Source organism: Erinaceus europaeus, chromosome 1 (assembly GCF_950295315.1).
Source record: "Erinaceus europaeus chromosome 1, mEriEur2.1, whole genome shotgun sequence".
Classification (NCBI taxonomy): domain Eukaryota; kingdom Metazoa; phylum Chordata; class Mammalia; order Eulipotyphla; family Erinaceidae; genus Erinaceus; species Erinaceus europaeus.
In genome coordinates, this window is record NC_080162.1 from 25,288,481 (window position 1) to 25,865,196 (window position 576,716).

General features: G+C 48.6%; 1 protein-coding gene, 2 long non-coding RNA genes and 1 pseudogene across 11 annotated transcripts; 2 read left to right on the plus strand and 2 right to left on the minus strand.

Annotated features, from left to right (window-relative positions):
- Positions 1-31,131: 31,131 nt before the first annotated feature.
- On the minus strand, positions 31,132-278,137 carry ZMIZ1 (zinc finger MIZ-type containing 1). Of its 7 annotated transcripts, none has more exons than XM_060205317.1 (25): positions 277,989-278,137; positions 229,111-229,241; positions 209,441-209,533; positions 190,367-190,443; positions 150,627-150,735; positions 142,891-143,004; positions 133,587-133,692; positions 67,570-67,714; positions 55,879-55,993; positions 54,879-55,096; positions 53,780-53,978; positions 52,591-52,863; positions 49,609-49,791; positions 48,625-48,702; positions 47,823-47,997; positions 47,275-47,416; positions 45,432-45,642; positions 44,179-44,284; positions 42,950-43,110; positions 41,668-41,735; positions 41,286-41,354; positions 40,804-41,048; positions 39,362-39,528; positions 36,286-36,546; positions 31,132-34,923 (listed from the first exon to the last, which is right to left on the minus strand). In XM_060205317.1, the coding sequence occupies exons 5-25, from the start codon at positions 150,684-150,686 to the stop codon at positions 34,816-34,818; spliced, it is 3,204 nt and encodes a 1,067-aa protein (XP_060061300.1). In that variant the 5' UTR covers positions 150,687-150,735; positions 190,367-190,443; positions 209,441-209,533; positions 229,111-229,241; positions 277,989-278,137; the 3' UTR covers positions 31,132-34,815. The 7 variants fall into 7 exon arrangements, with proteins under 7 accessions (XP_060061300.1, XP_060061161.1, XP_060061235.1 ...); XM_060205178.1 differs by having other exon boundaries at positions 52,591-52,881; XM_060205252.1 differs by lacking the exon at positions 209,441-209,533 and having other exon boundaries at positions 52,591-52,881.
- A 290-nt stretch (positions 278,138-278,427) lies between these two features.
- LOC132542744 (uncharacterized) lies at positions 278,428-292,731 on the plus strand. 2 transcript variants are annotated; one of them, XR_009553730.1, is made up of 2 exons: positions 278,428-278,835; positions 279,790-292,731. It is a non-coding gene; the product is annotated as an uncharacterized LOC132542744 (long non-coding RNA). The 2 variants fall into 2 exon arrangements; XR_009553722.1 differs by having other exon boundaries at positions 278,657-279,035.
- Positions 292,732-441,131: 148,400 nt separating this feature from the next.
- On the plus strand, positions 441,132-448,174 carry LOC132542762 (uncharacterized). Of its 2 annotated transcripts, none has more exons than XR_009553743.1 (4): positions 441,132-441,549; positions 442,447-442,672; positions 446,886-446,976; positions 448,020-448,174. It is a non-coding gene; the product is annotated as an uncharacterized LOC132542762 (long non-coding RNA). The 2 variants fall into 2 exon arrangements; XR_009553753.1 differs by having other exon boundaries at positions 446,886-446,962; positions 448,024-448,174.
- A 33,373-nt stretch (positions 448,175-481,547) lies between these two features.
- LOC103128557 (NADH dehydrogenase [ubiquinone] flavoprotein 2, mitochondrial-like) lies at positions 481,548-561,358 on the minus strand (annotated as a pseudogene).
- Between the last annotated feature and the right edge of the window lie 15,358 nt (positions 561,359-576,716).

Below are 576,716 nucleotides of genomic sequence, written 5' to 3' on the forward strand. Positions count from 1 at the left end.
TGCTGGGACAGCCCCCTCCTTCCTCAAGGCCACATGGAAATCCAGGCCCTTTATACATCCTTTTGTTGCTGTGAAACCCAGGGCTTCTGTCCTCTACACATCCAGCACATCCTGCATGGCAGCAACAGACTCCTTCCATGCTGGTGACCACATGGCACATTAGCCCAGAGTGGAAGCTCCCGGCAGTCACAATGACCAATTTTGCGCACAAGTCTGGGATTCTACAGTTCTCCCTTGGTGAGCCCTGCAGTATCAGCCAGATGGGGTGGGGCTGGGGTGATCCTGAAGGCTTTCTTATGCCTGTGTCTTGTTCCTAGGCTAAAGAACTCAGCCAGACAGGCCTGGAGCTTCAGAGGCTCTGTGGTCATTTCTTATTTTCTTCTTCTTTTTAATGTTCTATTTTTTTTATTAGTGACTTAATATTGATTTATAAGATTTTAAGGGGTATAGTGTAATAAGGGTATAATTTCACACAGTTCCCACCACCAGAGTTCTGTATGTCATTCTCTCCACTGGAAACTTTCCTATTCTTTATCCTTCTGGAAGTATGAACCAAAATTCTTTCTGGAGTGCAGAAAGTGGGAGTTCTGGATTCTGTAATTGCTTCTTCATTGGACATGGGCATTGGCAGGTTGATCTATACCCCCCAGCCTGTTTTCATCTTTCCTAGGGGGGTAGGGCACTGGAAAAGTGAGGTCCAGGGACACATTGGTGAGGTCGTCTGCCCAGGGAAGTCAGAATAGAATCATAGTAGCACCTGGAACTTGGTGGCTGAAGCTGTAGTGCTTCTGCGGATGTCTTAGCTGTAGTTGGTGACGTTTGTTAAAATCAATAGTTGTAGATATTTGTTGTTTTTGGGGAGAGTCCAGACTGTCCACCCTTACTACATGGCTATGCCTCCTGGCTATATTTTACTTTCTTCTTTTAAAAGAAATATTTATTTATTTATTTATTTTCCCTTTTGTTGCCCTTGTTGTTTTATTGTTGTAGATACTGATGTCGTCATTGTTGGATAGGACAGAGAGAAATGGAGAGAGGAGAGGAAAACAGAGAGGGAGAGAGAAAGGTACACACCTGCAGACCTCTTTCACCGCTTGTGAAGCACTTCCCCTGCAGGTGGGGAGCCAGGGGCTTGAACCGGGATCCTTACGCCGGTCCTTGCGCTTGGTGCCATGTGCGCTTAACCAATTGTGCTACCACCCGACCCCCCCCTTTTACTTTCTTTTTTTGTAAATATTTATTTATTATTTATTCCCTGTTGTTGCCCTTGTTTTATTGTTGTCATTGTTGTTGGATAGGACAGAGAGAAATGGAGAGAGGAGGGGAAGACAGAGAGGGGGAGAGAAAGATAGACACCTGCAGACCTGCTTCACTGCCTGCGAAGCGAATCCCCTGCAGGTGGGGAGCCGGGGGGCTTGAACCGGGACCCTTACGCTGGTCCTTGTCCTTTGTACCACGTGCGTTTAACCTGCTGCTACTGCCCGGCTCCCATACTTTCTTATTTAAAGAAAAGTTATTTGGGCAGCCTCAGAGGTTGTGCAGTGGGTGGGGCACTGGATTTCTGAGCATGAGGCTCAGAGTTTGATTCCGGTATTGCCTGTGTCAGACTGATGTTCTGGTTCCCTCTCTCTCTCTCTCTCATGTTGATAAATTAATAAATATATTTTAATGAGAAAGATACTTTAGGAAGACATAAAAAATATATAGAGGGGAGCAAAATAGCTTACCTAGATAGTGCACCAGATGTGCTGTGCATACAACTCATGTTTGAGCTCAGGCCTCACTGACTTTGGTGAAGTGATTTATCTCTCTCTCTTTCTCTGCCTCTCTCTTCCTCCCTCTCCCTTTCTTTCTTCTTAAAAATTTCAGTCTAGAGCAGTAAGATCCTGGTAAGAACAAAAAAAAAAATCATCTTATTTATGTTGAGAGATGAGAGAGAGAAAGAAATCGCTTCAGCATTTTCAGTATATGTGGTTGAATCTGGGGCCACAGGCAGGCAAGTCCTGCACTCTACCCATTTAGCTATCTTTCTGGCTTCAACATCTCTTAATTTCATCTATCTGTCTGTCTGTCTGTTTCTGTCTGTTTGTCTGTCTATCTATCTATCTGTCTACTTCCAGGGTTATTGTTGGGGCTTGGTGCCTGCCTCCCAACAGCTATTTTTCCCCTTTATTTCTATTTTTTATTTAATAGGACAGGAATAAATTAAGGAGAAAGGGAGAGATAGAAAGATAGATAGATAAATAGACACCTGAAGATCTGCTTCACCGCTAGTGAAGCATCCCTGCTGCAGGTGGGGAGTGGGGGCTTGAACATGGATCCCTGTGCAGGTCTTTGAGTGTAGTACTATGTGTGCTTAACCCAGTGTTAAAAAAGCAGATAAAATGATCTAGTCCAGTGCCGGTCCCTGTTCAGGTGCCATTTGCCAGGCTAGCTTCGCGGGCGGGAGACAGACGACCAGGGACTCATGGCTGAGCTGAGAATGCAGTTCAATCTTTATTGACGAGCGGGGACACAGTTCAACAATCTAATCTCTTCTAATCTCTCTTCATTAGAAAGCCCTGTCTTTTATGTCTCCTGAGGCGGAAGTGTCAGGAAGAGGAAGTACATAGGATAGAGGGTGGGGAGAAGGAAAATAGTGTGTGAACCAGTGGGGATTAAACTAATGAATATAATAATTATGTAAATAGACTACAATGTCAAGCAATGCAACAGACAGGGTCTTAGAAGCAGAATTTAGAAGCATAGCAATTATTGGAAATCCTTTCTAGTATGATTTTAAGGTTGTTTAAACAGTTTAAACTCAATAAAAGAACCGTGGTTAGGAGCCTCAGGCATGAGAATCATTAACATAACCATTGTGCTATCTACCCCACCCATACTTTTCGGGGTCTCTCTCTGGCGGGGTGATCTCCAGGGGAAAGGTAACGGACTGGTTCTTTCTCGCTCACGACAGGGGTGACATGAAGTAAAAGACACCAGGGGACTTTTAGCATGCCTAGAATCCATAGAGTCGTAGAATCCGTTTATTAGCAAAGTGGACATGAGTTAAATAGAAAAACAAACGAAGGGAATATTACTGAAATATGTCAGAAATTACAGGTTTCTTAATGGTTGGCATGCCCCTAAGGTAGGGGGCTGGTATGATAGGAATTAATGAGATACAAGACAGTTATTCTCCATGACACAAGCAACTTAATTATCCAAATGTATCTGAGAGAAGCATAGGGGTTAAACCCCTAGGGTGAAACAGAGAGAAAATGGATATCAAAGAGCCATATAGTTAGGAATTTCTCTTGTCTGGGGTCTGGGGTGTGTGATAAAGTGTGTGATAAGGTGTGTTCTTCTGTGATCAGAAGATGACTTTGAATAAGTGAATCTGCAGCCATGTGGCCTGCAGTTAATGGAGGGAAGTACTGGGGTTCCTGTGGGCCTGAGAGTCAAGAAGGAAAGAACCAAGTCTGAGTTTCCCCCCTTATGCTCACCTCAGTTGAGAGAGACTTACCAAGAGGTTATCTTCTCAGACCTCCATCCAAGGATGGGGGTGGTTCTCCCTAAGCTCTATCGGGCTTACACATGGTCCCAACACATACTCATACAGTTTTCAGGATTAAACGTTTCCAAGACAAAAAAAAAATCAAAAGAGAAAAAGAAAACAATTTTTTGATTTTTTCTGTATGTCTCTAGAAATCATGGCTGCATCCAACATTTTTTCATTTTTTAAGTCAATTAAATTTCAGAATACTCACAGCAAAATGGGTCATACAAAAATTCAGTCATTAAAATCACTTTCTTACGAAACGCAACTGAAAGCAGACAGCAAACTTAAGATTTTCAGAGAGAACAAGGAGGGAATGGAGAGAAAAGCGGTAGGCAGTTTTTGCTTCTATTAACCTTGAACCAGATTATCCAGATCTCACCATGTAGCATCATGAGTCCCCAGAGGGTGTCCTAGTCCAAAAAGCTCCTCGAAATTCCATTTAAGGTGCTTCTGACGGTTCCTGCTAGATTGCTGCAGGCACCCATTTTTAAAATGTCTTCCCATGGAAGAAAGAATTGAATCAAGAGGGTTGAACTAACCACGTGTCTCCATTCTTGGGGACTGCCAGGGTACTGGAAAATGCTCTTCAAGTTAGAGTAGTCCTTCTCTGCAGAAAACATGGGAGAGGAAGTCCAGAAAGTCCCAGGGGAAATCTCTTCGCATCAACCAAGCTCTATGATCACAGTCATAACGAACCGAAGTTCCCGGTCAGGCAACCAAAGTGTGGCCCAGAGCAAAATGTTCCAGAGACAGAGAAACTGTCTCATGAAGGAAGAGTAGAGGCTTTGGGAAACCTCTTCATAAGTAGAAAGGCAGCCCATGATGGATGGGTAGCCAAGCGGCTTTACTTATCTGGTCTTCTTAGGTCTGCTGCTTGTATGTGGAGCCGAGGTTCATGCCCCACGTTGGTATGCCATATGCCGATCCCTGTTCAGGCGCCATATGCCGGGCTGGGCTAGCTTCACAGTCGGTAGAGAGGCGACCAGGGACTCATGGCTGAGCTGGGAGGCAGTATCTCATTTATTAATCAGATACATCGCCTTTTATGCATCTCTTTACCGGAAGTGTCAAGGGAAAGGAAATGACTAGGAGAGGGGGTGGAGAAAAAAAAAAGAGCTCAAACAGAACATAGAAAGCTTCCATCTAACCAGTGGGGATTAAGCCAATAACCTGCAGGCAGGGCGGGACCCAGGTAAAACAGTGATTATGTAAATAGCCCACATTGTAAGTAATACAAGCGAACCTAATGTGATGATCAAAACAGAAGGTCTTATAAGCAGAATTTAGAAGCATACCAACAGTCCAGGATTTATTACAATAACTGGCTTCCTACTCACTCTGGGAATAAAAACATGGTTTTACTTTTATATTCTTCCAAGTACTTAAAGGAGAAATAAAAGTATTCGGCACATTCTCTTCCAGAATTCCGAAGAGAAAAATTTGACTAATCTACTTACAAATTTATGTTAACAGTAAAAATAGGTACCAATATGGTACAATTTTTCTCCTACAGGTGATTTCTCTCTTACCACCTGACCACTTGACTCCAACATCTCTTAATTTCTGTGTTGTCCTGCCAGGTGATCATTCTTCATAACTTCAGATTGTTGAATATCATACTGAGGGTACCACAGACCTATCAAGAAATATCTAGTTTCTCCATCTTACATAAACTTGACCTTTTTTTCTGACAGTGATTTTGATGTGACTTAATGTTTAAGAGGGCCCTCCCATGTCCTTCCCAGGAAAAGAAAGAAAGAAAGAGAGAAAGAAAGAAAGAAAGAAAGGGAGGAAGGAAGGAAGAAAGAAAGGAGGAAAGAAAGAAGGCATGGTTTGGTTTCACCCTGGAGTTGTACCTTGCAGATTCCTGCTATTATAAGCCCCTCAAGCACCACTAAACACTCTTCTTTTGAGCTCTATGTGGGTTCAGGCAGAGGGTGGTTCATTTGTGACCTCTGTTTGATCTGTCAGATGATGACCTTTAACAGGACATGGGAGCCGGACAGGATAAAAACCAGATCTCAGGGGCTGGGGAGATAGCATAAGACTTTGAGACTTTACCTGACACTTTGAGGCCCCAGGTTCAATTCCCACCACCACTATAAGCCAGAGTGGAGCAGTGCTCTGGTCTCTCTATCCCTATCTATCTATCTATCTATCTATCTATCTATCTATCTATCTATCTATCTGTCATCTGTCTATCTACTCTATTTCATAAATAAATATAGGGAGTTGGGTGGTGGTGAACCCAGTTGATCACACATGTTATATAATATAATGCACAAGTACTGGAGTTCAAGTCCTTGGTCCCCACCTGCAGAGAGAAAGCTTCACTGAGAAGTGAAGAAGTGCTCCAGATCTCTCTGTCTTTCTCCCTCCCTATCTTCCCCTTCACTCTTGATTTTTCTTTGTCTCTATCCAATGAATAAATAAACTTAAATTTAATAGATAATAAAGTAATAATAAAAAGATATAACTCACTTATTCTCTGCTGTTGGTTCCTGCCCCCAAACCGATCTAGAGTGGTGCTCCTGTCTGCTGAAGTTTATTTTCCATTTTTCTCTCCTAGCTTCTCAGTTTACCCACATCCTATGAACAAATGACAGTTTTTTCTTTTAGCACATTGATCAGAGTTTGTTTTCCCCTTGCTCTACGACTCTCTCTCTCTCTCTTCCCCCGCTCCGTCTCGCTCCATTTCCCCCTTTCTCTCTTCTTTCTCTCCTTCCTCTCTGCTACTCTTTGCATGGCAGCCTCAAGGTCCCCTACTGCTGGCCTCCTCCATGTGTTCTAAAACATAACCGCCAGCTAATTCCAAGCTCACATCCTCACAGCTTCCTGGCCAAACAAGGATCTCTCCACCTGTGCCCTAGAACAGGGAATTCTGGGAGTGGAATCTGCTTGATTTCTGGGACATCCCCCAACCTGTCACTAGCCTGGAAAGCATTGTAGAACAGGAGTGTCAACTCTCATGAAACCATGGAACAGATACCAGCTCTAGTTATTCTGTCATTTCTTCCCTCTATTTAGACCTTTTTGGTAATATGTGCACTTAACTAGGTGTGCCAACACCTGGCCCCTATTCATACCTTTCTGCAATATGATACTGGAGCTCTCCTTAAGAAGTGGAGTCTGTATCCTTATGCCTTGAATCTGAACTGGCCCAGTGACTTGTTTTGGTAAGTGGAATGAGTTAGTGCTCTGTGTCTGAGACTTAAGATGCCTTGTGAACTTCCTCTTTATCTCACAGAACTGGTCCAGGCTAGCCTGAAGAGCTTGGTGAGCAATGAGACTTATTGGGTTTTCAGAAAAGCCACGGCATATTTTTCTATGTTTTTTTTCAAATTTTTCTTTCTTTTTTAAAGTATATATATGATTTAAAAAAACTTTTTATTATCTTTATTTATTGGATAGAGACATCCAGAAATCAAGAGGGGTGGAGGTGATAGAGAAGGAGAGAGACAGAGAGACACCTGCAGCCTTGCTTCAGCACTCACAAAGCTTTCCCCCTGCAAGCGGGGACTGGGGGCTCAAACCCAGGTCCTTGCACATTTTAATACATGCACTCAACCAAGTGCGCCACCACCTGGCCCCTTTTTTATGTTTTTTTTTTTTTTAAGAAAGGATTAACAAAACCATAGGGTAGGAGGGGTACAACTCCACACAATTCCCACCGCCCAATCTCCATATCCCACCCCCTCCCCAGTAGCTTTCCCATTCTCTATCCCTCTGGGAGCATGGACCCAGGGTCATTGTGGGTTGCAGAAGGTAGAAGGTCTGGCTTCTGTAACTGCTTCCCCGCTGAACATGGGCGTTGACTGGTCGGTCCATACTCCCAGTCTGCCTCTCTCTTTCCCTAGTAGGGTGGGGCTCTGGGGAAGCTGAGCTCCAGGACACATTGGTGGGGTCTTCAGTCCAGGGAAGTCTGGCCGGCATCCTGATGACACCTGGAACCTGGTGACTGAAAAGAGTTAAAATACAAAGCCAAACAAATTGTTGAGCAATCATGGACCCAAAGCTTGCAAAAGTGGAGAGGAAGTGTTAGGGAGGTACTCACTGAAAACTCTAGTGTACTTCTGCTTTCTTACTTTGGTGCCATACTCCAAACTCAGTCAATTTCTGCTTTGCGTTTCTACTTCTTTTTTTTTTTTTTTACATGCATAACATTCCCCAGATTCCCATTTAACAATACAACCCCCACTATTTCATTCATCATTTTTCATGGACCTGTATTCTCCCCACCCACCCACCCACCCCAGAGTCTTTTACTTTGGTGTAATACTCCAATTCCATTTCAGGTTCGACTTGTGTTTTCTTTTCTAATCTTGTTTTTCAACTTCGGCCTGAGAGTGAGATCATCCCGTATTCATCCTTCCATTTCTGACTTATTTCAGTCAACATGATTTTTTCAAGGTCCATCCAAGATCGGCTGAAAACGGTGAAGTCACCATTTTTTACAGCTAAGTAGTATTCCATTGTGTATATAGACCACAACTTGCTCAGCCACTCATCTGTTGTTGGACACCTGGGTTGCTTCCAGGTTTTGGCTATTACAAATTGTGCTGCCAAGAACATATGTGTACACAGATCTTTTTGGATGGATGTGTTGGGTTCCTTAGGATATATCCCCAGGAGGGGAATTGCAGGGTCATAGGGTAGGTCCATTTCTAGCCTTCTGAGAGTTCTCCAGACTGTTCTCCACAGAGGTTGGACCAATTTACATTCCCACCAGCAGTGCAGGAGGGTTCCTTTGACCCCACACCCTCTCCAGCATTTGCTGCTGTTACCTTTTCTGATGTATGACATTCTCACAGGAGTGAAGTGATATCTCATTGTTGTCTTGATTTGCATTTCTCTGACAATCAGAGACTTGGAGCATTTTTTCATGTGTTTCTCGGCCTTTTGGATCTCTTCTGTGGTGAATATTCTGTCCAAGTCCTCCCCCCATTTTTGGATGGGGTTATTTGTTGTCTTGTTGTTGAGTCTGGCAAGCTCTTTATATATGTTGGTTATTAAACTCTTGTCTGATGTATGGCATGTAAAGATCTTCTCCCATTCTGTGAGGGGTCTCTTGATTTGGGTAGTGGTTTCTTTTGCTGTGAAGAAGCTTTTTAATTTGATGTAGTCCCATAGGTTTATACTTGCCTTAGTCTTCCTTGTAATTGGATTCGTTTCATTGAAAATGTCTTTAAAATTTATGCGGAAAAAAGTTCTGCCAATATTTTCCTCTAAGTATCTGATAGTTTCTGGTCTAACATCCAAGTCCTTGATCCACTTGGAATTTACTTTTGTATTTGGTGAAATACAGTGATTCAGTTTCATTCTTCTGCATGTTTCAACCCATTGTTTCCAACACCATTTGTTGAAGAGACTCTGCTTCCCCCATATAATAGTCTGGGCCCCTTTGTCAAAGATTAGGTGTCCATACGTGTGGGGCCTCATTTCTGGGCTCTCAATTCTATTCCACTGGTCAGTGTGTCTATTCATGTTCCAGTACCAAGCAGTTTTGATGACAATGGCCCTATAATACAGTTTGAGATCTGGCAGTGTGATGCCTCCGGTTCTGTTCTTTTTTCTCAAGATTGTTTTGGCAATTCTAGGCCTTTTCTGGTTCCAGATAAACATTTGTAGCATTTTTTCTATTCTCCTAAAAAATGTGCTTGGGATCTTGATGGGGATAGCATTAAATTTGTAGATGGCTCTGGGTAATATATTCATTTTGATGATGTTAATTCTTCCAACCCATGAACATGGAATATCTTTCCACTTCTTTGTGTCTTTTTCAATGTCCTTGAGTAGTGACTCATAATTTTCAGTATACAAGTCTTTCACTTCTTTGGTTAGGTTTATTCCTAGATATTTTATTGTTTTTGTTGCTACAGAAAAAGGAACTGATTTCTGGATTTCAATTTCTTCTAACTTAGTGTTTGCATAGAGGAATGCCACTGACTTTTGAATGTTAATTTTATAGCCTGACACATTACTGTATTGCCTGATGATTTCCAAAAGCTTCTTGCTGGATTCCTTAGGTTTTTCCATGTATACTATCATGTCATCTGCAAATAAGGAGAGTTTGACTTCTTCTCTTCCAATCTGTATGCCTTTAATTCCTTGCTCCTGCCTGATTGCTATGGCAAGAACTTCCAACACTATGTTGAATAGTAATGGTGATAGTGGGCAGCCCTGTCTAGTACCTGATCTGAGAGGAAATGCTTCCAGTTTTTCACCATTGAGTATGATGTTGGCTGTAGGTTTGCTATATATAGACTCCACTATCTTCAGGAATTTTCCATCTATTCCTATTTTTTGTAGTGTTTTGATCATAAAGGGATGTTGTATTTTGTCAAAGGCTTTCTCTGCATCTATTGATATGACCATGTGGTTTTTGGTCTTGCTTTTGTTGATGTGGTGGATCACATTGATTGATTTACGTATATTAAACCAACCTTGCATGCCTGGGATAAACCCCACTTGGTCATGATGAACAATTTTTTTGATATATTGCTGTATCCGGTTGGCTAGAATTTTGTTCAATATTTTCGCATCTATGTTCATCAGAGATATTGGTCTGTAGTTTTCTTTTTTGGTTGTGTCCCTGTCTGCTTTTGGTATCAGGGTGATGTTGGCTTCATAGAAGCTGGCAGGGAGTATTCCAGTGTCTTCAATCTTCTGGAAGACTTTTAAAAGTAGAGGTATTAGTTCTTCTTTGAAAGTTCTGTAGAATTCATTTGTAAAACCATCTGGTCCAGGACTTTTATTTTTGGGAAAATTTTTGATAACTGTTTCAATTTCATTAGCTGTGATGGGCCTGTTCATGTTATCCACTTCCTCTTTACTTAGTTTTGGAAGTTGGTAGGTATCTAGGAAATCATTCATTTCTTCCAGGTTCTCTAGCTTGGTGGCATATAGTTGTTCATAGAAGCCTTGCATGATATGTTGAATTTCTGCAGTGTCTGTTGTGATTTCTCCTCTTTCATTTACTATCCTATTTATTTGGGTCTTCTCCCTTTTTTGTTTTGTGAGTCTGGCTAAAGGTTTGTCGATTTTGTTTACTCTTTCGAAGAACCAACATTTACTTTCATTGATCTTTTGTATGGTTTTCCTATTCTCAATGTTATTTATTTCTGCCCTAACTTTAGTAATTTCTGTCCTTCTGGTTGCTTTAGGATTCCTTTGTTGTTCTTCTTCTAGGTCTTTAAGATGTGCAATCAGGCTGTTTATTTGTGCCTTTTCTTGTTTCCTAATGTGTGCTTGTATAACTATGAACTTCCCTCTTAGGACTGCTTTAGCTGTGTCCCAAATATTTTGATAGCTTGTGTCTTCATTTTCATTGAACTCTCGAAACATTTTGATTTCTTCCTTGATTTCCTCTTTGACCCAGAAGTTGTTAAGAAGTGTACTGTTGAGCTTCCACATTTTGGCACTGTTACTAATCTTTTGTTGATTGTTAAATGTTAGTTTAATTCCACTGTGGTCTGAGAAGATGCTTGGGATGATTTCAGTGCTCTTGAATAGGCTGATGCTGTCTTTGTGGCCTAACGTATGGTCTATCCTTGAGAATGATCCATGTGGATTTGAGTAAAATGTGTATTCCAGTTTCTTGGGATGAATGACTCTGAAAATGTCCAATAGTTCTAGTTTATCTATCTCTTCATTTAGCTCCCTTATGTCTTTACTGATTTTCTGTCTGGATGATCTGTCAAGTTGAGATAGTGGGGTGTTGAAGTCCCCTACTATGATTGTGTTACTGTTAATATATTGTTGTAGCTCTTTCAGTAGAAGTTTGATGTATTTAGATGGCTTCTCATTGGGTGCATAGATATTAATAATTGTTAAGTCCTCTTGATTGACTGATCCTCTGAGCATTAAGTAGTGTCCATTCCTATCTTTTTTAATCTTATCTATTTTAAAGTCTATCATGTCAGATATGAGAATAGCTGTTCCTGCCCTTTTTTTTGGGCCATTGGCTTGAATGATAGTTTTCCATCCTTTCACTTTAAGTCTGTGTTTGTCTTGTTGCGTTAGGTGAGTTTCCTCTAGACAACATATTGCTGGGCTGTGTTTTCTGATCCATCTTCCTACTCTGTGTCTTTTAATAGGTGAATTCAGGCCATTGACATTTATTGATATCAAAGATTGAAGATATTTTAACGCCATTCTTGTAGAGTTTTAGAGTGTTTTGATATATGTCCTATTTGTGGTGGTCTGGTTGTTTATAGGAGACCTTTCAGAACTTCTTTCAGGGCAGGCTTGGTGATGGTTGCTTCCTTCAACTGTTGCTTGTCTGAGAAGGTTTTGATGCTTCCATCTAGTCTGAATGACAATCTAGCAGGATATAGTATTCTTGGCTGAAAACCTTTCTCATTGAGCACTCGATAGATGTCTTGCCATTCTCTTCTGGCCTGTAGTGTTTGTATGGAGAAGTCTGCTGCTAATCTTATGGGTTTTCCTTTGTAGGTAACTCTTTGTTTTTCTCTTGCAGCCTTGAGGATCCTTTCTTTATCCTTATTCCTTTCCAATCTAAGTATGACATGTCTTGGTGTCTTTAGGTCTGGGTTAATTCTGTTTGGGACCCTCTGGGCTTCTTGAATCTTTATGTCTTTGGTGTTGTCTAGACTAGAGAAATTTTCAGCTATTATGGCCTGGAGAACGCTTTCTTCCTCCCCTTCTCTTTCTTCCTCTGGTAAGCCAATAATGTGTATATTGTTTCTTTTAAAGTCATCCCATAGGACTCTGTTGTTGTTTTCAGCGTCTCTTAATCTCTTTTTGAGATCTCTTACTTCTTTTTTAGTTGTCTCTAATTCATCCTCAATCTTGCTAATTCTGTCTTCAGCCTCATTGATTCTATTCTCTCTGCCCTCTACTGCTTTCTGGAGTTCATCTATTTTGTTGCCCTGCTCTGATACTGTTTTAGCTTGTTCAGCTAGTTGCCTTCTTAGCTCAGTGATTTCAGTTTTCAGCTCTCTAATAACCATGAGATAATTAGAATTTTCTTCCATATTGTTGTTCCTGCATTTCTGATTACAATTTTTTCAAATTCTTTACTCACTCCTGTTATTATTTCCTTGGCTAATGTTTGGATGTTGAACTCGTTGTTTTGTGCTTCACCCTCTGGAGGACTTTTAGCTGGACTCTTGTCCTGGTTTGAGTCTCCAATATTTTTTCTTGTTGTTTTAACCATTTTATATAAGTTAACAGTTTTTTCAATCCCTGAGTTGGAGTTCAGTGGTGTAAAAGCCTTTTTTTTTTCCCCTGTAGGCTATGAGAGCCTGAGGGCTTTTAAACTATCAATAGGCTTCTTAGCTTAATCACTGACTCCTGACCAAGAGATAAAGCAGGGTGTGGCAGAGATAATCCAGTGGTTATGCAAAGAGACTTTCACAGCCCCTCAGCTATGCCACCGAGGTATAGGTCTTCTCCTGAGTTTCCCGGTTAGATCTCTGTACCCTGGTGTCCCTCCCTGTTGCTGCTCCAGATTCTGAGGGTAGTAGCAATGGAGACTCAGAGTTGCACTTGGTGAGTCTCTGGGGAGTCCTTTCCTCCCTTCAGCTGTCCCCTTGTTGGTGGAGCAGACTGGAGGTGGTGTCTCCACTGACAAACTGTTGAACTGTTAGCAGTCACTTAATCTCTCCTTAGGCCCCTCTCTCCTCTCTGTCACCAGCCACGCGTGTTTGTACTCACGGGTGATTTACTGGGTTTCTGTGGTCATTCTAGTCCTGTCTTGTTTCGGTCCGGGTGGTCTCCTCTGGTATTCCTAGTTGATCCGGGAGAGGAGAGAGAGCTTTTTTATGTTTTTTATTGCAAAAAAATGCATCATGATTTTTCTGATAATTCAAGACATGGCCCAGTTCCTCCGTCATCCCAGTTAACTGCAAGCAACTACCAGATACATGAGTAAGGCCACCATAAACCAACCTATGCACTGACTACATTCAATCCATGGACAAAAATAAATCACAGTTTTAAGTTATTAATAACAAGGAGATGTTTGTTGTACAGCAAAAGTTAACTGATAAGTGGGCTCAGTAGCCATCAAAGCCAGGAGAACTGATCCAACCTTCTATTCCAGACCACAGTGACTGTCCAGAGAGTGGGGAGAGAACCCAGCTAGACCAGTCAATCCTTTCCAGGAGTTTCTATTTCCCTGATGTAGTTAGACTACCTTGACCTAGATCTTTGTCTTCTCTTTGAACCTGTTTGCTCCTGCCTTTACAGTTAGGAATATAGCCATGCACCTGAGCTCCAGTTAACAGATGTGGACCTGGGTCACAAACTCACTCCCCATGGGGCACTTTGGTCTTTTCCCATCTTCCCTCTGAATATAGAGAACCCCAGGACCTACAGGAGAGCAGAGCCTCGAGACTGAGGACTTGAGCTTGTGAATAGCCACACAGATGGTGCCAACCGAGGATGTCTGCATTGATTTGTGACAAGAGCACAGTATTAAGCTCTATGATAGTTCAGTGTTCCCATTGTTATGACAGCATAGCTCAGTCCTGGCATCAGGAAGCAGCAGAAAGAGGAGCAAAAGGTTGTACTGTGCCCAGAAGAAGGGAAGAATGCAGGGAAGGTAAGAACAGTGAAAGTCCACTGCAGGAGGGTCAGGTTACAAAAACAACCCAAAGAGAGTCTGAAGCTGCCAGGGTTAGGCCTGCAGATCTATGTTACCTCACCAGCAGGGCTCAGACTGGAGCAATCTCAGTGGTTCAGAGAGATGACACTGGCTCTGCAGAGTGAGAGAGGGAGAGGTCCTAGTGGTGGGACCTCAGAGTCCCTCAAGCCCTTTGAAGCAGGGACTTTATCTTTGTTTGACTTGTCCTCCCACTGTAACATGCATCTTTCTAGTTAAAAGTTAGACAGCTCCTTTTGGTCTAGTGACAGAGGTCAGAAGACTTGACTTTTGGTATCAGAAGACTCATACAAAGGAACTAGGGATTCAGTCTGGAGGTGGGGGTGGGGAAATTCCCAGGCAAAGATAACAGAGGGCCTCTAGGAGTGGGAAGAGTTCAGACAGGAGGTTGTGTTTCCAGCACACAGGTGCCACCCTGCAGTCTGTGTGCCTCCAGTCAGGTTCTTGAGTGAGGAATGTAATATGACTGGTCACTGGCCAGTGGATTCTTTGAGGTAGTATCAATCTTGGCTCCCAGGCTGGAGCCGGGGAGGGCTTAGCCCTGAGAGTCAAACAAGATGGCCCATTTTTCACAGGCAGATAGCAGTGTCTAGAGATTGAGGGTGCAAATGGGCAGACATGCCCAGAAGTCTGGAGTGGAATTCTAGGACCAGGATGGGCAGCTATTAGCAGAGATGAGGCAGTGAGAAAGAGGCTCCTTGGTGAGGGTGGCAAGAGAGAGAAGAGTTAGAACAAGAATAGTGTTGGGAGTTTCAGCCTAGAGGGGACCTCTGTAGGTTTTCAACCAGGGTGGGGCTCTGTCTAGCTGCTTTGAGGTACAGAACAGGCAGGTTAAGCTTTGCTCTCTGGAGTCCCACAGGCCTGAGCTTGCATCTCAGTCCTGCCAGTTAACCTGGTATGTGACTCTGGGTCAGATATCAGGAAGTGGGGAACACTGAGCCAGATAAAACCCACATCTGGACTTTATTTGGGCCACATGGCATCTGTGCACAATTCATTTTGCTTATTAACAATATTTTTAAAATATGCTATCTGGGCCAGTGAAATAAGCCTGAATAGTGAACTTCTTTGCCCATGTACATGGCCCAGATTAAAGCCCAGCCCCCATTGCACTGAAGGAAGCTTTGGTGCAATGGTATCTATCTATCTGTCTGCCTAGCTATCTATCTATCATCTGCCTATCAGCTATCTGAAAAAGTTGGCCTGGAGCAGTGAAAGCTCAGGGATGAAAATAAACAGGCAGACAAAGCAACTCCAGGTCCTTTGAGATTTTTTTTTTTTTTTTTTAACCAGAGCACTGATCAGCTCTGGTTTAGGGTGGTGCAGGGGATTCGAAGCCTCAGGCATGACAGTCTGTTTGCATAACCAATATGCTATCTAAATCTTATAGCACTTGATCAACATCCCCACCTAGTAGTGAACACTCAGAAGTTGATGCTTTCTCATTGTCTACAAGCACTATCCTTATGCTTAGTACTATGTGCGCTTAACTAGGTGCATCACTGCCCCCCGCCCCGGCTGCCCCCCCACCAATTCTTCATTCTTTTTAAAATCTGTATTTTTCCCAGTCCTGGAACCTCTGAGACTTTGCTTGTATTTCTTCATGCTTCTCTGTTTCATCCCCTACCCTGTGATATTGCCTCTGCTAACCTCAACTAAATTAATGCAACCAGGGCCACCATACCATGTTTCACTTCAGACTATATCCAGAGATTCCAAGCCTGAGACGTCAACCCTCTAACTCCAATAATCTGCCACCAAGTTGCAGACTCTATCATGACACCATCCTGACTTTACTGAGCAGACGACTTCACCAATGTGTCCCGGAACCTCACCTGCCCAGAGTCCTATCCTATTAGAGAAAGATGGATATAGGCTGGTGGTATAGATTGACCTGCTAACATCCATGTTTAGTGCAGAAGCAATTATAGAAGCCAGACCTCCCACCTCCTGCGTCCCATAAAGAACTGTAGTCCTTCATCCCAGAGGGATAAGAATAGGGTAGCTTCCACTGGAGGGATAGGACACAGAAATATGGTGGTGGGAACTGTATGGAATTGTACCCCTGCTTTTCTTAATATTTACTTATTCCCTTTTGTTGCCCTTGTTGTTTAACTGTTGTAGTTATTATTGTTGTTATTGATGTCGTCGTTGTTGGATAGGACAGAGAGAAATGGAGAGAGGAGGGCAAGACAGAGAAGGGGAGAGAAAGACAGACACCTGAAGACCTGTTTCACCACTTGTGAAGCGACTCCCCTGCAGGTGGGAAGCCGGGGGCTCAAACCCAGATCCTTGAGCCGGTCCTTGCGCTTTGTGCCACCTGTGTTTAACCCGCTGCGCTCCGCCCGACTCCCATACCCCTGTTATTTTACAATCTTGTTACTCGTTATTATATCACTAGTAAGAATTTTTTTTAAAAAGAATGAAGGTAGGGAGTCGGGCGGTAGTGCAGTGGGTTAAGCGCATGTGGCACAAAGCACAAGGACCGGCTTAAGGATCCCGGTTCGAGCCCCCGGCTCCCTACCTGCAGGGGAGTCGCTTCACTCACCCTCTCTCTCTCTCTTTCTCTCTCTCTCTCCCCTCCCCCTCCTTCCTTCCCTCTCTGCTGCACATTGGTAGCAAATCGTGGCTCCATTGTCCATCAGATTCTGAGCAACCTGACACTGTATATACTTTTCCCATTCAGTAGAGTGTGCACGGGACAGTCATTCCATCGTTATAAAGCTGGACCTGTGTTACTTGGCTTTGCTCTATTGTAGACTTATGTAAATGTTCTCAGTGCATCCAAGGTAGGCGAGGTTCAGCTATGGCATTTGGAAGTCTAGGTGGATTAACAGCATCTCTGACTTATGATATTTTCCTCTTATAGCAGGTCTATTGGTGCATAACTCCACTACAAGTAGAGGGAGCCTTGTGTGAGTCACTGCCATGGGATGTCTCCAATAGGCTACAACTTCCTAGATGAGGCAGCTTTTAGTGCCCCAGGGTCATATCTAGAGAAAGCTGCGTTATGAGTTGTTAAAAACTGGAGGTCTCAGCAGCTACTTGAGCTGGGTCTAAGCAGTGGCGTGTACAGACCCAGCAGGGGAGGCAGGGGCAGATATTCCCCAGATGCCAGTGCCCCTGCATCCCCCCTACAGTGTCTTCTGCATCCACCTCGTGTTCTGCTTGGATTCACTAGTCCACTAATACATCTATATTGAATGGACGTCAACAGAACCTGAAGGAAACATCCCCATTCTCACAGCATATCATGTCCAAGCTGGTCCCGCATCTGGATCTTGGGAGGTTTTATTCTATCATTTTTTAGATCCACAGCCTCTGAGATATATGATACATTCCAGAACCACTGGGATCTATAATCACATGCCCACTGGAACATTGCCATTTCTGTTGGATTTCTTGGTCTGCAGTGAAACTTTATGACAGCCCATGTCTGTGAGTCAGACACCCCATGAGCCTTTATTTATTTTTTAAAATTTCTTTATTAGGGGATTAATGTTTTACATTCAACAGTAAATACAGTAGTTTCCACATGCATAAAATTTCTCAGTTTTCCATATAACAATACAACCCCCACTAAAGTCCTCTGTCATCGTTTTTGGACCTATATTCTACTCCCCACCTGCCCCAGAGTCCTTTACTTTGGTGCAATACGCCAACTACAGGTTGCAATACGCCAACTACAGGTTCTACTTGTGTTTTCTCTTCTGATCTTGTTTTTCAACTTCTGCCTGAGAGTGAGATCATCCCATATTTATCCTTCTGTTTCTGACTTATTTCACTTAACATGAATTTTTCAAGGTCCATCCCAGATCGGCTGAAAACGGTAAAGTCACCGTTTTTAATAGCTGAGTAGTATTCCATTGTGTAGATATACTACAACTTGCTCAGCCACTCATCTGTTATTGGACACCTGGGTTACTTCCAGGTTTTGGCTATTATAAATTGTGTTGCTAAGAACATATGTGTACACAGATCTTTTTGGATGGGTGTGTTGGGTTGCTTAGGATCTAACCCCAGGAAAGGAATTGCAGGATCATAGGGTAGGTCCATTTCTAGCCTTCTGAGAGTTCTCCAGACTGTTCTCCACAGAGGTTGGACCAATTGACATTCCCACCAGCAGTGCAGGAGGGTTCCTTTGACCCCACAACCTCTCCAGCATTTGCTGCTGTTGCCTTTTCTGATGTATGACATTCTTACAGGAGTGAAGTGGTATCTCACTGTTGTCTTTATTTGCATTTTTCTGACAATCAGAGACTTGGAGCATTTTTTCATGTGTTTCTCAACCTTTTGGATCTCTTCTGTGGTGAATAATCTGTCCACGTCCTCTTCCCATTTTTGGATGGGGTTACTTGTTGTTGAGTTTGGCACGCTCTTGATATATTTTGGCTATTAGCCTCTTGTCTGATGTATGAACTGTAAAGATCTTCTCTCATTCTGTGAGGGTTCTCTTGGTTTGGGTAGTGGTTTCTTTAGCTGTGCAGAAGCATTTTAATTTGATGTTATCACATAGGTTTATGCTTGCCTTAGTCTTCTTTGTAATTTGATTCGTTTTGTTTCATTGAAGATGTCTTTAAAATTTATGCGGAAAAGAGTTCTGCCAATACTTTCCTCTAAGTATCTGATAGTTTCTGGTCTAACATCCAAATCCTTGATCCACTTGGAATTTACTTTTGTATTTGGTGAAATATAGTGGTTCAGTTTCATTCTTCTGCATGTTTCAACCCATTGTTTCCAACACCATTTGTTGAAGAGACTCTGCTTTACCAATTTAATAGTCTGGACACCTTTGTCAAACGTTAGATGTCCATAGGTATGGGGGCTCACTTCTGGGCTCTCAGTGGTATTCCACTGGTCAGTGTGTCTATTCATGTTCCAGTACCAAGCAGTTTTGATGACAATGGTCCTATAATACAATTTGGGATCTGGGTGTGTGATGCCTCCAGTTCTGTTCTTTCTTCTCAAGATTGTTTTGGCAATTCTAGGTCTTTTCTGGTTCCAGATAAACATTTGTAGCATTTTTTCTATTCTCCTAAAAATGTGCTTGGGATCTTGATGGAAATAGCATTAAATATGTAGATGGCTCTGGGTAGTATGTTCATTTTGATGACGTTAATTCTTCCAAGCCATGAACATGGAATATCTTTCCACTTCTTTGTGTCTTTTTCATTTTCCTTGAGTAATGACTCATAATTTTCAGTATACAAATCTTTCACTTCTTTGGTTAGGTTTATTCCTAGACATTTTAGTGTTTTTGTTGCTATAGTAAAAGGAATTGATTTCTGAATTTCAATTTCTTCTTAGTGTTTGCATAGAGGAATGCCACTGACTTTTGAATGCTAATTTTGTAGCCTGACAGCTTACTGTATTGCCTCATGATTTCCAAAAGCTTCTTGCTAGATTCCTTAGGTTTTTCTATGTATACTATCATGTCATCTGCAAATAGGGAGAGTTTGACTTCTTCTCTTCCAGTCTGTATGCCTTTAATTCCTTGCTCCTGCCTGATTGCTATGACAAGAACTTCCAACACTATGTTGAATAATAATGGTGATAGCGGGCAGCCCTGTCTAGTACCTGATCTGAGGGGAAATGCTTCCAGTTTTTCACCATTGAGTATGATGTTGGCTGTAGGTTTGCTATATATTGACTCCCCTATCTTCAGGAATTTCCCATCTACTCCCATTTTTTGTAGTGTTTTGATGATAAAGAGATGTTGTATTTTGTGAAAGGCTTTCTCTGCCTCTATTGATATGACCCTGTGGTTTTTGGTCTTGCTTTTATTGATGTGGTGGATCATGTTGATTGATTTATATATATTAAATCCGCCTTGCATCCCTGAGATAAATCCCACTTGGTCAACCAAAGTTTGTGCCTGTCACTCTAGATGTCCCAGACTCAATCGCCAGCACTATCTTATGCCAGAGCTGAACAGGGCTTTGCTCACTCACTCACTCTCTCTCACTCCCTCTTTTATAATAAACACATATTTTAAAAATTAATAAAAAGAAGTGCGCAGCCATTTACCTCTGGGAGGCATTCATGTGCCTCATTTCTTCTTTTTTAAGTTAATTTTTTTCTTTACTTATTGGATAGAGAGCCTGAAATGAGAGGAGGGGAGGGGGAGACAGAGAGGGAGAAAGACAGGGGACTGGCAAGTTGCATACCAGGTTCAATGCACAGAGTACAAAGCACAAGGACCTGCTCAAGGATCCCTGTTCAAGCCCCTGGCTCTCCACCTGTGGGGGGGAGGCGTTGCTTTACAAGCAGTGAAGCAGGTCTGCAGGTGTCTTTCTCTCCCTCTCTCTATTTCTCCCTCCCCTCTCAATTTTCTCTGTCCTATCCTATAAAAAAAAATTGAAAAAATGACCTCCAGGAGCAGTGGATTTATAGTGCAGGCACCGAGCCCTAAAAATAACCCCGAAGGCAATAAATTACATATATATTTAAGGAGACTGTCCTGGAGCCCCTATTGTGTGATCATTAGCTGGGGGCATGGGTTGAGGATGGAATATGACACCCACTGGCCAAGGCATCCTGCCTCTTTTGCAGGGGGTCTTCTGAGGTGTTTGTTATCTCACTTTATGTCTTTTTGCCTCCAAGATTTTATATATATATATATAATATATATATATTATATATAATATATAATATATATATATATATATATTATATATATATGGAGAGAGAGAGAGAGAGAGAGACTTGCAGCCCTGCTCCACCCTTTGTGAAGCTTTCCCTCTGCAGGCAGAGGTCAGAGGCTGAACTCTGGTCCTTGTACATTGCAACGTGTACACAACCTAGTGTGCTACCACTTGGCCTCATATGTGTCTCTTTTCTAGTCTTTACTATCCCTGATAGTCTGATTTTGCTCTTTCCTGACCTCTGAACAACTATCCAGACAATTTGCCACTGCCGGTAAGTACCCTTCTCCTCCCTCCATGTGAGGTAGATGACTTGGTGTCCTGTCCAAGCCTCTGCCTATTGGAAGGCTTAATAAAGTTCCTCCAGCCCTCTGACAGGGGGGCATAGGGTTCATGCATTTGTATCTTTCACTCACATACCAAGTCGCTTGTTTTGATACTCAAAGTCCAGAAGTGATCTTTCTCTGGCAGCTCATTATAATAAGCTTTCCACGCAGTTGGGACAGAAACCTCCCAAGAGAGAGCCATTGATGTGACTGTCCCCAGCTCTAGTCTTGGGCTCTCACTCCTTCATTAAGGAGCCTGGTTTTGGTACTGGAGGCCGCTCTCAGCCCTTTCTGCAGGCGTGCCCCTCCCACCATGAAGTCCTCACCTGCTCTTCCTGCCTTGCCCTCCAGCTGCAGAGGATAAGTGTGCTTTAATGCTTCCTGTAAAGAAGTTTCCATGGAGGGACTGGACAGTGGCAGACCTGGTTAAGCACACATATTACCAAGCACAAGGACTGAGGTTCAAGCCCCTACTCCCCACCTGCAGGGCAGGGGATGCTTCACAAGTGATGAAGCAGTGCTGCAGGTATCTATCTTTTTTTCTTTGTATCTCTCTTCTCAATTTCTCTGTCCTGTCAAATAAACAAAGGAAAAAAAACATGGAAAAAGTGGCCACCAGGAGCAATGGATTCGTAGTGCTGGCACCAAGCCCCAGCGATAATCCTGGTGGCAATTAAAAATATATAAAGAAATTTTAAAAAAGAAGTTTGCTTTGATGCTCAGACTTCTTTTGTTTATTAATGAAAGAGAGATACAGAGAAAGAACTAGAGAAAGACCAGAGCACTACTCAGCTCTGGCTTAAGGTACTGGGAATTGAACCTGGGACCTCAGAGCCTCAAGTGTGAAAGTCTTTTGTGTAACCATGATGCTGTCCCCCAGCCCCAAGCTTGTTTTTTAAAATTTTTTAAGTATTTACTTACTCCCTTTTGTTGCCCTTGTTGTTTTATTGTTGTCGTTGTTATTGGATAAGACAGAGAGAAATGTAGAGAGGAGGGGAAGACAGAGAGAGGGAAAGGAAGATAGACACCTGGAGATCTGCTTCACCGCCTATGAAGTGATTCCCCTGCAGGTGGGCAGCCAGGGGCTCGAACCTTATGCTGGTCCTTGCACTTTGCACCATGTGCACTTACCCCGCTGTGCTACAGCCCAACTCCCCAAGCTTGTTTTTTTTAAAAAATATTTATTTATTTATTCCTTTTTGTTGCCCTGTTTGTTTTATTGTTGTTGTCGTTGTTGGATAGGACAGAGAGAAATGGAGAGAGGAGGGGGAAGACAGAGAGTGGTAGAGAAAGACAGACACTTGCAGACCTGCTTCACTGCTTGTGAAGCAACTCCCCTGCAGGTGGGGAGCCGGGGCTCGAACTGGGATCCTTACTTCAGTCCTTGCGCTTTGTGCTACCTGCACTTAACCCTCTGCACTACTGCCTGGACTCCCCCAAGCTTGGTTTTTAAATGACTGATGTAAGAGATCATAGACAGTCATTTCCTTTCTTCAATGAATCTGTGACACTCAGCCAATTAGCATTCAATTCCATAGTCTTAATAGTTATTCTATCCTCCTATTTCTCAAGAGCCAGAGACATTACATCTGCTGCCACAGATCTCCTGTTCTCCTTGCAGGTAGAAATTATAGGAATATGAGTTTATCCCCACCCTTGCCTATGGACTTGGACAGGATCTCATCTCCATCTGCAGTGGTCTGTTTCTAGCATCCTGTTCCCAGATGTTCACTTATTCCCCATAATTTTGGTTCTGCTGGCCTCTGGAAGCGGAGCCCAAGACTTCTCTGATTTATTGAGGGAACACCTTCAGGAGAAACCTATCAGGGAGGCAGAGGGAGAAAGGGCACAGAGTTGAGCAGGCATGTGGCTTCTTTAGTCTCACCGCACAACTTTCAGCAGACACACAAATTTGATGAGAGTTTCATGACCTTACCCCTACTAGTAGGCTCTTGATGGTTTTTCCTTTATTTCCATCTAGTTCATGACAAAGTGTGGTCACAGCCCACCAAGCTGTTTTACTGAACAATCCACAGGGTAGCCTCTGGTATACTAGCTATGCTGCTGCCAAAAGACTGTCTTTTTAAAAAATTTTTATTTATAAAAAGGAAACACTGACAAAAACCATAGGATAAGAGGGGTACAACTCCACACTATTCCCACCACCAGAACTCCGTATATCCCATCCTCTCCCCCCCCTGATAGCCTTCCTATTCTTTATCCTTCTGGGAGTATGGACCCAGGGTCATTACGGGGTACAGAAGGTGGAAAGTGTGGCTTCTGTAATTGCTTCCCTGCTGAAGATGGGCGTTGGCAGGTCTATCTATACTCCCAGCCTGTCTCTTTCCCTAGAGGGGCAGGGTTCTGGGGAAGTGGGGCTCCAGGACACATTGGTGGGGTCGTCTGCCCAGGGAAGTCTGGTTGGCATCATGGTAGCATCTAGAACCTGGTGGCTATAAAAAGAGTTAACATATAGAGCCAAAAAAATTGTTGACTAATCATGAACCTAAAGGCTGGAAAAGTTCATATAAAGAGTTGGGAGTTCTCCATTTTATAGATAGTAATTTTATTTTAGTTATATTACAAAGAGCCCATGACTATACTAGTTTTTTGTTTTGTTTTTTTCCTGAGCCTGACATCTGATATGCAGGTGGATCTAAGTTATTGTCTGGGGAGATGATGTCATGGCTGCAAAAAGGACCAGAAAGCTGGATCATGGAAAAGAGTAGCTCCCAAATATAGGAAAGGTGTATAAGTATTGTTGACTAAAACTCCATCGATTTGATGTGATCTGGGGCCCATATTCAATTTAGGAGCCTATGTGACCTCTGCATCCCTATAGATCTGAGCTCACATTCTATGGTCATGAGTAGGATGGAACATTCTCTACCGTTGTTGATCTACGTCGAGGGCAAGGTCCTATGGGGGCCCACAAAGGGGTCTATTGTTCGTGATAGAGATGACCAGTAACAATAGAGAGAAGGATCTGTTGGAGATCTAGGCCCGTCATGTCTGTTTGGGAATCTCAGGACTCAACTAGGACCCCTGCCCCTCTACCCTTGACTATGAGTTTCCTGATAGGTGTGTGTGTGTGTGTGTGTGTGTGTATGTACTTCCCAGGCAAGGTTCTTTCTGTCTATTAAAGATAGTTTTATGATGAAGGAACGTGTGAGCTACTGGTAGCCGGCACCCCTAGCTTACAGGAGAGGTTCTGGAGAACATGAGAGAAGGGGCTGCCAGACTCAGAGGCTGGCAGTAACTTGTGAGCATTAAATCTTGGGGAGAAGACTGTGAGAAGGAGCAGAGAGATGGGGAAGGATGACAAATATTGGATATATGGCCTGTTAGGGGCAATAGCTGGCGTAGGGAGAGAGGGAGGGAAGGAGAGAAGGAAGGTCACTGTAAGGGGCTGGAAGTCTCTCCCAGAAGAGTCCCTGAAGGAGTTGAGGAGGGACTGGTCCTGGTATGGAAAGGACACCACATTCTCTGGGCGGAAGGAGATAAGGTTAGGGGAAGATGGAAGTGCGTTTGCAGGGTGTGAGGGGGTGGGGCTGAGGGCATAGAGATAGATTAGGTAGTGGGCCTTGCTGAGCAGGACGGTGGAGAAAAGGAGGGAGATGTGTGTACATGATCAGTTGCCCCTGCTCTGAGTCTCAGCAAAGGCCCCAGTAAAATGGCTTTCTCCAGGGCCTTAGGTGGAGGGACAGCCATCGGATTCAAGGTGGACTCAAGGAGTAGGTTGGGAAGAGCAGAAAACCAGTATGATGCTTGGACTGGAGGGTGTGATGTGTAGATCAGGTGTGGGGAAGGAAGGGGTGGGGGGCCAAGGCGGGCTATGAATGCTAAGCTCTATGCTGTCCTGAGCCAGGCCTTGTGCTGGGCTTTCCCCATGGACCTTTCTCATTCCAGGGACTGATCTCATCCTAGGTGTGCAGAGGGGGTTGGTGAAGTGGGTTTCTTTGCAGCCTCGGGAATGAGCCACAGGTTTACATTCTGTCACCTGGATTACTGGCTCCAGGTTCTCAACTAGCACGCTGAGAAAGTTCACTCTTGGTCAGACAGTTAGGGGCCCTGCATGCTCTCTCTCCCCTCCCCAAACCCCACTCACTTCCTGCGTCAAGGCAGTGGCTGTCAGCCCTTTCTGTTTTTAACCACAACCCACAAGTGAGAATTAATTTTATATCATGATTCAGCACACACACACAACTTTGAAGAGTTTGATATAATTCTTACCCCTACTCATAGTCTCTTGATGTTTTATGCTTTATTCCCATCTAGTTCATGACAAAGTGTGATCACAGCCCACCAAGCTGTTTTACTGGAGAAGTTGCCTGAAGGCATCAGGTTGCTTGGGGGGCCCTGAATGAAACTCTCAGAGGGCTGTTCCCCGGCTGAGGGGATAGAAGGCAGTGGCATTCTATCCTCGATTTCACTATGATCAACTAATGCATCTACTATGAAAAAGCTTTCTACCACTTACACTAGCCCTATGCATATGATATTCATCATTACCCATTACACTAGCAAGCTTTCCCCCTCAATAAAGAAATATGTCTGATAAAAGAATTACTTTGACAGAGTAAATAATAGAGGTTCAAACCCTCTTATTTCTAGGATAATAGGAATCGAACCTACTCATAAGAATCCAAATTTCTCCGTGCTACCTAATTTCACTATATCCTAGTAAGGTCAGCTAATTAAGCTGTCGGGCCCATACCCCGAATATATTGGTTAATATCCTTCCCGTACTAGAAATGAATCCTATCTTAGCCCTATCCATTTACTTTATACTGACAATAGGGTACAATCATAGTATTAGCCAGTTCGCATTGACTACTGATCTGAGTGGGGTTTGAAATAAACTTAATAGCAATAATCCCCATTATAACCCATAAACAAAATTCCCGATCTACAGAATCCACAATTAAATATTTCTTCATTCAAACAACAGCTTCAATTATCCTAATAATATCAATCTCAATTAATCTAATATTAACAGGACAATGAACCATAATGCACATTAATAATATCTTATCTTCCATTATTACAATTTCAATAATGAAACTTGGAGCTGCTCCTTTCCACATATGACTTCCCGAAGTAGCTCAAGGACTACCTTTAAATCCTAGTATAATTCTTCTTACCTGACAAAAAATTGCCCCACTATCGATTCTATATTCATTATATCCTTCACTAAATTCTAATATTATATTCATCTCAGCTCTCTTATCCATTATATTAGGAGGATGAGGAGGTCTAAATCAAACTCAACTACGAAAAAGTTGCTCACATAGGATGAATAATAGCAATTTTATGCTATAATCCAAACATGATAATTCTCAATCTCTTTGTTTATATAATTATAACCACCACATTATTTATAATTTTTTATTTATAATTTTTAAACATAATTCCTCTACTAATATTACAAGTCTATCACTTATTTGCAACAAATCACCTATCATAGCTTCATTAGTAAGTACTTCATTATTAAGGCCTAGCAGTAGCCAGGATTTATCTTTTCTCCCTCCCTTTCTTTCTTTCTTTCTTTCTTTCTTTCTTTCTTTCTTTCTTTTTCTTTTCTTTTCCTTTCTTTCTTTTTCTTTTCTTTTCCTTTCTTTTTCTTTTCTTTTCCTTTCTTTCTTTCTTTCTTTCTTTCTTTCTTTCTTTCTTTCTTTCTTTCTTTCTTTCTTTCTCTTTTTTTTACCTCCGGGGTTCTCACTGGGTCTTGGTGCCTGTGCTATGAATCCACTGCTCTTGGTGACATTCTTTTTGTTGTTGTTGTTGTTGAATAGGGCAGAGGGAAATTGAGAGAGGAGGGGGAGACAGAGAGGGACAGAAGGATAGACATACCTGCAGACCTGCTTTACCACTTGTGAAATGACATGACACCCCCCCCCCCCCGCAGGTGGGGAACCCGGGACTTGAACCAGGATCTTTGTGTGGGTCTTTGCACTTTGCCCTATGTGCGCTTAATCCACAGTGTGCTACTGCCTGGCCTGGCCCCCTTTTTCTTTTCTCTTTGACACCAGGGTTGTTGCTGGTGCTTGGTACCTGCACAGCTCCACTGCTCTCAATGGCAATTTTTCACTTTTTAATTATTAAAAAAAATTTATGATAAGGGCACACCAGGCAGTGGCACACCTGGTAAAGCACACACTTTACCACATGCAAGGATCCGGGTTCAAGCCTCCAGCCCCCACCTTCCTCTCAATTTCTTTCTCTACCAAATAAATAAACACACACACACACACACACACACACACACACACACACACACACACGTTTTTTGTCTCCAGGGTTATTTCTGGGGCTCCATGCCTGCACTGTGAATCCACTGCTCCTGGAAGCCATTTTTCCCATTTGTTGCCCTTGTTGTGGTTATTGTTGTTATAGCTATTGTTGGACAGGACAGAGAAAGAAATTGAGAGAGGGGAAGACAGAGAGGAAGGAAAGATAGACACCTGCAGACCTGCTTCACCACTTGTGAAGCAACTCCCCTGCAGGTGGGGAGCCGGGGGCTTGAACTGGGATCCCTATGCCAGTCCTTGTGCTTTGCACCATGCGCACTTAACCCACTGCGCTACCGCCTAGACACCCCCCCACACATATTTTTAAATCTTTATTTATTTGTTGGATAGTGACAGTCAGAAACTGAGAGGGAAGGGGGTGATAGGGAGAGAGACAGAGAGACACCTGCAGCACTGCTTCACCACTTGTGAAGCTTTCCCCCTGCAGGTGGGGACTGGGGTCTCAAACCTGAGTTCTTGTGCACTGTAACATGTGCACTCAACCAGGTGCGCCACCACCTGGCCCTACACACATATATTTTAAAACAAACAAAAATCCTTTAAAAAATTCTGAGAGGGAAATGGGGAGAAACTTGCAGCACGGCTCCACCATTGATGAAGCTTCTGCCCTGTAGGTGGGGACCAAGTGTTAGAACCTTCGTCCTTGTACATGAGTCATATGTGCGCTCTCTAGGGTACGCCTCCACAGAGCTCCCCAGTTCTATTTTTAATGTTAATTTTCCTCTTTCTCTCACAGTCCCTTTCCCACCTTGGAAAAACTCAAGAGCAGGGTACTTCAGGCAACCCATTCTGCACAGGCAAGTTTCATTGCTGATCCAGTCCCACACCCCCCATCATGGCTCAGTCCTGTACACACACAAGCACACACACACACACACACACACACACACACACACACACACACACACCACTTATAGTCCACTCCAAACACTCTAGATACACTCCAGGGGTTATATTTTGGGTGTGCTGATGCTTCCACTTTCTTCTTTGGATTTGCCTTCACCCAGTTCCTGGAGTAGGGGTAGGGACAGGTCAAGGTAGCCATGTTTGTTTTCTCCCTACTAAAGTGGAGAATGGGCAGTGACTGGCAGCTGGGCTGTGAGACTCAGATCCACTTCCCTAAACTTCAACAGGAGACACAGGAAGTATAAGCCATCTATGCTGGGTGCTGAGGTTGTAAGGACCTTTAGAACTGTGGCCTGGGTAGGGGCTATTGTAACATTGTCGTGTCAGCTAGTCATGGAGAAGAGAAACTCAAGAGGGGAGGGGGAAAGAAAAGACAGCCAACGGGGAGACAGAGTAGCTAAGGCAACACTACAGGTTCTGTGAAGCCTGACTGAGCTTCTAGTTCTTCATTCCTTTGGACAGCATTCTCTGGGGCTGAACAGGAATGGGTCCTAACTGTTTAAATTCAGGAAATCCACAAGAATTTCACTATCACAGAAGGAAAAAAAAGACACCAGGGACATAGTATCAGAGATTGAGTCACATCCCTAGCACCCTGCACGCGGCTTGGTCCTGAACAATCTCTACCAACCTGCTTGTCCCACCACCAGGAGGCTGAGGTGCTGGGCCCTAACACTCTTGCCTGGCTCCAGGGCCTCTTCTTCCTCCTCCTCCTCCTCCTCCTCCTCCTCCTCCTCCTCCTCCTCCTCTTCTTCTTCTTCTTCTTCTTCTTCTTCTTCTTCTTCTTCTCTCCTCCTCCTCCTCCTCCCCCTCCCCCCTCCCACTCCTCCTTCATTTATTTATTTAAGAAAGGAGACATTAACAAAATCATAGGATGGGGGGTACAACTCCACACAATTCCCACCACCCAATCTCCATATCCCATCCCCTCCCCAATAGCTTTCCCATTCTCTATCCCTCTGGGAGCATGGACCCAGGGTCATTGTGGGTTGCAGAAGGTAGAAGGTCTGGCTTCTGTAATTGCTTCCCCGCTGAACATGGGCATTGACTGGTCGGTCCATACTCCCAGTCTGCCTCTCTCTCTCCCTAGTAGGGTGTGTCTCTGGGGAAGCAGAGCTCCAGGACGCATTGGTGGGGTCTTCAGTCCAGGGAAGCCTGGTCGGCATCCTGATGGCATCTGGAACCTGGGGGCAGAGTGATGAAGTTGAAGGGTTGTCATTCTACACCTGAAGTCTCTGGACACAGTCTGAAGTGAAGCATGCTGGGGTGGCACTTGTTGCGTTGATTAGGTTGCAGTCAGTGGATGCAATATTATTTGATAAGAATTGGGAGAGGCAGGAGTCGGGCTGTAGCGCAGCGGGTTAAGCGCAGGTGGCGCAAAGCACAAGGACCGGCATAAGGATCCCGGTTCAAACCCCGGCTCCCCACCTGCAGGGGAGTCGCTTCACAGGTGGTGAAGCAGGTCTGCAGGTGTCTATCTTTCTCTCCTCTCTGTCTACCCCTCCTCTCTCCATTTCTCTCTGTCCTATCCAACAACGACAACAACAATAATAGCTACAACAATAAAACAACAAGGGCAACAAAAGGGAATAAATAAAATAAATATTTAAAAAAAAAATTGGGAGAAGCATACGGGAAAGTGGGCCCTACCCTAGAGTCCCAGGATTGGGGGAAGTTTACGCTCTACAGTGGAAATGTAAGGTTTCTGCTGTCTTAGGGTTCAAGAAGACGATGGATAATTATTCTTATCATCACATTATTTGGTAATTGGGTTAACTTTGAAAAGTCCCTTTGTTAGACATACAATTTTCCCCCCTCATATTAGTGATTTATATGACTACAATTTAATAGTTGTGTACATAAACACCATTCCCACCACCAAAAGATTGTGTCCCATCCCACCGACCCCCACCCACCCCCCCCCCGGCCCAGGAAGCTACATGTCCACCCTCCCCCTCACCACAGGGTTTTTACTTTGGTGCCCTATTTTCAATTTAGTCAGATCCTGCTTTTAGTTTCCCTTTCTGATCTTCTTTCTCAACTTCTGATGAGTGGGATCATCCCATACTCATCTTTATCTTTCTGACTTAGCTCACTTAACATAATTCCTTCTAGCTCTGTCCAAGATGGGTGAGAGAAGTTGAGTTCATTGTTCTTAGTAGTTGCATAGTATTCCATTGTGTATGTATACCACAGCTTTCTCAGCCACTCATCTGTTGTTGGGCACCTGGATTGCTTCCAGGTTTTAGCTATTATGAGTTGTGCTGCTATGACCATAGGAGTACACACATCTTTTTGGTTGGGTGTTATAGAGTCTTTGGGGTAGATCCCCAGGAGAGGAATTACTGGGTCATATGGAAGGTCCATGTCTAACCTTGTGAGAGTTCTCCAGACAGCTCTCCACAGAGGCTGGACCAATTTACATTCCCACCAGCAGTGCGGGAGGGGTCTGACTCAACACCCAAACCACACGCTGGCTTGGTAGCTGTATTTTTTTTTATTTCCTTCCTTCCTTCCTTCCTTTTTTTTTTTTTTTTTTTTCTTCAGGGTGATCAGGAAGGGGTGCTAGTTTTTAAAAGAGCAAAAACACCCATCCCACTCCTTAGCACTCACAAAGTAGAGTACTTCGCCAAACCTTCATTTTTGTCCATTTATTTAGAAAAAAATTAACATGGGCAAATGAGATACCTCAGTGTTACAACAGAGTATAGAAATGTCTAGCAATAGTCAAATAATTTGATCTTTAAATACAAAATAACCACATGAACACCTAATATACAGGTTTCATCTGAATACATATTTATTAGATAAATATTAGAGGTTGTCACATCATCTAACTACATACAGCTTTGCAAGACTAGAAATCACAATTAGTTTTCTGACCAGTTGAAAGTATGAAATGATTGCATTGTACACAGATGTACAGAGACAATGACGGTTTCTGTGGGCGTTACTTCAGGCTGCACTGTGAGCATGTCGATGTGTGTACATGTGAATCACCTGCGATCATGATATCAAAAAATTATACAAAGTATGAATTTGGTTACAATTTTCTTCTGAAATCCCCGTTTCTTCTCATTATTTCCATAGCACCCTAAAAATACACAGGTGGCAGGACTAGGACACTGAAGCTAAATAGTACATGTAGGTAAAATAAAAACAAAAACAAACAAACAAACAAAAATAAAAACAGAACCAAAAATTCCTTTCCACACAGGGTCAGGGTATATTACATGAGTGAGACACATGTGGAGAGAGACCTCACGAACGCTAGCAAACAGGATCTAGTTTTTCCACATTAAGATGGAGTTCCAAGCCTTTTTTTTTTTTTGTTTTGATTTGTAAAATAAAAACAATACACATTCCAAAGGAAATGAATGCATCTGTTAACATGTCTCTATTTCTCATTTACATATGTACACACACGTCCCTCGAGTCACGGCTGCTGACATCGGCCTATCTGGATGGGTCAGGCTGAGGGAGCAGACATGGAGCTCTCTGGGATGGGGGTGGGGTGGGGGTGGGTGGAGGACTTCCATTCGGGAGAAAGTATTAGACGTTTCTTTAAAAATAAAATGGCTACAGGGAACATGATACATGGGTAAAGCTTCAAACCAAGAAGACAGGGTGGTTGCCTGGATGTGGCCTTCCCTCTGGCGCCCTGTCCATCATGTGGAGTGATGGCAGAAACATGCCTATGGCCTGGGCGAATGCTTCTCATGGAGGAGTGGCTTGCAGAGGCCTTGTCTTATTTTATTTATTTTTGCTGAGGTGACTTATGGCTCCAAGTAGTTGTCTGAAAGGATCAGGGAAGCATGTCCCTGAAGTTCAGAACCACCCCTGCTCAGGGAGGTTGTCTTCACCTGAATCTGGCATTAGTTGGGGCTCACTCCAGCCCTGGCTGACGCTATGCCTTCCTCATCCCTTGTCCTGGCTCCAGAATCCCTCTGGAAAAAGTACATCCCCAGAGCATGGGCTTCAGGCACCATGGTTCAGGAAAGCTCTTAGTTGAACTTGCTGGTGGAGGTTCGCTTAAGAAGGGGGTGGGGGTAGGGGTGGTCCCAGGAAAGTTGCTTCAGGTATTGAGCCCACAGTGCCCCCCAGAGAGGGTGAAGGGAGGTGCCTGGAGCCCGGGCTGTGGGGAGCAGGTCACCCTCTACACTAGAAAGCTGTGGAGAAGTTGGTGAGCAGAACAGGGACACCAATAAGAACTAAGATGGACCCCAGGCTTTTCTGGGCAAAAGAAGCAAGGTGGAAAGCAGGAAAGGGGGGGGACTTCTAAGGAAGGCATCTGTAAGTCTGTCTGGGGTGGAACATTCCCAGATGGTCCAACACAGTGTAGCTAGCCACTTCCGGGGGCCAGTGGCCACTGGGTGAGGATGCTCCCTGGGGCCATCTCCTCCCTACAGGCCCACTGGGGATGGCTGGCTCTAAATGGTGGGTGGCCCACTCTGCCAACTCAGTCACTCGTGCTTTTTGTCCCTTCATCTGTACAAGTATCTCTGGTGGCTTTTTTGTTGTTTTCTTTTTTTTTTTTTCTTTTCTTCTTTTTTTTTTTTTTTTTTTTTGAAAAAAGGACTCGGTCTTTGTCATTGAGTCAAGGTATTTTAAAAACACCCGCAAAGGCTATTACCAGGTCGTGAAAATGTTGAATATTATATCAAAGACAATACTAAAATATTCACAAAGATATTTACAAAAGCAATTCCTAAAACAATTTGCATACTGAATACCACGTCATTTGAAAAAATCTTGACAAGGGGACAAAGAAAAAGAAAGAGAGAGAGAGAGAGAGAGAGAGAGCAATGTCAGCTTTCCTACGAAAAGCCTGGTCCAGAGGCTGGATGTCCACAGCTGAAGCCACTGTTTGCAGCAAATGCGGAGGAGTACTGGGGTGGGGGAGAGGGAGCACTGGCCAGAGGGAGCAAGAAAACGCGAGAGAGAGATGGAGGAGAAAACAGAGACTGAGGACACAGATAGTGAACAGGGGAGCCTAGAGAGGATTCCAGGCAGCAGTTGGGAAGGATGCAATGGATTTACAGATGTGACCCAAGTGACCTGGTGGCCCAGTAGCATCACAGGCCGAGTGGTTTAAGGGCGAACAGATAAGCCTGAAACTGATGCACAAGCTATCCGGGAGACGCCAAAGAGCAGGAAGGCAGAGGGCGTGGAGGAGTGCAGGGAGAATGAATGGGAGGCCGCTTCTGCTGGAGTGAGCACGAGTGTGGGGTGAGCTTTTAAGGGCAGGACTCAGAGGAAAGCAAAGGCTAGCAGCCAAGTGTGGCATCTAAGACAGCCACAGAGCCACCTCCGGATGCTGGCGGGTCCATCCCTGCACATGTGGTGACCAGCTGGGCTGGAGCCAAGGGCAGCCTGGAGTGTGGGGACAAATGGACAGAGAAGCTGGACAGAGTGTCTGAGGCTAAGCTCATGCCTCCCTGGCCCTTCCACCATCCCAGCTGGCCGTCTGAGGACAGAGGGAATTTAGCAACCCACATAAGAGTCTGGGCGAGGTGGGTGGGGAACGGGAGAAGAAAACAGAACACGCGGAGAGAAATGGTCTGCTTGCTGTCCGAGTTCAACATTCCCTTTTCCTCTGGATGACTTGGTAGCCTTTATGTTGTTTATGTTGTTTAAAAACAAGGAGTAGCTTGGAGCAAAGTTACAAGTTCCTACTGAACTCTGGCAGACGGCGTCCTCCCGACCTCCCTGCTGAGGGCACAGGAACATATGCTGGGCACTTTCCATCTGCCCCCCCTCCCCCAAGGCCAAACCCTGGCCAGAGTCCAAAGGTCGTCTGCTGTGCCGTCCTGGCTCTGAGGAGACCCCAACCCGTTCCCACCAGTCCTCAAGCAGGAACGGCATGCCCTCTCTCACTGCCCTTGTCCCTTTTCTTCTGCCTTCTGAGACAAGAGTGCTTGCAGGGTTATCTTGCCTTGGCCCCTGAGAGAGCTCGCTTTCCCAGAGGTTGTGCTTTTCTGTGGTGGGTGGTGGGGATGGAAATTGGGCTGTTCTCAGTGCCACCAACCATCACTGCTCCTTCAAGGCTCAGGGCCCACTGGGGCTTTCTCTTGAGGGCTACAGTCACTTGAAGAAGGCTCTGGGCCAGGAAGTGGGGTCACAGTCTAGAAAGTGGAAGAACCTGGGGGCAGTGGAGGGTGGTGTGGCGTCAGCACACGGAGGGACCGGAAAGCCATCATTGGTGTGCACCTCTCAGTGGCGGTGGACACCCAAGGTGGCGATGACGGTGTCTTGGGGCTTGCTCTGGGTGCGGGCGGGCGGGCTCTGGACCCACACGGCCTTCACAGTGCGCCCTCCCGCCCCTCCGCTCCGGGAAGGCAGCAGCCGCAGGGTATATCTCTGCAGGCCTGGCTCCCAGAGGGAAAGTGTGGGGGGCTGTCGGAAGGGGAGGGAGGCAGCGTGGGCAGGGGTGCCCCCTCGCACCTGGAGGGGGCAGGTTTCAGTTGTTTTCAAAGAGAGACAGGAGGTCATCGTTACTATTGCTCGGCAGGTCAGGGGGATCCAGGTAGGAGAGGAGCTCATCAGGATTCGTGAGTTCTGGAAGGAGCTAGAAAAGAAGGACAAAATCCTGGATGAGGGGTGGGCTGAGGGACCAGGCACCCAGTGAATGCAGGGTCCCCCCAAGCTGGCCTGTCTGTCCTTCACCTGCCTCCCACATCCAAACACGGGAACTGAAAGTGCTGGGCTGGCCCCCACCATGCCATCTCAAGCCCGGGAAAGCTCTCAGCCCAGCAGCTGGGGAGGCCCCTATTGAGGTCTACGAGGCCTCCTCATGATCTGTGCTCCTCTGGTGAGCTCAGATCCTAGCGTGAGGTACTCCAGATCACATGTGTCTCCCAGCAGAAACCACAGGGCTTTTGCTGGGTGGTCCCTGCAGCTCTCACTTCTGTAGAACTCTCACCACTAAGGACGGCAAGCCTGCGGCTAGCAGCACGTTTTCCCCATGGCTCTCTGGGTGGAGGGGGTACTGACACTAGCCTCTTCTTTGAGGTGCTTGACATCTCTGTCACATGGAGATGTCCTGGGAACCTAAAACCATCCCACTGGTCTCATGTCAAGAGGAGAATCCCTTAAGCTACATGGCTAAGTCAACCTTGGCCCCCCACAAAGACTGATGCTGCTGGAGCTGAGGGTGACAGCAGGTTGGGACAGTGACGGGCAGGAGTGGCAGAGGAGAGGGAGGGCAGGCCTCCTCTCCAGGAACCTAGAGCCTAGGGGAATGTGACAGGAGGGACATGTCCACCCCAGCCAGCCCCTAGTCCCCACCATTCAGAGTACTCCCGTCCCCTCCAGGTCATTCAAGGTGTCAAAGGGTGTAGACTCCTGAATCTCAGCTGCCCACTTCTGCCTCAGTCACCTCCCTGACCTGGGGGCTGATCCTGTCCCCCTAGGGTGGGCTGTCAGAGTGAGTGATGGAGCAAGCAGAAGCAGCTGGGCATGGACGACACATGGACAAGAAACTGGAGACAGACAAGACACCAGCGAGAGAGACAGAGGGACCCTATCACTTTGTCCCTTCCCCGCCTCGGGTCAGAGTGTGGCAGACATAGAGATGGTAAACTCGATGTGGAGGGAGAGGGTAGGGGTGGGAAGGCAGGGGCTTCCTGTGCTGCTTACAGAATCCCTTTGCCCAGATGGTGGGTGGGATGGGGGCAGGACTGTGCTAAAGGACAGGGGTCAAGGGAACCAGAGGGCAGGGGGCTTGGACCCATGGTGAGGCTGCCCCTTTGTGGGGCTTCCTGGTTTTGAAGTCAGGCTGGGCCCATCCCATGCCCACCCAAGTCCTTATAGCTGTGCCTCCTCCACCCCAGGCCTTGAGCCCTCAACACCCACCCCTGTTCTTTGGGCAGGTCCTGGAGCCAGGCCTAGCCCCAGCCCCAGGCCAAGGCAAGTGGTGACCCCAACTTACATCCAGCGAAGGCTCCGGCATGTCGGACGCTCCCTGCGCTCCGGCCTGACCCTCTAAGGCTGAGGAGGGGTTAAAGGTCAGGTCGCTGTGAGGATGGTTGCTGGGAGCGGCCTGTGGTGGTTGCCGGGGAGGCTGGGAAGGAGGAGGAGGAGGAGCCCCACTGTGATGTAATGGAGGCCCTGACTGGCTGCTGGGGTGTGGGACGTGCAAGCCTTGTTGTATGGAGGGGTGGGGCTGGTCAGAACTGCCAGCGTGGGGCATCTGTGGAGGAGGAGAGAGCAGGAGAGAAGAAAGGTGAGGTGACAAGGCACAGCGACGGGATGCCTGAAGAAATGAAAACCAAACAAAACCAAGAAAATAACAAAACCCCCAAAACGAAGCTGCCCGGGTCACAAAGTTGCATGTTCGTTGGTTTTCACAGAGAAACAAAAGTCCTCTCCTAAAATGGCCAGTCAGGAAGGCTGTGGAGAGGGCAGTGGGAGAGGGGCCTCTGAGGCCCATGGGGGCTGGCAGGGAGCCAGAACAAGGGGCTCCAGACATGCAGGTCCCTGGAGCTCCTCTGCCTCTCCAGCCTGGACACCACCACCACGATGAATGACAGTGAGGGTGGGATGGAGAAGCAAAATGGGCATGTTTCCAAGAATGGGGGGGGGGCTTCTGGTAGTGTGGTACAGGCTCCCCAGGGCTGGGGCAGCAAGAGAGCAGACATGGACAGACAGCGTGGGGAAGGCGTGCAGCTCAGGGTCCTTGCCATCCCCCCAACACACACAAAGTGGGTCCTGGGCATGAGGGAGGGGTAACACTGGAAACACACAGGTCCCTTCTGGGGACTTTGTGTAAGTCCTTCCTGTTGCCAGGGGAAGGAGGACTTGAACTCCCGTCAACAAATGGGGCAGGAGATTCCTAGCGCTGCTGGACCCTCCCTCCTGGACACCCATTAGGCAACTCAGCTACAGGCAATGCCCACAGGGCATGTGGTGTGTGGGGGGGGTGGCTGTGCCTTGCTGAGGTTGGGCAGCTAGAGGAGCCATGCCCTGCCGTGTGTGCATGAACTCAAACACTGGGCTAAGAGTGGGCTGGGGGCCTATGCTGGATGACCACACAACCACAGGGCTGGGGATGGAGCACCAAGGGTGGGTACGATCTCCTGACAGTCTATCTGCTGCCCTCAAGCAGTCTTTCCTTCAGAACTTCAGAACGTGAAAGTCTGGGTCAAAGTTTTCACTGGCCCCAGCCCAGTTGAGCTCACTGCATTACCAAGCCACTCCCTGGAAGCTGGCTGCCTCAGCTTCCAGCCTACATGGTGACACTGTCTTCCTGGGTTTGGAAAACAGCCATGCCACTCCTGAACTTCTCCAGACCCCAATTCTTCCTGCTTCTGAAAACTGCTCCCCAGGTGGCCCCAGAATGTACCCCCCCCAGCAATAAGATGTTCGCATGGTGGTGGGGTTGGTGATGCTGGGGACATGATGCACATGAGGTAAGAAGGACCCCAAGGAGTTGGAGGAATAGCTCTGGTCAGGACAGTATGAGGCTGGCTTTTCTCTCACCCACACCTGTGGATGCCACAGTGCCAGTGGGGTGGTGGGGGTGTGCAGGAAACACCTCCCTGGAGTTGCCCAGCCCAGTACAGACAGTCCCTGGATCTGTAGACATCTTGCTTGAATGTCAAGGGCCTAGAGAGCATAGATGCTCTGAAACCTGTGGATCCACCCAGCATGGGAGAACCCTTGGGTGAATGGGTGCTGGTCAGAGCCCTCTGCCAGTCTCCACGCATGTGGGAATCCTTAACTCTCCAGGCTGCCCTGTGTAGCTATTAGGGAGCTCATCTGACACTGCACCACCCATCTTGCATAGCTGGACTTCTGGGTCCTGTGAGCCCAGAGACAAGAGACCAGTGCACATCTGGACAGCATCCTGGGGACTGTGACCAACCCAGGGATCTATGTCATTTTTGCCAAGAGCCCAGGCACCAGGACTGGGAAGGCAGGAGAAAGTCTTATTGGACACAAAGGCGTATGGTGTTACTTTCTAGTGCTGAGAACTAAAAGCAGTTACTTTCAAGTTGGCATTCTGGGGTTAGTACAGCCCAGTGCTAGGTGTCCCTCATCTAGAATTCTCTGGTCAGGAGCTTTGGCCCATGAGAGAGTCCCTGAGTCCACCTGGAACATACTACAGTCAGCATCACACGCAGGGTGGAAGGACTCAAAGCAGTGTCTTCCTGTGTACACTCTCCAGCCTTATGACTGGTTAAGAGCCTTGAGCCCTCCCTCCACCTGGTCTGATCCAGGGCATGCTCCCACTCTTCCTCAAGGGAAAAGACCAGGGACAGACAGACAAAAAGAATGACTGAGGCCTCAATACTTCAACCTTCTGGCCTGCTTTTCCCCAAAACTGCTCTTCCTCCATGTAAGCACAGGGCTTTGTGCTCCATTAGTGTCTTGTTCACACTTGGTACAAGGCCCAGCCCAGAGCACAGGCTCAGGAAACAGCAACTAAATAGAGCCGACTATTCAAAGCTCACGAGTAAGAACCTGGGAGGTGGTCCGGTCCCCTTACTGGTCTGCTGGGGTCACAGGTTGGGGATGCTACTGAATGACACAGGACACCTTACTGAGAAAGGGGGTATAGCACTCATACATGTCAAACAGGATGAGAATACTCTCAGGCTAGGCTTTCTAGTCTTCTCACCTTTCTTTCTGTAGAAAGTAGTGATATTATGAGTCAGTCTCCTGAGAACCAAGAGTCGGGCAGAAATCTAGATAGGTGAGCTAAGGTAAATCAGTGTGATAAGAATGTGGGTGTGTGTGGGGGGGGGGCACACGTGAGGGTGTGTGTGTTGGAAGAACTGAAGCTTTCTCCATTTCCTCAGACTCTCACCCAAGGACACTGACAGCTCATGACAGACCTCGGTTAGCCCTTTCTTCCCTTCTGAGACCACGACTCCCCAACCCCAAACTCTCCTCTGCTTTGGAGAAAAGTAGGCAAAACAACAAAGAGGATAGGATGGGGGACCCCTTCACCCCTGTCAGCCTCACAGAAGCCGAGGGATTGGGGATGAGGAAAAGGTACTCACAGCTTCCTGCATGGGGTGACTGAGGGGTTTCTCCAGGGCAGCCATGTTGTTGGGCATGTCTGGGGGATGGGAAAGCTGTGGGGGGCCATGCATGAAGTCATTCATGGATGTCCCACCGGGGTTTCCGTGGGGGAAGTCAAAGTTGCCATGGCCCTGGTAGTTGTTGCCTGGGGAGGGAAGACGAGAGCACAGGGGAGTCACTCAAAGGCTTGGAGTTGGCTCCTGCAGCCTTAGACCATGTAACCTTAGTCCATGTAACCTATGTACCCCAGCCCTCCTGCCACGGAGAGGGACTGGGCTACACCCCTGTGGACAGGGAGGACAGGGAGTGGGGTCCACATCTGAGTTTCACAGGCTCTGCTGAGCTGGACCTCTAGGCCTGTCCCCCCATATCCTTCTCACTGGAAGACCCCGCCCAGAGAGAGAGAAAGCTGTGCTAGACTCAAGGCGATACCATTATAAGTCAGTTGTCGGGAGTCAGGATGTACCGCCGCAAGTAGCACAAAGCTCAAGGACCGGCGGAAGGATCCCGGTTCGAGCCCTAGCTCCCCACCTGCAGGGGAGTCACTTCACAGTCGGTGAAACAGGACTGCAGGTGTCTCTCTTTCTCTCTCCCTCTCTGTCTTCCCCCTCCTCGCTCCATTTCTCTCTGTCCTATCCAACAACGATGACAACAACAACAATTACAACAACAAGGGCAACAAAAGGGAATAAATAAAATAAATATTAAAAAAAAAAAAAAAAAGAAGTCAGTTGTCCTGAGGTCAGGCTCAGCCTGCTGGAGAGGCAGGGCCCTCAGCACACTGTGGGACTTTTGCTAGGGAGGTTAGCTTTTCTGAACCTCTAACCCTCCAGGAGCCCTGGCCTGAAGACAGGATCCTACAGAGGTGCCCCTGTCTTTTTAGGGGGTGTGTTCCTTGTAGGCAGTGTGGCTCCTGAAGCCTGATCTCTGCAGCAGAGAATAAGAGGGTGGTGGTGGTGACCTTGGTGGCCAAAGGCTGGGACTCCCTGGACTGGCCCTGGGGAGAAATAGGGGTGCAGGGAGACATGACACTGTGTTCTACTATGGGCTCTACTGAATAGTGGGCTGGAGAGGAGGCGGGAGGTGTGTCCCCAACAAAGCTGACCCCTGCCTGGAGCCAAGGAGCTTCCAGAGGCTCCAGAGAGCAGGATGGAGAGGTATAAGCTGACTCCCTGGGCAAAGCCTCACAGCTTCCTTACTGGGTGCCAGCCTAAGAGGTGGGTGCAGTCCCAAGGTGAACGAAATGGGGAGGGTGGCATTGCATGGATGCCCTGGGACGTGTGTGTGTGTGTGTGCGTGTGTGCATGTGTGTGTGCATGTGTGCACACATGTCACCTCCTACTTCTTTTACCATGCTTTTTGTGTACCTGAAACCCCCTCTGCTGGGAACCTCCCCCCCCATCCAGGCCCCCTCACTCACCCTGGCTACTGTAGTCATTGGAGTTGGTGCCCCCTGGGGGAGGTGGGAGTGGGTAGGGGGATGGGCCAGGGCCCAGGGCTGCAATCATCTCCATGACGTTGGGCATGATCATCTGGCTGGGGCTCATGGTCTTGAACCGCTTGGAGGGGATGCCGTCCGGGTCATCCTTAATGTGTAGATCTGACTTGATGGGCACGGGCCGCCAGCTGCACGTGGGGTCGATGGTGACCTCTTCAAATTCGGAGCTGTGGGGGAAGATGAAAGGGAACTGAGCTGAGGTGCTGAGGTACTGGGCTGTGCACCTAAGCCTCCAGCCCAGGCAGGCACTAAGGGGGTATGGACAACACCCCCAGGTGTAGAAGTCACAGAGGTGAGAGAGGCAGGTGTGTGGTCTGCCAGTCTCAGGGAGGCCCCCAGTGGTCACCTCATCTAGTCCAGACCAGCACCCCCATGCCCCAGCCCACTGTAGGGTGCTCACTTACTGTTGGATGGCATTCAGAATGCCCCACATGTACTGATCCACCTCCAGGCCCTCAAGCAGAGCAGTTTTACTGGAAAAGAAGAGAAGAGGGCTTGACCTTTATTCCTGGACCCGTATGTGTATTGGGGGGGGGGAGTGTCAGCGTATGGCCACCCTCTTTCCTGTCATGCCAGCTGGATCCTGCCCCTGCCACTGGCCACTCACTTCAAGGCACTCACTGTGGCGGCTGAATCAGGGGTGACAGTGCACAGCACCCAATGGTTAGCTGCACCTGGCTTTCAGACCAGTGCAAGTGGCAGGACCCCAAAGAGCAGGGTGAGAGGGAGCCCCTCCTGTCAGGGCAGCTAGGTGAGGAAGCTCCCACTGGGGTGGGCACCACTTACTTGCACACAGGACACCGCCAGGTCCCTCTCTCGCAATTCAATTGTAGGTATGACTCCAGGTCAAAGCACTGTAGAGGTTGGAAGACAGACAGGTGAGACCAAAGGCTTTTGGAAATGACCAGATGCAACTACCGCTACCTCTGAGACCTTTATGGTGTCCGTCTGGTGCCAGTGCCACCTCTTTGCTGCTCCCAGTGAGAACCATGCTGGGTTTCTGTTTGCCTCTGGCCAGTCAGTCCTCCTCAGAACAACCTTACTCCCTGGGCGATGACGACCTCCAAGAAGAGTTCCCGGTTCCCCCACTGCTGCTGCCCCCGTCCTGCCTGCTCTGTGCCAGCCCCTCCCCGTCAGCATAGTCCAGGCATGGAGCACACATCCCCTCTAGCTCATTCACACATCAGCCCAACAAGACACTGGCACATCCATTCTCCCAGAGGAAGCGGGAGGGAGGGGTGCTCCTGCACCACCATGAAACCTTAGGGAGCAGCTTGGTGGAGTGGGGCTGAGGGCCCCCTGGCCTGGTCCTGTGGCCTCTTCTTCCTCCTGGACAGCCCTGCACCTTCACCCCCAGCTGCTGAGGTACAAGCTCGCAGGGGATGACTTCTCGCACTGCTCTCCCACTATGCCTTACTGAGAAGCACCACCCTGTGACTCTCGCTCACGCCGGGCTGCCCACATCATAGGATGCTCTGCTACTCAGACTCTTACTCTGGGGCCAGGCGGTGGTGCACCTGGTTGAGTGCACACATTACAGTGAACAAGAACCCGGGTTCAAGCCCCTGGACCCCACCTGCAGGGGGAAGCTTCACAAGTGGTGAAGTAGGGCTGCAGGTGTCTCTCTGTCTCTTCCTCTCTCCCTCTCTCTCTCCTCCAACCCTCTCAATTTCTCTGTCTCTATCTAATAATAAGTAAATAAATACAAATATTAAAAAAGACTTTAACTCCACAGTCACATCTTGGGTACCTGGGCAATGGCCCTGCTCGTAGACCCTGGTCTCCAGCAGGCACCTAATACCTGCTAGAGGAAGGACTGTCCCAATCCACCCAACCATTCATAGCCTGCGAATTCAGCCCTGAGCATGCTGGGAAGATAAGCCCTGAACCAATGGTGGCTGGTGCAGTAAGTGAAGTCAACTGCTGGTGCCCACTATGTCCTTGAGGGGGATCAGATATGGGCTGTGCTGCTCCCTTCTCTGTCCCAGCAGACGGCAGGGGGCTGGCCACACACACACACACACACACATACACACACACCGAGTTTTATCTGCCAGGCTCTACTCACCTGAACATGTTTGCAGTCATGGCCTCGGGCAGGCAGCTGGATGCGCCGGAATGTGATGGGGCATTTCAGAGACACCTTGATGGCTGTCTGCTCCACACCGTCCTCCCCATTGAGGGTCGTGTTGCCTGATGAGGCAGCCACACTGCTAAAATTCCGCTTGACTGTGGAGCAGAGGACATGGAAGGGTTTAGTAAGGTCGAGAGGAACTGAGTGCTTGCTCTACTCCCTTGTGAGGCCAGACCCCACTTCTCCTTCCCCAAAAGTCACTGCAGTGCACCCCAGCCTGGGCACAGTGGGGCTCGATGGCCTGGCCACCTCACACTCTGGAATGGCAGCTCATATGTGTGTGTGTGTGTGTGTCTGTGTGTGTGTGTACACATGACCCTGGAGGTGGCTGTGTCACTTTCCCCTTCCAAACAACAGCTAGGGAGGCAGGTTTTCTACAAAGCTTACAGAGTCTGGCACTTGGCTGACTTCCTGTGTCAGTGGAAGTCCCCCACCCCCACACCCCCATCCCCCACCCCCCACAGCTCTTCGCACAACCACCTGGCAGGCTTCAAGGGCTCAGGAGATAATCCAGAGAAGCACAATCTAGGGGGTCAGTAGGGTGCAACTCTCTGCGTGGTGCACACCCCCCCCCGGAACCCCCAGTTGGATGTCTTCTCTAAAGGTGTGAGTCCTGAGTCAAATCCTTCTTTTTAGAATTTAGGACTAAAATGGAGCAAGGAGTCCAGAATCTACCCCCATGCTTCTCTTCTCTAGTTCCTTCCATTCCTGTGATCAGTTCCTTTAGGAAGCTCAACTGGTATGTCTACACAAAAGCACTACATAGATATATGGCGAGAGAGAGAGAGAGAGAGAGAGAGAGAGAGGGAATATGAAAGTGACCACAGCACCAAAGCTCCCTTCAGTGCTGTGGGGGCCAGGCTTGAAACTTGGCCAGGCACGCGGCAAAGCAGCACACTATCCAAGTGAGCCATCTCCCCAGCCGTACATTATTTTGTCAGAATCTGCTTCATGTCTGTGCTGCGTGCCCATTCTCTTATGCCAGGCGGGTCAGAATCCCCGCGCCCCCCAAGGAGCTTGTGTGAGAAGTGAGGGCTGGAGCCAAGGAACACGTGGAGACCTCAGAAGTTGTGCAGGTAGCCAAAGGGCACCAGATGGGCGGCGAGTGCTCCCCAACCTCAGCACTGGTGGGACTGGCACTGGTCCTATGTCCCCTCACTCACTTTTCGTGATACAGTGCTCGGCGGGCAGGAGGCGCTTCTTGAGGAGGCCTTGCAGCACGGAGCGCACGGACGGCCGGTGGACCAGCTGCAGCACAAAGAGGTGGGACTGCCGGCAAAGAGAAGATGCTTGGTGCTTGTCCCCTGGGGCCCACCAGCCTGTCCTGCCTGTGGGCTCTGTAGGCCTAGGCTGCCCTGAAAGGGCCTCCTGTCCAGAGTGACACCACTCTACCACAGCCCTTGAGGCCCAAGATGTCCTGGGCCCGTGAGAGGACCACTTGGCTCCAGGCCTCCAGGACTGACTTTGATACTGAAACACCCCCCGGATGAGGATACGGGGTCTCAGGACTAGAGCAGGCCTTGTGCCTAGCCTCTCTTACTGCTCATCATGCAAACTCTGCCATTCTTCTCCAGGAGGCTTTCTTAGGACTTACGCTCCAAAAAGACCCCAGAGACTCCTCACTCTAACAGCACCCCCAGTTCTGCAACACCTATCTCTAGGTGATTTTGGTGCCCGTATGTCCATCAGGACAGGACCAGAGCTTCACTCCCTCCCATGTTCCTTAGTGAGGCCAGCTGAGGGGAGCAGGTAATCCTCTTCCATGAACAGCCCTAAGTGAGCCCTTTGAGATGTCCTGATCTCTGGGGGACTGATGGGTGGCTCAGACAGGATAAGCCCTAGGTCTCAGGGGCATGGATACAGACAGACAGACAGACACACACACACACACACACACACACACACACACACACACAGACAGACACACAGACAGACACACACACAGACAGACACACACACAGACAGACACACACACACACACACACACACACACACACACACACACACACACCATTCTAAGGTAGAAGGGAGAGAATTAACAATGGACTTGGCAGATCAGCATCTGGGCTGGCAAAGGTGTTCAGAACGTCTTGCAAAAGAGGCAATAACTGTCTTGCTTTGGGGAGACACACAGGTCTTTACCAGCTTCTACCAGCAGGCACCCAGGGGAGCTGGAGGTGTCCGTGGGCATGTGTGTACAGACAAGGCAGCAGCTGCAGCACCAGAGAGGAAAGGGCCAGGCTGAAGGTCAGAGCAAGGACATTTTGGAGGCACGCTGGGGTCTGAACTATATTCTACAGACTTGGGGGAAAGCCTGTGAATTTCTGGAGGGGGTGTTCCTGAAGGTTCACTTCCGGGGCCATGGGGGGCCCAAAGACTCAGCTCAGCTTTTTCCCCACCCCACTGGCACACTCACACAGCAGCAGGCCGTGACGGTGATCTGGATGGTGTTGCGGCCCGGCTGGCACACGTGTTTGAGGTGCAGGGGCTTGTGGGAGGTCTTGTTGTCGCCGCGCTCGATTGTAAGGGGTGTGGCGTTGACGCTGACCTGCACCGAGGCTGGCCAGTTGGTGTTCATCTGCCGGTCCTCGTGGTGGTAGCACTTGAACTGCAGCTCCAGGTCAGACCTGAGGACAGGGAGGTTTAGGCTGGCTCTGTGAAGGGGCTTCCACAGTGCCAGTCATGCCTCTCACTCACCACAGACCCCTTAGGTCCCTGTCCTGGGCCACAATGGTTCCCCCAGCATCCCGAAATACTCCCCTCTCACTCTGGGACTCCTCCCCCCACCCTCATTCTAGTCAAACACACCCCTAGAGCCCAACTGCCTCCATATCACTCTACCCTGTTCAACCAGCCATATCCCATGGCTGAGCTGTGATCTCCCCATCCCTCTGTCCTCCAGGGACAGAGACAGAGGCATGAAAAAAGACAGGTACTAATGTGACAAGCTGGGAGGCTGGCTATGCCCATTCCCAGGTTGGGGCTGCTTCTGGTTCAGTTTTGCCGGCACTGACCCTGCATGGACCCCAACGGCCTAGTACTGAAAGGTCTGTGTCTACTTGCAAACAAAGTACGGCCAGGCAGCGGGGCCACCGAGGGCCTCCCGAGTGAGGGCACTCACAGAGCAGGGAGGGGGAGCAGGGGTCTCTGCACCTCCCTGCCTAAGTGTCTGAACTTCTGTGCTCTCAAGCCCATCACAGCTGTCTCAGGTCTCTGGTATGGTGGAGACAGGGGATAGGATGTGTGTGCATGTGTGCAGTTCAGATCCCCCTCGTGCCCCTGTGGGCACCTGAGGGGCTCTAGTCACAGACACAGCAAAGACAGTGCAAGTCCTGCCAGAGGGAGAAAGACGGAGGGTGGGGATTCCAGGGCTTCTGCCACCTATGAACACTGCCCCTCACTGGCTGTGAGCACTCTCCCAAGAGAATTCATTCCTCTGGCTTCAGTTTCCTCACTTTAATCTTTTTATTTTTTAATTTTATTTACTTATTACTTGATAGAAACTGAGAGGGGAGGGGAAGATAGAGAGGGAAAGAGACAGACAACTGAAGCTTTACTTCACCACTTGTGAAGCCTTCCTCCTACAGGTGGGGACCAGGGGCTTGAACCCTGGTCCTTGTGCATTGTAATGTGTGGGCTTAACCAGATGCACCACTGCTTGGTCCTGCTTCAGCTTCCTTACTGCCCACTCACAAAATGAAAGGAAGTCAGGTGCAGAAGGTGGGGCAGGCTGGGCAGAGTCTGGCAGGGGGTAACTGGCCCCTACACAGACACAGACACACACAGACACACACACACACACACACACACAGACACACACACACACACACACCCAGCACAGCTCAGTATTTGGGCAGCTCCACCTGGTGGCCAGCTTGCAAGCTCTGCAGGAATTGTCTGCAGGGTCTGATAGGCCCTGGTCCTCTGGCTCTGGGCAGAAGCCATGCTCCCTGCTGCCAACTCAGGTTCTACTGGAAAACCTTCCTTATCACCCTTTTGATCTGAACTAGCCTTTCTCTAGCTGTGACTCAGGACCCTTGCTTAGGATTGGGGGGAGGATGACAGCTGCTCCCTGTCTGTGACCGTTGAACTGAGGCACCCTCTCTCTCGTGTGCCTGCGGGTTCCCATACCAGTCCCCAGGCTTTGCAGAGAGCAGGGCCCAGCCAGTGGTGCTGAGCAGGCCAAGGTGGTAGGCAGACACCTCTCTGGAACTGGGCCTGGCCCAGGGATGTCTCCCCCATCCCGCCCTAGCACTCACCTCCACATCAGAGTCTGATGGACTGTGGGCCGCAGGTGAAAGACGTGGTTGCTGACGGCCAGGTTGTGCTCCAGGCGGAAGGGCTCCAGCACCACACCATCCCGCACGGGAAAGGTGAGCCGCAGCTCGTCATTGTGGTTGGCTGGGTGGGGAGAGGGGTGGGATGAGTCCGCCTCCGGACATTCACTCTGGGCACAGGCGTGTATAGGCAAGTGCACACCGGGGGTCTGCTGCTCTTTCTGGTCCACCAGATGACACCCCAACAGCCCCCATGCCCCACTCAGCCCCCTGCTCTCCCACCTGCTCCCTGCTCTAGAAACCCCAGTGCCTCCTCCCAGTACTCTTTCACAAACAGGAACTACCTGGCACTCCAGCCTCACGTTGGGGTGCACTGGGCCCCCAGGAGCCCCAGCCCATATCTTATACCCAGGCAGACCTTCCTCACTCTCAAGCCCCCCAGCCTTTCCACATGTCCAGCCCTCATGGGCAGTCAGACTTCCCGGCCCCATAGCTGGCCAGACAGAGGGATGAGGAGGGGGGGTACTTACCTGGGGGTGGCGGCAGAGCGCTCATATTTGGCTTGATGTCAGGTGGAAAAGGGGGCTTAACATCTTGGCTGGGGGAGAGGTATGGGGGAATGCTGCTCCCGGGAGTCATGGGGGGCGTGGGGTTCCCTGGAACAGGTGAGTGGGGGTAATTTGCCACAGGAACCGGCCTGGGAGGCTGGAGGGGTAAGAGAAAGCACATTTGGGTTATGAGGTCATCAGGACAGGGAAGGCCCATGACTGTGGATGTGTACCCTGCCCACCCCAGGGTCTAGGGCTAAGAACTTACTCTCTACTGGGAGAAGACTCCCCCACCCCCACCCCAGAGGTGTCACTGCAGTTCCCCATCTTTCACTTGAGTCACAGCACCACTGAGCTCCTCCAGCATCAGTCAGGACCACCCATTCACTTGACAAATGGGAACACACACTCAGGGTGATGGGGGCCATGTCTAAAATAACCCTGGGAAGAGAGGAGAGGGCAGCCAGGAGCAAGCCCAAGCCTCTTGCTGCCCACATCCTAATTCCACCACACTCCACCCTGAACCCGTACTACCAGAAAGCCCAGACAGAACTGGAGTCCCTTTCCCTTCCTCTCTTAGTCCTTCTGCTTTGCTTTCTTCTGGGACTAGCCAGGTCTGTAATTGCCCCTGGTCTGCCCACCCAGAGCAGTGGGTTCTCTATTCGAGCTCCTTTCCTCTGGGCCCCACTGACATTCACAGGAGTTGGAGCAGGAACAGGGAGAGCCCTGAGATACAAAGAAACACACGTGTGCTGTAATCCCCAGGATGGAAATGGGAACACACCCTGTTGACATTCCCTTGGCTGTAGTTGCTGTAGCTGCTTCCGGAGAAGGTGTTGTTTTGTCCATTAAACTGCTCTGGCTGTTAAAACAAGGGAAATGTCGTCATGGTGGAAGTCTGCTGCCCCCTCCCTGCCCCATCGAAATCGCTGCCAGGAGGACAGGGGCCAATGAAGAGGGTGGAGTGGGAGAGAGCAGTTCACCTCCTAGGGACATTATTTTGCCTCTCTCTGCCCAAAGCTATTCATTTAGCAAAGGCATCTTACAAAAATAGCAACACCTAGTGAGCTGAAGTTGCAGCAAAGCATAGTAAACCCACGAGGCAGGTGGTCATGTAAGCTGGCATGATTCCTTGGCAAATAAATGTACAATATTTCCAGAGTCCTCTGCACTCCTGAGCATGTGCTTTTGCAAAGAAGAAGGGGAGAGGTTGTGTGCCTGAAGACAGCTGTCATTGTGTTATTTCCAAAGTAAAAGAAAGAAAGAAAGAAATCAGAAGTGACTCAGAAGTCCAACAGAAAGGGAAGCAGAAAGATAAAATCCAGTGTGATTATCTTAGAGAAATGGCAGGCAGCCACGGAAAGTGGAAACCACAGGGGCGCCGTCACAGTGAGGAGCTTGCTTAGGAGTTTGTGTCAAGAGACAGCTCTGGGATCACAGTGCGAGAAACAACATCTGTATAGAGCATGCCCGGGTCCACATGTGGGGGAGGGGGGCAGTTTAGATGCTGCTGTATCAGGTGGGTGTTTTTCCTTCTGAAACTGTGTTTCCTTTCTTTCACCTGCACCATAAATGAAAGAAAGAAAACTGATGTCTGAGGCCCATGAAAACAGGAAGTAAGACAAGCCAGTCTGATGTTCTGGTTGCCAAGTGCATAGCTTTAAGCATACAAAGAGACCCTCAGAAGTCCTCTGCTGTTCTCTGGGGACTTCAAGGAACACATGGGGCCAAGATGACACAGGTAGAAGCGGGGATGTGAGGGACTCACCTTATAATACTGCCCCATGTTGACCGTGGGGGGTGGGTACTGCCCGGTACTCGGCTGGCTGGGCATCCTCTGCCCGGGGTAGTTGGGAGAGGTGAGTGGCCTTGGTGGGTTAGGGGTGGGGTACTGGCCTGGCTGGGTGGGGAATTGACTGTTTGGTCCATATTGCTGGTTTCCATAGTTGGGCTGTGGAGGCAAAGGCAAGAGAGGAGAGAGGCCGTCAGCATCACAGAGCCAAAATGCCCATCAGAATGATAGAACTGTCCTGCTCTTTTCCCCACTGCCTCTCACCCAGGAAACACTCTCTCACCCCAGGAAGGAGAGGCTGGACCATAGTGTCGGGAAGGCCCCTTCTTGCTCCGACATAAAGCATGTGTCTAGCTTGTAGGCTACATCCTCAAAAAACAGTCTTTCCCAATGCTCCACGCTCCATGTCTCTCTCGGTGCTCAGTAAGTGACAGGGGATGCAGACAACAGGGTGCACCACCGGAAGTGCTGCCTTCCGTGACCCCTCCTGAGGCGGAATTGGGGACACAGTCCCTGCATGTCTCTCTGCATCCTTGAAGAGGCTGGAAGAGCCAGGCCAGCACCAGGGGAGAGAGGAGAGGAGTTGGCTCAGAGAGGCGCGAACACACACCACTCACTCCTGCTTCCGCCTAGAAGATGAGGTGACCCTCAGGGCCACCTACTGCCCAGATACCCTAAGCCTTTATGTCCAGGGGGTGAGGGGGTGGAGGAGTCAGTAGTTTCTTTCCTGTTGAAACTCCTAGTGTAGTAAACATCTTTCTTTCCATTTTTATGAGACAGGACAGACAGAAATTTGAGAGGGGAGAGGGAGAGAGGAAGAGAGACACCTGCAAACCTGCTCCACCAATCGTGAAGCTGCAGGCAGGGAGTGGGGACTCAAACCTGGGTCCTCGCACATGGTAATAATATGTGCACTTAACTGGGTGCCCCTGGCCCCAGTAAGCATCTTTCTTAATAAGCATCTCCAGGCTCAGAGGTGTAGGAGACAGCTGTGTCCAATGTCTGACAATGGACAGGCTCTTTTTACCTCTTTGTTTTAAATTTTATTTTCCCTTTTGTTGCCCTTGTTTTTTATTGTGGTTGTAGTTATTGATGTCGTCGTTGTTGGATAGGACAGAGAGAAATGGAGAGAGGAGGAGAAGACAGAGACGGGGAGAAAAAGATAGATACCTGCAGACCTGCCTCACCACCTGTGAAACGACTCCCCTGCAGGTGGGGAGCCAGGGGCTCGAACCTGAACAGGCCCTTAATAAACATTTGTTTGACAAAAGAGCTCTGGACCTGCAGGTGGGAAAGGATGGAGAAATCTGTGTCTGCCCTGAAGAGTGGTGTCTACTCCTGCTGCTGTCACACAGGCTGCTCTGTGTGACAGGGAGACTCTCACTGCATCACTGGTGTGGTGGAGGTGGAGGTGGAGGTGCGTGAGAGGGGGTCCTGTGCCAGACAGGTGACCTGACTCCAGCCCCGGCCCCACGGCTAAGGTCAGGCCAGGCAGTGTCACAGCCCAGACCATGTTGCTGGGTCACATGAGCATTCTGTAAAAGGGATGACTGAGTACAGAGAATGGAGCACCTTCAGGGTTGGCTGGAGCCAGGGAGCAAGCAGTACAGTGGGCAGGTGCAGGACTGATGCCAAGCAAACGAAACTCTGCTGCCTCTCCCATAAGCTCCTCCTGGGGGTTCGAGAAGCTCTGCAGCTGTACCCCTAGCCCAGTCAGGGAGGCCAGGAGTCTGAGCAGAGAAAGGGCTGAAGGCCCAGGACCTAGATGGAGAGCATGCAAGTGTGGGCCAGCAGTTCCAAATCCTTTCAGCATGGCCAGTGCCTCGGGGATAGTGTGCATGTCTGGTCCTAGCCAGGGGAAGGCTCACGACTTGACCGTGGCTCCTGGGCAGTTCCCCCATCATATCTGAGCCAGGGAGGGGCTCATAGACTATCAAGAGTCTTTGGGCTGAAGGTTGGAGACAGACATGGGAGAAGCTGAACCAAGCACAGGGTCCAAGTGGAGTGCTCAGGGGCATAGCTCCGGAAGGGGCTCTGTGCAGATGAGACCAAGGCAGGCTTCCTGAAGGCCGTGCACTGGCCAGCGGTCTGGGTCCCTGTGCATTCTGCGGTGGACTGCACCCTTACCCAGACAGGCACTTACTCGCCAAGACATTTCCCAGGTGCTTATGGAAGGCCCTTCCAGGAAGGCCTCCTCCTCCTCTGACCTCAGACATCCAGCCCTTCCTGCGCATCATTTACTGGAGAGTTTCCCTTTAAACCTTAGCTTTCCTTCTAACTGTCTGTTACCGGAGGGCAGGGGGTGTGGGTTTTACTTCCCTAAATCTTCACCAATGCCCAGGCTAATCTGGCAGAGCAGCCCAACAAGCAGTGTTGCTCTCGACACAGCAGCTGGCTGTTGAGGTGGCTGAGCCCTAGGAGACTCACTGTCTACCAGCTAGTCACTTCTCCCACATGCAGAGCCAAGATGTTTACAGGGCTGTGTCTCCTTTCTCTCTCTCAGAGGGGTAGGAAGAAGCCTCCAGTCGCCGGGAGGAATGTGAACTCAAGGTTTAGTTCTTATCTGGAGTCACTCAGTTCCTGTTGGAGCCAAGGACTGTCCCATCTGGCTCAAGGTCTGCAGGTCCCCTCCCTCCCCCACCCCACTGAATGAAAGCCCCCTCATTCAGGCCTCTCCAGCAGAGCAGACCAGGGAGGACCTGGGTTGCACCTTCAGTCTCATTTACAAATGAGAAAGTGGAGACTCTTGGTGGTGCCCATGACTTGCCCCAAGTCTTCTGTCCACCCAGGAACTAGCAGGGCTGATCTCAAGCCAGGAGCATGTGACTCTGAAGGCTCTCCCTCCGTGTCCAACTTTTCTGAAAGTGACCCTGTGCCTTTTCCACAATGCAGCACAATCCCTGTAGCTTTGAGCCCCAGGTTCAGCCCACCTCCCATGGGGCCCATGGTCATACTCACCTCTCCCGGGTATGGCCTCTTTAGGCTCTGAATGGGGAGGGACTGGGGCCGGGGGCCTGGGTAGGTCTGCTGGGGCATCCGCTGCCCATGTGTGCCAAAGGGGCTGATGCCAGGCGGCCGGGGCTGGTTCATGCCCATGGGTGGGCCGCTCATCCCAGAGGGTGTCATGCCAGCCGCCATGCTTGCAGGGTTCATGCTGCCCCCCATGGAGGCAGGGCCCCGCGGCCCGGGCTGGTTCATGAATTGGCTGTTATACGGCTGGGTGGGACCCATCTGGAAAGAGGAACAGACCTTCAACAGGAGAAGAAAAAAAAAAAAAGAATAAAATGCCACATGCATTGAAAGTGCGGGGACGGAAGGGTGAAGGGACGGGTTGTGTGTGAAGGGTGCATTTTCCCCAATACAGCTTCCGGTCCCAAGGGACCACGGCCATCTTGGCCCGTTGCTGCCCTCTGCAGGTCACACAGGAAAGATGCAGGGAGGGGGCGGTGTTAGGGGTGGGTGGGGTCACTCCAATGCACAGGCAGCATTTCCAGGAAGGCAGGCAGAGAACCAGGAAGAGGGAGAGGGGTAGGAGAGGCATGAGAGGAGGGAGGCTGGAGGCAGGAGGCAGGACCCTGTCTGAAAACCCGCCAGTGGCCTGGGTCCTGGCCAGTGAAGGCATGTCCTCTACCCACAAAGCTTGATGGGGTAGGCGCCAGCTCCCACCACTGCTCTGCCCACCTGTCCTCATCCTGCAGCCCATCCGCCCCTTCCACACCTGTCCTGAATTGCTATGGGAACAGCCCTCACCCCTACCCATCCTACTTAGGTCAGGGGAACAGTGCTGGGTACCGGGCAGGACCCACAGACAGGCTGGACAGGGAAACTACTGGCCCTCATAAGCCACCTGGAGGGCAGGCTGGTGACAAGGCTAATTTTAGATATTGAGTCCACCTCTTCAGTGAACAGCAGCAGGGAACCTTTCTCCAAATGCAAACACACACAAGCCACCAACTCATGCTGAACAAACACCAGCCCTCCCAAGCCCACCACACCCAATCAGGCTGCCACAAGCGTATCCCACACACGCCCTTACTGGCAGTGCCAGCTAGCTCCCTCCCAGCACACAAGCCCCCGCAAGCACCAACACCCTAATTCTCTGATCCTCCATGGCTGCCTGTCTGGCCAGACTAGTGGGGGCTCTTACCGGTCCATACTGGTTTATATCCTTATTCTGTGTCTCCTGCAAGGCGGCCACAGTGGCTGTGGCCGTGGCCGTGGCCGTGGCTGCTGCTGCTGCCACTGCAGCTGCTGCAGCGGCAGCAGCCGGCTGAGTGAAGTCAGCAGGCGGCCTGGTGTGCGGAGGGATACCCATGCCTGCGGGGGCATTAGGACCCCCAGGGTAACTGTGAGGGAGAGAATGGAAGCATTAGCTACTGCCTAGGCCCAAAGATAAACCCATCACGGGTTCCTGGGCTGGAAGGGAGAGGACACGGCTGTACCAGGCACTCCTGCCCCCAGTTGGCAGATGGGGAAGTGCCTAGATTCAAAGCCCCAAAAGGATCTGGCTCTCCTGGGGGTTGGCAGCCATTTGCTACCAAGTTGCTGGGTTCCTGGAGTCCTGGCTAGGTCCTCACAGGTGTGAGACTAAAAAGCCCTCCGTCACCTGATAGCTGGGGAGGGGTGAGGCTTAGGAGCAACACCTGGACAGTGCATGACAACAGAGGAGGACGGGGCAACTATGCCACACCACGCAGCCCTAAAGTGGTTTCCCAGGATTCCCTGCACATTCCTTCCTTCCCCTGGGATAGAGGAACTCAGAGTCTGCCTTCACACCCTGCAGGTCCCTTCCAGACCTGATCCAGTTCTCTCCAAGTCTTGCAATTTAACAAAGATGAGAGGCAGAGAAGGGTCATTCTGAGGAATTACAGCATAGTCCTGAGGCCCGGGAGGTGAAAGTATTGAACTCTTAAGCAACAGGTCCCAAGTTCAATCCCTGGCAGCGCATGTAGCAGAGAGATGTCTAAGTCTCTTTCTCTCTCCTATCCCTCTCATTAATTAATAAATAAAATCTTTAAAAGAAAATGAGAACATAGTCTTTTATGCCCGTGGGGTTGCTGTCCAGCCCGGCACCTTCCAGCAGCCACTGAGGTCTGGTCTGGTCCACCACGGGGGGGGGGGGGGGGGGGGGAGGCGGCTGATCCAACAGGCAGCTCCAACCCATGCTTTTGAAAGGGGGTCTAAACTGCATGTGGGGGGGGATGGAGAAGGGGGATGGGGCCGCCGTATGGGTTGGCTCTGCTCACCTGGCCCCAAAGCCCCCGCTGCCGGGATAGTTAGGCCGGCCGTACATGCTCTGCTGGATGTAGGACTGAGCAGGGCCAGCCTTGGCAGAGAACTGCTGCTGCTGCCCAGCAAACTGTGGGGAGTTGAGGCCGGGGTTACTGGTGGTCATGCCCGACGCCATGGGGTTGCCGCCTGGATTCATGGGGTTGTTAGCATTGGCCATAGGGTTCCCGAGGACCTGTGAGGACAAAGAGGGGTTGTCAGCCAAGCCAGTAACCCAGGTAGCATGGAGGGGGGTGGGAAGGAAAGTGGAGGTGAGAGGGCTGGAAGAAAGAGTGAGACAGAAAGGAGACAGAGGAAAGGGGGCATGGATTGCTGCGGAGTGTACAAATCACTATCAGAGAGATGTAGCCTGGAATTGAGCAGTGGAAGGAATGAGAATCCTGAGAGACCGAGCTGCTCTGACAGTGCCTCCCGGGGTGGGGTGGGGGGGCTGCACCTGGGGCAGGTGGAGAAAGCACCGGGCATCCTGACTGCTCTGGAGGGCTGTGGGATCCTGGCTGAGCCACTCCCAGTGGCCTGAGACCACAGATAGTCCAGTGGTTGTTTCCAGGGTGGTCACCTGCCCTGAGCCTTCTGGGGGCCACAGCAGATGAGAAATGAAGGGATGGAAGACAGAGGAAGTCATGAATGTGAGAGGCAGGTGACTGGTGGGTAAACATAAGGGGTTTTGACAAGCTTTTCTGAAACCTAGTCCAGGACATCTAGAGTCAAAGGGCCCAGACACTGGAGCAGAAGGTTTTCCTGTTCATCAAAGGAAACACAAGCTGGAGAAGAACTCCTGGCTTCCTGTCATATGGAGGTCATGCTCCCTGAAGGCCCTAGCATGGGGGACAGCACACACCTAAGGCAGGTGTGTTCCCATTCTGGGCAGAGCTGAGACAGCAGGAAGGACTGGTGTTGGCACAGTGACCAAAAGGTTTGGGAAGGGATGTGGTTGGGGACAGGTCAGTCTCTTACCTGGCTCTGGGACGTGTTGGTCACTCCCCAAACTGTGGTGACCACGGACAGGGAGCCGGGAGGCTGGTTGGTGTTCTGCTGCCAAGGGACAGAGTCGTAGGGGAAGGACCCATCACTGCAGAGGAAGACAGAGGGGAGAGAGGGGGACAGACCCTCAGGGACTGGCAGACATAACTACAGGTGGCAGTGACCCCCAACCAGGCTCTCCAGCCTTCAGCCGGCCAAGCCCAGGGGCCTCTCTTAGCAGTCAGGTTAAGGGTACCCCAGGCCAAATACAGTATCCAACCTGAAAGGGCTGTGAGGCATGTGGCAACAGACAGTGACCCTCTCCCCCATCACTGGGGAGCTGACCCCTGTATCCATCTCCCCACAGACCAGCTATACAGAGGAAGGGATGGCAGACTCCATCTGAATCTCTCCTTTAACCACACTCAAGCTGCCATCACCTCTCCCATGCCAGCTTCCCCTAGGAGCTTCCTGGTCCCTTTCCAGAAAAGACCTGCCAGATCTGTGTCTCCACTCTGCCCCCTTTCTCCCCACCCAGTCCAGCTGACTGGCCTTTTTTCAAAAAAAATTATTTTCCCTTTTGTTGTCCTTGGTTTTTTGTTGTTGTAGTAGTTATTGATGTTGTTATTGATGTCATTGTTGTTGGACAGGACAGAGAGAAATGGAGAAAGGAGGGAAAGGGGGGGGAGAAAGATAGACACCTGCAGACCTGCTTCACCGCCTGTGAAGTGACTTGCCTGTAGGTGGGGAGCCGGGGGCTCGAACCGGGATCCTCATGCCGGTTCTTGCGCTTTGTGCCACGTGCGCTTAACCCGCTGCGCTACCGCCCGCCCCGCCCCCCACCTCCATTGGCCTTTTAGTAGGTGCTCACCCTTCTATTCTGATCTGGACCTGTGGTGCTTCCTCTCTGACTCCGTCCCAATTGCTCCTGCACAAGTCACTGAGCTAGTCGCCTTCAAATGCCTAAGACACCGCCAAAGGCCATCCATGGCTCCCAGTGTTGACAAGGCTAAGTCCAAATGCACACACAGGAATGATTTACCTGTTGGCTAACCCCACCATACCCCACTTGCCCCCATTGGCCGCCATGTCTCCCCACAACGCCCTGACTGCTCTGCTTCTCCCCAGTGTCCTCACTGGACCCAGCAGGCCCCACCTGGAGATATCCCAAAGAACCCACAAACATAAAAAAAAAGAGGACTTGACCTCAGGCCCAGCACCCACCCTGCACACAATTAGGGTTCTATTACAGCTTCCTGTTATTCACAGTGCAGGTGGAGTACAGGTCCAGTACACCCCAGGGAGGGCAGAGACCAGCAGGCTCACAGCATGAAGAAGACTTTGGGGAGCTGGGTTCCCTCACTCTGCTACAGCCAGCCCCATATACATCGACTTCCCAGCACCTCTGACAGAGGTCCCCAACGTGAGTTCAGGCAGAGTAGAAGGCAGAGCCCCTACAGCGTTGGTACCACCTCTGCCCACAGCGTCCCCACAGGTGAGGCCTGCAAGGCAGCACTGCTGGGTACTGGGGAGGAGGGAGGCGTTCTGCCTGGACACTCTGCTTGGTCAGCCCCTGGCTTCTTTCCTGCCTTTGCTCAGGGGTCTCGGAGGGGCCTGTCCCAACCTGTGGGGGGTGGGGGAGGGGCATGCTACTGCTACTTTCCCTTTTCCAAGTGTCCTGGCTTTGGTTGGTTCCCTGTGTACAAGTCCTAAACCCACCTCTCCCTGGCTAAAGGTGTGGAGTCTGTCTGTATCCAGTCTCCTTGTCTGTAAAACGGGCATAAGATGGGCATCCCTGGCTCTACGCTCAGTGTTTCCAGAGTGCAGATCGTGAAACATGAGCTGGCCATGACACTGAACCCACATGGGGTGAGGAGAAGGGGTGAGGAATTCAGACAGTTACATGGTAAAGTGGGAGCGCATAACAGGATGAATGCCACTCCTTGAACTTGACTTTGCAGACAAGAATACATCCACTGTGGGTCTCAGTCAAGTGAGTGAATCACACAAGCCTCGGGAGCCCGCCTAACGTGGCTCAGGAGACTGCACACAAGGTTTTCTTAGCTGGAGAGTGAAACTTGAGCATTACTCATAGTTTTGGGTGTAGAACAGCAGGCCCACATGGGGGGGTGGTGGAGAGGAGCGGTGCTCAAGAAGCCCGGCTCTACTGTGTGTCCACCTGCTCCTCCCTGCAGGCCAGGCAGGTCCTGGGTCAGCAGAAGCAGTGAGGCCCAGGAACACTGGCCAGAGCTGGCAGATGGCTCACACTCTGCATCCCCCAGGAACCCAGCACACATGGGCAGGGTAGAGGAGCAGAGGGGAGGAAAGTGGAGTCTGCTCCTTGGCATACCTGGGCTGCGAGAACCTCAGAGTCCCCAAGAGAGTCACTGGGGGCCCCGGGCTGGCAGGTCAGTTAGCAGAGGAGCCCTCCCCCTTCAGGGGGGTCTTGTCCTGGGTGTAGCTGGGCTAGACCCAGGAGGACCCCCTGCATTTTTTTTTATTTCTTTATTGGGGAGTTAATGTTTACGTCCGATAGTGAATACAATAGTTTGTACATGCATAACATTTCCCAGTTTTCCATATAACAATACAACCCCCACTAGGCTCGACCCCCTGCAATTTAATGAAGCAAAAGTCAGGCCCGAGTCTGCCTTCTCTCCCCAAAGCTTCTGTCCTGCAGGCTCTGGGCAACTTTCCAGGCTGCCCTACAATTCTGGCTGAGGCGAATGAATGGTCTTTTAGAACATGTCTGGCAGCCTCAGGAAGCCAAGGTCCCCTGGGAGCCTCCAGTGGCCTGCAGGGCCCCTCTTCAGGCGGGGAGGTTCCAGCTCAGTGGGAGAGGGCACAGGTCCATGACAAACTTCTTAGTACCAGAGCTCTGAGTGACTCTGTGGGTGGGCCTTGCTGGTGGAAACCGGCTCTTTCCTGTTTCATCCCTGCACCCCAAATTCAGTGAGGAGCAGACTCAGCTGATGTTCTCAAACAGGGCATCTCACTTCCGGTTAAAATGAAGGCTTGCCCCAGACACACCTACTATGTGTGCACATGTGTGCGTGTGTGGGAACATGCATGTACACATGCACAGGGAGCTCAAGGCGGTGTGGCTGTGCATGCTCTGGGGCTAGGCAGACACACAGCATGGAGGGGAGGTCTGGAGGCTGGCTTGCCCCCACTCACAGAAGTGGCAGCTGCACCGACAAGGCTGTGACTCATGTCCTGGGGAGACGGCTTCTGCTGTCACAGTGAAGGCTTCCACCCCCACAGGCCCTCAGTGGCAGTCAGCCTGGCAGACGCCTCTGCCTAGACTCAGACAATGACATGGAAGGTGGAGGGGGCCCCCCAATGTCTTTGGCCCCACCGGGGTGGGAGGGGGTCTGGGAGAAGGCCTCATTGATGGTGAGAGATCTTGTGAGAGTCCCTTCCTCCTCTGGCAAATACCAGATAACCAGCAGGTGTGCTCAGCTCCTGCCAGAGGTCCCTGGCATTATGTGCTGCCCACTGGAAATCCTTTTCCTCCTCTTGTCCACACCTGGATGAAGTCCAAAGGGAACCCACATCCCTGGATCAACAGGTCACACTCTCAGTAGCCCTGCCTGCTTCTGGGCAGACCCGGGTTAACCTAGCACGGCCCGATCTCATGCCACAGTGCTGTCTAGCCACACCTGCCCTGTGGACCCTGCTGTACCTACAGAGGCTGGAGCCTGAGGGGTTTGCAGAAGCTGCTCCCCCACCTCTGCACCTCTTCACACACTGGGAGGCTCTGCACCCACTGAGGCGAGCATGCGACTCAGCAGCACTCGACTCCTCCAAAGGCTGCCTCCTCCAGGAAGCATTTGCCGTATCCAGCCGAGGCCCCACTCACTCCTCACATTCCTGGGTCTGAGTCTGAGCAAGAGTCCTCCAGTCTTTTTCCTTCTGCCCCAGGAACCCTGAGATTCTCCAAGGATGGCAGGATATCTTCACTCATCCCCAGGGCCCAGAAAACCAGGGGGAAACATTACCCTCAGAGGCTGCCTAAGAATGAATTACTGTGTCCACTCAGAAACCTGACTGCTGCCCAGCCGCCGTGAGTGCCTGGAGGGTGGCAGCACCCAGGAAGTGAAAGGTCTAGCCTGCCAGGGAAGGTGCAAGCAGAAGCTATTCAGCCTCAGTTTCTTCATCTGCAAAATGGGACGGTTACAGCCCTTTTCTCAGAAGTGACAAATCAGTCAGCTGACCATATGTTGGACAACTGGACCCCTCAGATCGCTGGCTGCTCTGACTATTGTTGCTTTGGTTTACTGGGTGGTCTGTTAATACCAGGTACTGTGGGAAGTGACTTTCACCAAGGGCTCATTCAAATATTTAATGTAATGTATTTATTTTGGATAGAGACGGGAATTGAGTGGGAAGGGGAGATAAGAGTGAGAAAAAGAGACATCTATCAGCACTGCTTCACTATTCATGTAGTTTCCTCCCTGCAGAGGCTTAAACGGGGGCTTGAACTGGGGTCCTTGTGCATTGTAACATAAGCACTCTACTAGATGTGCTACTGCCTGGCCCCATCAAGGGCTCGTTTCATCTCTGTAAGTGAGATCATCAGAACCACCTCTGAGGAGCTGGGGCTCACAGAGGTCCCAGAATTTGTCAAGAACAAGGCTGCCAGTGGGCCAGAGCTTTGCAGGAGGATTAGGGTCTAGTGAGGGGGCATCCCCTCCATAAAGATGATGGCAATAAAGGAGCGGTCTGGGAGCTCAGAGGAATTCCTCTGAGAATAAGTGTAGCACGCTTAAGAACGCAGGACACATGTGACTGAGGTGCCAGGCTGAGCTCCAGCACTGCCTTCTGCTACAGTGGAGCAGTGCTCTAGTCATCCTCTTGCAACACACACACACACACACACACACACACACACACACACACACACACACACACACACACTTGAAAATGAAAACCTGGGTCTCTGAGGGAGAGTGTCTTTGGGAAGCTACCCAGAATGGACTGAGGAGATATGAACTTTGTCCTCAAAAATCTGTCTACAGAGAGAAACCAAATGGTGTCTCCAGATGAGACACTTTATATAAGTTCTCATTAAAGTCAGATAAAACAAAAAACAACGGGAGTCGGGCTGTAGTGCAGCGGGTTAAGCGCAGGCAGCGCAAAGCACAAGGACCGGCATAAGGATCCCGGTTCGAACCCCGGCTCCCCACCTGCAGGGGCGTCGCTTCACAAGCGGTGAAGCAGGTCTGCAGGTGTCTATCTTTCTCTCCTCCTCTCTGTCTTCCCCTCCTCTCTCCACTTCTCTCTGTCCTATCCAACAACAACAATAACAACTATAACAATAAAAAAACAACAAGGGCAACAAAAGGAAATAAATAAATAAAATAAATATTTTTTTAAAAAAACAAAAACCAACAAAACAAAATAAAAATAAAAACAAAAACCTTTGGGATCGGGCAGTAGCGCAGTGGGTTAAGCATACATGGCACAAAGCGCAAGAACTGGCATAGGGATCCCGGTTCGAGCCCTCGGCTCCCCACCTGTGTAGAGCCACCACCTTTGTGTGGGGGGTCACTTCATAGGTGGTGAAGCAGGTCTGCAGGTGTCTATCTTTCTTTCCCCCTCTGTCTTCCTCTCCTCTCTCAATTTCTCTCTGTCCTGTCCAACAACAACATCAATGGCTACAACAACAATAACGATAACAATGAGTGCAACAAAATGGGGGAAATGGCCTCCAGGAGCACTGGATTCGTAGTGCCAACACTGAGCCCCAGCAATAACCCTGGAGGCAAAATAAAAAACAAAAACAAACAAACAAAAGCTCTGAATTACACATTTTCCCCCTCAACCCTAGAATTAAGAAACAATATTAAGTGTCTGAGGAGGTGGTCTAGTTGCTAACGCTTTGGACTCTCAGGCAAGAGGTTCTGAGTTCAGTTTCTAGCATCATGTGTCAGAGTGATGGATGCTCTGCTTCTCTCCCACTCCTCCTCCCAATGCTGAAAGACATGACATCACCAGAAGACAAGCCACTGATTCTCATCTGGCCTGATGACAGTGGCCAAGATCTGGGGACTTGAAATAACTGTGACTGAGGAGCATGACAGAAGGAGGCCTTGCAGGTAAGTGACTCAAGTATCTGAATTCTTTGGGGTCAAACTTTGGATCTGCACTGACAATCTTATGGCCTGGGACACGTTACCTAGGTGAGTCGCAACGTTCTCCGAGGATGAAATGAAAGACCACAGGTAAAGTTTAGCACAACACCTGGGAGGGTTCCTGCTTTTCTCTCCATTTATGCAACCCGGCAGCAGAGTACATGCGTGTACCTATTTGCTGATACAGTGACAGTGCTTATAATTTTTGCAGATCTGTTACCAATGAGAGAAGGTGTCATTATCATTCCTGTTTGCTGAACATATTTTCCAAGCCTGACGCTGTCCTCAGAGTTCCCTTTCTAGCTAGTGAACAATGACCTATACAAAACACAACACAACACACAAAAAAACCCCTTTATATTTATTTATTTTTGTGAGAAAGAAAGAGGAAGAGGACAGAGATCAGAGCATCAGTCTGTCATATGGGGGGCGGGGATCAAACCCAAGCTTCTATCCCTTCTATCTGCTGAGCTCTTTTTCCCAGGCTGCTGAAAGCCCAACCTGGATATTCCCTTTCGTAATTCTCCTAAGTAGAAGCAAGGACAGTTCCCTCTGTTCCCTCTGCACTTCGCTCATGTCTTTCATTAAGAACTCGTCACACCACAGTTCTAGTAGCTGGCTGACATGTCTGCCGTGAGTCAGGGCCAGGCAGGGCAGTGATGGCTCCTGGTCCTTGCATACCTCCTGTGGCAATGTCTACACAGACATTCATATGTGGAAGAGGAGGGAAGCTGAGTTATTTCTTCCCTTGCATTTCTAAAAGCCACTTTATTTTAGGAGAAAAAACAAATTCCTATTAAGGGTATTGTCAGACCCTAATTAATTTCCCTGATCGGGGCTATGTTGGTCCTGTCTCTGTGCAAGACTATAGTGTTACCACTAATGAAACACCAGCCAGTGAGGCACTGAGGCTCCCACCCTCTTTAATTCAGGGTAACCATTAACACTCTCCATCATCACAATTGCTGGGGTCTGCTTCCTTGTCTCCCTGTGGTGGAGCTCAGAGAGGAGCTTGTGCAGCTAACTGCATATCAGAGGGTAGAACGTTTTTCCCCCCCTAATAGAAAGAAGGAAAGGAAACGATGCTTGCCATCTTGGCAATCTGGAACTGATGGGGTAGAATTTATGTGTCTCTCCATCCCCCTTCCATAGCTTTTAAAATTTTTTCCCGGGGACTATAAGCAGAATCTACTGCAAACCAAGCTCGGGGAACAGCTATGCAAGAAATGAGCTGAAAAAGAGAGAGAGAAGGTGGTGTGTGTGAGGCAGCCAAGGCAAGACGAGGTGGTTGTAACGATTCACACCGCCTTTGCTGGCTGAGCACAACTGAGCACATCAGGACCTGCGGACACGAGGCTGAGATTCAGGGAGAGCACTGACTAGTCCATGGGGCTCCCTGCATGCCAGGTCTGGGGAGAAGTGTGCTGCAGACTTCACTCCACTGTTACCCTACTCCTACAGATGAAAGGGTTGAGGCCCAGATAGACTGTGGCACTGCCCACAGTTACCCTGCTAGAAGATGGCAGAGTTGAATTCAAGGCCTGGCAGACTGACCCCATGACCTATGCCCCAACCTGCTAGGCTGATGAGTCCTAGAGCCTGGCCCAAGATGCGAGGAGAGAGCCAAGGGTCCTATCCAGGACCCCAGGGAGCAGCAGGGTCCTTTCCGGGAACCTGTCCACTGAAGAGCACATCTATTACCTAAGAGAGGAAGGGGACACCACTCCATCCTGGAGTGTCCCTCAGCTCCAGGAGGCTTTCTATTGTAATCAAATCAGGAGGGCAAGCAAGATTTATTAGGCTTGTAATTACCTTTGCAGCGCTGATTTGCATACAAACAATGTGCTGATCACACACAGCTCTTTGTTTTAAACACTCACTACAAATCTGGGTGAGGAAGGCAGAAATCTGTGTTGGCATCAGGGGTGGGCCACTGCTAGGCATGTGAAGGGCTTGTCTGGTCCTGAGACCAGACGTACCCGAGACCCCTTCCTGCACCAGGCTGACCTATCCCAGTTCCCTGTGCCCGTAGTGCTAAAGTGGAGAGGAGGGCTCCTGCTCCAGCTCCCAGCCAGGGAGTGAGACCAAAGAGTGACCAGCACACAGGAAAGCTCTACCCATGGGGGTCCCCAAGGGTCCTCCACTGCCACCCACAGCATGGGGCTCTGGGAGGGTGACCTTTGAGGCTGCATTCAATGTGTTTGGTGCTAGCTAATGTCCTGTGACTCCAGGGGTCACAGGCCTCCTGGTTTGGAGGCATGGGCTCTGGCTTGTGGTGCCAACCTCCTTGGCCTGTAATGGATGTGACCTTGACCACTGAGCTTGTCCCTGGAGTCTTCAGATATGCTCCCTTAGGTCTCCAAATAGCCAGACACTGCAGAACACCAAACAGTGAGCAACCCAGGTCCCCAAACCCACCCCTGGCCCCATGCCTCAAGGAAAAGGTCTACCTAACAGTTGCCGAGAATGATGATCACAGCACTTTCCTACTGATGATAATCAAGGACTTTCTTGTTTGGGAAATTATGCTCAAGCCATAAAAGGTGATGGGCCCTGGACACCAGGGTGATGTTTCCCTGGACACCAGGGGTCTCTCCCACGGAGAAATTCACAAAATCTCAAGTAGAGACCAGTCAGCCTCACCAGCATGTGCCTGGGTCCGGAAGGGATGTGGGTTGTACTCAACTGCTGACACTTCCTTTTGGTCTCAACTGTCCTCACAGAATGGGAAACAGAGCAGGGAGTGACAAGAATAGGGCACACATGGGAGTCGGGCGGAAGCGCAGCGGGTTAAGTGCACGTGGCGCGAAGCTCAAGGACCGGTATAAGGATCCCAGTTCGAGCCCCTGGCTTCCCACCTGCAGGGGAGACACTTCACAGATGGTGAAGCAGGTCTACAGGTGTCTTATCTTTCTCTCCCCCTCTGTCTTCCCCTCCTCTCTCCATTTCTGTCTGTCTTATCCAACAACAGCAACAACAACAATAGTAATAATAACCACAATAATGATGGAACAACAAGGGCAACAAAAGGGGAAAAAATGGTCTCCAGGAGCAGTGGGTTTGTGGTGCAGGCACCAAGCCCCGACAATAACCCTGGGGGCAAAAGAAAAAAGAATAGGGTACACAACTGGGCACTACCCTACTGATCTTGAGTGGTCAGCGGCAGGATGCTGGTGGGGGGTGGGGGGATGTGTGGCCCAGTGCCCTGCTGTGTACCTTACCAGCTGTGTGTGCTGGAGCAAGTCACTCTTCCCCTTGCTGGGCCCACTTTCCCTTTAAGTTCTGCCATTCAGGGAGAGAGGTATCATCCACAATGCCCACCATCTCCCTGTGCTCTGAGGCTGTAGGCTGTGAGGCCCACTGGGGAATCCATCAAAGCTTAGCATGCATCCAGGGCACACAGCCCTCCCTACTACGGGGCCACCTGCTTTGCATTCTGTCATTCCATGGGAGCTAGAGCAGTGGCCGTGGCAGAGTGGTGGGGCATGGCCACTGGCCACTGGTTCTTCAGCCCATAGCACTTCTGAGTAAGCCACTCTGAACTCATAAAAAGCATTTGCCCAGTTCCCACGTTCTTCATGGTTGCACTAGCTGAGCAGCCTCCCAAAGGGCCGCCTAGCCCATCTTCCTCCTCCTGAAGCCTGAGATGAAGCGTACCCGTTACCTAAACCTAGTCAGTCCTTGAACTGCCAGCTCTTCTCCAACTAGTGAGCCTGAGCTCCTCCTGGAGCACAGACACCCTTCATCTGTTCTACCTCAGGACAGGGTATTCTCACACCTTTAGCCCAGCAAGCACCTGGCCAAGGGCCGGCCGGGTCTGTGTCACTTGGGGGTCAGTGATCCCAGCCAAGCAGCTCTGAGATAGTGGGAGCTGTTGACCCTCAGTAATGGACTGACTGAAATGACTTGCAGGAGGGGAGGTCAGGAGGCTAGGAGATGGGCTGGTGGGGAGGGCTGTCTCTGATGGGATGGAGAGCTAATAGGCTTAGATGCGGTGGGGCAAACGCAAAGGTGGAGCTTCCACAGCGTTTACCCTCAGCCTGTGCTCAGCAGCTCAGAGCCAAGAGCAAGGGGTGGATGGCAGTTGGAGGCTGGTCTTGTTTCTCTAGAGCTGAGGTTCCTAACCACAGGTGACAGCCCCACTTCCCAAAATATGTGAGAGTGTCACAGCAATGCCAGCAGGGACACTAGAAAAACCAGGGGGGCAGGGGCCAGGATATTAAGTGCCCTGAAGCTGAGAGGCTGCTTTACCAGGGTACAGTACTAGATGACAGGAGCTCTGGGGCCATTTCTGGCCCCTAAGGCCGGAAGTTTAATTCCATATATGCAGTGTGGCCAAGGGGCCCGGGAGATAGCTCGGTGAAAGGGCACAGGATGGGCACACCTGAGAATCCAGCTTTGATCCCTGGCACCACATATGGCAGAGCTGAGCGGTGCTCTGACCAGTGCTCTGATCTCTCATTTATAAAGTGTGGCTCACCCCTGTCTTTCTGGCAGCGTCCTGATGGCGAGGCTCAGGCCTCTGCTGTACATTCTAGGCTGCAGGCCCCTTGGTCAGGCTGCATAGTGAAAGCTAATCTCTGAGCACAGGTATCCCTCCTGAACATGAGCAGGGTCCTCCACATAGGGCTCTGCTGTTCCAGGGTCAGCCTGCAGAGCCTAGAGAGGGCCTTCGGAGCCAGGTGGTGGCACTCTCAGTTAAGCACATGTTACAATGCACGAGGGCCCAGGTTCGAGCTCTTGGAGCTTGGGGCCCACCTGCAGGGGGAAAGCTTTGCAAGTGGTGAACCAGTGCTGCAAGTGTCTCTCCCTCTTTCTCTTTTTAATTTGCTAATTAAAAAAATATATCTTTATTTATTTATTGGATAGAGGCAGCCAGAAATCGAGAGAGAAAGGGGAGATAGAGTGGAAGAGAGACAGAGAGACACCTGCTTCATCACTTGCAAAGCTCTCCCCCTGCAGGTGGGGACCGGGGTTTGAAGCCGGGCCCTCGTGTATTGTAACATGTGTGCTCAATCAGGTGTATCACTGCCTGATCCCCTCTCTCCCTCTCACCTCTCAATTTCTGGCTATCTCTATCCAACAAATAAAGATAATACAAGGGTGGGGTGACATATTCCCAGCTTCGTCAGAGCCCTGTGACAAGACTGACGGGGGAAAGTCACACCATGACCATGTGCTCAGAGCCATGGTTCCCTGTGCTTGTGTCCCCCAGAAAGCCCTGACCCTGAACCAGCTCTGCTCCCGCTGGGTGGGACACTAGCCCTGTGACCTTCCGGAGCTGCTTTTGGTCTGGCTTCTCTGGATTTGCTTAAGACCTTGCTCAGGAAACAGGGTAGGTCGGACCTTCTACCAGAAATCTGAAAACCTAGGGAGAGTTCTCAAGACAGAGCAGCCACACTAGCTAAACCCAGAGCTTCCAACCTGCTTTGCTGGAGGGAAGGAGGATTCAAATACGTGTAACGTAAGGAAGCATCGCAGCCCTGGTTCTTCCAACGGGGGACGTCTCTGTGGAGATATGGGGACTCCAGGGGACCTGCCCTCTCACCTGTGTGACAGAGTGGGTTTCATGGAGCTCATGGAGTTGAGGGGGGGCTGCATGGGGAGTTTCCCAGGGGGGTCGCTCTGGCGGCTCTTCTGATGTCGGAGCAGCAGCAGGCGGCCAAGTTCCTCACACCAGGAGGACAGCAGGGCTGCAAGAAAGGACAGGATGGTCAGTGGGCACCTCAGCCACCTCGTCCAGCCATGCCTGCCCCCACCCACCTCACCCTCCCAGACTGGAGACAGCAGCACTGGCTTTGCTATAACGCCGGATAGTCACCGTGCCTGAGTGAGTCCTCAGTGTTCTCAACTGTAGAGTGGGACTGCTGGCCAGGGAGCCAGGGGATGGGGCATGCAGGAGCGGCCACTCTCAGAGTGGAGGCTTTGTGGAGTGCTGGCCAAAGGCAGCAGAGGAGAGTGGAGAAGCAGAAGAGGAGTGAGGGCCAGACACACGGCTAGCACTGCTGACCATTCCAGCATTCTCCACGAAGCCCACCCCCAGCCTTTGTACACTCAGTTAAACCCTTCTCTCCACAGATGAGGCCCTGAACTGCAGTGTTTAACCAAAACCCAAAACCTCCCCGGAGTCCTGATCCCAAGAACAGTCTCCAGGGTACACCTGAAATGCCTCCCCCAGAGTACTCAGCTGAGCATGGGCACACGCCCTGGACTGGCCCTGCACTGCTGGGCACAAATGCCCAGGAGGGCAAAGGCCAGCCCAAGGGGGAGAGCTGGCAGGGAGCAGGCACTGGGCTTGAGTCACTGGGGACGACTCCCACAGTTCGGCTGAGTGAGGCTTGAAAGCCTAGAGCAAAGGGGCTGGGACTGAGTGGCTCCTTCCCTGTCCCCATGTGGTCATTAGGGTCCAAAAAACGCACCCTCAAGGTCAGCATGCCCAGCCAGTCCTTCTAAAGTGCCAGGTTTGAGGGGTGGTGGCGGTTGGCATCGAAAGTCAGGAAGCCTGGTTGCCACCACCTTGCTGGGGGACCTGGGGGACCCTCTGGAGCACCCTGACTCACCCTGGGAGTTGCTTGTAGAGACAATAATGCTTGTAGAGATAATAATGACTCTCGCAGCCCCTTTGCCCCCCGCCCCGATCCTGCCATGAGTGCTGCAGTGGAACTGGTCTGAGAGGTGCGGAACAGATCCTGCCAGGGACCAGGACTCTCCAGTCTGGACTCTGTAGCCATTCAGATGGACAACCCACCTCTGCATTCTCCCTCACGGCTGTCCACCAGCCAGGATACCAGCTATTGCCACCATTGTATAGATGGGTAAACTGAGGCAGGAGGAGGGAAGTCACTAGCTCTATTAACCATAATAGAGACAGAGATGGTGTCCCTGAACCAAGCCCTGGGGGTGGAGCTCAGATAAGACCAAGAAGAAGGAGGAGGTTGAATCTCTCCCAAGGCAGAATCAGAGCGGCCACAGTGCCCAGCCCTTCAATTCACGGGGGGCTCTTAAGCCTCATCTGCCCATCACACCCTTCACTGTCTTTAGCTGGCCTAGAGGACGACCAGAAGCACAATGCCTAGGAGTGGCTGGGCCGGGCTGCTGCAACCTGACCAGATGCTGAATTGGGGTCCCCTGCCAGCCAGAGATTGAGGTAACAGGACCAGGAGCTCCTTGGGCATCTCTAGGCATTTCTAGGCCACAATTTAAAGAAGCTCTAACAGGAGTGGGGAGTGAGTGGACCTGGCCTGTGAGGACACAGCGACTCTTTTCTGCCCCTCACCGTGTGGCCGGGAGCAAAGAGGCAGCTTTCAGGACCAGCAGAACTTTGTCCATTGCTTCTGCTGCAGACTGGCTGCCAGAGGGTGCCCACATTCCTGGCATCCTGCTGGGGACTAACAAGCAAGAAGAGGGCTGTGGCTCTTGCAGGAATGGGTGGTAAGGGGTCCCATTGCAGTGGCAATGATGCCTAACCAAGGAATCAAGTGAAATCAGTCTCTTCCCCTCTCAACAGGGCCCCTGTTTCTCCCTCTGGGCGGTGGCAACTGTCCTAAAGATGTGCCCCTCCCCACCCCGTGGGGCTCACCGTGCCACTGCTTGCCAAGGCAGGAGGGCACTCAAGAGAAGCCCCCAGACACTGGCTAAGTGGGCACTCAGCACACATCTCCTGCAGCTGGAGGGGGAAGCAGCCGATTCAGAGGCTCAAACAAACCGAAATGAATTTCCAGATTGCTCCATTCTTCTCCCAGGCCCCTAGTTACAGCTTCTTGTGGTGGGGGCACTGGGCATCAGGAAACTCATCTGCATGCCAAGCACGAGGCTTGCTGGATCACGGTGAAGGAGGGACTGCTCGGCTGCCAGCACAAAGGACGGCTACAGATGGTGCTGCCCACTGCCTGCCCTGCCTGCAGCCCCACCCCCCTCCTCTCAGGGGCCAGCCACACTGTAAGGGAGGGGACCACGGGGGCATTCAGAGCTCCCCTTCAGTGTCCCCTCCCCCATGCCCCTGTCAAGGACAGCCCTGCCTTCCTTCCCACTGTGGGTGGAGCGGTTTTCTGTGAGGGGAAAAAAAGGAGGCTGGTGGCTGAGGAGGCTCCAGGGTGCTGTGAGCAGCTGTGATGTATCAGGCAGTCACGACACAACGCAGATGCCGGGACAGCCATGCTCCTGCCACTGACAGGGAAGGAAGCCCCCCCCCCCCGCCACACACCAGCTCAAGTGGCTGGCGCACACAAAAGCCAGGCTGGCAGGCACGTGGCAGGAGGGGGCACGTCACACAGACACGATGTGTGCGCTCATCACAGCACACACAGGCACACACGGCACAGACGTGGGGGAGAGACAGCGTAGAACCCTGCAGCCCAAGAGAGGCCCTGGGGGCCTGAGGTGGGGGTGGGGGTGGGGAGCCACACAGGGACAGACTGAATGACAGCTCAGCTGGCAAGACTCAGGGTGTACGTGAGCGCTCGCCAGCTCTGATGAGGTGAGGATGGAAAGGGACCTCTGTGCTCTGGACTTGAGGGGGTGGTGGGTGTGGGTGGGAAGGACTTCGGGTACAGAGAGACAGGTGGGGAGGGACGGGAAGGCTGGATGTGGTGTTCAATGGGAGGGTTTGGGGAAGAGACAGCAGCCCACTTGGAGGCTGGGGACAGGGACAGGCTGGCAAAGCCCCCTCCTGCTACCTGGGTCAGCCAGCTCAGGCAGCCCCCCAACACTGTCACTGGCCTGCAGTCTCACCCATCAGTGGTTACAGGGCAGGCCTCAAAGGTCTCCCTGTTGCCCAGAGGTCCACAATGTTCAGATTAGAAGAGTAGCTATGATTCATGTCCCTTTCCCCCTTTACAAAGCCCAGCTTGCTCAGCCCTGTGACAACCAGAGTGTGTAATGGCTGGGCCTCCTGCCCAGCTATAGGGAGCACTCCTACAATTGCCCCCCACCTCCCAATGCCCAGAACAGCTGTGTGCAAACACTAGTCACGTTGTGGTGAGATGTCACCAAGCCTGCCTGAGAGGGGCATGGAGAAGGACTTCGCTCCACCATGTATCCCTTTTAAACATACACAGGGAGGGCCTTCTGCTGGTCAGGAGCTGGGAAGCAGGGGGTAGGGGCTTGTAGGGCTGGTCACAAGAGACCAGCTAGGACCTCCTCTTGCTCCTGGTGGCAGGACCCCTGAGACACCCAGTGCCCCCTCTGCAGGGCTCCAGCTTTCTGTAGGGGAGGAATAGGGTGCACACAGCTGCAAACACTTCTCTTTAGTGCTATACCTGAGTGTGGTCCCTGAGCAGCACTCAAAGGACCCCCTCACCTGAAGCAGGGTCTGCAAGAAGCAGGTGCTAAACTGAAGAGGGGCACACCTGGGCATCTGGGCTTTCAAGGAGCCTAAGCTGTCACCTCATCAAAGAGGTGTGCAGAGAAAGGTGGGGGAGGGTGGCTTCCTGCCAAGTGATCTTAGGATACCCACAGGTGAGCAGAGGCACCACAGGTGACCACAAGCACCAACTCTGAGCCTCAGTCCAGATTTCCAAGCTTCTCAGCAGGAAACACACAAGAATGCAGAGCCTGACATGCCTTAAGATGAGCTCACACAGTGGCTCTGCTCCCAAGACCTCCTATCCCTCGCCAGGCTTCCCCCACTTTCAGCTAGTCTCACTGCATGTACCCAAGATCTTTGGCATCCTCTACCCTATACTCACTTAGCAAAAAGCTGTCCAGTACCTGCTGTGTTTGAGTTCCTGTGGTGAAGGGGACTGGGTCAGCACCCTAACTGAAACCCTTCACAGCTCCCACTAGACAAGTCCAAGTTACCCAGAACAACAATAAAAAGACTGGGAGAGGGTGAGGGAGACAGCACAGTGGCTATGCAAAGAGATTCTCATACCTGAGGTTCCAAGGTCTCAGGTTCAACACCCCCACACCACCACAAGCCAGAGTTGAGCAGTGCTCTGATAAAATAAAAAATTAAAATTACAAAAAAAAAAAAAAGACTGGGAGGATCAACGAGGCAGCTCAGCTAGGTGAGGCAGCTGCTCTGTCGTGTACACGAGCCATGTCTGGACCTGGTCCCCACCAAAGTGGAGGAAGCTTTGATGTGGTTGGACCTGTACCTCTCTCCCTCTGTCTCTCTGTCTGTCGCTCTATTGCTATCTGCAAAAAAAAAAAAAAGTCAGTTCATAGTGGGTGACGTCCTGGCAATGACAAAGAAAAAAAAGAGAGAAGGACTAGGAGGCAACTTAGCCCTCACCCTCTCCTAAACTTAGGAGGCAACCTACTGTCACTTGCGGGTCACAAAAAAGGACACTGATAGCTCGGGTTCCTTCTACCCCTTAAGAGTATGTGACCTTCAGTACTCAGCACAAGCTCTCCGGGTCTCAGTTTCTTTATCTGTCAAATGGGCCTATATGAAAGCTCACTTCTTCTCAGTCTGTGCTGTTTGCATGAGACAGAGACACCTGCAAGGTGCTTAGAACAACCTGGCACACAGTGAGCATGAAGGCCCCAAGAGCAGGTGGATACTGCCTAAGCTCAGTTCAGCGCAGGCAGTGCAGCAGCTGGTGAGTGGGAGAAAACCTTTTCAGCCCCTCCTGAAAGTGTTCAGGTAGCCCCCAGGGACTAATGCTCACACCAACTCAGGAGAGTAGGGGGGGCAGGTGGGGACAGGCAGGAGGCTGGGGAGCAGGGGGGGCTCAGCACTAGCCTTGAGCCACACCCTGCCATTCTCTAGCTCTGAGCTTTCCCCATCTGCAGAAATGGGTCGGCAGGAAGTGTCCACTCGGAGGAGAAGAGACAAGCTATGAATGAGTGGGGATCAACTGCTGGGGTATCCCAAAGCCAGAGATGGGGGGTGGGGGAACACCACAGCAGTTCCCAAAGACAAGCCGATCACATAACCCCGCCACTCCACCAGGGAGCTCCAGGACACCCCAACTCCGGAACCAACCCGCAGGACTCCAGCCCAGCTCAGTCTCCATCACCAGTGTGGCACCTTGAGCACATGACTTCAACTTCTCGTGCCTCGGTTTCCCCAGCTCTCAAATGGGGTGGTGGTAACTGCACTCCCCATCTCAGAGGGAGAGGGGATTCCAGCCTGGAAGGAAACAGGACGGGCTGGCTTCTCGTGCTCTCACTACCTGTCCTTGTCTCTGCATGGGTCCCAGCAGGTCACCGGGGACACCAGGCTTGCTCTCTGAAACTGACAATGACTTGAGCAGCTAAAATACTTGCTGAAAGCATGTGTCTCACAGTGGAGGTCATGTCATGGCATGACTAGGGGGTTGTTCTTCCTTCTAAGTGGTATACTAAACAGTGGTGTGTGTGTGTGTGTGTGTGTGTGTGTGTGTGAGAGAGAGAGAGAGAGAGAGAGAGAGAGAGATTTTCTATCAAAAGGACCCAGATGATGTGTAGAGGGGCCCTAACGTCAAAGATGCTCTGGCTACGGTGTGCACTGCTCTTGAAAAGAAATGAAAACCAATACTGGGTCTGAGAACCAGGTCTGAGCCTAGTGTGGAGGGAGCTCAGGTTCCTGATCTCTGCTCCCTAAACTCTTGCTGGTGGCTGCCCCACTGCTGGCCCTCACCAGCATGCTCTGGGGTCTAGAGAAAGGAAGCCAGATGTAAGAGTGGAGCAGCAGATCCAGAGGAGAGTCTTGGGTGGTGTCTTAGAGGTGCCTGCCCAGGAGAAGCTGACCAAATGGACATGGTGCTGGGGAAGAGGTGCGAGGCAGATGTTGCACACCTGGTCTGAGAGTCTCCTGTGTGTGTGTGTGTGGGGGGGGTGCATCCTGTACCCTGGCAGTGTAACCTTTGTAAACAATGAGTCCTGTGAGGAGCAGCTGCAGGGAGACAAGAGGCTGGGGTCTGGGAACCAGAACATCTGAAAGGCGGGGTACTTTCCGATACTCCCAAAAAAGACTGGATTCAAGCAGGAAACTAGAGGCAGCCGTGGTGGCCATGGGAGGACTGGCTCTGGCTTTCTACAGAGGCAAGTGGGGGAGGTCCAGACTGAATGCTCTCTCCAAGTAAGGTCCGGGAACCAGGAAGGGCTGGGAGCAGGGTGCGGGTGGGTGGGGAGGAGGGCACAAACACCTGAGGTAAGGACCAAGCAGCAGAACCGTGCTGCAGCCTGGAGAAGAGACACAAAGCGAAACAAAGGCGCATTTAAGTATCAAAGAGCATCTCAGCGGCTAAAGGGCTGCTGGAGAACAGAACAACTCGTGTGTGTGTGTGTGTGTGTGTGTCTGTGTGTGTGAGAAAGAGAGAGGGGAAGGTGGGAGGAGGAAGAGAGGGAGAAGAGATGGAGGGAAGGAGGGAGAGAGGAAGGGAGGGGAGTTTCTGAGACCCAGGGATGGGGCAGGATCAAGGGCCCAGGAGGGCTGCCAGGCAGAGGCCTCTCAAACCAAGCACTGGGGAGCAGACTGGCAGAATGAAGCAGAAAGAACCCTGGTAGAAAAGATGGACTGGCACATTTTCTGATGATCCTATACCATCTGCCTAACAAAATCCATACAAGACCCTCTGCACAGGGGGGAGTCTGGACATGGGCAATTAGAGACCCTGCCTGGTGAGTCGAAGCAGGGAAACCAGGCCATCACCGCCCCAGTCCCCTGACACGTCAGAGTCCCTCTTCCAAGATCCATACGAATCCCCAGCATACCTCAAGTCACCCCAGGAAGATCCCCTCCACCCACGCCCACCTGTCCCGCCCTACCCACTGGCCAGCACGGTATGATTATCTTTGCAGTCTGTCCCCCTAGCTTCTCTCCTGTTTTGATCACCTTCCACAGCCTTTTCCAATCTCCCCTGAATTATGACAAGTGTGCCCCACCATTTATCTCTGTCTCCAAACCCACCTCCCGACAAGTTGCCCTGCAAGGCCGTCAGAGGAATTTTCCCACAAATGTATTCTGGTCACCTCACTCCAGTCTGTGTCCCCAGAGGCTGCACAGAGCCAGGCAGACAGCAGATACTAAGTGGCAGCAGAAATGAGGGAGAAAGTCCCGCTACCCAGGGGAAAGGTGTGGGGGTGGGGAGCTCTACAATGAGGGCTTGAATTGCCAAGGGCCTGGATGGAATTTGAGCGGCTCACTTCTGCAAACTCCGGCACAGCGTTCAGCCCATAGGTGGAGGGCAGGAGAGGTGGACAGACATGAGGCATGCTGCGCCAACCCCCCCCACCCCAAGAGCTGACCCTAGGGGTGAGATCTATCACCTTCTGCCCCATAGCTCTGTAGCCCGCCGGCAGCCTCAGCCCTGCATGAAATCAATCCTATCATGGATGTGTCCAGAGATCTCTGCTGTCACTGCATAGAATCTACAACTGTCAGGCAACACCTTTATGAACAAGCACAGACACAGGTGTCTCAACAGACATGGGGAATGAAAGGTAACTGCGCCGTTGGTGTGAATCACTTTGGAGGCCGGCTGGGGTCCCAGCTTCTCTCTGCTCCTGTGTTACCAGTGCTTCATGTTAGTATGGCCCACGGAGGGTGGGCAAGGGCTGCCTGGCATCCAGAGCTCCCCCCTTCCTCCTCCTCCCCAGTCATTTGACCTCTTTCATCTTCTAAACATGGGGTCCTAGATCACTGTTCAGGGGAGCAGGAGACTCCTTCCTACACCTGGGTTCCAGACTCCAGACTTATGCAGAAAAAGGAGCTGAGAGGGCACAGAAGAGGAAGGAGGGAGGGAAGGAAAGAGGGAGCGGGGAAGTCTTGGGTTGGAAGTGACACAGGCCTTGGCAGTCTGTCTCATCTGAGAAGTGGAGTACTGCTAAGGGGAGCCTGTGTTTCCAGGTCTGGTAGGAGGTGTCCTGAGGTGAAGGGAGCTTTAAACCACCAGGGGTGGCAGAGAGGGTGTCTTTGCCAGGGAGATTCAAACAGAAAGTCAGAAGTTGCAAAATGTTGCCTGCCAACCTCCAGGAGAGCACAAACTCTGCAGCTGGGCTGCCTGGGGTTGAGCTCCCAATCCTGCTATGGTTTTCCTTTTTGTAAAAGAGAGAGAACAGGGAGTCGGGTGGTAGCGCAGCAGGTTAAGCACACATGGCGCAAAGCCCAAGGACTGATGCAAGGATCTTGGTTCGAGCCCCTGCCTCCCCACCTGCAGGAGAATCACTTCACAAGCGGTGAAGCAGGTCTGCAGGTGTCTATCTTTCTTCCCCCCTGTCTTTCCCTCCTCTCTCCATTTCTCTCTGTCCTATCCAATAACAATGACATCAACCATAACAACAATAACTACAACAATAAAACAACAAGGGCAACAAACGGGAATAAATAAATAAATAAATAAATAAAGAGAGAGAGATAGAGAGAACAGACAATCATCAGGTTCCAAGATGCCATGAAGACTAGAGAAACTGAACACACATCCTCAGAATACCAGTTCCAAGCAGCACACAGGAAGGACTTTGTGAGGATGAACCGCACTTTCTGAGTTTATGTCCCCTTAGGATGAAGAGACTTCTTAGCTCCCATCTATGTGCTACCATTCAAAGAAATTTTTATTTCTTTTTCAAGAAGACACCAAAATGCCTACATGACTCAATAGCCCTGCACCATCTCCCTCGCACAGGTACTCTACAGTGGTGTCCCTGATGCGCAGTTGTGCCGGCCCCCCAATATCTCCCCTGCTAGACACTCTGCATCAGGGGGGTCCCAGATGACCACAGCGTGCACATGACCACAGAGTTGGGGGCCAAGGGCAGCAACCTGGACTCTTCAGGCCAGAAGCTGTGGTTGCTCAGTCACAGGTGTTGGCTCTACAGGGCTGCAGAGTCAGCGGGACAACCAGAGACTGAGTCTGGAAGATGGGGTGACCACTATGATGGCCCTGACCCCTCCGCCCCCCCCCCCCACACACACACACAATGCTGCAATGGGTGAGGAGAGAGCTAGGGCCCATTTACTTTTTTTTTTTTTTAAAACCACAGCACAGCTCAGCTCTGGCTTATGACAGTACTGGGGATGGAACCTGGGACCTTGAAGTCTCAGGAATGAAAGTCCACTGCACAACCATGATGCTATCACTGCAGCCAAGACTCTTTTACCTTCCCCAGCTGCCTCAAATTCCCCAGTGGCCAAGAATAAGGTTGTCCATGAAAATGCACAAAGCAGAAGTTAAGGCTTAAGAAAGGATGATTTAACTGCAATCAGACCATGGGACACCGGCTCCTCTGCCCACCTCCTCCCACTTCTGCAATTCAGTGCCATCCCAGCTCTGAGACCCTGGTCCACTAACTTCCTGTGTAACTGCAGGCAACTTCCTCCTCTCTCTGAGCCTTGTGTACAAAGGGGTGGGGGAGGCCTCTGGACTCCCTGTTCCTGCGAATCAGCCCTAGTTTCACAGTGGGGTCAGTTCTGCTCTCAGGGCTGAGGCAAGACTCCATCCCTTCCTAATCCTGCAGGTACTGCGAGCTGGGGCATCTGTTCTCATCTGATCTGCCCACCCCACCCCACCCCACCCCACCCCCACTCCAGCACAGGCTATAGATAGAAGGCTTCCCAGAACCCATCCTGTCTGGGAACTCTATTACTGAGGTTCTCAGCCCAGAGGAGGGGAAGGGATTGTTGAGGTCCCTCAGCTGGGGTGTGCAGCACCCAGGGCGTGGGTGGGGGCTTGCAGCCTCAGCTGCTTGGACTTCCCCTTGATGACAGGAAACGGCACTTCTAGGGGCTGGTATAGGTTGGACTTCGGTAGTCCCATGTGCTGACCCCCGAAACAAGAGTTTTTTCTTGGGGCCTTCCCCTTGCAAGCCATTCCTGCACTCCTAGCAGCAACACACGGCCTGGCCTGGATACCAGGCGCCTCTGACTGTATTCCATCCCCATGTTCTCCCATCACTGGGGTGAAGAGGCAAACAGAGGAGTCACCAGCCACAGCCCGTTCCCCCAGGCCACATGCTGGCTCACTCACTTTGCCCCTGAGAGTAGGGAAACCCAAAAGGTTGGTGCATGACCCACAGTATGGGTAGTCTGCTCCACCAGCCCCACCCGCTTTCCCATGCTAGGGGAGCTATGCTGGCCCTGCACCCCCCCTCCCCACCCCCCCCAGGACACTCCTAGGATGCCCCCACCCCCCTTGGTTGCTGGCTGGCAGGAGTTAGGAGTCTCACCTGGGAACTGAACTCTGGGGGACCTGTGAGCCAGCAGAGCTGGTGCCTAAACCGGTTTGGTGTTCTCTCATCCCTCACCCTGTGGAGGCTGAGCCTGCGGGCAGGACGCCGGGACCCAGGAGCAGCTGCCAGATGGGTTGAGCCTGTCCTTGGGCTTTAAAGGAAAAACCCAGCTCATCTCACAGGGCCATCGGGGCCTTTCTGGACAACTCAGGGGCTCAAGTGAAGAAAGACATCCCCCCAAACTAGCTTGAGCTCAAGCTCCTCTTTCATCGAAGGGAGAAAGCCTCTTTCTTCCTGGGGGTGCCTCTGGGTCCTGCCAGCCCACAGGATGGGCCAGGGCAGTGGGCAAAGGCCAAAGTGTTGCTGTAGGCTGGAGCCAACTGGCAGGAGTTCCCCCTCCCCATCATAGCCCTGTCCTAAAGTGGAGCGGTGGGTCTTAGGGAACTAGTCTGTGCCTCAGCAGGACTGGGATCTAGACACACTCAGCTGAAAATGACACAGCAAGTGCTGTATGTGTGTATGTGGCACACCCCATCCTGTATATCTGCTCCCATAATCTGGGTTCTGACAGGACAGAGGACAGATTCCTTTAACTACCTAAGGACTGACCAGAATATCCATGGGGGGGGGGGGGGGGTTTGCCTGAGAACCAAGAGTCATTGGCCTGTGTTGCTCCAGGGCAATGCCTGAGATGTGAGGGTGCCAGCGCTATTCTCACCAGCCATGCTGGCAGGCACTGGAATGACACTCCCAGTACCCTTAAGTCCTCCAGTTTCTGCAAGCCCAGGAGTCCAGGAACCACAGAGCCCATGCGAGACCTCACTCCAGCAGGATCTCCAGGAGAACCTGCTTTCTATTCTACACGCACAGCTTCTCCTGGTGGCTAAACACCACTGCCCGTGGCTCGCTTTCAGAGAGCCAGAGGGGTAAGGAAGGGTTATGAGAATCAATTTCTTCCCTGGGTAATTTACTTTCCTGAGGCTTCCCAGCTGGGTACTTACAGTTTAGCTGTGTTTCTCCACTCCCAGCTTGGGGGGGGGGGGTGAGAGAGAGAGAGAGAGAGAGAGAGAGAGAGAGAAAGAAAGAGAAAGAATGCAGAGTGACGTGGACTTATTCCCAGGCCAACCAGACCCCCAGGTCTAAAGACCAGGGCTTAGTCATCTGCCAGTCTGAGTGCTGAGAGGCATTGCTGTGCACTCCTCAATTTCCTTTGTCCCCCCACAGCAAAACCCAGGCCCTTGGTTCTGGCCTTGTTAGCTAAGAGCAAGTGACAAAGCCCAGGAGCCCAGGAGCCCAAGAGCAGTCTCCTCAGGTGGCAGTTTCCTTCCTCCCAGACTGGGCTTAGGAAACCAGGGCAGACAGCTGAGGTCCTTGTCCTCAGAGGTACTGATTCCAGAGAACCTGTCTCTATAAAGGGACACCTGGATAGCTTCCTGGTCCTGGAGAATGGCTGAGTGTGCGTGCGCGTGCGCGTGCGCGTGCGCATGCGCGTGTGTGTTTGTACACTGTGGTAGGCAAGAGGAGGGCAGGCAACTCTCTGGCAGGTGATCCACACTCTGAACTACTGTGAGCTGGGGTTCCTGTCACTTGCTGCTCTTTAAGAAAGAGCACATTCAGGAAAAACCTGCTCTCCTGCCTCCAGTCATTTGGAGCTCCCAGGGCTTGGTGACCTGGTTAAGCCCTTTGAGTCCTGGTTCCTGGTGCAAGAAACAGATGACCCCCACCCGCACTGTACACTCATGAGAGCGAAGCCTGAACTGTGTCAAGATCTGGCCACAGGCAGATATGATACCTCAGGGGCAAACAACCTGGCCCCACACACAGCACTTAGGGCAGGTTCAAAAGCTCCTTTCTGACCCCACATCGTGGGAAATGACAACTTTCTAGTAGGTTCTCCTTCTAAAACTGAACTGTGTGTACAGGTGTCTCTCTCATTTATTCACTGAGCAGGAGTAGCAGCCACCTGTGCGCCTCTCTTTGTCCTGGCTTCCTAAGGGGTTGCTTCACTCTTCTGAGAAGTAACATAGGGAGACCCAGAAACCACCTGTGTCCGCTGTTACGACCTCTGCTGGTTCCCCCTGAGGGCTGGCAAGGATGCCCCAATTCCTTCTTGCAGGGGATGACCCGGCTATGAGAAATAGGAGACAGGCTTCCCTCAGTCCCACTGGGGTTCTCCTCAACAGTAGGGAGCATTTCAGAGACTGTGTCATTCTTGTAGCCCATCATCTATTTGTTTTAGTTCTGTACTGGTAGACACCATTCGAAGAAAACCTGACAGAGGGACTGAATTTATAGAACCCTCGGGGGAGGGGGGGGACACACAGGAAACGAGAGAGTATTTTTCTCTTGGCAGAAGCTCCTTTATGTGACGAAATGATTCTGTGGGGTTTCTTTAAATATCTAGCTGCCTTGTTGCAATGAAAATAAGGATCATTTATAAGAATTCCATTTACATCTAATGCTTCCTGGCTGTACCTGCTATTCTGAGTGTGACACACCTGGGTGGTGTCAGGGTGAATCTGTGTCCCGGATGGTACTGCGTGACTGTGTCCTGGATGGTGAGTTCCCAAAGCACAGCTGAACCACTGGGGATTCCAGGCTAGGGCTCCTCAATCTTTCCTCAATCTTGCATTTTCATCAGAATCGTCTGGAAAGCTTGTGAAAATATGGAGGGCTAGGACCTCAGTCCCAGCGGGGTTTCTGAATCAGTGGTTTGGGGTGGAGCCTAAGAAGTAGCCTCTCTAACCAGGTTTCAAGTGATAAGCCGCTGCTTTAGGGACCCCACTACTCCAGACAGAGGGGGACGTGCTCAGTTGCTGTATGAACGGAATGGAAGGGAAACATCATTTCCTCTCTCCTGGCTCAGAATGCACACAAGCCCTCAGGCCAAGACAACTGCGGGCTCGGCAGATGTTCCCTGACTTTCCTGCTCTTTGTGTCCAAGGCCCTCAAGGTTTTACCCTGGACATGTCTTGCTGTCTGTCCTTGGCACAGGAGAAAGAACAGTAGGTGAGGGGTTAGGAATGGTTGAGCTGGGTTTTAGCTACCAGCAATGAACTGTGTAGTCTGCCACATCTTCACAAACCTAACCACTGAGACGCCAGAGTGGCACTGTCAGGGTGGCAAAGGGAGAACTCACTCAGCTTAGGCTGCACTGCTCTGAGCACTGCCCATGCATCGTCTCATATAAGCCGACCAGGTGATCCCTACCACTTGCTTGAGTGTGAGCTGTGCCTGTCTTAGAACCTGCCTTATAGAGTGACCGTGAGGACTGAAAGAGGTCCAGCAGGACTCTCAGAAAAGGCCACCAGGAAGTTGCAGCTTCAGTTGGGTGGGGTACAGAGCAGCCCAAACCATCTGGAGGGAGTTCAAGCCCAGCTCCCTCCCTCCCTCCTGGTTTCTCTTCCAAAGTAGCTGGGGGAGGGAACAGTCATTGGTTTAGGCCTCTGCAGTGTTTAATCACCAAGCTGCTCTCTCTCTCTCTCTCTGTCTCTCTCTCTCTCTGTCTCTCTCTCTCTCTCTTCCCCTCTCTCTTCTTTGCTTCTCTCTCTCTCCCTCCTCCCCATTCTCCCTTCAGTGCTGGCTCTCTCTTTGCAGGCAACAACTCTTTGCCTTCTGCCTCTTGTGGAGGCCATGAAAAAGCCACACAGCACTTGGAGAAGGAAAACAGGGGTAGAGACGGTGCTGGAGCCAGCCTGGTGACCAGTTGGCCCCAGGCAAGCAGGAACCGGCTGTGCAAGTGGGACCATGAGGGGCTCACATGCCTGACTGCCCACCAAGACCACAGGGCCTTGTGTGGCTGTCAGCCCAGGGGTCTAGAACAAGTCCAAGCATCTCAGAGCAGATAGAGTGTGGGCCTTCCTGGGCTTTCCAGCCCTTGAAGAATCTGGAGACAGGAACATATGATCTACCTCAACCCTCATGGAGAGCTAAAGCCTGTGACATGTACCCTCAGGAAGGTCACCCACAGGCCAGGCAGACAACACTTTCCTGGCAATCTGGTCAGGTCTGACTGGCTCCTCACATTTTATAGGCAGAATCTGGTGCTCAGAGAGGTTAAGGAAGCTGACAGGAGAACACTCAGCAGACTGGGATCTGTTAATTTTTAAATAAAACTGCTTCTTATTTACAAAATTAGCACACAAATCCATTCTCCTTAGAAAGTGTGTGCTTCAGACAACAAAGGAAGAACGGGATTAGTCCCACATTTGCTGGTCTCCAAACCCACAGTTGTCTCATTCTGTCTCCAAGATCTCCTTGCTCTTTCATTTTAACCTTCTTAAATACCCAGTGTCATTCTGAAGAAGCGAGATATATGCACATGTTGCTAAAAAGATAGAAGGAGGGTCAGCAAGATGGCGCAGCTAGAAAGGTGCTTGCTTTGTCGTGTGTACAGCCCAGGCCTGGGGCCTGGTCCTGCCACTCTGGGACCACAGCTTAGGAACTGTGGCATCTTTCCCTGTCTCCCTTTGTCTCTCTTTTCCTATCTGAAAATGTCAGCCTGGACTGGTGAAGCCCCAGCATAAGAACAAAAATACGAAAATAAATAAAAATCTCAAAGTAGGAAAAAATATATAAAAAGACTATACTGGAAAACTATCTCCCCACCCCATCCTTGCTGCCCAGCTCCTCTCACCAAGGGATTTGGGTGAGTGGCTTGCTTCTTGCTCGCAGAGGCAGCACTCTGTCAGTTAGATTCATTGCAGCCTCTGTGACATCTGCCTGGAAGCTTCTTGCCCTAGTTTGGCATGGTTCACCCCTCACCATTTGTTCTTACTCCTGATTAGGTGAGGGCTTCCTTGCCCCTTTCCAGTTTGAAGACCGCCCCATACTCTCACCACCGTGCTCTCTAAACCCCTCCCTGCTGAGCCAGTCTCTGCTGCACCTACTATCTTCTGCTGCTTATCTTGTTTATTACAGAGGCTCCACTCTGGGATTGGGGCAAAAACAAACAAACAAACAAACAAACAAACAACCCAGGAGTTTCCACGTGCTGCCTTCACCACTGCAGCCTCAGAAGTGGGGCAGCGCTCAGCCCATGGGCAGTCTGCAACAGGGCTGGAGGCTTTGGGCACGGCTCACCTGGGCAGACCCGGTGTCAGCGGGTGGCATGATATACATGCTGTTTGCAACCTCCTTTCAAATACATGTTACTGTTCAGATGGTCACTCCTGGAGGACAGGACTATGCTGTTTCTCTGACCTCTACCAACAATCCAGTTGGGTCTAAGACAGATAGATATATCTGTCTAAGACAGATAGATATACTCAGACTGAGAAGACCAGGAATTTGACCCCTACCTCACACCACAGACCAACAGAGAGAGAAAAAAAAAAAGAGTGAAATGATACAACATCTAGACAACATGACAGAGAGAGACTTATTTCCTTGACCTTGGGATTGGAAAAGATCCTCAAAGAGGGACAGAGTCAGCACCAACCATAGGGAAAGTTGATAAAATTGAACACTGAAGCGAAGAACTTTAAAAAACTTGTGGCATATCCAAATGCCCATTAAGTGAAAAGCCTAGTGAGGGGTAGGGTAGGGCAGGCCATGAGACATATGCCACAGAATACACAGTGAGGCCCAAGTTCAAGGGTTCTGAATAGTCCCAAGGCTATTGGCAGTGACTCAGGAAGACTTCTGGGTTGAGGTGGGTGAAGCTGAGGGGGGAGGTGACTCCATCCTCCTGGAAACCCAGAGACTTAGACAGACAGAAGAGCCCCCGGAAGCCCCCTCCCTTCCTTGCCGCATGCAGAGATAAACTAAACAAGGAAAAACACATTAGAAAGTCCTGGAGCCTGGCAGGGCCTTGGGAAGTTTGGCTTAGCAGGGCAGCAGCATTTAGCATAGCTCACACCATCCATCACTGGGCCCAGTCATTTAGATACTGGGCATTTGATTAGACTAATATGGGTGGCTGGGGCGAGGCATGGCTGGGTGCTTCCTATCCTCACCTACAAATTAGACCGTCACACACAATCCGATTACCTTGACTGCCACATTTATCTCGGCAGAGGGGCCATCCATCACTCCTCAGCAGCTGGTTTTTACACCTCCTGCTTCAGGATGGGAGTCAGTGGACCCCAAGTTCCCATCTGCAGTGTTCACTCAGATACTCACACCAGTGGGCATCCACTCAGCGCACAGTCCTTGCTCTTGAGGAGCCCCGAGGGGATGAGGGGCAGACAAGGTATCTGAGCAGTCAGTGCACGGAGGTCTGCATTCCCTCTTCCTCCAGCAGGGACATGTCACTCATGTAGCCCTCAACTCCACATCGGAAAAATGGGGTGGCAGCACAGCACCATCCTTGCAATGGTGGAAACACCCTACACTGCTTTGATCAAGGCAGGAGCTGTGGGTCCACTGAGTGTGTGTGACTAAGGACTCCTGCACGGAGTTGTAAGCTTAACTTGACTCTATTAGACTTAAGAGTAAGTTGCCACATGGGGTGCAACAGCAGGTGAAGAGTCTCGACTGGAAGCATGAGGTCTCGTGTTCGACCACATTATGAGTCAGAGTGATGTACGTGCATTCTGGTAAATCAGTCAACCAATCAATCAGTCAATCAATCCATCAACCAGTCAATCATTTTTGTGGGAGACAGCATAATGGTTTTACAAAATACTTTCATGCCTGAGGCTCTGAGGTCCCAGGTTCAATCTCCAGCCCCACTATGCTGGTCCTTGCGCTTTGCGCCACCTGCACTTCTTCTTCTTCTTCTAGCATTTGCCCTTCTTCCGTAGCCAGTCAACAGCGTCTGCTTGTTGCTGGCTTTGAAAGTGACTGGGATCCATGTGGATTCAGTCGGCTAGGAAGGATCGTCAGTTTCCCCAATGAATGGGTACTCACGGGATGCACCACAAGAAGGTCGATCCAACCCACTGCGATACAGCCCAACTCCCTCCAGCCCCACTATGAACCAGAGCTGAGGAGTGCTCTAGTTAAAAGTAAAATAAATAAATAAAAATCTTCCCTTCTTCCTTTTTTAAAAAGTTGCTTTGTGAGACTCAGGTAGTGGTGCTGGGCACCACTGACAATGATGACCGCCTTTGCGGGGTTGTTGTATGTGGAAGGTAAAAGGAGACAGGCCAATCAGTCCACTGCAAAGTTTTGCACAAGACAAATAATGCCCAAGGGCTGCACCCCCTCCTCAAGGAGAGGCTAGAGTTGGAGGCCAAAGATAAGAGCAACTATTATCTGAAGACCCTGAACTGATTACAAGGTCACTCTTGGCATCTACAGTCCACTGGAATGAACAGGTTGCGTAAAAAATAATAGTGATAATAATAATAATACAAAGCTCAAAGTCTAAAGTAGCACAGACCATAAAGTGGCAGAGGGAGGATGTGAACCCTACCTTCCCACTGGACTACCTGAAGATGCAGAAAACAGGCAGGTGTGCTGCGACCACCTCAGCCTGGACTCCACCTGGGCCAGCTCAGCTGCCTCTCAGCACCAGTGTCATGGAGGAAGCCAGACACACAGTCACTCCAGAACCACGCTAGAGCCAGACCCTGTGGTGCTGGCCCCAGCACCCCAGATTAAGGCCCAGCCAGCTCAAAGGTGTCCCCCACACCCCCAGTGCAAGACAGAGCTGGGAAAGCTGGCACAACTTCTAAATACTAACCACAGAGGCTTATGCAGAGTAACCAGGACAGTCAGAGAGGGCACCTCAGTGACACCAGGACCAGCAAGAGAGTTCAGGGACACCAGGCTTCTTCCTGCTTCCTAGGATGCCAGTTGGCACAGCCTGAAAGCCTGGCACACGTGGGTTCGAACCAGCTTTGCCGCCAGGAACTTGAGGGCTCTGGTTAGCCGAGTCCCTTCAGTGAGGGCCCACTGGGGCCTTACCTGGCTGCAGGAGGAGTGCAAGGTGCCACTGAAAATGCCAAGAGAATGAGGGTCCTGCAAACACTCCTTGATGGCACCTGCTCAGATGACTGGTACTGTCCATCCTAACAGAACAGGACCCAGACTGCCAGTCTGAGCCGTGTGGGTCAAGGGAGATAGAATCTGGAAGGAGCCTGAAGACGCTACTCCTTGGCTGGGTGACCTGCCACAGACTTCAGCACTCCCCGAGGATCTCCTCTCCTTATCAAAAACAAAACTAAAACGAGACGTGCAGATCTTCTCGTGAGGATCACACGGAACAGACGAACGTGACTCAAGAATCATCCTACAGAAGCTGGATGAGGGTAGGCCCAGGCATGCAGAGGCACTCCTTGGGGGCCTGTCTGGACACTGCTGCACTAGCGGCTATTGGCCTGGACAGCTGGGGAGGCTGCAGGGGGCAGAGTCCAGCTTCAGGAGGAAGCAAGCTGCTGGGGGGGGGGGAGTAATAGGGGTGGGGGCTGCAGGAGCTTCCTGGCAGAACAGCCCCAGCCAGCAGAGGAAGAGCCAGCTAAGAAAGTCCAGGTGACACAAAAGAGTCAGAGAAGTGATGGAAGTGGAAGGGGGGCTCCAGGGGAGTTGAGAAGGCCTCTCCAGAACCCCCACACTCATCAGTCACCCCTCTCGGCTGTCCTCATCTATGGTATGCGTAGTCATTCACACATCAGTATAAATGAGTTCAAGACAAACTGCTAAGATGGGCATGGAGCAGCGACTGAAGGAGAAAGAATGGGCTGAGGGACGGTGGTAGGCAGAGCTCCTAGCCAACCACCTCCTCCCCCTGAAAAGTTAGGTAAGGGACCCCAAGAGCCCAGGGATGGGGACCCTCTGCTGCTACAGCCACCAGCTTGCTCCCTACCCCTCCTCAAAATGCCAAAATGCCAACACTCTTTTGTTGCCACTTAAACCAATTTGGGGGTAATTCTGCAGGCAATTGTCTTCCGATTTACAATGCGGCACAGTGATTGCATCGAGGCTGATGGTTCAGGCTGTAATTGTATGGTAATCACTTCTGTTTATGATCGATGCGGAAATCACTATTGTTTTCCAGCAGGCTTGTTAAATCAAAAAAAAAATGCAGGGGTGGAGAGGGAGGGTTTATTTCTGTGAGTGGGAGCCCTGGGAAAATGAAATTAAGCAGAGCAACCCAACATGCCGGGGGAGGCAAAGGCCCCTTTATCAGCTCAGAATTGAGAGACAAGAGACGTGCAGGGACACAGAGATGACAACAGAGACATGGCAGGTGCAGGAGGAGACACAGATGGGGAAGGGACAGAGATGGTCAGACACAGAGATATAAGAGATGATCAGAGAGAGCCCACTGCTTATCCACACCGAAGCATCAGGACAGAGAGGGTGGGGGAATGGTTCATACCCACACCTTAGCAGCCCTGCTTTTAGCTACTCCTAGAGAGGAGGGTGCCAGACCACAGGCTGGGCACTCCCTGCCCTTCACAGTCAAAGCTTCCTACGTGGGCCATCTGGGATGAGCCTGCCTTGTCCTCATCCTTGCTGAGGGTCACCCACCTGCCGCCTGCAAACAGGGTAACAGATGGCATCTGGGGGCTCCCATGGCAGGAGCAGGGCAGTGCTGTGAGCTGAGCTGCTGCCGTGGGGAGTGAGGGGAGCTGCCCACCTGGCGGGCGGGAAACCTGAACCTCCCAGAGGCTGCAAGGAACAGGCCTGGACTAGGTGAGTGACACCGCCTCCCAGGGCAGCCCGGGCACCCGGTGGCACCTCAGGATTGAGCCAGCCCAGCATGGAGGCCGAAAGCCCACAGGGAGTAGGCAGGCAACAGCTGTCGTGTGCAGCTCAGACAAGCCTCTGGGTTGTAGGCCGAACCTGGCCATAGGTATACGCTTACAATGCCTCTCTCCTCCCAGCCTGGGCACAGGGGAGCACTTGGCAACACACTCACAGTCACAGCTATGGGGAAAAGAAAATGAGGTCTGTGGTTTCCAAAGCGAACATGCTAGATGGCTCTCATCTCCTGTCTGAGGCCCTCAACCTGTCTAAACCACTCTCCATAGTCACGACTCTGCCATCTCTCCAGGGAGCCTCTCCCCACCCAACTGGGCCCTCCCCTGCTGGACTCATATTCTAGAATGTCACACTGACCGTGATGCAGGACTGGTGGCCCACACATCTGGCTCAGTGAGACCTGGGCAGGAGTCCAGTGACTTGCAACTTGCTTGATTTTCTTGAACCCAATGGAGCTGGGAAGCCCTGCCCTGTTGAATGAGCTGATCCTTCAGCGGTGAGAGCAGGGGTGGCACTCAGCACCCTTCCCTGTGGGTGCGAAGGTCACCCCCTACTTAAGGAAGTGACTTCTCTCTTACCCAGAAAGTGCTGACTCTGCTATATCAACTGGCACATGGAACTCAAAGGCACCCCAGGCCCTGGGGTGCCAGGCAGTCAGGTGGACCCTTCCCTCTCTGAACTGGGGGGAGGACCTTGGTTGTCTGCAGGCCTTGGCTGGGCTTGCCCTGGCTTGGTCCTCTGGCAGGCCACCCCCCACCCTTAGTTGTCTGGGCCCCAAACCAGGCCACTCAGACTGCCTAATTAGGGGCTCAGCAGGGCATGCCAGGCAGCCACTGGAAAACCTTAGAAGTGGAACAATCACTCCTAATTGGACTTTCAGGATTCAGCTTCAGAAAACAGAATGCTTCTCCCTCCAGGGCCTTTGTTTCTGAAGTAGAGACAAAAAGTGATAGCTGGTCAACATTAAAAGCAAAGCTGGCTAAAGTGAGAATTGAAGCTATGGTTGTCTAAGTGCGGGTGTGTATGTGTACACACACATACATGCGTGCCAAGTGCATATGTTTGTGTGCAAGGATGGGCAGGCCAGTGCCGCCTCACAGGGCATGCTCGAAACTGCGCAGCTGGGGACCCATACATCTTCTGGCTCAGGGGTGTGGTGGGCTCATCAGGCACTATTGGGGACATGGAAACTTACTTGTACCCTGGAAGTGGGAGGCCAGAGTCTGAGCTTCTACTCCACCTTGACCCTGACCCCTCCCCACATAGCTAAGTCCCTTGTCTGCTCACCATGGGTAGTGATGGACAGCCCCCCCCCCCACCTTCGCTCTGCACAGGGTGGGGAGAAGGCGCCACATGGACAGAAATACCTTTCTGAACTCTGAAGAGCTCTAGAAAACAGGAACATTTTCACTCCTTGTTCAAACTTACAGCCTCAGGGAGCGAGAGATGCCTCCTGTACCTTCGGCGCTGAAGGCAAGGCCACCTGGCCAGGGTGTTCCTCCTCCCAATACTTCCAGAAGAGAAGAGAGAGAAGGACAGGAGAACGCTGAGGACAAGCTGGGCTGGACAAGAAGACCCTTCTCTGAAGGTCTGAGGAACCCACAGCTATCTTTCCAAGGAGGGGTCAAGAGCCTGTGCAGCGCCCCCAGAGGGCAGCTCTAGCACACCATCCTGGGTCCTCCACTTAGTTCCCCAGAGGGGTGCAAATGCCCATGGCCCTCCAGGGGAGGGCATGGGGGAAATCCCCAGAAAGTCCTGGCTGGAGGGCATGCCCCCCCCCCCTTAGGCCAAGTAGCTCCACTGTAGTTTGAGTGGGCTAATGCCTGCTCTGGGCAAGTTGAGGACTCCATGTTGCCACCACTGCCCCCCACCCCCCACCCTGGGTCTGACAGCCACAGATGTGACGCATTTCATGAGAGATCTCCTTTCTGCATAGGGATTTCACAGCTCCTAACAGCCCTCTTCATGTGGGAGCTCTTCTCACTTCTGAATTCAGAGCTGAATATCATTGGGGAGACCCGAAACGAATCAAGACATCACACACACAAACATGCCATACAGTTCCCATGATGCAGATAGATACCCCCTGTCAAAGCCCCACAAGCCCAGGGGAACATGCCGTATACACTCATCCAGCTTCTAACATGTCCACTGGGATGTGTAGTGGCATGGATATGCAGGATGCAAAATAACTACTTCTACTCTCCAGAACAACCCTCCCGTAAAACAAGCTCGTGCCCACTTCCCTCCTAGGCATACGTGCCCGCCTCTGGCACACCTAGCTCTGAGATCTGCACTGGGGACTCTGAGGGCAGGCATCTTCTCTTGGTTTACATACCTGATGAGGCCCTGCCACCCCCGCCCCAGCCAGCTCTTCAATCTGTCCACTCACTCATTCAAAAACATACTGGCAGTTCAAGAAGTGGTACAGTGGATGAAGAAATGGAGTCTCAAGCAGAGGTCCTGAGTTGAATCCCTAGCACCCCATGTGCCCGAGTGATGCTCTAGTTCTCTCACCTCTTAAAAGATTTAAACACACTCACACTTCTGCACGTTTTGCCCATCTGGATGCAAAACACACAAATTTGAATAAGCCACAGTTACGGTCATGAAGAAGTAATGATATTCGCATACATAGGGAGGGCTGAACAGTACACCTGGACAGGCTCACAGGCTCACACACAGGCACACAAGTGTGGAGGGAAGTGTGGAGGGGGCACACGTGCCTGGCAGCTCCAGTTGCCATAGGATAGAGCACTCCCATTTTACAGGAAAGGCAACTCAGGAGGCAGAGGTAACCTCCAGGGCTTCGTGAGTGCCAGCAAGGTGGCAGGTAACAGATGCTTAAGGTCAGAGAGGCTGCCAGGGAGGCCAGGCTGCATCAGGGTCCCACAGGGCACAATGGAGAGCAGCCTGGGATCCTGGAAGGGAGGAGGCCACTAGGAAGCCACAGCCCGCAGGGCAGCTGCCCTCTATCCCCCTCCATGTGCACAGAGGCTGCAAGGTGAGGACAGAGCTCTTGTTCGCCACCACGCTGAGCTCTATAGGCAGTGGCCTCTGATGGGACACGGTTTAAGTCCAGGCAGAGCTGGCGTAGGCTGTGGGGGCCTGGCTCACCAGGTGCGCTCCCTTTACCCCACAAGAGCACTCAACAGGCTGGTCCACTGCTGGCTGAAGCCTGCGGGCAGGGGGCTCCACAAGGAAGGAGTCATCTCTGTTTTTAAGGGTTAAAGTGGTCTGAACAGGAGGAATGAGAGCCTCTGTTCACAGAGGGAAGGAACGCTTGGCCTTTGTCCCTTTTCCTGTCCGGATGCTGACCTCTGGAGCCCTGAGGCCACCAGAGACCCAGGGGCTGAGGCTGACCAGGGTACAGGCAGAGGGGAGGGAGCATTCTCTGCTTAGTGCACGCGCGCAGGCGCGCGCACGCGCGCGCGCACACACACACACACACACACACACACACACACACACACACGACCTGTCTGTCTGGCCTCCAGGGCTTCCCAGGTGCTCCCCAAGTCCGCCCCACCCCACTGACAAGCATACTGCAGCCAGTGTCATGGTGAGAGGCCAACAGGAGAGAAGCAAGGGAAGCCCTGGGGTGCCTGGAGTTTCCAGGCTCCTGCTGGGCCGGTACTGAAGCAGAGGCACCCCTCCCCCATAGTACAGAGGTAAGTCTGGGCTGCGGTGAGAAGGATGCTGCAAGTCCACAAACGCTAGGGGCCCCACCGCAGAGCAGCCTGGACAGTCAATGTTTACTGAGGCAAGCAGGTCCCAGCAGGTCCTAGCAGGAATGTGCTCTGTAATCCTTCCACAGCTGCTAAGGCAGGCCACTTTTTCCCATTTTACAGAGGAGGAAACTGAGGCCCGGAGAGGGTTAAGGGTTCTGGTGTGAGGAGAGGACAGATGACTGGGGTGGGAGGGTGGTCCTTCAAGAGTCAAAGCAGGGAGCCAGAGAGAGTCATATTAGCTACTTGAGGAAAGTGGCCTCCCCGCACCCAAAGAATGCCTTGCCCTTGCCCCCTCCACCTCTCCTCACAAAGATAGGTCCTTGGGAAACCCCTTGGACAGTTTCAGCCTGTTCCCAGGGGCTACTGACTCCTCACTTCCCAAGGCTACTTCTAGGAGTCCACTCAGCACCCAGGCTCCTGGGACCCCCCACCTCCCCCATGAACTAGAAGTCTTTCCCCTAAGAGACTTTCCTGAATGCTGGACAGCTGGAAGTCAGGTCTGGAGCCTCCTGCCTCACCCCCAATATTTATCTGAGTCACTGGCACGCCAAGAGTCACTTCAATGTGGCATGGCTCATGGAACCTGTCTAGAAAACGCTATCCACACAGTCTGAGGGCCCCCAGAACCCACAAAAATCTCCATGGACCTCAGGGGTGGAAGACTGGTGCAAATGGGTGCTGTGAAGGCACCTTCTCCAGGAGGAAAAGGACAGTGGGTGTCGGGCGGGGATGGCCCTGCAGCTTCTCACTAGGACAGAAATAGCAGCAGGCTCACTGCATCCCCTCCCCCTGACATGCCAGTCATAGAGGTCAAGGTCACACAACAGAGAGAGGGACAGGTCCCTGATCCACCCTGCAGGTCTCCATTCATCACCCAGAGCTGAGGAGCAGCTTAGAGACAAGGAAACTGAGGCCTAAGGTGGAGCTGAACAAGAACAAAACCAGTCTCTCTTCTTTTTTTGCCTCCAAGGTTATATCACTGGGGCTCAGTGCCAGCAATACGAATCCACTACTCCTGGCAGCCATTTTCCCCCATTTTATTGGATGGATAGGACAGAGAGAAATGGAGAGAAGAGGGAGAGAGAGAGAGGGAGAGAGAAAGATAAGACACCTGCAGACCTGCTTCACCACTTGTGAAGCTTTTCCCCTCCAATTAGGGAGCAGGGGCTTGAACCCAGATCCTCATGCAGGTCCTTGTGCTTAGTACTATACGCACTTGACTGGATGCTCCACCACCCGGCCCCCAAAGCTAGTCTTTCAAATTTGAAAGAAACCAAACACCCAAATGATTTGGGAGCTGAAACCAGGCTGCCAGGGAATTCCACCGACCCGATCATAATGAGAACTGCCGTTTATTGAGCAATGATTATGCGACAGACACGGAGCTCTGTGCTTGCTGGCAGCCCAATCTCATCTACCACCCCCCACCCCACCCCCACCACAGTGACCCTGCCAGGCCGGTCTACTTATTGATTAGGAAACAGAGGCTTCGAGGAGTTAAGTGACTTACTCAAAGTCACCCAGTACACGACAGATGTGGGTTTCATAATTACTTCCTGACACTGTCTTGGGAAGGACACCGGGTGGCCCCATTTTAAGAGCCCTGAGGGGGTGGTGGTGGTAGGGTGCTACACAGAAGTGGGCCAGTGCTTCACAGAAAAGACAGGGTGCAGTGCATGTGTATAGGGGGAGGGGTGGTGGCCGTAGGGAGGAGATAGAGGCGGATGGGGGAACAGCCACTGGAGCTGCCAGGAGGGAGGTGGGCAGAGTCCTCTGGCTCCAAGGTCCCAGGACCCCGCCACCCTGTTTGGACCACTGTGACAGAGCTCTCTGGACAGAACTACTCCTTGTCCAGCATGGTAGTTACCAGCCCTAAGAGGTGTTACTGAAAACTTGAAATGTGGCTGGGGTGACTGAGGAACTGAAAATTTAACTTCACTTTTTCCTAACATAAATAGTCACGTGTGTGGCCACTTTGTTTAACGGCGCAGTAAACATGGTGCTTGGTGTTACAGGTGGGGATGAACAGCAGGCCCAGGGCTCCTCCTGTTACATACTGGGAGCCAGCAGCAGGTCAAGAACTTGTGTGTCAGGAGTTGGGCTGTAGCGCAGCAGGTTAAGTGCAGGTGACACAAAGCGTAAGGACCGGAAGAAGGATCCCGGTTCGAGCCCCCAGCTCCCCACCTGTAGGGGAGTTACTTCACAGGTGGTGAAGCAGGTCTGCAGGTGTCTGTCTTTCTCTCCCCGCTCTGTCTTCCCCTTCTCTCTCCATTTCTCTCTGTCCTATCTAACAACGACGACAACAATAATAACTATAACGATAATAAAAAACAACAAGGGTTGGGAGTCAGGCTGTAGCACAGCGGGTTAAGCACAGGTGGCGCAAAGTGCAAGGATTGGCCTAAGGATCCCAGTTCGAGCCCCCAGCTCCCCACCTGCAGGGGAGTCGCTTCACAAGTGGTGAAGCAGGTCTGCAGGTGTCTGTCTTTCTCGCCCCCTCTCTGTCTTCCCCTCCTCTCTCCATTTCTCTCGGTCCTAGCCAACAATGACGACATCAATAACAACAACAATAATAAAAAAAAAACAAGGGCAACAAAAGGGAATAAATATTAAAAAAAAAAACACAAGGGCAACAAAAGGGAAAATAAATAAATAAATAAATATTTAAAAAAAAGAACTTGTGTGTCTTTGACTTCTTGGGTGACCACTTTTGCTGAGACACAAGTCCTGGGCTCGTCAGTTAATGACAACTAGGGAGCATTTAGCACTGTTGCCAGTCATGAACGCCCAATTCACAATGGGCTGCCATCTGTGTGGGCAAGTGGCCACATGAAACAGACTGATGTAGGTGACGGGTCCCGGATGTATGAGAGTGAAAGACCTGTCAGGAGAAAGTCCTGAATCTGTGTGTATGCTAGGGACTGGGGGGCCATGAATAGTCCTGGGCAGTGACTTTGGAGTGGGGTCTGGAAGTAGCCAGATGGAGAGGAGAGAGAAGGGCTCCTTGCACTTCCTCTCCCCCTCCCACAGAAACGTGGTCCCCATTTCCCACAGTCCCCCTTTCCTAAGCACAGGTGCTGCATCACCCCATTAAATCTCTGATCCTGCCAACCAGCTTACATTACACTTGGGAGAAGGAGAGGGCACTTACAAATCTCCAGCCTCCTCAGCCTGATGGAAGGCTACCCTGAGAGGCTGCCAGGCTAAACCCCACGTGCCCAGAGGCTGTTCTCTGTCACCTGTTCCCTCTAGCTACCTCCACCACCTCCCCCCTCCACCGACATATACACATACACCATGACTTCAAACCTCCTTGGGGGAAGTGAGGGGGGAGCTGGGGACAGACTTTTTTCCCTAGGAAAAAGCAGAGGGTGCTGTGGGAAGGTCTGGACCAGCTCCACCAAGTTCCCGGAGCTCCTCTGAAGGAAGAGCTAGCTGTCCTGGCCCCCCACCTCGGCCCCTAAAACAGGCAACCGCAAAACAGGAACCTTGCAACAAGATGAGGCTTTCCATTGCGTCAGCAGAGGCTGGGACATTCCCGCAGCAAGGCTCTGCTCCCCCACTTCTCTGCATGGATCCTTGCCTGCCACCCAGCAGCAGCCAGTTCCTGGAAGCCCTCTGGAATCCCACTCCAAGGTCTGCAGGGGGCTCCCTAGAGACACTCTCTGCTCCCCACTGAGGTTTCAGCAGCAGCACCACTGCTCCTTCTCCTAAAGTGCCACACCTTTCTGGCTTGTCTGGCTGTTGGGGTTCATCTAGTCTTGCCATCTGACATCCATTCTCCTCCCCTCTCACTCAAGACCCAAGGCACACCCATTTCCAAAATCCAGATCCAAGGCTGGCAAAAACAGCTCACGTGGATAGTGTACCGCTTTGCCAAGTGCATGACCCAGGTTCAAGCCCAGCCCCCACCACACTGAAGGAAGTTTCTGTGCTGTGCTGTGTTATCTTTCAATGACTCGGACTCTTATCCTCTCTGTCTCTATCAAACAAACAAAGTCAAGATCCATCTGGAAGAGTTTCAGGCTACTCTAGCCTCCAAGCCACCAAGCCACCAACCCCCTCCTTCCTTCTACAACATTCAGAGCATGGAACATAAGCCTCTCTGTTCTTCCGCATCTCCTTGCTCTGCTGCACCTTAATCTCTCCCACAGCAACTTCAGACTGGTGGTAGGACCACAAGGAAGAGTCAAGCCTCTTCCACTAACCTCCCCCAACACCGCCCCACGACTTCTAGCACAAGATTAGTAACTGAACTCCTGGAGAGTAGTCTATCTTTTAAAGATGAGACACAGAGCCATGCTCTTAGTACAGAGATGAGAAGAGAGGGCCCCCAGAGGGGAAGTGACTTGTCAAAGGTCATACACTAATTTGGTATCAGAACATAGATATCATCACTGAGGGCTAGGCCCTGGGAGCCATGTTTCCATAAACAGCAGCGGAATCATCTGGGGAGATTTACCAAACTGCAGCTAAATCACAGAGGCAGGGGACTACTGTGTGACTGACTGATTGGAAAGCTGGGCCTTAGGGACTGTGGGTGTCCTGGGTAAAGCTACCGTCCCTGCTTCACCAGCCAGGTTCCCAGCAATCTCTAGCACCCTCCGCTAGGCTACTCCTAAGGCTTGGCCCCACGCCACAGGTAGGTGAGGGCAGGAGAACCCTAAGAAGTGCAGGGGCACAGGGGATGCCCCTGGGCCAGTTCCAGGCAGGAGCTAGAGTCTTGGTGGGATTGTTGAGAGGGAGGGAGGATGGGAGGGGAGGGCCCACTTTCAGGTCTATTGGGAGCCAGGTGGTAGTCTAGCCTGAATGTTCCAGAGTCACTGCCTGGCTCTGTCAGGCAGTTTTGAAGGACATAGAGCCCTTAAGACTTTGGCAACAAGTCTTCTGGGGGCCTCTCCAGGTGGTCCACAATGTATCCAAGGTAAGGTACAGTAAGCAGAGGCCCTGAACACCAGCTCTGCCTCCATCAAGAGTACTGACAATCTGGAAGTGTTGCCTGGGGCCCTCTCATTCCTTCAGCTCATCAAACTGGATCTTGAAAATCCTCTTTCAGGGGTGCTGGGATCCCTGGCAGGGAGATACCCCTTTTCCAAGCATCTCTTCTTGGTCAGTTCAGAGTCACAGGGAACTAGAGGCTGTGGTAAGGCCAGAAGGAGGTGGCAATTTCAAATCCCAAGGCTAAGGTCAGAGACAGTGACCTCAGCCCAGAGTGGAGCAGAAAACTCAACACAGGCTACAGTGAAATCTGTAAATCTCAAAAAAAAAGAAAAGAAAAAGAAAAAAGAAAAAAAAAAAGAAAGAAAAAAGAAAAGAAAAGAAAGAAAGAAATCTGTAAATCTCAAGTCCAAAATGGCAGGAGGGAACTTATAGTTCCCTAACCGGCCACTGCTATGTGACCTTGGGGCAGGAAGTCCCTTGGTCTGTCCAGGGTCATGGGTTAAATGTCCTGTCCTGCTTGTTGTGAGTGGCCTGGGAGCTCCTGGAGAAGCCTGGAGTGCTTGGAAGGCAGGGGCCTTGTTTTTCTCTGAGCAGGCTCTCTCCTGAGGCTGTAGCTTCTCTGCCAGGCCCTGGGAGACTTCCCTCTCACAGCTGAGGCTTCTAGAGAGGCAAGGACAATCCTGGCATGTATAAGGGTGCCAAGAAGGGCAGCAGGCTCTGTCAGGGTGGAAGCAAAGGGTCCTTAATGCTAGCCAGAACCCCTAAATTCTTCCCTCCCATGGGCTGGGGGCTGCACAGCTCTCTGGGGGTGGTGCTAACGAACCTGGCCACAAGCCCACCAACAGGGTCCTTCCCTGTAGAGACGTGCCAGCCTCGCATTGGGGACCAGAGGCGCATCGATCAAGGTAAACACTTCCCTTGCCCAGAGTGCCTCTCCCTTTCCTTCCAGCACAGAACTCTCTGTTCCTGGGAACCCGAGGCTGAGCTGGCTCTCCCGCCCGATCGATGCATGACTTCACCAAGGCTGACGCCTACTGGGCACCTGAGGCTGCTCGTGGGGCTGCTGCCCACCCCCTGCCTCCTGGCTGACCTCAGCTGGGGTGGCAACCTGGGGTTCACACCACCCCACGCTGGGTGATCTCAGGAAAAATAACCTCAACTTTCCCCCTTGCTAGCTGGTGGACCTGACTTGGCTATACCCCATTTTGCTGCATGGCTGTCAGGAAATAGAGCATTAAGAAAGCAGAAGGCCCTTCTGTGGCATGGACCCGTCCCTCTCTGTCACACCTGTGGGCTCTGAATCATTGTTTGCACGTCACTTTTGTCCTAAGTCCATCCTTCTAGGTCAGCATAATCCAGTGGAGATGTCCCCTAAATTAAGCACCCAATCTGTTAGCCACGAGCCACGTGTGGCCGGTGAGTGCCTGATGCAAATGAGAAACTGAACTTTTACTTTTCATTTCTTTAAACAGTCACAGTGGCTAGTGGCTACCAGACTGAATGGTACAGTACTAGCCCCAAACTTGGTGAGACTCCAGAAAAAGCCACAGGGAAACTCCCAGATAAGACTGGATTGAAAAATCTGGGAGCACCTCTCTCAGTCTGACTGACACCAAGCTAAAAGCTCATCTCAGACTTTCCAGGGGCTTGCCCCGGCCTGGCTGCTTAATGCTCACATCAGCACCAACTTCAGTTCAAAGCCCTCTCTCAATACTTCCATCATCTCTCCATCCCACCTGGGAGAGCAACACCCAGCCAGCTGTCTGCTCGTGCAGTGACTCAGTAGCCACTGGGCATCTATCTGCCACCTGCCAGGCTCTATGACTGGCACTGGGGTCAACAGTGATGAGTCTTGCCTTCCAAGAGCTCACAGTCAAAGAAATGGACTGGCTTCCCTATCCCCTACTATGTGGTCTCTCCATACATTTGCTTTGCCATCTGAAACTGGGGATTTGAGTCCCTACACACATAGGCTGCGGTGTAAAACAAGGAGTAAGAGAGGCAAGAAAGGGCTCTGGTAGATGGGCGGGCTGTGTAGGGGAGCAGAGACTACATTATAAAGCAAGTCTCAAACTCTGCAGACTGCTGCTTCCTGTAAAGACCTAGATTCTCACCAAAGCATCACTGGTTGGTGGTTTCTCACTAAGGAAGTTCAGGGTAAAAATAGCTCAGGAGGGGACTTAAATCTATTGGGGGGGGGGTTAGTCACTGCTTAGCTAATAAACAAAAGGGGGAACAACCTTATTGACAGCCACGTGAACCCCAAGACTCATCACCCCCACCTACCCACCCATCCACCCACCAGAGGACAGGCCCTCTTGCTGTGGAAAGGAAGGGCAATGAGCAGCATGTCCACCCACCACCTGAGGTCACCCTGATCTGAGTGTAGCACTACCATGCCCACTCCACCTCTCTCCAGCTGGATTTCTGGCCTAAGCTGAGGCCCACTCTCAAGGAAGGGTCATTAATAAACTCTCTGGCACCAACTCCTTGCCAGCTGCATCACAAAACCTTCCCTCTAACAAGCAGCCACCAGCCACGTCTAGTGCCCATCTGGCAATCCTGATGGTCAAGGAGAGGGGACCTGCACTCCGCCCTCCCCTGACAATGACAATCTCTCAGGTTCATCTGAGAAGGGGCCACCTCCCACTGCTGAGGCAAAGGGACCAGAGGGTTAGGTCAGGGAGAATCACAGCCCTGCTTTCTCCTAGTCTCTCTCAAGCTGGCTTCCAGCTGGATCCAGGGACTGGGACCTCTCCACTGCACTAGATACCAAGATTTGCAAGCTCCTAACAGCAGAATCACATGCCAGCAACCACCAAAGCCAGCCCTCAGCCCAGGGCCACTCTCTGAGAAAACCTCTCTCCAAGGTCTTAAGCAAGATCTTCAACGTCTGGTGTCAGGCACCCCAGAGGCCCCTTCCTGCCATCTAGTGCAAACCCTTGTCTCTCCTCCCCCTGCAGCCAGCTTCCCAACAAACACTTGTCAGAAGTCTGTTCTGCACCCACCACCACCTCTCCAAAGGGCTCCATGCTGCAGTGGTGGGATCGCCAGCACCCGTGGTGTGGGTCTCTAGGTCCCTTCAGCGTTGGGGCTGCATTCTGACAAAGGAGCAGCTTGAAGTTAAGGACCCGCGGCCGCTGCCTCCGCGTAAAAGGCTTCCTGGTTGATTCTTATTTTTGCAATAGGAGCCGACTGAGCCTTGTAAAAATGTCTGCTGGAGAGCCACCACTTCACCTTGGGGGAGGGAATTGAGGGGGTGCAGCCCGGTTCCAGCCCCCAGGAGAGAGAAGAACGGGTGCCCTCGGTGGGCGCACAAAACGGGCCAGGCGCACGCCGGTGCCACTCTCGCGGCCAAGCCTGGGGCTGACACCATGCAGCACACGGCGCTACCCACAATGCACCGGCCTCCTCTGTCACACACAGGCACGCACACTCACCCCGCGCCCCGAGCCGCCCGGGCCCGGCCCGCGGGCGCCCCGCAGGCGACCCCACCACCCCACACTCACCTACAAGTTGCACGGGCCGCGGTCCCGCCCTGGCGCCCGCGGGGGGCTGGGGCCCGGCCGGGGGCGGCCGCGGAGAGCTCCTCCGGGCAAGGTTCAGCCAGCGCGGAACAAAGGCTGAGCGCAGGCAGCGGGCGCCGCCTGCATCCCCGCTCCGCGCCCCGGAGGCGGCGGCGGTGGCGGCGGCGCGGGGGCCCCGGCAGCTCCGGTGCCCGCTCGCTCCGCGCTGCCCGCTCCGAGGGCGCCCGGGCTCCCGCGCTCCCGCTCGCTGCTGCCCGCCACCGCCGCCGCCGTCCGGCTACCGCACCGCACACATCAATTATTCATCGCCCGTCTCCAGCTTCCCGGGCGAAGCCAATCACAGGCGGAGGCTCCGCTAATGGGGCCGCGGCCGCCGGAGAGGCAGCCAGCCGCGCGCCCGGGCGCAAGCGACAGTCCTCCGGGGACCGGGCTGGGCCGGGGGCGCGCGGGGGCGGGGGCGCCCGGGGCGCGCCGGCCAAACTTCCCACGGCCCGCGCCCTCCGCCTCTGCCTCCGCCGCGCGCCCGCACCCAGCCGGCCGGCGTGACCACCCACCCTGCGTGCGACCGCGTGGGGCTGGGGGCTCCGGGGAGGCCGGGCGCGCCGCGGCGGGGGGAGGGGAGGGAGAAGGAGGAGCGCGGGAGGAGGATGAAAGGCGGCGAGCAGACCTGCCTCGGCGTCTCCCGGGAGCCCCGGCTCGCGCGCGCCCTCCCTTCCCCTCCCCTCCCCGCCCGCCTTGTCCCCGCTCCTCGCCCCCACCCCCGCGCCCGAGCCCGAGCCCGAGCCCCCCGCCCGGACTCACTCGCGCGCGCAGACCGACGGCCCAGCCACTTTGCTGCGAGGGAGAGCGAGCGAGTGTGAATCGGAGGCAGCTCACATTTCAAACTTGCACGCAGGGGTGGTGCTGGTGCACGCCGCCGCCGAGCGAACGCACGACCCGACCAGCCGCGCTCCAGCCTCCGGGCGGGGGCGGTGACCAGGCCCCCTCCCTTCCCCCGCCTCGGCGATTAATTGGAAGCAACACTTGTGCGAGTGGGTCTCCCAGAGCGCTGTCGCCCGAGGGGGCCGCCGGGAAGGCGCTGGCGGTGGCTGACTTCGGGTGTCCCCCCCCCACCCCGCCCCCCTCCAGCCAGCGAATCCTCCCCAGTGTTCATGCTAATGAGGGTCCCCGGGTGGGGTGGGGGCGGAGAAGGGAACCGGCCTGGAGGCGCGGGCTCTGCGGAGGGGCGGGGGTGCAGCGAGAGGGCGGGGCAGGACTGGGGCATCCGGATGATTGCTACCTCGGTTAAAGGATTTTCGGAACTGACTAGGAGCGGGGACACGGCCTGGCATCTTCCCTGGCACGGGGAATTGGGGGTGGGGGGAAGCTTTGCCACCTTTGGGATTCCCCCAGGGCTGAGGTGAGCGGGGTGAGCGGGCGCACGTACGCTTCAGCACCCCGACTTCGGGGAGTTCCTGTGCCCGGGAGCCAGCGGCTGTAGGGAAGCCGGGGGCGGCTGCTGAGCGCGGCCCCGCCCCGCCCCGGCCGCCACTGCCTTCCTGACACCGCATCCTGTGGTGGCCGCGGCCTCTTCCTTCCAGCCTGGCTGCCTCTGGAAGTGAAGCTGAGCTTTACTCTGCCTACCGTTCCGCAGAACTGATACTCCTGGATGGCCACTCGCTGCCCTACACGCTGGTCTGCCTCGCTCCCCCAGTCCCTGAGCCTTGCCTACCCCTTCACCCTCTGGAAAGAAACATTATATAGTCCCCCCTCCCATACACACACCCGCCCATCTGCCCCAGCGATCTTTCTGAATGGTGACCTAACTACCCCAAACAATTAGGAAGCTAAGTGGGGCCCTATCGTTCACCGAAAGGAAGGTTGTAGCCAGGACTGCTAAGAATCTCCCTTAAAGGTCTGTCTTAAGGACCTGCCCCCAAGAGAATTTTCCCTATAGCTGTCCATAGAGCTTGAGACTCTTAGATCAGCCCCATGGGGCTGCCATGCTCTGTTCTCTACACCGTCAGGGGCCACTAGTCTCCCACTTGCTTCTACAGATTTCACTCCCAGATCACTCCCTTCTCCCCCCTCTTCAATCTGAGCCTCTCTTCTGGATGGCCCCTAAACCTTCCTGTCTATCTTCCTGCCTGCCCTGGAAGTGGCTGAGACAAATCACTTATCTAGAAATTAATGCCCTTGCTCCTTGTTTGACATAAATCGTTAGCAGCTCTAATCCCACCCACTGCCACTTGAAATATCACTTTCAGGGATGGCATTTGGAAATGCAGTTGTCATGGGCTTTCCCTCCGAGGAGCTGGGTAAATGGATTAATTCATACTTCATAACTTGCTGCCTTTTGGACAAGAACTAGCTTCCTGCAAGAGAGATTAATTGGCAACCCCTTCCTGCAGGACCAACCTGAGAGCTGCGAGAGGAAGAAGGACTTGTCTGCTTTGCACAGATTTCAGCCTCTGCTCAGTTTCATCTCCTCTAAGGTGCTTCCCTGGTCGGGGGGTTATGGTGGCTTCTTTGGGAGACCGTCATCCATTCACTGAGATATTCATTGGTGCCCTCCCCTCTCAAGCAGCCCTTGAGCTGGGAACCTCTCAAGGTTGATCTTTGGGTTCCCAGCCTGAGTCCTCTCAAGCTGGGAACCCAAAGATCACAGTCCTATAACTAAGGGGAGACTCCCATCATTCCCCCATTGGTTGGCCCAGCCACCACTGTAGATCCCTAGACAAAGTCCAGTGCCGCCAGCTGGTAACACCCAACACCAAACCCACCTTTCAGAGGAAAACAGTGAGGTGGGTGCCCTAAAAACCCGGTTTTAGGGCTCAAATTTTAGAAAATATTTTGATTTATTTATTATTGGATAGAAATAGAGAAATTGAGAGGGGAGGGGTGATAGAGAAGGAGAAAGGCAGAGAGACAACTGCAGCCCTGCTTCACCACTCATGAAGCTTTCCCCCTGCAGATGGGGACCAGGGGCTTGAACCTGGGTCCTTGTGCACTTTCATGTGAGCATTTAACCAGGTACACCACCACCTGCCCCCTCAAATTTTGATTATATAGAATTCAAACAGACAAGACCTCAAGTGACCAGAACACCCCCCTCCTGGAGACTACTCTCCCATTTCTGTGCAAAGACCATACGAAGGGTTGGGGAGACAGCATAATGATTATGCAAAAGACCCTTGTGCTTGAGGCTCTGAGGTCCCACGTTCAGTCCCCAGTACCACCAAGAGCAAGAGCTGAACAATGCTCTGGTAAAACTACCACCACCACCAACAACAACAACAAACACAACAGAACATTATGAGTGTGATCTTTAGTGCCTTCTGAGCCACCAAAGACTCAAATGGTGAGCACTCCCAGGAACTGAGTTCAGAAAAACTGTTTCTATAGGTGAGTCAGAATGGGCACTGGAACTGAGCAGAGGTTTTACACCAGAGGGTTACAGACCTAGAAGCACAGCCAGTTAACTGCTATGACGCCCCCTCCCCCATCTCTCAGATCCCCCAGGAATTCTTCCAAGTGTGTGTGTGTGGGGGGGCAGAGCATTAATATGTTTATTTAAGCTTCTCAGGTCCAAACACAGTTGCTTCTTACTCTTTTCTTTTTTTCTTTCTAACTTTCCCCCAGGTAAACGAAAAGAAAAGGCAACAAACACTTTTCACTGGCAGATTTCTATAATTAGGAAAACAAATTGTTTTCAAGCATGCATTCAGCAGGCAGCACCGAAGGCCTCCTGGCCAAAGCCAGGGTTTTCACATGCTAATTTACAGGCTGGCCAGGCTCCATTCAAGCCCCATACTGGCCCACTAGGTTAGCAAACTCTTATTAATACTACACTACACACCCCAAGTCTACAGAAATACAGAAATGACAACCTCTAGCTTCAGAAAGACACCCCCCCCACACACACACACACACATACACTCCACATTCCAACTCCACTTCTCCAACTTCCAAAGCTCTGCTCAAAAGCCTGGGGCCCAAAGTGGCCGCTCCACCCCCTCGGGCGCCTGCCTTGATAAGGATCTACAGGAAAAGGGCTGTAGACAAAGGAGCTCTCCACCTCTGCTGGCTGTCACTCTGCGAGTGACCTCGGGGGAGGGGGCACAGCCCGGGGGAATAACTTGGGAGGCAAAAAGAAAGGAAGGAAAAAAGAAAGAAAGAAAAAGAAGATAGCACCCCGGCGCCGGGGCTCCTTGATGAATGCCCACCAGCACAAGGAAAGGCTTCTGCAGGGATCAATAGCGGGGGTGGCTTTTCTTGCGGGTGTTTGAACTCCTCCTGCCCGTGGGCCTGGCGGGGAGGAGCCGCCAATAAATCACAGCGCTGCGGCAGGGAAAGCGGTGGCGGCTGGCTCTGGAGGGTGAGGGAAGGAGGCTTCGCTCAGCTCGTTCAGGAGCCTGCCATGCGGAACCCACTCTTGCAGGACGGATGAAGTTGCTGGGGGAGGGGATGGATGCTGAGGAGCCTGGGGCACTAGCGGCCTCCTCCAGGTATTCCCCAGCTCACCCACAGAGAAGCCAGCTTCCAGGGTCCCAGCCCAGCCCTCATCAGTACAGAGAAGAAAAAAAAAAAAAACAATGCCACAGGGTGGGTTGAAGATGGCTCTGACCCTGGACCATCCAGTTTAGGGCTGGGCTCTCCTCCCCCTAGACTTGGTGGGGAAGGGAGGGAGCATATAAGAGTCAGATTATAGTGGAAAAGAGGCTAGATAATGAATCCAAGAGGTGCCTCTTCTTGGGTTCTGAGCTGCAGAGCTGGGTTTGCTGATGCTGCTGGTTTGCTCAAGGATCCCAGTGACTGAAGTCTGTTACCCAGAGGCACCCTGAGGTGGGTGTCCCTATGAGTGTGACTGGCCTGAACTCGGGCACTGGGTCATCCATCTTCACACAACCACGCTGAATTTTTTCATTCTTTGTGTGAGAGCGGATGCAGGGCCCCAGAGAGTACTCAGCCAAAGAAGGCATGCATACTGGAGGTGTCTGGCCAAGGAGCCGCTGTCCCACTGCCAGCTTGGCCATGCTTGGAAGATTCAAGCAGCTGCACTGGCCCTGGATCCACCTGAGGACTCTGCATGCAAAGACCTTCTTCCCAAGCCTCCTGCCCACCTTGCAGAGGTCAAGGCACAAATCCCCATGCCTCTCATTAAGGCTGCTCCTCCGCATTCTTCCCGTCCTCCTATGCCCAGGTCACCTTTCTCAAGTCTACACATACCCTCTTGAGAAGGCACGGGGAGGTACAGCTTCCACTGTGGATAGGTGTACCTGCCAGAATCTTTCCCATTCACTGGGGACTTCTGCAGGAGGCCACATTCCCATGTGACATATGGCCAGGAGCCCCAAACTGGATCCAGGCCTCTCCTCTATAACAATGCACATGCACAGTGACAGAGTGCTTCTGGCTGCCAGGCAAGCAGACATCAACAAACCACACTCATCTGACAGCCTCTCAAAAAGGGTGCCATTATTACCCACCCCACCCCCACTCACCCCCCAGAGGATAGAACTGAGACACTGGGAGGTTTAGACAACTTGTTGAGATTACTATTATTATTATTTATTGCCTCCAGGGTTATCACTGGGGCTCGGTGCCTGTGCTACAAATCCACTGCTCCTGGAGGCTATTTTTCCCTTTTGTTGCCCTTGTTGTTTATCGTTTTTTTTTGTTATTATTATCGTCATTGCTGTCATTGTTGTTGGATAGGACAGAGAGAAATCCAGAGAGGAGGGAAAGACAGAGAGGGGGAGAGAAAGAGAGACACCTGCAGACCTACTTCACTGCCTGTGAAGCAACTTCCCTGCAGGTGGGGAGCTGGGGGCTCAAACTGGGATCCTTAGGCCAATCCTTGCACTTTGCGCCATGTGTGTTTAACCCATTGTGCTACTGCCTGACACCCTACTATTATTATTGATGACACACAGACACACGCGCACGCACGCCAAAACCATAGCACCAATATTCCCTTTAATGTAGTGGTGGCCAGGCTTGAAACACATGGATAACTAAGCAGCACACTATCCAAGTAAGCTATTTCGCCAGCCCTTGCTAAGGAGCTTAGACCTCTCTGTAGTCTAGAGTCTCCACTGGCATCATCATACTATATAGCTCCTATGGTGGGACTGTAGGTGGCCATAAGGTCACTCAGAGAATCAGGATCATGACTCCTGTTTTATACTCTTCTGAGCATTACATATGGTGAAGCGGCTTCTTTCTCTGTGTGTTTTCTACATGCAGCATTTATGTGATTATAAGCAGCCACTTGACATTCTGTTCTGGCCAGGGCAACACACCTGAGAGGACTCGGGGGACAGAGTCATGAATGAAATCTCCTTGGCTTCTCCTGCTGTCCTTGTACTCCATCCCCATCCTGGGTGGATCCCTCAGAAAGGCCCTCATCCCGGGACTCAGGCTGCATTCCCAGAAATCTTCATTTGGCTCCTGCCCAAATCTTAGACTCATTTCATTAAGAGAACAAAACTAACCACTGCCCCACACAACCACTCAGCACCTCCAAGAAATCCTAGAATCATGAGGTTGTGGGGATCCTGAAGAAAGATTCCTAGAGAGAGAGTGTGGGGAAGCCAGGTGGTGGTGTACCCAGTTAAGCACACATCGTATTATGCCTGAGGACCTGGGTTTGAGCCCCTGCTCCCCACCTGCAGGGGGGATGCTTCACAAGTGGTGAAGCAGGTCTACAGGCGTCTTGCTTTCTCTCTCCCCCCTCCCTCTCAATTTCTGCCCTATGAAATAAAAAAAATGGGGCTGGGCAGTAGCACTCCTGATATAGCACACATGTTATAGGCTCAAGGTGAGTTCCAGGTGAGTTCAAGCCCCCACCCCCTCTCCCCCCACCTGCAGAGGGGACATTTCATAAATGGTGAAGCAGGTCTTCAGGTCTCTGTCTCTTTTGATCTCCCCTTCCCTCTCAATTTCTCTGTGTCTCTACCAAATAAAATGAGAGAGAGAGAGAGAGAGAGAGAGAGAGGGAAAAGAGGAAACCAAGAACTGACCACAGAATGGGCATTCTGGCCACCTCTGGCTTTAAGAACTGCCTGTTCCGTGGCTGGCAAGGAGGCTGCAGCCCAGGCTGCCTGTCCTTGCCACAGGGACACTCAGCCACCAGGCTATCTGTGGGCAGAGAGGCTGGTGGGCAGGAGCCAGGTTTAACCAGAAAGAACAGAATAGGTCATATGACCCTACTATGAGCAACTATGAAAGGAGCAGACCTGGCTCGAGGTGGAGACTGAGGCTCAGGAAATAAACACTGACCAGCTAGTGACCCTAACAAGCCACTTAAGTTTTCCAGGCCTCCTCCTCCTCCTCCTTTGTAAAATGGGTGTGAGGCCCTTAACACCTGGGGAGGAGCATAGGAGATAATACTGACACTTCTCAAGAGGCTGAGGTGCTATGGGTTTCGGTGTTTATCTGTATTTTGCCCTCAAGAGATGTGGAGTCCTAACCTAATCTAGTAGCTGTAGATGTGATCTCATTTGGAAACAGGCCTTTGCAGATGATCAGGTTGAGATGAGGTCACTGGGGTGGGTGCGGTTGTAGGTGACTAGTGTCCTTATAAAAAGAATACACAGGGACCTAGAGGCAGACACAGACAAATAACAAGGGACATCCTGTATGGAGAGTAGAGTTATGCAAGCACAAGCAAGGGAATTAACTACTAAAAGCTAGAACAAAAGCTGAGAACAGTTCCTTCCCCCTAGCACCCTCAGAGAGGACAGGGACCTGTAGATGCTTTGATCTTGTAGCTCTGGCTTCCACAACTGTCAGGTAGTCAGTGTCTATTGCTGAGGTATCCCGGTCTGTGGCACTTCACTAAGGGCACTGCTAGCAAACAGATATCCATGGTGACACTGCTGAAATCCAAGCCATGGCAGGTTACTCCCCTGATAAAATCCCTTCCCCCAGAGACTTCAGCTCAGGATGAAAACACAGGTCCTTACTCTAATCCACAAGACCCCACATAACACAGCCCCTGATACCTCTCTGACCTCACTCCCTGTTGGTATTCTTCGTGAAGGATGCAGAGAGTCCCAGCAGCGGCAGGAGAGGGAGAATGATGGGGGAAGCACATGGTGTGGTGATTTGCCTGTTCGTGAATAAAGATTAAACTGCAGCCCAGCCGTGTGTCCCTGAGTCTGTCTCTGTCTACCACCATGACGCTAGCCCGGCCAGCTGGAGCCCCCGAAACATTAACAACTCCCTCTTGTCTCTCTCAGTCTACTTGACTCCAGCCTTGCTGTCCAGCTGGCAATACTGTCCCAGACACAGTCTTCTGGCTCCTCTTCTAACAGGTAGCCAAAGTTCTCAGATGACAGCTTCTCAGGGCAGCCCCTCCTGTCACTTCCTAAGACTCACCGGGCTTAGCTTTCTCCTCTACACTTACGATTCCTGTGTTTCAATTATTTCTCCTGCTTAGTGCTGTCTCTCTTTTCCAGAAGGCATAGCCCATGCCAACAGCAACTTCTCTTGTTCTGTATGTTATACTGATGGGACTTAAAACCTGCTAGGCAGCAGCCTGGGAAGTGGCACAGTGGTAGAGCTCTGGACTTAAAAAAAAAAAAAAAAAGGCCTGTGGTCCTGAGTTTGATACCTGAATTAGCAAAATGCCAGAGTAGTGCTCCGACCTCTTTGTTTTATGAAATAAATACTAGAAATATTAAAACACACATACACACACACACACACACACACACACACACACACACACACACACACACTTGTGCCAGGCAGATGAATGCTATTTGTTATACTTGAACAGAACAGGGAACAACTGCTTGGTGTGTAAAGTAATGAACAGTAGGGACTCTGTGCCTTGCCTCCCCTACCCGCCTGCCCAGTGACTAGGTCCCCAGTCTGCTGTCTGGAAGAACATGCTTAGGGGCTGTTTCTCAGTGGCGGCAGCCTGTTCAGACAGGAAGCTCAGGCTCACTAACAAAGGGGCTGCTAGCCGCAGGAGGAGATGGGGAACTCGCCACCCTGGCCTCTAATGAATCTCTTCCCATTGATTTCTGGAGTCGCCTTTGAAGGCAGGGGATGGCCAAGGCAGCTCGAATGTCTGTGTCTCAGCAATCCTGGGATTTTATTGCTGCTCCCAGAACACGGCTCTGACAGGGGGCTTCCGGACAGGCCCCAGGTTGGACTGACGTAAGCTCCCTGCAGTTGCAGTTAGAGAGGCAATTTCTGGGGCTGGGGAGATAGCATAATAGTTATGCAAAAAGACTCTCATGCCTGAAGCTCCACAGCCCCTGGTTCAACTCCCAGCACCACCGTAAGCCAGAGCTGAGCAGTACTCTGGTTTCTTTCTCTTTCTCATTAAATAAATAAAGTAAAATTTAACAGCAACAAAAAATATTTAAATAAAAAGATTCAGGTGTCCATCTGAAAAAGATGTTTCAACAACAACAATAATAAATACAACAATAAAACAACAAGGGCAACAAAAGGGAAAAAATAAATAAAATAAATATAAAAAATTTTAAAAAAAGAAAGAAAAAAAAAGAGAGGCAATTTCCCTTCTTCCTGCTGGAGCTGTCCATCTGTCTATCTCTCTGTCTGCCTGGCTGACTGACTGTGGAGCACACCTCTCTGTCTGGGCTCGGGCAGCCAAATTTCCCTCCTGATGCTCACAGACAAAGGCTCATGCAGACACCAAGGGGGCGGCATTCACTTTGCAAAGGAAGAAATGAGGTTCACAGAGAAGATATAAAGATATACTCTGGTCCAAGGTGGTATGTGTCTGTGTGTCTGTCTATGTGTGTGTATGGACAATCAGGGTTGAATGCTGGCTGTCCCAGAGCAACCACCTGACCACTGTGTACTCCCAGTCTTGTGCAGCCTGTTACATCCAGTCCTTTCCTCTATAGATTCTCTACTTGCCTACCTGGGATCATCAACTCAATTAGCATTAAAGAAGCCCTTGCCTCACTTTTCCAGTGGCGAAACAGAGTCTGGGGGGGGGGGCAGTCACACAGATTAGAGGAAAAGTCAAGACGGGACCCCAAGATGCCTGGCATGCCCCAGAGCTGCATGTCACCCCTGACAGTGCCGTGTTCCTGCCAACTGCTGGGTCAAAGGCATGCTCTCCAAACTGTTAAGTGCTAGACAGATCTAAGGGCTCACTACTTCTAAAGGGCTCTTATTCATCCATTACCTTTTTCTCTCAGCACAGTGTGAGATTTGGAGAGTGAGCCAGTGTGATTCAAATGGGGGGTGGGGTGGGGCTCTACTCTGCTCTTGTCCTTATCACTGGAAGGTTCAGGGCTAGACCCTGGTTGGTTGGTTTGTATGTTCTGAGCTCCATTCCTCACCCATGCTGGGAGTCACAACAGAAAGAGTGGTATGGATATAAGATTTGGGATGGATCACAGAAATGAAGAACATCTCACAGGGTTGCCCAGGAGAGGTGCGTAGCAGGAGAGGTGCGTAGTGAGCACCTGGCACTGGGGGTATGCAAGCTGAGAATGAGTTGCCGAGGAGCTCACACAGTGGTGGGTGGATGGATTCTGAGACTCTTTCTCCTGTGGAATGTTCCGATAGGTAAGAAGAGAGGAGGAGTGATTAAAAAGCATGCCCAAGCCCCTCAGTGGGTTCTGCACAGCACTGCAGCAGTTTTATGAACTGTTCAAGCCCACTGAATTTCCCCAGATTCAATGCTTCATCATCAGATGGTTGCCCTCCTTCCTCTGCTGACATTATCCTGGGAGAGGACCTTCCACTGGGTGCCTGTTCCCTTCCTGCCCTTTGCTCCCAGACCACAGGAGCTCAGGGGATCCAGTGGCTGCCTTCACTCCCCAGTGTGGCCCCAGGTGTCCTCAACCCCTGGGGGCTTTGGACATGAGCAGGCAAGCCACAGAGGAATGTTTGGGGAAAATTCAAAGTGGCCGCCAGGGCAGGGCAAGGAGTGGGAGGCCTAATGTTGAAATCAGGGTCCACAGAGTTGAGCTTGGCAGGTGGGAACAGCACACTCCTTTGTCCAGAGGCAAGTCCCCAACTGAGATACCCACTATCCTGGAGGAAGATGTGGAGGGAGTGAAGTCACTGCATTCGCCATAGCAGGCCGCTGTCCTCTGCTGGACCAGGCCTCCCCACTCAGTGAGGTCATTTGGTACAGATGCTAGGCCTCTCTTCATCACTGGGGCACCGGTCTCCCCAACTCTGGCTGGGAAGGCCCTGTGAAGAAGTGTGACAGTGGCCCTGGAGGTGGTGCAGTGGAATAAGCATTGGACTCATAAGCCTGAGGTCCTGAGTTCAGTCCCTGGTATTGTATATGCCAGAGTGATGTTCTGGCTCTCCCTCTCTCTTTCATTAATATATATATGTATGTATATAGTAACTGCTGAGCTGAATCACTCCCCATTTCCTATAACATTAGACGAGATGCCTATAATATAGAGTCCTGCTAAGACAAAGAAGTCTGCTTCAATGTAACAGGCCAGCAGTCCCATTCTGTGCACATGTTTGCAGCCTGTCTGCAAGAACAGCATGTTTTCACAGACTATGAGCTCCAGGAGGGCAGGGATTTTGTCTGTTTTGGCCACCGCCAGATTCCTGGAGAAGCACATAGTGGGTGCTCAACAAATGTTTGTTGAATAATGGTTACTTATCAACCTAAGTGGGGTTCCAGCTATACTTTACTTCCTTTCTACTTTTCCTTAGTTGTTCTACAAGGATGATGCTTGATTTCTGAGATTGTGTGCTGCAGGGCAGACATGTCCCCCAGCAAACCTCTCATTTTAGGGCAGGGGAAATGGCACCGTGAAAGCATTCTAGACTTGTATTGCTTGAGGCCATAGAAGTCCCAGGTTCAAATTGTGTGGAGTTGTACCCTTCCTATCCTATGGTTTTGTTCATGTATCCTTTCTTAAATAAAAAAATAAATAAATAAAAAAAGAAGTCCCAGGTTCAGTCCCTAGCACCACCAGAACTGAGTAGTGCTCAGCTCTCTCATGGAAATTAATAAATGATTATTTCAAAGAAAAGAAAGTCAGTTTAAAATTAAAAGTTATATCTTCTTATATTCTCCTGAAAGATTTTATGCATTGTCTTCAGAACCAATAACTAGAGAGTTAGCTATAAGACAGTCCCACACCACCAGTGGAGCTTCTGTGGCCTAGAGAAGGGTGATGGGCACATTCAAGAGTCACTGTCCACCCCTATGCCTCTACGTGACCCCATCCTGACTCTCAAAAACTGCCTCCAAACTGCTTCACCTGCCTCAGGCCTCTAGCTTGCAGAAAGGCCAATCTGACCATGTCATTCCATTGTTTAAAACCTTCTGGATGGGGGTAGATAGAATAATAGTTATGCAAAGAGACTCTTATGCCCGAGGCTCTGAAGTCCCCAGGTTCAGTCCCTTACAGCACTGTAAGCCAGTGCTGGTTAGTGCTCTGGTAAAAAAAAAAAAAAAAAAAAAAAAAAAAACCCTTCCATGATTCCCCAAGATTATCAGGATAACATTCAAGTTCAAGCTCTTTAGATTGGTATTTTTGAGGCCCAGGAAACCTCATGTATCAAGACCTGTATTGGTCCTGTCTGGATGTTTCTAGATATTTATAAACACTGGCCTGCCCAACTTTATAGGAGTTGTGCTTTCCTCCCAAGCCCACATGCCAATCAAAGTGGTCAGCAGTGGCTGGGTACCAACATACAGCTGGAGGAGAAATTGGCACAGGTCCAAGGAGAGTAGGGAAGTTGAGTCCCACTCTCCCCCATTCTGGAGCCTTTTTAAAGGCGAGAGAAAAGGCACGGCAAGCCAAGGGGCAGCAGCCTGGTTTCAGGCTTTCAAGCACAGTGAGCCCTCAACCTTGAGGATGCTATTATTTTCAGCTAAATAACACTGACTCAGTTTCTCCAGCTGGGGTGCAGACAGACTTCTGGTTTCCAGTTGGAACTGTGCCAGCACTCTGGATGGTCCCCCTCAGCAAGGGGAGCTCACAGTCCCCTCGGGTCCCAGACAGACCTGGGAGTGTAGTGTGTAATTGAATTTGGCCTAATTACCTAATTGAGCTGAAGAACAACTAGTACTGACAAAGGCTTGGGGTGTTGGGGTGGTTGGAGGCCGGCAGCTGAGAGGAAGCCTCTAGATTTTCTGGGTGTTCAGAGAACCAGTGCTAGGCACTGGCATCTTCATACCCCTTAACTACTTGGTGGATGAAGCCATGGGAGGCAGGTGGCACTGTTCCCATTCTACAGGAAAAGACACTGAGACTCAAAGAGAAGCATCCAACAGTCTGAAAATGTAAAGAGAAGATTTGAACCCATATCCCTTCTATGCTAGGGCCTTAGCATATGCTGTTCCCTCTGCCTGTTATGCCTTTCCCTGCCCTCTCTGGGCATTTCTTCAAGAACAACTTTCCTAATCATCGAGGTTCATTCTCTCTGTTGCCATCCTTTGTAGAACCTAGCACAATAATTTTATCACTGTTGGAGGGTACTTATTTTATCTCCACCATCCAGTGTTTGCTCCTGGAGGACAAGTAGCACAGTCCTCTCCCTCAGCTCACACTGTGTCCAGACACCCAGCACAGTACCTGGGACACTGTGGCATCCATGAAATGGTGGCTAAACAAATGATCAAATAATCTATATAATCTGTTTCTTTTCCCAACAATCTGTTCGTTTCCTGCCATCACTGGTCCAGGTGGTGGGTGAGGGTGGGGCCTCATCTACAAGGAAGGTCGCATTTGAGTTTGTGTCTGGTCTTCACTCCAAAGGAGCTGGAATGATGTTGCAGAGCAGACACACTGACTTCCGGGCTGGAGGGACAGGAGGATAATAACATCTCGAGGCACTCAGGGCTTCAGTGATAAGATCTTACCTTGAGGAAGTGAAGGGATGAGACCAAGGGTCATCCAGCTTGCAAACAGAGTAGAATCAGACCCAGGCCTGACTGAGTGTGAGAACTGACCCTGATTCTACTTGTCCTATGTCCTCAAATGACGGGGCAGTGTGTGGAGTGTTGAGTCTCAAATAAGAGGTCTTGAGTTTGAGTCTCAGCATCACATGTGTTAGAGTGTCATGTATACATAACAGAGCTGATGAACAAGGCTGACTTACAGAGGGACAGGCACTTTGATGCAAGGAAAATAACTTAAATGGTCAAAGCAGGAGAGTGGCTCTTGCCCTACCCTTCCTACAAAAGGGAACTGCCCCTTGGGCTATTTCATAAGGCAGCCCAGGATCTAGGCTTGCCAAGTCTCCCTCCTCCTTCTGGAGAATGGTCGGGCCTGGTACATATGACATTCTGGAGCAGGACTGCCTGGGTCTAATTTAACCCTGCCACTGTGTGGCCTTGAGCAGGTAATGAACCTTGATGAGGCTCAGTTTCTTCTCAATTGTTTTTGTGATGATAAAAAGAGATAATGCACATGCTGCATTTTGTCCAGCACCTGGAACATCGGAAGGGCTTATGAAACATTCACACCAGGGAGTCGGGCGGTAGTGCAGTGGGTTAAGTGCATGTGGCACAAAGTGCAAGGACCAGCAGAAGGATCCTGGCTCAAGCCCCCAGCTCTCCACCTTTGGAGGAGCTGCTTCACAAGGTGAAGCAGGTTTGCAGGTGTCTTTCTCTCCCCCTCTTTGTCTTACTCTCCTCTCTCCATTTCTCTCTGTCCTATCCAACAACGACAACATCAGTAATAACTACTACAATAAAACAACAAGGGCGACAAAAGGAACAAATAAATAAATAATTTAAAAAAAAAAAAAAAAAAACATTCACACCTTAACTTATTCTTTTTTTAAAAGGTTTTTTCCTTAAGATTTTTATTTATTTATTAATGAGAAAGATAGGAGGAGAGAGAAAGAACCAGACATCACTCTGGCACATGTGCTGCCAGGGATCAAACTCGGGACCTCGTGCTTGAGAGTCCAAAGCTTTTTCACTGCGCCACCTTCCAGGCCACACCTTAACTGATTCTTATTAGTAGCATAGAGGTGGTATGAGAAGCAATAGGATAGTGGGAGTAATAACAACAGCAATATTAGCAGCTGTCACAAGGATACCATCATCGTAGTAATAATGGGAAAAGGATTAGTGCTAAGTATTGTATCATACCATCCTCACTTCTAGTATAAGGAGGGGTGCCAGGAAGACTGTTCCCTCTGTCTGTGCCTACTTGCTCAGATAAAAAAAAAGGGGGTGGGGGTACATAGCATAATGGTTATGCAAAGAGACTCAAGCCCGAGGCATTGAAGTCCCAGGTTCAATCTCCCCCACACCATCATAAGCCAGGCTGATCAGTGCTCTGGTTTAAAAAAAAGGGGGGAGGCTGAGAGGGCCAGAAGATAAGCTCACTGGCTAAGATACATGTCTTTTTTTTTAAGTTTTTGGTTTTTTTTTTTTAGGTTTTTTAAAAAATTATTTATTCCCTTTTGTTGCGTTTGTTTTATTGTTGTTGTTATTGATGTCATTGTTGTTGGATAGGACAGAGAGAAATGGAGAGAGGAGGGAAGACAGGAGGGGGGAGAGAAAGACAGACACCTGCAGACTTGCTTCACCGCTTGTAAATCGACTCCCCTGCAGTTGGGGAGCCAGGGGCTCGAACTTCAATCCTTATGCCGGTCCTTGTGCTTTGCACCACATACGCTTAACCTGCTGCGCTACCGCCTGACTCCCAGATACATGTCTTGTTATGCATTCAATCTGGGTTCAAACTTTGACACCATATGGTAGTGTCACCGCACGTGTGTGTGTGTGTGTGTGTGTGTGTGTGTGTGTGTGTGTGTGAGAGAGAGAGAGAGAGAGAGAGAGAGAGAGATTGATCCAGTGTCTTCCCCTCCTTCCCTCTCTTTAATAAAAAGAATGAAATATTTGGCATAGGAATAAAACCGTGCATGTGCCAGGCCCCAGAACCACAAAAAGAGGAGTAGGGTGGGGAAGTTGAGCCACTCCATTCTGACATTCAATATACAAGCCAGGGAGTGATGACAGCAATGCAGACAATACTGCTACAGACACTTATGATTCCTGTTTCCTACCTAGCACCTAGCTGGGAAGGAGTAGAGACTGGCTACCTGTTTTGCCTCACCTCCTGGGATGTGGTAAATAGATGCCCAATTTTCACTACAAGCATGGTACCATATCTCCCACATTATCTATCCCCTCTAATCCTCAACTTCAGCAGCACTGGGAGGGAGACTGGGAGGGAGGCTGAGCCACAGATGAGGCTCAGATAGGTTATGTCAGTTACCTAAGGTCACACAGCTCCAAGCAAGGGAGCAGGGTACCAGCCCAGGGCGGCCTTGCCTGGCAGCTGTACATGTGTATGACTTCTAGACCTCAAAGGATCCATTCTTCCTTCACCAACATTCAGCCACTCCTAACATTCTCCCTTAAGGATATGTATGGAAGCTCCATGCACTTTACAGATGGACCCACCCTACTCCATTATGCACAGGTCCACTGGTTCCCACTAGGTCCTTGCTGAGTGCCTCCAGTGGCCACCAAGAGCCAGCCCTCATTACAGCTGGTAAGGCAGCTATATTAAAAACCTCGGGAAAATTCTCACAGAAGTGGGCACTCCAGCAGTTCTAGGCTGCATGGCCTTGGGTGGTCCCCTGTACAGTGACTGTCCTTTGGGGGGTGGATGCTGGGCTCTCAGATTCCCCAGATCCACTTACTTCATTACCTCACACCTCCATGCCACCTCTTTGCCTCACCTGCTGGTCTTGTGAACGAGGAAGTGTGGTACATAGCTGAGACAGCTGTTTTGAACCAGAAGGGGCTGGGGCTTAATCCAGTGTCTAGCCTTGACTGGGACAGAGTAAACAGGTTTCAACAGCAGGCCTCTCTGTAGCCTGCTCTCTCTCTCTCTCTCTCTCTCTCTCTAACTCCTTTTTATTTATTTATTATTAGATAGAGACAGAAAGAAATTGAGAAGAAAGGGTGGTATGAAGAAGGAAACAGAGAGAGACACATGCAGCCTGCTTCACCAGTTTGAAGCTTTCCTTCTGCAGGTGGGGACCAGGGGCCCGAACCTGGGTCCTTGCACATTGTAACATGTACCTCAACCAGGTGCACTTCTGTCCTTTACCTTTGAAAAGCAGGACCTGTCTCTCTTCTTGCTTATCTTCTAGAGTTCTCTCTCCCTTTGGGATGCAGGGAGAGAAGCCAGACATCCAGGCCTGTCCCCAGGGGTGGGCATGCCAGCCCCTCCCTGGAGACTAGGAGGAACCAGCCACCCACAGCAGCTCTCTGCCAAGCAAAGGGACCACCACTGCACCCCCATCCCTGCAGCTTCCCCAAGGAGCTGTTGGCATACAGATTTCCTACCTCTGCTTTTGAAATTTATTATTATTACTATTATTTTATTTTTATTTTTAAACCAGAGCACTGCTCAGCTGTAATTGTGGAGCCTCAGGCATGAGTCTCCTTGCATAGCCACTATGCCATCTCCCCCTGTGCCTGGGGAGGATGAGCTTCCATTTTTCTCTCCAAGGCCCTTTTGCACAGATGCTGGACACACACACACACACACACACACACACACACACACACACACACACACACACACATACATATACACACACACGCCGCCTTCACTTCCTGGCCTCCTGGCAGATGCCTAATTGAGAGGAAGTGATTCTCAACATCTGGGACACACATCTGAAAGTGGGCTCTGGACCACACAGAGCCTGGAGGGAACGGGGGACATGCAATTATGTCACTTCCGGTCCAGCCTGCTCAAGAACGGGTAGTTAGAGCTAAGCAACAGCAGGTGTTTCTGGGGTGCAGCTCAGCGGTGGACCCAGGAGGGGAGGCTCAGCTGGGGACTTTGAGGCTGGGGCCTCCTGGCAAGAGGTTGCTGGTAAGTCCCAGCACAGCCTGTGGGGCCAGCCTGGAGCTGAGGTCCTAGGGGGAAGGGAGACAAAGAACATAAAGGAGAGGGAGAGAGAAGAGCGGGATGAGCGGAGTGGGGGAGTCAGAAGGACTGTGAGGCATGGGGTGTTTTTGCTCAGCCTGGAGAGAGGCCTCTCCAACTTCCAGGCGGTGGGAACTACCAGGCTGGCCATCAGGAGAGAAGCAATCCCTTGCCTTATCCCAGGGTGCACTGAACATGGCCCAGTCACTCCCCAGCTGACTTTTCTAAGCCTCAGTTTCTTTGCCTGGAAAAGGGGAACACAGCAAGAGTCAAGGTGACCACCCTTAGAGAGTGATGGCTGAGCATAGCCTGTCCCCAAACCTTGTCTGACTCCCTACTAGCAATGGTTGACCCAACAGGGCTTCACACCTCCCCCCACCCCTACCCCATGTATACCCAGTCCTGAGGCTCTGTTGACGTGATCTAGTTTCTAAGCTTGTCTGATCTTTGAGGTCTCCTAGGATTACGAGGTGCCTATGTACATCTATCTGTACATATGTTCCACAAAAGGGTGCAAACAGTTTATCTTTTGCACTAAGTTTCTGCTGTCATAATTAGGTGCCAGGTTGAATCTTTCTCCCCTCCCCACTCCAAGTAAATCCTATTTCCTGCCAGAAACAATAGTGGTTCTTTATCCCAAACAGGTGAGACTGGGTCCTTTGGAATTCCCTGCAGGAGTCTAGCCCCAGGCAGCATTTCCCACCAGGCCAGCCTCAACAAGCCAGGAAATGTTCCTAGGAATAGAACGAAGCATCAGGCATTACCTCTGCAAGGAAAGTCGTTGGCCAGGGTTTCCAGGCTCTGGGGTCTTTTTTTTTTTCTGGGTCCCAGAAGGGCTTGGGCCACCAGCCTGGCCACCGCCCTGTCCCCAGAGAGGGGAATTGCCACCTTGCAGAGCTTCCATTGCAAAACACAAACACCTGGTTGCCTGGGCAGCACCTTGCCAGGGTGATCCACACAGTCCCTGGAGAGACAGCTGGGTTGCCACGGAAACGTGGCTGCTGCTGCTCTAGCCAGGAGACCCGAATCCTAGATCCTCCATCAGACCCCAAGCTTAGAGAGGTGATCTGCATCAGGTCACAGGGCAAGCAGGCTGTGGGGTCTGCACTGCAGAGCAGAACTTAACAATCAAAACAGTGGTGCATGGAGACCTTCTGACATGCCATGCTTTGTACCCATCCTTTCATGAAAGGCTGGGAGACTGTGACTAGGGGGGAGGAGGGACACATGGCATGGGAGTGACTGAGCTAAGATTTATGGCAGGCTACTCCTGGAGCTTGAGCTCCGGCTCCTGTCCCTATGCTGCTCCAACCCTGGGTCTAGATCTTGGCAGATCCTGCAAGGCCTGAGACCAGCCCCACTGCACAGCTCCATGGGCCGTGGAGAGCACAGAGATGAACAGGTCTGTGAACTGTTTCCAGTACTTGGTGCCTCCATAGGCCTTGTTGACCTGGGCAGCTTATGAGGGGGTGAGGTGGCCAGAGCCTTCTTCCCTGCTCCTGCTTGCCCAATGGCTGTGTGCGAGACTGGTAGTGAGCCTCATGGCAAGGAGCAAGCAGTCAAAGCTAGGGCAAGCCCTGGTCCATATGGTCCTCCCTTATCCTCTTGCTTCTTTCCTTCTCTACAGCCTCACTAGTCAACTGTGCATCACAAGGAGCTGTCTACCTATTCATCCCTTGCCTGACTACAAAGGATCTGAGTTACCTTGGCAAGTGAATAAACCTCCTCAGGCATCAGTCTATAACATGGGTTGATCACATGGGGAGGCTCACTGTCCACCACTGTGGACATTATTTTCTTTCTTGAAAGTCATTTGGGAAGGGTCTCTGGAAGGTGTTGTATGCTTTACATTGGGTTGTTCTAGCTCTCCCCCTGCCAAGAAAATTGGTTCAGTCCTGCTAGTTTTCTCGGGCCGCTTGTCCCTGCCCCCAAGGAACCCCGCCAGAGTTCCAGAGTTGCAGAGTTCGAGAGTTCTTGGCACCACCATGTGAGAAAGAGGCAGGAGAGTTTTGTTTGGTGATTAGTTTATCTTAGTTTATAAATCGTTGTTCCTGAATAAAGAAATACAGCTTCCCAGCCCAGCCGTATATCTCTGGTCGTCTCTGTTACCCACCCGTGAAGCTAGCCCGGCCAGGTGAAGCTCCGAATTTTAACAACAGGAAGGCTTAATTTAACGAGACAGAAACCCTCAAACTAGCTCAACCCAAAGCACAGATTATATGCTATTGGCTCTGCCAGGCCTCCTTGTGCTAGCTCTCTGCTCACTTCTGCAGATTCCTGCTCTGCTCTGGCCTCCCCAGCTTTCCCCAGGCCCGGCCTCCTCTTGGAGGGGAGATGTGCTCTTAATCTCATATGAAACTGCTGCCTTGGTGCAAGCTGTGGGCCTCTGGAAGGGGCATTCCTCCTCAAGCTGGTAGGACCCCTTCATCTCCTGCCCTCTCGGTGACGGGCTAGGTCGGCATTCTCTACTCTATCTCACATTCTCCAGGGTCTAAACCACCACACAGGGTCAGGCAGTGTTTGTGCTACTTCCAGGTATGAGGATGGTCCTAAGAGAGCCTCAGTGACAGCATGTAGAGATACATATTGCCAGCACACATACCACATCTTGCATCCACCAGGCCCCCACTCTCAGTACTAAGCATAGGCTAAGTCACATCGTGCCTATGATGTGGACATTCTTATCAAATAAGGTCACTCTGGCACAGAGCAGTTGAATGACTTTTCCAAGGTCACATGGCTGACAGGCTGCTCCAGACTTCATGTTTTTAAAAATATTTTATTTATTTATTTTCCCTTTTGTTGCCCTTGGTTTTTTATTGTTGTAGTTTTTAAAAAATATTTATTTAATTTATTTATTCCCTCTTGTTGCCCTTGTTTAAATGTTGTAGTTATTATTGTTGTCATTGTTGTTGTTGGATAGGACAGAGAGAAATGGAGAGAGGAAGGGAAGACGGAGAGGGGGAGAGAAAGACAAACACCTGCAGACCTGCTTCACCGCCTGTGAAGTGACTCCCCTGCAGGTGGGGAGCCGGGGGCTCGAACCGGGATCCTTAACACCAGTCCTTGTGCTTTGCGCCGCCTGCACTTAACCCGCTGAGCTACAGCCCGACTCCCTATTGTAGTTATTATTATTGTTGTTATTGATGTTGTCATTGTTAGATAGGACAAAGAGAAATGGAGAGAGGAGGAGAAGACAGAGAGGGAGAGAGAAAGATAGACACCTGCAGACCTGCTTCACTGCCTGTGAAGCAACTCCCCTGCAGGTGGGGAGCCGGGAGCTCGAACTGGGATCCTTATGTCGGTCCTTGCACTTTGTGCCCACGTGCGCTTAACCTGCTGCATACCACCCGACTGCCCAGACTTCACGTTTTAAGTGACTATTCTTCTCTGTGAAGTAACTGAATGGTTTCTAGGAAAAAAAAAAAACTGAAGTAGGCGCCAACTAGTAAATTTTGCTACTAACAGCTGACTCGGGGTGAGGGCTTACTCTGTGTCAGGCTCTCTGCTATTCTGCAGTCACAGGCCCATGCGTGTTGAGTGAGTTCAGAGATGGAGGATGCTGTTTAACCTACCAGCAAGAATAAATTGTCAAATACTTCAACCTCCACCTGCAGTCAATTCAAGTGACCCCAACACAGTTTCAGATCATTAACATGTCTTTCCCAGGACTTCATTTCCACCTGTTGATAGACAGTAGAGGGCAACTTACAGCTTCAGGGTTAGAAATTCTTGCTGGATTCACAATTATGACTTTCATTTTCCTTTATTGGTTTCTTTTTTCTTAGATCTTTTATATTTATTTATTCATTTATTTTCGGATAGTGACAGAAAGTGAGAGGGAAAGGGGGAGAGACAGACAGACAGACAGAAAAAGAGAGACACACAGACAACTGCAGCACTGCTTCACTGCTTCTGCAGTGGATCTTTATTTATTTTTTAATTTAAAAGTTTGTTTTTCTTTTTTCTTATCAGTGTATTGCTCAGTTCTGGTTTATGGAGATGCAGAGTATTTGAATTTGGGACTATAGAGACTCAAGCAGGAAAATCTTTTGCATAACCATTATGCTATCACTCTTCCTCAGTCTTCTTAAGCCTGGCTTCTTCATCTGTAAGATGGAGTAGGCATGGGTCATTGTGAGTTATGTGACTTCATGGACACTGTACAGAGGCTAGGGCAGGGAAGATACTGATCCAGTGTTTATCATCATCATGATGGAAAGAAATTATGAATTAGATTTCTTCCTAATTTAGATCCCCTGCCCCGTCCTGCCCTGGTCCTGTAAATCTAAATGGGTAAGACTAACAATACCTGCACCATTGTTAATTCCTGCCTGCCAATCTAACCTAGAAGGTATTTACAAGGCTGTGACTTGCAACGCTCCCTAAAAAAGAAGTCCCATAACCTACGCACCCACTTTCTGCCAAGTCCCTGCTCCATTTCACTCTCACACCCTCGAATCCCCTGAAATCCCTCCTCTGGGGGTGAGAGAGCTAAGCTCATCTTAAAACCAAAGCTCTGGCTTCCTTAATCCTCTTACTTGGCACTTTTCCTCTGCAGAATTAATTGCTGCCGACGGCTTTATTAATGTCTCAGGCAGCCAGGGCATCCTCCAGGCATATTGGGGCAGGAGGTGGAGGGTAGCTGCGTATTGTTTGGGCAGGACCTCTGTCCCGGGGGCTGCCCCAGGACTGGGCAACTCTTCAGCTGTGAGGTGACAACCTTGCTGTCTATCTGGAGATCTCCTGGTGGCCCTGCATCTGCTGAGAGGCTGTGCCAGCTCCAGGGGGGTGGGTGAGGTGGGAAGGGGCTCCAGAGAAGCAGGCCAGGCCTAACCAGAGCTCAGGTCCCACTTCTGTCCTAGTTAAGGTCATCTAGTCACCTTTCAGAATTTCAGTCCCCTCTCACAAAATGGGGAGGTTGCCACCTTGGTGACCTAGCAGGCTGGGCCAGGAAGGCCATGGAAAGGGTTGTCATTTCTTACTCACAGAATGGAAACATGCACTCATTTCTTCTTAAAAAAAGATCTATTTATAGGGAGTCAGGTGGTAGTGCAGTGGGTTAAGCACACGCAGCGCGAAACACAAGGACCGGCATAAGGATCCCGGTTTGAGCCCCCAGCTCCCCACCTGCAGGGGAGTCGCTTCACAGGAGGTGAAGCAGGTCTGCAGGTGTCTATCTTTCTCTCCCCCTCACTATCTTCCCCTCCTCTCTCCATTTCTCTCTGTCCTATCCAACAACGATGACATCAATATCAACAACAATAATAACTACAACAATAAAACAAGGGCAACAAAAGGGAATAAATATTAAAAATGATTAAAAATTTCTTTAAAAAAGATTTATTTATTTGTTAACATGAGAGAAAGAAGAAGGAGGGAGAGCAAAGTAGAGCATGACTTGGGCACATGCAATGACAGGGATTGAACCTGGGACCTCATGACTCCAGGTCCAATACCTCCCAGGCTGCCATGCTTTGACTTGCAACCTCCAGAGCAGAGATTGAATGTACTGCGCTGACAGGCATTCACAGCCCTGCTGCTGAGTACAGAGTCAGCTTGACGCAAGATGCAATCATCCCTTGTCCTTAAAAGTCCTGCTTCATCTTTTTTAAGAGGCACACTCACACCCACGACCTCATCATTCTTCCCGCAGTCATGAAGGTAGAGAAATGGCCTAGATGCCCTAGACTGTGGAAAAAGCTAATGTGGTGAAGCATGGCCTGACCAGGGCAGGTGGAGGTAGATGGGGGCATCCAGGCCCCAGTGGCCTCTGTCAAGACCCTCCCCCGCTTTTTTTTTTTTTTACTAGAACCATCTCACATATGTATTAGGGATGTGGCTCAGTGAGCAAACCGCTGCTGTGTCAGCTCTCTTCCTGTGTTTAAGATGCTGCTCTTCTTAGAGAGTCTTAGTTTCCTAAATACTCACTCCCCTCCCCCCCCCTTTATCTTGAGCACCATTTAGCTCTGGCTTACGGTGGTGCCAGTAGTTAAACCTGGGATCTCCAAGCCTCAGATATGAAAGTCTTTTGTATAACCATTATGCTATCTCCCTGGCCCTAGCTCTCTTTTTAGTTGGCAAAGCTGGTCTAGCTCCTAGCTGGGGAGGAGGCACCTGAAGCTATGTCCAGATAAGGGCATTGTTTCTATTATCTTTTTTTTTTTTTCCAACATCTATTCATGAGAGAGAGAGAAAGAGAGAGAGAGATTCATATGAGACAGGCAGAGAGAGAGAGAGGGAGAGAGAGAGAGAGAGAGAGAGAGAGAGAATCCAGAATAGCAGTATGTTTATATGCAGCATTGAGGATCAAACCAAAAAGTTCAGGCATGAACTTTTTCATGCAAGCCTTGTGCTCTACCAGTTGAGCTATTTCCCCAGCCTCCATCTTCTTTATTTTGACAATTTCTAAATGTGACAAGGGAGAACTGGTCTGCCAGTTAGGAGAGTGCTAGAAGATTTAAATTGTTCCCCTTTCACATTTCCACCTTGAAGTCAAAATAAGTAATCATAGGAAGAATTCCTTCATCGTGAGAGCGGGACTAGAAAATGGCAGCAGTGTGGAGTTGAGGGTGGGATGAAACAGGATGGACTTGACTGTGTAACTGTGAAAAACGGGATCTCCTCACATACCCACACAGGGGGACTCTGTGGGTCATCTCTGCTAAGGTGAGTGCTGGAGATCCCCACCCCCACCCCATCAGGTGTGCCAGGGGCTAGAGAAATACCACCCCAGCTGCAGTGCCTGTGGAGCTGAGAGGGGGGCAGGTGCTCATAGCAGGTAATGGTCTCCAACCCTCTTGCCTTCCTCCCCTGTCTCATGGCCCTGCCCCAGCTTGGGATGGTGAGGGTCCGGATCAGGGAAGCAGTCTCCTCTAGAGTGATTTTTTTGTTTTTAAAGAATTTATTTATTCAGGAGAAAGACAGGAGAGAGAAAGAACCAGACATCACTCTGGTACATGTGCTACTGGGGATTGAACTCAGGACCTCATGCTTGAGAATCCAATGCTTTATCCACTGCACCACCTCCCAGACCACTCTTCTTGAGTGAGTAACCTCACTGCCAGCTAGAGTGCTGGCCCCAGCTCCTGCATGGCTCCCCAAGAGTCGATACCCTCATCCTCTTGTGCCCTCTCATTCTGGACCGATCTGGAAAGCAGATATCTCCCCAGCTGGGCCCCAGCAGCCATGTCCTTGTACACCCTGGTTCTGTGGGGGAGCCAGCGATGAGCTAATCCTACAGGAAAAGTAGCCTCCCCAACGAGCAGAGGCCTGCCTCCCTGCTCTGGGAACCAGAGAGGTCTGCACCCAGGAACCGGTGAGCCAGCCTGGAGACAAGGGAGCTCTCATCTCACCACACCCTTGTCAGCCCTAGCCCAGCTCAAAAAGAACCCACAAAACTTGTAACTGCTTCGGCTTAAGAAACAGGATTCATGGCCTGGGAGATGGTAGAGTGAATAAAGACTGGACTTTCAGATGTGAAGTCCCTGGTTTGATCCTTAGCGTTGCATGTACCAGAGCGGTGTTTCAGTTTGCTCTCTTATCAATCAATCAATCAATCAGTCAACAACTAAATTTTGGAGGAGGAGGAAAAAAGGAAGGAAGGAAGGAAGGAAGAAGGAGGGGGGGCCGGGTGGTAATGCATCTGGTTAAGTGCATATATTACAATGCAAAAGGACCCAGGTCTGAGTTCCTCTTCCCCATCTGCAGTGGAATCCTTGCCTTTATTAAGTAAAGATAATAAAAAATTAAAAATAAAGGAAGGGAATCTTGCAACCCCAGAGGTGGTTTAGTGGCTACAGCTTTCAACTTAAAGGCATTAAGTCCCAGGTTTGAGTCCCCATGGCCTGTGTTAGAGTCATACTTCAATTATCTCTCTGATAATTTGCTATACTCTTTCTGGTTTCTGTTGCTTTTTCCAAAAAGTAGGTATAGCTTACTTCTGTAGCTGGCTGAGGTTACACTGAACAGACACTGCTTTGCTAATTTTTAAAAAACAATTAAAGCATTTCCACAGAGCCATCACCCTGGGGGGACCTTGTGTGCAGTGGGTGTGGAGCAGCCATAGAAAGACTCAGTTCCTTTTTCTAGAGTCTTGGGGACTTCTCCAGATCTGCCTTCTCCCATTCTTCCTCCCCTTCCCCACTGTTCACTTGGGACACCCCAGGGATCTTCACAATCCCTCCCCCATCCCTAGCCTGGGAACACTGTGTCTACAAGCCCTCTGTCATGTGGGCAACTCCTCACTGTCTTTTTTCAAGAGTGGAGTGAGGTCACCGGATCCTCAGCCTGCCAGCAGGGAGCTGGGGGAGGGGTGGGGTGGGGACTCTGGGGTCATCAGCCTAGGATGATCTCCCCTACTTGTTCATTCAGGGTCACCCAGAATGGGGACAGCTACCTGGGATGCAAGTCCTGCTCCCAACCCTGGAAGCCTTTTTCCTACCAGAGCCTCAGTTTTCTTCTCTATAAAGTGGGTTTGCTACTAAGAACCTCTCCTGCGGCAGAGAAAGGGAGGCGAGCACGTGAACAGGTCTTGTGCAGAAGGCAGGGCTGACTGTGAGCCCTTCCCACGGGGCATGGTGAGGAAATCCAGAGCCCTTTCCCAAGTAAGACCTGACCTAGAGTGTGGAGGCTGCTGAGCCACAGGAAGGAAGCCAAGTCCCTCCCCCACACTCCAGCTCTGCTGAGCTCGGATGTGGGGTGGGGGCTGGTGGCCAGAAGGAAGTCTGCCCTTGGCCTTGACAAGGCGCCCAGCTTTTCAAGGGCGAGGGCCTGGCTGTCCGCTGTCTCCGGGGGAGCCAGCCAGCGTTAACAAATCCCCTGCAATTTGCACCCTCCGATCCCGCCTGCTTGCCGGGCGGCCTCGAGTAGTTTTTCACGCAGAGCTGCGCACAGCTTTGTCTTAGAGAGACAGCTCTGGCAGGGTGTCCCTGAATGAGGCCATTTGTCCTCCTCAGTGACAGTGACAGGAAGGTGGCTGTGTGCTCAGGGATGGGCAGAGGCGGGGGTGGGGGGGTGGGGGACTGTTGAGGGAGGCCAAGCTGGAGATATGAAGGTGGAGATCATAGTCAGGGAGGCATCTAAGAGAGACCAGTAATGCCCCCACCATCATAAGGATTCTGAGAATGTCTTTTTAGTCAGGTAGGAGCAAAAAGATGATTTCCAAAGACAGAGGGAAATGGTTTAGGCCTCACCTTCTCCTACTTAAAAAGTCCTAGGTAGAAGTAGCGGGAGTGACCCAGCTGGCCTTGTATGCTCATGTCTCTTCCCAACCTCTGACAAGGTGGGAGACCTGTCTGGGGGTCATGGAGTAGGGGATGTGTCTGCCTCATAGTTTTGGAGATACCATACAAGTTATTGCAGAAGCTTCTTGGAATTGAGGGTTCCAATGAAGGGTCCAGATTCTCCCGAGTCCCTTCTGCAAGGGCCACAGAACACAGACCGGGAGGGGTAATGCAGGGGCCCCAACATATTCTTGACTTGCTGGGGACCCAGGGAATATCACCCCCCCACCCCCCGTGCTCTGCTATTGGCTCTGGGTCTGTCAGCACTTCAGTGGAACCTGACCAAGCAGATGCTTGTGGCACACAAGACTAGTGATTTACTCCTGGTCTCAGGAATCAGGCTGCCATGTTGGATGTGGGAGTAAATTCAGGACAGAGATCACAGACATGTGCACCCACCCATAAGCACCTGACAGTGGCTTCCAACTATGGGCATGGGACACAGACAGGAGCTGGGGGTAAGAAGATGAGCACGGCACCCACTCAAGGAGGTGGTCTCCACCTAGTCAGTCATGGGTTGTGAGGCCAAAGTTCCCATTTAAAGGGAACCAGGCATTTGATGTGACAATACAGCCTCTCAAAGAGCAAATGTTGCATGGTCCGTGAGGTGCCGCAGTGGATAAAACATTGGACTCTCGAGCATGAGGTCCTGAGTTCAGTCCCTGGCAGCACATGTACCAGAGTGATGTCTGGCTTGCTCTCTCCTCCTATCTTTCTCATGAATAAACAAATAAAATTTAAAAAAAAGAGCAAATGTTGCCAATGAATACGTGGAGATGACTCAACTCCTAGTGCATAGGACTTGTATGCCTGAGGTTCCTGGTTCAAGCCGTGGCACTGCATGTACAGCAGTGATGCTCTGGCTTGTCTCTGCTTCTCAAGTGAAAGCTTTGTCTCTCCTATGTAATAACACAACACATCTTAAAAAGTTGGCGGGAGTCCGGGTGGTAGCGCAGCGGGTTAAGCGCAGGTGGCGCAAATCACAAGGACCGGCATAAGGATCGCAGTTCGAGCCCCCAGCTCCCCACCTGCAGGAGAGTTGCTTCACAAGCGGTGTCTGTCTTTCTCTCCCCCTCTCTGTCTTCCCCTCCTCTCTCCATTTCTCTCTGTCCTACCCAACAACGACGACATCGATAACAACAACATTAATAACTACAACAATATAACAACAAAGGCAACAAAGGAGAATAAATAAATATTAAAAATAAATAAATAAATAATAAAAACATTAAAAAAAGTTGTTGGCAAATAGCACATGCTTTTAAAGCCACCAAACAGTCAGATTTCAAAAAAATCTCTGAGCCACATCTAACCGGAAGGTGGATAAATGACAGGTAGCCTCCACTTGTCCCTGAGGTTGGTTGGTGGTTTCAGGGGCTGTCTCTTTCAGCCCTAACCTCTCTACTGAGTTTTCTGGTTCATTCTCTAAGTGCCAGCTGGCTGCCTGCCCCAGGATGCCCTCAGGATCTCAAGTGCATCCCACACTGGCTGTTCTCTCCACATTCTCCACTCTAGGAACGGCACCGCTCACCTCCCAGAACAAGAGACTGCAGCCATCACCGACCCTTCTGGTAGGCAGGACAGGGCATAAGGACCAGGACCAAGTGCCCCAGCTTCTCATCAAGCTCTGCCTGGCATCACTGTGACATAGGCTGCACCATCCCCCTTCTCTATACCCAGGCTCACCTTCCCTTGTATTCTGATTTCTTTTAACACAAACAGCTATTCTGCTTATGGGGGTCAGTTGAGGGGACATAGGGCCTTCAAGCAAGGACAGTAGCTAATGCTTCCAGAGGGCTCCTGGGGAGCTCGGACATGGCCACTGCCTGACGCCTGGCGCCCACGTAGCCAGCAAGCATGGGCCCGCCTGGTGCCTGGGAGGCTGACATTTCAGTGCTGTCGGCCAAGTTGCTGAAGGCTGGCACACAGTGCTGGTGGGGGCAGGGTGGGTATGCTGTGGTCTGGGGGGGGTGCTGGAGGAAGGCACAGGCAGGTGACCTTCTGCACCGAGGTCACCAGGAGGGAGCACAGACTCCAAGGACCTTCCAGTGAGGAGGCTCCTGGCATGGGCCTGAGAGCTCCTGCTCCTGTGTTTGAGCACACAGGCTAAAGGCTGCACCAGAACAAAGAGCTGGGGGCTGGGTATCAGAGGGGCCCACGTGGAGACGCCTGACTTGGCAGTTTGCTGCAGTGTCTGCTCTGCACTCACGCTCCATCTCTGTCTCTGCCTCCCTCTCCCTCTCTCTTGAAAACACACACACACACACACACACACACACACACACACACACACACACACACACACACACACACACACGCACGCTGTGTGTGCAGATGCTACACAGCACTGCCCTCAGGCCTGAGCTCCTGCTCCAGAGCCCACAATGCTAGTTTGCACAGCACAGCTCCCGCCATCTCTCCTGACAAAGCACCGCTCCTCGCTGCATGATCTCATCCCACTGGCCCTCAGTTGGCCCCAGCTTGGCCTCCTGACAAGAGAGACAGACAAGCAGCAGGAGCAGGAGAAGGGGCGGGAGAGACACGGGCACACACGGCGCACATACACACACACACACACACACACAGAGCACAAGCTGTGCGCCTACAACCCACCCCACACACATACACACTTGCACAGAGGCATGCAAACAACTCCCTGACACACACATGTCTACAGCACACAGACACACAGGAACATATATACAGCTCACACACAGACAAGCTTATGCTCTACACAGGCACATGCAGACATGCATACAAGTCTCCAACACATATATGTAGACACAAAAGGAATATGCATACCAGTCCCCCACATAGATACACAAAGGCATGCTCAGCACGCACAAACACACACACACACACACACACACACACACACACACACACACACACACACACACACACACACACGGAGAAAACCTGAGAAGCAGCAGGGAAGTGAAGGACAGACAGAAACAGACAGACATACATCAGAGACCCTCAGAGAGAGGGGAGGGGACAGGATAAGACTGGGAAGGAAACAAGTGCAGTCAGTCAGACAGTGGGAGCTCAGACAGAGTGAAAGGCGGGTGGGGGGGGGAAGAATTGCACAGGCTGGCTGCAGGGGTGCTGAGGACAAAGACTGTTCGAGAGCTGCAAGGCTCGGCTGGGAGCGGCCTGGGTGAGCGAGGCGTGCCGCTGGGGCTCTCCTCACACCCTCAGAGGAGGGCTGCAGTGGGTCAGACACTCTCAGAGCCTCTAAGAGAGAGACAGTAGGAAACAGCCTTGCAGGGGTAGAGAGGGCCCAGAGGTGAGGAGTCAGGTGGGGGACTTAGGCAGACAGAAGCAGAGGAGGGAGGCCGGGGAGTAATATTTCCTGGGCACCCACCGTGTGTCTGGCACTGCTGGACCCTTTCTGTCTATGGTTAGGGAAGTTCAGTTGGGCCCAGCAGGCAGTCTGTGAGTGGTGTGCACTCTCTCTTTACTGATGAGGCCCCATCTCCAGGAGGGGGGCAAGATGGCTAAGATAGGGGTCAGTGCTTGAGTATCTCAGGAACTTGGAATCACTGTGCTGTTCCCTGTGGCCTCCTCCCTCATGCCCAGCCTTCCTTCTCATACTCTTCATTCTGCCAATGGAACAAGAAACCATTCCTGCCCCCTCCACCCAGCCTTCTTTGCAAACTGATGGATGGACCATGCAAGGCCAAGGCTGGGGTCCTGACAGCGTGGGCATGGTCCAGAAAGGTGTCAATCACGGCTGTCATTGCTGATGAGGCTCTGACTCCAAAAATGGAAATGAATTCATGTGACTGCTAAGACATAGGCCTTGCCAGACCTCAGTTTTCACAGTGAGAGAAGGGGCACAAGGATCTGGAGCATGTCCTGTCACTCGGCAGACAGAGTTTTGTGAAGAGCTGTGCACAGCTGCAGGTGCAGGTGGGGGACAGAGCAAAGTCGCATTTCAGGGATGGTGAAAACAGTCAGAGGCAAGGTTGTGACTGAGAAACTAGAACTGAGTGAAGTGCTCTCCTAGATGAGTCAGCTGTGAGGGAGGAGCAGACCCTAAGTCAGAAGGTTGTGAGTTCAAGTCCCTGCAGTCAGGAGGTCATGAGTTCAAGTCCCAGCCCCATTACTTCTGAGCTATGTGACCTCAGGCAAGTCACAGGATTTCTCTAAATTTCAAATTCTTTACCCATAAATGTAGATATTAGCCTGTGTCTCAGCCATAGCAGAAAAACAGGTGAGGGCACTCTGCTTAGGTAAAGGGGCACCAGAGGCCCCCAGGGAGGGGTTGAGCAGGGACAGGAGCCTCTCCTTCCACACTGGGTGTCCCTGGGATAGCCCTCTTCATGTGTTTGCCTCCTTCCCCTCTGTCAGGGTTCTCTGTCTCAGTTTTTGCTTCTTCTATACCCTCTTGAATGAATTCACACCTTTCTCTACTCTGTTTGAGAGGAAGTGGGACCTTCCCTGCATCCATGCTGGGCCCCTGTGCAGTCTATTCTGCCTTTGTAGCTGGAGATATCTTTGCAGAATGAGAATTTAGTTATGTTCTTCTTTATTACTCTTAGTACAAAGACCACAGCCTTCCTGATGGCTTCTGTGTATCTAGCTGCTGCTAACTGTTCCCTTTGGGCTCATTTAATTCTGCCAAAAAACAAAACAAAACAAACAAAAAACTACATTTCCTTCTACCCCAGGACCTTTGTATAAGCTCTTCCTTTTTTTCTTCATCAGCTCAACTCTTACTCAAACTTCACATCTTCAGGAAGCTTTCCCCCACCCCTGGGTAGGTTCATGGCATCTTTCCTAATAATTCCATCACTGTGCTTATCACAACTTGAGTTCTCCCTCTCCCTCCTGCACCCCCCCTCACACATCCACACACACACACACCTACCTACCTTTGATTATTTGATAGATAATTGTTTATAAATGAGCAATTAGGAAACATTAGCTTATATCATCTGTTTTTATCATGTTTTATTGGGACTAGCTATGCTCACAGTTGATTTCCTAGAGTCTGCTAGACCTAAAGTCATCACTAGTTGGCCCTTTAAAGACAAAGTTGCTGGCTCTGCTCTACCTATGGAGAAGTGGGTCTGTTCCACTGTTCATAGCAGCTCAGCCCTGGCCAGGGGCCTACACAGAGGAAGCCTTCAATGGAGACATGGACCGACGTTCCTTGATAAGTAGCAATTTTCACCTTGTCAAAACTGTATTGACTTAACTTATTATTATTTAAACTGTGGATTCTATCAGGACTAGATGTCACTTACGTGATTCCAAGATCATCTGTACTACAATAGTGATCTCCACAGGCAAGCTGGCATGTCAAGCAGCCATTAGCTAATGAGACCTTTGCACACCTTTGACAAGTGACCCAAGCTCGCTCTGTGTGCCCAGAATGTAAATCCACATGTGCTCCCTGCCACAGGCCTGCATTCCAGATGCCGGGGGCTGAGTGGATTTATGAACACATATCAAGAGATGTCATTAAGACTGTTTTTGTACACACTCCAAAGAACTGATCGACGGATTCTGAGAAAGCGTCTGCTTTATTGTTACACAGAGAAAATGACTGATCCCCCCTTTTTATTGTATCTTCCTGACTCCATAAAGAATGTTAACAATGATATAGATGCTGTACAGATTTCTAAAAACTTCTGATGACTCTTGCAAGTTGAATCTGCCTCCCGAGGGGGTCAGAGGCCCAGAGACAAGGTGCTCTGGAAGGGACAGGGCTGTGGTGTCTTAGGTCTGTTGGGTTAAAGCTTCCACTAGAGTCCCCTCTTCCCAAGCAAGGCTAGGAGGATGGTGGCAAAAGTGAAGTTGCACCTTTACATGTTTAAAGCCTTTACAAAGTGCTGCCTGACCCTTCTGTGACTCCCACTCAGCATGGGGTCAGTAGGTCCTGTTTGCTGACAGAGTGCCACAGAGAATCCCACCAGAGCAGGCTTTTCCGACCTCAAGTGTGCTGATTCTTTTTTTTTTTTTTTTTTTTTATCTTAATGTGTGTTTTAACTTAAGTGGACACAGTGGAGTGTCTGGGTTGGGAATACTGACCCTGGAGTCTGGAGCAGGCTGAAGTCCCAGCTCAGCCATTTCCCAGCCGAGTGACCTAAGGAAATCTCTCCTATTCTCTATCTGCTTCCTCTACACTGGGGATGCCATGGTGCCTGAGGGGCCACTGTACTGAAGACATCAAGCGACATGCAGTGTCTGTTGTTGGGGTGTGCCTGTGGCCCCTCTTTGGTGGCTGGCCAGGATGGCCCTGAGCTGTTTCCATAGAAAAGGACATAGGGGTAAGCTCTGGAGCCTGGCTGGGTGACGGTTCCCTGGCTCCCTGGAAGCCTACTCCCACCTGGACTGGCTGAGGCCTCCCTCTCCAATGGGGCAGTGGTTAGCCTTCCTTAGAGTCGGAGTCCCCTCCTCCCTACCGCCCACAGGCACCCCAAGACGTCCCGTCGCCCCAGAGGGCACCTACCAGCAGACTTTGGAGTGAACTTGTCTCGGTTGGCGGCACACACAGCTAGCAGTCTGTAGCCGAGGTCCAGGTCGAACCCTTGCTGAGCTGCTACCCGACTGACCACCTGCCAGGGAAAGGGGGAAAGAGCAGGGTGAGTGACACTGGTGCCAGCTTTTGAGCCCTCAGTGGGAGTGCCTGCATAACAGGTGAGGCCAAGGCAGGTCTCTGAGATTTGGGGGCTTCCATTCAAACTGCCCCTCCTTTAGTCATTCAACAAACACTAATAAGAACCCAGGGTCCCAGTCCTTGCCCTCAGGGATTTCTGATCTTGTGGTGGACCAGACCTCTAAGCCCAGGCGCTCTCCCTTTCTTTTTTTCTTTCTTTCTTTCTTTTTTATTTTCTTTTTTTTTTTTATGTTGTAGTGGCAGGGCCTCACATATATGTGATTTTACCACTCCCAGGTAGACAGTTTAATTTTTTCCCCCACTTTCAGCTAGAGAAACCTGGAGGTCACAGCAACCAGACTGCTGTGATACTCTGACGTGGTGCCAGGGCTGGACTCAGGTAAAGCTCAAACACTGACTTTACGACTGAGCTCTAGACTGAACACTAGAGATTTGCCTGGGGGTGCTCCTTGTGCACCTCAGAAGTAGAGGCTGAGAGCAGGGAGTGGGAGACTGTGAGTCCCTGGGGCAGAGAGAGCTGGGGTGCTCCTGGGGCTCCACTAATGGCTATGTAGGCTCTCATCCATCTGGCTTCCCTCCTCCGTTCCCAGGTGTCCCACCACTACCAGAGCTGCGCCCGCCTGCCCGCCTGCCTTCCTCATTAGCGGTGGTAAAATTAGGTTTCCTTATTAAGAAGGAAGGACCTTGGAAAATGGAATCGTTGCGGGAAGCAGCTGGGGCAGCCATGGCTGACTGGGAAAGGAACGCTCCCGAGTGGGGTGGGTGTGCTCTTTCGAGAAAGGGTCGTCCAGCAATAGGTCCTTGGGGACCATCTGCTCCAGAGGTGCTTGGAGGTCTTCCTAGGGCCTCGGGCTGCCATGGGCTGTAGTTGTGGAATAGGTTGTCGCACCCCCCCACCCCACCAGCTGTTTTAGATGTAGGGGTTTCTTACTGCAGCTCCAGGACAAAAATGGGTGGGGATATCAGTAATCCAGTCTAACCCCTCACTTAAAAAATAGATACTTGATGCCCAGAGAGAGAGAGAGCATTCTGGTGACATAGGGAGGCCCCACATCTCCCCAGGACCACCAGGTAACCCAGGAGTGAAATCCTGCCCCATGTCACTCTGGGAACTCCCTGTGCAGGGAGGAAGGTTAGAATGGGAGTTTTGTCAGGTTAGAACATTTGCTCAGTCTCTCTGCTGCAAACAGAGCTTCCTATTCCCCCTAGGCTGCATTCCCGTGGCTCCAATTGTCCTCTGGACTACCCTTCTTCAGGAATCCCCTCGTCTCCATACAAGCTCTATTCTGGAATCTCTGAGTCACCCAAGGGTGGGAGCTCTCTCTCTCTCCCCCCAAACAGATGAACTCAGGCCTCTAAGAGTCTGTATGGGTTGTTAAAAAGGTCCACGAAGGATGACAGAGGACCTAGTGGGGGTTGTATTGTTTTTTTAAAAAATTTTTTTTTTAAATATTTATTTTATTTATTTATTTCCTTTTGTTGCCCTGGGTTGTATTGTTATATGGAAAACTGATAAATGTTATGCATGCACAAACTGTTGTATTTACTGTCAAGTGTAAAACATTAATTCTCCAACAAAGAAATTAAAATAAAAATAAATAAATAAATAAACTTTATTTCTTCAAGTACAAAAAAAGTATTTCAAGTGACTTTGGGAGAACTACTGCAGTTTTCAATGGAGGGAGTGGGGACACAGAACTCTGGTGGTAGGAACGGTGTGGCACTGTACCCCTGTCAATTCATAGTTTTGAAAATCAATACTCCATCACTAATAAAAATGCAAAAAATATAGATCATGTCTACAGACAGATGCCTTATAGAGCAAGGAAAAGGACTGGGGAACAGAAAGGCTGTTTCAGCTCAGCATTGATTCCTATGTCCTCCTCCTTCAGTAGAAGAGCCCCGGAGTGATGTGAAGAAGTCACAGGCTTGTTGCACATGTTGATGCAGCAAATAGTGGGGGTGAGAAGGGAAGCTAGCTCCCAGGCAAGGGGAATAGGTTTTCTGCTTTGTAAGTAGAGAAGTAAGTACCACATCCCCCCAGTAGCTCCAGGGGGTGGTATCTGTTTTATAGACGAGGGCTCAGCAAGGATGATGAGTAAAAGCTCAAGTCCAAAGCTGGTTAGTGAAAAAGCCAAGAGGCTGTTCCAGGTAATCAGGCTGCAAAGCCTGGGTTCCTTTTCCATCCCACAAAGGGTTAAAGTGTTGACTCCCAACCCCCACAGAGAAGCCTCAGGCCCTGGGTGAGGGCAGAGAGGCAAAGGTCCCTAGGTTTGGCTAATACTGGCTAATCCTGTTGCTCTGGTTTGAAAAATAAATCTAGTTCAATTGAGCAAGAGAGCCCTGGTGCTGGAACTTGGGCTGTCCTGCAGAACAGGGAGTGTCTGCTTGTCGTGAGTCCCTTGAGTCCCAGAGTTCACAAGGGCTACCGGCTCCAACAACCTTTCACTGACAAGGAAGCTGAAGCCCAGAGAGGGCTGGATTCTGCTGAAGGTAACACAGCACAGTGCATGGCAGAGAAGGCTAAGGTGAACCATGAGTCCTTGGAGGGCTTGCTGTGGAACTGGGCCATTTTAAAATTTATTTATTTATTTCTTTTACCAGAGCACTGCTCAGCTCTGATGTATGTCAGTGCCAGGGGTTTTACCTGGACCCTCTGTTACTTCAGACATGGAGGTCTTCTGTGTAACCGCTACACTACCCCTTCCCCCACTCTCATGCTTTAGTGCACTGTCGGCTTTCTCCACCCCAGTCGGCAGACCCCCAGGAAAGCTCTGAGAGGTGGGGTTTGACGTTCAATGGTGGGCTCGGCTGAGAAGCCTGCTGTGTTGGGGAGAGGCCTGCTCCCACCTACCCAGTGGCTAAGGCACCCTTGGCAGATGGCCTCATGTGGCTGGAAGACACATCCTACACAAAGGCTTGTGGTCTGCAGTGGAGGCCCTGCTGCCCTCTGCTGCCCTCTGCTGGCTTCCTGGACCTAGTTCCCTCAGCCCAGTTCACAGTGGGTTCTAAAGCTCTCTGGAGGAGCCTGGCTGAGATCTTAAATCTGGGTCCCCAGGGGGACATACATGCTAGAGGGTCCTGTGTCTCATGGCACAGAGAGGGAAACTTAAGTCCAGAGATAAGAGAGAGGGACTTGTCTGTGGTCCGTCACGTGGCTGGTTATGTCAGTTCCACAAAGAAAGTGAGTGTTCTGCCTTGAAAAGCCATGAAGACATGGTTGGGAAGTGGCTCAACCAGAAGAGCATGGGACTTTCATGCCTGGGGTTCATGATTGGATCCCTAGCACTACATGTGGTGGAGGGGCTTGTCTCTCCTCCTGCCTCATGTAAATCTCTCTTTCTTTCTCTCTCTCTCTCTCTCTCCATAATCTATATCTATCTATCTAGCTAATCTATCTATCATCTATCTATATCGCCTCCAGTGTTATCACTGGGGTTTGGTGCCTGCACTATGAATCCACTGCTCCTGGAGGGCATTTTCTCCATTTTGTTGCCCTTATTGTTGTTTTTGTTGTTGGATAGGACGGAGAGAAATCGAGAGAGGCGGGGGAGAAGACAGAGAGGGGGAGAGAAAGACAGACACCTGAAGACCTGCTTCCCCGCTTGTGAAGCGACTCCCCTGCAGGTGGGGAGCCAGGGACTTGAACTGGGATCCTTAAGTAGGTCCTTGCACTTTGCTCCACATGCACTCAACACACGGTGCTACCGCCTGGCCCCCTATTTATTTATTTAATTTTTTTAAATATTTATTTATTTATTCCCTTTTGTTGCCCTTTTTTATTGTTGTAGTTATTATTGATGTCGTTGTTGGATAGGACAGAGAGAAATGGAGACAGGAGGGGAAGACAGAGAGGGGGAGAGAAAGACAGACACCTGCAGACCTGCTTCACTGCCTGTGAAGTGACTCCCCTGCAGGTGGGGATCTGGGGGGCTTGAACCGGGATCCTTACACCAGTCCTTGAGCTTTGCGCCACCTGTGCTTGACCTGCTGCGCTACCGCCCGACTCCTTATTTATTTATTTATTTTTAAAAGTCACAGAGATACCAGAGAATTGGGAGCCTACTCCCAGTAGGCTGTACCCAACAGTCCGGACCTGAGGCATCCCCTGCTTATCCACTACTGTGCTCTCCCAGGTGAGTTACTTAACCTTGCTGTGCTTCAGATTCCTCTCTGTAAAAGTGCCTTGTTCTCAGACCCTCTCAAAGCCCCCACCCCAAGGCCAGAATGGTTATTTTCCACTTTTTAAACAGGTATCTTTTAAAAAAAAATTATTTATTTATTTATTTATTGGTTAGAGACTACCAGAAATTGAGAGGGAAGGGGGAGTGATAGGGAGAGAGACAGAGAGAAACACCTACAGTCCTGCTTCACCACTTGCAAAGCTTTCCCCCTGCAGGTGAGGACTGGGGGCTTGAACCCAGGTCTTTGCTCATTGTAACATGTACACCCAACCAGGTGTGCCCCCAGCTGGTCCCCATTTCCCATTTTGCATCATATCCAACCCAGGGTACCTCTGCTACTCTTTGGAGTCAGGCATGGGAGTGGGTTCTTCTATATTTACTTTTTAATTTAATTTAATTTATTTTATTTTATTTCCATCAGGGTTATTGCTGGGGTTCAATGCCTGCATGAAGAATCCACTGCTCCTGGTGGATCTCTCTCTCTCTCTCTTTCTCTCTCTCTCTCTCTCTCTTTCTTGATAGAGACAGAAACTGAGAGGGAAGGGGAAGAAAGAGAGGGAAAGAGAGAGAGAGAGATCTACTTACAGCACTGCTCCAACACTTGTAAATTCCCCCCTGCAGGTGGGGATAAAGGGTCTGAACTCAAGTCCTTGGTCATGGTAACGTGTGTGCTCTACTAGGTGCACCTCTGCCTGCCTGCCCCTTTTATTTATTTTTTTAGATTTAGCTTTATTATTTTTTCATACGAGAGAGAGAGTGTGTGTGTCACCTGAGCGAGAGAGCAGCTAGAGCACGGCCTTGGTGCACACGGTGTCACTGATTAAACTAGGAGCTCGCTAAGTACCAGTCCCCAGGTGAGCTCTTGCCCTGGCTCTAAGAGTGGGTTCTAGTTCTGCCACCTGTTTCATCTCACCCAAGTGATTTTATCTCTCTGGGTCTCAGTGTCCTCGTCTGTGAAATGGGTACACAATGCCCTTTCTACACTGAGGACACTCAGGACCAGGCATCAGCGAAATGAATGCTGGGTGTGAGCACTCACCCCTGGTTTCAGCAGAGGGTACTTTGAGGTTGCAGGCAAGTCCTCCCTACAGAGATGGGGAGGATGGGGAGGGTGCGGTTGACTGCCTTCTGGTGGGCTCTTCCACCTCCTCTCCTACCCTGTGCCTTCAGGGCCATGATGACCTGCGTGTGCAGCTTCTGCCCATAGCAGATCAAGCTTGTTCTAGCTCAGGGGAGGGAGAAGGAGCACATCCAGAAAGGCCTGGTTTTGAGAAAGGCAGCTCAGCCCTGCCGTGAAGCAGAGTCTGGGGAGTGAGTCCCCAGCAAGGCCAGGGTTGCCTGGTCCTGCAGAGAAAGTCCTGTTCCGGGATGGATGTCAGACCCCACACTGCTACATCCTGGGGTCAGAAGGTATGAACAGGGTGGGAGGCGCTGCCACGGTCCCAGTGGGCCTGGGGAGGCAGAGTGTCCCCTTGAGAAGTTGTCCCTGAGCTACTTAGAAGTTGGGATAGCAAAACCATGTCCGTTTGCCTGAGGTTAAGTGGCTTTTAGTTTTTTTTCTTTTCTTTCTTGTATTTATTTATTATTGGATAGAGACAGTGAAATTGAGAAGGGAGAGGGGAATAGAGAGAGAGAGAGACAGAGAGACACCTGCAGCCCTGCTTCACCTGCAGGTCAGAACCAGGGGTTTGAACAGTGTAACACACTGTAACGTGTGTGCGTAACCAGGTGCACCACTGCCTGGCCCTGGTAGTTTAGTTTCTATCCTCCAAGCAAGTGAGATCTAAAGGAGTTTGCTCCCCGACCCACAAGGGACTGTGACAACCTGTGTGCACATGTTGTGTGTGTGTGTGTGTGTGTGTGTGTGTGTGTGTGCACATGTGTGGGGTCAGGTTTCTGCAGCTGTGGCTGCTGGGCCCCTTTCTAGGTTAGCAGTGGGGTGTGGGCAGAATCCAGCCATTCAACCAAGCATATGCTGTATCTGGGGTACTGAGATTCAGGAGAGGTGACCTTCGTTCAGTGTCCCCAGCCTGGGAAACTATCCAGTCAGAGCCCACAGGGTCCTCCCAGAACTTCATTATAGTCTCCCCATCTACCCCAACATCCTTCCTTCCAAGGATGAGCCCCCATCCTCACATAGTTCATGTCTCCTGGTTCATTTGCATAATACCCATCAAGGGCTCCCCACTGCTCTTCAAATACTCAGATTCTACTTGCCTAGACTGCAGGTCATGTGTGGACTGGTTTCTGCTTGTTTCTCCAACCTTACCCTCTACTGCCCTCCCTACTGTGTGTTCTGGCCTTCTGAATTTTCCTGCTTACTTGGACAAACCCAGCCGCAGGGCCTTTGCACTTACAGCTCCCACTGCTTGCACCACCCTTCCCTCTCATCCTTTTGGGTCTGTCTCCTTCTGTCTTGTACATCCCAGCCAGAAGGTACCTTTGAGGAGATTTCTTTCTCTCTCTCCCTTTCTTTCTTCCTTCCTTCCTTCCTTCCTTCCTTCCTTCCTTCCTTTCAATATTTTATTTGTTCATGTATTGGATAGAGACAGAAATTGAGAGGGACTGGGAAGAATGTGAGGAAGAGAAACAGAGAGACACCTGCAGCACTATTTCACCACTGTGAAGCTTTCCCCCTGCAAGTGGGGACCAGGGGCTTGAACCTTGGTCCTTGAGCATTGTAACATGTGTGCTCAACCAGGTGCACCACCACTTGGCCCCTCGAGGAGATTTCTGACCACTGGCTCACTCCTTACAGGGGTCTGTTCTTCTTCACTCCTTTGTGTACTTTGTGGCTCTCTCTTCCCTTGGTAGGGGAGGCCCACTGTGTCAATTGTATTTCCTGTGGTGTAGAACCGGGGCCACAGCAGGGACCTTCAGACCTGGCTAGTGAATGGCTGAATGATAGAACTGGGTCTGGTCATCTCAGCCCCACCTGCCTGTCCAGCCTGGCCAGTGCCACTGTGTGACTCAGCCTCAAGCTCCCTCACCCCAGGGCAGGTGCTGGGGGGTCATGGTGGCATGTTCTGCTCTGTGTGTGGTCCCCAACCCCCTTCACTATGGCTGCTGGTGGCTGGGTGGGAGTGAGGAGGCTGAAAACATCTGCTCCTGCCCATGGGGCTTAGCCTGGACCAGAATCCCACAAAGAGGATTAGGGGAGCTGGAGGAGGGAAGGGGCCCAAGGATGAGGAGGCAGCCACCTGATTTGGCCTGATGACCCCGCAGGAGCCAGATGGTGTTGGCTTCTGACAAAGGGAGGGGTCTTAGGAGGGTGTGGACCACATCCCCGCCTGGCTTCCCTGATGGCCAAGAGCAGCTCCTCTAGAGGCCAGTCAGCCTCAGCCCGGAGTCCAGGCGCATGCTCAGCTGGCTGGTGACCTGGGGAAGAAGTGTTGAGCCCCAGTCTCCTCTCTTGGGTGAGGAAGATGGCAGGCCCAGTTTTGTGGGGTGAGCATGAGGACTCACTTGGGGAGACTTCTGCAAGGGGTCACGTTCAGTGTCCGGCACGAGGAGGTGCCTCCCAATGGTGACCAGCATTCTAGTCACAATTCCTCTGGCTCCTGACCAGTCCTGCTGGGCTTTTGCATCCCTCCTGGCGGGACGTTTCGAGGAAACTTGATGCCCTTGGACTTAACTCACTGTTTTCTCTTGGCCAGGCTTCCAATCCAGCCACATCTCCCTAAATTTTAGGGCAGTCCTATTCCCCACCAATCCACTTCCTCATATCCCTCCAAAGACTTGGGGGTCCTCTGAGAAGTGGCCTCCCTGGCCACCAAGCACCCTCACACTCACATGTTGACCTCCTGTGAGCTTCATCCCCATGGTGGTGAGCCCACAAGCTCCTGAGCTGGGAGATCATGTGACAAACCTTGACGACACTGCCTCTGCCAATCTCATACCCTTACCACAGAGTTGATTGGGATTCTCTGAATTTTTAAAAAAAATCTTTATTTGTGGAACAGAGACAGCCAGAAATCAAGAGAGGAGGGGGAGAGATAGGGAGGGAGAGAGAGAGAGAGAGAGAGAGAGAGAGACCAGCAGCACTGTTTCACTACTTGCAAAGCTTTCCCCCTGTAGGTGGGTACCGAGGGCTCTAACCCAGGTCCTTTTGCATGGTAACATGTGCGCTCAATCAGGTGTGCCACCACCCGGCCCCTGGGTTCTCTGAATTCTACTGTACACCTGGGCCTTTGCACATGCTTTTCCAGGTGTCTGGGAGGCTCTTGCTCTCCTCAGCTACTTGACAGACTCTAGCAGATGTATAAATGATCCCCACCCCCAGCTTTCTGTGACCTGTTCCCTCCGCCCTCACTCCCACCTCAGGTAGCTAATGCTTCCTTTCTTGGTGCTGTCTCCACTTCCTACGCTGCTTTCTTGGCCATTGCTTCTCATCTGTCTTCTCCACTACAGAGGGAACCAGGCTTGGCAAACATTTATTCATCGTTTGGTTCCCTGGGACTTAGCAGAGGGGTTCGTACATGATAAATGAAGGCTCAGTCAAGGCTTATTTGGATAGATGGATGTAACAGGACCTCAATAAATGCTTTTGTGAATGGACAGAGGGATGGATGTCTATCAGAAGAGCTCAAGAGATGCTTGCTCAATGACTAGATAAAGGATGGCCGAAATCCATTTGAAAATCTCTCTGCTTTGCTTACACTAGAGAATTTGCAGCCCCTGCCCCATTAGATCTGGAGCCTGCTTCTCTCTCATCAAGTATGTAGGGAAATCTACATAATCCACGGGGTGCGTGTCTTCCCCCAGGTGCCCTGAAGGCGCATGCATGTAGGGGGCTTGAACACAAGGACCATCTCTTCTGCACTGGTGTCTTTCTGTCTCTCATCTCCTGGGCCTCCCAGACACCTGCAAAAGCATGCTGGTCCTCCAGCGGCCCCCCTACCCAGGGTACTGGCATAGGCGGGGGTGGGGTGGGGTGGGGAATGCAGGCTCACCGTCAAACAGCCCATCAGGCTCTGCTCAAAAGGCCTCTGGAAGGCTCGAGGGTCTCCACACCAGTCCAGCAGCTCTGTGGCGGCATTGTGGAAGTTGGCGGGGTTCTGTAAGTGCTGTGGGAACAGGAACAGAGACAGCATGAGGCTCCAGGAGTAACACCAGTAAGAGGAAGGTGAGGGGGCCGGGGGACGGGGAAGAGCCCAGGTGGGAAGGGCAGACCACAGCCAAGGAGCTTGCTCCACTCCTTCTCCTCCACCCTCCCTGGTCCCTGGCAGGATGGGGAGGAGCAACCGCACTGCAAAGTTAGACAAACCAAGGTCTGGACACAGGCAATGACAGCAGAAAGTAAAGGATGTTGTGGGTGCTGGCAGTGCGGGGAAGTGAGCCCTGCCGGACTCTGGTATCGGGCTCGAGGGTATGGTATCTTGGGGGATGCTCTACCTAATCCAGCAAAATCCTGCCTCGGAGATCAATGTTTAAACATAATTATTTGGGGCCGGGTGGTGTTGCATCTGGTTTAGCACACGTGTTACAATGCACAAGGACCCAGGTTCAAGTCCCTGGTCCTCACCTACGGGGGAGATGCTTCTTGAGCAGTGAAGCAAGGCTGCAGATGTCTCTCTCTCTTTTTTTCCCTCTCTATCTCCCCCTTCCCTCTGGGTTACTCTCTGTATCTATCCAATGAATAAATAAAATATAAATAAAGAAATAGAAACATTTACTTTATTTTTTAAAAAATAATTTTATTTGGGGGCTGGGCAGTAGTGCAGTGGGTTAAGCACACATGGCACAAAACACAAGGATCAGCGTAAGGATCTCGGTTCGAGCCCCTGGTTCCCCACCTGCAGGGGGGGGGTGTCACTTCACAGGTGGTGAAGCAGGCCTGCAGGTGTCTATCTTTCTCTCCCCTTCTCTGTCTTCCCCTCCTCTCTCCATTTCTCTCTGTTCTATCCCACAACAACAGCTATAACAATAACAACCACAACACTGGCAACAAACTGGGAAAAATGACCTTCATTGCTGGGCAACAAAATGGGAAAAATAGCCTCTAGGAGCAGTGGATTTGTAGTGCTGGAACCGAGCCCCAGTGATAACCCTGGATGCAAAAAACCAATTTTACTTGTTTGCTATTGGGTAGAGACAGAGAGAAATTGAGAGGGAAGGGGAAGATATAGAGGGAGAAAGACAGAGAGATACCTGCAGCCCTGCTTCACCACTCATGAATTCTCCCTCTGCAGGTGGGGACCAGGGGCTTGAACCAGGGTCCTTACACACTGTAATGTGTATGCTTAACCAGGTGTGCCACCACTTGGCCCCCATTTATTTTTTAATGAAAGAGAACTAGAGCATCATTCTGGCACATGTGATGCTGGGGAATGAACCTCGGGCCTCATGCTTGTAAGCCCAGGGCTTTAATCTACTGTGCTACCTCCGGGATATAGTGACCAATTCTTGGTGTGTCTCCTCCACTGCTCTGGCCGCAGAGCAAGTGCTGCCATTGCCAAAACAGAGTGTGGGCTGGAGATAGAGCAGAGAGCAGAAGCTTCCAGGGCAGAACCTTCGGGGAAGGCGACAGAAGTGCATGAGCCCAGGTCAGTACCACGTCATGGCTTGCTGCAGTCAGCTTTTTGACTTTATCGGGTCTGGCCTGGCTCTTCTCAGGGGCTGCTGGTATTGCTGGGCAGGGCACTGACCCAAGCTTAGTAAGCGGGCCCTGGTCAACAGAAACTGGATTCTGGTGCCAAGGCCTCCTGATTCTGTTCTAGGCCCAGGCCACAGGGCTCACATAGTGGGTGTGGGTGGCTTCCACTTCCCCCAGGTCTCCCAGGTCATGCAGAGTCAGGCACTGAGTCTTGGGGATGAAGGACTGCCCAGGGTCACAGCGGTTAGGGGCAGCACAAGGATCCCAGCACTGAGTGTGATCACGTGGGTCAGAGTATAAGTAGTTTACAGAGGGGATGATGGGACCCGGAACCTTCTGAAATGGCCGGAAGCCACAGGGAGCAGTAGCTCTCCTGGCAGATCTGCTCAACCTCAACCTGCAGTGTGAATAAGCTGCTAGCTCCCAGACTCAGGAGAGTGGGGTGTGTCATGCAAGGCCCAGTGAGGCAAGGGCCTTGGGGTCCCACACTGCCAGCATATCCTATTAGCGGCCTATGTGAGGCTGTCCCCTCAACTCTCCTGTAAAACGGGCATGGCTGCTTACCTGGCAGTGGCAGTGTGTGTGTTCATTCGGCTTAGCGTTTCATGACCTAGCATTTCATTACACTGTGGTTCTAAGATCTAAAAATGGATAGAAGAGCAGCCCAGGAGGTAGCGCAGAGGACAGAGCATTGGATTCTCAAACAAGATGCCTTGAGCTCAATCCCTGGCATTGCATGTGCCAGAGATGTCCCCTTTTTCTCATAAAAAAGTATTAAAATGAAACAGATGAGAACATCCTCCCTCTGTGGGGGACAAAGAGGGAGATGATGGAAAAGAAGAGGGCAAGAATGTGGTCATTCCGGCCTCTGTCGCCAGCCCTGGTGAGGATCACACTAGTGCCCCCAAGTGTGTGAGTCTGTGGGGTGCTCCCACTGGAGCTCCCTGCTGCCAGCAGCTCTCAGCCCTGACTCAGCTCTTTCTGCAGAAGCAGAGAGCTCCTTGCACTTGATCTGTGGAAGGCAGGAGTAGTTCCATGGAGAGAGGGCAGTGGCATGCCTCTCCTCCTGTGCCCCCTCTCTCTCTACATCGTGCTCCCTCAGAGGCCACCGGTGACATCTGGGCTCCATGTGGAGAGCCGTGCAAATCAGCTAATTCCTTGCCCGGCAGCCTCCCTCTGCTAACTGAGTTATTCCGTTTATTTACATGATGTCACACCCAATTAGTAGGGTCACAGCCACCACATGCTGCTCTCAGAGCTGCCCTCCTACAGTACCTCCACTCCTGTACCAGATATCTGGACTTTGGGCTTGTCTGGGGGTCCAGTTCTGTGTCAGGGACTGCTTTCCGGCCTTCCCCCTCTTGCCACTCAATGGCCCTCCTCTGGATGGTGCCTCCGTGGGCTCTGAAGGGCTATTTGTGGGTACGCCAAGTTGGTATAAAGGACGTCAGACAGCCCACTCTCAGACTGTCTCCCACCAGCTCTGTGACCTTGATCAAGTTGTCTCTTCTTGGTCCTCTTGCTGGTTTTGACCAGGAGGTGGCCAGGGTGCACAGAGCCTGCGTGACGGAGTAAAATGCACTGAACACACCTGGACAAGCCCATCTCAGCTACTGAGCCCCGCAGCCCTGGTAAGTTCCAGAGCTTCTGGCTTCTCAGCTATGAAATAGGACACTGACAGTAGCAGGGCCACTGCTGCAAAGCGGAGAAACAAGACGCCTAACACTCCAGTACAGAGAAAGTGCCGGGTAAAGACTGTCTGCCAGGACCTCTGTCCAGCTCCTGTCTGTGCTATGAACACCTGGAGGGCAGAAACAACTCCCTTTCCACCCTGCAGCCCAAGAATGAAGAAAGACACTGGTGAGCTGTTCACTGTCCTTTGATGATGTGGGCATGGGGACACAGACTGAACCGTAGGCAGAGAGAGGGCAGTGGCATGCCTCTCCTCCTGTGCCCCCTCTCTACATCGTGTTCCCTCAGAGGCCACCGGTGACATCTGGGCTCCATGTCACAACCCTGGCTGTGGCCTTACTAGATCCTAGTGCAAGAACACCTGCCCAGCTGCACAACTCCTCAGAAGGTCTGTACTATACCCATGGGCCACTGAGGGTGACTGAGCAGGAGGGTGGGGGCACCAGAGATTGGCTGCCCAGATAAGTGATGACTATCTATTATCAGTCCATCTATGAGTCCAGCGACCCATTCATCCTTTCATCTGTCCATCCATCAACTCAGAAAATGATCCAATTCATTCATCCATCTGTCTACTCACTCAAAAATGAATCTATCTATCCATCCATCCACCTACTCACTCACCCAGCCTCCAATTTCCTTTTTAAAAAATATATTTTACTTATTCTATATTAATGAAATATACAGAGAGAAAGACCAGAGCGCTGCCCAGCTCTGGGTTATGGTGGTTAAACCTGAGACCTTAGAGCCTCAGGTATGACACTCTTTTATAAAACCATTATATTGTCTCCCCAGCTCAAAAGTGCTACAGTTCTTCTTCTTCTTCTTTTTTTAAAATATTTGATTTATTGGATAGAGACAGAGAGGAATTGAGAGGGATGGGGACGATAGCAATGAAGAGAGACAGAAAGACACCTGCAGCACTGCTTCTCCACTTGTGAAGTTTTTCCCCCGTAGGTGGGGACTTGGGGCTTGAACCTTGGTTCTTGTGTATTGTAACAAGTGGGTTTAGGTGCACCACCACCTGTTCTCCACCCCCTAATCCTCCAATTTTCCACTCACTCGTTCATCCAATCACTATTTTATTTAGCACTCACCCTTGCAGAGTACTGCTGAGCTCTGGTTTATGGTGGTGTCTGGGGATTGAAATTGAGACCTTTGGTGCCCCAGGCATGGAAATTATTTTGCACAAACATTATGTTATCTCCTCCACCCTCTACCTACCTATCTTCATCCATCCATGTGGAATTTATGTAGCCATCCATCCATTCATTCATTCATTCACTCATTTACTGACTCACTCTTTTGTCTTTCATTCAGATGCAGTCACACATCTACCACCTAACTATCATCCCTAAGTGCACCCATTCATATGTTTATTCACTTCGTCTATCAATTCTCCCAACATACAGGCCCTGCACAGGATGCCAGACCCTGCTGACTACATGTGAGGAATGCACTCATTCTCTGCCCCCAGGGAATCTGCTCTGGTGGGAGAACTGCCTTGTACTCCACAGGGACACACAGCGATAAAGAGCAGAACGAGTGAGTGAGTAGCTGAGAGTCCAGGAAGCGGTGGGGCTCAGGGATGGTGGGTGCAGAGGCTCAGAAGGGCAACTTGGGGTTTAGTGAGGTGGTTGGCCAGGAATTAGCACATGGAGCCCAGCTGTGTGTGTGACCTCTTAGTACCATGAAGCTGAGAAGGGGAGAGGGCAACTGGGCAGAGTTCTGGAGGGGGGATGGGCAGCAGGGTGCTGGGGTGGGGTGGAGGGAAGGGCAGCAATGGCTAGAACTGGGATGGCTGGCAGAGCAAAGGCTGTGCCCAGAGAGGTGAGACAGGGCTGAGAGTCCAAGCCTGTGAGGCCTTGATGGGAGCCACAGCCCCAGCAGGCAGAAGCAGGCACAGCCAACACATCCGTCATCTCCAGAGCATGCAGACCTGCTTGCCTTTCTCTTCTGATTAGGGCCGAGGATGTCTGAGAATCAACAGTCCTCAGCCAGTCACAGCCGCCCTCTGGGGCGGTGTGGAGCAGACAGACGTCAGTGTTGAGCTGAGTCTGACTGGGGGTGTGGGAGGAGGGGTGTAAAGGATGCAAGCAGCTCCGGATGGCCTGGAGAGCATCTGGACAGGCCCCACACACTCACAAATGAACGGGTCTCTGTCTAGCCTCCATGTACATCTCTCCGTGCGTCTGTGTGCATGCATGCATGCCTGACCCTCCAGCTGCTCCTGCACTCACTGAACAGTCACAATAATACCCACTCCACAGGTAAACTGAGGGCAAGCACAACACTTCCAAGGCCAGTGGTGGGACAGGAACTCAGATTCATTAACAGGGAAATCTGAGTTCTATGTCCTGCAATACGGGCTGTTCCTTGGGGGACCTCGGGCTGGACTGGAGCCCTGGAAGCCCGAGGGTTTTGCTGATGTAAGGAGAAAAGTCAAGTTGTGAGCAGGTTCCAGGGGTTGTTGCTATGTCCCTGCCTGGTGTGACTGGACTGTGTGTGTGAGGGGGGCTGGGCAGCTGATTGCTCCTGGGTGGGAGAATCTGGGTCAAAGGCAGAGCTGGGAGAAAGCCCTGCAGAGTCCTGAGGAGGAGGACAAGGAGGGGTGGGGTGGGGAGAAAGAGGAGGAGGAGAGAAGGGGCAAGGAGGAGGGAGTGTATGTATCATTGGCTTCTATTCTGTAACCTCAAGCAAAGACATAATTGGCGTTCAGGAGAGCTGCTCAGGCTGAGTTCAATCTGTAACAAGTCTTCAATTTCCTCTCCTCAGGCCCCTCACTGGCTCCCGAGATTGCTCTGCTTGATGCTAATGAGAGGACACACAGCCCTTATTCCTGTGGACTAGCTCAAGCCCCTCTGGCCCCTGCACTGGGGAAGGGCAGGCTGGGTGAGGTGGGGCTGTGTGCCCTGCCCCATCCATTGGAGGCTATGGCCTGCACTGTTCATCTGAGCTTCCTGCTTGGCCCACCAGGAGTCTTGCCCAGCATGTGCCTGCCTGTTATCAAGACACCATGGACTCCCTACCCCTCCTGAGCTGATCACCCAGCACGCTTAATCATAGTGTCCTCATAGCATTCTATGAAGGAGGCTGCATTTGGCACTGGGTACTCCCGAGATGGCACTGTGCGTACATAGAGAAGTGAGGATGCAGGCTCAGGCCTACCTGAAGCCTGACTGTGTGGCCTCTTTGCAACAATGGTTCATACAGGCTCAACTCATCTCCTTTAAGGTGGGGTCACTGAAGTAGGCCCCCTGTGAAGGGTCCCCTCATTTGATCCATTCTGACAAGGTGCTGGAAGGTGACTCTCTCTGGAGGTGGATGTGAGCATCAGCAGGAGGGAAATTTGCCACACTTAGGGATGAAGTGCATTCAGTACATTATTTAGTTAGTTAGCTAGTTAGTTAGTTAGTTAGTTATAGCCTCCAAATCTATCGCTGGGGCTTGGTGCCTGCACTATGAATCCACTGCTCATGGAAATCATCTATTTCCCCCCCCATTGTTGTTGTTGTTGGATAGGACACAGAGAAATTGGGAGAGAAGGGGAAGACAGAGGGGGGAGAGAAAGAAGGACACCTGCAGACCTGCTTCACTGCTTGTGAAGTGACTCCCCTGCAGGTGGGGAGCTGGGGGCTCAAACTGGGATCCTTACGTCAGTCCTTGTGCTTCGTACTATGTGCGCTTAACCAGGTGTGCTACTGCCCAACCCCCTATTTATTTATTTTGTTTAAATGTATTTAGGACTGGGGGAACAGTATAATGATTATGCAAAGGCCCTTCATACTGGAGGTTCTAAGGTCCTACATTCAATCCCCAGCACCACCATAAGTCAGAGCTGAGCTGTGCTCTGATGTCTGTCTTTCTCATTAAAATAAAAGAACAACAAAAAGATATGTTTACTTTTATAAGAGGAAAAGAGAGAATCAGAAAGGCAGACCAGAACACTGCTTAGCTCATGATGGTGCCAGGGATTGAGCCTGTGACTTCTGGGGCTCAGGCATGCAAGTCCTGCTTTCTGATGCTGAGTGTCTCCACAGCCATTCTTTTCCATTTATTTACAGAGACAGTCACAGGGAAGTTTAGGTGGTTGTGGGAGAGCGTACAGTGGTGGGCACTTCACTGCAACTTCACAAAAGCCCAGAGCATGCAGCAGAGCCCAGAGAAGGCACAGCACTGGCCCAGTGACACATACCCAGGAAAGGAGGCCCAGGGGCAGGGAAGCGCCAGTATTTGATGCTGGGGCTAGGCTGGTCCAGGACAGCTCCATTCTTGAGAGGTGGGAGATCAGGGAGCCCCACCCAGGGCTCTGCTTGTGCTCACTCCATGGATGTATGTCCCCTACCTCACCCTTGTGAACAGCTGGGCAGGACAGGGAAAGTGAGGGCAGGTACAACCCACCTGCTTGATGCACTGCAGTCGGTCATTGGTCTGTTGGATGTGCCTGTCCATAGAATTCATTCTGGCCGTTGAGCTGGGTTCTACCCGAGAGCCATGAACGTTGTCCAGTCTGTGAAGAGAGGAAACAGGGTGTTATGGGCATGGCACCAGGCCTGGCAGGCATACAGACACCTTTGGCCCTAGTGGCTACCAGAAGGTTGTGGCGGGGGTGGGGTGGGGTGTCCTTGGCAAGCCCTGCCCATGCTCAGGCCTAGGGGAGCCCCATCTGGGCTAGGAGGTGGTTTCTGGATGCTTTCTGCAAATAACTCATGTAAGCTCTGTTCAGGCAAGTCCAGCACAGGACTCAGGGCTGCATGTGTGGGTGCGAATACTCCCACACACAGGTACACATGCACGTGTTAGGTGGCATGGGGAGGGCAACCCCACCCTCTGGTGTTGGTCAGGGCTTAGGTGTTTGGGAGTGTATTTGAGGGTGTGTGTGTGTGTGTGTGTGTGTGTGTGTGTGTGTGTGTGTGTGTGTGTGTGTATGGGAGGATCTTTCCACTGGATGGCCACTCAATGTCCATCAGGAGTAAATGCAACAAACCTTGAATGGGTGCCATGTGCCCTTCTCATATCCCCTGTACATTAGAGTTTTTCACAGTTCACATCTTTTTTCCCCCCCCTCTGAGCTTGGGCCTTATGCAAGTATGATATCACTGCTCAGGGCTATTTTTTCCCTCGTCTTTGCTTCATTAGAGAGAGAGACAGAGAGAGGGAGAGGTACCTCAGCATTAGAGCTTCCTCTAGTGCCATAGCACTGCCCTGTGATGCTGGTGCTCAAACCTGGGCTGTGCTCATGGCATGGCACATGCCCTACCTGGTGAGCTATCTCTCCAACCCTCAGACTTTAGAAAGTACTCACAACTCCGTTTCTCCCTTCAACTTTCTTAGAAAGGAGGGCAGGGCAGGATGCCATGTGTACAAACTAGGTTCGAATCTGGATCCCACTGTACTGAAGGAAGTTTTTGGTGCTGTGGTCTCTCTCTGCCTCTCTATCTCTATCTAAAAAAATGCACCAAAGCAAAGGACTCTGGGGAAGGAGGAACAGGGATGGGATGAAGGGGTATGAGGGTCCTGGTGTCTGATAGGTGAGGGCAACCCAGGTTGGGGGAGAGAGTGTCTTGAAGACATACAGCTGTCTATCATGGGGAAATGAGAGGGTGTACCTATGTGCCAACACCTGTACTGTATACCATCGTCCCTCCCCCATCCGATAGTGGATCTAGATAAGCAATATGAAGCTCAGAGAGAAGGAGGCAGTGACCTAGGGTGGCCCAGGGAGGCTGGGTCAGAAGCCACCCCAGGAAGCTGTGCTCCTGACAGCCAGCCTGTGGCCCCGTGGTCAGGGTACCTGGCTGTCCTGGTCACCAGGATCACCCTTTCTGAATGGGGCTGGGGCTCAGGAACCTTTGCACGAGTAAGACTTCCTTCCCATTCATGTGAGTGGTGAAACAAAGTGGAGAAGGCTCCCTAGTTTGAGAAAGCCCTCAGAAACCTCGGGCTTGTCCAAGGACATCATGAGGGCAGAAGACAGAGAGACAGAGGGAGCTGGACGAGCATTCACTTATAGTCCACCAACTGCTCAGGGACCCAGGACTGTGGACCCAAGCAAAAGCCTTGCCACTGTAAGTTGTGGTATATATACACAATGGAATACTACTCAGCTACTAAAAATGGTGATTCCAGGCAGGGGTAAATAGCATAATGGTTATGCAAAGAGACTCTCATGCCTGAGGCCCCCAAATCCCAGGTTCAATCCCATAAACCAGAGCTGAGCAGTGCTCTGGTTAAAAAAAAAAAAAAGGTGATTTCACCTTCTTCATCCCATCTTGGATGGAACTTGAAGAAATCATGTGAAGTGAGATAAGTCAGAAACAGAAGGATGAATATGGGATGATCTCACTCACAGACAGAATTTGAAAAACAAGAACAGAAGGGAAAACACTAAGCAGAACTTGGATTGGAGTTGGTGTATTGCACCAAAGTAAAAGACTCTGGGGTGGGAGGAAGGGTTCAGGTCCTAGAGCATGATGGCAGAGGAGGACCTAGTGGGGGTTGTATTGTTATGTGGAAGTCTGGGAAATGTTATGCATGTACAAACGATTGCATTTTACTTTCAACTATAAACCATTAGTACCCCAATAAAACATAATAATAATAATAATAATAATAATAATAATAAAGCCTCTCCACTGACAGCTGGGAGTGTCTTCCCCCAACTTGGAGTTGGGGGACATCGTAGGCTGTAGACAGGCAGATCAGACACAGGGAGCTGAACAGACACTGGTGGCCTCTGGTTTTTCGTGCTATCCTGTGACAGTGCCCTCTGGAGCCCAACCTCTGCCCTTCCCCAGGTCATGTCACCAAAGGCCCCATTAACCTGCTGTTTTCTTAACGCCACATTCTCTGTCCTACTCCTTATGCCCATGTCTTAAGAAGGAAATTGTCTCCACTCTACACAGGAAGAAACCAACATCTCGACATCTGCTGAAGTCCTATAGCTGGCAGAAGCTAGGACTGTCTGTTGCCATTCCTGGCTCCCCACTTGCCCCCAGTGAGAGCACCCTTATTGAGGGGACCCAGAACAGCCCAGCCCTATTCCTCTTCCAAGGGATTCTTTACTGCACAGCTTCTTTCAAGTCCTTCTCTTTGCTCCCTTTGTGCCTGAAAAGGCAATTTATCTCTGTGGTTCAAAAATCATCCTCTCACAGAATATTTAGTAAAATGCTAGCCTTGTCCCAGCCCTCAGGCTCCTTTCCTGGGAGAACAAATGTTACCAGTCTCCTTGAAGGATATGACTTTATTTTTTAAAAGTTATTTATTTATTTAAAAAATCTTTTATTATTTTGAGAGAGAGAGAGGCACCAGAACACTGCTCAGCTCTGGCTTATGGTGGTGCTAGAGACTGAAGCTGGGACTTCAGAACCTCAGGCATGGAAAGCCTTTTGCAGAACCATTATGCTATCTACTCAGCCCAATTTATTTATTAAAGAGAAAGTAAGAGAAGAGAAAGAGAAGGATGATGATGATGATGATGATGATGATGAGGAGGAGGAGGAGGAGGAGGAGGAGGAAGCAAGAAGCAAGAAGGTACACTCTCCCTGCCAACCTGTTGCTAGGGGAAAAAAAAGATAGCTTTGAGATATACTACATAGACCTTGCTTTTTCCCCTTCTCAATAATATGTCAAAGCTTACTCCATATCAAGACAGAAAGAGTGCTTTCATGTTTTAATGACTGTACAGCACTGCAAGGCACAGAGGAATCATTTTCCCAGCTAACATCTGATTGTCTCCCCCTGCCAGGCACTGTTCTATGGTGCGAGGCTCCAGACAAGGTGCTTCTGCTTAGGGGGTTCACACTCCACCCAGGCCAAGTGATGAAGCCTCAAGTTCTCACTAGACTTTATTACTGGAAACAGTGCTGCAGGCATCACCTTTCACGCCGGCTGCATCATAGACGTGTGAATTAATCTAGGGAGTGTGTTCTTGGAAGTGGAGGTGCCAGGTCATTTGTACTTCTGCGAAATGCCTTCTGGTCTACTTTACCTTGGAGGTTTCCAGCAAAAGAGACGAAGGGCAATGTCCCACATTTAGTCCACCTCCACGCATTCACCAGACCTCCATTCTCCCCACCGGCCATACATTTTATCTATCTGGACCCACCAACTTCCCTTCTCATGATGATGATGATGATGATTATTATTATTACTATTATTTTAATTGCCACCAGAGTTCTTGCTGAGAGTGTCAGCACTACGAATCCACCACTCCCAGTGGCCATTTTTTCCTTTTCTTTTTTAATTCTAATTTTTATTAGCCAGGACAGAGAGAAATTGAGAGAAGACTGGGAGATAGAGAGAGGATGAGAAAGACTGACACCTGCAGACCTGCTTCACCACTTGTGAAGCTTCACCATTCGACCCCCTGCAGGTGGAGAGTAGGGACCCAGATTCAGGTCCTTGTGCTTGATATTATGTGCACTTAACTGGGTGTTTTACCATGGGCCCCTCCCATTATTTATGCATCTAAGTGGCTGTGCATACACCAATCATCTCAAGTCCATGTTTATATCCAATTCAGCTAGCAAATACCTTTCAGTATCTATACTGCCCTGGGGTCTCATGTGAGCTCTATGGGGCATGCAGAGAGGAAAATGAAATCGTTTTCTAGTGGTCAAGAGCTCTGGGTCCAAGCCCCTATCATCATTCCAGGCGGCCTGTTACATGTCTATTTCTTGAGGGGCTGAACCGAGGTCCTAGAGCACTGTGACATGCATGCCCTACTGGGTGTGCCACCACCGGGTTTCTCTTTCCTTCTTTCATCCTCTTCTTCTCTCTTGAGTTTTATTTATTTATTTTTTTATTGTTGTTATTGATGTCATTGTTGTTGGATAGGACAGAGAGAAATGGAGAGAGGAAGGGAAGACAGAGAGGGGGAGAGAAAGATAGACACCTGCAGACCTGCTTCACTGCCTGTGAAGCGACTCCCCCACAGGTGGGGAGCCGGTGGCTTGAACCAGGATCCTTAAGCCGGTCCTTGCACTTTGCACCATGTGCACTTATCCCGCTGCATTAACGCCTGACTCCCTCTTGGGTTTTTAAATATATATATATATATAATTTGTTTTGATGAGATAGATACAGAGAAGTAGATACACATAGAGCATTGCTCAGTTCTGGCTTATGGTGGTGCAGGGAATTGCACCTGGGACTTTGGAGAATCTCAGGCTTTCATGAAAATCTTTTTGTATCACCATCATGCTATCCCTGCTGACCTGTTCTGAGTGTGTGCAGAGAGCTTCAGCCGGTGTTAACAGGACACAGTGACTAGGGGATGAAGGGGACAATATTCTGCCACTTCCTGCTGTATACACATGGCCAGGGACACCACGGTGGGGGAAGGTCTGCAAGGGGAACATGCCAGAGTCACCCTGCTTCTAAGATCCAGACTCCATCTCAGCCAAGGGGACTTTGGTGGCTGGGAAGGCCCAGCTCTCACCCTGAGCATGGGCGAAAGAAAGCTGGTTGCTAGGGTCCCAATTAAAAAGTGTGACTTCTATGGCCATCCAGGGCAAGGATGTCAAGGCAAAGGGACCTGCTAAATCAAGGCCTGGGCCAGTTCAGGAGAAGCCTGACAGGAAGTACAAAGAACCTCTAGGCCTATAAGGGCTTCAGTCTCCTGCTCCCCTTTGGTTGTCTCAGCCAACCAGGACAAAGGGCCTACCATGTGTCCACATGTCCAGCAGGGGGCACTGTTGATGAGTCCAAGAACCCAAGAGCCAGAAACTTGCACTGTGGAAGTTTGGGGTATCTCCGTATCTCGGTATCTCTCTCCCTCTCTAAAATATTTATTTATGAGAGAAGAGAGAATCAGAGGATCACTCTGGAATATATTATTCCAGGCATTGAACAGGGCCCAAACTCAGGACATTTGTGTTTGCCAGTCCAGTCCTCTAGTCCCTTTTCAGTCAGGCCACTTGGGTGTTTTCCTTCAGCACAGTGAACACCTGAGAACTCCCAACCAAAAACTTCTCTAAGCAGGTCTCCCCATTCCTCACTCAGGATGGTGAGGAAGGAAGATGAGGTGGTCTTGAGTGGGCCTAAATAGGAACTTTTCCCTGATAGGCATGGCATCTGCCACATCAGAGATCCAGTAGGCCTTGGCACATGCTTGTTGAGTGGCTAACAGATCATTTCTGGAGCCTAGGGGGTGCTCAACTACTCAGGGAAGTTACAAGTTAACACCAGGACCCCTGACCCAGCTAGCAGCCATCTTGGGGCTCTTGGGAGCAGGGGGTACTTGGGACACAACTCTTGTTTTAGGAAAAGGAGGAGACAGAATTGTCTCCGTGTTGGCTTCTAGGCAGTCCTATTTGGAGGCCAGTAGCTGGTTTCAAAGATTCTCAGTCTCACCGATCAAAGGAATTTTGAGGTCCTCTGCCACCCTAACAACTCAGCTGCTTTTATGGTGGGAGGGGCATGGGATGAAGCAAATAGTTTGATGAAGGCTCCACAACACACCAGGGCCTGAGTCCTAGGCGGCTATTTTCCAAGGCCAGGTGGGTGACCAGCACACAGGACATCACAGATTGCAGGGACAACCTACTGTCACACGCACCTCAGTCTGTTAAGGAACAAAAGGCCAGACACTCACAGCTGAGGTGGTATTTTGAAATTCACCAGGATGAATTGGAACTTTGGATTATTAAGATCAGGCACAGGGTGGTGGATGCACCCCATGGAAGTAGGTCCAGGGCCTCGATGGCTTAGAACTCTGGGCATGGAGGAGGAGTAGTCTCCAGTCTTCCATTTGTCCCACACTTGCTACGTGCAGGCCCCAGGCAGGACCCGTGCACCAAGGCTAAGTTACTGAACCCTAAGAGGCACACCAAGGCATTTTGCCCTGGCTCATATAGCCAGGAAGATGCTGGGCTGAGTCTCAAACCTCTGCTTTTCTAACCCGAACATATTGTTCTTTTTATTCCTCTGAGAATAAGTCAGAGTCTCCTGAAAGTCATCACCCAAAGTTGTGACTTGGGCCCAAAGTGATGACCCTCTGGTTCTGTGTATCTTATTCAATCCCATAGGCTTACCTGTAAGGCCAACCGGGCCTCACTGGGCGACCCAAGCAGGAAGGGAAGTGGGAACACTCGTCAGCCAGCAGAGGTCACCCTCCGCCGCAGGAGTTGCCTTGCCTGACTGCTGCCTCCCTCTTCAAAACCTGCTCTCCTTTGAGACTTTACAAGATCCTACAAATCTTCTGTAGCTCTGCAGCGCCAGTCACCACCACCACCACCACCACCACCACCACCACCACCACCACCACCACCACCACCACCACTGGTGCTCCCTCCCAGCTGGAGGGACTGGGCAGCCTAGTCCACATGGCTGCCTTGGAAGTGGTCAAGTCCCCACCACTCTGGCCCCTGGTCCTCCCACCTGGTCTGGGCACCCAAAGCCTGAAGGAGATGCACAGTTGGTTAGCTTGGGGGCAGGGAGAGACTGGGGACTGAAGGGACAGTCCTCCGCCATGCTCCTGCTGTGTGCATGGGACAAGAAGCTTGGTTTCTTTAGCTCTCGGGTTCCCTATCTGTACAAGGCAGGTTAGCAGGTCTTTGGTAGCCTTCCAGTCTCCCACACTTGTGTCAGCTGGCTGGATAGTGCCATGCTGGCTGTGTGGCTTGGCTGGAAGTTTGCAAAACCTGTCACAAGGCCATAGGTCCAGCAGACTCTGGGGGAGCGGCAATCTGAGACACCAACACCTTCTCTTTCTCAGATCTATGCTTTCCCTCGGGTCTTAATCTCTGGCTGGCTGGGCTGAGTATGTGCAAGTTTCCTGATGACAACCTCTGGACTGGCCAAACTTCCATTTGACACTTCTCAGCACCTGGCATGGTGGGCACTGCCCTGTGGCATGGTCTAGTGCACAAGATGCCCCCAAGGCAAGCTGGCTGCTGGCTGTCTTACACACGGGGCTGCTCAGAGAGGCAATATGAGAGGTGCCTGGGCACACTTGCTTCTGTGGCCTCCGGCGGCAAGGTAGAGGCAGGGGCACATGGGAGGGGGAGAACTGGAACCTACTGGCTGTTCTAAAGTGGGGACATGTCTCCTGGTCTGAAATGCCAGGGTCAGCACATCACCTAGAACAGGCTCCTCTTGGGTCTCTTGGGATATGAGGCTTGGGATGCTCTGAATTGCTCCACAGAAATGAGGCACCTGGAGCTCACCTGGGGGGCCAGGCTGGCAGCAGCTGCACTAAGACCACTGCACTCCACTTTTCAATTTCCAGCCCATCCAGGCTAGTGTAGTCGGCCCCCTGTGCGTGCATGTAGCTGAGGAGGCATCTGCTATGTGAGCCCATACTTCTGTGTATTTGTATGCACCCCCTCCCTTTGCACGCTCAAGAGGAGGTGCGTGCACACTCTCGAGTGCTGGCACAGATGCACGGGAGAACACACATCTCATGACAGCTTGCACAGGCAAGTGGCAGAGTCCCCAGGGGAGTTGTGTGAGCAGTGGTGTGCAGAAATGATTCAATCACCATGCACATCTGCAGCTCAGGTCCCTAAGGGGAAGTGGCGCTGGAGGCAGGGGTGGGGGGGTGGGGGGCAGTACCTACAGCCTGCAGAGAACAGGCTGCATTCTGAGACCTTGCCAGGGCCACAGAATTGGGACCTACTTATTTTTCAGTCTTGAAGGAGTGTCTGGAGGACTCACCCTGGCCAGTCCCTTTACCAGCTCTGCTGTGGCCCTGGTGACCTGCCAGCCCTGCCTGTACCATCAGTCCTGGTCCTCCTCTGCCTGACCCCTACCTCCCACCACTCCAGCTGTATCTGGTGTCCCCCTGCCCTGTGGGGCTAGTTCCTGAGGCTGTGCTTCTGACTGTCCCTTGGCCTTGAATGCCTGGTCCCCTCTCATCCATCATCTGGTTCAATTGTCACCCTCTTTGCTGGTTTCCCCAACAAAGCTGCTTGCACCTACTTCTATGCCCCCAGTGTCTCTGTCTTCTGTTTCTACCTCAGAGTCCACCTCCCCATCAACTGGAATGTCTCCCAGTGACAAATCCCCAGTGCCCACCCCAGGGTCTGGGAGATGGTCAGTGTTCAGCAGTGCTCCCCAGAGGGTAGTCATGATCGGGTGTCCACCTGACAGAAGCTGCAACCCCAACCTTAATCAGAGAATCTCAGGCCTCTGGGGAAGGGGGAAGCCCATGACACATTCCAGGGGTTCCAAAAAGTGACATATGTACCAGGGGAGTAAGTACGACTTCATGTGGTTCACAGTCAAACAGTCCACATTTTCACTGTGAAGAATTTGGACTACAACAAATTACTCCTGGTACGGTTCACTCTGTAAAGTGAAGTCGAATCAGAGAACAATAGGAGACTTTAGTGGATCAAGAAAACTTTTTAAGCCCAGCCTAATTGGGGTGAGGGTGACTTAGACAGAAGCACTGACGTAATCAGGTGAACTTCTGATCTCAAAGGTGAAGCAGCAGAAGCTCAGAGAGGTACAGCGACGGCCTCTGATCATGCTCCCAGCTCTCAGTAGCTTGCCGCCAACCTGCTGCCTGGAGGCAGAGGACGAGAATGCTGGTGAAGTGAAGACAGTGGAGGGAGAAGGAGAGTGATTTTGCCCCCAACTCCAGGGATGTCAGGGAGGAAGGGAGGGCAGAGGGAGGGACCAGGCAGCCTTAGGCAGCTGCCCAGGGCCAGCTGCTTCCCATTCTCCATCAGTCGAGCAGCTGGAGCAGGCCCAGGTGGGCTAGAGGCCCTGCACTGGGCGAGTCCCTGGGCAGGGGGTGGTCCCTGAGTGTCACCCCTTCCCATGCTTCTTGGCTTTGAGGTCAGGGGAGGCCACTTTATCTCTCTGAGCCTTTGTCTTTATCTGTCCAATGGGAAGACACATTCTCTCCCTGCCCCTTGGAGGAGCTGAGTAAGTGAAGTCACTTGGGGAACAGTCTTCTGAAGAGGGAAAGTGTGATTTGGACAACAGCTCTCCCAGTCTAGTTCCATCCTCCTCAGGTCAGAGAATGGTCCTGCCAAGACACGCCCTAGCTGCACCATTCTCCCTGGCTCCTGAGTTCAGGTTCAGCACTCTAGGCTTCTGGAAGGGTGGATCCACTTCTCTTCTTGTCCCCAACCTCCCAGCACCCACTCTCACATATAAGCAGTAGTTTATGGGATAATGTAAAGTAAGCTTGGTGCTTCTGTGTGGATAATTCCTTAGGGTTGTTCCTGCACAATCTTGGCCCTACAACCTGTCTGGGACACAAAAGTTTAGGACTTACTTGGGAAAACACATGTTGGTGTTGAAGATGCCAGCCGGCTGTCCGGCCCAGCATTGGGCTGGTCATCCACACTTTGGGTGTGCCTCGGGGCTATGACATCTTAGCCGGCCAGGCCGTGCCTCTGGAACCAAATCCTCCTGCTACTAACCTCTTGCCCCACTCCCAAATCCCTGACCTCACAGTGAACTTCTGGCAGCTTCCCTCCCAAACGGCTAAGGAGGGCCAGTCTCAGCCATGGCACCAAGGCTTTGACCCTGCTTCTGGATTCTTCAGAGTGGAGAGAGAAACTAAATAACTATTGAACTTATATGTGTCAGACACTAGTTCCTCCAATTTTATCAGGCCACTGAAATCTCAAAATTCTACAGCGGAGTTCCAATTATTATTACAGTGTAACACAAAGAGACAGAGGCACTGTGAGGGTCAATGGTGTGCTCAAAGTTACAGTACAGAGACAAACAGTGCCAAGACTTCAACCTATTGTGATAGCAAAGGCCATGATGTTTTCTGTGCTGTGCTCTCCACAGGAGTGTGGCAGCCTTCCTCAGTGAGATATCCTTTCCAGTCCCCCCCTGCCCTGCACTTGAGGAAGGTGACTCACTGCTGAGGATGGTACGAGTCAGGGAGTCACAGTTATGGCTGATGCTCTCTGGTGCTGGGCCCAGACAGACCTTCCCTAGGACAGCAGTGCTCATGCTGTGGTCCGGACCTGGCTTTGTCTCAAGGCTCTTGCCTGCAATTACACAGCCTCACACACCATGCGGTCAGGGAGAGTGGGGGTTGAAACAGTTACTCTTTGGCACCTGGAGGACATAGAGAGACATGAGGCTGGAGACAGAATCAGGGCACCCTGACCACCAGCTGGCGTCCTCTAGAAAGCTGTATATTTTCTGCACTTTTTTTTTTCAATAGAGACAAAGAAGGCAGAGAGGCAGAGGAAAAAAGAATGCAAAAGCCCACTGCACCAAAGCTTTCTTTAACACAGTGGGCACCGGGCTCAAACCTGGGTTAGGCATGTGGTAAAGCAGTATACTGTTCAAATGAGCTATTTTGCGTAGTTTCTTAACTCTGAGCATAGAGACAAATACTTTTTATTTCCCCTACCAGGTTTATTTCTGGGGCTCAGTGTCTGCACGACTCCACTGTTCCTGGTGACCACTTTATTTATTTTTTAATTTTATCTTTATAGAGGATATATAGAGACAGACAGATAGAAGGTATGAAGCTTCCACCCTGCAGGTGTGAACCAAGGTCCTCACATATGGTAAAGTATGCAGTCTACATACTCAAAGAGGTGCATTCTACTTAACCTGGATCCTCATGGTCCCACATCCATGCACCGGGCATGCTGCAAGGGCTCTGGCTAGAGGCAGGGTCAACAGCATGCCCAGAATGCCACCCCTATTCCTGCACTCATGGTAGATATGGCTTGTCAGTCACGGTTCCCTTCCCACTGAGTCCAGACATACCCCCTCCAGCCAATCCCCTATGTACCCTTCTTTAGCCCACCACTTTTTTTTTGCCTCCAGGATTCTTGCTGGGGTTCAGTGTCTGCACCATGAATCCACAGCTCCTGGAGGCCATCCCCCTCCCTTTTGTTGCCCTTGTTGTAGCCTTGTTGTGGTTATTATTGTTGTTGTTGATATTGTTCGTTGTTGGATAGGACAGAGAGAAATGGAGAGAGGAGGGGAAGACAGAGAGGGGGGAGAGAAAGACATCTATAGACCTGCCTCACTGCCTGTGAAGCGACTTCCCCTGCAGGTGGGGAGCTGGAGCTTGAACCGGGATCCTTATGCCAGTCCTTGCGCTTTGCACCACGTGCACTTAACCCGCCATGCTACTGCCTGACCCCCAGCCCACCACTTTTAACTGGCACCCACATGGGACACAAACACTACGGGCAGCCCCATGTTTAAAAAGGAAAGGGCCCCGAAGTCCAGAGAGGGAGAACTCAGCCTGAGGCCATCCGGTTGTCTCGCCATGCACAGAGATGGGATATGTGTGACCCATCTGCTGACCTGTGCTCTTTCCACGACGCCACTAGTATGAGCCGAGCTCGCTCCTCCTGAGCTGGGAGCCCATGTGAGGATGACGCAGGGATGCCCACAAGTTCATGGACTCTCACATCACAGCCTCACACAAGTTTGCAGACAAGCATCACCCCAGTTTGCAGATGAGTAAGTTGAGGCTCAGAGATTTCTGAGCCCTTTTTGCTGATTTCTACACAGTTTCACAGCAAATCATGTTGGTTCAGGGCAGTAGGTCTTTGTCCTGGGCCTGTGCTTTTGTTTGGACTGTGTGTAATTTTTCCTTTATGGGTTGCTATGGGCTATCAACTATGGTACACACACACACACACACACACACACACACACGAAACAAGTATCAGAAAGCAGACATTTATTTGAGCTAAAGGTGGTTGGCAATTTTTTTAAAGTTGTTTTCTTTTTAAAAAATACTTATTTATTCCCTTTTGCCTTTGTTGTTTTATTGTTGTAGTTATTATTGTTGTCATCGATACTAGATAGGACAGAGAGAAATGGAGAGAGGAGGGGAAGACAGAGGGGGAGAGAAGGACAGACACCTGTAGATCTGCTTCACCACTTGTGAAGTAACTTCCCTGTAGGTGGGAAGCTGGGGGCTCGAACCAGGATCCTTACACTGGTCCTTGCGCTTTGCGCCACCTGTGCTTAACCCACGGCACTACCACCCGACTCCCAGTTGTTTTCTTTTTTATTCATTTACTTATTAGATAGAGACAGAGAGAAGCTGAGAAGAGAGGGAAAGGGACAGAGACACCTGAAGCCCCGCCTCACCGTTTGTGAAGCTTTCCCCCCTGCAGGTGGGGACCAGGGTCTTGAACCTGAGTTCTGTGCACTTAACCAGGTGTGCCACCACCTGGCTCCATAAAAAAATAAAGTTGTTTTCATGGTTTGAATCTGGAAGGATTCCAGGGCTCTGCTCAGGTCTATCCTAACAATTATTTGCAAATGAGGAAACTGACATATGTTGGGGGTGAGTGTGGTACAGGGTGCAGATGGCTGTTTCTGGGTCACAAGTGTGGCCATGGTTCATACCCCAGCCTTAGGTCAACTGCCCCATTCCTTCCCCCAATCCAGGGCCTGTCTAGGTGACAGGCTGGCAGCCTTAGGCTGCTCAGACAGGGGGGCCTGGCCTCAGCTCAAGATAGGAATAGGGCTCCCCACCCAGGAACAAGTATGGCCCCCACCCCACCTGAAGACTGGCTTCCTCAGTGTCTGCTGAGAGATAAACCTCACATGAGGTACTCCAAAGCCATATGCTGACCTAAGGCTCTAAGTGTACACGGCACTCTAAACGTTTACGAAACACTATAGTTTATAAGGCGTTAGTGTTCAAACCCCCTCTCACCTTGTAGAACCTCATCTCTCAGGGCAGCACAGCTGATGGCTAAAGACACCAGGTTTCCTGAGGTTCAAATCCTGGTTAGCTTCTCTGTCCTGGGCTTACGTAGTAACACCCTCTGTGGGCCCCAGGCTCCTGTCTATAAAACGGAAGCGATTGTTGTCTGTATTCACTCCAGAGGCCACTCTGGTCCTGAACTGAGCTAGTGACAAGGAAGCACTGAGCACAGCCCAGTGGGGGGGAGGGGGGCGGTGGGGGGGGCCCAGGTGGGCCTTATCATATTCATCACAGCAGGAGGAAGCTGAGCCTGGGAGCTGGTGCTCACTGGGGTGGCCTGGTGGTTAAACGACACTACTCTGCATGTTAAAGATCTTTAGCCTTTTATAAGAACTTATTTTTGAATTCTTTTTTTTAACTTTGCAACACTTTAAGCAGAAGTGTAAGGCCATACTCTGGATGGAGGAATGGGGGGGGGGTGCAGTGTGTTGCCTGCTTTGCTTGCCTTTGTGTAGACGGCTCTGGGGTCCTCCCCAGTCCCAGGACTCTCCACTCTGGGAGCTCAATCTGGGGCCTCAGAGGGCATGTGTGTGCCTGAGGCAGGGGTCTAGTGCCTATGGGCCAAAATGCCAGGTTGGTTAGCTGGAGGGACTTGTCCTGTGTAGCAAAAGTCAAACGAGGAAAGCTCTAGAAAGGAGAGTGGGAGCTCAGGAATTAGGAGTTGAGCGCTGCCACTCCAACACAGGTGATGCTGCTGAGGAACTCCTGCCCATCGGGCCACGGGGAGGGGGGAGAGGTGGCTGGAACACCACCCCCCCCAGCTGTCCTTCCTCTCAAACAGCGATGCCTGGACAAGGGACTCCATGGTCATCACAGTTTGGGGGAAAGCTGTACATTTTAATGATTTATTTTAATAATGAGAAAGAAAGGAGGAGAAAGAGAGAGTCAGAACATCATTCTGGCTATAAATAACTTTTCTTATTTTTTTCTTTTTGGTTGTCACCACTCTGGGCTAACTTTTGTTTTTTTATGGGTTGATATATATATATATATATATATATATATATATATATATATATATATATATTCTTCTCTCTTTTCAAGTTCATGTATTTTAATTTTCTATATTCCACATTTGAGTGAAATCATCCCATAGTTGTCCTTCACTTCCTTGCTTACTTCACTAAGCATGATCACTGCCAGTTCCATTCATTTTGTCCCAAAGGACACAAAATAGTCTTTTTAAACTAGTGAGTAGTACTCCATTAAGTATATGTTCTAGGCTGATTTTTTTTTTCCAGGTAAAGACAAATGCATATGGAGAGAGAGAGAGAGATAGAGAGAGAGAGAGAGAGAGAGAGAGAGAGGTTGACTGAGGCGACCACACCAAAGCTCCCCCCCGTGCTCAGATCATGTGGTGTACAGAGGCTCAAACCAGGACCATGCACATGGCAAAGCAGGTGCCCTCCTGGTAAGAAAGCTGCATGTTCCATGCTCCTCTGGAAACCAGGATATTCCCCAAATCAGCTGGATCCCTACACATACTTTTTTCAGTGGATACATTTTCAAATTCCACATTACCCCCTACGCCCCCCATGATGGCTCTGAGAAGTTCTGACCTGGGGGCCAGCCACTGGTGTCTGTGGGAAGAGAAGACACAGGGTGCCTTCGCCCCCATCCTGGCTTGGGGTCCTGGATGCTGAGCTCAGTATCAGAGCCAGCTTCCTGAAGCCACCATGTCCCTCACTCTATCAGCTAAGAGCCTCCCTAAAGGGGCCCCACCCCCAGCCTGGCTTAGGTCAGAGAGCTAACATCTGCTTCCTGAGGGTCAAAGGCTAAAGTAGAAAGGTCACATGAGCTGCTGGATGTGGAGACTAGGCTAGCTGGGGAGACAGACCTTCTCCCACCTCTCAGAAATCTGAATCTCAAAGATTCCCCCTTCACCTCCCACAGACAAAGGTGGCCAGGACAGTGATCCTCTCCCTAAGGCCATGGGGAAGGTGACCCTCTTGCAGCCACTAGGACTCAGGCTGTCATTATGAGCAACGAGAACACGGTGTCATTCGCTAGGAATCTCCTGCGGTAGGCACTCTGTTGATGTGAATTATATTTAGGCAGAGGGGCCTGGACCTTCTACTGATGGGGCAATGAAAACTGGAGGTGACAGAGAAACTCTCCCCCCCCAAATTGGGTCGTAGAACCAGATGTGGCAGACATCACAGTCTAGCACCTGCCCCTCCATACCTTTCTGGGGCTGGAGGGCACCTCCAGTTTTGTCGTTTGCTGGGTGCCCCTCCATGCAGCTCTGCACTGCCTGGGCCCAGTCCACAGCTAACCACAGGGCCATGAGGCAGTGAGCACACAGCTGGCCACTCTGTTCCTGAAGGATGGGGCTGGCTAGGATGTCACACACTTCTCCCTGTACCACCCCCACCCCAGACCTCTGAGGGTGGCAGAGGGCACTCAGCATGGCACTCTGCACTGACCTCTTCAAATCCAGTCAGCTCCTGCAATCTTCACAGCCACCCAGCTAAGTGAACAGAGCTCCTCAGGCTTTACAGATGAAGCAACTGAGGCCCGGAGAGGCTATATAATGTGTCTAAGGTTACACAGCAGGCTAGTGGAGTTGCTGGGATCAGAACCTGAGCCTGTCACACTTCGATGGACCTGCCTAGTTGGCCTGACAAGGGGCTAAGCCAGTGTGTGGAGATGGGGCTCCTGCCAGGCCCAGCCCCTGTGTCATTGGGGGCACTCAGCCTCTTAAATGTTTGGCCTTGGAGAACTAGTGACTGGATGAGGTGATTCCCAAGGCATCCTCTAGTCTGGTTATCTGGTTGGAGGCTGAGCGAAGAAAGGATCAAACAAACAAGCAACAAACAACCAGTAAGCTGTTATCCTTGACTTCCAGAGGCCTGAAATCTAGGTGAAGGCACACAGGGCCCATCACAAGGGCTAGATTATGAAGAAGGCTCAGGGACTTAGGCTCCCAGTAGGGGCAGTGTGGTGGGGCAGAGGGCCCAGCATGGGGGGTGGGCTGAGAAGGGGCAGGGACAGCCTGTCTGCTTTTGCAAATCAAACTATATTTTGATTGTGCCCTTTTGACCAGGTCTGGCCAGTCTGCATGGCAGGTGGCATTAAGATCATTCTTAAGGGAGAAGGTACTGAAATGAAATAGGGCGCACACAATTCATCTGCTTTTTAATTAACTCGCCCTGCTGCCTTAAGTGATTCCCTGCTTACGCTCATTCTTTTGAAAATTCCAAAGTGCTATTTCTGACCTGTGATTTACTATTGCCGTACGTCTCTATAAGCAGTGTTTTAGCTTAAGTGGCAGTTGCATATTAATTACAAAGTTAATTATGTGCTGTGTAATCATGCTGTAATTCATTAGTTTACTCTACACTCTGAGAGCCTCATGCTAATAGCAAGATCTGACAGAGGGTTTCAGAAATCACCACGAAAGATCCACTGAAAATCCAAAGCAGGACTGACACAGGCTTGAGATCCCAGACACTTCCCAAAGACCCACATGCCCCCCCAAGGCTGTTTGCCGGGCAAAGCCAGCATCCAGCACACAGCAGCCAGGCCCTGTCAAGCGGCACATAGTGGGAACATGCACTGCCGGCAAAGCCTCCTCCACTTCGGGCGGCGGGAAGCCCAGCTGGCTCTTGTTTTCCCCCCACGGAAGTGCAGGGACAGAAACCAAATTTGTTTAAAATTATTTACGGAACAGAGAGTCACTTCTAGGTGAAAAACTAACTGCTCAGATCACTAAAACAAAGGGGCCCTGGGAACGCTGGGGCAGGGCGGGGTAGGAGGGCAGGCTGGGAGGGGCCTCAAGAGGAGCAGGTCTCAGGCACTGGGGGTGAAGGGGGGCATGTCTGGGACTTGGACCACTCTCTCTTTGCATCCTTTATGTCCTTTCTCTTTTCTGCTGTATCCAAAGTACCTGGGGATCTGCAAGTGGATGCTGTTACAATTCTCCCTCCTTTCTGTTTTTTCCCTTTTAATTCCTAACAAAATGATCCATGGTGGTTATTGGGGGCCTGGCTAGGCATCCTTATCCTATGTCTTAAAAAGAAAATATTTTAGGTGATCCAGGAGGTGAAGCAGTGAATAAAGCACTGGACTCTCAAACATGAGGTCCCAGGTTCAATCCCCAGCAACACATATACTAGAGTGGTGCCTGGTTCTTTCTCTCTCTATTTTTATCTTTCTCATTAATAAGTAAATATACAAACAAAAAATTTTTTTAAGAAAAATGTTTTAGTTATTAAGAGAGAGGGAGAGGGCTGGGGAGACAGCATAAGAATTATAATGCAAGAAGACTTTCATGCCTGAGGCTCTGAGGTCCAGATTCAATCCCCAGTACCACCTTAAGCCAGAGCTGAACAGTGCTCTGGAAGAGAGAGAGAGAGAGAGAGAGAGAGAGAGAGAGAGGGAGAGAGGGAGAGGGAGAGAGGGAGAGAGGAAGAAGGAGAGGGAGAGGGAGAGAGAGAGAATCTAAGTATCATTCTGGCATATGCAGGACGAGGGGTTGGAACTGAGGACCACATGCTTCCAAGTTTCTTGCTCTGCCACTGCGCCATATCCTGGGTGCCTGGCTCTACTCCCTGTGACAGTAGGGCTGCGAGCAGCAGGAATTCAAGTCACACTGTAATGCCTACAACCCCACTGAGGTCAGGACCCTCTTCTGCAAAACAGGTGAAAGCTCTCTGCTTTGTACAGGGGTCAGGTGATGACTGGCGAGGATACTCCAGCCCCTGCCCCACTTTGATGCTCAGGGCATTTGTCCTGGAACCAGGCACAGAGTTGTCAGCCATGGGAGAATCACCCATGATACCTTCAATGGCATTTAAAAGTCAACATGAGTAAAGGCAGACCTGCTGTAACCCCCATGCCACCACCATCCCAGTTCTTTCTGCCAATCTGAAGATCAAGTTTCACGCCCTTGTTGCATGAGGGGACACAAAGGCTGTGACCCTCCTGGGGCATAGAGATCTGGTAGCTGAGACCCTCTGTTTTCCAAATATAAACCTGCTTGCTTTATTTTTTGCTGACAGCTGAATGGAAAAAAAAAAAGATGTGTAAGTCCTTCCCCTCCTGGCTCCAGTCAACAAGAGGAGAGAAGGATTTGGAGCCCCAGCTGGCATGGGAGGAAGATAAATAAGAAAAAACAAAACATGTCCTTGTGCTACAGAGGAATGTTTAAAAAAGAGGTGAGACACACAAGGTCAGGGGCAGATTTCATTTTCTGTAATTTCAGCAGGCTCAGGGAGGAGGCATGATGCTGCCGACTCGACAGTTTCGAGGGGAATCAGTTTTGGAGGGAACTCATTTGGGGTGGGGGAAGAGGAGGGGGGCACGTCTTAACAGCCAAGGCTGTGTGGTTTCCTTTCCAGGGAACACATTGGTTTCCCCGGCAACAGAAAAGTCCAGCCTCCAAAGTTCTGCCGGGAGACTGAGGCTTGGCCTGGGATGCTCCCAACAATTACGCACGGCTGAGGCCTCCCTTCCCATCCAGGTCAGGGAGCTGGGTGGGAGAGGTGCGAAAATGTGGGCTCTGCAGAAATGTGGGCAGCAGTTCCTGTCATTCCCCCACCCCCAACCCTACTCTCCCTGCTCTCCTGCAAGCAGCTACTCATCCCCAGATCACTGCTTTCCTGGGCTTCATGGCTGAGCAGGTAAAAATGCCAGAAGCAGCCTGGAAACTAGCCTGTGTTTGATAGCACTGAGGACCCCGAGGGAACAGTGAAGGCCAAGGGGTGGGTGGCTGATCTGATGGCCCAGCAAGGCCAGGCTTCATGACCAGCTTGTTTCAGGGTAGCTGGCATGAAGTGGTGTGTGTGTGTGTGTGTGTGTGTGTGTGTGTGTGTCGGGGGGTTGTTGAATCATGAGAGAAAGTATGTATCTGTATTCCTGGAGTCCTCTCCCTCCAAGCGTACTGGCTCAAGTGGCTCCAGGGGACATCTATGAATATTAGAGCCTAAAGAGTAATATTTTTACATCAGGCCTGAGCTGATGCCATCAGGTGTGCATTGGGGAGGTAGAAGGGAGGGAGAGGAGAGGAGGAGGCAGGGGTGGTGCTAAGTACTCCACACACAGCATCTCCTTTAGTTCACTTATAGCTGTCTGGTGGAGCAGGCACAGTTATCTCTCCCTGGAAGGAACCGAGAGGGAGCCCTGCCTAGCACTCCAAATGGGTGTAGTCCCTACACCCCACCTCAAGGCTGAAGTAGCTATAGCCCAAGCTGTAATTTCCTGAGGGCCCAATGTAGTAGCCTTTACAAGAGTCATCTCCTTCTGGCCTAGAACAGCCCTGTGAAGTCAGTAGTAACCATCTATCTTATAGATGAAGGGCCAGGGGGGCAGTAGCATGTCCAAATTCACAGGGAGCAAGAGGCAGAGGAGGCACACAAGTCCTTCCTCTAGTGCCAAGTCCAGGCTTCTGTTCATGGACAACAGTCACCATGACAACAACCAAAGCTTCCGGAGGTCTTGCTACGTGCCCATGGTGCTTTAAACTTATGGGGACACCAAAGCACAGAGCTCTGTAAGCAACATGATTAAGGTCACACAGATAGTAAGGGACAGAGTTTGAACCTCACTAGGCAGACACCCAAGCTCACACCCTCACTCCATGCCATGCACTATTTTTCCACTCACTGGGACATCCTGCCTCCCAGACTGGAGCTCTTGATTCCAGAAGGTTCTGGGATGCCATAAAGCCAAGCAACAGTTTCCCCCTATGCTAGAACACATGCTGGGAGAGGGGAGAACTGCAGAGCCCTTTCTCCTGCCCTTAGGGAAAATGGAGCAGGATGTGGACTGTATTTCTATGTGGGTGTTTCAATATCTCTCTCTCTCTCTCTCCCCCTCTCCCTCCCCTCCCCCTCTCTTTCTGCCTCAGGAACATGCTAGACCCAGGGTGTATGCGCAGCTGATTTACAAGCCTCAGAGAACAGGGAATTACAAATATTACCACAAATCTTCCCTCCCAAGTACATGTGACAGCCTGATATGCTCTGAATTCCCAGAAGAGGCAGGCCTCCACCTACCCTCAGGTCCCTCCTTCCCCCTCCTCCTGCAATGGTTTTGGGGACCAAGACCCCCAGGGTCCCTCTACTGGTGAGTAGTCAGATTTAGCGGCTTGCGTTTTGCTCATCAGAAATGGTGTCGTTAGACCTGTTTGTGGGGAGGCTGTGGGAAGTACCTATGAGCCACAGCTCACCCAGCCATGTGGTGCGACCCCCGGGGGTCGCACCACATGGCTGCCTGACACGCTGCTCAGGTGGTGGGGGGCAGCATCCACTAGCCAGCCCCTACAGAATGTGAGAGCAACCACCCAACATCTTTTGAACAAGTGCCTTGCACTTCATACTATACTTTAATTTATTTACATATTTTTAAATTTATTTTTGAAATAATGTATAATACTTTAAAAATTATTTTTATTTTAAAATACTTTATTTATTTTGAATAGAAACAGAAACTGAGAGGGGAGGGGGAGACAGACAACACATGCAACACTTCTTTACTGCTCGTGAAGCTTCCCTCCACAGGGGAGAATTGGAGGTTTGAACCCTCCTAGCCCTCGCACACTGTAATGTGTTCACCAGGTGCACCACCATCTAGGCCCTATAATTAGGTAATCACTTATTATTTCTAATGAGACACACACATAAACACACAGAGTCCAGAGTACTGCTCAGTTATGGCTTTGGGTTGTGCAGGGGATGGAGCCTGGGACATCAGAGCCTCGGGCATTAAAGTCTTATACGTAATCATTACTTTGTCTTCTCAATCCAACACATAATATTTAAAAAAAATCACTTATATTTTTATGAGAGAGAGAGAGAGAGACAGAGGCAGAGGCAGAGACTTACAAGAGAGCACTGCTCAACTCTGCCATATGGTGGTGCCAGTGATTGAACACGGGACCTCTGGGCCGCTGGCATGCAAGTTGGGTGTGCTGCCACTGTGCAGTCTTCCCACTCCTCCTTATTTATTACTACTCAAATCAGATGAGAGAATGAGAGAGAAGTCAGCACCACTCTGCTACATACCATTGCCAGGGCTCCAACTAGAGGTAAAAGGCATGCAAGTCGTGTGCTGCACCAGCTGTGCTGTTTCTCCAGCTGCTGTGCTGAGTGTTCTAGGTTTCTCATCCAATCATGCCATCACCCTCAGAGGCAAGGTCCAGTGACTTGGCCCCAGATGCAGCCACGGGCAGCCTGCTTCCAGCTCTGTGCTGGCAAGCACTCTATGGTGTTCTCTCAAATCTTAGGGCCCCTCCAATCCTTAAACCCCATGAGGGGTCTCTCAGGCCTATATCTAGCATATGAATTCTCCTCCATTCTTCTGAGGATGGTAATGGGGGGGTGACTTTGAGGCTGATTGGGGCTTTGAGGCTGATTGCTTAAGCTCAAACCAATTTCTGATTATGAACTTGAAGAGGTTTCTGGCTTTTGCATGCTCAGAAGCAATGCTGTCACAGTCCTAGTTGGGGGAGGGAGGGTCATAGTAGCAGCCCTGAGATGGGGGGATGGGGACACTCTGATGGCAGAGCAGAAAAGGGATCTACGTCTTTCCCCCAAACCCTGCAGAACTCTCCACCTTGGTATTTTCTGTCTGGACAACTAGTTAGTTGAACTTGCCAGAAGGATGATTGAGGGGATGGATTTAAATGAACAGGAGAAAGCTCCCGACCCCCTTCCCCGGCCAAGACAAGTGCAGACACATTCAGACACACATACACAGAGAGAGAGAGAGAGAGAGAGAGAGAGAGAGAGAGAGAGAGAGAGAAATGCATGCCTATGTACAAAGCACACACATGCATATACAGTGCCAGGGTGACACTAGGTTACAGAAGTCCCCACCCCATGCAGACAGTCACCCTTGCAGTGAGGTGTCTTCTGGGCCTGGCACTATGGTGAAAACCCTGGCTCCTCCCCCTCCAGCTCAGACTCCCTCAGCCTCAAACCTATAATCTTGGCCAGGAAAATGACAGCCTTGCTCAGCAGCTGCCCTCAGTTGGGCTGGGTGGGGAGCCAGGCGGTGGCCACAGTGGTGACTAGGAGGCGGGTCCAGGGCACACAGCCACAGAGTCAGGGAAGGTCAACGGCAGGGGACAGATGCCATTGGAGTTGTGGACTTGGAGCGGTTGGGTGAAGAATGGGAGGGAAGAGCAGGCAGGAGCAGGCATAGGCTGGACTGGGGCGGACCCTTCTAGGGACAAGCCCCAGAGAGGGCAGCAAAGACTTGTGACTGTAGGAGCAGAAACACAGGGAGGGAACTCTGACCTGAGTCTATTGCGAGGGAGACTCATGTCCCCAAGTGCTGCCCCATGACAGGGGCTTTAGGCAGCTGCAGCCACAGTGATTGCTGACTTCCATCCTGGATTCCCTGGGGGGGCCTGGGCATCTGTATTTCCCAAACAGCCCCTGGGATCTGGCTGTAGATGGCTGCTGGGAACCCCCACTCCCTTCAGCACCCACTCCATCCTGCAGCAGGGCACGGCCATGCCTGACCACATCTGCCCACCTCTTGCTCTCTACAGAAACATGTGACCTGATTTTGACTGGGGTTGCAAGACTGTCCGCACCTAGTAAGGTCAGACAGCAAGACTGGGAGCTACCCCCCAAGCACTGCCCCAGGGAGGGCCCCTTTCATTAAGAATGCTCTCTTCCTGTCTTCAAACCCTCTCCACCAGGGAACCTGCCACCAGCCCCAGAGTCACCATGCTTTTGGTCCAGGGTCACGGGGACCCTCAGCTGTCTCAGCCTCCTGGGAAAGGAACATCTTGCCCCAGGCTGTGCTGCCCTGAATATTGGTGGCCTCGGGCAAGTCACATGTCCCACCTCCACACACCCCCCCCCCATCTCTCTGGGTTTCCTCATCTAAAGCAGGAAGTGGGAGGCTGGACTTGATAATATGTGGGCAGTGGGGGAGGACGGGCAGGGTGCGCAGGGAGGCCTGGACAGAAACTGGGCTGAAGGAGCTGCTGGAATCAAGCCCAGGTGCACTGGACCAGAGGCTGGGGCTGCTGAGACTGGAGCTAGGGTCAGGGTCAAGGCTAAAATTGAAGTCAACACTGGATTCTTCTAACCAGTCCTATAGGAAAGAGAAGCTCCTGGGGGTGCTGGAGACCCTGAGCAGGGGTCCTTGGTAGCTGTCTCGATGTCTCTGGGTCACACCCAGGACTGACTGGCTGGGGCTATGGGCTCTGAGGGAGGCAGCCGTGTTAGCAAGTGGTCAATTGAGAGAGTCAGCTTAGAGGGGCAGAGAGGCACAGCCAGCTTTCCCTGGACCATCCTGAGTGCCCAGAGAGTATGGGAGTGCAAATTCTGGTGCCCTGAGGTACTGCCCTATCTCTGCCACCAGAGAGGCTGGCAGAGTTCCAGGCCCACTGCCCCATACCTGGCCCCCACTGCTCCACATCCTCATCAGGATGGTGTGAAATGCAGTACGGGTCCCCTGTGCCTTTGGCACCCTCCAGGAATGGGGCAGGTGGACAGGTGGACAGATGTGGGGGGAAGTTAGCCAGTGGAGAATGCAGCCTCACCTGCTTCTCTGTTCAAGGATGATGCACTGAAGCTAGGGGTCCAGCATGAGGGTGGGCGGCAGGGATGGTGATGGCTCTGCAGCCTGCCCACCAGGTGCGCCTGTTCACCTGCTGCCTGGTCCCCACTAGCCACGGCCTCCTCAGCCCCTTCCCTGCCCCCTCGTGGGCTTGAGATGGCTGTCGTCATGGCAACCCTGCTCATTCAGCCTGGGATAATGAAGCCAATGTGTTTTTCATTTCCATGAGCCGGAGTGCATGAACAGAGGGGGGAGGGGGCTCCTCCTTCCCAGGTCCCTCCTCTGGGGGAGAAGAGGGCTGGCTAGTGGGGGTGGGTGTAGGGGCTGTTCCAGGGAAGTGGTGTGAACCAGAGCCACCAAGTTCTCCATTCACTACAGTAGCCATGCGGCTGGACAGAATGGTAGGCCTCCCGCCAACACCTGCCCAAAAGCAATGGCCTGGGGCCAGGAAGGCAGGGCTCTGCCTCTCTCTGTGCAGTCCTGTGCTAGTGACTTCACCTCTTTGGTCTCACTTGAGTAGAAACCAAGCTCACCAAGCACTTAATAGGTTTCTTCTGAGTGTCTGGCTCTCTGAATGTGCCAGGAGATGTAGAGAGGACAGACTCTGAGGTCCTGCTTCCAGGCACCTGCAGGGTAGCAGGAATTTGCCCCAGGAAATGAAGCCAGAAACTCTCACCTGTTGCTGCCTGCCTTTAAACTACTGTTGGTGACCTTGTAGGAAGTTACGTACATGTGTGTGCCTGGCACACACAGTAGGTGCTTTGTAAGGGAGGGCAAGCCAGTGGAATGGTAGCTGCCAGCAGCTGGTCTCATTGGTAACATAGACCCAGAGGAGCAGGGCCTTCTGGGAAATCCACAGTTGCTACCATCACACCCCCTCCTAAGTCCCTCTCCAAGGGCAGGAAGCCAAAAGCACTCATGCACAAAACCCTGGCCTGTCTCCCCACCCCCCTTCCGCCCCCCATAATTCAATCACCTTGGAGGCCAGTGGTCCTTTCTCCTGACTGGGCTGACAGATTAGAGGGGGAGGGAGGGGACTGATGCAGGGGCTGGGGGAGGCCAGGGAAGCCAGCATGGAAAAATCAGTTCAGGGCTTGAAAAAATGAAGAAATAAACCTGCCAGGAGGGAGACAGCTTCAAGCTATCCTCCATAAAGCTGTCTCAGGGCCACCAAGCATGCTGGCTGGGAAGAGGCAGTGCAGAGAACTTCTCCCAGGACCCTCCTCCTTCCCTTCCCCATGCTCCCAGCCCCCACCTGGAAAGGGGCTGAAGAAAGAGACTAAGACAGGGACAGGAGTGTGAGAGGCCTAGTTGCAGGGGGGTGCAGGGCTGGGAGCTGGGCTTCTCAGTGAGTGACCCAATAACACCTGCACATAGTAGGCACTCATGTCTGTTGATGCCCTGCTGACTGAAGGTGTGGCTGTGTCTGCAGGCAGCCAGACCCAGACAGGACCCAGGATCCTACCCTCCAGAGTGGGAGGCAGGCCAGATAGGCCCAAGGTCAAAGGCAAGTCACGGTTTTGATCAGGTGCATCTATCTCTCTCTTGTTCCCTTTCCATCTCCCTCTTTTCCTCAATCCCTTTCAAATATTTTATTTACTTATTGGATAGAGACAGAGAGATATTGAGAGGGGAAGGGGAGATAGATAGATAGAGAGAGACAGAGAGACACCCACAGTCCTGCTTCACTGCTCATGAAGTTTCCCTCCTGCAGGTGGGGACCAGGGACTTGAACCTGGGTCCATGAACATTGTAACACTTGCACTCTACTGCCCAGTGTATCACTGTACAGCTCCTGATGCCCCCCTCTTTCTCTTTGTTGCTAGAACTTCACTGTGGGCCAACTTTTTTAGATAGATAGATAGACAGACAGACAGACAGAGCCACAGCACCAAAACAGACAGATGCCACAGCCCCAAAGCTTTCTCGAGTGTTGTAGTAACCCCATGTAGTATAAAGGGGACTCCAATAAGGGTTGTGGGCATGACAAAGCTGGTGCCCTCCCAGGTGAGCTATTTCTCTGGCCCCAGTCAGGCCACTGTCTCCATGGGTGGGGCCTCTCCCCACTGTGTCCCTGATACCTGATAGTGCCAAATCATAGGCAGCCCAGGCCAGGGGCCAAACAGATATGGCTGTGGGTGTGGGGGAGGGAATGCCACAGCTCTGGTGTTGTAGGTCATCCAGCATCGGGGTTTTTAGGAATAGCAAATAGCCCTGAGACCTTTTCATCACATATATCCAAAGAGAAAGAAAGAAGATCACTAAGTGACCTGAAAGAAAGACACCTGAACATTGACTGGGATGAACTCTAGGTGAGAGGATCATGGGAAGCTTCTATTGTCCTCTGTCAACTTTGTATGTGTGTGTGTGTGTGTGTGTGTGACTTTCAGTGTGGTCAACAAGCAAGCACATATTCCTTTCACAGGTGGAAAAGCCATCATCAGAGTACAGAATAAATACATCATCATCCCAGCTGGCATTCCCTGCTTCCCCCTAGAGGGCAAAGTCAAAGCCCCTTCTGCCAGGCTGAGCAGCAGCTTTGTGAAGTATCTTCCTCCAGGGCCAGTGTGGAGATGAGATACCTCCACTCTCCTGTGTGACTTTGGCTGCACCTCCAACCTCTCTGTGTACTGTTTCCTGCTGAGGACCAGTGGGTCTAATTAGAAGGGCACTGCCTGGGGCCCAGGGCGCAGCTGAGGTTCCTCAGCAGACCAGGCAGGCTGGTGTTGGGTGGAGGAGCTGGGCCCCGGGAGTGCCAGGAGGTGTGGGGCCAGCATTCGTCCCCTGTTTACAGTGGAAACACAGACTTGAAAAGGTTTCACTTTTCCACTGTTTTTGTGGCGGTGCTTTGGGGAGCAGGGCTTCCTGAAAGGGAGGCCAGCTTTCCAAGGCCACACTGAGTCCAGCCCTGCACTGGTCTCTGACAGGAAACATCATGTTTTCAATTTATGCGTCCCTGCCAGGCCCAGCCAGCAGGCCTGAGCGCCACCAGCAGGAATGAGTCCAGGCCTCAGTGCAGCTGGGAAGCCATGGCAGACAAGGTGGGGCTCCAAGACTCCGTGGTGGGAGCCCTGATCCTGGTCTTGGGCACTTGGCCCCCTTTCTATCATTCTATCTGTAGCTAAAGCAACCTGTGGGTCTACTGCAAAGACTCCTGTCCCTGTTTTCCCATATCAGTGTGTCCTACCTACTCCCCTTTTGGACCAAAGGGGAAACTGAAGCCCAAAGAGAGATTTCCAAAGCCATCAGGTCATCGCAGAAGAAAGAATGACCTCGCCTCAGGTTGGGCGGCTTCCTGGTGAGGTGCTTTAACAAAGGGGGACTGTCCTTCCTGTGATGGGATGACAGCTGAGCTCAGCTGCTCCCCTCTCAGGGTCAGCCATCATGTTCCCACTAAAGCCAAAGGACAAGCCAAACTAACAAGCTCTCCTCTTATAGATGAGGAAACTGATGTCCACAGAAGTTAAGCCACCTCTGCAGAGTGTTGGAGTTGAGAGTCCAGGACTGCATAGCAATCTATCTTTCTTGCTTCCCCCATGCTGCTCTGGGCTCTGACTATTGACATCTGAAGCTGTTCTTGCCCAGGTGGGCTGAACATCCTGATACCATGCAGATCCTGTTCAGCCCCTCTATCTCCAGCGGCTTCTGGGAAGTTCTGAGGAGACTATGAACAATGCCTGCAGTGGATGGGCTATGCCCTAATACAGGGGACCTCAGGGCTGGGCGGGGGCCAGGTCAGACTGGCTTCACGACTTACACTATTTATTCCCTGACTACAATGTCAGTTCCCTGAAGATGGGGCCTGGTCCTTTGCTCAGTGAAGTGTCTCACATACTCAGCAGTGTGCTGGTTCATTCATAGTTGGTGTTAAATAAACACCCAGTGAAAAAGTAAGGGGTGGAGAGTGGGTTTGCAGAGGCCTGAGGTTTTTTTTTTTTTTTTTTTTTTCCATCAACCACAAATTTATGATATTTCCAGAGGAAAATGAGCTATACCCCTGTATTGGAGACCCCTGGGGACCCCCATCCCTTGGCTCTTTGCGCTTCCAGCCTGGCCCCATCCGCATGGCCCCTCCCTGTGCCCCGTTTCTCACTTTCTGGGACTCAGAGAGCTCCAGCACTAGACAAAGGGCACATTTTCAGGGATCATAATCCCCTGCTTGTTTTTTTCCCCCACAAACTGTCCCCTCCCTGCTTCTCCCCAGCCAGGGCATTCCTGTTTCAGAGTAGGGTGGCCAGGCTTGCTGGCTCTCGGGAGCCCTGAGAGCTGTAGACACGGACACAGGGCCTTCTCAGCACAGAGGACGCTGGGCTGCCAAGGAGGTGGGCACTCTGCTCCAGCTCCAGCTCCAGGCTGCCCTCATGCTGGATGGCCTATGGAGAGCCACGTTGGCCCTTAGTAGTGAAGGGAGAAAATCCCCATCCCCATGGGGGTAGAGAGCACGTGTGTGTGGGTGCACATGCACTTGGGGGGGGGGTGGAAAATGGGGAACACACATACACACACAAGCATCTAAATATAGCCAGAAAGGCAAACTGAGAGATTAAGGGGCAAGAGGAGCAAGACCCAGTAAGAAAGAGGCACAGTTAGACAGGCCATAAGAGACAAAGCAGCACTGACATGGACTCAGAAAACCGTCCAGAGACAGAAGACATCTGCGGTGAAAGCACCCTCCAGAGTTGTGCAGCACTGTCGCTTCCAGCTGAATGTGCACAAGTGAGAGAGCTCAGACAGATGGACCAGGTGCATGAAGGAGACTCAGAGTGAAAGGAGGAGTATGAATGGTCATGACACACAGAGAAGGAGGCAGGGCGGCAGGCAGAGGTAGTCACCGAAAAGCCGAAGAGGGTGGTAGGAGGGACAGACAGAAGACTATAAATACAGGAGTTCTGAGTGGACTTTGGGGCAGGACTTACTGCCGCCAGCTGTCTCCTCTGTCTGCATGCTGGGAGGCAGTGTCTAGGAGTTAGCAGAGGGGCTGCTGAGCATGGCCCTTCAAGTTGTAGTAAGGTGCCCCAGTGAAGCACACTAGCCCTTGTCCCTCCCAGTAGCCTCCCTTCCCCTCCAGTTCATACTTGGGGAACAGACCAAGGGAACAAGGTCAGAAAGAGACACAGGTATGGGGCTGAGTGGAGGCGTATTCAGTTAAGTGCACATAGTAGAAGTGCAAGGACCACACAAGGATCTGAGTTTGAGTCCCTGACTCCCCACCTGCAGGGGGGAAGCTTTATGAGTGGTGAAGCAGGTCTGCAGGCATCACTCTGTTGCTCTCCCTCTCTGTCTCCTCCTCCTCTCTCAATTTCTGTCCTACCACCCCCCCCCACCCCAGAGTCCACCAGGAATGGATCTGTAGTGCTGGCACTGAGTCCCATCAATGGCCCTGGAAGCAAAAAAGAAAAAAAAAGAGCTTAAGGTGTAGACCCCTCAGACAGGACAGGATTACACAGAAGCTGCTGGATCGTTGCTTCTTGTATATTTTTTCCCAACCCACTCCCATTTCTGAATAAACTCTTCCAACCCCTGTGTCCAGTGGGCTTGGAGTTTAAAGTTTGACATGCAGGATGGCTCCGCTGTGGCAACCCGAGACAGAAACACCCCTGCCGTGCCAGTATCCAAGGGCATGGAGTTACTCCAGGGCCATGCTCAGTCTATGCGCTGGATTCCAGTGAAAGCTTGGTGAGAAGTGGCACCAACCATACTTCCACAGATGGAAGCTGTCACCGGCTCCTCACTGGCCAGTAGACAGAGGTGCCAGCCATCCACTTCTGGGCCTCATCACTGGTCATTCCTCTCACCAGGCTGAGGATTGCTCAGGGCCTTTGTCTTGCCTCATGCTGTTATGGCCACACTATCTTTCCTTTCCTTCCCTGCCTCAGAAGGTGGGAACTGAGCCCACCCTGACATGGGCAGACCATGTGCTGTACTGGTCAGCTGGCACTGGGAACATTCCCACTATATACTGGCCCCTCCCAGTTCCCACAAGGAGATCCGAACACAGAATGCATCTGCTAGAGATGCACAGACACACTCTCCAGGGAGCCTCCTCTGCTCTTCCTGACTGGCAGGAGCTCTCTTCCATGGTTACTCTGCTTTCAGTTTGGTAGATAGCTGGATGGGGCCAAATTCAAATTCAAATTCCACCTTCTAGCAGCTATGTGATCCCAGGCATGCTACTTAACTTCTCTGTTACAGTTTACTTATTTACAAAACAAACTCTATGAAGAATAGACAAGTGTTGGGGGAGACAGCACAATAATTACGCAAAAAGTATTTCATGCCTAAGGTCCCAGGTTCAATCCCCAGCACCAACATCTCTTCTGGGTGAGAGTGAGGGAGAGGGAGAGGGAGAGGGGGAGGGGGAGGGGGAGGGAGAGAGGGAGGGAGAGAGACAAAGAGAGAGAGAGAGAAAGAGGGAGAGAGAGAGAAGAAAAAAATAGATGGTGCATATAAAATATAAGGGTGTGAGTCTAAACACAGCTTTAATTCTGCCTACACACACAGGCATTAACACACATACCTGCGTGTACACATACACACACACACACACAGACACACACGCCTTTACGAGAGTGAGTAACAGCAAGGACTAGGTTCATTAGATGACTAGAAGTATTCTTCAAATCCTTTCTATTTCCCCTGGGTGGCTTTCCCCCAACCCTAAGGCAGCATTAGTTTGTTCTCAGGGCCTGAGGGGCATACTGGGAGTGGGATACAAAGGGTGCCTGGGAGCCCACTGCAACTTTCCTGTACTCCTAGCTTCTCCTAAGCTTCTGTCCCACTCAGAAACTCCCCAGCAGCATCCTCTATGCCCAGATGGAGTAGCCTAGCCCAGGGAAGACTGTGTAGGCTTCACACCTCCGGTCAGCTCAATCTCAGAGGCAGCAGATTTGGAAAAAAAGATGAAGCACCTTAATCCCTGTTGCGTCTCGCATATGACTCACTCTGCCCTCCCCCGACTGGCCTCACAGTCATTGCCATTGAGGCACCTAAATGATCGAGCTGCCTGCCTGGCATCTGAGGCTGGCAAGGAATTTACTTCTCTCACAAAAGGCCAATTCAGAGGCAGAGCCCCACTCTCCAACCACCAGGCGCCCAGCTTCCAGCAGAGCTGGGTAGGCACCAGAAGGACTGGTGTGAAGATCGATAATGAAAGACGTCAAACAGGTTTTCAAAAACCTGGTGTCCTCCTTCTTTGTGTCAAAAAGGATGGTATGGGGTGAGTGATGGGGGGCTGGAGTCCCTTGTGCTGGCAGTGAGAGAGCTGAGCCCTGGGGGACAGGTGGGGACATGGGCTTCTGTCTTGACCAAGGCTGTTGCTTTCTCTCCACCCTCCAGGCCCTCTGAGATCCTTTGAGAATTGCTCTACTGCCACCAGTCTCCTCCTTCAGGAAGCCTTCCATAACCCCCACCCCTAAGAACTCCTTTTCCTTGAACTCAACCTTCCCTGACTCCTGAGCACTGGTTATCTCTCTTCTTGCATATAAGTCTTGATCCAGATTATGTCACTCTCTCTCTATCTCTCTCTCTTTAATAATTTAAAGTCATACACTGGATAGAGACAGAAATCAAGAGTGAAGGAGAGAGAGAGAGAGAGAGAGAGAGAAGAAGAAGAAGAAGAAGAAGAAGGAAGAAGAAGGAGGAGGAGGAAGAGGAGGAAAAGGAAGAGGAGGAAGAGGAGAGGGAGGGAGGGAGAGACAGAGACCTGCAGCACTGCTTCATCGATTACGAAGCCTTCCCCCCTGCTGGTGAGGACCGGGTACTTGAACCTGGGCCCTTGCACACTGTAACATGGACATTCAATGGGGTGCACTACCTCCTGGTCCCCATTCTGAGGGACACGATAGAGTCTTTAGCTCCCTAAAAGCTGAGTAGACACACAAAAATAGGAGGTGCTTACTGAATCCTGAGGTCTTCCTGACTGCAGACAAAAAGTGTGGGGAGGAGGAACTGGCTTGAGCAAAGGCCTAGTAGTGAGTTCTATACTTGGTGTGTGAACAGTGTGAATGGAGGACCCACCCAGCTGGTTTCTGACCCAGGTAGGGGTGGGGTGAGGGAGGGGAACAGAATCACCCACCCAAGGCCGGCTGTGCCAGCATTCAGAGCAGCCCTGGTCCCTGGCCTGAATGACAGTATAGCCCAGACATGGAGACTCAGGCCCTGGAGGTGAATAATTCCTCCTCTGTCACCTGCAAGGGGGCAGCTGCTTCAAAAGAGGTCTCATTAGGACAGAGCCGGCTTTTTCACCTCTGCTTATTAACTCCCCTGAGCATCAGTGAGTGGAAAAGAGGAGGGAGCCAAGGAGTGAGAATCTTTTCATTTCTAGAGCACAGTACCCTCTGCACGGATATTCCTGGAATGCTTCCATGGGGGCCACCCTGGCTGGGGCAGGAAGACCCAGGAGCTGAGTGAGGATGGCTGGTTTCCACTGACACTGTGGGCCAAAGGCTGGCTCAGTGTTCAGAAGCAGAGGGTCCTGTCCTGACTTTCCAGGGGCTGCAGAGGCTGGTGGAGGATTCAGGCCAGGCAGATGAACTGATCTCAGAGGGGTGGTAGTTGCGATGACATGGCACAGAGACTAGAGTGCAGGCTCTGAAGCCTGGGTCCTGTCTGCTCTCCTGGTAAGGCATAGTTCTCCTAGGCCTTAGTTTCTCTCCCTTTCCCTCTCCCTCTCCCTCTCCCTCTCCCTCTCCCTCTCCCTCTCCCTCTCCCTCTCCCTCTCCCTCTCCCTCTCCCTCTCCCTCTCCCTCTCCCACTCCCTGTCTCTCTCTCAGTTTAATTTATTTATTCATTAGAAAGATGGGAGGGAGTCGGGCAGTAGTGCATCAGGTTAAGCGCAGGTGGCGCAAAGCGCAAAGACCGCAAAAGGTTCCTGGTTCGAGCCCCTGGCTCCCTACCTTCAGAGGACTCGCTTCACAGGCAGTGAAGCAGATCTGCTGGTGTCTATCTTTCTCTCCCCCTCTCTGTCTTCCCTTCCTCTCTCCATTTCTCTCTGTCCTATTTCCAACAACGACGACATCAGTAACAACAATAATAACTACAACAATCAAACAAGGGCAACAAAAGGGAATACATAAATAAATATTAAAAAAAAAAGAAAGGAAGATAGGGGGAGAGAAAGAATCAGATATCACTCTTGTACATGTGCTGCCGGGGATTGAACCCAGGACCTCAAGCTTGAGAGTTCAGTGCTTTTATCCACTGCATCATCTCCCAGATCACCTTAGTTTCTCTCTTTTTTTTTTTTATTTAAACACCTGCAGCACTGCTTCACCACTTGTGAAGCTTCACCTTGGATATTGGGACAGGGGGCTTGAACAGGGGCCCTCATGTATGGTAATATCCATACTCTATCTGGAGAGCCACCACGCAGCTTGGCCTTAGTTTCTCCATCTGTTTCATGGAGGGGCTCCACAGGACCGTCCTCCTGTTCTCACACTCCAGGCTCTCATGTATGTTAGCTATTAAAGGTCCCTCAGAGGAGTAAGACGCCCCATTCCATCCTGCCCCCTTTCACTGGCTGTATACTAATTGTGCAGCTCAGCTGCAGACTAGCTCTAAGATCTGAGGGGACTGAGCATTGAACTGAGGGCCCCTGGAAGGCCCAGAGCACTCGCCAGTCAATGGCACGTAGTGTCCAGGGAACAGATTTTCTGCCCCTGGGAATCTGGGACTCACAGGCACTGCTGAGCTGAATGCTCAGCAGCCAGAGGGAAAGGGAGCAGGGCTGGCACAGGAAGACCAACTAAGGGGACTCAAGGGGGTGCCCTTAGGACTACATTAGGGTTTTCTGAAGGACAAGCCCTGGACAGATCATCCAAACTCCTGAGCAAACAGCCACAGAGGTTTTGTTCAAATCCATCCATTAAGGCTGTCCCCTGTCCAGGGCTCTGACTCTAGGTCAGCTCTGCTTTGCTAGATCCATCTGTCCCAAACAAGCCCTGTCAGGTATCCCATGAGGTGCTGGTTAATGACTCAGGACCCTGGGTGTAGCAGCAAAAGGGGCCTGAGAATATGCATTTAAACAAGTGCCCCAGGGGCCTGGTGGTGATGCACAGTAGTAGCAAGGACAAGGACCCATGCAAGGATATGGGTTTGAGCCCCTGGCTCCCTACCTGCAGGAGAGATGTTTCAAAAGTGGTGAAGCAGGTCTGCAGGTGTCTTTCTTTCTCTCTCCCTCTTTATCTCCCCTCCCCCTCTCAATTTCTCTCTGTCCTATCCAGTAAAATGGAAGGAAAAAAAAGGCTGACAGGAGCAGTAGATTCGTAGCGCCAGCACCGAATCCCAGTGATAAACTCTGGAGGCAATAATAATAATAATAATAAATAGGCACATGCCCCAGGTGGCCTGAGTATGCTGGCACTCCAGGAAGTATAATGTATGCATTTTAAAGCATCTTTCTGAAAGTGTCCACTCAAAAGCTCCAGAGAGGGTCCAGGAGGCTGTAACTCTGGGAAGGGAGGTGTCTGGGTCCCAGAGCTCAGAGTCATCAACCTCAGCTTCTTCAGTGCAGACAGGGGTGAAGGGGTTCCTTGAAGGCCTGAGTCTGAAGTCAACAGAGAAGACTGGCACTGGGTAGACACCTGCCACCACCCCACTTTGCAGATGTGGAACCAGGGAGTTAGAGAAGAAGCTACTTGTCCATAACATAGCTGATAGGTAACAGAGCCTTGAACTGAACCCAGAATCATCTGTTCCTAAAACTCAAGCTTTAACGGCATCCTTTGCCACACTGTTATTTACACGTGTGAACTCATACATTGGGAGCTGTCCTGCAGTAGCTAGAGGAGCCCTTGGAAGGTATGAGGTGACCCTCATCAGCCTTCCTGGAACTGTGAGTAGGGGACAGGCTAGTGATGCTGAAGGAAGCAAGACGTTCTCCGTGCTTCCTCCACAGAGAAAACCGTTGCAGATTATCTATAGGTTCTAGTTCACCTGAGTCCTAGATCTGTGCTCAGTGCCAGCTGCCTTGGAGCTGCAGGACAGAGGTCTGTGGGTCTGTGGGGGAGCCTTAGCTGAGAAGATGCTCACTGTGTGTGTGTGTGTGTGTGTGTGTGTGTGTGTGTGTGTGTGTGTGTGTGTGTGTGTGTGTGTTGGGGGGGGGGTGGTACAGAGATGGTGAGGATATGAGGACTGTTTCCCCAGGCAGCCAGCAACAGGACAGAGTGGGGAGTCAGTGTGGGCAGGGCTGAGAGCTAACCAGTAGCCACCTAGTGAGGACAGTCACACACTGAGTGTCTCACTGACAGAACTGAGACACCTTGACAAGTAGACCAGATGCCCAGGGAGCTGGGGTAAATTACTCACAACCTATGCACAGCCTCAGAATCCTCCTTAGCACAGTCCTGCCGGCGAGCTACTGACCAGTGTGGATAAAATCTCACTGCCACCCTCTGTGAAGCCTATGGCACACAGACCCGATGACCTCCTGTGGTCGTTTGGCACTGGACTGATTCAGAGCCTGCCCTGAACCTTTGCAGGGCTTCTGGTTTAGGGACTGTAAAAACAGCAGGCAGCTGGCATGGGGGAGCAGACAGGGAATGGCCATAGGTCCATGCCTGGGACTTAAGGAACTAGAGGCATCTCACTGAACTGGGAAAGGGAAGACGGGTTTCCAGCTTAGTACACTCAAGCTCAGCACCTCCTCTGAGGAGGGAAAGGGGGGGCTCTTCCTGAGACAGCAGCCCCAGTCCTGCCTGTGGCGGGGGGGGGGGGGAGGGGGGCATGCTGGGAGCGAGGATAGCCCAGCCCAATCCTCCTAGGACTCTCCGACACACCACTGGAACAGAGGCAGGCAAGAGTCAGACCATCAGCAAAGAAGGCAGCCAAGTGCAGCTGTGGGGGCTCTGAGTAACCAAGGGGAAAATCGCTCTACAGGCTGGAGGGCTCCATAGGGTCTACTCTAAGTTCTGGGGAGACAGAGTTCCCTTCTCCCCTCTTGCTCCTGGAGCCCACCCTACCCAAGAAGCCTCTCCCTATAGGAAGTTTCCGGACTAGACATACTCTTTGGATGCCTCTATAATTCAGACTGCATCCTGGGAAAAGTGGAAGGAGGTGGGGGGTAGGGGTGCCTTCCTTCCCTGGAGTAGGAACAGGCATGCTAACTCCCTGAACCCCACGCTTTAGGCTGGAGGGGGGCGTGCATGAGACCTAGGGTTATGGAAGCCATCAAGGTTTCAAGGAGGTTCCAGAAGGTTCAAACCTTATGACAACAAGTATGGGGTGAGGGCTTTTGAGGCAGAAGTGAGTTCAGGAGTCAATGTGTGACACTGCAGGCTCAAGATGACGTGTGGGGGGACCGGGAAAAGGGGCTGCAGCCTCGGCATGGCAGGAGGCTAGCATGTGCTATGGCTGTGAACGAAGCTGGGTGGTGGCTTCAAATGCCAGGTGGAGCTGGCTGGGTGCACAACAGGCCCTTCCAGGAAGAATGGCTGACCAGGGAACTGAAGGCACTCTCCTGGTCCGCTGGATCAGGGCATCCAGGTTAGTGGGGTAGGGCACTGGCCACTGATAGCCCAGCGACCTTCCAGACCTGCTGCTCTCTGGGAGCCCACCCTGTGGCAGCTCCTTCTCTCCACGGGAGAGAACAATTTCTTCATTTATGAGCACACACCCACTCCTGCCAGGCAGTCAGCTCCTGGACACCTAGTTTCTAATTATAGCAGGAATGTCATTAGTGCCCAAAGGAAGATGTCAGGCTTCCAAACACCCCAGTTAGTGGACACTGGCCTCCTCTTGCCCACCCTCTGTCCCCACCCCTCTTCATGCCAGCCTATGGCTGGGATGGAGCAGGGCAGCCCATGGGCAAACCTCTGAGCCAGGAGACTGGCTTCCATCCTGAGTCCTCGGTTTGGCTGGTCTGTGGGTATCTGCCCTCCACCCTTGGCCACACACAGTGTGTGGCCTCCAAGTGACTGGGAGTGTGGGGTACTGCCTTGAACACCTCAAAAGAACAGGGCAAGAGGGAGCTGTGTGTTGGCCAGAGCTAGATAAACAAGTCAAAGGGGGTGGCAGGTTGGAAGCCTGGGAGGTCTCAGTTCTGGCGGTGACGAGGGCGATGACACAGAGCAGATGTACTGCCGGGATGCCAGCTGAGGAGGGGCTCTCAGAAAGGAGGCAGAGGTGAGGTCTGGGGCTCACAGAGAGTCTAGAAGGCTTTTGGGGTGGGGGTGGCAGGGCTTGTGCATGGCCAGGCAGGATGAGAGGATAGAGCTGAGAAGGAGTTAGACAAGGCTGCCAGGCTTGAGGAGAGAGCAGAACAGGATAGGAGAAGCATTTATCCAGAGACCAGAGAGAAAGGCTATCATGTGGAGGGGTGTCTATCTGGAGAGCCTCACACTCTCCAGCAATGCTTAGTTGCCCCAGTATGTTGTCTGAGTGTCCTGTGCAGTCTAACCTCTTTATTTATAAACTACTCTTTATTTTTCTCCCTACTTAAGAAGCAGGTGGGAGGACGACAGTGTTGCTCAGCCATCTTAGCATCAGCCATGCTGGGAACTGAACATGAGGCCTGCACTCAGTAGTAGTCTCCTCAGCTGCTAGAAGGTACCTTTAAAGAAAATCTCCAGAAAGTTTAGAGTACTGGAAAGGTAAGCTCTGTCAGCCAGATCTGCCGGGCAGGACTGTCCTTTCATTATTAGTTTGGAAAGTGACAGCTAGTGTTTCACCCTGGCTGTCCACTCTCAACCAGACAAAACTGAAGAGACCATCTCTTCTGGCTGGTGACCCTCCATGACCAACATCCACTAACCAGGACGCAAGAGAGTCACTCACTCACTCACTCACTCACTCACTCACTCACTCACTCACTCAAACACTCACAAGTCATTCAGGTAACTACCATATGTCAGGTACTAGGGTGTGTGAATGAACTAGGACAACCATTTAATATTATTTCCTAGCCTGACACTTGTCCCTTACCCATTTTATAGGCAGCAAAGCTGAATCTAGGGAGAGGCAGTGACTCGAGCAAAGTCACACAGGGTGCTGGTGGCTGAGGACATATGTGACACAAGCTGTCCCAGGCACTGGCAACCTGCCAGCCCTGGGAAGCAGTGAGGCTGTCCATCTGTCTGCCACCCCAACCCCCCCAGCTGTTTCTGGGACACTAAGGGATTGATTACCACCCTCACCTCGGAGTGATTTCCTTTGCTTTGCTTTCTTCCTTTTTTTTTTTTTTTTTCCCCTCCACCAAGGCTCTCTGTTCTTGCTGTTTTTTTTTTTTTCCCCTCAAAGAATAAACTCCAAACCGCTCCTATGATTAATTACCAGCTGCCTAATGCTCTGCCACTGGCAATTTCTGGAAAGGGAATGAATTACCTTGAAAAACATCCGAAAAGAGAACCCACCGTGAAGGAGAATTTCAAAGGTTACCTCACAATTAACAGTGGGCTCCTTTAGCTTTATCGATTTGCCGGCAGGGCCTCTGGGGAGGGGCAGGCCGCCAGTTTGGGGGTCCACCTTCTGGCAGCCGAGGGCAGTCAGGGTGGGTGGGAGGGCTGGGTCTGGGCTATAAGCAGAAAGGGGGGCAGCTCTATTAGCACCTGCTTCAAGCCCACCCCATGCCACCACTGCCTGTGTACTGCCTAATTCCCAGGGCCTTTGGTTCAAATCCCCATTCCACCACTTAGAGCTCTGTGGGTTTCCTAACCACTTTCAGCCTCTGGAGAAGGAAGCATTAAATCCATGTCCTTGTGGGATTCTGTGGAGAGAAATATGTGTTTAAGGAGCATCGTGCCTTCTACAACACAGACGCTCTCTGCTCTCTAGGCGGCAGCATGTAAGATGATTCCAGTCTTCTGAGACGCCCCATGACAGCGCCCCTCTGCAATCCTGGAGTATTTCTCTGAGTTTTCAGACAGGAACACTGACCCTCACAGAAGCGAGAGGGCCAGCCCAAGGTCACGAGGCTGATAGCAGGAAGCCAGGATTTCCTGCTACAGGAAGGAAATGCGGCCCGCTCCCTGGTTCCTGAGTCCAGCTGAAGTGTGGAGGATTCCCAGGGCTCACAGGGCCCTGCTGGGCCCTGAGAAGGCATGGTAGGCAATAGGGAAACCCCACCCCACATAGCAAAGACTCTGACTCTCCCCCTGGGCCCTAGAGCCTTGGGATAAAGAGCCCAGGGCTTTTTTATTTGTTTTGTGACAGCATCTGGTCTCTGGGTTGGAAGCTGCAGGGTAAAGAGGAGTCACCCAGGTTACCCTCTGGCATGAGGCCATATATGGCCAGTCCTGAAAGATTTCCCTGTGAAGAGACTGGTATCGAATCCAAGGCCAGGCCTCAGGCTCCATGGGTTCCAGCGCTTTCAGGAACTCCCAGAGGGGTCCGAGTCCCTTGAGGCTGATGACTATTCTGTATCTATGTCACATTCTTGGCATCTCAGAGGGTTGGGGGAAGGGACTGCGACACATTGAGGGAGGAAGCCTCCTGGAAGAAAACACTGACATATCCCCAGAGTTTCTTGTGTGCCAGGTGTGCCACATACCTGTGGGGGGAGGTGTTTTAATACCATACTGACTTTATAGACGGGGGAACAGAGGCACACACTCAGGATAGGTCAATGCCAGAGCCAGGATGTGAATGGGTCTGGCTACTGGGATACTCATAAGACCCACATCCTATGGGGCTCAGAGTGGTATGAATTGGGCTATGTGGCAAGGCTGGGGGCCCCAAATGCAGCACCATCCCAGAGTATACCACTCTACTCTAGAGAAAGGCCAGTGCTATGAGATGGCTTGGGATGGGGTCCAGGCAACACTTTTTGGTGGGTGTCCAGATCTTGGCAGGCACAGCTGCTATGTTCACTTCACCCAAAAGGCGTGAGGCCCCAGTCAGAAGAGCCAGAAGAGAAGTGTAGCTAGTGTCAGGACCTACTCCTGCCACAACCACCCAAGTCCAGCTGCCCGTCCCCCCGCCACCACCCACATCCCTAGCCCGGCTGCACACCTACCTCAGTGACCCACGAACCACCAGCGTTTCCCGTGCTGGTCAGCAGCTCCTGGCCCTCCGGCTCACTCCAGCTCCATCCTGCTGAAACAAGAAGGCGGTCAGCACATCCACCTGTAGCAGGGGTCCCAGGACCAGCCCTGCCGCCCTGACCCACCAGCCCACAGACAAATGGGGGCCCTGAAGGACTGGGAGAGAAAGGGGCAATATGACGATGGGGTGCCCAGACGCAAACACCCCATGTTTGCAGGCTGTGGCTGACCTGAACATAAAACAGCTCCTGATCTGTAAGAGTTTCATTTTTCTCTCCTGTCAGTCTCTCTTCTCTCTCTCTCTTTCTCTCTCTCCCTCTCCCTCTCCCTCTCTCCCCTGGGGTTACTAGGAGGACCTAAGACACAGAGGGGCTGACACTGGGTGCAAAGTTATCCAAGAAATGCTTTCATGAGCACCCAGCTTGCGGGGTGCAGGGACTCAGCTAATGATAGCTAATGACACTCACATGATACATACTAAGGAGTCATGACGTCCAGGGATTGCTCAGAGTAGATTCAAAGTCTGGGGAAGGGAAGGGGAAGGATGAGCCAGAGATAGACAGGCCAAGATGCATGAAACAGCATTCCAGACAACAGATATATGAAGATTCCAAGTTGGGGGATAAGGCCTGGCTCAGGGGAGGCCTTGTGAGTGGGAAGGTGGTAGGTCCAATGGAGGGTGGGGAGTCTCGGGCTTGAACTAGGTGGCTCCCAAGTACATCAGCTGCAGCCTAAGGGACCCTGTAGACACTGACACTGGGCTCTACAGAGTGCTGGCTCCTCAGGCCATGACCCCAGAGCCAGCCCATTCTACCACTCCCGCACCCCAGGCATGGGAGAGAGAGATCTCCATACCCTCGCCCACCCTTTCAGTCTGACAGCCTGCATACATTGCTTGCCACAGAAATACACACAACCCCCATGTTCATGGATGTTTCCATTTCACAGAGAGTGAAACTCAGGCTGGGAGAGAGGAGTACCTGATCCCCAGCCAGGTTCCCTCAGCACGGCAAGTGAGTGGCCTGGCAGAACCAGACTCAGTCCTCTCCTTTCTCGCCACCCACAACTCAGCCTCTCCCAAAGACAAGCTGGCTCTCAGACCCACTGACAAAGAGAAAATAATTGTTTTGGCAGCTGAGACAGAAGGCAGAACTGGAAAGTCCACACTCATTCAGTGAGCATCAGGGAATGGCGCCTGCCCAGCCTGCCTGTCTCTCAGGGGTGCCCCGGCTCATGAGCACCCCTGAGACCTAGTTCTTTGATGTTCAACCTGGTGCAAAAAGTCAAGCTGATCAGAGAGGGGAAGACACTTTGCCAAGATCACACAGTAATAAGTGTATGTGTTTGTGTGTGTGTGTGTGTGGGGGGCGCATCAGACTATGGACTGGGAAAGAGGATTAATGTGGTGAGGGAAAAACTGCCCTGTCTCCTTTGCATAGATTCTACTACTTCCTGAAGATGCACAGAGAAGAAGCTGATGGATATGAATGGAGCCAGGGTGTGAGTAGTCTCTCCCACCCTCATATTCTGTTCTCTCCAGGGCCATTGTCAGGCAGCCCACTCCCTGGCCAGCTGGGTGGCTCTGGGCACCAAGGAGCTCCTGCCACTAATCTCACTCTGGGTGCCTGGATGCACAGACAGGCCTGGAGGTTGAGGTCATCTAGGAAGCAGGGGTCCGTGCGAGGCTGTGAATATACCAGGAGTGGTGCCCTCAGCTGAGGCTGGCAGCCTTGAGGGTCTGGCCCCTAGTGAACTAGGCAGAGAAAGGAGACATGGAATAGCTGTCACTGTGGCTGATTCCTTTCTCCCTCCCTGCTAATTATGGTAGAAACAAAGGGGGGGGGGCGGGAGAGAGAGAGAGAGAGAGAACACAGCACCCACGATTCCTTCAGTGCTGTGAGAGCCAAGATCCAACATGGATAGAACATGATCCAAGTGAGCTATTTCGCTGGCCCTCCCAGCTTGATCCTGAGCAACATGGACCCACTACAAAGATGTTTTGCTTCGGCATCCAGCGCAGGTGTACCAGAGACATGGGGCTGAGGCAGGTGATAGGAAGACCCAGCGTCCCTATAGAAGGGGTATCCCACTATTCAGAGAGTTCTTGTGGGCACCCTCAGCTAAGAATTCTCACTTGGGAACAGTATGGGGGAGTAACGGGGTGATGAGAAGTGAGGCCTGACTCCACAGGGCAGCTTTTGATCTGGAAAAGTCTAGAATGATGCTGAATGATGCTCTTGCTCTTACTGTCTAGAGCACCAAGGGCAGGGCACTCAGGACAGGGCACTCCCAGGGAAGACAAGGCTCCCCAAGGTGCTGCAGAGAATGGCAAATCTGTGTCTGGGGCATGGCATAGGTCTCGGGGTTGGAAAGGGGACTCTCCTAGACACACCTTCCTTCCTGTCGCTTCCTTGCCCGGGGATCCCAGTGAGGATCTGGGTGTGGACATGGGTAGAGGCACCTGGCCAAACTGCTGGGTGTGGGGACAGGCTTGGTGAGGTGGGGTGAACCTGAGGCTGGTCCAGATTCCTGAGAGACAGAGGTTTCTACACCCTAGGTGTGAGGTAGGTGGCGTAACTTGAGGCTCTGTGACCAAGGCTGCTAATCTGTTCTTGTGACATTAGATGAGGATGGGGAGGCCACACTTGGGGTTGGGGGTCTGGGCAAAACTGGTTTGAACCTGCATTGTCCTTTACTACTGGGGGACCCTGAGCAAGTTATTCAGTCTCCTCTCTAGATGGGAACCAACTCCCTCTTCAAGGGGAGGCTCCATGCACCCCAGCACTGGCCTACTCCCATGGAGGAGGGGTTGGGATAGTGTGATCTATAGGAAGGAGTGCTAAGCTAGTGACCCACCCCTCCAAGCCAAGGTTCAGGGCTCCTGCTACTTGTCAATCACACAGAACCCCTGGTGCCCTGGTGGCTGTGAGGCCTTACTGAGATGCGGCGGTGCAGATACAGGAGAGGCGGAGGAGGAAGGTCAGTGGATGATGGCGACTTATGTTCAGGGCAGGTGTAATTGCTCAAGGTCCTAAGTGACCAAGTGGGGGTAGAACTGCAGGCATGGAGATGCCCACCCACATGGTCCAGCCTGCTGTTCCACTGCCTAGATGGACCTGAAACTAGTCCCACCTCCCTGACTCTGGGTGTCAAAGCAATTGCCCTGACCCCCATTTTACAAACCAGCCAAAGAGTTGTTGGTCCTGCAGGCTAGGGGCTGGGGATCCCATCTCTGGCCCTGCACCCGGGGTTGGGAGGCACGGCTCCCTAGCTTTCAAGGGTGACGCGGGGTCCCCCTCCTCAGAGACCCACCCAGGGAAGCAATATCCCCTGACTTGACCCCCATCCTCCCCTGGCGGCCAGGACAGGCTCCAGGAGCAAGGCAAATATTTACCCCTGTGGTTATCCAAACCAGGCTGGCGCCCCGCCTCCTGCATTCCTGGAATACATGTTTCCTGACCTCACTGAGCTGGGCCTGGGAGGGGTGGGAGGCAGGGACCTAGACACTGGGGAAGAGCCAGACAGGGTCCTGGCCTGCATGGGAGCTAAGGTTCCCTGGGCAGGAGAGAAAAGGGAGGCTCCTAATGGTACTGCCAGCCCTTGCCTACCAAAGGAGGTTCCGGACAGAGACAGTGGGGCAGTGGCCACAAGAGCTCCCCACAGGCTAGTGGGGGATCAGCTCGATGGGTGTGGGGTGTGGGGCAGGGAGAAGAGCAGTGCCACCTCTGATCTTGCAGCTCAGGGCTCACCTGCCCAGCTACACACACACACACACACACACACACACACTCTCTCTCTCTCTCTCTCTCTCTCTCTCTCTCTCTCTCTCTGTCTCAGACCCACTGTGCTCACTGTAAAAGGGCATATTCCTTCCCCTGCCTGCCACTGCTATTTTGTAGTCCCAGCCACTATCAACGATGCCCCATCCTCATTCTCTCTCCCTCCCTCCAGGGTTACTGTTGGGGCTTGGTGCCTGTACCACAGATCCACTGACCCTGGAGGACATTTTTTCCTATTTTGTTGCCCTTTGTTGTTTTATCGTTGTGGTTATTATTATTGTTGTTATTGATGTCGTTGTTGTTGGACAGGACAGAGAGAAATCGAGGGAGGTTGGGAAGACAGAGATGGGGGAGAGGAAGATAGACACCTGCAGACCTGCTTCACCGCTTGTGAAGTGACTCCCCTGCAGGTGGGGAGCCGGGGGCTCGAACCGGGATTCTTATGCTGGTGCTTGCACTTAACCAGCTGCGCTACCGCCTGACCCCCCCCTTTTGATTTTAATTTTATTAGTGATTTAATATTGATTTATAAACATTACAAGATAACAGGGGTACAACTTTGTACCATTCCCACCACAAGAGTTCTGTATCCCCAATCCCTCCATTGTAAGCTATAGCAGTTCTCCTAAGGTTGCAGACATGGGTTAACTATTATTTCTACAACTATTTGTCTATATTTGTATGTATTTGCCCATATTTTTCCCATGGTCCCATCTTCTCTTCCTTTCCAAGTCACACATACACCTATTACTTCATCCACATGTCCGTCATATTTCCCTCTTCTCTCTCTGGTTTCTGATGGAGTTGAAGTTTAGGGCCCTCTGGTCATCTTCTCCCGATCATTTCTCTCCTAGTGGGAATATGGATCATAGTTCTTTATGGGGTGCAGAAGGTAAGATTTCTGGCTTCTGTAATTACTTCTCTGCTGGACATGGGCGTTGGCAGGTCCATCCATACCCCCAGCCTGTTTTTGTCTTTCCCTAGTGGGGTATGGCTCTGGGGAAGTAGAGGAGGTTGACTGATGTCCCCTATTCTCAACAGTCCTGTGACCCGAAGATCAGGTCCACTCTACAGATAAGAAAACTGCCCAGCAGAGAGCACAGATGCCCAGCAGAAAGCAGTAGAATGTGCTCATGCGTGCAGAGCTCTGTCCACCCTTCAGTGCCCAGAGGACTGACCTCCGCCTCTGTGCTACTTCCCTGATAGTCCCAAATAGTCATCTTTCCTTTATCCTGGACAGCTGGACCTTCTGACAGTTTCTTTCTCTCTCCTTGCACATGTAAACTTGATGCCTAGTTTTATGCTCAAGACTTTAGGTCTGTGTCACACTGGGGTCAGGCCCAGCAGAAAGCAGTGCAGGGGCTTGGTGGTCCAGATTGCTCACAGGGAAAGGCTGAAACCCTGAGCCTTTTCACCAAAGAACAATAGCTACCGTTGGCTTCAGAAACAAGTAAGAAAGCCGACCCAATAGTCCGGCTGGTTGGGACTCGGAGGTCTCCCAAGCAGGGCTGCCCCTGAATCATAAAGTACTCTTGGTTCAACAATGCTGTCTGTCTTCACTACTGCTGAGAACATTTTGAACAATTCTGAGAGCCTGCCCACACCCAGACCAAGGGAAGCCCGGTGCATCTGCAGCCCAGTCCTGCAGCGCCTTTCTGGGTACCCCTCGGCCTTAGTTTGCCCTATTCTCAGTGAATAGAGTTATGTCCACACTGGACTTACACACAGTCAGCAGGGGCTGGCATTGTCACTGGCTGAGCTTTGCTGCCAAGTGGAAACTTGAGGTCTTGTCTAGAGTGAAGGCACTAAAATCCTTATCACAGAGATGGAGACAGATTGAGGACACTGGAGAGATGAGCCCTGACTTCAGACTCCTTCAGGCACTAACTAAGCAGCAGGCCCAGGGGGATCTGTTTCCCAGAAGTGGACTTCACAAGAGTGGGGTGGGGAGGTAGTTCCCTGGAGAGAGGTCCCCAGCCCTTCACAGAATGGCCTGAGGTGTTGAGCACCCTTGGGGCAGGGGCAGGGGTGGAGGCTTTGCTTTCCACCAAGGGCCATTTGGATATTTATAACATAATTTGTCGCTTATACAAAATCCTTAACTTAAAAATTAGCCCTTTGGGAGTCGGGCAATAGCGCAGTGGGTTAAGTGCAGGTGGCTCAAAGCGCAAGGACCAGTGTAAGGATCCCGGTTTGAGCCCCTGGCTCCCCACCTGCCGGGGTGTCGCTTCACAGATTTACTGAATTTTGAGTCCTGCCTGCTGCTGCCTTGGCAGAACCAGACCAAACGATTTCATGGGCCGTACATGGCCCACGGGCCAGATATTTCCCATCCCTGCCATAGGGGCATGTTTTATCCCTTCCACATGGCAGCCTTGGCAGGCCTCAGCAGGTGGGCATAGTCTTGCACTTACCATGAGCATGCCGTCAGCTAGCACTGGCCAAACTAGGGTTCCTGGGACCCACCTGGTAATTTGCTGCTCCTGCCATCACATCAGGAGGCAGGTAGACAGATCTAGAGGCTGGAGGGCATGGCCCTCCCCAATGGCACAAACTGCCCAGGACCAACTGCTCCTTGTTCACCCCTTTCTGGGGCCAGAAGCCAGGCTCCTGGCAGCCACACTTCCCAAACAGGCATCCCTGGGATTCTGGCCACACATGGGCCAGGCCAGTCTGAAGCAATGGCCAAGGCCCAGATTTACAAATGGGGGACAAAGACCAGCACTGTTTCTGCTAGAAGGGGGTGGTGGGGCTGAACGTAGCACTAACGTCACCCAGTACTGGATGGAATCCTGCTTCTACTGCTCATAAGCCATGTGACTTAGTTCAAGTCCCCATCTCGTCCAGTTAACCCAAAGGTGACGTCAGGGAGGCTGGGAGACACAGCTGGGGTGAGCACAGGCCTAGCCCCTGACTCTTGGAGAGCCCGTAGGAGCACCAGTCTTCTATCCCCAAGGGAGGCTCAGAGGTAGTCTACAGGGAGGCTGTAAGGATAACCCAAGAACGGAGTTCCCATAATGCCCTTGATGCTCCACTGGCACAGCCTCCCAGAGAAGCTGGGCTTGCCCCATGGACCTCAGTAGCCTGCCTTTACCATTTATCTTCCCTGACCAGGGGAAGTGCTACCCTTTGCACTGCCCATTTCTTTACTTCTACGGTGGAAGGATTGATGTCTGCCTGATGTGTGCTCTGTGAATAAGTCAGCAGTAATGGGTTGGGTGGGGGGCCAGATGGGGAGAAAAGCACAGCAGGTGACCATAACACAGTCTGTGTCCTGTCCTGTCCTGTCCTGTCCACATAGGGCCTTCTTGTACACAGACAATGAGCATAAGTCAAGCCCACATAGTACCACCAGGATTTAATGTAGTGGAGTGCTATTCCCCTTTCCCAGATGAAAAAACGGAGGCTTAGAGGTGTGATGTCACTTGCCCACAGGGTTAGGAAGCATCAGAGCTGGGTTCTGTGCAGGTCCACAGTGCACCCTGGGGACCCTGGGGAGGGCAGAGGTCAAGGTCAGTCAAACCTGGGCTCCCTGCAGGCTGCAGGCCCTGCCTCAAAGCCTGACTCACCTGCCACAGCTGGCTACATCTCCTACTTACAGGCCAACTCAAGCTATACTCTTCAAGAGGGGAAAGTGACCCAGAGAGGGCAGGGACCAGACTGTGGCCACTCTGAATGTGTGGGAGCCTGATACTAGGAGTCTAGATTCCCCTAACTGCTCCACTGTGGGCTGTTGGGAACAGCCCACTGTCACCCAGCAGGGCAGCCCCTGGAGTGCAAGGGTAGGAGACCAGGCAGACAGGCTCAGGGAAGCCAGAGCAACCTGAAGCCAGATGACATAGGGCCCAGCAATTCCTGACTCACAGCCACCCATACAGTGACTCCACCCCCCCACCCCGTGCCAATGGCCAATGAATGACCAATGACCAATGACCCCACCCTGGCTTACACTCCCCAGCCCACTGCAGCCTCTGGAGTCCCTTCCCATGTAGGAGCAGAAAGCCACAGAGGGAGGGAGGAACAGTGGGCTCCATCCAAAGTTGGGAGGGAAGCCCAGACAGCTCCAAGCAGGGAGGGACTCTGGGACACGCAGAGGCCTTAGTGCTGACCCCTGACCCTTCCCTGAGGTGTACCCCACACTCCCGCCCATGCCAGTCAGTACCCCATGGACCCAGTCTGTAGGAGGAAGACTAAGGCGGGCAGAGCACAACTGGCACTGATATCCACTGGGTCAACCTCTTTAGCTTAGGCCTCCAGACCTGGATGAGCATTCCATGTTTTCCAGCTCCCCATCCCAAATGCATTACTCCTCTGTTCTAGAGCCTTCAAGGGCTCCCAGTGCCTATGAGGTTCAGTTCCAACTCTTCATCCTCTCCCTCACGATCCCTCATTGACAATGACCTGAACCTTCCCTTGAACATGTCTGCCTCCCCGCATCACTGAACCCTGTCTGCACTGGTTCTGCTGCCAGGAATGCCCCTGGTCCCTGTGGTATGTTTGACTCCATGACATAGAGTCACTTTCCCCTACTGAAGAGTACAAGGGGAGGGGGAAGTTAACACCAAGGGGTACCTGGGGTCAGAAACTTTGTTCCCAGACTCTCAGGTACTTCTCTGAGGACACTGGCTCTGAAAGGTCCATCTGAAAAAATGCAGATACCCAGGCTCAGAGGAGTGCTGGGGGCTGGGCTGTCATAGCCATGGGAAGGGAGTGTGGACCCGCACGAGGTGGTGGTCTCAAATCTGTAAGTCATCCAATGCCATTGAAACTTGGTTCTGCCTCCTGCCTGGGGAGAAGGGAAAGAGCTGAGTCCCCCAGATGTAACACCCTGCTGATGCTGAGCTGGGCTTGGTCTGGGGCTGCTGGCTTGGAAAGGTGGGTCATGGATCCAAGCAGTGTGCAGCCTGGTGGCTGAGAACAAAGACCAGGTTCAAAGTCCAGCTCAGCCACCTTGGCCAGTCTAGTAACCGCTCTGTGCCCCAGTTTCCTTCTCCAGAAACGAAGACAAGAGGCATCGTTGCTACCATTGTGAGGGTGAACTTCCATAGGTAATTAGAGTGGCAACTTCAGAGAGCTATGGAAGCGTCTGCAGCTGTTAGGGTCTTCACCCTGCTCCTTCCTTTGCACCTTTGGTTCAACACCACAACTGGAGGAAAACCAAAGATTGTAGAGCACCTGCAGGAGGGAGGAGAGGGGAGAGCCTGTCCCTGGGCCCTGCCCCCTTCCTGGCTTCTGGACCATAGGCCAGCTCACCTGGCCCACCTGCCTGAGAGAACATAGAGACGCCAGCGTTCTCCAGTCTCCAGCTCCTTCCCACCGTCAGAGATGACCAGCTTCATCGCCATGGTGCCAGAGATGGGGTCATGGTGTCCCCCATGGTGTCACAGTGTCTTTCACCCACGTCCCTCCTAGCTCAGGCGCTGTCGTAGACAAAGCACCTCAGTTGGGGTAGAGAAGATGCCTGGGATACACGGACGCACAGCCGGCTTTACAAGGTAGGATCCATCCTCCCACCAAGCCCGCTACTCCATGGGCTGCTCATTGGGCAGAGGTTCCTCCTCTCTCCTTTCCCTTTAGGGACAAGGCCCAGCATGGCTGAATGACTCGTCCAAGTGCAGCGGCACACTGGTGGGGGCTATCAGGCCCAACGGTCCGGGGCTGTCAGGCCTTGCCCCACTCTGAGGCTTCTCCTCTCCCACCAGGTCCCAGAGGTGACTGACGTCTGGGAGGGGGTTAGTCATCAGCACGAATGGAGCAAGCACTGGGCATGGGCTCATGCTTCTACCAAAGTGTGACCTGGTGGGAGGTCAGAACAGGTCTGAAGTGGGCGGCCCAGAAGCCTGAGGCCCGGCTTCCTTTCTTAAGAGGGCATGGTTCCTGGCAGCAGCTCTCACGGGAAATCATACAAGCACCACCCTAGGGAAACATGGGGAGGGACAAAGGGGGTGCCTGGGCAGGGCTTCCTGTTGGGTGGGTGGTGGTCACTCTCTGAGGCCTAGTGACCTGTGTGGCTGTGGCCCTGGGGCCAAGCCAGGGCTGGGTTTTACCACATCTCTGGCTTGGTCACTCTATGTCCCATCCTCCAGTCCCACCCTGACTTCCTGTCCCATTGACTCCACCCAGCTGGGGGTGGGGTAGCGGTGGGGTTGGTCTCTGGGGGCCTCTTCAGAAGGGCCACAGTTTTCTGGGGCAGGAGTAGACAAGCTGCCTGGGCCTGCTCAGTGGTGTTTGACCCCTGACCACCAGGACCCCAATTCTTTGTTTTCCAGCAAGAGGCCTTGAGAAAGGTATTGCTGGCTTTTCTTTCTAGGGCTTTATGCCTTTAGACACAGCTGAGCTTGGGGGTCAGGTGGCCATTATCCCCCACTCTGGGCAGAGAGGCAGTGTCCCCTCCAAGGGGCCATGCTGAAGTGGGTAGGGATGAGGTGAAGCTGTAGGGATGGTGTTCAGGTCCCCAAAGGCTGGATCAGAAATATGGGCAGAGATGAGGAGCAGCTCCCAGAAGATGTGGTCTCCTCAGCCTGGTGGTGGCCTGACATCAAAACCAAGGGACAGTACCCAGAGCAAGATGCCACCCCCAATATACCCCCCTAGCTTTACATGCCTGGATCCTTGAAGTGCCAAGAGTCAGGATGGGCTGGGAGCTAGTCTGGGGGCCTATGGAGCTGAGGGCACCCACATGATGCCAATCCATGCTCTGGGCTGCAGGAGCTGGGGACTTTCCTGTCCATGGGTGAGAACTGGGGAGAGGGGGATAGAGGGGAAGAAGTGGGTGGCCTAGCCTAGAGACAGCAAGAAGTTGAGCAGGCCATTCGCTAGCACCTTCCCTGCTCATGGCCTCACAGGGCACTGATTGTGGGAGGTCATTCTGAGTCTCTCTCTCAAAGTTACTTGGGAAATAGATTAAAACAACAACCACAACAACAACAACAACAAAAAAGCCAGGTCAGAGAGCAGAGGTCTCTTGCATGGGCTGTGGGGCATGAGGGACAAAAGTCTCTGGTATCTCACTGCTGGGGAGGCATGTATGGAAGAGGTTTGAACCTGACTGGAGCCCACATGCCAGAGCTCCATCTAGGGACAAAGCAGAGCTGGGCTGGGCCAGGGTCTCCTTGCACTGCTGGCTGCTCAAAGACATGGTGGCTATCAGGCCACTCTGTCGTGTCCTCTAGGTCTCCGAGAGCTGGTCAGGGGCTGACTTTAGCTGTAGCCCAACTTCAGGACACAGGACTTGTCTGAGCTTGATACTCCCCCTGGAGGGAGTTAGGCTGGGAGGGGCAATCAGGAAGCCTGAGGCAGCAGAGTAGAAGACAATAGCTAGGCAGAAGTCACAACTAAATGCTCACAGTCAACAGGAAGAGCTGGAAAGATGGCCTACTGCCTGTGGGGGCATACAAGCCCAAGTCAAGGACAGATAGGCCCAGGCTGCAGTATTCTGGGCTCTTGCTTGGCTTTACTATGCTCCTGTCCAGAATCTCTACTCTGCGTGGGGTCAAAGGATGGCTGTGGGACCAGTGCAGCCAGTGGTCACCCCGCTTGCCTCCCTTCCTGGGCAGTCTCCCAGCTGTAAGCCTTTCAGCTTTCAGCTCATAGGTACCTCTGCACCAGAGCAGGTCTGGCATGGTTCAGGGTTGCTCTCACTCCTCAGTGGGACAGCCTATAAGGGGAAGGGAACTCCAGCCACCCAGGCAGCTCTAATCTCCACCCCAGCCAGCCCTCTCCTGGGCCTCAGCTTTGCTTGGATCCTCAGTCACCCCAAGATATTGCTTAATGCTGTTTGACATTGAGCATCTCCAGGACTAGGGATGTGTCTTCCCCTGAGCAGGTCTGACATAGGCAGACTTGGCTACCCAGAGCTGTTTGTCAAAGGAAGAAAAGAGGAAGAGGGAATGGAGCAGAGACAGGACCCCCAAGGCCTGCCTCCAGGCTTCAGGGGATGGAGCTATGGCCAAGACACATGCACTTCACAGCCCAGGTCAACCTGAAAGAAGGCCAGGGATACTGAGAGAAGTGGGGTTCCCCTGAGTCATTTCCCCTGGGGGTCTACTGTCCTGGTGGGCTAGAAGAAGGCCCACCAGAAAGCAGGGCTTAGGCTTCTGTGTTCTGCCCACCTCTCTGGAGGATGGAGACTCTCACCCAACCACCCATTCCAAGAGGGTCTCAGTGACATGGCTCCACTTCTCTGCTGGTGTCTGCCCAGTGCTGGGTTTCCTTCCTCCTGGAACAACAGTGTGTGTGGGGGTGGGAGGTGGGAGGTGGGGGGGGTCTGCTTCATGACAAGAACAAGTGCTTTTTTTTTTTTTTTTGCCTCCAGGGTTATTGCTGGGGCTCGGTGCCTGCACTAAGAATCCACTGCTCCTGGAGGCCATTTTTTTCCCATTTTGTTGCCCTTGTTGTTGTTACTGTTATTGTTGCCAATGAAGTTGTTGTTGGATAGAACAGAGAGAAATGGAGAGAGGAGGGGAAGACAGAGAGGGGGAGAGAAAGATAAACACCTGCAGACCTGCTTCACCACTTGTGAGGCGACCCCCACTGCAGGTGGGGAGCCAGGGGCTCGAACTGGAATCCTTACGCCTGTCTTTGCACTTTACACCACGAGCGCTTAACCTGCTGCACTACCCCTCAACCCCCGAACAAGTGCTTTTGCAAGGAGAGGTGATCCTGCCTCAGTGGTAGAAGGAAAACATGCTAAAGGTGTGAGAGTTCTACAAAGTTCCGGGAGATCTGTGTTCTGATATCCCCACTGCCTCAGGCCCTGATGGATGCAGATGAGAAGTTGGCCCTGGTCTGAGGGGCCAGGACTTTGTAGTGTGCTCCAGGGGACATGGCAGACAGGCGACATCCACACAGACTCCTCTGTTTGAGGTGTTGCCTCTGGGGACCCCTCCTGGACAGAGACTACCCATTATCCTTACTTTGTTGGCGCTAAGTCTGATTATTTTCCTTGACAGATGGAGGTCAGCAAGTCCAGGGGGGGAAGGGGGGCTAGAAGAAAGACCATTCCCCAGGCCAGTGGCCCAAGAACTCTGGGACCCTATTTAGTGTGTTGGCTTCTGTTTCTCGTGATTCTTATGTCTGTGTGGCCCCTGCCCCTGGCTCCCTGGCTCAGGCTCCTGGCTGCAGCCAGCCTAAACGGCTTACTTAGACAAACAGGGAAGGTGCCCACGTGACTGGCTAAGGTTTCCTGGATCAGAGACACATACATACACACACGGCCACTGGCTGCAGGTCAGGTGGTCATGTGGCTGGCAGGGCAGGGCCTGCTCAGGTTTCCGTGTCTCTGAAGGACAAGTGACAGGGCCTGCCTTTTTTCACCCAGAAGAATGCCTTCTCTAAACACTTGTTCTGTGCTTCCTGGACGCACCAGGGACAGGCTAGATGGGAAGCAGCCGCTGTGTGTGTGTGTGTGTGTGTGTGTGTGTGTATAGGGGGGAACAGGGGAGTGGAAGAGGGAGGGGCACCCCCAGCCAGCCTGGCCTCTACTGGGTGTTTTCCTTCCGCCCTTCCCACCCAAAGGGCAGGTGTCTGCTGGGTAACTGTGGCGACCCAGTGCCCTCCACCTACTCCCTCTCTGGGTAGGAGACTCCCACAGCCTAGCCTAGTTTGGATGCTTGAATGCAGGGTGGGTGGGGAGCTCCATGGGTGCCAGCGACAACCTGGTCACACAGTTTTGTACCTGGGGCAGTGGTTTTGCACTGGACTCCATAATCTGATCCCAACTGTCAAGGGGATGAACAAAGGTAGCAGAAAGAGGTGTCCAGCTCCCCTTGGCCCGAGAAACATCTTGGGGATGTCATTTGGTTGTGGTCCAGGGGTCAGAGTGCTGAGAGCTCTCCCAGCTTTGAGGAGGCCTGTGCCTCAGATATTCCACCAGGATAGCAGCCCCGAGACCACCCTGCTAAGAGAGGAGAACACATCTCTTGACTGACAGGACTGAGATTCCCCATCCTGATGGGGTCTGTCTCTGCCTCTCAGGGTCCCAGCAGCACAGAAATCAACTGCAAGGGCATCTTAGAGAGGCCACAGGGAGACAGGAGTGTGGCCAAGAGTTAGCAAATAATAGTCAGCTCTACCCAGCTCCCCTGCTAAGTCCTTCACATGTACTGTGCCACTGGATCCTCAAGGCCCCCTTAGGGAGAGGGAACATGCGGGAGCGGGAGCTGAAGTTCACACTGCCGATAAGGCTGGAGGTCAGGGTTCAAATCCAGAGTGTTTGTGTTCTCAGCAGGTGCCTTGCCAGACCAGGGTCTGGGACTCCAGTTCTTTCTGACAAAGATTCTCTAGAATGATTCTGATACCAGGCTCTGGATCCCCCAGGAGTGCATGGCAGCCAACCCACCTCTCATCTTCTGTCTCTTAGGGGTGCTAAGGAAGCAGCCTGCGCACAGCTTCTGTGAATGTCTCCCCGGTGAAGGTGTATGTGGGGGGTGGACACAGACTTGGGGAAAGGGAAATTCTGGGGACACAAATAAGAGAGGTCAAAAGAATCAGGGAGAGGGCAGGAGAAATAGAAGAGGCAAGTAGAGGGTAGGAGAAACAGAAGGGCAGATGCAGAGGAGGAGCAAGAAAGAGAGTGATGGAGAGATAGTAAGAGCAGGAAGATGGGAGAGGAGAGAAGGGAGATGGAGGAGGGTAGGCAGGGATCCATGGTGGGAGGTAGAAAGGAATAAGAAAGCAAGAGGCAAAAGAAAGACAGAAAGGCAAACGGGGGTCACAGAGGGAAAGCACACCCGCCCACCGAACATTAAATACCTAACAGGAGATGACAAATCAAATGGGAATTACTGCGGTAAAAACATAATTAGAAACTTGATTGAAGTTAAACAGAATTTACATAACACTGCAAATTAACTTTACGCAGAAACTATTCACTGGGAAGGCAATGAAAAGGCATTTCATTAGTAATCTATATTTAAACAATAGGCACAATGGAGCCTTCTGATGAGGAACTCAGAGCCTTCAGCCAGAATGATTGCCAGAGGCTGACACAGGACAGAAGACAGTGGGTGCTCCAAGGGGAAGTGAGCAGAGTCTGGGGTGGGATCCCTGTGCTGCCCATGGGGCCCGGGGGTGTGTGTGGGGGGTAAGGTCGACACTCGTGGGCCAGATGTGACTCTGGACTAGTTTCTGCCCTTGGCATGCTGTGTGGCCTGGAGCCAGTGTCTTTCCTCCTCTGGACTTCTGTTTCCTCACCTGCAAAATGAGGAAGCTGGAGAGGTGGGGTATATGAACGCACCTGCAAGCCTGGCTATTCAAGGAGATTTTGGGGCAATGGGAGAGGGCCTTGGCAGTGTGGTCTGGGATTTAGTGTGACTTGTGTGCAGAGTGCCACTCTGTCACCTTCCAGCTGGGCCTGAATGCAGGCTGCTCTGCAGCCCTGGTCTACCCATCTGTTCAATGGAGATAAGCCCACTGACATCCCATGTCAATGGCAGTGAAAGGATTCAAGAAGCCATGGGATGGGGATAGCTTAGGAAAAAGTAAGTCTAAAGGCACAGGATTACTTGTCCCGTCTGCCTGGTACACTAACTAGATTACCCACAACCTCCTGCCACTGGCCTGTCACAAAGCCACACACCAGAGCATCTTCACCCTACCTGGTCCTGATGCAGTGGGAAGGATATATCCACAGGAATGGAGTGGAGGGAGCCACCAATTCCCTGCCTAGTACCATTGTTTTCTCAGCATGGAAAAGCCTTCTGGGCCTTCACCCCAACCCACCCACAGCAGGCTGTCTGTGTGTGCTTGGGTAGATGGGCTAGACTGGCCCCTTGGGTCCACTCTCCCTCATTTTCACCCCCCATTACCCATCCCTCCCCACACCCCTACCCACCCTCAGGTCATGCTCACGGGCAGCGACTCTCCTCTGCAGCCTTTCCTGACTGAGTCATGGCCATTCTCCCCACAGAGCACTGAGTGAGCCCCACAGATACACAAGGATAGGCACTCATCCCCCCGCCCCCAGCACAGCGATGTGCACACACACCAAGGGGGGATGTGCTCTAGTGGCACATACACTCAGGCTGGTGGATAGCCCATCAGGTAGGGTGCCTTTACTGATGTGCATGACACCCAGGTTTGAGCCCTGGCATCATGAAGGAGGTACTATGGCTATGGTACTGTAGTATCTTTCTCTCGCTCTGTCTCTTGCCCTGAATGAAAACGTGGTCTTGAGTGGTGACATCTGCATGCAAAAGGCCCTGATGCTAGCAAAAAAAAAAATTAGATAGCATGAAGGATCTAGGTAGTACTTATGGATTCAATAGGAAGCCGCTGGGTCACTACTGTCTTCAGCCTGTGCTTTCAGAAACATGCTCAGGCAAGGAGGAGATTTCTTGGACCAAGAGACTAAGAGGAGAAGGTGGAGGTCAAGGGAGGTAGGCAAAGGTTCTCAAATGAAAGAGCCAGAGTACAGACATCAGGGCAAGAAGCCTAGATGTGACCAGAGAGAGCTGGCCAGAGGGGTGGGGAGGGCCCCCTGCATGGGTACACCTACAGCCTGGCCAGGCATCCCACATAGCCTTCATCCCTACCTGGCCCTTGGCCCTGTGTAGCCAGGTAGGAGGGCAACGCTACCGCCATTGCCTACTCCATCCCATTTACTGCCTCTGCTCCATCTTCCCTCTTTCAAGGCCTGGATGGCCTAAGATTCAGACTCAGGCTTCTGACAACTCTATGCCTTGATAGAGGGTGAGAGGCAGAGAGATAGAAAGGGAGAGAAAGAGACAGACAGATGGAAGGAGAAATAGTTGCAGCATTGCTCCACTACTTGTGAAATTCCATCCTACAAGTGGGAACCAGGGACTGGAACCTGGGTCTGTGTGACCTACTGGGTGTGCCACCACCTGACCCAATTTATCCTCTGTCAAAGAACACTAGATACCATCATGTAGACTCTATCCTTTTTTAAAATGTAACATCACCTGGCATATTGCATGTTTACATTGTAACTTATCAGAGTAAGGTATCATGAGGACAGAGGAATCTATATATCTTATTCCCTGTTTGTGTCCCCAAAAAACAAGTGATTCCTGGCACGAAGACTTGCTCAATACATATTTAGGGGACCAATCAATGAACAAGGCTGCTTCCTCTGGGAAACCTTCTCTGATTACCTGAAGAACCAGCATATAGCCCTTCCCACCTCACAGGGGCAGAGACAGGATGCAGCCTTGAGCATCAAACTTCAGGGCTTGGTTCTGTGTCCTCCTCCATCACAGACTGCCTTCTCAGAGCAGGGAGGGCTTTCTACCATCATCAGAACCCCGTCCTCACTGCAGGCCTGGCCTGGGGGAAGAGTCAATGAATGCTCAAGGTACAATGATGGTGGGTCCACTTACTGTCAGGGAAACTCACATTAAAGCCATAACGAGATTCCAACTCACACCTATGAGAATGGAAATAAATGGGATATGACTTGGTCACTAAGAAAGATGCCATTATGCCATTTAGCACAAAGTGGATGGAACTGGAGGTGATCGTATGAAGTTAAATAAGAGGTCTGAAACTAACTATACTCCTAGTACCTCATGGTATTGCAAGTAAAGACATGAAAGACCACTAACCTCTGGATGGCTTCACTCATCTGTGGACTATGGGTAACTAAGACAAATGAACTAGAAAAAACAGTGACAAAACTGAGTCTTAGACTCTGTGAAAACTCTGGTGGTTATCAGAGGGAGGAGCATGGGGTTGAGGGGTGGGGGTAGGCTTGGGAAGAGGTAAAGGGCTGAATTTCGTGTTACTGCACAGAAACCTTGGTGGTAAAACACATATATATGGAACTATGCTGCCAATATCTCATAGTGTTGTAAAGCAATGTTAAATCAATTTAAGAGTATTATCAAAAAGTTTTTAAAAAAATGGACAAGAGGGGCCAGGTGGTGACACACTTGGTTAAGCGCTTGCATTACAGTGCACAAGGACCCAGGTTCAAGCCTCTAGTCTCCACCTGCAGGGGGAAAGCTTCAGGAGTGGTGAAGCAGTGCTGCAGGAGTCTCTCTGTCTCTCTCCCCTATCTCCCCTTCTCTCAATTTCTCTTTGTCACTGTCCAATAAATCAATAATAAATAAATAAAAATATTTAAAAAAATGGACAAGTAGGGAGTCGGGTGGTAGCGCAGCGGGTTAAGCGCACGTGGCGCAAAGCGCAAGGACCGACATAAGGATCCCAGTTCGAGCCCCTGGCTCCCCATCTGCAAGGGAGTCACTTCACAGGCGGTGAAGCAGGTCTGCAGGTGTCTTATCTTTCTCTCCCCGTCTCTGTCTTCCCCTCCTCTTTCCATTTCTCTCTGTCCTATCCAACAATGACAACATCAATAATAACTACAACAATAAAAAACAAGGGCAACAAAAGGGAATAAATAAACAAATTTAAATAAATAAATAAATAAAGTCTAAAAAGTGGACAAGTGAATTGAAAGGTAATTGGATAGGAAGACAGACAAATGGATAAACGCAAAGAAAGTTAGACAGGATGACAGTAAAGTTCAAGGATGGACAAATAGATGCTGAGTAGAAGCTCGAATGGACAGGTTCTATCAAAGGCCTAATCTAGACTGGTGGCTGCCTGGGCTCAACAACAGAACTTCTCTGGGGAAGATGAGTCAGACCCAAGCCGAACAATGTAAGTACAGAAGTGCTATGCAAAGAGGCTAAAGTCAGGCTGCTTGGGTGCAGCCAAAGCTTGCTGTGCGACTCCCAGGAGGCCCACTAACTCCCTTACACTTTGGCCTTGTGGTCTGAAGATGCAGATAGTAATTCTCACCCAGAGCTGCCAGGGACAATCGCTTTGGAATTGCAAACACTGCCACGAAGAGGAGCACAGCTATATCTTCAGTGAGACATGTCTCCGACCAGGTCCACCCGAGAAAACTTCCTCTTTCCAAGACTCACGTGGCCCCACCGATCTTGTTGCCTTCACAGAACACCCACAAGGGCGGGACTCCTGCTTCTGCTTCCAGAGTTCACACTGAACTATCTAGGTTATGACGGCTCAGCTCCAAATAACAACCCAGAATGATTCAAAGAACCTTGCAGAACTGGAGTAAATCTCTAAAACTTGGAGAGATGGGTAAGCCAGAGCCCAGAAGCACTGCATGCTGAGCACCAGCACACATAGGCATTCATAGAGGACTGGCACCCTTGGGTTTGGCATTGCCCATCCCCGGTCCATCCCCACCCTGCTGCCTAACCTCACCCCTGGCCAGATTCCAAGTGGAGGTGGTAATGTAGCCCAGATTTCAGGGCACCCGGGGTCTGGCATTACCTTTCTGGGTATGGCAGGTAAGTGACAGATGGCTCTTCTCCTCACACCCTTCGCAGCATTTGGTCTGATGCAATGGGCTTCTTCCTCCTCACACTGCGTACACAGGGAGAGAGGAGATGTGTGAGCAGCCAGAGGCCCAGACAGCGGAGAGCTCCCTCCCACCTCTGTCCCCCGCTGCTGCTAATCTTGGTGGCCTCTTGGGCCACTTGAGTACGCCCCGGGATGCCTGATTTATCAGGGCCGGCTGTCTCCTCCACCCTGCAGTGTTCCAACAAGCAAGCCAACTCCTCCAAAAGGGATTACAAAAACAAAAACAAAACCAAAAACAAACAAAAAAATCATATGTGTGTGTATGTGTGTATGTTCTGTTTCTCCTGGGGGTGGGAGTATTTTCTGTCATCTTTTTCCAAGCGAGGACAGCAGAGGGCCACGGCCTCCCTGTGCGACCCCCAGGCAGAGTGGCGGGGAGAAGCCATCAGGGTATTTTTAGATGGCCTCCATGCCCCAGCTGTGTCTCGCTCTCTGTGTCATGCCTGGCTGTGGGGGAATTATCTCATGTGGTCTCCAGCCCTCAGCCACTGCCAGAGTCACTCTCTGGACCCTGTTTGGATTCTTGTCTCATTAGGATCCACTCACTAGATCTTGGACCAACACACAGAGCTAGGGAAGAGTGTTCTGGGGGAAGCAAGCCTGTGCCTTGCCTGTGCTCTCCTGACAGGGACCCTGAGGGTTTGTGTGGAGCTCACAGAGATCCAAGAGCAGAATTGAAAGCTGAGAGTGGCTCTAGAGATCACTGACTTTCCCAGGTTTCAGGCTCGTCCCTTCATGATCCCTAGTCCTAACTAACTGCACGAGGACTTCACTCATACATACATACATACATGCATACATACTTTTGTATTATCTTCAGCCAGAAATTGAGAAGGGAGGGGTGACAGAGAGGGAGAAAGACAGAGAGACACCTGCAGGACAGCTTCATCACTCGCAAAGCTTTCTCCCTACAAGTGGGGACCAGGGGCTCAAATCTGGGTCCTTACACATTGTAACATGTGTGCTCAACCAGGTGAGCCACCACCCAGCCCCTGACTTCACTCATATTTACTTTAGTTCACTACTTTACCTTTGTGAATATGGCTTTGCCCAACATGACCATAGCCATAAAATAATTGACTCACTATACCCATTATTAACTTCCAGTATACCTCAATAAAAGGATAGCTGAAGAGACACAAAATGTGGGTTCTTTTTGGCACTGATTTTTAGAATCTTGTCATGGAAGGCCAGCATTACAGTGGGACAAGTTCTGGAAAATTCACTATTTTTTGTTTGTTTTGCCACCAATGTTACTACTGGGGCTTTGTGCCTGCACATTGACTCAACTGTTCCTGGCTGCCATTTTCCTGCCATTTTTCTCTTTGACAGAGGGTGAGAGACAGAGAAGGGAAGATACCTGCCACACTGCTCCAGGCCTCATGAAGCTTCCCTGCTACAGATAGGGACCAAGGCCTTAAACCCAGCTCTTATACATGGTGACATGCATGGACCACCAGCTAGCTCCTTTACTGTTGTTTATTAACCCTCTGCTTGTATAGAAAGAGAGAGTCATGGGGAAGGGAAGTTAGCTGACAGAGCCCAAGAATCTGCCAGCAAATATGACCCAGGGAGATAAGAGCTCGAAGTCATAGAGTGCTGGAAATTGACTCTGATGACTGTCATTTCTTTTCCACAATGGGCAAGACTCTTCCTGTCTCCAAATATGACCTCTGCAGTGAGAATCTGGGTGGATGGACACTCAGTTCTGTGAGGTATTTGTCTCAGGAGAGGATGTCCCAGTGGAGGGTAAAGAGGTGGAAAGAGACTCTACAGAGGTGCAGAAGCTAAAGTAGAGTCCTCTCCTTTCCAACAGGTTTCCCCAGGCTAGAGTTGTTCAGCAGGGGTTAGAAACAGTCCTTCTCTGGTTAGATCTGGAGGCAGAGAATGTTCTTCTAAGCCTCCCAAATACAGGTCTGGGTCCTCTGCTCCTTTGTGGGCTCTCAGGGGTAGGTAATAACTATCTTTCCCTGTGTCTAGGTCTCCCAGCATATGGCTTGGGGGTTCAAGCCTGATGACCCTGGAAGTCCAACTTGAAGCTTTTGTCTCACTGAACCCCTTTGGGGACCCCTGGCCCCGTGCCCTGGTTGCCAGTATCCTCCTGCTGCCGAGAACAGGATGTGGGTGTCAGGAGGTGAAAGAGAGTGTGGGGTCGGGGTGGGGAGTGGCCTCAGGACGGGACTTCCTGAAGCCAGATCGGTTTACCACAGTCAGTTGGGCCCAGGACCGCACAGCTGTGAGTTATAAATGTCCCTGTCAGAGCCCTGGCCAGGGGGCCCTGCTGCCAGAGGAGGCACCAGGGTCCAGAGCCCCCACTCCTCCGTGGCTCCCTTAGCCAAGGTCCATCTTCCAGGTGCTGCTGCCAGAAGCCCAGCTCTCACAGCTTCTAGTCTCTCCAACATGGCTCCTCTCTTGGGCATCTTTGATTCCGAGGGGGATCTAACACCCATGTCTCCCCTTCCAGGTGTGAATTTTGTGGTCTGAGCTACCTTGAATGTTGGCCGAGGGCAGGGGTCATTGTGACTGCCACCTGGCACTAAGCTGGGGCTTGGCACACAGCCAGGCACTCTGGTGCCATTTTGGGGAGCAACTGTTCCAACTCAGCAATCTGCCTCTTACCACCCCAACTGTCCCCTGTGATGGCCCATGGGGTACTGGTGAGCTGGTGGGTGGAGGGACTCCAAAGTGCAGTGTAGTAGTCCTCTGTCCCCAGGCACAGGCTTCTGTGCCCTGTATGTCCAGGGGTGATTCCTTGAGGAACCCCTTCTTGTGGGTCCCATTCTTCAGACTGTCCTCAGAGCTCCCTCAGCCTATGCAATGGGGTGTGGCTCACAGTCTAGGGTGCTAGGTGTGGCCTGTTTATAGGAAGTTAAGTTAGGTCCCTCAGGCCCCATGGTCTGGACCATCTTCTGCTCCTGGGGCCACCAGGGAGGCAGCGCAGGGTCAGGCCTCGGAACTAGAATGACTAACAGACATAAGCAAGGGTAGGGCAGGCTTGTGGGGCCTGAAGCTTACCCTGTTCTGGAGGTACTCGTTAGAAATGCATACTAACTTACACATATAGATTTACAGAGAGAAGAGAAATCACAATGAATTCCTAGAATTTTAGGAATCCAAAGGTGCTTTGTTTTGCTTTGTTTTTTAATTGGAGAACTGCTCAGCTCTGGGATATAGTGGTGCCAGGAGCTGAACCTGAGATTTAAGAGTCTCAGGCGTGACAATCTTTTGCATAATCACTAGTTATCTCCCTGACCCTCCAAAATGCCGAGGTTTCTATAAACAACTGATGAGAAAATGTTTACCCAGAATGCTCCTGCAGGCAACCTGCAGCCCCTCCCCATACAGAGCACCCCACAAGTGCCTGCAAACCTCTCACTTTCCCAGGCTGTGAGGGAAGGTGCCTGGAGCCCCCTGAGATTGCCCTATATGTCTATCCTCAATCATTTTTTTAAAACTTTATTTATTTAATTTGATAGGACAGAAAGAAACTTGGAAGGGGGATAGAAAGGGAGAGACAGAGAGAGAGACCTGCAGCACTGCTTCACCACTTACAAAGCTTCCCCTCTGTAGGTGGGAAGCAGGGATTTGAACCCAGGTCCTTGTACACTGTAATGTGTGCACTTAACCAGATGCGCCACTGCCTGACCTGCTCCCCAAATCAGTAAGAAAGATGAAACTAACAGCGATACATAACATTCATGAGCTTTAGCCTGTGGATATGCTAAGCATCTTCTTAATGTGAATTAAATTGACTCACTTAATCTCACCACCACCTAAGGAGGAGTTACTAACCCCACTCTAACAGATGAGGACACAGACACAGAAAGGTTCAGAAACCAGCCCAAAGTCACACAGCTACACATGGGTGTCACTGCTAGCCCTTCACCGCTTCCCTCTGATGACTGCTTGGAGGGACCAGGAGAGTTTTCCTTCAGGTGGCTCCAAGGACACACTAACCAGATGCCACAGGAAACCAAGGCCCATTCCTGAAGCCATTCATTCACCCCACACAGTGCTTAGGTGCCCAACATCCAAGTCTCCTCAGTAGACAGGAGCCTCTTGCTACTTCACTCTGCCCAGCTACTAAGCCTCTTGCTAGCTTCACTCTGCCCAGCACCTGCTGGGTTCCTCTTCCTCCTTGAGCAAAAGCAGGGCCCATTTGGACTTCTGGAGTCAAATGCTCTACCCCTGAGCTATTACCCCCCCCCCCCATTTGGACTTCTGGAGGAGGGCCATGCCATGTCCTGGAGATGGGCCTCGGGGAGGGTGAGGTATGTCTGAGGTCATGTGGCCCACTGTCCATCACCTTCAATTTACAGCGAAGGACAAGGGGACTGGAGAGAAGTGACATGCCAAGATTCACCAGAGACCCACACAAAGCCTGCTGACAGTCTCTGGCTCTCCTGGACCAGCCAGGCGGGGGTGGGGGCAGGCACCCCCTCAGAGCAGAGCCTTTGTCCTCTCCCTTTGTTTTCCATCTGTCCAGGCCCAGGTGGCCTTGCAGGCTTCCCCTGATTGTGTGTGGGGTGATGATAGGGCAGGTGGGGGGGGGCAGGAGATCTCTGGCCACAGTTAGCAGCTGGGGAGGGTCTGGCTCACTACCAGCTGACGGGGCTCTTCTCTGAGAGGTGCTTGTGCAGTGGCTCTGACCTCAGCAACTCTGGGGGGCTCCCATCTGGCAGACAAAGAGAGAAGGGCTCTAGAAAGTGCACCTCAGATTGGGCTCCTTGGCCTCCCAGGTTTCCAGCAGGTGCTGACTCAGGCCGCCACCTCTCTGGTGGCCCAGAGAACACCTGACCTTCTCAGTGCCAATGTTCTTTATGTGACTTCCTGTCCCCCAGAAGTAGTCCCCCCCTCTTATATTTTGTCAGCACTGGGGCTTCACCACTCCGGAATGTCTTTTTCAGACAGAGACAAAGACAAAGAGGTATAGAGAGTGGAGGTCACCATTCTGAAGCTTCCTCCAGTGGGGGCTGAGTTTGAACCTGGATCACAGAGATGCCAAAGTAGTGTACCCTCTGAGTGAGCTATTTTGCTAGCCCTGAAACAATCCATTTTAAACTGCCTCTAAGGGAACTAATTCCTACTCACTGCAGGTATGGGGTGAGGCTGGTCCCTGAGGGCCAGGGACCAGCCAGTCCTGCACTGGGCCCCCTCAAGGGACCCTGGTCTCACCATCCCCCAGACTTTCTGATCTAGCATTCAGCCCTCCTCCAGGTGCCCCCAGCTTCAGTTACTAGAGCTTTTAAGCTGTATTCATGTTCCATCTGAATTATTTACAAACTGTTACTTCAATCACATTGAATCTATCACTTTATTTTTACTTAAGTCTCATCTAGAGCAACATTGTCTTGAAATCAAGGGTTTGATGTGTTAATTATATTTTCCAAATACACACAAAGATGAATACATAATATTAAGATTTGAAATTCAAGCCTTGCATGTGTCCTGGCCACACCTCAACATGCATGCCCAGGGTGCAGGCTGGTTATCTGAGGGAAATGGGCCTGGCCTGGGTGGCCAGTGAATGTAAGGCCCAGGGATGGTGGGGCTGGTGTCATTGGTGCCACGTGGGCAAATGGGAACAGGCACACATTTGCAGAAGCACACACATAGGGTTTGGTTTGGGGCAGGGGCTCACACCCAGCTACGATTTTCCTCCACTCATCTGGAGTTTGGTCCAGGTCTTTCTCCAGCTGCACAGAAAGGCATCTCCATGCAAACTTCTCTGGACCTCAGCATGGACTGCAGGCTGAGCACTGGAAGTGGAGCCCAAACACCTGAGTTCAGAGTCCATCTCTAACAGTGTCATACTGGGGACCTCTCTGGGTCTCAATTTCTTCATCATCACACAGAAAAAGTAAATGAGCCATGAGGATTCTTACGGAGCTATCTCCTGAAGCCCAGCACTGTGCGGGTGTTCCTGGTGACTGCTAGACTCCAAACAAGCCCTCTAACCCCCACATGGCCACACCTGATCCCAGAGTCTCCAGTGGCATCTGGGGTGCAAAAGGGAGACAGGGCCATCCTGCGTGACAGCTATAAAATTAGATAATCAGCTAATCACCAGCAAATTAGCATCCCATCTTTACATAGAACAAATATAGTATTTACGTAAAAGTTGTTAGGAGTTTCTCTCTTTTTAATTAGCAGAAATAAATGCAAAATGAATGGTAATTAGGCAGCTGATGGATTCGGTAGTACAATTATGCCTGCAGCAGTGCCCCAGTCCTTAAACGCTGCATGCTCTAAGGAATCAGAGAAGCCTATTTATATAGTTTATTTATAAAACAAAGTTAGCAGGAACAGAGGGGTGAGGCCTGGGCACTGCTAGGGGAGGGGCCTAGGAGGCAAGGGCAAAGCAGAGCTGGAGGAACCGAGGCAAGGAGTGGCGGGGAGGGCGTTCAGCACTGGGCTGCACCACCAAGACCCCCGCATGTCTATTTCGGGCCCCACATGTGTTGCTGGGAATGGCCTCCCTGGCAGGAAGTAGGCTGGAGTGGTGTGGAGGGGCTGGGAGCAGCTGTTTCATGCACTACTGTCTGTTCCTCCCCTCCCCTGCTTCGCACTTCTCTCTTCGTTGCCAGCCCTCTTCCTTCACTGAGCATGTCTCTGCACTGTATCCAGAAGCATAACTTTCTAGAATAGTCTCCCTCCCTTCCAGGAATCCAGAGGAGCCAGGTCCAGCAATAACGTCCCCCAACATCAGCACTAGGTTCCAGATCAGTGTAGCACCCGTTAGTAGACTCCCAAGAGGAGGCAGAGCAAAGGAAGAGACAAACATTGGGTTTTGAAGGATGCATAGGAGTTTCCCAAGGAGGCAGAAAGCAGCCTCAGGTTATGCATGTGCAAAGGCTGGGTGGTGGCAGTGCATCCTGGGACTGCAGGGAAGAGGGTGCCAGCAGTATGGGGAGTGGAGAACAGGCAGGGGCTCACTGCCAGGACTCTTCAGTGTCAGGCTGGGTCTGGATTTGCTCTGAGTCATGGGGGAGGGGAGTGGACCCTTCCTACTTAAAAGTCCTTAGAGCTTTCCCTGCCCCCATTCCCAGTCAGGCAGAAAGAGGGCCAGGGCGGCAGGCCATTCATTAGAGGCAGCTGGCCCAGCTCAGTAGAGCAAGTGAGCTGAGCAGGAGACTAACCTGATTAAGAGGGACAGGAGGCTTGTCTGTGGGGGAGGAAGGGTGACTGCTCTGAAGGGGAAGGGGGGCCTTTCACGGGTCTTCTGAGTCAGAGACCTGTCTTCCCCAGAACGAAGCTCCCTGCCCTGCCCCTCCCCCTCCTCCAATGTCCCCCAGACCTGGCTGCTGGGAAAGACCTCAGCCTGGGTCGTGTGGATCTCCCAGACTCAAAAATCAGGTCCACTGATGCCTTGCCATGACCTTGAGGAGCCCTCCCAACGCCTGGCCTCGTGTTCTAGTCTCTAGTACAAAGGCGGGAGCAGGAATGGGCGAGAGAAGTGACAAACTGACCTGTAGTCCCACCCCACAGCCTTTTCTGGGCATGGGATTACTGAACTCGATGTGGCTTGAAGGGACTTGGGGTGAGGCAGACACTCTCTGGTTTGTCTCAGTCCCTGCCATACCCCTGCCTTGGGTCAGTCCACTCTGCATGCTTCACACAAGCACACTTCTGCACGGCCACATACCCCTTTCTGGCTAACAAGCCTTGGTGCTGGGCTCAACACACAAAAAGCTTGGGAGCTGGAGAAGGGAAGGCAGAGAAGGTTGGAGACAAAAGCCTTTTCCTTGCGGGAGAGATGGAGCCATGTGGCAGCACTGGGTCTGGATGAGCACTCCTTCTCTAATTCCAGCAGCTGTCCTCATCTCAGTCCTTTTCTCAGTGGGAACAATAAGAGCAGCCCACCCTAGCCCAACCCACCCTACCCCTGGGGGAATTTAAGGGGTGACCTATGTGCTGGGTTAGCTGTGACCTGGCATGCAGAAGGGTCTGAAGGGTATCACTAAGCAAAGTGCCAGGCTGCCCAGTGTGGATAGTGCCTTCACTGCCAGCCCATTCCTCTAGAAAGATTGTGGCCAGGAAGCCCCCTGTTCCCTGCTGTCACTCAGGATCTTGCCCTGCTCTGTAAGGGCAGGTGGGGATCACAGGGCGAGCACTGCTCTCGCTGCTGCTGCTGCAAGTTGTGCTCCTGCTTTAGGCCAAAATCAATACTAAACCTCCACCAAGCTTGTTTTCCCAGAACAAGGGCCCCTCATGATGACATCCCACCCCTGGGGGGCTGAGGGTCACCCTGCCGCACCACAACCTTTGCTGCCCACCAGGAGGGGTGACCATGGGGGTGGGGTGGTTATGGGGGGGGGTAGTGGGGGGAAGAAAGGACCTGTGCTGGGCTGCTCTAAGTGCCTCTCCCAAGACCAGCCTGGTGCTATTCATCAACTGGTTTTCAGGGCTGTGAGAAATCAATGGCATTTGTGCTGCAAACTCATCATTAGGACAGGAAAAACTCTGCAATGGAATTGATTTGTTTAAATATAATAACACAATTTAACAGAGGACTGTGGGGGTGGGGAAAGGACCTGAGCAAACAGAACACACAACAGCTCAGAGAAGGGGGGAGGTGGGGTAAGAGCCAGTCTCAAAAAGCCAACAGGGCCTTCCAACCCTGGCTCTGTTTCCCCATCTCTCTCTCCCTGCCCTCCCCCATCCCCATCCCCCAGCATCTGGGAGGTGGCAGGAGAGGGCATGTATCACTTATGAAGAGGCTCACATCTGTCCAGAAATAGCCCTTGAAGGGTGGAGCACTCGGTTGAATGTACATGTTGCCAGGCACAAGGATTTGTGTTCAAGTCCCTGGTCCCCACCTATATGGAGGAAGCTTCACAAGCGGTGAAGCAGGTCTGCAGATGTCTCCCTTTCTCTCTCCACTCTCCCCTAATTTCTCTCTGTTCTATAAAGACAGACAGAAAGGAAGGAAGGAAGGAAGGGAGGAAGGAAGGAAGAAAGAAAAGAAAGAAAGAAAGAAAGAAAGAAAGAAAGAAAGAAAGAAAGAAAAGAAAGGAAAAGAAAGGGCCCTTGCCCAGCCTGTGGATGGGCTTGGGGGCCCAGCTGCTCCCACCCTGCAAACTTTCACTAGGCACCTGCTGTGCTCACAGCACCTGTGGAGGGCTGAGGGGGGATGTAACCAGCCTTTCTTGACCTCAGCTCCACAGACCTCCTGTGTGTAGTACACAGATGAGGCAGGTGTGCAGGGGGGTCAGGAGGCCAGTGAAGGCTGGGGTCTCAGAAGACCAGGAAGGGACTACAGGGACGGAGGTGGGGGGCAGGGGCAGAAGGTCCATTCAAGCAGAAGTGCAGGCCCCTTACTTTAGGATATGTTCCTGTTTGCCCCAGTAATAATGAGAATTGACTTGACATGCTTTTTCATCCACTTTTTCATTCAAATAGAGAGACAGACAGACAGACAGAGAGAGAGAGACCCCAACATTGGAACTTGCTTCCTTGACATAGCACCCCACCCCCAATGTGGTGCTGAGACTTAAACCTGTGTTGCACATAGCAGTACAGGTATCTTATCTGCTAACTCTCTACAGCCTTAGAATTAATTGACTTTACTGATCCTTAAAATGTTCCAGGATGCTGCAAACACTTAACACATATCATTTCGCTGACTTTCAGCCTCTGTGGAGGGACTTAGAAAGCCCACATTCTACAAATGGCAGCTCAGAGAGGTTAAGGAGACTACTTGCAATCTCATAGCTAAGCAAACCATGAGGCTGAAAGCAGACCCCAGGCCTCATGCCCTCATTTCTGCCCATCCTGGCCTTATTGGGCTTCCACATGAGCTGGGGAGATAGATGGCTCCTGCTGGCCAGGATCTGGGGCACAAGCTGCTCCAGGCCAGGCTGCTCAGGAAGGAGTGTCAAGAGCAAACAGGAGTGGTGGTGGGTGGTACCGCAGCAGGTTAAGCGCACATGGCATGAAGCGCAAAGACTAGATTAAGGATCCTGTTTCGATCCTTCAGCTCCCCACTTGCAGGGGGTTGCTTCATAAGCAGTGAAGCAGGTCTGCAGGTGTCTATTTTTCTCTCCCCCTCTCTGCCTTCCCCTCCTCTCTCCATTTCTCTCTGTCCTATCCAACAACAACAATAGTAATAACAACAATAACGGTAAACAAAGGCAACAACAGCAAAATTATATATGTAGCAGCAAGGTTGGTGTTCTGCTCACAGGCTCTGCTGTGGCTCACACTGCCACCTGGCCAGGCCTGAGCACTGGGCACAGAGCTGGTGTGGCACAGCTCAACCACAGGCTCTTCCAAGCCAGGGCAGGGACCCCAGGGGGAAAAGTGATAGGCTAGGTTCTGTGGGGGTGGGTGTGCCTTGAAGCAGGAAGAGAGGGCAGAAGGGGCTCAGCCTTTGTGTGAGAGAGGGGAGGCTAGGAGACTGAATCCTCAGGAAAGGGGCAGTAGTGGTATTAGGCAGCCTCACTTTGCTCATGAAGAGTTTTAACAGCAGCCTGGGAATTTAGACTTTATTTCTCGACTGACAATGGGAAGTCAGGGAGGAAGGGCTAGGTGGGGCTAGGGAGGGCTCAGCAATTTAAGGGCAAGAAGACAATGAGACCTAGAATACCAGTGGTGGGGGATGTCCAGGGGGACACAAAGATCCCTCCTGACAGATTTAGGGGAGCTGGAGTGGAGGGAACAAGAGGGAGGTGTCAAGGACAGCCCAGGCTTCACCCCCCAGCCCTCTGGGAACTCAGAGGTCTAGCTGCTGCTGCCCCAGTGAGTCAATATGAATTGACTGGTACCCCAAGGAGCACTGGGCCCCTCCCCCCAGGAAGGCCTGGCTTGGGGGAGGGCACTGTTGTGCTGTCCAGCAGGCCACCACCCACCCCACTCTGTCCCCCTGCTGACCTCTCTCCTTTGTCAGCAGTGCTCTCTCTCAATGCACCGGAAGGGCCAGTGCAATCTCTCCCGCTGCCTGGACCAGGGCTGGGGGTAGGGGGGAGGGCTACTTCACCTTCCCCCTTCTAAGGAAGAGATTTCTAGCCATCTGGGAGCAGAGGTGTCAAATCTTTCAGTACAAACAGGGAATCTGAGGCCTGCTGGGGGGCAGCCCAGGACCCACTAGCCAGAGGCCAACAAGCAGGCTCCCTGTACCCTGGTGAAGTGGACAGAGAGGACAAAAGAGCTGGCAGGGGTGTTCTAGCTGGGAAAGAGGTGTGGAAAGTGTGGGCAGGGGACAGAGCTTCAGAGGGGCACTTAGTGGGCTTAGAAATAGTAGGGAGTCGGGCAGTAGCGTAGTGGGTTAAGTGCTTAACCCACGGACTGGCGTGAGGATCTCGGTTGGAGCTCCCAGCTACCCACCTGCAGGGGAATCGCTTCACAAGTGGTGAAACAGGTCTGCAGGTGTCTGTCTTTCTCTCCCGCTCTCTGTCTTCCCCTCCTCTCTCCATTTCTCTCTGTCCTATCCAACAATGACGACATCAACAGTAATAATAACTACGACAACAATAAAAACAACACGGGCAACGAAAAGGAAAGAAATATTAAAAAAAAAAGAAATAGACAGTAGTGGGGGTTGGGCGGTAGCGCAGTGAGTTAAGTGCACATAGTGTGAAGCGCAAGGACCGGCATAAGCATCCCGGTTCGAGCCCCCGGCTCCCCACCTGCAGGGGAGTCGCTTCACAGGTGGTGAAGCAGGTCTGCAGGTGTCTGTCTTTCGAGAGACCTCTCCCCTCTTTGTCTTCCCCTCCTCTCTCTATTTCTCTTTCTGTTCTATCCAACAACAATAACAACAATAAAAATGACAACAACAAGGGCGACAACAAGGGCAACAAAATGGGAAAAAATGTCCTCCAGGGTCAGTGGATTTGTAGTGCAGGCATGGAGCCCCAGCGATAACCCTGGAGGCAAAAAAAAAGAAAGAAAGAAAGAAAGAAAGAAAGAAAGAAAGAAAGAAAGAAAGAAAGAAAAGAAAAGAAATAGACAGTAGTGCCAGGCGGGCCTGGCAGGGTCAGCCAACCTATATACCTGCAACTAGCATTTCTGGGGTATGGCACTTACAGTGCCAAAACTGGGGAGAGTTCCAGCTTCAGTTATACCCTTTTCAGACTGTGTGTGACCTCCCTGTGTCTCAGTTGCCCTACTGGGAACAGAAAGACTCTACGCATCTGTGAGCAGGGCCTGAGACCTGCCTTGGCTGTGTGACCCTGGCCCAGTCCTGTGCCTTCACTTTTAGGCCTCTAGTGTCCAGTCTGGAAACCAGTCCCCACCAAGCCCACCTGATGCTATAAGGGCCCCTGGGGTCATCAAGAGGTCTGGAGGACGACATGCCAGTCCTGTTGTGGGATGATGCCTTTATTATTCCAGAAAAGAATGCTGGCCTCCCTAGGCGGGAAGCCAGGCCAGTCCACAGCTGACAGGGCCTGAGCTGGCTGAGGTGTAAGCTGCCCGGGGATTTGCACGATCCTAAGTGCCGGGAGCCCAAGCTCATGGCTGCCACCCTGATGATAGGAGGCGGTGAGAGAGAGAGGGTGCTTTAGGTTGGTGGAGGTGAGTCAATGACCACCTGGTCTGGTCTGGGGGTGTAGCCAGCGGGAGCACCAGGCACTCACGGTGCAAATGGCAGGCCACACACCTGGCACTGGAACTTGGCTCAACGGGTCACTTCTTCTCTACCAGGCCCCTTGCTGGCTATGAGCCTTGGGTGCTTCCCCTGCCTCACTTTCCCCAGGAGAAGGGATGAGGTGCTAGGTCACAGGGAGGAGATGGGGAGCCCATCTCTCACCTTCCTCATACTAAATATCCACTCTGGAGTCTACTCAGGAGCCAGTACCTTAGGCCAGACTCAGAGAGACTCAGATCTCAGGGGCTGGAGATCAACTCTAAGGCCAGACGGCAGGCCAGGGTCCAACATTTCACCATTTCCCAGCATCCAGCACCTACTCACACTCTCACCCACTGAAGCACTGTCCTGCTATGGCTCCCGGGAATCCAAAGTGCCAGGAAGGGCCTAGGGAAACTGCGGCACAGAAGTGGGGCAGTGCTTTGCTAGGGACACTTGGCAAGTGAGAAGCAAGGCACCTACTTCCTCTTTCTTCTGCCTCCTGGCCTCCAGAGGGCATCTCCAGCCTCATTTCCTCCCCTGCCAGGTCTCTGCCCTCCTTACACAAAGCCTGCTGAACCACTAGAAGCCTACCTGCCTGCCTGCCTTAGGACTCTGGCCCAGCTGTTCCTTATGCTGAAATGTTTTCAGGTCAATCATGCTCATTCTTCAGAGCCCAACTAGAGCACCACCTCTTCCAGGAAGCTCTCCCTCATCCTCAGGTTGCTCAAAGCCCCGAAGATACTGTCCTAGGTACTGCAGGTGCTGCCTTTGCCTCCAGCAGGCTGCTGGGCACTGGGCCATGACTTAGTGAAGGGGATGTGGGACATGGAGGTCCCTGGCTCCTGAGTTCATTTTCCTCCTGCCGCCCACTGCAGACCTTGTCAGCTTTCAAATCAGGCCATGACTGCAAAGTACTCTTTTTTAAATTAATTAATTAATTAATTAATTAATTAATTCCCTTTTGTTGCCCTTGTTGTTTTATTGTTGTAGTTATGATTATTGCTGTTATTGATGTCGTCGTTATTGGATAGGACAGACAGAAATGGAGAGAGGAAGGGAAGACAGAGAGGGGGAAGAGACAGACAGACACCTGCAGACCTGCTTCACCACTTGTGAAGCGACGTCCCTGTAGGTGGGGAGCTGGGGGCTCGAACCGGGATACTTATGCCAGTCCTTGCACTTTGCGCCACCTGCGCTTAACCCGCTGCGCTACCACCAAGAGCCAGTGCCCCCAGCTCACACCACACTGTGGTTTTGTGTCTTGCCAGTGTCCACACCAGCCACACAGCCAATGCAGATAAAGTCAGCAGTAAGCCCAGTTGAAAGCCTGAGCTCCACTTGGGGCCACTGTGGGGTATACCCTCCTATTGCTGGGCCTCAGTTTCTCCATGGATACCACGAAGTGTTGGGGTGGTCCTTAGATGGTCTGTAAAGGTCATTTTTCTCCCAGGTGAGGGTCCAGAGGTGGGCTGCAGCCAACAAAGGGCTGCCTTAGCCAACAAAGGGCTGCCTTAGCAGTCCCACCAGAGGCTATCTGCTCTTCCCCCAAATCACTCTGGTTGTGGGACACAAGGACACAAGGCCTGGCTGCTCTCACCCTCCCTGTGTGACTCAGTGAGAGCTGGCTGAGAAGACACTCATGGGAGAAGCACCCACAGTGGATGCCACCCAGAAGTCCTGCCCATAATTCCCTTGCAGAACCCACTGGGGTACTGAGGTTGGGGGTCCTGGGCTACATGCAGAGCTTCACACATCCACAGGGTGATAGAGTGCTGGGGAGGGTCCAGGCCTGCCCCACCAGCCTCCTGCATCTGCTGTGATGACGCTGTGTGACCCTGGACTGGCCTCCAGGCCTTTCTGTTCCAACCATGTCAGTGAATAGGTTTATCTGTGTCTCCCCACACACCACCAGGCAGGAGTGGCTACTGAGGGTGGCTCCCGGGCACCTTCAGATTTGGCATTTTGGGAGACCAGTTCTTCCCCTGATGCAGATTCCTGGCCCCCAGCCTAGGAGATCCAAGAGGAACCTTGATTACTAAGAGGGCCAGGGCACCCAGGACTCAGCAGGTCCAGACCTACTCCCCTCTGCTGCCACAGTATCAGGGGATCAGTGAGTCCCCACCTGCAGATCAAGGCCCCTTTCCCTCCTGGCTTTTGTAAAGAAGCTGTGGCAGCCCCATAGCCTCTTCTGATGTCCCCTATCTATAGATCAAAGTCATGCAGTCACACCATGTCTCACCCTTCAGGCCCCAGGAGCTGCCCTGGCACCTGCTTCCAGCTGTGGTGTGGTGGCATCAACCTTCCTCTCCAGCTAGACTCCCTGCCTACCCACCATGCTGTGTAGAGACTCCAGGAAGGGCCTACTCTGCTGTGCAGCATTCAGCTCCCTCCTCCAGGCAGCCTTCCCTGCCTGCCTCCCCCAATGACAGGGAAGAGCTGCTTCTAACCCCTAGCTCCCAAGGCCTTCCCCCAGCATCTGCTCAGTACAGTCTGTGCTATAAGACTCTGTAGCGTCCACCTGAGCCCAGGACTGCACTCCTCCAGCTTCTCACACAGATTCTCCTTTGGTTGTGGGTGGCCAGTGGGGTGCTGGAATCCAGTGAGGGAACAGATTCCCCCAGCAAACATTCACGTTTGTCCTGGAGACTGATGTGGCGAAGGACTACATAATTTACTGTCAGGTAAACCTGGGCTGAGTGCCAGCTCCCCTGATCACTCTGTGACTGTAGGGAAGTTTCTAAACCTCTCCGTGTTCTGAGTCCCCTCATCTGCACCGTATAACAAGCCCAGCTCCACCAGGCTGTTGAGGTCATTGAGAGCACCGCAGTGTGAGGCCGCCCTGAGCTGGCCTAGCCCTCTGGTCTTACCAGCAAACTGCTCAGAGAAGGGCAGTGACTAGTCTAGGGTCACACAGCAGCCTACGACAGGACAGGACTGAGGTTTGAAGGAAAGTCCTGCCCTATTGTCCCAGAGGGCACCCACCCCACATTAGGCAGGAATGGCCTGTGTGCTATGGACTGCTTCCACTTTTGGGCTGGGGCAGGGGTGGCAGGCTGCAGTGCCTATGTGTGTGAGGGGGTGGGAGCTGGGCTGCAGGCACCAAATTCCAAGCAGGGAGAGGGTGTGTGTGCATTCTCAGCTGGTGCTGAAGACTGACAGGCACGCCACACGGGGACCCTGGAATCCCAAGGTGACATGGCCAGGCCCCCTGTCAGCTGGGCTTGGCATTCAAGGTTCTTGTAGCCAGTGCCAAGCCCGCCTTACACCGTGCAGCCCTGGAAGCCTGCTAACGGACAGCTGACTCCATCAGGCATAAAGCCACAGACCCAGGGCTGCAGGGGTTGGCCAGGGAGGGAGGCCACTACCCCACATGAGCTTACCCAATGAGCTCTGAGAAACAGCTGCTTGTGCTTGCCTCATCGTAAACCTCGATGCAGCCCACCCCCGAGCCCTGCTGTCCTCCTGCAGGACATGTCCTTCTGCACTACCATGTCACTCTTGTATTTTGACAGCCCTTGGGGTAGCTTTACTGCTCACCCCAATTGTTCCCCAACCACCAGTCTGTACACTGTTGAGAGCTAATCACGTTAGATGACATCCTTTGTGGAATCCCTCATAGCACAGCAAGATGGCTGCAGTTATGTCCGCTTCATGGAGGCACAGAGAGGTTAATCCACTGACCTGAAGTCTCAAGGAGAGGACTGGAAGAGCTGAGAACCCCGAAGCCTGGGCTCAGAGTTTGTACTGTGATGGCAACTGTGCTCTGAGTGTGCCAAAAAGTGCTCTGAGTGCCTGCTACCAAGCGCCAGCTACACGGGACGGTGTACGGTTCTCTTGCCATGTCTAGCGGCTGCTGGGCTCAGCCTGACTTGAACCTTGTTATCTCTGCCTCTCCAGGGAGTCACATAAGCCCTGAATCCACCTGCTGGTGACTTAAGCCAGGGCATCCACAGCTGGCACAGGGCTGAGGGGGTGCTGGGTGACCAACCTATGATCCCGGCAGTTCTGCCGGGTTGGGGCTAGAACCCTTGACCGGGGACAAGCCAGCCTTCCAAAATACTGGAGTGTGAAGATGCTCTGGTGCAGTCCAGGTGTCAGCTCCATCACTACCGCCAGGTTAAAACCAGGAGCCTCCTTTAGTTTCCCCTCCAACTTGAAGAGAGTGAGGGGAAAAGAGAAAGCCTTTGGTCTGGGGGTGCAGCTGCCATTCCCTGGCTCTGGCCTGTTTGCTCTCAGTGTCAGCTGTCTCATCTGTGCTGTGGATGCTACATGGGAGTCTCTGAAGGGAGCTCACTGGAGAAAAGAGCACAGTTTGGTCTTGGACATCCCAGATCTGAAGCCCAGCTCCAGTAAAAGGAGCACAAGTCCTTGCAGGCCACACCTGTCCTCACTGAGCCTCAGTTTCTTCCTCTGCAAGTTCTTCAGTGAGATCTCCTTCTCAGAGCCCTCAGGGAGTTTAGTGAGCACCTTCCTTTCCCACAAAAAAAAAAAAAGAAAAGAAAAAAAAACTTGGGTGGCTGATCCAACAAAATTGCAGCTACAAACCCTCAACTTCCCAGAGTCCACAGAGGAAGAGCAGATGGTGGTGGGGCAGGGTGACACAGGCTTCCCAGATGGTTGTACTTGTGACTCAGAGGGCACCCTGACCCCTGGGAGCCAGGATGTTGTCTCCATGGGTTAAGAACCCCATGAAAGGGAGTCAAGCAGTAGCGCAACGGGTTAAGCGCAGGTGGCGCAAAACCCAAGGACCAGCATAAGGATCCTGGTTCAAGCCCCCAGCTCCCCACCTGCAAGGGAGTCACTTCACAGGTGGTGAAGCAGGTCTAAGAGTCTTCATCTTTCTCTCCCCCCCATCTCCCCCTCCTCCTCCTCTCTTCATTTCTCTGTCCTATCCAACAACGATGACAACAATAGTAACTACAGCAATACAACAAGAGCAACAAAAGGGAATAAATAAATAAATATTTTTTAAAAAAGAACCCCATGACATTCCCCAGCAATGTGTACAGCAGCCCCTCACCCCATCTTCCTCCGCTAACCTGCTTGCTTCTTCTTATGAGCATGTCAGTCATGACTTGCTGAATCCCTGCGGAATTGTCCCTACACTAAACACCAGAAGTCTTTAACCCTCCTGGGCACTCTATCCATGAGGTGGAGGATGTGATTGTTCCAACAAGCCTTCCTGGATGCCAGATTCCCCACACCTACTCTTAACCCCTTTTTTCATTTAAATAAAGAGACAGTGAGAGGGAGAGATACCGCAGTACTACAGCTTCTTCCCCCCATGCCATAGCACCTCGCATGTGGTGCTGGGGCCCAAACCTTACACACATGGAGAAGTACCCTCCCTACATAGTGAGCTGATCCTTTGGCTCCCCATAGCGACAGTAAACCCAGCAGAAACTCTCAGCCCACATCATACCAGCCTTCCTACCTTCATACCCCACCAGCTAACTGTAAACCCTGCCAACTGCCCTGCTTCAGTTCCTCCTGACTGAGAGACTGTCCATGGCCCTTTGTCTGGAACTGGCTGAGGCTTCCAGCCTTTCACTGGATCCTGGGACAGGCCCACTGGTCTCCCTGCTCTAAGTGTTGCTTTTTTGATAGCTTCTGCAATGTGGCCACCTTCCTTAGACCATAGCCTGACATAGAACCCTCCATGGCTCCCTGCTGCCCTTGGAATCAAATAGCCCAGACTGGCATCTGTGGCCCTTTACAGTCTTACCAGCCCCTTGCCAAGCTAGTGTCCCATCCCGCCCAGCCATGGTGCTACTTAATTCAGGGCTACCTTCCCCAGAATGCTCCCCTCTCATCTCTGAGCCTTGTCTACCCCAATGTTACAAGGTTTGCTGGGTGTGTGCAATGACTTCCTGGCTTTTCCTGCAAAGCACAGAACGAGGTGGCCCCCTTACCCCCTTACCCAGGGCCTGGCATACAGTCAGTGCTTAATAAAAACTTGGGAAACTGTGTTCAGGAGGTGGCTGTGGGGGCTTTACACAGCTAATCCTCTAGATAAGGTCTGGGGGAGGGCACTCCATGGAACCCAGAGGCCAGGTCACTTCACCTCCACAGATGAGTCACAGCTCTGGACAGTTGGTAGCCACTGTCACCTTGTAAAAGCCCCTTCCCTTTGCTTCGACTTAGGTCAGGACCTAGCACCCTGGAGGATACCCATGACTGGGGCCGATTAATCCCTGACTCTACAAAGAGACAAAGGGGGCAGATCATGGGCAGAACACTCCAGGGCTAGGCAGCTAGTGCCTTCAGTCCTGGATTTAAACCCTGCAGGACCCAATCAGATGCGTCCCTTCGGGAAAGTTACCTCCCAGTCATATGCCTCTTTTTCTTTTCTTTTTTTCTTTTTAATTATCTTTATTTATTGGCTAGAGATAGCCAGAAACTGAGAGGGAAGGGAGTGATAGAGAGGGGGAGAGACAGAGAGACACCTGCAACACTGCTTTACCACTTGCAAAGCTTTCCCCCTGCATGTGGGGACCGGGAGCTCAAATCTGGGTCCTTGAGCATTGTAATATGTGCGCTCAACCAGATGCACCACCACCCAGCCCTTATGCCTCATTTTCCTACCTGTACAATAGAGGTGATACCAGACCTGACAGGGCTGACATAAAGAGGAAAAGAGCTATAGTGACTATAGTGTCCACATACAGTTCGGTGCTCAGAATGTTCGAGGTGGCTGTTAGTACTGTCTTGCACTGGACAGAGAGCTGCTGTTCTCAGCAGCAGAGGGCAGGGCTACCCAAGGCTCCACCAGGAACCAGTAGCAGGACAAAAGCAAATGTCTACATCTCAGCTCAAGGCATCCCTGCTTCACTGCCTGGTCCTTCTGAGAGGAGGGAGCCTAGGAAGAAATACCATATGAGACCCAAGTCTCCATCTCTCACTCTTCAGTGATGGCATCTTGGCTCCTGGCTAGGAAACAGACCAGCTGTTTGGGGTGGGCTGCCCCACACCAGCAGACACACAGTGCAGTAGGTCAATCTGTCCTGCTTACCTGCTAAGGCCTCTGCCGCTGATCAGGAGTCAGGAGTCAGGGCTGCTCAGAGTGTCGGGAGGAGGAGGTCGAGGTGGAGAGGAGGCAGCAGCCCAGCAGTCTGACCTGGCCCAATGCAGCTGCTGCACGTACTGCAGGAGAGAGGAGAAGACACAGTGAGCACCAAACCTGACTTTCCACTGGGCCCTTTCCCAGTCCCCATCTATGGGGCTCCTCTACTCAGTCCCCTCTGGGTACCTCCTGGAAGGCTGAGCTGACCCACCAAAATGGATTCACCCCTCCCCCCCAATTAGACATCAACCTTCTCAATGAAGCCTTCCCAGAGTACCTGCAAACCTGATTCTCCACAGCCTTGCACCCCAGCAGCTGCCATATTGACCCACCCACCATAGACCCCCAACTTCCAGTGCTCAGCCTCTTCTTCTCCCACCTCTGTGTTTTTGAAAATCCTGCTGGCCTTCGAGCTGCTGCTGGAACATCTCAGTGGGGCTCTCTCTGGCTCCCCCCTTTCTTTGTTCATGCCATCAGTGGGCTTTGGGCATAACTGACCAGGGTTCCTCCAGCTAGTCTGGAGGACTGTCTCCTCCCCTAGTTCATCTCTCCATTCTGTGAAGTTTGCAAGGCCACAGAGATGAACAGATGGATATGTGGATGATGGATGGATGGATGGATGGATGGATGAACAGATGTATAGATGAGTGAATGAAAGGAAGGGTGGATGGATAGATAAGTGAATAGATGACTAGGTGAGTGAATGGAAGGGTGGATGGATGGACTGACTATGCAATAAAGGTGGGAAAGCTGAACAAAACTGATCAGCTGGCATGTGCCTGAAATTAGGCAGCCCATTAAGATCTCCATGCAACTCCTCCCCCCTTCCCCCTAGGAAGTTCTAGAACACTAATTCCAGGTTGTTTAGAAGAAAAGGACTTGGTGAGATTGATACAATTCTCAATCATTTCACAAATGAAAAAAACTGAAGCACTGAATGGGAGGAAGGATCCCCCTCTTTCTTTTTTTAAAAAATTATTTATTTATTTATTATTGGATACAGACAGAGAGAAATTGAGAAAGGAGGGGAGAAAGAGAGGGAGAGAGACAGAGAGACACCTGCAGCACTGCTTCACCACTCATGAAGCTTTTCCCCTGCAGGTGGGGACCAAGGGCTTGAACCCAGATCCTTGTGCACTGTAGTATGTGCACTTAACCAGGTGTGCCACCACCTGGCCCCAGGATCCCCATCTCTTGTGGTTCACAACAAGAGAAAGGTGCGGCCAGAAGTAAAATGCAAGTCTCCTGGCCTTGCTTACTGCCCAGAGCAATCATGGATGAAGCCCCCTCAGGTCCTGAATCCTCATATACCATTTTCAGTGGCACCCAACTTCCAAGTAAAAGAGGGAAGACAGTGACAGGGTTGTAGGGTGGGAAAAACTACAGCCGGAGAAATCACATGCAGAACAGAACATGTGTGCCTCCAACTGAATGTCCCTCCTCACCCAGAGGCCTACAGCTCAGGGTAAACAGAGCCCCCAGGTCAGAAACACTCTTCAGAGAAGAGGGCTAGAGATGCCAGGTCAAGGTCAAAGACATCTCTCTAGCCCATCTTCCCCTAGGATGGTCTTTCTTTTTTTTTAAATTTTTTAATATTTATTTATTGATTCCCTTTTGTTGTCCTTGTTGTTTTATTGTTGTAGTTATTATTGATGTCGTTGTTGTTGGATAGGACAGAGAGAAATGGAGAGAGGAGGGGAAGGCAGAGAGGGGGAGGGAAAGATAGACACTTGCAGACCTGCTTAATTGCCTGTGAAGCGACTCCCCTGCAGGTGGGGAGCCGGGGCTCAAACCGGGATCCTTACTCTGGTCCTTGCGCTTTGCACCATCTGCGCTTAACCTGCTGTGCTACCACCTGACTCCCTAGGATGGTCTTTCTAACATCCCCACTAACCACTTTTCTGCCCTTCACAAGGCCCTCCTCCACCCTAGACGTTGCTGGGGTGTTCACTGGTCATTACCTTGGCGAAAAGTTTGGAAGTATAGGTGTCCCCATTTTTTGAAAGTTTTTGTTGTTCCACTATCCTGAGAAAAGACCTACAATAATATTTGTCACTAATGGAAAGAAGTCGTGAAAGGTATCTGGCAAAACAATAAAGATTGAAAAGGTCTCGCTCATATGTAGAATCAAGAGAACTGATACACACAAAACAAAGTAATAATAATTTTTTAAAAAGCCAAAAACCAAAAGCCAAAAGCAAGCTAACTGTTTCTAAGACTTCTAGAGAATTAGGGTGGTTATTTGTTATCTTTGGGAGGTGGGAGGGTAGGGGAGACAGAACTTTGTTGGTGGGCATGGTGTGGAAGTATACATTGTAATCTTACAGTCTTATAACCAACCCACTATTAATTTTTTATTAATTAATAAAAATGAGGGAAAAAGAGAAAGAGAGAGGGAGGAAGGAAGGAAGGGAGGGAGGGAGGGAGGGAGGGAGGGAATAGAGAAAGAAAGAAGAAAGGAAGAAAGGGGAGATCTGGGGAGGTGGCTTAGGCAGAGCGCATAAGACTTGTATAGGTGAGACCCTGGGTTCCACCCCTGGTACCACCTCTGCTGAAGCAGTGTTCCGGTATATTTATACCATTACATATACACCATTATTTAATGGTATTTAAATATTTAAAGAGGTCAAGTAGTGCAAGCAGCACCAGCATCTTTCTAGGAGAGACATAAGCCCCTAAATGGGGAGGGTGGCACCACCAAGCTCCTTCCCCCAAACTACTTCAGGCTTCAGGTCAATTACCTCACTCCTGTATTGACCATATGTGGTGTTGGCTTAGGTTTAATACACTGGTATGATTGAGTGGATGATCTTTGAGACCTGGTAGCCCTCATGTTTGTTTGTTTTTCCTTACACTTAAATGAATGGTAATTGTTTCTTCTCTTTAAGCCACTTGGTGTGAGAAAGGCTTCACAGGAACACACCACTTCGAGAGACTGAGAGAGACCAACACCTGTATGTTCTACCTTGCGACTTCCCAATTCCACAGGCACATGTGCACCCAAAGACATCCACTGGGAGGTTCACAACGGTGCTGGTTTTGTTTGTTTGTTTTAGCAGTGCTGCTTATAAAGCCCCCCAATGTCCATCAGCTGCAAGATGGACAGGCTGATGCATTCACTCCATGGAAAGACCACACAACTAGGAGAATGAATGATCTGGAACTCGACCCAACAGTACAGAGAGCTCTTACTAGCATAATGTTGACCACAGGAGTCCAGATACAATGAGAACAGACTTGAGGTGTCTATTTGGAAAAGCTGAAGAACAGACACTATGACTCTATGCTCATGGTAGTGTAAATATGCCCACAGGTAGGGGCTGGGTGGCGGTGTACCTAGTAGAGTGCACATAGTATGTGTGAAGAAGACCTAGGTTCAAGCCCCGGTCATCACCTGGTGGATCAGTTTGTCATTGTCTCTCTTTCTCTCCCTCTCTCTGTCTCTCACCTGTTCGCCATCTTTCAGAGCTCATCAAATAGGAGCCCTGCAAGGGTCAGGGGGTACCCCTCCTCCTCTTCCCTATAACAGGGGGTCAAGACTCCTACAACAATGTTGTGATGATCAGAGCAGGCTTCTGGAGTGGGAAGGGAACCAGGCTTCTCCCATGGACCAAAGGTGGGGTTGAATGGGGAGGGGGGTACAAAGAAGGCCTACAGAAAGGAGGGAGGGCCAGAATCTACCACTTTGTGGTGAATGATGAGTGCTGTGAAATGTGTACCATTTTGAGGGAAGTAACACAGCAAGCCTGACTGGCATTCAGCACCACAACTCCCGTGGAGCAATGCAAACCATCAGGCAAAGTACAGGGAGGGCTGGGATGCCAGACACACGGGGCACAGGCACAGGCTCTGTTCACAGTACTTTAGCCTTTTGACTTGTCTCCCTCAGCACAGGAACTGATGGTGGAAAACCTGCCTCAGTCCTCAAGTGAAGGGGAAAGGATCTCAGGTGACACTCAGTGCCAGGGCCTCAGCCCTGCAGCCCCCAGCCTCCAGCTGGCACCCCAGTTCTGTGCTCAGTGCATGCATGACCTTGAGAGAGCCCCACCCCCACCCCAACTCAGTTCCTCCACTGATGGGCTTAGTCACCAGTCTCTGATGAGTCACTGCTCTCTCTCCTGCTCTGGGGTGGAATGCCCCTACAGGCCAAGGCAGCTCAGAGGCCCAGCTCTTGCTCCCTCCCTCCCTCTCTCCCTCCTTCCCCCCTCCCTTAGGGTCCCCATGGAGCCGGCAGTGGTACCCACCTTCAGTAGGTTAATGTGCCCTATGCCGTCCCTATCACCAGGCTGCCTTTGGGAAGGGTCACCCAGGATGGAGTTACTCCTGGGGCATTTTCTTTGGTGCTCAGAGTGCTTTGCTAAGAAAGGGCATTCACTAGCCAAGAGAAAGTCACCCTAAGTCAGATGTTGGCTGGGAAAGGAGAGGGCAGGACACCAGGTCCCTGAAAAGGCAGTCTGCTCTGCAGCACAGAACCTCCTCTCACCCCCCGCCCCCCCCCCCCACAGGAAAGGACAACTGGGGGACCCATCTTCTTTGCCAGCAGGAGCTGCAGCGTGCAGCACACCCTCCTCATGTGTACACCCATCTCCAGGGAGGTACACAGAGGGAAGCACACAGCCCATGTGCTGTGGATACTGGCAGCTTTGTGTTTCCTAAACTCCACTGAGGGTGAGAATCACCTGGGCTGTGGGTGAACCCCATTGCTTCCTGGGCCTCTCCCCTGAGAAAGAAGCCGGAGCAGCTGGAACGAAGCCCAGGAATTGGCATTTTTAAAGAGTCTTCCCAGGTGATCCTCTGCATGGGGACAGTTTGGGAGGGTCACTTGCTTGTGGATGACCTCCCAGGTCCCTTGAGTCCCTGAGCTTAGTCATTCTGAGACACAACCCCACTCCCCTCCACCCTGCCCCATATATACACACCACACACTCTGCACCATCCTCATCCCATCTGGAAGACAGGCAGCCAGCAGACTAACAGCATCATTAAAATAAAAATGATTTAAAAGCTTCAGAAGGGGGCAGAAATGTCACAGAGGGGGGAGGGGGATGGGTGTGGGAGGGAGGTGTTCTCAGTAATACCAGCAACAGCTTCTTCCTAGTCCCCATAACCCCCCAGACCCATCTAGAAAAGCTTACTATTGGGGGGGGGGGGGGTGACAGCTGTTCAGCTGCTGCTCAGTGAGACCCAGAAAAGCAATTATCTTGCTCTTAGTAGAGAGGCGCTGGCTTTTACCCGCCCTTTCCCTCTGCTCTCCCTCCCATCTTCACACACTCGCACACACGCGCACACACACACACACACACACACACACACACACACACACACACACACACACACACACACACACACAAGCACACGCGCAATGATACTGCTAGTTAGCTCTGAAGCAGCCTGCCCCAGGCCTCCAGATTCCTGGGACCTGCTCCCCCTCTATCCTCAGAGCACATTTCCAACACTTAAATCATTTAGCCTGCTAAACCAGAGACGGCAAAATGGGTGCTATTTCTTAAAAACATACAGAGAGCGTATTAAATTATTGATAGCCATTAAACAGGGAGAAAAAATTAAACAGCTCTCAGCTCTTATCAATCATTCATGCAGTTTCCACTGGGGTGTTTTCTGGAGAGTGATCTTGCCGGCAACCCAGGGAGCAGGCTTCTTGCTGGCAAGCAAGGCACTGGCTGCCTACATGGAGACCAAGGCATGTGTGTGTGGGGGTGCTGCAGCCCTAACCCCCAGCAGTTAGGGGGCTCCAAGGCTGCAAAGGGGGTCAGCCCCTCCTGGTGGTCAACTCCTGCTTGCCCCCAGCACCACAAAGGGACACTCCAGTGCCACCTTCAGAAATCCTCTTAATTAAACCCAGTCTGCTTTTATTAAGCCTCTAATACATACATCAGACAAGCAAATGGCAGAGATAAATCAACCTCAAAACATTCTGGGGGGGGTGCAAAAGGCGGAGGGGGGTTGGGCGGTGGGTGGGTTAGGGTGGTGCTTTGCGTGGGTGGGGGTGGGGGAACAAAACACCAAAAAAAAAATCTGATTCCCCTGGACTGTGATGGGGGCTGACAGGAGGTCGACAAAGGGCAATTGGGAGCAGGAGGGGCCAGCTCTGGCTGGAGGCGGGGCTGCCGGCTGGGGAAGCTTTCACCAGATTGGTCATTCCCTGGGGTGAAGTGAACAGAAAGCTCTCCAGAGGGCAAGCTGGGAGGAACATCCTAGGAAGAAGGGCAGCCACTGGAAAGGACCACAAGGGACTGGCCCAGCCATGCCGCTGAGCTCCATCCTATTAGCAGCCTCACTGGGATAATGATGATGATGATAATAATGATAATAATGATAATGATAATAATAATAATAATAATAATAATAATAATAATAATAATTTGCCTGCTCATACATCCCCACCAGCTGAGGCTGACCACGTATGCAGGGTGTGTGTATCTGAGCTGCAGCTCAGAGCCACCTGCCACCTTGGCCTCTCCTCCAGACACTAGTTACCTCCAGGCCCAGTCGTCCTCTGATTACCAGAGTGATGGGCAGGAGGCTGGGGTTCACCCTAGCTGCCCGGGTAGCAGCACTTCCACCCGCACAAGGCAGATCCATTTCCTGGCGCTGACTCAGGACACCTAAGCCAGCGTGACACGATGCAGGCCTCTGGGGCTGCAGACCCAGGGCACCTCTGGTCTCCCAGCCACAGACAGGCCTGGCAGAGCTGCCCCCCAGGAAAGAGGCTCCTCCCTGCTGCTCTGCAGTGCCAAGGACTGGGCACAGGGCTGCAGGAACCAGCAGACACTTGACACTGTCCCACCTCACTGCCTGGGGACCATCCATAGCCAGGGACCATTTGAGGCTCTGAGGCCAGGTGTGGGGTGGGGGAGTTGGCTGCTGGGGGAAGCAGGGCCAGGGTCCTGCCTGCCAGGGGGGCCTGACCTTCCAGAACACCGGGTGAGCTCAACATTTCTGAGTGCCTTTCAGCTCTTGCTTTTCAGGATCTGGAGCTGGGGAGCTGGGAGGAGGCCGTGCCAAGTGTTGATAGCACCATCACCAGAGAAAGCTGCTGTCACAGGGAAACATTCTGGGGAGAGCGGTTGTTTACCACCAACGCCTGGGTCTGCTGAGAAGAAATAATCAGAAGGAGCCACGATTGGAAAGTCACAAGGATATTAAGCCAGCCCCTACCACCCTGAGCCCTCTCAGCCCCCCGAGCCCCCAGGTATGCCAATCTGGAAGGAAGGGTAGCTCTCTTTTGCCTGGGTCTGGGTGGAATGCCATTCAGTCTGCAGGGGCTGGGGGTGTGATGGGATGAATGCACAGCCAGCCAGGAATGGGTGTCAGGGGTCTGTCACTGGCCTGTCCTTCTCTGGGTGTCAATCTGCACTCCTAGACTCCGTAAGACCACTCTGAAGGTGGTGACCTGTGGCTTCTGCCCTCAGTCAATGGGGAACCCATGGTTAAGACCATCTTAGCACGAGGCCCTGCTCACCACAGGACTCAGGGCACCAGGCCTCAGTGAAGCAGCCTTTGTATAATCCCATGCTTATGCCAAGTGCACTTGACTTGGCTGTGTCCCTGTTGCCTGCCCCTGAATTGCTACACATGACCCCTTCCCATAAATCCACCTCTACACTGGTGCAGGGACCCAAGACAGCACAGGCTCAACAGCAGAATCAAGACACAAAGAGGAAAATGACTCCCAAACCCACACCCAACACATCTGTCCCTGCTTAGGGACCAGCCCTGCCTCCCCACTGCTGGCATCTCCCACTGCCAAAGCCCCTAATCCTCCATGCCCTTCTCACCAGTGATTTGTGTCCCTACTTCTAGAAGTTTCTCATAGCTTCTACTCTTCATTCATGCCACAGCTATACAGCATTCCCTAGACCTTCCTGCCCCAGGGCCTTTGCAACTGTTGCTTTCTTTATCCAATAAGGTTCTGTTTTGGGCTAAGTCTTTGCAATCACCATAACACTTTGACACTGGATTCTGTTCACTTCTGTTCTGAACTGCATGGGGGTAAGGGATGGGAAGCCTTACAAACAGAAATAGGGCTCCTGGCAGCACTTGACACATGGGATAAGAAAAGGGTCCCTAACTTTCCAACACTCAAATCAACCAGCCTGGCCCCTGGCCCACCGCCCAGAATCAGTTCTTCCTAACAGCTAACCTGCACTGCCCCTGCTGTAATTTTCAAAACCATTCCCTGGATAGTGGGCGAGAGGTTTGCAGCCAAGTATAAATGAGACTGTACTCTAGGAGCTGCTGGAGCCGAGGGAAGGGGGCAGGCTTGGGAATTTCCAGGCAAAGGCCAGTAGAAATTGGCCACAAATGAATCATTAACTCTCGAGTCGAGAGCTCTGAGTGGCTGATGCCAAGGTCTCAGGCTCTGGCCTGTGTGGGCCACTTAGCCTTGCTTGGCTTGGGGCTGATAGCTCCACCCCCACCCCCAACCCCCACTAGTCACTGAGAGCTGAGTTGTTTTCAAAGAGAGAGAGGGCTCTTTCCCCAGGAGTGACTCCAGACCTTTGTCCACACACTACTGCCCTTCTGGAATGCTGCCTCTTCCAGGGAACTAAATCCTCTCCTCTTTCAAGGTCTGGCTCCAGCCTGGCATGTCTTTTCTCTTCCCTGCACATCTGGGTCCAGAGTGACCCCCATAATCTCTGAGTCCCTGCAGCTCTAGTTGTGTCTGCCTGGCTAGGCCAGGTTACCAGAGCTCATTTGATCAGCAAAGTCCTGTCAGCATGGGGACATTGTATCATTGTGGAACCTGCTTATAAAGACAGAGCACTAACTGTCCCCCGTCCCAATCCCACCTCATGAGGGGGCTGAAGTCTTCACCTGGGTTAGGTGAGACAGCAGGATCCCCTGGCACTTCCTTTGCACCAGCAGAGGTACAATTAAGCTAGGGTCAGGAGTGACAGCTGGCCTTCCACTGGGGAGCCAGGTGGTTGTATGAGGTCCAGCACCCCAATTCTCAAGATCCAGCAGAGACCAACATAAACCCTTCCCTTCCCCAGAAGACCCTCCTCTGGACTGGGTGTGATTTCATCACAGTCCCTTCAAGTTGTCTGAAAGAGGGCCTGGGGCTTCTCCCTTGGGTGGGGACTGAAATCTTGGGAACAGAGATACTATTTCAATGTAATTTCAATGCATCATTCACTGCATGACCAGGAGGCTGGCAAAAATCATAATAAACATTGCTGACTTGAACAGTGGTTTTGTATAAGGCTCCCTATGAAGCTCTATAGCCTATTTTTTGTTACTTGTCTTGTGGTGCTGGAACCTCATGCGTGCCATGATTCTACCATTCTTAGGTGATATTTTCATTATTATTATTGTGTTTGTATGTGTGTGTGTGTGTGAGTGTGTGTGTGTGAGTGTGTGTGTGTGTGTGTGTGTGTGTGTGTGTGTGAGTGTAGGTAGGAGGAGAAACTTTAGCACTGACCCATCATCCATGGAGCTTTTCCTGCTGTCACAGCACTCATAGGTGGTGTCAGGGCTTGCACCTGGGGGTTCACACTTGGTGAGGCGCATGCCCCAGCTGCTGAGATATTCTGGCCCCTCCACACCCATTTTCATGACTTTGTCGCCCACATTCCCAGAGAGATACTATAAATATGTCTGCTTAAATGAGGAAGCCACAGTTCCTAGAGGTTCAGATAAAGTCAGCTCCAAGTCCCAGGGCTCTGAGACTGCTGCTGAGGATTCGGGTGCAGGCATCTGACCCTGTCCCCTAGGCCACTCACTCCAACAAGCCCCAAGCCCCCAAGTTCATGTCCTCTGAACTGGAACAACAGCTGTGAGAGTACCCTCCCCCTCCCACATGCCCCTCACAGGGCCTATACCTCACCTGAGCTTCAGGAGGTGGTTGAGGAGGGAGGCCATTACCATTTTACAGATGGGGAAACTGAGGCTTGCTAAGGGAGAACCTTGAATGCTTTGAATGCTCTAGTTCCAACAACGCAAAGGATGATGGCTGTTAAAACCATTTTAGAAAATATTTTACTTTATCACAAGATAAGGAGAAATAGGCTGAGAGAAAGAGACATCTGTAGTCAACTTCACTATTTGTAAAGCTCCCTCCCCCAGCAGGTGTGGATTGGGGGGCTCAAACCTGGGTCTCATGCGTGGTAATGTGTGCTTCACTGGATGTGTCATCACTTGGCCCCTGTTAAAACCATCTTGTGGGGGGTCAGGTGGTAGTGCAGCGGGTTAAGTGCACGTGGTACAAAGCAAGAACCGGCGTAAGGATCCCGGTTTGAGCCCCCGGCTCCCCACTGCAGGGGAGTCGCTTCACAAGTGGTGAAGCAGGTCTGGAGGTGTCTATTTTTCCCACTCTGTCTTCCCCTCCTCTCTCCATTTCTCTCTGTCCTATCCAACAAAAAATGACATCAACAACAACAATAATAACCACAAGGCTACAACAACAAGGGCAACAAAAGAGGGAAAAAATGGCCTCTAGGAGCAGTGGATTCATGGTGCAGGCACCAAGCCCCAGCAACAACCCTGGAGGCAAACAAACAAACAAACAAAACCATCTCAGAGAAGGAAAAACACTGAAGGTGGGAGAGGCAGTAGGAACTGCCTGGGAGGTTGGTAACCTCCCACGATGAGGCCTGTGGGCAAGCCGGGGAGAGCCAGACTATCACCCAGGAACACAGTGCAGGGCATGGGTGTGGCAGTGCTCCCAGGCTCCACCTACAAGGATGGGTGGGAGGTGCTCTAGGGCAAGCCTATCTCCCTACTGCCCTGCAGGACTCCCTGGGGCAAGACGGGGGGGGGGGGGTGTGTGTGTGTGTGTGTGTGTGTGTGTGTGTGTGTGTGTGTGTGTGTGTGTGTGTCTGCACTTGGCAGTGAAGGCTCCCTGATACACTTAGTGGTCCAACCCTGACATCTCAGCCCCTCAGTCATGTGGTCACTGTGTATGGGTATGTAACAAAGATGGGAGGAGGCGACAGCCACAGGCCCACAGGGTATGCTTAGGCATTCACATGTGTGCACCAGACACACGTGTGTGCTCATCTACATGCAGATTCACCCCCAGAGTGGCATGGGGACCACTGAGCAGGGCCTGGAGGGCCCCCGTGGTCCGAATGCTCAGGGCCACATGGTGGCGGCATGGCCCAGGAGAGCAGGCTGGGGAGCAGGTGGGCAGGCGGCCATCTGCAGCCCTGTGCTGGGAGTCCCTGGCTGCTGCTGTGCTCATGTAGCCAGGCCTGTCCACAGCAAGCCCATAAATCAGGCCGCCTGCTGCAAACCTTAAATCACTGTCCCCAGGACACGGCTCAGAGTAGAGCATCAGTCTACGTGGGGGGGGAGGGTAGCTGGTGGATGCCCCCCCCTCCACTCAAGACCATCTCTAGCCTAGTCAAAACCCCTTCTCCTGCCACCTCCCTCTGGCCTTTCTCACCCATCTACCTTTCTTTCTCAGCTCAGAGTCTGAGACTACTGCATTCACCCTTCCTTTCCCCCCCAAAAAATCAATGGTGACTATCACCTCCAGCACAGAAGGCTTCCCTCACTCCACTCCTAGCAACCGAGGTATGCTGGGGCTGGTAGAGGGACAGAACCAGTTCATTTATGTGCAGGAAACCAGACCCAGGGTGCTATTTATTGTCAGACCTGGGATCTGGGTCTAGGGCCAACTTTTAGCTACACCTCTGGTGAGGCACCTTCTTTCTCCCACCTCATGTCCCCTGCCCCAAATCTGTAAGGTGGGGACTGGAGTGGGACCTACCAGAGCTGTTTGTGCTGAGGATCTGACAGCCAGGGGGAAAAGATCCTCCAAGGATGCTGATAAATTATGACTATTAATAATAGGACCATCTGTATCTCATGGTGGAATGAGAATGATTACAACTGGGCCCTGTGCCCCAGCAGCAAAATAAATGGGTCTCTGGGTGGGTTGGGGTGTCAACACCAGGCCTGTAAGCAGATCAGGGGTGGGTGTGTGGTAGAGAAGGTCTGTTTATATCATCCTGCACAGACAGAGGCGGAGAGGAAAAACAGACAGGCAGGCAGACAGACAGAGACAGACAGACAGACAGACTGGAGCTGGCTCATCAGTCGAGGAACAATAGACAATGACACACCCTCTCCACCCCCCATGCCAAGGCTCTCAGGCAGGACTCTCTCTGCTTGCCAAGTACACAAACCCTCACCCCGCCCCATGGCAGGGAGTGACAAGGGGCTGGGGATGGAAGCCAGCTTCTGTCCAGAGAAGTCTTGGGTGCTATCACATGCCAGAGCCAGGTCGATCTAGTGCTTTATGACTGGAGTGCATTCACCCCATTTTGTATCTCTCTGCCATGTCTAGTCTCATCCTCCTGCCTAGCAGGTCTCCCCTGGCCTCTGTGAGCCCCGCTCCCTCTGAAAGATGAGGCAACCTCAGTACCTCCTGCGGGGCGAGGGGCACACATGCTGTTCCCTCCCCCACTGTGTCCTTGTCCTGGCCTGAACCTCCCAGATTTTCGCCCCTGGTGTCCACGTCCACCTCTCACCCCATGTTCACCAGTCTGTGAGTTGCTTTTGCATCTCCCCTCCCCCCAGGGCCCAGGAGAGGGGGCACACTCTGCCAATGACCCCCACTGTCCAATGAACACCAACATTTGAGCCTCCAGAACCCTCACCCTCAGCAGCACACCCTTAACCTGTGCATGATCACCACAGTTCCCCTTGAGAGAAGGAAACTGAGGCACAGAGATGAAAAACCTGCCAAAGGTCACATGGTAGGCCACAATGCAAAGTGGGCCAATTGGTTCAGAGCTTTACCCTCTAAGCTACAAGGATTCCAGATGAATGAACGAATGAATGAATGAACGAATGAATGAATGAAGTTTAAATACACCAGGATGCCTAAAAGCCCTGGGAACTGTCTTTGGGGCCAGGAGATGAGTGTCATGGGATTGAGCGAGGTCTCTGCATCAACCAACAGGGTGACTTCAACCGGTCACCTGCCAACTGGCATCTCAATCTCCTGAGCTCTGAAAGGGGGTGATTGGGGGTGAGTGTCTGCTGACCAGACGGGGAGGCAGTGGGACAGTGAGCACTCAGCGTGATGAAAGAGTGCGGCCATGATAAGATCTATATGAACAGAAGCCAGAACTTGCCACCAGAGGCTAGAGTGTCTGCTGGGGGTAGGTGGGGTACAAGTGGGGGTGAGGGACAAGAACAAAGCTGGAGAGATCTGAGACTCTGGCAACACAATACTTGTTTTTGTCTGTCTTTTAAATTTTATTTTAGATAGAAACAGAGGCAGAGAGAGTCAGAGACCACAGCACGGAAGCATCCTTCAATGCAGTGGGGGCCAGCCAGACTTGAACCTGAGTCATGCACATGACAAAGCAGCCACTATCCAAGTAGCTATTTTGCCAGCCCACAACACATGTACTTGGGTCTGGTCAATGCACTGCCTGAACGCTTTAGCCGGAATGCAGCTCTGAGCTAGCCAGAAGGAGCCCATGCTCAGGAACACAGGGCCAGGTGTTAAGTTGCTAAAGTGCCAGGGATGTGGGCTGGTGACTGGGTTCCACAGGCAGAGTCTACTCCTGCAGGAGCTTCTGACTCCACTGCTTGCTCAGCAGTACACCTATGTAGTGCTAGGGATACGATGAGGACGAGACCTTACTAAGGTCCGCGGGAGCTCCTGAGAGATAGCAAGACAGGCATGTCACCATGCTTTCTTCCCACGTCCCTGGTGGCCACCACCAATCAATCAATCAATCAATCAATCAATCAATCCCATGCTGGCCTCCAGAGAGCAAATACGACATCAGGATTACTTTCTGTACAGAACACCAAAACGGAGCGTCAGACCAATTATGCAACAGTCAGCCTCCCTATTAGTGGAGTAGCTGCCACATCCCAGCAGGGGCTGACCCCTCTGGAGCCCAGCAGAGCACAAGGAAGAGCTGGCACCTGGGAGAGGGATCCCTGGATGACTGTGGCCCCTGGGGTATGGCTCAGGCAGAAGAGAATTCATTGAAACATTCTCCCTGTAGCTCCTCCCCACCCCTTGCTTCAGAAAGACCAGACTAATTGAAAGCTCAGGAAAGGGGGAGCCCCTCGCATTTGCAGAGCTCCTCGAACTTCCTAACCATCTTCATTTCCTCTTGCATCCAGATGGCCACTTGCTTAGTGTTTGTCTTCCACTCAATCCCTGGCTTTTGCTAAACTACATTAAGGACAACTTTACCATATCACCTCACCTACACAGCCAGCCTCACTCGCCATGAGCGGGAGTCCCACGCCCAAGAGGCACACACAGGAGAGTGGACAACAGCGCTGTTGTCCTGCCTGCCTGCTGGGAGCTCCAGGCCTCCACTGGCTCTGTCTGGTGAAAGGGGAGGCCAGCAAGTGTCTCAGGTCCTGGAGGCTGCCCTTGGCACTGCCAGAAGATGGGGATGAGGGGTGTGTGTGGGGGAGCGGTGATGAATACGGTATGTGAACCCTGGAAAGTCACTGTGTGTACCTTGGAGGAGCCCACTGACCCCAGAGGTGACAGGTAATGTCTCTGTTACACGGGAGCAGAAGGCTAAGAGAGGTGAGCCCACCAGGTCCCAAGTCACATCAGCGAGTGGCCAGGCCTCCACTGGGGCCTCCTGGCCTAGCATGAGGTCCCTTAGTGTGTGTGTGTCTCAGTGTTGTGTGGAGTCTCTCTGATTGGTGTGGTGATGTGTTTTTTTCCCCTCACACCTGAGGTTAACAACTGTGATTTAAGAGGTTATCTGTCTTAATTTTCGGGAATCAGTTTCCCAGAGAGGAGATAACTAACACATCGGGCTCGGGGAAGCTAGTCTTTTTAGAAAATATTTATAGCATTTCAAGACAGTTTGGTGGCAAATGGATACAGCAGCTGCTATTTTCCTCACTTTCCGCCACAGTTCTCAAACCCAGAGCAGCCACGACACACACGAGCGTGCACAACACAACAACAGCACCGACACGGGTGGGAGTCTGTCCGGAGATCCTCTTTGGGGGCTGCGTACAAAGATGGCACATGCCAGAGAGCTCATGGCCACCTTGGGATCACACCCGACCCCTGCACCCTGGCACCTCTCTAGTAGGGCTGACAAACAGATCCAAAAGCCAGGGCCAGTGGGCCAGACCCCTAGGCCACAGTGGGAGCTTACCAGTGACCCCCTCGGCTGGGTTTGACAGGGCTCCTAGGTCAGGGAGTGTGGCTTCTACAAGAAGCTCCGCAGCAAACAGACCTGCCCCTCGATTCAGGAATCTGGCTACAAACTGGGGGGGGGGGGAACCTGCAGAAGTCACAGGTATGTTACTAACTACTAACGAAGGGAGCTGAATTTCCTCTCCCTCTCTCTCTCTCTTTCCCTCTCTCTCTCTTTCTCTCTCTCTCTCCTTATACCACTCAGTGATTACTCTGCCCCAGGAGGTCAGGGTCCAAATTACCACCATTTTGCAGATGGCAAGACTGAGGCTCAAGGCAAGGAGCTTCCTGAAGGCCCAAATCTGCCTGGGTCTCAGTTCCCATGACCTTCCTATCACCAGCCTCTGTTTCTCTGCTTCCTCCCGCCCCCGGGGGTCCACAAGGCATCGCCACAGTTCAGCCTCCTAAAACGACCCCCTTGCAAGCAAAGTGAAGGGTTCTAAGATTAAGGTGGAGTTGCCATAGGGCCCTGAAGAACTTCTGCCCCATCTTGGTGTGCAGGTGAGAATCCTGAGGCCCAAAGAGGGAAGGGGACACACTTGGGGGTCACATAGCTGATAGGACCAAATGAAGGGCACAACTCACTGCTGATGATTTGCTATTAAAAATCTCAGATATGGGGTTGAAGATGTAGCTTGGTGGTAGAGCACATACCTTGCATGCAGGAAGCTCTGGGTTTGATTCCTGACTCTTCATGAAGTGTGTGTGTGTGTGTGTGTGTGTGTGTGTGTGTCTGTTCTACTCTTTCTCTCTCAACTAAAAAAATACATATCCCAAACATGTGGTAGCTTTTTCCAGTTCTCACATCCCAGAATAGGTACTCAGTGGCATTGCTACATCACAAAAAGAAGTCAGCCCAGCTGAGCTGACTTGGTGGGGGCAGCACCCAGGATGTGGGTCCAGATGACAGCCAGTGGCACTACTACATGCCCCCACAGGGTGCCTTCATCCATTCAGCCAGTCTTGGAGACTGAGCCTTCAACCCCCTCTGCACTAAAGCTGTAGGCACTGGCCACCTACTCACGCCCATCTTCAAGCCAGAGGCCCACCAGGAGGCCCTCATCTATGCTTACTGGGATAAAACCCCAGGCTGGGTCCCTAGAGAGTACCCACCCACACAGCTGCCAGGGCACCCTGGAAGGAGAACGGCAGCAGACCTGGGCCTGGAGCTCTCACACAGCCACCCTGAGCTCCCTTTCTACTCGTCTACCCTCACTTACCTCTTCTGTACACACTGTTCTTCTCTCCAGCTCCTGAAGCCACGTGGGTCAAAGAACCACCCTGGATACTGATATTTCCTCTCAGTGAAGCCATCAGCCATGTCCACGTTCTTCCCTTTTGGTCTGCATACCTCTCACTAGTTCCTTTGCCCAGAGAGGCAAACAGCTCCCCTGGCCTCTCACTCTCACTTCCTTCTTATAATTTCTCATAGCCAAGAAGTAAATCTTTTCCTGTTCACAATTTTCCTTAAAGCATCCCCATAGCCTACATGCTCCATGAATCTGGCCCTTACCACCTCCCAGAACTGCCTTCTGGTCCTACTGGTTTCCCTGTCCCAGGGCCTTTGCACCTGCTGCTTCATTCCCCTTACCACCTCCCCTCCCCACATTGGTTGGCTCTGCTTTATTTAACTTTTTGAAGGGGTCCTTCTTGATTGTCTTTAAAAGCTATAATAATATATGGTTCCTCTCCTAGACATTCCAGAATATATCAATCCATATTATTTCCACACTAAACAAGCTGATTGTTGTTTACATAGACATTTATTTTAAAAAGATTTTATTTATTTATTAAAAAGAAAGTCATAGAAAGAAAGAGAGATGGGAACACTGCTCATTCTTGGCTTATGATGGTGCCAGGGATTAAACTTGGGACTTCAAGAGTCTCAGGCATGCAAGTGTTTTTCCATAACTACCATACAGTCTCCCCAGCCCTACAGCTACTTATTTAATATCTGACCCACCCCATATCCTGATATTAGCTCCAGACCATGACAGGCTGGCTCCCTGCTTCAGATTCAGCGGCTAGGACAGTGTCAGGCACAAAAATCCATGGTCAATAAGTTTTGCTGAATTAACTAGTGAGTGAACAGCCATGAGTGTTCGTGCCCCCTGCCTGGCCAGTCATGCTGGGAATGATCCCACTTCCTAGGTGACACACAGAGATGCTGAGGGTAGCCCCTGTGTCTTGGAGTCCATAGTGATGAGTGACAGCCATACTCACTGGGACTGGGCCAACTACTGCCCAGAAAGAAGAGCAGGGGTGGTAAGGGGACGAGGGAGGGAGAGCCCATGGGAACAGCATGAAATTGTGTGGTTCCACATTCCTCCTGCAACTTGACGTGCCGCCTCTCTGGGAACCACATCCTGCTCCTAGTGAGCCAGCGCCGATCTCTGCTCCTGGCCACAGAGGGAGTCTCACTGAATCACCCCACAACTCTGCTCTTAGTGGGCCCCAGAATCCAATGGCCCAGTCCTGGGGCTGATGGAGGGGAGGCAGGAGAGCAGAATAGGCCTCCTCTTCTGGGTGAGGAGGGAGCAGAGGGCTGAGCCAAACTTGGGTCACGCTGCTGTGCCCACAGCCCTCCCTGGGCTAAAAATAACTGTGTTTACACACTCCCAGAACTGGGATTTCTGCCTCCCTGTCACAGAGGGGCTCCTCAGGGCTTCATTAAAGCCCGTGCTCCCCACCTCCACACCACACAGCTTCAGCTCAGGCTGGGCCAGCACAAGCACAGCCTAGCACTTCCTGGGAGCCTCTCCCTGGGGTGCTGCAGGTGGAGGGAGGGTAAGAGAGCTATGCAAGTGGGTGTGCCCAGCAGGAGAGAGCTGGGTGCTGGGAGAAAGCTCCTTCTGGGGGGCCAGGGACAGAAGCCAAAGCAAGAGTGGCAGAAGGTGGCTAGCTCCGGAACCACTTAGCCATCCTAGGCACTGGGGGTCAGAGTTAAACTCTGACCCTCCGGGGAGGAGGGGGTCCACATGTGGAGACCTGGGAGCCTATTGGTGGTCCAACTGGGGTGAGTCCCATCCCCTCTCCGGTCCTCCATCACAACTCCCATGTTGAGACAACTGAGGGTTAGACAGCTTGCTCCTCACACTGTCTCCCCAATACAGAAGACTGACAGTGTACCATATGAGTGTGTGTGTGTGTGTGTGTGTGTGTGTGTGTGTGTGTGTGTGTGTGTGTGTGTGGCAGGGGTCCCTGGGGACCTGGGACTGGGCCCTGTGTGGGATGACAAGGCACACTTGCCAGGAAAGATGTCACCTGGCTGCCGTCTTACCCTTCTCCCTGCCTGGCTCCCCCAGATGGACTTTAACACCACAGGGGCAGGTGCCAGGTCCCTGCTGAAGGCCACCCCTCCTCCCCACCGCACACACAGCCCTCCTCTTACCTCACAGCTCTATGAATGTGGCCAAGAAGAAACAGGAAGCCTGTCAGTGGGCTGGCACAACCTGCCCTCCCCTAACCCCTTAAGTGCCTACCAGGCTCAGGAGTTATGGATCCAGTAGGCCCTAACTTTTCTTCTCAAACTTGGCTGACTTGTCCTGAAATGAGGGCAAAGTCCATGCCTGCTATGACTGTCCTGTCAGGGCTATGTCCCTCTGTCAGAAACTCACTGGGATTCTGAGCCTTAGCAGGTGTTGTTCCCAGTGTTTCGCATGCTCTTCCCTTACTTCCCAGCCTGGAATCTCTCTCATACCCTGGCTGTGTTTGGCATTTCATAGCAGACACACCCTGAGCATCATGGGGACAGACCAGCATATCCCAAATCAGTGGGCATGAGCACACAGTTTCGGTGATAAGGAAAGTGACATTTGGAGAGGCTAAGGATGCTTGGGGCTGGGCAGTGATGCACCTAGTTAAGCGCACACAGTATTATGCACAAGGGCACACACAAGGACCTAGATTTGAGCCCCCTTTTCCCACCTGCAGTGGGGATACTTCATAAGCAGTGAAGCAGTCTGTAGGAGCCTCTCTTTCTCTCTCTCTCTCTCTGTCTCTCTCTCTCTCTCCCTCTCTATTCCTCCCTCCCCTCTCAATTTCTTTCTGTCCTATCTGATAAAATGGGTAAGGGGGAAGGAAAAATGGCCACCAGGAGCGGTGGATTCATAGTGCTGGCACCGAGCTCCAGCAATAACCCTGGAGACGATATGAAAGGGGGAAGGAGAGAGAGAGAGAGAGAGAGAGAGAGAGAGGGAGACTAAGGATACTTTCCAAAGTCCTGGGGCAGCAGAGGTGGGCCCATGCAGGGTAGGGCCAGCCAGTACACATGCGACTACCTGCCTCTGTGATCGGGTCCTGCAATGCTGCAATGATAAGAGGGCCACCTGCTCCTTCTGATGCACCTGCAGTCATTGGCCTCACCCAGCCCCCACTGCTCCAGGGCCCCAACTCTCTCTGGGGAGGAGGGGACACTTCCTCTAAGCTGCAAGCACAGCAAGTTTATGGAAAGAGCTTCTTCCCATGCAAGCTGTCCATGATATGCAGGACCCAGGACAAGCCACCGCAGGGCCTGCAGCAGTCAGAGGCTTGGAGAGGCAGAGGGGATTCCAGGTCAGACCCCAGCTTCACCCTCTGCTAGAGCTCTGGGCAGTGCAGGCCCCTCTACCTCCTCTAAGGCCCAGTTTACCAAGATTGCTTCCTCTTTCCTGGGGCCCAAGGGGACCTCGTAACCTGGCTTTCCCTTCAAATCAAATATAGATGCAGACCTAAGCCAGGAGTAAATCCTGGGGCTCCTGCAAAGTCAAGGTGGGGCAGACCCCCAGCTGCTCTGGTCACCTCACGCTGCCGCACCCAGCTGCCAGCCTTCCAGGCAGGTCCCCAGAAGGCCCATGATAGCAGGACCCACTGTCACCCCACCCCCACAGCCCGGTCCTGTTCAAAGCCCAGGTTCCTCTAGCTCTGGCTTCCCAAGACTGTGCTTTGGGGAAGGTGCCACCAGGAAGGTGTGGATTTGGATGGCAGAGGGCAGTTGGGGGCATGGGAACTGGAGCCACCTCTGGGATTTGCTAATAAAGTCGTCCTACTTGGTTCACCACCACAGAAATTCAGCTGTCTCCAGTCGAATCCCAGAAGGCAGCACTGACACTCTGGGCCCATTAGGAACTTCTTCAGCTTCCGGAGGCCATGAATTCATGACGCACGAGCCCACCCATCACCCACCCACTGAAGACCCCCTGTTAGCGACAGTGACCTTGCATTCCTATACCAGCTCCTCCCCCTGGGTCTGCTGTGCCTGCCTTGGGCCTTGGGCACAGTAGCAGCTGGGCTCAAGTCACAGGTCTGCTTTCTACCAACTGAGGAGTCTGGGTACCCACCCAACCTCTGAATTTCCCCGGAGGAGTCACTGGGATCACTGTTGCAAAGTAACATTGGTATTTTCAGAGTCCCCATTCTATCTCTGCCCCAGCACTCACTCACTCATGCCTGCCAAACCCCTCTGAGGGGTGAGGGGGCAAGTCTATTAATTTCCCAATTAATAGTTGCCCAATAAGGAAGCATAGCAGCTGGAGTTCAGTCCTGGTGGTCTGACTTGAGTGTGTGCACTAACCAATAGGCAATGCTTCCTCTAGGCAGCTGCTACCCTCTCTCAGTGAGACTGGTGACCTAACGTCATGCTCTGGGCCTGTGAGCACTCCTCCCTCCAATCTACCTGGCATGCACCACCACACTAACCTGGCTACTCCTTCTGGCCCCTGACCCTTAGGGCGATATAACCACACAGCCATTCTCCTCTCCCCACCCAGGTGGCCATCAGAGCCCTTGAACTTTTCCAGCACAGGGCCCATTGGTGTCCCAGACCCAGCAAGTGACTCAGTGACTGTGTGTGGACTAGCTGAGTGACCAGGGGTTCAGGTTCAAGGGCCCAGGGCTTTGCCCAGCCAGCCAGCCATGTTGCCAGAGAAGCCCTTGTAATGAGCCCCCCCACCCAGAGGGGTTCTAAGTTCCAGACTGATGTGTACACCCACCTCCAGCAGCTCTTCTTCCTCACACTCTGGGGTGGGGGGGCAGGTGGTGGCACGGGGGCAGTTAGCAGCAGGGCAGCCCCCCGAGAGGTACCATGAAGACCACATATGTAGTAAGCACAAAAGCCCAAAGTGACAGAAACTGATAAAAACTTCACTGCAGCGCTGACACCCCATATATCAAAGGCCCCAAATCTCATTCTCTGCTTGCCTCCAATTTCTATCAGAGCTTGCCAGCTGCACATTTATTGAGAAGTTTGTGATCTGACAGGCACTGTATTACCAACATTAATGATGCATCAGTCTCTAGAATTACTGGGGAAACAGTCCAACTGATTTTATTATTACCTCGAGTTCTTCACATTTCATTCCAGGCAGCTTTCTACCAAGAGTTTGTGAGCAAGAAACAACATAAATAAATAAAGGTTGTGGGGCCAGGATGACCTCTGGCAGAGAACCTGGGACCCCTGATGACAGTCCTGCTGCCTTTTTGCTCCCTCCTGCCAGAAGGGGCCCTGATATTCCAGAGGAGGACAGGTGAGCCATGGGACACACCAAGAACTCAGGTCAGCCCTCCACTCATGCTGCCAAGATAGAGGCGGCCAGTGGGAGAGGAGAAAGACAGTTTTGTCATATGTCATCTGTTCCATATGGAAGCCCCAAGACGATATAGGTCCATGTCCATACCTGGGTATGGGTACCCACTAGCCCTGACAGCTCTGCTGGCTCTCCAGGGGGTAAGCAGAGGACCCCAGATGAGATGGAAGGGGTAGATGGTGCCCACCTCATATCAGATCATGTGCCCCCAGCTATAAGAGACTCCTCTTATTATCTACAATATTCCAAGCTCTTTCTCTTTCTGGCTTGCCTTTGCATAGTCTGTTCCCACTGCCTGCAGCGTCTCTCCTTCTCTATGGAGTGCATATCCATCTTTAGAAAGCTATCCTGCCTGAAGTTGAAAAACAAGATCAGAAGAGAAAACACAAGTAGAACCTGAACTGGAGTTGGCGTATTGCACCAAAGTAAAAGACCCTGGGGTGGGGGTGGAGGGAGAGTACAGGACCTTGAAAAGGATGACAGAGGACCTAGTGGGGGTTGTATTGTTATGTGGAAAACTGAGAAATGTTATGCTTGTACAAACTATTGCATTTACTGGTGACTGTAAAACATTAATCCCCCAATAGAGAAATTTTAAAAAAAGGAAAGCTATCCTGCCTGAAGTCCCCCCTTCCCTACCACCCAGAACCCACCTGTTACTTTCTTTTTTTTAAATATAAAGCTTTAAAAATATTTTATTTATTTTTAAATTTTATTTATTTATTTTCCCTTTTGTTGCCCTTGTTGTCTTTTTATTGTTGTTGTAGTTATTATTGTTGTTACTGATGCCATTGTTGTTAGACAGGGCAGAGAGAAATGGAGAGAGGAGAGGAAGACAGAGAGGGGGAGAGAAAGATAGACACCTGCAGACCTGCTTCACCACTTGTGACATGACTCCCCTGTAGGTGGGAAGGCGGGGGCTGGAACCGAGTTCTTTATACCCGTCCTTGAGCTTTGTGCCACGTGCGCTTAACCCACTGCACTACCGACCAACTCCCCTTTTATTTATTTATTAATGAGAAAGACAGGAGAGAGAAAGAACCAGACATCACTCTGGCACATGTGTTGCTAAGAATTGAACTCAGGACCTCATGTTTGAGAGTCCAAAGCCCTATCACTGTGCCACCTCCCAGACCACTCACCTGTTACTTTCTTCGTGTATATCATAACTTAGGAAGGTTATGAACCCATCCCTGGTTGGCTTGATTTGTTTTCTTCTTTGGCTCCCTGCAGACAGGGGTCTGATGTGTTCCAGTCACTATCAGATCCCTAGAGCTTATCAGGGTATTGCTCATCCCCTCAGCCCTCAAACCCACATGTGGAATGATGCCTGAGCCTTAGACTTAGCCAGGGGATGCAAGGAAGCATTTTGGGTTAAGAAGTTGTCAAGAGCACACTGATTACTTTAGGGCTGGTTGCCATTGTCCTAGCCCTGGTCATCACACTAGAGGTCTTGTGAATCCCTTTCACTTCTAGACTTCCAGCCCCTTGTGTAAACATTTGCCCATCAAAGCTATCTCCTCCCCCTCTTCTCCCAAACCATCTTCCACTCCCAGCTCCCTTCAGGAATGCTCAGAGACAGCAGGGTCAGCAGGCAGCTGAGGGGTTGAGGAGGCCAGGAGCTGTACTCAACTGTCAGCTCACCTCCATTCCGCCCAATGTCTCACAGGGTCCTTAGGTTAAGGCAGTTTCAACAACAGAAACAGACACATCACAAAGTGGCCACACACTGTACAGATGTCTGTAAGGTGTCTTTAGTGCTTGCTGTCTGCTAGGGTTCAGACTGATCCCCAGAAATGAGGTGCAGGATCCTCAGGGGACCATGAGATGAGACCCCCACCCCCACCCTGCAAATGGCTTAGAATAATGAAGACTGGACTCATGGAAAGGAGACCCAGTACCACCCAAGAAGAGAATAGCTGGGCACTTCTTGGGTAGTGTCTGAGCAAAGAGGTACCAGGGAGCCTTGCTCACGAGGTGGATGAGGGGCATTCCAGGTCCAGGGTAACAGACAGGCCTCACAAGTGAGAGAAAGCAGCAAGGCTACCCTTAGTGCTGTCAGGTAAGAAGGAGCCTCAGGTAAGAGAGGTGGACTGGCTGTGAGGAAAGGCAGCTGCCCGGCCTGGCATGAGCAGGTCAGATCTGGCCCCGTGGGGTCACCCTGAGATAGGGCTATAGGAAGCACTGGAACCCCACAGGGCAAACAAGTGGGCCTTGCTGACCGGTGATTCTTCTCCCTACTGCTCTTGTGCTCATTCTTGCTATTCTGCATTATCTGCGATGAAATCAGGATATCTGATTTAATAGTGTTTTCATCTGAAAATATAACACCACCACTCCCACCCCCGGAAATAAAGATTTCAGATATAATTTTTGAGCCTTTACCATCTGCTCAGCTCTGCCTGGCTCTTAGGTTCTGCATATACATTAATCCATTTTATCCTATCAGTTCTGTGAACTGAGGGGTTGAGAAGGAACAGCATGAATGCCTGAGGCCTCCAAAGGTGGAAGGGGCAGGGTTTGAGTCCAGGCAGATCTGGCCTGGGGAGAACCAATATCCAGCCCCATTGCTTTTGCTTTCAGAGGAAGAAAGGCCCCAGCTTGCCTTGGACGTGTTCCAAATCACCCAGTTATCCCAGGGCAGGGCAGGGACAACTGATAAACCTTTCCTTTGACTTCATCTCACTCCACTCTTAAAATAACCCAGGAAGTCAGTACTCTCCCTTCCATCGCCAAGGACTCCATGTCTCCAGAAAGTAAAGTGCACAAGGGTTCTGGTTCAGCTCTGCGGGGGCAGGGCTGCCTGGTGACCATCTGCAGTGCTACCCTTGTAGCTCCAGAGACAGTTGTCTAGCTGTGGTCAGCCTACAGGGTGGCCAAGGGTGGCCAGAGTGTCCTCACTCCAGGCTCTGCACCTGGCAGTCTGTGCCAACAGCCCCAGCAAACAGGCCAGCCCCAGCCAGACTTGGCCGGCTCCTTGGCATTTCTAGCAGTGTGCTCTTACTCAATTAGGCCCTTTCTGTCCAAAGGGCAGCTGTGACGTGCGGAACGGGTCTGCGGTGTCAATATGAGCCCGGCATTGTACAGCTGGGGCACACAATGCCCTCTGCCGCCTGTTTATTTATAAACCCGCCTTTACACTCCACTCTCTCCCTAAATGCAAATGGGCTTCTTCCTGTAAGTCAAACCGGCTTGCTGGGGCTGATAAAAATCATCCCAAACGGGCTCTTTTATCTCCCTAATACAGAAAGCGCTCCCTGCCCACGCCTCCTAGAAAGAGGAAGGCATCTTCACAGGCATTGGGGCACTGAGGGAACGGGAGCTCAGGGAAGTTTCTAGACTCTGGGATTCTGAAAGCTATATGGCCTGAGTCCCCACTCTTCCTGTGTTAAGTCTGGGTAAAGACAACCTCCTTCCTTGAGGTGTTCAATGAGGTGGCCCAAGTACACTGCCTGCCACAGGGTTAGAACCCTAAAAGTCTCCTGAGCCTAGTGGTGGCAGGTGACCATCAGTGCTACCGCTTGAAGCTCAGCCTTGTCCTTGTCCCTCATCCCAGCTGTCATCAGGGCCGCCTCTTTCTGCCCTGAGCCTGCTTCCTTTGCAATCAGGGGAGCACTGAGGGCTTTCCCCTGTTGGTTGGTAAGTCAGCCTCCTCATATTCAGACAACTTGGTGGTGCGGGTGGCGAGGGCACGGTTTCTGGAACCCATCTTTCTACTATTTATTTATTTTAAAAAATATCCGATGATTTTATTTTACTTATTTTGGATAGAGACAGAGAGAAATTGAGAAGGAAGAGGAAGACAGAGAAGAAGAAAGACACCTTTAACCCTGCTTCACTTCTTGTGAAGCTCCCCCCCTCTACCTGCAGGTGGGACCAGGCTCTTGACCCTGGGTATTTGTACATGGTTCTGTGTGTGCTTAACAGAGTGTGCCACCACCCACTCTGTATCTCCACTCTTATTTTTTAAAGAACAAAAAAAAAAAAAGAGGAGGAGAAGGAAGAGGGGGAGGGGAAGGGGGGAGAATGAGGAGAAAAAAAATCCAAGATTTGTTCTAAGGAAAAAAAAGGGGGGGGGCGGCAGTAGAGGAGTAGATAGCATAATGGTTATGCAAAGAGACTCTCAGGCCTGAGGCTCCAAAGACCCAGGTTCAATCCCCTATACCACCATAAACCAGAGCTGAGCAATGCTCTGGTAAAATAAATAAATAAATAAATATATTTTTTAAAAAGCCAACTCTCTTACAGACAGTGAACAGGTGCTGTAAACAGTGTCACTTAAAAGCACATGTCCTGTGTGAGACCCTGCTGGGGACAGCTGGGGTCTGATGAGGGCTTGGGACCCCCTAGACTGCACAGGGGGTAGGCAGGAAGTATGAGCCCAAGCAAACTGACCCAGATATCCCCAGAGGCCAGGCTCAGCAGAACCTCTTGGTGGCATTTCCAAGCCTCACAAGGAGGCTTGTGATGCTGTGGTGACAACCTGGTTTGCCAGGGCCCCTGCCCACAAAGGCCCAAGCCTTGACCCTCTGGCAAAGAGCATACATTCACCACAGTGCTGGCACCCAGGGCGGCTAGAGCTACCAGGACAGGCCTGTTTCTGAGGGAAGAAAGCTGAGCCTAGGAGGTGACTGGCACGGGGACAGCCAGGTGCTGGGTCTGCTCCCTAACCAGGGAGCCAAGGTGTGTGTGTGTGTGTCTGTGTTGTGGGGGAGGCATGAAGTGGCACACCACGTTGGGCAGAGATTTCCAGGAACGGGACAAAACCTGACCAAGCCTGTCAGCTCACAGAACCTCCCCTTCCTCTGCCTCATTTACTCCCCATGGCAGCTGGGCAGACAGGCTGGGCAGGGGGTGCTAGAGCTTCCCATCTGCAGGCTGAGGTGCAGGGCCTGAACATCTATGGAGAGGGGTGGAGTAGGGCAGCTGGATGGAGCCCACTTGCCAGGCCTGCAGGAGCCCCTGCTGCTCCCAGCTCCTCCTCACACCTGCAGCAGCCTGCGGGTCTACATGTCCCCATGTGTGTACCTACGTGACTGTTAGGGCTCCTGCCTCTCCTTCCAGTTCAGGCAGCCCTCTGGCACCCCAACCTTTCTGGAGACTCAGCCAGTTACTTCCCTAAACACACAGGCCCTGGTTGAGTCCCCTGTCCAGGTCCCTTGGACCTCACACCTCCCCTGTCTTTTATTCACATTTTATCACCTCCCAGAAGCCTTTCCTCCCTCTCCTCTCTGCCCTTTCTAGCTAACACTGTTCCACCTTCAGTGCTGTCCTTAAATGTCCCCTCCTTCAGGAGGCTCTCCCTGACCACTACCCCACAATGCTCTCTCTCTTGCTCTACAGATCAATACTTAGCCTGTGTTCTGACATTTGCAGAATGCAGTGTACCTATTCTGCTTCATAGCCAAGGATGGGTTTCCAATTCAGACCAGGACACCCTTCAAGGCAGGATTTTTTTTTCTTTGGTCATCCTTCCACTTGAGAAATATTGCCTTAGCCTGTGTTTCTAGCCTCTCTTCCACCTACCACGCTGGGGGGGGGGGGTCATGAAGCTGCTCCCCAGAACATTGGGTCTGCAGTGGGGAGACAAGAGGGGGCTGTGGATATGTTGCCAGTCCAGGTTTTTGTTCTCTACCAGGAGCTCCCACAATGCAAGCAGAGACACCCCCCCCCCCATGGTGATGCTCTACCAAGCTCCCACAGTTCAGGACAAAGGAGATCTGAGTGAAGGCAGGGAGTAGGTGGGGAGGGTGAATGCTGATTTCCAGGCCTGGGATCTCTGCCAGCAGACAGCTCAGAGGAAGGAAACCCAAGAGGCAAGAAAGGGTCTCCGGGGCAGGGTGGTGGTGCACCTAGTTGAGTGCACAGGTTACACTGTGCAAGGACCTGTGTTCAAACCCCTTGCTTTCTACCTGCAAGGGGAACACTTTGTGATCAGTGAAGCAGTGCTGCTGCTGTCTCTCTCCCTCTTGATTCCCCCCACCCCTCTAGATTTCTCTCTATCCAACAAATGAAGAAATAAAAGTACATTTGAAAAAGAGAAAGAAGAAGAAGAAGCAATCTCAGAGCCTGTGGGAAGACTAAATCATTCTTCTGGCAAAGGCAGGGAGAAACAGTGCAGAGCTCAAGCCAGCAGGGTGCAGGGGCAGACAGCCCTAGACCTTCTTAAAAGTGACATTCTCAGCTCCCCCCCCCCCAATGTGTCGGTCCTGCAGGTGGGCTGCCTTCTGCTTCCTGCTCTGCAGATCGGGCCTCCCCAGATGGGCTGGCGCAGGGCTGGGCAGCCAGGCTCACTGTTGGCTCCAGGCCGAGTGGGTGCTGACCACTGCCTGCAGCCCTGACAACCCCACAAATGGATGCATTCTTGTACCCTCAAGTCCTCTCTGGATAGGGGCATGGGCTTTTAGAGAAATAAATACGTTGACTCCTCATGCCAAACTGGGGCCCAAGGCCCACGTCCAGCACTTTGTCATCCTGGCTTGCAGCATCCCTGTCCACTGTGAACTCTGGCCCTGCACCCAGAGAGGGGGTCAGCAGGTTGTTCAGCTCTGAGCAAAAGTGGGCAACTAAATTTGGCTGGATGGGAGGTACCCCACCCCTGGCTCCTTTCAAAGCAGGGACTCCCAGTGGATCTTAAAAAATTTATTTATGCATTGAGAGAGAGAGAGAGAGAGAGAGAACACCAGAGAATCACAGTGGCATATGTAATGCTGGGGATTGAACTCAGAACCTCATGCTTACAAGGTGAACACTTTAGCCACTGTGCCACTTCTAGCTTGTGCTCCTGGTGGTTCTTAAGTCATCTTGCCACAGCTGGGGAGGAGAGAGTCCTCCATGCCTCCCATCAGTGAGGAGAAAAGCCCAGCTGCACAGTCCCACACATGTCATGTCAGCAGCACCCCTCTCAGTGGTTCAGGGCCACTGTGGGCCCTGGGGAGCCCCCACCCCTCCCAAGCATGTGCTCTCATCAGCAAAGTGGGCAGCTAATGTGCTGAGAGTGCCATCCCCCAGACCCCAGGCTTCACCCTAAGCAAGACGCCTGTGTCAGTGCCCAGCGCAAAGATGGGTGTCTGCAAGGCAGGCAGGGAGAAGGGGGAGGCAGGTTAGGAAAGAGTTAGGGTTGTCAGTGGCTTCAGGAGCCTTAAAAGCTGGTAAAAGGCTTAATCCTGCATAATGATTTACAAAGTGACAAGTAAAATAGATTTCCCGTGACAGCTTGGAAGGAGAGCCACCAAAATAAAATTACTCTTGAGCTCATCCTGTCTCTCTCTGCATCCAAGCCCCTCCCTCCCAAAGCCAGACACTCATGTGTGGACACAGGGAGTGTGTATGTGTGTGTGTGTATGTGTGTGTGTGTGTGTGTGTGTGTGTATGTGTGTGTGTGTGTGTGTGTATGTGTGTGTGTGTGTGTGTGTGTGTGTGTGTGTGTGTGTGTGTGTGTGTGTGTAGGGGGAGGGGTGTAGGGAGCAAGGGTTGCGTGGCAGGGGGAAGGGAGAGAGGCAAGTTTGGCCCTTGTCTTAAGAAGGGTCAGTTGCCCTCCTTATACCCCTGCCCCCCCCAACACACACAATGAGGCTCTGTTAAGAAGCATAGAGGTGATGTCCCCAGTCACCCTCTAATGTCGGGTGTGTGAGGTCTTAGATGCATTTGCAATAGGGCCGCTAAGAGGCCTGCTCAGGAGGATACCTGGGTTCAAGTAGTGATCAGTGGCATCAGAGGTTGGCTGTTGGGACACCCCACCACCACCACCACTGCCAACTTCCTGCAGGCTGCGCTCTGCCTCTGATGTAGATCGGTCTGGCCAGTTCCAAGGCAAGTGCTGTGGTGAATGTGCAGCGTCCCTCCTGTCTCCCCCTGACGAACACCTGGCAATTTTTGGTGTTTGCTGTGCTGTGCCTCTAACTGCCAGAGTGCAGGGATATGAGCTGACCCAACACAAGCATGGTACTCTCTCCCCCAGCATGCATGCAAGCTGGAGCCCACTGCCTACAAACTTGGCTGAAGAGGAGGCTGTGAGGCTTGGGCTTGAGCCCCTGCTCCTGTCCCTCTTTTTGTTTCTGCCCCTGCCCTTGTCCCAGGAGTCTTGCAGCCTGGCCAAACAGCTGCTGCTGAGCCAATTCTTCCAGGAAGCAGCACTGAGGTGGGTGGCGACTTGGGCATAGCCGGTTCCCAGGCAGCCTCAGACCTGGGACAGCTTTGGGCAAAACAACCCAGCCCAGGAGGCACTCACTCTCAGGAGGCCAGCCCAGCCATGCCATGCCTGTGGCTTTAACTGACGAGGGGGAGACGAAAGTGGGGTGCAGGGGAGGGGTCAGAGCACGCCCCCGGGAGCAGCTGTGACTGAAGGGGCTGTTCAAGTCTTCCTCATGTGAAGCGTGCAGGATCCTTGTGAGGTGCTCCGCGAGAGTCCAGACACGTGTGTGAATATGATACGTATGTGAATGCAGAGGCTTTTTCACTTTTTAAATTTTATTAGTGATTTAATAATGATCAACAAGATTGTGAGATTTTTATTTTCCTGAACCACACCATCTAACAGTTCTGTGCAAACTGCAGATTCATTCACCTGTCCTGGAAACATTCTGAAAATGCTTGCAAGATACCAAGCCTGGTATTGGAAGTCAGGGTCTGCCAGGGAGAATGCTACCTGGAAGTAGTTACTTTCCTGACTCTTGAAGTCTGTAAACAACTTGAAGGAAAGCAAGGGGTGAACCACTTGACCTGGCTGGTGCACAAGAAGCAGCTGAGGCTTAGTCAGGACTTTGCAGGATGCCTAGGAGTCCACCAGGCGGGCAAAGTAGAAAAAAGGATGCACAAGACATACGTGAGAGTTATCTGGGGCCAGAGACCAAAGGACCTTGAGTGCGAGGCAATAGGTGGAAAAGCCATGAGAGAGCCAGAAAGACCTTGAGATGGAGTGGAGGAGGGAGCAGATGACGACGGGCTGAATGTGAGGAGAATGCCCTGAGCAGCTGCAGGGAGTGCGAAAGGAGGTGTGGCCTGAAAAAAAATGCACAGAAGGTGGAGTCAGAAAAGGGCCCCTAAGCCATACTCTGAAGGGACAGGAAAACTCTGTGGCCCAGGGTCCAGTCCTGGAGAGCAATCAAGGGTGACTCCCAAGCTCCCCTTGGGCAGTGGCCCCAAGTCCTGCTGCAAGTCCTTATGGTGGCTTTGTGCCAATAAGAACCTTCCTGGAGACATTCTCTCCCCACCACCTGCCAGAAGCTTCTTTAATAAGAGTGTGGTCTTGGGGCACTAGAAAGCGAGTGCTCCCCAGAGTTGTGAGCTTGTCACAGGTGCCACCTCACCCAGCAGTCCCAGCAGACATGATGCCACTGAGCAAACCAGGCGGTGGTGGAGTGAGGCAGGCCAGGGTTCAGAAGAAGAATTGGATAACATCTAATACACGCAAGTGCAAACACAACCAAGCACAGCAGAGTGTTGACCAACCCTCCCTGTCTCTCTCTGGCAGGAAAGATCTGGATGGAGTGAGAGGTGGAATCATTTACTATTTGAGACACCCTCCCCCCCCCAAAGGGGAGGGCTGTTCAATGAGGTAAATACAGGAACTGCAAAAATAAAAATAAAACAACACAAGTAAGGCAGCTCCAGTACTAAAAGATGGGGACTAGCCAAAAGTACAGAAAACCAGACCTGGCCTACTGAAAACGGACTCTCTCAAAATGATCCTTTATACTGAGCAAAACTCCAGCAAACAAACACAGCAACGTGAAACCCATGTACTGAGAACAGTGCTTGGGCGTTTTGATGAGTGTAGCTATTTGGCCAGCTGAGGGTTTGCATTCTGCCACTTATCTATCAGTTTCCTTCCCTTCCCTCGCTCCCTCCCTCCCTTGCTCCCTCCTTTCTTCCCTTCAGATTTACTTTATTTCACACTAGACAGAGTGTGAAAAGAAAGAGACAAGCCAAAGCACCACTCTGATACATGTGGTATCAGGAATCGAACTTGGAGCCCTGGGCATACCAGTCCTGAGCTGACTCCCAGCTGAGCCAGCTCCCCAGCTGCTCAGCACTGTTTTGAAGACTTTCTCTGCTCTGGGTCATCTGAGGATGCAGGAAAAAGCCCCAAATGGCACCCTCAAGGAGGAGACATTTAGTAGGGGAGAGTGCCAAGCACAGTGTGGTGGGCGGGGGGGGGGCAGTTTAGAAGAGGGCTCTGAGAAGCCCCCCAGGAGAAGGTAATGGCAAACAGAGGCTTGTTGGTAAGGAGGGCCTGGGAGCCTCACTGCACGCCTTCCCCCACTGAGAAGTCCAAGGCCCCATCAGAGATGGGTGGCAGCCCTCTGTATCACAGAAGTGAGACATGAGCAGAGGTGAGGTGGACAGCATTCACTCCTGGAGGTGGCCAGAGGGCACCTAGCCTAGCCTGGAGGTAAAAAAATGATCTGACAGGTTTCCCAAGGAGAGTCGGAGCTAGAAAAGGCCTCAATGCACAGAGAAACCCAGGTGGCTGCCTGGGTGGATCAGAAAGCTTATCCAGGGCCTGGGAAATAGTATTGTAGTTTATGCAACAGATTTAAGTGCCCCAGGCTTCAGAGGTGCTGGGTTCAATTCCATGTGCCATCACAGGCCAGAACTGAGCAATTCTCTGGTGAAAAAAGGAGGGGGAAAATGTGTGTGTGTGTGTGTGTGTGTGTGTGTGTGTGTGTGTGTGTGTGTGTGTGTGTGTGTGTGTGTGTGTGTGTAGCTTCCCCATGGCCTAGATGGGAAGAGGTGTCCCTTCAGTGGCCAGTTATTTTTTAGGCATGTTATTCAGAGAAGGGCAGGGGAGGGAGAGGTGTGACAGGCAAGAAAAGTACTCCTGGAGGGCTGCATGGATCCCTGGAGAGTAAGAGGAAGGTGCAGGCCAGGACAGGGTGTAGTGGCTAGACTGCTGGGCTTACTGAGTCCCAGCCTCATGTACTAGAATGATTCTCTGGCATCCTCCCCCTCTCCCTCTCCCCTTCCCCCTCCCTCTCCCCCTCCCTCTCCTTCTCTCTCTCCTCCCTCTTCCTCTCCCTCTCCCCTTCCTCCTCCCTCTCCTTCTCTCTCCTCCCTCTCCCCTTCCCCTCCCTCTCCCCTTCCCCTCCCTCTCCTTCTCTCTCTCCTCCCTCTTCCTCTCCCTCTCCCCTTCCTCCTCCCTCTCCTTCTCTTTCCTCCCTCTCCCCTTCCTCTCCCTCTCCCCTTCCTCCTCCCTCTCCTCCCTCTCCCCTTCCCCTCCCTCTCCCCTTCCCCTCCCTCTCCTTCTCTCTCTCCTCCCTCTCCCCCTCCCTCTCCTTCTCTCTCTCCTCCCTCTCCCTCTCTCCCTCCCTCTCCTTCTCTCTCTCCTCCCCCTCCCTCTCCCTCTCTCTCACACACATACATACACGTTAATAAATAAAAGCATCTTTAAAAGAAAAGAATGAGTGGTCAGAGAGGTGGTGCAGTGGATAAAGCATTGGATTCTCAACCATGAGGTCCCAAGCTCAATCCCCGGCAGCCCATGTACCAGAGTGATATCTGGTTCTTTCTCTCCTTCTATCTTTCTCATGAATAAATAAATAAATTCCTAAAAAAAAAAAAAAAAGAAAAAAAGAAAGAAAGAAAAGAATGATAGGGTAAGGTATTTCTTACACACAGCTCCAGGTCCCCATTCTTAAAAGGGCCAGGCTCTCATTTTCTGAGAAAGATGTTAGCGGGCATTCTGCTGGCTGAGGCCCGCACCTGCCTCCAGCTGGCAACGCTGACAAGTGTTTTATTGGCCACATACTGCCTGTCTCAGCCTCCGCTGGCAGCCCTAGGAGGTGGGCATGCTCCTCATACTGCAGGTATGCATGCAGGTCAACAGGACCCGCGAAGTCATCTCCTCTCAGGACACTCTTGCTAGGTCTACCCAGGCAAACCCACTCCTGGGTGCCAAAAGGGTGGTAAAGTGGGCGGCACCAGGCTAAGACCTCTGCCTGCTTGTCCACTGATGGGTAGAAATGGCAGGTGGGCACAATGCTCAGGGTCTGGTCTTGTGCTTGGCATCCTAGGCTGACCCCTTAGTCACAGAGAGGTGGGAGGCCAGATCTGAGCTCTGTGAGGGGGCCAATATGGAGCCCCCAGATGTGTCCCACTCAGGTGCTGCACGGTGGTGGAGACCACCAGCCGGGCTGCGGCTCTGTGCCTTGGCTAACTTGGCTTCTGAGCAGTGATGTGGAAAGCAGAGGCCCGGCAGGGGCAGGAAAGCACTGTCCACCCACTCCAAGGCCACCCAGCACCACCTGCCCTGGCCCTCTGCCTGGCACAAAACACCAAGCTGATGGTCGCCAGTGGGAGCAAGGTCCACCCAAACTAACCCTGGCTCCGGCCACCTTCAAGGTGAAAAAAGGAGGCTTGAGGCCCAGTGCAAGTTCAGACCAGAGGGAGCCGGTCAGGAGCTAGTGAACCACCCTCCTTTTCACCTCCCCCTGGGGCCACCCTAGGAAGTCAGAGTTCACTTTTTGTTCCTCTGCACACCACACACACACACACACACACACACACACACACACACACACACACACACAAATCCCATCCAGTTGTCAGGGGTAGCATGACTGCTGGGACTCTGAGGGTGGGGAGTGGTTGGCTCAGGCAGGTATCTTCTGAGAGGACACAGATGAATACAGTGGGGAGGCAGAAGCTCAAGGAGGGCAAAGGGCCTGCCTGTGGCTGTGGCTGTGGCTGTGGCTGTGGCTGTGGCTGTGGCTGTGGCAGGAGTGTAGATATGGGGACACATTAGAGCTGGGAGCATCCTTTGAGAGTCCAGCTGTCCCAGCACCCTCATCATGCCGGTGGGGAAACAAGCCCACAGATGGGAGGAGACCTGCCTAGTGTGACTCTGACTCAGTAAGGAACAGGGGATGCCGTGCTGGGTAGACCCCCAAGGGCCAAGACAGAGAGTTGCCCTCGAAGACCCCAACCTCCAGTGAGGGAAGTTGCCACACTTCCTTGTTTCCATAGTAACTAGCTACTGCTCCAGGAATACACTGTACTGTTTGTATTCCCTCCTCTGTGCAGGCCCTGGGCCAGGCTGTGAAGACACAGAGCAGAAAGAGGGGGTGTGAAGGGAGGCACAGCCCCAGCCCCAGTTCTGGCTGATTCCAGGCAAGAGTGTGGGAGAAGGAGGAACAGGAACGCTTTTGATGGAAGAAGAAATCTTTTGTGTACGAGAGTGTTATGGAGAGAGGACAAGGGCGTGGTTGGGGGTGGACTGGGAAGTGCAGCTTTTGAGCAGGGCTCTTTAGGATGCATAGGAGCTCACCAGATAGAATTGTGGAGGTGGAGAAACTTACATATGCTAAGGCCCCAGAGCTTGAGCTCGACGGCATTAGAAAACAACAGTGTATAGAGGCATAAAGCTCATAGGAAATGAGTGCAAGAGTGTGAGAACAGATGAGGGTGTGAGCAAGACCCCATGTGCCTTTATTCTTTCAATGGTTAAATGGGTATTTTATGTATTAAAGGGCCATGTATGGGAGATGACAGCATAAAAGCAAAGTGCTTGAACCCATAGGCACTGGAGACCTGGGACAGTTCTCCAGCTTTCCCCCCACCCCCAAGATGTATTTATTGGTGTATTTGTGAGAGGGAGAGAACCAGAGGACCACTCTGGCACATGCTATGCCAGGGACTGAACTCAGGACCCATGCTTGGAATTCCAGTATTCTAGTCATTATTCCCCCTCTGGGGCCACCCCTCTTCCTGTTTTGCAGAAGTGGGCAGGCATTCCCAATGGACTTGGCCATAACCTCAGTCAACCTTACAAGGTCACCACCCTGAGAATGGATGTGCAAACTTATAACCTTACCCTCCTATGCAAAACAAAAGAAAACAAACAATGTACCCAGGGATGGGAGAAGAACTGCCTTGTGTGACTCTGTCTCAGTAAGGAACCAGGAGTGTCTCTGGTGGACAAACCCCCAAGGGTCAAGACAGCTGCCCTTGGAGACCCCAATCTCCAGTTTGGGAAGCTCTTGTCTCATGACTTATATGGAACACTGTGCTAGAGCTAAGCCACTGTGAGCCTCAGCAGGGTCACTGCAGGAACTACCCTGGCTTTTGACAATCTTACTAGCCAACAGGCTCTTCTTAGAGTGCACAGCCCATAGTTGTGGTCCTTTAACTAAAACCCTCCAGTGACTTTCATATTCCTTATCATGAAATCAGAAGCCCTTCCTATAATCTATGAGACTTTCTATGATCAGGTTTCTATCACCTTGCTAATTCCCTCTCTGATCTTCCTCCTTCTCCAACTAGCCCAGCTACACTGGCCTATCTGCCTTTTATAGAGTACATATGTCTCTCCTGCCACTGGGCCTTGTGCCTGCTGTCTTCTCTGCCTGGGGCATTCTTCCTCCACATGTTCATGAGGCTGATTTCCTGGGGTGGCTGTTCCAAGGAAGCCTCTTCAGAAGCCTTTTCTGACCAGTTCATCTAAAGTCACCCTGCCAATCTCCTCTAGAGCCCTTATCCTGCTTTTATTTTCTTCAAAACCCTTCTCATAACTTGTTCAGACAGCATACATTAAGTTGGTGACTTGCTGATGATCTCACCTGCTGAACTGTAAACAGGGCTGCCTTCAAGTTCACCACTGTGACCCTGGGAACCAGAACAGTGTGTGGCCCGCAGTAGATGCTCCACAAACTAAATGAATAAAAGTGCAGTCCCAGGGCCTGCTCCTCCTGGGGCAGAACACTGGGTGCTCCAGAGTAACCAGGAGGTCTTGTTGGCAGGCTGACCTGAGGACCTACCAGCAGGAATTGGACATTGGATCACCCAAGGATGATCGCTCCATAGGCTTAGAAGGGCAGCAAGGCCTGGCCTGGGGCAGCCCAGGAGGAAAAGCAGCAACTACTGTTCTGTCCAGACCTCCCAAGCCTGGGCAGTCCCCCCACCCTGACCCGATCAGCCTGGGGGAATGGGGTCTGGCAGGAGAACGGGGCACACTGGGGGTGGGGGGGAGTTAGTCTCTTGATGGTTCCACAAAAGACTTCCTTCCCTCCGCTCTATGAAACTCAGTTTCCAAATCTGGGGGAAAGGGATGAGATGGTTGGGGAGGACAAGACAAACAGGTCACTTAGGGACCTTCTGTTCCAACACTTTGAGTGTCTTTGGGTCTTGAGTCCTTGGAGGGGCCACAAAGGGTGAGGCCAAGGCCACAAATCCAAGCTGTGGCCCCAGTCAGCTGGGTCAGATACCTAGGCAGGGGTCAGATACCTAGCTGGGTCAGATACCTAGGCTCCTGAGGCTTCTGCTTCTATCATGGTGACAGCTGGTGGGGTGCAGGGCTGGGGGAGCCAGCTGTCTCCCAGAACCTCCTGGGGAGCCCTCATCTGCCCTCAGAAGCCCAGGGCCCAGGAAGTGTGTGAGAGAAGGAAGGTGTATCTCAGCCGAGCCAGGCACCAGGGCCACCACCAGGGGCCTCCCTAAGCCTCCCTCCAGCAAGAGGATCCTGATGGCAAGGCAGGGGGATAAGAGGACAGGTTTCCAAGTCTGGCTCTGCCATGCACTTGTCTTGTGACCTTGAGGCCTCAGTCCCCTCTGGGGTCACACTCAGCAGCTAAATGAGGGGGTTGGCCTGGAAGATATCCAAGGCTTTTCTGTGCTGACATTATCATCGCTGCACACAGCAATAAAGCACTGAGCTCCCAGATGTGGTGACAACAGGGTGGCATGCAAAGTGTCCGCCCTCAACCTCTGACTACTGCAGCAGCCCTGGGGGTTGGGGAGCAGGGAATGTGTGTGTGTGGGGTGACCCATCCAGAGGAAGGGCCAGACATCCTGATTCCAAGTTCAGTGTTCTCTACCCATCCACAAGACTCAAGGTTTCAGGAAACTAAGGCAGGGTGCTCCCTGACAGAGTGGCAGGGAGCAGAGCTGGCAGAGAGCGGCTCTCAGGAAGGACCCCAGGTATAGTGTCAGGTGAGCATGCTGGCAATAATTAGAAACCTTCTTCATCCATGGGGCACACATCTGATCCTACTCCAAGAGCCGATGTCAGACTACCTTCTTCCATCTGACCATCAGTGAGTCACTGATGACATGTCTAATGCCCCGGGCCAGGTGAGGCCAGGTGTGAGGTCTCTAAGTTGCTCAGGCTCATGCTGGCAGAGGTAACAAGGAGGCTAGGGAGAGGTGCTGAATGGCCTGAACATTCTGGGACCCAATATAGTTGGATTCTTTCTTAAAGGGGTCAGCCTCATAGATGAAGCAGAGGCACAAAGCATGTGTCCAGCTGGGCTGGGTTAGGAAGAATAAGCAAGCTGTGCTTTTGCAGGGACTCAATCCGAGATGAAGCCACAGCTTGCAGGAAGCACCTTTCACAGCCACCCGTGTGAAGCCACCCCTGAGGTTTTCCCTCTCTTCTCCCAGGAGCCAAAGCACTAGGTAGGTCTGGAGCTCAGATGAGCTGGTCAGCTGGGATAGGAGGCTGGTGGCCTAGGAGGTCACATCCCCACTCCCTGTGGGCTACAAAGCCCACTTCTTGGAGTCCCAGAAAGCCAGGGGTGTGAGGACTATGAGCTACAGGGTGACTTGTCCACTATACACAGTAGGCCTGGAAACTCCCAGCTAAGAGTCTTTAACTAACTCACACCAACAAGGCAAGCTGAACATACAGGCTCTCCTCTTTGTGTCTGCTGAGGCCCCAGGACCCACAAAGAGGAAGCCCAGGAGGAGGTGGCCCTAGATAAGTCCTACCCAGACTTCCTAGAAGAGGGAGGAGGCGAGAACTTCCTCCTTTCCTCATAACCCCAGGCTCTTTCTGAGGATACCAACTCATTTTTAGGGCTGCTCTGGAACATCTCCTAGGAAGGAGACCATGGTTTCAGCAGGGAAGCCACCCCCACCCAGGCTAATCACTGTCCCTGTGCCAGGTCCTATGTCCAGGAACCTACCAACGTTAGTGACCTTGGTAAGATCCTTTCCACTCCCTCACTCTCAGTTTCCTCATCAGAATGACATCTGGTTGAGTTAGAACCTGGGGCTGTGGAGGCCAGGAGGTGGTGCTTCTGACTAAGCACACAGATCACCATGCACAAGGCCCTGGGTTCAAACTCCCCATCCTCACCTGCAGGGAAAAGCTTCACAAATGGTGAAGCAGTGCTGTCAGTCAGTCAGTCAGTCAGTCAGTCAGTCAGTCAGTCAGTCAGTCTCTCTCTCTCTCTCTCCTCTCCTCTCCCTCTCTCTCCCTCCCTCCCTCTATCCCTCTTCCATCTCAATTTTTCTCTGTCCTATCAAATTAAAAAAATATTTTTTTTAAAAAATAGGAAATTAAAAAAGAAAAAAACTGAGGCAGACAACACAAATACCCCCTTGGTGAGGGAGGTCACAGAAACGGATGGAATGGAAGGGCTTGTGGGAAGGAAGTGGGGGAAAGCAACACAGCAGCCCTGTTCCACAGAACCTGGGACAAGGCCATCATTCTACTACTGCTCTCAGGGGTCCCCACTATCTCAAGCATCTGAACAAAGCCAAGACCATCTCTCCAGAAAGGGCGATATGCACAGGTCTGCAAGCAGGTCCAGGGCCTTCAGGCCAGATTCAAGGCCCTGCTGACTCTGACAGCTGGTGAGACAAAAAGTCCGTCTCTGGGAAGCAGCAAAGGTCCACCCCACTGCCAAGCTGGCCTTGCTTCCAGTACTGCCTGACCACAGACGGATTTGTGGTCTGGTAAACAACAACAGCCACCCAAAAAAAAATGGTGGCCAGTACCAGAGGCAGAGAGGGACGTGCAGGCCAGGAGGGGGAGAAGTCAGGTAGAGCTGCCAAGATAGCAGCCCGGGGAGGGTTTCCATCCACGTGACAGCTGTCCTCATGCTCCTGGCACACGGCTCCGCTGGGAAGGTGGTTCCTCAGCGGGGAAGGGCTTCTGTGGGCTAAGCTGTGGATGCCAGAATGGAAGGGGCTGTCTAGCCTGGCCTGGCCTGGCCTGGCCTGTGGTGCCCTTCTGCTAGCTTCCCAAGTCAGACCACATGGCAAAGGGCACTGAAGAAGCAGTCACTGGATCTGGGGAAGGCTGGGAGACACAGAGGCTTGCCAAACTCCTGGGAAACAGGGGGTGTCATGTGCCTTCCTCTCGTGGACTGAGGTTCCCCAGAACCTGTTGTATGCTTTACACTGGTTTGGTCTAGCTCTCCCCCTGCCAGAAAAATTGGTTTGTCCCCTGCTAGTTTCGTGCCCGCTTGTCCCCGTCCCAAGGGAACCCCTACAGAGTTCCAGAGTTCTTGGCACCACCGCGTGAGAAGGATGCAGGAGAGTTCTGTGTGGTGGTTAGTCTAAGGGTCTCTCTCTGCCGCCAGAGGAGAAAGACAGGAGAGCACATGTTTGCCCGCTCGTGAATAAAGCTTCTCTGCCCAGCTGTGTGTCTCTGGTCGTCTCTGTCTGCCGCCACGAAGCTAGCCCAGCCAGCTGGAGCCCCCGAAACATTAACAACAAGAACCCACCCTGGGAAATCTTGACATGGGTTCTGCTCATGGCTCTCTGATAAGAATCTGTGGCTCAGAGGTGCCAGTCAGTCATGCCATGCACAGTAACATTGCTCAGCCATCTGGAGGTGACAAAAACTGGATCCCAAGCATGCTCTCCCCATAAGCAGAAGCACAGGAGGAGTCATATACATCAGCTTCAGGGTTGGTATGGGTAAGCAGGCTTGCAGGCACCTCCCAAATGCCAAGGGGAACAGGCTGCACGGGAAATGCCAGGTCCGGTTTGGGCTGTGTTGGATGTATCACCTAATCTCAGGCAATCTCTACCCAGGTCTCCTCATCAGGAAGTTGCAGGTGCCACAAAGTTCACAGTTGTGCTAGGCCTCACTGGTCCACTCTGGTTGTGACAATGACCAAGGCTACCATTAAGCACTTAGTAAGTGCCCGGCACTGCATACACTTCATTTTCTCTTGGGCAAGGCCATGTGTTACATTTACACAACTAGGAAGTTTGTCCTACAGACAGAGAGACCAGCTTTGGGATTCCCCAGGTCACAGAGGCTGGAACTGGAGTCAGACTTGGGCATCCTGAGAAAAGTCGAATCAGCTGCCCAAGACATGCAGGTTACTTATGGTGGACTTCAAAGAGTTGCTCTAAGGATGCAAATGACAGCAGGAGAGCCAAAGCATGACAGCAGTAGAAAACCCACCATACCACAGACCACCTTCCTCCATAAGCTACCCCAGTGCAGGGGTGACCTCTTGCAGAATCTTCCCCTCTCTGGGCCTGACCCTCCCTCCAAATCATCAGGCCTGATCCAGACCTTCTGAGGACCTTTTCCTACTAAGAAAGGTTATGTTGGGGTTTCCAGGCTCTTCAGGAGTCTCTGTGTCCCACCATCCTTCAGCCAGCTCTGGCTGGCTAGGGCCAAGCACCAAGTTTCCAGTTTTTGGGAAAACCTGGCTGAAGGGCTGGGTGTGGGGGTGTTTGGGCAATAGCCCTTGGACAGAGCGAGGGACGGGGTGAGGGCAGGTGCCTGGTGTTTCCTCCCTCACCCTGGACCTGGAGGGCCCTTCTTGGCTTGTCCTTTCACTGTGGCCCAATGCAAGAAGTTGCCCTCCCTGCTTCTCCATCCAGAGAGAAGTGTTTGCAGGGACAAGCCAGCAGGCCAATAGCCCTGCGAAGGATACAAGTCAGCAGGGAGATGGGGACAGTCAGAGGGAACCACCCATCTCTCTGCACAGATGAATAGCTGGTAGCCTCTCTAGGTGGTTTCTGCTTTACCTCCGTCAAATCCACAATGCAACCAGCCAACTCACATTCCAAGAATCACCCTGCCAGGGGCCTGAGACACAGTTCAGCAGGTTGGATCTGTGCTGTATGTGGTTGAGGTTCTAGCCCTTGGCACCTCATGGGAATGCACTGGAACTGGAGGAAGCTCACTGCTATGGTCTGTCTGTCTGTCTGTCAGACTCTCTTAATGAAAACGCAGCCCAGGAGTGGTGAAATCACATATGTGCAAGACATTGGCTCCCACATATCAATGAAAAAGAAGCATGGCAGCTGGGTGGTGGCACATCCGCTAGAACACAAACAGTACCAGGTGCAAGGACCTGGTTTCAAGCCCCAGTCCCCTGCAGGGAGGAGCTTCACAAGCAGTGGAACAGTGCTACAGACATCCTCCTCTCCGTCTCTATCAGCAATGAGCTGGGGCTCTAACGCCAACTGTCTTCTAGCAAAATAGATCTGGGGGTTATGCTGAAAACTTCCCAGCCCTGTACATGATCTAGATGCTCAAGAATAAACCCCACTCTCTTTAGTTTTAGCTGGCCCTCCCCAAATCACGAGGGAAGAGTCCTGTACTGATGAGTTCTGAAGGGAGGTTGGCAGTGCTGTACTTAAATCAGAAGATGTGCTTGATAAATAATTTGCTCAAAGAATGGTCTGGGGGATACAGGGTCCAGACTGCCTCTGTCACTACTGGTTGCTGACCTTGGTTTTGGTCCATTTTTGTCTTTCCATAGTTGAGTTTCCTGGGCTAGAAAAGGAATGGTCAAAGCAGGGCACTCCTATGCCTCCCAACTCTAATCTACATATTCAGGGATGCAAACCCAGAGGCAGGGAGTCTTGTGTTTGAGCGCCACCATGCCACCATGCCACCACCTCCCATCATAATAGCTGTGCCTTTTTATGCTAAAGCAATGATCTACATTGAGTTGAACCCCTGGAAATACCAAAAATCTGGGAAAGACTGCTAAGGGGAAAGAATGGAAGCCCCCACATCTGAGAGGCCTAGGAGAAGCCAGCCTGAGCCCACAGCAGAAACCCTGGTTGGCAGAGCTGATGATGCCTATGTGAAGGCAAAGGAAGCTGCCAGACTCTGCCTCCAGTGGAAGTCTTTCCCAAAAGGCTCTATGAACCTGGGTAATTTCAGACAGGCTCTGAGATCTCCAGGGACAAAGATCAAAAGTCAGACTGCCAGTCCTTGCCATCTTGCCACTATCAGCTTCTAAAGTCCTAGGCCAGCCCCTGTTCCTCTGTGGGCCTCAGTTTCCCCATCTGAAACAGCAGAAGGCTTGAGTCACTTCTTCCCTAAGATCCCAAAAACATTAAGTGTCTAGAGACAACCATAATGCCTACCATCACTCACCCTACCCCAGAGACCCAGGAAGGGAGTCCCTAGTCCCCAGCTGGCTGGCTCAGGCTTGGGCTGGGGCACAGTAGAGTCCCCACACCGTCTGTCCTCAACAGTCTGCTCTGGCTAAAACCTTCAAGTGGTTACAATTACAGCCCGGCTAACAGGATTAGGGGAGCATTGAAATCTAAGAAATCTAATTAGCTCAGACACCCCGGCCTCCCCGAGCAGGATCCTGCAGTAACCCCGGCAGCTGGGCCTGACAGGCGGGCCCCGGGGCCCTCCTGGACTCCAGTCACTACCTGTGCAGGTGCGCTGGGCTGGGCCAGGCTTCCTGGGGAGGTGCCAGCTCAGCCTGCCCAGCTGCTCCCCAGGCTGCACCCCACCAGCTGTAGTCTTATCCCAGGGTAGCGGTCTGAGGAGCTCCTGAAGACCCCATGCAGTGGTGTGAGCAGCAGACAGGCAGTGTCAGTGGGCAAAAAGCACCCAAGGGCTTCTTCAGGGCTGCTGTCCCTCACTGCGTGGGGCCTGACTCAGCCAGAGGAGGGGCAGGCTGAGTCAATGTCTGTATCTATAGAAACCATCGCAGCCTTGGACTGCACAGGGACCTGGGGCCTGACAACATCTCTGCTTCCTGCTCCAGGGTCAGGGGTGGGGGTGAGGGCCCCAGGCACTGACAAGCAAGTCCTGAGCAGTCATGGCAAAATGTGGGGTTCACAGTTTATGTGGGTTCTAAGACACTGCGCAAAAGGGGGTGGTGGTACTCAGCTACAGAGGGCGCAGGGTATGAGGTGCAGTGGGAAGTCCCAAGGCAAGTCCCACTGGTGAGCTTTCTAGGCTCCTTAACCTGGGTCCTTCCACACCCCACTCTCATTTTCAGGGTCCACACAGACTGGTGTATCCAGATCCCTGGGCTGCCTCCAGCACAGAGCACCGGCGTCTCGGCAGCTCAGGGCTGTGCCCAGGCTCACTCTCAGTTCATCTCACCTCTCTGAACCTCAGTTTTGTTCTCTCATAAATGAGGACAATTCCAAAGAGCAGCTTGCTCACACTATGGCTGTTGGGGCTCCACAAAGTTAAGAGAGAGTTTCTAAATTGGCCAAGTGTCCGAGAAAGGCAAAGGGCTGTGGTTCTGTCAGCAGCTGCCTATGGCAGGCAGCCAAGTGCTGGTGGTTAATTATTTATCTGGCCTGATCTTCCTGCCCTTACTGGACTACAAGCTCCTAAGAAACAGGAACTATCTTACACATTTCTGTGTCTCATGCAGGCCCCAGTCCACACACTACAGACTCTCAGTAAGCACCCACGACATCAGTGTTGGCCGCATACCTGACTTCAACCACCACACACATCTCCTGCTTTCTCTTCATCCCTCAAACAAGCAAAGCATCCAGAGGTGACACTGGCACACAGTACACAAAGACACAGGGCAGACCCCAGCCCACTGCCCTGCCGCCATCACTCCCAATAAGGGTTGGAAGTAGCCACTTGAAGGGTGCCCCCTCCTAACACCCCATGCCAGTATGGTGTGCCTGGATGCTAGGGATGAATCAGTGACCATTCAGGAAAAAATCAGTAGTCTGATTTGGAGCATCCTCAACACCTCAAGCCCCAAGTGTGGCTCAAGAGGGCTGGGTGTGCAGAAGGCATGCTATGCACTTGGCAAAGCTTGCAAGTTGTCAGAGGCTGCCTGAGGTGGTGAATGCCTTACCACAGGGAAGGGGGGCACAGGAGACCAATCTCTTGTCCAGATGCCAGGAAAGTAGGTTTGCATGGGAAAGCAGTTTCTGGAAAACATTCCTACCACTTCCAATGCAGCCTCTTTGTGCTTCATCCATTCTGCGCTCATGAGCTTTCCAGGCCTTTAGGGAGGGGACACATGTCTCCTGACCTGCTCATCATCTTCATGGTAAATGAGTGGGGCAGGAGGGGATGTACCTTGGGACCCATTCTACAGATCAGGAGACTGAGGTCCAGCAGAGTGAAGCTACTTGCCAGAAGCGATCAGTGGGCTCTAGCCACCTGACATCTGCCCCACAACTCTTCCAATAATGAGAAGACCTGTACAGTCACAATAGGCTCCTGGCAGCTTTCCCCAAAGCCTCTGCCTGGAACTGGATTTCTCAGCCTTCTTTACAGTGGGGGATGGGATGGGGTGGCGGGGACAACCTGGAACTCACCCCTAGAGCTAACAATTCAGTCAGGCCCTGTCTCCCCACCCCCATGCTCAGGGGTCCTAAGGACAAAGCATCCCCCCTCTCAGGAGGGTGTGGATAGAGGCCATTGCATCCTGCTGAGAGGTCAGAACAGTCACTAGGCAAGGCTGCAACAGGGCCTGGGGTAATTACTGCAGCCTGGCCTTTGTTGTCCACACAAAACCTAAAGAACCTCATAAAGATGAGGCTGTGATTGGGGCCCGGTGAGGGCCCTTGGGAGTAAAGTTATGAATGAAAACGTATGGGACCCCATCACAGCCTGTCCCTGCTTCCTGATTCCATAACAGAGAGCCTAGGGAAGCTTCCGGAAATTAACTTGCTGGTGCCCAGATTTCTCCCAGCAACCTCTCACCCTGAGCCTCGGGTTGAGATCACCTGCTGGGCCCTGGCTAATGCCAGAGAAGGCAGCATCCACACCCATGGCCTCACACTTGTGCTCAGCTACTCTAGGGACATGGCAGGGCCTAATGTATGTGCCTTCTGATCCATCTCTGACAGGCAGGAATATAGTGCTGCTGCAGCTCTTTCTAGAGTCCCCCCTTCTCTAGCTTTCTGAGTTTGAGACTCATTTCTGGGGAGTCAGAGATGTAGCTAAAAACCCACCTGAAATCATAAAACTTCAGACTAAAACCTTTTCTCCCATTGGGTGCATTTCCATGGCCACAGAGTCACATGTGTTCTGTCACAGATACAGACTCCCAAAGTGTTCCTATGATGGGGAAGAGAGTGTTTGGCTATGTGGCCAAACCTCAGTCTCTGGATCTCTCTCCACTTTGCTCCTGGCTGTGAAGGAAGATCCTCCACCCTCATTTCCTTCATACAGAAAGGGACATTTTGTCCTCACAGAGAAGCCAGAAATTCTTTTTTTCTTTCCTTTCTTTTTTCCTTTTTTTTTTTTTTCTTCTATGCAGACAGGATTAGTTATCAAAATTTGCATAAGCCCAGCAATTTCTTCTGTCCAGCTCTTCTCCATGAGCCATGCCCCAAATGCCTGAAAACCCAGCCCCCCAAACCATTTCAAACTCTTGAAAACTCTGGACTGTTCCCTCCACCAGTAGTAACCCCAATATCTCTGCCCCTCCTTCCCTTACTGCCACCAACAATCAAAGTCTAAAGTTTTGAGATGTCCATGTGAAAACAGCATTTCATAATCTTGTGACTTGGGACAGGGAACTGCTCTGTCCTTTTGGGAAAAACAAAACCAGACCAACATCATAAAACTCAGAAGAAAACACCATCTCCCTCCAAATGCATTCCCTTGGCCCCAAAGTCACACGTGCTTTGTGGCAGATAGGCTTTCAATGTGTCTTTTGTTTGATGCTGGTGTTTCAACATCCTCAACTTGAGAGAAAGGTCAGCATAAGGCTTGGGGCATTCATGAACCACACCACCAGGGCAAGGCTGCAGGCAACTTAGGAGTTAGGCCAACCAAACCCCTCCCCACAACACTAGACTCCCTCAAAGAGCAGCCAGGACAGAGAGAGTTAGGGCCTTGTTCTCTTATCTGAACTTCCATGATGTCTTAGTAGCAACTTTGAAACTCTGGGGACTAGGCAAATGCCAGGCCAGGCCAGGCAAGGCAGAATGCACTAGCAGCCAGGCTGTCCATTCTCCAACCACAGCGTCTGCCCCTTTATCTCTACCTTAAAAAAAAAAAAAAAACAATAATAGCAAACCCAGGCACCTCTGGGAACAGCCTCTGGCCTCCTGCCCTGCCCTGTCCTCACACCCACGAGGGAGGAGGAGACAACACTGGTTAACCCTCAGTCTACCAAGCCCTGTTCCCAGCTTGCAGCCAGGAGACAAACTGTTGCTCAAGAAAATCCTCCAGAAACCCGTTGGCACCAGGAAGCAATTCCTGGCCACTGCTGCTCATCCTCAAACCAGGGGGTTCTGAGAGCCAGAGGCGGTGCCTGCCTCCTGCTTCAATCTGTGGGACTGGGCTCTATTCTCATACCCTGGGCAGTCTACCCTGGGGGCTCCAAATGGCAAAGCCAGGAGGAGGAAAAGGCTGGCCGAGCAGTGCCCTTGCCCTGCCAGCCCAGCCGCCAGCTTCTTGGAGGACCTCTGAGAGAACATTTGTTTGGGCTGCCAAGTTAAATCTTCCTCCCTCATGTCAGGGCATTGGAAAAGCAGTCAGGGGAGAGGAGAAGGGGGAGAGCGGGGAGGGGAGGGGAAGGAGCGGTGGGAGGGTGGGACGGACGGAGGGAAGGAGGGCGGCGAGCAGGCTTTAGGAGCCCCAGTAACTCGGGCACCGCCGGCTGAGGAAGCGGCTCCCAGGCAGGCGCACCTGGGCAGGGCAGGGGCTGGGCCGCCGGCCTTCACGGCCAGCCACTGGGTGCCCCGCGCCCTCGGTGTCTTCCCGGGCAGAATTTCTCTCCTGGTGCCCGGTTAGAGGGGCGAGGTGAAGAGGGAAGGCAGGCGGGCAGGGAGGAAAAGTTTGAGGCAGGGCAGGTAGAGGAGCGGGAGGGACTAGCCCCGTGCTCCCGCTGTCCCCCAGGGAGGGGTGGGGGGCCTGGGCCCGCAGCCCCTGCGCGCTCCCGCCCGGGTTGTTTACATTCCTGGAGTGTCTTTTAAACCCGGACTGTGGCCGGTTCCCGGCCTTCTCAGGCGGCGGCTCCGGGGCAGTCTCCCGTGAAAATCCGCTGGCGCACAATAGCCGGGAAGGCGGTAGCCCCTCGCCCGCGCCCCCGCTGCTCCTGGGCGGGGAGCCTGCCCTTCGCACCGCGCCCTCTCCCCGTCCGGTCGGCCTCCTGGACAAATGTCCCCGGAGAGGGGGCGACTCGCTCCCGCTGCCCGCGACCCCAGACGCCCAGGCCGCGCTCCCCACTGCTTTCCCCCACCACAGACGCCAGGAATGCGAAACAATCTTCCAGAGTCCGCCCACCCCACTCTCTCCTTTCCCCCTTACCACCCCAGGCAATCTATCTCCAGCTCCGGCCGGGCCCCCCACTCTCCATCCTGGCCGGCCGGCCTCCCACTCCCGCGGGGCCGCCGCCGCCAGAGACAGAGACGGAGAGGAAGAAAGAAGACTGGGAAATTACTTTCGTATTTGCAACGCGCGCGCACACAGACACGCACATCTCCCCCAGGGCTTCCCTCCTGACCCGGGGAACCTGGTCCAGGAGGCGGCCTTCCCGCCCCTCTCCGGCTTCCAGAGACCCAGAGGAAGCGAGCCCTGCACACACCTCTCGGCGTGCCAGGCTAGGACCGCGCGCCGCGTCTCCCCGCGGCAGGGCAATTCACACACAAACAACTTAACCGCGCCCCCGCCTCCCATTTACAAAAGTGTGTGTTTTCCCTGGAAATTCAGATGCACAACTTAACGCCACCACCCCCTGGCCACCCCAAGACCCGCTGCTTTCCCAGGCGGTTCTCGTCCACCCAGGGCGCACAACTTCGCGTCTCCCCCAAAGGAGGCTGGGGAGGCCGAGGTAGTCCTTCAGTCCTTCCCGAATCTCGGTCCTGCCCGGCCCCCTGGGTGTACCGAGCCGGGGCTGGAGGCGCAGCGGCAGGAGACCGGCGCCAGGTCCGCGCGCGCACAACCGCACTCTCGCCCGCACACCGCGCAGACCCGGTCTCCGCGCAGCTGGAGCCAGCCCCGCGCAGACCCGCGATCGCCACTCGCCTGGGCCTCGGCCCCCGCCCGCCAAGGGAAGCGCATCGCAGCCGGGCTCTCCCGGCCTGGCGGACTCTCCAAGGGAAAAGCCCCAGCGCCCCGCGTCCCACGCTCGGACCGCAGGAGCCCACGGGGGCCGGGGGTGGAAAGCCCGGGACCGGCGGGCGCTCGGATCTGGCTCCAAACTTACCGGGCGCTGCGAGAGCCGCTGCCGCCGCTGGAGGACGCGCCGCTGCCACTGCCGCCGCTGCCGCCGCCGCCGCCGCGGGGCAGGGCCGGCTCGGGCCGGGAGGAGCGCGACGAGGGCGCTGCGCTGGTCTCCGCTCGGGCTCCGGCTCCGGCTCCGCACCGCCCGGGGCGAGGGTCACCGCGCTCTGCCGCGGCTGCTCGCCCGCCCGGCCGCTGGCTGGCTCGCTCGTTCGCTCGCTCTCCCAGGCGCCCGCCGCCGCTCGCTTTTTTAATGTCCACAGACAGTGAAAAGGAACTCGGCGTTAGGGGGTGAGTAAGTGAATCAACTCGCCCGGAGCCGAGCAAGTTGAAGTGTCAGATTACATTGGCTATTCTATTTCCAAAGGGCCCCGCGCCGCCGGCCGCTCGCAAAAGACGGCGCGGAGCAGCGGGCGGACTGGAGCGCCGCGTCTCCACAGCCGCCGCCGGCTCTAGGCTCCACTCGCCTGGCTGCGCGCTCTACGCTCTCTCGCTCTCTCCCTCCCTCGCCGACCTCTCCCTCCACTTGCGTTCTGGCTTCCCCGCGCCTGGGTCTCGGCTGTTTCCAAGCTTCTCTGTGACTCCGATCGACTTCGTTCGTCACCACCCCCTCCCACGACTCACCTCCCTTTTTTTCTCCCCCTCCCTTCACTGCTCCCAGACCGCCCCCCCCCTCCACTTCTCCCCCGCCCCAGCAAGTTTGGAGTAGGAGAGGAAACTGAGCTTAAAGGGACCCAATGGGACGAAGGGGGCTCACGAAGGTGCCCTCCCCATCCCCGTGGCTTGCATGCCCCCGACTGGAGCGCACTCTGGGCAACCGACGCTGTCAGGTACCCGAACCGGGGGCTGGGGGAGTGTGAGCGAACTGCTAATAAGATCGCTACCGACGCCTTTCCCGGAAGGAGATACTGGGGTCGCCCCGGACAGGCCAGTGGGGTGAGCAGAGGATACCCTCCGCCCCCCGCCAAGGGCGAGCACAGGGGAAACTGGAGCTTGGTCCCACGGTGGCTGGCGAGGAGAGGCGCGCAAGGTCTGTGCCCGGTCCCCTGCGCGGTTCATTCCCCCGAGACTCCACTGGGAGCACCCGGGCGGGGTGAGGGTCCCGGGGAACTCGGGTCTAGGTCTCTGTTCCCTACTGGGCACGGCCTCAGTGGCTGCGGAGAACGATGGCACTTTCAAGGAGCAGCTGGGGCACCCCATTCGCGGTTTTTTTTTTGCAGAGACCCACTCCCAGGAGCATTTCAGTGCTCACCCACTTTGGCTTATGTCCACTTCCACTCACACACAGAAACTCCTACACATTCGCGCCCACCGTCAGCACGCAAACTACCACACACATACATACACGTACTCTGTGCCTCGCAGATGTGCCCGTGTCCACAGTCACCGCAGACACACTCACACATGCAGGAACTGCGCGCACACACGTACACACCTCGCTGCACAGCACCACACACACTCAGAAAACAAAACACGCAGCCGCCTCCTGTTCACCAAATCCTCACGTTCAGGGAGATACACAAACACATGACCTCCCCCACCCACCCCCGTCCCCACTTCCTTTTCCACACCCCTCCCTCTAGCCCCCCGCCCCCGTCATGATTTGCGGCGCCCTGAGTCCCAAATCCTAATCAGCGCCCGCGCAGTCGGGGTTGGACACACATGCTAGCACGCACGCCCTCCCTCCCGCACAGGCGAGGCGAGGCGAGGCGGGGCGGGGCCGGGGGCGGGCCGGGGAGGGGGGTGGGGGGGAGCTTGGGCAGGGCGCCCGCTTTGGGTTCCAGGTGTGGTGGGGACTCCGCGCTCCGCGTTTTGCAGCCTGCCGCGGCGTCGGAGGCGAGGAAGGGAGCTGGAATAACAAAGGCAAGTTGGGGAGAGCGCAAGGGGGCGCAGCCCTGACCGGGCTGCGGGGGGGAACCCAGCTTGGCCCTGGCTTCGGAGGCTGCGGGGTCTCGGGTGCCAGGAGCGGGTGGAGATGGGATGGGTGGGGGGGGAGAAGTGTGTGGGCGAGGGGCGGGGCCCAGGCGTGACGTCAGAGAACAATGACACCGCCGGGGGGCGGGCACCGAGAGGCAGCCGGGGCGGGGGTCTCCCCGGGGGCCCAAGACCAGCGGAAGACGTCCTGCCCGGGCCCGGCTGCTGCCTGATTGACGAGGCCCGCTGGGGAGCGCGGACGTGCCACGCAGACTCCCGGGATCGCCCGGGCCTCCTGGGCATTGACCAGCGCCGACCGACGCGGGGACCCGGCCGGAGGAGTACTCCCCATTTTTCGTCCCCCCATTTTAGAACATCCTTCCGAGGGTTTCTCTGACCTCGGCTTGAACTCCTTCCGAGCCGGCGAGATCACTCCTTACGCCGCCGAGGGAGAGGAGGCACAATGCATTTGCCAGCCCTGAATGCATTCTCAAGGCTACGGGTAGCGGACTCAGCCTGGATTCCCGAGGGCTCAGAGAACTGCGGCTCAGGTCCACTGGGTGTGGGGTGTGTGAGTGGGGGGAAAGCCTGTTCCATTTCCCCAGGGGAAATCCTGGCTCCCTAGGCCTTGGATGAAAGGGAAGGCTTCTCCTCTCTGGGCCTCAGTCTTTTGGCCTGTCATTCGGACTGGCTGCCCTTTCTGCTCCTGGGGGGGGGGGGGGGTCCGGAAGCGCTTCTAGACCTCTAGGGAGAAACTAGGAGGCATTGATCTCAGCCCAGTCCCTTAGGAGTGAGCTTCTCCCTGGCAGCCTGGATGGATGGCCCCGGGAAGCTGAGGGGCCAGGAGACCTGAGAAGCAGTAGCAAGCCAGACTATAGGCTGGAGAGTGAGGATACAGCTCAGTGAATGGTGGCTGGAACCACTGCAGTCTGCACTCTGTCTGCACTCTCCTAGCAATTCATAGTTTTGCAGCAGCCAGAAAATCACCTCCCCACACCAGGCCTACAGCCTCTGGATGGAGTGTCAGGACCTGCTGGAGGGGTGAGAAGCCAGTTCCAGCCAAGAACTAGAGCCACCCTGTTGCCACCATCGCTTAGGTCAGAATGCTCTGCGCTCTCAGGAAGTGGGGAGATGCAGGTGACCTTAGGGGTGAACACGCACATCCCAAAATTCCTGACCAGAGGATACCTGTCTCCTGCTCCCAGTCCTCTGGATACCAGGAAGCAGCTACAGAGCACAGAGGGGACAAGCCCCACACAAGCAGCAGTTCCTGCAGTGTGGAGCCAGAGCCAGGGAAGCTGCAGCTCTTCCCAGCTGAGCAGGCATGGGTGGTACTTGATGGCTGCAAAGCTGGGGAATCTCACCTGAACTCTTCCCTGGGACCCAGGGCTCCAGTTCCTCCTACTTCTGCCTTTGCCATTTTTATTTATCTTTCAGAGAGGTAACAAAGCAGGCTGGATCTCTGTGAGGTCTTGGAAGAAGCTTGGCGCCTACTGTGTGTTGGGAAGTGGAGTGAGAGCCTCTTAGGTGTTGGTTCATTAAAAGTTCACACAGCCTCAGATTAGGTGCTGTTATCATTCCCTCCTTTAAAGAAAACTGCACAGTGAGTGACTTGTCCAGAGTCAATTAGGATCAAACTCAGGCCCTCATTAACAAAGTTTCCTGGTGGTCTCTTAGCCCCAGCTGCACAGCCTTATTCTATAGGCTCTCTGTATGGCTCTGGGCTATTTTTCTCCCCTCTCTGGGACTCTGTAAACCAAGGGCAAAGTCTCTTGGTAGTGGTTAGGCTTCTTTAGAGAGGTGTGTTCCTACTACCCCCACTCCTTCTCCACCTCTCAGCCTTGACCTCTGTGGCTCTGGAGGTCTAGGGGCAGGGGCGGTGGGGAGGAGGGATAAAGCAGAGAGGAAAGTGCTCTCATTTCCCAGCCACTGAGAACTGGAAGATGGCTCCTGCTTGGCTAATGCAGGTTCATAAATCACCTGGCTCCAGATGCGGCTTCAGGGCCTGTTTGCATGTGTGGGCAGCATGGAGCTGGCTTGTGGGTACCAAGACAGGGTCAGCCTGCACCACTTTCAGAGCAGACTCAAGTGACAATGCCATCAGCTCAACAGAAGGCCACTGCTTTGGCCTAGTCCTTTGGGAGGTGCAAAGTGGAGGCTCAGCATGGGGCATGGTGTTTCAGGCTGGTAGGCAGGGGGCCCCCAGCTGTCTGGGTAGGGGGAGCAACATGGGGAATGGTACTTGTGGGGGTGGATTCATACTTCTTCAGACTGTGTGTGTGTGTGTGTGTGTGTGTGTGTGTGTCTCCACAGAAGGACCTAGGGACACCTAACATCGGGACCAAAGGAGCAGAGTGGTCATGTTTGTTGAACACTTACTGTATGCCCAAGTAAGCACTGTTTATATGCTGACAAGAAAACATTACATAGATTCCCTTCATCCTCCCACACATATTTCACCTCCCCCCAAAAAAATACTCAGAGAAGTTGAGTGGCCTGCAGCCTGTCCAGTGGGTGTGGCTGAACTTGCTTCCAGTTCTGGACTGGGCACAGGGTGAGAAAGGGGACCTACCTTCATCTCATCACCAGTTCTCAGTGCACACAGGTTATCTTTGGGGGTAATCTGGGGTGGTGCAGACCCTCTCCAACTTGGGGGGAATGAATGACCAGGATCCCTCCCATAGTGGCACTGGGTCTCCGCCCAGCTATGATTGGGACCCATGCCTTTGGGGATGAATGGCTGGGCCCTGCAGAAAGCAAATGTGCTGCCTCCCCATATTCCTATAAAATAAGGCCCTTCATTCTGAGGCCACACCCTCCAGGCCCCTGATAATCCCTCAGCTGACCCAGGTGCTCTCTCCTGCTGTGCTGCCTTCTCTGTCTCCATTAGTCCTGGAGCTCTGCCCTTTGCTTCCAGAGTCACCAACACAGCCAGCAGCCAAAGCCTTGTCCAAATGGAAGACCCTAACAGAGCAGACTGAGCAGTGGCCTCAGCATCTGGGACACCTGCCCAGCCAGCCCACCATGGCCCAATGGCTTGAGCACATCTCAGACTTTCTGTGGGTCTCCATTTTCCCATTTGTCAAGTGAGACAGTGTGGCATACATACAGGATGCCCCATGGGAGCATCTGCTTGTCCTGTGAGTCCTTCTGCCCTTGAATTAAATTACTCTAGAGTTGGAGGGGATCTTGCTTTGAGGAGGAGTGTTCTCAGAAGCCCCATCTCATCAGGTAGGGACAGGAATGGCCTGTCCAGGCCTGTGAATAGGTAATGGCCTTCCACTTCCCTCAGCAGGGACCTTTTATAGGTGACACTAAGCCCCAATGGGATCCGTGGCCACATGATGAGGGAGTGTCAGAACTGGAACAAGAACCAGGTCCTCTAACTCAGGGCCTCTCACCTGTCCCAGTGACCAGGGAAGCCACCTGGGAGCTAAAGTGACAAACACTGCTCTGGGGTGAGTCTGGGACAAGTGACCAGGGGAGGTTAGAGCATTCCACCTTCTTTCTGATAGCTCCTGCACCTGTGGTAGGGATTGGTGGGGGTTGTGGTAGAGTTCCCTTCCATTCTGGTACTAGGGAGGAATTGGGGGTGGTGGTGGGGGAAGAAGACCTCAGAGTCTGAATATCTTCCCTTCTCACCTGGACCACAGCTTTCTGGTTTCAAGACTCAACCTCCCACCCTCACCCTAGCCCTGTCATTTTGAGTGGCTTCCAGAACAGTGAGCTTTATATAATGCTCTTAGCTCCTGGGACACACGCCTAGGGACCTTTGAGGCTGTGTCTGCAGCCACCTGCTCCAAAGCCTACTGTGATAACCAGCAGAGGAGCTGTCTCCCTGGCCTCCCCCTAATGCCACTGTACCTCCTCTTTCTCCAGCAGCAGCAGCAGCATGGACGTTATGTCCTTACTATGTGCCAGGCTCTGAGGCTCCTGCACACAGGCACGAATCCTCTGCACCCCTTGGGAACTGATTAGTAATTATATTAACTTAGCCATTTTTCAGATGAGTAAACCAAGGCACAGAGCATTTCTTTTGTCCAGTGTGACTTGTTATTAGCCAGGCAGGTTGCCACCTCCCTAACCAAACTGTAGGCAGTAGGATGATTTACTGTTCTATTACCCTGCACAGCACCCGAGTGACTGCTAGGCAGTCAGGTGCAGTGAAGGGACCATACAGCTCTCCAGGAGCTTGTAAGCCCACACTCAATACTACTTCGAAAGTTTTGGGGGTAGGGAGAAGTGTTAGCACAGAATGGAATCTGGAAGGCAAGCTCTGCTGGGGAACTGTGGAGGAACAGGTCAGAGTAAGGAATGAAGCTGCCCTAGGTCACACAGCAGCAAGAGGCCTTAGCAGGACTGGGGCCTTGGGGTCCCAGAATGATGTTCCTTCTTGCTCCTGGCAGCTGGCCCTGGGGGCCCTGCATCTTGTGTTTTTTCTCAAAGACACACAGCCTCAGGCACCTCCACTATGCTGAGCTTTTCAATGAGTGGCTCAGTCCTTCTCTCCCCTCTATTAAAATTAAAAAGAAGAAAGAGACCCAGGCATTGTTCCTGACTACAGCTGGTGCCAACTAGAATCCTGCTGAACAGAAAGAAGTGGGGAGTCAGGCCACCCAGGGGTCTGGCTGCTGACACAAGGCCTTTCTATTTTCTTTCCACTGGGGCCTGGGTTGCTGTGCCCCTAAATGGGCACCCTCTCCACCTGCCTCCCTGGCCCTCATCCTGCCTTCACTGCCCTCAGCCTCTTTGGCAGAAGTCAGATGTCACTTGGGAGGGCTGTAGGAACACTGCCACCCCCAGCTGTCCAGCCTCCTCTACACACAGCCTAGGGGAAGCTGGATGCCCATCTACACCAGTTTGTCCCCTGCCCTATGATGGTGGTGGTGGGGGTTGGGCTTGGATGCCTATCTTGGAGAGCAGCAGACAGAGATCCTTCCTCTGTGGACTCATCTGGAGCACTGGTTAAATTTCAGCCCATCCTACCCCATCTTACCCCCTCCTGACTTGGCAGGTGCCAGTCCATCCTCAGCTCTCCCATTCAGTGGCTGTAGGCTGGGGCAGGGAATAGTGGCAACAAACAGCTGTATGGAGATAAATACTTTTGAAAGTTACTGCTCTCAGAGACTGGTGCATATGGAGAGAGGGGGGAGAGAAAGAGAGAGAGAGAGAGACACTGAGGAAGACTGAGGATACTAAACATCACTCTGGTACCTGTGCTTACAGGATTAATCTCAGGACCCCATGCTTGAGAGTCCAAGGCTTTATCCACTGTGCCACCTCCCGGACTAAGTGCAGAGTTTGTGAAGAGCACTTGTTTTCCCTGAATGCTGCTGCAGCCCTAAGAGGCAAGTAGGAGTTGTGAAACCACTCTGCAGATGAATAACCCAGGGTTCAAGAGGCTCTGTGGTTTGACCAGCCTCATATACAAAAGGGTATAGCTGATATTTGAACCCTGGCCTCTCGATGCCATGTCTTTCAGCAGGAGTGCATATCTCTCCCCTCGGTGATGATCTCCGATGATAACAGGCCCAGATTTCCAAATGCCTTCAGGACACGGGATCCCAGGCACACAGATTCATCCAGCGAATATTTATTGAACACTTGCTCTGTTCCAGGCACAAAAACTAGGCACAGGGGATCAGTGATATGTCCCATGCTGTTAGGGCTTAGAATGTGATGGAGGAGATAGGTTCCAGCCTGTGCAGGAGGGTCTCACTTCTCCAGTAGCCCAGCCCTGGGCCCTACAGGCAACTTTGATTGGAAGGCTGGAGACACTGTTTCTAGTCCCAGTGTCCCTTTTCCTCCCTGTGTGGCTTTGAAGTTTCCATCTGTGGAATTTGCCAGCACATAGCTCCACATACTTTTCCTCAGGTCCCTGCCCTACTCCCAGTATCTGAATCAAGTGGTTAATGATTTCCTTGCATGAATAATTACCCTGATGATTTTCTTTATGTAAACCTGACTTTTCCTAGGCTCTGAGAAAAAGGGTCTCTCGGCTCACACCCTCCTGGGAGTGGGGACTTGCTCCCTCAGCAGCACACAGCCTGCTCAGAGGTATACTAGAAAGTATTCAACATCTGATTCTCTGAGTGGAGAGCCATTTTGTCGAATTTACTGTTTTCCATGGTGCAAAGGCTCCCACCAAGGCCAGTTTCAAACCAGCACTAGCACCTAGCGTGCTCAGCTATGAAGATTGAGCAATTGGCCCTTTTGAACCAGTCCTGGCTGGCTCCAACACACCACGGAGTAGCATTGTTTAGCTCACCTTGCGGAGACCTCCTGGTCTTAAGCCAAACACCTCACTGTCAGGAGCTCAGGTCAGGAAGTTTTGAGGAGCTGGAGGACAAGGGGGACCCTCTGCTCCATGAAGACCTTCAGAGAATTGGAAGAATTGACCCTGTCTCCTTATGGGGACAGCAGGAGTGGGGGAGGTTCCTGGACCAAGTGGGGTCAGGACATATCTCCCCTCCCCCTGCCTCCCACCAATATGTTTTGGGTCTCTGAGATGTTATATTCTGCTAATATATGTTATATTCTGCTAAGTATACAGACACAGAGCACCATGTCTTTGCACACACTGCCCTCACCCCCAGCTGGAACATCTCCCCACTCAGTCATCATCCTCTGAGGCTGCACACAATTGTCACCGGGTCTTGGAAGCCTTCCCTGACCTCCACCCCCTCCCCTCAGAGTGAAGACCCCCTCCCACACACAAACAAGCCCAAGTCTTTATCGGTCTCTGTTTGGCACTTATCACTTTCTACCTTGGATTACGGCTATTTGTGTACATGGCTTATCTTGCTGCCAGACTGAGCGGCAGCTTGGGCTTGTTGAAAGAGCATGGACTTTGGAGTCTTATGACCTGGCCCTGAATCCCAGCCCTGCCACTTTGAGTTAGGGACAGGGGGTGGGGAGATGGGCACCAAGGGGGGGGGACTACATTGCCTGTTGGAGCTTCAATTTCCTTCTCTGTAAAATGGGACTGGTTTGCGGGACAGAACTTGGGCCCCACACCTTTATGTATCCTTCCAGCGACAGTGGTAACAATGTGGACATTAACAACAGCTCACTACAACTACTACACACAGTGCCTGCAGTTGAACTTTTGGCATTTTCAGTTACCCGTGGTCAGTCATGGTTGGAAAGTACTATATGCAATAAGATATTTTGAGAGACCACAGTCACTTGTGGGCTCTACAGCTTATCACAGCATACTGTTACAACGGTTCTATTTTGTTTTTGCTGTTGCTACTTCCTTACACCTAATTTACAAATTACACTTTAGCATAGATTATATTTTAATTTCCACCAGGGATTTTTCTGGGACTTCTCCCCTACATGAATCCACCGTGTGGTAAAGTTTGTGATCTACCTTCTACCGGGTGAGCCATTTCCCAGCCTCTTAGCATAGGTGTATTTGTATAGGAAAAAAAAAAAAACTTTAATATATAATGTTTGGTTACTATCTGTGGCTTTTAGGACCCACTGGAGGCAGAGGGTGGGGGAGGGTATTGAGACTATATTCCTCCCAGACAAGGAAGAGGGCTATTGTACAGGGTATGGTTCTAAGATCTTACATATGTTAACTCATTTCATTCTTACAACCTTATTCCCCTTCCTAGGTGATCAGCTGAGACAGGTTAGACAGCAAACCGAAGGTCACACTGCTGGTGAGTGGAGAACCAAGTTTGGAATCCAAGACAGTTCAGAGCCGTAGCTGTGGAGCATTCTATTACATGGCCCTGCGGCACCGGCTCGGAGAGGTTCTGGGAGCCACAGGTGTTGGTGTGCCTCTGGTGCACCCCATCCTGTGAGCACCCTCTCCTTGTCTGTGGACTGGGGCGGCACTGCACAGAGAAGCTCCTGGTCTGATCTCCCAGTGGGTAAAGTGCTCAGCTCTGAAGAGAGGAGTATGTTAGGTTGCTGGTGGGCAGGGGGCCAAGAGTCCACTAGTGGATAAGGCAGTCAGAGAAGCTTCAAGGACAGGCATGATAGCTCGATTGGATAGTGTGCCTGCTTTGGTATGCACGCAGCCCAGCTTCTAGTCTTGCCCTTAGGCAGGGCTGGAAGAAGCTTTGGTGCTTTGGTGTGTTGGGATCTTTCCAACTCTCTCCCTCTGTCCTGCCACTATCTGGGAAAAAGGAAGTCTGCTAGGGGCTGTCAAGCCCCAGCATCAACAAAGAAGAAACAAACAAAACAACGACTACAGAGAAGGCTTCCTGAAAGAGGTGGCATCTGCAGTGGTCCTTGACAGCTGAGGATTTAGACCAGAATGGATGAGGCACAGAGAAGCAAAGAAGCAGGGGTGCAGGGGTACCTTCAAGGGTTAAATGTCAAGACTTGCCGTTTCCCCCAGTTCTGGTGGGTGCTTAGAGACCATGCACATGTGGAGAGTTGTGCTGGTGATACAGCCTGTGAATCAGGGACATCTGAGGAGTGGTTCCAGGGGCTTTGGAAGCTAGTGCAGATCCTCTGAAGAGCTGAGAGCCAATGGGGCTGTGCCAGAGGCAAGGGGGCTGTTTTACCCTTCTCTGTCCTGGCTTCCTGACTCCTGGTCTCCTCTGGCCGTGTCCCTCCCTTCTTCATGCCTGCTTTCCCCATCTGCAGAAGGGCCCCAGGCATAGACCTTTCAGTCTTTACAGGGGCAGGCAGAGCTGCTGGGGGGTGAGGGTAGAATGCTGTTACTCCAGGGCAGGAAGTATGTGTGGGGGTGGTGGTGGTGGTGGTGGTGCTTGGTAGAAAGTGGAATGCTGGAAGTGGGGGTGGGGGTGGGGGTGGGAGGTGGGGAGGTGGGGAGCCCTGTGTGCAGTGGGGAGCCAGTGAGCACCAAGACTGCAACTGCCAGTTGGCTCTGGCTGTCCTCATGATTCCCCCTGCACCACATGCTTCATTGTCCAGGCCCTGCCACGGGCTGCCCAGCTCTGCTGTCTTCAGAGCAGCCTTCCTCCCAGGCTCCTGCCAAGACAGGCTCCTGGCAGGCTCTGGGCTGACCCTGCTCCTCCCACCCGCCAGCAGGTGCTGCCCCACCACGCCCCCTCCAGGTAGTAGGGAATCCTTCTCAAGCAATACATTGTGAGCCAGGGGCTGCTTTAAATGCTTCCTGTTTATTGACTAATTTAATCCTCACAAACAGTGAGTGTCCCTCTCCCTTCGGATAAGGAAACTGAATCATGGAGAGGCTTTGCAATGCGGTCTCACTACAGTTGGATGGCAGAGTATGTGAAGCCCCCAGATCAAGCTGTTAACTCCAGTCCCCTGACACATCTTCCTTCTCATTCTAAGTCCTTGCGAGACTCCTCTACCCACACATGCACCCCTATGTCCCTACTCATTGGACACCAGGGTCAACCAGGCTCACAGTTAATAGATTCACAGATGTGTGGAGGTGCTATGCCCACCCTGCACAGGCACAAAGGCATACATATACACAAATGCACACATACATGCTTTCCTCTCCTGTGTCCTTGAGTGGTTGGGTGGGCTCATGGTACCGTATGCCCTCCTTGGCCCACACCCGGCATCCAGCCTTTGTGAATGCCATTATGGCCCATGTCTTTTCGTTCCTGTCCATTCAAGTCCAAGGTTCCGGAATGTGAGCAGTGCAGCCACTTTCACTGCACTCTTGCTCCAGAACAAGAAGTAAGTATCCCTGAGCCTCAGGGATAAGGCAGGGGCTAGAGAGTGGATGGTTACCCTTCCCCCAATGCCTTGGGAGGCAGAAGGAACAGCAGGAAGAGGAAAGTGAATTAATCCTGGCCTCCCCTCCTCTGGACTCTCTGCGATGCTAATTCTCCTTGCCTTTGATCTGTGCTTCCCTACCACTCCAGCCCAGGCCCCTAACTCTGATCAGGACTGGATTTTGGGCCTGGTTTGAGATTAGGGGTGCCCGGAGTGCACCCTGGGCCTAGCCCTGTGAGGCAGATTGAGGTTTCTTTCCTGGAGTGATGTCTTGGGAATTAGAATCCTGGTTACTGACCCCCAGCGTATGCAAAACACTTGCCTTTACTAGAACTCTGTCTGATGTCTGTAAAAGTGGTTGGGGTTCCCATTTGACTCAGAAGCAGAGTGAGGAATGGGGGCTTTGGTGGTGAATGGATTCCAGAGACTTCCTGACCAGTGAACAGTGGGTCTGAACACAGAACACAGAGCTTCCAACCCCAGTCCACCCTGCTTCCACTGAGAGGCTGTTTGTTCTGGTGGGTTTCAAGCAAACACAACTTCTGTGTCAGGAGCCATGTTCAGAGGGCATCCTCTCATCCAGTGCCCCCACTAGTGCCTCCAACATGTGGAAGCTGCCACGGTAACCAAGCTGCCACAGTGAAGTCTGGATTCAAACCAAATACCAAGCTGCTCACTTTTCAAAGGGGACACAAAGACTCAGGAAGGAAAAGTGATGTGCCGAAGCCAAGCTGGCTGTGCATTCATCCCCTACCATCCCAACCTTATTCTGGAAAAATCCAGAATCCCCGATGGGCGAGTGGAGCTGTGAGCAGAATCCTGGCCAGGCCCCTATTAGGGTGCCAAACTCAGGTAATCACACAGAGGCATTGCAGCCAACCTCGCCCCACAACATCCCCATAAACATGGGCATAAACACCATTAAAACTTTTATTACGCTGTATTTCATGCATAAAAGACCATTTGTGAGCTATGGAACAAGTGAAAATAAATGCTCATGACCATCGTACTTAAAAATCAGGAAGACAGGTGGGGAAGTGTTGGGTATGCAAATAGACTCTTATGCCTGAGGCTCCTAAGTCCCAGGTTCAATTCCCCATACCATCATAAGCCAGAGCTGAGAAGTGCTCTGGTGTTTCTCTCTGTCTGTCTTTCTGCATCTCAATAAAATAAAATTTTTTTTTAAAAAAGAATGTTTAAAAAAATAAAGAAATTAATCTTGAAAAAAAAAAAAACCAGGAAGACACTAGGGAGCTCGGACCCTCGTGTGGGGTTGGTTCCCTGTGCCAACGGGATTTTGGAGATACTGAGATACAGAGAACGTGCATTCTTCAAAGGTGATGAGGGGGAGATCTGAAGAGAGACTTGTACCCCCATCCACCCCTCCTCTACAAGGGCTTCCTTCTGACCATTTACCACATTAGGGTTCCTTGCACCCAACTCCCCTTTCTGTACTTTCACTGCACAGAGAGCTCTGAAACAGGACACTCCTTCCTGGTGCAGTCAGCAGAGGCAGGGTTGGTGATCTGGCAGGTGAGCATCCTCCCAAGCAAGGCCTGCTGCCAAATCTTTGCACAGGTTGTTCCTACCACCTGGAATGCCTTACCCACCCATTCTGCTCAGGAAACCTAGCTCCTTTTAGGTCCAGCTCTATAAAGTTTCATGTCCCCCATACCCCATAGGGGAGGCAGAGCTATGGAGGAGGGGAACAAGACTTTCTCCATGACTTCTTCACTTCTATCCCAGAGTTGCATATTGCCCACCTCAAAATAGCCAGAGTCCTTGTCTGTTGACCCTCTGCCAGCCCTATAGGGCATGTAGCTACAGATATATATATATATATTTTTTTTTGCCTCTAGGGTTATTGCTGTGGCTCAGTGCAGGCACTACAAATCCACTGCTCCTGGCAGACATTTATTTCCATTTTTTAAAAAAGTAGTGGATAAGACAGAGAGAAATTGAGAAGCGAGGGGGGAGAGAGAAAGACAAACACCTGTAGACTTGCTTCACCACTTGTGAAGCATCCCCCTGCAGGTGAGGAGCTCGAACTCAGATCCTTGCACGGGTCCTTGTGCTTAGTACTATGGGTGCTTAGCTGAGTGCACCACCACCTGGCCCCCTTCTTATTTTTATTAATTAATCTGATTGCCACCAGGGTTATTGCTGGAGTTTGGTGCCTACACAGCTGATCCACTGCTCTTTGTGGTCATTTCCACCCCCTTTTCTTTCTTTTTCCTTTTTGACAGATACAAATTGAGAGGGAAGGGAAGGAGGAGGTAGAGAGGGAGAGAGAATAAGACACACCTACAGCACTACATTTGTGAAGCTTCTTACCTGTAGGTGAGGACTGGGTGCTTGAAACCAGGACCTTGCACATGATAACCTCAACCAGGTGTGTCACTACTCAAGATTATTCTTTATCCCCAGGTCCTAGGCACAGCCAGGCACCAGAGTGGGGCAGACACTCCTCAAAGGAGCAAGGCAGAATGTGGGTGAAGGTGACATGAAGTGGGCCTCCCCTTGGGACTCCATGGGCCAGGCCTTCCAAAGTCCCAGCCTATGTGCCCCAAGATCTGCCAGGAAATTTGGAGGCAAAGCTGGCAGGAGACCACTCAGGACGTCAGGCTGCTGCACACCTAGCTGTGATGTGGATGACGTGTGTGTGCTAGACACTTGGGCAGGCCAGTCGGTGTGTCAGGTGGGTGTGATGGGAGGTCACACGTGGAAGCTTACACACACACTTGTGCAAGCATGTGGTCCCAAGTGCACAAGCAGCCCTGTGAGCATCTTTGGCAATTCCCTTTTCCTGGCACCATTCCCTCTGACACGTGCCTGCTTTCTCTCAGAGTGTCACAGAGCACACTTGTAACAAAAGGATTGCAATGGGCAAAACCTGAGGGTTTGCCAGAGGTGTGTGGGAGACGGCTGGTCCCTGAGGGGAAAGGAGTGACATGACTCTCACACTGTCACCTGGCTCTGCTCTCCCATGTCCACAAGCCTTAAAGAACTAGCTGCCTCTGCCTCTACTTCCCAGATGAGTCCCTTGAGGTCACCTGTGGACCAGCCAGTAGTGAGACAAGATGATGAAATCAGAGGCCCATGCTTCGATTCTCACTTTGAGAGCCAGGAACCCCTACTTCCAAGGTAAACCTGGCCTCAGGAGGGGCTGCCCAGACCCTTCCCTTCATTCTCCCCTCCCATGAGAACTGCATTTGGGGGTGGGAGGCGTTAATGACAATTCTCAGAGTGTCCTGTAGGAGGGCGCCATAGCAGTTAGAGCAGTCATGGGGAGTAAGTTCCTGCTTAGTCCAACAAGACAGGATGGGACAGTGAATGTGTGAATTTTGGATAGGCCAGTCCTCCTCTTAATACATGCACAATGTACATACACATATGCTTGGCAAGAGAAGTGATGGGAGTTTGCCAAAAGGGTGAATACTGGCCCTCTGCTCCCAGCCCCCATGCCACAAAAAGGGGCCTGGGACCACCCACTCTCCTGCCTGCTGCCACTGAAGAGCACTCTAGCGGCTGTAGGAGATGACCTGGGGAGATGGGCTGCTCCCTTTCAGAGCACCTTAACCTAGTCTTCAGGTGGGAAAGTCTGTTAGCAGTGGAGTCCAGGGCTCAGAGGAAGCCATGGGCCCTGCTTTCCCTTCCTCCAGCACCCACATGCTCTCCTTGAAGACCTGAGTGAAGACCCTTTGCTTATGAAGAGGGTGGCGATCAGAATCTTTGACTCTTGGCTCTATTGGTCATGGGCAAAGTCTAGGGTTCCTGGATGTGAGGGTGATCTGGCTGTGACATCTGTCACCCTATTGATCGCCAGGGTTGATTTGGCTGATCTGGCTGGCTAGGAGGGTGTCTCCTTCCTCCCTTACCACTCCATGTGTGTCCCTCCCGAAGCTCGGTGGAAGAGAACGGCCTTCCCCGAATAGAGACGGACTGACTGGTCTTCGGTCAAGGATATACGAGTAGCTGTGCTCACCTGCTAGAACCTCCAAACAAGCTCTCAAGTCTAGGGTTCCTGACTGCCAGCTGTGGGGTTGTGGGCAGGTGATGTCACTTCCCTGAGGCTCAGCCCTAAGCTTGTGAGTGAATGAGCACACACCAAGCATGACATCAGGAATGAAGGCCCAGGTTCGGCCCAGGCAATGGCAGGTGAAGTGAGCAGTGCTTGCTTTTGTGAGTTCCCCTCCGAGGCCAAGTCCCACTGTGTCCAGATGTCCCGAGTAGCAGGCTTTGGGTTGCCCCTACCTTTTCTGAGCTTCATTCCTGTGCTGCCTGGCCAGCTGGGCCTCTGGCCTCAGTATTCTCAACTGCAAATGCACCCACTAGCCTGAGGGTTTACATGGGGGTAGGTTAATGGTTCAGATAGGGTTTGTCCTACTCTTTAGAGATGGGGGGGGCGCACCTACCTAGTACCCTTTGTAGCATGGGCTCCATCCTGCTACATCCAGACTCAGCAGCCTGGAGGGACCCAAGCCTGAATTCAGAGCTGCTCTCTTGGCCCTTATTACCCCTCCTCACCGCTAGCTGCAGCTCTCACTGACAGTGCTAGAGAAAGGCGTGCTCCCTGGGTTTCCCTGCTGCCTTGGGGTGGCAGTCACCATTGCGGCAGTGATTCTAACGGTTTCCTGAATTCATTCCATTTCCTACCTCAGGGGAAGGAGTAGTGGCGATCCTCTTAAAAATTCACATAATTGCCTTTATTTGATTTTTATTAAAATGCATTAAGGAATAATGTGATTGCCCCCTTTATTATGTTGTTCATCAATCTGGCATGGGAATCAGCCTGGAAGAGCAGTGGGTGTAGGGGCTCAAGGTGCAATAGACTGGGGGGTGGGGGCTCACTCTGCACTAACCCAGAAGCACTGAGAGAGCCACTGCTTCTCTATCTGGGAAGGAAGGTTTTGACCCCACCAGGCCCACTGCATGGAGTGCTGGAGGACTAAGGGTAGGGCTGAGTGTGGAGAGTGGTGGTCATGCTCTGATGTCCTCCCACCTGCCTCCTTCTCCTCTGTGTATCTCCTCTCACCAAGGGGTGGAGAGCCACCACGGTCTGTACCCCTCCACCTCCACTTACTCTGTATATCCCCAGTGGCTGGCACCTTTGTCTTGTCTGGGCCACTCTGCTAAGGTCTCTGTCTCCAGGCCCATCATGCCACACCTCTGCTTGGGCACCTCAGTGACTCCCAGAGGGCCTCTTCTTGCCAGACCCTTTGACTCTGGGGTCCTTTGCTTGCAGTGGAAAGAAACCAAACCTCTCCTCAGGGTTGACCCCAATCCTTTTTCTGCTTTGTGCAGTGGGATAGTGGGCAAAGAAATCATGGCCTTTTACCAGATTAGGGTTGGAAGTGAAGGTGGGTTTGCAAATTTTGACATGTCATGTGCAGTCACTTTACCTGCTAGGTGGGTGGAGAGGCTTAGCAAATGACTTGGAGAAGGGGAGAGCAGACCCAGCCCTGGTCCTCACTGAGGCTAAGATGACCACTGTCAGTGACGGCTTTGCCTCTAATCCACCTGTTCCCACTCCAGAGCTTTCCAGAGCCTGACTTTCTCCACCCAGGAAGGAAATGTGAAGCTGGCTCTCATTGCTTGCTACCTGTTGGAGGGTAGCTGGTTTTCAAGGGGGTGGGGGGTGGCAGAGACACATTCCTAGAACTTCTGGTAGTCGTGCCCACCCCACCTCTCCACTTGTCACTTACTGCAGACTCCTCCCCTCATGTCTTCTTTCCCTCCCTTAACAGATGAAGAAACTGAGGCTCAGAGTGGGGGAGTGACTTGTTCAGTGCACCCCAGTTGGAGGTGTGGACTAGAGACCCCCTCTGCCCCTGAAGCTGCTGGAGGTGAGGTGTGGCAGGTGAAGTGTAGGAAGGGTCTGTGGGTACCTGGTGTTCTGCCCTTAGTCTCCAGTTGGCCTCTCCAGGGTGATCTGTCTCTACTGCCTTGAGCTTCAAGGGAGTCCAGGAAGTATGGGGCAACATGGGCACCCACTTTCAGAGCCTCCTTGGAAGGTTTGAATTTCTTTTTAAAAATTTATTTATTTATTTATTCCCTTTTGTTGCCCTTGTTGCTTTATTGTTGTAGTTATTATTATTGTTGTTGTTATTGTTGGATAGGACAGAGAGAAATGGAGAGAGGAGGGGAAGACAGAGAGGGGGAGAGAAAGACAGACACCTGCAGACCTGTTTCACCACCTGTGAAGTGACTCCTCTGCAGGTGGGGAGCTGGGGGCTCGAACCGGGATCCTTATGCCGGTCCTTGTGCTTTGCACCATGTGCGCTTAACCCGCTGTGTGCCTGACTCCTGGAAGGTTTTAATTTCTTCAAAGAGTCCGCCTTCATACACACACACACACACACACCACATCCCAAACCTTTGCTATTGAAATTTATTTATTTTAATAAAAATTTTTATTATCTTTATTTATTGAGTAGAGACAGCCAGAAATTGAGAGGATAGGGGGAGATAGATTGGCAGAGAGACACGCCTGTAGCACTGCTTCACCACTTGCAAAACATTCCCACTGCAGGTGGCTTGAACCCGGTTCAGTCCTTGTGCTTTGTAACATGTGTACTCAACCAGGTACACCACCACCTGGTCCCTACTGAAATTTATTTTTCATGAGTTTGCTTTGATGTACATCGTTTGGCAGGGTTTGCAGAGTGGAGGGAATTATGGGGTGTGGGCAGTAGGTCTAGAGCTTCAGTTGTGGAATTTTTATGGGATAGCTTAGGGCCTTTCTTCAGCTAGTATGAGCACCACCCACTTCACCTTTTGGACCCTCAGCTTTTGTTTTTAATTTAATTTTTATTTATAAAAAGGAAACACTGACAAAAACCATAGATAGGATAAGACAGGTACAACTCCACACAGTTGTCACCACCAGAACTCCGTATCCCATCCGCTCCCCTGATAGCTTTCCTATTCTTTATCCCTCTGGGAGTATGGACCCAGGGTCATTATGGGGTGCAGAAGGTGAAAGGTCTGACTTCTGTCATTGCTTCCCCGCTGAACATTGGTGTTGACAGGTCAATCCATGCTCCCAGCCTGTCTCTCTCTTTCCCTAGTGGGGTGGGGATCTGGGGAAGCAGAGCTCCAGGACATATTGGTGGGGTCATCTGTTCAGGGAAGTCTGGTTGGTGTCATCTTAGCATCTGGAACCTGGTGGCTAAAAAAAGAGTTAACATATAAAGCCAAAAAATTATTGACTAATCATGAAGCTAAAGGCTGGAATAGTTCAGATGATGAGTTGGGAGGGGTGTCTCAATTTTGTAGATAGTTAGTAGGCCTATTTTAGTTATATTCCAAAAGGGCCCATGACTATAGTAGTTTTTTTTTTTTCCTGAGCCTGACATCTGATATGCAGATGGATCCAAGTTATTGTCTGGGGAGATGATGTTATGGCTGGAAAAAGGACCAGAAAGCTGGATCAGGGCAAAGTGTAGCTACCAAATATGGGAAAGTTGTATAAATTTTGTTGACTGTAAACCACATTGATTTTATGTGATCTAGGGCCTATATTCTGCTTAGGATCCTATGTGACCTCTGCATCCCTGTAGATCTGACCTAACATTCTATGGTCATGAGTAGGAACATTCCAAGCTGCCTCAATTTCAGGACTCATCTTCCTCAGGTGTAGCATAGAGTATGTTGTCCAGCCTCCCTTCAGAGGATGAAACATTCTCTGCCTTTGTTGATCCACATTGAGGGCAAGGACCCTCAGCTTTTAAGGCTCCCACCCTACCCCCATTGGAAGGTCCTCTCTTGTCCATCTCTACTCATGAGTCTCCTCCTGTGAGGCCCACGAGGCCTGTGAGGACTGTGCTAAATCAAGCCTCCCCTTGCCAACTTTCCTCCCAAGTTCCTGATTCCTGCTCACCCTGCCTGCCTGTGGCTACCCTGGCTTCCCAGGAAAGTTCTGAAAGGCTCTCCAGCCTGTTAATCCTCCCAGAAGGCAGGTCCTATTCCAAGAGTCATGAAGTTGACTGTGATGTCTAGAGTCTCATCAGAGGAAGTTCCCCAGTACAGAAGGGGATGTCTAGTGGTTTCCCCAGGGGATTCCTGGGGTGCAGGGATTTCTAAGCTGGACCATTTTAGTTGCTTTAGCTGAAGTCACTTACTCAGGGCTGCATGCTGAGCCCATGGCCCTGGCATTCTGATTCTCAGGCCAGCACTATGTAGGCCCTGATGTCATCACCTAAGAGAGGACCTTCATCTGGGGGAGGCCTGTTGGGGCAGAGACTGGTTCAAAGTGCTGGCTGAGTCCACTGTAGAGCTGGACAAAGGGGGATGCCAGCCTTTGAGCTTCTACAGTTTTTTTTCCTATTTTTTTTCTATAATTGCCAGTAGGGTTATCACTGGGGCTCAGTGCTGGCACTACAAATCCACCATTCCAGGTAGCCATTTTGGTCATTTATTTTTCTTTCTATTTTATTTGACAGGACAGAGAGAAATTGAGAGGGGAAGGGAGATAGAGAGCGAAAGAGAAATATAGACACCTGCAGATCTGTTTCACTGCTCATGAAGTATTCCCCCTGCAGGTGGGGAGCTTAATTGGGGGCGCCACCACTTGTCCCTGCCTCTACCTCTCTATGAATAGCCCAGGGACTGGACAGAGCCCACTGTAGGCAGATATACTGGGAGACAATCTGTGCCAAGCAGGGGTGCCTTTTCTAGCCTTGGAACCCTGTTATCTGGGTGCCCCTCCAGGACTGGGTACCACCCTGGGTCACCTTAGAGGCAGGCCTGCAGTTGTCTGTTAGCAGGGCTGGGGAGGGGTGAGCTCAGCATGATGCACCCAACCTCCCCCATTCTTCCTGGGCCTAGAAAACAGAGGGCCTTATCAGATCTCGGTTCCTCTCCTGCCCCCAGCCCCTTTCCTCTCTGAAGCAGTGCTCCTTTTCCTGCCACCGGTAGACATAGTGTGCAGAAATGCTACTCTCTGTTGCTTCATGAAGTTTCCTTTTGGCAAGGGGGCTGTGTGGGGTGTGTGTGTGGGGGGGAGTTATTTACCATTCATACAAAACCCAAATTTGGGCTGTAGCTCTGAGGCCTGGTGAACTGGGGGCTAAAAATGGCTGCAACCACAACTCACAGCTTCTGGATCCTGTGCACAAAAAGGACTGTGGAATAGTCCCCTGGGGGGGGGGGGGGCTGGTAGCACCTTGCCAGGTCAGGAGGGTGATGGTTCATTCCTTCAGGAGGCAGCTTAGGAACAACAAATGCAACTTGACCCAAGTCTTTGGTTCTGTGTTCTGGGCTCTGCCTATAATGTGAGGCTGCCATCCTAGCTGAGGCTTAGCCCACTACTTCCCTACCTATGCTTCCTCACCCACAAAGGGGTCAGGTGTCCCCAACCAAGGAACATAGCTTCTGGAAGCTTCTGCCGTGTCATGGGTCCCTTTGGCATGAGTGTTATTCAAATTAGAACCTCAAGTTTGGGTGCCAAGCTGTTAAGTGCAAGGATCCAAGTTTGAGACCCCACTCCCCACCTACAGGGGAAACTTCATAAGTGGTGAAGCAGTGATACAGGTGTCTCTTCTTCTCTCTCCCCTCCCCTTTCAATTTAGCTCTTTCCTAAAAAATAAAATAGAAAGAAAAGGAAAAAATGGCTGCTGGATGCTATGGATTTCTAGTGTTGGCACCAAGTCCGATTGATAATCCTGGTATGGAAAAAATATTCAAGTTCTCCTGCTGGGTGAGCTCCTGCAGACCACTTAGCTGTTCTGAACATCAGATGGTTTAACTATCAATTAAGAAACTTGGGCAAATACCCCACAGAGTCTGGTGGACCATGAACCCTGCTAGAGAGGGGATTGGGGTCCCCATTTGCTTAATAAGGACAACAGGAAGTTTCAGTTGTTAAGTTTGCAGAAACCAGCTGAGCTGATGGGGAGTTACTCGGGGAGAGTGAGCAAGGGGAAATCATGATCAAGGGCAAGTTCCAGAAGATCCTGGTTGGCAGAGGGAGAGGAGGAATAAAGGGGACAGCCAGAGGCTCTGGGGAGGTGTTGGAGGAGGTTTTGACTCCCCTTTTCAGCAAAATAAGGCATTCATCCTCACACCTGGAATTTCATGATCTGACTTGAGTCTATAGAGAAACAAATGTGACTAAATGCCGTGGCACATAGGGGAAGCAATTCTAGAAGCCAGACCTTCCACCTTCTGCACCCCATAATGACCCTGGGTTCATACTCCCAGAGGGTTAAAGAATAGGAAAGCTATCAGGGGATGGGATGGGATATGGAGCTCTGGTGGTGGGAATTATACCCCTCTTATCCTATGGTTTTGTCAGGGTTTCTACTTTATAAATAAATAAATTAAAAAATTAGTAGTAATAACAATAAAAAATAATCTGCTCCTTAAAAAAAAAGAAGATAGGTATATAGAAGGACTTGGTAAATAACTGACAAGACAAGACAAAACAAAGCACACAGTGGCCAGGTCTTTGGGTGCTGTGGTCCTAGCCTTGCTACCTCTATGAGCTGCTGCTTCTGCCAAAGCAGGAGGGCAGGGCAGCCCTGGAAACACACAAGAATAGCTTCAGACTGAGCTCACCTTGAGGCTCTCTCACAAGCTCCAGGCTTCACTTTTTCCTCTTCCCAATGCAGCATGCCTTTTCTCCTTCCAATCATTACTTTTTCTAACTACACATCTCAATGAAGATGTATACCTTGGTATACATATTGCCACACCCAGGGTAAGACTCATTCCCATTCCTCTGCAAAATCTCTTCATATCCCTTTCCATAAATCCCTTCCCCTGCTTCCATGCAAGGATCCACTGGTTTGATTTCTATCCATTTGGATTAGTTTTGAACCTTCTAGAAATGGAAGAAACACTATGTACTCCTTGTGTAGACCCATTGTGGTGCATCATGTATTCACAGTGTGGCCCTTTTTGTTGCTGAATAGCATTCCATTTTGTCTATCCATTCACCACTGGATGTGGTCCCAGCTTTAGTATGAATGGTTTCTGTGAGGGTGGTGTACCTGGTAGAGCTCATGTCTTATAATGCTGAAGGACCTGGGTTTAAGCCCCTGGTCCCACCTGCAGGGGAAATGTTCACAGTACTGCGGGTCTCTCCCTCTCCCTCTCCCTCTCCCTCTCCCTCTCTCTCTCTCTCTCTCTCTCTCTCTCTCCCTCTCAATTTCTGGTTGTCTCCATCCAATAAATAAATAAGGATAATTAAAAAATAAAGTTACTGTGAGCATTTATATGCAAATCTGCAGGTGAGTGTGTTCTCATTTATCCTGGGTTGAAAGAGGAGTTGTGTTGTGTAGTAGGTGTTTGTTTGACTTTATGAAAAAATACTCTCCTAAACATTTGCACCACTTCAGCCATCAGCATTATATGAAAATCCACTTGCTCCATGTTCCTGCCAACATTTGTTATTGTCTTTCTTTTTACTTCTGGAAGTATAGTTCTGCTGCTCTGGTGTCTGTAATCAGTGCTATTTTAAAGTTCATTTTTCATGATGTCTACATGTTGAAAATGGTGAGCGTCTTTTTCTGTGCATGTATCTCCTTTGGTAAATGTCTATGCAAATCTTTTGCCCAATTCTGGATACAAGCCCTTTGTATACAGTCATTCTATTTCCTACAGTCAGTGACTGGCCTTTTCACTTTCCTTTAAAACATTTAAGATTATTTATTTAACACTGGTATAGAATCACACTTACACATGTGTGTGTATAATTCACCACACCCACCACCAAAGTTCCTGTGGGAACCCCCCCCCCCCACTTCCTTTTCTCTTTCTGAATGGTATCATTTGAAGAGCAAGAGTTAAAGCCTGATTGAGAAGTTCATTCCTGTAAGGTTAATGCTTTTCTAAGCCTTGTCTAAAAAAATATTGTTGCTTTCAAATAATATTTTCTTTTCTTTTATTTAAGAAAGAGGAAAAGGGTGGAGAGAGACCCCAAAGTACTGCTCAGCTCTAGCTTGTGGTAGTGCTGGTGGTTGAACCTGAAAGCTTAGAGCCTCAGGCACGAAAATCTTTTGCATAACCATTATGCTGTCTCCCCAGCCCCCCTCCCAATGTTCTATTTTCTACTAGATATTTTATCATTTTGTGTTTAGATGTGTGATCCATGTTGAATTTATTTTGGAGAATGGTTATGTGCAGAGTAGAGACCCTCATGGATACCCATTTGCTTTCTTTATGATAGTTTTCACCTTCTTTTGTTCCTATTTTTGTCTTGTTTCATTTCCTTATTTATTAGAACATTACTCAGCTCTGACTTACTTTCCAGGGATTGAACCTGGCACTTCTGAAATCTCAAACATGCACATTCAGTGTTATAACATTTTGAACTATCTCCCCAGTCCCATTTTGTGACTTCTTTTTTCCTTCATAGCATATCAATTATATACATATACATATGCATACGCATACGCATACGCATATGCATATACATATACATAAAACTGCCAGGCTTATTTACTTATAAAGGATGTTGGATTAGCTATAATGCATATCACAAACCCTAGGATACTAACTAGAAAAAACTTCTTACAAAAGTATAATCAAGGGGCCTGGCAGTGGTTCACTTGGTTAAGTACACATGCTACTAAGTGCAAGGACCCATGCAAGGATCCAGGTTTGAGCCCTTGCTTCCCACTTTCAGGGGAGATGCCTCTCAGCATCGAAGCAGGTCTGCAGGTCTCTTTCTCTCCCTATCTCCCCTTTCTCTCTCAATTTCCTCTGTCCTTAACCAATAAAATAAAATAAAGTGGCTGCCAGGAGCAGTGGATTCATACTGCAGACTCCAAGCCCCAGAAATATATATATTTATTTGGCAGAACAGAGAGAAATTGAGAGGGGAGGAAATTTCTACCATTGTTATCCTACATTGAGGGCAAGGTCCTGTAGAGGCCCACAAGAGGGCTTATGATGTTGTTTATGAGATGACCAGTGATGGCAGAGAGAGGGATCTATTAGAGGTCTAGGCCCATCATATCTATGTGGGAATCCCAGGATTCCTTGACTAGAGCCCTGGATGGGTTGGCCTGGTGGTGATGAAAAAAGGCCATCATTAGAGTGTGCCAGTTTCTTGTCCTTATCCAGCTTTCCTTTCTCTCTCTCTCAACACATCTTGCACAGCAGGCCTACTAACACCAAATTTTCTTAATTTTTTTTTGTCTGAGAAAGCTGTGCTTTTGAAAGATAATTTTGCCAGGCTATAGAATTCTAGGTTTATGCTTCTTTCTCAACACTTGAACCTCCCACCCCCCCATACTCTTCTCTCTCTCTCTCTCTGAAGACTTTCTGCTAAATTAGATACAATCCTTATTCTATTTAGACTTAAGGGCTATTTCCTGCAGTCTAGTGTCTGTTTCAGAAATTTTTAATTTATAGTAATTTTCAGTTTGAGTACAATATGGCTCGATACAATTTGGGGGGAATTTATCCTATTGATGTTTTTGAGCTTCCAAGAACATGTGGACATGTTCTTGATGTCTGACATTAGATTTTGTAAAATTTCAGTCTTTATTTTAATTTTTAATTTTTAATTTTTTTTTCCTCCTCCAGGGTTATTGCTGGGCTCGGTGCCTGCACCATGAATCCACCGCTCCTGGAGGCCATTTTTCCCCCCTTTTGTTGCCCTTGTTGTAGCTTCGTTGTTGTGGTTATTATTATTGCCCTTGTTGACGCAATTCGTTGTTGGATAGGATAGAGAGAAATGGAGAGAGGAGGGAAAGACAGAGAAGGGGAGAGAAAGATAGACACCTGCAGACCTGCTTCACCGCTTGTGAAGCGACTCCCCTGCAGGTGGGGAGCCGGGGGCTCGAACCGGGATCCTTAGGCCGGTCCCTGCGCTTTGCGCCACATGCGCTTAACCCACTGCACCACCGCCCAACCCCCAATTTTTCCAAATATAATTATCAGTTTCTTCTTATTCTAGTTTCTTATTTCATATATATCACACATTTTATAAACTCTTCTATTGGCTTTTGAATATTCTGTTTTTCCTTGTCTTTTTCCTCTTTACTTTTTTAATTCCAGAGGTTTTTAGTGAGATGTTCCTAATATCTGAGATTTTCTTCTCTCAATTCTTTTCAGTTTATTAATGAGCTCATGAAAGGTATGCTCGATTTCTATTACATTGCTTTTGATTTCTGCCCTTTCTTTTTCATTTTTTTCCCCAAATAAATTCTTATCTCTGTCCTAATGTTACTCCTCTGTTCTTGCATGCTGCGTACTTTTTACACTACAGCTTTAGTAAATTAATCATAGTTATTTTTAAAATTTTTATCTTGGGTGTCCAGCGGTAGCGCAGCGGATTAAGCGCACATGGCGCAAAGCTCAAGGACCCGCGTAAGGATCCCGGTTCAAGCCCCCGGCTCCCCACCTGCAGAGGAGTCACTTCACAAGTGGTGAAGCTTGTCTGCAGGTGTCTTTCTCTCCCCTTCTCTGTCTTCCCCTCCTCTCTCCATTTCTCTCTGTCCTATCTAACAACAACGACATAAGTAACAACAACAATAATAGCTACAACAAGGGCAACAATAGGAAATAAACAAATAAATATTTTAATAAAAATTTTTATCTTGCTAGTTGTCTGCAGAGATGACTTTTTCAGATAAAAAGACAAAGACAGACACACAGAGAAGAAGACATCACAGCACTGAACACAGTTCTGTCACATGGCAATATGATAATAGTAGGGATTGAAACTGAGGTCTCTGGAACCTTAGGAGTCATGTTTTAATGTTAATGTATCTCCCTGACCCCACAAAGATCATTTGCTATGTAGTATATTAGCATCTATAGAAATGTAGTGATGGACCCACTTTGGTTCCTGATAGTGCTTGTTTTATTTCTGTCTTCTTGATCATTCTAGCTAGAGGCTTATTGATTTTTATTAATCTTTCTTTTTAAAAGATAAGCTGTTGATTTCACTGACTTACTTTATGTAGGCTTTTTTTTTTTTTTAGTTTGAGTTTGACTTTTTGTTATTTTCATTCCTTTTGCTTATTTAAGTCTTAATTTTGTCTCCTGTCTTTTCATTTTTGTGTCACTAGGGTTGCTCTGGACAACTCTTTGGGAGGGGTGGTGGTGAGAGAGAAGGAGAGATACCATAACACTCACTTTCCAGTGCTGCACTTCTCCCTTATGAAGTATTGGCACAGGGGAGCTGCCTTGAGTGCGTGACAAAGTAGGCATCCTCCCAAGTGACTGGATTTTGTCTTCATTCAAAACTTCTTAGGCAAATTAATGTGTGCCAGGAGTTTCCAAGACCACCTGTTGATTCAATTATTTTCTGAGAGGGCCTGCAGGACTCAGAATGTAGTTATACTCATGGTTAAAACCCACTTCAATAAAAGAAGTAGATACACCTGCATGTTGGCTATCAGGCTCAGGCAAAACCTAGCAAAGTCATGGGGCCCTTGGAATATTCCTAAAATAGACCTACTTTTTCCACAATGGAGATCCCAAGTCTCTTCTGCAATATTCTTGCCTTTAAAAGGTTTCTGACTATTTCATAATTTGTTCTGCTTTATATCTTAACGCATTTTCAGCTACCAGGTTCTAGATGCTATCATGACACCAACATGACTTTCCTGGGTAGGTGACCTCACCAGTGTGTCCTAGAGCCCCGCCTCCCCAGATCCCTGCCCTATTATGGAAAGATAGAGATAGGCTGGGAGTACAGATCAACCTGCCAACACCCATGTTCAGCAGAGAAGCAATTATAGAAGTCAGACCTTCCACCTTCTGCACTCCACAATGATCCTGGGTTCATACACCCAGAGGGATAAAGAATAAGAAAGCTTTCAAGGGAGGGGATGGGATACCAAGTTCTGGCAGTGGGAATTTTGTGGAATTTTGCCCCTCTTATCCTATGGTCTTGTCAATGTTTCCATTTTATAAATAAATTTTAAAAAAGAAAAGAAGTGAACTTGCAAAAGGAAAAGGCACATGTGTGTAGTTGAAATTGGTCGTAGCCTTCCAAGAGTTCACACATAGTGGAGGTACGTGGTTATGCATAATTTTTCCAGCGAGTTGTGATAACACCTATTACAATTTACTGGGGAGTGATCTCATAACATCTTATGTCTGGCACATAACATTTTAGATTATCAGAAAGAAAGTTATATTAAACAAAACCTATATTTTCCACCCAAACCTTTTAGTTACAGTAAACTATTTTCATTAAAAAAAAAAAAAATCAGGGGAGCTCACCTGATATGCCAGTTTCCTGGTTATCAGTCAAGGGTCTACTTTGCAAGTGACCATTCTAAGGTTAGCTGTCCTAGGCCGACTCTATTGTCTCCTTTCTGCACAAATGTATTAAAGCTTTCATTTTTGTCTAATGTAAACATTTATTTACATTATTATTGTTATTATTTACCAGAACAGTGCTCAGCTCTGGTTTATGATGGTGGAGTGAATTGAACTTGGACTTTAAAACCTCAGGCATGAGTCTCTTTGCATAACCACTATGCTGTCTCCCCCACCCTGATACAAACATTCAAACTTGTATATTTCCCCTCAGTCACTCTTCAAACTGTAGTCTGAAAACACTGAATATTTTTCATTTGGTTCAAAATATTTTCTAATTTCTCTTGTGGTTTCTATTGTGCTGTCTTCAACTTGGTGGATATTTTTGGCTGTAGTGTCTTATCTGCTTTTAGTTTCTTCCTGTGAAGTTTCCATTTTATACATTGTATCTTTTCAGCTCTAGGAGTTCTAGTTCTTTTTTCCTTATGACTTTCACTTACCTCTTCATTACGTTTTCTCTTAAGTCCTTGAATAATTTTTTATAGTAACCTCTTTAATGTTTTTTCCTGCTAATTCCATAGTTTCTGTCATCTGGATATGCATATTTAAAAATTATTAGTAATATAATAATGATTAACAAGATTGTAAGATAACAGGGGTACAATTCCATACAGTTTCCACCACCAAATTTCCCTGTCCTATTCCCTCCATTGGAAGGTTTCCTATTCTTTATCCCTCTCTGGGAGCATGGATCAAAATTCTTTTTGGGGTGCAGAGAGTGGAAGGTCTGGCTTCTGTAATTGCTTCTCCACTGGACATGGGTGTTGTCAGGTCAATCCATACACCCAGACTGTTTCTATCTTTTCATAGTGAGGTAGGACTCCGGAGAGGTGAGATTTTGGGACATATTGGTGAGGTTGTCTGCCCAGGGAAGTCAGGATGAAATCATAGTAGCATCTGCAACTTGGTGGTTGAAAGATGGTAAGATATAAAGCAAGACAAGCTTATTTTTATTCATTTTTTATTGAGGGGGTTAATGGTTTACACTACAGTGGATGACACACAGGTACAATTCCTCATCCTCAATCTGTTTCAACTGAATCATTTTCATTTCAGTTATGCATGACATTTTCTTGGTAGTGTTTGCTTGGATGCTGGATATTGATGCTATGCTGAAGATAATTTGAATGTCACTGTCTTCTTTAAACAATCCTACAGTTGATTTACTTGCAGTTAATTTACTTGTGATTCAGGTTGTTCCTTTTGAGGCTCATCTCTAAAGCTTTAAGCTGATCAAGAAAGCCTCTCGTATTTGACTGGTTGTAACTTATTCTCCCCACTCAGTGTGAGCATGGGTAGCTGTTAAACTTGGAGCTCCTTGGTAACAGTTTTCTCTTTCCCATCAAGTCTCACCTTAGACATGTGCAGCTTATAGTTTATCATAAGGCTTGAGAGAACCCTTGTAAAGATTTCTGAAGTTTTCTGTGTCCAGTTCCTCCTCTCTGTGCTCTCTGCACAACCACCAGAAGCTCCAGCCTCCCTGGACTCCTGTCTCCATCTCACCAGCTCAGTGAATCTGTTGTGCTCCACTCGGGTTCTCTCTTTGTTCAATTGTATGGAACCTGTGTCTCACTGGAGAACTGAGGCAACTGTGGAGCTTACCTCATATGTTCCCCTCTCAAGAAATCACAGTGCTTCTATGCTTGTTCAGTGTTCTTTTCTTCCTTCCTTTCTTCCTATCTTCCTCCCTTCCTCCCTCCCTCCTTTCCTTCCTTCCTTCCTTCCTTCCTTCCTTCCTTCCTTCTTCCCTTCCTTTCTTCCTTCCTTCCTTCCTTCCTCCTTCCTTCTTTTTCTTTTTGTTTTGTTATGGTGATGGTTAGGAGTTGGTAGCATTGCTACCCAGCCTACTGTTTATGCTGAGCAGAAGGTCACTAAAAACAGGTGTGGAAAAGGGCATCCTGGTCTAAGGACTTGCATAGAGGAAAGATAAGCATTTGAGCTCTACTCAGAAATAATGAAGTGAGCCAGAGGGAGGGAAAGAATTATATATGCAAAGGACCTTGAATGATTGTCTGTTTATTTGCACATTATCCTGGAGGTCTTGAGGAGCCTATAGCTAGTAAAGATCATTATTACTCCCACAACAACAATACAGGATTGGTTGATTTTCATTTGCCATGCAAACACTGCTTGAAACTCTTTTCAGGAGTTGTGCCATTTAATTCTCCAGTCAACTTGTGAATGACTGCAACATTGTTAGGAATTGCCATGTGCTGTTCAATGTATTTTGCACAGTTACGTTATGTGTAAGGACTTTATGTCTGTTTTGCAGACTGGAAAACTGAGACACAGTGAAAGGAAATTCTTTATAGTTACACAAAGAACAAGTAACAATTGGAGGTGATTTTCTTTTCTTCTAGGAGACTCTTTTTAAAAACATTATTATAATGATGTTCTTACAACAACAACAACAAAAGAGCTGCTTTGGGGCCATGCAGCTGTCCATCTTGCTGCACTGCCCACTGACCCTGTGAGTATTAGTACACACAGGCCCTTGGTCTGGTGGACAGGGCATCATCCAGCAGTTACATGGTATCTAAAACACACCCCAATTCTCTGATTTTCTTCCCATCAAAGGGTGACTATTGTTCAGCTTCCCTTTACCATGTCTTTAGTGACTCCCTTATAATGAATGTAGTATAGCAGTGATGATACTGAATAGCTTTTCAGTCTAGCTCTGAAGAGGCCATCACACTTGCATCTGATGCATTGTTTTGCCACACATGCCTTGGGAGTTCTAATCTATCTTCTGTCCCCATGGTTGTGTCTGTTCTAGAATGTCATCCGCATCAAGGCATCCAGCACGTGGACTGCTGCCTGGCTTCTTTCCCTTAGCATATTGTGTCTGAGACTCCTCCAGGTTGCTGTGTGTATTGATGGCTTGTGCCTTTTTGTCTCTGAAGCGCTTGGTTAATCCATATCTTTGATGTTCATTTGTCTGTCCCTGGGCTGAGCACATGATGAGCACTCAATAATGATGTGGAGTAGCTGTGCAGCTGAGATGAGAGTGAAGGGGTGGGGGGAGCTCCTCTGCAACTGTGTGAAAACCTGGTGTTGGCAGGAGCTGGGAGGAGATAAGGTGATGCATTTTCAAGATGCATTTGCCATTCATGAATCCACAAACATCTACTGCATATCTGCACTGTGCTAACTGTTGTTTGGGGTCAAAATGGTGTGCTTCCACCACTTCCAACTGCTCTGAGCTGGCTGGTTAGCTGAGAAGACTAATAGCTCACCCAGTAAATGACATCCAGAGAAGGGCCAAGACAAAGAATAAGCAGGATGAAGAGGTGGGACTAGGGAAGGGGGTGGAGTGGGGCAGTACATGGCTTCTTCCAGGCCTCAGGGATGTGGTGTTTGTTGGGTCAGGGAGGAGGGAAGGTTGCCCCAGACAGAAGGAACCCATGTGTGTACACAGCCAGCTAGAGAAACAGATCAGTATGAAGCTGGGTCTAGAGGAGACAACCACTGGGTACAGAGGGAAATTCTCAGCCTAGGAAGGGTTGGCAAGGGGTGGGATCATCATTCTGACCTAGAGTAGAGGTAAGATTTGGGGCTGTAGCTGTGGTCTTAGAACAGATGAGGAGGGTCTGTAAGCCACATTGGTGGGGTTGATCTTAATCAAAAGGCCATTGGGTATCGTTGAAGGGCTTTAAATTTAATAGTGACATGGTTATGATCTTTCTATTTCAGAGTGGGAAAGGAAGTGGGTGTCTTAGTGTGGCTAGGCAGGCAGGCAGGCAGGCAGCTGTGTGTGTGTATATGTATGTTTTAGGGTGGTGGTGGTGTTACTGTGATTAGCCTACACAGGGGAGGGTGGTGACCTGGGAAAAGTCACTGGGAAGACTAAATTGTGAAACAGCATAGAGGTAGAATTGCTGTCTAGTGAATATGGGGAGGAGAGTACAGAATGAACGAGGTAGTTCCCAGAATTGGGACTTGGACAACTGAATAGATGGTAGTGTCAAACCACTGAAAAAAATAAAATAAGGAGGATACAAGAGCTGTAGAAATACTGAGTACATGTGGGAATTGTTGAGGTTAAAGTGTCTGCAAGACATCTAAATGACAAATCTATTGGATATTTTGCACTAGGGAGGGCATACTGGCCAGACATGATTCGGTAAATCCCCCAAAGAGGACTTAGAGAGATACCAACATGTAGGAGTGAGTGAGCAAGCTTGATAGAAATTAGTGAAGAGTGTGGAGGCCTGGGAGCTCAAAAGAGAGAATGAAAGTACACAGCGGTTGAGTGGTGGCACATCTTGTTGGGTGCACGTGTTACAATCTGCAAGGAATGGGGTTAGAGCCCCTGGTACCCACCTGCAAAGGGAAGCTTTATTAATGGTGAAGCAGTGTTGCAGGTGTCTCTCTGTCTCTCCCCTTCTCTGTCATCCCCTTCTCTCTTGACTTATGGTTGTTTCTATCCAATGCATAAATACAGATAATAAGAGAGAGAGAGAGAAGAGAGAAGAGAGAAGAGAGAGGAGAGAGGAGAGAGGAGAGAGAGAGGAGAGAGGAGAGAGAGGAGAGAGAGGAGAGAGAGGAGAGAGAGGAGAGAGAGGAGAGTGAGGAGAGAGAGGAGAGAGAGGAGAGGGAGAGGGAGAGGAGAGTAAGGAGAGAGGAAAGAAAGGAGAGGGAGAGGGAGAGGGAGAGGGAGAGGGAGAGGGAGAGAGAGAGAAAAGAAGAACACCACAATTTAAAGATGAGGAATAAAGGTATATGAGCAAACCAAAGGAGATGGCACAGGAAATAGAGGTGAGGACCAAGGAATGTGACATGGGTCAAGGGTCAAGGGTCAAGGGAGAGAGTAGAAGCAGTGGGCACCAGGACGCCTGATGCTCCTGGGTTAAGTCAGGTAACTGGGGAACCTTAGGAACCTTACATATGACTAAAAAGTGGGGAAAGCCAAGAGCAAAAGGGAAAGGATTTTGGATGTCCTCCCCCCCCCCCCCCCGTTGTAATTCAATTGTGAATGGGAGCATTGACTAGTGATGGAGCTGGTGAGAGACATGGGACCAAGAGGGGCTTTAGGTGAGAGAGGCCTGGGTGTGTGTAAGTTCTGTAGTGAAGCACCCAATATGAAGGATGTTATGATTCTTTCTTGATGTGTAACAAGCCACTCAGGATGTAATTCCTTAAAACAACAGTATTCTATTCTCTCTCACAGGTCTTGAATTGGCTGGGGGTCAGGGGTTCACAGGGCGTAGCAGTTGTCTGTAGGTTGAATTTGAGCATGAAGATGGCTCCTTCAGTTGCCTGGTAGCTGGTATTGGCTATCTGCTGGGGCTGCCAATCAGAACAGCTATAGCTTAAAACAATCCACATGCAAGCCTTGATTCAAGGGTTAGAAGAATAAATTCCATCCCTTCATAGAAAGAGGTGTGTTGACCCAGCCTCCCTTTGGAGAGTTGGACAGTCCCCCCACCATTATTGTTCCACATTGAGAGCAAGGTCCTGAAGAGGCTCACAAGAGGGTCCACTATGTTGTTCCTGATGGAGATAACCAGTGACCACTCGAGGAAGATGGGTCCTGAAATGAGTTCAGTCTAGAATGTTCTTAGCTATGACCACAGAATGTGAACTCAGACCTACAGGGATGCAGAAGTGCCACAGGCTCCTGTGTTGAATATGAACCCCAGATCAGATAAGTGGGGTTTATAGTTAATGGTATTTATATACTCTTCCCATATGTGGGAGGTACTCTCTTCCCTGATACAGCTCTGACACCATCTCCCCAGACAACACCTTTATGTCGTTTTCGACGGGTTAGGTTGTTTTCGCTGGGCTGGCTTCATGGGCAGGTAACAGACGACCAGGGACTCATAGTTGAGCTGTAGGCAGTATCTCTTTATTCATGCAGGACTCAGCACAATCTAAGCCGAGCTAAGCTAAACTCAAGGTAAAGTACTCTAAAACTCACAATGCTGTCTTTATATATACTTGCCAAGTAGGGTGGAAACAGGGTGTGACATAGAGAGGGTGGAGAGAAAAGTGACTGGTGACAATCAGAGTGTGACAAGGAGAGGATCAGGGTGTGACAAGGAGGGGGGGTGGAGCAAAAACATATCATGAAACAGTGGGGATTGAACCAATGCCCTGGAGGGAGGTACTTGTTAACAGCGGTTATATAAATAGAATGAAGTGGTTATGTAAATAGAATAGTGTTAAGCAGGGGGGATTTAAACCAAATGAAACAGAAGGGGTCTCATGCATACCAACACCTTTACCCCACCTGTCAGGCTCAGGTGAAATTAGTGAAGTCATAGGCCCCTTGGAATATGCCTAAAATAGACTTCCTAGCTTTTTCCAAAATGGAGAGCCTAAATATCATCTGCTGTATTCTTGCCTTTAGGTTCATGATTATTATACATTTGTTCTGCTTTATATCTTAATTTTTATTCAGCTACCAAGTTGCAGATGCTACCATGATGCCAACCTGAATTTCCTGGGCAGATGACCTCACCAGTGTACCCTAGAACCTCACCTGTCCAGAGCCCTGGCCCACTAGGGAAAGATAGAAATAGGATGGGAGTATGGATCAACCTACTAATGTCTATGTGCAGTGGAGAAGCAATTACAGAAGTCAAACCTTATACTTTCTGCACCCCATAATGATCCTGGGTCCATAGTCCCAGAGGGATAAAGAACAGGAAAGCTTCCAATGGAGGAGATGGGATACAGAACTCTGGTGGTGGGAATTGTGTGGAATTGTACCCCTCTTGTCCTACAATCTTTTCAATCATTATTAAATCAATAATAACAATAATAAAAAGAAAGAGGTGTGAAGAATTGAAGCAGTCATTAACATACAAGAAGGAGAACCATGGGTAATTGATAGGTCCACTGGGAAGGTGGCAGGACTTGGTACCCAGGTCTCAGGTAATGGGATTGACTTTAGAGAGTAGAAGGGCTTGGAATAGAGATTCAGGAGGGTAGGGTCATCTTATAATTTATAATTTATCAATATCTGAACAGGTCAGTCAATCACAAGCTTTCAGGCTACATAAACCACTGTATAGGGAGGTTAGGGTGTAGAGAGTTTCTTAAGAAGTATGGTCTTAACATGTGGTCTTGAATTCTTCCAATAGCCATAGGAGGCCAGTTGAGGTCATTTTATAGGTGAAGCAACTGAAGCTCAGCTAATTGCTTTCATTTGAGTGAATATCTGTGTTGTTTGCACATAAAAGATGTTTGCTTTTTTCTTATCTGTGGAGTGTGTACTTGTTATAAGTCTCTAGATGAGGGAACCCATATTGAATGGAGAGTGAAATTCTCAGCCCAGGTAGGGTACAAGGAAGTAGAGTTTCCATCTCAGGGCCTGGCAGTCTGAGATGGTGTCAGGAGAGACTGAAGCCTATGACCACCGATCCAAGTCTTCCAGGAGGAGAGGAAAGGGAAGAAGAACTGCTTGTCTGCAGAGACCCTGGACTGGTGATTGCCACTCTCACCACTGTAATCATGCACTTGTGATATTAATAAAACTAATTTATGTCACGTGACTGCTTTTTAACTAGCTGCTTTCAAGACTTAAGACCTGGATTATAAAAGGTGTGAATTTATAAATTATTATCCCAGAGCTCATAAGCACATATACTTTGGGGAACACTTTGGTAGCACTTTAAATTAATTTATTGTCATTCATTCCAGCTGTCTGTGATGCAAACCTTCAGCTGTAAATTTGTACCATCATATGACACACCATTAACTAAGGGCTGCCTGAGCCACAGCACACAATAAAACACTGAAATCTAGTTCCTAGAGGGATGGATATCTCCCCCTTCTCTCCCCTCTCCTTTCCTTTTGTCTCCAACCATTTCTCTCCTTTCTTATTAATGATAAACATCAAGGAGAGAAGGTAGGTGGTTGAGAAATGTATTGGCAAAGAAATCAGGGCAGGGGTGGCCTGCTTGGCTCCATGAACCCCCAATACTGAGCTCATGGGATGTTATCTCACTGTTACAGATGGGTTATCAGCGGCCCAAAGAGGACATGAGTTTGTCTAAGGCCACACACTCAGCAAAAAAACATGATCTTTATTCTGCCCCAGTGTCTCCTTGAAAGGGAAGAATGAGTCTACAGTCTTGAGAACTTTGACTTGGGCTCAGGCGTGAGTCTCAGAATTTAAAAGAAACCAGACTTTAGAGTTTCTGGTGGGGCAAACAGGAGAGATGTCTTTTGGACTTCTCCAGGCAAAGAGAAGAACAGAGTGGAGTGAGATTACACCTTTTAAAAAAAATTTTATTTTATATTTATTTATTTATTCCCTTTCGTTGCCCTTGCTGTTTAATTGTTGTAGTTATTGATGTTGTCATTGTTGGATAGGACAGAGAGAAATGGAGAGAGGAGGGGAAGACAGAGAGGGGGAGAGAAAGATAGACACCTGCAGACCTGCTTCACCGCCTGTGAAGCGACTCCCCTGCAGGTGGGGAGATTACACCTTTGATCACCATTAAACAGGATAAATGTACCTAAAGGCTGGAATAGTTCAGATGATGAGTTGGGGGGGTCCCCCATTTTGTAGATAGTTAGTAGGCATATTTTAGTTCTATACTAAAGGGCCTGTGGCTATACGTGTTTTTCTTTCTTTTCTTTTTTCCCCCCCAAACCTGAAATTTGCTATGCAGGTGGATTCAAGTTATTGTCTGGGGAAAGGATGTCATGGCTGTAAAAGGACCAGAAAGCTGGATCAGGGAAGAGAGTAGCTCCCTAATATGCGAAAGGGGTGTAAGTATTGTTGACTGTGAACCCCATCAATTTGATGTGATCTCGGGCCCATATTCTGCTTAGAAGCCTATGTGACCTCTGCATCCCTGAAGATCTGACCTCACATTCTGTGGCCATGAGTAGGAAAATTTCAAGCTGCCTCAGATTCAGGACCCATCTTCCTCAGGTGTAGCATAGAGTATGTTGTACAGCCTCCCTTCGGAGGATGAAACATTCTCTACCGTTGTTGATACAAGTTGAGTGCAAGGTCCTATGGGGGGGCACAAAGAGGTTTATTTTGTTGTTTCTGATAGAGATGACCAGTAACAATGGAGAGAGGGATTTATTTGAGGTCTAGGCCTATCATGTCTGGGAATCTCAGGACTCCCTGAATAGGGCCCCAGCTGATGGGGTGGCCTGAAAGTGACTAAAGAATAATCGTTAAAGTATGCCAGTCTCTTGCCCTTATTCAGCTTTAGTAGTCCTTGCTTTGATAAGGTTAGCTTTGGAGTGAGTGAGAGAACTGTAATAGGAAGTAGGTGAGGAGGGTATCTACCTCTAAGTAGACACTATTTTATTAGGAACTTTATACTGACTCACTGCAGACTATTGTGTACTTTTGCTTTCAGGTATATATTTTGCCCGAACTTATGGATACATGTGAACATAAGCTTTATCTCACAGGACCTGGTCTATATCTAGGTTTTGGGATTTTGTTAGGAAGTGAACCACCTGGAATGGAATAAGAGAATAATATTAAAGGAAAGGTCTCACCTGAGTAATGAGGGTGAAGGGTTGACATTCCATACCTGATGTCTCTGGACAGTCTGAAGTGAAGTATGCTGAGGTGGTACTTGTGGCGTTGATTAGGTTGGGATCAGCAGATGCAATATCATTTGGTATGAACTGGAAGAAGCATGCAGGAAAGTGAGCCTCACCCTAGAGGTTCTAGGACTGGGGGAAATATAGACTCTATAGAGGAAGCTAGAGGTTCCTGCTGTCTTAGGGTTAAAAGGACAATAGATAGTTATTGTTATAATCACATTATATGGCAATTGGGTTAACTTTGAAATATCCTTTTGCTAGGATTTGCTGTATCATACAAAACATCCCATAATTTATGTCCTTTGACATTTCAGCCTTTAGGTTCATGATTGGTCAACAATTTGTTTGGCTTTGTATGTTAACTCTCTTTTCAGCCACCAGGTTCTAGATGCTAGCATGATGCTGACCAGACTTCCCTGGACAGACAACCTCACCAATGTGTCCTGGAGCTCCGCTTCCCCAGAGCCCCACCCCACTATGAAAAGAAAGAGGCAGGCTGGGAGTATGGATTGACCTGTCAATGCCCGTGTTCAGTGGGGAAGCAATTACAGAAGCCAGACCTTGTACCTTCTGTATCCCACAATGACCTTAGGTTTATATTACCAGAGGGATAAAGAATAGGAAAGCTATTAGGGGGAGGGGATGGGATATGGAGTTCTAGTGGTGGGAATTGCGTGGAGTTGTACCCCTCTTATCCTATGGTTATGCCAATGTTTCATTTTTATATAAACACACACACACACACACACACACACACACACACACACACACACACACACACACACCAGGAGAAATGTAGAAGGTATTTTGCTTCGATGGCTTGGTAGACAGGCTGGCACACTAGGAAGTAGTTGTTGTGTCCCACAGAGAGAAGTTTGGTGACAGCAAAAGCTGACTAAGGTTGAAAAGCATTCTTGGCCACTGGAGGAATGCAACCAGAAGTCTTTGGGGATATGGAATGGTGTATTGGCTTCCTGTTGCTATCATGGGGAGAAAAAGTCCATAAGAGTTATGGCTAAAACAACAGAATTGTGTTACTTTACAGTATGGATGCTGGTATTTCAACATGGATTTCTGGAGCTGAAGTCAAGGTGTCTGAAGTGCTGTTCCTTCTGGGGACGTCATGGAAGAATGCGGTTCTCTGCCTCTTCTGGCTTCTAGAGGTTGCCTTGTTTCCTTGACACATGGCCCTTCCTCTGTCATCAAAGGCAACAGTGCCAGGATGTGACTCTCTCCTGCTGCCATCTATCTTGGCTCCCTCTTCCATTCTGTGCTTATACTGGGTCCATTGCATGATTATCGATATATTGGATGCCCCAGTATTCCAGGAACATCACCCCTTCTCAGAGCCAGCTGACTAACAACCTTCGTTACACTTGCAACTTTAATTTTCCTTTCTATATAGCCTAACAGAGTGCTAACTCTAGAGAGGTGGAGGTGGACATCTTGAGGAAACTATTGATATTACTCTGTATACGCCCCAAATGGGGAGTAAGGCCTTGAAGGTCTCCTTCACATCAATGTGCTAATCTGGAACCAGAGAACATTTTATTATTTCACTTAATCAAGATGAGATATTAGGAAGAAAGAGGAAGAGAGGAAAGAAAAAAAAAAAAAAGCCTAGAAGCAGAGCTTGGGGATAAGGCAGAATAGTGAAAAATGAGATACAAGGAAAACAGAAGAAAGAGAAGGAAAAGAAGGGGGAGGAAGAGGAGGAGGAAGAGGGAAAATTATGTCACAGCCCATGCCAGATATCTTCAGTCCCAAGACTCCCTAAGAGGCCATCAGGAGACTTGAACTTAGATCTGAGTGCTGTTGCAGATGAACTGTTTGATCAATCACAAACCAGCCTCCTGCCTGTCTTCTCTGGCTTGTCTCTCCATTGGTAATGTGGTTTCTCTCACCCTGGTCTTTGTTCTCCAAACTACCTGCCTGGAGGAACCACATGGAGAGAGACCAAGGGGAGGCCATGCTAGGGCCTGGCTACAGTGGTGGGGATGTTCCAGCAGGGCCGTCTAACAGTCTAACAGTGTTGGGGGAGCGCTCTTCCCATCTATCAGCTGGTCATCCCTGCTCTCTCGAGTTCAAAAGTTCCTAGACCCCAGTGACTCCAAACACATGTCCAGACATGACAGGATGTGTGGGCTAGTCCTGGCAAACCTGAGTTGAGTGCAAGCATCCCATCCTCACTTGCTCCACCCAACTGGTCTTCTTGCCTCCACTGCCTGACACCCTATTCATCCTGGGGACCTGGTCCTCTTCAAGGCTTGTGGGAGCCTGGAGGGAGCCCCGTGAGAGGCTGACTGCTCTCTGCAGACTATCTGGGCATCTTTCTTTTACATATTTACGTGTAGGGGAAAGTTTTTGTACACCTTCATCTGTTCACCTCTCTCATTTCTCTCAAATACTGCAGATAAGAGCCCTAGCTAGGGTAATAACAGCACTCACCACAAGGGGTTTTGGACAAGTAGATTGACAGTCATTCTCAACTACTCGCTGGCATAGTGCCTGTCACATTTCAGGAAATAAATAGTGGATGGTGGCATTTAAAAAATATTATCTTTATTTATTGATTAGAGACAGCCAGAAATTGAGAGGGTAGGGGGAGGTAAACAGGGAAAAAGAGAGATACTTGTAGCACTGCTATACCACTCACAAAGCTTTCCTTCTGCAGTTGGGGGCTGGGGGCTCAAACCCGGGTCCTTGTGCATTGTAACATGTGCAATATATATATATATATATATATATATATATATATATATATATATATATATATATATATAGCAGAGACAGAGTGAATGAGACATAGCACTGAAGCTTCTTTCAGTGTAGTGGGTCCCTGCCTTGAACCTGGGTCCTACACATAACAAAACAGCACACTTTTCAGGTGAACTATTTTGCCAGCCTCCATTCATCTTTAAATATGCCTTCCTGTCTAATGTCCTCCAGGGAAACTTGACCCCAAAGAACAGTGGGCCCAAGCTCTGAGGCTTGTTATATAGCCAGGCCTTTGGGTTGATGATACCATCTCCTTGTCTGTCTTGCTGAATTGGAGGGGGTCTTGGAGGTAGGCTCTGTTTCTGAATGTCCCTCACCCCAGCTCCAGGAGCCACTTCCCAGCTGGGTACTTAGTAGGCACTAGATCAGGTGTTGGGATAAAGGGATGAATGAGTGTATGTATACTCAGCAAGTAGGCCTGAGCACTGCTTCTGTACCAGATTCACGGGAGGTGGGTTCCTGCCCTTCCAGGTACTGACTGGGTGGCCTTGCCTTTTGTGTGCCTCTGGAGTGGGTACATGACACACCGAAAACAGAGCAAGGGGGGAGAAAGCTCAGGCTGAGGGATCCCTGGGTCCTCTGTACCTACTCTGGGCTGGCACTTGTACTTCCTTTTATATCCTACCAGATCCTAAAAAGTTGAGAACTGGTTTTATGAATCAGTTATCTTCTGCCTGGACCAAAAGCAGGGCTGCCTGGCTAAATAAACCCCAAGGCAGGCAAGGAACTAGGAAACAGCATGCACAAGTGGATCCCAGGCCCTTGCCTGGTAGGCCTGTACCCCCACACTCACACACACTAGTGTGAGCATCTTTGGGCAAATCCCCTGCCTCCTCACCTGTGCACACAGCTCTGTGCCCTTACTCTCTGGATCCCACAACCATCCTTGGCTCCCTCAGGCTGCAGTGTGCAACCCCCCCTACACCCCATAGCTCCCCACAATGACAATCACGGGACACTCACTCTCCCCAGAATCTGCCCCCAGAGCCTGCTCCCTCACCACGATCATTATACCCACCTCCCCAATGCTGACTGGGGCTCATGCCAAGGGGTTCCCTCAGTGTTCCCCAGGATGAAGGAGAGTCCTGAGGACACTGGTCAGGTGAGGTTTCTGAGAGCAGAGGATGCTTCCTAGAGCTGGTTGGTGTGGGTGACCTTTGGGATGCATTGGATCGACCTTCTCGTGGTGCATCCCGTGAGTACCCATTTATTGGGGAAACTGACGATCCTTCCTAGCCAACTGAATCCACATGGATCCCAGTCACTTTCAAAGCCAGCAACAAGCAGACATCAGGCTCAACCTGACGCTGTTGACTGGCTACGGAAGAAGGGCAAACGCTAGAAGAAGAAGGTGACCTTTGACTATGCAAGCAGGAGCTTGGATTTGAGTCACAGGTGTCCATGCAATAGTCACGTGAAACCCTACAGGAGTCCCTTTCTAGACCAGCTGCCAGTTTTCTCATCAAGGAGATAGAACCAACGCCAAACCCGGTGGGGGTTTCTGGGGCCAGTCTATGGCTGGAAGTAGAAGGGCTCTATGAAGATGGAGAGGGAGAGTGTCTGTCAATATTGTTCTGTTTCTTGTTGCCAGGGTTTCACTGGTCCAAGTTGACTTTTTCAGATAGAAAGAGAGGGGCAGGAAAGATAGCTTACCTGGATAGTGCACCTGTTTTGCCAGGAGAGCAACCCTGCCCCCACTGCTTTGGAGGGAGCTAAGGTGCTGTGGTGACATCCCCCCCACCCCTGTCTTTCTGTTTTCATCTGAAAAAGTTGGTGCAGAGTGATGAAATCCTGGTGACAAAAAAAAGCAACAAATAACAAAAGGGGCCAGGTGGTGGTACACCTGGTTAAGCACACATTATCTCCATGTACGAGGGAGGACCTGGATTCGAGCCCGCTCTCCACCTGCTGGGGAAAGTTTTATGAGCAATGAAGTGGATCTGCAGGTGTCGCTCTTTCTTTCTTTCTTTTTTTTTTTTAGTATATCCACAGTTATACAGTTACTGCTCCAGTCAGTTCTAGGATGCTTTTTTTTTTTTTTTTTTTTTTTTCCCTCCAGGGTTATTGCTGGGCTCGGTGCCTGCACCATGAATCCACCGCTCCTGGAGGCCATTTTTCCTCCTTTTTGTTGCCCTAGTTGTTGCAGCCTCGCTGCGGTTATTATTGCCATTGTTGACGTTGCTTTGTTGTTGGATAGGACAGAGAGAAATGGAGAGAGGAGGGGAAGACAGAGAGAGAGGGGAGAGAAAGATAGACACCTGCAGACCTGCTTCACCGCCTGTGAAGCGACTCCCCTGCAGGTGGGGAGCCGGGGGCTCGAACCGGGATCCTTACGCCGGTCCCTGCGCTTTGCTCCACGTGCGCTTAATCCACTGCGCCACCGCCCTATTCCCTGGTGTCGCTCTTTCTTTCACCCTCTCTCTCCCCCTTATCTCCCCTCTCCTCTCAATTTCTCTCTGTCCTGTCAAATAAAAAAAAGAAGGAAAGAAATGGGGAAAAATGACTGCCAGGAGTGGTGGATTCATAGTGCAGGCACCAAGCCCCAGCAATAAACCTGGTGGCAGTAGATAAAGAAATAACTCAATAAATGGGGAGTTGGGTGGTAGCACAGTGGGTTAAGCGCACGTGGCGCAAAGCGCAAGGACCGGCGTAAGGTTTCCGGTTCGAGCCCCAGGCTCCCCACTTGCAGAGGAGTCGCTTCACAAGCGATGAAGCAGGTCTGCAGGTGCCTATCTTTCTCTCCCCCTCTCTGTCTTCCCCCTCCTCTCTCCATTTCTCTCTGTCCTATCCAACAACGACGACAACAATAATAACTACAATAATAAAAAACAACAAGGGCAACAAAAGGAAATAAATAAAAAAATAACTAAATACATGAAAAGGGAGAGAGTCCATAGCATTAAACTTCCTCCAGCACAGTGGGTGCTAGACTCATATCTGGGTCATGCACACGGCAAAGCAGGTGCTTTATTCAGTGAGTGATCTTGCCAGCCCTGCTGTTGATGTCAGTGATGAGCCCCAGGGAGCCCCAGGGAGGATAGTAGGCCTTGCTAAGGTGCTTAGGGCCACTGTGACCAGGAAAAGTGGTCTGATCCTGCTAGTGTAGAGGCTTCCATAGCAACCCCACTAGCTGCCCCCTGTAAGGCCTTTAAACCCTGGCAGATCCAGTGCCTGTTCCTCACACAGGTTGCTCTGTACACATTTGTCTCCTGACCTTGCCCCGACAACCTTCTCAGCCTACATGATGCACCCCTTCCTCTAGCTGAGATCAAGGCTGCAAGTCTGCACCAAGACCTTGTCCTCCCCATATCACCCAGCCCTGCCTGAAGCTGGCAGCAGTGTGCCTGAGACTCTAGGAGTGCTGTGAGGGGCAGGACCAAGCAGCAGAGGGGTGGGCTCATGTGCAGTGTAGGAGCACAGTGTGAGTGCCTGGGGTGTCGGGATGTGACTGTGGTGGTGTGTCTGCTGGTTTGGGCATGTCAGGAGGGGAACTACTGGGATGTGTAGAGAGGTAGCTTGGGTGACTGAAGGTGAGGGGTGTGAGCCTGCGTGCGCCATCTGGTGTGAGTGTGTGTGTGAATGTGTGTGCTGCACGTGCGGGCCTGGCCCTTTGGTGTCTTAGGGTGGCATTGTGGCTGTGTGCATTTGCCAGTGAGTGTGTGTGACCCTGAGAGTCTGTGGTGTGTGTGCCCTTGGCACTGGGAATGCAGGTGTGGAGGGTAATGTGGTGTGTGTGTGTGTGGGGGGGGTGAGAGTGTGCGTGGAGTGGTGCAGGCCCATCTATCTGGGTACGAATGAGGGTGTCTGGGTGAGGGCAGTGGTGTGGGTGGGTTTTTTTGTTGGGCATGTGAGTCAGTGTGCCGTGCACGGAGTGGGGGGTGCTTGGTGGTTGGGTGGGCAGGCGGACAGGGCACTCCAGCTCCCCCCCCCCACACACACACACAGTGGCTGGGCTGACAGCAGGGCGGAGAAGAAAACTAGACGTCAGGGAAATCAGTCAGAGACAAATCGATTCCCTTTAGAGGTGAGAAAAAGCAGATGCTGAGACTGCTGGTGGCCTGTTAGGCTCGGAACCACATGCTTCCCCAGTCCCAGCTGCCCTCCCCCACTCCTCTGCATGCAGCCAAAGTCCTCGTTCCTGCCTTTGTTAGGGAACCTGCCAATGGCCTGCTGCCTGGGCTGTCCCCCCATCCTGTCCCCTGCAGGCTGGGGCACTGGCCTCCATGGAGCCTGGGCATGTGTGTGTGCGCCCATGTCTGTGTGTGCCTGTGTCTGTGTATATGTGAGTGTGTGTATGTGTGCTTGTGTGCACCTGTATTTGTGCGAGAGTGAAACTGGGAGGATAGACATTGCCCTGGGCTTCACCTGATAGCACCCCTTCCTACCGGAGGGACTTCAGATAGTGGGTGACCAGAGGATGCTAGGCACAGCTTGACCAAGGACATGCAGGAGATGGTGCTGGAACAGAGCACTGTTCGGAGACAGGCCTGAGGATGGACCTTCGCCATGGCTCTCACCCCTCACCCCTTCACCAGGTGCTCTCTGAGTGAAGGATTTTTCTTCCCTCCAGAATTGGGAGCCCTGTCCTGACAGTGAGTTGAGCTGCTGCTGTGGGGTGGGGACCTTGCCTCCTGCCTGGATCTTGCTGACACTTTGGCAGTAGGGTTGCCCTCCACCCCATGCCCTCCTCTCTGCTGTTCTCTGTTTCACTGGGTAAAAATACACCCCTCCCTCCACATACACCTACATACACAAGTCACTAGACGTACACCAGTTTCTGTGAGAGAGAGCGTATGCGCACACGTGTCCATAAACTACTGCAGAATATATACCTGAAAGCAGGATTACACTGGAGTTTGCAGTGAGTACCTCCCCAACACTTCCTCTCCACTATTCCAATCTTGGGATCCATGTTTGCTCAACAAATTGTTTGGCTTTGTATGTTAACTCTCTTTTCAATCACCAGGTTCCAGATGCCACCAGGATGCTGGCTAGGCTTCCCTGGATTGAAGACCCCACCAATGTGTCCTGGAGCTCAGCTTCCCCAGAGACACACCTTACTAGGGAAAGAGAGAGGCAGACTGGGAGTATGGACCGACCAGTCAACGCCCATGTTCAGCGGGGAAGCAATTACAGAAGCCAGACCCTCTACCTTCTGCAACCCTCAACGACCCTGGGTCCATGCTCCCAGAGGGCTAGAGAATGGGAAGGCTATCATGGGAGAGGGTGGGTTATGGGGATTGGGTGGTGGGAATTGTGTGGAGTTGTACCCCTCCTACCTTATGCTTTTGTTCACTAATCCTTTCTTAAATTAAAAATTTAAATAAAAAAAAAAAAGATATAACAGCAAAAAAAAAAAAAAAATACACCCCTCCCTCCACATACACCTACATACACAAGTCAGGAAGTGAGGTCATGCCTACAAGGCACAGAACAGGGATTCTACTGGACAGAGCATTGTGTCCTCAGTGCCTTCTGGCTCCCTAGTCAACCTCTTCAAGTCACCCCTCTGGTTCTGGGCTGGGTCCTGGCAGTGAGCAGGAAAGCCTGGAGACTAGCTGGGATGGAGGAAAACGTCAAGGGGAGAGAAGACCCTCATCCCATGCTGAGCTCAGTCTTCCTGGCCCAATACTCTGGACCCAATGCTCTGGGCCCTACCCTTCTCTCTGGGCACTTATAGGCTTCCAGACTGAACTCAGGCTGGCTCTTTTGCCTCAGTTTCCCCAATTTCCATATGACTTGGATAGATGCTCTGTTTTCCTTCTTTCTCAGTACGGTTGGGTTTTGCCTGGCCTGTTTGATACCTGCAGATCTAGCAAGCAGACAGGTGTGTCTCGGAGATATTGTGGCTTGGCTGCCAGATCACCACAATAAAGTGACTATCACAGTAAGGCCAGACATGCCTTTTTTTAATTTTTTGTTTTTAGTTTCCCCAGTGTGTGTGGAACTTATAGTTACATTCCACTTAATCTACTAAGTGTGCAGTAGTGTTCTGCCTAAAAAACAGTAACACTTTAATGAAACATGACGCAGAGACAAGAGTGAGGACATGCCACTGGATGAACAATGACTTCAGAGAGACTTATTCAACACAGGGCTGCCATAGCCTTCAATCTATGGGGGAATAGGAAAGCACTGTATTTGTGAAGCAAATAGAGTAGAGTTGAAATTGGAATGGTTCTGGCAAACAGGGCATGGTAGCAGTGACTATTCCAGGGGACTTGATTTGGGGGTGCATGTGCCAACAGGGCTTGCCTGCATGGGATCTCCAAAGGCTCTGGAGACCTCAACCTCTGCTCCCCACTTTTAGGACATGTTGACCCCTGTTTGCTCTCCTGAGCTCTCAGAGGTCACCTCTGGCCATACTCTGGGCTCTGGGATTGGCTCAAATAGCCTGAACTGACTGTGTGTCCTGAGCCAGGCACCAAACCACTCTGGGCCCTGTCTCTGCCACCCCCCCCCCCCAGACCATTCCTTACATTAAAAGGGTGAGGATGTAATCTAGGCCTTGCTTACCCAGGAGTAAGAAGCAGATAGGGGAGCTGTGTGGAATAACAACTAAGCTTTTGTGACTGGTGCTCAGGGTCTGACTTATGAGACCCTCCACTGACCTAGATTCCCTGTGACCAGCCAATCGTTACTTGAACCAGTTGGGGCCAAGCCCTATCACAGACACCAGGCACCTGACCTGCCTAGTGTTAGCTTATGAGATGCACTTAGGAGAACCATTGCTGAGAGAAGGTGTGGATGGTTAGGAAAGTGTGGACCTGACAGTCTGTGCCCTGCCCCAGAGCTCACAGTCTCCTTAGGACACATGGGGTGGGACAGGAGGGCAGGTTCTGACTCCTGCCCTGCTTCTGCCCTGTTTCTGGCCTTCCTGTTTATCCCTCAGCAGAATCGGGAGCTCGGTGACCTTGAAGACCATTTCCTGCTGGGATATTAATATCAACACTAATAATAAAAGTAGCCATCAAGGCAGGACCAGCATGCTAAGATTAGCTGCACCTGTTGGGGACACAGCACGTGCCAGCCTCCCTACATATGTTATGATGTCAGCCCCCACGAGCCCTCCCTACACTGGGAGCTGTAGTCATCTCCATGACAGGAAGAGGTAGTGGTGGTGAGAGACAGATGCTTTGTGCTTTCCCAGGGTCCCAGAACTAGGGAAGAAATTTTGGATTAAAAAATGAGCCAGAACCTTGCATATACACAACTTTATCTGAACTGCTTAAAATATTTTGATTGATTGATTGAGACAGAGAGAAACCGTGAGGGAAGGGGAAGATAAAGGAGGAGAGAGATAGTGGGAGCTGGGAGCTTGAACCTGGGTCCTTGTGCATTGCAACATGCACACTCTACCAGGTGGAGTCACTCTGTCCTGGACTATTTTTTTTAATTTATTTTTAATTCAGATAGAGTGACGAAGGAAGGGGAGAGATAGAAATAGAGAGATAGAGAGAGAAAGCATAGTTCTAGAGCTTCCTCCAATGCCATATAACCTCCCACATGGTGCCTGGGTTCAAACCTGGACTATGCACATGGCAAGGCAGGTGCCCTAGCTGGTGAACTATGCCACAGCCTGCAGGCTATTTTGGTTGGGCTCTGAGGATGGCTAAATAGAGGCAATCAGCTGACCTCAAGTAAGGGGAGGGTGAGAGGAAAAAGGAATATTCTAGGGGCCTGGGCTGAGCTGGGTATGCAGAACAGCAGGGCTGGGCCATGGTGGAGTGGAATGGCAGGAGTAAGTCAGAGTCTGGGGTGGCAGTGCTGACCTCACATCCAGTGACCTCCTCCCAGCCTCTGCTTTTTGTCTGTCCCACTGTAGCTTGAACATTCCCTTCTTTCTTCCTTTCTGTATCTGAAACCTAGGCCTTAGTCTTACTATGTGTGCTTAACCCGGTGTGCCACTGCCCAGCCCCCAAGGCCTTAGTCTTCACAGACACCAGTGCTTTTTGGCTATAGCTCACCCTCCGCTCCTAGCCTGGTGACCTTGCAGCCTGTCTACCCCAACTGCCTACCGTGTACCAGGTTCCCAGCCTTGCCCAGTGCCTGCCCCATCTGCTTCTGCACTGAATACCTGCTGCCTGGCCCCAGTCTCCTGTCCCCGTGCACTCAGGCATAGTGAGCAGAGCACTCTTTCTCTAGCTTGGCCTCAGTATCCCATTACACTCAGAGTCATTGCTTAGCTCCAGCTTTGTGGTTACACCTTTTGAGATTCACCGTATTAGAAATTGCAGTTGAAAAATCATTAACTGTTCATTCTTTTCTATTCTCTTTTTCTTTCTTTCTTTCTTTCTTTCTTTCTTTCTTTCTTTCTTTCTTTCTTTCTTTTTTTCTCCACCAGGGATATTGCTGGGACTTGGTGCCACCACTACAAATCCACCTCTCCAGGAGGACTAGAGGCCATTTCTCTCTCTCTCTCTCTCTCTTTCTTTCTTTCTTTCTTTCTATTTTATGAGATAGGACAGAGAGAAATTGAGAGTGGAGGAGGTAAAGAGAGGGTGAGTGAGAGATAGGCATCTGCAGATCTGCAGGTAGGGAGCAGGTCCTTGCGCATAGTAACATGTGTGCTTAACTAGGTGCACTGCCACCCAGCCCCCAGGAAATGTTTATTCTTTGAGAACAGCCAGAATAAACCATTATATATTGACATATTTCTCATGAAATACAACTACTATCTAAAATGAAAAAAAATCAAGACTGGCTTCACCTTCCCCCTCTGCAAGTCTTTTAAACATATTTTAATTAATTAGTATTGTCGCCAGTTTATCACTGCATGATGATTCCACCTTTCCTGGAGGGGATGATTTTTCTTTTTCCCTTTTCTTTCCTCCAGGGTTATCACTGGGGCTTGGTACTGGCACCACAAATCCACTTCTCCTGGCGGCCATTTTTTCCACTTTATTGGATAAGACAGAGAGAAATTGAGAGAGAAGGGGGAGATAGAGAGGGAGAGAGAGGGGCCAGGTGGTGACATACCTGGTTATGCACACACATTATAGTACACAAAGACCTGGCTTCAAGTCCCTGGTCCCCACCTGTAGGAGGAGAAGTTTCGTGAATAGTGAAGCAGGGTTGCAGGTGTCTCTCTCCCTCTCTATCTCCCCTGTCCTTTTAAATTTCTTTCTGTCTTTATCCAATAATAAATAAATGATTAAAGTAATTTAAAATAAGAGGAGAGAGAGAGAGAGAGAGAGAGAGAGAGAGGGAGAGAGAGAGAGACCTGCAGACCTACTTCACTGCTTGTGAAGTGTCCCCATGCAGGTGGGGAGCCAGAGGCTTGAACCTGAATTCTTGCATGGGTCCTTGCACTTAATAGTATGTGTGCCTAGCCAGGTACACCACTAGATGCTCCCCTACCTTTTTTTCTAGTAGAAACAGGGAAAGAGAAAGACAGACAGACAGAGAGAGAGAGAGAAAGAGAGAGAGAGAAAGAGAGAGAGGAAAGAGCAGCATTGCTCCACTGCTCTACCACTCATTAAGCCTTTCTCCTGCAGGTGGGGATCTACGGCTTGAATTCAAATTCTTGCATATGGTAACCTGTGTGTTCTACCAGGTGCACCACTGCCTAGCTCTTCCTTTTACAAGTCTTAATGGTAAATATATATTTAATTTGTATTTATAAAATGGAAATACTGACAAGACCGCAAGATGAGAGAGTTACAATTCCACACAATGCCAACCACCAGAAATCCATATCCCCTCCCCTCCCTTGATAGCTTTCCCATTCTTTATCCCTCTGGGAATATTGACCCAGGGTCATTATGGGGTGCAGAAGGTGAAAGGTCTGGCTTCTATAATTGCTTCCCCGTTGAACATGGGCATTGACAGGTTGATCCATACTCCCAACCTGTCTCTCTCTTTCCCTAGTGGGCTGGGTTCTGGGCAAGCAGGGCTCCAGGACACATGGTGGAGTTGTCTGCCCAGGGAAGTCAGGTTGGCATCATGCTAGCATCTGGAACCTGGTGGCTGAAAAAAAGTTAAGATATAAAGCCAAAAAATTGTTGACTAATCATGAACTTTAAGACAAGAATATTGCAGATGAAGATTTGGGGTCTCCATTTTGGAAAAAGCTATTAGGTCTATTTTAGGTATATTCCAAGGGCCCCATAAGCCTACTAGTTTTTGCCTGAGCTTGACATCTACTATGCAAGTAACCTAAGTTATTATCTGGGGATATGGTGTAATAGTTGGAAAAAGGACTGGAAAGCTTTATCAGGGAAGAAAGTAGCTCCCAAATATGGGAAAAAGTATATAAATATTGTTGATTGTAAACCCCATCAGTTTAATCTGGATCCCATAGTCAGTACAAGAGCCTATGTAACCTCTGCATCCCTGTAGGTATCTTGATGATATTTTAAAGAGATAACTGGACCTTTCTTACTTTCTTCCTCCTTCCCTTCTTATCTATCTTTCTTTTGAGCTGGCATTTCACACAGGTAAGATTTTGTAACTGCTGGGCACTAGGATTTGGATCTCAGGAGTCTGGGGAGCTGTGCTGGGTGGGCAGGAAGAGTCAGAGTGAGTGGAGTTGAGAGCAGCTTCCGGGAGGATGCACAGGTACTGAAGTCTTGACAGATGGGTGGATTTCAGTGAGGGCCAGGGGAGAGAGAGTCTTCCAGACTTCAGGAACTAGCAGGGCACATCTTCAAAGTGGGGAAGGAAGGCACAGGGCCAAGGCTGGCTGAGACCTTGAGAGCCCCAGCACAGAGCAGAATATGGGCTCACTCCTGCAGTGCAGAGTAGCTCAGGATACTGTTTGTATTCCAAGGTCACACCCGGCTCTATTACATGTTAAAAGTAGCCCTTTCACTGTTGTTACTTTTTAGATCGCAAAACTGGAGCTGAGTTGGCTTCATGTTTGCTGTGGTGCTAGTCTTTGTGGCACTGGGTGCTTTGCCTCACAGGCCAGGTCTGGGCACTCAGGGTAGATAAGAGCAGGGTGGGCTAGGCTGGGACAAGGAGGAGGACTTGTCAGTGCTCCCGGAGTGGTTCAGAACACCCTGTGCTTAAGGAAGGTCTGAGAAGCCTGGACTGGAGGCTGCTGGTTATGGGAAGTGTGGCCCAGCCTGGGAACCCCAAATCTGGGATGAGTGGGCTTAATTGCCCCTGTGGCCTTTGCTCTTTTTTTCCAAGTCTCCATGGGTCAATGGGTCTCAGTGGGAGGGGGCACTCCTGAAGGGTGACTCCTCACCCCAGGAGGGGGCTGGAAGTCCCCAGGGCTCAATTAGGGACTTTCTCAGGGTCACATGATGATCTGTAGATGCTGAAACTCTAGCCACTGAGCCAGCCACCTCCCAGGTCACCTCCCATGTTTGTCTGTAGTGTAAGTGTGTGAGATAAAAGGGACACAGCTCCTGGAGCAAGAATGGGGCCAGCTCCCTGAGGTGTGAGCTTCCTCTCAGTTTTGCTTGATGCTGTAGGTCAAGGCCTGGCTCCAGGGAACTGCTCCATGCAGGACTGTTGAACAAAAGACTTAAGATCTGAACATGCCAGGGACTTAGGAAAGGGCAGTTCCTTTCCTAGGTAAGGCCTCAGCAAACCAGCTCATTCTGGGAAGCTAAGACTCAGGAGGAAAGAGGCCTTGTTTAAGTCCTCCCAGCAAGTCAATGCCTGGCCTAGGTCATGCATGAATGTTCTGCTGCCACCAGCCATGGGACCCCCTTTAAGGAAGGACTTCAGCAGAGTGGGTGGAAGGACTTTCTCCTATTTTTTTTTTCCTCCAGCGTTATCACTGGGGCTTGGTGCCTGCACTATGAAACCATTGTTCTTGAGCAATTTTTTTTTCCATTGGTGTTGCTGTTATTGTCATCACTGCTGCTGTTGGGTAGAATAGAAATTGAGAGAGGAGGGGATGACAGAGAGGGAGAGAGAAAGACAGACACCTGCAGATCTACTTCACCACTTGTGAAGTGACCTCCCTGCAGGTTGGGACGGGTGCTGGAACCAGGATCCTTACGCTGGCTCTTGCGCTTCATACTATGTGCACTTAATCTAGTATGCTACCACCTTGCCCCTGACTTTCTCCCATTGCATGTGCACGTGTCTGTGTGTGTGTGTGTGTGTGTGTGTGTGAGTGCATGTGAGTGCATGCATGCACTGTGTGTGTCTTGGAAGCCAGGAGTCTAGATTGCCTTCTTTCCAGGGCTCCTCCCTTCTGCCTGAAGGCCAGTTGTGGGTGGCTGGGCTGCTCAGCTCACCTTACTTATGTATTGGGATTTCTGAAGGGATTATAGAGAAGTTGTATCTTTCTATGCACAGCAAAATCAACTGGACTCCAGGAGAGGTCAGGGAGGCTGCTCTGAGCATGGGAGGAAAGTGGGGAGCAGATTTGAAAAAGTGGAGGTTCAGCTGGTGTTGCATCACACTTTGCATGCCAGGTCTGAGAGGGAGAGGCACATTCCTCTTGCTTCCTGGTGAAAATACCATCACCCTCCTTCATCCCTGGGCCAGGCACCCCATCTTGGCCACAGACTTGGTGTCCAAAGAGTGCTATGAATCATGGGTTCTGCTTTATTCCAGAACTTCCCAAAGTGTGGCCCAAGGAGCAGCAGTGGGGGATGACTAGAAATACAGAAATGGGCCCCATCCCAGACCTACAGAGTCAAAGTCTCTGGAGGTGGGACTGGGGAAACTGTATTCTACAAGGACTTTGATGGTATCATGAAAGCTTTCAAATGACAAGGCTACACAACTTCTCAATGAAAATATGACTCACAGTAGGGCTGGAGGGTAAATGTTTTCTGATTAGGCTTAGAAAATAGTTTAAACTGTTAATTGTTCATCTGCCCATCCATCCATCCATCCATCCATCCATCCATCCATCCATCCACCCACTTATCTATCTATCCATCCATCCATCCATCCATCCATCCACCCATCCATCCACCCATCCACTCATCTATCCACCTATCCATCCATCAATTTACCCATCGACTCATCCATCATCCATCATCCATCCATCCATCCATCCATCCATCCATCCATCCATACATCCATCCATACATCCACCCATCCACCCAACAATTTTTTTATTCAATAGACATTCAGTTATGCCTAAAAGTTGAAATGGAAATATTTACCCTCTGCTATACTCCAACCCCCCAGCTTACCAGCAGACTGCCATGAACCTGAGGAGGCAGCCTTCTGCCCCACTGATTCTCCAGGTATTTCTGAGGTTCCCTTGTGTAATCTCAGCCTGCCTCTGCTCTCTCAGGCTAAAGAGACATCCCTAATGCACAGTGTTTAGGAGGAGTGGGGAGGAAGCAGTAAGTGTTTGGCATCTGCCACATGCCAGGGGCTTCTACAGATACAGCCTTCATTCTTCCAACCTCTCTCCACAGGGGTAATATTTTCATTTTACTAGTAAGAAAACTGAGACCCAAAGAGGTGGAGGGACTTAGCTGAGAATATAGAATTTGAGAATGACTGAACCAGGATTTGAATCCATGTCCTATTGCCATAGGAGGTCAGGCCCTTTCTTTTATTCCATGTTTCCTGGTACTAAGTGGACTGGGGAACTTTTTTTTTTTAACTAATTAGTTTATTTATTATTTTAATTTTTTGCCACCAGAATTATCACTGGGGTTCATTGCCTACACAATCAATTTACAACTTCCAGTGGTTATTCTCTATTTTCCTCTTTTCTTTCTTCCTTACTTAAATTTTTTTATTATCTTTATTTATTGGATAGAGACAGTCAGAAATTGTGAGGGAAGGAGGTGATAAGGTGAGAGACAGAGTGACATCTGTAGCATTGCTTTACCACTTGCAAAGCTTTCCTCCTGCAGGTGGAGACCAGGGGCTCTAACCTGGGTCCTTGAGCATTGTAATGTATGAGCTCACATGTGTGCCCAACCAGGTGTGCCACCACCTGGCCCCTTTCTCTCTCTCTTTCTCTTTCTCTTTCTTTCTTTCTTTCTTTCTTTCTTTCTTTCTTTCTTTCTTTCTTTCTTTCTCTCTTTCTTTCTTCATTTCTTTCTCTCTTTCTTGTTAGATAGAACAAAGACATTGAGAATGAGGAACTTAGATGGGGAGAAAGAGATACCTGCAGCACTGTTTCACTTCTCATTAAGCTTCCTTCCTGTATCTGGGGACCAGGAGCTCAAATTTGGGTATTTGCTCTTGTTCATGTGTTTACTCAACTGGGTACTCCACCACCCAGCTCCCAAGACCTGCCTGTGGAGTAATAGCAGGGAGTTGAAGGGCAGGTTGATTGGGATGTGTGTCTAACTAGTATTTGGAGACCAGTGGACTGCCTGTAAGGTAGTGAGCCCCTTGTCACTGGAACTGTGCAAGCAGAGACTAGCAAATCCTGTAGCTGCATTGGTGGTTGTGTATGTGTGTGTACCAGGTGACTTCTGAAGGTTTCCTTCCCTCTGTGGTGGGCCTGCTCAGGCCTGCTTTGGGGTCAGTGCCCTGTGGATGGAGGCACTGTAGCCAGCTGCTTATTATCTGTGACTCTTCTGAGAGGACCGTGCCAGTTCCCAAACAGGAAATGTGTCCAGAAAGCTGTAATTAGAGCTGGGAGCCACAGGCCCAAGAGGTGTCTGTGCAGCTTCAAGTGCAGACTCGCCTCTGTGGTGAAGTCCCTGGGAGAGAACCCAGTGAGTCAGGGCCGCCTCAGCTCCATTCCCTGCATGCAGCACCCTGACCTGCCCCACCCCCTGGAAGGAAACCAGTTTTTACCAGGAGCCTACTGGATGTTTGGGTTTCATATCCGCTCTGCTTCCGTTCTTCCCTGGAGCCCTGGAGGGAGGCAGCCTTCACAGACAAGCAGGTGAGGAGGCCAGGGTGTGAGATGCCACATGACTCACTCAAGGGCATCCTTCCATGGCTTTGAGGCTGTGGGTGCCTGGTCCAACCTCCCCTTCCTTCTTGGGGAGGGTATTTGGGTCAAGATGAGGGGTATAGGAGGTCCATGGTATAAGCAAAGGAGGCTCAGGGGGGTGCTGGCAGGGTCCTGGGCCTGTTCTTACCTACCACAGCTTCCTTCAGCCTTTGTGGTTCTGCCATGGGAGGTTGGGACCCCTCTAGGCGACTCTTGTAGGCTGCTTGCCAGTTCATAGTAAATGTGGTGGTTTAAAAACCTGGTTACAAACTCCTCAACTCCCCTTTGCCTGAATCTGGGCTGATGTATGACTGCTTCACCTCACAGAGGGTGGCAGAATTGGAAGAATTCCATGAAGATCATGGAACTTTGCTTTATTTCCTGGGACTCTGGCTTTTAGAGTGTCTGCTCCATGTAAGAAGAATCACTAGCCTGAAGGCTGCCAGGCTGTAAGGTCTAGTGTGCACAGGCGGCCATATGGGCCCAGCAGAGCACAGCCACCAATATCCCCAGTTATTTAATTTTTCCTCAGTCTCCCCCACCACCTCTTTTCCTTCCTCCAGGGTTATTGCTGGGACTGTGTTGGCACTATGAATCCACTGTTCTTGGCAGCCATTTTTTCCCCCATTTTATTGGGTAGGACAGAGAGAAATTGAGAGGGGAGAGGGAGATAGAGAGGGAGCGGAGCGAGAAAGAAAGATGCCTGCAGACTTGCTTCACCACTCGTGAAGTGTTTCCCCTGCAGGTGGGGAGCAGGGGCTCCTTGCATGGATCCTTGCACCTGGATCCTTGCATGGGTCCTTGCACTTAGTACTATATGCACCTAACCAAGTAGGCCACCACCCTGTCCCCCTGTTTGATTTCCCATCTGAGGTCCAGATGTTATGCAATGAAGACAAATCATCCCTGCTATTCTCTACCTGAACCCTTGACCCGCCAACTCAGGGTGCACAGTAAAATTGGCTCATGTCATTAAGTTTGAGGGCAGTTGTTTATACAGCCATATGCAGAACATGAGCACAGCCATGCCAGGTGGCCATGTGGTTGTCTCAGGAGGTTGCACCAGACCACTCATTCCATGCTGGGAGAATGGCTAGGCCACACCTCAGGGCAAAGCATTGCTCCAAGGGAGAAGTGAGACTGGGCTGGCTTTTGTTTTATGAAGCTCACGTCCACTCTGTTTATTTCCTTCTCCAAGATGATTTCCCCCCCCCCCATCCCCTGACTCTAGATCTGCCTCAGGCCCACTCGTGTATGATTGAGATTCTTCATTTTCACCCCTCTTCTTAGTGGTGAGGTCTTGGGCAAATCTCTTAACTTGGTTTTTTTAGTCGGTGGGATGGGGATGACAAACATTCATGTCAGGGGTGATTGCCAGAGCAGAGCCTGGAGCATAGTAGGTGCCCTGATCATGTGATGTGGCCCATTACTGTTATTCCCCCAAGTCACTCCCTTTCTGGTCACTGGTACCATCTCCATTTGCACAGGACTTTACAGGTTACAAGGTGCTCTGTACTGCCCCAGTGTCCCTGTGATGTAGGTCAGTACTGTTCCTTTTGGGCAGATGAGAAATTATAGCTCTGGGGGATGTGTCCCCTGCCAGGGTCATAGGTCTGAATTTCTTCTCTTGCTTGTGTTGGGCCTTTTCTGGAATATCCCTCTGTGTTCCCCCTAGGGGTCCTGCCTGTTTTTTTTTTTTTTTTTTTTTACCACCTCCTTACTTCTGCTCTTTACTGTTTCTGGACTTCTGGAGTCTGAGTCTGTGTGACTTGGGGCAACTCCCCTCCCTCCTCTTCTGGATTATGTTTTTTCCCCACCTTTTGATGAAAGTCAGGTTGGCTGATGTTGCAGGGCCTTTCCAGCTCTGGATGAATATGTTCGGTTTTCATATCCCAGGGTGGCTTGTCCATAGGATGGTCTGCTGTTCTCCTCGAAGCCGAGTTTGTCCTGGCTGTCCCTAACAACCCTAACACATCCCTGAGTCTGGGCAGCAGGTTCCAAGCCTGGAGAAGGAAGGAGCAGGCTTGAAAGCAGAGCTGAAAGGACCCCATGGAGAGTCCTGGGACTTTGGCTCCCAGCTCAACTATACTTGAAACTTTGCCTGAGGTGGATCCTGATGATGTAGCCATTTGAAGAACCTGACCCAACCAAACCTGACCTCTGGAGCTTTTTACCAGGCTGAGGTCCAGTGAGAACTCTGGGCAGTGAGGGGCTTTCAGTGCCCTGACATCTGGAGGTTTAGCTAGGTTCTTTTCTTGGTCCATGTTGCCTATCCTTCTCGTCCACCTCAGACCTCACTTCCCCCAGGCAGCCTCCCCTGATGTGCAGCATTGGGCCTATCCTTGTTTCCACATTAGTGCTCTGAACTCCCCCATCAAATCCCTTGATAGGGTCCCTACCACCTTTGAGGTCTGTAGCTACCTGTTTATGCATAAATACCCACCCGAGACCTTCAGCCCTAGCAGGCCAGGGTCCACACCTGTCTAGTTTTCCTCTGCTTCTCCAGTACCCTACACAATGTTGGCACTGATTACTTAGTAAATACAGGTTATGCAGGTACACTTTAGATAAACACACAACAGCAATACCATTAGCAGTAGTAGTGATACCATTCACAACTTAACATCTCATCTGTGCCTTTAGACAGGTCAAGACAGAATGACTTCTCTGTAGGACTGTTTTAAGAAAATTGTTTTGATGCTATCACTCCCTTCAAAACACCTCTATGAGATTTGTCTGTGTGTATATTTGGAGAATGTTACAATGAATGCTGTCAGGAAAAATCCCCTCTGTGCTCTTAGAGGTAGTTTTGGTTTCCCTAGGTAATTGGATTTATCTTTTATTTATTTATTTTTGGTCATTAAGAATTCTTTTTTTTAATTTCCTTATTGGGGAATTAATGTTTATCATTCAACAGTAGATATAATAGTTCGTACATGCATAACATTTCCCAGTTTTCCATATAACAATACACCCCCCACTAGGTCCTCTGTCATCATTTTTGGACCTGTATTCTCCCACCCCCTCCCACACCAGAGTCTTTTACTTTGGTGCAGTATGCCAATTCCAGTTCAGGTTCTACTTGTGTTTTCTCTTCTGATCTTGTTTTTCAACTTCTGCCTGAGAGTGAGATCATCCCATATTCATCCTTCTGTTTCTGACTTATTACACTTAACATGATTTTTTCAAGGTCCATCCAAGGTCTGCTGAAAACGGTGAAGTAACCATTTTTATTAGCTGAGTAGTATTCTATGGTGTATATAGACCACAACTTGCTCAGCCACTCATCTGTTGTTGGACACCTGGGTTGCTTCCAGGTTTTGGCTATTACAAATTGTGCTGCTAAGAACATGTGTGTACATAGATCTTTTTGGATGGATGTGTTGGGTTCCTTAGGATATATCCCCAGGAGAGGAATTGCAGGGTCATAGGGTAGGTCCATTCCTAGCCTTCTGAGAGTTCTCCAGACTGTTCTCCACAGAGGTTGGACCAACTGACATTCCCACCAGCAGTGTAGTAGGGTTCCTTTGACCCCACACCCTCTCCAGCATTTGCTGCTGTTACCTTTTCTGATGTATGACATTCTCACAGGAGTGAAGTGATATCTCATTGTTGTCTTTGTTTGCTTTTCTCTGACAGTCAAAGACTTGGAACATTTTTTCATGTGTTTCTTGGCCTTTTGGATCTCTTCTGTGCTGAATATTCTGTCCATGTCTTCCCCCCATTTTTGGATGGGGTTATTTGTTTTCTTTTTGTTGAGTTTGGCAAGTTCTTTATATATTCTGGTTATTAGTCTCTTATCTGATGTATGGCATGTAAAGATCTTCTCCCATTCTGTGAGGGGTCTCTTGGTTTGAGTAGTGGTTTCTTTTGCTGTGCAGAAGCATTTTAATTTGATGTAGTCCCATAGGCTCATGCTTGCTTTAGTCTTCTTTGTAATTTGATTCATTTGACTCGTTGATACACTGAAGATGTCCTTAAAATTTATGCAGAAAAGAGTTCTGCCAATATTTTTTCTAAGTATCTTATAATTTCTGGTCTAACATCCAAATCCTTGATCCACTTGGAATTTACTTTTGTATTTGGTGAAATATAGTGGTTCAGTTTCATTCTTCTGCATGTTTCAACCCATTTTTTCCAACATCATTTGTTGAAAAGACTCTGCTTTCCCCATTTAATAGTCTGGGCACCAAGATTAGATGTCCATAGATGTGGGAGCTCACTTCTGGGCTCTCATTTCTATTCCACTGGTCAGTATGTCTATTCATGCTCCAGTACCAAGCAGTTTTGATGACAATGGCTCTATAATACAATTTGATATCTGGGAATTTGATGCCTCTGGTTATATTCTTTTTTTCTCAAGATTGTTTTGGCAATTCTAGGTCTTTTCTGGTTCCAGATAAACATTTGTAGCATTTTTTTTCTATTATCCTAAATATGTGCTTGGGATCTTGATGGGGATAGCATTAAATTTGTATATGGCTCTGGGTAGTATATTCATTTTGATGATGTTAATTCTTGCAACACATGAGCATGGAATATCTTTCCACTTCTTTGTGTCTTTTTCAATTTCCTTGAGTAGTGACTCATAATTTTCAGTATACAAGTCTCTCACTTTGGTTAGGTTTATTCCTAGATATTTTATTGTTTTTGTTGCTATAGTAAAAGGAATTGATTTATGGATTTCATCTTCTTCTAACTTAGTGTTTTCATAGAGGACTGCCACTGACTTTTGAATGTTAATTTTGTAGCCTGACACCTTACTGTACTGCCTGGTGATATCCAAAACTTCTTGCTGGATTCCTTAGGTTTTTCTATTATCATGTCATCTGAAAATAGGGAGAGTTTGACTTCTTCTCTTCCAATCTGTATCTCTTTAATTCCTTGCTCCTGCCTGATTGCTATGGCAAGAACTTCCAACACTATGTTGAATAGTAATGGTGATGGTGGACAGCAATGTCTAGTACCTGATCTGAGGGAAAATGCTTCCAGCTTTTCACCATTGAGTATGATTGATGTTGGCTGTAGGTTTGCTATATATAGACTCCACTATCTTCAGGAATTTTCCATCTATTCCCATTTTTTTGTAGTGTTTTGATCATAAAGGGATGTTGTATTTTGTCAAAGGCTTTCTGTGCATCTATTGATATGACCATGTGGTTTTTGGTCTTGCTTTTATTGATGTGATAGATCATGTTGATTGATTTATGTATATTAAACCAACCTTGCATCCCTGGGATAAAACCCACATGGTCAGGTGGGGTTTTTAATATACTGCTGTATCTGGTTGGCTAGAATTTTGTTCAATATTTTAGCATCTATGTTCATCTGAGATATTGGTCTGTAGTTTTCTTTTTTGGTTGTGTCCCTGTCTGCTTTTGGTATCAAAGTGATGTTGGCTTCATAGAAACTGGAAGGGAGTATTCCAGTGTCTTCAGTCTTCTGGAAGACTTTTAAAAGTAGAGGTATTAGCTTTTCTTTGAAGGTTTTGTAGAATTAATTTTTAGAACTATCTGGTCCAGGACTTTTATATTTGGGAAGGTTTTTGATAACTGTCTCAATTTTATTAGCTGTAATGGGCCTGCTCATGTTATCTAGTTCCTCTTTACTTAGTTTTGGAATTTCGTGGTTATCTTGGAAATCTTCCATTTCTTCCAAGTTCTCTAGCTTGGTGGCATAGAGTTGTTCATAGAAGCCTCATATGATATCTTGAATTTCTGTGGTATCTGTTGTGATATCTCCTCTTTCATTTAGTATCTGATTTATTTGTGTCTTCTTCCTTTTTTGTTTTTGTGAGTCTGTCTAAAGGTTTGTCGATTTTGTTCACTCTTTCGAAGAACCAACATTTACTTTCGCTGATCTTTTGTATGGTTTTCTTATTTTCAATGTTATTGATTTCTGCCCTAACTTTAGTGATTTCTGCTTTAGGGTTCCTTTGTTCTTCTTCTTCTAGGTCTTTAAGATGTGCAATCAGGCTGTTTATTTGTGCTTTATCTTGTTTCCTAATGTGTGCTTGTATGCCTATGAACTTCCCTCTCAGTATTGCCTTAGCTGTGTCCCAAATATTTCGATAGCGTGTATCTTTATTTTCATTGAAATCTTAAAATATTTGGATTTCTTCCTTTCTTTTCTCTTTGACCCAATAGTTGTTAGTATAATGTTGAGCTTCCACATTTTGGGACTATTACTAATCTTTTGTTGATTGTTAAGTGTTAGTTTAATTCCACTGTGGTTTCGAAGATGCTTGGGATGATTTCAATGCTCTTGAATTTGCTGATGCTGTCTTTGTGGCCTAACATATGGTCTGTCCTTGAGAATGACCCATGTGGACTTCAGTAGAATGTGTATTCCAATTTCTTGGGATGAATGACTCTGAAAATGTCCAATATTTCTAGTTTATCTATCTCCTCATTTAGCTCCCTCATTTCTTTATTGGATTTCTGCCTGGATGATCTGTCAAGTTGAGAGAGTGGGGTGTTGAAGTCCACTACTATGACTGTGTTGCTATTAATATATTGCTGTAGCTCTTTCAGTAGATGTTTGATATATTTCGATGGCTTCTCATTGCATAGATGTTAATAATTGTTAAGTCCTCTTGATTGACTGATTCTCTGAGCATTACGTAGTGTCCATCTCTATCTTTTAAATTTTATTTGTCTTAAAGTCTATCATGTCAGATATGAGGATAGCTGTTCCTGCCATTTTTTTGTGGGCCATTGGCTTGTATGATAGTTTTCCATCCTTTCACTTTGAGTCTGTGTTTGTCTTGTTGAGTTAGGTGGGTTTCCCGTAGACAGCCTATTGTTGGGTTGTGTTTTCTGATCCATCTTCCTACTCTTTGCCTTTTAATAGGTGAATTCAGGCCATTGACATTTATTGATATCAAAAATTGAAGATATTCTTGTAGAGTTTTAGAGTGTTCTGATATGTGGCCTATTTATGGTGGTCTGACTGTTTATGGAGACCTTTCAGAACTTCTTTCAGGGCATGCTTGGTGATAGTTGATTCTTTCAACTGTTGCTTGTATGAGAAGGTTTTTATGCCTCCATCTAGTCTGAATGACAGTCTAGCAGGATACAGTAATCTTGGTTGAAAGACTTTCTCATTGAGTACTCGATAGATATCTTGCCATTCTCTTCTGGCCTGTAGTGTTTGTGTGTAGAAGTCTGCTGCTAATCTCATGGGTTTTCCTCTGTATGTGACTCTTTGTTTTTCTCTTTCAGCCTTCAGGATCCTTTCTTTATCCTTATTCCTTTCCATTCTAAATATGATGTGTCTTGGTGTCTTTAAGTCTGGGTTAATTCTGTTTGGGACCCTCTGGGCTTCTTGACTTTTATGTCTTTGATGTTGTCTAGACAAGGGAAGTTTTCTGCAATTATGGCCTGAAAGATACTTTCTTCCCCTCCCTCTCTTTCTTCCTCTGGTAAGCCAATAATGTGCTATTATTTTTTTTTAAAGTCATCCATAGGTCTCTGTTGTTGTTTTCAGTATCTCTTAATCTCTTTTGAGATCTCTTATTTCTTTTTTAATTGTCTCTAATTCAGCCTCGATCTTGCTAATTCTGTCTTCAGCCTCATTTATTCTATTCTCTCTCCCCTCTGCTGTTTTCTGGAGTTCATCTATTTTGTTACCCTGTTCTGATACTGTTTTAGCTTGTTCATCTAGTTCTGTTCTTAGCTCAGCTATTTCTGCTTCCAGCTCTCTAATAACCTTAAAATAATTAGTGTTTTCTTCCTGAGTCACATTTGTTGTTTCTGCATTTCTGATGACAATTCTTTCAAACTCTTTACTCACTTCTGTGATTATTTCCTTTACTAGTGTTTGGCTGTTGACCTCATTATTTTGAGCTCCACACTGGGGGGGGCCTTAGCTGGACTCTTGTCCAGGTTCATTTCTCCAATATTTCTTCTTGTTTGTTTAACCATTTTATGTAGTATGTTATGAGGTCCTTCTCTCAGTACTTTTCAAATTACTGACCACTCTTGCCTGGACTGACTTGTGTTTAAGTAAGGTAATTAAAGGGTTCACAGTTGTGGAAACTGACAGTTGTTTCAATATTATTTTAATCCCTGAGTTGGAGCTCAGTGGTTTAAAAGCCTCTTTTGTTCTTTTTCTTCCCTGTAGGCTATGGGAGCCTGAGGGCTTTTAAGCTATAAGTAGGCTTCTTAACTTAATCACTGACTCCTGACCACGAGATAAAGCAGGGTAGGGCAGAGGTAATCCAGTGGTTATGCAAAGAGACTTTCACAGCCCCACCACTAGGCCATGGAGGTATTGATCTTCTCCTGAGTTTCCTAGTTAGTTCTCTGTCCCCTGGTATCACCACAGGGCCTCCCTGCCACTGCTTCAGATTCTGAGGGCAGTAGCAATGGAGACTCACGATTGCATTTGGTGAGTCTCAGGGGAGTCCTCTCCTCCCTTTAGCTGTTCCCTTCTTGGTGAGACAGACTGGAGGTGGTGTCTCCACTGGTAAACTGCTGGACTGTTACCAGCCTCTTAATCTCTCCCTAGTCTCCTCTCTGTCCATGAGCCACACATGTTTGCATTCACTGGTGATTTGGTGGGTTCCTGAAGTCGTTCCAGGCCTGTCCTGTTGTAGTCCCAGGTGGTCTCCTTTGGTATTCCTAGTTGACCTTGTATGTGACTCTTGTTTTTCTCTTGCAGCCTTCATATCTTTTATTTTATAATTGACCAAGTTATTTACTTTTGCACTTGCTTCTAGGATGTTCATGTTTAAGATTGGATCCCATGAAACAGTGTTTAGGATTTGTAGTTTTCACTTTTGAAATAGCCAAGTTTCTAGGTTATTGAATGTCCCTTCAATTTTTCTTTTCCTTTTATTTTCTTATCATTTTACAGTTTCTGTTTTGTGGCATACTTTCTGTATCCTTGCCCCTCTTCCCCTCACAGATCTTATATATGATTTACATAATTTTCCTTGGAATAAGACAAGATATATCAGTCCACACTTACAGTACTTCTATGCACATATCCCTAGGCTCACCCAGCATGCCTTGCAGCCTTGAGCATGGTGGTTCTTTGCTCCAGGCCACACAAACCTACTTTCCTCGAGGCTCTTGTTACACAGGCCCTTGGTAGCTGGTTCATGTCTTGTAGGTAGGGACCCATCAAGTCTTTCTACTGTCTTTCTGAATTCTTTCACTCACCAAAGGTGGCAGAAATGACATTCATAGTAGCTAAAACCTGGAAGCAACCCAGTTGCCCAACAACAGAGGAGTGGCTGAGAAAGTTTTGTTATATATACACAATGGAATACTACGCAGCTATTAAGAACAATGAACCCACCTTCTCTGACCCATCTTGAATGGAGCTAGAAGGAATTATGTTAAGTGAGATAAGTCAGAAAGATAAAGATGAGTATGGGATTATCCCACTCATTAACAAAGTTGAGAAAGAATAACAGAAGGGAAAACTAAAAGCAGGGTTTGACTAAATTTGGAGTAGGGCACCAAAGTAACAACCTTGGATTGAGGGTGAGGGTGGATGTTTGGCTTCACAGGGTGGGGGTGGGGTGGGGTGGGTGGATGGGAGATGGGATGGGACACATTCTTTTAGTGGTGGGAATGGTGTTAAAAAAAAAAAAAAGAAATGACAGATGTCAATAACAATCACACATTTTCCATTTTGTTCCCGAACACTGGCTCAACCATTGCCTGTGAGCATGAGGCCTTGTTCATGGTATTCTGTCCCAGTGGTTGGTCTCACCATCCTGCTGCTAACTTTCTGTTGAAGCTCAGCTCTGTGGCTCCTTGCCCCTCCCCCAACTCCCACATTTTCAGTCTCTGTTGATGTTTAATTCTGCTCTGTGAGAAATAGGCCTGTCTCCCTTCTCAGCTAACATTTAACCTTGTCCCTTGGTTAAAGTCTGATTCCAGCTGCCATGGGCCACCTAAGCTGGCCCTCTGGCCTTATATAGGCCTAGACTTACCTGTAGGTCCTAGACATTTTGGGTCAGGACCAGAGCTTTGTCCAGTGATAAAGGAAGCACAGCATTAATTGACAGCATTGTATCTTTGGAGATGAAAATTCACCCTAAGAGTTTGGTAGTATGAGCCCAGTCTGACAAACGGGGGAGCAGATACAAAAAGACAGGATTTACCCTTATGCACATAGGAAGTCAAAGTGTGAGAGGGCTTTGTTCAGCATACAGCCTTGCCCTGTCATCCCAGCTTGGCTTTTTGTGGAGATCGAGGTGTGAGGGTCTCCAGTCACTTCTTCCATGTTAAGGTGGGCAGTCAGCAAAGCCCATGCATAGCCAGAGTCATCAGTCACCAGTTTCTTCCCTCTCAACACTGTGTGGTGTAGGAGCTTCTGTCCACAGGCTCAGATGATCTGCCTGCAGCCTGCAGACATGAGAAGGGAGAGCAGGAGGAGGTCCAGGGGGTAGTGAGTGCTTTGTCTTGGGGAGGCTTCTTGTTGCTTTTTTGCCAGAATTCAAAGCACAGCTCCTAGACCAAGTGAAGCTGCCACATATCTCCCAGGGAGCTGAGCCTCTTGCTGGCCTTCCTATGTGACTGTGCTCAGGGTGGGCCACTTTGGAAGAGCCAGGGGCTAGAAAGCTTTGCAAGTGGTGAAGCAGCATTGTAGGTCTCTCTCTCTCTCTCTCTCTCTCTCTCACCCCCTCCCCTTTCGATTTTTGGCTGTCTTTATCCAATAAATACACTTAAAAATATAATAAAAAAATTTAAACAGTGAGCTGTCTTGTCCCTCCCTGGTCCGGGCATCATTCTGTTCATAGCTCATGTGAGTTCTCTCTCTCTCTCTCTCTGAGTGACCTCACCATGTCCCTTGATGCTAGTAGGTGGGGGGGGGGGGCTGATTTTTGTCACTTGTTAAATGGGGCTTTGAGTCCTTGCCCCTCTCCTTGGCAGTGTTGTGATAACCAGAACCTATTTGTTATAGAATGTTTCTCCTGCCTTGCCTCTGAAATAATGTGTTAAAAAGAAAGAAAGAAAGATTCCCCAGGGGACTCTGTGTGTACTTCTTCTCAGCCACTCTCCTTGCTGAAGGAAACAAAACCCTCCCAAAACAAAAGACATCAGTGCATCAGAATGCACAGAGCAGCCTGGCGGTGTTTGAATAGGAAATCACTGAGGTGGTATGGTTTCTCTGGTATCAGAGCTTTGTTCACGCAACGAGAATTTGCTAAAGGTTTGCGCCATTCCACAAATATTTATTGAGTGCCTGCTTCATGTTCAGCATTGGAACTGGAGAGGTGGTATGGGAGCTGGGGAGATAGAATAATGGTTATACAAAAAGACCCTCATGCCTGAGCCTCCAAAGTCCCAGGTTCAATCCCCTGCACCGACCATAAATCAGAGCTGAGCAGTGCTCTGGAAAAAAAAAAGACTTATTTCAATCTTTAATAGTGACTGAAACACAAACTGTGAATGTTGTCTTATTAGGATTGATGGGTGGGGAGTCGGGCGGTAGCGCAGCGGGTTAAGTGCAAGTGGCGCAAAGTGCAAGGACTGGAGTAAGGATCCCGGTTTGAGCCCCCAGCTTCCCACCTGCAGGGGAGTCACTTCACAGGTGGTGAAGCAGGTCTGCAGGTGTCTGTCTTTCTCTCCCCCTCTCTATCTTCCCCTCCTTTCTCCATTTCTTTCTGTCCTATCTAACAACAATGGCATCAATAACAACAACAATAACTACAGCAATAAAAAGACAACAAGGGCAACAAAGGGAAAATAAATAAATAATTTTTTTTTAAAAAAAGGAGTGTTGGGTGGACAGGAACCCTGCATCCCTTGGATGTAGTGGTCCAAGTAGTTACTGACTATAAAACCAGGGACTAAGGCTTGCTGGGGGGAGGTTGGGGTGTTGAGAGGAGGCTTATGTAAATGACTGTGACTACATAAGACAGCCAGGAGGGTACTAGCATTGGTAATGACTTCCGCACTCCAGTGAGTCCCCCTCAACCCCAATCCCCAGAGCATGATGGGAAACACGTGGGATTTAGAGTAGAGATTCCTAGGTGTCTAGGGAAGGAAATGGTGTAATGCACTAGATCTCTGACTCAAAAAGCTTCCAAAATCTCTTCATGGTCTTTTTTCTTTTCTTTTTTTTTTTAAATTAAAAAAATTATTTATAAAAAGGAAACACTGACAAAAACCATAAGATAAGAGGGGTACAACTCCACACAGTTTCTACCACTCTCTGTCTGCTGGGCTCAGCTTCTGGCTTGGTGAGATCTTGTTAGTGACATCTCCAGGTGGGGAGGAGGGAGGGGGGCTACCTTGGTGCCACTAGGCCTGACTTTCCCTGGGTCAAATAGCCCGATGGCAGAAGACAGCTGGCACAGAGAGGTGGATGACATGTCTTCATTCAACTTGCCCACACCTACTGGGCATCAGGTGTAGAAGCATGATTGCTTCCCAGCTGGACTTGCCCTTGACCACAGCATATGTGAGATGAGCATTTCCGGTCAGGGCATATGTTCTTTTTATTATTATTATTTATAAAATGGAAATATTGACAAGAACACAGGATAAGAGGGGCACAACTCCACACAATTCTCACCTCCAGAACTCCATATCCAATCTCCTCTGCTGATAGCTTTCCCATTCTTTATTCCTCTGGGAGTCATTATGGGGTACATAAGGTGGGAGGTTTGGCTTCTGTAATTGCTTCCCCACTGAACATGGGCATTGGCAGGTCGATCCATACTCCCAACCTTTCTCTCTCTTTCCCTAGTTGGGTAGGGATCTGGGGAGGTGGGGCTCCAGGACACATTGGTGGAGTCATCTGCTCAGCTAAGTCAGGTTGTAAACATGATAGCATCTGGAACCTGCTGGCTGAAAAAGAGTTAAGATATAAAGCAGAACAAGTTGTTGACTAATCATGAACCTAAGGGCAAGAATATTACAGATGAAGATTTGGGGTCTCCATTTTGGGAAAAGCTCATAGGCCTATTTTAGGTATATTCCAAGGAGTCCATGACCCTACTAGTTTTTACCTGCGCCTGACATCTAATATGCAGGTGACCTAAGTTATTGTCTTGGGGTGTGTGTGATGTCATAGTTGGGAAAAGAACCAGAAAGCTTGATCAGGGAAGAGAGTAGCTCCCAAATATGGGAAAAGTATAAGAATACTGTTAACTGTAAACCCCATTGATTTGATCTGCGGCTCATAGTCAGCACAGGAGCCTATGTAACCTCTGCATCACTGTAGGTCTGGGCTCACATTCTGTGATCACAGTTAGGAACATTTCAGGTTGCACCAATTTCAGGATCCATTATCCTTGGGTGATAGGGTAGAGTATGTTATCCAACCTCCCTTCGAGAATGGAACACTCCCCACCCTTGTTAATCCACATTGAGGGCCAGGTCCTATAGGGGCCCACAGAGGGGTCCATTATGTTGTTCCTGGTGGAGATTATCAGTGACAGTGGTAAGAGGAATATGTTAGAGGTCTAGGCCCACTAGTGATTCAATAATGATTCAAAAGATTGTAAGATAACAGGGGTAATGTCGGGATAGCCTGAGAGTGCTTCTTCCCAAGCTAGTGCTCTCTGGGTTGGAGAGAACTCGACTGGAGCCAACCTAGGCTGCTTCGTGGGAGAGGAATCAGGAACTCATGCTGGGCTAGTATAGCAGGAGACTCTGGGACTCTCGGAGCCAGAAGGCAATCACAAGTGTGTCCAACCAGAAGAGCAGCTGTATATATACTTGCCAAGTAGGGTGGAAATAGGATGTGACATAGAGAGGGTGGAGATGGGTAGAAATCAGGGTGTGACAAGGAGAGGGGTTGAGCAAAAAGTCAATTCGAACCAGTGGGATTAAACCAGTGCCCTGCAGGCAGGGTGGTTCTTAGGTAACAGGTTATGTAAATAGACCTCAGGGTTAAGTAGGGGGAAGCTGGCATACTGCCCAACAGGGTATAATTCCATACAGTTCCATGCCCCAACCCCTCCACTGGATGCTTCCCTATTCCTTACCCCTCTGTGAATATGGACTAAAATTCTTTTCTTTAAAAAATAATTTTATTTATTTATTTATTTATTCCCTTTTGTTGCCCTTGTTGTAGTTATTATTGTTGTCATCATTGTTTGATAGGACAGAGAGAAATGAGAAAGGAGGGGAAGACAGAGAGGGGAAGAGAAAGAGAAACACCAGCAGACCTGCTTCACTGCTTGTGAAGCGACTCACCTGCAGGTGGGGAGCCGGGGATTCGAACTGGGATCCTTACACCAGTCCTTGTACTTTGTGCCACCTGCGCATATCCTGCTGTGCCACTGCCCAACTCCCCGGACTAAAATTCTTTATGAGGTGCAGAAGGTGGGAGTTCTGGCTTCTGTAATTGCTTCTCTGCTGGACATGGATGCTGGCAGGTGGATTCATATCCCCAGCCTGTCTCTCTCTTTCCCTTAGTGGGTTAGGGCTCTGGAGAGGTGATCTTCCAGGGCACATTGGTGAGGTCATCTGCCAAGGGGAGTCAGGGTGGAATCATAGTAGTGTCTACAACTTTGTGGCTGAAAGGTGGTAAGATATAAAGCATGACAAATTGTTTAATAAACAGGGACCCAGAGGTAGAAATAGAGTGGATGAAATTAGGGGTCTTCATGTGGGAAGAAGCTAGGAAGTCTAATTTAGGGATATTCCAAGAGGCAGGGCTTCAGTTCTTCATACCTACCTGCCTAGGGTCCTAGAGTCCTTAAAGAGCTTCAGTTTCTCACCTGATGAGTTTAATCAATGATGACTATGGTGATGGTGATAAACATTTCACCTAAATCATTGCATTTGATTCCCCCCCCCCCTTTTCTCCCATCACAATACCATTCTACTCTGATTTATGGTGGTACTGGAGAATGAACTTGGGATGTTTTCTGCCTCAGGAATGAAACAGTAAAGAATTGTTTTAGGGAGTCAGGCAGTAGCACAGTGGGTTAAGCACATGTGGCGCAAAGCTCAAGGATCAGCATAAGGATCCCGGTTCAAGGCCCTGGCTCCCCACCTGCAGAAGAGTCACTTCACAAGCAGTGAAGCCGGTCTGAAGGTGTGTATCTTTCTCTCCGCCTCTCTGTCTTCCCCTCCTCTCTCCATTTCTCTCTGTTCTATCCAGCAACCTATACAATGACGATATCAATAACAACAACAACAATAAAAGAAGGGCAACAAAAGTGAATGAAGAAGTAAATAAATATTTAAAAAAGAATTATTTTAATTGTCTTATTTTAATGAGTGAGAGATACAGAATGACACATAGAGACCTGAGCATTGCTCAACTCTGGTTTATGGTGGTGCTGGGGATTGAACACAGGAATTTAGAGCCTCAGGCTTGAAAGCCTTTTTGCATAACCATTATCTTATCTTTGCCACCCAATTCTTCTCCTTAAGGGCACATATACTTATGAAGCCTTCCTGCTCAGGTCCAAGTACAAGATGGCTCCTTACATCCTGTCCTAGCCCCTAACTTCCCAGTGAAGAAAACCTTGTCTTGGTGATGGGACCACACTGCAGGGAGAAGTGACTTGCCTGAGGTCATATGATCTGCAAGAGGTAGAGCAGGGATGAGGAAACAGTATAATGGTTATGCAAAAGACTTTCATACCTGAGGCTCCTAGCTGCCAGGTTCAATCCCCACACCACCATAAAACAGAACTGAGTAGTGTTCTGGTCTTTCTCAGTGTCTCTGATTAATATAAATAAAATAAAATAAAATAAAATAAAATAAAATATAAAGAGGCAGAGCTGGAGTTGGGACTGACTCTGTCAGACTCCCACCCCATTTCTCCTGAAGTTCTTCTGCCCTTTAATAAGAGACATTCAGCAGGACCAGATGACTTGTTTCGGGCCACTAGGATGTTCCTTGTCATCTCTCAACATCTCTCAACATCTCCCAGGTCATCTCTCAACATCTCCCTAGTGTGAATTACTGTTCAGAGTTCCTTCTGGATGCCACAAGAATGTCACCTGGGAGCAGGGATTCGAGGGGCACAGGGGTTCTTCCCCTGTTCCTTGAGACAGGGTGTTGTATGCTTTACATTGGGTTGTTCTAGCTCTCCCCCTGCCAAGAAAATTGGTTCAGTCCTGCTAGTTTCGCGGGCCCGCTTGGCCCCGCCCCAAGGAACCCTGAGAGAGTTCCAGAGTTGCAGAGTTAGAGAGAGGGCTTGGCGCCGCCCCTGGGGAAAGAGGCAACAGAGTTCTGTTTGGTGATTAGTTTGGTTTAGTTTATGAATCGTTGTTCTTGAATAAAGAAATACAGCTTCCCTGCCCAACCGTATGTCTCTGGTCGTCTCTTGTTACCCGCCCGTGAAGCTAGCCCAGCCAGCTGGAGCCTCCGAATTTTAACAACAACAGGGTGTCTCTTAGTCCACCCTAACTCTCAACTCAGAATCTGGGTACAGTTTAGGGCACAGACATTTGGAAAAATGTTTGCCAATTAAATCAGTGAACAAGTGAATGTATGAATGAGTGATTTCTGAGGCTAGGACATGGACTGGTAAGGAAGCCAGTGATAAAAGCCCCTGAGGTTGAGCAGAGGAGAGCCCTCCACCTGGAGGTCTTCCTGTTTATTCCAGGAGAAAAACACAAAAATACAAATCTGACAACCAAGCCAGGCTGTGTGATAATTCTATTCCCAGATCAAATCACAGCGCAGGGAATGCGTTATCATCAACATGATTACCTTGGGGGAACAGAGACAGGGAGGTTTATTAAATGAGACAATCTCGCTAAAAGGAAGCTTTACAATAGACTTTGGGCCTTAAATAATATTAGTGTCAAGAGCTGACAAACATTCCACACTTGGCGTCTGGGAGCAGATCGTGCTGTAGTGGGTGGCTCTAGGGCGGGGGGAAGGGAGGCTCAGGGAACTGAAGCAACTGGGGCCACAGGCAGGTCCCTGGCCCTGTGACCATGACACATAGCAGTTCAGACCCTGTTGATCATGGTGATGCGGGGACAGAGGGACACTCTACAGCCCCACAGGAGAGGGCTTGGCATTTCTTATCCTGGGCACGATCACCATGAAACCCTAAGAGATACCTTCTAAGTGGAATTCATAAGTCCCTCCCTGAGATTGTGACTAGGCTGCCCTTCTTTCTCCATCTCTCTCCATCTCTCTCTCTCTCTCTCTCTCTGTTTCATCTTTCTGCACATCTCTCTTCTCCTTGGAAATGCAGACCTAGCACAGCTTAGTAGTTGATGGTTCAGAGCAGTCTTTGGAGCCACAAATCTTTAGAAGTTCTGGGTTCAAACCCCTATTTACCTATACTGTGACATTGGCATGTTATTCAATCTTTTTAGGTGTCAATGTGCTTTCCTTATAAGATCCATTTATTTGTTTATCAGAGGAGGTGTGTGTGTATGTGTTGGAGATCAGAATACCACTCAGCTCTGGTCATGTTGGTGCCAGTTAGGATTGTATTTGGGACCTCTGGGACCTTGGGCATGCACATCTTATGCTTTAATGCATTGAGCTATTTTCTTGGGACTTCTTTTGTAAAGTTTGTTTGCCACCAGGGTTATCACTGGGACTTGGTGCCTGCACAATGAATCCATCACTCCCAGTGATTATTTTTTTTCCTTTTTATATGATAGGACAGAGAAAAATTAAGATGAAGAGATAGAGGAGAAAGGAAGAGGAACAGAAACACCTGCAGTACTGTTTCATAGTTTGTGAATCTTTACCCCTGCCAATGGGACAAGGGGACTTGAAACTTAGTCCTTGCACATGATAACATGTGTGCTCAGTTAGGTGCATCACTGCCTGGCCCCCAAAACATTTTTTTCAAGAGTTATTTTCTTGTTTTTAAGAGAGCAAGGGATGCAGATATCACAGCACTGCTCAGCTCTGGTATGGTGTGGTGCCTGGGATTAAATCTGGAACTTCTGACAAGTGCAGGTCAGATGCACTTCTGGTATGCCATCTTCCTGACCCCAATATCAGTCTCCTTGTCTGTAAAGTGGTTAAATTAGATAGTCCAGAGTTCATAAGCTTGTTCTGAGAACTGAATGAGTGAATCTGTGTCAAATTCTTTGAAGAGCCTTTCACATACAGGAAGTGCTCTGTTCATGTTCCCTTTACTCCTTTTTCCTGAAATACATCACCCACGTATCTGCCACCCAGAAAAGAGTCACAGGATGCTGGTGGGAACAGGGGCCAAACTTTTCCATCCCAGAGTGAGAGAAGGGCACCTTAAGGAGACCTCATCTCCATGAGATGTGGGAGCTGAGTGGTCATTCAGCCTCTCTTGTTTGGAGAGGGAAACTGAGGCTCCACATGACACCCTTATACTGACCGGGAGCATCTTGGGAGTTGGCTTGAACCACGGCAGATATCTTGAAGTCTTCCTGGTGTCACACAGGCTTCTAGACCCTCCTAGGCCTGTGTATCTCAACCCCCTCATTGCTATTCATCCCTCTCTACTGGGCAGTGATTCTCAGAATTATAGGAGCCATAGTTAGTGTCTGTTTTCCAAACACCCAAGTGTGTTGAGTTTAACAAGACTGACTGTGTCACACAGTGAAGTGATAGTCCTATCTAAAGCTTGAGGTGGCTAACCCACCAGCCCAAAGTACATTACGAGTAAGAGATGAAGCCAGCATTGGGTCCCTGTGGTAGCTGGCTCAGATTCTAGCAGCAGGTCCTGAGGCCTTGGAGCAGAATACTCCTTATGGCAAGGACTGAACCACACTGTCTTGGACTTCATTTCTCACTTCTTGACCTTCAAGAAGTCAGTTGCTCTTTCTGAGCTGAAACATCACTTGTGAAGTGGACATGGTGGCTTGCAGGACTGCCTCTTTCATGATCACCATGAATCCCAGAACCATGGCATTTTGGGATGGAAGGGTTTAGAGGCTATCCTGCTGCACCTCTGCTTCATGCCCAGAGGGGACACACAACAGGCCTGGGTCTGAGAGCTGAAATCTGATCATTGACTGGAGGACATCGGGAAATGGCCAGAGCCACTTGATTTCCATTTCTCTTCCCCAGAACGACTAACGCCTCAACTTTCACATTGGGTCTGCCACACTGCTCTGTCACACTGTCACTCTTTACCAGATGCTTCTCAGCCCTCTACCCTCTTTTCCTGGAAATCCACCCTTTGACCACCCAACTCAAAAAGGGAACAGGACAGAGCAGTAGGAATGGCACTGGGGTTTAGGGAGGCCTGGGATCACTCCAGCTCTGACCCTGACAGGGGACTTGCATCCAGCAAGTCCCTTCCTCTTTCTGGCTCTCAGAATCAGAAGGGACTATTGTTTTGCTAAAAACTAGAGCAGCTCACTGTTCTCCAGAACATGTTCTATGGACATCTCTCATTCCAGTGATTCCTCCATGAAGCAAGAAAGATCCCAATTTGTTCACAAATTGGGAAGTGCTGGGTTAAGCAAAGTTAAACAGGTCTCCTTAGCTAATTTTTAAAAAAATGTAATTGATTTACTACCAGAGGAAATTCATGCTTGCTATGACCAGTAAAGGGTGGAGAGTCACATATGCTAATGCCAAGAGTCACCACCCTCCACAGCTCTCATTTCGAAGAGCAAGTGATGCAAACTGCTATCGTCCTGTCCTGATAGCTTGCTCTTAGTGTTCATAAAAGACACATGCAGCCACGAATATACACACCCAAGGAACTTAAGAACCTTGTCTTATTTTCACCTGAAAGCTTGTCTGAGCCTCTATCATGCAGGAGGCTCTTACCCTCCAAGGCTAACTGTGTGGCACAGTTTTCCTAAGTGTGTCTCTGGAGCAAATCTCTGGGCCTTGTTGGACAAGATGTGCTGACGCTGAGGCCTCCATAACTCACTGGGCAGAAGGGAGGCTCTCTGTCTCTCTGTAGTGGATGGGCAGGTAGATATTGGCTTCTTGGGACAGATAAGAGCACCTGTAAACCAAACTGGCTTCTGCCCTCGAAAGTGACTCAGTTGTTCGCAGGACAACTGGGTCTCAATGCCATCACCAGGGGTCCAAGGGCCTGGAGAGCTGGTCTGACCTTGCTTCATTCTGAGAAAGTACCTGGGCAGCTAGAGCCCCTGGAGAGCTGGGCATGCTGGAAGAGAAGGGCATGTGTTGAGGGCTGTGTCATGGCTGCTTTGGCCTGGCTCCCCAACTCAGGGGTTGCCTGTGTGTAGCCGGATTGATATTATGCTCATTCTTTTTTACTCTGAGGCCTAGGCTGTCCCCCAATGTCTTGGGGGTCACATGGGGAGTTGATAGTGAAGCCAGCCCTACACACTGAGACCCAGGATCTGGTCCGGGCTTTTCTGGCCACCATGCTTTCTAGGGATTCAGGCCAAGGTACCTGAAGACCTTGGTTAGAGTTTCAGCTCTGCCAACCAACAGACTGCCAGGTCCTATGGAGGCCCCCTTTCCTCTCTCTGGTCCAGACATCCATGTTGAGTTGGCTTGCTTTCTTCAAGTGTCTCTGTGTGCAGAGAGTTGAAATCTCAGGGTAGTGTCCCCTTGAAGTGCTGATAGAATCTAGAGTCATAGTTCAGTTCTGAGGACCTACTGGGTGCATAATCTTGTGCTTGATAAGGGAGAATAGGGAAGATGAGGAGACATAATGACTCATGACCTTGTGAGCACCTTGAGTGACAAAGATGCAGTCACAGGGACCAGGCAGTGGCAAACAAGGTTGAGCATATACAGCAACATGTGCAAGGATGTGAGTTTGAAGCCCATTCCCCACCTGTGGGGGAAGATCCATGAGCAGTGTAGTCTATAGGTGACTTTCTCCCCTTTTCTCTCTTTTTCTCAAGCCCAGAAGTCTGTTCATGGCAAAACAAGCACCATATCCAGTGAGCTATTTTTTTGTTTTTGTTTCCAGGGTTATTGCTGGGGCTGGGTACCTACACTATGAATCCACTGCTCTTGGAGGCCTTTTTTTTTTTTTTTCATCTTGTTGCCCTTGTTGTTGTTATTGCTGTTGTTGGATAGGACAGAAAGAAATCGAGAGAGGAGGGGAAGACAGAGCGGGGGAGAGAAAGATAGACACTTGCAGACCTGCTTTACCACTTGTGAAACAACCCCTCTGCAGGTGAGGAACCTGGGGCTTGAACTGGGATCCTTACGCTGGTCTTTGTGCTTTATGCCATGTGCACTTACCCCACTGCGTTACCCACCCACCCCCACCCAGTGAGCTATTTATCTTTGGCGTTTTTCTTTTTTCCTTCCTATAATTTGTTTTTATCTATTATATATGAAAGACAGAGTTTCCCATGACGTATAAAGGCTGAGGGGGAGAAGCCAGAGCACCGCCATTCTGGCACAAGCGGTGTCAGAGACTGAATCACTCCCAGGTCACAGTCTCACATCTCTCAGGTCTAATTGGAGACCAGTTTTTCACCAGGAAAGTGTTTCCATTTCTTGGAACACATCCCCACCTGTGCACCCCTATCTGCCTGTTAGCTCACCTTGGTTAGAAACCCTGGCAAATGCTGTCCCCTGTGCCCTCTGAACCAAAAACATTTTGGAGTCTAACTCCATGCTCAGGTGGGGAGGTGGGGCAGTACGGTCTTCTAAAGCCTGGTTTGCATGGGCCTATGGGTGTGTCTTCCTCAGTGTTCGTACTGTGTGCTACAATGAAACCACTCTGTACCTTTTCCACGCCTTTGCATGTGGTCAAGGTCAGAACCCTGGATCCAAACAGCCAAGATTCTGCTTCCAGCTCTGCTGTTCCAAAGCTCGGAGGGAATTAACTCAACCTTTCTGTTTTCATTTCCTTTCCTTTCCTTTCCTTTCCTTTCCTTTCCTTTCCTTTCCTTTCCTTTCCTTTCCTTTCCTTTCTTCTCTCTCTCTCTCTCTCTCTCTCTCTCGCTTTTTTTTTTTTTTACCAGAGCACTGTTCAGCTCTGGCTTATGGTGGTGCAGGGGACTGAATCTGGGACTTTGGAGCCTCAGGCATGAGAGTCTGTTTGCATAACCATTATGCTGTCTCCCCTCCGCCCTGTTTTCCTCTTTTGTAAATAGAATCCACATTAGATTTGTTTGGGAGGATTAAAGGTATTAGCTGGTGGAAAGTCACTTTTTTATATTTTATTTATTTATTAATAAGAAAGGAGGAGAAAAAGAAACAGATATCACTCTGGTACATATGCTGCTGGAGATTGAACTCAGAACCGTATGCTTGAGAGTTCAGTGCTTTATCCACTGTACCACCCCTGGACCACTGGAAAGCCACTGTTTTCAGCATGGAGACCACATTGCTATTTGCTACATTAGTATCCTTCCCCCAATTCTCACATACTCTCAGTAATACTTGTGTATGATAAGAGACAGAAAAGTGGGGTGACCAGGTTTTTAGCACAAGCTGAACCCATTCATGTGTTTGATTCCTGGTGTGAACCTCATACAGAAGCCTGGAAATTTTCCTGTACCTGGCATGTAGCAGGCTCTCAATTGATGGAAGTGTTGCTCCAGCTGGCTGGACAGATGGAAAGTGGTCCTGGTGAGGGCAGGCAAGTGCCCAAGGAGTCAATTAAACTCAGCTCCACATGAGGTCAAAGTCAAGACATGTCTGTTAGTTCCTTCCCTCTTGCAAAGACGAGTTAGGTGTAGGCCTGAAGCTCTTTCATGTATGTAATTGGCAAGCCTTCACTGGCCTCCTCCTGCCGGCTCAATCAGAGCTAATTGAGCCTCAATGAGTCCAAGTCTCTAGGGCACCCTCCCTCCAGGAAGCAGGCCCAGCCCAAGCCACTGACCTCACCTGGCTTACAGGGTCTGGGCCAGTCCATCCCCATTATGACTCAGGGCTTTAATGCCTCCTTCTTAGATTTCCTCTCCTGAAGGCTGATGTGTCCACTTAGCACCTGGCCTGGAAAGTGGATACTTTTCCATGCCTCCTGATTTCTTTGTCACTAGCTGCCCAGAGACTCGATCAAGTGCAATTTCCATCTCTTGCTGGTCTGCCGCTGCAGAGTGCTGACCGCTGACCAGGTGAGCAGAACCGGCAGATCATTCCTGGAGATAAAGACAAGCGCGCACCCTTGAACGGGAAGTATGTCATTCTTCGCAGTCACCGTCACCTAGCAGCCAGGCAGGCGATGCCGGCTCTCAGATCCCAGTGCTAGCAGGGCCAACAGTCGGAGGGCGCCTGCTTGACTCCTGTGAGTAGGTACACAAGGCTGCTGGAATAAGAGTCTGCTGCTGCCAGCTTGGGTGAGAAGCCATGTGCGTGGCCTCGAGTGCAACATGGAGCGTGGAGCAAGGACTCCAGAACCAGGTGGCCCATGTGCTCCACTAACCTGCAAGTCACCTGCAGTGAGGTCGCATTTCATCATAGGGAAGATGCCAAGTGTGAGCTTTTAGGACTGTGATTCTTCTTCCTCTAGAAGTACAGCCCAACTCCCTTCCCTTGAATGTGGTTGGGACCTAGGAACTGGTTGTTCCCACTTAGCTCAGGCACCACGTTACCTTGAGCAAGGACCTGGGTTTGCTCCCCACCTGCAGGGAAGAATGCTTCATGAGTAGTGAAGCAGGTCTGTAGGTCTCTCTCTCTCACTCTCTGCCTATCTCTATCTCTCCCCCTCAATGTCTCTCTTTAAAATCAAATTATATATATATAGATTAAATTGACTACTGGAAAGCAGTGGATTTGTAGTGCTGACACTGAACCCTTACTGACATTTGAAAAAAGGCAACTAACAGTAGCAATTGGCATTCAATACCCTGGGCACCAACTAGAGACCAGAAGTCTGGCAAAACCATTGTCCTATGTCAGTCACTGGTCCCGCAAACCTAGCAGGGAATGGCTATTGTTCTTTTTGTCAAAGATGAGGAAATTGAGGTAGAGAGGTTAAGCCAGTCACACACAGCATCTGTAATTCACTGATTCACAAAACCAGGCCTCAGTCTCTGGGGTCTGGCTTCCAAACTCTTCTTTTTAGCTACACTGACAGTCCCTGTCAGTGGGACACAGTTACAGTTTGGGGACATTGGCAATATCCTAGCCCTCCACTGAGGAGGGCTTCTTTGCTTTGGGGTCAGGGTGGTGGAATGCAAGTGTGTCTTCTGCAGCAACTGTCCACACAGCCCAGAGGACTCAGGAGGGGGGGTGCAGGAGGAAGTGAGAGTCAGCCTCCTTCCTTAAGGGAGAAATGGGACCCCAGAGAGGGCAGGATTAAGGGTGTCTGCGGACGGACACACAAAGGGAGAGGGGCAGCTAGATGCTGGTTTGGGGATTGCTGGCTGAACTTGACTCACAGTAGGAATTTTTACACAAGTGTCCAGAAAACTTTGTTCGGGCAGAACTGCATGGTTTCTGTGCATGTTTCACGGTCACCTCACCCTGGGTATGCCAGCTCAGTGGCAGTCCTGCATCTGCCTGACCCCCATCCCTCCCCCCATCCCCAGGGAACCTCTTGCTATCACTCAGGTCCCTTGTTTCATCAGTCACTGGGAGGCCCTGCCTCCTGTCCCTTGTTCTTGGCCTACTCTCGCCACCATGCCACTGCCCCACCTCAGTGTCCACTGCCATCCCTGGCCTGCAAGGTCATGGCCATCAGCTTCCTCACTCGGGTATTCTTCCATCCACCTTTCAGACTGAGGAATCTTCTTAAGGCTTCTCAGAGCTAATCTTCCTTCCTTGCTTAGCATTCTTCAGGGGCTTCCATGTTCCCCAAGGTCAAGTCCAAATCCCCAAGGAGCCTTTTATGTCTGGCCACCGAGGATACAAATACCAAACTGCGTCTTTGAGTCAGAAAACTCCTCTGATTGAGTTATAGTGGCAATCAGAAACACTTCCTGGATGAAGTGACATCTATATTGGAGATCAAAAAAAGACCTTGACATAGACCACACAGGAAAGTTTCTTTGGAAATTGTGGCAGCTGAGGCCCTTCCTTGAGGGACTCCCCATGCTGCTGATCCCCTGTGCCTTGGGATTTCCAAGAGGAAGCAGAACTGTAGGACTGTGCTGCTGGTCATGCAGTGTGGATTTTCTGGGAAATACCACTGGCTGGCTTCTCCATAGGAACGGTGATGTAGTGCTGGATTTATTGAGCCCAGATAAGCAGCCCTGGAGAGAGCCAGAGAGGAAGCCCCTAGAGCAAAAGCCTCCTGTGCAAAGGTGATAGTGTGTGCTGGCAATGGGCAGAGTCTGGCAGGAATTCTTTCTCACACACACACACACACACACACACACACACACACACACACACACACACACACACATGAGATAACTAACTAGCAGAGGGCTGTGTCTTGGGGAACAAGAAGCATACTGCATTAGGAAGATGGTGTCGCCATTGTTTTCCCAAGGGACACAAGAAGCTCCCTTGATGGGTTCATAATACAGAGGGGGAGAGTCATTTATTTTTGTTGTCATTGCTGGGACTTCACTGCTCTGGGACAACTTTTTTCATATATATATGAAGAGAGAGCGAGAGAGAGAGAGAGAGAGAGAGAGGGAAAGACACCACAGATGCCTCTTTCAGTGAGGCGCGTTACACAGGCGACCTATTTTGATAGCCCTATTTTGCCTTTTAAAAATATTATTTATTAATGAGAGAGACAGGAGAGAGGGAGAGAATATCAGATGTCACTCTGATACATGTATGACCAGGGATCTCATGCTTGTGAGTCAAATGCTTGATCCACTCTGCCATTTCCCAGATGACACTCTGCCTTTTAAAAATATGATTTATTTATTTATTTATTTATTTATTTATTTATTTATTTATTAACATGAGAGAAAAAAGGAGCAAGCCAGAGAGAAAGAATCAGAGCATCATTCTGACACGCGCAATGTGGAAGAATCAGATTTGGGACCTCATATGCTCAAGTCCAACTTTCTAGCCACTATACCTCCTGGGCCCCCATATTCTGTCTTTTTTTATTTTTAAATTTATTTATTGGATAGAGACAGAGAGGAATTGAGAGGGGCAGGGAAGATAGAATGGGAGAGAGACAGAGAGCTTCACCACTCATGAAACTTTCCCCTTGCAGGTGAGGACAAGGAGCTTGAACCCAGGTCCTTGCACGCTATAATGTATGTGCTTAACCAGATATGCCACTGCCTGGCCCCCCAACACTCTGTCATCTGCAGAAGCAGGACTGGGCAGGGATATGCCATAACTGGGGACACTTGGGGCACATACATTTAATGTTTGTTCAGGTTGTAGGGCTGATCCAGGTTACTGAATTCAGTTGTCCTCCAAACCAGCCCTCAGCTCAGGAGAAATCTGGGGTAGCAGCAAGGGAGCAGACCTGGCTCTGTCTGAAAGCACAAAGCATCTATTTTAGTCCTCTGCTTGTTCATCGCCACCAGTAGGTGATGCTGGACTCTGAGAACCTACATGTTTCTTTCTTTTTTTTTGTCCTTCCTTCCTTCCTTCCTTCCTTCCTTCCTTCCTTCCTTCCTTCCTTCCTTCCTTCTTTCCTTTCCCTCTCTCTCTCTCTCTCTCTCTCTCTCTCTCTCTCCTTTCTTTCTTCCCCCTTTCTTCTTTTTTTTTTTTTCCTCCAGGATTATCGCTGGGGCTCAGTGTCCACACTATGAATCCACTGCTCCTGGTGGTCATTTATTCCATTTTATTGGATAGGACAGAGAGAAATTAAAAGAGGAGTGAGAGATAGAGAGGAAGAGAGAAAGATAGACACTTGCAGACCTGCTTCACCATTTGTGAAGTGTCCCACCCTGAATGTGGGGATCTGGGGGCTTGAACTCAGATCCTTGTGCAGTCCTTACACTTAGTGCTATGCATCCTTAAGCGGGCGTGCTACCACCCGGCCCTCGAAAACCTCCTTTTTCCATTCAGTGAAATAAGAGAGATGCTAATAACCTTTCTCCCTCCTAGGTCAGCTGGCTCTCCATACAGGTTGACGCAGCTAAAGCTACTCTGGCATTTGGTGAGCCAGCTGTAGCCACTGCTGTGGATATAGGAGATGAAAGGAAAGTTTTGGCCCTACTTTCACACACCTCATAGTCTTTGAAAAAGACAGAGAAATAGCCAGACTAGAAACTCTCACTTGAATGGTATTGGATGGGGGGGGGGGGGAGGCAGTTTAAGCACTTTGGGAGCACACAGTAGGTGCTCCTCAACCAGAGAAGACTTCCTGGAGGAGGTGACTTCCCAGTTGGCACTGGATGGGGGAGAAAGACACAGGTGGGAAAGAGGAATGCATAGGGTGGATGTTGGGGAGGAAGTGAAAGGAGGTCACCTGGACAGCTCTGACAAGTTCAGTACCTTTCTTGCATTGCCCATTGGGAGTCTGTTAGAAGTTGGTAAGAACCTGAACTATGAGGAGTGCTGTTCCATGAGTACACGTCACGGAAAGGAAAGGATTCTGGCCCCAGAGCTTGACTGTGCACAGAGAAGTGAGATGTAGGTGGCTGGGGGGGGGTGGTGTGCACCTGGTTGAGCGCACATGTTATGGTGCACAAGGACCCAGGCTCAACTCCCCTAGTCCTTACCTGCAGGAGGAAAGCTTCAAGAAAGGTGAAGCTGTTGCTGATGTCTATCTCCTTTCTTTCCTTTTCTCTTGATTTCTATCTCTATCTAATAAATAAATAAGGAAAAAATAATAAAATCTTTAAATATTAAAAAAAGAGAGTGTGATGTAGTAGAGACTCCTAGGAAGAACCCCAGAAGTAAGTTCTGCCCTTGAAGAATGCAGAGATGGCGGCCCAGGGACATCTCCACTTACCTGACCACTTCCGTTCATGCAAATGCAGAATGGGACCAGGGTGACTTCCACTAAGGGCTCTCCATGGGTGCATTCATAGCACCTCAGGGATGGCCTGGTCTCTTCTACCTCAGAGTAATTTCAGGGGCAGAGTTCCTGGCAGCCCTGGGTCCAAGCTGTTCCCCTCAGTACCTGATTGCCATTGTTTTTCTGACGGCCTGGTGACATGTCTTGGGTCTTCCCATCTACTCCTCCATGTCTGGAGCTGGGTGGTGGTGGTGTGTGTGTGTGTGTGCATGGGGGGGGGGCTTTCAGAGACATCAGCCCTCTCTTGGAAAATGAGACTCACTACACAGAGATATTAGCTAATGGAGACCCTCATTACTTGTCATAGCATTAATTTTAGAAGATAGCCCTGGTACACATTAGGAAGCTATTTCAGTGCTGCACGAATTAGTCCCATTATTAGCTATTGGAGGTCAGGGAGGTAATGAAGTGCTTGAGGTGGAAGGGAGAAATCACACTTCACCTTGATGCTCGCCATTTCCCCCATGTTTCAGCGGCGTCAGCTCATCTGTCAGGCGCTGCCCATGCCTGAGAGAGTCTTAGATAGTCCAGAGCTGAGGTGGGCAGGCTGAGAAGGGTCTGCAGGGCTCATCTGGGTGCACCTGGGGGGCTGGCTGATGTGCATATGTGTATAGGAGTACAGAATTAACATGGATGTATGTGCATGGTGCAAGGGAAGATGTATTGAACACCTGTTACCCCCACCACCGTCCCCGTGTGAAAAGTAAGTGGGCTTCCATGTACAGTAACATGTAAGAGAATTTCTGATTGAGATGGAGGGAAGTGGCATGGCACAGGCCACTGTGAAATTAGTGATCCGGGATGCATCCCTCAAATGACAAAGCCTGCTCTCTGCAGGGCTCATTGAGTTCCTAGGCTGCTGGCCTCTTTGGATAAGTTCTTGGCCAAAAAACTAGAAAAGATCAGGGAGTTAGGCAATTTCTCAGCTATACAATTCTAGGCTTTTTGTATCAATGGTCTGGGATGTGGGAGTTATGATTCTAAGCTGTGGTGCTTTAGCATTGCCTAGTGACCCAAGAGAATCATTTGTCTCCTGTGGATCCCCCCAGGTCAGTTCTGGGGTCCTGGGGCAATCACACCTGCTCCCAGGGCTACTGACTTTTAGGAATATGCACGCTGAGTTAGGGGTATGGATCAGCCTTCCAACGCCCATGTCCAGCAGAGAAGCAATTACAGAAGCCAGAACTCTTTCCTTCTGCACCCCATAGAGAATTTTGATCCATATTCCCAGTAGGGGAGAAGTGATAGGGGGAACATGACCAGAGACCTCTGAACTCCAGATCCACCAGGACCCAGAGTGAAAAAAGGAAAAAGGGGAGGGACAGTTGGATGTAGTAATAGGTATATGTGTGACTTGAAAAGGAAGAGGAGATAGCTGTACCCTTCCCTTAAAAGGCAAATATATACAAATATAAACAGATAGTTGTAGAAATAATATTTAGCCCATATCTGCAACCTTGGGAGAACTTACAGTGGAGGGGTTGGGGATCCAGAACTCTAGTGATGGCAATGGTGTGGAGTTGTGCCTCTGTTATCTTGTGATTTTGTAAATAACGTTAAATCACTAGAAAAAAAAAAAAAGAAAAACACATATTGTGTCTTTTAGGCTGTGTTCCCGCTCTGCTTCCTTCTGACTTCCTCTGGCTCTTGGGAGAGACACTGAAGCCATGTGGATGGCAGCTTCCCTATAGAGAAGCAGATGTGGGTTTCTCCTTTGCTCCCAGAAGGGTGTGGAGCCACTCTGAATGGCCTAGTGTGTGTGACTCACAGGAGGGTGGCAGGGTAGGCTGGGGTGCTCCCAGGGCATTCTCAGGTGACAGCTTCTGGGTGCCCGTGGCTGTGAGGTCCCCATAGTCACCCTAGCTGTCAGGTGCACAATACTTTACAGTCTACCTAGGGCTTTCTCCTCCACTTGCTCAAAGCCCATAGCAGCTTGGGAGCAGCTGTAGCCCACTGGGGAAGTGGAGATAGGATGGTGGACTTGTTAAGGTCACACAATAAACAAGGGTCAAGTGAGGTCTGGCCTCGAATCTTTGTGTCCCAGTCAGAGGACCTGTATCCCACTGTCCTCTCTGTTTCTCTGTGACTGAGTCATAGGGTAGTTGCAGCATGGAGTGGTAAGGACATGACCTCTCTGGAGAATGGTGGATCATCTTTCAGACTCAGCTGAGTGGCTTTGGGTTGGTCACTTCTTTACTCTCAATGGCTCTCTCCTTGCTTGTAAAATCTGTTTTTTAAAAAATAAGTTTATTCTTTATTTGAAACTTTAAAATGTTTTCTTTTAAAAGTTTTTATTTAATTAATGAATTTACTTATTTATTTTTGCCTCCAGTTGCTTGGGCTCAGTGCTAGCACTACAAATCCACCACTTCTGGTGGTTTTTTTTTTTTTTTCCTTTTCATTTGACAGGACAGAGAGGAATTGAGAGGGGGGGCAGAGAAAGATAGTCTCCTGCAGATCTGCTTCACCACTCATGAAGTATTCCCCTCTGTAGGTGGGAAGCTGGGGCTTGAACCCCGGGTCCTTGTTCATATCCTTTTGTGTGTGACTATGTGTACTTAACCGGCTGTGCCACTGCCTCACCCCCTAAAATTATTTATTTTTAGGGCAGAGAGAGAAAGAGAAGAGCACTTCTCAGCTCTGGCTTGTGGTTCGGGATTGAACCTGTGACCTCTTGGGCCTCAGATATGCAAGTCTGGTGCACTACCACAGTACTATCTTCTTGGCCCACTCCTAAAAATCTTGCCAGGCAAAGAAAGCCTATTCCAAACCACTCAGTTTTAAGGGAGAAGGAAAAAGAGCAAGAAGCCCCATAGGTATCATATCTGCAAAGTTCCTTACTCTGCCATAGTTTGTTTACTCCACCAATAACCATATGAGAGTGTGGGGGGGGGCAAGAGGGTAACTAAACAGGTCCCTCCCACTCTGCCAACTTGCTTCTCGGTCTGCTCCCTTCTTGTCTCTGTGGCAAACTCTAATGGGAGGGATAGAGTCGAAGCAGAGGACAGAGGATAGAGCTCCCTCCCTGACCAGTCTCAGCTTCTACAGAACCTCAGTGGCCCCTTTTGAGTTTGGGATCCTGACTGTATTTTTCTGTCTGGGTGTTTGAGTTAGTCGTGTTTTTTGCAGGGCTGACAAGTGGCAGCTATTGGTAGAATAAACAAATCCGGCAGCAGGTGAGGTGGAGCTAGGGAGCCTGTTCTGGAGAGGAACTTAGAGTGCAGGCAGCAAGCCCTCCCCATATTGGGGAGGAGCCCCTGCTCTGAGCAGCATTTTCTGGGTTCTCTCATCCTGGGCTTCTGGAGGGAGGAAAAGGTGGTAAATGGCAGGTGGGCTGGGAAGTGACTCGGGGGACAGGTGTCTTTGAAGTTGAGAAGGCAGCGTTTGACACCTTAACCTGGGAGTGAGAAGTCACCTTTGGGAGCCTACAGACAGTGGAGTTGGGGGTTGACTGTGAGGCCAGAGAGTGGTCTGAACAGAGCTGCATCTGAATGCCATCATCCTAGCCTGTCTGTGGGTCCCACCTGGGAAGTGGGTGCCCAGGCTGTTCCAGGCCCAGGAGCCCACCAAGGACACAGTCTGGCCCCCTGGTCTCAGCACACTGGCTGCAGGTAGCCCACACTCTCAGCTGTCAGTGTTCTGTTGCTTTGCTTTCTTGGGATGGCTGCTTCTGGGGTGGGTGCGGAAGGTATGGGTGGCCTCCCCGCAGGATGGAAAATTGGGGCCACCGATTTGCATTTATTTCCTGCTCAAAGGATCCCAGCCGGTGGCTGAGGGAAGGGGAAATGGGGGGGAGGGCAAGAAGTCTGCTCTTTAGTGTCTTAAGTTTGCGGATAATTGGAGGAAAATAACTCCAATAATGAAATCACTGCTGGATCGCATTCTGATACGTGACAAATCAATTCATTTACGATACCTTCTTTGTCACACTGAGCCATTCCGGCACTCAGTGGAAACCTCTTAAATTAATAAAACGGTTAAATCCATAAAATCCTCCGTTCCGAGGAGCACATCACAGCACAAGTTTGAATCATTAAAGGAATAAAACTGATAAATGTGAGCTGGGGAGTGTCTGTGTCTGCAAAGAGGGCCTGGCTTTTAAGACAGATACAATATAATAGTCATAAGCTCCAATATATCCTCAGTGTAGGAGGGGGGAGGGCGGACCGTCTGTGTTTCAGCGTAGAGGCTGGTGCGTCAGGGCCTTGCCAGCATGGGGCAGGCTGCTTTAGTAGTGATTTGTAGGGCTGGAGCCTTTTAAATAAAATATGATTTAATCGCTGAGAGAAAAGTACAATGCCTTTATTGGGCCCCAACGAACCTGATTTAGCTCAACATGGATTTTTCCAAAATAACTGCATCTGTCTGAATGGGGTGGAATGACATAGGTGTGCGATCACGAACTGCCCGGGGAGTGGGAGCCTTAGTGGAGTGCAGTGGGAGAGGGGACTTACGAGTAGGTCAGGGCAGGGCTGGATGGCCTTTTAGCTTGCCTGCTTGCTGGCTGTGTGTCTTCAGGTAGGTCACAGTACCTCCCTGTCTGAGCTTCTGTGTCCTCAGCTGTAGACTAAGGGTGGGGAGTTAAACACACATGGTACTAAGTGCAAGGACCTGTGCAAGGATCTGGGTGCAAGCCCCTGGCTCCCCACCTGCAAGGCGGACGCTTCACAAATGGTGAAGCAGGTTTGCAGGTATCTACCTTTCTATCTGCCGCTCCCCTCAATTTCTGTCCTATCCAATAAAAAATAAATAAATAAATAATTATAAGGGAAAAATGACTGCCAGGAAAAGTGCAGGCTCTGAGAGTCAGCAATAATTCTGGAGGCCAAAAAAAAAAAAAAAAAGTACAAGGGAATAGTCCCTGAACGAGTGTCCTTGAAGGTGGCTCTCCCTGGTAAAATACGTGCAGTTCTTAGTGCGCTAGACTGGGTTTTGGGAAGTGCTGTGTGTGAGCCAAACCACAAGGCTCTGGTAGCGTGTGTCACAGGCATGACATCTTCCCCACCATAGTGGTGCACAGTTTGTGTACATTTGTCTTAGTGTGCAGGCCAGGGAAGAGTCCCCACACTCTCGGCTCAGGTTGGGTGAGCTCAGGGGAAGCCCACAGGAAGGCCAGTGGAGGAAACAACCACACCAGTTCAGTCTAGAAAGCACCTAGTGGTACATTCAGACCTTCTTCTGTGACAGCCAGTGAGCTCGGAGCCCCTGTCTGTCTCCTTGGCTCTTAGGCAGCTACCTCCCTTCTCTGCTCTTTCACCCCAGTGGGTCTGGAAGTTCCATAGACTCACAGCCTTGTCCTTCTCTCTTCTTCTTTCCTCCACAGACATACTCTGGAATCAATACAGTATTCCCCAATCCTAGAAAATAGGCTACCATCTATTTTATTTATTTATTTCTGACAGAGACAGAGAAATTGAAAGGGGAGGGGGAGATAGAGATAGAGAGAGACCTGTAACACTGCTCCTGAAGCTTCCTCCCTGAAGATGGGGACCAGGGGCTTGAACCTGTGACTTTGTACATGGTAATATGAATGGTCTACTGGTTACGTCTCATCTCAGCCCCTTAGAAACTAGACCACCAACACTGGGTGGTGGCGCACCTGGTAGAGTGCACATATTACAGTGCACAAGGACCCAGGCTCAAGCCCCTAGTTCCCACCTGTAGAGAGAAGCTTCATGAGTGGTGACACAGGGGTGCAGGTCTCTCTGTCTCTCTCCCTCTCTATCTCCCCCTTTCCTCTAGATTTCTCTCAGTCTCCACTCAATAAATAAACATTTTAAAATATATAAAGAAAAAGAATGAAAAAGAAACTAGGCCATTATCTAACAGGTGGTTTTTAAACTTTCTCTTTTTCCCCATAATAAGCAACATTATTTTTTGCTTTGTGTCCAGCAGTACACACCTTATAAACATACAGATATTAGGGAGCAGCACATAGTCTTAATGCTTGATTGAGAGTCCACTCCATTTACTTATATATTTATTTATTTACTTATTTTCAGAACTAAGTGTCTGGATATGTGCAATTTCATCTCTTCCTGGGATGGTTATTATTATCATTATTTTCAGAGAGAGGGAGCAAGTCAGAAAAGAGAGAATGAAATATTATAATACCAGGGCTTCTCCCAAGGCTATGACGCCTTCTGGGGCTTGAACTCCAGCCTCAGGTGTGGCAAACCAGGCACCCCATGTAATAAGTTATCTCTCAGACCTGTTTCTTTTCTGTCTAATTTCTTTTAAGCTGTCTTGACTAACTTTACAGTCCACTAATGGATGTAGCCAGTACTCTGGATAATTCTGCTCTGACCCAGTGCCTTAGTTTTCTGACAAGAAATTTTCCAAAGACCACATCGAAATGACCAGCCCAGGCCCCACTACCCCAACCCAGGCACAATGGCCACAACATCCTGGCCATTGGCTTTTCACAGTCTTTCGTTTCTCTGACTCAACCTGAGCAATACGCCCCCCCCCCCAACCCCCACAAGCCCTCCCCATCGGTCACTCTGTGCAGGACTCAGGGACTCCAGAAAGGAGAGGGCTGGGGAAGCTGTCACCAGTGGTGTCAGCCTCCTTCCTTGAAAAGAGAGTGGAAGTGACAAGATGGCTCACCTGCCCTCTCCACCCTGCAGCGATCAAAAGGGTCCAGGGGGTGGGGGAGCTAGTGCCCCTGGCATAATGAGCCATGTGGACCCGGCAACCTGACAAACCTTCACTCCTGCAAGCATCAGGAGTTCCTGACAGCCAGCAACTTGAGCGCTAATTGCCAGCCAGGGCGAGGGTGGCAGCCTCACAATCCATATCAATTATGGGCATTGGCTATGGCTGTGAGACAAAAAGGTTCCTCAGAGGCTGTCAGACCCCAGTGTCATTACTCTGGAATGCTGTGCCTCCTGGAGGTCAGATGGGAACAATGGCCTCTGCTCCCCCCCCCCCCTTCCACCTCCCGACATGCCATCAGGGCTGCCTGGCCTTAGGCACCACAGGCTAGCTGGGTAGGGCCTGGCAGGTGTAGGGCAAACACACACCTTGGCCTATGTGGATGCCTGGTCACTGTGTCTGTCACCCCAGGACTGATGGGCTGCCATTTTTTTTTTAAATTTATTTTTTCCCTTTTGTTGCCCTTTTTTTTTTTTATTGTTGTATTTATTATTGTTGTTGTTGTTGTTGGATAGGACAGAGAGAAATGGAGAGGGGAGGGGAAGACAGAGAGGAGGAGAGAAAGATAGACACCTGCAGACCTGCTTCACCGCCTGTGAAGCGACTCCCCTGCAGGTGGGGAGCCGGGGTTCGAACCGGGATCCTTATGCCGGTCTTTGTGCTTTGCGCCACCTGCGCTTAGCCCGCTGTACTACAGCCCGACTCCTGGGCTGCCATTTCTTGCCATCACTTCTCTTGCAAGAAGACAAGCTTCAGATGAGTTTTCTTTTTCTTTGTGTTTAATCAAATGGCTCTCTTTCTGGTGGGGAAACCCAAATGGCTCCCAAAAGCATTGTGACTGGTGGATTTCAAAGCTGGCGCTACTGAGGGCAACTGTAGGTGACATCAGGTCTCCCTCCCCCAGCCCTTATCCAATGTTCAGGTCAAATCTATTTTTTGGGATCAAGCTTTCTGCGACAACACTGATTCTCAGAATCGTCTGGAAGGCTGGAGATGTGGGTCCTGGGTATCAGAGTTTCCACCCAGCGGTTTGAAGGTGGTGTGTGTGTGTGTGTGTGTGTGTGGGTACATATCTACCTTTCTAACGAGGTCCCTGATACTGTTGGCCCACCTGCTCTGAACCCCAGTGCCCCAGAGACAGATTCTCAGTCTTCTTGTGTGCACTGTGCACATTACTTGGGTTTGGGGGATTTTTCCAAAACACAGCATCAGACCAAACCCAGAGTCCAAATTTTCAGTCTCTTGCTGGGGCTGGTAAGATCACAACCTACAGTGAACCCCTCTCAGTTAGAGGGGGTACCTTTTGTATAATTGAAGTTGATCACAGAGGTGAAGGCTGCTCAGAAGGGGAGAGGGGCCCCATAGTGCTGGATGTGGGTGGGTTCGTAGCCCAATTTGGGGCTGAATGTGAGAGAGGCTGGATGGAGGACTCCAAAGTTTACATTTGTGAACTGGGGGTTTGGGGACACAGAATTCTGGGCTGCAGGTAGGTTTAGAAATTGCTCTCTAGTGCTGGGTGGTGATGCACTTGGTTGGGTGCACATGTTACAATGTGCAAGGACCCAGGTTTGAGCCCCTGGTTCCCACCCATAGGGCAAAATCTTTGCAAGTAGTGAAGCTGGACCAAAGGTGTCCCTTTGTCTCTCTTCCTCTATATTTCCCCCTTCCCTCTTGATTTCTGGTTGTCCCTATCAAATAAATAAAGACAATTAAAAAGAAAGAAAATAAAAGAAAAGAAGAGAAAAGATAAGACAAGAAAAGAAAAAAAATATTGCACTCCTAGGTTCCAGGATGTCCGTGGGTCAGTGGTTGCATTCCCTACCATATCAGCTTCATTATTTGTTGGCTCAGCAGGTACCACCTCCTTACAGCTCTGGATGATCTTGCTTCACGTTGTCCTTAGTGGCCAGGAGGAGAGACGATAGTGGAGAAAGAGGAGGAGGGAGGAGAATAAGAGAAAGAATAAGAATAAAAATAAGAATAAGAATAAGAATAAGAGTAAGAATAAGAATAAGAATAAGAGTAAGAATAAGAGTAACAATAAGAAGAAATCTGTGTGACCACACTGATAGGTAAGGAAACTAAACCAAGGCAACTATAGAACTTCTCTGGGGCCAGCTAGGCTTCCTCTTGGGGAGGACCTGGGGCGGTGGGAACTTGGGACAGGATGACAGGAGAACAGGGTGGCAGGGGAGGTAACACCCTACACAGCTGAGTGAATGATGGCAGGTGTCTCCAAGCACATGAAGAACTTCTAGGAGGCCTGAGGAGGGAGCTTCTGAGAGGTCTACAGCTAATCCAAGGTTTATGCTCTATGGGAGCTTTCTTTAAATTTATTTATTTATTTGATAGAAGCAGAGTAAATGAGACCACAGCACCAAAGCTTCTTTCAATATAGTGGGGGTCAGGCTGAAAACTGTGTTGTGCACATGGTAAAGCAACTATTTCTTCTCTGACATTTTTATTGTCTTTTTTTTTTTTTTTCACTAGACTCATCCAATTTGGTGTCTCTAATTTGCATTTCCTAAAGAACGTCTTTCTCCTTTTGGCCTATTAGTCATTTGTATGTCTTTCATAAAGTATCTATTCAAGGGTTTGGTGATTTTAATTGGATTTCTTAGTATTGAGCTGTGAAAGTTCTTCTTATATTCTCATATATCCTTTATCAGATATAGAATTCACAGGCACTTTCTCTAGTCTTCAACTTGCCTTTTCATTTCCCTTGATAATTTCTTGAGAGTGAAATTTAAAAATTTGATCATGTTTCATTTACCTTTTTTTTTTTTTTCCTGTGGTGGACCATATTCTGCTGTAATATCAAAGACATTTTTGCTATATCTGAAGCCAGAAAGACTTTTTCCTGTGTTTTCTTTTTTTCTAGAAGTGGTCTAGTTCTAAACTATTATATTAAGGTCTATGTTCTATTTTGAGGTAATATCATAAATGGCACAAGAATATTTTCCCCCTCTTACATAGATGTAATTGTCCCAGCATTATTTGTTGAGAAGATTGTCCTTTTCTAATTGAATTGTCTTGGCACTGTGTTACAAATCAATTGGTCATATGTATGTGGGCTCACTTCCGAAATTCCTTTTTTTCCCTGTTGTATTGATGTATATGTCTCTCTTTATACTAATACAGTGTTGTCTTGATTACAGCAACTTTATAGTAAAATTTGAAATCTAATAGTGCAAGTTCTCCAACTCTGTTCTTGTTTTTCTAAACTGTTTTGGGTAGTTTACATTATTTTCATTTTTGTACAAATGTTAGAGTCAGCTTGTCAATGTATACAAAGAAAAGTCTGCTGAGATTTTTAATAAAGATTTGATAGATATTTTGATGGAAGTTCGTGGGGGGGGGCTTGCCATCTTAACATTTAGTTTAATCTTCATTTAGTTAAGTCTTTTTTTGCTTGCTTTTTAACAATAATTCAAATTTTTCTGTAGACTGTTACTTGTTTTACTGCCTTTATTCCTAAATACTTTTTCCTTTTCTATGCTATTGTGAAGGAATTTTTTTAAAATATTTTTTTAATTTTATTTATTATTGGATAGACACAGAGAAAAATTGAGAGGAAGGGGTAGTTAGGGAGAGAGACAGAGATTCCTGCAGCCCTGCTTCATCACTCATGAAGCTTTCCCCTTGCAAGTGAGGACTAGGGACTTGAACCTAGGACCTTGTGCACTGTAATGTGTGCACTTAACCAGGTGTGCCACCGCCTGCAACCCCCTTTTTACTTTATTTTTAGATTGTTACTTGGTAGTAGGAGGAAATACAATTGATTTTGACATGTCAATTATCTATGTTTTGGTTCATTGAGAGATGGGTTCTATGCTCCAACACTTGAACCTAACTCTGGACTTTCTGGACCAACACATTATGGCACAAGCAATGAATGCTCTACCAGTTTCTAGGCCTTTAGAAATGAGTTTCCAGTCTCCTAGAATATTGGCTTCTGGAACCCAGATTATAAGGAAGTCAAAGTAGCTTATCCAGGATCCTTGGGGAAGTCTGTGGGCAGAGGAAGGGTGCTCTTCAGCATTGCTAGCCATGGGAGGGCCCTGTCTGGGAAGCTGATCCTTCAGCCTCTTGGAGAAATGGTGTGTTTCTCAGAGCATAAATAATCCCTCACTGCTTGATCTTGCCTTAAATACAAATTTGTGAGCAAAAATAAATGTTGATTTGAGTCACTGAGTTTGAGAGGATTGCTTTACAATACTGGCTAACTGGGAAATTTATCTTCTGAGTCTGGTTAGGTAGAAAGCAAAAAAAAAAAAAAAAATTACAAAGGAAAGGCAGAGAGAAGGAAGAGATAGAATGAAGGAGGCAGGCTGAAAGAAGACTCAAATGTAAGCTGATTGAAGTGTTGCCCTGGGCTAGACATGAATCTTGATGATTTGGCCTCCATCTCCCTGTTTGTACTTTGGGTACACTTGATTCTCAGCAAGGCCTGCTGGACTGAGGCTGAAAGAAATGCTCTGTCTGTAGCTATCCTGGTGCTTGACTCTGCCCTTGGGGGAATACCTGGCTTGAACTTTGAGTCACTGTAAGAATCTGGTTATGGGTGAGGTGGTGGTGCACCTAGTTGAGTGCACATGTGTGAGGACCCAGCTTTGAGCCTCAACTCTCTACCCGGAGGGGGTAAGCTTCAAGAGAAGTGAAGCAAGTCTACTGGTATCTGCCTTTTTCTCGTCCTCTCTGTCTCCTCTGTTTCAGCTTAGTTTCTCTCTATCCCTACTTAGAAAATAAATAAAATATTAAGAAAAAGAATCTGATTGCATCTTTGAAAAACTATATTTTCAAAGGGAGAAGGAGAGATCAGGAAGACAAGGAGGAAACCAGGAAGACTGAATTACAACAAAGTAATTGCAATGAAACTATGTATTGCTCCTCTTCTTTCTTCTGTAAATGAGTTTTAATTAAAACTTGGATCTTGGGGTACTTGGTTCACATGCAGTCACACCACAGATGCCTGACCCTTTGCCCAATTTTCTCAATGGCAACCTCTTGTCAAATCGGAGCACAAGACTGCAGCCAGCATTAATGTGATGTCCTCAAGATCCAGAGCCTTTCCCGCTCTCTGGGTGTGCATCTTGCTCAAGAATAAGGAATGATAAGGTGGGCTCAAGGTGCACAGGACACATCAGAGTAGGCACAGCCCCTTGTATCCCATCCTGCTAGTGGCTGGTGCTGTGAGAGGGGAGGGAAGGGAAGCCGAGGCCACCTGGCAGGCATCTCAGGCATCTCTGTTGCCCTGGGCTAGACATGAATCTTGATGATTCGGCCTCCATCTCCCTGTTTGTACTTTGGGTACACTTGATTCTCAGCAAGGCCTGCTGGACTGAGGCTCAAAGAAATGCTCTGTCTGTAGTTATCCTGGCTTTGGCTGGCTCTTCTCTCAGAAGAGAAGGCTGGTCCAGCAACATAGCTCACCTAGGAGGCTGACTACTTTGCCATGCATGTGAGCAGGTTCAAGTCTGGCCCACTGACTGAGGAAACTCCAGTGCTGGAGCGAGTCACGCTCACAGGTTCCTAGAGGAGTAATGTCCCTTTACCTCCTGACCCTTCTTCCTGGGAGGCTGTGGACCCAGGTCTGTTGCTGTCCTCAGACAACATCTGTTTGAAGACCCCTCTCTGCCTCCCCTACTCCACCTCTCCTGACTAAGGGTTCTGATGTCACGGCCTTGTAGGGTCCCATGAGGGAGAACTTCCCTCCTGTGGCAGACTGGGGCCCTGGAGGGAAGATGGCGACTTCTCTGCCTCTAAAGGAAGGCAAATTCACTTCTTGAACCCTTCCAGGGAACTAGCCACTTACCTCACTCCTTTCTGTTTCACCAGACACATGGACATTCCTGTTGTTTGTTCAACAGCTTTATTGTTTAAAGTTCACTCATCTACAATGTACGAGTCAATTTTTTTTTATTTGTCGAGCTGTGCAAGCACAGCCATAATCTAATTTTAGGATATTTCCTCAGCCCTCAAAGAGACCTTGTGCTCACGAGCAGTCACTCCCAGTTCTCTCCCCCTGACACCACAGAAATAGCAGACTTGACATCAGGAAGCCCTCGCACCTCACTCACTATCCAGTTCCACTTCCACGCCTCACCCAGCCCTGTACTGCCTCTAGCCTTTTTGGGGGATGCCTTTACTGGAGAATCATAAAGCCAAAGCTGCTCCAGTGAAAGCCATGGGGCAGCAGCCTGGCATCACCTGGACATCAGTCCAAAATGCAGTATTCAATTGTTCACAAGCTAGGGCACCTGCCTTGCTTTGTGTGTAGCTTGGGTTTGAGTTTTGGCACCACTTGAGAAAGCCACCATGCTGTGCTGTGGTGTCTCTCCCTCTGTGTGTGTCTGTCTAACTGGAAAAATAGCCCAGAAATGGTGAAATCACACATGTGTGAGGCCCAGCTTGTCAAGAGAAAGAAAGGAATGAAGAGAGAAGGAAGGAAGAAATTGCAGCATCTTAGATGGTAACCCCAAGGCCTACTGAACTGGGAGCTGCCTGTCATACAGAGCCCCATGGAATCTGTGTGCACAGAATCATTTAGTCACCTTTGGGCAAACCCACATCACCTCCATGCACTTTGACATGCCCTGTGAAATGTGACTCTATCCTGTCTCCCTGGGCCACTATCACAGCTATGGAAACCAGCAGTGAACAACATTCTCAAGTGTGGAAACAGACCTATAGAGATCACACCCCTTGGCCCAGGTCCCAGTTAACAGGTAGGGCGGGACTTAACCTGAGACCCACACAGCCATAGGCCTCCTTCCCTTTCCTCTCACAATCTGAAGTGCTTTCAGCCATCCAGCTCCCCAGTTTCATAAGGAGCCCCTTGAAGTGTGCTTTGCAGACACTGACACACAGGGGCTGCATCCCTGTCTGGTGACCCAGGTGACAACAGTGGTGTCTCAAACAATGACTTGGTGAGCAGATGGTGGTGGGCAGCATAGCCTCAGCACATGGAAGATGTGAGAAGAGAGAGAAGTGCTGGTCCCGGTGCAGGGCTGGCCTGCATCCAGGCCCAATCTGTGTGCCCTGGGCTGGCTCTTTCCCTCTCAGAATCTCTGGTTCCATCTGGGGGAGGCCAGGCAAGGAGATCTGGTCTTGCTCCAGCCAAGGGGTGTGCTGTTTGCACCATCAAAATAGCCCACTGGCAGGTCTTTCTGTCCACTAGTGTGGTGGTCCCAGCTGAGTGATGCCACCCTTCTAAGCCTCCAGCCTGCATCTCAGTATGAGCCAGCTAGGCAAGGGTTCACCTGCTTGTTAGTTCTGTGAGTTTGCTCTAATGAAGCAAAATGAGGCTTAGTGTCTTTGAGGGCCTATAAGAGCACTCTGATCCTACTCTGCGTGTCCTGGGGGCTTCCAAGGGAAGGACAAGTCTGGGCAGGGTCCTCTGGGGACTGGCAAGCTGATGTGGAGAAAATACTGGGAGAAACCCCACCCTGGCATTAGCTCAGGCCATTCAGACTTCTCATTTTTTAAAAAAATTTATTTATTTATTTGTCACTTGTGGCAGTGGCAGGACACAGAAAAAGGAGGTTTGGAGCAGAAAGGGAACACAGTCCTTTATTTGCGCTGGCACCTCAGAGTTGGGTGAGAGAGCAACAGTTTGGGCCACGTGGAGGTAGCAAAAATGGCCGCCTCACGCAGCAACCTTCCCTGCATCTAATCACCGAAGTGAAGGGCCGGCAAGAGAGTGAGGTGCGGAAGAAGAAGGGATTTTATAGGAATAGCTCTCATGAGAACGAGAATGGGGAGGAGTAACCATAGCACTCCAGGGTAGGATAATAACTCACGGGAATGGGAAGGGGGAGGAGTAACCAAAGCACTCCAACTATCACGAGGAATTGACAATGCCCTGAGGGCACAACATGGTGGAACAGGCTCTCCGAGAATGTCCCAACTCTCATGGAGACTAGCAATAGCTTGAGGGGGCAACATGGCAGATGTGACTGCATCTGCACAATTTCCCAGCATTTATTTATTCCCTTTTGTTGCCCTTGTTCTTTTATTGTTGTAGTTATTCTTGTTGTCATCATTGTTGTTGGGTAGGACAGACAGAAATGGAGAGAGGAGGGGAAGACAGAGGAGGAGAGAAAGATAGACACCTGCAGACCTGCTTCACTGCCTGTGAAGCAACTCCCCTTCAGGTGGGGATCCAGGGGTTCGAACTGGGATCCTTATGGTCCTTGCGCTCTGTGCCACATGCACTTAACCCACTGTGCTACTGCCCAACTCCCTATACATCTCATTTTATAGATGGGTAAACTGAGGCAGCAAAGCAAGAACTGAGGACTTCTCTTGCTTTAATGATGGGCAAGCAGCATCCTACATAGATGAAAGGCCGAGAATGTGAATATATTTGTCAATGGAACCATCCTCCCACTCCCCTCAAGCTTACCTGGGCAGTAATAGGATAGGTGGATGTGAGCTCTGGACTTGGTGGACTGGGGTGACACTATGGTTTTGTTCTGACAAGGAGAGTGAGATTCAATGTAGTGCAGAGTAGCTTGGGATCTGAGGTTCCTCATGAAGACAGAGAGTGGCCATTGTTCTTGATGTAAAAATCCCAGCCTCTTATTGAATATGTAAGGCCTTTCATTATCTGGCCCTTGTTTCTCTTCTCCCTTAACTCTCTTCCTCTCTCTGTTTTTATTTATTTAATTTTATTTTTTAATTTATTGGATAGAGATAGAGAAATGAGGGGGAAACAGTGAGACAGAGAGATAACCTGCAGCACTTCTTTGTGGCTCACAAAGCTTTCCTTCTGAGAGTCGGGACTAGGGGCTTGAATCCAAGTCCTTACACACTGTAATATGTATATACTCAACCAGGTCTGCCACTTTCCAGCTTCCGAGACTTTATGTTTTTTTATAATTTTTATTTATAAAAAGGAAACACTGACAAAAACCATAGGATAAGAGGGGTACAACTCCACACAGTTCCCACCACCAGAACTCTGTATCCCATCCCCGCCTCTGATGGCTTTCCTATTATGTATTATGTATTATGTATCCCTCTGGGAGAGTGGACCAAGGAACTTTATGAGGTGCAGAAGGTGGAAGGTCTGCCTTCTTCCTCTCTCTGTTTTATGTTCTAGTCAGAGTCTGTCTTTGAACTGCCTTCTCAACTGGTTACTTACCTGGATCCAGATCTTTGCCTACACTGTTTGCTCTATTTGAAGCAATTTTATCAGTCCTTTCAGGTCTCAGTGTAGACCTCACATTCTTGGTAACCTCCCTTATCCCTAGTTGGGATGTGAAGTGTATACTCTTGTCATCTGCTTTGCCCTGGCTGGTTTGCTTGTCCATATTTCCTCAGAAAGTGAATTCTGTGTGGCAGGGCATAGTGGCCAGAACCTAGTGCAGGACCTGATGGCTGGGGAATTCCAGAAATTATCAGTGAAATGACTAAAAGGGCTGGTGTCTGTCAGTATACAGTAGAGATCAAATGAATACAGGTTGATTGCAATAGGAGGTCAGGGTTGATAACTCACAAAGGGCGTTTGTGGGAAGTCACAGTATGGAAAGATTTGCTATAAAAGGTGAGGCTTAATGATGACCTTGAAGGATGCTGCACAGGCAGGGAAAGGAGAGGTATTCTAATGGTTTTTCCATAAATGTTTATAGTCATTAATTGCTTAACAATGCTTTGGTCAATGAAAGGTTTTATATATATGGTGATGATCCCAATAGGCTATACCATCTACTAGGTGCATTGTAGGTTTAAGTAATTGTTCTCTGTGACATTTGTACAATGACAAGTCATCTAAGGATGCTTCTGTCAGACTGTATCTCTATTGTTAAGTCATTCATAACCATGTAAGCACGTTTGACTCTACAGTTAGGTTTCTTAATCTCCAGAAGTCCTTCATTCGTTCTGCATATTTAGTGGACTAGACCCCAGGGAAAAATTTGTATTTGAGGCAAATTATTGATTGACATGGTAAAGGCTGTGAAAATTGGGGCAGGGAATCTTGGGGAAAATTTCAAATAGGAGGTGACACTTGAGCTAAGTTTTGAAGCATGCATGGGAGTTTATGAGAAGAAAGAGAACATTTGCTGAGGGAAGAGCCAATGAGAAGTCACCAAGGGAAGAAGTCCATCTGAAAAATGTTGAAAAGTATAGTATGCCAAGATGAGCAGAGACATGTTACAACAACTTATGTAACCAGGAGTCTGGATATGAACCAACAGCTCATTCATTCAGTTAGGTGTTTTTCCTTTTATTATGTTACAGCTCTGTGGTATGTGCTGGGCATACCCTAGCAGAACATAAAGGACTTGCTCACTGTTTTTATGGAGTCAAGGGTACATGTGGCACCTAAAAAATGCTTAAGTGCCAGGCTAGCTTTGCCGGAGAGAGAGACGAGCAACTCGTGGCTGCCTGGTAATACAATTCTTTATTGATGCGGACGTTCCAGAGTTGGGTGTGAGCACAACGGGTTTAGGCCACGTGGAGCTAGCAAAATAGCCGCCTCCCGCTATGCATGCCAGCCCTTCTCCAGGTCTTCTCCAAGTCAGGACGCATAAGAGAAAGAGAGCAAAACCAGGAACAGCAGAGGGCTTTATAGGGTAAAAACGGAAGTGGCAAGTCAGGAATGGGATTGGCTAGGAAAGGGGGTGGAGAAAACAAGGCACTCTGGGAAGGTAGAAGGCTGGTGGGATTTATGTACCCTGCAGGCATGGGTGGGGATCTTTTAGGCAAAACAATGATTATGTAAATAGGCCATAGTATCAAGCAATGCAGGGGAGCTGGCGTAATTCACAACACTTAAGTAATAAGTGGCATATTAGAGGACCCATAGATGGAACACATTAAGTATTAGGGTAGCTGGAATGCAAGCTGGATGCAAAGGCAGAGGCAGGGAGACTAGTCAGGAGACTGAGATGGAGGTGATACGGAGTTGAGTAAGAAAGATGAGGTTGAGATAGAGTTGGGAGCTAGAGTGTGAAGGAAATGGGGAAGGGCTGTGAAATAGATTAGAGAGCTGCACATTCTTTGCTAGTCCTTATCAAGCAGTGCAGTCTACCTTTTAAGCCCTGAATCTGAGCTGATTGACTGTTTTACTGGACCACTAGACTACGGCAATGTGATGTTAGGGATTCCTAGGCTGAGTTATAAGAAGTCTTAAAGTGACCCTGGACTTCTTAGGATATTCTATGTGGGAGCCTCATGCTGCCATACAGGTATAGCCTCCTTAAGGTCTCTGCTGCAAAGGCCACATGCAAGTGCTCTGGGACTGAGCTGTACCAGCCTAACTCTGCCACCCAGACATCGCCACCAAAATGCCCAACCTACAAATGAAGAACATGAGAACTTCGGACAGACCCAGCCATGAGCTTAATACCACTCAAGAGACCTCCACTCACACTCTATGGACCAGAAGAGTCAGCCAACTGAGCCTTTCCTGAATTCCAAACCTACAAAGCTGTGAGAAGCAATGAAATAATTTCTATTAGAAGCCACTGAGTTTTGGGGGTAGTTTATTATATAGTAACATGAAAACTGGAACAGAATGGAGGCAGAGAGGGCCTGCCAGAAAGGTGGGGTTGAGGGATCAAGTCACCAAAGATAAAAAAAAGAATACTGTATTGGATTTAGCAAATAAAAATACAGGCTAACAGGTAAAAAGCAAATGATATACTAGTACAACTATAGTTTAGGTATTATTGGGGATATACTTACACTAAGCATTCATTCACTGTCTATCTGAAATTTAGAGTTATTGGGTGTATGGGCTAGGCAGTGGCACATCTGGTAGAGTGTATATGTTACAGTGCACAAGGGTTCAAGTCCCTGGTCCCTATCTGAAAGGAGAAGCTTCATGGGTGGTGAAGCAGTGTTGCACTCCCCCTCTCTGTCTCTACCACCCAAGTGAGATATTTTGCCAACTCTACCACACCTCTTCTAAAGGAGGGAAGCGAGGCTATTTTTGTTGTAGTCACTATGCTTGAGATTTATCCAGGAAAATCAAGCAGAGATATGACTTGGCCCATTTGAGCTGGGCTAACCATGCACTCCCTCCCTTGTGCAGATCAGCAGATCAGTCTTTGTGGTGGTGACATTTGAGTGTGTCACGACTGCCTCACAGAGTGGTGGACAGGGCATGATTCCACGTGCTTGTGTCTGGATGGTTGAGGGGATTTGGTGAGAACAGGGTATGTGACCTGCTCAGAGTGCTAGGTGGCCCTGGGAAGGAGAGGATTGATGCCACCCTGGTGAGGAAGTTCACCTACCCCTTTCACATTCCAGTGTCTAGTGAAAGGACCAGGGACATTTGGGGAAAGTTCCATGGAGGAGAGAGACTTTGAAACTGGAGCAAGAAACAGACAATTGGAAAAAGCCAAGGCACGTTTCTAATCCTGTTATTCTCTTGCTAAAAGCCTTCTTGGGTTCCCTGCTGTGCAGTGGATAGAGTCCAGACCCTTGGCTGATGTGCAAAGCCTTCACAAGCTGAACCCAAGGTGACTCCTCCCCTGCTTATCCCAGCCTCCCTCACTGCTTTCCAGCCTCCCAGTCTGCATGTCCTGTGTGTATAACCAGTTCTTACCCTCCAGTGACTTCACACATGAAGCTCTCAGTGCTCAGACACTCTTCTTGTACTCCCCAGCCCTCCCTTTATCTTTCCTGAACAGAAAATAACTTCTCTTCCTCTCAGGCCCACCTCAGAGCTCCTTTCCCCAAGCAAACAGTGGGTCTTCCAATTCTGCAAATCAGTGCATGACATTTAGAACAAAGCTGTGCTCACAAGGAGGCAAAGTAATCCCTAAATGACACCAGGGCCTGTGTTGCAGGCCAGGTCTCAAGATGGCCGCCATGCTAGGCTCTCACAGCCTCTGGAGGGGGAAGGGCAAGAGTAGAGTTGGCCACTAGAAATGAGGAGGCAAAGGAGGCTCAAGAATGTCAGGTCCTAGTCCATGACCACTTGCTAATGTCCTGTGTGTCTTCTTGTATAAGTCTGGCTCTAGAGTCTTGCCTCTGGAGAGTGGGTGCCCCATTCTGACTCAGCTTGCCCATCTTTCTTCCATACCTCACCATCTCCTCAGGAAATATCCTCACTCCTTAAGGTCTGGGGTTTTGTCCAGGCCACAGGCTGTCCACTGCAGCACTCAGCTGGGCCTGCTGATTTCCCAGTAGAGGAAGGGACTGAGCAGAGCCAGGACAGCAGAGACAGGGATTTCACTGTGTTGAGTGCAACAGTGTGTCTGGGACAGGTGGGAGAAAGGGCATTGGGCAGACTGGATGAGCTAGCCTACCTGACAGCGTGTCAATTTGCTATGCTCATGACCCAGATTTGAGCCCCCATCACCACTCTAGGGTAAGCTTCATTGCTAGAGTAGCCTTCTCTTTCTCCCTATGTTTCTCTGTCTCTGTATCTTTCTCTCTCTCTTTGAAAAAGTTCTCCTGGAGTGGTGAAGACCCAGAGATGACCAAAAATAAAGAGGGGTGAGTATAGTACCCTGCTATTTGTACACGGCCAATGGGGAACCAAAGAAGGATATAGAGAAAAGACATCTCCAAAGAGACTCCCAGTCATAGTCCTCTGGGAAAAACTGAATAATGTAAGAGGGACTTTCACATTGGTCCCAACTCTGCCAACACCTTGAATGCAGGTACAGGGGGGATACCCCCCAACACACACAAGACAGCTTAAAGACCACTGCTGTGAGGGCCTGGGTCCTGCATGTGGAGCAGGGTCCCCCCTCCTGATAAAAGACTGAGCAGATGTGGCAGAGCATGCTGTGGTAACCTCAGTGTGTCACTCCCAGGATACCTTGCAGCCAGGGGGTAGGAGCACAAGGAGGCTAGGGACTTAGGTCCTCACAGAGCAGAGGGAGCAAGAGTGGTCGGCTGGCTCTCCCGTCCTGCCAGCCTCCTGCAAGTGGGTGTAACTCTCTGCTGCTGCAGTCTAGCCCTGCTCTGGGGGAGCTTTCCACACACAGACAGCACCCCAGCCTGCCTGGTGCACCTGAGTTTCTGAGGACATACAGCACCCCGTATTTACCAGCATAGCAATGGCATGAAGACGAAGATGCCTCTGAGGGGCCCTCTGGGATGGCAGCTAGGATGCCCAGCCATGCACAGAGCTCTTAGCAGGCGCAGAGGAACCCCACACTTTGCCTCTCCTCCCAAGTCACCAGCACCACACATAGGCTGGAGTTCCAGGTCACATACACCCAATTGCTGCCAGGACACCTGCCCAGAAAGCATACACCAGGTCTGCTATGGTCCGGTGAGGATACATCCACGACCAGCACCATAGCTCTCAGGCAAGGTTCTCAGAAGGTCTTACGCATTGGACCCCAAGACCTCTCTCAGACTGATGCCACCCTAGATCCCATCTGCAGACATTTGCACAGACCTCCTTTCACCCTAGTATATTTAGTCTTCATGCATGGTAGGGCTAGGCTGGAGGCAGCCAGGTTCGTGGCCCCCTGAGCATTTGCAGATCATCCTGCAGGTTTTCTGGCTGCAGAGTAGCTTGTCTGAGTTTGCTTGCTGGCAGCACAGAGGCAGCTGACTCAGAGGGAGCAAAGGCAGGGGACTGTTGCAATAAGCCAGGAAGAGAGGATGAAGGCTTGACCTTGGGCTGTGGTGGTGGGGATGGAGGGGAGAGGCATGAGTTGAGAAACATTCAGGAGGGCCTGCTGTGGGGACCCAGCCAGGGTGGAGTCCAGGCTGGCCTCAACTGGATGTGAGGCCAGGCAGTGGTGCAACCCCAGTCAGAAGGAATCCAGGGGGTGTGGCAGACTGGGAGGCTCTGGTTGCTTTGGGGTTGAGACTGGTGAGTCTTAGAGCCTGAGAGGTGTTAAGGTGGAGACAGGATCTCAGGAGGCAGCTGGAAATCCAGGTTCTGGAGATTGGGAGAGAGAAGCCCGAGCTTAGAGAGGAGACTGGGAAATGGCAAACGTGACAGTGAGGCCCACGAGGGTTGGGAGGCTGGCTTTCTGTGGATCTTGACCTTTCAGGGTGTGGGAAGGAAGGCAGAGCGCACGCACACACACACACACACACACACACACACACACACACACACACACACACACCCCGAGGCTAAGAGATGATGGAGAGGTAGAAGAAAGGTTTGTGGAAAGGTCTACACCATGTCATGCGACAAATTGCCTGTGAGAGTATAAGCCTTAGCTGTCTATAAGAACAGGACTGAGGTCAAGGTCAGGGCCCAGTTCTCCTGGTATTGGGAGAATCTTGAGCACATTTGGAGGCTTGGTGAAAAGGGAACGTCTTGTTAGAGAGGAAGATTCTTGAGCTCCTGGAGAGACTGGAGTTGTTGACTAAGGATCCTGAGGGGTAGACCCAGCACATAATCAGCTGGATTGCCTGCTGGCAGAAGAGGCCTCTTTCTTCCCCTCTGGTCCTGGACACTGGGTAAGCGGGACAGGTGTGGGGTTGTGTTTGAAGATGGAACAGGGGATCCTTGCTGATTCCACTGCTCTAGGCAATTCTATTCTTTGCTCCCGCAGATAGAGGATGAGAAACAGAGAGAGAAGATAGCACTGCACTGTTCCACCACTCATGATGCTTCCCCCTTGCATGATTCGTCCATGTGGTGGCCAGCGCCTAGAACCCGGGTCCTTGTACACGGTTAAAATGTGTGTTTCATTGGGTGCACTACCTCCAAACCTGCTCGCCCCCGCCTGCCATCCCTGGACTTCCTTTTTATTTATTGGAGGATTAATGATTTACAGTTGATAGTATAATAGTTTGTACATGCATTACATTCCCCAGTTTTCCACATAGGAATTCAACTCCCACTAAGTCCTCCTCTGCCATCGTGTTCCAGAACCTGAACCCTCCCCCTCACCCCAGTATCTTTTACTCTGGTGTAATACACCAATCCCTGGACTTTTTTTAAATGCATCCTCCCACCTCATCTCTATTTGCTGATGAGAGTTAAAACTATCCACAAGGTGGCCAGGATCATGGATATAGAGAATGGCCCCAAGGCCAGGTGGTGGTTCACCTGATTTAGCGCACATATTGCAGTGTGCAAAAACCCAGGTTTAAGCCCCTGGACCTCACCTGCAGCAGGGAAGCTTCACCAGAGCTGAAGAAGGGCTGCAGGTGTCTCTCTGTCTCTCTCCCTATCTCCCACTCCCCTCTCAATTTCTCTCTGTCTCTATACAATAATAAATAGACAAAAAAAATTTACAAAGAGAGAGAGAGAGAAAAGCACTTTTCCTAGCTATGGGACTTGCTTAACCTTTCTGGATCCAGCTTCCTTATCTGGAAGTAGAGATTCTTCTTCTTCTAGCGTTTGCCCTTCTTCAGTAACCAGTCAACAGCATCAGGTTGAAAGCTGTCAGGAGCTGCTTGATGCTGGCTTTGAAAGTGACTGGGATCCAAGTGGATTCAGTCGGCTAGGAAGGATCGTCAGTTTCCCCAATGAATGGGTGGGTACTCACGGGATGCACCACGAGAAGGTCGATCTAATGCATTCCAAAGTAGAGATAATACAAGCAGACTGTGTACCCACGTACAGCAGTGCCTATGCACATAGTAGGTGTGTTTTGAGTGTTCACTGTTCCTGTCCTTACTGCTCAAGGTCATTTGGTAGGCATGAGTTTGAGATGGAGCCCTGCTGGGACTGACCACTGCCTCCTCCCAGCTGACCTTGGCTCTGAGCAGAACTGGATATGCTGATCCAGAGAGGTGACAGCATTGTTCCTCTGCCATCAAGCCTGGGCTTTTGCGGCAGGCATGTGACATGATTGTGGCTGTGATGTGTTTTCCTCTCATGGTGCAAGATGTGACTCAGAGGGCCATGCTGGGGAAATGAGTTTCTTGGATTTGCCCACCTCATCGCCCCTGCGTTCTTTTGAATTTCTCTGAATCAGACTTTCTCTTTGGCCCTGTAATTCATCAGTCTTATTTATGCAGAAAACAGGCCCACACGTACAACTTGCTCAACAGCCAGAAATGATTCCTCTTCCGCCTGGGGGTTACGGATAGCAAATGCGGGGAGGGAGAAGAGAAAGAAAGAAAGAAAAAGGAAGAGGGGAAAGGGAAGAGAGAAAGAGAGAGGGAGAGAGTGAGCCAGCGACTATCAAAACAACCCCTTTCTCCTAGTGCAATCTGGGCAGCTTCCAGGAGGATAATGTCTTTCCACCGTGAATCGCCCCCTCCCTCCCAGGCTGTTTTCACAGGAAGCGAATCCTGGAGCATTTTCAATGTGCCCCTCGAGGCAGAACAATGAGGCCCTTGAAGCCTCGGAGCGACGCTTCCTCGCGCTCTCGGGAGCCCGGCCGAACCCCTCCTGCCGGCGTGGAGGCTGCGGGCGTGGAGGGGCTCGGGGGCCACGGCTGGCAAGTGGGGGCGGAGGGGGGGTGGCCTGCACGGTGTTGCCGAGCCTCACGAGGGAAGCCCATTAGCCAAATAATAGGTTTGGATCCGACTGTTTTGCCAAGGTAACCGGCATTTATCCGGCTCCCCGATTGGGGGCGGGGAGCTGGGAGGAGACGGCTCGGATCCAATTACGGCTGCTCCAGCCCTGCCGCGGGAGGTGGTGGCCGCCCGGGCGGGAGGAGTTGACGGCGGCGGGGCCGGGCCGGGGTCCGGTGGGGGCGGCTCTCCCGGGGCGGCCCGGCCCCGCGCCCCGCACCCCGCGCCCCGCGCCCCGCACCCCGCACCCCGCGCCTCCGCCCGCCTCGCCCCGCCCCGGCCCCGGCCGGCTCAGCTGCCTCATTGTTTATTGTGGAGTCTGCCCCCCTCTCCCCGGCCCCCTCCAGCGCCGCAGCCCTCCCTCCCTCATTCCTCCTCTCCCTCCCGCTCCTTTCTTCCCTCCTCCAGAAAGAAGAGCCAGTCTGTGGAGACGAATGAGTCATGAATAAACAAACAGCGTGGGGGGAGCTGTCACTCGGGGCTGACTTCCTGGCCGCGCTCAGCTCGGAGACCTCCTGGCGTGGCACAGAAGCCAGGCTGGCTGGGCAGGGCCGGGGTGGGCTGGGGTGAGGGAGCCACCCCCCCCCCCCGCCCCCCTCCTGGCCTGTCCCTGACCGCCGCCGCCTCCAACCTTGCAGCTAGTTTAGAGTCAGCGAGCCAGCAAGCTGCTAGTGTCCTCAGATTTATACATGTCTGCCGAGAGCTGGGAGGCTGACATCCTTGGTTTGACAAAAGCCATATCCCACGGACAGGACAGGAGCGAGCATCTGCTGCTCGGGGTGGTGTCCCTGTGTGGGCTCACCCCTCTGAAAGCTGATGTGTGTGTACGTGTGTGTTAGCCTGCGCCCATGCTGTTTTGCCCAAGTGTGTATGTGTGTGTATGTGTTTATTAGCCTGGTGTGTGTGTTAGCCGGCGCCCATGCTGTTTTACCCAAGTGTGTGTGTGTTTGCTAGCCTGCACTTATGCTGTAGTGTGTGTGTATGCTTGTGTATGTGTGTTTGCTAGCCTGTGTCCATGCTTTTTTGCCCAAGTATGTGTTTCCTTGGTGTGGTAGGCATGCAGGGACCCGGTGAGGACTAGTATACATGGGTTGTGTGTGTGTACATGTTGCCTATCTGGAATGTGGGCCACACACAGGACGTTTGTTAGGGCCGCTGATTGTGTGTGTGTGTGTATATATGTATGTTTGTGTGTGTGTGTGTGTGTGTGTGAGAGAGAGAGAAGTAAGTGCAAGTGTTTGTGTGTGTGTGTGAGAGAGAGAGAGAAGTGAGTGAAAGTGTTTGTGTGTGTGTGTGTGTGTGTGTGTGAGAGAGAGAGAGAGAGAGAGAGAGAGAGAGAGAGAGTTTGTATGAGTGACTTTCTGACTCTGAATTTGCTTCTTCCACTTTGAGCTTTTGGGATTCTAGCTTTGTACTAGCTCTCTCCTTGGTCCTTTCTCCTTTCCCTCATGTGTGATTCCGTGGTTCATGTGGGGCCATCTCTCCCCATCAGTGACACCCCCCCCCCAGGGGCCCTAGCAGACCTCCAGGGCCTGGCCCAGCTAGCCTCTGTGTCCAGCCAGCTGTGGCCACACGCAGGCTCTCAGCTCTCAGCGCTGACTCATGCTTGGTGAAAGCAGAGAGGAGTGGAGTGGAGCCTGCCTGGATCCTAGGCTGGGAGAGCTGGCTCTGGGGCCTGAGCTGTGGGAATGCTTATGGGCTCTTGAGCTTGAGGAGAGCGGCTGGGTTGGCCCAGACATTCTGGGGGCTCCTGGCACAGACAGGGGCCTGCTCCATGAGGCAGAGGCTGCAGCCAGGTACTTCTGCCTTTCCTGGCAGCCACACACACTCACAGGGGTGACACACCCCTGCCCACCAAGCCTATGGTGACAGCCAGGCCTTCAGGAAAGAAGGTCGGTGAGGCGGAAGCAAGGCTGTGACTCCAGCTACAGCCCAGGTCCCTGCTGCTTGGCTAGCTCCAAAATCTTGGCAGCTCTGGTCCCATTCCGTCCCCACCAGCAGGCTGGCCCCAGCTTCTAGAATTTTCCAGCTTCGGGTTGATTTACATGCAGGGACCGATGCCCCTAACGCCCAGGCAGGATGCAGGCATGTTGCCCTTGCACATAATCACCCTGTCCTGCAGCCCTACTGCCAGTTCCCAGTACCTACTTGATCAATTGAGTTTCCTGGCAGTGGAATCTTTGGTTGTGGCCCTGATTGGGGAGGCAGGCTCTGGGGGCAACCAGCCAAACCTGGCTACTTTCTAGACTCCTTTCCAACCATAAGCTGGCAGAAGACTGGCTCAGCATGGGTTAGGAAGCAGATAGATATGGGTTCATATATGACCTGACTCCTCTACTTGCTGGCTGTGTGATGTAGGGTAAGTCACTTAACCTCTCTGAAATGCTTTTCTGTTAACATGTGCAGTGTGGGCCAGCGTACCGTTACTCAGTGGCAGAGCACAAAATGTGTATGCTTGGGGCCCCAGGTCTGCTTCTCCTTACTGCGAATGCCAGAGCAGAACTGTGTTTCTGATCTTTCTCACAACAACAGATAAATCTTTATTTTTCTTAATATGCATAATGACTCCTCCCCACTTCAGGGAGTGTCTGTAAATATTTAGGAGAAAAATGTGAGCCCTAAGCACTGGGATTAGCATGTGATAGGGCTTTGGAAAGGAAGACTCATTCTCTGTTCATCCCCAGCCCTGCTCAGAATTTTACCTGTCTTTCCTCTGAGCCAGGGAGCTGCTGGGCCCAGTGTAGCTTGTCTGGGATGTGAGGGCTAAGAAACTGTCCCACATGGGATTTGAGGGGGGTGTCTTTCAGTCCCAGGTTCATCTGGACAGGCCCACTGGAGCCCACAGCTTGGTGTTCCTGAGGCTGAGTTTGTAGGGAGAGCTCTGCTTTTCAGCTGATACTCTGGCTGTGGTGCACTGCCCCTGACTTGTAGACAAGTTACTTGGTCGATGTGGGATTAAAAGAAAAAACAGCCAGTATGTAGGAATTAAAGCGTTGCACATATCAATATGAGGTTTCAGCTTTCTTGAAGAATTGGAAATTTTGCTCACCCAAGATTCACATTCCCATGGGACAGCTGGAGCTGAGAAGTGGGTGCCCCTCGAGTGGAATGTGTGCTCTCCTCCAGCTGACTGCAGTCCACATGACTCCCTGTTGTGTGCCCAGGGAAACATGGGCTTCTGCGTGCCACCCTGGAGCTCCTGGTTCAGTGGGTCTGAATGGGCCTGAGAATATGCATGTCTAACATGTTCCTGGGTGACAGTGATAGTGTTGGTTCAGGGACAATCTGTCCTACTTGCTGTTGAGGCCAACTGTCTGTTACTACAAGTATCAGTACAAGTCATACTTGCTCTGCTGTTTCCTATGGAACAGGGAACTAGTCCTCTGTATTCAGAATTCTAGGAAAAGGATACAGGACAGAGAATGTCATTTATTCTAGCAAAAACCAGAGAAACTTATGTATTTTTTGGCTATTCCTTTGAAGGCTATTCCCTTGTCTTTACATGCACATGATTTGCATAAATGTCACATAAACACGACTTAAGATGCTGGTGTGTTGCCCTAAGCACGGCAAGGAGAATGGATAGAGGTAATCGTTGTCTGGCTGAACCTGTCTGTCTCTCTAACTTATACTGTCTGCATAGCTCTGTGAGTGTTCAAGTTTGAGCCGGTTCTGTTGCTGCAGTCGGTCAGGATATGGAAGCAGAATAAATAAGACAGACAGCCTCCATTCTCGTGGGACTCACAGACCATTCCAACAGGCACAGCAAATTGAGCAGAAATATGAGAGAGGGAATTGCAAATTGCAAGAATAAACAGGGTTCTTAGATGGAGAATAATGGGGCATATGGGAACCTATTTTAGTGTGAGTCATTAGGGGAGTCTCCCTGAGGTCCCCATTCTATGGGGAAGAGGAGGCTGGGAAGCAGTTGGCATCCTGGACCATACTAGCTTGAATTCTTTCCTTAAGAGATGAAGCTTAGGCTGCAAGTCGGAGGCAAGTTTCTGATCCTGGCACTAGGATCACTCCCCTCAGGCATCCTCTGTATCACTTTGACCTTCTTTAAAGCCCAGCTCCCCTTTACTTTGACCCAGAGACCTGCTCCCCTTTAATTTACTAGGAGGTGACATGGCCTTCTGAACACACTGTGATGTGAAGTAGTGGCACAGTCTTCCCGTATCATTCTCACAGCAGACATCACTACACAATCACAACATATTTTCTATAGAACCTATCTGGGGCATCTGATTCTAGCTCAACATTATCCTCTGGGAAGCTGATGCCAATGCATTGGAGGTGACTTAGGGGGTGACAGTTATTGGCAGTTCCTGCTTTAGGAACAGGATTAAGATCATTTGGTTCTCATGTGGTCTCCTGAATAAGGAGAGAGCTGGGACAGGGACTTCAGAGGGAATTTGAGGTACCTGAGCCAGGCACGGTAGTAGGCTGGACCAGTCTGGGAGCTAATGGAAAGAAAACTATACAGTGAGAAGGGGCAGGGTGAGACTCAGTTCAGCTCAGAGTCCTGACTGATGGAGTAAGGTAACACAACCATCTGGCAGAGATGAAAACCTAGCTAGAGCTGAGTTCCAGGGAAAAAGGGAAAGTGGACCAAGCTGGGGATCTTTGAGGTCTGGTGAGAGGCTTCTCTGCCAATTTTGAGGGTGAGGGTAAGGACGCAGAGCCAACTGAGACACATCTTCCTACCCCTCTGTGACTGAAGTGTCATCTTCCTGATGAGACTAGAACACCTACTTCTCTGCACATGATAAGCGCAAGCAGTCCGGGGTGCTTTGCAGAGTCCTGTGGAGATCTGTATTCTGGGAACCTGGGTACCTTTGACAGAGCTGTAGTCATCATGGGGCTGTGCAGAATTGCTGCTGTCTGTCTGAGCTCCCACTGGGTGGTATGAATAACAATCTGCATGTCTCATAGGCCTGCTTTGACCAGCAGTCTGAGCTGAGGTCTGAGCTGAGGGCTGGAAGGTTGGAAGTCAGTTGGTGTAGTTGCAAGGGCTCCCTCTGACCCTCTGAAGCTAACCCCCCACCCCATGTCCCTTGGCTTGCCTTCACTCTTTTGCCCAAGTCCCTGAGTCTGAAATGGGGCTGGGTGTGGTACTACTCTGCAGACTCTGATCTCTTCTGGAGAGACTTGCTTCTCACATTATCTGCTCACCACTTTGCAGCAGCAGTGAGCCGTGGAATGGCTGCCTGGTGGAGGAATGACAGTCCTCCTTTTGTAAGCTTGTCATTCTTTCATGCTCGGCTCACATCTGTCATCTCTCTCACATCTTAAGCTTTATGAGGGCAGTGACAGCATCTGAGAGGAACCCTATGGCCCAGTGTCATTCCTGCATGTAATGAAGTGACATCACCGGAAGAGAAGGCCTCCTCTTACAACATCATGTGGACTTGTCTGGGTCTGGGTCTGGGGTATAATGGGTCTTGGGCAGCTCTAGTGGTCCCTGAGGACACTGGAGTCTATGGCTGCTGGGCACCACTCACTGTCCTCTGAATGCTGCTGGTCTCCCCCATGCCTGTGCCACCCGTTCTCTCTGCCTGCAGGTCATGTCTGCTTCATTTAGGTCCATTCAAACTCCTCTCATTTCTCCAGGCTCAAATTCTAGACCATCTCAATCTCTTGCCTAGAAAAGGCTCTCTCTTTTCTCTTTGGTGGCCTAGGCTCTTGGCACTGCTGTCATCTCAGACCTGCAGTGCTCATAATGGCCACCATGCTTTGTGCAGGCTGCAGGGGTGGTGAGGGGCTGCAGATCTGAGGTGAGGCCTTGCTCATCCTTGTGAGCAGCTCTGAAGTCTGCTTCTGTTATTGGGCCCCCAGCCCACTTGGATGAGGGGACACGGCTGGGTCTCTGTCTTGCATGGAGAGCCTGGACTTAACTTCCATGGTGGTGGGCTGTAGCCATGAACTGACCTGGTGTTTCTCCCACCCCCCTTATCATTGCCTCTTAGCTGAAGGGCTCAGGTGCCAGACATGGAGATTAACCATTCATGCTGTGTGGTATAGGGTAATGCACCCCAGTTGGATGTGTGGGGTCTGTGGTGACTCATCTTCTCAAGGTTTCAGTTGCTTGTTATGAAATGAGAAACCTTTAGCATCAAGTTGTAGAAATTACAATTGTCAGCGTGCCCCTCCATCCTGCCTCAGGTTCTCTCTGCTTTCCTCTCTGTTTGGCTAGCTCCTAATCATCTTTTAGAAGGTCTGGTTCAGTATTACCTCTCCTCTTGGAAGCCCTCCCTGATGACTAGTTCTTTTTTTTTTTTTTAATTAATTTATTTATTTATTCATGAGAAAGATAGGAGAGAGCGAGAGAGAACCAGACATCACTCTGGTACATGTGCTTCCGGGGATTGAACTCAGGACCTCATGCTTGAGAGTCCAGTGCTTTATCCACTGTGCCACCTCCCGGACCACGATGACTAGTTCTTATTAGACTCCCCCGATGGTTTCTTCTCCAGTGGATTTAATCTACCTATTTTTTTTTAGTTCCATTTTTAAAATTAAAATCCTATTTTATTTGGCAGAACAGAGAGAAATTGAAAGAGAAGAGGGGATAGAAAGAGAGGGAGAAAAAGAAACACTTGGAGGCTGGTTAACTGCACTTAGTACTATGTGGAAAGATCCACCCAAGGACCTAGGTTCAAGCCCCCATGTTCCCCATCTGCAGGCTGACACTTCATGAGCAGTGAAGTAGGTCTGCGGTCTGCAAGGTGTTAATCTTTCTTTCTCCTTCTCTTTATTCCCTTCCCTTCTCAATTTTTCTCTTTCCTACCTAATGAAATGGGGGGAAGCAAAGGAAAAATGGCTTCCAGGAGCGGTGGACTCATAGTGCGAGCACTGAGCTCCAGAGACTGGAGGCAAAAAAAAACAAAACACATGTAGCACTGCTTCTCTACTTGTGAAGCTTCCTTTTTGCAGATGGGGACTAGGGACTCGAACATGGTCCTTGAGTATGGTAATATGCATACTTAATCAAGTGTACTACCACCTGGTCAGCTTCCTTTCCCTCCTATCTATCTATCTATCTATCTATCTATCTATCTATCTATCTATCTATCTATTACATATATATCTATAATCTTTCTCCCTTCCTCTCTCTCTCTTTTCTTTCAACTTGGCTTTCTTCATTTTATGAGGATAGGGAACTTGTATTCCTGGCATCCAGCCAGGGTCTGGCATTAAAAGGCATTCTGAATATTTTCCATGCAAGCAACACATTTAAAGTGCCTCACACATAGTGAACACCCAATAAATTCACAACTGTTATCAAATGTGGCCCCCAGAGCCACATAACTGCTCCTTATCTCTAGAGCCCCTGACAATTCTTTCTTTTGGCCAAAAGCTAGCAGCAGACTGCCTTCTCCAGGGGAGGAAATGCCTGCCCACACTGAGCCTCCTGTCTTCTGAGACTCTAATGTAGCCTTGGTAAGGGAGGCCTTTGTGAGGTGCACCAGCCTTCTGGCCCTCAGTGCCAGTTGATGTCTGAAAGACAACTCTGCCAGCTAGATCTTCCCAGGATCCATCTAGCTCAAGGCACTGTCTGCTTACCAGCTGGTGGGTCCCCTGACCTGACCAGGCCCCTGGACTCTAAGCAGTCATCCCAGAGGGAGCAGCTATGCTCAGCCTGGGTGTCTGGGCTCATTGTCCACACCTCTCCTAAGTATGCTGGCTCTGAATTCACTTTTGGCCATAAGCCTGGTGCTCACATCTCTTTATCAAGCCACCTAGGTCCTGCGTCTTCTGTTTCATTCTTTCAGGCCTTCTTTCCTCTATCTATCAAATAGGAATAAGAAGCTTGTGAGGTAACCGGTCACAGAGTACTTGCTAGTTAGTAATATTCCATCAGCTGTGGCTCATAATATAGAGCCCCTTCACTGGGGGAAGTAGAGGTGACTGGAGGCTGGGGGATGAGGTACCCATACTTGAAAATTCAGGGTGTCATGGTATGGGTGCACCTCTGGGGCACTATTCATGTGGGCACAACTGTATGTCTGGTAGTACAATAAGGTGATTATATCCCTGCCCGGGACAGACAGACAGCTGACAGTAGTTCTGCCCAGTGATTGGAGGAATCTGGAGCAGCTAGTCTGCCCCCTCACCCCTGGGTGGCAGCTTACTCAGATATCCCATTAGTCTTTGTTGTCAAGATAGCCCCTGAATGCTGAGGATGGTAGCCTTGAAAATTTGTTGTGGACACTGCTCTGCCTGGGCCACAGTCTGGTTAGCATGAGAGACAGACACACTCCTGGTGAGGACACTCTTGCCTGTTCACACTTCTTACATTTAGATCCATGCACACACCTACACACACACACACACACACACACACACACACACACACACACACACACACGGGGGGGGGGGCAGAGAGAGAGAAAAATGGAAGCTTAGCCAGCAAAGTGTTAGCAGAGCTCCTGTGGACCAGCCTCTCCTAGTGACCACCACTACTCACTCAGTGACTGCCAGCCCTGGCAGGGCAAACCTCCCTGCCTTCCTCTTGCCCTGTGGCCACACAGGCTCCTGGCTTCTTACCTCCCCACCTGCCCCGCCCACCCTGCCAGCCCTGGTAACAAGATGTGCTTTGTGTGTGCTGGGTGGGGGAGGGGGTTCCTTGCTGCTTCTTGCTGCTGAGTCACAGCTCCCCTGCCTGGCTCTGGGGACAGAGCTTTGCAGGTGACTGGCCAGGCAGCACTGAGCCTGAGAACTTGGAAATGACCTCAGGCAACCCTGGTAACTCTTTCTTTGCACTAGTGGGGGAAACTGAGGCCAGAGGGCTGCGTCATGCTTTCCTGGGGCCAAATGGTCTATGAGCATCCAGGCTTGTCATAGAGTCACTCTGGTGTCCCATTTGGCCCCAGGATGGCTTGGGTGTGTCTGTGTCCATATTCATGTGCACACATGTGTCTACATTCTTGCTTGTGAGCATTCAAGGGTGCAACTGTTTTAATGTGTTTGCTTGTCTACTGTCTCCTGGGTCCTCTTCCTGTCCTCCCACAGCACTGCCCTTGATTCTCAGGGCTTACCTGGGCTCACCCTGTCCCTTTGCTGGGATCACTTGTCAGAAGAAGTCCAGCCAGAATGAGAGAGCATCTGTGATGGGCTACTCGTTACTGGGCAGGGAACTCCCTTGAGCCTAAGGAAGGGGTCCCTCTGGCCCTGGCCCCTGCTCTGTGCTTGTTGGACTCACTGCTGCAGGTCAGGCCTGACCTGTGAGGAGATTCATAACAGGGGCTGCAGAGCCGGACTGCCTAGGTTTGGGTGCTGGCTTTGACATTGCCCAGTTGTGTGAGTGTGACTCAGGCAGGTAATTCTCTGGGAATCTTTGCATTTCATTTTCGCTTTATTATATTATATGTGTGTGTGTGTGTGTATGTGTGTATGTGTCTGTGCGTGTGTGACTTTGTGTATGTGTGTGTCTCTGTATGTGTGTATGTGTGTGTGTGTCTGTGTGTGTGTATGTGTGTGTGTGTGTATCTGTGTGTGTGTGTGTGTGTGTGTGTGTGTGTGTGTGATGGTTTCCAGTGCAGTTCTCCTCTCATATGGGTCCAAGTTCTTATCTCCCTGTGGGAGATGTTTGCAAAAACAAACAAACAAAAAAACCTCTCACCCCAACTTAGGCCCTTTTCTACCATCATACACCAGGACCCTAAAGCCCACCCCACACCCTTCCCCTCCCTCTTCCAGAATCTTTTACTTTGGTGCAAAACACCACACCCAGTCCAAGTTTCACTTCGCATTTTCCCTTTCTGTCCTTGTTTCATAAGTACCACCAATGAGTGAGTTTATCATTGTTCTCATTTGTAAGACTGAGTGACATGGTCTTGCCTTACAAAGTTGCTACAGGTGTTGAGTTTGTGCTTGTAAAGTTCTTAGAATGAGACAGCACACAATGCATAGCAGGCCCTCAAGAATTGGTGGCAATTATTATTGGGGTAATTCTTCTTGAACCTAAGAGATCCAGGTGGAGACCCAAAGACCTAAAGGGGATTCTATGTCTTCTGGGTCCCCTTGAAGGAGGCTGCTTCTGGGAGAAGTTGCCTGTTCTGGACTGTGCCCTTACTGAGTGGTACCACCCTGAAAGGCAGTGTCCAGGAAAAATCTACACAGTATGGGTCACCTCTGCCTCCCAGCCATTCCAGGCCCTGGCAGGCAGGCAAGACTAGGCAGTATGAGACAGGAGCCATGCTCTTCTCTTTCTGTTGGGCCACCAGTGGCCTTGGTAGGAACAGGCTTCCTATTGCTGCTGCTACTGCCACAGTCACATCCTACCTGGAGCCTAGGAGGGCCATCTGGGCCTGCTGGCCGGGCTAAGGGCCCATCAGCCATCTGTCTGCTTGGAGCTGGCCACTTCCGAAAGGCAGTGGGGTGTCGCTGAGATCTGGGGCTGTTGGAGGGGGCCTTGGAGGTAGAACTCTGGCCTGGGCAGTCTTTTAGGCTCCACATTGTCACAGGAGTTCAGAAGGCCTGACCCCCACAGCTTCCTGGCCACCCTCCCCCCCCCCCCCCCAGCCCAGGAGTCAGGAAGCTGCCCCATGGTACCAGCTGCAGCAAGGACTGCCTTGAAGAAGCCCCTCCCCGGGAGGTAAGATGGCGACGGCCTGAGAAGTCGCTTAACAGCGAGTGCTCTGATAGCATCGTCGGCAAAGGTAGGATTTTCTGCCTTTAGCAGGCCAGTCAATAAGGGGGAGGGCACCAAAGAAGTTATTACAGTTTAATTTGGGTTAACAATTAGAGCAAAGGTGACACGGACTAGCGGGGCTCCAGAATTCCCAGGCGGCGCCAGGCAAGGCGAGTACGCCGGGCATTGTCCTCCGCCCGCCCGGGAAGGCGGCTCCTCCGCCGGTTGCAGAGCGCGGCGGGCAGAGGACCCGGAGAGAGCACTTTAGCTCGGGGGCTGCCTCTTGGGAGTTGCCAGGGTCCACCGCGACCCTAAGGGTGGATCCAAAGACTTCTTGAGTATAGCTCTCATTGGATCAAAGGACTTGGAGCTAGTGTTCATTTTTGAGAAATCCTTTAAAAAAGTCTGGAGGGCGGGGTTTCCCGGAAGATGGCGCCCGGAGAAGCAGAAGCGGCTAGCCTTTGAGCTCCGGACACATCTCGTGTAAACAATAGGATTTTCTGCCTTTAGCAGGCCATCCAATAAGGGGCCATAACGGTCATACCAAGGATGTTTCTATAACTTAATTTGGGTTAAGAATTAGAGTAGGGGAAAAAATTCTTTTTTCTTCCTTTTAATTTTCAAGCATACATCCTTCCCGCCGCCCCCCCTCCCCCCATAAGCAGTGCCTGGGACCAGCTACTAGCAGGATACCCCATACCACCAAACAGGGTTTTTTTTTGTTTGTTTGTTTTTTTTTTTTTTTTTTTTTTTTTTTCCTTTTTCCTTTTTTTTTTTTTTTTTTAATTCACTGATACACATTTGGGAAGTTCCTCGCACTGCTCTTTAATTACAACTCTTCTTCCTATCTTCTCCTTTTTCTCTCTCTTATCTCTCTCAATCTCTCTCTTTTTTTTTCTTTTTCTTTTTTTTTTTTTTTTTTTTTTTTTTTTTTTTTTTTTAATCTTGTCATACACTTCTTTCTTCTTTGCCTTTCTGAATTTCTGAATTACTTTGGGGAAGAAATCTGACCCAGAGTGGACTCTCTATGTGTGTATCTCTGCTCTAGTTCCCTTTACACTCTTGTTACCCTTAGAATATACACTGGATAGTAGATTTGCATAACTGTCTATTCTTGCTATCCTCTCTTCCTTTTCTCTTTCTTCACTGGGATTTGGTTACTATTTTTTCACGGACTGGAGAAATTGTTTGGCTAACTGGTAACGATTAAACTCCTTCAATACTTACTTCAGTTGCTACGGTTAGTCCGGAGGTTGGTGAGTGCAATTGTCATAAAGGTATTTAGTACAGTGTTACTTGTGCTCAAAAAACAACAACTGAGGAACAACAGAACATTAAAAAAAAAAAAAGAGAGAGAAACACATAAATTAAAAAAAAAATGGGTAGATTAAAAACAAATAAAACTGCTACCCCAATGAATGAAGACAAGAGCCCAGAAGAAACCACAAATCAGTCAGAAGTAACCATAGATAAGAAAAGTATGCAAGCAATAATAAACTTATTAATCACAGAAATGAAAACAACATTGGAGGAAAGAAATGGCAGTATTAGGGAAACAACAGTTGAGACTCCCAAGGAAAATACTGATTATCTTGAGACAATTAGAGAACTGAAAGCTGAAATAGCTGTAATGAAGAAAGAAGCTGAGGCAAGGGAAAGCAGACTAACAGAAGCAGAAAACAGAATTAGTCAGACAGAGGATGAGTTAGAGAAAACTAAGAAAGAGGTGAAAGAGCTTAAAAAGAGATTGAGAGACACTGAAAACAACAACAGAGACATATGGGATGATCTCAAAAGAAGTAACATTCGTATAATTGGCCTGCCAGAGGAAGAAAGAGAGGAAGGGGAAGCAAACATCCTAGAGGAAATAATACAAGAAAATTTCCCAGACCTGAATAACAGAAAGGATATCAAGGTGCAAGAGGCCCAGAGAGTACCAAACAGAATCAACCCAGACCTGAAAACACCAAGACACATCATAGTCACAATGAGAAGAAGTAAGGATAAAGAAAGGATCCTAAAGGCTGCAAGAGAGAAACAAAAAGTCACATACAGGGGAAAACCCATAAGACTTTCTGCAGATTTTTCAACTCAAACTCTAAAAGCCAGAAGGGAGTGGCAAGATATCTATCGAGCCCTGAATGAAAAAGGGTTTCAACCAAGGATTATATATCCTGCTAGACTTTCATTCAAGCTAGATGGAGGGATCAAAACCTTCTTAGACAAACAACAGTTAAAGGAGGCAACTATCACCAAGCCGGCCCTGAAAGAGGTATTAAAAGACCTCTTATAAACAAGAACATCACTATAATACTTGTAATATATCAGAGCAAACAAATTGTTTCTTAGAACAATGGCACTACAATACATTAAATCCATAATATCAATAAATGTCAATGGCTTAAACTCACCCATCAAAAGGCACAGGGTGGGGGGATGGATCAGAAAACATAACCCAACCATATGCTGCTTGCAAGAATCACATCTGTCACAACAAGATAAACACAGACTTAAAGTGAAAGGATGGAAAACTATCATACAGGCTAACGGTCCACAAAAAAGGGCAGGAACAGCCATTCTCATCTCAGACACGATAGATTTTAAATTAAATAAAGTAATAAAAGATAGGCAAGGACATTACATAATGATAAGAGGATCAATCAGCCAAGAAGACTTAACAATTATTAACATCTATGCACCCAACGAGGGACCATCTAAATACATTAAACACCTATTGAAACAATTTCAAAAATACATCAATAGTAATACAATAATAGTGGGAGACTTCAATACCCCACTCTCACACTTAGACAGATCAACAAAGAAGAGAACCAATAAAGATATAAGAGAATTGAATGAAGAGATTGACAGACTAGACCTCTTGGACATTTTCAGACTCCTCCACCCCAAAAAACTGGAATACACCTTCTTTTCAAATCCACATAACACATACTCAAGGATAGACCACATGTTAGGCCACAAAGACAGCATCAATAAATTCAAGAGCATTGAAATCATCCCAAGTATCTTCTCAGACCACAGTGGAGTAAAACTAACTTTTAACAACAAACGGAAAATTATTAAAAGACATAGAATTTGGAAACTAAACAACACGCTCCTTAAGAACCACTGGGTCAGACACTCACTCAAACAGGAAATTCAAATGTTCCTGGAAACTAATGAAAATGAAGACACAACCTATCAAAATATTTGGGACACAGCTAAAGCAGTACTGAGAGGGAAACTTATAGCTATACAATCACATATTAAACACCAAGAAGAAGCCCAAATGAACGAACTTACTACACACCTCAAGGACTTAGAGGAAGAGGAACAAAGGAACCCTAAAGCAACCAGAAGGACAGATATCACTAAAGTTAGAGCAGAAATAAACAACATCGAAAATAAAAGAACCATACAAAAGATCAATGAAGCCAAATGTTGGTTCTTTGAAAGATTAAACAAAATTGACAAACCCCTAGCCAGACTCACCAAACAAAAAAGAGAGAAGACTCAAATTAATAGAATTGTCAACGATACAGGAGATATCACAACTGACACCACAGAAATCCAGAGAATTCTGCGAAACTTCTATAAAGAACTATATGCCACCAAGCTAGAGAATCTGGAAGAAATGGAACAATTCCTAGAAACCTATGCACTTCCAAAACTGAACCAAGAAGAACTACAAAATCTAAATGCACCAATCACAGACAAAGAAATTGAAACCGTTATTAAGAATCTCCCCAACAACAAAAGTCCTGGACCAGATGGCTTCACAAACGAATTCTACAAAACTTTCAGGAAACAGTTAATACCCATACTTCTTAAGCTATTCCATAAGATTGAAGAAACAGGAATACTCCCTTCCACCTTTTATGAAGCCAACATCACCCTGATACCAAAAGCTGATAGGGACAGAACAAAAAAGGAAAACTACAGACCAATATCTCTGATGAACATAGATGCCAAAATATTAAACAAGATCTTGGCCAACCGGATACAGCAACACATCAAAAAGATTGTTCATCATGACCAAGTGGGATTCATCCCAGGAATGCAAGGCTGGTTCAACATCCGTAAATCAATCAATGTCATTCATCACATCAATAAAAGCAAAGCCAAAAACCACATGATTATCTCAATAGATGCAGAGAAAGCCTTTGACAAAATCCAACACCCATTCATGCTCAAAACTCTACAAAAAATGGGAATAGATGGGAAATTCCTCAAGATAGTGGAGTCTATATATAGCAAACCTACAGCCAACATCATACTCAATGGAGAGAAGCTGAAAGCATTCCCCCTCAGATCAGGGACTAGACAGGGCTGCCCACTGTCACCGTTACTCTTCAACATAGTATTGGAAGTTCTTGCCATAGCAATCAGGCAAGAGAAAGAAATCAAAGGGATACAGATTGGAAGGGAAGAAGTCAAGCTCTCACTATTTGCAGATGATATGATAGTATACATAGAAAGACCTAAAGAATCCAGTAGAAAATTACTGGAAGTTGTTAGGCAATATAGCAAGGTATCAGGCTACAAAATCAATGTACAAAAATCAGTGGCATTTCTTTATGCAAACACTAAATCTGAAGAAGAAGACATCCAGAAATCACTCCCATTCACTGTTTCAGCAAAATCAATCAAATACCTAGGAATAAAGTTGACCAAAGAAGTGAAAGACTTGTATGCTGAAAACTATGAGTCGCTACTCAAGGAGATAGAAACTGATACCAAGAAATGGAAAGATATCCCATGCTCATGGATTGGAAGAATAAATATCATCAAAATGAACATTCTCCCCAGAGCCATATACAAATTTAATGCAATACCCATCAAAGTTCCACCAAGCTTCTTTAAGAGAATAGAACAAACACTACAATCATTTATCTGGAACCTGAAAACACCTAGAATTGCCAAAACCATCTTGAGGAAAAGAAACAGAAATGGAGGCATCACACTCCCAGACCTTAAACTATATTATAAAGCCATCATCATCAAAACAGCATGGTACTGGAACAAAAATAGGCACACAGACCAGTGGAACAGAATTGAAAGCCCAGAAGCAAATCCCAACACCTATGGGCATCTAATCTTTGATAAGGGGGCCCAAAGGATTAAATGGAAGAAGGAGGCTCTCTTCAATAAATGGTGCTGGGAAAACTGGGTTGAAACATGCAGAAGAATGAAATTGAACCACTTTATCTCACCAGAAACAAAAATCAACTCCAAATGGATCAAAGACCTAGATGTCAGACCAGAAACAATCAAATACTTAGAGGAAAACATTGGTAAAACACTTTCCCATCTACACCTCAAGGATATCTTCGATGAATCAAACCCAATTGCAAGGAAGACCAAAGCAGAAACAAACCAATGGGACTACATCAAATTGAAAAGCTTCTGCACATCCAAAGAAACTATTAAACAAACAGAGAGACCCCTCACAGAATGGGAGAAGATCTTTACATGCCAGACATCAGACAAGAAACTAATCACCAAAATATATAAAGAGCTCAGCAAACTTAGCCACAAAAAAGCAAATGACCCCATTCAAAAATGGGCAGAGGAAATGAACAAAACACTCACCACAGAGGAGATCCAAAAGGCTAACAAACATATGAAAAACTGCTCTAGGTCACTGATTGTCAGAGAAATGCAAATTAAGACAACACTAAGATACCACCTCACTCCTGTAAGAATGGCATACATCAAAAAGGACAGCAGCAACAAATGCTGGAGAGGATGTGGGGACAGAGGAACCCTTTTACATTGCTGGTGGGAATGTAAATTGGTACAGCCTCTGTGGAGAGCAGTCTGGAAAACCCTCAGAAGGCTAGACATGGACCTTCCATATGACCCAATAATTCCTCTCCTGGGGTTATACCCCAAGGACTCCATAACACCCAACCAAAAAGAGGTGTGTACTCCTATGTTCATAGCAGCACAATTCATAATAGCTAAAACCTGGAAGCAACCCAGGTGCCCAACAACAGATGAATGGCTGAGAAAGCTGTGGTATATATACACAATGGAATACTATGCAGCTATCAAGAACAATGAACTCACCTTCTCTGACCCATCTTGGACAGAGCTAGAAGGAATTATGTTAAGTGGACTAAGTCAGAAAGTTAAAGATGAGTATGGGATGATCCCACTCATCAACAGAAGCTGACTTAGAAGATTTGAAAGGGAAACTAAAAGCAGGACCTGATCAAATTGTAAGTAGGGCACCAAAGTAAAAACCCAGTGGTGAGGGGTAGACATGTAGCTTCCTGGGCCAGTGGGGGGTGGGAATGGGCGGGAGGGATGGGTCACGGTCCTTTGGTGATGGGAATGGTGTTTATGTACACTCCTAGCAAAATGTAGTCATATAAATCAGTAGTTAATTAATATGAGAGGGGGAAATCAATTGTATGTCTCAAAGGTTCTCAAAAGACAAACTGAATCTTTTTAATAGATAGGCTACGTATTTGATATGCGGACTCTCTCAAAAGCCTAGACCAAGTAGATTAGAAGCTTCCAATAGCACAGCTATATACAAGATACTGGGTACTGTACAGCAAACCATAACAAAGGGACTTTTCAAAGTTAACCCAATTAACAAATAATGTGTGGGTAATATTAACTATTGATTGTCTTTTTGAACCCTAAGACAGCAGGAACCTCACATCTTCACTATAGAGCCCCTACTTCCCCCAGTCCTGGCACCCTTGGATAGGGCTCACTTTCCCGTATGCTTCTCCCAATCCATACCAAATAATATTGCATCCGCCGATCACAACCTAACCAAAGCAACGATTGCCATCTCAACATGCTTCACCTCAGAGTGTATCCAGAGACTTCACGTGTGGAATGACAACCCTTCAGCTTCATTACTCGGGTGAGACCTTTCCTTTTATAGTACACTCTAATTTCATCTCAGGTAGTTCACTTTCTAACAAAGTCCCATAACCTAGACATATACCAGTTTCTGTGAGAGAGAGCGTATGTGCACACGTATCCATAAACTACTGCAAAATATATACCTGAAAGCAGGATTACACTAGAGTTTGCAGTGAGTACCTCCCCAACACTTCCTCTCCACTATTCCAATCTTGGGATCCATGTTTGCTCAACAAATTGATTGGCTTTGTATGTTAACTCTCTTTTCAATCACCAGGTTCCAGATGCCACCAGGATGCTGGCTAGGCTTCCCTGGATTGAGGACCCCACCAATGTGTCCTGGAGCTCAGCTTCCCCAGAGACACACCTGACTAGGGAAAGAGAGAGGCAGACTGGGAGTATGGACCGACCAGTCAACACCCATGTTCAGCAGGGAAGCAATTACAGAAGCCAGACCTTCTACCTTCTGCAACCCTCAACGACCCTGGGTCCATGCTCCCAGAGGGCTAGAGAATGGGAAGGCTATCATGGGAGAGGGTGGGTCATGGGGATTGGGTGGTGGGAATTGTGTGGAGTTGTACCCCTCCTACCTTATGCCTTTGTTCACTAATCCTTTCTTAAATTAAAAATTTAAATAAAAAAAAAAAAAAAAAAAAAAAAAAAAAAAAAAAAAGAAGCCCCTCCCCCCCACCCCCGCCACCGGCTTCTGGTTTTCTACCTGTGTGGTGGGCAGGCTGGATGAACTCCTGCTTCCCAGACTTTTCTGTTCAAACTGCTATGAGGCTTCTCTCTGATTGTGGGAAGTACTTGGGGCTGAGGAGTTTCCCTGCTGTGGCCTTTTCTCTGGGGTTAGTCAACTGTGGGGCTTCACAAAGCCCCAGATGCTCAGGAGCAGGGCAGGTCCACACTGGGTTCTTACTGAGCCCTCAACCAAGTCCTGGAGCCCTGTACTATGGGTGCAAGGTGACAGGGCTTGAGAGACATCTCTCTGGAGAGTTTGAGGCTGCCTAAACCTGAGGAGGCAGAGCTTCTCCTTCACCCACTCACCCACTCAGTCATTAAATTATTTGTTTATTCCCTTACTCACTTACTCATTCATTTATTACTCCTTCACTCAATTACATCCATTTATTCACTCACTCATTCATGATGCACTCTTTAAATCATTCATTTGCTCACTCATTTATTTATTTACTCATTCATTCATTCATTTACTATTTTATTCGTTCCCTTACTCCTGCACTTACTTATTCCCTCAATAACTCATCCATCCATCCATCCATGCATGCATCTAACAGTTTACTGAGCAGCAGTGTCATGCCCACTGGCACTGTGCCAGGTCCTGGGGTTACCATGGTGAACAAACACAGCAGAGTAGGAGATAGACCTGTGATCCGACGGTTGCTACACAGTACATTAACCTCTAGAGAGAGACAGTTTAGCAGGGAACTCATTCCAGGCATGTTTCATTGCCTCCAAGACCTTGTGAGGCCAATCAGCATGATTCTGCTTCACAAGATGAGAAAAGGAACGGCCAAGTAAGTAAACACACTTGTGGCTTCCCTAGTTTCACTCCTAAGTAGCAGAGCTGGGGTTGGAACCCATGTTTGTCTGACTCCTAATCCCATGGTCACCTACATTTTCCAGATTCCTACCAGTCATGAGCTGCAGACTCTCTCTGCTGAGTTTGGGGGCAGACAGAGGGCCTGACCAGAAGGCAGACTGTCTCTGACTGAAGCTGGGCAGTAAGTGGCAGAGGGCTGGTGCCCTGCATTCCCTCTCCTTAAATCTAGGGTCAATGGGTGACTTATGTGTTCAACTGGAGCCGGCCTCTGTCCCTTTGTCTGAGGACAGCAGGGCTATGTTAGTTGCTCAGGCCAGGGGAACCACCAGCCTAAGGTGACATAACTATCTAGCAGCCAGTAGTTTTGGTTGAGGTTTTCCATGGGCACCAACCACACCAGTCTCAGTCACTCAGATCTTTTGACCTGGCCCATGGCCTTTTTTTTTTTCCTTCAGGATAAATTCTCTGGAAGGGACTGAATAATGACACTGTGGGCTCTGTCTCACAGACAGCCCTAGACAAACACGTGTTGTGAGCACAATCCAGACAAGAGGGGTGCCCTTCTAGCTCTCTCCTTGTGAGGAGCTAACATTCCCCGAGGAAGACACCTACTAAACTCAGAAGGCTGGGTAGGCCCAGAGTGGGCATCTCACCCCAAATAATCCTCACTTACCTCAGGCAAGTTTTTTTTTTTTTTTTTTCCCTCAAGCCAACTCTGTGCTGTCTCACATGGCTCTGACTCACTCTTTTCTTTGGTCATCACTCAGGCTTCACCTTCCTGGGATGGAGAGAGAGGGAGGGAGGTGAGAGAGAGAGAGAGAGAGAGAGAGATATGATAGCAGCAAAGCTTCCTCCAACATGGTGGAGGTTGGGCTTGACTCTGCGTTGCATGCATGGCAAAGCAGAACGCCATCCAAGAGAACCATTTTACTGTCCCCTGACTCACTCTTGAGCCCAGTGTTTATTCCTTGCAGACAGCCAGTTCCATGGGCCCTACCTAAATCCCATTTTTTCTCCACATCTCGACACCTTCAATGTCACCTTTTCTGCCCACATCCTCTGTCTGCCAGACAATTCAACAGGCCTCCTAACTGGGCCTCAGGAATCCCTTTCTGTGCCTTGTTCTGCCTCCCTTCTTTACACAGCTGCTACAAGTCTCCAAACAAACTCAGAGCATAACCACATGTAGGGCCCTGGCCCCTTTAGGTGTGTCCCCTGTGAGCTGGTCTCTCCCGTCTCCTCCCTGACTTCTCTCTTGGCCTCTATGGTATGTTTTTGCTGCCTAGAATTCTCTTCCCTGGATTTCTGTTTGACTGTTCCACCTAGGACTCCTCCGTGACTCTCATCCCAGAAGTGACACTCATCCCAGAAGCATTCCTGGACCGAATGGCCTTGACCTTGTAGCTCTAGGACTTGAGTTTGTTTTCTGCAGAGCTTTTACTGGCTCTGTTGTCTCCCTGCTACTCCATTAGAATGTGGCTCCAAGATGCAGGCTATTTCCTGTTTTGTCCCTTCTGTGTCCCAGAGCTAGAGCCAGAACTGGGAGGGTACTCAAGGGACACTTGTCAAATGAACTTCATGGTGCTGTAGCATTTGGAGTTGGTTTTCTTTTTTCCTACTGATCTTGGAGACTCCTCTGCACCTTTCCTTTGCCCCAGTTTGCACTTCCTTGGGGACCAGAAGCTCATTCTCCCTGAGACTGCACTTTTCTCCTCCGGAGAGTTTGACCCATTAGACACAGAGCTTATTTTGACCTAAAATCTGCTATCCAAATATCCAGTGGGCTTGACTGATTCCTCCCCTGTAGGAACCGCTGTGGAGGAGACTGACTGATCAGGATCCAAGGGGAGCCCTGGGGACTATTAGTCTACTTCTAGAAGGGGAAGCCTTTCTTGAAAAGAATATTTCAGGAAACTCCTGTGATCAGGTGTCCAAACTTATTATTTTTATTATAAGGGTGTAAGATTGTGCAGAAGTATAGTGTCAGCTCATGAGGACAGATCTCCATGAGGGCCACGAACAGAAAGAAGTCGGCCTGGCCCTGTACATGTGCTTCCCTTAAATCCCAAATCCTCATCCCATCTGGAGCTGTTTCTTATTGATTCCCTGAGATCACCTGTCTTGTCACAGCCTCCCAGGTGTAACCACCTTCCCATTTTGACTCTTTGAGGTTCCAGAGCTCCTATTCCTGTATTTGTCCCTGACAGGAACCTACATTTGATACATGAAGATTATGTCATGATGAAGACAGGATGGTCTTAGGTTCTGATTCTCTCTCTTCCTCTTTTTTTTAATTGGATAAGACAGAGAGGAATCCAGAGCAGGGAGAGTTAGAGAGGGAGAGAGAAAGATAGATATATGCAGATCTGCTTCACCACTAGTAAAGTGACCCTCCTGCAGGTGGGGATCCAGGGGCTCAAATCTGGGTGCTTGTGTGGGTCTTTGCACTTAGTGCTATGTGTGCTTAACCAGGTATGCCACCACCTGGCCCCCCAGATTCTCTCTGTACCATTTCTCCAAAGTCAACATGCAGTCAACATGCTGAAGTCTTGGATTCTCCATCTCTCTCTTTCTCTCTCTCTGTCTTTGTCTCTCTCTCTCTCTGTCTCTCTCTCTCCCTCCCTCCCGGAAATTCTTCTCCAGGTCTATAGCTGGTTAGAGGAAACTCTGCCTTAGTGCTTGGCCAGGGTTATAGTTAGTGAGTATCAGTTTGGTTTGGTATAGAAGACGTCTCCACGAGTGAGATTCAAGACTGAGTAGCACATGGAGATGCCATGACATCAGGGGAAGAAGCTCTTTGTCTCTCTACCTGAATGGAAAATTTGGCCCAGGAGTGGTGAAAAATATGCACACATAAGGCCCCATGTCAAAAACAAAACAAAGGAATGAAACAAAGGAGGAAGAGGAGGAGAAGGAGGAAGGGGAGGAGAAAGCACCTCTAGTTTCTAGGACTCTCAGACTCTTTAGTACTAGAGACCATGTAGGCTCTCTCTGCTCCTTTTGTCTAAGGGAACATCTCTCACTGAAGAAAAAAAACAATGGACCAAAAACCATCCTTTTTCAGGTGGACCCTGGTCTTGGGAGGGAGGTGGGTGGCATGCTGAGTTCTCCTTGTGATTTATAGTGCTTTGCCTGTTGGATAACATTGTAGTGCAAGGTTGCCTAAGGTCGTTGCCTCTGTTCTGCAATCGCTTTATGAAAAGGGAGAAGAGAAAGTGGGCAAAATTTCCAGTTTTGAAAGGAGCTGGCTCAGGGCCAGGTGCTAGGCAGCAGGAGAAGGCAAACCCACTGCACTGGGCTGCATCCCCCTAGAGCTTGGAAGGAAGAAGGGAAGCCGATGTCTCCCAAGGAGCTACCATGTGCCAGGTCCAGGCTGAGTTCATAATGGGCAGTGACTATCCTTGCCTGTGCTAGGCCACATGTTACTCTAAGACTTCTTTTTTGTGGATTAGCTGATTTCATGGGTTCAATCCTCACTGTCCTTCTATGAAAAGATATTTGTATCCCCATTTTAAAGATGAATTGACTGAGGCAAAGGAAGGTAAATGTGCATGTCTAGATCTCTGCAGCCAATGAGAATGTTGTTTATTATTATTTTTTACAAGTCCAATGCACTATCCATTGTGCCACAGAGCCATCTTTTATTTATTTAGTTTTTAAAGTTTTTGTTTGTTTTTTGAAAAGCAAACTCTGTGGGCCAGGTGGTGGCACATCTGGTTAAACGCTCATATTATAGTGTGCAAGGACCCAGGTTCAAACCCCTGGTCCCCACCTGCAGGGGGAAAGCCTCAGGAGTGGTGAAACAGGGCTGCAGGGGTCTTTCTGTCTCTTTTCCTTCATATCTCTTTCTTCATATCAATTTTGCTTACTCTCTGTCCAATAGTAAATAAATCAATATTTTTTAAAAAAGAAAAGCACACTTTGCCTCTTATTCCTCTTCCTCTTCTTCTTCTTCTTCTTTACTACTTCCTTAATCAAAGGTCTGTATCCCACCTTTTATTTTTTAAATTAATGAATTTGGGGTGGGGAAGCTAGCATAATGGTTATGAAAGGAGACTCTCATGTCTGAGGCTTCAAAGTCCCAGGTTCAATTCCCTGAACCACCACAAGCCAGAGCTGAGCAGTCCTCTGGCTAAAAATAAAAATCTTTCCTTTAAAGTAATGAGTTATTAGTATGAGAGAGCAGAGAGAGAGAGAGAGAGAGAGAGAGAGAGAGAGAGAGAGAGAACCATATGATGCTGCAAATTGAACTAGGGATCATAGGCTTGAGGGTCCAATACCCCATCCACGGTGCCACCCTCTGAGTCACAAAAACGGTTGTTATTTAAGCCCAGTCTCCTGGATATTTGGAGCCCAAGCTCATTCATGCTCATACTGCTTTCTAGAGGAGGGCTCCAAGGCTTAGAGGGGTTCAGTAACTTTTCCACGTTCACACAGCAGAGCTGGGATTGGAATTCTGACTTGGGATTGGAATTCTGCACATCGGTTTGGCTGCCCATCCCTCGCCCCCCACCTCTGTGAACGATGGTGGGGTGGGGGTGAAGGGGGCTGGATGGGTGAGTGCTCACAGTCTGTGGAGTGGGAGCTAAGCCAGTCCCAGCTATGTCTGGGCCCCTCTGATTGTGGGGCTTTCTGTGAACTCTCATGTTTCCAACACAGACCTAGAGGAAGAAGTTGAAATCCCTAGTAAATCTTCCGCTCCTGCCTAAGCTGCTTCCTTTGTTAGTGGAGGGATGTCAGGAAAGACTCAGATAAAAAGACCATGTCTGCCCCCCACCCCCATCCCGGAACAGACCCCCACATACCCAAGACGGAGTCAGATAGTGCGAGTTCCTGGGCTGGAGCCAGGGCCTGCTTGGGGCCAAGGTGTGAGCAGGCCTCAGTACACAGTCCTCCCCTCCTTGTTCTGCTCTCCCCACCATCTGAACCTCCTCCTAGGAAAGAAGCCTGGGAGTCCTCTCTCTCTCTCTCTCTCTCTCTCCTTTGTCTCTCTCTCTTTCTCCTCCAGGGTTATTGTTGGGGCTCAGTGCCTGCACTAAGAATCTACTGCTCCTGGTGGCCTTTTCCTTTCTATTTTTCTTTAACAGGGCAGAGAAAAATTGAGAGGAGAGGGGAGATAGAGAGAAGGAGAGAATGATAGACACCTGCAGACCTGCTTCACTGTCTTGTAGGTGGGGAGCAGGCATCTCAATCCCTGGTCCTTGCACATGGTGATAAGTGCTCTTAACTGGGTGCATGACCACCGGGTCCCCGGAGTCCCTGTCTTTTCATAGAGCTCCTTATAGCTGTGTGGACGTTGGAGGAGTTCAGAGAGTTCCAAGCCTGACTGTCATTGCAGCCTTATTTAGCAGGGGCTGTCTGAGGAGACGTGGCTGCCTACTGGGCCTTGTTTCTCTCCTCTGTACAATGGGAATGACAGTGGGGCTGTGGTTAAAGAGTGCTTTGTACACGGTCAGGCCTTGGCCTGCTGTCCACAGTTACCAGCTTGTTTTGTAACCCTCTGGTTCCCAAAGTTTGAGTCACATGGTGACCCTCTGGATAACCAAAACAAACAAACAAACAAACAAACAAATATAGTTTCCTGGTTCTTTCCATCAGGCACCCTGAGCTAATCAGCTGGGGGTGTGACTGAGCTCTGGAGGGTGTCAGTGCTCCTGGGTGAACCCAGTGCATGGCCAATTGAGGGGATGCAGATGGCTGGGGGGCAGCGAGCACCCCTGTGGCTTTTGCCAACTCTGCTGAGGAGAGGGGAGCAGTGGGGAAACTAGGATCAGGCCACTACTCTCCTCACACTCACATCAGGCTCCTTCTCTTGGGCTCTCCTTGAAAGGCCAAGGGGAAGGTGGGGGCGGGAGCTCAGTATGATGGAACACCAACCTCACACTCTCCAAGGATTAACTTCCTTAATGAAAGAGAGATTCTGTGGGAAAGGTCTGGTCACTCCCACTCCCAGATGCCATGGCTCTGATGGGGGCAAGCATGCCCCAGGCATCACTGATCAGGAGCAGAAGAGTAGAGGCCCTTGATTCTGTTTGTTGAACTTAGGAAGAGGCAGCTTCTGGAGCTCAGTGGGCTGTGACTCAGGAGCTGCTGGCCAGGCTGGGGGTGGCGGGCAGGGCCAGGGGCTTGGGTGGTGGAGTGAGTCTAGAGTCTGCTCTTCACTCCTCCTCGGTTCCTCAAAGCAAGGGACAACCTTCTTGATCTGGGGCAAAAGACTGTTTTGAAGGAACTGGGTTCTAGTGATCTATTTTGGGGTGGGTTTGGGGGTGGGTCACACCCTGAAAAGCTTCATCAGTCTCAGCTGCTAGACCCAGATCTTGAGGGATCAGAATGGTGCCAGTACTTGTGGACACCACATGTTGAAGTGGTCAGATGGATGGTTCCAGGCTTGTGGAGTGTGTATGTGTGTGTGTTGCGGGGGGGAGGGGGGGGTTGATGCCATTTAACTTGAATGAGATGTTAGGAATAAAGTCTTGGACTCAATTTATCCACATTCCACAGTGAGTTGGGCTATAGGTGGGGTTCTCTCTTACCAGTCCTCACTTTTCCCCATCTGTGAAATGGGTGGGGCTGTACATAATTCATTAAGGCCAGTTCAGGGCAAACCTTAAAATGAGGGTGCACAGAAACCTCTTCCCATTTAGATTTTCTTCCATGCAGCCACTGAATCTCATGTACTCTTTTGGGGCATAAGCTCTGAGCAGATGTTTATATCCATAGATAGGCCAGAATGACACTTGCTTCCAGGGGGCTCTGGGTCCAAGGTTGCAGGAGGCTGTCACTGTCTCTAGCTCAGCCTGGGCCATAGGGGCATGTTTTCTAGTGGAGGTGCCCTTTGAGTATAGCTCTGAGAAGAGAGAGAGGATTTGCTGAATGGGCTAGAGGAGATGGGCCTCTGAAAAAGTGAGGATGGCAGAACCCAATATGGGTATGGGAATGAGAGCCTTCTGGCTTCCTCCTCATGGCTGAAATTTGACTGTGGCAGTGGAGGAAGCCGCTAGTGGGAGTTTCTGAGCCCAGGTGGACTTTGCTAAAATACTCCACTTGAGACAGAAAATCTGCTTCATTGTGATGAGGTCAGCAGGGGCGGGCCTGCTGGCACTGCACGGGTAGAGCTGGTGTGAGCGGGGTGGCTAGTCGGTCTTACTCCCCGAAGGACAAGGAGCCCCCTTCTCCCCATCCCCTCCAAGCCAACCTGGTTCCTGCCTCCTATTTGTGGCTCAAGAGGCCTGTGGGCAGACAGGAGCTGACAGCCCAGGCTGGCTCTCATCATTCGCCATTCAGCCCCAGTGGAAGGAGTGATGCTGTCATTTGCATTTCAAAACCTGTATCTCTCTGCATCTTCCCTTAATAAGAGCCAATTACACCTCTGCCCCAAACCGCAGGTTGCCTGCCTGTCATAGGACTTTTATCCTGTTTGGGGTAGGGAGGAACTGCTCCCTTAAATGTCACATTTAGCATATGCAAATGAAGAGATAATTGTCCTTAATGGAAAATGAACTCACCTGCTTGCTGAGTGCTTCAGACAAAAGCAAGCATTGATGAGATGGGCACAGGGGGGTCCCCGAGGTCTGCTCTTCTATTCCTTGCCTCCACCCGGGGCCCAGGTGGCCTTCCTCCCTCCCTCCAACCCTGTTGGAAGATAGCAATCCAGAAATCTTTCTGGTAGGAAGGTGAGATGTTTAGGGATATCACCTCCATTTCACAGATGCAGTCACTGAGGTCTGAGGTGGGAGGGACTTGCCCAAAGTCACAGGCTGAAACACACATCTGGGGAGACTCAGAGTGGAGCCCTGCAGCCACCTGGGTTGGGGGACATACAACAGATGCTTCCCCAAATAGGCAGGTGGGGGATGGAGAGAGGCCTGGGATACAGCTGGATTTCCAACCTGGGAGATAGGCTCAATGGTGATCTGGAGGCAGGGGAGAGGGACAGAAAGGAAGGGACTTTGGAGATGACTTCACATTCTCCCCCTTGGGGCACAGTTCCACCATCCCTGGTATTTTCTCTCCAAACGAAGTGTGAAAGGGCAGGGTGCAAACACGTAGTGCTGCCCTCTGAGCATGTGGCTGGCCAGATAGTATGTGTGTTGGTTCTCTGAGGAGGAACTCTGATTCTCTACCCTATGTGTCCTGAGCCGACCACAGGATAACATCTTAGGGGTCTTCAGGCTGAGATAGAATCTGGAGAGCTGGTCTCTGTTCTCCAGGAACCTAAGACCCTGCCTTCTTCTTTAGTTCTAGAGTTCAGAGTCAATTCTGTCCTTTAGGTCTGTGTCCCACCCTGGCTCTTGAGTGACCTTCGTGTTCTGTCCTTGACTCCTAAGGAATTAGTGGTGGTACGGAACTCTGGATTTTATTTCTAGCATGTCTGCATCAGCTGTAAGACCTTATCACCCCGCATGTGCATCTTGACTCTTGGATGCTCCTGCTCTGTCAGGTGGAGTGGAAGCCTTGCTTCTCTGTGCTATGCAGGGGTGCGTGGTACATGGGAGGAACTCATGTCCAAGTTGCTTGAAAAATCACTTGTTCCTTCCCTGGCCTGTAGAGGGCACCCTGAAGGTGCCCCATCTCTGCCCACCACCTTCTGCCCAGCTCTCTTGGGTTGGCTGTCTCTCACTGAATCTACTGGGTCACCCCAGATGACTAGCTGGGCCCAGCACACCTTACTGCTGTGCAGGAAAGCTAATGGCTTTGAGGAAGAGATACTGAAATCTCTAAGCTTTCTTTCCTCGGCCATGCTAATGGATCTCAAGAAAATAAAGAATTGGAGCAAGGTCACATGGTAAATTCCTACATCTGTCAGTCCATCTCTAGTTTGAACAACATTCATGATCCTGACCATAGAAAGGTACATTCCTGTGGGGCACAATGGCCTCAGTTACTCTGAGACGAGGTCGTAGTTTTTAGTACTCAGCAGTGCTTGTCAAAGGCACAGTGAGGAGTGGGGTGGGTGGAAATGAACTTGGTCTGAGCAGACCGAATGGAAACCCAGCTTCTGGCAGATAGATGTCTGTCCTCAGTCCTGTCACTTGGTGATTCCTACTATCTTGGAATTCTTTCCATTTCTCCAAGGTTCCCTCATCTGAGGCTGAGGGGATCAACTCCAAATGCCCTGTCTGGACACTTGGGTCCCAATTCCAATCCCAACTTGCCCAAGTCTGCTATTTTATTATCCCTTTGCTTCAGGTGACATCCATGGGGCTCAATATCCCTGTCTGTGCCATGAAGATGGTGCATCCTGAGAGATGGTGCTGTGGATAAACCATTGCTCTACCAAGCATGAGGGTCTGAGTTCCACCTTGCCATCTCATATCAGAAGTGATGCTCTGGTTCTCTCTCTCTCTCTCTCTCTCTCTCTCTCTCTCTCTCTCGTCAATAAGTATTTAATAGCATAAAATAAAGATGGTAATGCATATATCATGCAGCTTGGAGGACAATGAGACTACATCTCTATGAAGTATCCAGTACTTGGGCTCTAATGGTCCAGAAAGACCCAGGTTCAGGTCCTAGCCTTGTCACTTTTCACCTGTGTGATCTTTGACAATAGAAAACCACCATGGGCCTCAGTTTTCCTCCTGTCCAATGGGAACACAATAAACCCCCTGCCTTGGGGCAGCTCTTAGGCTTCATGTGCTGGCCCATGCAGTCTCCTAAGTGTGTTTACTTCAGTGAGCAAGAAAGAGGGGAGGCCATGTGTTGCCAGAGCTCCATATTTTCTCTCCACAGATTGGAAGTTTCACTTGAGAAGCTCTGAGGATTATCCCAGAATATTCAGCCAGAGTTGTCTCCTTAGTGTGGTGCTCATGGTCTCTCTCAACTTGACTTTGCCTTGTCTTCTGATTCCTCCCTCTGTTCCCCAGTTACCAGGAATTCTTCTTGGCTTCCACTGTGCCTTTATGTCACACACCCACCTTTCCTTTGAAACCCATTCCTTTGTGCCATCTCCTTTGCCTGGAGGATCCAGAAAGCATCACTGAGCTTCTGCTGCTCCTGCCCCATCATGCAGCAGTCTCTGGGAGGAACCTAAGCTCAAAGGGTCACACATGTGTGATCCATGTCCCAAGAAGACAATGAGCTCTGGGGTGAGACATTTCCTGCAGTTCCCACTTTTCACTCTCAGGGTCTGGCACCCCAGCTTCTGCAGTCTGTAGAACTCTCAGTGGCTGTGGCACATTGCCTCATGGATAGGGCCACTCAGAGAGCCCAGTTGGTCTTCTCCTTTTAGGGGATCAGGATAGGACAGCCTTTCTCAGCCTCTTCTGAGAAGAGGGTGTTCCTTTGTACCATGGGTAGGTGTAGAATCAGAGGGTGCCAGATGTGAGGGTAGGACCATTACCTGTTACTTTTTCTTCCCCTAATAGGTGACATGGGAGCCTGGGGCAAGACATTCTCTGTAATGGAGCATGTGAGGTATAAGACTGGTTCTGGGATGTCACATAGGCAGAGTTCTTTCCCAGGTCTGCAGAAACTGAGTCCCAGAAGGAAAAATAAATATTCACCTGCCTAAAAATCATACTACCAACCAATGGCCAAGAAAAGATCCCAGACTCAACACTCAGACCACAGAGGCTTTCTCTAATGCTTGGCTGGATGGAGGAAGATGTGACAGCAGAGGGGCACATTTACTTGCTTCTGATAGGCAGACTCCAGCCAAGCTGAGGACTGTCAAGGATATCCTGGGCACCGAGAGGCGAATCTTGGGCTGATGGAGTCTGAATGTGTTGGAGCAGGAACCCTGTCCTCCCATGAGTCCCTGTGGGGAGCAGTCGCCCAGCAATGGTCTCTTCAGCCTGTCTTCAAGGCTGCCCGGAAGCCGTCTCCCTATGATTAATGAGCAGTTCCCTTCCCCTGGGCCCCATGCTGGGGGATGGGTGGGATGTGGCTTTGGCTGCTGTGGGGAAAGCTGGGACTCAGAGAGCCTTGGAGCGTGGGCTGCAGCTGTTTGCTTGGCAGAACCTTGCTTGCAGATGTGAGGCTGCTGGGGTGGGTGGGGACATACATGGAAGGGTGGGGTGGGACCCAGAGAGGAGTTGGTGCCATTTCCCCTCCCTGAGAGGGAGCCAGCGCTTCACCCTTTGGTGTTCCTTGAGGACTCCTGTCCTCTGCTCTCACACCCCATCCTCTGGTGGTGGCCGGGCCACCTCTGACTTTCTCCACATGTTGGCTCAGCTTTTCCTGGGCCCTGAATGTTGACCTAAAGGCCCCTCTTACTCAAGCAAGTGTGGTTTTTGGTTTTGGGGTTGAAGCAACACTGGGCTCAGACCCCAGCTCCAATTACCCTGGGCAGTGGAATTTGGAGCTGGGAGAGGCCAGGCTTTGGAAGGATTCTTAGCTAATGGAAAGATGGAATTGTGACTACTCCCTGCTTAGCTCATCTCAGGGGATGGGGCAGGCCCTGCCTCTTCCTAGAGTGCAGCCATAGGTTTCCAGGATGTGAGCTCAGCCACACGGGTGGGGGTCCTTTTCCCACTCCACAGGAGACAGTTTTCTGGTCCTTGCCCAGAGGGGCTGCTAGAGGGACCAGACCTGGAACAAAGATGCAAAGTCATGCACGCAGGGGAGGCTTCTGCAGCTGCTCACAAGAGAAGTGGTGAGATTAGAGAGAAGGGAGAACACTCATACACTCTGTTAGTGTTGAATAGTTTTGTGCTTGTTGATCAAAACAACCAACTCTTTCTTCTTTCCCCCTTCAAGCTCCATCCATCTCTCCATTAATTTATCTAACTTTAAATCAAGTCATCCACTCATCTATCCATCTGCCCATTCATTCATTCATCCATCCAACTAACCTTCAACCACAAATTTCAGGTGAGTGTTTGTGTTGGACCAGTCTCTATGCCAGTTAGTAGGATACAGAGATAAATACTTCACCACCTTTTCTTGGAGAGCATTCTTCAAGTGACCAGATATTCAAGTCAATGCCAATGTTGCCTCAGCAAGTTGTAATGAATTAACAAATACAGAGGACTGTGTTATTCCAACTTGAATATTACCTTCTCTAGGGCACTTGCTATGACACTACTATGTGGCCTGGGAAGCTGATATGCAGAGAAAAGGTTAAACGGTATCATCTAGGGAAAGAGACAGGCTGGGAGTATGGATCGACGTTTCAATGCCCATGTTCAGCAGAGAAGCAATTACAGAAGCCAGACCTTCCACCTTCTGCACCCCACAATGATCCTGGGTCCATACTCCCCTAGGGCTAAAGAATAGGGAAGCTATCAATGGAGGGCATGGGATGTGGAGCTCTGGGGGTGGGCAATGTATGGAACTGTACCCCTCTTATCCTATAGTCTTGTCAATATTTCTTTTTTATATACATTTTAAAAAAGGTAACATCTAGCAGATGAACCAGGCTTTGACAAGGTCACAGCTCTGCAAACACTTAGATTGTTTGGTGTGTATGTGTGTGTGTGTGATGAGTTGGAAGAGAAGGAGCAGTGATAAGGTCAGAGAGCCTTGAATGGTAGGTGAGGATGTCTGGATTTTCTCTGTGGGGTCCTGGAAGGCCCAGGAATTGGGGGAAATAGAGGGAAGGTTAGATCAGATGTGTATTGCAGGTAAACCTTTCAACTGTATATGGTGGTTTTGACGCAGACATACATGCCTTGATTTTTCTCCAACTGTTACCTTCCAATGTGGTTTTAACTGCTCTGAGTCCATGTCCTCTTCTTCAAACAGGAGATGCCATCTCTTCCTCATTGGGTTTGAGGTATTCATGAGGCCTTATTGAAAAGTACCTAATGCAGTCCCTGACATATAGCTGATAACCACCTTGCTTGGGGCTTTGCTGAGACCCAGTAGTAATAAGTGTTGGGCTCTTCTGCTATTGATTCCAACTCTTTCTGTTTTTTTTTTTTCTAATACTTTTTTTATCTATTAAGTGGGCATAAAAGTAGCCATGGACAGGGTGGTGCATATGTGGTGAGATGCCTGGGTGCCTGGGCTGCAGCCACAGTGGGTTCTCAAACTTAGAGAACCAGGGAAGATCCCAGCGTGGAATGTGAGGACTGGACCGGTGAGCAAACTCCGTTTCTCTGGCAAGGGGCCACCCGAAACTCTTCCCACCCCTGAGCAACTTCCGCATCCCCACCCTGCCCTGCCCAGCTGCTGTGAGGAGAAGGCTTGCTGGCTCCATGACTGCATCTGTTAATCCCGGGGAGCAGCCGGCCGAGGCGAGACCTGACACGTCAGCGGCACTTGGCAGCTGGCTTTACCCGACATTCTGGCTCTCTGCCACCCCCTTACCCCAGCTGGGGGAGGGGCTCTGGTGCCCACCACCCCTCTCTGACTGTCCCCCTGGATGCTGACAGGTCAGGCAGACATCAGGGAAAGATGAGTCCAACATCTGAAGGGCCCACTCCATGTGTTCTTCTGCAGGTGCCCAGGAAGGAGAAGAACTTGAACCCACATCCTCTCCTCATTCATCACTTGGATTCTGGGAGAGCCTCAAGAAGTGCACCTGCCAAATGAGACTGATAACACCAACCTCACGTGCTTTAGCGGGAGATCAGGAGAAGACAGGGAAGGCCGGATCTCTGTGACGTGTAACCTTACATGCTGTTGGTACCTAGTGGCACAGTCACCAAGCCCCTGGCTATGTTCTCAAGCACTGAAGTGTCCATCTGTTAGAGCCAATGGCAACACAGGCTGCAGGCTGTAGCAGGACCCCCTTCTAGACCTGGCAGGTTGAGGGCACTACCCAGAGTCCACAAATGCCATCCTCACCAGGCCCTTGCTGTGTTGCAAGGCACCCAAGCACATCTCCAACTCTCTCTCCTCTCTCTGTCCCTCCCTCTCTCTCTCTCTTACACACACACACACACACACACACACACACGCACACACACACCCCTACACACCTGTGCCTTTACACAGCACATACACACAGAGCACAGTGTTTCTCTAGAGTCTCTATGTAGTATATAGACCTGTATCCTGCAAAATGAATGACTGTTGAGGGGCGAAAATGCACCCCTTAATTGTGTGATGTGTGATGTGTGATGTCCAGGACACATGCCACTCTAGATCTGGAAAGTGAAAGATTGTAGAGCACTCTTCCTGCCTTTGTCCCCAGCTTACTGCTTGCAGATGGGGAGACTGAGGGTCAGAGAGGCTTGGTCCTATGTGTGACCTTGTACATGGACAACTCCCCTTATAACCAGTGGCTCACTTCTGAGGTCTGGCACAGACCATTGTCCCCTATCTGTCATACTCCTTGGTTATGGCAGGACAGAGAGGTGGACCTCCTCCACCCACATACTGGGAGGCACTGTATGCTGGGGCTGACAGAAGATGCGTCTTTTCTAAGGACTGCAAAGCCTGTTTCTAAGGACTGAAAAGGCGGTTTCCAGTGGCTGGTATGTCCATGGGCTCCCTGCACTCAGAGCCTGTGGATTGCTATCTTTCTAAGAAAATTTGGTACCCAGGTGGAGGGTGGTGGGGGAGACTATTGACTTATAAAATGACTTCAAAATCCAAATTACTTGATGTTTAATTGAATATGTGCATAATGTAACATCATGTCAACTTGTTAGATCCGACTCATCTTGACTCCTATGAAGTGATATGTAAATGGTATTTGAAGTGGGGTGTGGGTGCATTCTGATGTGTTTATTATAATGTGATATGACATTCCAGAGAGAGCAGGGGGGTAGGGTGGTGGGGGAGACATGGACATTTGAAAACAGCTCTTCTGGGGTACTGTGGAGTGGGGGTGGGGTTTGCCACCCTAATAGATGAGCTACTGCTTCCTGACTGTCCTGCCAGTACATGTGGGGGACCCTTGAGGAACTGAGCATTTCCAGCACCCACAAGTGAAGAACTAAGCTCCAGAGAGCCAGATCTCCTGGAATCCTCCTGGACTCTGGGGCGAGTTTCTGCTGGAGCTGAGTGTGCACTGTTTGCCCTGCTTGGTCTCCCCAGGGCTTGGGTTCAAGTGGAAGAGACTGAACCCCTTTCCCTTTGTGAACCAGGCAGTCCAAAAGCCAGGGGAAGCATTTTGAGGACAAGGGGCTGTCAGATTTCAGGTGGCAAAAAGGAAGAGTGGCAGTGGTGCCTTGCTGAAGAGAAACATAAGGGGGTATGTTTCTGCACAGTGTTGGGATGTTTGCAATGCATTTTTAGGCTCTTGATCTTGTTGTCTCTCAGGGACTCTGGGGAGGTCAGGATCAGCTCCCACACTCAGGTCGAGCCAGTCAGGCTCCAGAGGATTGAATGAGTCACTCAGGTTCTCAATGTTGAGGAAGGATAGTTCTGGGACCAGAGCCCAACCCTACAATTCTGGGTCAATTAGAATGCCCCTGCTTCATTCTCCGTCTCCCTCCCTCCCAACCAACTGCAGGAACAGGGATGTGTTACTTCTGGTCCTGCCAGATGCTAACTTGTCTTGAAGCTGGTGGAATGTAGACTTCATGGGTCTCATTTGTCCTGCCTCTTTTCTCTGTGGTGTCAGTTGTGTATTTTACTTTTGTCATTTCTGTGTGTGGTAGTATGAGAGCCAGTGCATGCATTTTACATTCATGATTTTGTACAGCTCTTTCAAGAGAGGGACCTTGAACTTGAACAGTTTCAGGCCCATGGAATCTTGATGTGGCCCCATGGCCAAGGCAATCTGACATACATCTCTTCCATCCTATTCTCCCCTCTTCTATAGGAGACTAGAGGTCAAAATCTACCCAGTGCAGGGCTTCATGTGAGTGAGGGTACAACTATTTCATAAAACCACTGATGTTTGGAGGTATGCTTGTTAATCAGCTTAACCTAAGATGCTGACCACTACACAGGGATGCTCGCAACCCCCATCTCATGGAAGAGGAGTCTGGGCATTTGTTCTTGGCATGGAGTGTTGGTGCTCCCAGAGTTGCAATGGAGGAACTGGGATCTGGAATTGGCATCTCACAGAGATCAGGACTAGATGAATTCTGGTCTGTGGACTCCATATTCAGATCTCTGAATGGAGGACTCCCCCAGGGAGGGTCAGGTATTCCAAAAACCTCATGAAGGCTAGCCATTATGGATGTGGACTTTGCAGAGGGGAAAGTCTTGCAGGACTGAGTTATCGCGTGGGATGTTGGAAACTCCAGGGGTATCTGAAGTTATGTGGGGCGTTCTGGGCCCCCACAATCCAGAACCCCCCTCTTTCCCATTGGCTGTTGGTATGCATGAGACCCCTTCTGTTTCATTTGGTTTAAATCCCCCCTGCTTAACACTATTTTATTTACATAACCACTATTAACAAGTTCCACCCTCCCTCCAGGGCATTTGTGGTTCAGTGATAGGATTCTTGCCTAATCTGCCCCCTCTTTGTCACACTCTGATTTTCACCAGTCACTTTTCTCTCCACCCTCTCTATGTCACATCCTGTTTCCACCCTACTTGGGAAGTATATATAAAGACAGCATTGTGAGTTTTAGAGTACTGTACCTTGAGTTTAGCTTAGCTCGTCTTAGATTGTGCTGCGTCCTGCATGAATAAAGAGATACTGCCTACAGCTCAACTATGAGTCCCTGGTCGTCTGTTACCCGCCCATGAAGCTAGCCCAGCGAAAACAACCTAACCCATCGAAAACAACAATTGGCCTCAGTAAGGAGTCACTGCTTTAGGAAAATGTACTTTTCCTTGCTTAAACAGAAATTGAGAAGCATTCAGGAGCCCTTATCTCTGGGGCAGATGTTCTGTAGCATGGCTCCTGGACCTGACTCACCTTGCTCCTGGGAGGAAGGAGTGAGCAGTGGCAGCTGTAGACATCTGAGAGGGATAGGCAGGAGGTGGATGCATGCTGAGTGCCAATCTACCTACTCTGGGAGGCAAGGTAGCGGCTGCCAGAGTGCCAGGGAGGGCAAGGGCCTACAAGTCAGAACTTCGTGGGCAGTCTGCACTCATTCTTGTTTTTTGTTTTGTCCCAGAGTACTATTTACCTCTGGCCTCTGGTAGTTCTGGGGAATGAACCTGGAACTTATGAGTCTTGGCATTAAAGCCTTTTGCATAACCTTTATGCTATGTCCCCAGGCTGCATTCATCCATCAGTGGTTTCAAAATCATGACACATGATATGTATAAACATATGAATTCCTGATGCCATGTTTATGTAAGTGGGCATATCCACACTTTTCTGTAAAATGGAGAGCATAAAGAAAGACAACTACAAGATGGTTTCCCTCACATATGGAATCTAGAGAACTGATACACATGAACTTGCAAAACAAACAAGCAAACAAAAAACCCCAGAGAAGCAGCAAACTATGTCTAAGACTTGTGAAACTATGGTGGTTATCTTTGGGAGTTGGGAGGGTGGGGACACAGAATTTTGGTGGTAAGTGTGATGTGAAACTATACACTGTAATCTGAAAATATTATAATCCATTATTAATCACAAATAAAAAGTGGAATAAAGTAAAATAAAATGGAGATTATAATATGTACCCGGAAGGGATAAATAAAAGAATTCTGTGTAATGAGCTGAGCAGTGGCCTTGATTCAGAATGAGTTTTATTTAACACTGTGTGTGTGTGTGTGTGTATGTGTGTGTATTAGCTACTATTAAAATGCTCATGGCTTTGTTGTAAATATTTGTGCAGTTTGGTAACTCTGGTGCCACAAGCCTTTAGTGACATTTGGTTGCTATGGGACTCAGACCCTGATGTTCTTGTCTTCAAACCAAGATTCTTTTTCCTCAAAATATGTATTTATAGGGGAGTTGGGCAGTAGCACAGCAGGCTAAGCGCATGTGGCGCAAAGCACAAGGACCTGTGTAAGGATCCCAGTTCGAGCCTCTAGCTCCCCACCTGTAGGGGAGTCGCTTCACAGGCAGTGAAGTAAGTGTGCAGGTGTCTGTCTTTCTCTTCCCCTCTCTGTCTTCCCCTCCTCTCTCCATTTCTCTCTGTCCTAACAACAACAATAATAACTACAGCAATAATAAAATACAGCAAGGGCAACAAAAGGGAAAATAAATAAATAAAATTAATATATATATATGTGTATTTATTATGAGAGAAGAAGGGAGAGAAGAAGAAGAAGGAGAAGAAGTAGAAGGAGAAAAAGAAAGAAGAAGAGGAAGAATAGAGAGAGAGAGAGAGATGGAGACAGAGAGAGAGACACCTGGGCACTGCTTACCTTTCTAGTCTCTGGGTCTCAGGAATGCAAGTCCTGTGCTCTGACAGCCTGAGCTATCTCCCTGGCTCTGATCCTGGCTTCTTTTCTAGTGATGTGCTGGCCCAGGTTGTCTACAGACCCTTATCATCTATCTGTGCTGCTCCTCACTTGATCAGACCCATCTGTCCAACAGGGCTTGAGTACCAGTGGGGTTTAGTCTCTTACTGCATTGTCTTGCTGAGTTTCTCTGAGATGAACTGTATTCTGGCCCTACCTGCTAGCTCACATCATTCACACCAATAACTTCTGGCTCTACAAAATACCTGCTGTTACTGCACCTCTGCTCTCTGCTCATTGCCTGGTAAGAAGCTGGACACCTTCTTTAGCTTTAGACATGGTAGGCTGCTCTGTGCTGGGTCTGTCTAGAAAGCTCTTCTTCCCCAGTCTTAGACCAAGTTCACTGAACATGGAAGCTGGGAACAGAAGTCCTTATGCAAATGCTATATTGAGGAGGCTTTCTCAGGAGAAAGAATGAGACAGTAAGGAAGCAGGAGAGGGGAGTGGAAGGAGCTAAGCCAAGAGGTGATGTTCACTCAACCTGGTCCCGAGTGTGAATTCTTCTGAGCTCTGGAGTATGATGTGTAGCCAGGACTTGTTCTAACTTGAAGCAAGGGGGCTGGGATTTCAAGCCAGCATACTGAAGTCATGGGTCTAAGCTGGGTGGGAAAATTACTTGTATCTTCTGGCAAGAGGTTTCTATCAAAGTCTGGGAGACAGCATAATGGTTATGCAAAAGTCTTTCATGCCTGAGGGGTCTTCAGTGTCTCAGGTTCAATTCTTAGCATTACCATAAACCAGAGCTGAGCAGTGCTCTGGTGTATCTCTCTTTCCTCTCTTTATGTCTTTCTCTCACTAAAATTAAACTTTATATTATAAAATATTATATAAAAAAGAGTTTCATTGGTCAAGGGCAGTCCTGTGGAGGAGGGCATACTATGTGCTGCTAGTGACCTCCCCTGAGTTACACAGGTGGGGTAGATTCAGGGACCTGAGGGAAACAGGCATCACTACCTCTGCATGCTCTGTGGCTATTTTTTTCTCATTAAGGGTGACCTTGTGTTCATCCCAGATTCAAGTTTGCTTAGCTTAATCAAAACCAGATTATCTAGACTGACTGTGTGCTTGGCCCTGGTGAGGGTCTGGGAGAGCTGAAGTGGACATAGAGAGCAGACTTGCTGGGCAGAGTCTGTGGTGCCCCTCTTCACTCACAGCTGATCCCCTGAGACTTGCTTCTTTGCTTCAAAAATTTCCCTTGGGGCCAGGTGGTGGCACACTTGGTTGAGTACATATATTACCATCTGTAAGGACTCTGGTTCAAGTCCCCGGTCCCAACCTGCAGGGGAAAAGCTTCATGAACAGTGAAGCAGTGCTGCAGGTTCTCTCTCTCTCTCTCTCTCTCTCTCATCTCCCTCATTCTCCTTTATCCATCTCACTTTCTCTCTTGCCCCATCAAATTTAAGAAAAATAAAATTCTTCTGACTTTGTGTGAACTATGGTGGTTATCTTTGGGGAGGGTTTGGGACACAGAACTTTGGTGGTAGCTGTGGTGTGAAACTACACCCTACAATTTTGTGATCTTGTCACCTACTATTGATCACAAACAAAATGTTGAAAAACAAAGACAAGAAAAACAAAAAGAAAGAACTTTCCTAGATGAAATTCATGAGAGTTATGTGAGAGAATCGGCTCCATAGCAGGGGAGGCTCAGTCTAGGGAGGCTGCAGCACCCACCTTGGGGAGGACTGGTGAAGGGAAGATCTCAGGAACAGGCATGCAGAACCAAGCAGAAGACTTCGCACAGAGAGGCACTCTATCTCCCAGCCCGCCTCCCCATCTTCTCCCTCCCTGCTGGGCCTGTTCCAGTGCAGCCCTGGCCTTGTAGCTACTGCTGGGGAAAACAGAAAACCACAGCTATGCGACACCAAACAAGCCTGCATCGTGTTTACGCAATGACAGGGGCCTGGGCCTGGCTCCAAAGAGGCTGGGGCTCCCTGAGGCAGTGCAGACAGCCATTCCATGGCTGGGGCTCTGCTTCCGAGGCCTCTGCCCACTGCAGGGCTGAAAGGCCCCTGGTGGTCACTGCCTCTGAGGTTCTCCTTTCATCGTGAGGCCCAGAGGTGGGGAGTGAGTTGGTCAACCTCGTGTAGAGCACTGAGATTGGGTCTGGGATATGTAGCAGGAAGCTGAGGCTGAGGATCTGGGGAAAAAGAAGAGGAGGCTCTTCATATTATAGCTCTGGACCCCCACCCCACGTATCCCCCAGCCTTAGATCTAATCAGCTGCTGGCTGCTTAGCTATCACCAGACCAGACCAGCAAGGAAGGGAAGACAGACAGTTGACTCAAGAAAGAAGAAGGCTATGGATAACATGATGGGAGAATGGATCAGTGTCAGAAGCAGGACGGAGATCAAGTGGAGGGGACCAGTATTTGACATTTTGTCGGCAATGTCAGAGTTATTGCAGCAGACAAACTTGGTGCACCACAAAGTTCTTAGAGAAGTGGAAACAGCAGAAAAGTTAGAGTGGCAACCTCAGGGATTGTGCCAGTTTGTATGGCAGAGGGCAAGGCCCCCGGATAAGGGGAGAAGTGGGTCCTGCCCAAGAGAGCTGCAAATTACTGGAGCCAGTCTCAGAGGGATAGAACAGCACAGGGGAACACTGGTCTCTCCTCCCTCCCCAGGTTGAGAAGGGCAAGGAGAGGGTGGGCAGCAGTGGTGACTAGCCAAGGTGTAGGAAGAAGGTCAGCTCAAGTTTGTGGAAACTGGAAAAGAAATCATCAGTTGAGAATGGAGTGGGGATGCAAAACTAAAAGTCTCTTTACAAGAGAGAAGAAAAGTCTCCAGAGCGACTCCGTGAGAAGCCAGGCTTTCCTGAGCCCGTGGAATTCTCTCACACGGCCTGCAGTTCTCACCCTCTGTCACTGACTAGAGTCATTTGCTCTAAATTTTTATCAAATTTCCCTCCAAAATATCTTAAAATTTTGACCCTACCCCCATCCCCAGCGACTACCCTAAAGGTTATCACTGAGGATCAGTACCTGTATAACAAACCCACTAATGCCAGAGGCCATTTTTAAGTTTTTTTTTCTTTTTGATAAAGATAGCAAAATTGAGAGGGTAATAGAGTGGGAGAAAGAGGGCACCTTTAGCACTTCTTGTGAAGTTCCCCCTGCAGGTGGGTACTGGGGGCTTGAACCTGGGTCCTTGCATATGGTATGTGTGTACTCTACTGCATGTGCCACTGCCTGCCCCACATTTAATTAATTAATTAGTTAATTAATTAACTAATTTTACCAGAGCACTACTCATCTCTGGCTTATGGTGGTGCAGGTGGATTGAACCTGGGACTTTGGAACCTCAGTCATGAGAATCTCTTTGCATAGCCATTATGCTATCTACCTCCACCCACCACCTTTATTTTTATTTAGTTAAGTTTTTAAAAAAATTATCTCTATTTATTTATTGGTTAGAGACAGCCAGAAATTGAGAGGGAAGGGGGTGATAGAGAGAGAGAGAGAGAGAGAGAGAGAGAGAGAAAGAGACCTGCAACACAGCTTCACCACTGGCAAAGCTTTCTCCCTACAGGTGGGGGGCTGGGGGCTGGAACCTGGGTCCTTGCATATTGTATCATGTGTGCTCAACCAGGTGCGCTGCCACGCAGCCCCTTCATCTTTATTTTTTAATGAAAGAGAGGTAGAGTGTACACCTACCTCATTTATATCTTTGTTCTTATGGATGCTGGGATCAACCCCAGGGACTCAAACATGCAAGGCAGGAGCTCTTGCTGTTCAACCACTTCCCCAGCGCCCTCCCCTCTCTCGTCCATCACCAAGCCCATTGCCATCATCATTTCTCCCAAGAGTTTTTACAATGACCGTTGAACTGACCATGCTATCTGTTTAAGCTAAGCTTTCTTTCGCTTTAAGAGTTAGACTATGACATGCATTATATGGAGAAAATGGCCCCTCCCAGGATGTGGAAGTAGAGGAACTCTTCTAAGCTTCTGGTGGGAATGCAAACTGGTAAGACCACTGGGGAGAACAATGTGGAGAATCCTTAAACACATACAAATGGAAGTGCCAAATAATCGAGCAATTCCACTACGAGGCATGTACCCAAAAGATATAATAACTCTCATTCAAAGGGACATATGCACCCCCATGTTTATACGGATTTACTCACAATAGCAAAAAAAAGAAAAGAAAAAACCCTGGAAACAACCAAAATGGCCTTTGACTGATGACTGGCTAAAAAAAGTGATGGGACAGATACTCAACAGAGTATTATGCGGCAATAAAAAAATAAAAGGATGATATTGTATCCTTTGGGATAAAGTGGATGGAACTGGAGAAGATGATGCTCAGTGAAGCAAGTAAGGAGGGAAGGACAACTACAGAATGGTTTCACTCATATGCAGAATATAGAGAACAGAGTATACAAATGTGGGGGGAAAAATGCCAACCAATACCTATGTCTGTGGGAGAACTATAGTGGCTATCTATGGAGGTGGGGATGGAGACACAGACCTTTGGTGACAAGACTGGTGGAATAAATAAAAGAGAAAGGAAGAAAATGTCCCCTTCCCCTAAAATCTTGACTTACAGGCTACAGTAGGAGGTCAGCATTTTTAGACTATGGGGTGCCCTGGGATGTGCTCATGATTGGATCCTAGCTTCTCTTTCTTGCCCATATCCTTCCCTCACACCCTATCTCTTAGTCACACAGGGGAACAGTCATTTTATTCACCCTGAAAGACCCTCTATGACTTGTACGAGCCTCAGTTTTCCCCTCTATACCATTAAGATGTTTGTCCACGGGAAGTACGAAAGTGCTGGCATTTCTCAATCTGAATAATCTAAACAAGTAGATTTCACTGACTGCCAGGGCTCAAAAGGCACCTCGAGGGCCCCAACACCACCCTGTCTTGGGGATTGGTGGTGCCTAACCGACTGTGTTTCCCAATGATGTCCTCTTAGAGTTAGTGGGGTGTGCACACATATGCTGCCTACATGGGCATGTACTTGCGTGTTTTAGAAGGAACAACAGAATTTTAAATAGTTTATTAAAGAGCCGCTAAAGGCGCCTTGGCTATGAAATTTCTCCAGGAAAAAAACAAAACAAAACTCTATTTTGACGATTTGAGTGTTAATGATTCAAAACCATATGGATCACATTTCCCTCCCATCCGTATGGTTTTTAAAAAGTATCAGAGAGACTGCTTAGGGCAAAAATGCGTCTATGATTCCATCGATCTTGCAGAACTTGTGAGGGCTGTTCAACAGAGCCGAGCAGTGAGAGGAGGGCCCAGGCGGCCAGGATGTGGGCCTTTCCCTGGGCGCCCTCCACACAGTCTCCAAGGAAAATCGCTCTTGGCGTCTGGAGAGAGTTTTCAGCACACAACTTGGTGGGAACGGAACGCAGCATCCCGGTGGGGCTTTTGCAAAACCTCCAGAACTAATTTTAAAATGACTTAGGTTTTGGCAGACTGAAGAAGTGTGAACTCAAACCCGGGTGTATTTCAAGGGAAATGTAATTAGAAAAATGCTCTCCTAGTTAGCTGGGAGACTGTGCCTGGCAATAAAGATTCTCTTTGGAGAATTGCTAGGTGAGATTAAAAAAAAAAAAAAAGCACTTCTTCAGGGTCAGCATGAAGACACGCACAAATCTCCACCTCCTTCCCCCTGCCAGATCCTGGCACCCGTGCCCTGGCACTGGTGGCCAAACCCAGCATGAACTGAACACGTGCAGGGAACATGGACAGAGAGCCTGCCATCTAGATGTCTTGCCCTCAAGGGCCCAGCTGCAGCTCAGCAAGTTACTTCTAGTCTCCTTGAGCCAGAGTAGGGAATCTGGCTTAATAGGGATGTAGGAAGGGAAGATCTTGACCCATACAGAGCCTAATCTCTTTCCAGGGCAAGCAGAAGTTTCTGATAATTGGCCAGAATGTGTTATCATCATCTATGGGTGTCTATGGTCACCTCCCAACTGGACAATCTAGACCTTTCACAGTAGGCCTCAATTCTATTTGTTGCCTTTTCCCTCTCCTCCCACCAAATTTCTTCTTTTCCTTATTTTAAAAAAAGATTTATTTCATATGAGACAGTGAATGCCATGGGAAAGGTAAAGAGTGAGAGTGAGAAGCCAGAGGACCACACCAGTACATGTGGTGCCAAGGATTGAACCAGGACTGTCAGGCATACAAGGCCTGTGATCTGCCATCCGAGCTGTTCCCCTAGCCACCACACCATGGTTCCGTTGTAGGAGTCCTTCCCCATTGGTCTCCCCCCACTCTCCCCACTCAGGCATCTCTCTGCATGGGAGCGTTATTGTCTCCAGGAATTCAGTGCATCAGTTAACAGTGGACATTTTGCTTCTCTTATGGAGAAGACACAGTCAGTTTGTCCCTCCTTTTCAGTGTGACCATTGAGCATAGTGGACACTCATCCATGACCACACTGTCTGAAACACTGCATATTCTTGACCCATTGGACATGATGCTTGGCTCCAACAGGAGAAGTGATATATCCGAATGTCTAGGCACCATGTCTAGAGATCAGCACAGGTCTCAGCATATGAACAAGAGCTCTGTAGCTTGGGATGTAAAGGGCCGACTTTGAGAATCTGTAGCACTGTTCATGTCATCTGATCGATTCACTGCATCAATTCACCTACCCATTTACCTGTTTACCAGTCCACCACCTGTCCACCTTTGCATCTTTTCTCCTGTACATCACCTACCCACCAAGCCATCCATTCACCCTCCCACTTACCCATTCACTTACTTGCCCATCCATCTACCCATTAGACACTCACTCAACAGACTGGAAGCCTTTGGAAAAATCATATTGCACTTCCCACAAAGTGATCTTAGAATGTTCCAAGCCCTCAGGTTCTCTGAGCTACTTACTATAACAAAGCCTACCCACTCAACTTTATCTTGTCTTAATATTGTGCCATATGTACTTCATGTTTTTCTTTTTGGAGAATCATTTTTAAAATTTGATTTGATCTTTGATTCTTTATCTGTTTATTTATTTGTCAGCAAGGCTACCTCTGGGGCTCAGTTCCTGTACAACACCATCATTCTTGGTGGCCGCTTCTTTCTTTTTAAATTTTTCTTTCTTTTATGATAGAGGGTGAGAGATAGAGGTGTAGAGGGAGAAAGATAGAGAGAAAGAGAGAGGAGAGAGAGAGAGAAAGAGAGAGGAGAGAGAGAGAAAGAGAGAGGAGAAAGAGAGAGGAGAGAGAGAGAGAAAGAGAGGAGAGAGAGAGAGAGAGAGAGAGAGAGAGAAGCCTTCAGCATTCTCCATCATTTGTGAAGTTTTTCCACTGCAGGTGAGGCCTAAGGGCTTTAACACTTGTTAACACTTTAACACAGGTTCTTACACTTGATAATATATGCAGTCTGCCGGATGAGCCACCACCCATCTCACTTTGTTGTTGTGCCACTGAACTTTTCTGTCTAGCTCCATCAGAGCTATTGGCTTGCCAAATGGTTATACCTGTCTCCCTGGGATGAAGCATACTCCTGGGGACAGAGAGATCATCTTCTGCCCCCACTTCCTCCCAAAGCCTAGCCATAGCCCTAGTCATAGGCTGAGATATAACAAAGAAACAAGAGGCAGGCATAAGATGGGAGTTGGGGGTCTGCAGAAATGCAAAGGGAGGAGAGACTGGGTGGGGAGAGTTAGGGAAAGATGGATTATAGGGTGACAGGAGATAAGGACTGAAAGGAGAAGAGAGAGGAGGACCTTCATGGCACAGGGAACAGTGCTGCCAACTGACCTGGGAGATGCTTCCATTAAAATCCTCTCTTCACTTTAGCTTCCTGGGTCCTCCCTTTCAGGTAAATCTTTGTATCCAGTGTGGACCTTTTGAAACTATCACATCCATTCATTCATCCATCCATCCACCATTATTTATATCCATCCATCCATCCATCCATCCATCCATCCATCCATCCATCCTCCATCCATCCACCCATTTCACATCCCTCTAGTCAACAAGTATTTCCTGAGCCCCTACTACCTGCCAGGCCCTGTGCTTATGCTGGGGCAGAGCTGAGAGTCCTGGAGAAATTTATTTTTGCCCTTAGTCCTGTGAAGAGTGAGAGAAACAGCAAAGAAAAACAAAAAGACAGTATCGGGTGGTAAGCATTTCTCATGTGGATTCCCCAAAAGGTCTGGTGGTTTCTTGAATCAGGGATAAGATAGTTATAGGGGTGGTAGGGATGGTCCCTTTGAAGGGGAACTTTACTCTGACATTCTTAATGGTAAGAAGAAGGTAACTGTGGGAAGGCCCAGGGGATGCTTAAAAGGGAGGGGGCCTTAGCTTGTACAAGATGAAGAAAAAAGGCTTGTGTGTCTGGGATAGGGTCAAAGAGCAAAGTGGAACAGGAGGCAGCCGTGGGAGAGAACACGGTGGGCCAGGGGCTGTGCTCTATTCTTACCAGATGGAGAGACTTAAGAGGACTTTAAAGGGAGAAGTGAGAGTATTCAGTTACTTCAAGAATGAATGAAAGGTAGCCTGAGACCCAGCATGGAAAGGGATCCGGGGGTATTTGTATCTTCCAGGTGTCTGTAGCATGACCACGGTGCTGGCAAAATGTACCAGCAGAGATGGCTTTGAATGCGTTTTCGGGATTGACTTGTTGGGCCTTGCTGGGAGGGTGGGTGGAGGAGGAGAGGGAAAAGGCTGTGTGGTGCCCCTGTGCCTGTGGCAGGATGGTGTTAGTATCATTGGTAGACAAGCAGATGTAGATGTTGGGGTGTGGGGGAAGAGTTCCACCTTGAAATGCTTTTGAGACAGCTGAGAGGAGCTGCCAATCATTTATTTGCACTGGGAAAGGGGGATCTCAGGAAGGCTGGACTGGCAGCACATAAAGTGCAGAGATGATAGGGTGTTTTGTCCTGCCTACCTTGGACAGGAGGTATAGCTCACAGCCACTCTCCCACATTCACCATGTCTCTTAGGGCAGGGATTCATGTGCCTTTTCTACAACTATAGAATCAGAGGTCCAGTGAGGGCAGTGATGGGTCCAAGACCACACAGAGGAGATCAGAGCCCCAAACCCTGCATAGCTAGATGAACAAGGGAAGATCCAGCATCTCTGTGTCTGGCTTGGCCCCTGGATATTCCTTTTGTGTGTTCAGAATATAACAAAGGTTGAAATGGCTGAGATGCCAGAGCTGGGGCTCACACTCAGCCGTGCCTTCCCTGAATGTCCCTGTGTATCTGGATTCTTTTACCCCAGTGCTGGCTATGGCCTGGTGTTTAGCTTCTGATGAGAGCCCCCCACACACTCTTTCCCACCACTTCTTTAAGGAAGGGCCACCAGTCGTAAGCTCATGGAGGGGAGGGGGAGGACTTATACAAGTCATAAGTGGGGCCCAGGAGAAAGAACTCACCCAGTACAGCACACACTTCACCATTGTGAGTGCCTGTGTTTGAGGGCCTGGGTTTGAGCCCCCAGGCGCCACATAGGAACACCTGCACAAGGCAAACTTCACAAGCACTGGAACAGTGCTCTGTTGCCTCCCCTTTGCTCTCTGTTACTTTCTTCTTTTCTGACTCTCAATCTCTAAAAGAAAGAAGGAAAACAAGAAGAAGAAATAAAGGAAGGGATAAAGGAAGGCAGGAAGGAAGGAAAAGAGGGAAAGAGAGAGGAAGGAATGAAGGAAGGAAAAGAGAGAGAGAGGAAAGAAGGAAGGAAGGAAGGAAGGAAGGAAGGAAGGAAGGAAGGAAGGCAGGCAGGGAGGGAGGTCTGCCAGTAGTAGAGGAATCATCCTGATGCAGAGCCCAGGAGCTAACCCCCTTGGCTAGAAAATAAAGTCCTAGCCTGGCTCTGTGTGTTATAATGTACTACACACCTGGAAAGGAAGTAACAGAATCATAGTCATTTCCCAGGAGGGCAGAGACAGCTCATGGAGAAATCACCTGTCCAGGGTCCTACAGGGAGCCAGCGAATTGAGGTTAAGCCCTGTGAGGCACACCCTGTACCCACTCCATAGTTAAATCAGTAAGTGGATGCAGTATGTGGCATGGGAGCTGTCTCTAGCAGGAGCACTCAGGAGTTGAAGGTTCCAGTGGCCAAGACCCTGAGGTTGTAGAAGGGTCTGGGGACCAGGTTCTCTAGGACACAGGTCTTTGCCTGCCTGTTTGCGATAAGCCCTTAACAATGTAAACAGTGGTGTCCCAGGGAACAGGAAGGGTGGACAGAAGGCCTGGCACACTAGCCATGGCCAGATTAGCTAAATGACTGGGAAGGAGAGGCTCACATGTTTGGGCTATGCTTCCTGCCCAGGGGAGCTGCTGACAGCGATGGGGAAAGCCAGGAGGCCTCTGCCAGGGATGCGGCAGGCCCAGCCTCCGTCCCCTCCACCCACTTAGCTGCTGTGTGACCTGGATAGGCCCTCCTCCGGGCTGCCCTGGCTTTGTCTCTAAAACTTAGCAGGGTCAGAGTTCAATCCATGCAGAACCCATGCTGGATAGCTACTACTGTGTGTTAGATGTAGAGTAGCTATGCTAACCCATCTCCAGTGAGGTTCTGGCTTGTGGCTGCTGCACCATTGGTACTAATGTCCCTTCTTAAGGGAACACACTGTATGAAGAGGGTACTTCCTTGGGGGCCCAGCAAGCGTGCTTGAGGGATTGATTTCTGTGATGAAGGCAGAGGGAACAAACCAGGCCAAGATTCACAGATCAGAAGCATGCCACATTCAAGATGGGAAGGAACTTGTAGCTTTAAAAATCCGTATCAAAATGAAAGTCATATAGCACAAAATGAACCATTTTTTAATGTCCAGTTCAGGGCTGGCAGAAGTTTACCTGGATAATACACCAGCTTTGCTATGCCTGTGGCCCAGGCTCCAACCCCATGCCCACCAAATCAGAGAAACTTTGATGCTACAGTGTCTTTTTCGGTCTCTTTATCTGTTTCTCTCTTCCTAGAAAACAATAATAATAAAGCTTGAATCAGTGAAGCCCCAGCTATCACAAAATAAATCAATAAAAATAAATAAATAAAGTGTACAATTCGATGCATTCCATAAACCACAACATTGTAGACATGCCACCTCTGTCTTCTTCAGCTGGCTGGTTTTTCCCCCTTGACCTTGGCAGTTGCCTGCTCTAAATGCCATGTTTTCATGAATTGAAGTGGCAGAAGCAGGCTTGGCCTGTTCATGACAAAAGGCACTTTAGTCACAGAAGGTGATGTACTCCTTTAAAAAATCCATCCAGAGGCCCTAAGGCACCCCATTTTACAGATGGGGTCACTGAGGGAAGCCCAGGTAGTTTTGCTGGAGGCCACACAGCCAGAGGCAGAGCTGACATCGCCTTATGTCTCAGGCTCTGTCTGCTTGGGCCCCTTGTAGACACCTTCAGACCAGACCTGGTGAAGAACTCAGATTTGGGGCTGGGTCCTGGCCTCTGGGTTTGTTCTGTCCCTGCCTCCCAGGATGTGGGAGCCTCCGGCAAGAGACAGCTGGGGTTTGTTCTGGCTCAGGCTCCAGGCGCCGGGCCAGGAGGGGCCTCGAGGTGGGCCTGTTCAGGGGCGGCAGCTGCTGGGCTGGCAGCTCGGAGTGGTGGGTGTCTGGGGCAGCGAGGCGGGCAGGTGGAGCAGGGAATCCAGCCCAGTCCTCCCCGGGACAAAGACCTCTCTGCCAACTCCCCCGGGTGGCGGCCCTGCTGACAAATGGGCTAGGGCATCTCTCATTAATTTGTGGAGTGGCATGTAATAATAAAATGCTCCTTAAAGCCGAGATGTGGCATGAGTGACTGCGTTTTCAGGTCCTAATAAGGATCATTAACTGCATATGAAAAGGTTTTATAAACATTTGTTAAACTCCCTGAGCTCATGGTGCCCGTGGCTCGCTGCTCCCTGGCCAGCCCAAGCCAGCTGGGAAGGTAAAGACCTGCCAGGCTCCTGCTGGTGCTGTCAGGCTTGGCCCCTCCAGCCTTCTCCCACCAGGGTGTGAGGTGACTAGGGGCAGAGTCAGGGCAGATGCTCCTGATATCTGTTGAATGAGTGAGCAGATTAGTGGATGGAAAGAGCTGATGTGCCATTTCAGAAAGCTGGTCCTTTGGGTAATTTCCTTTCTTTCTTTCTTTCTTTCTTTCTTTCTTTCTTTCTTTCTTTCTTTCTTTCTTCCTTCCTTTCTTTCTTTCTTTCTTTCTTTTTTCTTTTTTTCTTTCTTTCTTTTTTCTTTCTTTTATCTTTCTTTCTTTCTCTGTCTCCTTTCTTCCTTCCTTCTTTCCTTCCTTCCTCTCTCCTTTATTTCTTTTTCTTTCTTTCTTTCTTTCTTTCTTTCTTTCTTTCTTTCTTTCTTCCTTCCTTCCTTCCTTCCTTCCTTCCTTCCTTCCTTCCTTTCCTACATGGAGACTCAAATCAAGAGGGAAGACCTACATAGAGAGGGAGAGAGGAAAAATGGGAGATGACTATAATACTTCTTCACTGCTTGTGAAACTTTTTCCCTGTAGTTGTGGACCAGGGGCTTGAAACTGGGTCCTTGAGCATGGTAACACCTGCTCTCTATCACATGTGCTACCACCTGGCCTCACCTCTGGGCAAATCCTTTGGCCTCTTTGGGACTCAGGCCTCTCACCTGTAAAGCAGAGATATTATTTACTTCCTATGTTTTTGGGGAAAGACTTGGTGAGACGTAACATACAGGTAATAGGCCTCCAAGAATATTTTCTCATTATTTCTCTCTTCCTCGGTCCCTGTCTTTTCTTTGTAACTAGAAGCTCTTCCTTGGAAGCCCAGAAAGAAAGAAATGAGGCTGCTGGGGGGTCCAAGAAAAGAGAGGGTGGTGGTAATTCTCTGGGTTTGGCAAAGAAGACCCCTAGACACAGGCTAGCCCTGAAGGAGAAGCAGGAGTCAGATTTTTGTGCCCAGAAAGTCATCCATTTTAAGTTGTTCTCCCTTCTGCCTGGAGTTATGATGGCTGCCCAGGACTTCCCAGTGTTGAGAGCAGCTCTGCTGTGTGTAACGGTCTGCTGTTGGTGGCCTTTGGAGGAGGGTGGGCCTCACAGGGCCTCACATAGCGAGGTCAGCAGCAGCTGTGTCTGCAGGAAGTTTGCAGCCAGGTGACAGGACACCAGGGCTCAGCCAGCAGGCCAGGGCTTGGGAGGGAACTCCTCCTCACATGTGGTGGGGGTCATGCCAACAGGAAGGGGCCTTCCCCTTGGGCTTCTAAGGAAGAGAAGAAGGCTGGGGAGGGGACTGACGAGGTCCCCTAGAGGGATTCTTTAACCACTGTGTCAGGGAAGCCTGCACCTTCCCCCACTGCTCATCCTGGTTCAAACCCATTCTAACCCTAACACCCTTCTCCTCTCAGCCATCTCCCTCCCTTCCTCTGCTCCCACCCCTCCCATATCCCTCAGCTTCATTTCCAAGAAAACTTAATTATGAAACCACAAACAACACTAGCCTGCTTATTTAAACCCCTGTGCACATGTGGCCTGATGTCCCAGGCAGAGCAAGAGTTTCCAGCAGGATTGCCAGGGAGGAAAGTCCTGGTGGGGTCCAGGGTAGGGGGAGCTGCACAGAGACAGGTCTATGAAGGGGGGGGGGGGGGTCAGACACAGAGGAAAATCCTCAGGTGGTCCTGAGGAAGTTGGAGTAGGGGGTGAAGGATTGTGGACATAAGTTTGTACACTGGGGCCAGGTAGTGATGCACCTGATTGAGCACCTATGTTATAATGAGCAAGGACCCAGGTTCTAGCCCCTGGTCCCCATCTGCAGGCAGAAAACTTTGTGAGTGGTAACACAGTGTTGCAAGTGTCTCTCTCTCTCTCTTTACCACCTACTTCTCTTTTGATTTCTGGCTTTCTCTACCCAATAAATAAAGATAATAAAAAAAAGTTTTCACTATTTTAAATAAAATAAGTGTGTGCACGTGTGTGTATGTGTGTGTGTGTATGCACACACTTAGTGAGTCTGGGAGAAGACAGTGATTGAATACATTCAGACAATCCTGAGTTCCCCTGGGTGACTGGAGACCAGACACACTGCCAGGAACAGGGACATCTGTTTGACCAGGGGGATCTCTACTCAGTCATTCTGAGAGATACATGCTCCTTTTATTCCCCAAAAAATGAGCCTTCAGAAGTCAAGTGAAGGGCATTCCCGTGGTTTCTTGGGGCTGAACAAGTCAAGTCCCAACCCTAAGCCTGGTCACGTTTTCTAACCTTTGGTCTTGGCTGGTCCATGAACTAAGGATGGTCTCTCTTTTTCCACCTGGGAACTCCTAGCTGCCCACCACCGCCCCCCTACCCTGCCTCAGAAGCCTCAGGTCAGATGGCTCCACTGTGGGGATCTCCTTGTCCACACTCCACCAGCAGCCCTTCTTCTGTGCGACCCTTTGCCCCAACTCTAATAGCACTTGTTTCTAGATGCTCAATGTCCAGGCCATGTGCCTGTGTCTTCCACTTGCTCTGCACGCACTTTATCCTGTCGTACTATTTTTTTTTTGCTTCCAGAGTTATTGCTGGGACTCGGTCCCTGCACTATGAATCCACTGCTCCTGGAGGCTATTTTTCCCCCTTTTTTGTTGCCCTTATTTTTACCCTAGTTGTTGTTATTATTACTGTTGTTGTCATTGCTGTTATTGTTGTTGGATAGGACAGAGAGAAATTGAGAGAGGAGGGGAGACAGAGAGGGGGAGAGAAAGATAGACACTTGCAGACCTGCTTTACTGCTTGTGAAGCGACTCCCCCACAGGTGGGGAGCCAGGGGCTCGAACTGGGATCCTTATGCCAGTCCTTGAGCTTTGTGCCACATGCACTTAACCTGCTGCACCACCACTGAGCCCCCTCTGTTGCAATTCTTTCTGACTCAGACCTCTCCACATGGGAAGAATTAGCATCTGGTGGATCAACAGTGGTTGACTGTACCTGGTTCCCCTCACCCGACCCCTAGGGCAGATAAGTGTGAACTCTAATGTGGGATGTGCTGCTGTTGACCCCATGGTCAAGCTGCAGCAAAGCCTGATCCCAGTGTTCTCTGAGCTCCCAAGCTGGCTGCTCAGCAGAACTGACAATAGGAGTTCCACTTGCTCTGTCAACCCTAGGATCCTGGAAATCATGTGTAAATGTGATACTCAGGTGAATCGATAAGTGTCATCCTGGGATTCCGTAGGCACGCCTTGTTGTAGCTGTGCCAAGCAGTGCTGAGTTGAGGAAAGGGAGATTCTGCATGACTTGGTCTCTTACAAGACAGGGAGAGTAGCCAGTTAGTGCCACTGTCAGCTGAGTACCTCAAGGCCAACACTTGTGGACTTATGGGTAAACCGAGGCCCAGGAACAGGCTTATGCAATGGTGTGTGTGTGGGGTGGTGCACCTGGTTGGGTGTACATGTTACAATGTACAAAGACCCCACCTGTAGGAGGAAATCTTTGTGAGGGTGAAGTGGGGCTGCAGGCCTGTCTCTGTCTCTCTCCCTCTCTATCACCCCCTTCCCCCTCTATTTCTGATGGTCTTTATCTAATAAACAAATATAACAATAATAAAAAATTATAATGTGTGTGGGTGGAACTAAGTCTCAGACAACTTCTCACCTAGACCCTAAGTCTAATCTTGTAGCCACAATAAGGATCAAAAGAATGAGGGGCCAGGAGGTGGTAGAGTGGTAGAGCCCTCACATTATAATGCACAAAGATGCAGGTTCAAGTCCTCGGTTCCTGCCTGCAGTGGGGAAGCTTCATGAGTAGTGAAAACAGTGCTGCAGCTCTCTCTCTCTCTCTCTCTCCCTCTCTCTCTCTCCCTTGCCTCTCAATTTCTTTCTGATTCAATCCAAAATAAGTAATACAGTTTTAAAGACACTCAGAAGAGTGAGCTGAGGGAAGACAGGATGAGGCGGGCAGGAGACTACATAATGTTACAGCTTTTGCTAAGGAAACTATAAGCTGCCTTCCTTAGTTTAATTTATTTTGTGTTTTCCTCCTTCAGTCAGCCAAACACGTACACTCTCAGGCATGTCCTGTGAAGCTAGAAGGAAGGGCAGGACAGTGTTTTCAGATTCCTATTTAAAATGAAAAGAAGGAAAAAAAATCCTTCTTGCTCTCTAGCTCCTTCCCCTCCCCTGAAGGGAAAAATATGGATTTGGAGATGTTTTTAGCCGCAGCCACTCCTATGGCTGTTTGTCTAGCTCCTTGTGGGTGTTGCAAATTTACAGCTTGGCATCTCTGAAAGTAGCTTCAGGGAGAAAGATGGTGGAATTTTATTCCTGCTAATTTAAAACAATAATAATTGTTCACGCGTTAGGAAGCATTCCTATTAAATCAATCCAGTCTTTCGGAACAACGGGAATAGAATGAAGTCAAATTTCCTGATTGGGGCTCTACTGATATCTTTGTGATATTCCTGTGTTCATCCAGGCTTTTGTCTCCACAATGGCTGAAAGCTGAGCACAGGCCAGTTTTGTGCTAGACAGCGTGCGTGGGAAAGGCAACAGGGAAGAGAATGGCGTGGGTGGCACCCAGACAGGGGTGTGATTACTCTCACCGGGAATGAGAGGGCAGGTGTATGAACTGCTGGAACATGGCCATGGTTCTAGAGACCAATAGGGCTCACCTGAGAGACTGGACACCTGGGGGCACCTGTCACTGCCATGTGGACTCCAGAAGGGGGACTGACTTCTGCAGGAGGCTGAGGTTTCACTTTGGGTATATCTGTATTCGACAGGTAGTGAATGTGGCGGTAGATACACGATGAGATCAAATCCAGGGTGGAGGTGGGAACTGGTACAGGTGAACCAAGGCCTGCATCAGACAGGCAGCTAGGGCTTCGGCTGATTAGAGAAGTCTGGGGCAGGGAAACATGTAAACTGAGAATCAGGCTTAAAGGGAAGATGACACAGGACAGGCACCCCATCTTCAAGTGGTGAACCAACTCAAGGGTTATGGCAAGGGTGCCAGCAACTGTCAATATTAGTGGGCAATTTGTGTCAGAGGACAAGTTTGAACTTCAGGCTTTAAGTCTATGCTGAAAGCTGACCTTTAGAGTGACTCCTTCAGTATGCTGTAGGGTAGACCAGGTACTCCAGTGCAACTGGAAGCTGCACAGACTTGCCTTTGGGAATGTTTCCTAACAAACTCTTGGGCCATCTAGGAGGAGGTATCAGGGATGGGAAAACCTACCTCTTAGAAGGAAGATCTGAGCTACTGAGAAGGAACTTAAGGCTTGGTCTGTGTGATGTCTTTGAGTTGTCTGCTGAGGTGTGTCTGGTAGAGCAGAAGAGGGTAACAGGGGCACCTGGTCTGGCCATCTCTATGGCAGGATGACCAGAGCCACAGGCTTGCCAGGTATTCTTCTGGCTTATACCTATTTCCTGTGTAAAAACCAACAGTGTCCCCTTTCAGTTAAAGACCTGGTATGGATGCTGAATGGTTTTGTTTATGTTGCCCTGCCAACGAAAACAAATTCAGAGCCGTGGGCCTGCTCACCTGACCATCCACAAGGCCTTGCTTTCAAGAACCTCTCTGCCTCCTCTCTCAGTGCCAACTGTGTTAACTTGGTAACCTCTGAGGCCTTTCTGTGTCTCAGTTGTGCAAGAATGGCCATTATTTACAGGACACAAGCGTTTGTTTCCCAGAGTTGTTGTGATAATTACAAGGATAAGAAAGGGTTTGTGGCTGGGGAGATAGCTGCTGGAGCACCAACTTGCCTGCCTGAAGCTGTAGGTTCAAAACTTAATACTACCTTACGCCAGAGCTGAGCAGCGCTGTCATCCTCTCTCCTTTTTTTCCTTCTGAATAAAAAAAATTTAAAGGGTGTTTTGTAAACCCTTAAGCCTCTACAGGAGACCATAAATCTATTCATCTGTCTCCCTCCTCCCTATAGAAATCAGGCCACATTGTCTTTGAAGCAGAGCAAGTGGACAGACCCTGAGACTGATTGCATAGCAATTTTTCTCTCTTCTGCCCCCTTTCATCTTTGTTCTGCAGCTTCCTGAGGCTTTTGGAGCCACAGAGGAGAGATGAGTGGAACAGGAATACACCTTAGAGGGTCTGAACTATGAGGACAGTGAGTAGTCAGCCTCATGCCTTGAGAGAGGATCTTCTCCTTTGGGTCTAGAAGAAGGTCAAGAACCAGGTCTGTCCCAAAGCAGCACAGGTCCATGAAAGGGGGATGTGAGGGGCATGGTTGGGTACTTAGAGGGAGTAACAGTCCTGATTTCTGTGGGTGTTCAGGCCGCACTGGGGCAATGCTACATTTACATGGGGGATAAAGAAGCTTGAGCCCATATCAAAGAAACATATTGAAGAAACAGAGCTCTTTGGGGCCAGGCTGTGGTTCACCCTGCAGAGCACATATATTATCATTTGCAAGGACCTAAGTTTAATGGCCCCAGTCCCTACCTGCAGGGGTTTGCTTCAATGAGTGGTGAAGCAGCACTACAGGTGTATCTCTGTCTCTCTCCTTCTCTACCTCTTCCCTCTCAATTTCTCTATGTCCTCTCTCTCTGTCCACATGAACAATCAAGAAAAATAATTAAAAGATAAAAGAAACATTTCCCTTCCTAGACTTAATGTTCAATAAACCAGGAGACGAGAGGAGGTAGTGAGTTCCCCATTCCTGGAAGAATGCAAGTAGAAGCTGCTTAAGTATTGGGTGGGGAGGTAAGGAAGTATGTGTCAGGGGTCAGAGGGTTGACATCTGAGTTTCCTCTCAGGCTGGGCTATCTAGGCCTCTCCCAACACCAGCCTCTGCTTTTGGCTGCCAGCTGCCTTCTGGATGAGTCAAAAGCCTGCCCAGCTTCGGCCTCCTCATTGGGTGGGGTTGCAGGGGTGCCCTTGGGACCTCCCACTCCGACCACTCAGGGCTACTGCATCTATAGGCTCTAAGGAGCTTGTTGAAGTCACCGCCTCCTGGAGTTAAGAACTGCATGAATTGGTTAAACAAGAAAAAGGCAAAATTTATACACACACACACACACACAGAGAGAGAGAGAGAGAGAGAGAGAGAGAGGAGACTTAGTCTGAAATGAGAAATGTTGTCTTGCTCTGGCCTTTTATCATAAGCCCATGGAGATGAATATTCTGACCTAATAATCAAAACAGGCTGTAATTGCAAACAGACTCTCAGGGCTGTGCAGTGGAGGAGAGAGCAGATGAGATACCTGCTGAGCACAGCAGGCCTGGCCCGCCAGCCCTCCTCCCGCCTGCCTGCAGCCAATCGATGTGGCCTGCCAGCCGCACACCATTTTGCTGGCCTGGCTTGATAGAACCCTGCTCATATTCTGCCTTCCTCCAGGGACTGAGCTTCCTTTGCAGGGGAGCCTGCTCTGAGGAAGTCAGCCCCTGCCCCAACTCCTGAGAGAAACGCCACTAAACACTCAGCAGAATCCTGAAAGAACACGTGGAGGAAAAGGAGTCTGCCATCACCTCTCCAGGAACTCTACCCCCTCTTGGCTCTGGACGATGCTCTCCAGGGTGCGTCACCAAAGCTGGAAGGTCTTCGTGTCCCCTCCCTGCTCCCACCTCCTTTTTGTGTTTTGTTTCAGACACTCCCTCAGCTCAGATTTGCTTTGAAGGTCAGTAATTTCCACTCCTTTTCAAAAACAACTACACCAGATCTTCTGGGATCCAAATGTTGACTCTTTGTACTGAGGAACGAGTCTCCCTCAGTAAGTACATTCCAGATATATCCATCCAGGATCTCTAATGAGCAAGACAGCAGGTAGAAGGGAAGCGAGGAGCCTGACCTGGGCCTCCTCACCAGGGTACTTTCACTAGCAAGAGCCCAGCCAGCTGTGTGCCTGACTCCTGATAGAGAACAGGGGAACAGGGGTCAGTATGCCTTTCTTGGGTACCCTGCCTCTTAGAACCATGGGAACCACTAGGAGGGTTTGCTTCCACTGGGTGGGGCTGAGGTAGTAAAGGGATTTCAGCTAAGCACCAAGGAAGAGAAAGATTGATGGAACAAGATGAAACAGTCTGGGCCAGAACTGAGTGTCTGAGGGAACTGAAAGTATTGTTGAGGAGTTCGGTAGTCTGTGTGACTGGTCCTTGGACTTGGAGCTTTGGTGATATGGGGCCTGTGTGATGAGGTAAGGCCGGGAAGGGGAAGGTGCAGATTACACTGTGCTGGGCTTTTGGAGAACTTGATGAGGAGCTAGCCTTCATCGTGAAAGAAATGGGAACGACTGGAGAGTTAAAAGTAGAGATGAGATCTAGTGTTGCTCTCTGGCATCGGGGGATGGGCAGTAAAGAGAAAAAGAAGAGGAGGGAGCTACTGAGTTGGGGGCCATGAAACCGTGTGAAAAACAACACAATTCTGACCCTGATGAAGAGAAGCGAGAAGAGTCAGGGGACAGGTTCTTCTGGTGAAAATCCTGGCTGGGTAAGGGTCAGTGGCAGATGTGGGGTGGGGTTGACCAAGGGCCTTCAGGTGAGCGATATGTTTTCATATCTTTTCATTTTGACTTCAGACTCTCCAGAGTGCTTCACCATTGCCCGGGAGGTTCTAGAGTCCTCAAGAACCACTGTGACATATTAGAAATGGGAACCAGACTCAACTGAGGTCAACATGGATATATCCTTTTGAGTTCAACCCCTTAGGTCCCATCTGGCCATTGTTGTCTAAGCCCTATCCCTTCCAGCTTCTTTATCCAACAGAGGATAGATCTGCTGGAAAGAGAATCCCTCAAGTACCAGGTCAGTCTGTTGTGTTTGAGCTCTTTGTCAAGGGAACCATGGTGAAGGCCTGGGCAATTTCTAGGTTGGGGAGTGGGGCATACACCCCTGGTCTGGCCTGCCACTGGCCTGGGATGCGACTCCAGCAAGCAACTAAATCCTCCACTGGGACCCTCTCACTAACCACAGGGGGTCTAGACCTTCAGGAGAAATTAACTATATGAATCCGATTTGGAAAGTAAAGTGCTACAGAAATTACAATGCTCTTCAAGCTAGGCATTCAATCAGGCACTAATCCCCCCGCACAGTTTGAGTTCTACTTATCACCTTCTTTACCCATGAAGGGTAATTAGTAATGAAGCAATTTGTAGAGCTTCTACCATGTTCTAAGTACGTGACAAATATTGTCCCAAAGTGAGGGAGGGCTCTTACAGGAAATGGTACTGAGGCTCAGAGAATTTTCATCCAGGAAACATTTATAAAGAGTTCACCATGGGCACTTTGTGACACGTGACACAGGCTTTGGACCCAGCCCATCTTGACCTACACAGAGTCATAATAGGAAGCCAACTCTGCTCCAACTCCTGACTGCCAGCATTCAAGGAAAGTACTGCTCACAATGGTTCTTATTCATTAGGGATTCCCCCTCACCCCCTGAAACAAGACAAGGGCCTATAAAGGCTGCTTCTGCATCCCTCTGCAAATGAGTGATGGAGTCTCCAGTCTGTAACAGTCTAGTTGGAGTACTTGACCCTCAGCAGGAGATGAGGGTGGGGTCTGACTCTCCACCTCAAGTACTGTTCCCACCCTGCATGCTCACAAGACCTCCTGCTGCTCTGCCTCTTGTCTTTTTCTACATTCTGACTGGCACTGGGTCAGTACTTCTTCTGTTCCAGAAGCTTCCATGGCTCCCCAGGTCCTGTTGGCATCAGTTGGACTCTAGAACCCAAAGTCCCTGTCCTCATCATACTACTACCCCCTTCCCCATCCTTCTCTGCCTTCTTGTGCCAGGGACTCCTTGTAGCTAGTGTAGCCACTGAGGGCATCTTTGTATCTGACAGGGTGGAAGGACTTGAGTCTCTCCAGGGGTCAGGGCTGCTCTGCCCTGTCAGAACCCTTGATGGGCTTCCTAACTCAGAAGCTTGCTTGTGGGACAGATACAGGACAACCTTTGCCAGAAGTAGGGTGTGGGGGTAAGAGGTATGCTTTTAAAACAACAACAGAGCTAGAGATAAAGGCTTCTGTGGAAAAGGGTTTCCATAGTCCTTTATCAAGAACTCCAGGGAGCTGGATGGGACTCACTCCTGAGTGTCTTAAGAAGGTCCCTGGGAGGTCCCTTGTCTGCATATGACTGACCCAAGACAGAAAGGAGGATGAGGACTCTGCGTTTGTTTCTTCAGATGTTTCTCTTGCTCTACTCCCCTGCTCTCAGAAACAAGACCTGGGAATCTTCTCCTTTAAAAGGAAATGATCCTGGGTCCATATTCCCAGAAGGATAAAGAATAGGAAAGCTATCAAGGGAGGGGACTGGATGCAGAGTTTTGGTGGTGGGCATTGTGTGGAATTGTACCCTTCTTATTCTATGGTCTTGTCAATATTTTCATTTTATAAATAATTTTTAAAAAAAAAACGAAATGGAGACTCTTTGTTTGGGTGGTGGTTTATTTTGCTGTGCAGAAGCTTTTCAATTTGATACAGTCCTATTATTTTTTTTATTCCTTTCAATTGGATCTGTATCATTGAGGATGCCTATGAAATTTAGATGGGAAAGAGTTCCTCCAACATTGTCCCCTAGGAATTTTATAAGTTTTGGTCTTACATCCAAGTCTTTGATCCACTTGGAATTTACTTTTGTTTCTAGGGAAAAGTAGTGGTTCAGTTTCAATCTTCTGCATGTTTTAACCCAAGTTCCCCAACACTATCTGTTGAAGAAGTTCTCCTTTCTCCATTTAATAGTTTGGGCCCTCTTGTCAAGAATTAGATGTCTACAGGTGTGGGGGTTTATTTCTTGGGTTTCAGTTCTGTTCCACTACACAGAACTCTGGTGGTAGGAACCATATAGAATTATATATCCCTGTTATCTTACAGTCTTGTTAATCGTTATTAAATCATTAATAAATTTTTTAAAAAAAGGAATTGGAAGAGCTACCCTCAGTGCTGCTACTCTGACACCCTCTGTGTTCCTGGTTCATTTGGTTGTTTACTCATGAAATACTATGGGGGGAGCAGAGCTGTGGGTATTGAGTCAGGCAGGAGTTTCTGCTTTGGTGGATCCTCAAGACTACCATCTATTTTCTGTCTGTCTAGGGAGTGCAGTGGACTGAGGTCCCAGTTTCACCTCCTGTGACAGTGACTCTACCTGAGTCCTTTCTTGTCTACTGAGGGTAAGGCCTGTGAGTCCTCTCTGCCTTGACCTCTGACTGCTTGGCCAGTCCAGGGCCCCATCCTCTCCTGGGCCCTGGCAGCATCAGTGGCTAGACCAGTCACCCAGATTGGGGTGATATTCTTGGTGAGACCACCTGGGTCCTGTCTCAGCTGCTTCTACTAGCTCCCAGGAGGGCCCCACAGTTTCCCTGTGTCCTAGGAGGATTACTCATCCAGCCCTGGAATATCCCTTCAGTTTGCAAACACTTAGGGATGCCTGCCATGTGCCAGGCGCTGCACTCAAGGTCAGCTATGCCCTGGGATCTTGTTTTACTGCCTTAATAGTATCTTCTGGTTTCAAGATGACTCTACACAGGGGCTGGGTGGTGGTTCAATGGCTAGAGCACACACATTACCATTCTTGAGTGCCCAGGTTCAAACCCACAGAGCCCATCAGCAGGGGGAAGTCTCATGAGCAGTGAAGCAGTGCTGTAAGTGTCTTTCTCCTCTCTCTCTCTCCCTCCCTCTCTCTCTTTCTCTCTCCCTCTATTGCCTCCAGTGTTATCGTTGGGGCTCAGTGCTGGCACTATGAATCTACTGCTTTTGGAAATCATTATTTCCATTTTATTGGATAGGACAGAGAGAAATTAAGAGGGGAGGGAGAGATAGAGAGGGAGAGAGAAAGACATCTGCAGACCTACTTCACCACTTGTGAAGTGATGCCCCTGCAGGTGGGGAGTGGGGACTGGAATCTGGATCCTTGTGGGCCCTTGTACTTTGTACTATGTACGCTTAACCAGATGCGCCATGGCCTGGCCCCATCTCTCACCCTCTATTACAAAAATAAATGACCACCAATAGAGGGGAGCCATATAGACCTCACATTTCAGTAATTACCCTGGTAGGAAAACAAACAAGCAAAAAATCAAACCAACCAAATAATAACAACAACAAAAACAAACTCAAATGACCCCTCACTATCTCGCCCTATGTCTGACTACTGATTTCTGTATCATTAACACATGGGACCAGGGACCTGCAGCAAATATTTGTTGAATGAGTAATTGAAGATTTTTGAAGAAGGCTCCTCAACTAACACTTGAGTAGTGTCTTTAAGAAAAGTTATATTATCTTTTTAAATTTATTGGATAAAGACAGCCAGAAATGGCGAGGAAGGGGAATATAGAGGGGGAGAGATACAGAGACACCTGAAGCACTTGCCTCACTTCTTGCAAAGCTTTCCCTCTGCAGGTGGAGACTGGGGGCTCAAATTCAGGTCCTTGCACATTATAACATGTCTGCTCAACCAGATGCACCACAACCTGGCCCCAAGTAGCGTCTTAAAGAAGACACATAAGCAGATTCCTGTCTATGGCAAAGACCATTCTAGTACAGAAAGCAGCAAGAACAAAAGCTTGGAGGTGTGGGAGCAAGAATGTGGGTATTTAGGAGAGAAAGAGAGACCACAGCATCAAAGATACTCTGGTGCCACAACAGCCAGGGCTTGACAGGCGTCCTACCCCGTGAACTACCTCTTGGCACCAGCAGTAGTTCACTGTTTTTTAACTATTTGTTTTTTTCAGGTGAGTTACTGTGGGTGTGGACAGAACATGGGCTCTAGGAGTGGGTGATAGGAAAGGAGATCACTTATAAGGCTCTTTGTCCAAATCACAATAAGGTACTGGTTAACCTAAAGCACAGTCCAATGGAGGAAGACAATGGATTTTTCAAATTATCTTGTTGTTTGCACAAAATGAAAGAGGTCACCTTCCAAGAAGGATCTGCCTGTAATCCTAGTGGCAATGTGTGCCAGTGGATTTAACTTGCCTTTTCTTTTTCTGCTGTGTAAAATAATTTGATTTTCTCATAGGCTGTCCAGGCATCCATTAGAATATGATTATTCAGGGTAAAGAAGTTTGTTTCACAGCCTGGTTTATCAAATGGCATGTCAGCTTTGCTGGGTAAGTAAGACACCTGATTTTTGTTAAACAGAGTTGCATACAATATTTGTCATACAATTATGTGGACACGTTTCACATACCTGCCAGGAAAAAAGACCTTGGAGGCTTCAAATCTTGCCATGTGTATTTATGCATGTGAGAGGTGTCATGCTATTCCCAGAACCCTTATCTGTTTGGAAGGCAGTGAAGGCTAGAAGTGAAGTTTCTATGGTCTGTGTTTATTGTTGACATCTTGTGCAAGGTATTTGTAGTCAGTTAATGGGCACTGCATGCATGTATGTCTACTGTGAGCATGCACACTCATGTGCATGCACATGCATCTGTTCCATACAAATGTAAAACACACACACACACACACACACACACACACACACACACACACACACACACACACACACACCAGTGCCTGGAATCAGTCACTAGGCTGATGATTCAACATCTAGAGTACTTTTGCTGGAAAGAATTTTGAAATCCTCTTGGCCAACCCTTCGTGTTACTGATAAGGTAACTCACTGCAATCCAGAGAGGAGAAGAGACTTGCATAGAGTTACTCAGCAAAGGAAAGGCTGCCGGTGGCTACATCCCTTCCAGCAAGACAATTCCCTTAGAGTTCCTACCAGGCCATGCCCTCAAAGAGGCTGTGTTGCCATCTGCTGGGGCCCTGCCTTAGCTAAGAATATTCACTTTGTTCAAAATGGACTGTAGCACATTTTTGTTTAATAAAAGGGCCTTGATGCAGCCTTTAGATTTTTTTTTTTTGTAGACCAGATTCCATTTCACCTAGTTCTTTTGGATTAGTAAAAACAAAAAACAAAAACAAACAAACAAAAAACATGTGGACAGAAACTGACCAGAGAATGTGTCCTATGCCCTGGTTCTCTGCAGGTTAACATCCTTGGGAGCCAGAGGACTATGGCTTCCTGGAACTAGGTTCTTGTGCAGTCTGATATCATTTGCTACCTCAGAACAGCCCAGTCCCTTTCTTCCTTCCTTATCAGACAGTCATGTGGTGTGATTATCCTTCTCTGCTTGCATTTTAGCAGCAAGACTTCACCAAACAGCTGCCATGTACAAGCTCACCTGGGGAAGTGGTCCATGGAAGTGATGCCAAGGGGAACAGTGTGGACTCTGCATGTGGCAGGCACTCACTGACAAATGTCATTGTGCCTGGGAATTGGAGACCATCTCTTATCATTCACCCATGTACTGGTTATTTTACTTCACTAGCTACATGCCAGTAAGTAACTTCTCCTGCACTGCATCACAGTGTTTTCATTTTTCATGTCGCAAAGTCATGCTTTAATATTTTTATGTACACTGCTTAATTATTTTAGGATTTTTACATAAATAGCTATTGAACTCACATCATATGGCAAACAGATTATCCTATAGGTGCTTTTTCTCATCTGATATCATTTGGTTTCTCCCAAGCCTTAGGAGATGCTTATTATTGTTATTGCCATTTTTCAGATGAGATACCCACATGCATTTTGCTTCAGGTTAAACAAGCAAGAAATGGCATGATGATGACTCAGAGTGGGAGATATTGTGCTATATAGTCAGAGCAGGTTTCCTGAAGGTGGGTGGCTTTTACATTGGACTAGCAGAGAGAAGTGAATTAAACCTTTGAGAAGGTAGAGAAGGCAATTGGAAGTGAGTGGAGAGTATGTCTGTCCTGGTCCTTCACTGTAGACAATAGAATTTCACTGAGAAATGTGAGTTAAAGTAGAAATGAAGTGGAGCCATGTGGTGGAGCATCTGGTAGAGTGAATATGTTACAATATACAAAGACCCAGCTTCAATTCGCTGGCTCCCACCTACAGGGAGATGTTTCACTAGTGATGAAGCAGAACTACAAGTGTTTCTGTTTCTCTCTCTCCCTCTCTATAATCCCCTTCCCTCTCAATTTCTCTCTGTCTCTATGCAACATAGATAGATAGATGATACCTAGATAGATAGATATAGATAAATAGAAAGAATGAAAGGAAGGAAGGAAGGAAGGAAGGAAGGAAGGAAGGAAGAAAGGAAGATAGGTAGAAATCAGGACCAGGTGCAGAAGCTAGGCATTCAGAAAGACAGTCCCAGCTTTACTACTTTACCACTTCTTGGTAATGTCGCCTTCCCCTTGGCACAGGCACAGAGAGCTACACTGCGCTTAGTGCTAGATGTGATTTCTAGAACCAAGAACACCAGGAAATAGCTCATATTTGCTTCCACCCATGCTAAGACACTGTTTACTCTCTACCTGTGTCTTTATGTACCTAGTATTCAATAAGAAGACTATTATTTGCGTCTCTCTGGTTGTCTTGGTCATGGTTTCTCCTTGTCTTCAAGGATAATTGGTCAGGAAGAACTTGGTTTGTATGCTATGGAGTAAGGGACTCACAAAATGGGGAGATGCCTAAACAAAAGAAAGGTGATCTAATTTGTGGACCGATAGGTGGGTGGCCACTACAAAGGTCAAGTAGAAAGAAAATGTGAGACAGTGAAGAAGTCAGGGGGCTTGGACAGAGGCAAGGAGTGGAGGCAAAAACTGGACACACTGACAGTCTCAGCACTGAAGACCAGACATGTGGGCTGAAGGGTCTGGGTTATATTCCAGAAGCAGTAAGGAATTAAGGGATGGTTACTGACCATTACAGAGGACAGGGTAATGTACTCAGAACTCTGAACTTTGAAGCCATGTGGAGGCATGTAGAACTAGGGAGGCTGGGTGGCAGAGGGATGATATGTCAGGCCTTGGGGGAGCAGCAAGAGCTAAAGACATGGGCTCTTGGCCACTTGTCTGCCTACACCCAGGTCTCACCTACCTCCTTCCAGTGCCCAGCCTGTCCTTGACTCACATTTGGAGGATCACCTCTTGTCTTGTTGGATTTTTTTATCAAGGGAGGTTGGGGAAATCAAAGCACTGGCTTCCGCATTTCTTTTTTTTTTTTTTTTAATTTTTTATTTAAGAAAGGATTAGTGAACAAAAGCATAAGGTAGGAGGGGTACAACTCCACACAATTCCCACCACCCAATCCCCATAACCCACCCCCTCCCATGATAGCCTTCCCATTCTCTAGCCCTCTGGGAGCATGGACCCAGGGTCGTTGAGGGTTGCAGAAGGTAGAAGGTCTGGCTTCTGTAATGGCTTCCGCATTTCTTCATGATCTTTAGCAGGCCATCATGGGGTACCATATATTCTAATCTAGCTTCAAGCTTAGAGATGGGGTAACATTTTTCTCCCAATGATTCAAGATTTATTGATAATGTTTCATCTAGAATGATGACATTGAATATAATCGTGATTATCTTCTTTTCTTTGGCTATGTCTTGGTGAGTTTTTGAAGAGATCCTAGTTGTATTTTGTTGAATTTTCAGGTGTTTTTTGTTGTTTTTCCTAGCTGATTCAGGAGTCCAAAAACACAGCTACTACTCCATAGCCATGCCTCCCCAGGCAGGGCAAAATTTCTTGAAAGGGGTGATATTTCAGGAGTGTATAAGGCAGAACAGAAGCAGCTGTAGGAGGACTTCCTGGAGGAGGCACTTAAGGTTGGTCAGGGTCTTGGACTGGGTCAAAACAGAGTAGGAGAGGAGGGAGGCCCTGTGATACCTCTCCTAGTACATGCTGTAATGTTCTGGATTGCTACTTCTTGGGGTTCCCTGGAAAGGGCTTTCAAATGTCCAAGACTTAAGTCTCTTCTGGCATGCCTGTCATTTGCTAGAAGAGCTTAGCTACTACCCTGGAGCTAACAGAAAGCATGCTCTTCTGGAAGTAAGTGTGGGAGCCCTGGACCCTGAGATCTGCAGACTGGAGATGCCAAAGATAACTCAGATGCCTCAGTCACTAGTGAGAGGTCACAGCCCCTCCGTCTGTCTGGGTGAGTCATCAGTGCCAGACAGAGCTGACTGTCCTCAGCAGCCACAGGGGAGCCTCACCTGCTAACAGCATAGCTGACATGTGGAGTCAGGCAAGGTGTTGAGTGTTCATAAGCAACAGCTCATTCAGTGCAGGCATTTTTCTTATTAATTCATTATTATCGTGTGCAGGCGCGCGTGCACACACATACACACACACACACACACACACACACACACATTGTCAAAGCATGGCTCAGCTCTGGAGTACAGTGGTACTAGGGATTGAACCTAGAACCTTTGGTGATGCTTCTGTTGTGTGTTAATGCTGGGGCTCTAGCACCAACACAGGCATTTAAACTTACAAATCAGAAAACAATGGCTCAAGATATTCTGAAAATGACCTGTGGTCGGTCTTAGTGTTGGAAGTGACAAAGCTGATGGAGGAAGGAGATTGCCTCTCAGCTTCAAGGATGACACCACCAGCTGACCAGCTCGGAGGAAGCCCACTTTGAGCACATTAGCTGGGACTGTGTGGCTCACGCCTCCCGCCCACCCTAGTAGGCATCTTATACTGAGCAGGGTTGGTCTTTGGTGTGGGGCAGAAGGTCTGGGTCCTGGGACCTGTGTGTGGGCCCAACCTCTATGCAGAATACATTATATTTGTTCACACTGCTCAACACACTCTGGGTCAACTCCTGTTTGGAAAGTGTTGAGCATAATCCTTGGATTTGGTCAGTGGGATGCTTCCACTTCTAAATAAGGAGGGCTGAACCTGATTAAAGACTTTGGGGGGTATAGTGTGGAGCAGAGAGAAATTAAAAATGAGTCTGAACAATACTATGGGGGAAGAGTTGGACAGAAGGTATCTTCAGGGCAGACTGAGGTCCTTGAGTATTAGAAGTTAAGATAATGTTGTACAATGACTAAGAGCTGGCAGCTGGCACTGCCTCTCACTTCCTTTCTCTGTCTCACTTCCTGTCTCAGTTTCTTGATGCCTCAGTTCCTTTTAGGTTAAATGAGGATAACAGGAGTGCTTACTGATAGAATAGTTGAAGTTTAAATAAAAAAAGATCACCAAAGTTGGTGAGAAGTATGTTGCCCATAACAGTTTCCTCAAACACATCAGCTCTTCTGATAGTTGTTGTCATGGCTGGAAGGTGGGCTGACTCTATGGTGTGTTTGCAGGAATGTGTATGTGTCTGTGTGCATGCTTAGCACACAGAGGTTTGGATTTCATCTGGACATTGAGAAGCCACTGACTCCATTTACCAGCAGGTGAAAGGTGCTGTTTTTTCTGTGCATTAGAGAGTTCTGTGTGGTCAAAATCTGGATGGGTGGAGGACTGGAAGGTGTCACATTTATGGGGAGTGATAGGTGAGCAGCCACTAAGCCTGCAGCAGAGAGACTGGGGAATGGGGCCAGTTTCTGGAGGAGTCTGGGGTGGAGCTCACTGATCATAAGCCCTATGGAATGTATCAGGATGACGTGAGATAATTGGCTTTCACTCAGGACAACCCAGGGTGCATCTGCTAATGGATAAAGATGAGAGGTCAGGTTTCTGGTTCATGAGAGTGGGAACAGCTAGGGTGTTGAGGACAGAACTTCAGGAGGACCCTGCCTCTGTTTTCAGTCTTCAAACAGCCACTCAGCAAGATATGTCCAGCAGGCAGATAAGTCTTATGGAATGTGGGGAGAGTGGGGCCCGGTGGTGGCACATCTGGCTCAGTGTACATGTTAGCATGCACAAAGACCCAGGTTCAAGTCCCTGGTTCTCAGCTGCAGGAGGAAAACTTCACAAGTGGTAAAGTAGGGCTGCAGGTCTTCCTATCTATCTATCTATCTATCTATCTATCTATCTATCTATCTATCTATCTACCTACCTATCTATCATCTATCTATCTATCTCTAGCTCCCCTCAAGTTCTTTGTCTTATCAAATAAGTAAAGAAGGAATGGGTGGAAAGTTCAGCAGAGAGGGCTGGGATTCATACAGAATCTTTTTCAGGGGTTCTAGACCCCAGAAGACATACAAAGTAAGCTTTAGGTGAGAGACGTTGGGGGGGGGGGTTAAACTCTTTGAGTAGGCATGACTGATGGTGCTACTGGCATCTCAGGAAGGGGCCAGGGGACTCAGCTGAATCTCTCTCTCTCTCTGTCTATCTCTCTCTCTCCCTTTCCTTTTTCTTTTTACCCGAGTATTGCTCATCTCTGGCTTATAGTAGTACAGGGAATTGAACCTGAAACTTCAGAGCCTCAGGCATAATGATGATGCAAAAGGACTCTCATGCCAGAGAGAGAGAGAGAATATTCCTGGTGCAGAGTAAAAGAAGTGACTCAAATGTGGAGGAGCCCAGAAGAATGTCCCCATGATGGGCATAGGGGCTCTGTTGCACCCATCCCCAGTTAATGACAACTCCCTAAACTCTGTATTGCAGTCTTCATTGTTTACATTTGCTCACCAGACACAGGGGACTTTCTCCTTAACTCCAGTGACAGATTCATGGAGTCAATAAGGCCTCTCAGTACTGAATCAGCACACAGACCACTGGACCATCCTGACCCTTTAGTGACCCCCAGCCCCATCCTCACACCTCCAGCGCCTCCCTGTCTCCTCCAGGAAGTACAGGCATGGCCCCTCTCTGACGACCTTTGGTGCCTTTTCTCTGTCCATGCCCCGATTTATTGCTGATCTCGTAAAAAGCAAACTTGGGAGAGAGGAGATTGAGTTTGCTTCCCGTAGCAGAATTTGATTTAGGGCCAAGAAGGCGGCGATTGCTGCAAAGTGGAGATTGGCTATTTCGGGAGTGCTGTGAATGATTTTTTCCCATCTCCAAATGACCTTACATATATTCTGCCTCCTGCCTGCCCCTGTGTTGGGATTGATGGGTCGTGCTGCCACTGGACTCCCAGAGGCCCCCATTTCTGCTCCTAATAAATCTGTTTGATGGGCAGGAGGAGCCTGAGTACCTGGGCAGAAGACTGACTGGCTGAACTGTGGTTTTACATGAGCTTTGAATGGAAGTCAAGTTCTGTGGCAACCTTCTGTGGTTACCGATGGTGTGGCCAGGTCAACTGGGGACTGTCCACTCTCACTAAAGGCTCTGCCTATAAGGTGGGCAGCAGCACATCTGCCAGTGGTCTCTGGGCACAAGAGGGGATGCATCTTTCAGTCCACCTGCTCTCTGCTTTCTTTGTCTCCAAAGGTGTCAAGTCTTCAAAGATTTTGCCTGGCCCAGGATACTAGAAGATGCCTTGGACTGGGTCAGAAATCCAAGGACTGAACTGGGGAGGTAGCATAAGGTTAAATAAAAGATCCGTGACTGAGGTTCCAAGGTCCCAGGTTCAATCTCCAGCACCAGTATAACCCTGAGCTGAGCAGTGCTCTCTTCACCTCTCTCTCTCAAAAAACAAAAACAAAACAAAACAAAAACCAATGACTTGGGTTTATATCTTTTTTACCTCTAATAACTAATAAAGTTGGTCACCTGAATGGTCTTTCTTCCTTGCTCTTTCTTTCATTCTTTCTTTCTTCCTTCACTCCTTGTGCTGAACTGGGGCCAAACACACACACACACAGGGGTGGGGGAAAGGGAGAGAGAGAGAGAGAGAGAGAGAGAGAGAGAGAGAGAGATCATATCATTTGAGTTTTCTTAAGTGCTTTGGAGTCTCCCATATGGTGCTGGGGTTGGAGCCTGGGCTGTGTGTAGGGCAAGGTAGATAACCTACTTAGAGAAGTATTGCTCTGACTCTCCATAAGCAGTTTTCTTCTGCTCAGTGAACCTGGTATTCTAACTTATAAATTGAGCTCTAACCCTTCCTCTAAGATTAGCTGAATGATCATGTGAATTTGGGGCATGGAATCAGAGGGCTCAAGTTTAGTTCTCAGCTCTCCAGTGACCAAGTCTGGAGATGCTGAAGATGTTCTCCTAGCCTCTGTTTCTCCATCTTTGCTGAAGACCTTGTGAAATAGAAGTGTTGTGACTCATAGTTGGAGGAAGGCTTCCTAAGAGTTTCTGCTTGATAGGCCTGGCTGCTGCCTGTTACTTTCTGGCCTGGATTACCAGGCTGCAATTCTTCCCCCCCCCAAAAAAAAAAAGGGTCAGTTTCTTGAAGGGTAAAGAGAGGAGGGGTTTTGATAACATTTTGATATAACTGTATCAAAACCTCTAAGTTAAAATTAAAAAAATTATCTTTCTTTAAGTTTTATTTATTTTCATGAGACAATGAAAGGCAGATAGATAGATAGATAGGATAGATAGATAGGACACACACACACACACACACACACACACACACACACACACACCAGAGCTCTGTTCAGCTCTGGAAGTTGGTGGTTGAACCTTCATCCTCTGGCATGAAGTCCTGTGTGCTACCACTTCACTACCTCCCCTGCCCCATGCCCTTTTCTCTAATGTATATGCCATCTCCAGACTCTAGACTATCTTTTTTTTTTTCCTCCAGGGTTATTGCTGGGCTCGGTGCCTGCACCATGAATCCACCGCTCCTGGAGGCCATTTTTCCCCCTTTTTGTTGCAGCCTCGTTGCGGTTATTATTGCCATCAACATTGCTTTGTTGTTGGATAGGACAGAGAGAAATGGATAGAGGAGGGGAAGACAGAGAGAGAGGGGAGAGAAAGATAGACACCAGCAGACCTGCTTCACCGCCCGTGAAGCGACTCCCCTGCAGGTGGGGAGCCGGGGGCTCGAACCGGGATCCTTACGCCAGTCCCTGCGCTTTGCGCCACATGCGCTTAACCCACTGCGCCACCACCCGACTCCCTCTAGACTATCTTTAAACCCTAAGTCCTCTCTCCTTTTCTCAGTTCATCTGAGTTTATCACTCATTTTCCTGCAGAGCACTTGGAGTGGATATGTCTCCATGCTGGTATCTGACTGAGTCTACAGCCTCCAAAAACCAATTACCTGGAGTCTAGGGGCTCATGGTCCTGATGTCTCTTCCCCATCAGCACCTGCAGGAGCACATGGATGTGATGCCACTCACTTAGGGAAGACTGTAAGTGGGGAGCTTGCAGAGACTAACTCCATCTCTCTCTAAGAGGGCACACTGCCTCATCCAGTTCAAGAGCAGTTGGGAGAATGGGGTCTAGGGAGCTTCTCTAGGATGGGTCCAGAAAGCAAATGGACTGGAGGGTTTTGTACTGACTTGAGCCATATTCTGCTTCCTTTGTATTATGGAACAAAGGTCTAAGGGAGAGGCTGGGTGATCTCAGAGCTATGGAGAACTGGGCCTGGTCAGATGGAAACGGGATCTCTTCTGCTCCTCTCCACACACTTCTGTTTATCACAAGGCCTGCCTGTGTGGAGATGGGGGTTTCACTTGTCTAGTTTGAAATATGTCCATTTTTACATTTAAAAAGTCTTGACTCAGGGCTGTGTGGTGGTGTACCTCATTAAGCAAACATGTTACCATGTGGAAGGGCCCAGATTAGAGTCCCTACTTCTCCCTTGCAGGGGGAAGCTTCATATGCAGTGTCTGGTGTCTGTCTGTTTCTTTCCCTCTCTACCTCCCCCTTTCCTAGTAATTTCTCTCTGTTCTACCAAATAAAAAGAACATTTTTTTAAAAAAGGAAAAAAATGGCTATCAGGAAATGTAGATTATAGCTCTGGAGGCAATAAAAAAGTTTTGATTCTGTGGGTCTTTGTGTATAAGCAGGGAAAAACAAAAAGAAGAAAAGGAGGAGAGGACGGGTTCAGGTGGTAGTACATCTGGTAGAGCGCACATGTTACTATGCGCAAAGACCCAGGTTCAAGCTCCTGGTCCCCACCTGTAGGAGGAAAGCTTCAAAAATGGTGAAGCAGTGCTGCAGGTATCTCTCTCTCTCTTTCACTCTATATCTTTCCTTCTCTTTCTCAGTTTCTCTCTGTCTCTGTCAGTTCATAAATATGATGAAAATAGAAGGAAGGGAGGAAAGGGAGAGCTAGGGTCTGCCTGCTGCATGCCTGGGCTTACCTGGGGGCATTTCCTCAGATTTGTAGCATGCTTTTAATCCAAGATTGGGAGTGTCTGCTCTTGACCTTATTTATTGCTAGAGTAATCAAAACTTTAAAGTAGTCAATGACTTTCCCAAGTCCCTCAGAAAAAAAACAGAACCCAGTCATGTCTGTTGCTTCCTGTAGCTCCATGGAAGATCTCTATCCTTATGTGATTTGAAAGATTCCTGGTATGGTTAGAAAGGAAGATGAAATAGGAGTTCCTTTTCCCTAGGCTCAATTCATTCGTTATTTATTTTTTTTTCCTTATCTTTATTTATAGAGACAGCCAGAAATGGAGACGGAAGTGCGTGACAGAGGGGGAGAGAGACAGAGAGACACCTGCAGCCCTGCTTCACCACTCGTGAAGCTTTCACCCTCCAGGTGGGGACCAGGGGCTTGAACCTTGGTCCTTGTGCACTGTATCAGGTGCACTCAACCAGGTGAGCCACCACCCGGGTACCTCATTCATTCATTCTTATCAAATAGAGCAGTTACTTTGTGTCAGGCACTGTTCCAGAACCTGGAAATGTAGAAACAAATATGTTGAACAGATTCAATTCTTGTCATAGAGACTGACATTTCATGAAGACTGGGGAGGGAAGGAGAAGAATGTATAATAAAATAATAGTTTAACTTAATTGAACTTGCTTATCTTCTACCAGTTTGAGCAAACCAAACCAAACCACAACAACAATAAGAACAACAACAACAAGTCATTTAATGCAACTTAACCTAACAAGCAAAACATACAGGTGGTGACAAATGGAGAAAAAGCCAAAAGGGAACCCGGGTTGGAAGGCATTTCTTCTTCTGTGCTCTGTGAAGAGGGGTTCTTTGGAGCAAGCTTCTCAGGAACTGTCGACCTGCTCACCTGTGGCAGAAAACCCTGGGCTAGATGGAGGCTGAAGGTGTCCTGGTCCTTGAGGCTCTTGCTCTCCAGCCTGCTCCAACTCCATCCTCCAGGCCTGAAGCTCCCTGAACACAGTGGGCTCTGTCTGCTAGGCAGCCGGCCCTCAGTGAACCCGCCCTCCACGCCATTGTCTGCAGGCCCTTCAGGCCCAGCTGGAGTGTTGATGCCTCAGCAGCGCCTTTCCGAACCTTGCCCTCCTTCTCCCAGACAGTTTTAATTGCTCCCTCCCCTGCACTCACACACCACTTTATTATAGCACTTAGAACTGCTCTTCTCTTTAGAAGATGCCTTGATTTATTCATGTGCCTTATTAATGGTCCTATTCCCAGTGGCGGGCGCAAGGCCTGCTCTGCAGACTGAATGGAGGAAGGAGGAAATGCTGAATGAGAGCTGCAGGGAGAGTCAGGAGAGGGGGGCTTCTCAGAGGGGGTCAGTGAAGACATCTTAAGGAAGGGAGAGGAGAGAGGAGGCCTCGCCTGTCCTGTCCTGTCTATGCCGGCCAATGCTGGCTTTTGCCACTATCTCCTGTCCTCCATTCATGCTGGACAGGCTTTTCAACTAGATTACTCTGGCCCTCACCTCACTGGCTGCCTTACAGGGTTACTCCTAAGTATTCTGTGAGAATGTCTTTCTCTGTACTGTCCTGGACAGGCGTCCGCAGAGCCAGCTCTTTCCAGGATGCCACTTCTTGCCAATATGATGCCCACCAGGCAGTAGGACATAATGACTAAAGATATGGTTTCTGGGTCAAAGAGCCTGTGTTCAAATTCTCCCTGTGACCTTGGGCTAGTTGGAAGTATTTTTATTTTATTTTTCTCCCATCATTCCTCAGTCATTTCTTCTCTTCATTGGTAATAATAGTTGTCTTGGCCCTGTGGGAGATTAGAAGGCTGGCAGGGACACACACAAGTGTGTGGAGGGCCAGCCCAGAGCCAGGTATGTAGTAAATGTTCAGTTAGCATTAGTTCTCTTTCTCTATGGCGTGGACCCACCACCTTGGCTTACACCATATTGCCTTGCTCCATGCCTGGCACATAGAGAGGTGGTGGTGGAAATGCCTGGTGGATAAGCAGTCCTAGGAGGGAGCAGAGTTGGCAGACTTGGAGCTGGAAGAGCAGTGAGGAGGCCACTGTGACAGGACAGAGGCAGGACCCAGCAGAGCACACGTGAAATGTGGGTACCTGGCCCTCATTTCTGGAGGTGAAGACCAATCTCTCCCTCATACATGTGGACAGGTGACTGTCCACCCATGTGGGAATGAAGTTTCCATAGAAACCAGAGATGCCCAGTGCCGGCATTTGGGATCCTGCTGAAACTCTGTTCTTGGAGATTATATATTCTGGGCTACATCCCTCCCATCAACACTTCCTCCCTCACTATACTCCCTTTCTTACTCCTCTGTCATAAAAATCTCCAGAAACAGGTTTTGTTCAAAGTGAGTGAGGCAGTAAATCCCTTTTTTCTGACAGGCCGACATGAGAGATAAATTCTGTAATGGGGGTGCTGCCCTGCTCTCTGGCCCTGTGGGGCTTCGGCTGCTGTTCAGGCATGTTCAGTGAAGGGGTCTATGTGGGAGGGGAGAGAGAGAGAGAGAGATGGAGGGAAGCTTCTGGAGCTTTGGCCCCTTTGGGAACTTCTGTTCAGGGAGGAGGAGGCAGTGGCTGAGCCTGGGTAGAATATCAGTGAGAAATTGCTCATGACCAGGATGTGAGGTGTGGGTGGGGAGCTGCCTTCAGGTTTGTCTACCTGGCTAATTGACAACTTGAGCAGAACAAGCCCCATCCATCCATCCAACCATCCATCCATCCAATCTTCTCATCAATTTATTCTATAGTCTTTTCTTATTAAATTTTTATAAAATTGAAATATTGACAAGACTATAGGATAAGAGGGGTACATTTCTACAGTTCTCACCACTAGGGCTCCATATCCAATCCCCTCCCTTAATAGCTTCCCTAGTCTTTATCCCTCTGGGAGTATGGACCCAAGGTCATTGTGGGGTGCAGAAGGTGGAAGGTCTGGCTCCTGTAATTGCTTCCCCACTGAACATGGGCATTGGCAGGTTGATCCATACTCCCAGCCTGTATCTCTTTTTCCTTAGTGGGGCAGGTATCTGGGGAGGTGGGGCTCCAGGATAGTCTTCTAAGATGAGCAGGAGGCATGAGACCATGATCTCAGACCTCCGTTTCTTTACAAAACCTTTTCCCACAAAACCAAAGAAAATTGTAATTCAAGTCATAGTAAGAGATTGACTTACCTGGTAAATCAAGAGCTCCTGCTAGTCACTAAGAAAAGAAAGATTTTGGTGTATTGCACCAAAGTAAAGGACTCTGGGGTTGGAGGGGAGTATTCAGGTCCTGGAGCAGGGTGGTGGAGGAAGACCTATATGAGGGGTTATAGTGTTATGTGGAAAACTGAGAAACGCTACACAAATACCAACTACTGTATTTTACTGTCAACTGTAAGCCTTTAGTCCCCCAAATAAAGAAAAAAAGATTTAAAAAATTATTAAGCTAAAATTCTAAGAGAGAGAGATAGAACACCATAGAAATTTGGATAGAGGATCTGAATAAACAGCACACAGGGACCAGGAGGACTGTGAGATGTGGTGCAGACTGGACCTTACTCACAAGGAGAGCATTGAGCATGGAAATGTCACTGCAGTGCTTCCTGGCTCCCCATCCACAGGCTGCTCTAAGCCGAGTGGGTGAGAGTGCGGAGAGGCAGTGAGACAAATTCCATGGAGATCAATTTAACTGTAGAAGTTTATCCTGGAATGGAGAGATTGCCTGATGGTTATGCAGAAAGACTCTCATGCCTGAGGCACCAAAGGTCCCAAGATCAATCCCCAGCTCACCATAAGACCACTCCAAATAGTGCTCTAATAAGAAAATAAATAAGAGTCAGGCGGTAGCGCAGTGGGTTGGCGCAAAGCTCAAGGACCAGCATAAGGATCCCGGTTCGAGCCCATGGCTCCCCACCTGCAGGGCAGTCGCTTCACAGGGTGAAGCAGGTCTGCAGGTGTCTATCTTTCACTCCCCCTCTCTGTTTTCCCCTCCTTTATCCATTTCTTACTGTCTTATCCAAAGACAGCAGCAACAACAATAATAATAACCACAGCAATGATGGAACAACAAGGGCAACAAAAGGGGAAAAAAATGGTCTCCAGGAGCAGTGGATTCATGGTGCAGGCACCGAGCCCAGCAATAACCCTGGGGGCAAAAAAAGGAAATAAATAAATAATTGAATAAGATTAAATACATAAATGATGATAAGACTAAAAAGAAATAATATAAGTAAATGAACTAAATAAAATACAAAACTTAAGTAATAAATAAATACAAGAAATAAATTGTAGAAATTTATCTTATCTCTGCAGGCCTAGGATTATTCATTCAAATTGTCTCCTCCTCCTTCTTCCTCTTCCTCTTCCTCCCCTTCCTTCCTTCTTCGCCTCCCCCTTCCTTTCTTCTGCATTACTGGAGATTGGGAATAGCCTAAATGCCACCACTAGTGGAACTGGCTAGATGATTTATGGTGAATTTGTATAACTGAACACCACACCGTTACTTAAAAAACTGATAAGGAATACTTTTATGTACTAGCAGACATTGAACTTCAAGATACATTCTTGACTATTTCAACAGAATGGAGTGTAATGTCTGATACTATTCGTATAAAAATGAAGAACATGTAGAAAATGAATGTATCAAGTACGAGGATGTGTGTGTTTATAAAGTATACACATGCATGTATCAGTTTTCAGCATTTTATGCTACTATGCTCAATATAGTGCATTTGTCTTCAAGTGTACACATGCTGATAGACGTTCCTATGTGTGATATCTGGGGGGACAAAGACCCTGGGCAAAGGCTGCTTTTGAGGAACAGAGTCAAAACTGGGGGGTTGGGAACTTTGGACAAGAAGAAGAAAGACTTATCACTAGCCCCCACTCTTCTGCTCTTTGGGTTCTGAATCTTGTGGTTGTTTATATACCTTTCCCATATTTGGGAGCTACTCTCTTTCATGACCCAGCTTTCTGGTCCTTTTTCCAGCATGACATCATCTCCCCAAACAATAACTTAGATCCACCTGCATATCAGATGTCAGGCTCAGGGAAAAAAGAAAAAACTAGTATAGTCATGGGCTCTTTGGAATACAACTAAAATAGGACTACTAACTACCTACAAAATGGAGACCCCCTCAACTCGTATGAACTTTCCCAGCCTTTAGGTTCATGATAAGTCAATCATTTTTTGGGCTTTATATGTTAACTCATTTTTCAGCTGCCAGGTTCCAGATGCTAATGTGATGCCAACCAGACTTCCCTGGACAGACAACCCCACCAATGTGTCCTGTAGCCCCACTTCCCCAGAACCCCGTCCCACCAAGCAAAGAGAGCTACAGGCTGGGAGTATGGGTCCACCTGCCAATGTCCATGTTCAGCAGGGAAGCAATTACAGAAGCCAGACCTTCCACCTTCTGCACCCCATAGTGACCCTGGGTCCATACTCCCAGAGGAATAAAGAATAGGAAAGCTAAAGGGAGGGGATGGGATACTGAGTTCTGGTGTTGGGAATTGTGTGGAATTGTACCCCTCTTATCCTATGGTTTTTGTCAGTATTTCCTTTTTATAAATAAATTTTTTTTTAAAAAGCTGGTCTGGGCTTTGTGGTGGCACTTCTGTTTAAGCACACACATTATAGTGAGCAAGGGCCTGGGTTTAAGTCCTTGGTCCTCACTTGCAGGGGAGAAGCTTTACAAGCAGTGAAGCAATGATTCAATTCTCTCTTTCCTGTCCCTCTCAATTTCTGTTTCTATCCAAAATAAAATGGATAGAGAAATAAATAAGTCATTGTCTTATTATTATTATTTTTTGCAACAGAGAAGCACAGAAGAAGGGATCTTTCTGGATGCTCTTGTCTAAGGCCAGCGTCTGGGGGTAGGGGTGAGGAGTGGGAGAAGAGCCTGCAAGGGCTAGGGCATGGAGAAATCCTAACTCAGTTGAGGAGCCATTAAACTGGATATGGTTGGAACCCAGTTTGAGAGCCTTGCTAAGAAAGTGGCTGATGAGGAAGACAGTGATAGAGGCAGAAAAACAAGGGTGTCATGGCAATGAACTTAGATTTTTTTTAAATATATTTTTTATTTTATTTATTTATTCCCTTTTGTTGCCATTGTTGTTTTATTGTTGTAGTTATTATTGTTGTTGTCATCGTTGTTGGATAGGACAGGGAGAAACGGAGAGAGGAGGGGAAGACAGAGAGGGGGAGAGAAAGACAGACACCTGCAGACCTGCTTCACCTCCTGTGAAGCGACTCCCCTGCAGGTGGGGAGCCGGGGTTCGAACCGGGATCCTTATGCCGGTCCTTGTGCTTTGCGCCACCTGCACTTAACCCGCTGCGCTACAGCCCGACTCCCAATGAGCTTAGATTTTATTGCAGCGAGTGACCGTTGAGGGGTGTTAAATAGGGGCAGGCCCTGCCTATATTTTAGAAAGAATCTCCTGGAAGCAGGGTGGAGAGAGTGGCCTAGGAGAGTGAGTGAGAGTGAATGCAGACGATCCCCCAGCCTTCCCATCTTCCCATCCTTCTCTGGCAACTCTTTGTTTCATTTTCAGTGACTCTGATAGGAGGGTGCAATTAAACCCCTTACACCTGGGGAAGCTGAAACTCACGTGAATAGAATACCTACCCTGCACTTTGCTAGAATCTCCACTCCTCCCTACTCCTTAATGCCAAACTCATGGCATTCATCTCACACAACCTACTGGGTCTCTACAGTCAATTGCGTTTGTAGGTCTTGCCTCAAGGAATGGGGCTGCAGTGTAGTAACTGGGATTATGCCTTTGAACATGGGGAAATTTAGGCTAGTTGGGTAACTGATATGCCTCTGGCATCTTGAGAATAAGGTTTCCAGCTCTCTCTCTCTTTTAATATTTTACTTATTTTAATGACAGAGAGAGAGAGAGAGGCAGAGAGAGACAGGAAGAGAGAGAGGGAGGGAGAGAGAGAGAGAGAGAGAGAGAGAGAGAGAGAGGGAGAGAGGGACCTGAGCACTGCTCAGCTCTGGTTTATGGTGGTGCTGGCAATTGAACTTAGGACTTTGAAGCCTCAGGCACAAGAATCTTTTACATAACTTTTATGCTGTCTTCTTATCCCACGATGTGTCTCTGAAGCCTGCATTTTGGATGTAGCCCTGAGTGCTTTGTGTATGCCCAGAGATGCGTGAGAATCCTCAAGCAGGAAGCCGAGCACTAGGCCCCTTTAACTTCAAGTATTTGGTTGACTGATTTGACAGATGGAATTGCTAGAGCTTCTTCCAGCCAGTTCCCACCCAGTGGTCTCTTTCCCACCAAACTACAAGCTGCTCTAAGTCCTGATCTTATCTGCTGGAAGAGAAGCAGCACATTTCTTCCTGACCCGCTGTCTGCGTCTGCATCTAAGGATGCAGCAGAGGTCAGAGGCAGAGATCTCATAAGCAGCAACAGGAAGGGTTAGAGGGAGGCTCCTCCAGATGGGGTCGGGGGGAGCTGCATTTGGCTCCAATTAAGCCAGGTCTTCAAAATTTCCTGGCCATTTGGTTTGCATTTTCCTGTCATTTCTTGGCCTGCATTTTTCTGCAGCTCCCATTTTGTAAATGTGAACACTGAGACTCCAAGGAGGCAGTGGTTCACCTGAGGCTTCCTAGTCTGTCAGAGGTGGAACCAGCTCTTAGCTTTTGCCTTGGGGCCCAGGATGGGTCTTCCCACCACAGCATATTTCCTGCTGGGTGGTCAATTTCCCTCTATATCTCAAAGCGGGTTTCTCACAAAGCAAACAAAAATGGCTTGTGATCTCTCTCACAGACTTTCAGTAAAGAGAATCCCCATTCTCCTGATTTTCTGGTGTTTTCACTGCTGCTATCCAGCTGAAGGACCTATGGGCTGCTGGGTCTTGGGGGCAAAGTGGGTGCCTGCTGGAGGCTGGTCCCATCATCAGGGTGAGACAGTGGATGGTTCCAGAATGAGGTCTGGGTCTCTACTGTGAAGTCTACCACTGGCCAGTTTAACTAAGAGCTGGGGAAGGATGCATTGGAAAAGAAGTATGAATGTGTCTGGGGAGATGATGAGGTCAGTCAAGGAGGGCTGGGAAGAGTCTGTGAACCAAATGAACCTCTGAGAATGTCCCTCTACCTTTGGGGAAGGCCCATACTCCCCGCTCTGCCCTGGGGCTGCTTCCAGGCTGCTTGTTTCCTCAGGTATTGGAAACCTCCCTGGCAAGAGAAGTGAGTGGCTTATGGGATTTGCCCAGGTTCCTGGGGCTCCCACCAGATTTTTCTAGAAGCTTAGCCCTAAGCTTTGTAACTTATTCCAGTCACTCTTTGACCATGATGGATAAATCTCATCAACTCTCTGATCCTTTTTAAACTTTTCATATGTAAAACAGGAGTAACCAGTGCCAGCTTTTCCTATCTATATAGTATTCTGGGAAGGGTTCCTTGAAGAGGCGGATGGATGTAAGTTTGGGAATTGTAAAGGTGTGTACGGGCATCTCTGATGATGGCAGCCATCTGGCCACTGGACATTCATCACCCAGCCTTGCTGCACCCCACACCTTCCTTCCTCATGGTGACAGTTGATCTTTCCCTTCTTACCGCCCTCCTTCCCTCCCTGCCTCCCTCCCTCCTTCCTTCCTTTCTTATTTTTCCTTTCTCTCCCTCTTTCTTTCTTTCTTTCTTTCTTTCTTTCTTTCTTTCTTTCTTTCTTTCTTCATTCCTTCTTTCCTTTTTCTTTTTTTAAAAAATATTTATTTATTTATTTATTTCGGATAGAGGAGGGAAGAAATTGAGAGGAAGAGGGAGACTAAGAGGGAGAGAGACACCTGCAGCACTGTTTGATCACTTGTGAAGCTTCCCCCCTGCAGGTGGGGACCAGGGACTTGACTTGGGTCCTTGTGCACTGTAAGGTGTGCGCTCAGTCGGGTGCACCATGACCCAACCCCCTCCCTCCCTTCCTTCCTTCCTTCCTTCCTTCCTTCCTTCCTTCCTTCCTTCCTTCCTTTTCCTTCCATATCCTTCCTTCATTCTTTTTCTAGATAGAGATAGAGAGACAGAGAGTCAGAGAAAGAAGTGTGTGAAAGAGACCAGAACACCAAGCTTCCTTCAGTGCAGTGGGGGTAGGGGGTTGGGTGGGTAGGCTTGAGCCTGTGTGGTGCACGTGACAAAGCAGCACACTATCTGTGTGAATTATCCAACAGCTGGCTTGTTTCTATTTTGGTTTACTTTTCAACTATAAATGCTTCATTGGGGTTGAGGGGACAGCATCAAGATTATGCAAAAGACTTTTTCATGAGTGAAGCTCTGAAGTCTCAGATTCAATCCCCAGCACCATCATATAAGTACCACGCGCTAACCGATTGCACTACCGGAGCTCCCCCCAGCACCATCATAAGGCGGAGCTGAGCAGTGCTCTAGTAAAACAGTCTAACAAGAACATACTACACACACACACACACACACACACACACACACACACACACACACACACTGAAAATGCTTCATTACATTTCTTTTCTTTCTTTTTCTTTTTATCTCTTCCTTTCTTTTCTTTTTTTTTTTATTTGGCTTCATTACTTTTCTAACCTTTGTTTTTTATAGTGCCAAAGCTTTGTACCTGCACGATCCCACTGCTACAGGAGGAATTTTTTAACAAGATAGTGAGGAGGGAGAGAGAAAGAGGAGAGACACCACAGCCTGGCTCCGTTGTTCAGGCTTCCCCTGGTGATGTGCCTGGTGCTCCCGTGTGGTAGCAGGGGACTAGGACACAGGTTCTCATATGCAGCCAAGTGTGCGCTCTCCTGGGTGAGCTGTCTCCTAGCCTCACTGATTTTTCTAGTTCTAGGAGAAGTAGGATGGCTTCACTGTAAAACATTCAGAAACTTCTTTTTTGCAAAAAGGGGAAAAGAATCCATATTTCTGGCTTTTATGATGTTGCCATGACTCGGGAAAATGCACTTCTCTCTTCTGGGCTTGGTTTCCCCTTATTGACACAAGATTAAAGATGACACCTGTGTTAAAGTTCTGCTGCCCTCACCAATGAATTACAGCTGTCTTTCTGTGTCTGGCTGCTGCTTTTGAATCCTACTCAACACAACCTCTCTGTAGCCACTGCTAGTCTAGGCAAGTGGCTGGGAGAAGAAATCTCTTTGGTAATTGGACGAGCTCTGATGTCCTCTGGCATCTTGCTTGAGAGAGACCTAAAACTCCAGAGCCTGCTGAGGAACCCAGAAGAGTTCCTCAATTTATCTCAGTTCAGCAGGGAGTTTCCTGTTACCCAGTTCAAGCACCTCAAGCAGTATGCTTCCATCAGGGAGTTCCCTGTGCCATTTTCAAGAAACTAACAATCACAACAGCAAAGGAATGGATTTTGCAAAGCCAATGGAATGCACAAGAGCGCGTAGCTTAAATTCACACCCACACAAATGCGTGTGCTCCTTCATCTGGGCATGAAACTGGGCAGGGGAGAATAGTTTTGAAGCACTAGCTTCTAGAAAACCTCCAGTGTGAGGAAGGGAGCTACCAGAAATGGGGGCCTGCTTTGTGGGGGTAGCATCTGGTGCTTCTCAGATCCCTGGCATGGGATGCTCCCCACATTTTACAAATGTGGAGACTGAGGCTTCGGAGACACAAGTCAGCTGTCCAAAGTCATCTGGCTTATAAGTGATACCGCAGGGACCTTTGAACCCAAGGCTCTGAGACACATACACACTCTGCCTAGCACTGAGATGAGTTTGTCAATGTTTAGACTATCAGAATGAAAATGTTGATTAGGGTGTCAGACGATTAGGACTCAAATAAATCTCTTGAGATTAGAATTTGAATGTGTTCACCATGCAGAGGGGAACACAGTCTCATAGCCGAAGGGGGGAAGTCAGTGCAGTGTGACCCTCATGGCCACCACCCCATGTGAACTTAGATCCATGATCTGACTGCTTGCAGCTGTAGAGTAAGAGCCAGACATCTGAGAAGCCTGGAAAGAGGGCTCTGACCCAGTGAGCCACAAGTTTTGGCTCCTCTGTGTATTTAAATCCCCTGTTAAATCATGGGGATGGGGGTGAAACAGCTCACTCAGCTAGAACCATGTGTATGACCTGAGTTCAAGTCTGGTCTCCACCACAATGACGAAAGCTTTGGTGTTCTCTCTCTCTCTCTCTCTCCTTCTCTCTCTCTCTCTCTCTCTCTCTCTCTCTCTCTCTCTCCCTCTGTCTCTAAGATAGATAGACAGACAGAAAGATAAATAGAATGGAATCATCATGAGGGGACCCCATTAGCAGCCCAGGCCCAGTGGTTAGGGGTATAGTATCTTCAGTCAACCTACATGCCAGCTGTGCATCCTTTCACCTCTCTGTACCTCAGTTTCCCTATCTCTTTAGTGAGAACAATTTTAGGCCTAACTACCCAGATTAACCCAGGCAAAACAGCTCTATTTCTGTCAGTCTCTAGCAGACATTCTGTCTTAGCTCTGTCAGAAAGGATCTTAAATATCAGGGCTTGGATTCATACAGAAAGGGAAGGTGACACCTGGCATGGGTGGGGCTCTTGCAGATTTCACCTTGGCACACCCAACTGGGGTAGCAACTTTCCCTGGTGTCTCTCTCTCTTCAAAGAAGCTTCAGAACTTCATGCTAGCCTGTACAAAGCAGCGGGACAACTCTTCTTCCAGGAAGCTCTCCTGGATTGGCCTACTGGCGTGCTCATGCTCCCTGTGGCGGGATCCCAACCCCCCACTGCCAATGCCACCCTTTGGCCTCAGACAAAGCAGGCACCAGCAGAGGCAGCAGCCGGGCCTGCTCAGTGGCTTTCATGAAGCTGGAGCTCCTGGGAGCCTGAGCTGGGCTGGTCTGCTTTGAATGCTATTTGCATTGCAATAGGCGAGCCTAGCCTTCAATACAGGCCCCTTCTCTTTTGACAGAACAGCCTCACAATTGCCTATTGACCGGGCACCTGTTCCTGCCCCAGACATTATGCAAATACTGGCCAGGAGCGAAGCCGCCAGCCCCCAGGGCCATTGTGCATTGAACCCTGATGGCACCCTGCCAGCTCCCAGTCGGCCTTTGTTCCCAGGCTGCTCTAAGCCACCTCCTCCTGGGCCCCCACCACCCGAGGTGCCCCTCCACAGGGGCCGCCCGCTGACAGCTACTTGGGTCCTTGCACCTGAAGAAAGACACTGCAAGCTGGAGGCTGGCCCATGCTGAGCCCGGGTTGGAGGCCCGGAGGCAGCAGGATGGGGCCAGCGCCCTTCACATCCCAGGGGATGGCTGAGAGGGGCCTGGCAGGCGGCAGAGAGGGCAGCCTGACCATGCCATCTGGGGGAGGGGGATTATAATAATCAGGCGCACATCTGCTGAGGGCCTTCCAGTTTGCAGAACCCTCTTGTGGCCGCCCTTCTCCCTGCAAGGCACACCTGCCCCTTGAGGAGCTGGGCAGGGCAGGGGGCTGCAAGCCACATGTGCATAGGAGGGGACTTGGGCCTCCTGCAGGGAGCTGGCTGAAGCCCCCCCCCCCCCAGAGTCACAGAGGGGAGCTCAGACCCAGGGCTGCCCCCCACCCCCAGCCTTGTCTGTCTCCTTCCTCCTGTCCACCTGCCCTTACTCATTCTCACTCTTCCTTAGACTCACCCCTGAAACCCTCATGCTCCCCACCCTGTGCAGCATAGCTCCAGCCTGCCTCCAGGTTTCTGTCACTCACTCTCCTTCTAGGCTCTTGACTTTACCATCTCTCATCCCACATCATTTCTCAAGTGTAGTCCTGGGGCCAGCAGCCTGTTAGGGATTTTAGTTCTTGGGCTCCATCCGTCACATACCTGCTGTATCAGAAGCTCCGGGGCTGCGTCTGCTCACTGGCCAGCCTCCTAGGAGCTCTGATGTCTGGGTGTCCCACACCTGGGCATGCCAGTCCCTACTCCCACCATGCCCTGCCTGGCACTGGTCCCTCCCTTCCTGACCCCCAGCCCACACCCCTCCTTCCCTGGTCTTGCTGTTGGGTTTGGTGGACATTCTTGAGCACCTGTCTGGCCTGAGGCTCAGGGCCCAGGGCTGAAGGAGGTGTACCTCCTAGGGCACTGTGGGGGGTGGGGGAGAGGAAATGCTTCAAGGCAGAGCACTGGGGTTAGGGGAGGGGTGTAGGGTAGAGGGCAGGAGAGGCAGCCAAGGCCTCAGGAAAGACTTCATGTATGTGTGTCCTGCAGGGAAGATAGAGGAGAAATGACATGGAGGTCCTGAATGATACAGGTAGGCATCCTGCCACAGTCCCCACCTGCTGTCCTTCCCCAGGTTACTGAGGAACTGGCTTCTAGAAAGAGGCTGGTGCTCCAGAGGCAGGAGGGGTGGGGGCTGGGAGATGCCCTGGAAGCTAGAGTCAGAGGCTGTCTGGGCTGCTCAGCTGGTGCCACTTTGCAGAGTGACGGTGAGGTGGCAGTCACAGTGGATTGTCCTGTAGGCTACAGCTTGGTCCCCATTCTACTCCTGGTGCCCAGTGGGCCTACTGCTGCCCAGTTTGCTTGTTTCAGAAGAGGCCCCAGGATAGGAAATGAGAGCAGGATCAGGGCAGAGCACCAGTGTGACCCTGGGCACTGTCCAAACTGCCCCCCACCAGCCCTTTGGCCCCAACAGTCTTTTACCCCATGCCAAAGTGATTTAAAGAGTTTGGCCCAAAGCAGGGAAATCTGATCTCATGAGAGGCCGGGGCAGGGTTTTCAGAGCCAAGTGTTGGTCTGGTTTCACAATTTGTCTTCCTCAAGTGCTGTCAGAGTGTTCTTTGCCTAAAAGACACATAGAAAAGAAAAGTAAATAAAGTTCGCCCTCTGCGCTCCACGTTCTTCAGGGTGGCATCCTGGACCCTAGTGGATCTGGGGCTGCTCTCCCACCCACCCTGCCTCCCCCAGTTGGAAACAGCTGAGTTGGGGGGTAAGGGGGAGGAGCTAGGGGACACTACCAGGCTTCTTCTAGGCATGTGGATACAGACTTGTTCCTAAATGGAGAAAGAAGAGAGGGGAGCAGGGTGGGACCTGACAAGCAGGTGGAGAGGAGAGCCGGGTTGGGGCTGCCAGGGGCACTGGTGCAGACATACTGAGTGTGGGGTCTGACTTTGGGGGGAACTTGGCTGAGACTGGCCTCCAGACACGAGAGTGATGGGGCCTTGAGTTGTCTCTCCTCAGTCCTTAGATAGAAGCCAAAGTGGTGTGGGCTCAGGCTTTGGGTCCCATTATGCATTCACCCTCTCCTAGGAACACTGGGCATGAGCAGCCCATCCCACTAATCCAGGAGACCAGAAAAGCAGGGGAGTCTGGGCCTTAAGGTCACTGGCTCTGGTGGTTGGGAGGCTTTCATTCCTTCACAGTCTCATCTCATCGTAGGACTTGTACCTGCCTCTCCTCTTTGCTCTTTTGCAAAAACAGTTGAAGCACAGTGTTGGGGGAGAAAAGGGCCCCCTAACATGAGCTGTGTTCCCTGGCCGTTGACACCAATGAATCAGCAACACACTGGGAGCAGGGCCACCACCAGGGAGGCCATACTGTCCTGGCTGACAGAGGAGGAAACTGAGGCACAGGAAGTAGCAGTGATGTGTCCAATCACCCTGTTGGGTCAGCAGCAAAGACACTTGAAGAGGAGGAGGTACTCCTGCAGAGGGGGGCAGAATCCCACGGAAGTTCACCTCATGAGATGAGAGGAAGGAGCGGGTATGGACCAGGCAGCTCAAGGCCTCTCCACCAGTCCTGCAGTCTCCTTGATCCAGGGTCAGACCCAACTCCTACTACATTGAAGAATGCTTCAGTGCCTCTCTCTCTCTCTCTCTCTCTCTCTCTCTCTCTCTCTCTCTCTCTCTCCTCCTCCTCCTCCTCCTCCTCCTCCTCCTCCTCCTCCACTCTCCCTGAAAAAGTCAATGTGGAGCTCCGGAAATGACAAAAAAGTAGGGGATACTGCGATGCTCTGAGTTTGCAGAGTTGCCTGTCTGCTCCACTGGAGTCTGCTCCCTGCTCTGCATTCATTCATGTGCCCTGGCCCAGAGGAAGCAGCTTTGGTGTGGGGGACCCAGAAGTAGACAGGCTTCTGACACCTTGTCATCCAGGGGCTTTGGTGACATCTTTTCACCACTTGTGGCCGGCCAAGGGTGCATTGGCACACTGCTGTGGAATTAGGTTTTTTTTTTTTTAGTGATTTAATATTGATTTACAAAATTGTATGTCAACAGGATTATAATTCCACACTGTTGCCACTATTAGAGTTCTGAATTCCCAGTCGCTCCACTGCAAACCGCTGCAGTTCTCCTAAGGTTGCAGACATGAGTTAGCTGTCACCTCTACACAACTATCTGTCTAGATTTGTACATAATTGCCCCCTCTTTTCTTCCAGGTCCTGTCCTCTCTTCCCCTCCAAGCCACTCATGATCCTATTACTACATCCAAATGACCCTCCCTTTTCCCTCCTCTCTCTGGGGGTCCTGATGGAGCTGGAGTTTAGAGCCCTCTTATCCTCTTCTTCCTATCACTTCTCCCCCACTGGGAATTTGGATCAAAATTCTCCTTGGGGTGTAGAAGGTAGGAGTTCTAGCTTCTGTAATTGCTTCTCCACTGGACTTGGGTGTTGGCGGTTTGATCCGTACCTCCAGCCTGTTTCTATCTAGTAGGGTGGAGCTCTGGTGAGTCGAGGTTCCAGGATACACTGGTGAAGTCATCTGCCCAGAAAAGTTAGGATAGAATTGTGGCAACACCTGCAACTTGGTGTCTGGAAGGTGGCAGGACATACACTAAGATAAAATGGTTAATGAACAGGAACCAAAAAGTAGGAACAGAGCAGATGAGATTAGGGATTGAAGAAAGCTAGGAAGTCCGTTTTAGGCATGTTTCTAAGGGCCCATGACTATGGTCGTTTTGATAGCTAGGATGGAATTGGATAAACACACCTGAGAAAATGGTGTTAGAGTAGAGGAAAAGGCTAGAAAGTTGGATTAGGGCAGAGAGTAGCTCCCATTCTTGAAAATTCTGTGGATAGAATTAACTACTTACCTCTAGTCATCTGACCTGGGAGCCATATATGTATTTAAATTTAGCTAGTGTGGAATTAGATCTGAAGGGCCACCCTGACCACCTCCTCCTGGGTCTCTGATCCCCACCAGCAACTGTGGAGCAGGTTTTTCTCTGCAGCTAGCCCCTCCTCTAGTCACTAGCCTCTGATTTACAATCCAGTTAGATCCCTGTTTGCTTTGTGAGTCAAGAGTGGGGGTGGAGAATAATAGAGCCTCAGCCCCTTCCCTCCTCCGTTGTCACTAGATAAAACCGAGAGCAGAGTGGGCTCCAGGAAGACTCTTGGAAGGTGGCTTACAGCCAAGATGGGACCTGCAGGCTTTTGTCCCCTGAGAGCGTGCCCTCCCCTCAGGAGCCTGCATATTCTCCATGTGTCTCCGCTGCATCCTGCCCCTCAAGGGCCTTTCAGTTACCCTCATCAGCCCTAAGCCACCCGCTCGCTCTCCTTGGGGACAATGACTCAGGCTGTACTCACTTGGCTCTCAGAGCCAGATTATTGCACTTCTTGACAAGAACCTACTATGTGCCAGATCCTGGGATAGGCCCTTCTGACAGTTGCTTTCTCTTCTAATTGTTCTCTTTTATTTTTTATTATCACCAGGATTACTAGCTGGGGCTGAGTGCTGGCACTATGACTCCACTACTCTGGGAGGCCATTCCCCCTGCAGCAGAATTTTTATTAGATAGGATAGAGAGAAACTGAGAGAAGACAGGGAAATAGAGAGAGGAAGAGAAAGATAAACACCTGCGTATGGCTTACGAAGCAGACCCCTTGCAGGTGGGGATTTGGGTGCTCAAACCCAGGTCCTGGGGCCAGGTGGTGGTGCACCTGGTTAAGTGCACATGTTACAAACCCAGGTCCTTGAGCTTGGTAGTGTGTGCTCTGAACCAGATGTGCCGCCCCCCACCGATGGTCTTCTCCTTTCACGTACCATGCTGAAGGACGAGGGCCCTAGAGTGGCTTCCACTGGTTCTTTTGGTCTGCAAATTTATTTTATACCTCCCCCTCCCATGCTCTCCTCCTACTCTCTGAAATATATATATATTGTCTTCAAGGCTATCACTGTGGCTTGGTGCCAGTAGTCCACTGTGCTCGTGGTGGCCATTTTTCCATTTAATTGGACAGGACAGAGAGAAATTGAGAGACGAGGGGGAGATAGAGAGGAAAAGAGAAAGATAGACACCTGCAGACCTGCTTCACCTGCAGGTGGGGAGCTGGAGGCTTGAACCAGGCTCCTTGCACGGGTCTTTGTGCCTAGTACTATGTGCACTTAACTGGGTATATCACCTCTTGCCCCTTGAAATATCTTTTCTCAGTTTCTAACACCTAGGAAAGTGCTCACATTAGTGGAACAATGGGAGGCCATTCACTGCTATATTGCTGATACAACTCACTGCTCAAGCCCAACCCAGCATTATGCATGGCCTATAGTTCTGATTCAGAGACAGTTCTAGAAACAGTAGAATCTGAGTCTAGTCTGCTTACCTGTCTGGCTTTATCTTAGCCCTGAACATAGAACTGAGGGACTTGGGACAACTAAATCTTTTTTTTAAATTTATTTTTCCCCATTTTTTTGTTGCCCTTGTTGTTGTCATTATTATTGTTGTTGTTATTGTTGTCATTGTTGTTGGATAGGACAGAGAGAGGAGGGGAGACAGGGAGGGGGAGAAAATAATAGACACCTGCAGACCTGCTTTACCGCCTGTGAAGCGACACCCCTGCAGGTGGGGAGCCGGGGGCTCGAACTGGGATCTTTAGCCGGTCCTTGTGCTTCGTGCCATGTACACTTAACACGCTGAGCTACCACCCGACCACCAAGGGACAACTAAAACTTTCTGTACCCTGTCTCCTAGTCAGTCATATCCCAGATGTGAAGCTGTGGCCTGGGGATCCTGTCTGTCCCATTTTCACTCCTCCTTTCAACACAGCATGGCTGCTCCTGGTAGGTGCAAGGAAACTGAAGGGAACATTTCTGTAACCTTGGCTTTCAGGAGTCAGCTGAGGGTCCTGAAATTCCGTGGTCATGTTAGATAGCTCTGCAGCTCAGAGTCAGACTTCAAATAGTAGCAGAGATGTAAGAGTTTAGGACCCCCTGGAGCATCTGTCTTTTGACTGACTGTTCCCCAAGCCAACAGGAAACATCACCTGAGATTCACAGTACATGAGTTGAGGCTGTGAGCAGGGCCCACCAGGCTTCTTTCTACAGAAGACTAACCCAAACTGGACATGTGACTAGGTGGACTCACAGGGCTCTCTGGGGACAGGTGGCAGCTCAGACGTGATGGGCCAGTGACTAGGCAGACAAAGGTGGGTGAAGTCACACTTGCCCTCTACTTCTCTGCCTTTATCATTTTGTTTTTGTCATGTGACTATCCTCAAATTTCTCCATCTGATTTGGATATTATTTCTGTGCTATTCTCTCTCAATTCTCAGTGAGTAAAAATCCCCAGTTATGGAATTACAAAGACAACTGTAACTATCATGTTGAGGAAAACTGCTGTCACTGTGCTGCTCAGGACACTCCCTTCTGGGAGCTGAGTTGAAGAGGAAGTCACTGTCTAATGAAAAGATTTCTAGGGACACAGGAGAACAGAGCCAGGAGAGCTCCTTGACCAGTAGCAAGATACTTGAAGAATAAGATACTTGCTTAGGGATCCGGGCGGTAGCACAGCAGGTTAAGTGCGTGTGGCACCAAGCACAAGGGCCAGCATAAGGATCCTGGTTTTAGCCCCTGGCTCCCCACCTACAGGGGAGTCACTTCACAAGCGATGAAGCAGGTCTGCAGGTGTCTATCTTTCTCTTCCTCTCCCTGTCTCCCCTCCTCTCTCCATTTCTCTCTGTCCTATCCAACAACAATGATAGCAATTAACAACAATAATGACAACAATGATGATAAACAACAAGGGCAACAAAAGGGGAAAAATTTAAAAAAAGATACTTGCTCAAAGTCACATATGGATGGAAGTGGTGAAAGAACATACCTAAAGTAGACTTCTTTCCTCCCTTAAGATCCCTATTCTCATCTGCTCTATTCATACTTTCTGGCTCCTGTTTATTAAACATTTTGTTTTGCTTCATATCTTAAAGCCTTTTAGCCATCAAGTTGCAGATGCTACTGTGATTCCATCCTGAAATCCCTCGGGAGATGACCTCACTAATGTGTCTCAGAACCTCACCTCTCCAGAGCCTTATTCCACTAGGGAAAGATAGGAACAGGATAGGGGTATGAATCCACCTGACAATGCCCATTTCCAGTGGAGAAGCAATTACAGAAGCCAGAACTCCCGCCTTCTGCACTCCAGAAAGAAGTTTGGTCCATACTCAACAGTGGGGGAGAAATGCTAGGCCAGATAACTAGAGGGCTCTGAAACCAAATTTCATCAGGACCCAGAGGGAGAAGAGGGAAAAAAGGAAGGATACACAGAAGTAGTAATAGGTGTAGGTATGAATTAGAAAGGAAGAGAAGGCAGAAGCATAGAAAAAATGGGATATATATATATATATATATATATATATATATATATATATATATAATTAACCAACCTATATCTGTGATCTCTAGTGGTAGGAATGGTGGGAAGTTATACTCTTATAATCTTATAATTTTGTAAATCAGTATTAAATTACTGAAAAAAAAGTGGTGCAAGTGGAGCCAGACAGTGTCCCAACCAGTAAAATGTACAAGTTACCTTGTTCTGAGACCCAGGTTTGAGTCCTAGTTTCCATCTGTAAAGGGGAAGCTTCATGGGCGATGAAGCAATGTAGTAGATGTCTCTCTATCTCCCTCTTGATCCCCCCTCAATTTCTCTCTGTCTCTATCATAATAATAAAATAAAAATAAAATAGAAAATTGGAAAAAATAAAGAAGTGGTGTAAGATGTGTCAGGCCAACATGCACACACACACACACAGACACACACAGACACACACAGACACACACACACACACACAGACACACACACACACACACACACACACACACACTATAGGCTTGTATACTCTCCTTAACAGCAGGGGGCTGATTTGGGTGCAGAGCAGAGGAGAGGGAAGGAGAGCAGAAAAGAGGCAAGAGGAAAGAGAGGGAAAGAAGAAAAGAGCGGACACACACATATGTATATAGACATTCGAGACAGACAGTCAAAGATAAAGTTCAGGGCAACAAACACAGAAAGAGAAACAGACACTAAAGCTCACTCATCCAGTCAGACACACAGACAGCCAGATTGAGGGGCACACAGATACACTGAGAAAGATAGGAGAGAGACAGAGATGGAGGCATACACACACACACACACACACTCACACACACACACACAAACACACACACACACACACACACACATACACACACACACACACTCACACAGGAAATATTGAGTAAAGAAAAAAAACTAAGATAGACACACAGCCAGACATAAAGGGAAAAGAAGAGATCAATAAGGAGAAAAGGGAAAATAGTGAGAAAGAGAGAAAGGATTTGGCATAAAAAATGAAGCACTGAGCTGTTAGGGAAATTAAGAAGAATAGGGAGTGCTTTCAGAGCACAGAGGAACAGAGTTAGGGACAATCAGGGGATGGAAAGCAGCACAGGGATCTGAACCAAGAGTCAAAATGGCCTTTGATTTTGATTGTGGGCAAGGTGGAAGTAGTTTTTGGCTGGCAGTGGGAGTTGGGCTCACAAAGGGATAGTGAGAATAAGTCAATGGGTAGAAGACAGAGTTACAAAAAGGCTAAAGCTTATGAAAATAGACAAGCCAAGAAACAGTCACAAAGGAAGGCAGCCAGTAAAGAACCAACTGCCTGGATTGGGCAGTGTTGTACTTTGTTGAGAACACGTTACCATGCAGAAGGACCCAGGTTCAAGCCTGGGACTTCTAGGGTCATTCAGTAAACTGATTCTTCCTGGTCCCCACCTGCAGGGGGGAAGCTTCACAAGTGGTCTCTTTTTACAAACATCTGTTTTTCCCTTCCTCTCTGTCACTCTTCCTTCTCAATTTCTTTCTGTCCTATAAAAATATAAGAAACGTAAAGTAAAACATTAAAAAGCAAAGAATCAACTGTGTAAGGTGAGGCAGAAGCTTGCTACTTATATTCCTTTAGTAGGGTCGTTTGAGTCAGCAGACATTCCATTAGTTTTGGGACTTCATTCTTCTGGGGTTACGGACTCGTCCTGTCTTATTTTAACCAGTTACTTTGTCTGAGAATAGAGGTTTTCTATATCAGTACTCTCCATTGGGGTGCTGTTGCTACCTGGGGTGGAGACAGGAACCTTCTTTGTAGAAGTTCTTCTTCCCTCTTTGTCCTGGGGTGGTCGATGTCTAGAGGCTTCTACGATGCTACTTCTATTTCCTTCCACATTGTCCTCTGGAAGTTAAAGTTAGTATCTGAGATTTTCCTGGCCTCAGTTAGTGCTTTATGAAATGTTTCCCCCCATCAGCCTAGAAAAAATCTTATTTATGAATATATGACATGGCAATGGCAGATATTATGACTGGTCTTCCACCTAAAATCCAACTCAAAATCACTCAATCAATCAATCAGTCAGTAATAGTGAGAGGAACCTAAGTCAATCGTTGCTGCATTCCTCTCTTGAAGGACCTGCCACTTACCAGGTACACAAGAAATACTTGTGACCTATGGATGAATTCATCCATCATTCTGGAGTCTGGGCAAGGCACCAAAGACAGAAAGCTCAGGCAGCTGGCCCCTGACTGGGATTTAAGTTTCTGGTTATTGTGACCCATCGGTGCCTTCTGCAGCCCCAGGCATGACTTGGGAAGGCTGTGAGGGTAAGCATATTTGTGGGGGGTGAGTGAGGAAGAAGATAAGACATCCCCTTTTTTTCTTCAGAGTGTCCTCTATGACCTCTATCATCCTCTAAGCATGGCTGGGGGGTGGCTGGTTGGGACCCAGGACTCAGCAAAGGGCACTGAATATGCTATTGATATGATTCAAGAGGAATTCTTTTCTCACCTGCCTGTTTCTGTTCTTACCAACTTTCCTTCCCATTTTCCATTCATCAGACTTTCTTTAGGCCCCTGGCTGGGGTAGAATGATGACAAGGCTGTCACTGAGAGAGAGATACAGTACTGGGTCACAGGGGCTCACCATTCAGTGTATGTCTGTGTGGGGTAACTCCAGTGTAGGTTTCTCAGGGGGCTGTCGACACAACTGGATTCTTATCTGAGCAAGACCTCACAATGTAGCTGGGGAGATTGAACCTTCTTCCTAGAGACTATTGGATCTGGATTCCGAGGGATTCAGAAGAGACAGTGTTTCAGGTTGAGGGAAGAGGATACACCAAGGCAGGTGGAAAATTTTTGTTTGCTCATAGAAGTACTTGGTGAGGTTGAGCTTTGTGTTGCTGGGGTTCAGGGTGAGGTTTCAGGAGATAAGGAGCTGGAACATGAAACTGGAGTCAGATTATTAAGGGTCAAATGCTAAGTCATTTGAGCTTTGTCCCGAGGGTAGTGGAAATTATACACTGTCATGGCTGTGATGATATCTGTGATTCAGAAAGACTATCTATATTAGTTAGTGAGATTGGTACACAGAGAGCAAGAGCATGTAGAAAGAATGAGAGACCAGGGAAGAGGCGAGGTACAGTGAATGAGGCTATGAGGATGGTTTGATGAGGAGGAGGATGGTGAGATGGTGATTAGGATGACAGTGAAAGGGTGAAGTTAGAGACTGTCTGGGAGAGTACAGAGAGGAACTAGAACAGGTGGCAGACTTTAAAGACTCCCTGACATTTGAGAGGCCACTAGAGGAAATAGAAATGGGCATGATGATTGGAAAGAAAGCCAGGGTTCCCAGAATGTGCCCAGAAAGTGGAAATAATGATGATCAGAAGATAGAGATGATGGGGGTTGGTGGTGAGAGTGATGACATTGTGATGATGGTGATGGTGATGGTGGTGGACGTGACTTTGGGTGGGAATGGTGGTAGTGGTAAAGCAGCTGATCACTGACTACAAAACAGAAGTGAGATATAGAGAGGAAGGGCTGGTTTAAAAGCCTTTGATAACAGGGCATATATGGCTGGGGAGGAGTTATGAGGGGGTCTGAATGCTCAAGTGACTGGTGACCCTCAAGCTGAGAGGAAGAGCCTGGTAGAATTGAATCATGGAGACAGAAGGTGATTACCTCTTGGACAAGTCCTAAGAAGTTCCTGGGGCCTTTAGGGGAGATATTCAGTGGGCAGGCAGTGTGCAAGTGAGGAGTTCAGCCTGATTGTTGGCAGAGAGAGCAGGCCTGTGTGCTGTGTACGGGGCATGAGCTCCTTGGGGGCATGTGAAGGGGACTTCCAGCAGGAGGCAGGCTTCTCATCATGCCTAGAGGTCTGAGAGGAAGGCAGAAAAACCTACTGTGGGGACTGCAGAGAAAGCCAGGATGTGTTCAGGGGCTGGGCTAGGCACTCTTCCCCAGTACTGCCTTCCCCTCCTTCTCCTTCTTCATCCTCATAGTCAGTTACTGCTAGGTTCTAGGTAAGATGCCATTTGAGAAGTAAGTTCTAGGTTAAAAAAACAAAAACAAAACAATCCCTCTCTTCCCTCCTGCACTGTTGGTAGGAATGTAAATTGGTCCAATTGGAGAGCAGTCTGGAGAAATCTCAGACCTATCCTATCATCTTGCAATTCCTCTCCTGGGTATATATCCTTAGAAACAGAACACACCCACCCCAAAAGATCTGTGTATAGCTATGTTCATAGCAGCACAGTTTGTAACAGCCCAAACCTGAAAGCAACCCAGGTGTCCAACAACAGTTGAGTTGGTGAGAAAATTGTGCTATATATACACAATAGAATGCTACTCAGCTATTAAAAAATGGTGGTCTTCTTCACCTCGTCTTGAATGAAGCTTGAAGGAATTATGTTAGGTGAGATAAGCCAGAAAGAGAAGAAAGAATATGGGCTGATCTCACTCACAGACGGAAGTTGAAAAGTAAGAACAGAAGGGAAAACACAAAGCAGAACTTGGACTGGGTTTGGTGTGTTGCACCAAAGTGAAGACCTCTGAGGTGGGGGTGGGGGAGGTGGTGTTCAGGTCCTGAAACATGATGGCAGAGGAGGACCTAGGTGGTGGTGGTGGGGGAGTTAGATTGTTTTGTGGAAAACTGAGAAATGTTACACATGTACCAACTACTGTATTTTACTGTTGTCTATAAGCCATTAATACTCTCCCTCAATAAAGGAAAAAAAAAAAATCTCCCTCTAATGCAGATACAGAAAGAGAGATTCTGAGAGAATGGGTCTGCCTAAGTGGCTACAGTGGCAGACTCAATCCCCATCTCTAGTCCAGTGCTCTACTATGTGACATAATGCTCCTCTTCCTCCTCCTCCTCCCACTCCTCTATCTTCTCTTTTTCCATCTTCTTTCACCTTGCTTCTTTAAAACAACTCATATTTTATTTCAAGAACATATTTACAATTGAATATAAATTAAAGATCTGCTTCTACAACAAAGTCAGGTCCTTTTTTATTTTCATTTTTTATGTTTATTTATTCTCTTTGTTGTCCTTGTTGTTTTATTGTTGTAGGTATTATTGATGTTGTTGTTGGCTGGGGACAGAGAGAAATGGAGGAGGAGAAGACAGAGAGGGGGAGAGAAAGATAGACACCTGCAGACCTGCTTCACCGCCTGTGAAGCGACTCCCCTGCAGGTGGGGAGCCGGGGGCTCGAACTGGGATCCTTATGCAGGACCTTGTGCTTTGAGCCACGTGCGCTTAACCCGCTGCTCTACCGCCCGATTCCCCCAAAGTCAGGTCCTTTGGGTGGTTCTGTCAGAGAGGTAAGATCCCTCAGCTGGTTTTGGAATTTTGTCTGTCTTGAGATCATTAATCATTTCTTCAATATCTTTAGGTATCAGATCCTTGTAGTAGTCGTCTTTTATTTGAGCCATTGGTGCCTTTACAAAGGCTTCTAAATATTCCATGTCAATAAGAGTGAAAAGTTGGTCAGGTGTGGTCTCCTCAACCTTTATTCCAGGTTTATTCTAAATGGCCTTCAAGATGATGTCAGAGTTCAAAGCATGCAAGGTAGAGTAGTGTAGTGCTGCCCTGAATGTGGTATTTTACCAACTGGCTTTTAATTAATTATACATGGTACAAAAAGTTGCTACTTTATACACTCTCACTGTAAAACTTCTGCCACCTTCTTCATAGTAGAAACAGGGAACTATCCACTCTGACTTTAAGCTAACTCGAGGACCAGAAGAAGAGCTGATGCTTTGTGCTCTTCTGGACAGTTGTTCACAATTGCTTTTCTCCTCTAACAGTTTTCTGGTGTGAAATCAAGCAGAGTATCTTGGTTATTCTCAGGACTATCTCTGTGTACAAATAAGGCTCCTCCAGTTCTATTTTGCACTGCTGTCTTATATAAATTCCTTATATGTTTTCTCCACTAGGAGGTGAGGCCAGAAGCCCAGGTTCAGAGTGCCATGGAGATGAGCACGAACAAGGCCAAACTGCTGGCCTTTCCCAGTGGCAGCAGGCAAGAACACTGAGTGAGTCCAGGATGCACAGCTTGTGTGCTCCTGAGCCCAGACTTAGCACGTCCACCTGCTTCTCCTCTTTCTCTTCTACCTACTTCTCCTTCTCCTCCACTACCTCCTTCTTCATCTCCTCTACCTCCTTCACCACCTCTTCATCCTTCTCCTCATCCTCCTTATGTTTAAATTATTTGAATGAGAAAATGCTGATTTACAGAGCTCTTGATGTCACAGCATAAAGACCCACATCACCCCAAGGTGGGTGTTAGTACCTCTCCCTTCATTCTTCTTTTGCCCATTCTCTTTTTGTCGCTTCTCTCCTTTCCTTTAACAAGCCCTGTGTCGTTCTCAAGCCTGTTCAAAGTGGCATCTTCAGAGGGGAGGTCCCAGGAGGAGTACTTCCTCCAGCACCCAACATTACCCAGCACCCAACTGCACCCAGCTGGTTGACCCAGCACAGATGTGACTTCTAATGAGCGTATCTTGGCTGTGCACCGGGGCACAGCATCCTGGAAATAGCATCCTGGCTGGTTCTCAGGAGGGAATGTCCTGGGAAGCAGACTACCTCTCTCCAGGGGGTGTTGCTGGATTCTGTCTGCAGTCCCAGCCAGGAGGTTTTGCAATGAGCTTAGAGAAAGCATCCATTCCGGGAAGAATTGGGGGTTGCTGTGCTCCCATCAGTAGGGGTGTGAGTGAGAGGGCACAGGGCTGCCTGCTGACTGAGACAGGCAGGGATGGGGGTGGGACCGGCAGGGAGGCCCATCTCAGCCCTCAGGGACTTTGGTCTCTGAGCTGTTTATATGTCTGTCTGTCTGACTCAAGTTTCTCCAAACAGTCTGCCTATGTCAAGGCAGTCAGAGCATCATTTTGTTTTATTTTATTTTTGAATATTTTGACTACGACTCAATGTGATTACTAAGAGGAAAGGTATATACTCACCTCCAACCCTGCTTTCTTCTTGCATGCTCCCTCAGTGTCCCCACCCCCATATATAAGCCTTCCCCTCTGCTTTTTTTTTTCTTTGTTTGTTGAATCATCTGGGTTTCTGGTTGTAAAAACAAGCAGCCCCAGGTCTACCCCTGGTTCTCCTAATTTCTCACTTCAGCAACATTGCTTTGCACCTTGCTTTTCCCCTTGAACTTTACTACCTGGAGATCACTCCCTCTCCACTGACAGCTATGTGGGACTCTGTTGGATGGATGGTGCTATGGATATTCCAGGCATTTGCTCTTTCAAACCAAGGTGCTTCTAAATTCTGTCCTGACTTCTCCAGCTATGCTTGTTTTCTTTCTAGTCATTTTCTAGGCACCCCAGTCCAAGAGGAGAGTACCTTTTTTTTCCCCCTTCAGGGTTATTGCTGGGTCTTGGTGCCAGCACACACCTGTCAGCCAGTTTTTCCTTTTCCTTTTTTTTTTTTTTTTTGTCATTTTATTAGACAGGACAGAGAGAACTTGAGAGGGAGGGGGAGATATAAAGGGAGAAAGAAAGGGAGTTGGGTGGTAGTGCAGTGGGTTAAGCTCATGTGGCACGAAGCACAAGGACCTGCGTAAGGATCCCAGTTTGAGCCCCCAGCTCCCCACCTGCAGGGGAGTCACTTCACAGGCAGTGAAGTAGATCTGCAGTCGTCTATCTTTTTCTCCCCCTCTCTGTCTTCCCCTCCTCTCTCCATTTCTCTCTGTCCTACCTAACAATGACGACATCAATAACAACAACAATAATAACTACAACAACAATAAAAAAAAGGGCAACAAAAGGGGGAAATAAATATATAAAAAAAAGAAAGAGAGAAAAAAAGAGAGACACTGGCAAACCTGCTTCACTGCTTGTGAAGCATCCCTCTGCAGGTGGAGAGTGGGAGCTTGAACCTGGTTTCTTGCACAGGTCCTTGTGTGCTTAATCGGAGGGTGTGTGTGCTTAATCGGAGGGTGCCGCCGCCTGCCTCGCAGGGTACCCTTCTTCTGCACACCTCTACTAATTCTGCTTTTAAATACATATGTTGCCTCCAAGTTTATTGCTGGAGCTGGGTGTTGGACTATGAAAAGTACAGAGAGAAACTGAGAGAGGAGGGAGATAAGGAAAGAGAAAGATAGATACCTGCAGACCAACTTCACTGCTTGTGATACTTACCCCCTGCATGTGGGGAGCGGGGGCTCGAACCTGGATTCTTAAGTGTGTCCTTGCACAATTAATCCGGTGTGCCACAGCCCAGCCCCCTTGCTGCTGTTTGTATCTTTCTTCTTTGTGTGCTGTGCTCTGCTTTACTCCTGAGCCACTTCCCAAACCCAACAGTGTTTAGATGAAATTAACTGGTGGTTTTGGAAATTGTACCAAACTCTTGCTAATTCTGAGATTTTTCAACTTTCAGAGGTAAAAGCAACCTTATTGTATGTTGTCCTATATATGTATTTACTTGTGGAGCTATACAAGCCTGGATTTAAGTCTGCTTGCAAGGACTAGGACCACATACTTGAGTGTCTGCATGTGCTGAGTAGGACTTATTCACACTTGGGTGGCCTCAGACCTTTCAGAGCAGAGTAAGGCCTGCTGAATCTGCTGGTGTTCAAATCCCAGTACCAATGTTTGCTTAGCTGAGTTGACTTCAACAGTCAGATAACCTGGAGTCAAATAACCTGGCAGTGGGGGCAGGGCTTCATTTCCTTCACTTATAAAATGGGATTTTGACTGTGGCTTTTCCAGCCATTTGTGGAGATTTAATGAATTAAACACAGAAAGCTCTTGGCAAGGGGGTGATCACATGCTGGCAGGTTTTTTTAAAAAAAATGTAATTAATTAATTAATTAATTTTAAATTACTTTATTGGGGAACTAATATTTTACATTTGACAGTAAATATAATAGTTTGTGCATGCATGAGATTTCTCAGTTTTTCATATGACAATACAACCCCCACTAGGTCCTCTGTCATCCTTCTTGGACTTATATTCTCCCCACCCATCTACCCCAGAGTCTTTTACTTTGGTGCAATATACCAATTCCATTTTAGGTTCTACTTGTGTTTTCTCTTCTGATATTGTTTTTCACCTTCTGCCTGAGAGTAAGATCATACCATATTCATCCTTCTATTTCTGACTTATTTCACTTAACATGAATTTTTCAAGGTCCATCCAAGGTCTGCTGAAAACCTAACAATGACGACATCAATAATATAGTCCCATAGGTTTATGCTTGCCTTAGTCTTCTTTGTAAATGGATTTGTTTCATTGAAGATGTCTTTAAAATTTATGTGGAAAAGTCTGCAAATAATTTCCTCTAAGTATCTGATAGTTTCTGGTCTAACATCCAAGTCCTTGATCCACTTGGAATTTACTTTTGTATTTGGTGAAATACAGTGGTTCAGTTTCATTCTTCTGCATGTTTCAACCCATTGTTTCCAACACCATTTGTTGAAGAGACTCTGCTTTCCCCATTTAATAGTCTGGACACCTTTGTCAAAGATTAGATGTCTGTAGGTGTGGGGACTTACTTCTGCACTCTCAATTCTATTCCACTGGCCAGTGTGTCTCTTCATGTTCCAGTACCAAGCAGTTTTGATGACAGTGGCCCTATAATACAATTTGAGATCTGGGAGTGTGATGCCTCCAGTTCTGTTCTTTCTTCTAAATACTGTTCTGGCAATTCTAGGTCTTTTCTGGCTCTAGATAAACATTTGTAGCATTTGTTCTATTCTCCTAAAAAAATGTGATTGGGAATCTTGATGGGGATAGCATTAAATTTGTAGATGGCTCTGGGTAGTATATTCATTTTGATGATATTAATTCTTCCAACCTATGAAAATTTTCCTTGAAAATCATAAGTAGTGACTCATAATTTTCAGTATATAAGTCTTTCACTTCTTTGGTTAGGTTATTCCTAGACATTTTATTGTTTTTGTTGCTATAGTAAAAGGAATTGATTTCTGGATTTCAACTTCTTCTAACTTAGTGTTTGCATAGAGGTATGCCACTGAATTTGTATGTTAACTTTATAGCCTTACACCTTACTGTATTGCCTGATGATTTCCAAAAGGTTCTTGCTGGATTCCTTACATTTTTCTATGTATACTATCATGTCATCTGCAAATAGGGAGAGTTGGATTTCTTCTCTTCCAATCTGTATTCCTTTAATTACTTGCTCCTGCCTGATTGCTATGGCAAGAACTTCTAGCACTATGTTGAATAATAAAGCTGATAGTAGTCAGCCCTGTCTAGTACCTGATCTGAGGGGAAAAGCTTCCAGTTTTTCACCATTGAGTATGATGTTGGCTGTAGGTTTGGTTTATATAGACTACACTATTTTCAGGAATTTTCCCATCTATTCCCATTTTTTTGTAGTGTTTTGATCATAAAGGGATGTTGTATTTTGTCAAAGGCTTTATCTGCATCTATTGATAAGACCATGTGGTTTTTGGGCTTGCTTTTATTGATGTGGTGGATCACATTGACTGATTTATGTATATTAAACCAACCTTGCATCTCCGGGATAAACCTCACTTGGTCATGATGAACAATTATTTTAATAGACTGCTATACCCAGTTAGCTAGAATTTTGTTCAGTATTTTAGCATCTATATTCATCTGAGATATTGATATGTAGTTTTCTTTGTTGGTTGTGTCTCTGTCTGCTTTTGGTATCAAAGTGATGTTGGCTTCATAGAAGTTGGAAGGGAGTATTCCAGTGTCTTCAATCTTCTGGAAGACTTTTAAAAATAGAGATATTAGCTCTTCTTTGAAGGGTTTGAACAATTTGTTTGTAAAACAATCTGGTCCAGGACTTTTAATTTTGGGAAGATTTTTGATAACTGTTTGAATTTCATTAGCTGTTATGTGCCTGTTCATGTTATCTACTTCCTCTTTACTTAGTTTTGGATGTGCATAGGTATCTAGGAAACTGTTCATTTCTTTCAGGTTATCTAGCTTGGTGGCATATAGTTGTTCATAGAAGCCTCAAATGGTACATTGAATTTCTGTGGTATCTGTTGTGATATTTTCTTTTTCATTTATGATCCAATTTGTTTGGGTTTTCTCCCTTTATTGTTTTGTGAGTCTGGTGAAAGGTTTGTCAATTCTGTTCACTCTTTTGAAGAACCAATGTTTAGTTTCGTTCATCTTTTGTATGGTTTTCTTATTTTCAATATTATTTATTTCTGCCCTAACTTTAGTGATTTCTGTCCTTCTGGTTGCTTTAGGATTCCTTTGTTCTCCTTCTTCTTATTCTCCTCCTCTTCCTCCTCTTCCTCCTCTTCCTCCTCCTCCTCTTCCTCCTCCTCCTCCTCCTCCTCCTCCTCCTCCTCCTCCTCCTTCTTCTCCTTCTTCTTCAAGACGTGAAATCAGGCTGTTTATTTGTGCTTTTTCTTGCTTCCTAATGTGTGCTTGTATGGCTATGAACTTCCCTCTCAGGACTGCCTTAGCTGTGTCCCAAATATTTTGATAGCTTGTGTCTTCATTTTCATTGAGCTCTTGAAACATTTGGATTTCTTTCTTTATTATCTCTTTGACCCAGTAGTAGTTAAGGGGTATATTGCTGATCTTCAACATTTTGGGACTATTACTAATCTTTTGTTGATTGTTAAATGTTAGTTTGATTCCGCTGTGGTCTGAGAAGTTGCTTGGGATGATTTCAATGCTCTTGAATTTGCTGATGCTGTCTTTGTGGCCTAACATATGGTCTGTCCTTGAGAATGACCCATGTGGACTTGAGTAAAATGTCTATTCCAGTTTCTTAGGGGGAATGACTCTCAAAATGTCCAATAGTTCTAATTTATCTGTCTCCTCATTTAGCTCCCTCATTTCTTTATTGATTTTCTGCTTGGATTATCTGTCAAGCTGAGAGAATGGGGTGCTGATGTCCCCTACTATGACTGTGTTGCTGTTAATATATTGCTGTAGCTCTTTCAGCAGATATTTGATGTATTTAGATGGCTTCTCATTGGGTGCATAGATGTTAATAATTGTTAAGTACTCTTGATTGACTGATTCTCTGAGCATTAAGTAATGTCCATCCCTACCTTTTAAAATTTTATTTATTTTAAGATCTATTGTGTCAGATAGTAGAATAACTGTTCCTGCCCCTTTTTGTGGTCTATTGGCTTGAGTGACAGTTTTCCATCCTTTCACTTTGAGTCTGTTTGTCTTGTTGAGTTAGGTGGGTTTCCTATAGACAGTATATTGTTGGGTTGTGTTTTGTGATCCATTTTAGTACTCTATGCCTTTTAATAGGTGAATTAAAGCCATTGACATTTATTGATATCAAAGAGTAAAGATATTTTAATGCCATTCTTGTAGATTTTTAGAGTGTTCTGATGTATGGCATATGTATGGTGGTCTGGCTGTTTATAGGGGATCTTTTAGAACTTCTTTCAGGGCAGACCTAGTGATAGTTGACTCTTTCAACTGTTACTTGTCTGAGAAGGTTTTTATGCCTCCATCTAGTCTGAATGACTGTTCTAGCAGCATATAGTAGTCTTGGATGAAAGCCTTTCTCATTGAGTATTCGATAGATGTCTTGCTATTCTTTTCTGGCCTATAGTGTCTGTGTGGAGAAGTCAGATGCTAGTCTTATGGGTTTTCCTCTGTAGGTGATTCTTTGTTATTCTTTTGCAGCCTTCAGGATCTTTATCCTTATTCCTTTCCATTCTAAATATGATGTGTCTTGGTGTCTTTAAGTATGGGTTAATTCTGTTTGGGACCCTCTGGGCTTCTTGAACCTTTATGTCTTTGATGTTGTCCAGACTAGAGAAGTTCTTAGCTATTATGTCCTGAATGCTTTCTTCCCCTCCCCCTCTTTCTTCCTCTGGTAAGCCAATAATGCACATATTATTTCTTTTGAAGTCATCCCATAGGTCTCTGTTGTTGTTTTCAGTATCTCTTAATCTCTTTTTGAGGTCTCTTACTTCTTTTTTAGTTGTCTCTAATTTGTCCTCAATCTTGCTAATTCTGTCTTCAGCCTCATTGATTCTATTCTCTCTCCCTTCTACTTTTTTCTAGAGTTCATTTATTTTGTTACTCTGTTCTGAGACTGTTTTAGCTTGTTCATTTAGTTGTGTTCTTAGCTCAGCTATTTCAGCATTCAGCTCTCTAATAACCTTGAGATAATTAGTGTTTTCTTCCAGAGTCTTCTATCTTGTTTCTGTATTTCTGATGACAAGTCTTTCAAACTCTTTACTCACTACTGTGATTATTTCCTTAACTAGTGTTTGTTTGTTGATCTCATTATTTTGTCCTTCAACCTTTTGGGGGCTTTTAGGTGGACTCTTATCCTGGTTCCTTTCTCTAATATTTCTTCTTGTTGGTTTAACCATTCTATATAGTATGTTATGAGGTCCCTCTCTCAGTACTTTTCAAATTACTGATCACTCTTGCCTGGATTGACTTGTGTCTAAGTAAGGTAAGTAGAGGGTTCACAGTTGTGGAAGTTAATAGTTGTTTCAATAGTATTTTAATCCCTGAGTTGGAGCACAGTGGCTTAAAAGCCTCTTGTTCTTTTTCTTCCCTGTAGCCTATGGGAGCCTAAGGGCTTTTAAACTATAAGTAGGCTTCTTAGCTTTATCCTTCACTGCCAACCAAGAGATAAAGCGGGGGGGGGGCCAGAAATAATCCAGTGGTTATGCAAAGAGACTATCACAGCCCCTCAGCTAGGCCACTGAGGTGTAGATCATCTCCTGAGTTTCCTGGTTAGTTCTCTGTTCCCTGACGTCAGCACAGGGGCTCCCCTCTGCTGCTCCAGATTATGAGGGCAATGGCAATGGAGAATCATAGTTGCATTTGGTGAGTCTTAGGGGAGTCCTTTGCTCCCTTCAGCTGTCTTTTTGTTGGTGAAACAGACTGGAGGTGGTGTCTCAACTGGTAAATTACCAGACTGTTACCAGCCACTTAATCTCTCCCCAGGCTCCTCTCTGTCCATGAGCCACACATATTTATACTCACGGGTGATTTGGTGGGTACCTGAAGTTGTTCTAGTCCTGTCTTGTTCATGCTGGCAGTTTTCAACAAGTTCTGTAAGAGCTGAGTGGAAATAGCATGGGTATCATCTCCTCTAAGCTGAAGTACTACATGAAAAAAAAAAAAAGAGTATGGCATTCTCTAGTTCCTACCCCCTGATTATTTCCCATTTCTCCGTGGATTTGATCTTAGGTATTTGGCAGATGGGTTTTTCTGCTTGCAGGTAAAAATGCCAGAGAAAGGTGCTGGGCAAGGGAGGGTTGGGGACAGATCCTAGGAGTTCCTAACTTTCTTCTCTGGACGTGTCTCTGTTGTTGTGGATGCCACCCCAGACTGGGAACAAAGAAGGACATGTGTATTACAGAACACCCCCACTGTTCCTAGTTACTCTCTGAACTGGAACCACTGAGATGCTGGGAATCCATGAGCTTCCCGCTTCCAGAGAGCCTGGGAAATGCTGCAGACAGTATCTCTTCTCCCAGACATCAAAATGCCTATTGATCGGGATCTCAGAAAGACATAAAACCTGCAATAAACACATAATTTTAATTTGGTTTAACCCAGAATTTCCCAAACACACTCAGCCTTTGCATAATTCCAACTATAAATCTCTGAGTAAGGCACTTTGACATGCACAGATCCAGGGAATCAATAGTATGGAAATAAACAGAAACCGTGTGTGTGTGTATGTGTGTGTGTGTTTGTGTGTGTGTATGTGTGTGTGTGTGTGTAGGGGGCAGGTCATCACCATTAAGAGTCAGACAAATGATCTGTCATAAAGTGGTGCTTTTCAAATGTCAGTACATGTCCTTGTCACTGGGAGAAGCTTGTGAAAATGCAAAAACTGTGTTGTCAGCAGATCTGAGTGGGACCTGAGTTTCTGCTTTTATAACCAGCTCACTGCAGAGGATGCTCACGCTGCTTGGCCTGGGACTGCACTTTGAGCATCCAGATTATGAAGAGACCTCTGCAATATAGGGACTCTGCCTGCTTCCATCTTTTCAACATTGCTCTGCATAAAACCATGCAGAGCAGCTCATAGAGCAGCCTATGAGACCCATGGCCCAGGAGGTGAGCTTGCTATTTCTGCAGATGTAGCAACTCTGTTAGGGGAAGGGGCTTCCAAGTGTCCTTAGCAGCTGAAGTGAGCATAAGACCCTGGATTAGATTCAGGGAAGGCAATGTTTTTTAGAGTAGTGAAATCTTGGCCAAGTCCACTCACGAAGATGACAGTGGAGGTTGCACTTCTGCCATCTCTCCTCATGTGAGCAAATAAACTTGTGATTGTTATTGTTTTAATTTATTTATTTATTAATTTTTAAAGAGACATCTCCCCCTTTCTCTCCTCAGGTCTGGAGTCATTAAACAGGGATTAGTTGGATAAATAGAGGAAGTGATTTTTAAACTGTTTGCAAACTTAATGTGAAGAGCCCAGCCTTGCAAATTATCACGTCTAATCAGAGGCCTTCGCTTCACTGCTCCAGTAATTGTACTGGTATTAGTCAAATTCTTGTTGTCTCCTCATTAGCCATGAAAAGGAGACTCAAGATGTACTTCATTAGAGTGTCCTGGAAATATATCGCAAGTGTGGAGATAGAGGCAGGGGGAGGGGTGGTTATGGGGCAGAGCAGACCTACATCTCACCAGGGACTCCTTGCCCTGCTCAACTCTCACTGCTCTGGGTTCACTTGCTGTTTTTACAGAAGGGAGACCAGCAAGCTGAGATTTGTGGGTTATTTCTGTCTGACACTCTTGGGTCTTGGTTTATCAGTTTGCGACTCCATATTCTCTTGGATCCTTGAATTTAGGCTCTCCCAGGAACCATGGTCTCCCAGGACTAAGAGGGCTTTGTGTGGACTCAGGCTGGCCTGCTTTTCTCTCTGCATCATTTCCAGGTTACCTGTAAAGAGCTCCCTGTCAGCCCCACACCACCAGCAGACTTCCTTGCTCTTATCTGACAGTCACTCTGAGCAGTATCTTCTTCTCTTCCCATATTTCCTTTTCTCTTCATTTCTTCTTGCCTACTTATTCTGAATGCTTTTTTCCCCCTCTTAGCCCTCATTGATCCCCCTTTCTTCTCCTTTTCTCTCTTTGCCTAGCCTTCTTTCTTCTACTGTTTCTTCTATCTAATAGCTGTAAGTGGCCTGGCTGGTCCTGTCGCTGTTTAAATTAATTGAAACAAGATAAAATAATAATAATAAAGATAAAGATAATAATAAAGAAAATAATAAAGATAATAATAAAGAAAGTCAGTTCCTTACTTGCTCTAGCCATGCTTCAGACATTCTGCAGCCACATGGGGCTAGTGGCTGTCATGTTTAGCGTCACTGGAGGCTTGACTTGGATAGTGGTGGCCCAGCTGCCCTCTGTGACACATTATGCTGATTGTAGGGGAGAGTGAGGATGAATGAAAGCTAAGGAAGAGACTCCTCTTCCCAAGATGCTCATGGCCAGGTGGGAGGGACATCATGCCTCTTACCGTTAGGAGGTGAGTTCACACAAGGTCCCTGGTTCAAATTCCTATTCCTCACATGCAGGAGGGAAGCTCCATGAGCAGTGAAGCAGGGCTTCAGGACTCTCTCTGTCATTCTCTCACTCTTGTCCCTCCTGTCTTGTCAATTTTCTCTGTCCTATCAAATAAAAGGAGGAGGAAGAAGAGGAGGAGGAGAAGAAAAAAAAGGAAAAAAAAAAGCTACAAAGAGCAGTGGATTTGTTGTGCAGACACTGACCCCAGTGATAACCCTGATGGCAATAATAAAAGAAATAATAATGATAAAAGAAAATAATGAAAAGTGGGTCTAAGGGCTAAGAACTGGATCATAGGTCCACACCTGGTCAGCACCTGAGGCTGGGAGACAGTTTGGTGAGTGAGCTTGGTCATCTGAGAGGCTCTGCAAGGCTTTCCTAGAAAGAGCAGGGGAGGTCTGTCTGTTTGAGGAGAAGATAGGCCCATCTGTGCCTGTGGACTGTGGAGTCCTCACTCCTGAGCTTAGAGTGACAACATGCCTGTGACCACATAGGTCTTTTTAAGCCTAACATTTGCATTTCTCTGCAGGGAAAAGGGGTTCTTGCACTTAGCATCTTGTGGGCTTGGTTGAATATCTGGGATATGCTAGGGCCACTCAACATGGAATCCCTCTCTCCTCTCCTTCCTCATATGCCCCTATTGCCAGCCAAGCTTAAGACACCACATGGGAGGCATGGCCTTTGAGGACAGACACAGGCAAATCTAAATTTAGGCTGTGTCACTCACTTGACTGAGTTAACAGGGTTACTTAAATCAGTCCATGGTCTGAGCTTCAGCTATGACAACTATCAAATGGGGACAATGCTGTCGACTTGGCAAGTGTATTGCTGACATTACTGACGGGGGCCTGCACTGTGCATGCTGTGGAGTCCGGGGTTGGGGGTAGTAAGCTTGGCCTCCCTCCTTCCCCTCTCCTCAAGTGGAGATGGGAACTTGGGGGTCTCTCTCTTTTGCAGTGGTCCTTTGCCTCCTGCAGGCATCTGGAGGCAGACCTGCAGTCTTCTGAGTCTCAATCCAATTGTTCTACCTCCAGGAGGACAAAAGGCTGAGTCAGCTCCCTAGAGATTCACTCTCCAGGTTCCAAGGAGTCTGGGGGCCTCAGCGCCAGCTCTGGGGCTGCTAATGGACTCAGAATGGACTTGGGGCTGATGACACAGCCCTGCGATGTGGAGTTCACTGGAGGAGGCAGAGTGGTTTAAAAAAAATTTTTTTTTAATAACTTCCATACAATAGATTTCCTTTTAATCAGGAACCCGCTTGTCTGCGCTTCTGGCTTCTGGTAACTTCCTCCTGGCCCTACAAAGGCCACAGGAGGATCAATTAGAGAGCCCTGAGGGATTGAAGGGATGGAGAGGGGCCAAAGGGGCAGCCCGCCCTTCTCTGCTGTCCACTTCTTATACTCTCTCTGCTCCTGGCACAGGGAGGGCCCCGTAGGGCAGACACAGACCTGCCTGTGGGAACTCAGGGAGAGTGAGAGCTTTGACCTGGTGACCCAGGAGGCTCCAGTGAGGTTAACTGACCAGCCAGGGGTCACGTAGCTGGTCAGGTGAGACAGCTTGACTCTTTTTCCCAGGATCCTTTCCAGGCTCACCCTTGATTGTCAAGCTTCTGCCAGTCCCCCCCCCCCTCCCCCCACTCTGGGAGACTCAGTGGAGCAAATGGATAATGTAACTCACTGTGTTAGCTACCGCTCCCTGCAAAAGCACTGTTCTCATGTGGCAACTGCTCTTCATGGTAGATCAGCAACTGACTTTTGTTTTGGGCAACATGAGGTTCTTCAGGAATGTCCAGGTTGTCCACTCCACCTATGTGAAAGGGGAATGAGGGAGGAACATTTCCTTTAGAAAGCCACTTGGGAAGCTCAAGATCCATTTCTAAAAGTTGAGAGTCTAAAAATCTGTAGGGTAGGGGAGATAGTATAATGGTTATGCAAAGAGACTCTAATACCTGAAGTTCTAAATCCCAGGTTCAATCCCTTGCACTACCATAAACCAGAGCTGACTGGTGCTCTGGTAGAAAATAGAAAGAAAAAGAAAGGAAAATCTACTTCATGAAATATGTATCCATGAAAAACCGGTAAGAAAAAAATATAAGACTAAATATTTCTGTATGGCATGGAATGGAAACAGTCTTTATTTATCTACTTATCCACTTATTATTATTATTTTTAATTAGCAACTTAACAGTGTTTTATAAAACCCTAAGATTTCAGGGTTGTAATTTCACATGCATACATGGTGTGTTTAAATTGCCACATTTTATACCAACAATCATTTAATTCCCACAGATTCTAAGAGACAGTTTGATTTTCTTTTTCTTTTGCAACTTTATTTTTATTCCACATATGAGCAAAACCATCTGGTAGTTATCCTTCCCTTTTTTTTCAAATCTTATTTTACTTAGCATAATAACCTCTAATTCCATCCATTTTGTCCCAGATGAGTCAATCCTTTCTCTCTCTCTCTCTCTCTCTCTCTCTCTCTCTCTCTCCCTCTCTCCTTTGATTGCAGAGTAGTATGGAAGCTTTAAATGTTAGGTCTGGTCCCATCTTCAGAGGCTGGGTGTAGACTATCTAGAGTAGAATGTCATGCAGGAAAAGGTCATGGATAACCAAGCTGATTTGTTTAGCTCTTGAGCTTTCTGACTTCTGACTTAATCCTGTGAAGTCTGAGAAAATTCAAACTCTGAATTTAAATGATTTGCCCCAAGTTACAAAGGAAACGAGCTGCAGCACCATGACGAATCTTATACACCCAAGCTGACTTCCATATATACTCATGGTAGATCAGCAACTGACTTTTGTTTTGGGCAACATGAGGTCCTTCAGGAATGTCCAGGTTGTCCACTCCACCTATGTGAAAGGGGAATGAGGGGGGAACGTTTCCTTTAGAAAGCCACTTGGGAAGCTCAAGATCCATTTCTAAAAAAGTCTTCCATTTTCCAGCATGGACCAATGGAAGGAACTGGAGACACTGATCTTAGGACCAAACATGATGACTCTGGGATCAGAATGAGAATCCCCTCACCTTTTTAACACTTTTTGGTTCCTAAGAATTTAACACCTCACTCATGCCCACCAGTCACTATGGGGAAAAATCAAAACACACATGGGCAGTAAAAATGTGCCTCTTTGAACAATATTAAAAACACTTCAGCAGTCTTTCATATAGAATTAATTAACATAAACCCAGCATCCTCACTGCTGCAGAGCCCAAAAGTGGTTGCCAGAATTTAATTAGTCTTAACCTTTTTTTTCCCCTACACCACTACTACTTTATAATAACTGCAAATCATTATTAATTCCTTTGGTGTTCACTATAATAACATTAATCATGATGAACTTCTTTCTGTAGTAATTTGTATGTAATATGTAATTCTGTAGCCATTTAGTATTGGTTAATGTTAAATTGAAATTAATTTCACAAGAAGATACTATTTGTTATCGGATACTGTGTACTCATAAAATAATACTTTGACACAATTTATATTAAGGTGACCAGATTATAAGACATTTGGCAGACTGCTCAGCGGTTACAGGTAGCATACTCACTGATGATTACTGGAGCACAGCTGATACCTGGCATCTCATGTCTTGAGGTACTTAAAACATCAAACCAGATAACAGGTAAGCTATTATAGGATGGTCATTTGAGAATCAGCACCTTACCAATGTGAAGGCTCAGAAATGTTCAGGCACAAACTTTGGAGTCATTTTCAGGGCACAAACCTACGTATGAACTACTGTGATCTTAAATTCAAGTCACTTATTTGACTTCTAGATTTAGTCTTCTCTCCTACAGAAAGGTTATATTGCCCCTGCCCCAAGAGTTTTTGTTGTTGTTGTTGTTATTGTTGTTTTGGCCATCAGGTTTTAAAAAAAAATTTAAAATAACTTTTTCATATTTTATTTATTATTTGTTATATAGAGAGAAACTGAGAGGGGAGGAGGTAATAGAGATGGAGAGAGAGAGACCTTTACTTCACTACTTGTGAGACTTTCCCCTTGCAGGTGGGGACCAGAGGTCTTGAACCCAGCTCCTGTGATCTGTCATGCGTGCACTTAGTCAGGTGCATCATTGCCTGGCCCCTGCCACCAGGGATTTTTGCTGAGGCTATGAATCTGTGTGCTGACTTTACCACTCTTGGTGGTCATTTTTCTTCCTTCTTTTTGAAAGAAAGAGAAAGATAGATACCTGCAGCACTGTTCCACTGTTCATGAATTTCCTCCCTCAGGTGGGACTAGGGACTTGAACTTGGGTCTTTGTGCATGGTAATGTGTGTGCTCTACTTGTGACACCACAACTCAAGTCCCTCTTTGTGATCTCCAGGGGCTTCAAGGCAGTGATGGAAGTGAGAGTTATTTGAATAAAAGGAAATAGCTATGGACATAGGTGATGCTAGAAACAAGAGAGGCAGTGGCCTGTGTCTTCTTTATTTCATTCATATATTTTGTGATGGAATGTTTGTAAGTGTAATTGGTGCGAAGAATAAGGAAGGTCAGGTGTGCATGCTACATATATTTTTTAATTGGGGGATTAATGTTTTATAGTTGACAGTAAATATAATAGTTTGTACATGCATAACATTTCTCAGTTTTCCACATGACAGTACAACCCCCAGTAGGTCCTCTGCCTTCCTGTTCCAGGACCGGAACCCTCCCCCACCCACCCACCCCAAATCTTTTACTTTGGTGCAGTACACCAACTCCAGAACAAGTTCTGCTCAGTGTTTTCCCTTCTGATCTTGTTTTTCAATTTCTACCTATGGGTGAGATCATTCCATATTTATCCTTCTGCTTCTGATTTATCTCAACTTAACATAATTTCTTCAAGCTCCGTCCAAGATGGGGTGAAGAAGGTGAATTCACCATTTTTAAAAATTTTTTATTATAGGGAGCTACTCTCTTCCCTGATCCAGCTTTCTGGTCCTTTTCCAGCCCATGACATCATCTCCCCAGACAATAACTTGGATCCACCTGTATATCAGATTTCAGGCTCAGGGAAAACAAAGCAAAACAAAACAAAAAAGCACTAGTATAGCTACAGGCCCTTTGAAACATAACTAAAATAAGCCTACTAGCTACCTACAAAATGGAGGACCCCCCCCCCAACACTTCATCTGCACTATTCCAGCCTTTAGGTCCATTATTGTTCAACAATTTGTTTGGCTTTGTGTGTTAACTCTCTTTTCAGCCACCAGGTTCCAGATGCTAGCAGGATGCCACCAGACTTCCCTGGACAGACAACCCCACCAATGTGTCCTGGAGCTCTGCTTCCCCAGAGCCCTTCCCCACTAGGGAAATAGAGAGACAGTCTGGGAGTATAGATCGACCTGTCAACACCCATGTTCAGCGGAGAAGCAATTACAGAAGCCAGACCTTCAACCTTCTGCATCTCACAATAATCTTGGGTCCATACTCCCAGAGGGTTAAAGAATAGGAAAAGCTATCAGGGGAGGGGATGGGTACAGAGGTCTGGAGGTGGGAATTGTCACCATTTTTAATAGCCGGGCTCAAGTTAGCAGAGGTACAAAAGCAGATGTGCTCGTAAACACAGGCCCTGGACCTTCAGCGCAGAGGCTGGTGGATGGGCATCTAGAGAGTGCCCAGGTGTGCACTGGGTAGGCTGACATTCAGGGCATGATGGGGCTCCACAAGAGAGTCCTCTAGCTGGTGTTCATAAAAGTGAGGTTCACAGAAGCCTATCTAGAGAAAGAGAAAGTCTTGGATCAAGGTAGGCTTTGGCTAAGGGGAAGCAAGGGCTGGGTCTATGTGCACCTTTCTGTGCTCATGGAGGCCTGGTGTGTGTGTGGGGTGGGGTGGGGGGGTTAACTCTTGAGTACTTATCCCTGGAGAAAGTAGGGGCTGCTGCCTGGTGGGTGTTCTTTTTAAGGCAACTTTGTTAGCTGTACCAGGGAACTTGAACTTCAAAGGTTTAGAAGAGATGGAGAGTGACGCAGCAGAGCAGGAGTATTAGTTTTTGTTCTGAGGCTTGTTTTCTTTTTCCCCTTTTAAGTGACCTCACAGTTATGGTAAAAGTGATATATGCCTCATGGAAATTAAGCTTTCATGTTTGAAAACAGATATCAGACACAGAATCAAAAGATATATGATAAGTATTTAAGAAAAGATTTATAATATGTATTACAACTTTTTTTGATAGCTTTTATTTAGAGAGAGCTTTTTACAAGTTGATAAGAAAAAGACAAATATCCTGATAGATAAGGGGCCAAGGAAAAGTCACAAATAACTGAGAACATGGGGGCATGGGTACCAAGGGAATAAAAAAAAATAGCAGCAGAAAAATGCAAGTTTTGAAATGAAATTGGCACAACTTAAAAATATTTATAAAAAATGTAACATCCACTTATTGTATAAAGGAAATACATATTCTCATACTCAGTGTCTGGGAGTGTGTGGAGCACAGTCTTTCACTACTAAGGCTTTATTATTTTGTTCAGAGACCTCCTTTTTGAAATCTAAGCTATAAATGTGATGTACAAAGGTGATCTATTTTAAAACCCTGAGTGTACACATATAAGGAAATGTTTAAATCACTTAAAGTGCATCTGCACTCTAGAATATTAATCAGTGACTTGGAGGGACGATCTTGGTGATTGTTAGGTGAACTCATCAGAATGTACACTAAAGTCCACTGATATTTCAATAAAAAAGCGCTTATTATTTTAAGAAATTAAGATACTGACCAAAAGGGTAAATCATACCTGTAAAATGTAATCCCTAGAAATTACAGATGTCTACATACACACTACTAGAAGGTGGAAACATATCACACGAGCTAGTTCTTAGTAATAAAAAAAGGATGAAATTTAATTTTATTTGACTTTAAAAAAAGAATGGGAAACTAAAGGGAAATGGAAGAAACTGCTCCATTTAGATAAATATTTCTTCAGCTGAAGAGATATGATTTTTGAACAGATTTTCTCTAAGGGATTCTAGGAAGTGCTAGGAGGTTGGAGTCAGTTTTAAAATGACATATTTTAAATTTACACAGTATTGATTGACTTCTTGTGGAGAAATGAGGAGATCAGAACTCTTATACCCTCTCTGTCTCCCTCTCTTCACTGTCAGTTATATTACTTCTACATTTTAAACCTTATAACATTTCCCATTTATTCTGTCGGCATCGTCACATTTGCTTTCAAGTCTTAGGGAAGAACTTAGTGAACTTGCTGTATGAAACCAGTATTTTCATTCTTGAATTCTTTACATCCACCTCTTTTATTTAGCTACAACTGTTCCTTGAGTGGTATTTTCACCAAATGTGATTCTACAGTTTCTGGGAATGACAAAACAATAATTAAAAAAATTGGTGCATCAAACAAAATAAAACCTTCTTTCCTGCTATTTTTTCCAAATAATAAATAAATAAATAAATAAATTAATTAATTAATAAGCAGCATTTCCTAGAGAAGGGGTAACAGATCCCCAAATGCATTAGTCTGCTGGGGTCATTTAGTTAATTTCTGCCCCATCATTAGGATTGAGCTTTTGTTCCCATCATTTAAGATTTCTGCTAGATTCCACCCATTGCATCTGTCTTATAGGCAGCATGATGGAGAAAAGCTAAAGATGGATAGTCTTTTTGTCTTTAATTAGACTGTTGGCAACAGCACATAGCATCTCTGACTGCATACTGCTGGCTAAATCTTGATGAAATGATCAGAACTAGCTGTAAGGGAGACTGTAGAATCTAGTCTTTCTTATAGGTGTGTTATAAATTGACCAGGGAAATATTAGGGTTTTTACAATGAAATAAGGAGGGACAATAGATAATGAGAAGTACTAAAATGTTTCTAACACTGGATTTGTATTAAAATGAAAATTTTTTCTACCACCACTAGTTGGATTTCATCATCATCCTTCTCATCATAAAAAAAAATCTGATTTTTAATAAGGGATTGGGAGTATTATAATTTCTGCAGTTCTTTCTTGGTGGGGATCATCTTCCTGTGCTATTTATTCTTGAATGACCTGTGGGCTGGATATAGTAATTTTGGCTTGTATTTCTCCCCATCATCATTTTGAATGCCTTCTAATGCATTCTTTCATTGCTACTATTATAATGTTCTTGTGTACTAATTATACTATCTGGATACTTCCAAAGTTAACTTTTTTTCTTTATTGTAAATATTTTTTTCTGCTTTCCTGAAAAATATATAGTCCATGTCAGACATTTAAAATTTTATCTATATGGTTCCTTGATAATTTTACATTCACATATATGTGTATATGCATGCAGACTCATTTATATTCACACACACATATGTATATGTCCATTCTTGTTCTAGGATGAAGTTAAATTTCTTAAGACTCAAACTCAGTCTATTACACCTTGTCTTGAAGCTTTGTCAGATATAGTCAGAACTACATTTAGTCTTGAGCAAACTTGCTCCACAACCTGAAGCAAAACCCTTTAAAGAGCTCTATTTATCTGATAGTCGGTGACATTGAGTATTGTGTTCAAGTGGCTACTGACTCTTTGGATCTCTTCTTTGGTGAAGATTCTCTCTGTATCTTCTCCCACCTTGGATGAAGCTTGAAGGAATAACATTAAGTGAGAAAAATCAAAGTGAGAAGGATGAATACAGGATGATTTCATTCATAGGTGAACTTAAGAGACACAGACAGAGAGGGAAAACACAAAATAAAACTTGGGTTGACTATCATGTATTGCACTAAAGCAAAGGATTCTGGGGAAGTTGGGAAAGAGAAGGATCGAAGGGGGGGGGCATTGGGGTTCCAGTGCATAATGGTGAAAAAAGACCTAAATTGAGGGTGGGAGTGTTTTGAAGACACCTATCATGGAGAGATAAGAAATTGTAGCCATGTGTTAACAACTGCACTGTAATCCATAAACCTCCCCAACTAAAAAAAAATGTTAAAAATAAATAAAATAAATAATTAAAAATTTTCTCTTTAATGCCTTGTTGTTAGGGCTTGGAGGGGGCAGAACCTATTCCTACCGGTATAGGTACCTGCTTGAATGGATATCAGAGATTCTCCAAGCAGTCTGCTGAACAACTATAAACCTCATCTCACATGTTTCCTGCCTTTTAAGAGGTTACTGTTCTTTGCTGTCTGTGCCCTGGAAAGTAATGTTTCATATGTTTTGTCTGTTTCTTAGTTGTTTTTAGCTGACAGCATTAAATCTTTTAAGTCTGTTACCAACTTCTTTATTTTGACTGGAAATAGTTGTTCCATGGTATTATCATCTGCCCTTTAGTTTCTTATTTTGATACAACCACAAAAAAATAAAGCTTTGGTAAACAAATAAAAATAGAAATACCTTATGATCCAGCAATGACACTTTTAGGCATATATCCAAATGTGTAAGTTGAAGGGACATGCACCCCTAAATTTATAACTGTATTACTCAAGTGGCCAAGGAATGGAAGTAACCTTAATGCCCATCAGTGGCTGACTAGAGAAAGAAGTTACAGAATAGGTACTCAATGGGGTAATACTCTGTAATTTAGAAGGATGTCAGACCTTCCAGGACAAAATGGACAAAATGGATGCAACTGGTGATTAGACTTAGTGAAAGAGATAAGGAGATGAAAGAAAACTATGGGATGATTTTATTCATATATGAAATACAGGTAAAGTACAACAACTTGCAAACAAACAAAAAACAACAGAAACCACCAAACCATCTCCTAGACTTTGTAAGCATTGTGGTGGTTCTGGGGAGGTGAGGAATGTGATATGCAACCCTGTAATCTTAGACAATATTATCTAATCCCTTCTTCTTCTAGCGTTTGCCCTTCTTCCGTAGCCAGTTGAAAAGAAAGAAAAAGTTTTGTCATAGTGAGAAAAAAGCCTGTTATTTGGATTTATTTGTTTATATTACAAACTAGAATCTTTGGCTCTTTTTTCATTCTCTTCTATGTAATGTTTGTGTGATTTTCCTGCTAATTATTTTTATCAGGCTTGTACCTAGAATGCAGTTGTTGACCATGAAGTACTGAGGTGATCGGGTTAACTATGTTCCTACTTTGACTGAGACATGTGTGTCTTCCTCTCAGGTCTAGAACTTCAGATTCAGGTGTTTTGTTGGGTCAGTAACTTGGTAGGTTTAGGAGTGTTAGAGGAGGATAGCTTGAGATTTTTTATTTGTTTTGGATGGAGACAGAGAAATTGAGAAGAAAGAGGGAGATAGTGAGAGAGTGAGAAAAAGAGACACCTGTAGCCCTGCTTCAATACTCATGAACTTTCCCCCATACAGGCGGAGGCCAGGCTTGAACCTGGGTCCCAGAGCACTGTGACATGTACTTTCTACCAGGTGCACTACCACCTGGCTCCTACTAGGAGGACAGATTAAAGAAGAAAAAAAAACTTTCTGAAAACTTTCTGTTTTACTCATAGATCTTTCTATTTTTTTTTTTTTTTAGAAAATATTCTGGAAGCTAGGATAAAGTACCCTGAATGCAAAAAAAAAAAAAAAAAACAAACTTTTTTTTTTGAGATCAGTTTTGTTGGGGACTATATCCTTCATTTCTAGAAAAGTATCTGACTTGCAGTAGATTTTTAGTAGCCGAGATTGTAAAGAATAAGCAAATTATACTTATTTTCTCCTCTAGTAATTAAAAAATAAAGGACTTTGCAAGAGTGTGGCTCAGGGCGGGTTCAAAACAATTAAGGTTTATTACATGGCAGTACAGCAGTGCCGAACAGTGTATTTTAGGTGCAGCAAGACAGGCAATTATTGGCAGAGATATAGGTTACTTGTATGGCCATAGAGGAGAGTCTTATAAGCTAGGTTTACCAACTAGCTCAGTTACATGTGTTCAGTTCCCAGGAGAAGCAGCTATAAAGGAAAACTGGGAGCCAGGAGAGTGGTGTTTAGGGACCAAGGCTAACTTCTCTGCCAGGCCTGTGCTTAAATTCCCTTCTGAAGTCAGCCTGACATCAGTCTTATGCTAATTACATCCATCAGCCCCAGTCATATGCTAATCACATCACAACATTCTCTCTGCTTTACTCTAAGGACCCCATTCCAAGAGCATTCTCTGCATTCTCTCTCTGCACCATAAATGTTGAGAGACCTCTTGTCTCTAGTGCAGTGTCTGCCCTCATACACTGGAGTCCTTGAGCCTCTTCCTGGCATGTAGTTTCTGAGACCCCTAGAGTCTTGCTAGCCAATGCGAATGAAGAGGCAAGGACAGCACTGGTGAGGCCCTAGCAGGCTCTCGGTTAATAATATGGATTCGACCCTGACTGCTTTTTTTTGGGGTACCTGCCAAAAGTCATGATGGGGTCAAGATAATTGGCTGGTGAAGGCTCAGAGAGCAGAGGCAGAGAGCCATTGGCAGGTCTCTAATGAGAAGCATCCGGGAAAAATGCTGTGAGTTCCAAGCTTGCCAATATCTGCAACAGGGAGAGCAATGACAGGATGTGCACAGAAGAGCAATAAAAATGATTGAGCCCCCAGAGAGACTGATTTATGACAAAGGCTTTAGGAGTTAAATACATTTTACTGTGACCCAGCAGGGGGGGAGGGGACGGCCTTGGGGTTCTTAGCAGAACTACCCCTGAGAGAGCCGGCAGGAAAGAAGGTTAACTTTGGATAGAGGGAAATAGGAACTTGGGGGAAAGAAAGGGAAAATGCAGACAAGGAGAGGAAATGTTTGGAGGGAACACTGGAAGGATTTTTTTTTTTAATTATCTTCTGAATAAGCCCGTCAAAACTGGGAGGACTTTGCCAGGTCTTGTATTTATTTATTTATTTATTTATTTATTTATTTATTTATTTATTTATTTATTTTGTTGCCCTTGTTGTTTTGTTGTTGTTGTTATTATTGATGTCATTGTTGTTGGATAGGACAGAGAGAAATGGAGAGAGGAGGGGAAGACAGAGGGGGAGAGAAAGACAGACACCTGCAGACCTGCTTCACTGCCTGTGAAGTGACTCCCTTGCAGGTGGGGAGCTGGGGGCTCGAACCAGGATCCTTCCACTGGTCCTTGTGCTTAGCGCCACCTGCGCTTAACCGCCAGACTCCCGCTAGAAGGATTCTTGTGCAGTTATGAGAGCTAGGGGTTAAAGAGCATCTGGGGAAGGACTGAGGTTGCTCAGTTCACCACTCAGTCACAACCAGAGCTGGGGTCGGCTTGGGGATATCTGCATCCTTTTTGCTGCTTAGAGGTACTGTTAGCTGGATGCTGTGCCTACACTAGACATAAGTACCCTGGGATTCCAGCGTCCGGTACGGGACTTGGCATAAAGTTGCGTGCTCCTGGAAGACTGTTTAATTACCGCCACATTTTTGTGTAGACAGAGTTGCTTTATGACAGGATAGTTTTGAGCCTGTTTAATGTTCCTCAGAAAGCTTCTGCCTCAGTGCCTTCCTTTTTTTTTTTCCCCACCCAAGAAGGCCCCTGACTGTGGCAAACTCTTTATGTTACATGTGATAGAACCAGTAGGCCAGTGGGAAATGATGCTCTGAGACCCAGAACTGAAGCCTTGGAGAAGTATGAGGTTGAACTATGAGAGGAGTGTCTCCAATTCCACTTCCAAAATTACACTGTAAAGCTCTTCAAAGAAGAGATGAAATAAGGATAATCATAATAGTCATGGCGAGGTCCTATATTTCTGTGCCACTTACAGGTCACCCAGAGCTTTCACATCCATTAACTGCTTGCCCTCCTAACATCCTTGCCTATCTCAGTGGGTTGTCAGGAAAATCAAAGGTTTCCCCCAGGAACTGAGACTACAGGCTTGTCCCACTTTAAGCAAATCCTGCTGTGAGCATTTAGGTGAAGAAAGCCTGCTTCCAGGAGGAATTTTATGGCATTATTTTAAATGGTGGTTTCCCCCAGCATGCAAAGGAATAAGAAACAATTTCCTAGACGACTTGCATGATTGACACATATCTTGTTCAGAGGCAGCTGCATGGCTCTAGCATCTCATGTGTGCTGAGTGTGATTATTTGTTAGGAGATGTGGCAATGGACCTCATGTGGTCAATCCTGACAGAGGAAAAACTTTGCATCTTTGAGTTCTTTCTTCAGCCTCTTCGTGGCACATAGCATTGGCTCAGGATCTGCTCTAATAAAAAGAACTGAGATGGCCAGGACTGCACTGGACTCCCTCAGTCTGGAACCTGGCTCTGATACCTTTAGTTTAGATCTGGCAAAGGTAGTTCCTACACAGTGTGTAGGGAACTGTGAGCTGCTCCATACGGGAACCGTAGTGGCCACTATCTGCCACATGGGAAAAGCCAGTCTTTTTCAAAAGAGACAGACCCAGACACAAAGGGATAGAGATCTGATTTCATCTGGGGCCTCAGATAGAAGTCTTTCCATGCCACCAGTCCAACAGTTTGGTTGCTCAGCTCTGCAAGCTGCAGTGTAACAATACACACACACACACACACACACACACACAGGCACACACGCACACGCACACACACACCTCTTGTAATTTAAGCAGGTGCAAGTAAAACTTCTTTCACTGGTAATCAAAAAGTTGCTAACAGAATCCTTTGTTGAACAATCAGGATGTACTCCTTTGATGTTTGCAATGTGTTGGTTTGAGAGTTGGGACTCAAGTATTTAAAATAGAAACCACTGGAAAGATCCCAGTGGCTAACAAGAAAATAGAGGTAGAGATAAGAGATAGAGGTCAGTTAAAGTTTGATTCTGCTAGGACAAAATGAGTTGCTTTCTATTGCGATGTGAAGAAGGACTCCAAGTTACTTTAAGTTGAGAAGTTGTTGCAAATCAATGTCACCTCAATAAAGTAGAGAAACAGCATTGATGTAAACATGATTATCCTTACAGAAGGACAAACATACCAGCCCTTTTGACTATCAAATGATAAACAGTTTAATTCTTAAGCTTTATAAAATAAATTAAAAATATGCCAACCACAACAATAATTTAAGCTGTATTACAGGTGCTATTAGAGTGAACAAAGTCAAAAGAAATTACTGACAGTGGGCCAGGAGGTAGTGTAGTGGGTGAAGCATTGGACTCACAAGTATGAGGTAACAAGTTCAATCCCTGACATCGCATGTGCTGTTTGGTTCTCTCTCCTTCTCCTCTCTCTCATTAATGAATAAGTTAACATTTAACATATAAATTGACAATGCCAAGTGAAGGGAAGGATATGGAACAGCAGGCACTGACTGCTGTGCTTCACTGGTGGGAAGGTAAAATGGAACCATCCCTCTGGAACGGTTTCTTACAAAGCTAAACATATATGAACAATGTAACCCAGTCATTCTGCTCTTATGCATTTATCCAGGGAAAATGAAAACGTATGCTTCTATGAAAACCATACGTAAATAAATGCTCACTTGCAATCGCTAAAGAATGGAAACAACCCGAAGGTTTTCCCACGGGTGGATGAACAAACAAACCACTGAATTCATTCAATGGAAGAGTGCTCAGAAATAAAAAAAGAATGAACTACTTACACATTCAACATGTTAAAGGACTCTCAAAGGCCTTACACTCAGTGAAAAAATGTCATTCTGAAAGCTTAATGTGTGATTTGGGCTGGCAAAATAGCTCATCTGGCTAGTGTACCTGATTTGCTATGCATAACCTCCAGCTTCCATTCCAATTCCCCACGCATTGGAAAAAGCTTCAGAGCTGTGGTATCTTCCCTCCTTCTATACCTCTGTCACTGTCTTTCTTTTTCCATCCATCTGGAAAGTTGACCAGGAATGTTGAAACCCAGGAGACAACCAAGGAAAATGTAGTGTATAATTCCACTAACTATCTTTTTTCTTTTTACTCTTGAAATGACAAAATACAGTGACAGAGAACACCTCAGTGGTTGCCAGGAGTCAGGTTCAGGATGAGTTTACCTGGTATCATATGGAATTGATTGTGGGGGAGGGGGATGGTGTGGAACCCAGGTTAAGATGGTGATCCAATAAATTTATTTTGTAAAAGATTTTAGGTAATTTATTTTAATGAGAGAGACATAGAAAGAAAGAGAGAGAAACACCAGAACATCGCTCAGCTTTGGCTTATTGTATCTCTGAGGACTGAAGCTGGGAGCTTGTAGACTTAAGCACCAAAGTCTCTTTATGTAACCATCATGCTGTTTCCCCAGTCCTTAATAAGTCTCTACATGTGACAAAACTTCACAGTACTACTTACCAAAAGCCTCCATATCATAAGCTAGTGCAAGCAAAACTGGATAAAAACTGAGTGAAGTCTGTTTTAGTTGCACTGTAGCATAACATTGTCACTGTCCTGTTAAGGTGTAGTCACCAGAGGAACCCGAGTGAAAGTGTCCATAGGAATTATCTTTGCTGTTTTTGCAACTTCTGTGAAAACCTAAAATTATTTTTTAAAAAAGCATAGAACTTGTACAAGAGCTGACCGTTTATTTAAAAGGAGAAGATAAAATTTATGTAAATATTTGCTAGAATATGTCTAAGATAATTGGCAAATTAAGAGGGAAGAATAGTTATTGAGAAGATGGTGGAAGATAATAATGTACATCTTTAACAACTTCTGGGTTTTGAATTATACTTATATTTTCTAAAAAGTTAAGAGCTCACTTGGACAGTGTGCTGCTTTGCCATATGCATGCATGACCTAGGATCAAGCCCTACCCCCATCCCATTGAAGCAAGATTTGGTTCTATAGTCTTCCTCTTTCTCTTTTTTTTCTCCCTCTCCCTCTCCCTCTCCCTCTCCCTCTCCCTCTCCCTCTCCCTCTCCCTCTCCCTCTCCCTCTCCCTCTCCCTCTCCCTCTCCCTCTCCCTCTCCCCCTCCTCCATCTCCTGCCTCTTTGCCTCTAAAGATTAAGAGAAGATGAGGTTGGGTGGTAGCACAGCCGGTTAAGCACACATGGTGCAAAGCATAAGAACCAGAATGAGGATCCCAATTGAAGCCTCAGGCTCTCCACCTGTGGAGGGTCACTTCACAAGTGGTAAAGCAGGTCTGTAGGTGTCTACCTTTCTCTCCCCCTCTCTGTTCTCCCCTCCTCTCTCAATTTCTCTCTGTCCTATCCAGCAACAATGATAGCAATAAAAACAAGAACAATGATAAACAACAAGGGCAACAAAAGGGAAAAAATGGCCTCCAGGAGCAGTGGATTTGTAGTGCAGGCACTGAGCCCCAGCAATAACCCTGGAGGTAAAGAGAGAGAGAGAGAGAGAGAGAGAGAGAGAGAGGGAAGGGGATACAGGTTTTAAAGTTAGGCACAATTATGTTTGAATCATAGTGCTACCATTTTACTGGCTGTGTTACAGCATACGGGTCAGTTTATCTTTCTGTGTCATTTCTTCTTAATATTTACTGGATAGACACAGAGAGAAATTGAGAGGGAAGGGGGAGACAGAGAGGGAGAAAGAGATATCTGTAACACTGCTTCACCACTTGTGAACTTTCCCTCCTTTAAGTGACAACTGTGGCCTTGAACCTGGGTCCTTGTGCATTGCAACAAAGACTCAGTTGTGTGTGCCATCAGCCAGCCCCTTGAGGTTGCTATAAATATAGGAGTGTATATTCTATGATTTTTTTTTAACCAGAGCACTTCTCAGCTCTGCTTTGCAGCGGTGTGGGGGATTGAATCTGGGACTTTGGAACCTCAGGCATGAGAGTCTCTTTGCATAACCATTATGCTACCTCCTCTGCCCTATATTCTATGATTATCATGGGGCTCAAAACAGTAGGTAAAATGCTAAGGATGACTTCTGTGACAAGGATTGTAGAGAGAAAGAAACCAGGAGGCAGAAGTGGCACGGGGAACTCACCTCTCCCAGGAAAACAGACAAGTCCCAACTCCACCCATCTAGGGAAGAAACTGGCTGTGATATAGAGATTTCATAATAATGGTTCTTTAAAGAACAGTGGTCCTGAAACAAGAACACCTAGAATGTTCCCAGCTAAATTTGCATATATATATGCCTTGGGTCAGGTTGATGAAGTAAATAGTTAATTTTATTTATATATTTTCTTCAAGTTTGGGGGCTACCCTCTGCCCTAATTAAACTTTCTAGCCCTATTATCAACTCTAACATAATTTTTTCCCATACCATATTTTTAGTCTATCTCCATGTTACGTATCAAACTCTAGCAAAAACTACTCAAGTCATGGCCCCCTAGGGACATATAGACTTTCTAGACTCTTTTCACCCCAAGATCCCTATTCTTATCTGCTATATTTCTACTTTTTGTTTCCTGTATATTAACCATTTTATATCTTAGTGCCTTTCATCTACCAAGTTGCAGACTCTATCATGATGTCATCCTGACTTACCTGGTTAATCGACCTCCCCAATGTGTCCCAGAACCTCACCTCTCCACACCCCTACCCCACTAGTGAAAGATAGTAATAGGCTGGGTGTATGGATCAACATGCCAACATCCCCATATCCAGTGGAAAAGCAATTACAGAAGCTAGAACTTCCACTTTCTGCACCCCATAAAGTATTTTGGTCCTTACTCTCAGAAGGGGAGAAATGTTAGGAAAAAAATGACTAGTGGGCTCTGAACTCCAATTCCATCAGGACCCAGAGAGAGAAGGGAAAAGGAAGGACATTCTGATATAGCAATAGGTGTAGGTTTGACTTAGAATGGAAGGCAAGATTATAGAAAAAATGGGCAATATATATATAAATATAGAAAAATACTTACAGAAATAGTAGTCAACCCATCTCTGTGACCTTGTGAGAACTATTGCAGTCTTCACTGGAGGAAATGGGGTTACCAAAGTCTGCTGGTGGGAACTGTGCAGAATTGTACCCCTGTTATCTCATAATTTTTTTAGATCAATATAGTCACTAATAAAATAAATAGTTTTTTAAATGCTGGTCTGTGGACCAGATGCCATCACAGATATAATTTATCTGACCCCACGGATCATGCTAAAATATAAAAAAGTTTCGGGGCCACATATGGCACACCAGATTGAATACACACATTACTGTGCACAAGGACCCAGGTTCAAGCCCTTGCTACCCACCAGTAGGGGAGCTATGAAACAGATCTGTAGGTATCATTCCTCTACCTTTCTCTATCTAAAAGACTACCAGGAACAGTAGATTCATTGTGCAGGCACCAGCCCCAGAGATAACCCTAGTGGCAATAAAAAAAATTTACATATTATTCCCAATCATACAAAGTAGGCTGAATTGGAGTGATATCATATAGCAACTAGATTCTGCCCTTGAAAACCCAGTCACATGGGCTGCACTCCCTGGCTTGCTGGAGATGCACTGAGGTAGCCCCAGTCTCCATCATTCCCAGTGACTACAAGTCTCACTTGTTCAGTTGATTTTCTAGACTTGCCTGATGTCTGAGCCTGGGATACTGGGCTCATCGCCACTCCTGAAAGTGCTTGGCAGCCTGCAGGTTACATCTCTGTTGGGGCAGGTTGGTGGAAGTTTCCTCAACTTTTCATGCCCTGGGAGCCACTTTCTGCTTCTGATGATCAGAAACATTCTGTGGCCAGGTAAGAAAGCCAGGATACATCCTCCCTACCCCCAAAGGGTCCCCCATATCAGGTGCTAAAGCCAATGTAAATTATTTTCTCTCTCTTCTTTTTTAATGTGCTCATACGAAAAGTCCTCTTAGATCCTCCTTATTAGCAGCCTACACACCATGCTGTGCTTAAAGTTCAGAGCGCCATAGGATACAGAGCCGTAATTAATCTCAATCCCTGAGTTCTAGAACACTTAGAGCAATTATAATTTACTGTCGGAAAACCAATTTAGGGGAAGCAGTGGCATTCTCGTCCCTGATCAGGGCTTTGCCAAATGCCACTTCCCGTCCACGTGCAGCCTGCAGCAGAGCAAGACCTTTAATGTGAGCTCCCTGAGAAGCCACAGGAGTGGGGAGAGATGGGGTGTGCTGCTGCCACCTCTGTGGGCATAGTCTCTGCCTGGCTTGCTACCTACTCCCTAGAGGGTGTCCACCCTGGGCGGGTTGTTCCTTCTTCCTCTAGTCCTGTCTTCTTTCCTACTCCCATTCATCCTCCCACATCTGGACAGTCCTCTTCTCCTCCTTTTCCAGCCAGGCTCTCCTCTGGACTAACTCTGCTCTTACTGTTCCCATTCATCAATTTTTCAGGGCTCTTGTGATAATTGAACCTTTACTAACTACAAGGCCATGTGTTTGGGTGATGTTTGTTGAGGGCATATGTGGCCTGTTTACATACACTCTCTTTCATGGGAGAGTTGGGGAACGGAAGATCAGGGCTCTGCTCGGTGCTCCTTGTATCCTACAGGTAATGCAGGGACCTGGCACACAGCATGGGATGCTGCTTTCCTGTCAATACATTTAGAACGTGTGGCTGATATTGCCTAGCCCTGGGCATGCATTCACTCACTGTACCTTCCCCATAGCACAAAGATTTCACAGACCATCATCACTTGTTATATGTGAAAGTGGAGGCTCAGTGGCTCAGAAGGGTCAGGACATGGACCACGTGTCACATAGTCCAAGCATAGTCCTAAGCCAGCCTGGCCAGAGCGTCTGGTTAGGGAAAGACTTGTGTCTGGCCAAAAGATGGGCAAAAGTCCCTCATGACATCCCAAATGCTAGAAGAGTTTCTGCCTGGAGATCAATGATCCTTGCAGCTTCCTGGGCTGTTCTGTCTCTGAAAGTTTCTTTGGTCTTCACTGTGAGGGCTCTGCTTTATATCCCCCACAATCTGTCTCCTGTGTGTGGACCACTGTTGGGCTCTTGGTGGGGTCTCCACACTGGCAGAGCTTAAGGTCTGGGATTGGACACACGGCAGGTGCTCACTGAGGAGATGACTTGATTATGCTCTTGTGAAGGTTGCCAGCCACCACACAGAGCCACCTGGCCTTTCCCCTTCAGGGATGATTGTTTATCTACTTCCCACTCCAAGCAGCACCTTCCCTAGATGCCCACCAAGTAGTCATCCTGGCTGGGGGGGAATAGGAGGCTGGGTGTCATGTTTCAGAGTGGACCTTTACCTCTGGGGTGCCTTATTTATGAATAGAAGCTACCAGACACACCCTTTAGGGTCCAGTGAGAGCCCTAGAAAATGCAGATGAACTCACCCCTGAGAGAATGTCATAGGTTATAAAGGACAGAAATAACAAGTATTGGCAAGGATGTGGAGAGAAAAGACCACTTTTACACGGTTAGTGGGAATGTAAATTGATCCAAACCCCATGGAAGTCAGTTGGGGCATACTTAAAACATAAATGGACCTAGCATATAACCCGGCAACTGCTAGGCATGTTCTGCAAGGACACAGAACATGGATATCTAGAGATACCCATGCATACCTGTGCTCATGGCAGAGTTATCTATACTAACCCAAATGTGGAAACAACAAGAGTGCTCAGGGTCATAAGAAAATGGTCATAAGAGTTGTGCTATATATACACACAGTGGCTTACTACACAGCTGTAATAAATCATGACATCTCCTCTCTTTGTCACAACATGGATGGAAGTGGAGACCACGTTAAGGGAAATAAATCAGAAGAAGAAGAATACTGGCTGATCTCACGCATAGGTGGGACCTAAGAAACAAAGCAAAAGGTAATGCGGTGTGAAACCTCAATAGACTGTGGTCTGTAACAGCAGATACAGAGGCACAGGGAGAGGCGGGAATTGGGGAACTGTTAAAGAAATAATGAGCCGGTGCCTATGAGAGTCTGTAGTGGAGGAAGATGATGGTTTGGTGGGTGGTGAAGTGCACTGGGAAGATGTGAAAAGACAACTGCCAGATGGTTTCACTCTTATTTTTATTTTTATTAGAAAACTAATACCATGAACTGGCAACAAAACACCAGAAGCATCTACTGTTTCTACGACTTGTGAGCACTATGGTGGTTATCTCTGGGATGTGTGAGGGTGGGGACCCAGAACTTTGGTGGTGGGTGTGCTGTGAAACTATTACAATCTTGTAACCAGTTGTTAATCACAAATAAAAGATGGAAAATAATGTGATTTCTGTTGATTATTGGAACTTTGGCTCTCTTCTTAAATTCCATATCCAAAGTTAGTGCTTTCTTCACTTCACCCTGTACAGGTGGGGAGGGAAATTAAGGCCACTTCTAGCTGGTGCTGTATTGAAGTCAATACATTTAAACCAACACTGAGCAAGTATAAAGACTCCAACATACTGTGTAGCAAAGATGTGGCAGAATTAGTGATAATGATGACAGCAAGAGCTGACACAGTGCCACATGACTAGCCCCAGTGGAACCTGCCATGTTACTTTCACTTCACAGAGAAGAAAATTAAGAATGAGAGGAGTCAGATGACCTGCCCAAGATCACAGAGCCCCTATGTAACAGAGCAGGGATTTGCACTCGGGTCATTGCACTCTTATGTGCTAGAGACAGGTGTCTCCATGGTAGACAGTGTCCCCACTGGGGCACAGTCTGACCCTGTGGAGTCTAATACTTTGGCCTCTATTCTACCTTCTAATCCCCAGAAGTTCTCTCCTTTACCATGTAGAGAGAGGGCTCTGGGAGCCAAAGACCAAGGGAGCACCCTGACTAAGGACAGAAGTGTCCAAGTTGTGCTGATTTGCAGATGGAAATTTACATCTGTAATGTAATTTGGGCCAATTGAGTTGTTGATGAAGACAGAATCACTTGACATGCAACATGCACTCTGGCGGGTGATGGAGGAGGAGACAAGAGGCCCTTGAGATGCCTTTAGCTAAAACGAGCTTTTGTTTTTGAAGGAGATTGGCCATTTCCAAATCCCACATTTTAACAACCTCCTTTCGGAAGCCCCTGCTTCTCCCAGGTCACAGCTGGGATCTGTTGAGATGAAAAACTTTACCGTCGTTGAGTGTCTAATTTTGAGGTGTGGGGAGCACATTCCTGGGTACAGATGGGGATGTGGGGGATGAGGGCAGCTCAACTGGAGTGGATGGGTATCTGGGTTAGGAGATCTGAGCCATGAGCTCAACACCTACAATATGCAAGAAAATGGTATTTGGTGGCCACAGGAAGGGGAACACAGATCTTTTTAAAATTATTTATTTGTATACTTTTATTTTATATATTTATTTTGGACAGAGAAAAGTAGAAATAGGGAGATAGAGATTGAGAGAGAAAGAGACATACCTGCAGCACTGCTTCACTGTTGTGAAGCTTCCCCCTGGCAGGGGCTTGAATCCAGGTCCTTGTGCATTGTTGTATGTGCACTCTGCCAGATGCACCACCACCTGGCCCCATAAAAAGGGTCGTTGAGATATTGTATGGACTGAATTTGATCCAGATACCACCCTTTCTGGCCACGTGACTTTGAGCACATAGCCCTACCTCTACAGGTCTTAATTTCCTTTATTTCTAAAGTGGGGAGAATGTCCCACCATAGAAAAAGGTAGGAAAGAAATGTGATAGCCTGAGGACTTTAAAACTCCCTAGCACTGCGAGTCGAGTCTGGCGGTAGTGCAGCAGGTTAAGCGCACATGGTGCCAAGCACAAGGGCTAGCATAAGGATCCCGGTTCAAGCCCCCGGCTCCCCACCTGCAGGGGCGTTGCTTCACAAGCAGTGAAGCAGGTCTGCAGGTGTCTATCTTTCTCTCCCCCTCTCTGTCTTCCCTTCCTCTCTCCATTTCTCTCTGTCCTATCCAACAACGACAACATCATCATTATCAACAATAACAACAATAATAACTACAACAATAAAACAACAAGGGCATCAAAAGGGAATAAATAAATAAATATATGAAAAAAAAAAACTGTGACACCGTTAACCCTAATGTTGATAGGTGACTAAATCATTGCCACTGTGCACAAACATTCTCTCTGTCTGACTTAGTATTTTCTGACTTACGGAAATGTTGAATTCCTTGCTGCCTCAGGACATCTGCACAGGTTGTTCTGCGTGGGATTCTCTTCCTTCTGTACCCCTTTTGCCTGAGGGGCTACTCCTCTTTCTTCAAACTTCAGCCTAAATTCACATTTTCAGCTCAGCCTCAGTCTGCTTTCTGTTCTAGCTCCTGAATGCCCTGAACCTTTTCTCCTTACTCAGTTGTAGGCTGGTGTCACTGTGATCTCTGCCACATCAGCATCCCCTCCAAATTCTAAGCTCCAGTTAGGCAAAGACAGTGTTTGCTTTGCTTACACCTGACCTGGTGCCAGGCAGGCATTGAAAGAGCAAGAGTTGCATAACTGCAAAGCACACTCCTCTCCTCTCTTCACTGGCTATTTTCTGCCAGTCCTTTAGATTTCAGTGAGATTTCACTCACTCCAGGAAGTCTTTTCAGATGCCCTGGATAATGAAGATCTTTGTCATGAGGGTGTACATGGACTTGCTATCTCATGTCATGGCTTCTGCATTGTTACTAATCCATTCACTGACCTCTGTGCCCTACTCAGTGACATTAAGCTTCCAAGGGCAGGGCATGAGTCTGGTTCAGGAAGACACTCCCTGCGTCTAGAGCAGGACCTGGTATGCAGGTGAGCAGGGAACCAGCACATCACAGAGCATCCAAACTGGGCGGGGAGGTTGGGAGTCACACTGTGATTGTGAACAGAGATCTGACTGAGAGACTGAGAGGAGGGGTGGTGAAGACTGCCTAGGAATGCTGCGGGGGCTCTATGCTGTGCAGTATTTTTGAGAATTGCCTTCAGGCACAAGGTAGACCCAGGTGAAGTGAGGCAGGGCTGCCAAGTCCAGGGAAAGCAGAGTACTGTGTTCTTGCAGACTTCATGGAGGAGGCAGACTGGACTGAGTGCTGCGGGGGCGGGTGTGGTCAGTATTCCAAAGAGGAGCTTGACACCTAAAGGGCAAAAGATAAGTTTCTATGATCCCCTAGCTGTATCCAGAACTGGTCACCACAGGGATGCCATCTGGATGTCCCAGTTCTGTGAGGTCACAGCACCCATGTGCTTTCTGAATCTATGGAGTGAGGGTAGTGGTTGGCTGTAGCCACTGTTCCCATCTGCTCCTATCCACCCCCGCCCCCAACCCCCGTCAGTGGCTCTGGGATTATCTCTTAGCAACTGGCTCCTGGAGTGACTCCACTGTCACGTTGGGGCAGCAGACTCACAGGCCAGGGATATGTTGCCAGCTTAGTGTCGACAATCTGCTGCCTGCAGCTTTGCTGCCCTTCCCTCCTACAAACTGAGCATCAGTGTCGAGCCCTTTGGGGTCCTGACAGGCTCCTCCATCTCTCTAAACCCTTGGGCCCCAGTTTTAGTACCTGGGGACCTGGCCTTACCTCAGTGTCCCCACTTAATATTGCCTTCAGTCTCCTCAGGGAAAAGAGTCTTCAGGAGCCTATGGCTTTGTGTGCAGTTGAGGTTCTGGAACTGTTATCCCTTGTAACTGTCCTCCCGTCCCGACAGGCTCAAAAGGGTTGTGACAGTTGTTAGTCACAGGAAGTGGGGAACAGAGCCCTGGAATACTTGGCTAAATTCCCTCTTTCTTTAAAAAAATATTTAGTTTATTTATTTATTAAAGATTTTTTGAATATTTATTCCTTTTTGTTGCTCTTGTTTTATTGTTGTAGTTACTATTGTTATTGATGTCATCATTGTTAGGACAGAAAGAAATAGAGAGAGGAGGGGAAGACAGAGGGGGGAGAGAAAGATAGACACCTGTAGACCTGCTTCACTGCTTGTGGAGCGACTCCCCTGCAGGAGGGGATCTAGGGGCTCGAACCAGGATCCTTAAGCCAGTCCTTGTGCTTAGTGCCACCTGTTCTTAACCCACTGCGCTACCACCTGACTTCTCTATTTATTTATTTATTACTGGGTAGAGGCAGAGAAATTGAGAAGGCAGGGGCAGATAGGGAAAGAGAGAGAGATACCTGCAGCTTTGCTTCACCACTAGTGAACCTTTCCTCCAGCAGGTGGGGACCAGAGAGGCTTGAACTTGGGTCCTTGCTTATTATAATGTGTGCACTTAACCAGGCATGACAGAGCCTGGCCCCTTGGCTACATACTATCTTCTGGGCCACCATGACTAGGAGTTCTGGATTTCACAGGTGGTTGGAGAATAGTTGTGCCTAACTGTGACATAAAACTCGCTTTTATTTATTTATTTTCCTCATTTCTAGTTGAAAGTGAGGAAGAAACATATGTTATAATACTCTCCTGGGAATTGTTGGTTCTTTTCCCAGACTCACCTGCTACCTTCCACATGTTCCAGTGTGGGGTTCCCCCAGAGCTGGTCCCATGTGTTACCCACACTCATGAAGACTGGGTACGCACTTGGGGCCAATACCCTGGCCTATTCCCCAGGATGTTCCAGGAAGCATTCAAAGCAGAGAGTCCTTGCTCTATGGAGGTCTGCTCGCTTCTTACACTGCTGCTCCTGTTCATCCCAACCCCACAAACTCTCCTCCTTCTCTTCCTATTTACCCTCTTTCCTCTTTTGAGGGCTCATCCCCATCTCCTCCATCCACACACAGTCACCCCAATAAACAATCAGGGCACTGAGTAGATGAAGAACCCACTGATGCTGTGGTAAATGAGAGCTTCCATCTTGCCCTCCCATCCCACCCCTAGACCTAAAGGCTCGGCATGTCGCCTGCCCTTGGGTGGGGCTCAGGCCTACATTGAAGACAGTGCTCTGGTAGATGGGGTCTTAACGTGGGCCCAGCTTTAACATGCTCTGTGCACACCCCAGCTTGTATCCTTAGCCCCGCTCTGTCACAAGAGGTAAAATATCAGGGAAGACTCATCTTCTTATCTTGTCTGCTGCTACAGTCCTCAGCCCTTCAGCCATGGGGGGTGAGGTGGGTGGGTGTTGAGCACAGTAAGCTTCAAGGACATTTCTCTCACCTTTTTTTCCCTCCCTGGATTCTATGAATCCTAATTTCAGTGACTGGAGAGGGGGAAAAACTATTTAAAGAAAAAAAGTCCCTGAAAATTGCTATACTGTAAGATTTGATTTCCCAGAAATGATCAGGAAGGGAGAATGTGGGACACCTCAAGGTGGTGGGTGTGTGCATTCATTCTTTTCTTCTTTCTTTCTTTCTTTCTTTCTTTCTTTCTTTCTTTCTCTCTCTCTTTTTTCTCTCTCTATTTCTTTCTTTCTTTCTTCTAATATACCAGTGAATCAATCTTCACAGAGTATGAGATGGAAAATCAGCCAACTAGCAGTAAAATTAGAGTTGGCATCACTATCCTTAAAAAAATAAATAAATAAAAATAAGGAGAGAGAGAGAGAGAGAGCAAAGAAAAGCAAAAAAGGCAGCCTTAGAGAAATCATAACCAGCTGCCTGCTGGATTCACCCTGCTGCAGAGGTGCCTTGTGACACAGTTCACGAACCTGAGGATTACCCAGTTTCCATGCTATCATCTTAATTGCAGGAGCAGAGCTGCAGTCAGTGGACTCCCTGGAGCCATGCTCCTGCCCACATGACCTGCCCAGCTCTCAATCTGACATATCCTTTCCCCACACTCTACCTGCTTGAAATTACTTTGTGGAGGTTGAAAGACTTCTAACTACTACTACTTTTTGTTGTTGTTTGTTTTTGTTTTGTTTCCTTTCTTCCTAAAACAGGGTTGCAGAAGTCCAAGGTGGGGGGCATGGGGAGGGAGCAGGAGAGGGGAAAACAGCCCAAGAGTGTCCTCTTGAGGAAGCAGGACAGGCCTGGGAAGGGGACTTTGACTTTTTGGATCTTGAGCTGGGCTAACATTGAAGGAGGGAGGTCTTTGAGTGATTGGGGGTCACTGACAACTGCAGGGGGTTGTCTGCTTTTGGGAAGCCATCTGTCCTTGAACTGGAAGGGAAGGAGTGCTTCTGAACCTGGCCTTCCTAGGGCAGCCCCTGAGACACTGCTGGGGAGAACTGAGAATCAGGGGAGGACGTCAGAGCCCTGATCTTGAACCAGATATCTAGGTTCCAACCCCCCTCTTCACAACTAACTTGTTCTGTGTGTGATATGAGTAAATTTACCTTCCTTCACTGGGTCTCAGTTTCCCTTTTACAAAACTGGAGCTTTGAATCTGAGCTGGAGTGGCAAACCAGTGGAACCAAGGCTTAATGTGCAGAAGTTCATTTATTTGATCTGAACTATGCTTCTAAATCAGGGATTTTTACATTGAAAAACAGTCCATAACTTTGACTTTTCTTGAAAAAAAAAATTGTATTTTCTCATGGGGCAAAATATGACTAGAATTAGAAATTGGCAAGTTGATCCTAAAATTCTTTGGGGACAAGAGACCCAAAATAGCCAGAAAATTCTTGAAAGACTCTCTTGCTCTGTGACCTGGAACACACCCCTTTCCTGAGCCTCAAATTCTCTGCAAGGGTAGACAGCACTTAGGACTTCCTCCTCCCACCTCCCCAGCCCTGACCTTCTACAGATCTTTGAACCTTAGCTCTGGCTCTTACCACCTCCTCATCCCCCTCCCATCCCATTGGCAGCCTCCATGGAGAGTACAGAGGCATGGAAGGGGGCAGGGATCTGGGGCAGCGTGGTGGTCACATGCTGGAGAGGCCAGCTTAGTGACTGCAGGCCACCCTGAGGTCACAGGAACTCATCCAAAGCAGAGCCCCGATTGGGAACCAAGCAGTCTCTCCTGGGCCAGCTTCCAGCCAGGTCCTATTTGGAGATGGCACACAGCTGTGAGGCGACTGGAGCCTCCAGCTGGTACTTCTTGGAATGGAGCAGAGAGGTGCCAGGGAACCAAGCCCTCACCACAGGGGAAGTGGGGAAGGCACATGGGAAGCCTGCCCTCCAGCTCCCCCCCCATCTCCCTTTATACTTTGTTTCAAAGGAGTTCAAGTTATGGCTGAATGGGAGGGGGGGGGGGTCGAGCTTCCTTCCAGAAGCAGCCTTGTCAGGTGCAGGTACCGCTCAGAGCATGTTACTCACTTCTCTTCTTCACTGCCATGGTTGCTGCTCTTCTTGCTCCTGTTATCACCCCACTTCAGAGAGTAGGGGAGAAGGAAGCAGAGTGGTGAAAGCACTCTTCCATGCTCAGTCCACCAGGACTCCAAAGTGCTTGGAGACTTAGTTCACACTCTTCACTCTGACACTCATTTCAGCATTTTGGCAGAACCTTTGTAAATGCACTGCCACTTCAGAGGTGGGAGGGGTTCAGGACAGCTTGTCTTCAGAGCTGCTGCAGGGAGTTGTAACATGGCAGTGGGGCAAGGATAGTGGAAGTTCATGAGTCAGCTTTTCCAGATGAGACAGAGCCCCTTCTTGGGCACACCTGGGACTGGACAATCTGGACACAAGTTTTTTTTTTCCATTTTTTTAAATTTATAATTAACTGTGGATTATAAGATTGTAAGATTACAGTGTATAGTCCCACAGCACACCCACCCAAATTCTGTGTCCCGAACCCTCGCCCCTCCCAAAGATCGCCATCACAGTTATCACAAAGTCTTAGAAACCATTTGCTTGCTTCTGGTTTTTTGTTTGTTTGTTAATTTCATGTGTATCATTTCTCTACATGTGCGTGAAAGCATCTGGTACTGGTGGACAAGACTATTTATAGTTTTTTTTTAAATTTTCTTTTCTCCCCCTTTTGTTGCACTTGTTGTTTTGTTGTTGTAGTAGTTACTATTATTGTTGTTATTGATGTTGTCATTGTTGTATAGGACAGAGAGAAATGGAGAGAGAGAAGAAAAGAGAGATGGGGGGAGAAAGATAGACACCTACTTGTGAAGCAACCCCTCTGCAGGTGGGGAGCTGGGGGCTTGAACTGGGATCTTTATGCTGGTCCTTGTGCTTTGCGCCACCTGCACTTAATCTGCTGCACTACTGCCCGACCTCCCAAGACTATATATATATCTTTTTTTTTTTTGCCTCCAGGGTTCTTACTGGGGCTCAGTGCCTGCACCATGAATCCACTGCTCCTGGAGGCCATTTTTCTCCCCTTTTGTTGCCTTGTTCTTGTAGCCTCGTTGTGGTTATTATTGATGTTGTTGATGTCATTGTTGTTGGATAGGACAGAGAGAAATGGAGAGAGGAGGGGAAGACAGAGAGGGAGAGAGAAAGATAGAAATCTGCAGACCTATTTCACTGCCTGTGAAGCGACTCCCCTGCAGGTGGAGAGCCAGGGACTCGAACAGGGATCCTTATGCCGGTCCTTACGCTTTGTTCCACATGCTCTTAACACTGCTGCACTATGGCCAGACCTCCTGAATATTTACAATTTTTTAGGCCCATGGGCAGGCCTCATTTTTCTCACCCTTGGCCTTCTTTACTGTCCTTCCTTCCTTCCTTCCTTCCTTCCTTCCTTCCTTCCTTCCTTCCTTCCTTCCTTCCTTTGCAGAGCCAGGAATTTGTGGATGCTTGCTCTCATTAATCTGGGCTGCTTTTTCACTCAAAAAGACAGAGAGGAGAGACACCACAGCACCAGAGCTTCCTCTGGTATCTAGTACCTGCCATGTGACATGAGGGTGTGAACCACTGACATAGAAGCTACCTGGTAAGCTGTCTCTCCTGGCCCTTGTGTGAGCAGCAGTGCCGGCATATACCGTGGCTGTGTGAGCACTTATTGTGACCGGGAAGCACACCAGGAGCTGTCATGGATTGTATCTGTGGTGGGAGAGGACTAGAAAGTCTCAGTCTTTGTCTTCAAGACTGGAAGGAGAATGGGCACAGGTAGACTGGCCTGCCCTTAGGGAGCAGGGGGCAGGCCGAGCGCAGTTCTTCCTGGCTTCCTGGCTCCCATTGTAGCTGAGTCAAAGTCAAATCCACACAGCTTTTTCTCCCACTTGTCTTCTTTCCTCCTTCTTCAGAAGTGCCCCAGGCCTCTTGCCTGTGTCCTTCACCAGGCAAGGTGGGAGGTGACACTGAGGTGCCCTCCTATGCTGAGAAATAGTTCCTGCTGAGGAGTGGCCCTGTCCTTGAGGGCTGAGGGGAGCTGGTGTCTTTGGGGAGCTCGGGAGGCTGGAGCCTGGGTATTTGCCTTGCGTGGACAGACAAGCCAGCTGCCCTTGACACCATGTGGGCAGCTTGGTGGGTGGATCCAAGGGTCTCAGAGATCACGCCTTGGCCCATCTGAGACCTAAACTCACTGAGTGCCTGGGGCTGGCAGTCACATGCTTCTGGCCTCAGTTTCTTCACTGGTCAAGGGAGGCAGACGGTCCAGAGAGGCAGTTTAGTAACATAACAATATGGAGCTGCTTTTTGTCTTAAAGGGAAATCATGGGCCTGATCCTGATATATGTATAGAAGCACAGTGGTTCAGTGTGTTGCCTGTGTGGCAAGAGAGGTGGGGTGCCACCTCTCAAGTGATCTGACTACAGTCAATCCTGGGGTAGATGACCTGGGTGACGGGGCTCCTGGGGATGTCAGAAATCTGGGGCTAGAAATCATACCTGCAGTCATCTTAGGGTGAAAGATGGGACTCCTCTTTGCCACACCAACTTGATAACTTAATGTGATAAGGTCCAGGGAGGGCAATGACCCACCACGATGCCACTTTCCTCATTTTTGGTCTGGGTCATACAATCTAGACGGGTCTCTGAGAATCAAGAAAAGTCTCTTTCTTTTTATATTAAATTAATTAATTATTATTTTTGCCTCCCGAGTTATCATTGGGGCTCAGTGCTGTCACTACAAATCCACTGCTACCAGTTGCTATTTTTTTTTTTCCATTTTATTGGATAGGACAGAAAGAAATTGAGAGAGAAGGGGGAGGTAGAGAGGGAGAGAGAAAGACATCTGCAGACCTGCTTCACTGCATGTAAAATGTCCCCCACTGCAGATGGGGAGATGGGGCTTGAACCTGGATCCTTGTTTAGGTCCTTGGACTTAGTGCTATGTATGCTTAACCAGGTTTGCCACTGCCCAGCCTCTAAGAAAAGGCTCTCTCCCCAGACAACTTGGGTCCACCTGCATATCAGATGTCAGGCTCAGGAAAAAACTAGTATAGTCATGGGCCCTTTGGAATATAACTAAAATAGGCCTACTAGCTATCCCCCAAATCTTTATCTGCAATATTACAGCATTTAGGTCCATAATTAGTTAACAAATTGTTTGGCTTTATATGTTAACTCTTTTTTTCAGTCACCAGGTTCTCTCTCTCTCTCTCTCTCTCTCTCTCTCTCTCTCTCTCTGTGTGTGTGTGTGTTCTGTTTGGGCTCAGCCATCCTTACTTGCTCCCAGGGGGCCTTCTTCAGCTGAAGCACCAGGATTCCAGGATTCCTGCTCTCTACCCCTGGCTGGCTGGCTGGAATGTAACAGGGGAGAGGAGGGCAGTGGGACTGAGAGCAGCCCTGGCTGAGGCAACGTCTTGAATTATTTTGCAAACACGTTTGGTTCACCAAAGCCCAGCATACATCTTGTCCCCAGCACCCTCTCCTTGGATGTGTGAGCCCATATGTTCCCGGGCAAATGTGCTCCGTCTGCCCAGGCTGCATTTGTAATTAGCTCATCAGGATGCTGTTTTCTAATAGCCCTTTGATGTCCAAGGAGCCTCCTAAGCCTGTGTGTTTCCTTTCCTTTGAAGCAGGACATCGTGTTTTGCCAGAAGTCAATGAAACGCCCTAGTAGAACAGAACGCTTTAATTCCCTCCTCAGATACAGGGCTGAGAAAGTTCAAATAGGCTTCCGCTCCTGCCTGCTCTCCCAATTGGTCTGTTAGATGCCCACCTTGAAAGCTGGGTTCCAGGGCAGCTCAGATGACCTCCATCAGGTAACACCCATGATGCTGCCTGGTAGCCTCATTCCTGTCCTTGAGTCCTTGGCTTCCTTCCTTGACTACATTTGGATATGCCCCTGACCCTGATTTCTGAGCTTGCGCTGATCTTGATTTGTTGTTTCCTTGGATTGGGACCCGGCATTAGATTCTGCTCAGCCCCATGTACCCTGGCTGGGCTCACTTTCAACTTCAGAACAGCTTTTGCCCTGACATTCATGGTGAGGGAGCATAACACTGAGATGGCTGTGTCTTCAAGGTCAAGCCTGGCCCAGGGTGGCCTCATCTCCCACTTGACTTCTTACCTCCTTCTTCAGAAGCTCCTCAGGGCCTCTTGGCTGAGTCCTTCACCAGTCTGGGGGTGGGGTGGGAGGTGACACTGAGGTGAACTCTGATTGCTGAGACATGGTTCCTGCTGAGAAGTGGCCCTGTCCTTTAGGGCTTGAACCTGTCCTTGAGAGTATAGATTCTTGTGCTGGTGGGAGCCCCTGTGTCTCCCTTGCTCTGTGTCCATCCACTGCTATGGCCACTTCAGTCTTGTAAACTAACCTTCCTTAGTATTTTGGGAGTTGTTAAGGGTATATTTCCCACCCACATTTTTGAGTGCACCTGTTGCCATTGATCACTAGAGCTGCTCACCCAAATGGACACTGGGGACACACCACCAATCGCAGGCTGGAGCAGCTGTACAGCTGAGTGCTGCTTCCTCCAAAGTGGATGCACCTGACTGTGTGGGGGCTCCTGGCTGCCCTGGTTGCCTTTCTCATCCATTAGTGGGGTCAGGACCAAGTAGTTTGGACTGAGCTACTGACCTGGAGATACAGACCCTGGTTTGCCCCTTGTGAATGTATAAGAAAAGAGGAAAAACTTCCTTGTACTTTCATAATGGGTAAGCAGGGACCTGAATGTTCCTGAATGTACTTGGGTCCCAGGGAGTTGTTCATTGACTAATTCATTTGCTCACTAAAGTTTTTCTGGGCTCCCAATAGGTGCTGGATATACACTCCAACTTTCCTTCTGGAATCTGTATTTTTTTATATTCTTTATTTATTCATTGGATAGAGATAGCTAGAAGTTGAGAGGAAGGGGGAGATAGAGAGGGAGAGTGATAGAGAGACACCTGCAGCACTGCACCACCAATTGTGAAGCTTTCCTCCTGCAGGTGGGGACTGGGGGCTTGTACCTGGCTCTTTGTGCATTGTAACATGTGAGCTAAACTAGGTGCATCACCACTCAGCCCCCTGGAATTAATATTCCAGTCGAGGGTGCATTATATAAATGTGAAAAGCACATTTCTGAATAGGAGAGGTCAAAGTTCAGATAAAATGTAGACAGGAGTGATCAGAGCTCAGTGGGGTGGTTAAGATTCTTTTGGGGATCGGGCTATAGCTCAATGGGTTAAGCGCACGTGGCACAAAGCACAAAGACAGACGGAAGGATCCCGGTCCAAGCCCCTGGCTCCCCACCTGCAGGGGAGTCGCTTCACAGGAGGTGAAGCAAATCAGCAGGTGTCTGTATTTCTCTCCCCCTCTCTGTATTCCCTCCTCTTTCTGTTTCTCTCTGTCCTATCCAACAACAATGACATCAACAATAACAATAATAACCACAACAAGGATACAACAACAAGGGCAACAAAAGGGGGAAAATGGTCTCCAGGAGCAGTGGATTCATGGTGCAGGCACTGAGCCCCAGCAAGAACCCTGAAGGCAAAAAAAAAAAAGTCTTTTTTTTTTTTCTTAAAGGTTATTTAGTGACTAATTCACATCTGTATTCTCTTGTAGAAATGAGAACAGGCTTCACACTCAACTCTTCTTTCTTTATTTTTAATTTTACTTATTTGTTTATTTTTATATTTTTAAATTACAGAATTACAAGTTTATAGGGGTTTGAATGGCAAACGCTAGAAGAAGAAGGGGTTTGAATACACACCATTTCCACCACTAGAGTTCTTAATCTTTACTCTCCCCACTGCAACCCACCACAGTTCCCCTAAAGTTGCAGACATGGGCCAGCCATCTTCTCTACAACTATCTGGCCACATTTATACAAAGTTACCCCTTCATTTCCTGATTCAATCCTCTCTTTCCCTCTAAACCGTTCATGACATCAAAGTGACCTCTATATGTCAATCTCCTTTTCCTTCTCTCTGTCTGGGCGCTGATGGAGCTGGAGTGCAGAGTCCCCTTATCTTCATCCTATCACTTCTCCCCCGCTGGGAGTATGGATCAAGGTTGTTTATAGGGAGCAGAAGGTAGGAGTTCTGGCTTCTGTAGCTGCTTCTCCACTGAGCATGGGCATTGACAGGTCAATCCATACCCCCAGCCTGTTTCTATCATTCCCTAGTAGACCAGAGCACTGGAGAAGTGAGGGTCTAGGGCACATTGGTGAGATCATCTGCTCAGAGAAATTGGGGTGGAGTCATGGTACCATCTGCAGCCTGGTATCTGGAAGGTGGCATGACCTGAGGTTGGATGAGAATGTTGTCTGAGAGAATGGTGTTACAGTGGAGCAACATATTTGAAGAGTTTCGAGGCTGACCTCTCAGGCTGGTATCTCAGGTTACAATCCACAGTAGGATTTCAATAGCAGCATAATGCAGGGTGGCAGTACAGGTAGCAATTTGGTTAAAGTTGACAGGGTTGGTATGGTGGTAAGGAATCATAGAAAAGGAATTTCAAGAAGTATGGGCACATCCCAGAGGTACCAGGACTAGGGAAAATGCAGGTCTTAAAGAGGATGCAAGGTTTTTTTTTTTTATAGTCTTAGAGAAAATTAAAATATCAATTAATTATTATAGCCACATTAGTGGGGGGGGCTAAGTATCTGTGTTTTTATACTTGACTTCATATGATCTGAACACTTCTAGTGGTATCCAAACCTCCTTGTATTTTAAATACTTACAAGGTCAAAAGGTCTTGACCTATCTGGCCTAAAGCTGTAGTTGATTTAGATGCTTACAGAGTTTTACTTTCGGATACATTTTTAGAGATCTATAAACAACTAATCCCCTTATCAGTGTATGATCATTTTGCAAATTTAAGATAAATATTAGCAAGATCTAGTATTTGTGCTTAGGGATATAGTCTAGGAAGTTGGGGAACTTGAGATATTAAATCTATCCACCCCTTCCACATGTCGTATTGCTATTGATAGGACTAAATAGTGATAAGACTTGAGTTTCACATCTTCCCTGCCACTGAAAATCTGTTCATTCCCCCCTTTCCAATTTGTATTTCTTTAATATCTCTTTCTTGTCTGATTGCTAGGGCAAGGATTTCTACAACTATGTTGAATAAAAATGGTGAGACTGGCACCCTTGTCTAGTTCCTGATTTTAGGGGAAAAGCTTTCAATTTTTCCCCATTGACTATGGCATTAGATGTGGGTTTATTATATATAGCCTTTGTTATGTTAAGGAATTTTCCTTCCACTCCTAGTTTCTCAAGGGCCTTTATCATAAATGGGTGGTGTACCTTGTTGAATGCTTTTTCTGCATCGATAGATCATATCTTTCCTTTTGTTGATGTAGTGGATTACATTTATTGACTTATGGATATTAAACCACCCCTGTTTCCAGGGATGAATCCCACTTGACCTTGGTGGATTATTCTCTTAATATATTGTTGTATTTGATTAGCCAAGATGTTGTTGAGGATCTTTGCACCAATATTCATCAGGGATATAGGTCTACAGTTTTCTTTTTTGGTGGGGTCCTTTCCTGCTTTGGGGATCAGGATGATATTAGCCTCATAGAATGTATTTGGCAGTGTTCTCTCTTCTATTTTCTGGAAAGTTTTCAGGAGGACGGGTGTTAGTTCTTCTTTGAACGTTTTGTAAAATTCATTAGTATAGCCATCAGGACCCAGGCTTTTGTTCTTGGGTAGGCTTTTGATTACTGCTTCAATTTCTTCACTAGTGATCAACCTGTTAAGTTTATCTACTTCTTCTTGTGTCAAGGTTGGCAGTGGGTATGACAAGGTATGTGTCCATTTCTTCTAAGTTGTCAAATTTGGTTCCATACAGGTGTCCATAATATTCTTGCATAATCTTTTGAATCTCTACCTCTTCTGTTGTAATATCTCCTCGTTCATTTTTGAGTGATTTTACCATAGCATTCTCTCTTTTTCTCTTGGTGAGCGTAGCTAGTGGCTTATCTATTTTATTTATCCTTTCAGAGAACCAGCTCTTGGTTTTATTAATCTTCCTAATTATATGCTTGTTTTCTATTTTGTTGATTTCTGCTCTGATTTTGACTATTTCCTGTCTCCTGCTGAATATTCATTCTTTTTGTTGCGCCACTACTAGTTGACTGAGGTGGGTTTTTAGATAGTTTACTAGTGATTTCCCCTGTTTATTAATGTGGGCCTGTATTGCTATGAACTTCCCTCTCAGCACTGCTTTTGTTGCAACCCATAGGGTCTGGTAACTGGTTTCTTCATTTACAGTGGTATCAAGATAATTCTTAATTTCTTTTTTGATCTCATCAATGACCCATTTATTGTTCAACAGCATATTGTCTAGTCTCCAGGCTTTGGGGAAACTTCCTTTCCTTTTTTGGTTGATCTCTAGTTTCATGCCTTCATGGTCTGAGAGGATGCATTTTATAATTTTAGTATTTACATGTTTGTTTAGACTGTTTTTGTGGCCCAGAATGTGGTCAATCCTTGTAAATATTCCATGTGTATTTGAGAAGAATGTGTATTCTTTGGGATGGAAAATTCTCTATATATCTATTAGGTCCATTTAATTTATGGTTTCATTAAGTTCGCTATTTCTCTATTGATTTTTTGTCCAGATGTTCTCTCTTGCTGTGAGTGGTGTGCTGAAATCTCCTACTATTATTGTGTTGCTATCAATGACTCCCTTGAATTCAGTAAGTGTTTGTTTTATATATTTGGGTGCTCCTAAATTGGGAGCATATATATTAATGATGGTTATATCTTCTTGTTGGATTGAACCTTTAACCATTATGTAATGTCCTTCTCTATCTTGATTACTTTCTTTGCCTGAAAGTCTATTTTTATCAGAGAATAGGATAGCTGTCCCTGTCCTTTTTTTGTGAGTTATTAACTTGGAACATCTTGCTTCAACCTCTTATATTCAGTTCATTTTTTCTTTGGCTGTGTGTTTCCTGAAGACATATAATGGGTGGATCCTGTTCTTTAATCCATTTAGCTGCTCTGAGTTTTTTGACAGGTAAATTTAGGCCATTCACATTTAAGGTGATTATTGACATATGTGGTTTACTTATGTCCATTCTAATTTTTGTTTAAAGTTTATTTTAAATTGTTGAGTCTTTTGCCCATTTGTTTCTATCTAACCTATTTTGTGGATGAGTTTCTGTAGTGAATTCCTCTGTTGGTGTGCTTCTAGTTCTGCTTCTGGACCCCTTCTGTTACATTGCTTGACGTTGTGGTCTATTTACATGGTCATTCTATTACATTGGTTTGGTCTCACTCCCCCTGCCTCTGGGAGATTTTGGTTTAGTCTTTGCCTTTTTGCGCTTCTTGCTTCTCCCTGCCCCCTATCCTACATACTTCCTGGGTTCCGGACGCTGCCACCGGAGGAGAAAGATGCAGGACAGAATGGGGTTGATTAGATTAGATTAGCTTTTTGAACCCTTTGCTCGTGAATAAAGAAATACTGCTTCTCCGCTTAGCCGTGTGTCCCTGGTCGTCTGTCTCCCGCTGCGAACATAGCCCGGCATACTGGCACCCTGGATTTTGATTGACATTCCTCACTAATTTTTCTTGTGTTCTCTGCAAATCTCTGTTCCCTGTTTTGTTTTGTGGTTACTCTGTGTGCTTGTTGTTCTTTTCTATTTTATTTTTGTTTCTAGTCTACTGCTGTTCACCTCCCTGAGAACATGTGTTTCTTTGTTTCCTCATTTCCTGTAAGACTCCATTCAGTATTTCTTGTAAGGTGGGGTTGATTGTAGAAAATTCCTTTCGTTTTTGAGTATTTATTTCTCCCTCATACTTGAAGGATAATTTTGCAGGATACAAAATTCGTGGCTGAAATTCCCTCTCCTTTAGTGTCTTGAATATGTCATTCCACTCTCTCCTTGCCTCTAGGGTTTGTAAAGAAAAATCTGATAAGAATCTGATATTTCTCCTTTTATATGTAACTTCTTTCCCTTCCCTAGCAGCTTGCAAAATTTTCTCCTTGTCATTGAGTTTTAATAATTTTACAATAATGTGCCTTAGTGTTGATCGTTTTGAATTTGTGAACCTGGGTGATCAATCTGCCTCCAAAATAGGTATATTCTGAGGATTGCCTAGTTGAGGGAAATTTTCATCTAAAATTTCTCTGAAAATTACCTCTGGACCTTTGACCCAGTCTATTTTCTCAGGTATCCCTGTAACTTGTATATTCGACCTTTTTATGGAGTCTGCAATTGACAGAGAGTAGCTTCACTTTTTCTAAACCTTTCCTCTCCCTCATCTTTGAATTGAAAGAGTGAGCTAATTGTGTCTTCTAGATTGGAAATTCTTCCTTCTACATGTGTGAGTCTCTTACCTAAGCTTTATACCTGAGATTGAACTGCACTAAAGATGTCTTTCAGTCCTTGCAGTTCTGTTTGAAATTTTTCCTCCAAGCTGTTTAACTGCTTAGTGAAGTCTGCTTTGAGCTCTTCTTTCACACTTTGTAGCTTCTTATCAAATTCCAAAGAAAAATGCTCTTTCAACTCTTGCTTATATTCTTGTAAAGTCCTCATAAGATTTCTCTAAGTCTGTCTCTGATAGACTCTCTGTATCTGGAATTTTTTGGATCTCCTCTGATTTACTTTTTTCTGTTTGATGTGACATATTATTTATTTCTGCTTCTTTGCTTTGCATGTATGGTGTTGGTTATGTTGGCCAGCAGGTGGTGCTGTTGTGGTCTTTGCTTTCCACTTAACTTGAATCTGTGGCAGTGGGTGGGGGTGAGGGGTGTTTTGGGCTACCTTGTGGGGTGAGTTTTGTCTTTGTCTTAAACTCAGACTGAGAAAAAAACAAAAGCAAACAGAACCCTGAGTCAAAGATTGAGAGGTTTTAAGCTCCAACTTCTTTTCTTCGGGTGGGTCTGCCTACTGTTACTGCCCAAGATGGCGCGGGTCGGTGCCGAGTACTGCCACCCCAGAGCTCTTGTTTCGACTGCCGGTGTCTTCCAACCCACCCCCATTTTCCCAACCGCGTGCACCAGCACCCACCTGAGGCTATGGATTTTTTTCAGCTGCAGATTATGTGTCCAATTCTGTCTCTTGTTATGTTTAATAGTTGTCTTGGGGAGAGTGAAGGTCTGATTGCAGCTACTCCATAAACCGCAGGTTAAGAAATTCTTTAAAGAAGTGACGTTGAAGTTGCTTGTGGCTTAGATGAAGAACAAGAGCCAGCATGTGAAGCTCTAAAGGGAGGTCATTCCCTAAGGAAGAAGCATGTATACAGGGGGATGAGCTGGGGACAGATGGATAGAGTCAAGGATCAGAATGAGGCTGGTGTGACTGAAACACAACGAGGGTTAGAGGTTAGTGAGTAAGGTGGGGGGTAGTGGGGGAGGTTGGCAGGGTAGATCACAGAGGACCCACGGAGCAGATCACAGAGGACCTGTGGAGCAGATGGGCAGGTGAACTCCAGTGGGAAGGAAAACATGTAGAGGGTTTGGAGACGAGACAGATTGGGGTCAGATACAACTAGAGCAGGTCTTATCATTTTTCTACCTTGGTCTTCTCATCCGTAAAATAGACAGTAACATCTGTTTCATAATAAGGAGGAATAAACAAGCAGAGAGTAACTGCAAACTACGTCAAAAAAAGTATGCTGGGACCAATTGTAACAACCAGGGTTAGTTCTTTTGTAGTTTCTAGAAAACCAAGGTAAAAAGTTCAACACGCTAACTGATAATTCAACTCTAAAGGAAAACCATTGTGCTAGCCCTAAACTTAGAAGGACATTAAACGCCAAAGGCTTAGATGCATAATCACTTGTCTCCCTTCTTTTTCTGATGCTTCTGAGACATCTCCGTTGCCCTCAGTCACTGGCCAACAGAGGTATATTTGGAGTATTATCTCAAAGGTGTATTTGCAATACAGTCAGGGAGACAGAAATGGCACCCAGGCATGGGGGGAATCAGTTACTCCTGGCTCAGCTGTAAGCTGCCATTTTGCTTGTAGATTTGAAACACCTGCAGGTGAGATGCTGCCCTTAGCTTTGTCTTCCAAGTTCTCCATCTTAGTTGGGGGCTGGCAAGAAATGACAATTCACGATGACTGGACTGAACTGGGTTCTAACCACAGATGTTGGCTTCTCTTGGGATTTCTTATTTCAGACTCACAAGTGGCAAGCTGTCCATGGGTGATCTTGGAGAAGATGGAAATCTAGTTGCTGTGGTATCCTGACTCTTGGTCTGGCTTGCATTTTTTTCTTCCTTTCTTTCTAACTTCCTTCATCTCTCCTTCTTTCTTCCTTTATCTCTTTCTTTCTCTTGTTTATCATGTATAAAGACTGAGAGAAATTAAAAGGGAAGGGGGAGATAGAGAGGGAGAGAGAAACCACAGCAGCACTGCTTCAGCACCAGTGAAGCTTCCTCCCTGAAGGTGGGGACCAGGGACTTGAACCTGTGTCCTTGTACATGCCAGCTGTGTGCTCAATGAGGTGTGCTGCCACTAAGCCCTGGTTTGCCTTTTCTTAGCTGATTGGGGAAAACTCATGCTCACACCTAAGGCCTCTATTTTCTCCTCTGTAACATGGAATTGGAATCTCTTTATTGAGGACTGTTGTGAAATAAGAGAGAATGTTCCATCAGGCATGACTTCCAAGGACTCCAAGCAAGGTTATTTTTTTAAATGAATATAACCATAGTCATGTATAAATGTAAAATATATGTAAAGGGTAAGTTACAAACTAGTGATGCAAAGCCTTGTTTGTTTCAGTTGTTGATTGAGTTTAGATCTTGGCACTTGGTGGATGGCCTTTGGGTCCTAGTGCATGATGGTAGAAAAGGTCTCAAGGCTTTTTGAGGTGAGGCTATTTTTCAGATACCTATCATTGTGAGGTGAGAAATTGTATCCAGATGTCAGCAACTATACTGTAATCCATTAAGCACCCAATAAAATTATTAAAAATAAATGGATTTCAGGTCATTTTAGACAGCCTTCTCAGGTCCTTACAAGTGGGAATGGAGGCTTACAATGCTAATCAGAAGGGACATATGAACACCTATGTTCATAGCTGCATTATTCACAGTAGCAGCCTAGGTGCCCATTATCAGATGACTGGCTAAAGAAGTTATGGAGTAGGGGCTGGATGGTGGCACAGTGGGTTAAGTGCACAATAGTATAAAGCACAAGGACCCACATAGGGATCCCTGTTTGAAACCCCCTGGGTTCCCACTTGCAGGGGAGTCGCTTCACAAGTGGTGAAGCAGGTCTGCAAGTGTCTATCTTTCTCTCTCCCTATCTATCTTCCCCTCCCCTCTCAATTTCTCCCTGTCGTATCCAAAAAATTGAAAGAAATGGCCTCCAGGAGCAGTGGATTCATTAGTGCAGGCACTAAGCTCCAGCAATAACCCTGGAGTTAAAAAAAAAAATAAAGAAGTTATGGGATGAATACTCCATGGAATATTACTCTGCAATCAAAAAAGATGATACTGTGTCCTCTGGGACAAAATGGATGGAACTGGAGGTGATGATGCTTAGTGAAACAAGTACAGTGATGAAAGGCAACTACCAGGTGGTTTCACTCCTGTGTGGAATCTAAAGATCTGATTTGTGTGGGTTTGTCAAAAAGAATCTAAACAAACCAGAAGCAAGTAACTTGTTTCTAAGACTTTGTGAGAACTACGGTAGTTATCTTTGGGAAGTGGAAGGGTGGGGAAATAGAACTTTGGTGTTGGATGTGGTGTGGAACTATACACTGTGATCTTACGGTCTTGCGACACGATTACTAACACACACACACAGACACGCACACACACACACACACACACACACACACACACGTATATTTAAAGAGGCTCACAGTGCAAGGGGTTGACTAGGGTGCAAGGATGACTTCAGTCTTCTCCCAGAATCTGTGGTAGACACTATGGCTAATCCTTTTCCAGGTCACTCACAGTAGTGAGCACAGGGCCTAGCATGAAAGGTGCTGAAGGGAGCTGATCTTTCAAACAAATGTTTATTGACTACTTAGTCATACTGGTTTTTTTAAAGATTTTAAAAAATATTTATTTATTTATTTATTTATTTCCTTTTTGTTGCCCTTGTTGTTTGTATTGTTGATGTTGTCATTGTTGGATAGGACAGACAGAAATGGAGAGAGGAGGGAAAGACAGAGAGGGGAAGAGAAAGATGGACACCTGCCTGCTTCACTGCCTGTGAAGTGACTCTCCTGCAGGTGGGGAGCCCAGAACTTGAACTGGGATCCTCACACTGGTCCTTGTGCTTTGCGCCACATGCGCTTAACCCACTGTGCTACCACCTGCCTGACTCCTGCCATACTGATTTTAATCAAGGCTCTACTGAGTCCTTTAAAAATAAATCAGGTGCATGAATGTATTACACACACATGCACACACACACACACACACACACACACACACACACACACACCAAACACATACTCAGAGAGTAGCACCATAAGGTGAGTAAGAGCTCCACCCAGGCACCTGGCTGTGGATCCTGACTTTAGCACTTCATTGCTCTGGGGTCATCTTGGCAAGTGATTTTACCCTTTTGAATCCCATTTACAAAATTAATAGAAAAACACCATGTGTAGCTATTAGGAATAAAAGCCTCTAAACATATCATAGCACCTGTCATGTAAAATGTCCTGGGAGGGGCTGGGCAGCGGCATGACTTGTAGAGCACATTACCATGCATTAGGACCTGGCTTTGAGCCCTCGGTCCCCACCTTTAAGAAGGAAGCTACATGAGTAGTGGGGTAGGATGCAGCTGTCTTTCTTTCCCTCCACTCTCTCTCTCTCTTCTCATTCTATTTCCTTCTGTCTCTGGCTTAAGTTTTTTTTTTTTTTTTTTTTTTTAAGGAAAAATTGGATGCCACAGGCATGGTGGTGGCGCATTTGATTGAGTGTACATGTTACAATGTGCAAGGACCTGAGTTCTGGCCCCGCCCCCCTCTGGCTCCCACCTGCAGGGGGAAAGCTTTGCAAGTGGTGAAGTAGTGCTGCAGGTGTCTCTCTGTCTCTCTCCCTCTCTATCACTCCCTTCCCTCTTGATTTCTGGCTATCTCTATGCAATAAATAAATAAATAAATAAATTTTTATAAAGAAACTGATTTTAAAAAAGAAAAAGAAAAATGGATGCCAGATTTGTAGTGCAGACAATGAGCCCCAGCGATAACTCTGGTGGCCAAAAAAAAAATGTCTCTGGCCAGTACTGGCCATTCATTCCATGTCATCCCCGTATAATCTCACACCAAGCACTGGGTGAGGCTCATAGCTAGAGCTCAGGCTCTCTTCTTTTGTGAGTGGCTGAGGAAGTTGTTGAGCAAGTTGTATCTCAGTTGTAGTGAGCCTTATCCTTGGTCTCTGGATAAGGGTCTGCCATGCTGGGACCCCCGTGAGGCAGAGAGCAGCAAAGTCTTGTGTCTGAGAAGAAAGGGATAGAGTCAACAAGACCCCACATCTCCTGGTCCAGGGCCCGTAGGATAAAAGCTGGCTGGCTATAGTTCCTGTTGAATGATCTTTTATACAAAATGATAATGAATGGCAATTAATATAGCAAGTGGGAGCAAGCTTTAATGCCCTGGTAATTTCTCTGCTTTATAATTACCAAATAATCAGGGTTTTTCAAGCGCTCGATTAAATTACAGTTGCAACCAGAAATGGTCAGAAAGTGGACACTGCAGTGAGAGGAACTCTGGACCCAAGAAAGACAGGACAATGCTCTGTGTTCCCAAGCAAACACCTGAAGTAGTGGTGGGCAGCAGAGAGATGGGTCTATGTTGGAAAAAGAGCCTTCTGCATGGGTGGCAGCTGGACCAGCCTAAGTGAACACCAAATGCCATTGTGATGGAAGGTCTGGGAGGGAGCATCTGGCCCCTGGCACTGGCACACCTTTGAGGAGCAGGCTTTTGGCATGCCTGCTCACCAGCCTGGCACACCCTGGGACCAGAAGCCAGCCTTGTGCTCCATCTGGGGAAGTCAGCAGCTGTGGTGGCCTGTCACTCTCTGAGGGCCTGACCACTCTCAGGGCTGCCGTTCTTGAGCAGACCTCAGCCCGCTGCAGCTCCATGCTCCCTGCAAGGGCAAACACTCAGTGATTCACACTTAAGTCTCACCAGGGAAAGAATGATCAAGTCCCTCGAGAAGGTCTGTTCCCTGCTTGGCGCACTTTTTGTGATGGGCAACACTCCCCAGCTGCCAGGCATCAGGACAGCTGTTCTGCCTATATACAGCTGGGCACACCTGCCCTGGGCTCAGCCACCTATTTTAGACACTCTTCCCTTGAAAGTCTCCTTCTCCTCCTCCATCGTTAGCATAGCTTCCATCCATTGAACAGGTGCCAGAATGGGGTGTCACTCATTATCTTGTATGAGTATCTCCATAGCTCTTATGCAGTGCTTACTGTTGTGTCTGATTTATGGAGGAGAGAATCGTATTTCATGAGGATGTAACTTACCTATGGTCACATGGCTCCTTAGGGAAATACAGAATTTAGAGAGCTATCTGTCTGCCTTCAGAGCTCTGGGTTTAACCCTCAGGCAACACCACCTCCTCTTGATTGTTGCAAAATGGTCAGAAGCAGGAGCAGAAGGACAGCTGGAAATATAGTCAGCTCTCACTGTAGGAAGCGTGTTTGGAATGTTGCCACTGGTCTGGCTCTTGCTGGACACTTGTCACCTCACTGTGTCTGGGTTATTATTGGCTAACTCTGCTCAGTCACCTTGAGGAACATCCACCCTTGTCTACGTCATTGCCACCTGCTTCTTGTTTTTGCTTCCAGGCTTATTGCTGGGGCTCTGTGTTAGCATTAGGAACCCCACGGCTTCCTGCAGCCATTATTTATTTATTTTCTATTTTATTCCACAGGACAGAGAGAAATTGAAAGAAGTAGAGATAGAGAGAGACAGAGATAGACATCTCTACACTGTTTCACTGTTCATGAAGCATCTCCCCTGCAGATGGGGAGCTAGCTGGTAGCTTAAAATCCGAGTCCTTGTGCATACTACTCTGTGCAATTAACTGGGTGCACTACCACCTGGACTCTTGCCACCAGCTTCATCATCAGACTTGTGGCCATTTTCTTGCCCTAGGTGGGAAAATAAATTTTGACCCCTCCCCTGGGCAATATGAGGGATTTGAAACTTTGTGCCTCCACCTGCTTTGAGATTCTCTCAATAGAAGGTATGTTTGGATGCTGGGAATCACAAAGGGTGAGCACATCTGTCAGATCCTGAGGACCCACCTGGCTCATATGCAGGGCACACGCTGACATGTATTTGCTATATCTTCCCTTCTGGATGGGTAAGTGTAAGCACATAATACTCGGTGTTCTTCTGAGATCCCCTCTCAGGTCCAGAGATAGCCATACACCTGTAGAAGATCACACAGTGCTATGTGGCATCACGAGTATTAATAAAAACGCCACTGGTAGGGGCTGGGCTATAGCACAGTGGGTTAAACGCACATGACACCAAGTGCAAAGACCAGAGTAAGAATCCTGGTTCAAGCCCTTGGCTCCCCACCTAAGGAGAGTCGCTTGGGTGGTGAAGCAGGTCTGCAGGTGTCTATCTTTTTCTTCCCCTCCTCTCTTGATTTCTCTCTGTGTCCTATCCAACAACAGCAATGGCAATAATAACAATAACAACAACAAGGGTGACAAAATGGGAAAATGGCCTCCAGGAGCAGTGGATTTGTAGTGCAGACACAAAGCCCCAGCAATAACCCTGGAGGCAAAAAAATGCCACTGGTGTCTACCAGCTTGGGTGGTCAGTGTGAATCAGTGAATGTTGAGTCCCTGGTTTCCTCTCCTTCATGGCTTTTTTTCTCTTTATGATAATTAGCATGTTCTGTGGAGATCTCATCTCTGAACTCCATGAGTTATCCAGGGACTTCCAGGGCTTAGAAAGGGTGAGTAGAGGGGACTCAGAACAAGCTCTGCTGGTTTCAGACAATGGTTGTGTTTCATCATCCTCTCACTTGAGGCCAAGAGACATCTGAGCGTTAAGAGTTCTCATAAGGTTGTAAAGGAGAATGTTGGCAGTGTCTCCAGGCTGGTTAGGAGCAGTGCCGTGACAGAAGGTCTGTGGAATGGACTTGGCCTGACTCAGGGTCATGCCGGGAACACACTGAGTTCTTGTCCTACAAAGATCTGCTTCCTTGGCTGCAGAGTGGAAACCCTGGTGGGGCTTACTTTGCTACACTGTCACAATGATGAGGATGCTTTGTACACTGTATTGTGTGTGCACATTTGCTGTAGTGTCGACGTTTTATGAAATAGTAGCTCCAAGGATGCTAGTTCCTTCATGACTGATGGGACTTTGTGAGCTCTGGATTTTTAACTATAAATGTGCATAGGGGCTGGACAGTGGTGCACTGACCACAGCACGTATGTTATCATGCATAAGGACCCATGTTCAAGCTCCCAGTTTCCACCTGCAGAGGGAAGCTTCACGAGCAATGAAGCAGTGCTTCAGATTTCTCTCTCTCTCTCTGTCTCCCTCTCACCTTCAATTTCAATTTATCTCTGTCTTTATCTAAAAAAAAAGAAAAGAAAAAAGTGGCTACCAGGAGCAGAGGATTCATTATGAGGGCACCCTGGTGGACAAAAATAAGTATGGTATTGCTGCTTTTAGAAGAGAGCCTTGTGGTAAACAGCAGCTATCATGGAATGATGGAAAAAACAAGTAAAACAACAACAAAACCTAGGAGGAGAACTTGTGATCTGGTTCTTATCTAGGGTTACCTCACTGGCCAATCTCTGCGGCTTCTTGGATCTTGGGTTTTTTCTTCTGTAAAATAATATAAAGGTGTGCATAATGGGGGTTGGTGGTGGAATAATAATATAGTTAAAGGTTCAGAGTATGAGTTCAAGCTGAAGTTCAAATAGCATTATGTCAATTTATTCAAATATGCACATGGCATAGTCTCTCCCTGTGTCTCAGTTTCCTCAAGAGCAACTATTTCGCAAGAGTGTTCTGACCAGACAATGAATAAAGTATAAAGTTCTGAGGATGGTTCTGATCATGGGGACTAAATCCTTGAGCCATTCTGTTGCTGACACCAATTTCTTCTCCCTCTGACATATCCTGACTATGGCCAAGGATAAGAGTGCTTTATGGAGAGCAGACAAAGTGACCTGAAGCAGACAAACCAGGGGAGGGGGTAGCCAGATGTGGGGGTGGGGTGTCTGCAGCAGCTGGTTCACTGCATTTTAATCAACAACCTCCTCAGTCAGAAAGAGCCTTAACCAAAGCCTCAGCCTGTGCAGAACATTGGGAGGCTGGCTCTAGTTCTCCTGCATTCTTCCCACCTGGGGAAGCTGTTCTTGCTGCTGAGGAGTGAGTGACGCCCAGCACAGTGGGGGCAATGGCACCTGCCAGCTGCTGGGGCGGGGGGCCTGCTTGCCCGTCTGTGGACAGTGAGTGAATGGTATTTTATCATGATGTTTGACGAGCTTCTCAGCGGCTTCATCACCTGCCAGCACACATGCAGAGGCTAATAAGTGATTCACTCTATTTTGCCCCTGAGGGTGCCTCCCGAGGAGGGAAACCATTGGTTTTTAACACCACACATAAACTCTAAGCTATGCCCTGCATTCTCTAGTCCCCAGCAGTGTCCTGCTGGGGAAAGCTAGCTAGTTCCATCATCAGACACATACAGTCAAATCAGGTAATAACCCTGCTGTTACTAAGTCCAGCACTCAGATAGATCCTTCTTGTTCATTGTGTGAGACTTGCTGGTTGTGGCAACACTGCTTAAAGAGGGTAGGGGTGGGGGTATGACAGAATGCTGGGAAGTGGACTCAGGAGAGGACCATCTCAGGAAGAAAGGATGCTGGATACAGCTGTGGGAGTGGATGGAACCTGGCTTCAGATTTGTGAGATGTGGAAGCTCTAGGACTGTGGCCATCACTCCACCACTTGCAAGTCCTATAAACACATAATCTAAAGTGAGGGATTAGAAGACCTCCAGCGGGAGGCAGAAAAGATGGGAGGAGGAGCCCTGTGCATGTGGCTTATGGCCCTCATTATAACTCAGAGCTTCTGTAGAGTGTGTATTAGCAGCACAGCAAAGTGGATCCCCTACATCTCACCCCTGAGCTATTGATCTGGATAAGGACTTCCCTAGTTGACTCCCTTGCTCATTTTACAAATGGGAAACTAAGACCAGGGACAGTGTGTTTTAAAGACTCTTTCTTTTTAAGTTAGTGATTTAATGTTGATTTACAAAATTATGAGAGAGTAGCAGCAGCTGTGTCTCTCTTCTCTCCCCCATCAACTAAGAATAACAAGGAAGATCACCTGAGAACACAACAAGAAAACACATGGAATACTTTGAGAACCCACGAAATCATGGGTGAGTGCAAACACATGTGGGTCTTGGACAGAGAGGGGCCTAAGGAGAGACCCCTGGGGCTGAAAGCCCATATCTACTCAGGAGCAAGTGGTAACACTCTGGCAGTCTGCCAGTTGACTCTGGTTTGAGTTTTATCAACAAATAAACTGCTGATGGGAGGAAAGGATCCCCTAAGGCTCATCAAATGCAACTGTGAGTCTCCATTGCTACTGTCCCTTGGAGGCTGGAGCAGCAACAGAGAGGCCCTGAGCTGACATCAGGGGGCAGAGAACTGATCAGGCAACTTAGGAAAAGACATATACTCCTGGAGGTCTGGAAGTGGGGCTGTATAGAGGCAGCCTTTCCACACTGTTCTCCTGATGAATTCAGAAGCACATTGAATAATTGCCTCAGAACCCACGGAGTACAAAAAGGATCTGTTTAATAACTCACAGAGCCAAAGACTTCTGCTCAGCTTGGTTATGGTTGCTGTCAGAGAAGCCAAATTGGGCCTGGGGCTTTGGACCCTTGGGGCATGGGAGTCTCTTTGCATAACCACTGTGCTATCTCTCCCCTACTGTTTTATCTCTATGTTAGGAGTGAGTAATTAAGCTAAAAAAATTCTACTTATAGTTAAAAAGCCCACAGTCTCCCATAGCCTACAGGGAAGATAAAGACCAAAAGAGGGTTTAATAGCACCATGCTTCATCTCAAAGATTGAGACAACATTGAAACAACTGTTAATTGCCATAACTGTGAACTCTTTAAGTACCTTACCTAGGCACAAGTCAATCCAGGCAAGTGTGATTAGTGGATTGAATAGTACTGAGAAAGGGACCTCATAACACACCATATACAATGGTTAAACCAAGAAGAAACATTGGAGAAATGAACCAGGACAAAAGCTCAGATAGAAGCTTCCACCAAAGGTAGAAGCACACAAGAATGAGGACAAGATCCAATCACTAATATTAGTCACAGGAGTAGGTAAAGTGTTTGAAAGTAATATCGTCAGAAATGGGAAAACAGCAAATGAGACTCCGAAAGAAAATACTATCTTGAGGCAATTAGAGAGATGAAAGCTGAAATAGCTGAGCTAAGAGCACAACTATCTGAACAAGCTAATACAGTATTGGAACAAGGTAACAAAATAGCTGAGCTACTGAAAACAACAGAGGGTAGAGGGAATAGAATAAGTGATGCAGAAAACAGAACTAGCAAGATTGAGAATGAATTAGAGAAAACTAAGAAAGAAGTGAGAGATCTCAAAAAGATATTAAGAGATGTTAAAAAAAACAACAGAGACATATGGGACAACAGAGACAAAGAAATAATATATGAATTATTGGCTTGCCAGAAGAAGAAAGAGAGGGAGGGGAAGAAAGCATTCTTAATAGCTTAATAGTTTAATAGCCATAATAGCTGATAACTTCCCTTGTCTTGACAATATAAAAAGACATAAAGGTTCAAGGAACTCAGAGGGTCCCAAAAAGAATTAACCCACACTTAAAGACACAAAGACACATCATATTTAGAATGTAAAGGAATAAGGATAAAGGAAGGATATTGAACATTGCAAGAGAAAAACAAAGAGTCACTTACAAAGGAAAACCCGTAAGATTAGCAGCAGATCACACTTAAAGACACAAAGACACATCATATTTAGAATGTAAAGGAATAAGGATAAAGGGAGGATATTGAACATTGCAAGAGAAAAACAAAGAGTCACTTATAAAGGAAAACCCATAAGATTAGCAGCAGATTTCTCCACACAAACACTAACGGCCACAAGAGAATGGCAAGATATATATCTAGAACTCAATGAGAAAGACTATCAACCAAGACTACTGTATCCTGCTAGACTGTCATTCAAACTATATGGAGGCATAAAGACATTCTTAGACAAGCAACAGTTGAAGAAATCAACTATCACCAACCCTGCCCTGCAAGAACTTCTGAAAGGTCACTTATAAACAATCACATGATTATAAACATGCCATATATCAGAACACTCTAAAATTGTAGAATGATGGCATTAAAATATCTTCACTCTATAATATCAGTAAATGTCAATGGCCTGAATTCACCTATTAAAAGAAAACAACCCAACCATATGTTGTCTGCACCTAACTCAACAAGACAAACACAGACTCAGAGTGAAAGGATGGAAAACTACCATACAAGCCAATGGACCACAGAATAGGGCAGGAACAGCTATTCTCAATCTGACACAATAGACCTTAAGACAAATAAAAATTTTAAAGATAGGGATGGACATTACTTAAGGCTCAGAGGATCAGTCAGTTAAGAGGCTTAAAGATTATTAACATCTATCCACCCAATGAGAGGCCATCTAAATACATCAAACATCTACTGAAAGGGCTATAGAAATAAATTAACAGCAACACAGTAACAGTAGTATGTAACCTCTTGGAAGTTAGACCAGAAACTATCAAATACTTAGAGAAAAATATTAGCAGAATTGTAGTCCAGGAGGTGGTGTAATGGATAAAGCACTGACTTCTCAAACATGAGGTCCTAGTTCAGTCCCTGGCAGCACATGTACCAGAGTGATATCTGCCTCTTTTTCTCTCTCCTTCTTTCTTATTAATAAATAAATAAAATCTTTAAAAATACATTGGCAGAATTCTTTTCCATCTAAGTTTTAAACACACCCTCAATGAAATGAACTCAATTAAAAAAAAAAGTTGAACAATAAACACAAAGGAGAACTTGAACTGGGTCTGGTGTATTGCACCAAAGTAAAGGACTCTGGAGTAGGGAGAGATGGTTCAGGTCCTGGAACATGATGGCAGAGGAGGACCAAGAGGGTAGTTGAAGTGTTATTTGGAAAACTGAGAAATGTAAACAGGGATAGATGGCATAATGGTTATGCAAAGAGACTCTTAACCTGAGACATCAAAGTCCCAGGTTCATGATGAATTCACTTTCTTTACCCCATCTTGGATGGAGTTCGAAGATATCATCTTAAGAGTGGTAAGTCAGAAAGAAAAAGGTGAATATGGGATGATCTCACTCATAGGCAGAAGATCAGAAAAACAAGATCAGAAGAGAAAACTCTAAGCAGAACTTGGACTGGAGTTGGTGTATTGCGCCAAAGTAAAAGACTCTGGGGCGGAGAGGGGGAAAGGTTCAGGTCCTGAATCATGATGGCAGAAGAGGACCTAGTGGGGGTTGTATAGTTATGTGGAAATGCTATGCAAGTACAAATAACTGTATTTCACTGTCGACTGTAAACCATTAATACCCCAATAGGGAAATTTTTTAAAAATTTTGAGACAACAAGGGTGTAATTCCATACCATTCCCACCACCATAGTTCTGTGTCACCCTCTTGTCCATGGGAAACTGAAGTAGTTTTCTCAAGGTCACAGATATGGGTTGACTATTATTTCTATAAGTATCTATATTTATGTGTATTTCCCCCCCTTTTTCCTATGGCTTTGCCTCCTCTTTCTTTCTAAGTCACATCTACACCTATTGCTCCTTCTGAATGTCTTTCCTTTTTTTCTACTTCTCTCTCTCTGGATCTTGAGGTCTTGCTGGAATTGCAATTCACAGTCCTCTGGTCATCTTCTTCAAACATTGCTCCTCCTCTGGGGGCATGGACCAGCATTCTTTTGGAGGTGCTGAAGGTGGGAGTTCTATCTTCTACAATTGCTTCTCTACTGGACATGGGAACTAGCAGGTTGCTCTATACCCCCAGTCTGTTTCTATCTTTCCCTCGTGGGTTAAGGATCTCAAGACTTTAGGTTCCAGAACACACTGGTGCCCAGGGAAGTGAGGATGAAATCATAGTAGCAACTGCAATGTGGTAGCAACAAGATACAAAGCAAGGCAACAAGATACAAAGCAAGACAAAAGAACAAAATTGAGCAATAAATAGGAAAAAGCAAAGGAGAATAAGGATCATAGGGTGGAGAGAAGCTAGGAAGTCTATGTTAGATATATTTCTAGATGTCCATGAGTTTAGTAGCTTTCATTTGAGCCTAACAGCTAACATACAGGTGGATTAAAATCATTGTCTGGGAAGAGGTAGTAAGAGTTGAGAATAGGGTTAGATAGTTGGATTATGGCAGAGAGCAGCTCCCAAACTTGAAGAAAGTATACAAATACAATTGTTTACCACATTAATGTGACTCAAGACCTATATGTATGCACAGGAGCCTGTATAACCTCTGAGTCTCTGTCAGTTTGAGTTCATAGCCCATGGTCACAGCTGGCAACATTCTAGGCTGAACTAATTTCAGGACCAGACTTCCTTTAGTGGCAGAGCAGGAGAGTGGGACAATCTCTACCAAAGCTGCTCCGTGAGATCAAGGTCCTGGAGAGGCCCATAAGAGTGCTTACGATGATCTTCCTGATGAGGTGAAGAAGGTGAATTCATTATTTTTAATACCTGACTGATACTCCACTGTGTATATATACCACAATTTTCTCAGTCATTCTTCTTTTGCTGGATAGCTAGGTTTCTTCCAGGTTTGGCTATTACAAATTGTGCTGCTATGACCATAGGTACACACATATCTTTTGAATGGGTGTGTTTGACTCCTTAGGGTATATTCCTAAGGGAGGAATTGCAAAGTCATAATGTAGGTTCATTTCTAGCCTTATGAGAGTTCTCTAGACTGTCTTCACAGGGGTTGGACCAATTCACAACTCCACCCCACAAAGAGTAAAAAGGTTTCTTTGCCCCCACAACCTCTCCAGCATTTGTTGTTGCTCTCATTTCTGATGTATGACATTTTCATAGGTGTGAAGTATCTCACTGCTGTCATTATATGCCTTTCTTTGATAATCAATGACTTGGAGCATTTTTTTCATATGTCTATTGGCCTTTTCATCTCTTCTTTGGTGAATATTTTGTCATATCCTCTCCCCGTTTTTGGATGGGGTAATTTGTTTTTGGTGTTCTTGTTGTTGCTGAGTTTGGTGAGATCTTTTTATCTTTTGGTTATTAGTCTTTTGTCTGATGTATGGTATGTAAAGATCTCCCATTCTATAAGGAATCTCTTTATTTCGGTGGTGGTTTCTTTTGCTGTGCAGAAGCTTTTCAATCTGATGTAGTCCCATTGGCTTACTTTTGTTTTAGTCTTCTTTGCAAATTGTACACATGACTTAACAGGGGTTTATGACATAATAAAAATTTAGAGGTCTAATTTCACACCTATATGTGAATATCGGTACAGGCAGTATATATGTCAACATATGCAAATGACTCATCATGACCACCACCAAAGTTTCATGACATTATCTCAGACATGCCTCTGTCTATACCCGCTCCTTTCCTCCTATAGCTACTATTGTTTTTAACAATGTTTTGTTATAATTATATTATTGTTATGAATTTGTTTTAGTTATATTCTGCATATGAGTAACACCATTCAACAGTTTTCTTTCACTTCCCTACTTATTTCACTTAGCATAGTCATCTTGAGTTCCAGCTGTTTTAGGGCACAATTTCATCTTTTTTATTTTAGTTGTTGAAGTTGCAACTTCTTTATAGTATTACCTTTTTTTATTAGGGGATTAATGTTTTACAGTCGATAGTAAATACAATAGTTTGTACATGCATAACATTTCCCAGTTTTTCACATAAGAATACAACCTCCACAAGGTCCTCTGCCATCATGTTTCAGGACCTGAACTGTTCCCCCACCCATGCCCACCCAGAGTCTTTAACTTCAGTGCAATACACCAATTTCATCTTTTTTAATGGTTGAGTAGTACTCCATTGAGTATGTATTCCACAGTTTCATTACCCAGTCACTTGCTGATGGGTATTTATCAATAGTTTGATTTCATATTTTGGTTACTGTGAATAGTGATGTTGTGAATATAGGGACATGTGTATCCTTTGAAAATAGTGTTTTTATGTTCTTAGGATAAAAATCTAGCAGTGGTATTGTTGAAAGAGATAGATAGACAGATAGATAGATAGATAGATAGATAGAAAGATAGATAGATAGATAGATAGATAGATAGATAGATAGATAGATAGATAGACAGATAGAGAAAGAGAGAGAGAAAGCACCATGGTGAGGCTTCCTCAAATGTAGCGGAGGTGGGCCTGAGTGTGGGTTTCATGCATAGTAAAGCAAGCATACTATTCAGGTAAACTATTTTTATTTTAAAGATATCTCCACACTATTTTCCATAGGGTCTGTAAGGTTTTATTTATTTATTTTTTTGCCTCCAGTGTTATCCCTGGGACTTGGTGGCCTGCACTACAAATCCACTGCTCCTAGAAGTGAATTCTCTCTCTCTCTCTCTCTCTCTCTCTCGATAGAACAGAGAGAAATTGAGAGGAGAGGGAGGAATAGAGAGAAAGATAGACACCTGCTGACCTGCATTGCCTCTTGTGAAGCATCCTCTCTGCAGGTGGGCAGCTGGGAACTGGAACTTGGATCCTTGTGTGGGTCCTTGTGGCTAGTACTATGTTTGCTTAACTGGGTGCACCAGTTAACAGAGCCGTAAGTTCTTATATTCAGTTTTACTGAAACAGCCCTCTTATCTCTGCCTGGTCCCCCTCCCTACTGCTGATCCAGGCCACTCTTCCAGCTCCTGGCAACCACATTTGCAGGTCTCTCTCTTCCTCCTTTCATTCCCTTATTTCATTTGAGAAACAGAGAGTGGGAAGGGGTTCAGTGATGGTGTCAAAGCCCAGGCTCTTTCTTTCTGCTCTAACATCTTCTGTATGCTGCACTTATACCTTCCTGCTTGTTGCTTCATGGCTGAAATATGGCCACCATATCCCTAATCTATGTTCAAGGCAAAAAGGGAGTAGAACAGCACTAGCAAACCACCCTGCTTTCAACAGAAAAGCAAAAACTTTTCCAGAAGCTCAGAACCAACTTACTGAAATGCCTTATTGGCCTGAACTCATCACCTGATCATGTCTGGCTACAGGGCTGACTAAGAAATTAAACAAAAGAAAATAAAATTGCTTTATTGGCTTGTATTTGTGATTCATCCCTAAGGGCAGGAGACAGGTCGCTGAACAAAACCAAAGGAGAATGACTTGGGGGAGGTGTTTGGAGGTTACTTCCTGGTCATGGTGATACCCTTGCTTCATTCATCAGAGTTCATGATCTTCTCTCCATCCACACGGATTTATCTACCCATTCACCCAGCAGACTGTTGACTCATCTACTGTTGGTGAGAAAAGGACAAATCCTGCATCACTTTGAACTCTACCAGCCTTCATCCAGTCCTGGCCAAAGGAACCATTCCCCATTGCCTCACACCTTACATCTGGCAGCCCTCAAGTCTAAAGAAACCACTGCAATTCCCTCTGAACTAAATAATTTAGCTCCTCAGGTCTTTTTACCCTGTCTGCTGGTTGTTTTCACAGCCCTCCTGCCTTCTAGTCTAGGACTGCAAACTTTCTTTAAGAGGTTAGATCGTGAATAGTTTACATTTTTGTGGGCTACTTACCAAGTTACTGCCACTGTTACTCTACTCTATGCCTTTGGAACACAAATTCAGAGACAAGGCCTAAGGAATGGGAAGGTTATGTCTCATTTGCATAAGAAAAGCAATCTGGTTGCTAGATTTACCCTCAGACTACAGTTTCTTGTTATTTCATCCAGCTCCATGGATGAACCTTCTTCCATCCAACCTTCTTTTCAGGATTCTATCTTAACTTCCAGACTATAATTATGATATGATATGGATGATCTTTAATGAGAATATATTGGGTGCTAAACTCTAGGCTAGTTTAGAATTTAAGAAGTGGACAACTTTAATCCCATTAAAATACTTTTTATTAGTGATTTAATAATGTTTGACAAGATTGTGGGATAAGAGGGGTACAACTCCATACAATTGCCACCACCAGAGTTCCATATCCCACCCCCCTCTATTGAAAGTTTCCCTATTCTTTATCCCTCTGGGAGTCTGGACCAAAGATCTTATGAGGGGGGTCTGGCTTCTGTAATTGCTTGTCTACTGGGCATGGGCATAGACAGGTCGATCCATACATGCAGCTTGTTTCTACCTTTCCCTAGTGGGGTAGGGCTCTGGAGAGGTGAGGTTCTAGGACATATGGTGAGGTCGTCCGCCCTGGAAAGTCAGGTTGGTGTCATGATAACATCTTCTGAAAAGCATTAAAATATATGGCCTAATAATTTGTTTAATAACCCGCAACCTAAAGGTAAAAGTATGGCAGATGAGATTAGGAGTCTTCATGACAGAAGGAGCTAGGATGTCTATTTTAGGTCTCTTCCAAGGGGCCCATGACTTCACTAAATTTTTTACTGAGCCTGATAGCTAACATGCAGGTACGCTAGGAGTATTGTCTAAGTTGTTGTCAGAGTTGGGGATAGGACTAGGAAGCTGGATAATGGCAAAGAGAAGCTCCCAAATATGGGGAAAGTATGTAAATACCATTAGCTGTAAACTCCATTGATCTGACCTCTGGCCCATGTCTATTCATAGACCTCAAACAGATCCCTCTTTAAACCATCACTGGTCATCTCCATCAGGAAAAACATCATAAACCCTCTTTGGACCTCTACGGGACCTTGCCATTAATATAGAAAAACAGTGGTAGAAATTACCCTACTCTGGAGGGAGGCCGGGTCAATATACTCTGCCACTAGAAGAAGACTGGTCCTGAAATGAGTGTAGCCTAGAATGCTCCTACTATGATCAGGAACTGCGAGCTCAGACTGACAGGGATACAAAGGATACACAGGCTCCTGTGCTAATTGTTTTTTTTTTTTTTTTCCTGATGGAGGTCAGAGAGGTAGAACTTGCTGAAAGTTGCATAGTAATTAGTAGATTTCAAACACACACACAACAGCCAAATTCTCCCCTGCTCCTTCCCTTGGTGTTGGTTCCTCTTCCATAGGCTGCTGTGAACTGATGGGGAAGGTCAGTGTCTCCTGAACACCTGCAACCTAGTTCTTGGAGCCCCAGTCTTATTAGGGCTCTCAGTTAGCCCAGCCATCTTGTCAACTCAACCTGAAACCTGGGCTACTGAATTATACCCTTTGCACTCCCTCCTATCCCTGTGATCCTACCTCTGATGGCACTGAGAAAATTGGGCCTGCTACGTGAAAGTATAATCTTAGTTCCCAGCCTCTTGCCCTGCCCTGTGCTTTCTGCATTGGAGACACTTCATCCCCTTCTCTGAGGCCTCCCCCATTGGGTCTTCACCTCCTCCCACATGGCAGGCCTCCCTCCCTCTGCTTTTTCTGCAACTTCTCTTCATTAATGATGTCCGGCCTCTTTAGGGATCCCTCAACACATTCTGTATTTCTGCTCTGTCTCTCTCATCTTAAAGCACCAGAACAAACATAAAAAATAACAGCTCTTCACTGGCTTGCCCTCTGGATACTGCTCCTTTTGTCTCTTTCCTTTCACAGCCCAGTGTCTAGACATAACAAGAGCCTCCCCTCCTGATCCGCACTCTCTCATCTCCCATTAACCCTTCAACCTGCTGAAATCATGTGTTCTTTCTCAGTGCATGCCTGGAGTTGCTCTTACAGAGGTCATTGAATGACCTCCTAATTGCCAAGTGCAATGGGCTTTTCACTACTCCATCTTACCTGACCTCTCCATGGCCTCTGACCTTGTGGACTGCTTCCTGTTTCTTGAAACTGCCTGCTCTCTGGCCCTTCTCCCGGTTTGGTTCTCCCCCCTGCCTCCTTTCTTGCAAGCTCCTTCTCAGTATCCTGTAAGGCTCCTCTCCCCCAGATGTTTCCATCAGCAGGAGTCCCCTCCAGGGTACTGTCTGGATCACACCTTCTCTCTTGGGTGAATCTTGACCTCAGTGATTATCCATTGCTCATTATCTCCCATGAATCTCTTTATCTCAGTCCTTCCTTTTGAGCTGCAGGCTAAAATATCTGATCTGGCCTCTTCTAGAAATTTCCACCTGGATCAATGTTCTTTGCTTCTTGAACTCTTGTTTCCTTTAAACTTTCTTTCCCTCACATCTTTAAGATGGATATAGCCATATAAGCCAGAGTTGAGAGTCGTCTTAAGCTTGCCTCACTCAGTCCACACATCAGATTGGCTGTCAGGCTGTAGAACCTGCTTTTTTCTTATCTCCAAATACAATCCATCTTTTCCTCTTTAAATGCTTCTATTTGTAGGCTTCTTGGAAATCATCCAGTTGTTTGACTTAGTTTCTATGCTTGGGCCGCTGACAAGACTCATCAGCTAAGTGTGGCATCCATCCTTCATGAGCGCTGACCTCCAACTGCAACAAGATACTCCCCATAGCTCAGGATTCCTCAGCTAATAGTGTGGGTTTGGCATTCACTTATTATTGTGTACCTTTGAGAAAGTTCCTTTTCCTCTCTTAGCAGCATTAGCAAAATGAGATTAATGCTTTTCACCTCCTAAGCACAACACTTAGTCCAGAGCTCAGTACCCACAGCATTCTCATTAAAGATCAACAAGATCACAACTAATAGTAAGGGGGTAAAAGTACCAAGGGGCCTGGAGAGAAGGATGGGAATAATATTCCATGGAGTCTTTATGAGATAATAAAGCAAGACAAGAGGGGCAACTGTTTGTATCAGATCCTACGGATTTCTTTTTCTTCCTTCCTTCCTTCCTTTCTTTCTTTCTTCCAGAAATAAACATTTTTAAATGACTGGGAAGTGGCACATCTGGTTGATCACACATAGTATATCATGTGAGGATCCAGGTTCAAGCCTCCAGTCCCCCCACCTGCATGGGGAGGAAGAGGCTGCATGAGTGGTGAAGCAGGGATGCAGGTGTTTCTCTTTTTCTCTCCATGTCTTTATCCTCCTCTCACTCTTCCCTCTCAATTTCTTTCTATCTCTATCCAAAATAAATAAGTAAATAAATAAAATATGGTTTTTTCTCAGAAATACACATGTACTTCAAGTCTAGGCATTTTTAGCATTCATTCTACGATACCATCAACACACATGACTATTTAAATTTAGATTGACATTAACTAAAAGTAAAATTAGAATCCAGCCACACATCAGCCATCACTAGCTGCATGTGGCTGGAGGCTACCATACTGGATACATTTAAAACACCTTCCTCATCACAGAAAGTTCTACTGAACATTGTCTGGTTTATCCAATTCTGTACCCCTTGATTTTATGAAACTATTTTATGCTAAAGACAAGGCTTCAGCATCACTCCTTCTCATTACTGCATATCATTTGCTCTAGCTATGTAACTTCATGGGATGGGAATTTAGGTTTTTTTCTAGCTTTTACTTTTATAAGTAATGTTACCACAAACTTTATGAACATACATATTTATGTTCATGCACAAGTGTGTCTGCAGAATAAATTCCAGCAAATGAACCACAGGTTCAAGAGGTATGTGAATTTTAAAATGTTTGCTGGAAATTTTCTTCCCATGACAATTACTCCAGAACAGAAGGTCACACCTATTTCTTCATGAACTCTTCAGCAACACACACTACCAGGCTTTTCACTTGTAATCAGTGGGTGATATTATTATGCTGTCACTTTACTTCCCCGATCTAGAAGTATGTCGGACTAAAAGTTATTATAAATGCAGAGTGTTCATTAAAATCTTTACAGCTTCTTTACCATGAGTCTTTGTTTTTCTTGTTGACTTTGAAGATCTCTTTACATATATTAGTCCATTGTCACCTGGATGGCAATTATTGTAATTTAATATTGTCCCAACTCCCTATGTTTGTCAAGATGAATTGTTTCATTTTTGTGATGATCAATGTCAATACTTTAATGGCTTTGGAGTTCTGTGTCTGTCTTAGAAAATCTCCTCTATACCACATTTAAAAATATTATCTTACATTTTATTTTGTTTAGTTTCTTTCTTTTTTTAATTTTTTTTATTTATAAAAAGGAAACATTGACAAAACCATAGGATAATAAAGATAGGAAAAGAAAGACAGGCTGGGAGTATGGATCGACCTTCCAATGCCCATATTCAACAGAGAAGTAATTACAGACACCAGACCTTCCACCTAATGCACTCCATAATGATCCTGGATTCATACTCCCAGAGCAATAAAGAGTAGGGTAGCTATCAAGGAGGGGGGGATTGGATAGGAAGCTTTGGGAGGTGGGCGTTGCATGGAAATGTAGCCCTCTTATCCTATAGCATTGTCAACATTTCCATTTTATAAATAAAGAATTTTTTTTTTTAAAGTCTGACTATCCTAAACTTCTGTCCTTTAAGAAAGCCCAAACCAGTCATGTAAAGTGGTCTCATGGAGAGAGGATAAAGCTAGACAGAGGCCTACCTGCCCCAGCTCAATCACTGTAAGAAGTGAAAGCACCATCTTGGATAGGCTGCCTAAACAAAGCTCATGTCATCCTTAGATATGAAGCTCTATTCAATTTGCAACAGCCATCTCCAGCTGAAGCCCTACACATGGAAGAGATTCAAAGTAGCCCTGTTGTTCTCTGGCAGGATTCCTGACCCAAAGGATTACGGGCATAATAAAATTGTTATAGTTTTATGCTCTAAGTTTTACTATAATTTGTTATCTGTAGTAGGTAATTGAATTACTAACCCAGTTATAATTGTAGAAATATGTTTGACTGCAAGTAACAGAAAAATCCAGCCTTAGTGGTTTAGATAAATAAAGGGGCTTATCATCGTCATCATCATCATCATCATCGTCATCATCGTCGTCGTCGTCGTCGTCGTCATCATCATCGTCGTCATCGTCATCATCATCATCGTCATCATCATCGTCATCGTCATCATCATCATCGTCATCGTCATCGTCATCATCGTCATCATCATCGTCATCGTCATCGTCATCATCGTCATCGTCATCATCATCGTCATCATCGTCATCGTCATCATCATCATCGTCATCGTCATCGTCATCATCGTCATCGTCATCGTCATCATCATCGTCATCATCATCGTCATTTTGTACTCTAATACACACATGCAAACACCAAGCAGAAAAACAGAGGAAGAGGGCTACTCAAAGGCCCTATGAAGAGGCCCAGCCTCCTCACAGTTTTCTTTCTTATTTCAAGGCCGCCGCAATAGCACAATATCATGTACTAGTTCTAAGCAGGAAGAAGGCAAAAGGGGGGAAATTTCATATTTTCCCTTCCTTTTCACTGACCAATTATGGCTTTCACAGAACCATCAACAACCAATGTCAACTTAGATCTCTTTAGACTTAGGTCATATGGTCACTCAAAGCTGTAAAAGAGACAGAAAGAGTAGGTAATGGCATTATCATGTGTTGTTTGGACCAACTATGATCCATTTGCACTGCCACTCTAAACAAAATTGGGGTTCCATTAAGCTAAAAAAAAAAGGAGAGCAAATATTGGATAGGCAGGATACCAAATTTGTCTTATCATTGAACTCTTCTTCTTTAACTGCTTTACTGAGGCTTAATTGACGTGCAATAAACTGTACCCCATATTTAAAGTGTGTGATGCAATAAATAAGCTTTGACATATGTTTAAACCATGAGACCATCTTGCCAATCAAGATAGCAAATATATCCGTCACTTCCAAAAGTTTCCTTGTACCATTTTAAATTTCTCCCTTTTCCCCCCTCTTCCATGTCTCTAGGAAACCAAAGATGTACTTTCTCCCACTCATTATAGATCACTTTACGTTTCTACAGCTTACATAAATGGGTCAGACACCATGAACAGAATAGTCTGGTTTCTTTCACTTAGTATGATTCTTTAGAGAATGAGCTATGTCTGTAATGATTCATTTATACATACATTTAGAGAGCCCAGAGTATTTTTCTGACCCTATGCCCTGTGCCAGGGATCAAACTTAGGATGTCAGATGTGCAATGTATGTGCTTTACATGTTAAGCCACCTCCCCAACTACCTCATCCTGGTTCTATGTAAGCCAATCATATCTTTATGTTGTTAAGTATTTTTTTGTATTAATGTACCACAATTTGTTTTTCTATCTACTTACTGATTGACATTTGCATTTTTAGCTAATACAAATAAAACTTCTATGAGCATTTGTGTATAGGTCTTTCAAGGGTGATGGGAGCCTAGGGTAAACTACCATAGAGTATATCATACAACACTTGAATTGATTTTTTTTTTTTTTGCTCCAGGATTCTTTATCCCCCTAAAGGCTTAGCCCAAGAACATCTTTGAAGAGATCCTCTGTTGCCCCAATAGGTAAAAGGATTTAGTGGTGGAAAAGGAAACAAATCCGTTACTAGCTCCTATTTGTAAGGCGCTACCATATTACCTCATTTAATCCTAGAAACAATATGTAGTGGTTTAGTGAATTATTTGCCCAGGTTCCACCTTTGAAATGAGGAACATGCTAGAGATAACTTGGGTCATGCTATTAAGCTCTTATCTCTTCTTCCTCATCTTTCTGTAGTTTGAGTCCACCCAATCCTCAGGGAAGAAGTCCTTGTGGAAGGCAAAAGAGAAATGGGCTTCAGAATACAACAGTGGAAGGAATGTAACAAAGTTACATTTGGGATAAGAAGTGTCACCAAAACAATCATCCCAGTAAGATCTGGGTGGATGTCAAAGATGACTTTCCAAAGGGAGTAAATTTTCAAATAATTTTTGAAAAGTCAAGAAGAAAGGTGATAGAGCGTGTCCAAGAAGCAGGAACCATACAACAAAGACATGGAGCCTCATAGCATGTTCAAAGAAATTCAATAAATTAAGTGACTAGAACAAAGGTACACACAGGCACTGAAAAAATAACATATGAAGAGGCTGGCAACATCTAGGGAATAAAAGTCATGCTAAAATGGCTGACCTTGAACTCTAAAATCACAAGGAGTTATTGAAGGTGGGGCCAGGGAATAAAATGGCAAAACCATGGCTAAGAATATTACCTGGAGAGGATTTATTCTTAGGTGGCCCTTGGAGGAAAGGGACCTAGGAGGAGTTTCAAATGTCAAAAGAAGAATGATAAAGCCCAAAACTACCTTGTGGGGTACACAAGAGGACATATCTGGAGAGAACAACATTAGAGTTCTGAGTAGAACTACAGAATGTGGGGAGTCCTGGCATGTGAGTGGTTATTTAATGTATATATTCACTAAAAACTTTGCATGTCATGGACACCTATTGCATAAACAGAAGGAACAGTGTCTGCAAAGGACACTGTAAAGAAATGGTCAGAAAACAACAGTGAGATACCACTTCACTCCTGTGAGAATGTCATACATCAGAAAAGGTAACAGCAGCAAATGCTGGAGAGGTTGTGGGGTCAAAGGAACCCTCCAACACTGCTGGTGGGAATGTAAATTGGTCCAACCTCTGTGGAGAACAGTCTGGAGAACTCTCAGAAGGCTAGAAATGGACCTACCCTATGATCCTGCAATTCCTCTCCTGGGGCTAGACCCTAAGGAACCCAACACATCCATCCAAAAAGATCTGCGTAAACACATGTTCTTGGCAACACAATTTGTAATAGCCAAAACCTGGAAGCAACCCAGGTGTCCAACAACAGATGAGTGGCTGAGCAAGTTGTGGTATATATATATATATGGAATACTACTGAGCTATAAAAAATGGTGACTTCACCGTTTTCAGCCTATCTTGGATGGACCTTGAAAAATTCATGTTAAGTGAAATAAGTCAGAAACAGAAGGATGAATATGGGATGATCTCACTCTCAGGCAGAAGTTGAAAAATAAGATCAGAAGAGAAAACACAAGTAGAGCCTGAACTGGAATTGGCATATTGCACCAGAATAAAAGACTCTGGGGTGGGAGGGTGGAGAGAATACAGATCCAAGAAAGATGACAGAGGACCTAGTGGGGGTTGTATCGTTATATGGAAAACTGGGAAATGTTATGCATGTACAAACTATTGTGTTTACCGTTGAATGTAAAACATTAATTCCCCAATAAAGAAATTAAAAAGCAAAACAAACAAACAAAAAAAGAGTACTAATACCTCAGGTCTGATTGCTGCAACTTACATGGCATTATTTAGAATATGTTATATGGATGACTAAAAAAAAAAGAGAAATGGTCAGAGAAACATGAGTGGGGTGTCAGGGAAACAAAGGGCAGGCTGAGCTTTAGGAATGAAAGACTGATCAACATTAACTGAAATTATAGAGAATCAGGAAAGGTAAGTGCCTGTAAGCATTGTTGTTTTGGCTCTGAAGATGTCCTCAAAGAGAGCAATTGAAGCAGTGTCCTGAAGATACAAAATACAATCATTGAGGAGTAATTCTATGGTATAGCCTCTGGGGTAAAAAAGTACTCCCAGGAAGGCTTAGAAAATAAAGGTATCAGTCATCTGCCAGAGGTGGATCTGACACTAGGTGGAAGAAATTGGAAGGGCTGTTAAGAAAGAAGCAAAAGAGAAGAAACAGTTGAAAAGAAGAAGAAAAAGAAAGGAGGGGATGGCACTAAAGTGATGGAAAAGGGAGCAAATGCTTTATGACTTAAGTAGAGTGATCCAGGGCCGATGAGAGGGAGTCAGTCTTTAGAAGGGGAGAAAGGTTAATGAGACTAGAAGGTAAAGTGGGAAAGAAGGAAATTTGATGGGAATACATTTGTAGAAGCTATGACAGAAAGTTTAGAAGGGAAATAGATAAACCACTAGCAAACTTATTCAGGAAAAAAAATACCACAAATACTCACAATTAAAGGTTAGAATGAAGAAATAGCCACAAAGAGAGAAAATTAAAAGAATCATATTAGGTAACTCAGTTCAATGCTTTGAAAATACATTTGAACACAAGGACAAAATAGATGATTTTCTAGGAAACAAATGATGAAAACTAGCCTCAGAAAAGATACAAAATCTAAACAGTCCAATTACCAGAGAAGAAATCAAGGATGTTGTCAAAAACCCGCATCCATTAAAGTACAAGACCCAGACAGCTTCACAGGTAAAATCTATCACAACTGCAAGAAGCAGATAACTGCCTGCCGTGCTATTTAAACTGCTCCTGAACACCGTAAAGAGGTGGACGAGGACTTCGGATGACTCTAAGAACTCAGTTTAATGATGAAAACAAAATCCAAAAAAGACAGGGCAGGGAAAAAAGTTGTAGTTCTATCTTTTAAAATAATATGTGTATGGCTCTAAAGCATATAGCCCTGTATACCAACACTGTCTCAATTAAAAAAGATAATGTAAATGCAAAATCCTGAGTAAAAATATTAGGCAAAGATTTGCAGATTCAAGTCCTGACTGAAACATGGACTAAATGAAGAGAAGATCCATAGATAGACAATATATATATATATTTGGAGGGAATCTCAGTTATTGATTTGTTGGGCAATCACACTGAGCACCATTTACTGAATATTTACTCTGTGCCAGTCACTGTACTACATGCATTTTTTTCATTATCACTTACAATAACTCTAGATTCGTATCCTTATTCTCATTTTAAAAATCTGATAGCAACTGCTATCTTTAAATAAAAATGGAAGTACCTTATGATTAAGAATATCAGTCCTAGGCATTTATCCAATGGACACTAGTATACTAATTATTCAAAGGAACATATGCATCCCTCTAGATCTGAGCTCACATTCTGTGGTTTAGCTTTGTATGTTAACTCTGTTGTCAACCACCAGATTCCAAATGCTAGCATGATGCTGACCAGACTTTCCTGGACAAACAACCCCACCAATATGTCCTGGAGCTCCAATTCCCCAGAACCCCACCCCACTAGGGAAAGAGAGAGACAGGCTGGGAGTATGGATCGACCTGTCAATGCCCATGTTCATCGGGGAAGCAATTACAGAAGCCAGACCTTCCACCTCTGCATCCCACAATGACCTTGGGATATCCTCTCTCCATGAGACCACTTTACATGACTGGTTTGGGCTTTCTTAAAGGACAGAAGTTTAGGATAGTCAGACTTAAAAAAAAAACTTTTATATTTATAAAATGGAAATGTTGACAATACTATAGGATAAGAAGGGTACATTTCCACACAGTGGCCACCCCCAAAAGCTCCCTATCCACCCCCCCTTGACAGCTTCCCTACTCTTTATTCCTCTGGGAGTATGGATCCAGGATCATTATGGAGTGCATTAGGTGGAAGGTCTGGCATCTATAATTACTTCTTTGCTGAATATGGGCATTGGAAGGTTGATCCATACTCCCAGCCTGTCTTCTTTTCCTAGTGTGGCAGGGATCTAGGGAGGTGGGGTTCCAGGACACATACTGGGGTCTTCTGACCAAGGATGTCAGATTGGCATCATGGTATCATCTGGAACCTGCTGGCTGAAAAAGAGTTAAGATATAATGCAGAACAATTGTTGAACAATCATGAACCTAAAGACAAAAATATTGCAGCCGAAGATTTGGAGTCTCTGTTTTGGAAAAAGCTAGTAGGTCTATTTTAGATATATTCTAGAGGGCCCACGGCTTTACTAGTTTTTGCCCGAGCCTGACATCTAATATGCAGGTGGACCCAGGTTATTGTCTGGGGAGATGGAAAGTTGGACTTTTTACATGGTATTTAACTTCCCTCTGAGTAATTATAACAAGAAGGGAAGTGGGAACTTCCAGTTCTCTTAAAAGTTAAGCTTGGACCTGGCACAGTTTCACTTCTACTTAATTCTATTTGTTAGAGAAGGTACAGGCCACTTCAATCCAACAATCCTACATCTCTTTAACGGAATAGCCAGTCAGTCACACATGCAGGAGAGAGAGGATATTAACTACTATTTGGATAAAAGACAAGAATATACAGACACATAGGTTCAAGGTTTGGGTGTACAATTTCCTTCAGAGCCTGTGTGAACACTGCATCTTGAAATCTCAAGGTTAGGCCCAGGTCCTTGACCTGAATACATACCGACTTCTTGTCTATCCCTGGGCTTTGGCCTTGAATTCCCTTGAGGTTACTCAATACTTCAAAGTTTCTTCCAGCCTCTAGATCATGAGAAATGTTTCTTTTGATGTCCAAAATGCCTCTCAGTGCCTTCCTTCAACCCACTCAGGATACTTCCGATCACTCTTAGGAACTTACCCCTACTGCCCCTTTTCCCCTGACCAACTTGACGATCCCACACTTGATAGGGTCTTCCATCTGTGGGTTCTTATTCCAGATTGACCAGGTCTCTTCTGGTCACTCAGCACATGTTTGTTTGCTACTCTTAACATACCCACCACAGTGTGAGAGCTTTGAAAACTGAGCCCTGTAGTCTTCATCTTTGTACCTCCATTTCTCAGCATGAGCCCTGGCAAGGAATTGGCAGGCAGGCAGTGTTTGTGGAAGAGAAACAGGAAGGCTGTAGATACACAGAAACTATACAACAAACATATCTGGGGATTCTCACAGGGATTCTCCTTACTGGCATACTCTGCTCCCAACCCCCCTGGGAACAGTTGAAATCCATGCTATAATTCTTGCATCAGAGTTATAGTAAAATATTCAATGACTATAGAACAGCATTTATTCAGCCCTCAGCTTAGGAGCTGTCAGCACCCCTCTTCACAGGCTACCACATTCTTGATGCTGCATTTGTCAGGTCCCGCTCACACTCCTAGCTGACAAGTGGGAAGCCTTACTGGCTTCTGCTGCAGCAGCCCTTCCTGATGGATCCCTGGGGCTGCTGAATTTCTCAGCTTTCCATCAAACCCAACACATGTGTTTAAGACAACTATTTTGTGCCCAGCTCTCTGTTGGGCAGGGAGAGGGCACCAGAAGACCTGATGGCAAAGCAAAGACATTCAGGGAGGACAGTGCGTGAGGCGGGTGATAGGCTAAGGCTGGGAGAGGGCGAGGCCACTGCAGGGAATAGTTAGAGAGCAGGCTTTTGCCCTGGTCCTTCTATTCTAGCTGATCTTTAGATAATACTTAATATTCACTCTCCTGCATCTCTTCTGCTGGGTGGGTGTCCAGGTCGGACTGACCAACCAATATTACAAAATCTGCTCTTTCACTGAGAGTCACAGTAGGAAGTTCGGTGTTCTTCCTATGAGAAATAGAGAGGTATTAAACAATTATTTGCAGGGATAATGATGGCCAGATATGGGTTTAGAAAGATCAGTCTAGCAGCGGATGGATAATGGGCTGGAGAAACCATCCCAATATTTAGAATATATATTTAGATATTGTAGGACGGCAGTGGGGCAGCAGAGATGAGAAGGGGGCAGATTCCAAGAGTATCTGTGGTGTGAACTTTCTATCCAGGTAGGTAGTGAGTGCAGAGGTAAAAGGAAGAATCAAGGTTCATGTAGGAGTAGGATCTGAGGGTGCTGACTCCTCATGAACACCACAGTGAAGGTAATGAGATCCATTCTGGTCACTTCCACTAGCAGTGGTTTGTCTTGCTTTCTTTTAAATCCAGAGTTAGCAAATGAAAACTGGCAATTTTTCCTGCCACTAAGATGGGTGAATGGGAGACTTCTTCTATAATTGTTCTATAAATGTCCTGTTTCTATTACGTAACTTCATGAATGTCAGGGCCTTTTGCGGACACAGAATCTAAATTTTCTTTGCACCATATCATAAGGGCCAGCTTCTGATGCACCCTGCCCAGGGAGAGGCAAAGGCCACTCATCTGACAGAACCACTCAGTTACACCAGGACAATCAGCGATGAGCTGACCTTGGCTCCACAGACTTTTTGGCCATGAAGCCAACACAGGGTTCATGAACCCATCACTTTCCTTTTACTCACATGGGAGCACAAACCCTAAGAGCCACCAAATTGCAGATGCTGCCATGACGCCAACCTGACTTCCCTGGACAGATGACCTCACCAGTGTGTCCTAGAACCCCACCTCACTGAAGCCCTACCCCAGTTGGGAAAGATAGAAATGGTTTGGGGGGTATGAATCAACCTGTCAACGCCCATATCCAGCAGAGAAGCAATTACAGAAGCCAGACCTTCCACTCCATAAAAATCTCTGGTCCATACTCCCAGAGGGATAAAGACTAGGGACCCTTCCAATGCAAGGAAGGATATATGGAAGTCTAGTGGTGGCAATTGTATGGAATTATACCCTTCTTGTTCCACAATCTTGTCAGTCACTATTAAATCACTAGTAAAATAAAAAAGTAATTAAAAAGGAAAAAAGAGGACTTATTGAGTCACTCTTGGTGATTGACTGGGCTAGACAGTACCCTGGTTTTCAATTACTCCACTTGGAACTTCGTTGGGATGTCACATCTGCAATAAACAGGGGGAGAAATAAATATACAGATAGTAGGCCAAAATTATAGAAGAAAGGAAACCCACATTTAGGATAGGAAGACTTTACAGACTCTTGACAGAAGACCAGAAGTTTGAGGGGGCAGGTGGTGCACTTGGTAGAGCACATAGGTTACAATGTGCAAGGATCCAGGTTCAAGCACCCTATCCTCACCTGTGGGGAGAAAGCTTCACAAGTGGCGAAGCAGTGCTGCGGTGTCTGTCTGTCTCTCTCCCTCTCTATCTCCCCCTTCCTCTCAATTTCTGGCTGTCTCTAAGCAACAAATAAATAAAGATAATGAACACATAAAAAAGAATGAAATACATGAGCTTGCAAAGTAAAGCTTAAAAAAAAGAATAGGCATTTGACAAGGACATGGAGTAGGGGTAGGAGGATGAAGAACATTCTTGGCTAGTAGAAACTCAAGAACAAAGACTCGGAGAGTTTGGAAAGGGAATGGATAAAGATGAGATTAAAAGAGAAGCTATGTTCAGCAGAGAAGCAATTACAGAAACCAGACCTTCAGCCTTCTGCATCCCACAATGACCTTGGGTCCATACTTCCAGAGGGATAAAGAGTAAGAAAACTATCAGGGGAGGGGATGGGATACAGAGTTCTGGTGGTGGGAATTGTGTGGAGTTGTACTCCTCTTATCCTATGGTTTAGTCAATGTTTCCTTTTTATAAATAAAAAAATTAAAAAAAAGAGAGAGACAAGCTCTGGTAAGGCCATGGAGCAGCTACTGTGACATACTCCAGAGGCTGAGCTTTTCCTTGTAGTATAGTGATACCAGACAGGTTTGCTCTTGTATGTCGTCATCATCATCTCAGTGACAGTGGTTGCCTGAAGTATGTCCCAGGAAGGATTCTGAGGTGGAGTCAGGGTAGTGACATGAGTATTAATAATGTCTGCTGAGACTACTACTGGAAGGGACCTCCCAGACATTCTAGGTGCTGGGGGTTTCTATTTCTACTGTGAGAGGCAAAGGGACACTGAAGAAAGGTAGAGGAGGGGGCTGAGGAGCTGGGAAGGGGGGCAGGACTCTCAGAATGTATTTAGGAGGTATAGGTTGGGAGTTCTGGGGAGCACTATTTAGAGGGAGGCCTGAGTAAGATCACAGTGCCAATGAAACATCACTGCATTAAAAAGAAACCTGAGGAAGGAGTGAATTGCCATGTGTCTGTGAAGTGAAGGATATACCTTGTTGTAGATGCTTCTATAATGAGGGTGCGCAAGAGGAATAAAGGATGCCATTGCAAACACTGTCAGTCTCCCTTCCCTTTTTAGTAAAAATATCCGGGGTTAAAAAAAAAAAAAACCAACAACACACACACACACACACACACACACACACACACCACTGACCCCACTGAGAGAGGGGCACTTTCCACCTCCCCTTCTCCACTCCCTGTGAAGTCAGTGCATAATTACCGGAAAACATTTTTGACTGAATTTTAGATGAGCATTTTGACAAAATATAATATTGGAAACAATCTTTATCAAACATTCATGTGTCGTGTGAGAGATAAAGCCCAGAATCCATAATTCATACAGTGTGTGTATTACCAAGTGTGCATGAGAGGCGGAATTTCAATGAGGCAGCCTGAACAATATTTTCTGCCAGACACGGGCTTTCATCATTTACATTATTCACTAGGTTTTCCACAACAGTAAATCTTAAATATATATTTGTGTTGAGAAGAGCCTGTGTGCATGTCTGTGTACACACAGAGGGATGCACACCCATTTGGGCACAGAATTGGTGGGTGTGTGTTCCAGCTGGAGGGGCATGAGGTTGACAGCAGGGAGACTTGGCACACAAACGTACACAGTCCGTCTGGAGTACAGTCCCCATCACCACAGATTCCAGAGCTCACTGCACAGGCACTGAATCCACCCACACCATCATCTTCCTCCTCACGCCCACACATCTCACTTGGAACTCTAAAATAGAATCTGACCCAGTGCCCAACTGCCACAGATGCTCAAGATGCAAAGATACTTGAACTTTATTGACTGTACTGTTAAGGCAGTGATTGTTTCTGAGTCCCCAAAGGTCAAGATGGGGAAGAAACATTCATAAAAATTATTGAATTTTGTCTCTTCCCGATGCTTAAATCCCTTCATCTAGGGCTTTGGTGGTGGAATGCTTAGTGCTTGTTCTTAGACACAGATGTCACTGTCTTCAGGTTTTGCTCCAATCTATCTCCCAGATGTCGGAAGTGCTCAGAGGTCTTCTCTTGACTGAGGGGATATTTGTCTTATCACCTACAGTTGCTAGATGGACATATGAAGACCCACAAAACAAGTCTGCTTCCTGCACTATGGGACAGCACTTCAGAGCTCTGACTTCTCAACATTACATTTCTGGAATCTTCTCCTTTCAGTTTCCTGTGTTTCTCATCACATGGTCTATAGGGTAGGCATAGAAGTACCCCTTTATGACTCTCAGCTTGATCGTCTATAGTCAAGAATATTATGTACTGTATTATTGGCTCACAATTGAATATCTAGTCAAGTATTGCCCTGGACAAAAGGGACTGGCTTGCCCAAGGTTTTGACTGCTCCAGAGGCAGTCACAGTCAATGTCTTGTACATCCCCACTTTATAACCCCATTGGATGGTCTGAGATCTGAGGTGCTTCTATAGCTGCATTGCCTTACATTGACAATTTCCCACAGGAATTAATCTAGAGATCTTTCCCAGAAAGCTTCATATAGGCAAATCTTTGCAATAGAGTCTTGGGGAACCTGGCCAAAGCTGTAATGAGGAGTAAGTCCAGGAAGTCAATTCTAAAAATGATTGTGGGACTGGACAATGAAACCCCATCACTAGTGGTGGGCACAGGGCAGAGAGCTCCTGGAAAGTGCTAATGACAGGGCAATTGTAATGACTTTTTCCTACTGGAGAAGTTGGGATGGGATCCTAGTGGAAAAGCATCAGGGAAAGTTGCATAGATCAGGAGGTTGAAATCATTAGACAAAGTAATAATTAATAGGACAAAGAAATGGTATGAGTGTGATCAGTGGAGCAAAAAACACCAATAAAAGACTAGAGATGATTAAGTAAAAATTAAAAAAGCAATGTGTACAAGTCAGTGGACTTCTTTGGGTACATATAAATGGGATCACTTGTCTAGTAGCTGTAGAGAAAAGAAAGCTGAGGTTCAGGGCCCAGATTTAGATATAAGGATGAAGCCATGGGAAGACAGCTTATGAATTCTCACCTTGCATGAGTTAGTTATACCAAGGTTACAACACTGGTTGGGAAGGAGAGGGGGTTGTGAGACTTGGGATAAAGATATCTGGGTACTAAATTTAAAATGGTGAAAAACCTCAGATCCTCTGAACCGTTGGTCTGCTAAATCAATTCACCCACTGTCATTAAAATCTAGTGCTCAACTGTCACTTCAAGGTGATGTAGAGTTCTCGAACTCCAAGAAAACATCAGTTTACTTAAGATCTGTCTCCTTCCCTGGATGCAGGACCAATAACTGGGCTCAGGTCAGAATGTAAACTTATAACTAATATTTATGTCACTTCAAATAAAAATGGAACAATTTCCTTTCCATAGTAAAAGGGGTTCATACTTGTTGAACTCACATGATAACATGCCCCCAACTCCTGAATGTATAATTGTAATTTATGTACCTCGTAATTGATGAACCCTTGTATTGGCTCACTAGACAGTGGGATACAAGGATCTTAGTGGGAATGTTTAAGTGGCATCTTCTACCACCATCCCTAGATAAGACAGAAAATATAAAACAACATTGCATTCCAGGCAGGACATGGTAGACAGAGATCAATGCCATATTTAAAATCTTAAAAGAATTCAAAATATTGGCCCCATTATTTTAACATTTCACCAGCTGGAGCTTCTTTAACAGAGCAGGATTTTTGAAGGATGAATTTGAATGACCACAATTCGATCTATTAGTAACCCAAATTGCAGCTGCTGTGATTTTTGCTAGAACAGATAAAGACAGCTCCAAAGCACATGGTATGTGCTCACTGATCTCTATCAGCAAGGTGGGTCAGAGCAGTTCACATTCTCATGAGGATGGAAAATCACACACGCAAGGTCTTTCACCAGGATTCGTTAACGCTCCTGTCCTCTCTAATGTTATAGTCCCCACAGTCTAGAAGAACTGTCTAGATAATTTATAGAACAGTGCATGATCTGTAAAACTGATGACATCATGCCTATGAAGCTAGATAAGCAAGTAGAGGCAAGCATGTTGGAAGCCTTAGTGATAAACGTGCATGTGCTTCAAGGTATGGAAGTTAAACCAATAAAAGTTTAGGGAACCACCTCATCAATAGAAATTCTAGGCATTAGGTGTTCTAGGGCATGCCAGGAGTTTCATTCAAAAAGAAGGACAAATTATTACATCTCTAACCTTCTGCCACTAACAAGGAAGCATAATACTGAGTGGGTCCTCTAGGTTCCGGATATGTTACACTTCACACTGGGGAAAACATTTTCAAAGCTTTTTTGAATGCTGTGGAAGATTCCTAACTTTGTGGATAGAACCCAGAAATGCGGGCAGTGGCTGTGCGGGCTGTATTACTGTGTGAGCTGCATGACTGGGCAGACTCTGCTATGCTATCATTATCTGTGACAGGAAGAGAAGCTTTATGGAGTTTATGGTAAGCCTCAAGAGAAAAATAATGTAGACCCTTTGGGTTCTGGCACAAGGCTGTGCCATCTGCGTTATTCGAAAATAGTGTATATCAGGCACTGGTACAGGTGGATCTCCTGACCACAAAATATCAAGTGATTACAAAGTCCCAACCAGTATGAACTGGGTTCATGCAGAACCACCACGACTGCACGATAATAGAAATATCTTGAAAGTGGGACATTTCAGATCAGGTATAAACAGAACCAGGTGACATAGTAAGCTGCCCAAGAGAGAGACACCACCCCTCCATTGTCGTACTCCATTGCTGCTTAGTTAACACCTATACCTCCATGGGTGAGATCCATAAGACTATGTGATGGAGTAGGAAAAAAAGTCAAGTTCTATTCATGAATGTGTTGACTTTTCATATAGGTGCTGGAAAGAGCTGTTGTTATACTATGATCTTACTCAGCATAGACCTAAAAACAAGTGTGTGCAGGGGACCCCAACAGTGGATAGACAACAAGTCAGTGTACCTGATCATTAATTTATTATTATTATTTGCCTCTAGGCTTATTGCTGGGGCTCTGTGCTGGTGCTATGAATCCACTGCTCCTGGTGGCCATTTTTTCCCCATTTTATTGGATAGGACAGAGAAAAACTGAGAGAGGAGGGGGAGGTAGAAAGGGAGAGAGAAAGACACATGCAAACCTGCTTTACCACTTGTGAAGTGACCCCCTGTGAGTGGTGAGCTGGGAGCTCAAACCAGTCCTTGTGCTTTATATTGTATGAACTTAGCCTGGTGTGCCACTGCCCCAGTCCCCATCTGATCACTAATTTTGTATAGAAAGAGTGATATCCTGAAGTAGAACATACAAAACTCATGGGAACCAGCAAATAACTGAGCTTTTAGTTGTAGTATTAGAGGGTGGAGTGTTAAGTAACTTCAGGAGAGACATATGGATGAAACTATGAGAAGGGTCATCAATATGAAGATTTTCATATCACATATTACCACCCACTAGAGAATATTCACCATTGAAAAGGCACTAAGTAGACATAATCGTTCATTAATGTCATGATATCAACTGACCTTTGTCACTGACAACCCTCATATTCTACTGGACTCACAGACAAGGAGGTTAAGGTAGCAAGGACAAATGATACTCTACATGATACCCTACCAGCAACAGAGGCCAGTGTTCATTAACTAATATGGAATCATCTTCAAGGTTATCAACTAGCCACTTAGAGGTATGTTGACTATAAGATGGAAGTGGTTCCATTTTGATTTGAAGTGACATAAATTCTAGGCATACACTTACATTCCTGCCTACAGGATCTCACTGTATACCAAGTTTGATGGCATATGGAATATTTGATTCACCAACCCAGGGGCTGTATAATACTCAGTCACTTGACTAAAGCGAACCATTTATAGCAAAAGAGATATGGCAATGGCCATGAGAATTTAGGTTTCTTCGGTTCATCGCATTCTCCACCCTTGAACACTGCCACCTGATGGAATGATGGGACAGTCTTTGAAAGTGAAGCTGAAACAGTGATTTGGAGGTGATGTAGAAGAACTTGGTGCTTCATCCTCTAGGATGCGGTATGTATTTAAACTCAGCATCCACTTCATGATGCACCTGCCCAGTAGGGAGAGTGCTTGGGTATGAAGCACATGAAGTAAAGTAGGAGTGTCTCTGTTCACCATCACCCCTGGACCCCTCCTGGGAGATCTGTGCTCCCGTCCGTCTCCACAATGCTATGTTCTGTGGGTCTGTCATTCTTGGTTTCTGGAGATGGAATGTTTCCAGCAGGGGACACAATCTCATTAAACTCTAGACTTGTTATTCAGTCTCTTTGGGTCACTTATTTGTATTGAGAAACCAATAGACAATGGAAAAAAATCACTTCTCTGACAGAGTTTAAGAAACTTTGGTGGTAGAAAAAAAAGAATCAAAGTAAAGTAGGGGTGTTGCTATATAAAAAGAGGAGGGGAAGAATATATTTGGTGCCAAGAATATGTGATGCACTGGAGAGTCTCTTGTTCTTTCATGCCCAGCTTCAATAGTAAATTGAGAAGCACAATAACCTAAAAATTAAGTACCTTTAACACAGACCCTTGAGAGCAGTATGACAACCATGAATTCACACCCTTTGGGAATAAGCGTATGACTCACAATGCCAAATGAGTCACAGAAATAAGCATAGACTCTGGTGAAGGGACTTAAGAACAGCAGGAGACTGAGAGCATCACCTGCAGCAGTGTTGTCTGCAGTTTGTCCCACTTATAATGTTCCTGAGGAAAGGAGACAAGATACTGGAGCCAGAATGTATCAGTCCAAGATCTAATTATACAAAGCAGGTGGTTCTGTGCATTGGCAGCATAGAGTAGTGAGTGAATGTAGTATTGTGCTGACAAGAGTTTCTTCTGAGATTCAACATTCATTCTCACAGCTGTGAGGAGTGTTGTTTACTGGTGGTCAAGTCCTCCCAAGCAGACTTCAGCCTAAAGGAGCTATTACATCCAAGGTCATGCCTCCTTTCTGGAGGAAGTATGTACCCAAATGTTGGTAGATACCGTGATACAAAAGTTCACCACCCTTGCTTCAATTCAGGTCAACTCTGAAATGAGTTGTGCTGTTATCAGCCCCTCCCTTCCCCTCCCTGTAGGTCTGTTGAAACCCTCTTTGAAGTACAACACAGTTCTGCTTTTCCCTCTGTAGCAACTTGCTGCTTCCACTCCTACTAGTGAACTAGTGTATATTCTTGTACAGAAATTTCCAGCTTTTTTTTTTTTCCCTCCAGGGTTAATTATCACTGGGGCTCAGTGCCAGCACTATGAATCCACTGCTTCTGGCAGCCATTTTTTTTTTATCATTTTATTGCATAGGACAGAGAGAAATTGAGAGAGGAGGGGGAGATAGAGAGGGAGAAAGACAGATACCTGCAGATCTGCTTCATCATTTGTGAAGCATCCCCCTTGCCAGAAATTTCCATTTTAAGAGTGTGTTTCCTGGTGAACACGGCCTATAAAATTATGGCTTTGCAATCCATGGTATCTTTTTTTTCTAGTCATGCTCAAGGATACCCCCCTTTTTTCTTGACAAATCATTTTAAAAACAGATGTAGAGCTCTTTTTTTTCCCCAGATAAGTCTCATCTCTAGTAACATAGCCCACTGTACAGTTACTAATGTGATCAAAGTTAGAAAAACCTCTTTTTTGTCTTGCAGCCATATTCCACTATTGACCCTCTCTCTCTCTCTCTCTCTCTCTCTCTCTGTCTCTCTCAATCTCTCTTTCTTTCTTTCTTTCTTTCTTCCTTCCTTCCTTTCTTTCTTTCTTTCTTTCTTTCTTTCTTTCTTTCTTTCTTTCTTTCTTGCCACCAGGGCTATCACTAGGGCATGGCAACTGCATGGCTGATCCACCTCTGCAGGTCACCCTTTTTCCTTTCTTTTTAAATTTTATTTAACTTATTTTTATTTAATAAGACAGATAGAAATTGAGAGGGGGAAGAGTGGGATAGACATGGAGAAAGAGAGATAACTGAAAACCTGCTACACCACTGGTGAAGCTTTGCCTCAGCAGGTGGAGAGTGAAGGGGTCTCAAACCCAGGTCCTCACTTATGGGAATATGTGCACATAACTAGGTGTGCCACCACCCAGCCCCCACTATTCACTCTCCTAACTTCACTCTCTGTTAAAAATTTAACATCATTTTAAGTCTTGCTGCTGCTAAGTCTTGTGTTTCCTAGCAGTTACGTACAGTCATCTTTGCGGGGATCGAGTACAAGACCTAGATTCTCCTGTTTAGGTCCAGCTGGTCAAATATCACTTGTCACTCTTACCTGTTGAAAGAGTTTTGGATGGGCCAGGTGGTAGTGCTGCAGGTTAAGCGCACATGGCGCAAAGTGCAAGGACCGGCATAAAGATCCCAGTTCGAGCCCCGGGTTCCCCATCTGCAAGGGAGTCACTTCACGGGCAGTGAAGCAGGTCTGCAGGTATCTATCTTTCTCTCCCCCCTCTAGCTTACCCTCCTCTTTCCATTTCTCTCTATCCTATCTAACAATGACAACATTAATGACAACAGCAATAATAACTACAACAATAAAAAAACAACAAGGGCAACAAAAAGGGGAAAATAAATATAAAATAAATAAATAAATAAAATACTTGGGAGTCAGGCAATAGAGCAGTGGGTTAAGAGCACATGGCACAAAGTGCAAGAACTGGTGTAAGGATCCTGGTTCGAGCCCTGGGCTCCCCATCTGCAGGGGGGGTCACTTCACGGACGGTGAAGCAGGTCTGCTGGTGTCTATCTTTCTCTTCCCCTGTCTCCCACCTCTCAATTTCTCTCTGTCAAAAAAAAAAAAGTTTAAAAAAAAAAAAGAAAGAGCTTTGGGTCAGAATCTCACAGTATTCATGTGTCTTTCCTTTCAAGTTCATGGTAGATTCAGATTTGATAAGCTGGTCTTCTGTGTTCTTATTCAGGCTGTTAATGAAAATGCTCATCAGCCTGTTCTAGACCTTCTTGGGGTTTGGCTGTCTTCCTCCTAGGGAGTGGAACAGAGTGCAGCCCTGTCAGGAAAGAGCACATCTATTATTTCTTTCTCTGTGATGGGTCTTTTGTGGGGAGTTTCTTTTTATCATAGCAGGTGCTGTTTCTGTCATCATCCTAAACCTTCTTCTTCATTCTCTCACAAAGATCTCACAACAATTTTGTGAGGTGGCTACTGTGATGAGTCTTCCAGAGCATCTAAGGAATCAACCAGAGGTCACACAGCAGATCCTGGGTTCACAGCTGGCTGGGTGACCTCAGAACCAGCTTTTGCCCACCGATTGTGTCAATTTGCCTCTTCCAGGAAGTGATGCTGAAGACTGGCTGTTACCAGCTGCAAGAGGTTTGTGAAGAAGTGTGTGGGTCAGGTCATGGGGCTTGAGATGCAGAGTCTAAAAGGGCCCCTATCAGCTCCTCTATCCTGGGAGAAGTGAGCCTCTCTGGAATAAGATAGTGGAGGGAGAAGTGGACAGTAATGACTGTTGCTGAGTGTCTATGAAGAGCAAACCATTGCCGATGCTATCAATCTGCCTGTCTATCTATGCAGTTCAGTTGCTTCCGCAACACTCCTTCAAAGTGGCCAGAGTGCTCCTCAGAGGCTAGGTAATTTGCCCTAAGGCACAAAGACAGTGGGAGAATGAGCCTGGATGGAAAGCTTCCATTGCCTCATGCTAGCCTCTTTGCCTCTTTGCCAACCACATCTCAGAAGAAGGACAAAGGTATTGTTTGTCACACTGCAAGCTTTCTTGGTAGAGTCTTTGAAGCAACTGTGTGACTTCTGCAGATCACAGTATTTTGTTTTATTAAATTTAAAAAAAGAGCACATTTTTTAAAATTTACTGCTTAACTGTTATATCCCCAACTCCAATAACAGTTCCTGCTAGGAGCAAGTGCTCAAAATGGCACTTAGCCACCAAGAAAAAGAAGGATGATCTCAGTGGTAAAAGAGCCTCAACTTCTTAGGCGTAACTGTACACACCCAAGACAGAGCTGTATGATACCACATGCTTTGCCCCAGGTCTCATACCATGCCATTAATATATTTGTGGATAGATTGGTCTTTCCCAGGGTGCTATTCTCCTTCCTGGGAGCCCTCAGCTTTGTGCTGCCCTTTGCTAAAATGGCAGCCTGCCTTTGTGCCGGTGGGAAAGCAACGGGGAAACCCTTAATACTTCTCTGAGCTTGGTTGCTGCCCCGTCTGTGCTGCTTCCCACACAGCACCTGGTCCTGGCTGGGCACCCAACAGCTGACTAGGAAGGGCTCTTACAGTTTCATGCCAGAAACAGCTGCCTTTTTTTTTTTTCTTTTTTTCCAGGCAGGTTGTGTTGTTGAGATGTATTCCTTTTTGTTTTCTTCTTCCCCCATGAAGAAATAGGAAGTACCATTTTCCTAACATAACACTGAAAATCTGTCTCAACAAGCCCCTTCATGAGTGAGCAAGGAGTTTGCAGGAAACCCACTAAGGTTTAACTGTGCAGGGTTGTTCATTCTGTAGGGTGTGACAAAAGGAGTCGGTCTCTGTGGAGATCTCCCTAGAGAGCAACACTGGTGTGGGGACAGTTTCAGAACCTCAATAAGCCTAAGGTCAAAGTCACTCTTGATCTCAGGACTGACCCTGAGTATTTAGAAGAACAAATGATTTATTTTGAATTATTGCTTAGTAACAAAAAAGTCATTGGACCTGAGACATATTGAATAATTACACAGCAATCACCTTTACTCAGCCTCCAGGCTAGAGGTGTTGGCCACGGCCAGTCTTGGGCTTTGTCACTAACAGCAATGAACTCAGTTTTCAGTACTCCAACAACAGCCCCTAGCTGTGCTAACCAACCCGGCTTCCTACTCAGGTGAAGGCACAGTCATTTAAGGGGATGACAAGTATTCTTGCTAGAATGGAATTCAGGCATGTCGGAAAAATTGGCCTTTGGCTCTGCTTGGCATAGTTCTTGGCCATTTCTTCTAAGGCTTGTTAGGATGACCTTGGAATCTCACAAATACTTGCTAACTCTTCATGCCTTTATAAAATTATGTATTTGTTTATTTTGGATAGAGGCAGAGAGAGATTGAGAGGAATGGGAGAGATAGCCAAGGAGAGAGTAACACCTGCAGTACTGTTTCACCGTTTGTGAAGTTTCCCTTCTTTGCAAATGGGGGCCGGTGGCTTGAACCAGAGTTCTGCACATCGAAACATATGTGCTTTACCAGGTTTACCACCACCCAGCCCCTTTTTATGACTTTTTAAAAGGCATAAGCACTGGACTTGTGAAGTATTGGAGCTGGGAGGACATCTGAGACCATCTAATCTTTTATCCCTTTTACAGAAAATGAAAGAGAGGTGCAGAGAGGTTCAGGGCCTAGTCTGCTGAGATCACACAGCTAGTGAGTGGCTGAGCTGAGATTCAGGGATGAGTAAGGGGGGTTCCCAGATCTTGTTCCCAACCACTGTCTTGTGCCAGATAAGGAACTTGCCCAAGTCATTCAACAGTAGAAACCTGACTTACCGATCTAGGCTGCCATAATAAAAATACCCCAAACTGGGTGGCTGAGAGCACTGAGAATTTATCCCCCAACAGTTTTGGTAGCTAGAAGTCTGAGATCAGAATGTGGCAGAGTTGGATTCCACTGGGGGCTGTGAAGGAGACTGTTTATTCCTTTCTGCTAGCTTCTGGTGGTGGCAGGGTGCTGGCTGTCTTTGGTGAGCCTGTAGACACATCACACTGATCCTTCCTCCACCTCACATACATTCTCCCTGTGCCCATGTTTTTTGATCCAAATTTCCTTCTTTTATTTCTTTTTTGTCACCAAGTTTATTGCTGGGAGTCGGTGCCTGCACAACTCCACCATTTTTGGTGACTTTGTTTTATATAAAGGGAGAGAGGGAGGAATAGAGGGATGGAAGGAGAGAGAGAGTCAGAGAGAGAGAGAGATATGGAGAGAGAAGACACTAATAGCATTGCTTCACTGTTCATAAAACTTCCCCCCAGAAGTCAGGACCAGGGGCTTGAACCCTTGAACCCAGGTTCTTGCACAGGGTAACATGTGTGCTCTACTAGGTGTACCACCACCTGATCCCTTATTTTGTTTTTAAAACTTGATTTATTTATGTCATATGAGATAGAGTTTCATATAAAAATATGAGAGAAAGAAGCCAGAGCATCGCTGAAGGCACTGGGAGTGGAGCTGGGATTCCCGGAATACAAATTCTGCTTTCTAGGAGTTGAATTATTTCCCCAAATTTCCCTTTATTTATTTGTTTTATTTAATGATGCAGCCATCAGGCTTTGCTGAGACTTTGAGCCTGCACAATTCTAGTGCTCCTAGACCACTTTAAAAATCATTTTTCCATATATATATATATATGGAGAGAGAGAGAGAGAGGGAGAGGGAGAGGGAGAGGGAGAGAGAGAGAGACCACAGCTCTACTTCACCACTCGTGAATTTTTCTCTTTGTGTGGTGCTCCTAGGTGGAGTTCAGGGGCTTGAATATGGCTAGGTCCTTGAGAACTGTCTCCTGATTCCTTAAATCTCCCTTTTTAAAAAGGACACCAGTCACATAGAATTAAGGACCTGCCCTGCTTCAGTATAGCCCCATCTGAACTGACGGCAGAGGTGGTGGCCCTATTTGGAAACAGAGCCACTGTCTATGTAATATGACACCAAGGGTGAGGAGTTGAATGTAAATTTAGGTAGACACAACTCAACCTATAACAAACCCAATTCTTCTAATGCTCAAGTGATTCCCTTGTTAGGACAACTTTTAATTTAACAGATCATAATAACAGTGAATTAAATATGAGTTCTTAGCAGCCTGGAAGGAGCTATTCCAGTTTTCAACAATTGAATAATGTGACACCATGACTCTGAACTACCCAGCACATAACAAGGTTGTGCTCAAGGTCTGCTCTTGCCAAACCACCAGCTGTTAAAAGAGGTCCAGAGGGGCTGGGGAGCAGATGAAGAGAGAGAGAGAGAGAGAGAGAGAGAGGATTAGCCAAGGTCACACACTATTTATTTGGGGTTTGTCTGCATTATCCATTTCTATGCTAGACTGTATCAGCATTGTAAGGGTGGAACTGAGCATTCTTTGTGGACATCAGTCCTGATGGCAGCATGAGGCTCAGTGAGGCCCCAGTCATGGATGGACTGCAGTGCCTACTCTTCACCATGTGCCAGTACTGGGACCTGTCTTATACTCTTTAAACTGACTACCTTAGCTGAAGTTCTTCTGGGATAGAGCTCCCCTGCCCCTCTATCTGTTTTAGAATGCCTCCCAACTAGAATCCCCTGGCCACTGGGGTAAGTCTCACTGGGACTCATAGCATCTGTCTTTTTCCCCCAAGACTGAAATTGCCAGGAAGCCAGGAGGCAGACTCTATTCTGCAGGATTGCTTTGGAAGCCTGATGCTACAGGGTGGCCATTCATCCTTTATTCTCTGTTCCCCCCCCTCACACACCCCTGTCATATCTTCCAGTGTAATTAAAGGGGAAATGTTCTGCATTCATTTACTTTATACTTTATCAAATAACGGAGAGATGAATTAAAAGGTCCATATTTCTATTTCAAGGTTCATGTGCTTTCACAAACTGTGCAAGTTGTGCTCTTAAAATCTGCCACATCAGCAGGAAGTCTCTGCTCAAAGCACGGCCATCTCTCCCCCTTTCTCTTTTCATTCCCCGAGTGCAATTTCTAAATAAACTTGATGGGTAGGAATTCTGCATAGAAAATTGTGAAATAATATTCAGCATGGCCAGGATTCTCCAACCACACACTCTCTCTTGTCTTTTCTCTCTCATATATTAGACAAAAATCTCCAAGGGCTGGGGAAGGGTGCTAAGCCCTTATCTCAACTAACTTGACTGCAACAAGCATTTATTTAGTGCCTGCTGTGTCCAAAGGACTGAAGTGGCCATTGCTGGGGAAATGAAAATGTTCCATTTTTACTTTCTATAGTTCTTTGTAGTTAATAACTGCTTCTACACCCATAGCTGCATCAGATCACTGTAAACTCCTTGTGACATAGATATTATTATTAATATGTCACCAATGCCTCTCTGTACTGAGGAAACTGAAGACGAGAGAGATGACATAGTAATGGTTCCTTCATTTCAGTGAATCAAGGACCTCCTTGGTAGATTGATAAAATCCACGAACCTTAATTCAGAATCATCTTTTTTTTAAAAAGCATAAAACAAAATATGTACCTTTATCAGGACAACTAATGAGATTAGACTACTGTTTTCAAAATGTTTTAAAAAAGTGGGATATAGTAATCCATGCTTCTTTATGAAGGTTTTTAAATAACTAGACTCAAACAAATGCCTTCATGTTGAAGTAATGGCCGAGGTAGATCAGAGATTGCCACTGTTTTTGTAAATGAAGTTTCATTTAAACTCAGCCACACCCATTGAGTAGTCTATTGTCTGTGGCAGCTTGAGAGCTCCAGTTGCAGGGCTGAGTAGAAAGGATGTTTCACAGTGCCTCAACTATTTACTACTGGAACCTTTAAAAAAAGTTTACTGGCCCCTGTGGAGGTCAACATTTTGAAAGATCAACAGTAATGCTAGTGGAATAAGCAAATAAAGGCCTGTAATCGCTCCTGAGATGCTGTAAGTACGACTGGGGCTT

Bases quoted from the DNA above. Each gene is read 5' to 3' on its own strand.
- ZMIZ1 (XM_060205252.1), bottom strand. From the start codon at position 150,686: ATGAATTCTATGGACAGGCACATCCAACAGACCAATGACCGACTGCAG. The intron at 49,792-52,590 runs GTGAGTATGACC...TTGCCTCCACAG, and splicing joins AGAGGCCATACCCGGGAGAG to CCCAACTATGGAAACCAGCA. The intron at 41,049-41,285 runs GTAAGTGAGCAC...CTTCCCCCACAG, and splicing joins ATTCTGAATGCCATCCAACA to CTCCGAATTTGAAGAGGTCA.